The sequence below is a fragment of the Barbus barbus genome (genome assembly GCF_936440315.1).
Source record: "Barbus barbus genome assembly, chromosome: 33".
Taxonomy (NCBI): domain Eukaryota; kingdom Metazoa; phylum Chordata; class Actinopteri; order Cypriniformes; family Cyprinidae; genus Barbus; species Barbus barbus.
The window spans coordinates 4,625,544-5,186,105 of NC_136761.1; the positions used below are offsets into that span (position 1 = coordinate 4,625,544).

At 39.9% G+C, this 560,562-nt stretch overlaps 11 protein-coding genes, 1 long non-coding RNA gene and 2 pseudogenes across 20 annotated transcripts in view; 8 read left to right on the forward strand and 6 right to left on the reverse strand.

The window, feature by feature from the left end:
• The window catches only part of LOC306852905 (transcription factor COE3-like), a 29,929-nt pseudogene extending 26,547 nt beyond the window's left edge, over positions 1-3,382 (forward strand). Inside the window, exons 4-7 of the transcript in view lie at positions 2,840-2,902; positions 2,976-3,038; positions 3,122-3,253; positions 3,368-3,382. The product of the transcript in view is annotated as a transcription factor COE3-like (transcript). The remainder of the gene's footprint in view (positions 1-2,839; positions 2,903-2,975; positions 3,039-3,121; positions 3,254-3,367) is intronic.
• A 15,069-nt stretch (positions 3,383-18,451) lies between these two features.
• Positions 18,452-284,148, forward strand: limch1b (LIM and calponin homology domains 1b). Of its 2 annotated transcripts, XM_079391189.1 has the most exons (27): positions 18,452-18,705; positions 120,707-120,777; positions 132,380-132,449; positions 155,281-155,384; positions 176,067-176,097; positions 193,832-193,942; positions 205,791-205,989; positions 234,749-235,001; positions 251,332-251,367; positions 252,012-252,138; positions 252,226-252,380; positions 261,956-262,355; positions 264,878-265,117; positions 265,427-265,505; positions 265,604-265,680; positions 265,837-265,921; positions 266,221-266,243; positions 267,413-267,526; positions 269,402-269,494; positions 274,944-275,084; positions 275,165-275,247; positions 275,637-275,725; positions 277,616-277,703; positions 277,884-277,964; positions 278,538-278,646; positions 283,726-283,828; positions 283,971-284,148. In XM_079391189.1, exons 1-27 carry the CDS (start codon positions 18,598-18,600, stop codon positions 283,994-283,996), a joined length of 3,096 nt encoding a protein of 1,031 aa, XP_079247315.1. In that variant the 5' UTR covers positions 18,452-18,597; the 3' UTR covers positions 283,997-284,148. The 2 variants fall into 2 exon arrangements, with proteins under 2 accessions (XP_079247315.1, XP_079247314.1); XM_079391188.1 differs by lacking the exons at positions 18,452-18,705; positions 120,707-120,777; positions 132,380-132,449 and adding an exon at positions 154,962-155,099.
• Positions 171,284-173,656, reverse strand: LOC306853661. The gene is made up of 3 exons (XR_013782760.1): positions 173,090-173,656; positions 172,173-172,479; positions 171,284-171,933 (listed from the first exon to the last, which is right to left on the reverse strand). It is a non-coding gene; the product is annotated as an uncharacterized lncRNA (long non-coding RNA).
• Positions 284,149-301,690: 17,542 nt separating the features above from the next.
• Positions 301,691-303,615, reverse strand: LOC306853277 (paired mesoderm homeobox protein 2B-like; the record flags this gene model as incomplete). The annotated part of the gene is made up of 3 exons (XM_079390562.1): positions 301,691-302,116; positions 302,505-302,692; positions 303,375-303,615. 3 exons carry the CDS (start codon positions 303,613-303,615, stop codon positions 301,691-301,693), a joined length of 855 nt encoding a protein of 284 aa, XP_079246688.1.
• A 28,796-nt stretch (positions 303,616-332,411) lies between these two features.
• Positions 332,412-335,148, reverse strand: LOC306852906 (annotated as a pseudogene). Its single transcript has 5 exons — positions 335,125-335,148; positions 333,660-334,206; positions 333,331-333,434; positions 332,906-333,057; positions 332,412-332,741 (listed from the first exon to the last, which is right to left on the reverse strand). The product of its transcript is annotated as an uncharacterized misc_RNA (transcript).
• Positions 335,149-337,781: 2,633 nt separating this feature from the next.
• On the forward strand, positions 337,782-368,991 carry LOC306853456 (equilibrative nucleobase transporter 1-like). Of its 2 annotated transcripts, none has more exons than XM_079390886.1 (13): positions 337,782-337,921; positions 340,669-340,908; positions 340,996-341,125; positions 356,441-356,487; positions 356,579-356,655; positions 362,747-362,839; positions 362,919-363,058; positions 363,393-363,523; positions 364,296-364,439; positions 364,647-364,754; positions 365,448-365,634; positions 366,744-366,867; positions 367,644-368,991. In XM_079390886.1, the coding sequence occupies exons 2-13, from the start codon at positions 340,722-340,724 to the stop codon at positions 367,761-367,763; spliced, it is 1,488 nt and encodes a 495-aa protein (XP_079247012.1). In that variant the 5' UTR covers positions 337,782-337,921; positions 340,669-340,721; the 3' UTR covers positions 367,764-368,991. The 2 variants fall into 2 exon arrangements, with proteins under 2 accessions (XP_079247012.1, XP_079247011.1); XM_079390885.1 differs by lacking the exon at positions 337,782-337,921 and adding an exon at positions 340,521-340,567.
• A 21,153-nt stretch (positions 368,992-390,144) lies between these two features.
• LOC306853231 (reticulon-4 receptor-like 2) lies at positions 390,145-393,916 on the forward strand. The gene is made up of 3 exons (XM_079390488.1): positions 390,145-390,271; positions 391,428-391,654; positions 391,750-393,916. The coding sequence occupies exons 1-3, from the start codon at positions 390,214-390,216 to the stop codon at positions 392,836-392,838; spliced, it is 1,374 nt and encodes a 457-aa protein (XP_079246614.1). The 5' UTR covers positions 390,145-390,213; the 3' UTR covers positions 392,839-393,916.
• A 13,684-nt stretch (positions 393,917-407,600) lies between these two features.
• On the reverse strand, positions 407,601-423,759 carry LOC306853141 (janus kinase and microtubule-interacting protein 1-like). Of its 2 annotated transcripts, XM_079390339.1 has the most exons (12): positions 423,366-423,759; positions 419,990-420,484; positions 418,707-418,886; positions 418,436-418,549; positions 417,289-417,435; positions 416,890-417,039; positions 415,416-415,475; positions 413,792-413,920; positions 411,425-411,550; positions 410,934-411,017; positions 408,076-408,138; positions 407,601-407,982 (listed from the first exon to the last, which is right to left on the reverse strand). In XM_079390339.1, the coding sequence occupies exons 1-12, from the start codon at positions 423,507-423,509 to the stop codon at positions 407,803-407,805; spliced, it is 1,872 nt and encodes a 623-aa protein (XP_079246465.1). In that variant the 5' UTR covers positions 423,510-423,759; the 3' UTR covers positions 407,601-407,802. The 2 variants fall into 2 exon arrangements, 1 of the variants encoding a protein (XP_079246465.1); XR_013782716.1 differs by lacking the exons at positions 415,416-415,475; positions 416,890-417,039; positions 417,289-417,435; ... (2 more) ...; positions 419,990-420,484; positions 423,366-423,759 and adding an exon at positions 414,455-414,594 and having other exon boundaries at positions 407,605-407,982.
• A 17,142-nt stretch (positions 423,760-440,901) lies between these two features.
• LOC306853221 (wolframin-like) lies at positions 440,902-447,759 on the forward strand. 3 transcript variants are annotated; one of them, XM_079390475.1, is made up of 9 exons: positions 440,927-441,106; positions 441,192-441,237; positions 441,742-441,984; positions 442,753-442,829; positions 442,900-443,044; positions 443,187-443,360; positions 443,561-443,638; positions 443,745-443,899; positions 444,928-447,759. In XM_079390475.1, the coding sequence occupies exons 3-9, from the start codon at positions 441,750-441,752 to the stop codon at positions 446,758-446,760; spliced, it is 2,697 nt and encodes an 898-aa protein (XP_079246601.1). In that variant the 5' UTR covers positions 440,927-441,106; positions 441,192-441,237; positions 441,742-441,749; the 3' UTR covers positions 446,761-447,759. The 3 variants fall into 3 exon arrangements, with proteins under 3 accessions (XP_079246599.1, XP_079246601.1, XP_079246600.1); XM_079390473.1 differs by having other exon boundaries at positions 440,902-441,237; XM_079390474.1 differs by lacking the exon at positions 441,192-441,237 and having other exon boundaries at positions 440,930-441,106.
• A 23,984-nt stretch (positions 447,760-471,743) lies between these two features.
• LOC306853411 (spondin-2-like) lies at positions 471,744-477,764 on the forward strand. Its single transcript, XM_079390785.1, has 6 exons — positions 471,744-472,308; positions 472,917-473,149; positions 473,705-473,928; positions 474,440-474,631; positions 475,074-475,257; positions 477,053-477,764. Exons 2-6 carry the CDS (start codon positions 472,924-472,926, stop codon positions 477,229-477,231), a joined length of 1,005 nt encoding a protein of 334 aa, XP_079246911.1. The 5' UTR covers positions 471,744-472,308; positions 472,917-472,923; the 3' UTR covers positions 477,232-477,764.
• A 664-nt stretch (positions 477,765-478,428) lies between these two features.
• Positions 478,429-480,155, forward strand: LOC306852825 (transmembrane emp24 domain-containing protein 11-like; the record flags this gene model as incomplete). Its single annotated transcript, XM_079389921.1, has 5 exons — positions 478,429-478,576; positions 479,280-479,371; positions 479,474-479,599; positions 479,691-479,837; positions 480,006-480,155. 5 exons carry the CDS (start codon positions 478,429-478,431, stop codon positions 480,153-480,155), a joined length of 663 nt encoding a protein of 220 aa, XP_079246047.1.
• Positions 480,156-481,012: 857 nt separating this feature from the next.
• On the forward strand, positions 481,013-486,278 carry LOC306853421 (putative E3 SUMO-protein ligase RNF212). Its single transcript, XM_079390814.1, has 13 exons — positions 481,013-481,139; positions 481,636-481,748; positions 482,007-482,068; positions 482,147-482,221; positions 482,302-482,358; positions 482,470-482,528; positions 482,607-482,666; positions 483,446-483,501; positions 483,661-483,730; positions 484,113-484,155; positions 484,248-484,302; positions 485,498-485,570; positions 485,672-486,278. Exons 2-13 carry the CDS (start codon positions 481,640-481,642, stop codon positions 485,814-485,816), a joined length of 864 nt encoding a protein of 287 aa, XP_079246940.1. The 5' UTR covers positions 481,013-481,139; positions 481,636-481,639; the 3' UTR covers positions 485,817-486,278.
• Positions 486,279-497,214: 10,936 nt separating this feature from the next.
• Positions 497,215-551,946, reverse strand: LOC306853308 (fibroblast growth factor receptor-like 1). Of its 2 annotated transcripts, XR_013782729.1 has the most exons (8): positions 551,464-551,946; positions 551,038-551,134; positions 526,048-526,320; positions 506,965-507,042; positions 502,224-502,508; positions 501,233-501,586; positions 499,860-500,679; positions 498,728-499,438 (listed from the first exon to the last, which is right to left on the reverse strand). XR_013782729.1 is itself a non-coding variant. In XM_079390626.1 (7 exons), exons 2-7 carry the CDS (start codon positions 551,099-551,101, stop codon positions 500,273-500,275), a joined length of 1,461 nt encoding a protein of 486 aa, XP_079246752.1. In that variant the 5' UTR covers positions 551,102-551,134; positions 551,464-551,946; the 3' UTR covers positions 497,215-500,272. The 2 variants fall into 2 exon arrangements, 1 of the variants encoding a protein (XP_079246752.1); XM_079390626.1 differs by having other exon boundaries at positions 497,215-500,679.
• Positions 551,947-553,111: 1,165 nt separating this feature from the next.
• On the reverse strand, positions 553,112-558,130 carry LOC306853023 (E3 ubiquitin-protein ligase RNF4-like). The gene is made up of 8 exons (XM_079390181.1): positions 558,059-558,130; positions 557,443-557,526; positions 557,197-557,323; positions 555,363-555,439; positions 555,245-555,257; positions 554,906-555,029; positions 554,668-554,719; positions 553,112-554,098 (listed from the first exon to the last, which is right to left on the reverse strand). The coding sequence occupies exons 2-8, from the start codon at positions 557,452-557,454 to the stop codon at positions 553,949-553,951; spliced, it is 555 nt and encodes a 184-aa protein (XP_079246307.1). The 5' UTR covers positions 557,455-557,526; positions 558,059-558,130; the 3' UTR covers positions 553,112-553,948.
• Between the last annotated feature and the right edge of the window lie 2,432 nt (positions 558,131-560,562).

Consider the following 560,562-nt stretch of genomic DNA (forward strand, 5'->3'; position numbering starts at 1 on the left):
AAACACATTAAAATACAGATAATACAGTTTAAACATATGTACATACAACTCTATAGCTATACAAGTAAGGACATTGTAGAAAAAAAAATAAAGAAATAGATAAAGTGGCATAAGGCGCATGACAGATATTGCAAACCAGTTAAATAAAAACAAAACTGTGCAGATATATTTGTAGTGCAAAAAGAGCTTATCAATCTGAGAACATTGTAGAAAAATAAAAAAGATAGATAACGTGACATAAGACACATGGCAGAATAGATGGAGTGCAAACCAGTTAAATAAACCAAAACTGTGCAGATATACGTGTAGTGCAAAAAGAGCTTGTCAGTCTGAGGACATTTTAGAAAAATAAAAAAGATAGATAAGTGACATAAGGCACATGGCAGAATAGATAGAGTGCAAACCAAATAAATAAAACAAAAACAGCAGACTGAAGAAGCTGTGTGTCGGGTGGGTGGGATCACCTGCAATGCGGAGGGATTTGCGGGTGAGACGGGTGCTGTAAATGTCCTGGAGGGAGGGGAGAGAGACACCAATGATCTTCTCAGCTGCTCTCACTATTCGCTGAAGTGACTTGCGGCAGGATGCGTTGCAAGCGCCATACCACACAGTGATGCAGCTGGTTAGGATGCTCTCGATGATGCCTCTGTAGGAGGTGCACATGATGGGGGTCGGGGCTCTGGCTCTTCTGAGTTTGCGGAGGAAGTAGAGATGCTGCAGTGCTTTCTTGGCCAGTGCTACAGTGTTGTTAGTCCAGGAGAGGTCCTCTGTGATGTGCACACCCAGGAACTTGGTGCTGCTCACTCTCTCCACAGTCGCACCGTTGATGGTCAGAGGGGCATGCTGAGTGTGTACTCTCCTGAAGTCAACAACAATCTCCTTCGTCTTCTCCACATTCAGAGAGAGATTGTTGTCACTGCACCACCCGGCCAGGCGGCTCACCTCGCTCCTGTAGTTTGTCTCATCTCTGTTGCTAATGAGACCCACCACAGTTGTGTCATCCGCAAACTTAATGATCAGGTTAGAGTTGTGAAAATGAACGCATTTTAGTACAATGCAAATACATTAAAAAAACATATATGTGTACTACTGAGCATTAACGTGTTTCATGGAGCGGAAGATATGATGACTAGTTGCCTGTAAGTATTGTAATGGTGCAAAAAGTCAAACTTCAGAGGCATGTCATCAATAACCTTTATTGGAATGTAAATGTACATCCAAGCTTAGCTGCAGGAATCTGTGAGGGCAACGGACGAAGAGAAAGTACCCGTTTGATAAATGAGCCAGTAGTGGAGAAATAATAACTTTTAAGAAATAATCTTTTTTGAGGGTGACGTGATATGTGTCATGTACAGGTGCGATAGATCGCGTACAAACCAATAGGGTGTCGGAATGGTATAGGTTTTGAGCGATGAGCAAGGGCGATGCTAGGATTTTAATTTTAGGTATGATGGTATAATAATGAAAAATAAATAAATATTTACTAAAAAAATGTATTAATATGGTAGGATGGTATACTAAACTTATTGCAGTATTCCACTGTATTGCATAGATGGGTATAACATCCGAGTACAAGCCAAATACAAGTCTACCTGAGGGGTATTCCAGAAAGCTTGGTTAACTTACCATTTGGTAAATCATAACCTCTGGGTTGATTTACCCCAAACCCGCATACCATGAGTATGTCGGTTCCAAAACACCTGAGAAGAGTTAGTTTAATCAACCTCCTACTGGTTACCCAGAGTTTATGCGCGTGCATGAAGGCGTTTTCAATGGATCGCCGATTTCACGAGTCAAAATGGAAAATGACAACGAAAAAAAGAAAGCGGCATACTTTACTGAGGTGGAGTTGGAGGTTTTAATGCACGCATACGAGGAATTCAAGCCAATAATAAAGAAAAAAAGCAATACGGCTGCATGGGCTAAAGAAAGAGAGTTGGCTTGGCAAAAAATAACGGACAGAGTAAATGCGTGAGTGTATTAAATTGCAAATTTGATATTGCCTCCCCTTTTATTATAGTGCACAATAATTAAACACCCCTTCCGCATCCTTTTGACTGTTAAATCACTATGAAAGCATTTACTTTTCCTGCCATTCATTTCTTTAGATTAAAATACCAGTGTATATTGACTAGGAATATATGGTTTCTTATTTAATAAGGTGTAATCCTTCTGGAGCCAGAAGAACTTTGAGCCAAGTCAAAATGAAACACAAAAACATTCTGCAAAAAGGTAATATTTGATTACACAATTACTGAACTATTTATTAAACACGATTTAGTATATTCTTTCTGTCATGTAGCTAATAGAAAGAAGGCTGAAACCCGTCTAACTGGGGGGGCCCATCTCCCCTCACCCCATCTGAGGAGCTGGCTCTGTCCCTTAATAAAGGGCGACCAGTGGTTGCTGGCATTCCAGGGGGCACTTCATCACACACACCATGCACCACAAGTATGGTGAAATGTAAGTTTGCCACTGTGATTTGTTCTCATTATGACTTATTAAATTACTCTCTGTCACTTATAAAGGCTTTTTGAACATGCTTAACGTTTTTATGCAGGCTTACTTTATTTAACTATGATGTATAGGCTACTGTGGTCCTGGTTATATTGCTTTGATATTTTTTCCTGCATTATTGGTTTCTCTTTGATAATATTGAGAATTGTATGGGTTGTATTTTCTTATAGATACTGACAGAGGGATTGTATTGGACCCTACAGAAAGAACACAGTCTGTCACAGCTGTAAGTGTTTTGTTGTCAGGTACCTTTAGTTGCTTTTAGATATTTTTTTATGTTTATTTTTGCCAGATAATGTATACTTGCATATTTCCACTGAAGGATGAAGATGAAGAGACCACATCTGCTGTGACAGAAGTGGACAATGCTGGTAGATCCACTGAGGTATGATGCACACCATTATAATGCATGCCCCCTTTTTACATTAGAGTAACAAACTGTCATTGTCCTTTCACAGTACATACCTGGGGATTTGCCCACAGATGAAGGTCCTTCAACCTCAACGCACAATCTAACCGGAGTAAGAATTTGAGTGCAGTTGTCCATATTTTACTTTTATTGTCTGACAGAATCTCATTTATTTAACTTTTTTTGCCTTCCTAGTTGCCAGCAAAGGAGCTGTATAAGGTCCATCTTCAAAAACAAATAAGAAAAAGTGACATGGAGATGGACCTTATACAGCTTCAAATTAAAAAAGCAAAACTTGAAATTGAATTACTGGAGCATCGCCTTAAGGTGAGAACTTCTGATTAATCTGTTGCATGTTAAAAGTGTTGTGTATATAAAGCATTGTAATAAAAAAAACAAAAAAAAACATTTTATTTCATTTTTACTTTCATTGTTTTGCAGGAAATCAAGAAATGAACTGCAGAGCAGACCAGTGCAAACATTTTAATAAAAGTAATTTTGACATCCAGTAATCCTGTCTCTCAATAGTCTTCCATCTCTGTTGTGTGTGTGCAAAACCCTGTTGGGGTTCCTCTGGGCCATCTTCCTCAATCCAAGGAGGGTGGCTCTCTCCTCTCATAGTGGCAATGTTGTGAAGCACAACACAAGCCACTATGATGTCGCATGCCCTCTCTGGACTGACCCGGAGCCCATGCAGACACTGAAACCTAGACTTCAGGATCCCTATGGTCATCTCCACCTTGGCCCGTGTTTGGCTGTGAGCCAGGTTAAAGCGGGTCTGTGGTCCGGGATCAGGTTCAGGGTAGGGTGTCATTAAATAGGGCAGACAAGGGTATCCTCTGTCCCCCAGCAAGTAACCATTGTACTGTCCTGTAATGATTCAAGTGTACAATACAAATATAGTAAAAAAAAAAAAAAAAAATTGTATACAGCAAAACATACCCTCCTGAAATGACTGACATAATGATGACTCGCGGAAAATTCTGGCATCATGCATGGCCATTTTGCCTCCACATTAGTAATGATGTGGGTTGCCTCACATATTACCTATAGTTAGTGGGAAAAAGTAATGTACAAATTTTTTTTTTGTACACATTGTACAAAAAATGCCCTGACGCGAAAAACCGAAGTGATATGCACAGAATGTTCTCTGTTCTAAGCGCAGACCCGCGGTTTGTGACATTTGCAATAGGCCTATGTGGTCTCAAGAGATGTGTTAAATAAATTAACGAAATCTTTTGAAAATCGATAACGCTCTTTCAAATAATCATTAGGAAATGAAAATACATAAATTCGCCATCTTATAACTCTCTCCCGGTGAAAAAAACCTCGTATAATTTGTGCCTCCACGTCCACAGGATCATCATCAAAAGGGCACGCCATGCTCAGTAACCTTCTGAAACAAACTAACCCTGGAACATAACCTGCTACCGAGCAGGTTATCTTCAGAGAGTAAGTTCCTATGGTTACATACATACCCAGAAAGTTACCTCCGTTTTTGGAACCGAAAGTTGAGGTTATCCACTAACTTACCCTTAAACTTACCCGGGTATGTCACATAACCTGCTTTCTGGAATACCCCCCTGATCTCACACACACACACACACACCTGTTTCAAGTTCAAGTTCAAGTTGAGCTTTATTGTATTTCCGCTACATGTGGGGACATACAGTGGAACGAAATGTCGTGTCTCGCAGGACCACGGTGCTACATAGATACAGTCATACAACAATGAAGTAAAAAAACACTATAAACCTATACACTACTAATAGATTTAACTATAAGTATACTATATATATATATATATAAGTATTTACCCTATACAAACTAAGAGAATAAAGGATAAAAAATACAACTATACGAATGCTTCACATAAATATTACCCTATACAAACTAAAAAATAGAAGATAAAAAATACAAACTATACGAATGCTTCACAAATACTGTACATGTGCAAAGAGACATTTGAGTCAGCAGCTGGTTGGGGAACAGTGCAGGATGAGTCTTTTGTGAGATTGTGCACACGCAGCAGTGTGTGTAAGTGTCCATAGTGCACATAGTGTAAAGTGTAAGTGTCCATAGTGCACATAGTGTAAGGTGTAAGTGTCCATAGTGTAAAGTGTAAGTGTCCATAGTGCACATGGTGTAAGGTGTAAGTGTCCATGGTGTAAAGTGTCCATAGTGCACATAGAGGAGAGTGTCCATAGTGTAAAGAAAAATAAGAATAAAATAAATAAAAAAATAATTAAAGTTCCATACAGATTTTCTTTGGTGTGGTAAGGTTTGGGGTGGGGGGTGGTCCATGTTCAGGAGGTAGGGGTTTGCATGGGGTTTCAGAGGGGGGCGGGGTGGTTTGAGTTCAGGGCTCTCACAGCCTGGGGGAAAAATTTGTTGAGCAGTCTGGCGGAGCGGGCTCTGATGCTCCGGTACCGTCTTCCTGATGGTAGGAGCTGGAAGAGACTGTGGGAGGGATGGGTGGAGTCCTTCACGATGCTGTTGGTTTTGCTGGAGCATCGTGTAAGGAAGATGTCCAGGATGGAGGGGAGAGGGGCACCGATGATCTTTGCAGCTGTGTTCACTGTCCGCTGGAGGGTCTTGCGGTCAGCAGCACTGCAGTTCCCGTACCAGACAGTGATGCAGCTGGTCAGCACACTCTCGATGGTGCCTCTGTAGAATGTGGTGAGGATGGGTGGAGGGAGACTTGCTCTTTTCAGCTGGCGGAGAAAGTGTAGGCGCTGTTGTGCCTTTTTGGAGAGTGACATGGTGTTGGTGGTCCAGGTGAGATCCTCTCTGATGTGCACCCCCAGGAATTTAGTGCTGCTGACTCTCTCCACAGTCGAGCTGTCGATGGTCAGTGGGGGGTGGTCAACGGAGTTTCTCCTGAAGTCCATCACAACCTCCTTTGTCTTCTCCACATTGAGGGACAGATTGTTAGTGCCACACCATTCAGCCAGCTGTGCCACTTCCTCTCTGTAGTGCATTTCATCGTTGTTGCTGATGAGACCTACCACTGTTGTGTCATAAGCAAACTTGATGATGTGGTTGGAGCTGAACTTGGCAGTGCAGTCGTGGGTCAGCAGTGTGAAGAGCAGCGGGCTGAGCACACAGCCTTGTGGGGCAACTGTGCTCAGTGTTGTAGTGCTCGAGGTGTTGTTGCCGACACGGACTGACTGAGTTCTTCCAGTTAGAAAGTCCAGGATCCAGTTACAAAGGGAATTGTTTAGGCCCAGCAGGTTTAGCTTATTTATGAGCTGTTGTGGGATTATTGTGTTGAATGCCGAGCTGAAGTCAATGAACAGCATTCTAACATAGGAGTCTTTATTTTCTAGGTGGGTAAGAGCCAGGTGGAGGGTGGAGGAAATTGCATTGTCCGTAGAGCGGTTTGGACGGTATGCAAACTGGAGCGGGTCGAGTGTGTTGGGGAGGCTGGTTTTGATGTTATGCATGACTAGCCTCTCAAAGCACTTCATCATGATTGGAGTCAGTGCTATGGGACGGTAGTCATTGAGACAGGACACAGGTGATTTCTTTGGTACCGGTATGATTGTTGTGGATTTGAAACACGTGGGGACGACTGCCTGACTCAGCGAGGTGTTGAAGATATCTGTTAGGACATCTGTCAGCTGTGCAGCACAGTCTCTCAGAACACGGCCAGGTATGTTGTCAGGACCCGCAGCCTTGCGTGGGTTAATCCTAGATAGGGTCTTCCTTACGTCGGCTGGAGACAGACAGAGCGCCCGGTCGTTGGGAGGTGTGGGCAGTTTTTGTGCAGGTGTGTCATTCTGCATTTCAAACCGTGAATAAAAGTGGTTGAGTGCATCGGGGAGGGATGTGTCCTCATCACAGGCCTGTGGCGGGGGCTTGTAGTCAGTGATGGTCTGAATGGCTTGCCACAGGCTCCGTGTGTCTCTGCTGTCTGTGAAGTGGTTGTTGATTTTTTGGGCATATGACCGTTTTGCTTTTTTGATGCCACAGGACAGATTGGCTCTTGCTGTTTTGAGGGCTGCTTTATCTCCTGATCTGAATGCTTCATCTCTGGTCTTTAGCAGCCCACGAACCTCTGCTGTCATCCATGGCTTCTGGTTTGCACGTGTGGTGATGGTCTTGGTGACTGTCACATCATCAGTGCACTTTTTGATGTAAGCAGTCACAGTTTCAGTGTACTCATTCAGGTCTGTGTGGTTGTTGTAGGTGGCTGCCTCTTTAAACATGTTCCAGTCTGTGTCCTGGAAGCAATCCTGCAGTGCTGAGGTGGCATTGTCTGGCCATACTGTGATCTGCTTTTCAACCGGTTTGGTGAGTTTGAGAAGTGGTCTATATGCTGGGATTAGCATAACAGTGATGTGGTCGGAGTACCCGAGGTGGGGACGGGGTTCAGCCTTGTAAGAGTTCTTAACTGTTGTGTAAACAAAGTCCAGTGTGTTGTTTCCCCTTGTTGCAAAGTTCACATGTTGGTAGAACTTTGGCAAAACTGTCTTTAACTGTCCTGTACAAACCAAAAATGTTACTGTTTGCATTACTAGTACAAATCTTTTTCTATGCTCAAGTACAAACAGAAAATTGTAAACATAAAACATCATATCACTTTAAACTTACACTGACAATCCATATTAGCAATATAAACAACACAGCTATAAGGCTGGACAATGGATTAAACTATGTGGGTGCTGTGATTAACTTTTAAAAGTAAAAACATAAAAAATAAAAAAACAGCAAAACTGAAGCAGTCTGTGAGAAGGACACACAATCTTTCAATCTCTGTCAATCACTCTGATATGCAATTAAAATGACTGCACTGACTGAGTGCTGTCTGTCACTGTCATTAATCACTTCTATGCATAACTGTATGGTAGTTAATGCCACATGCACTGTAATATTAAGTTCTATATTGAAAGCTACATTTTCAAATGAAAATAGCAATAACGTGATCGTTTTATAAAGTATGCGTATAATGTGTTAAGGGCTTTCGCTGAAGGAAACAGCTGTGGTGTGATGAGTGGTGAATGCAGCGACAACTTTACAGAAGATTGGAAACCGATTGCTCTCCCATGACATTTTGTAAACTGTATTTAAGACAAAGAACTGCACAGATGTAGATATTATAACAATCTATCGATAAACACACACCTTGTCCTCTCCTCTGCGCCGCCGCAGTCTGTGGATTGAAGAACGCGCAGAAAGATGGGGAGAAGCCGAAGTCTGCTGCCGTTTGAAATTTAAAGGGGAAGAATCGCAAGATTTTTAGGGGGGCTGAGCAGAAATTTAGGGGTGCTAAAGCCACCCTAATAATGACCTAGCAACGCCCATGACGAATGAAAACAAGCCGAAATAAAATAGGAGTAACGAGGCTATTTTTAAAATGTAAGGAGTAGAAATTACAGATAATTGCGTGAAAAGTCGGCTGAAAAATAATTACTCCAGTAAAGTATAGATACCCAAAATTTCTACTTAAGTAAGGTAACAAAGTATTTGTACTTCGTTACTTGACACCTCTGGTAAGCACTTATTGTAATTAAGTACACTCTAAAAAATGCTGGGTTAAATACAACCCAGTGCTATTGGACAGAACACATGCTGAGTTGTTTTCAACCAACAGTTGGGTTAAATATTTAACCCAACCTTCTAGGCAGTAACCCAACCGCTGGGTTTGTCCATATTTTACCCAGCGATGGGTTGTATTTAACCCAGATTGTTTAAAGTGTAGGCTACCTTCTCATTGAGTATGCCATTTCGGTCACAGCAAATCTCTTTTTAAGTCACAAGTCGCCACCTGCTGGCGTTGTGTTGTAATTTATACAATCTTTATTAGAAAAGTGAAGTCACTTTCAAAAAGGTGATTTATTCTATTCTGATCACTACTGTAGACAATAGTGTTTATATCCGAACTATAAACTTTTATCCCACTACTTCTGTTATTATTTTAAAGTTTGTAACAGAAATAATGATACAAAATATTTTGCGAAGCTATTTCATATAGCTAAATTAACTGGGGTACGTTCAAGCTCAGACTTGTGCCCAATGTGTTGCTACAGTTTCCGGGTTGAACAGCATTTTTCCTGGAAACAGTGTGCAACGGGGTTTGAGATGCATTTTCTCTTGTTTGGTGGGTGTATCAAAAATGTCAGTCCAATCAACAGCAACATGTATATAAACCACGCAGTATTAAAGAGACAGCTAGCACAATGGGTCCAAGTAAAGTCATTTACAAAATGTGTCCGCTGCAGTTCGATATACGCAACAATTGAAGATATTAGAAGACATGTTTGTCGTAAGAGTTTTATAGTAACATAGCATATCAACATGATGATGATGAATTTGTAAGTAAATTAAGTAACATAAAAATAAAATTCACAAGAGAAAGTATATTGTTTGCACGTTTATTTACATTAAAGGCAAAATGGACAGCAAGGACAGTAACTGTAACATCGAGCGTATTTTGCCTATATGCCGATTTAGATCCAAGATGGCAGCGCGGTGTCAGTTTACCGCTAACTCATTTAAGGAAATTACTCCAAAACTCATCTATGATCGCCAAAGTCTTTTGGATATCGGCAATGCATACAAACACCAACTCTCGCCGGCAGCTACTGAGAAGCTACGAGGCCTTTGTGTACTGCTGGAGCCGCACCTCGAGACCGAGGCCTCGCCTACTGACGCTACCCGCACAAGGCAGCGTCGCAAGCGGTGTGAGAGAGGACGGAAGCGCGGTAAGCGCGGAGGTATACGAGCTAGGCTAAGAGCTAACCCCACAAGACCGGCTCTTCCAACACTCATGCTCTCAAACGTTCGCTCTCTGGAAAACAAACTGGACTTAATTCAACTCAGTCGGTCTACACAGCATGAGGCACACAGCTTCTCCTGCGCGACTTTGACCGAGCAACGACACCGAGCGCACACTTAAGTATCCTTTATATCTTCCCTCACGCTTTCCTATCCTCTATCATGTGTTTCCAAACCATTCCGGTTCTCTCTCTACCTCGCTCTAAAAATACACGCAGAAGGTCACGTAACCCTGCTAACCTGCACACTATCTCTACATCTTTCACTGCACCTCTTTCTTTCTCTGTAGGTCTTTGGAATTGCCAGTCAGCTGTCAACAAAGCCGACTTCATTTCTGCATTTTCCTTACATTCCACACTCAGCATCCTGGGCTTGACGGAGACCTGGATTCGTCCAGAAGACACGGCAACCCCAGCTGCTCTCTCTCACAATTTATCTTTCTCTCACACCCCTAGGCAAGTTGGCCGTGGTGGGGGCACTGGTTTGCTCATTTCTAACAATTGGAAATACTCTACCCACTCTCCCCTAGGCAATCTCAACTCATTTGAATCGCATGCCGTTACTGTGACAGCTCCTATAAGACTCCAGATTGTGGTAATCTATCGTCCGCCGGGCCAAATACCACCAACCTTCCTAGATGAGCTGGACGGACTGCTGTCTTCTTTCATGGAGGATGGCACTCCACTCTTAGTCTTCGGCAATTTCAACATTCACCTAGACAGGCCTTATGCTACAGACTTCCAGTCACTCCTAGCTTCATTTGACCTCAAACGCCTCACCACTACTAGCACGCACAAATCGGGTAACCAACTCGACTTAATTTACACACGCAATTGTTCTACAGATAACATTCTGGTACAACCACTCCAAATTTTGCTACCCAGGTGCCACCATCTCCCTTACCGGTTACTTTCAGACGCAACCTACGCTCCCTTTCCCCCTCCCTTCTTTCCTCTGTAGTATCCTCCTCTCTTCCCTCGCCTACCCATTTCTCTTCTCTGGATGTAAATGCAGCCACTGACACTTTATGCTCTACCTTAACCTCTTGTCTAGACGACATCTGTCCTCTCTCCTCCAGGCCAGCACGGGCTGCTCCTTCTAACCCCTGGTTATCCGATGTTCTTCGAGAGAATCGGACCAAACTCAGAGCGGCAGAGAGAAAATGGCGCAAATCAAACGATCCGTCGGACCTGAGTAGGTATCAGTCTTTGCTTTCATCTTTCTCTACTGAAGTCCACACTGCCAAATCCTCACATTTCCACAACAAGATCACCAGCGCTCCAGACATGCGTAATCTCTTCAGAACATTTAATTCTCTCCTCTGTCCCCCTCCTCCACCTCCCACCACTTTGATAACCGCTGATGACTTTGCCTCTTTTTTCACAGACAAAACTAGAACAATCAGCAACCAGTTCTCAACTCCACAGGACCTCCAATCAACCACATCCACCGCTCTAGCTCCCATCTTCTCCTTCTGTCCCCTCACCGAGGCAGAAGTATCCAAACTTCTCCTCTCCAGCCATCCTACAACATGTCCTCTCGACCCGATCCCTTCACACCTTCTCCAAACAATCTCTCCCACACTCTTACCGGCACTCACACACATTATCAACACATCTCTCCTCACAGGCATCTTCCCCACAGCATTCAAGCAGGCTCAGGTAACCCCACTGATCAAAAAACCTACATTAAATGCTTCTCTTTTAGATAACTACAGACCTGTCTCTCTCCTTCCATTCATAGGGAAAACACTCGAACGAGTTGTCTTCAACCAGCTCTCGCGGTTTCTTTCACAGTACAACAAACTGGATGCTAAACAGTCAGGTTTCAGGAGTGGCCATTCAACAGAGACTGTGCTACTCTCAGTCACTGAAGCCCTGCGAACTGCAAAGGCTGATTCAAAATCGTCAGTCCTCATTCTGCTGGATCTCTCTGCTGCTTTTGACACTGTCAATCATCAGATTCTCCTGTCTACACTCTCATCACTGGGTATCCAAACCACATCAACTGGTCACTGGAGTTCCTCAGGGATCGGTTCTTGGACCCCTCCTCTTCTCCACATACACTACATCGCTGGGTCCCATCATACATGCACATGGCTTCTCCTATCACTGCTACGCCGATGACACACAGCTCTATCTCTCTTTTCAACCAGATGACCCAACGGTAGCTGCACGGATCTCAGGCTACCTGGCGGACATCTCGGCATGGATGAAAGAACATCACCTACAGCTCAACCTGGCAAAGACGGAACTTCTGGTCTTCCTTGCCACTCCGACTCTACGGCATGACTTCACGATTCAGTTAGGCTCATCAATGATTACCCCATCAACTTCGGTCAGAAATCTTGGTGTAATCTTTGATGACCAGCTGACCTTCAAAGAGCATATTGCAAAGATTGCTCGATCCTGCAGGTTTGCACTACACAACATCAGAAAGATCAGGCCCTTTCTGACAGAGCATGCTGCGCAACTTCTTGTCCAGGCCCTTGTTGTTTCTAGACTGGACTACTGCAATGCTCTTCTGGCTGGTCTGCCATCAAACACAATCAAACCTCTACAAATGATTCAGAATGCAGCGGCACAACTGATCTTCAACGAGCCCAAAAGAGCGCATGTTACACCTCTCTTCATCTCCTTGCACTGGCTACCAGTGGCAGCTCGCATCCAGTTCAAGACACTGATGCTTGCGTACAGAACTACCACAGGCTCAGCACCCTCCTACTTCCACTCACTATTACGAACCTAAATTCCCTCCAGAAGTTTGAGATCTGCTAGTGAGCGACGCCTTGTGGTACCATCACAGAGAGGCTCAAAATCACTCTCCAGAACATTTTCGTTCACCATTCCTGGCTGGTGGAATAATCTTCCCACCCCTATCCGGAACGCCGGATCCCTGGCAACCTTCAAGCAACAACTGAAAACTCATCTCTTTCGGCAGTACTTGACTTCATCCTAAACTCCAAAAAAAAAAAAAAAAAAACTTTCCCTCTATCTTTCTCTCCACCTACTAGCTTGTACTTATTTGAACAATGACTGAGACTTGGTGTTACGAGCACTTCCTCTGTCTGATTGCCTCTTCAAGATTAATCGCTTTTTGTATTCCCCAATTGTAAGTCGCTTTGGATAAAAGCGTCTGCCAAATGACTAAATGTAAATGTAAATTACTGCGCACCTGACTAGAGTTTCTGTGATTCACGGTCATTGTTATTGTCGTGGTCTACATTCCCCCGTGTGCAAACGCTAAGGACGCGCTTCTTGAACTGTATAGCGCCATCAGTGAACAACAAACAAATAACCCTGACAGAGAAAAACGCATACAAAGCTGAACCCCCCCCACCTCGCGTACTCGGACCACATCACTGTTATGCTAATACCAACATACAGCCCACTTCTCAAACTCGCCAAACCGGTTCAAAAGCAGATCACAATATGGCCAGACAATGCTACCTCACTGCAGGACTGCTTCCAGGACACAGACTGGAACATGTTTAAAGAGGCAGCCACCTACAACAACCACACAGACCTGCAGGAGTACACTGAAACTGTGACTGCTTACATCAAAAAGTGCATAGATGATGTGACAGTCACCAAGACCATTACCACACGTGCCAACCAGAAGCCATGGAGGACAGCAGAGGTTCGTGGGCTGCTAAAGACCAGAGATGAAGCATTCAGATCAGGAGACAAAGCAGCCCTCAAAACAGCAAGAGCCAATCTGTCTCATGGCATCAAGAAGGCAAAACAACAATATGCTAAAAAAATCAACAACAACTTCACAGACAGTAAAGACACTCGGTCCCTGTGGCAAGCCATTCAGACCATCACTGACTACAAGCCCCCACCACAGGCCAGTGACGATGACACATCCTTACCAGATGCACTCAACCACTTCTACTCACGATTTGAGATACAGAACGACACACCTGCACAGAAACTACTCATATCTCCAAACGACCAGGTACTCTGTCTCTCTCCAGCCAACGTAAGGAAGACCCTGTCCCGGATTAACCCACGAAAGGCTGCGGGCCCTGACAACATACCTGGATGTGTACTGAGAGACTATGCTGCACAGCTGACGGATGTCCTAACAGACATCTTCAACACCTCGCTGAGCTAGGCAGTCGTCCCCAAGTTTCTCAAATCCACCTCCATAATTCCAGTATCAAAGAAGTCACCTGTGTCCTTTCTGAATGACTATCATCCCATAGCACTGACCCCAATCATGATGAAATGCTTTGAGAGATTAGCCATGCATCACATCAAGTCCAGTCTCCCAAACACACTGGACCCATTCCAGTTTGCATACCGTCCAAACCGTTCCACGGACGATGCTATATCCACCACTCTCCACCTAGCTCTTACTCACCTGGAACAGAAATACTCTTATGTAAGAATGCTGTTCATTGATTTCAGCTCAGCATTCAACACTATAATCCCACAACAGCTCATCCACAAACTAAACTTGCTAGGCCTTAACACCCCCCTCTGTAATTGGATCCTGGACTTTTTAACTGCAAGACCTCAGTCAGTCCGTGTCGGCCGCAACTCCTCCAGCACTACCACACTGAGCACAGGTGCCCCACAAGGCTGTGTGCTCAGCCCGCTGCTCTTCACGCTGCTGACTCACGACTGCACTGCCAAGTCCAGCTCCAACCACATCATCAAGTTTGCTGATGACACAACTGTGGTAGGCCTCATCAGCAACAACGATGAAACGCTCTACAGAGAGGAAGTGGCACAGCTGGTGAAATGGTGTGGTGCTGACAACCTGTCCCTCAATGTAAGACAAAAGAGGTTGTGATGGACTTCAGGAGAAACTCTGTTGACCACCCCCCACTGACCATTGACGGCTCAACTGTGGAGAGAGTCGGCAGCACTAAATTCCTGGGGCTGCACATCTCAGAGGATCTCACCTGGACCACCAATGTCACGTCACTCAACAAGAAGGGACAACAGCGCCTCCACTTTCTCCGCCGGCTGAAAAGGGCAAGTCTCCCGCCACCCATCCTCACCACTTTCTACAGGGGCACCATTGCGAGTGTGCTGACCACCTGCATCACTGTCTGGTACAGGAACTGCAGTGCTGCTGACCGCAAGACCCTACAACGGACAGTGATCCGCAAAGATCATCGGTGCCCCTCTCCCCTCCATCCTGGACATTTTCCTTGCACGATGCTCCAGTAATGCCTCCAGCATCGTGAAAGACCCCACCCGCCCCTCCCACAACCTCTTCCAGCTCGGAAGTATCAAAGCTCGCTCTGTCAGATTGCTCAACAGCTTTTTTCCCCAGGCTGTGAGAGCTCTTAACTCCAATCTTCCTGTCCCTCTCTGACCCCCCACCCACCCAATACAGTTGACAACTTTTCCTAAGTGCAATTCTGAGTATGCTACACACAGGTGAGAGGGCTATACAAACCACCTGTAGTAATGCACTCATCCCACTATATGCACACTAGACACTTTCTATGAACGCTCCCTGCTACAAAGACTCAATAAAAAAATGTTTACTTGAGCATTGCACTACAAAATAATGTTTACTTGAGCATTGCACTACAAATCTTTTTGCACTATTTGCTGCTTCCCACAAAATCTCTCTTTAATCTGGACAACAATTTAATGTACGAAATATATATACTATTTTTATTTCTTTTTGCACAATTTCATGTACAGTATATATGTATATATGTTCTTGTACAGTCTCAGTTTGTGTATAGTAGTTATAGTATTTATAGTATATGTATAGTCAGATGGTCTATTTTTGTCTATAGTCAGATGCTCTATTGTTTTTTTTGTTGTTGTTTTTTTCTTCTTATATTTGCATTGTTGTATGTTTATCTTATGTTTAACTACATTTACATTTACATTTATTCATTTAGCTGACGCTTTTATCCAAAGCGACTTACAATTGCTATATATGTCAGAGGTCGCACGCCTCTGGAGCAACTAGGGGTTAAGTGTCTTGCTCAGGGACACATTGGTGTCTCACAGTGGATTCGAACCCGGGTCTCTCACTCCAAAGGCATGTGTCTTATCCACTGCGCCATCACCACCCCTATACCTAGTACCCCTATAACTAGTATGTAGCACCGTGGTCCTTGCGAGACACAACATTTCGTTATGTCACTATATGTCCACAAATGTAGCAGAATGACAATAAAGCTCAACTTGAACTTGATTTTATCAGGCTCTGAAAATGCTTTGAAAAGAGCACAAATAATGGCCTTCTCAGCTGCCATAGTTGCAACACTTGCGTCATCAGAACAGGGTGTTCAACGCACCACTGTTTCCGGTTAATAAAGGTTTTGTACCATTTTGAAAACGATGGCGTGGCTGCCCACATTCTCTCTGCGTATCCATCATGCATTGTTGTACCCATAGATATGTATTTGTGCTCTTTTCAAAGCATTTTCAGAGCCTGATAAAATCAAGTTCAAGTTGAGCTTTATTGTCATAAAACCCCATTCGACCACTCCAAGCACGTAGACACATCCGCCATGGCGCCATCTAAATAATAGGGATCTATGTACACATATGAATGTTGCGTGGGTTGTACATGCATGAATGGTCACGTGGCATGCGTTTCAGGTTGTGTAGTGTAGACGGAGGCTGAATCCGAAAACTTAGGCAGCTGACTTGCTTCCTCACTTCCTTATGAGGCAATAACTTTGCAGGGAGCGTTTCTGCACAAAGGCACCCCACGAAACGGATTTCGGACAAGCTTCTGAGGCAGTGTAACGGTTTACTGATCTACAACAATATAGAACGAGTTTTGGTGATAACTAAACAAATATTTAATTACTATAATACTAATTTTGCGCAAGAAATAACATCAAACGTGCAAAAAGTTAATCAGAAATATACATTTACACACAAACTAACCACCAAACGCAACTTTCAGACACCATGTTTATTTTTTAGCCCAACCATCACAGAATGGAACCAAAGGATTGTGGGATCAAAGGCACCGAAGGATATATCTATGCTGCCTTCAAAAATCGATCAGATGAAAGTATCTCATGAGACAGACAGGAAGTGAAGCTAACTTTGGATTCGGACGTGCCTTGATGCCTTCCTACCTTGGAGGCAGCATATTTTTCAGTTGTCGGATGCAGCCGGAGATCGTTTTTGAAACGCAGTGGAAACGCCAGTGTAAACGAGGATCGTTTTCATTCTAAAACGCCGTTTTAAAACTAAAACGCACTAGTGTAAACGGGGCCTGAATCTGTTCGCCATCTGGCTATTTACTTAAACATCCAAAACATAAATGTAGGCCGGACGTCAAAGTTGTGTTTAGTTAAATTAAGCAGCCCTACAGACTGCTTTTCATCACGGACAGTCGGATTTCTACTACTTGGAGAACAAGTTAAAATTTATAAAACATTTTTTATTTGTGAAGTGCCCCCCCCCATTCCAATTCCCCCATTGCAGGTTCAATTTAATAGTCCAGTTGGCAACGCTTGGCATGTTAATTTCAATAACAAAGAATAAATAAATAAATAAATAAATAAAAATTGCACTGTTTCAAATAAGGTATGGCAACCAGATTTAATTATTTTAGTATTATGATTTGTTCGCTTAGTAGGGTAACATTTCTTGAATAAGTGATATACAATTTTACAACTTCATAATATAAAAAGCTGCAGAACTCACCACTGATATAAATATGCCTTGTCAGACTGTTTATTGGGCAGAAAATAAAGCAAGTCTGTTCCTGAAGTTTTGCTCTGAAATCTCTGAACTAGTTTTGGCCTACAATTGTACACTAAATTTGCATCTTTTAAATGTATCACTTCCAAGCAATGACACAAGAAAAGAAAGTCGCCTATGTAATCTCTATGAAATAGATTTTTAAATAATTCAGTTATCACAATATTCATAATATTCAGTTATCACAAACGACAACTGGTCCGTACTTGTTTGCGCTAAGTAACACGTGATAAATAGGCTTGACAGCGCAGTCGGTGTTACGACGGTGACAATAATAGTCTCTATAACGGCAAAAAGTGGCAAAATAGTTTTATGCAAACTAATCGTATCTGTCTTACTAATCAAAGACAACGTCCATATAAAGCTCTGCTCATTTGTTTTAGATGCGTTAGCCCGTAATATCCCCTAGATGGCAATACTGTATGGTTGATCTAATTAGAGGTTAATACATGAAAATAGTCATGGGTTTATAGAATCACTAGTAAACGGTTTTATTTCGTAACACCAGTTCAAACACAATTAATATTTATTCTGCGATTTTATGACAGTGCTACAAACTTATCTTTATTGTATCTGCGTATACATGAGCATATCCGATTTTATGATTTGTTTACAAAGGACAACCAGCAATTAGGCTACCTACAAGTAACAAAATAAACAGTAATCGGTTGGTTTACTGTTTGTAATGTACATTTTATGACGTAGAATTTGATAAAAATAATGTTTGTAAAGTTGTAATGTAAAGCTTGTTTGTAATCTAAAGCAGTGATATTTACAGTTAATTAAGCGTCCAAATAATTTTTTGATACTATTGTTTATGGTCTTCAAATGTGTTTATTTATTATCTATTTAAGAAAGTTCTTATGACAGTAGGCCCCTGGAGCAGGGTGTGTGTGAGTTGGGCGGTGCTGGGGAAGTGAAGTTCAACTCACAAGATTATTGGCTGTTTAGGCCGGTGGGCCGTGCTGGGACGCGATGGTACGTTGTGATTGGTTATTTCAGCCGCAACGCGGGTCGGCTGCGCTCTGATGTCTCTCATCTTATCTGCGAGTGCAGCAGCAGCGCAGCTCTGTCTGCGTCACGACACAAACAGAGACCTGAAATAACTTCACCTGGCGAGTTGCGTGACTTTCTGTCACTCATCGGGCGTGAGGTGGGTTTTTATTAAGCCAACACTTCTAAATGGCAAGTTCAGGTTCGGATGCAGGAAGGCATCTTCTTCAGCAGGCTCATCATCATCCCGAACCGGCGCCCGAACCTGCTGTTCGCGAGGCGCAGAGATGGATAGAGGTGCGTGACGTCATATCACTGCATTATTTGGAAATACAGTGTCTCTGTATAATGCGTACTCATGCTGAAGCTTTGCAACATTCGTGTCAGGTTTAGCTGGACACGCGCATCTCCAAGGTCCGCTGTGTGGTTTGATGGTGGGTTATGTGTATGTAGAATGTACTTGGAGCGTAGTGTGGCTACTTGTGTTCACCTGTTGACATAACAGGTTTCATCTGACATGAAGGAATCCTGAAGGAATGTCAATTCAAGTCCTAATGGTATCAAACCAGCTAACACAATGTAGACTGTAAGGTTGCAATTGCATTGAAACAATATTCACTTTTGTGTTGACTTGTTCATTTAAGGTTTGTCAAAAAATCTTAGAGTATCAGTGGGATTTCTTTCATAATTCAGAATCAGAATTGTTGCAAATTCCCAGATGAATAGATTGCTATTGACGTATTGTCTTATTCCCTCCTCTCAGGGAGCCAGAGATTTAACTCACACTGAAATGTCAAATTTATTATATGCCCATGAGAAGGATACAATACAAATTGCTAAATTGAGGTGTGAAAATTGGAGAATAAATGCTCATTGGGGCAGCTGGGACGCAAAACTAGGGTGAGAAGAAAAAATATTACGTGCAACAAGACTTTAAGGATTAAGGTGAAGAATTAGGTGTTAAACCAAGAATTAAACCACCAGGAACCTTTTCCACAACTGCAAACTACATGGAGTCTCCAGAAGTTCAAGGTGTCAGGTTCTCAGAGACTTTGCTGAGGTAAAAAATCCTGACCCCACTTAATATGAATCACAAGTAAGAGTGTTGTGAAATGCATTAAGGTAGATTTTTTTAAAGGCTTTACAGACAGATAAGTTTGAATAGATGTCAATGGAAGAGAGGCTTCACTAGCAAATTACAAAATTTGACAGCCTCTCGACTGAACGTCAACTTGTTGCCAGTAAACACTAATTTTGGTTTGATTTACACCAAAACAAAAACAACACAAAAAAAGAAAGAAAAGAAAAATCTGTTTTATAAGAGAATTCATGCCTTTTAACTTTGCACTGCGCTAATGCGCACACACACACACACACACACACACACACACACATATACACATACATATATATATATATATATATATATATATATATATATATATATATACATAACGTCAGGTTCACATCCGTTTGCAGTGCGTATGCGGTGGGTATTTTTTCGTCATCATAACGGATTAGAGCGTTCACACTGCACGAGGCTGCAGTCCGGCGGTGCGTCGCATCTGCAGCAGTGCAGAGATTGTTTCCACTGAACACACTGAATTAAAGTAACAGTGCATTGTTTGCGGTAAATATGAACATGGATTTAGGGATGGCTCGATACCATAATTTTGGCTTCGGTACGATACCAGAATGTAATACCTCGGTATCGATACTAAATCGATACCATAGGTGACAAATAACCAGCCTCAAAAGATAAGTGAATTTAGAACAGTTTTATTAAATATAATAATAATAATAAAAACAGATTCATATCTTAATAACTTTGTATCAAACTAACAAAAAACCTACAGGGAACATAGGTTACATTTTGATGTTGGAGGAAAAAAAAAAATAGGCTAACTGAAGTAATAAGATGAAAATATATTCAAATCTTCTTATCTTTTCAGTGCAAACAAAATGTCTGACCTACCGGGAACATAGGTTACATTTTGACTGAGTTTGAAGAAAAAAAAAATACAACTGAAGTTGCGCAATTAAGGCAATAAATATTGCTTTATTGTAAAGTGTTATTCTAACAGTCAAAGTAATATTCAAAATCAAATGATTATTTCTCTCTCTCAGATTGTTTTCAGATTTCAGACTCAGCCAAAGAAAAAGCATGAAATAAATCGCACTCTCTGCTGCTTCTTATTAGCGGTCGACAACGCGGCAGAAATATTCCCTTCATATAATTGATACTAAAATGAATATAGCTAAATTATTGCTCAATTCAAATCCAATTAATATTCGATTGTATGAAATGCAAGTGTATATATTATATGACCAAAACTTCACTGGTTCTAGCGTGTCTCACATGCACGTTTGATCTTACTGTATTACATCTGTATGTGCGTTGATCAGTTGTAAATAAAAGTTCAAATTAAATCTGAATTTATGAATGATGCACTCACCTGAAAAGATCAGGATGAGCAAGTGACAAGTGCTTAAAAAGGTTTGATGTGTTGTCTCTGTGGAAACGCATGATTTATAGCAACGCTTGCATACAGGTGCAGTATGGTCAGTTGGTTCACCTTTGTCATCTGTTTTGTATCCAAAGTAATGCCATATTTCACTTCTACTGTTCTCTTTGTTTATTAATTTTGGGTGCGTTGATAGTTTCATCTGTTTAATCCATCGCGTTGTTCTGTTGTCACATTTTACCGGTTGCGCAGCAATTTGGGAAGCACTGCCACCTATAGGTGTATTTCGCAACTGCAGCGTATGAAATACAGAATTGAGCAAAATTATGATATCGTACCGTTTGAAATATAATATATACCGGTATTTTTCCAGTACCGGTATACCGCGCATCCCTACATGGATTGACGCGAAAATGTAGTAATAACACCATGAATGCATATAATTAAAGTCTACTGTGTTTCACAGTCAACACATAGGGATTTTGGCTAGATTTAAAGGTGCCATAGAATGCATTGATACAGTATTTTAAATTGTTCTCTGATATCTACACAGAAGGTATGTGGCTTAGGTAAGGGCAAAAAATCTCCAGAAACGATTTTACATGTCCATTTACAACCCTCGGATTTCTCCCTAGAATGAAACGGTCTGTTATTGGCTTATTTGGCAGGGTCATGAATAATAATGAGCTCTGCTCTGATTGGCTGTTTCACAGTGTTGCTCAATGTTGAGCTCTGCTCTGATTGGCTGTTTCACAGTGTGGCTCATCAGCAAGAAGGAAGCACAGGGAGGAAAATATATATTTAAATACTTTCTCTCGCAGTTATATCGTCGGGTAATTATACTGTATATAAAATGCTTTTGAACGATCCATAACGATCGCGTTATAGTTTCACTTTCAAGAGACGCGATCACACAAACTATGTTTACATTATGGAGCAACAGTATTTACCACACATTTCACAAGATCAGATGCTTGTCAGTGGTGCTCAGGATCTGTAAGTCATTCGCCATCATCCTCATCTCTCCTTACTGAGAGTGAAATCTTATGTACTGTAACAGGCTACCGCTAGCAAGGAGCTAACCATGTCCCTTTAGTGGCTCGCGTTATTTGCTTTCTGTGCCTTTCTGAATACAGACACCAACCCATCCCTGCACTTCACACCCCCTGCACGGCCTGGAACATAAAATTTATTTTGTTATTTTCGCTGTTGTCCGCGCTTGTTTATTTACAATACCTGCAGAGCTTCTGATGGTTCGGCCGGCTTAGAACAAGGGCGGGTTTATGCAAATGTTGGGGGCGTTGCGATCCCGACTGTTGCGTCACAGTCGGTGTTATGTTCTGATTCGCCTGTCTTTCAGTGGTCTTTTTTAATCACGAGATTTACATATGCAGGAGGAAACTATGGTGTTTGAGGTTCACTGTATGTCATTTCCATGTACAGAACTGTTATTATTTAAATATGCCAGGGTAAAGACAGTTTTTCATTCTATGGCACCTTTAAAGGAAAAGGGCACTTTTAGATAAACAAGTCAATAATAAATGGCACTCATGGAGGTAGAAAAACAAAGTTCTTTATGAACCGCAGGATTGCTTGTAATAAAGATTTCACGAGTTCACACTTACGTATATTTAGCACGATAAACGTAATGCGTATTTGGAGAGTATGGTAATACGTTATTGGCGTGCTGTCCTGGGGAAGGGCTCCGTGCTCGGGAACTGCCCGAACCCAGAGTACCCCCCATGTGGTGAGAAGTGAAGTGGAAATGGAGGAGAAGGGGTGGTGGAGGGATGCTGATTAATCGTCAAATGAATGGAGGTATGACGGCTGTATTTATATCTGTGTATTGATGAACTTGATTACGTGCCACTTGTGTCTAATTAGGCTAAGTATCTGACGTGCTTCTCCCGAACTTTGTTAATTAAACATCATTTAAATGCAAAAGGAAAGGCAGTAAAGTTTACTGTTTCTGTCAATGTTAAGTTTGTGAACGTAACGTAAGAAAAGTAGTTTAAGGCCCGTTTTCATGGACAGGGCTTAGACTAAGCCAGGATTAGGCCATAGTTCAATTAGGACATTTAAGTATTTTTTTTATAAACATGGTTAGAAAAAAACATTACTTGTGTGCATCTTGAGACAAAACAAAGGCACTGATATATTTTATGATCAGTCAGTGCAAGTTTTTTTTCAGTGGAAACAGCTCAGAATTACATTTTAGTCTAGGACTAGGTTTAAGCCTTGTCTGTGAAACAGGGGGTACATGTTTTGCCACTTGAGCAACTTAATATATAAATATAGAAGTAAATGCAAAAGTAAAAAGCATTGAATAATGTGTTGCTTTGCTTATATTTATTATGTTTAAACACGTCTATGAAAGATTGTATTACTGTACATTATGCTGAAAAGAAGTCAATAATATTCATTGACATTTTCAGTGACAATGTTTGGATTTGAAATCAAAATAAATGTTAATGTTGTGTTTGTGGTAAACAGCCACAGATCAGTTGCAGACTCCTGTGTGAAAGCACAGTCAGTGATTTATTCCAAAGTGACTTATACAATGCATTTAATGTCAAATAATCTAAATGAAGCCTTTTAAAAGACAGGTATTCGCTGTGGTTCATGTTTGTGGCATGCGCAGAAAGATGCTCAAGGAGACCGAGATACTCTAAAGCAGCGAATTCTGTTGTTCTCTTTGTTTTTCAAAGCATGACATTTTGTAGTTATTTTGAACGTAACGTTACACATATAAAAATATAAATTTTACCATACTACTATAAATGACAGAGTATTAAGTTATTTCCCCTCGATCTAAGTGAACATCAATATCAGTACTCAATATTAATTTAAACTGCATATTTAAACTGCTTTCATGGGGCAGCGTTGACAAGTTTATTTGCTCTTGGATGTGTGAGCTGCCGCATGATCTCCTATATGTGTGTGTGTGTGTGTGTGTGTCTGTGTGTCAGTAAGCAGTGCGTAAATATAGAGTAAGGCTCTAATGCACACCAGCACACCAGTATAGGTGTGTGTATTGTAGGAGCTAGATGACAGATGATGACGTAACGGTATAGTAGTGGTGTCCCAATTCTTAGGGGAATATTTTCACCCCTACAGGGGAAGGGGTATAAAATTGGGATTGGGCCTAAGTGTGTGATTTCATGTGAAAACTATGAATAATGGGTTTACACAAAAATGGTAAGCAGGTTTAGTGTTTGGGTTATTCTAAAATGCTATAAATTACAAATTTCTACCTCATTATATGACCAAATTCTACATTAGATTGCTATCAGAAATTATTGTGAATGCTTGATGGTGGTATATTATTAGTTTTGAGTAAAAGTGTATTAATAGCTTAAATTGTTGTGTGTAGCTTAATGCTTTTTGTTGCTATAATGTACCTGTTAATCCAGTGTAATTATATTTCATGATGTCATAGTGCTGGGCGATATACCCGTTCAAATGATAAGCCGGTTTGAATCATTCACACAGTATGAATTTAAAAAAAAAGGGATGGAACGATTGGACGATTAATCACAATAACATTCCCCACGGTTAGTAATACCATTTTATATTTGAATTATCATTAAAACCTTATTCGATTACCACAATTTGAACAACTCAGGATAAATAAAATAGGGTAGAGTAGGGGAAAACGCCCCCCCCCCCCCCCGTTATCCCAAAATAACCACAAGATAAAGTCAAGATACATTTTTATTTTAACTATGGACTACGTTGACGTGATGAGTGATGTAGAAGTTTTCACCGTGAAGTTTACACTGGTGATGTACTGGAGAGAAAACGGCTTTCACAGTAAATTATCTAATTTTCAGCATTAAGAAAAAAAGCATTTTAAAGCATGTTGTTTTGTAGAACATTACAGTTATATATGATATGAGAAAAGTATGGCCTGCAGATAGGGATTTACGTGTAATTTGATAAATATAATTATATTTTCAGAATGACATAGGCCTAATTTTATTTTTTTTCAAACATAGTCTGTGGGGTAAAACGCCCCCAGTGGGCAATTATGGAAGCATATGTGTAGCTAAATGGCAATGCATTTCTGTATTTAAATTAATATTTTCCCATTCATATGTGCAAGCTTTAGTGCAAAATGAAAATGAAAATTCAATTATATAATTGAAATTTGCCATTTTCTATACTAGTTTTAATATGCAAATTAAAAACATATTTTAAAGCTTTATAAGTTGCTAAATTAAAATGAAAATGTTTACCATGTCCAAGCAAAAACAGTAGCAAAATTATCATTTAAATGCTGTTTTTCCTAAATGCATTTAGACTTAGGGGTAGGACACTTGGGATTGCATTTTCATCGTGAGACTGCGAGATAATTGTAGCAAAATGCAATGTGAGTTTCAAAATGCATTCTGAGCCAAAGGTGCAGCAAAAGGGTAGCAAAATGGTGATTTAAATGTCCTTTATTTTTCTTAAATGTATTGACACTTACATATATGACGTTTCAATTGCATTTTCATTAAATACCTCGCGATGAATATAGTTGAAGTCATTGTGGATTTGAAAATGCATTCTGAGCCGAGCACGCACATTTTCCGTTCTTATTCATAAATCGGGTGAAAATGACATGGGACAGATGAGCTTATTTGTGGAGCGATCTGGATCTGCGGTTTGTCTCATTTTCTAAATCAAATTACATCGCTGAGAAAATAGATGCTGAATGACTACAAAAGCACTGCACAAAACGAAAGTCGTAATGGTAATCAGTAGGCTATTCAATTCACTCTATGTATGATATCCTACACTGTTTACTATTTGATGAAACTTTCAAAGTTAATGTCAAGTCAATTTTATTTAAGGGAAAGGGAAGTGGTGTGTGGCCAAGTATGGTGACCCATACTCAGAATTTGTGCTCTGCATTTAACCCATCCAAGTGTACACACAGTAGTGAACATACTGTACACTCAGAGCAGTGGCCGGGGAGCAGTTGGGGGTTTGGTGCCTTGCTCAAGGGTCTCACCTCAGTCGTGGTATTGAAGGTAGAAGTGAGCGCTAGTTATTCACTCCCCCCACCTACAATCCTTGCCGGACCTGAGACTCGAACCCACAACCTTTGGGTTACGAGTCCAACTCTCTAACCATTAGACCTTCCTTTTAACAATACAGATTGTGTCAAAGCACTTAACAGTATCAAATTGGAGGATAGCGTGTCAGTAATGTATAAAAATAAGATTAAACACTCAATTTCCAGTTAAGGCACTTCATTATTGAATTCAGAGATGTCATTAAATAGTATCTGCGAAATCAAATTTATGGTAATCACTAGAAATGAAGTGTCCCCAACTGAGCAAGCCAGAGGCAACAGCGGCAAGGAACCAAAACTCTCTCTGTGACAGAATGGAGAAAAAAAACCTTGGGAGAAACCAGACTTAGATGGGGGGCCAGTTCTCCTCTGGCCAGGAGATTTACTTATTGTTTTAAAGGTCCCATGACATGCTGTTTTTTGGATGCTTTTATATAGGCCTAAGTGGTCCCAAGTACTGTATCTGAAGTCTCGTTCCCGAAATTCAGCCTTGGTGCAGAATTTCAGCCACTACGAGCCAGTCCCACAATGAGCTTTCCTTAGGACGAGCCATTTCTGTGTCTGTAGCTTTAAATGCTAATGATGAGGAGAGAGGCGGGGTAAGGTGGAGGGTGGGTGTGTGTCCTGCAGCTTGCGGCCACGGTACCATGCGCTAATGTTGACAGTGGATGTATCGCAATGGCTCGTAGACACGCAGTCCTTCAAGCTTTTCAGTTTGACCCAGAATCTGATCCGGATGGAGAAGCACCGGATGAAGAAGTTGCAACTCAGCGGCTACAGCAGGACATCTCCGAATGGTTAGTTTAAAATATTGTGTCTGGATACGATCAGTGTTTCCCACACATAGACTTTACCTGGGCGGACCGCAACAATATCCATTGCCCGCTGCCATCAGCTCCCGCGTCTCACACACACGAGCGCGACTTTAGAACAATATTTAGTAACTTTCAGACCCTTTAGGCGGCTTTTTTCCCATAATGGGTACATACCAACAAACCTAGCGACTTAAAAAAAAAAAAAAAAAAACCTTATCATTCAGTTGGAAGATGTCTCCAGTGCTGCCCCGCGAGCGCGAGGTCTGACTCTCCCGGCGCAGTGTCGCCTCTCTCGGCGTCTGTTCTGAGCAGCAAGCGGCAGAGAAGCAGCGCTTTCAGTTTGCCTTAAAGCAGCAGACTCATCAATAAATCATTTACAAAACAGCGTTTACAAGCACTTGTCGCTTACTGACTGTTTGGCCTTTTAAATATGAACATACTTTGTCTGTTAATATGTGCAGTTTATTACTCAGATGCAAAACAATGCTTCGCTCGCTTGCAAGCCATGATGTCTCTCGGCGAAAAAAAAAAAAACATTGCGCTCGCCTCGCACGGTCGTAGCTCATTTTCTCATGAGCATCAGCATTTTCGCATTAACATCAGCAGAGTAAGGGGAGGTAACCTTTCCCCATATGACGACATAAGGGGAAGATTCCAGATTGGGCCATCTGAGCTTTCATTTTCTCAAAGGCGAAGCAGGATACCCAGGGCTCCGTTTACACCTATCGCCATTTCTAGCCACTGGGGGACCATAGTCAGGCTAGGGGAACTCATATTAATGTTAAAAAACCTCATAAAGTGAAATTTTCATGCCATGGAACCTTTAATTAAAATTTTAAATGTATAAATGTATTATATTTGTATTTTATATTGTTGCAATTTCTAACAATAATAATAGTAATATGTACAATAATAGTATTATGTAACTACATAATACTATTATTGTACATATTATTATTGTTATTTTATTATATTTTCATTTATTGTCTTTTATTTTTATTGTATTTAAGTCGAGGGCTTCACTGGGGATATGTCCCCGGGGCTCATCCAGGTGTCCCGGCCTCTGCCGATGATCAGGGAGAAATAATCTCCCGGCGTCGATCCACCATCTGATCCGGACACGGACTGAGAAACAGAATAGAAAGAAACAGACAAATATTAGCGTAGATGCCATTCTTTTTACGATGTAACGAGTACATCATGTGTTATGGGGAGTGTTCCCGGTTCCAGTTGATCTAATTAATGCAGCCTAATAATCCTTTAATGGATTTGAATAATAGAAGCGTATTAGTGTGTTATGTGTAAGCCAGGTTAAAGAAATGTGTCTTTAATCTAGATTTAAACTGACAGAACGTGTCTGCCTCCCGAACAGTGTTAGGTAGATTGTTCCAGAGTTTGGGTGCTAAATAGGAAAAGGATCAAATGGCCAGGGTTTTGAGAACGCAGCGGACGTGGAGGACTATAATGTGATAAGAGCTCGCTCAGGTACTGAGGAGCTAAGCCATTCAGGGCTTTATAAATAGTTAACAACATTTTAAAATCTATACGATGCTTGATAGGGAGCCAGTGCAGTGTTGACAGAACCGGGCTAATATGGTCATAATTCCTGGTTCTAGTAAGAACTCTAGCTGCTGCATTTTGGACCAGCTGTAGTTTGTTGATCAAGCGTGAAGAACAACCACCCAATAAAGCATTACAATAGTCTAACCTTGAGGTCATAAATGCATGAATTAGCATTTCTGCATTTGACGTTGAGAGCATAGGTCGCAATTTAGATATGTTTTTGAGATGGAAAAATGCAGAAACAAGATGCTAGAAACATGGTTTTCAAATGAAAGATTTCTATCAAACAGCACACCTATGTTCCTAACTGATGAAGAAGAAATGACAGAGCAGCCGTCAAGTGTTACATAGTGTTCTAGGTTATTACATGTGGGGTTTTTAGGTCCGATAATTAACACCTCTGTTTTTTCAGAATTTAGCAGTAAGAAGTTACTCGTCATCCAGTTTTTTTCCAGACTATGCATTCCGTTAGTTTCTCAATTTGGTGTGTTTCACTGGGCCGCGAACAAATATAGAGCTGAGTATCATCAGCATAACAGTGAAAGGTAACACCATGTCTCCTGATAACATCTCCCAAGGGTAACATGTAAAGTGTGAAAAGGGCCCTAGTACTGAGCCTTGAGGTACTCCAGACTGCACTTGTGATCGATATGATACCTCTTCATTCACTGTTAGGAATTGATGGCGGTCAGATAAGTACGATTTGAACCATGCTAAGGCACTTCCACTAATGCCAACAAAGTGTTCTAGTCTATTTAAAAGAATGTTTTGGTCGATAGTGTCGAACCGCAGCGCTAAGATCCGAGTAGAACTAATAAAGAGATACAACCACGATCAGATGATAGAAGCAGGTCATTTGTAACGCTAATGAGAGAGCAGTCTCAGTACTATGATACGGTCTAAATCCTGACTGGGATTCCTCACAGATACCATTTTTCTCTAAAAAGGAATATAATTGTGAGGATACTACCTTTTCTAGTATCTTTGACAGAAAAGGGAGATTTGAGATCGGTCTGTAATTAACTAGATCCTTGGGGTCAAGTTGTGTTTTTTTAATGAGAGGCTTAATAAGCCAATTTGAAGGTTTTGGGGACATATCCTAAATGACAACGATGAATTAATAATAGAATATTAATAATAATATTAATAATAAAAGTAAACTAGTAGTTTAGATTAGTGTTGTCACGATACTGGAATTTCTAACTTCGATACGATACCTTGAAAAATATCGATACTCGATACCATTTTCGATACCATGGTGAAAAAAACTGCCACAATATTAAGGGGGTAATTTTTTTAAATTTAAAGGTAAATGTAACAAGTCGAGAACATGCGGTATATTTTACATGAACAAAAAAATGTCTTGAGGTACTGCATTTGTTGATTTATTTATTAATCTTTTATTAATCTTAGTTAAATGTTAATTGAACTAACGTTTACTAATACATGTACTAATTAAAATCCAAAGTTCTATTTGTTGATATTCTCATTTGCTTCATAACCAAAATATTTCCAGATATAGGGCCCTATGAAATCCGTTTTATTTTTCCCCAAATTAAAAGACTATGTTCCATATTTCTAGAGAGAAGAGCTAGAAGAGACCGGTCTTTTCAACCGGTCAGTTCTGCCCCAAAAACTCGTCCAATTAAAAGTCTTGTTTTTTTTTTTTTATGCCACTTTTCTAACATTTTTTTCTGAAAATACAAAACAATACAGAATCCCACAAACTGTGAAAAAAAAAAAAAAAAAAAAAAAAAAAAAAAACAGAAACACAAACAATCAAACAAACAGAACACACATACAGTACCTGAACATGCACCAGAGACAGTAAAACACACACCTTAAAACCTTACTTAATCAGACTTAAACAGAGTATTAAACATAGAAAGCAGTACTATATTAAAAATAAAATTTCAACTCTTAAAAAGATAAGAGAGGAAGGGGCCCCAGATTTTATCAAATCTTTTATAAGCGTCAATCTTAGAACAGCGGATTCTTTCAAGCTTGAGGGCAGCAACCATCTCAGCCAGCCATTTATGAAAGCTGGGTGGTAAAGTAGACTTCCAATCCATCAATATCACCCTTTTAGCCACCACCATACCAAACATAAGAGACAATTGCTGAGAATGTGTAAATGCTAATGTATGGTCAGAACATCCAAACAAAGCTAATTCAAGATCTGAACTGATGTCTTCTCCAAAAACATTTGAGTACCACTGAAAAATATTTTTCCAAAACTCAGAAATCTCAGGGCAAAACCAAAAAGTATGAGCATGCGTCCCATCCGAGCTCCTGCATCTATCACATAGTGGGGAAACTGAAGGGTAAATTTTATTGAGTTTAGTTTTGGTGGGTGGTGATGGCGCAGTGGATAAGACACATGCCTTTGGTGTGAGAGACCCGGGTTCGAATCCACTGTGAGACACCAATGTGTCCCTGAGCAAGACACTTAACCCCTAGTTGCTCCAGAGGCGTGCGACCTCTGACCTATAGCAATTGTAAGTCGCTTTGGATAAAAGCGTCAGCTAAATGAATAAATGTAAAATGTATAATGTAACCTATGCAGCACTTTAAACTGTATAAGTTGTAATCGTGCATTAATAGAGCAGGTATGAATTCGTTTCAGGCCCTCCTCCCAAATCTCTTTGGAAACATTAATTCCAGTGTCATTTTCCCATGCTACTTTAAGGTGATCTGAAGACACTGCAGAATGAGAGACAAACAAGGCAACAAACTGAGTCACCAAATGTTTGCTCATAGGCGATTGACCCAAAAAATTATACAGATCATGATCTTGTGGTAACTCCTGAAACTCAATAAAAGAATGTTTTATAAAGTGACGCACCTGTAGATACCGGAAAAATTGTGACTGGGAAAGATCAAAGAGTTTATACAAGTGTTCGAAAGTGGCAAATTTCCTGTCTATATAGAAGTCCTTAACTGTGGTCAGTCCTTTGCCTCTCCACAGTGAGAATACCTTGTCCGACAGGCCAGGCAAGAAATTATTATTATTGCAAATGGGCAGATGTACTGAGGGACATGTAATATTCAAAGCAGTCTTAATTTGATTCAAAATTTTAATTGAGTTGAGCACAACAAAATTTTTACATTGAAATTTCTTTAGGGATGCAGTTTTAGAGAAAAGAATAGCGGCTAAGGAGCTACCAACAACTGACCGAGCCTCCATATACAGCCATTTGGGTTGCGAATCCATCGAACTGTCAGCAGCTTGGTCACTCGTCTGCCAAAACATCATAGCCCTGGCATTAGTGGCCCAGTAATATTGACGGAACACCGGTAGCGCTAAACCACCTAACTCTTTCGGCTTCTGCAAATGGGCCTTAGAAATTCTATGCGCTTTATATCCCCAGATAAATGGCAAAATGACAGAATCTAATTGTTTAAAAAAAGAATGTGGCAGATACACAGGCAAGTTTTGAAAAAGATAAACAAAGCGAGGTAGAGAGACCATTTTAATGGCATTGACCCGACCGATTAAGGATAATGGAAGAGCCCTCCATTTATCAATAGATAATTTTAACTTATTTATGGCTTCTGTGAAATTTAACCTAATAATATGTTTACAATTTTTTGGGATGACTAGCCCTAAATAAGTAAAGTGATCTTCTGAAAGTCTAAAAGGTAATGACTTAATACTTTACAGGTTTCCCAAAGACAGGAGTCTGAAACATTCCCCTTGTCATTGTTCTCCAGAAATTCGTCTAAACATTCAGACATATAAGATTGAAATAGTTTATCCATTAATAATTGAGGATTGAAATGCCAGCAATACTGTGCCTTTGTTAGCGAAATTTTCAGACCCATAGAGATAGGGGAGTGGTCAGAAATAAGAATATTGTGATATTTAGAATAAGTCACCCCCTGAATAAGTTTAGAGTCAATAATAAAGTAGTCAATACGTGTATACGATTTATGAACACCGAAAAAAAAGAATAATCCCGAGCGGTAGGATTGAGTAATCTCCATATATCCACAAGATTCATGGATTTTATTAAATTATTTAAAACACCTACAGATTGAATAGAAGGAGGAGCTTGTGAGGATTGGCGATCAAGATAAGGATCCAAATAGCAATTAAAGTCTCCAGCAATTATCAGGTTAGTGGAATTAGTGTCTGGAATAAGCCTGAATAATTTTCGAAAAAACCCTGGATCATCTATATTTGGTCCATACACGTTAACACATGTAATCGGGAAGTTATTAATAAATCCAGACACAATAATATATCGTCCCGCAGGGTCAGACACCACAGAGTACATTTGGAAAGGAATTGATTTCTTAAAAAGTATAGCCACACCTCTAGCTTTAGAAGAGAAAGTGGCTTGATAAACTTGTGAAATCCATTTTGCCCTAAGCCGCATTTGTTCATTGGGTCTAATATGAGTTTCCTGAAGAAAAATAATATCAGCCGACAACGACTTTAAATGTGTAAATACTTTTCCCCTCTTAATTGGGTGCCCCATCCCTTTTACATTCCAGCTAACAAATGTAATATTCACTCCGGCATTGTTACAACTATTAGTACTAGTTCCACTCATACAATGTCAACAAAAACATAGAGTCAATAATTATCTTAACAAGTATAAACATTTTCTGGTGCAACAACAAACAAGAAAAAGAACACACAAACTCCCCACAGCTGCCCCAGGAACCATGGCAGCAAGTATTCCCCATCTTCTCGGAGACAACAAGAGTGCAGAGTAGGACTAACTTGGCTTACCTTAGCTCACAATAATAGCAAAAACAAAAGCAAAACCCACAAGGCGAGAAAGAAAGAGAGAGAGAGAGAGAGAGAGAGAGAGAAAAAAAAAAGCTGACTCCCGCTGCGCACATATCTAACGTTAGTCCTTGAGTCACGTACCATAGTGAAAAATAAACAAAATGATTCAAAAATAGTCCACTTCTGTTCGTCGAGATAAATGTTCAGGCTAAACTGAGTCAACGTAAAACCTACGCTGTGTCATTCGACAAGTTACCCACGAACTTCTTTGCCTCTTCTGGAGATTCAAAAGAGAACTCCCTACCGTTATGATGCAGCATCAATTTAGCTGGAAAACGCAGGGACCATTTCAACCCGGCCTCTCGTAGAGCTTTCTTGACTGTGCTAAAGGCACGTCGCCGCACGGCTACCTTCGGGGTATAGTCAGGGAAGATGTAAATCCGCTTTCCTTTATATTCCAGAGGAAACTTTTCCCGGCTCAAACTAAGGATTAAATCCTTGTCCCGATCATTATGGATCCGTGCGATAATGGTGCCTTCAGATGGCTTGGGTAACAGTGCCCGGTGCGCTCGATCAATTTTGACCGGTTTGAGGAAGTTATCTCGGCCGAAGAGCTCCATAATCAGATCCGAAATAAATGCAGAGGGGCGTCCCCGCTCTTCTCCTTCCATTATTCCCACAAATTTGAGATTCAGCCTGCGAGAGCGTCCCTCCAAGTCATTCAGTTTAGCCCAGAGAGATTTATTTTCTGCACGCAAGTCTTCGCACACTTTTTCCACCTCTCCTAGCCGTGAATCCGTACTGTTCAGGGTCCCTTCTATTTCCACAATTTTTTGTTTAACGTCGGCCTGCTCTGACTGCAGGTTAACCAGCATGGCGTCTAACGCATCCAAGCGAGTACTTAGATTCGTCATCTTGTCCTCTATTAACTTTTTCAGCTCATCCCCTTGGCCACCGATTGCAGCAAGTATCGCGTTCACATTTCCCTGTGAAATTGAGTCACCTGGATTGGCGTCCTCCTTCATAGCTGCAACGGCTTTTGAAGATTTCTTAGACGCCATTTTGCCGACACAGACTGAGTTAACGAAACGACAAAATTCACCTTCAAGGCACTTATTTATCACAACGTATTCAAAACAACTGACGAAAAATTGCTTTCAGAAAGTCATTATTGACTTTGGCGTGAACTGATGGTACTTCAGTTATGAAAATGTTCAAAATCTAGCGCCAGCGGAGAGGAGCTCATAAAAAAAAGCATCTACTCCATGATCTGCACGCGTGCGCCCCCTATAAAGTCTATGTTATTCTGCGGGCACCACTTAGACATCCAGCAATTCAGTGACAGCAGTCTGCTATGAATTTCGTCACAAGCAGGGAGTGGGCCAGAGCATATTACAGTATTTACAGACATTGTACATATTACAGACATTGTACTTGCAAGTTCACACACCTCTTTAACATTATTTTTAGTGATCTCCGACTGGTGAAGTTGAACATCATTAGCGCCGACGTGGATAACAATCTTACTGAATTTACGTTTAGCATTAGCCAGCACTTTTAAATTTGCCAAGATGTCAGGCGCTCTGGCTCCCAGTAAACAGTGGACTATGGTGGCTGGTGTCTCTATTTTCACATTCCGCACAATAGAATCGACAATTACTAGAGCACTTTCATCAGGTTTCTCAGTGGGTGCGTCACTGAGTGGGGAGAACATGTTTGATGTTTTGATCGGAACAGAAGAGCGGTGTTTTGACCCGCGACTAGGCCGCCTTACAGTCACGCAGTTGCCTTGCTGCATGGGCTCTAATGACGGAACCGAACAATGTACAGGACTCCCTGAGCTAGTCGCATCCAAGGCCGTATCTACAGCCCTCACATTCTTACTATCCTCAACTAAAGTTTGGATGCATGTCTAGTTCTAAAATCTTCTCTGTTAGCGTAAACTATTTCCCTGCATTTATCACATGAGAATCCCTAGTCGCCGACAGATAGATAACTGTACATGTGGCAAGCAGTGCAAACAACAATAGCAGGAGAAGAAGCCATTACTCATCGTGGTTGATGAATGATACCAACTTAACTTACCAATTACCACTGTTGTTTGATGAACTCATGAAAAACGGAGCGAGAGAGGAATGAAAACAGAGCGAGGAAAAAAGAAAACAATAATAGGCGCGAATAGAAACGCGAATGGAACCGCGAGTAACAAGCTAACCTGCTAACGAATGCTAACGGGCTGCACTTGCGGTTTTAAAAGTGAACAATCAAATTAGTTAGATTAGTTTGATAGATAATACCAGAAATATGGTGGGAATTTAGTTATATTATATATATTATATATATATATATATATATATATATATATATATATATTATCACTTTAAACAACAGAGAGTGAAAGTAAGGTAAAGATTCAATTAAAGAGCGGAGCTACAATTGCAAACCTCTCAGCAGCACAACAGACAGGAACAGACTGAAGCAATCGATCAGGCAGGACTGAAGCAATCGATCAGGATATGTGGTTCCATATCACATATGGATATGTGGAGTTTCTGCACAAGGGCGCCCTCTGACTTCCATGAATTAAACGTGTTTGAATTAAACAGTGTGTACTCAGCAATGCTCCCAACACACTATTTTGTGTAAAAATAGGAAAGATAATACTTTTCTCTAACGAAACAGGATTCCCTGAATTATCGTCATTGATATCGTTATTGCAATAAATACCAGAAATATTGTGATATATTTTAAAGCCCATATCGCCATAGTAGTAGTAATAGTAGTATTACTTTAGTACATTAATATAATATAATAATATAGTAATACATTTCAGTAATACTTTCTTCAAGTTAAACTAAAGTGTTGTTTTGGCAAACTGTAGTGAAGACCTTTGAGTTTCTGTGTGTATTTGACAGTAGTTTTATGAAATGGAATTCTGGTGAAATGACTCTCAGCAGCTCTGAAGGTGAAGTTCATGTGAGGTTCAATTATCCTTATTTAATGAGACACTACAATATGAGCATTATTATTATTATTATTTTATTTTGATTCTTTACAGGTTTTCTTGCAGTTTTTATTAATAATGTAAATATTTGATGGATAAGATACTCTAGTCTTTACATAGTCAGATCAACGCATCTCCGAACACACACACACACACACACACACACACACACACACACACACACACACACACACACACACACACACACACACACATCCCATAGGTGTAATAGTTTTTATACTGTACAAACTGCATGTGCTATTTCCCTACACCTACCCTACACCTAACCTTAGCCCTCACAGGAGACTGAGCATTTCAACTTTCCCCCCCAAAAAACTCACTCTGTATGATTTATAAGCGTTTTGAAAAGTGGGGACATGGGTCAATGTCCTGAAAAGTCACCCTCACCTTGTAATACCTGTGTCATACCTGTGTCATTATACAAATGTATGTCCTCATTTGTCACAAAAATGCGCACACGCACACACGCACACACACACACACACACACACACACATACATACATACTTAAAATACTACACTCTCCTACTTCAGGAGGAAGGGTGGTAAGTGGGACATTGCTTTAGAGACCGAGATATGGATCCAAGAGGTGTGTGTGTGTGTGTGTGTTTTGGGGTGTTTTAAGTGGGACAGAAGTGATGTACTCATGGGAGCTGGGTTCTTTTTGCTTTTCATGGGAAACTGCTGTTTCTTTGTACCACACACACACTTATCCATACACTAACTCGTACTGACACTCGTATCTTTGTGTAAATTCAGTTACACAAAGATAGATTAATCTAATATGAATATGAAAACTAAGACTGATTACCCCTTGTCTATTGCTAGTTGGTGAAACTAGTTTTTAAGGCATAGTCTTAACATTAGGGATGCACCGAATGTTCGGCAACCGAAATTATTCGGCTGAAAATAGCAAAAAAAAAACTATTTCAGCGTTCAGCCGAATAAGCGAAAAGACCGAATAAATTGTGCCGAACAATGACGTGAGGCAATCAAATAGAGGCACGCACTAATGCAGCAAACATGTCGTCAGTGTGGAAGCATTTAAAACTGTCTGAGAAAGATGCAAAAATCATTACAAGCACCGACAGCGAGAGACTGTAGTATTCCTATTTTAGTCGCATTATTGAAGTGCAGTACAGACTGCAGACTGAAGGACAGCTTCATACATCAGGCTGTCAGGAAGCTGAACTCCCTCCCGTCCCTGACCCCCCTCCCCTCTTTTTACCCCATACAACACTGAACTCTGACACTATGAGACCCCCCCCCCCCCCTCCGGCTCCCCACACCCCCAGGACCAGCCACCCCCACCTACTTACAAACTGTGACCAGCACCTCTCACTTGTGCAGCATTGGACTGATCACTACCTCATCCAGCATTGACTGCAAACTACCTCCTCGGATAGTCTCATAAAAAGACTGTTCTCCTGTCAATTTAACAGACTGACAAGCTCTTTTTGCACTACACATATATCTGCACAGTTTTGGTTTATTTAACTGGTTTGCACTCCATCTATTCTGCCATGTGCCTTATGTCACTTTATCTATCTTTTTTATTTTTCTACAATGTTCTCAGATTGATAAGCTCTTTTTGCACTACAAATATATCTGCACAGTTTTGTTTTTATTTAACTGGTTTCCACTATCTGCCATGCGCCTTATGCCACTTTATCTATTTCTTTATTTTTTTTTCTACAATGACCTTACTTGTATAGCTATAGGGTTGTATGTACATATGTTTAAACTGTATTATCTGTATTTGAACGTGTTTAATGTTAACTGTTTACACCAATGGTCTGAGGGTAACGCAATTTCAATTCTCTGTATGTATGTGCTGTACATGTGGAAGAATTGACAATAAAGCAGACTTGACTTGACTTGACTACAGATATGTAAACACCTGACTCAAACTATCACCGTCGTGTGGGACTTTTCGCCGCCAGTAGTGCTCGAATATATTGGCCGATATTTGGCATTTTTCAAATATCGGCATCGGTCGATAAATTTTCCTGTTTGGCCAATATGTTCGATGTGGGACTTTTATTTTGATGGTGCTGAGAACCCTGAGCACACAGCGCTCTCATTCTCCCTCTTGTTCGCCGTTGTCATTCAGTTCTGTCTAATATGGATAGAAGTCTATCTAATAATCAGATAGAACAGTTAAACAAAGGAATTTAAATGTATACTAAAAATTATTATAATGATTGCGTTGTTATTAGTAATATAAAAGCAAACAATATAATACTTTCTCGTTTGCCGTTAGCATTCAGCACATTTATATAATTTAAACAAATCTTTGAATGACTAATGAACATTTAATTTCACAAAACTTGCAGACTTAGTGGAATCTAGTTGAAATCTTGTGAAGTGTGCATGTGTATCCTGCCTGATCACTTGTTCTCTGCATGACTGTCGGTCCGTGTGAATGTTGACAGTTCAGCTTCACTAGAGATGCGCGATCAACGAACTTCAAACTCATGATTTTAAACTATGCTGCGCTTTATGCATTTGCCCACTGTCATATTCATATCATTTTCAATATGTGCTGTATGTAATACGAGTGTTACCTTGGCTTTATTTGAAAAATATGAATCCCAAAGCACACAAACTACCCAGAATACTGAGTACCCTTTTGGTTACAGTATTTACTTCCTGTTTAATTATAATTTTATTTAATATTTATTAAATATTTTTTTATTTGTGAAAAATACTTTGTTTTAAAGTATAAGTGTGTTAATTTTACACATTTATATTTTAATTCATTTTCAAATGATTTCAAATTTCTTAAATATTAATTAAAATAAATAAAATTATATCGGCCATAGGCCTGTCACGGTTCACTAATTCATTGTTTGCTTCTCGTCTCGTGTTATTGTTGATATGTGTTGTGGGTGTGTGTGTGTAGGTCGTGTGGGCGTGACCAGGCCAATTACCGCTGATCAGCATCTCAGCTGAGTCTCGTTGGCAGCGCCAGCTGCAGCTCATCAACACACCTATATATACTCACCAGTTTCTTCCCTCCTTTGTCAGATCGTTGTTTGATGTCTTCGCGTACTGTCTCTGGATCTATGTTCCTGTTGGTGTTCCTGATCATTGCTGCTGTCTTGTTCGTGAGTCGGAGTTCCGTTCGGTGTTGCTGTGTTCCTCGTTCTGTGTCTGGATTACATCACTACTCACCAGCGGATTATCTCTTCACCACCATTCTTCTGTCCAGTTCGTCGAGGTCCCTGCGCCACTCGTTGTCATCGTCTTGCTGCTTGTTTGCCCTCACCCATTGCTTACTCAATAAAGAGACTGATCACTCACAGTATTGCTTCCTCCATTATTGTCATGACAGAACGATCTGACCAATCTATGGAAGCAGCGAGTGTCTCAGCTAATTCCCTGGAGGCATTCATCACCCAGAGTATTAACAGGATGAATTCCCAGGAAGAGAGTCTGAATAACACGGGTCGTGCTATTCAGGCTCTAGTGGCGCAGGTGTCCGAGCTCACCCAGCAATTCCAACATCTGCGAGCTCCCACTGCGCCGTCCACGCCGCCCGTTCCCCCCACACCACCTGAGACCCTCTTCCAGTCAGAACCGCGTTTGCCTGTTCCCGAGTCCTACTCCGGAGAGCCCAGTTTTTGCAGAGCATTCCTCACACGGTGCTCCATGCACTTTGCTCTCCAACCAAGAACATTTGGTGCCGAACAGAACAAGGTGGCGTTCGTGCTGACGCTATTGACTGGGAGAGCGGCACTATGGGGAACGGCGGTGTGGGAGAACCAGGATCCATGCTGCGCCTCGTTCCAGGCACTGTCCGATGAAATGAAGCGGGTATTCGATCGTGCCGTTGCCGGGAGAGAGGCGGCCAGTTTACTCGCCGATCTCCGTCAGGGTGAAAGATCGGTATCGGACTATTCCATCGAGTTCCGGACCCTGGCGGCTGAGTGTTGCTGGAACGAGGAGGCGCAGTGGGACATGTTCCTGCATGGGCTGGCTGACCGCGTCCAGAAGGAGATCTACGTCCTGGACCTCCCTACTACACTCAATGGGCTCGTCGATCTGGCACTAAGGGTAGACGCATGACTCTCCAGAGCAGAACGACGCGCACCTGCCAGTCGAGTCTCTGGAGGAGCTGTGAGTCAGCGGTTCAGCGACGGGGACGTGGTCAGTCCCACCTACGATCATGAACCCATGCAGGTAGGGCGGGCTCGGCTTTCCCGGGAGGAGAGAGAGAGGCGGAGATCCCAGGGCCTCTGCCTATATTGTGGAGGGGCGGGACATTATCTGAACAACTGCCCAGTAAAAGGCCAAGCCCGATAGTAACTATGAGGCTACTATCGGGTGGAATCTCCGCCGAAAAGACCTCATCACCATCATCGACCCTCCTTCTGGTAAGACTGAGATGGACAACACATTCATTTGACTGTCAGGCTCTACTGGACTCTGGGGCGGAGGGTAATTTCCTGGACAGTTCATTTGCACATAAGCTTCAGATCCCCATCAATCCTCTCACACACAAGATTTCGGTCCACGCCCTCAACGGTTGTGAACTTCCCACCATTTCCTTCACTACTGGACCCATCACCCTCATCACGTCAGGCAATCACACTGAGACTATCTCCTTCTTGATCATGGACTCTCCCCTTGCACCTGTCGTTCTCGGTCACCCCTGGCTCTTCCGTCAAAATCCCAAAATAGACTGGCATCAGAAATCCATCGTGGCTTGGAGCAATAGATGTTATGAGTCCTGTCTAGTGTCTGCCTGTTCGTCTGTTTCTGTTTCTGTTTTTCAGGAGGAGGCGGTGGATTTGTCTAACGTGCCCGCAGAGTACCAGGACCTGAGGGAAGTGTTCAGTAAGTCTCGAGCAGCTTCTCTTCCTCCGCATCGTCCTTACGACTGTGCCATAGATTTACTGCCAGGTACGTCTCCGCCTAAGGGCAAGTTATATTCGCTTTCTGTTCCTGAAAGGGAGGCTATGGAGAAATATATTTCTGATTCTCTAGCATCTAAGTTCATCCGCCCTTCCTCTTCTCCAGCAGGGGCAGGGTTCTTTTTTGTGGGGAAGAAGGACGGGTCTCTGCGTCCTTGCATTGATTACCGGGGGTTGAACAACATCACGGTAAAGAATACTTATCCTTTGTCGTTGATGTCTTCAGCTTTCGAGAGGTTGCAGGGAGCGTAAATTTTCACAAAATTGGATTTACGTAATGCCTATCATTTGGCCCGTATAAGGAAGGGGGATGAGTGGAAGACTGCTTTTAACACCCCTAGGGGGCATTTTGAATATTTGGTCATGCCCTTCGGGCTGTCCAACTCCCCGGCAGTCTTCCAGGCACTCGTCAATGACGTGCTGCGAGATATGGTAGATCAGTTCATATATGTCTACCTGGGTGACATATTGATTTTTTCTTCATCTCTCCAGGAACATGTGCAGCATGTCCGGCGAGTGCTTCAGAGGTTGCTAGAGAATGGGCTTTTTGTCAAGGCGGAGAAATGCGCTTTTCATGCACAGTCTGTTCCTTTTCTAGGGTACATAATTTCGTCTGAGGGAGTGCGCATGGATCCTGAGAAGGTCAAGGCTGTGGTTTGGAGTGGCCAAGTCCAGATTCCCGTAAGGCCTTACAGAGGTTTCTGGGGTTCGCCAACTTCTACCGGCGTTTTATTCGCAACTTCAGCCAACTAGCCACGCCTCTGACTGCCTTGACCTCCCCCAGAACTACGTTCAGGTGGTCTAACACAGCCGAGGCTGTGTTTACCAAACTGAAGGGCCGCTTTGTTTCAGCCCCCATCCTTATAGCCCCTGATTCCTCACGTCAGTTTGTGGTGGAGGTCGACGCATCAGAGGTGGGGGTAGGCGCAGTGCTATCCCAGCGTTCTTCCGCAGACGACAAGATGCATCACTGCGCGTTTTTGTCCCATCGTTTATCACCGGCTGAACGTAATTACGACATTGGTAACCGGGAGTTGTTGGTAGTCAAGTTAGCGTTGGAGAAATGGCGTCACTGGTTGGAAGGGTCGGGGGTACCTTTTATCGTCTGGACCGATCACAAGAACCTAGAATATATCAGAACTGCTAAAAGATTGAACCCCAGGCAGGCTCGGTGGGCACTTTTTTTCGGTCGTTTAAATTTTTCTCTCTCGTACCGCCCGGGTTCCAAGAACATCAAACCCGACTCCTTATCGCTCATTTTTGACCGTTCCGAACGCCCGTCTACTCCCGAGTGCATTTTACCCGAGACTCTTTTTGTCTCCACTCTCACATGGGAGGTCGAGTCGAAGGTCAAAACGGCCTTAGAAGGGGTAATGCCTCCGCCCGGTTGCCCACCGAATCGGTTATTTGTGCCGGAGGGATTACGGTCCGACGTTATTCAGTGGGGGCATTGTTCCAACGTGGCTTGTCATCCAGGAGTCAATCGCACTAATTTTATGGTTAAGCATATAATAAGCTTTCCTGTAGCTCAAATAGTTGAGCATGGCGCTAGCAACGCCAAGGTCATGGGTTCGATTCCCAGGGAAAGCAAGAGCTGATAAAATGTAAAAACTGTAACTTGAATGCAATGTAAGTCGCTTTGGATAAAAACGTCTGCTAAATGCATAAATGTAAATGTAAGCAGCGATTCTGGTGGCCACGTATGGCTCGCAACATTCACAGTTTTGTTTTGGCTTGCTCGGTTTGTGCCACTGGTAAGACTTCCAATCGACCCCCAGATGGGATACTTCAACCGCTGCCCGTCCCTTCGAGACCCTGGTCCCATATTGCGCTAGATTTTATTACCGCCCTCCCGCCCTCTCAGGGCAACACGGTCGTTTTGACCGTGGTGGACCGGTTCTCGAAGGCGGCCCATTTCATACCCTTGCCCAAATTACCCTCAGCCAAGGAGACAGCGTTGACAGTGGTAAACCACGTCTTTCACTTACATGGCCTCCCGGTGGACGTGGTTTCCGACAGGGGACCCCAGTTTGTGTCCAAATTTTGGCGAGAGTTTTGTAAATTACTGGGAGCGACTGTTAGTCTGTCCTCAGGGTTTCATCCCCAGAGCAATGGCCAAACCGAGAGAGCCAACCAAGATTTGGAAAGGGCGTTGCGATGTTTGGTCTCCAAGAATCCTTCCTCTTGGAGTCAGCAACTGTCTATGGTGGAGTACGCCCACAATGCGTTACCAGTGTCGTCCACGGGCCTATCTCCGTTTGAATGTAGTTTAGGTTACCAGCCACCAATTTTTCCCAGTCTGGAATCCGAAGTCGCAGTCCCCTCCGCCCACGCCTTTGTCCAGAGGTGTCACCGCACTTGGACTAGAGCCCGTGAGACTCTACTCCAAGTGGGGGCGCGCACCAAGGCTAAAGCCGATCGCCACCGGTCTAAGCCTCCCGTTTACGTCATGGGTCAAAAAGTGTGGCTTTCAACCAAGAACATTCCTCTCCGCTCCGTTTCTAATAAACTTGCTCCCAAATTTATTGGCCCGTTCACTGTCACCAAGATCATTAGTCCGGTGGCAGTCCGCCTCAACCTTCCTCCAGTGTACAGGAGGATTCATCCCGTCTTTCACGTATCCAAAATTAAACCCGTGTTTCATTCTACTATAAATCCGTCAGCCCCGGTTCCCCGCCGCTGCGACTCGTAGACGGGGAGCCCACATTTTCGGTAAATCGTATTCTGGACTCAAGACGGAGGGGACGGGGATTTCAGTACTTGGTGGACTGGGAGGGTTGCGGTCCGGAGGAGAGAAGTTGGGTACCTGCTAGAGACATACTGGATCACTCTCTTATCGATGATTAGAATCGACAGGTAAGGGACCCTGGGAGGCGTTCCTAGGGGAAGGGGTACTGTCACGGTTCACTAATTCATTGTTTCCTTCTCGTCTCGTGTTATTGTTGATATGTGTTGTGGGTGTGTGTGCGTGTAGGTCGTGTGGGTGTAACCGGGCCAATTACCGCTGATCAGCATCTCAGCTGAGTCTCGTTGGCAGCGCCAGCTGCAGCTCATCAACACACCTATATATACTCACCAGTTTCTTCCCTCCTTTGTCAGATCGTTGTTTGATGTCTTCGCGTGCTGTCTCTGGATCTATGTTCCTGTTGGTGTTCCTGATCATTGCTGCTGTCTTGTTCGTGAGTCGGAGTTCCGTTCGGTGTTGCTGTGTTCCTCGTTCTGTGTCTGGATTACATCACTACTCACCAGCGGATTATCTCTTCACCACCATTCTTCTGTCCAGTTCGTTGAGGTCCCTGCGCCACTCGTTGTCATCGTCTTGCTGCTTGTTTGCCCTCACCCATTGCTTACTCAATAAAGAGACTGATCACTCGCAGTATTGCTTCCTCCATTATTGTCATGACAAGGCCACCCTGCTTTCCAAGATATCAGCATTGGCCTTCAAAAAAACCCATATCGGTCGACCACTAATTTTGCGACAGGACACACACACACACGGCAGTGGTCAACCATTTGACGGCAAATAAAAGAGCTTCAACACCGCCGTCATCTGTATGCACGTACAAATAATTAACTGCATTTGAAGCTTTCATAAAATTAAAAATGAAACACCCAAAACTGTATATGGCATCATCACGAAGACGACCTATATGTTTATATGTGAAAATCTGGAGGGGATGTCGGATGGCGTCGTGTGGTGATGTAATGATGCATGCCATTAGTGGATCTATTTACTATAACATGTAAAATGGGAACATGAAAGGATTATTCTAAAAGCAACTCATGTTGATTTTAACCTTAATCATAATATTGTCTTATTCAGAATAAGGTAAATAATTAGATTACTGATGTCTATGTAAATGTAGTGATGACCATAGCAGAAGCTTGGTTTTGTGCTCAGTGACCCATTTTTGTGTTGTTTTTGAGGTTTGTGTTTGGATTATTGTACGGTTGGAAGATCCAAACATGGCCCATTATAAGATTTTTAACAGAGTCAGTCACTTATTGATTTTTTTTTTTTATCTGTTGGTATTTGATAGAATCCATGATGCCATGTGTCTAAACAAGATGTCCAGGACCTCCAGCAGAAATATAGGCCCACAAAATAAAAAATACAGCAGTATATTTCATTGTACACATGGGGTACTTTTTATCCCTGTGTTCACCAAACCCATGTTGAGTGTTTGCTGCTAAAAAGCTCATTTTTCAGTTTCATCATGTAAATCGGCTGATAATAACCAACAGAGGTGGAAAGAGTATGAAAATATTTTACTCAAGTAAAAGTACCATTACCTTAATGAAATTTGACTTAAGTACAAGTAAAAGTACTAGTCTAAAAATCTACTCAAGTAAAAGTAAAAAGTAGCTCATTTAAAATTTACTCAGAGTAAAAATGATTTAGTTACTTTTTAACAGTGCATGATGCAAAAATGCAAAAATACGATAGGCCAAGGGTGCCACAGCCCTACACAGTATAGATATAACCCTAAATAAACACTGGATGAGCTGTGTTTAATTTGGGTTATATCTATACTAATCTAATCATTTAGGCTTATTTGAAAACTACATGGTATGTGTGTTGGAGCAGGGTTGGAACTAAACTCTGCAGGGCTGCTGCTCTCCAGGAACTGAGTTTGCCACCCCCTGGGATAGGCCTATACATCTCAAACTAGTTGTTTTTAATTAAAGGAATCAGTTATTTAGAATAATAAGACATTTGGGCTGTTACCAGGCAAATTAAATCAATAGCAACAAAATTAATCTTTGCAATGCAGAGAAAACACAGAAGCTTCATCTGAAGTGGCATTTAGATGTATTTACACACTGTTTAATGCTGGACATGAATGCATTTAACCTGCAGTAACAAATGCAGAAATAATGTTTTGATATATAAGACATAAAATGTTGAATACTCATTTAAACTTGTGTATGTATATATATATATATATATATATATATATATATATATATATATATATATATATATATATATACCATATTGCCGACACCATATAGACACCATATTGCCTGTTTTTGCTGTATTTCGACAACAAAATGAATCCCAAACACAGCCACTGCACTGTTTTGTGTCTCTAACATGACGTTTCATTCCTGAATGAATCAACTGTTTAAATGATTCGGTTCAGTCACAATGACTCACTTATTAACAGTGACTTGGTGACAAATATAAATAAATAATTAATAATAATTAATTAATAAATAAATAAATAAAAAATCAAAATATACTTTAAATGTGAAATTAAACCCGCCAGTAGGTGTCACCAAGTCACTGTTAATAAGTGAGTCATTGTGACTGAACCGAATCATTTAAACGGTTGATTCATTCAGGAATGAAACTTCATGTTGCTCAGAGACACAAAACAGTGCAGTGGCTGTGTTTGGGATTCATTTTGTTGTCGAAATACAGCAAAAACAGGCAATATGGTGTCTAAAAGGCAAGTCTCTTAATTAACTCCTTGTTTATTGACCTGTTGTAAAAAAAATCTATATGTAATCATGCTGATTTTTGGAGAGAAACGGCACTCTTCGTGTTTTAAGATTTAAGGATAAGATTAAGATTTAAAAGCTTGTTTTGACCTCACTGATTGGAGTGTTTTTGAAGCCGCTGCCACCGATCTGGATGAACTCACAGAGACTGTAACATCATATATCAGTTTCTGTGAGGATATATGCATCCCCATCAGGACATTCTTATCATTCGATAATGATAAACCGTGGTTTACTGGGAAACTCAAACAGCTTCGTCAGGCCAAAGAGGACGCTTACAGAAGTGGGGATAAAATCTTGCATAACCAGGCCAGGAACAGACTAACAAAGGAGATCAGAGTGGCTAAAAATAACTACTCTGAGAAGTTGAAAAAATAACTTTCAGCCAACGATCCGGCGTCGGTATGGACTGGTCTGAGGAACATCACCATGTACAAGTCACCACCCCCACAGTCTGTGGAGAATCAACAACTGGCTGACGATCTCAATGTGTTTTACTGCAGATTTGAAAAGGCCAGACTGACACCCAACACCCGCTCTGATCTGCACTTCACACATTCACCTTCCCCCCCTGCAACCCCCCTTACTCCCTCCCCCACCATTCTACCTGCGTTTAAAGTCTGTGTAGAGGATGTGAACCGGGTCTTCAGAAAACAGAAATCTAGGAAAGCTTCAGGACCAGACAGTATTTCACCTGCCTGTCTAAAAGTCTGTGGTGACCAATTGGCCCCCATCTTTACACAAATCTTCAACAGATCTCTGGAGCTGGGTGAAGTTCCCTGCTGCTTCAAACGCTCCACCATCATTCCCGTCCCCAAAAAGCCCAAAATCACTGGACTTAATGACTACAGACCTGTCGCACTCACGTCTGTGGTCATGAAGTCACTTGAGAGACTGGTCCTGGCCTACCTGAAGGACATCACTAGACCCTTGCTGGATCCTCTTCAGTTTGCCTATAGAGCAAACAGGTCTGTGGATGACGCTGTCAATATAGCACTGCATTACATCCTGCAACACCTCGACAAACCTGGGAATTATGCAAGGATCTTATTTGTGGACTTCAGCTCGGCCTTCAATACCATCATACCTGACCTTCTCTCAGACAAACTGAGACAGCTCTCTGTGCCCTCCTCCATCTTTCAGTGGATCACCAGCTTCCTGACAGACAGGCAGCAGCTAGTGAGGCTGGGCAAACTCACATCCAGGACTCTCACCATCAGCACTGGCGCCCCCTCAGGGTTGCGTTCTCTCCCCACTACTCTTCTCCCTCTACACGAATGACTGCACATCAAAGGACCCCTCTGTCAAGCTCCTGAAGTTTGCGGACGACACTACAGTCATAGGCCTCATCAAGGACGGTGACGAGTCTGCTTACAGACAGGAAGTTGAGCAGCTGGCTGTCTGATGCAGTCTTAACAACCTGGAGCTGAACACGCTCAAAACTGTGGAGATGATAGTGGACTTCAGGAGAAACCCCCCTGCTCTCCCCCCACTCACCATCATGAACAGCACTGTGACTTCAGTAGAGTCATTCAGATTCCTGGGCACCACCATCTCCCAGGACCTGAAGTGGGACAATCACATTGACTCTATTGCGAAAAAGGCCCAGCAGAGGCTGTATTTCCTCCGCCAGCTAAGGAAGTTCAACCTGCCTCAGGAACTGCTGAAACAGTTCTACTCTGCAATCATCGAGTCTGTCCTATGTTCTTCTATAACTGTTTGGTTTGGTTCAGCTACCAAAACAGACATCAGAAGACTACAACGGACAGTTAGGACTGCTGAGAGAATTATCGGTGCCCCTCTGCCCAGCCTCCAAGATCTTTATATCTCCAGAGTGAGGAAAAGGGCTAAGAAAGTCACTCTGGACCCCTCACACCCAGCTCACTCTCTCTTTGTACTGTTGCCCTCTGGCCGGCGCTACAGATCACTGAGCACCAGAACAGCCAGACACAAGAACAGTTTTTTCCCCCAGGCCGTATCCCACCTGAACAACACATAACACACCCCGGTACTGTACATCTGTAAATAACTCATCAAACCTTCATCTGTACATAGGACACATGCACATTCACAGTTCTGTCTATGGTCATGTCTCTTTTCTGTATATTTTTATTTTTATTACTATTGTTATTCTTAATTATTGTATATTCTCTTCATTAGTGTTCTTTACCACCTTTAATTATATGTTGTCTGCACTATGTTTGTACTTTCTGTACTGGAAGCTCATAACACCAAGACAAATTCCTTGTGTGTGCAAACACACTTGGCAATAAAGCTCTTTCTGATTCTGATTCTGATTGCGTCAAAGAATGTATGATTCACTATCAAAAAGCTGTTAAGATTGCAAAGGAGAATTATTTCTCTGATCTCATTTCTAAAAATGCCCATAGTCCAAAAATATTATTTAATACCATTAATAGTGTGCTAAATCCGATGTCTAATTTATATCCAGATCAGACACTGCGATATTTGCTGTCATACAAGCTCATACACAATTTACTGTGCCCTTCACTAAAATTGGCACCCTTGGTAAATATGAGCAAAGGCGGCTGTGAAAATAAATCTGCATTGTTTATCCTTTTGATATTTCATTCAAAGAATTCACAAAATTCTTGCCTATCATTGAAATAAATGATGTTTTATTAACAAGGTTCGGGAGGAGCGCGTCAGATACTTAGCCTAATTAACCCAGGAGGTTCCCACTCCAGTTAATCAATGTCCGGCTATAAATACAGCTGACATACCTCTGTTCACTCAACGGATAATCGGCATCCCTCCTCCACCCCTTCTCCACTCAAAGAAGGTATCACTAGAGTTCTCACCACACTATGGGGGGGTACTCTGGGTTCGGGCCATTTCTGAGCCCGGAGCCCTTCCCCAGGACAGCACGCCAACTACGCATTACTATACACGCCAAATACGCATTACCTTACTCGTGCTAAATATATGTAAGTGTGAACTCGTGAAAACAACTGAAAGTGGGAGGAAAATCTCAATGTGAAATAAATGCTTCTCTTGTTCTTGTTCAATTATTGGCACCCAATTATTGCAACATCCTTTTCCCAAGACAACGGCTCTAAGTTTTCTCCTATAATGCCTGAAGAGTTTGGAGAACAACTGATAAGTGATCAGAGACCATTCTGTCATACAGAATCTCTCCAGATCCTTCAGAGTGACAGCTCCATGTTGGTGCTTCTTCTCTTCAGTTCACCCTATTCATTTTCTTTAGGGTTCAGATCAGAGGACTGGGACGGTCATGGCAGAAGATTCATTTTGTGCTCAGTGACCCATTTTTGTGTTGATTTTGATGTTTGTTTTGAATTATTGGCCTGATGGAAGATCCAACCATGGCCCATTATAATATTTCTAACAGAGGCAGTCAGGTAAAGATTTTTTATCTGTTGGTATTTGATAGAATCCATGATGGCATGCATCTGAACAAGATGTCCAGGACCTCCGGAAGAAAAACAGGCCCACAACATTAAAGATCCAGCAGTATATTTAACTGTGGACATGATGCATTTTTTTTATTCCTGTTTGTATTAAACTGGTGGGTTTGCTGCCAAAACGCTTTTTTTTTTTTTTTTTTAGTTTAATCTGACCATAGAAGCAAGTGCCATTTGAAATTTCAGTTGTGTCTGACAACTGAATATGCTAGAGTATGTTTTTGGATGAGCGAGATGAGTTTGGATGAATTTTTCTTGAAATCCTCCCAAACAACATGTGGTGATGTAGGGGTTGTTTGATGATTTTTTTTTTTTTTTTTGGGGGGGGTTTTCTGACCCCAAGACTCAACTAATCTCTGTAGTTCTCCACATGTGATCCTTTGGAGAGTCTTTGGCCACTTAAACTCTCCTCCTCACCGCACATTAAGATGATATAGAACACATGTCCTTTTCCAGGCAGATTTGTAACATATTTAGTTGATTGGAACCTCTTAATTATTGCCCTGATTGTAGAAATGGGGATTTTCAATGCTTTAGCTCTTTTCTTGCAGCCACTTTCTTTTTTGTGAAGCTCAGCAATCTTGTTCTGCACATCAGAACTATATTCTTTGGAAAGGAAGGGACATGATGTGTGGCCAAGTATGGTGTCCCATACTTGGAATTTGTGCTCTGCATTTAACCCATCCAAGTGCACACACAGCATTGAGAAGTGAGCACACACACACACACAAATAGAAGAAAGAAGTGTGTAGTGTATAATTTTTTTTATTTTACATTGATTTAAACAAAAGCATTCTAAAGTGTTCATTACAAATAAATTGATTATTAAAACTACAAAAGTAGTTCAATCAAGAGCAGCGAGTGATTCCTTCTTTTCTTTATTGTTAGATTAACATTAATGAGACAGACGGCCTATATATTAAGGCCTACTGTAATGCATGGATCTAATATAATGTTACACATCTGATATTTTTCCCCAACAGTTCCCTAAATGTTCACTTAAGACATTAAACAGATTGTTTGCGTGAACACTTAAATACTAATTCTGTGGAGGCCTATATGTGTATATTTATCATGATCAAGCACTGGCAGAAGCACCTTTATGCACACGCTTTGTATGTCAGCGCGAGAAGCGAACAGAGAAAAGGTAGTCTTCTCAGAAAACATACAAATAAAGATATTTTTAGATGTTTAATTAATATTTGGAACATTGGGATTGCTAGATATCAGTTTTTTTTTTAAATCTCAAATTCCATTTTTCTCTTTTTTGCCTTTAGCTCAAAATGAACCCATGCACATTCCAACTCATTTTGCCAGCATGGGTCACATATTATTATTATTACATCTTCAACTGAGGGTGCTCTTGCATTCGTTCGAACACCCCTGTAGGACAGGGCCAGTCTCTGCAATCATATGCACACTCATCTTTAATTTTCTTTCTTTTTCTATCCGAAGCTATGTATAGCTCATTCGCTTGCCGTCATCTCGCAGGTCAGTCCAGCCGTACCATGTACCAACTGCTTCGACATGATTATCAGGTTAACTGACTCGTAATGTGTGCAATGGGTTACGACCTCTCTGCAGTTTCTGACCCTGCACCATTTACGCCCAGCTTTAGACTTGACTCTCAGGAGGGACGTTAGCAGAGCAGTGATGGAGCTGTAATTTCTAATGAATCTCTGATTAAATTTTGTGAACCCGAGGAAGCATTGTAAAACCTTTACTGAGGTTGGAGTGGGCCAGGAATGAACAGCAGTGACTTTTCCCTCGTACATCTGGATTCCTTTCAGGCTGATGTTATATACCCAAAGAACGTAATGGACACTTAAGGGAATGGGCTCTTTTTTTGCCTTGAAGAACAGCTGGTGCTTCTGAAGTCTCTCCCAAACCAATTCCACATGCTGACGATGTTTGGTCACTTTCTGGGGCTATATCAGGATGTCATCATTGTAGATGATTGAGTGTTCCAGGTTCTTCTGTCCAGATAATGTCTTTTTCTTGTTGAGGCAAAAAAAAAACCTTTTTACATTTTTTTGAAAAATACTGAAAGATACATTTTTAGCCAACGAATTTGATTGAGAATATGATTGAGAAACTACTGTAGTCTGATTCAAGCATTTACCAGTTAAAATTTGTACTGTTATTTGATTATTTTGATTCTACATAATCTTTTTCATCAAAATTTAATTTGAATTGACTTCAGTTCAGATTGATTGAGGTGTTTACATGAAGGCTTTCAGTCCTGTTATACCCCACCCTATTATACCCCACCTTGGGACTAAAACTAACATACCACAGACACCTAAATACGGGTTACATGAGCTTGTCATATTTGCTACAGCTCTCACAGTGCATCTGTCTTAACTGCTGAATGAGGTTTGTTGTCTTAAACCTGATATTCATCCTCACTGTATTGGTTTTAGAACACACATTTTGATGTGCTGATGACATGATGAGGAATAGGGCTGTGCAATTAACCGCATCGTCGTTCGCATCTCGTCAGTAAAGCTGGTTCTGTGATTAGTAGTAAATCTCCTTCACGTGCTTTCAGATGGAGCGGCGACAAGCTACACAATAGATTAGCTTGTCAGCGAACTACGACTCTGTATTAAATGCTCCCTCGGAAAGCATGTGAAGGAGATTTACTACTAATCACAGAACCGGCTTTACTGACGAGATGCGAACAACAATCGCATGAGATTAATTGCACGGCCCTGATGAGGAGTTAAAATAGGCTTGCATGATTTGCAGCATCAAACTGAGATCAGATGAAATGTAATTGTCCAGGTTGAGAGACAACTGATTGAGTTTGAATCACAATTTGTGAATGTGAATTAGGTTAAATATCGATAAAATATTTATATGTATTTATAAATATTGTTTTGTTGTTATATTCATTTAGCAACATTGATATCATAGACAATATATGACAATTAAACAGTGGGAATGTTCTCATGGATCCTATGGAGGTCTGTGGTATCATCTGATTACTGATACTTTCTCTAAATCAGACAGCTTCCTACAAGCACAAGATTTCAGATTCAAAACTGCACTGTGGTGAGTCCTTGTGTGGAACAGTGGTGACCACGTATGAATGGAGTCTTTCAGGAAATTTTGTGCACACATTATTACGAATAAGCTTCAGATACAGATGTGTTTTGTTTAGATGGACAGATGGTAGTCATTATACATGGTGTTAAAAGAGATCAGAAATTTGAAAGCCTCCTCTTTTTACTTCTAGACGCTCACACTATCATGCCCCTACATTTACATTCCTAGGATTAGTTTAATTCAGTATACTGTCTATCCATTTCATAATGTGCACGCGCACACGCACACGCACACACACAAACAAAGAAAGGGATCTCTCGGCCTGAAAATGCAGTTGGTCATTACACTGGAAAATTACACAGTCAGACCTCAGCTGACCAATATGTGTGTGCTCATCCCTTATACAGCTTCTCTCTTTCTGTCAATTGAGAACAATACCAACCTGTTACTGTTGTGGTGGCTTGTGTGCTGTTTTTATGTTGTCATTGTGAAATGATATCTAATTCATGTTTTACCATATAACTAGTTACTCTGTAGGGGGTTCACACTTAATCTCCTTAAAAGAACCTCATCTCAAACATCTCAGTGACCCAAAATTTGAATGAAAAAGAACTGGATGTATTTGCATTTACATTGTATTTGGACTTAAAAGCAGGTTCAGTTCTATTTTCTCTCCACTAGTCTAGAGTTCATGTAGTTAGTGAGTTTAAAGGGGTTCTTGACTGTTTTTTTTTTTTTTTCTAGGCTTGGCTGTGTGTATGGGTTGGAGTCTAATGTGTTAATGCTTCGTTAAAAAAAAAAAAAGAAGCATTTTCACATAATTTTATTCTACGCCGCTCTGTCCCTTCTCCTATAAACTAGGGGTGTCTGCGATAGGCTATCATAATTGTTGTTTTAACAATGTGCAATTTGACATTATCGAGTATTTTGCAAAAAAACATTCAAAACACCCCTACAAAGTGCATGCATATATTACGTGGTCTAAGTCTAGACTAATCCGAGCGCACATTTAGAGTGCGTTCTTTCACTGCATGGTTCAGTCTATTAAAATACATTTACAATGATCACAAAATTCAAGATACGGGGACAGAAAATGTATATATTGATATCATTTCATATAGTTAATCAATATCACACAAAGAATGCCGTTTTTTTTTCTCCAAAAATTACCATGATTACAAATGTAGCTAAAATTGATTTTTAATTTTTTTACAACAGTTCAGTAAACAAGAAGTTAATTAAGAGACTTACGGTTTAGACACCATATTGTCTGTTTTTGCGCTAATTCGACAACATAAATAATTCCAAACATATGACAGTATTTCGTTCCTGAATGAATCAACCGTTCAATCGCAATGACTCGCTTATTAACAGTGACTTGCTGACATGCTGGCGATTTTAATTTCACATTTAACATTTCTTTTTATTATTTAAATAATTTCAAATAACAGTATTCAACGTTTTATGTTTAATATATCAGAATATTATTTATGTATTTGTAATTCCAGATTAAATGCATTCATGTTCTGCACTAAACAGTAGTGTGGAGCTTCTGTGTTTCCTCTGCATTGCAAAGATGAATTTTATTGACACTGGTTTTATTTGCTTGGTAACAGCACTACCCAGCCGGCATTTCAACGTCGGGTACCAGGGTTGAATCAATGTTGGATTATGTTTTGATTTTGTAATTTGAATCAGCGTTGATATTGTGACGCTGTTTCACTGTTGAAATCACAACATTGTTTCACTGTCTTACCTTCAGCATGTATTATTATTCTAATTCACTGATTAAATATAAGAATTTGACTCAAACGATAATGCACACTTTTAGAAGAATGTCTTTTATAAAGGTAAAAATCTATTTTAATTTGTTGGGAAAGATTAATTTCTATCAGTGTGAACTGACCACCACACAGAATATGAAGAATATCAAAAACTTCAGGAGTCAGCTTTCCACGGTAGTCCTTAAGACACATAACATGCAAAATATCATCTAATTATCGTTATCGATAAAATCCCAGAAAATATCGAGACATTATTCTTTTTTTCCAATATCGCACACCCCTACTATAAATGCGCTGGTGATTTCCTGTTTTTATGAAGCCCTTTTCTCAGAAATACGCAATGGGCTCAGATTGGTTCGTTGGACCAGTGTGATGTGATTCGCTAAACTGCCTAAATGTCACAGCCCTCACCTCAGAATGTGCTCCAGTGTTGTATTGTAAACAATGGCATCGTCAATATCATTTATCAATTTGAGCCTGAATGAGAAGCAGAGGATATTAGTGAAGAGGATCACGTAGAACTTGTACAAGCACACGGCGCTTAATGCTATGTTTTTTGTTTGTTGTTGTCTCATACTTTTAGATACGCTGTTTTTTGTAAATGCTACTGCTTATAGCTTTTAATATACAGTTTTATCCTGATTAAAGAACTGCTGCTTTAGAACATTGATTTTGAATCCTGTGAATCCATTAGAATCGTTAGAAGACAGAAGTCTGTGATGTCGCAAACCCGGGAAGTAACTCGTTGTAGTCCCTACCAGCCGTTTTTTTGTAGACATTAAACTGCCATAATTTGAAAAGACGATATCTCCATTTACATTTAACTTTCAGATTCGTAACTTTGCAGATATTGTTTATGGTCAAACAGCAACATTACACACTAACTAACGTTAAAAAAGTGAAATCGCAATCAACCACCCCTTTAACCTCTGGTTGTGTTTTTTTTCTTTTTCCTGAAAATACTAGTTAACGTTATCGCATTGGACTCAAACTTACTTACTTTGTGCACATAGGGTACAAGTACTTCTCATAATTTTTTAAAGAATTTTTGTACATTTTTGTGGGTTTTATTTCACCTAGTCACACTCGTTGTGTTCCCGGTCAAAAATGACTCCAAACAACTGCTTATAAATCTGTCATTATGCTATATTATGTGAGGCATTTGCATGTTCTAGCATTTAATTTTAAACTTTCGTTTACTCTGAGAGAACACGAAAGCCTCAAAACATATTGTCATAATGTTTTGTCTAGAATATGTGGTGAAAGAAAAGATTCTTTTTGAGGTCAATGCAGGCTAAAGACAAGGCAGTGTGTGTGTGTGTGTGTGTGTGTGTGTGTGTGTGTGTGTGTGAGAGAGAGAGAGAGAGAGAGTTATATCAGATTCATAAATTGCATGCAGTTCAGGGTAGGATGAAATAGGTGTAATACAATAGTTTGTATGCATGGATGGATGGGTGTGTGTGTGTGTGTGTGCGCGTGCGCGTGTATGTGTGTGTGTGATAGCTTGAGTATAAATGCATCCACACATGCACAGGTCCAAGGTCTTTGTTTGCAAGCACAACATGCTCCTGAACACTAGTTGTTTCTTTCATTCTGTAGGATATCATAGACTGAATCAGACCATTTTTAAGATGCATTGGAACATTGAAACCTGAGGAGCTGGAATGCAGAGAGGCCTTAAGGAACAGGACGTCATAAATCTAGTTTGGGGCAAGCAACTCCCAACTAGCAAGCCTTTTTCACCAAACAACTTACAACACTGAGGAAAAAAGAAACACTTATTGATAATTCCAATTCAAGAAGGAGACTGTCAAATTGGTTGCAAGTAATCAAGACTGATGTTCACACGTAAACCTGTGATAGAAAATCATTAGCTACAGACTCTTTCGGGCGTGTCTCCACACATAAAAGACCTTCCAAACCAACATTCCTTCTCTAAAGAACATGCCTCGTTCTCCATAGAACCACATAAAGACTTTCATTTTCAATTTTAATGAAACTAATAATTTCTATGCATAACTGCATATTGTGTATGTAACCCATTTGAATATCCTTGTTTTAATAACTCAATATGTCTTGCTTTTAATGAGTATTGAATGGCTCGAGCCTTAAAGAGACCTATTGCATGTTTAGTATCTATGAGTTTGAGAATTCATGCTTGAAATGTTTCTTCCAATCAATCCTTTGTCAAATGCATCATAGTCGTATTATGAAATCATGTTCAAAAAGGTATATTTTGCCAAAGCCTCTAAAATTCGGACCATGTGACTGATAACAGGCTGATTTATGATGTGAAGAACACACCCTAGCTAAGCAAGGACAATACCTAATTGGTCAATACGTCCAGATGGGACGGTCCAGAAGCTGAGTTTAAAACCTCAGGACATCCTCCATTCTATCTCTTCTACGTTCTCTCTCTCTCTCTGACTCTCGGACTTGTCCCTCTCACCGCGTGCGTGCTGCTCTTTGAGCATGCTCTGGCCCACGTGCCATAATGAGAAGGAAAACAACTTAGTCTCGTTACATCATTTTATTTTATTATTTTACGTTAGTTTCTTTTCTTTCCGTGGAGTTTCGTGTGTTCTGATGTAAGTTTGTAAGTCCAGTTCCGACCCGCTTCAAACTTCAACCAGAAAGAACTCCGCATCCTCAGCCAACGCCCAAGAGACATCACTTCAAAGACTACTGAACTTCCAGCGAATCAGACACTTCGGGGAACCCCCTGTCTGCAACGAGGGCACAACCCCGTTACACAGGCAAAACCAGCAAACACACCTCCAGATTCTAACAGGTTCTAATTGGTGTATTTAATATAAATTTTAGCCTCATTGAGAAACTCAAAGCGAGGGTTAAATAAGTGATTGATGGTTGTTCAGGTCTATGCAATCGCACATATTGCTGCGAACTTGGGATTTCACATTTCCATTCTCTTAAACTCATCCTTTCCTCACTTTCTCTCTTTCTGCAACGTGTGAATGCGTGAATGCTTGTGTTCATGTGTTAGATTAGTTTATGTCTTAGGTTTATATAAATAAAATCTGATTTATATTTTAAAAGAGAAGTATCTTGTGTTTTCTGCTCACAAGTTAATGCCTTAATCTGTCGATTTCGTTACTGTGCTAGTTAATAGTGTTTTCACTATATTTGGGATTTTAATATCCAGTGCAGAGTTTGTTATACGGCTCGTTCAGTGAATCGCCGTAACACTGATTCTGTTCGAATCCCTATAAAATCATAAATGATTCCCTTTGAGCTAAATTAAACTATTTGTTTAAATTACGTATTAATATTATAAAATGTAATTAATCTTACATTATTGGTGGAGAATGTGCGGGCAGATTAATCTAAATTGTGAGCATAAACCAAGTATTTAATATTTTTCTATTGCCGCGGATGAGAGACGAGACTTGTGTGTGTGTGTGTGCGCGTGAGTGACGTCGGCTGCGCGCGCCCCGCTTGAATGAATGAAGTCAGCAAAAGATCTTCTCAAACTGCAGTAAGTGAACTTAAAGTTAACATCTGAGATCGTACAATAAGGTCGAAATTGAGCGTGTTCCTCTCTTTCTGTAATGCCTTTTATTTATAGTTGAAGTGATGTCCTGCGGGTTCCAGGTCAGTCAGTAGCTATTCTCCTGAATCTCAGTCTGTTAGCAGAACGAAGCTAAACTGCAGTGATTAAACGGGAAATAAATCAGTGGATAAAGAATAGTTTTGAGCGTGTCCCTCAATCCTATTTATCAGAGCCATTATTATTCATAGTTTGATTAGCAGTGCGTGTTCCATTGTTAAATCATCTATGACTCCCTCAGTTAAACATTAGACAATAACGCTTGTCTGTTTGTGTAACTGTTCACTAAGTGAAGTTAATCTCGCTCAACACTGCGTGTGTCCGGGAGATTTTAATGGGAGTTTTTAAAAGCTTTATCAAGTAAAGTTTAACTTTGAACCAACAGCGAAGAAAACCTGTTGTGTTATGTGTCCAGAGAAACTGGCACGGCTTCTGATACAGTACTGCTTCCCTGCAGCAACAAGCTGCTATTTTAATAAAGTTTAACTCTGAACGAACTGAGAGTTTAAGCGCCACATCGCAGAACAACTAAAAGCGGTGTTGTTTATTTGTACAGTGTTGAAATGCGCTGACATTTCATGTAACATGCTTAACTGTACTGGCAAAGCAACGTTTGTTTTGGTTTCCACAGTTACGATCGTGACACGGAAGTCTTAACCTACTTCCGGAGCAACTTTGTACTGCGCACGCGCAACACATCGATGCTGATGTAAACAAACTCGTGTTGCTAAGCTAACGAAACGGTTGTTTACCTGGTACAAGTCTATGCTAAAGATTAGCCTCAAAGGTTAGCAGTTAGCATTAACCTCCGGTGGTTTAATACAGTGTGTGTGTTTGGAAAGCTAAAGTGGTTTAACCCTTTAAACACCTTTCAACTAATAGACTTGTTGGTCTTTCTATTTCTTATTTCTCTAATTTCTCACTTCTTACCACTTATTTGCATTTTACTAGAAAGGGAAAATACGAGTTCACAATTATTAATTGTGCCAAATTCAAAATTTAATTAAAACATTAAATTTATTTGGAATCATTCAAATTTCCCTCAGATCATTTCATATGATCAATACTTCTATTATTCTCTTCTGGGCCTAATCATTTTAGATACAAATAAGTCTTGAACTTGGAACGTTTAAGTAAACTTATTCTATCTAATTGATTTATTACCCATATTAATAGATTCTATTCAGACTTATACTCACTCATTACTTTATTGCGTTTTATTTCCTCATTCTTCCTGTTTTGGTTATACGCTTAGCCACTATTTTTATTTACTGATTTTCTCCTTTATTTAATTTCATGCTTTTGCTTATTTTATTACTTTTCATTTTACTTTGTCTCACCTGAGCTTTAATAGGAGACAGTGTTATCCCTCACTACGAGTTCAAATAAATTAAAGAGACACATCTCTTGCACCCAAAATTTTATTTTTGTTGATTAGTTGTGGAGCAACTGACAACAACTCGTAGTCGGCATAACTACTTGCTAGTGGACACCATCCACTCGATTTACTGTCTCTTTCTCTTCTCTCCTGTTCTCTCCTGCTTTCTTTCATCTTCACTTTTCACATTTGTGGGGACCTGTAAGAACCATCAATCAATTCTAGGTGAATGAGATGCACAATCTTGTCAAAAAGGACTAATCATCTTTACGAATTTGATTGTAATCGTTCTTCCTAACCTCCCTACATTAAAAACGCAATCAAAATTTTAACATCTCATGCAACGCTGAGATCAATTTTAATAGAGAAGTTTTGAGCAACCGTTGCCTTCGCAGCCTCCCTGGTGAGCGGTCCAACTGTAAGGTGTACGTTGTCAATCCTGTCAGACTAAAAAGAGATATCAGAATTATTATTATATTCATCTGTCGAGAACAGAGATTTAATAATATTGTTTGCCTTCTTGATAACATTTAATTGAAAGAAAAATTTTTAATAAATAATTTCTCATTTGAAAAAAAAAGGGAATTGCTTATTTTAATTGAATTTGCTTTTCACCTGTTTTCTCTCTTTCCCCTCTTCCTCATTAGAGTGACGAAGTCTTCACATCTTTAGTCTACCACCTAGACACTGCGACCAACACAGTCATCACCACCACACTACATTAGTGGTTCAAAATCACTGACACAACACTTAGTTGCCTCACCACACCTAGGCTTTTACTCCACACAGATCTGTGTCAGTCTCTCTTCTCCCTAGCGTGCCAACATGCCGCAGACTGCAAACCCCTTTGCACAAGGGGAAGATGGGAACACTTGGCTGAGAGGCACGACAGACAGCCTCACCCCCAAGACCCTTGAACTGTTATTATTTCTAATAATAATCCTAAGCCTGAGAAGATTCCTGACACAAGATTCAAGCCAGAACAACAACCACGAGGAGCTAGTCAAAATCTCCAGCTCTCTAAGCTATGCCTTCGCAACCCAGCTGAAACTGAGCGACAAGCACGTCACCCACCTTCAAGAGGAGCTGGCACGTGTTCAACGCCGCATAGACAAGCTGGAAGTGAAAGTTCAAGATCAACACAAAGCACCCAACGAAAGGGAGCAGGAATCAACGGAACAAGTTAAGGAGCTCCAAGCAGCCCTGACAGCAGCTCAGCTCGACCAACAACATGCAAAGGCTGCCCAGAAAGACCTGGTAAACAGACTCCAGTATGCTGAACAGCTCCTAGAGAAAGCCAAGCATGACATCAGCGACAAGAATGCTGAAATCGGTGCCTTGAAAGACCACCTTGAAAGGTACAGCTCTAAAATAGACAATCTGACCCAACAAATAGACGATACCAACGATCAGCTCTACATGGTCAGAAAAGAACTTAAACATGCTGATGAGCAGAAACAAGAGCCAAGACGAGAGAAACAGCTCTCAGCCTCACCTCTGCTGAGCAGAGCAGAGTCCCACACCCAAGAACTGGTATACAGCGAAAGAAGCGAAGAGCCACAACCCAAAACCTCACCTGCCTTCGCCACAGAACCCTTTCCTGTCAACGAAAGTAAACCTCCCATCCAAGCAGACCTCGGAGCTGCACATGGGATGACCATCAAAGACCTTGACAAGCTGTCTAAAAACATCAGCAAGTTCGACCCGAACTCCACAGAGGGCCACACCATCCAGGCCCATCTTCAAGATATCGACTTCTATCTGGAAATGAGACCTCATGTGACTGACAGAGACAGGTTGTACCTCCTTAGAGCCACGTCCAGTACCGAGGTACGAAACTTTCTAGATCGACAGCCCAGTCGAACGAAGTCAGACTACCAGCTACTTCGTGAAGTCCTGATTAAAGAGTTTACCGACTCTGAATCTGAACATGGACTGTTAACTGCCTTAGAAACCAAACAAGGTCGACAAGAGGCTCCACAAGCTTACTACAACCGACTCCGACAAGCCTACTTCGGTGCACACAACGAACCTGACCTTGAAGAGGATGTGAACTTCAAAAGCCTCTATCTAAGAAATCTGCACCCTGGAGTCAGCCACCATCTAGGCATCATGGCCTGTCCAGGCTCCATGACCATCCAACAGTTGCGTGACCTAACACAGAAGGCCTACAACAAGCAGAAGATGGCCTCAAAGAAAGGTAACACAACCTCCACACTCTTGAACTCTGTCAACAAAGACTCAAGCTTTGCACTGGACGACACCCAGTTGCATCACAACACCAGAGTCCTCCATCAAGAGCACAGAGAACGTGACCCCCATGTCCACGACAGCTATCAGCCCAACCGCTGGAAAAATCCATGGGACCAGCCACGCTTCTCAAGAAACCACAACAACTGGAAACCTAACCAGACATCCAAAGGTAATCGCCTGACTCATCCAAGAGCGACTCGTGTGGGTAAGCGACAACGAAACCCACCTCAGCACCACTCAGATATGCACAGTGCTGAGTATGCACAAGAACAAGACAGCTTACCATCAGAAGACATGGAACAAGTCATGAAACAACTGAACGAGTTCCTTCAAGATAAGCTGAACACGGATGACTACAAAATTGAGTCATGCTCGCTGTGACCAGCGACAGAATGGAAGGCCGGTGATCACATGGTACAACACCATATCAGAGATGACAAGCACCTGTTCAACAACCACCCAGAATGAACAAGTCTCTCACGGCCAACCACTGACGAAAACTGAGGTACCAGAGAACATCACCTCAGTCACCCATCACTCACTAGCAAACTGCTAAATGAACTCAAACTTCAAGAACCACATTCACGTCTGTGCAACAGCAACCACCAAAGCACAGAAGGTCAGAACGTCTGCCACATCCAGAAGGCAGCACAAGAGGAATGCAACATAGGAGACGAAGTTTGCATCCCAGCTTCACACAGCCATGCCAAACTACCTCCGACTGTGTGCTAAAGAACTTCCTGCCTTGCTGGACTGACCCCCATTAGATCATGGACACGCCCTCATCCACGCCAAGGATGCAGAGAGCCAGTCTTCACTGACATACCAGAAAAGGGGGGAGACAACACAGACTGAAACAGATCTGACCACACCTACACTACACCACTAACACACATAACATTACCTATACCCAGAGGTAACCACATCTACTGATAACACATTCCACAAACATATTCTTCTCACAAGTAGAATATACCAATTGGAGCATAACAAAGTTACATACACCACCATGAAGAAACATGCAGCTATCCTCACAATAGGTAGAACACCTGACACTAAGTTAAGGTACATTACTTCCTAGCTGCACATGACATCCTAGCTCAACATAAGTTGCAAACCACTCTAGGAAAACCCACAGCAGCTTTGTTTTGTTTTGTTCTTCTTTCACCTATACTTTTCCTTCCCCTCTTTCTTTAGTAGGTGAAACACCTAGACACCCTGCAAGGGTCAAAGGTCTGATATTAGGATTGACTCGTCACACCTAATATCCGCAAGCCACTCTAAACTGAATGGAAGCCAGAGAGCTCCATGCACGATAGGTCAATTCATTTTACCACAAATGATGCCACCAGAAACTAAAGGTGAACATTCATAAGTTAAGACAACTTAGAAGGAACAAACAAATTTAAATCACAAAACTTGATCGAAGAATCAAAGTATTCAACCGAATTAGAACAACAATTTCCAAATTGAATTGTTCAATTTACTAAACCATACTGACTAATTGAATATAACCGTCTGTACCTCAAATAACCTGAGGACCTGCACCAATACAGTAACTGTTATGGAGGTGTTGTCTTGTTGTTTGCTGTGTTCTTGTCTGCTTCTTCTGCCTTTGTGTTTCCAGCGCTCGACGACGTCTTCAACTAAACACCTCGCCGATCGAAAGGGGGAGATGTAGGATATCATAGACTGAATCAGACCATTTTTAAGATGCATTGGAACATTGAAACCTGAGGAGCTGGAATGCAGAGAGGTCTTAAGGAACAGGACGTCATAAATCTAGTTTGGGGCAAGCAACTCCCAACTAGCAAGCCTTTTTCACCAAACAACTTACAACACTGAGGAAAAAAGAAACACTTATTGATAATTCCAATTCAAGAAGGAGACTGTCAAATTGGTTGCAAGTAATCAAGACTGATGTTCACACGTAAACCTGTGATAGAAAATCATTAGCTACAGACTCTTTCGGGCGTGTCTCCACACATAAAAGACCTTCCAAACCAACATTCCTTCTCTAAAGAACATGCCTCGTTCTCCATAGAACCACATAAAGCCTTTCATTTTCAATTTTAATGAAACTAATAATTTCTATGCATAACTGCATATTGTGTATGTAACCCATTTGAATATCCTTGTTTTAATAACTCAATATGTCTTGCTTTTAATGAGTATTGAATGGCTCGAGCCTTAAAGAGACCTATTGCATGTTTAGTATCTATGAGTTTGAGAATTCATGCTTGAAATGTTTCTTCCAATCAATCCTTTGTCAAATGCATCATAGTCGTATTATGAAATCATGTTCAAAAAGGTATATTTTGCCAAAGCCTCTAAAATTCGGACCATGTGACTGATAACAGGCTGATTTATGATGTGAAGAACACACCCTAGCTAAGCAAGGACAATACCTAATTGGTCAATACGTCCAGATGGGACGGTCCAGAAGCTGAGTTTAAAACCTCAGGACATCCTCCATTCTATCTCTTCTACGTTCTCTCTCTCTCTCTGACTCTCGGACCCTTGTCCCTCTCACCGCGTGCGTGCTGCTCTTTGAGCATGCTCTGGCCCACGTGCCATAATGAGAAGGAAAACAACTTAGTCTCGTTACATCATTTTATTTTATTATTTTACGTTAGTTTCTTTTCTTTCCGTGGAGTTTCGTGTGTTCTGATGTAAGTTTGTAAGTCCAGTTCCGACCCGCTTCAAACTTCAACCAGAAAGAACTCCGCATCCTCAGCCAACGCCCAAGAGACATCACTTCAAAGACTACTGAACTTCCAGCGAATCAGACACTTCGGGGAACCCCCTGTCTGCAACGAGGGCACAACCCCGTTACACAGGCAAAACCAGCAAACACACCTCCAGATTCTAACAGGTTCTAATTGGTGTATTTAATATAAATTTTAGCCTCATTGAGAAACTCAAAGCGAGGGTTAAATAAGTGATTGATGGTTGTTCAGGTCTATGCAATCGCACATATTGCTGCGAACTTGGGATTTCACATTTCCATTCTCTTAAACTCATCCTTTCCTCACTTTCTCTCTTTCTGCAACGTGTGAATGCGTGAATGCTTGTGTTCATGTGTTAGATTAGTTTATGTCTTAGGTTTATATAAATAAAATCTGATTTATATTTTAAAAGAGAAGTATCTTGTGTTTTCTGCTCACAAGTTAATGCCTTAATCTGTCGATTTCGTTACTGTGCTAGTTAATAGTGTTTTCACTATATTTGGGATTTTAATATCCAGTGCAGAGTTTGTTATACGGCTCGTTCAGTGAATCGCCGTAACACTGATTCTGTTCGAATCCCTATAAAATCATAAATGATTCCCTTTGAGCTAAATTAAACTATTTGTTTAAATTACGTATTAATATTATAATGTAATAAACCCTTACAATTCTTACCCATTCACTTTCAATGGCCAGCCATTTTTGACAAGTGTGACTTTGTGCAATTTTGTACAAAATAAAAGCATTTAAAAGCAAACTTCTTGATTCAACATTAAAGCACACTAGTGTGAGAAACAGTGCAAATTTTCATAATTTTTTCTCTCATATTGTGAAAATTATTCATAAAAAAATATTTTTTCACTCAAAAAATTAGGTGCCTACTTTTAGATAAATGAGGCCTACGATTAATCAGAAGCAAATAAAAACACAAAACCAGTCCTAAATGAAAGAAAACAAGTTGACAAAAAGATTGAATCCAATATTTGGTGATAATATAGCATAATGACAGATTTATAAGCAATTGTTTAGAGTCCGGTCATTTTTGACCAGGAACACCACGAGTGTGACTTTTTGCAATTTTGTACAAAATAAAAGCATTTAAAAGCAAACTTCCTGATTAAACATTAAAGTACACTAGTGTGAGAAACAGTGCAAATTTTCATAATTTTTTATTTCAAATTATCAAAATTATTCATAAAAAAAAAAAAAAATCACTCAAAAAATGAGGTACCTACTCTCAGATAAATGAGGCTTACGATTAATCAGAAGCAAATAGAAACACAAAACCAGTCCTAAATGAAAGAAAACAAGTTGACAAAAAGAATTAATCCAATATTTAGTGATAATATAGCATAATGACAGATTTATAAGCAGTTGTTTGGAGTCCGGTCATTTTTGATCGGGAACACAACGGGCGTGACCGGAGTCCGAACACAACCAGAGGGTTAAAACAGTTCTGAATAAAATAACAGTTTGAAATCTGAAAAGAAAACAAAAAACAGTTTTGATTTCATGTTTATGGGCCAGTGAAAGTTGACTATTCTATATTTAATGTGCTTGGACTTATTGGAAAAATGTGCATTTACCTACATTTTTTGTAAATCTCCAAAAACGTATGAGTGGATCTTGTCGAAAGCTACATACAGTGACCATGCTGGAACCAGAGTTTGCGTTATACTTTAACTTAACTCCGTCACAATGACAGACATGGTCATAAAGATTACGTCATATTCTATTATTACCCTTCATTTTAATTTTCAGATTTTAATTATAATAACACATTTAATTGTTCATATTTTTGTTCACGTTTTCATTTTTAATAATGAGCCTACAGGAGGAGCATATAGGCTTATGCATTTATTTATTTATGAAGAGAACAGATGAACAGGGACCGTGCGTCACTTTTCATGTTCAACACCACACCCCGCAGTGACAGTGGAGGCCACTAACAACTAAACAACTAAATATGCTAGGGTTGGCTAAAACAAAAAACAATTTCTCGATTTTAGTAGATTCTCATTTTTATGAACCAATATCGATTCTTAAATCGAATCCCAAGTGATGCTGTTTTCAGTTGATGAATGAACAGTACATATAGTGCACCTCCCATCCATTAAATGGCAATGGGCTAAGCCAGTGGTTCTCAGCCTTTTTTACTCCAAGCCCCCCCACCCCCAAACTTTTCTACTTAAAAATGAAAAAGTTGCACTCTAGTGTTATTACCTTTTAATTCCATGTAATTATTTTCAAACTAAACAAATTCAAGATAGACTTAAAGATAGTGTTTTATATGTGCAAAAATACGTAGCAAGAATATCACTGCAGATATTCTTTACAACTTAAAAGTACGTGAATCTAGATTATACAGTAACTTTAACAAATAAGCACAAGTCAACCTGCCATACCAAAAAAGTTCAGAATCACTAAACGCACCGAAATACAAATGAAAAATGAAACCATTCTAAATGTGTGGAAACTCAGCGATCTGAAGGCGGCTCGATGTCAACAGCCAGGTCCTCTGTCAGAACAAGCGATCGTGTCTGTGTTTGGAGCGTCTGATACCCATATGTAGGTTACATAAACACCACTGATCCTCCAAAACACTCTTCTTGAGCGAGCATCCGCTATAAAACACTCGCTGTACGTTAATTTTGAGAGCAATGTGAATATACTGAACTGTGTTCAAGCAGAAATACAAAGTTTTAGATGTGTCAACAGCGCACATACACAATTTGTTTGCTCATCAATAATAATGGGAAAATGCGTGCCTAATGCACGACTGCTGTATGTCACTATAATCGTATTTACCTTGATTACAATCGTCATTCATCAAAACCTTGCTAGTGCAACACTGGCTTCTTTTATCCAAACGAGAGCTGTAGTTTACGTATCATATGCTCATGCAGCGGTCGGGTGTTTTGATGCGCTGTTCGGTCTGTATTTCACACAGCGCTTGAGCTGCTCCAAAACAGAATAATATCACAGAATACATACAAGAGAGGTGGTGCTGTTATTTTTCCATTTTATTTTTAAATTTCTTTACCAAATTAATCACAAAATTTGTGAATTGAATAATTATAGTTATAGACCTAAGTTAGACCCTGGAGGATCCCTGCCACCCGGTTGAGAACCACTGGGCTAAGCTTTGTGCGTTGTTACTTTTGATATGAAACAAAGTCTCAGATTTCAAATTTTGTCCATTATATTAGGAAATTCGTGGCCTAATGGTTAGAGAGTCTGACAAGTTATCCAAAGGTTGCGGGTTCAAGTCTCGGGCCGGCAGGGATTGTAGGTGGGGGGAGTGAATGTCCAGCGCTCTCTCCACCCTCAATACCATGACTGAGGTGCCCTTGAGCAAGGCACCGAAACCCCCAACTGCTCCCCGGGCTTCGTGTGTGTGTGTTCACTGCTGTGTGTGTGCACGTTGGATGGGTTAAATGCAGCGCACGAATTCCGAGTATGGGTCACCATACTTGGCAGTATGTCACTTCACTTCAAATTCAAGCATTAAATAGTTAATTGCCACTTTTAGGGTATGAGCCAAAACGCTCTGAATTGGAGTATGTTGCTTTAATGCAAATGAGCTGTTGCTCCTGGAGAAGAGGGTGGAGCTTCAAGAGCTCAAGCTCTGCATTAGCAGTGCTATTCTTTGCAAATAAACATTCCCCTATTAGTACAAGCCTGTTATCTTTACAGAAAACGTACTCGGATTCAAAGTCAGATATCTGATTATACTGTGCATAATAAATTCGTGTTTATGAATTACACAGCTTGAGACCAGCTATGTTGTTTTTATCCTGTCTGTCACAAACTTTATAAGTCCCACTTCTGATTATGAGCTCAACAAACTCAAGCGATCGATTCACATTGCTTTTATATGCAACTTTTAACTACTACATTCCTATTCACGATCATTCATGGGCAGCACCAGTGAGAACAGGTAGAGACAATGATAGTTGTCAAGAGGCAATGATAGTGCCAAGAAGCTCTTTCAGAAAGGCAATCTGGAAAACAAACGCTTGATACTTACTTTGTCTGGAGCTGACGAAGCATTTGTATTGATTACTAAACATTTAGGGGACGTTACCGATTTTTTTTGGGGATATTTCCTTAGAAAATGAAATTTAACCACAGTGTCCTCGGCTCAGATGGGGAGAGACACTTGTAAAGCCTCTTTGGTGCTGACATTGTATATATCTCCAGTAATGGCGGACCACAGCTTCTCACTCAAGGCTGTGTTTATGCTAATAGGGCAGAGAGCATCACAAATCGGCGGGACTTTTTCCCCTCGGTGACGTGTACAGAGGGAGAATCTGAAACGGCTCGTTCTGAGAGACTGTTTATGATTTATTGGTTTTATAAAAAAAATAGTGGGTGGATTTTTACCATTATAAGCTGGTTGTTTTCACACACTGCGGCCACACAACTGTATTCAAACACCATATAAAAGTGATTTGTGCATAATAGGTCCCCTTTAATGTGGCATGATAGATCGCTGTAGACACCTCAGATCAAGCGAAGTGGCAGCGCACATGAACTGATCATCTCTTTCACTTTACTAGTGGGTACTTGCATAATCATAGCATAGCAAAAGGCTCGTGACAGTTTTATTTTTGTTCTGGAGCTGATGATCCCACGTTCTGCTGCCACACTGGAGTGCACTCGCAACCAACTGGACAGGGGTGGGAATTACAGTTATAAATTACTACAGATCACCCTTAATGTAATCTGTCAAAGTGACAGACGGCCTTCAGATTTTAAAAAAAGTTTTTAAAAAAGTTTTAAAAAAACTTCTGTAAATGATGGAAAATTTTCGGTTAACGCAACCTCTGGAACATCCCCGAGCATTAACCCTTCACACTTTTGTTGTGTACCTGTGTTCATTTAACGTTAGAGTTTGGTTTATTTGGAATGTGAGCGTGTTTTTCTGAACTCGGGTGTGCACCCGTGAACTGTACATGAGTCTGTCTACAAAGGGTGGTCTGGGGTATGGTTTATCTGGAATCAGTCGAACGTGTGTTTACACCAGTAAGTGTAAAAGCGTTCTGCAAGTTTGCAGTCAGTTGTGGAGGTTAGACTGTTTTTTATTTATTTATTTTTAGCAGGAATTTTAAAAATATTGGAAAAAAAAGGCTTTTGATCACAGCAGGGTTTTCATTTAATGATATTTTATTGTGAAGATGTGCAAAGAAACTGCAGAGCTTTCAATGTATTTTCACTGAAGATCTCAACTTCTGGGGGAACGCCTTCAGCGTGACCGTGCTCTGAATCACATGTGCAATCAGTCCAATGGAAGGGCAAGGCGTCACGGGCGGGGTGATGTCACGACCAGGAAGCTTAAAAGCACGTGCGGCGGAGCCGGCGTCAGCTTTCTGTCATTCAGCAAGCGCTCTGTGTGTCTGTCAGTTCAATACGTGTTTTGTCAGTATTATATGGTGTTGTCTGTCTGCAAAAGCACTATGTCTAAAGCCAAAGAAAAGACAAAGCAAAAGGGCGATAGCAGATCACGTTTCAGGCTGTGTGTTCCTCCCTGCCCTCGCTAAATCACGAGCGGGGATACAGTTTGTGCGTGGTCTACTTGGGAGTGAAGCGTGCACGAGGCGTTGCGTTCGTGCCTTAGATATGTGGAGGAAATCTTGGTTCATGTCTCAGGGGCAAGTGCTGGGAGCTCCTTGTCGCCTTGTAAAACTAGCGACGGACGCGTCCCTCACCGGTTCAGGAGCGGTCATGAATGGCCACCCTGCCCGTGGTCTGGTGAAGGTGGTGAAGCAGATATGGAGAGTTTTTGGCCAGACACAAGTGGACCTCTTTGTGACTCAGGAGACATTGCAATGTCCCTTCTGGTTCTCTCTGACTCCTCCAGCTCCTCTGGGACTGGATGCTATGGTGCGGAGCTGTGGAAGTTGTGAGTGTGGCCCCTGAGGGGGCACAGCTCATAGCTTCCGGTCTCTCAACCGAGGTTGTTGAGACCATTCTCCAATCCAGAGCTCCCTCTACGAGGAAACTGTACGCCCTGAAGTGGAGACTCTTCCCTTCATGGTGCGGAGACCGCCAGCTTGACCCAGTCAACTGGCCGATTGGTACAGTTCTGTAGTTCCTGCAGGCCCGTTTCTCCGCAGGATTAACCCACTCCACCATTAAGGTCTACGTGGCGGCCATTGCAGCCTACCACGCTCCTCTTAGTGGGCAGACACCCCCTTGTTACATGTTTCCTCCGCGGTGCGCTGAGGCTGAGACCACCAGTACGGTCCCGTGTCCCCATGTGGGACTTGGCTGTGGTGCTAGAGGCTCTTTGCAAGGCTCCCTTTGAGCCCATCGAGGAGATCTCCGAACGACTCCTCACCATCAAGACTGCTTTCCTTTTGGCTATTTCGTCTCTAAAGAGAGTTGGTGATCTTCAGGCCCTATCAGGGCCCCTGCCTATCTGGACTTTGCGCCCGGCATGGCCAAAGCGTTTCTCTACCCTCGAGTGGGGTATGTGCCGAAAGTTCCCTCTGTTACACCACAGCTCATCGTACTGCAGGCCCTCTGTCCTCCTCCCTTCAGGTAGCCAGACCAGCAGAAGCTTAATTGTATTTATCCAGTGCGAGCACTGGGCACGTACGTCCACAGAACTACCCTGTGGAGAAAGGCGGACCAACTGCTTGTGTGCTATGGTTCCCTTAAGAGGGGTCTTCCTGCTACCAAGCAGACCCTTAGTAGGTGGATAGTGGATGCAATTAACACTGCCTATGAGTCCTCTCAGCTTCCCTCGCCGATGGGAGTCAGAGCTCACTCATCCCGAGGTGTGGCGGCCTCCAAGACCTTCCTGGCAGGTGTGTCTATGCAGGACATTTGCAACGCTCCAGGATGGTCCACGCCCCTAACTTTCCTGAGGTTCTACGACCTCGACATGCAAGCTACTCCCAGCTCTTCTGTTCTCTCGTCCTAGTACACATTAGGCAGGGACTTGTCAGTCTGGCAGCGTGGGCATCTCGTTCCCAAAGTGTTTTCAGACGCAGCTCGAGTTCCTGAAGGGGAACGTCTTAGGTTACGTACGTAACCATGGTTCCCCAAGGGAATGAGACGCTGTGTCTCGAGGCCACATTTCCGGCATCCCTGCCAGCGCTTGCTTCATTCCTAGACGCTGACACCGGCTCCGCCACATGTGATTTTAAGCTTCCTGGTGTGATGAACTTGTTTTCAAAGAACAATTGTGGAGTTGTCAGAACCTTCCCTTCCATGGAGCATTTCAAATATTTTCTTGCAAACGCTTTTATTTCCCTGAATAAACAGGTGTGTTTCAGCGATGAATGGTGAGTTGTAATGTTTTTGTTAAAGTTCACAGTGACACTTTTTTTAGCAATTTTATTAGCATTCACATTTTATTATATGAAAATGACCATAAAACCTTGCATTGATGTTTTGCATCCAACTGAAGAAATCTCTTTCTCAGGATGCTTATATAAACTGGTTTCAGCTTGAATCCTCTCAGTTTTCCGCTGTAATTAGCTATTATGAAACTCTGTAGGGAACATTCAGGCAGAATTCTCATTCATGAAAGTTTTTTTTGCTCTCTTTCAGAATGTCTCAGTATTGTTTGCTCAGTGCAGTGCAGACTGCATCACATTTGAATGAAGGTCCTGTCTGAGGGGATTCCTCATGGATGAAATATGACTGTAGATCAGAGAATGGAATAATTATTAGTCACCTCCCACACACACAGACATATACACACACCAGGTTTGACGAGAGTCCACGGTTCATGATCTCTGGCTAAATCAGCTTTCAGATTATAGGGGGGAGCTTGTGTGTGCACATTGAGAGAGAAACTCGGTATGTCTGGCTTTTTGAGTACATTTCATTTATCCACCACAGGTGAAAACATTTACTGCGCGTGTTGTTTGTTTGCCATGCTTAGGCTCGGGAAAACAGCTTGCACCTGCCTCTGTTGACATGAATTGAAAGCTGATCCAGCTTTATTAATCTTGTCTAATCTTGTTTTATTACACAGTCACGAGGGTCTTCAAGGAGCCTATATGATATAAATTCTTGGCTGTTTCTTTGCTTTTGGAACAAACAAACAAAGAGCATTATGTTATTGACCCAACTGTTTCAACACTGGGCTCATGATAGCATAGAAGTGAAGCATTAGTGGAAATGACCTAATCATCTACAATTATTGAAAAACTTGTTTGTAAAGCCCACAAAGCTAAAACAGATGGATGTTTGTGTGGCCTTGGATAGCAAGTTGACTTTTTCATTAGGTGACTAGCAATTTTGGAGTTTGCGGGTAATCTCCTTGTAGAGGGTTAAATTCAAATAATCGCTAAGGAATATCCAGGGGTGTTACCCACAATTCAACTCTTATGTACACCGCTGTGGTTTTCTACATGCTAGGGCTAGGGTTAAGGTACTGTATATATTTTTACTTTACTTTTTAAGGAATCTGGTTCAGGCTACTCACACTTCACCTACCGGAATTTCTATATCTTCATCTACTCTAAGTGGGTGGTGATGGCGCAGTGGATAAGACACATGCCTTTGGTGTGAGAAACCCGGGTTCGAATCCACTGTGAGACACCAATGTGTCCCTGAGCAAGACACTTAACCCCTAGTTGCTCCAGAGGCGTGCGACCTCTGACGTATATAGCAATTGTAAGTCGCTTTGGATAAAAGCGTCAGCTAAATTAATAAATGTACTCAAACACCTACTTCCACATCTACTCACATAATCTATGATATTCTCTGTTATATTACAATTCTGCAGTGTTCGTCTAATTTACTGGGCAAGACCCAGTACTCTTATTCTTAAGGTTGCCCCAGTTTGAAATTTGGACAAGTCAGCACTAATTGTTAATGGCCAGAGCCAATCCTCAGATACTGGGTAGTCAAGAGTTGACAATGATAGATTGTCAGTCACAAACCAATGATATCTTTCAACTACACATGACCTGTTTTGTTATGCATTTGTAACAGTCATTCAGCAGCCTGCTGTAATTTTTAATATTCATATATAGGATATTCCACTGGCTCTCGTGCACTGGGAAGATATAATCAATAGTGCTGACCCATTTTACGGCATCATACTATGTCAGTCAGCAAGGGAGGCTTTCACAGGAGGTCGAAGTGGATCTATTTACATTTTCAGATAGACACTGTTGGAGAAGTGAATTTAAGCATTGTTTTATACAGAACCACCAAGTGCACTTGATTAGACTTGAAATTTCCAAAAGTGCTATGAGTTATACATAAAACACAAAGTTCCTCTCCATACACAGTTTCACTATTGTTATAATTTAGCTGGATAATGTAAAGTTTCCTTAGGGTTACCGTTCTGCAATTACGGTCCACAATTAGTGTCTACATGGATCGAGGTGAGCAGGCGCTTTCAATTTTTTCTTTATTGGAGCTAAGCAGCAGACCTGCACAGGGGATTATGGGATTGATGGAGAGAATATTTAAAGCATCAAAACACTGAAAAATGCTTAATTTCACACAAGTAAGAGGTGACAAATGCCCCCCAGCAGTCAATTACTCTGAAGGCAAGCCAAGGCAAAAATATCATTACATTATTATTATTTTTATTTTAGATTTCAGATGCTGTCATTGATTTCAAAATGCATGCAGAATGAATTTTTGTGTAAATCGTTTGATATAATTCAGATTCTCACACCGTGTTTGTATTTTTAAAATGTACAAAAGTGTGTACACCTGCTATTAATCATGTTTAAATGGTGTGTACAATATCCAAATTACTTGGGCTGTACTAGAGCTGTAGTCAAGTCAACCTTTGTTGAGTTCATGTCAAGCCCAAGACCAGGGGCCTCATATATAAAAGTTACTTGAAACTTAATCTATAAAAGTGTAAAAGCACAAAAGCTAGATTTTGCATACACACAAGTTTTCAGATTTATAAAACCATGCGTACGTCAGAACCTGCGCAAAAATCCCTTTGTAAATAAAAGTAAGGGGAAGATTATGCGTACGTGCATCTCCACACCGAAATAACCATATTTTACAACTCCTAGTTTTCTGTGTATAACCTCATCTGCATATAATTTCCATGCATATTCCATCCACGTGACACCATGTTTAACATATAAAAGACATTATGGAAATATAAGATACGGACTACAAATGCAATTGTGCCATACATTATTTTTTATTGCTAAAAATCATGCAATATACTTATATATATCTCCATACAAACAAAACAGTTTTTAAATAGTTATCAGATAAATATTTTAGAATAGATTTGATCTCATTGTTTTACACTGGCCAAATACCTGGTATTTAAATTGTTTTAAACAATTCAAATCAAATAAAATTTGTGCAGTTTATTTGGTTGTGTTGTGAGCATTTGCAGTGTGTTTCTTTATTTGTTTGTATTGTGAGCATTTGCACCACCTGCTGTCAAACTGATAGAGATGCTTTCTTGATTTGCTGGTGCTTTTTCTATTTGCATGTGTTTTCTGAAGTTGAGCAGCACATTGAGCTCTCTCGGATACCGTAAATATTTCTGTTTTTGGTTACACTTTATTTCAATAGTCCACTTTAAACATTCTACTAACTATAAGTAACTTTGTAACTACATGTCAACTAATTCTCATTAATTTGCAACTACATGTCTACTAACTCTCAGTAGGGTAGGTTTAGGGTTAGTAGAATAAGTTGACGTATACTTGCAAAGTTTCTCATAGTCAGTATGTTGTGTCAAAATAAAGTGTTAGCAGATATTAAGCAGACAGTCTACTAATACTCTAATGACTGCTAGTTGACATGTAGTTGCAAAGTTACTTACTGTTCGTAGAATGTCTAAAAAGGACTATTGAAATAAAGTGTTACCCTGTTTTCAACCATGAAGGCGAGCCAATGGATATCGCACAAGCGACGTGCAAACTTTGCGCAAGTGTTATGCTGGTGAACGTCTCAGTCAATTCATTATGCTGAAAGTGAAAGTAAAAATGGAATGATATTCTTTCAGAGATGACAAGAGACGAATCTACTTCAACATGTGCTGATAACGGTATACAGCCTAGCCAACGGTTTTCATTTATTCCCTAAATTTTTCTCTTGTGGCCCGTATATAGTGAAGAAAAAAAAAGTGAAGAGACGTAGCCTAGCCTATTTTGTGTTAAACAGGTTGTTTTTGAAAGTCAGTGCTTGAAATAAAAGCTTTTTATTTCATTGATTTTTATTGATGACTGCAGTGTTAATATTTGGTAGACTGAGTACATTTGTGACATGTGTACAGTTGAAACACCTTAAGTAACTTGCATACACAAGAACCCCAAGCCGTGATTTTTCCTCCACACGTGTATTAGTGTTCTCTTTGATCATGGGAAATTTGAAATGCAGGAAATTTGAAACATTTCCACTCCGAAGATATCGGCAAAAGTTTTTATTTATTTATTTTTTTAATCCAAGGTGAGATTTTCATTTCCCCATGTCCCTTCCACAATGAATAGCTTATCATTATTATTTTATGATTGTTAAACTTAACATATATCACTGCAAACGTTACTCTGTGCTCTAAAAATTGATATTTTATGACCATGCAAGGTCTTTTCATAATCTAGAGAAACGTGCGTGCATGTTAGTGGGGTACGGTTGAGACACAGTGTATCAACTGTACCCGGATTGGTGTCCTATTGCTTCACATGCTGTTTAGTTGTACAGTGTTTTGATAATAGGATAAAATTCACATTCACACATTTACACTGAGGATGGAGAAGATGGTATCGAAGTCTGGCCCAGTTGGAGTGGTGGTGCAGAATTTTCCATCAGTTGCTCTGTTTGTTGTCCGTGAAGTGGTAGATGTGCTGGGATGGTTGGCCGGAGGAAAGCCAGGGGTTGACATGGGAGGCACTGGGCAGGTTGTCGCAATGGGAGGAGAGATGGCGGTTTCTGCATTTTTTGTTTGCTTCGTTTGAAGCTGTTTCGCCCATTTCTTGTCTCTCCTCTTAAAACAGTCGATGACCTCTCTCTCTTTAAATCCACAGCCTCTCTAAAATACACTTCACTGTTAAAATTACTTTAAAATCCTTCTCCACTTTTAAAACAAAGTTTTAGCGCCTCTCTTCCTGTTTTTTTTTTGCATATTTGTCACACTTAAAAGATCATCAATCATCAAACAAATTTTAATATTACAAAAAGATAATGCAAGTAAATACAAAATGCAATTTTTAAATGATGATTTCATTTATTAAGGTTGGCCGCACACTAGAGGATTTTTAGCCCGATTTTAAGGCCACCGAACGATTGGGGGGTGTAGCCTGATTCGCGGCTTGTCGCAAGCGATTTTTTTTTGTCCAAAAATCCTCTATTGTGTGGTGTCATTACGATTACTTATCTGCTCCCGATCTAGACGGAGCGTCGCTGAACTCAAATCGTAAATATCAAACATGTTTGATATTTACGATTCTTGATCGGGCTGCCTCTGACGTGATACCTGCGATAGCCGATGAGAGCGAGCATGCAACACTCACCGGATGTTGCGTGCTTCTATAGCTGAAACCTGGCAGTCACAAACTTGCCGTGAAAGCAGAGAACATCATCCATATTCTTTTGTATACTTTGTTTTTCACTGTGAAACAGAATACACGCCAGGAGAGCCAGCTGATAACATCGATTGTCCTCTATTTATTTTTCTTCTCTAGTCACGTTTGATCTCGCTAGTCTCTGTGAGATCACGTGTCACTATGAAATCGTTCCTACAATCTTCAAGTGTGTGGTCTCGCGGTCTGGTCGAATCATCTAGTGTGCACGTTCAGAGAATTATAAGGCAAAAAATTGGTTGAACTGTCTTCATGTCTGTGGTCTCCCATGGTTTTAAAAATGGTTTTCAAAGATTTGAAAATCGTCTAGTGTGCAGCCAGCTGTCCAAAAAGCTGTCGAAACCTACCTGGCCCTACATGAAACATTAATTGCCCCCTCCTGTTAATTCATGAAAGAACTGTGATTAATCACATCATTTTAGAAAGCTGAGTTAAATTTCACTAGCCAAACCCAAGTCTGATTACTGATTACTGTTGAATCAAGAAATCACTTAAATAGAACCTGTCTGACAAAGTGAAGCATGCTTAAAGAACAACACATCATGCCGTGATCTAAAGAAATTCAATAACAGATGAGAAACAAAATAGTTGACGTGTCCGTCTGGAAAGGGTTAGAAAGACATTTTGTAAGGCTTTGGGACTCCAGCGAACCATGGTCAGAGCCATTATCCACAAATGGAGAAAACTTGTAACAGTGGTGAACCTTCCCAGGGGTGGCCTGCCTACCAAAATTACAACATCTAAAGAACTGCAGGACTCATTTGCCTCAATTAAGGTCAGTGTTCATGATTCAGCAATAAGAAAGAGACTGGGCAAAAACGGCATCCATGGGAGATTTCCAAGGTAAAAGCCATTGCTGACCAAAAAGAACACAAAGGCTCGTCTCACCTTTGCCAAAGAATATCTTGATTATCCCCAAGATTTTGGGCAAATATTCTGTGGACTGATGTGACAAAAGTTGAACTGTTTCAAGGTGTGTGTCCCGTTATATCTGGCGTAAAACCAACACAGCATTTCATAAAAAGAACATCATACCAACAGTCCAACATAGTGGTGGTAGTGTGATGGTCTGAGGCTGCTTTGCAGCTTCAGGGCCTTGACGACTTTCCATAATTGATGGAACATGAATTCTGCACTCTATCAGAAAATCCTGAAGGAGAATGTCCGGCTGGCAGTTTGTGGCCTCAAGCTCAGGCGCACTTGGGTTATGCAGCAGGACAATGATCCCAAACACACCAGCAAGTCCACCCCTGAATGGCTCAAGAAAAACAAAATCAAGGTTTTGGAGTGGCCAAATCAAAGTCCGGACTTAAATCCGATTAAGATGCTGTGGCATGACATTAAACCATCCATTCATGCTCGACAACCCTCCAATGTGGCTGAATTAAAACAATTCTACAAAGAAGAGTGGGCCAAAATTCCTCCACGGCGATGTGAAAGACTCATTGCCATATATTGCAAATGCTTGATTGCAGTTGTTGCTGCAAAGGGTGGCGTAATCAGTTATTAGATTTAGGGGGCAATGAATTTTTCACGTAGTGCCAGACAGCTTTTTCCCTTAATAAATGAAATCATCATTTCAAAACTGCATTTTGTATTTACTCTGGTTGTCTTTGTGTAATATTAAAATTTGTTTGATAATCTGAAACTTTTGTGTGTGACATATGCAAAAAAAATTTAAATAAAAAAACAGGAAGGGGGTAAAAACACACACACATACAGGTGCATCTCAATAAATTAGATGTGTCATGGAAAAGTTCATTTATTTCAGTAATTCAACTCAAATTGTGAATCTCGTGTATCAAATAAATTCAATGCACACAGACTGAAGTAGTGTAAGTCTTTGGTTCTTTTAATTGTGATAATTTAGACTAACATTTAACAAAACCCCACCAATTCACTATCTCAACAATTAGAATACTTCATAAGTAAAAAAAACAAAACAACATTTTTAGTTAATTGTTGACCTTCTGGAAAGTTCATTTACTGTATATGTACTTGTTTTAGTATGGTTTCTGTTTTGATAATCAAATCTGATGTGAGACCAGTGAGGTGCTAACTCGGCGAGAGAAGGTGTCAATAAAAAGGTCCGTACACCATACTAATCAAGCAATAACAACTGTTTATTGTTGGTACACACAGCTGATATCAGTAATACTGATACTGATGAAGTAAATGCATAAAATGATGATAATCAAACCACAAACACATTCAAAAAAGATAATCATAAAACCGGTGCATAATACAAGGATAATCATGAATAAATGAATAAAAGATAATATTGCGTGAATGGATAATACACTTAATGAATAATACACACTAGCTTGAGCATACAATAAAACTAAAACCCCAAGCAAAAGTATTATAACCAATATACAACCTCAGAACTGTACCATCATCTTCACTCTTCAAAAGACTGGGGAGCCCGTTTCAGTCACAGTGGAAGACCAACACCTGTCCGAGAAATGCCGGGCGATGCACGCTTATCCCACGGCTGAGCTTCCACTGAAACTTGAAAGAAACCCCATGTTTTATACTTCAAAATTAGGTGCGGGTTAAGAACAACCCTCCAAGTGAGAGAGAAAGCAAGTTGGCCAGACTCGATCCCCCTCTCAGTTGGGTGCACTTTGTGTCAATTTACAAAAGATGAACCATTACTCAGCAATATTTCTGAGGTTTCGCAATAAGTACATTGTGTCAGAATTCTGCACCTAGTGCTTATCAACGTCAAGATGGAGGTCAGTGAAACAAACAGCCCAAATCATCACTGACTGTGGAAACTTCACACTGGATGTCAAGCAACATGGATTCTGTGCCTCTCCACTCTTCCTCCAGACTCTGGGACCTTGATTTCCAAATGAAATGCAAAATTTACTTTCATCTGAAAAGAGGACTTTGGACCACTGAGCAACAGTCCTGTTCTTTTTCTCCACAGCCCAGGTAAGACACTTCTGACATTGTCTCTGGTTCAGACGTGTCTTGGTAGCCCTTTTCCTGAAGATGTCTGAGCGTGGTGACTCTTGATGCACTGACTCCAGCTTCAGTCCACTCCTTGTGAAGCTCTCACAAGTGTTTGAATCAGCTTTTCTTGACAGTATTCTCAAGCTTGCAGTCATCCCTGCTGCTTGTGGACCTTTTCCTACCCAAATTCTTCCTTCCAATCAACTTTGCATTTAATATGCTTTGATACAGCACTCTGTAAACAGCCACACCTTTCAGTAATGACCCTCTGTGACTCACCCTCTTTGTGGAGGGCGTCAATGTTCATCTTCTGGATCATTGCCAAGTCAGCAGTCTTCTCCATTATTGTGGTTTCAAAGAACAAGAGATACCTGGAATTTATACTGTAGGGATGGTCATTAATTGAAACTCAAATGTAAATATTCTAATATTTTGAGATACTGATTTTTGACTTTCATGAGCTGTAAACTCTAATCATCAAAATTAAAACAAAAAAACTTTTGAAATGTTTTACTTTACATGCAATGAATCTAAAATATATGAAAGTTTCACTTTTTGAAATAACTTACAAGAAAAAATGAACTTTTTCACGACATTCTAATTGATTGAGATGCACCTGTACACACACACACATACATATACATATTCAGATTGACAGGTTATCGGTCTGTCCAAAATGGTCAATAAATGATCTACTTATATGATCTATATTTTCTCTGATCCTCCCGTTTATGCCGATCATTGTTGGGTACGTTTCTTTAAAAAAGAAATTAATTAGTAATTACACCCTCAATGTTGTATTTAAAATACTTTACTAATTACTCTGTCAGAAAAGTAATTTAACTAATTACTTTGTAAAATCCCTATAAACCTTGACTGTATAGACAATACAAACACACATGGTCAATAGAGTCAAACACAATAGTTTAAAGCCAACATTTTAGCTTTATTAATACACACTCTAATACTTTTAATTTTAGTAAAAAAATTTAACAGAATTCCTCAAAAAAAAAAAACAATTACTTACTCTGCAAAATACCAAGTACCAAATACACATTACATTTTTCAAAACTAAGAGCACCATATTTTATAAATACTGTATGCTGTCATATGTTCTTCAACAAAAAATAATTTCTAAAGAATTCCTTTGCAACATTGGAATAACAAAAAATAAAATTACTTTGCAAAATCCAGGCTGTAAACATTACATTTTTCAAAACTAAGAGCACCATATTTTATACATACTGTATGCTGTCATGTTTTTCAACAAATTAACTAGTTTCTAGTGTTCAGCTGACTGCGCTGCCTTTGAAAAGGTGGTTGTACCTCATTAATGTAAGTCTCTCAAAACGTTTGTCTGATAGAAGAAAAAAAAACATCAGAATCTTCATATTATACAAGAATATGACAGATAATATAACATTTATTTAAGCCATGGGTAAAACAAGAATTTAGCAATCTGTATAAACATTAGATTACCTGAACAATGACATCAGGGAGAGATGCTGTTATCCTAAGCTCATCCCGCATTGCCAGTGTTCTGGACATTAGAATCTCCAGAGTTGGAAGAAGTGTTCCAAGATAGCAGTTGTCTTCTCCTTGCAATATGTTTAGTGCTACAGTCAGTGGCTTCAACACAATACAATATTCCTTCAGGAACAGATACTCCTGATCCGTGAACCATTTTATTCCAAACTGAGTGCAAATAGTATTTAACTCAGCAACTGGAATGTCAGTGATCCTGGACAGGGCATCTTGAATTAGGGGTCGGCCGATTATCGACCTGGCCGATTATTGGCACCGATATTAAGCATTTTTATGATAATCGGCATCGGTCATTTTCAAAACCGATGAGCAGATAAAATTATTTAATTATGAAACGCGCTATTTGGCTCTGATGCAGCCTGTCGGAACTCACCACTCTGTGGCCTAGAGCAGTCTCCGCCCACCGCGCATCTGATTTGTTGAGAGTCAGGAGTCCGACCAATCAACGTGGAAGACTAAAGGCGCTCTCACACCGAAAGCGCTTACTAACTGGTGCTGCTTCATCACGCATCAGTTCTCTCTCAAAGGCAGCAGCAGACGTTGCTCAAGTTGCAATAAATTACAATCCACTACACTGAAGTTGTAAAAACCTCAATATTATCTATTTATGATTTCCGAGATGGGGGAAACGCAGGGGGAATCGCGGAATCCAGTCATATGGAATTTACTGTATAACGCGGAGTCACGGAATTAGTCAAAGTTTGGATGAATTAATCAAAAGTAGGTCAGTACACTTAAATCGACTCATGATATGGACTATCTGTAAACATTAATCTGCTAAAAGACTATTTAAATATGAATTCTGCATGTTCGGCGTGTCTCTGTATATGTGAAAGGCACAGACCCGCGGTTTTGACACACACACACACACTGAAGTGCGCGACGCTCGCGGTGTTTTCCGCATCTGCCATGTCACTAAATGAGGACATAAATACATGAACATCATCCCCAGAACTGCTCTGAGAGTTGCTTCATGAGCATTTGACTGTTTCGTTTGAGTAAAACGATCGTCATATCATAAATAGGCTACAGAAACTTAAGAGGTCCTCATGGCAACCCGTCAAAATAAAAGTTCGGTTTATTTACTAATGCTACTACAATTATTACAACTTTTGTTTAAAAGAACAAATACACAATACGCTATTTCTTACATGTTTTAATTTTAATATTAAACCCATTTGTTTGCCAAAAAATAGAGTTCCAATTCTCATTTGATTAAAAGATAAATTAAATTAATGTTTTATGCCTTCATTTGCACTGTTCTGTAAATGAAAACTAATGGAAATTACTGTCACATAGGTCAAGACTAAGATACTGTCACATAGGCCAAGATTAAGTTACTGTCACATAGGCCAAGATTAGGATGACGGAAATTGGGACATTTCAATAAGCTATTGAACCAAGTGAGCCTATAACAGGCTATTAGTGTTATAGTTTCATTAAAATAGTTGCGGTCTTCTACAATGGAGCTATGAATTACAAATAGCTATGAACAATTAAATTATTTACACGTATTATATACATTGCGCTTTTTAAATTAATCAACTGATGTGCATTAGATGATGAATTGAATAGTCACCTCTTGTAGGTTATGATTTAGTCAACCGAAAATAATTAATGAAGAATTATGAGAGGTTATGCTATTACACATACATTTCTAACATGTAAATTATTGAAGCCAAATACTTACATTTCCCCAAGCTGTTTAGCTTTAGTATTTAGTATTCATAGGCTTAATCATGAAGCATGCAGTGGCCCCACTTTTAACTCTCTCTTTATATATTACCCTTATTGTAGATGGATGCATGGGGGAAGACAAGAGTAAGAAGTGCAACCAACACTAGGGAAGGCCGTTTTTGTCAGAGCCCTTGTTATTCTTAATTTTGACATTCATTTTCATTTTTACACCAGACATATATATCGGTTCAATATATCGGTTATCGGTCTACTTGGTCTGTAATAATCGGTATCGGCATCGGCCCTGAAAAACACATATCGGTCGACCCCTATCTTGAATTCCATCTCGTTGAAGTAGGCACTATGTTTTTTTTGAGAAAAAATTCTCTACAAACACTGAAGCCACAGAAGAGCGGTTTGCTTGTCCATAGTGCAGAACACTTTGAAACAGCATTTCTGTAGATGACTTTTGACTCATTTGCTTTAAGCCATTTCTCAATATTGTGAAAAAATTAAGTTCAGTGTGTGTGACACACACCTTAAGTGTGGAGGGAGAGAAAACTGTCCATCAGAATCTGTGGAGAGAGTCTGCTCAAGTAAATGTCACCTTCATCTTCCTCTGACTCCTCATCAGAATCTGATTGTTCGAACATTTTAAAAGCTTTAAAAAATTGGACCCGTTGTCTGTCACAGTTGCTGTCACTTTAGTGCAAGCTGAATGGATTTCATTGGCGATTACATCATACGTGTTTCTTCCTCTCTTTTACAAGCTAATGCTGCATGTCCACGTACAAAAGTAGATGGATCAATCCAATGTGCCGACATTCCGAGAATTCAGTGACTACCAGCCAACTGGCGCGAACTCACACGGGCAAATGCAATACAGCTGATGATTTTAAAGAGGCAGCGTTCACTTTTACCTTTAGACGATAAATTTAGATTTTGAATTCAATATTGATTTATTCAAAACTGTTTAAATTATTTACAATATGTGTAACGCCAGAACATTATAAGTAACTGTAACTACCTAAAAATGAAGAGTAATCCCTTACTTTACAGTGGATAAGTAATTTAATTACAGTAACGCGTTACTAACACTGATGCCGATCATCTTGAATTCGCACCCGGAAGACCCGGAAGTCCCGTAACTCATTCAGGGCATCATAGACGCACTAGGGTTTTCCTTACACCTAAAACACGGATTGCTGTAAAAACTCATCTTTGGCGGGGAAGCGTTGTCTCTTAATTGACGAGATATCTCATCAGTGGCGGGGAAAGAGTTAATGGCTGGTTCAACTTTTTATCTGGAACTGGGGAAAACCAAGATTGAAACTAAGATGCAACTTCCCAGAAATAATGAAGGTCTTGTGGTTCCAGATGTTAGGCTATACCAGCTAGCTTCCCAGTTTCAGTATTTTTGAATGGGTGAAAAATGATTCAGATTAAGCTTTGTTAGACATTGAATCATTTAACTTGGGTGATGGCTAACCTGTTTCCCATTCGTGTTACATTATAAAAGACTTCTGGTTTAGGGTAGAACAGCATTATTAGTAACACATTACAAGTTTGGAAATTAATCAGAAATTGGGAAGGGAAAGCCAAAACTTTGTGTTACGATCACCAGCTGGAGTGCCCATGAGCAGCACAAGAGAGCATTCTCCCCCAGATTGTTCTCACATTCTCACAGACTACATTCCCCATAATCCTTTGCCCAGACTCATCGCCAGTTGCAATCACCTGTCTCTCATCACCTCATCAGTCTCACAGTATAAGAATGGCACACACACGCGTGCGCACACACACGTATTCACATTGCTGATGATTGATAGCCTGTAGCATATTCCTAGTTCCTGTGTATTTTCCTTGATTTCCTAGTTCCTTGTTTTCTTGCCTTCGTGTTTTTGACCCTGGACTGCTTCCTTGGTTTTTATTGTTTGCTGCCTGCCCTGATTTTTGCCTGTGTACTGGATTACTGGAAACTAAAGTAAGCTACTCTTTTGTCTCCCCTTGGATATTGCTGTTTGTAGGTATCGACCCTGCTTGTTTGACCACGCTCCTTAATAAAGACTTGCAATTGGATCCTCAACTCCATTGTCTCTTCACTCTCAATGTTACAGAATCATCAGCCAACCCGGGATCCAGCAGCTTCATTCAGTGATCCAAAACAGGTATGGATCCAGCAGCACAAGTAATATGTCTCCATCAAGGTGAGCGGCCTATTGAAGATTATGTGTCGGACTTTATTGAACTGGCTCACTTAACCTCATTTGATGAGGTATATTTAAATATATTTTTTCGTGGTGGACTATCCGAGCTGCTCAGTTCATGTATGCCATTGTGGCATCTATACTGGTCATTAGTGGATTATATCGATTTAGCACTTCAATTAAGTGGCTCATCCCATTCACCGTGGGTGTGGTAGAGGAGGACCGCAACATGGTCGCCACACCACAGCCTTCTATTGTCATTGTTGCCTCTCCTGAGTCTTGTCCTGTCATGTCTTCCGCAGTCTCTTCTTAAAATGGCCACCATCCCAGAGACTTTTTGAAAAATGTTTGCCATCCCAGATACTTATCAATAGATGGCTGCCAGCCCAGAGACTACCCACAAAATGGCCACCACAGAGTCTCGTTCTATCATGGCTGCCATTCCAGTCTCGTCAAGTCACAGCTGATCTTCCAGAGTCTCGTCACATGTCAGCTGATCTTCCAAAGCCTTGTCACTTCTGTTGGCATTTCAGGGGTTGCTACACTCACGAGTCACACAGACTGTACGTTCACGAGCCACGCAGTTTCCACACTCTCTAGAGCAGTTTCAACGCTCTTAAGCCTGCCAGCCACAACTCCAGAGAGGGCTCCTGTTCCCAAGTTTAGCCCAGAGAGGGTATCTGTTCTAGACCAGATTCCAGTGCAGGTTCCAGCCCCCGAGCTCAGTCAAGTGCCCGCTCTCGCCCCAGAGCTCAGCCGGGATCCAGATCTAGTCCATGAATCTGCTCCAGTGTTTGCTCCTAGTCCAGTGTCCGCTCCTCCAGAGTGCCCTCCAGTGTTAGCTCCGGTCCCAGAGTCCTTTCCAGTTTCCCCTAAGGTGGTAAATCCTGTTCCAGAACCTTTTGTGGCAGAAATATCCACTCCAACTCCCTCCGAGACCGTAGCAGCACTCTCCCCCGAGCTATCGGTGTTCCCTGTTGCCTCTGTTTCTACCACAGACACTAGTTTTGAACTCTCCCTATTTCCTGATTCCTCTGTTATAGCTGCTAGTGTCGACTCTGAACTCCCTGTGTTTGTTGTAGTGCCTATTGCTACTGCTGCAGAACCTCCAGAGGTGGTAGGGGTGTTTACTTCAGCTCTTCTTAAGATAGGGGTGTCCACTAATGAGTCAATTCACATTTATTTATATAGTGCTTTTAACAATACAAATTGTGTCAATGCTTTATTTTTTTGTTAATTTAGCCACTGTATTGAATAAATACCTGGGGTTATGTTTATTTTCTTCTAAAAGAGATGAAGGGCTCTATCATACACCCGGCGCAATGGCGCAAGGCGCGGCACGGCGCAAGTGCTTTTGCTAGTTTCAGCCCGACAGTTCTCATTTTCCCATCCTGCACCGCATTGTTTAAATAGCAAATGCATTTGAGCCCATTTGTGCGCCCATGGGCATGCTGGTCTAAAAAAGAGGTGTGTTCAGGTGCATTGTGGCGCATTGCTATTTTGAGGAACTGAAAATAGACTGCGCCATAGACCAACTCAAACCTAGTCTAAAGTCAATGGCACTATTTTTTTTTTTTGTTATTTAAAGAGCACGTTAGTAGAAAATGCACCTCCGGGCGGATCCACAACACACGTTCACTTTGCCTTTACACACAAACATGCCAAATATTAAAAATGAAAGGATTACAGTGTAAAAGAATATTATGGTGTAGGCTACATGAATATGAAAATGTCATACGTCAATGGATATTCATTGCGTGTAACAGAATTAGCCTACCTATTTGCTCACGCATGAGCAGATCCGTTTGCTCTCTGGAAATGCGTTCAGTCTGTGCACCTTAAAATTCCGCCGTTTAAATAGCGAATCCGCCATGGCGCGAGCGCAGCTCGCTCTTAAAGGGAATGGGAGATGAGACTCTGATTGGCTTATTTGCACGTTACGCCCAAAAAAACACCCATTACTCATTAAGAGAATAGGGACAACCTGTTAAGACCATGCGCCCGGGCGCGCCGACCGTTTTCCCATCGTTAAACTAACAAAAGTGGATTCGGACATGCCCTGAGTGCACTTGTGCCGTGCGCTTTAGACCATGTGCTTAGATCATTAAAATAGGGCCTGAAAAGTAATCAGATCTAGCCATTTAAATGCTTTTCTGTATGATAGGGTACTTTCCCGCCATGTGATACGAAAAATCACTAGTTTTGTTTTCCTCCAGCTGCGCTCCATTTTCCAGGATGCTCTCTTTAGGGTGCGAGTGTGCTCATTATACCACGGTGTCAAAGTGTTATCTTTAATCTTCCTTAAGCGTAAAGGAGCAATAGAGTTCAGAATGTCTAGAAATGCTGACCCCAATGCATCTTTTTCATTATCAACATGGATATTAAAATCACCAACAATTAAGACTTTATCTATAGCTAGCACTAACTCTGATAGAAAATCTGCAAATTCTTTAATAAATCTGTATGGTGCCCTGGTGGCCTGTATGCAGTAGCCAGTACAAACATCACAGGGAATTTATCATTAACACGTGTTTCTCTGGATAATGTTATATGAAGCACCATTACTTCAAACGAGTTATACTTGAAGCCTTCCCGCTGAGAAATACTGAAAATATTGCTATAAATTGTAGCAACACCTCCCCCTTTACCTTTTGGACGCGGCTCATGTTTAACAGTAATCTTGGGGGGTAGACTTAGTTTAAAATAATGTAATCATCTGGCTTTAGCCAGGTTTCTGTCAAAAAGAGCACATCTAAGTTATGATGTGTGATCATATCATTTACAAAAAGCGCTTTTGTAGAAAGGGACCTGATATTCAATAAGCCAAGCTTTATCTTTTGTTTCTCTATATTATATACATTTTTTATTTGTTGAACATCAATTAAATTGTTAATCTTAAGTTGGTTTGGACGTTTTGTTTTGTATTTTCTAGTTCGGGGAACAGACACAGTCTCTATAGCATGATATCTAGGTGAAAGAGTCTGTATGTGCTGAGAATTAACTGATTTCTGTGACGTGAGGCCGCTGTCTGCTTCCTGACCTGGGCCCCAGTTAGTCAAGTACAAACTCTGAGACTATGTGCCATATTTCTAGAGAGAAGAGAGGCACCACCCCAGGAGGGATGAAGACCATCTCTTTTCAAGAGGTCAGGTCTGTACCAAAGACTCGTCCAATTGTCTATGAAACCTATGTTATTCTGCGGGCACCACTTAGGCACCAGCCATTGAGTGACGACAGTCTGCTATGTATCTCGTCACCCCTGTAAGCAGGGAGGGGACCAGAGCATATTGCAGTGTCTAACATCGTATTGCAAGTTCACACACCTCTTTAACATACAATATATTAATTATATTAACATATAACGACTGCCTGACTGTCATGTCATGATTATGGAGACTGCCTATGAACTTTTTGCCTGTCCTGTCATAGCTATGGAGGCCATCTGTGAACTCTGCCTGTCCTGTTACGGCTAAGGAGGCTGTTCCTGAACCCTCAATCTGTCTTGTTAAAGGGGTCCTATTATGCTTTTTCACTTTTTGAATCTTAGTCAGTGTGTCGTGTGTATATTTGGGCATAAAACTATCTACAAAGTTACAAATATCAAAGTCCACTCCAAAGGGAGATATTTTGTAAAAAAAAAAAAAATGTTTCAAGAATTACAGCGAATGGCTCGTTTGGACTACAACGTTGTTTCCCTCAATTTATGAGATCACAAATTGTAAATCCCGCTTACGGAAATTTGAATGGTTGGCGGGTGGGGAGAAGACTTGGTTGAGCTCTGCACGTTTCAAAATCAAAACCAAGTGCGGGTGTTTTCATATCCTTCTTCCAAGATGGCGCCGCTTTGTTCGGACGCCGTCCAGGTCGCTCCACTAAGATTGTGTTTTTATCTACTTTTTTACTTAGTTTTACTTTCTCTTTTTACACATCTCACGTCGGCACTGATCACCTATAACAAAGAAACACTTTTGGACATTTGGAAACCGCTACACCAACCTGTTTCAGCACACTTTATCCAGGAATCCAGCATGGCCTCTGGAGAATCTTCGGAACGCAGAGATGAACAATAACCCCCCGAGGCGAAGGATCAAGAAACACCGCGGGAAACGCGCTGGGATTCGAGATAGACTCAGGAAAAGGGCTCACAGTCCTCCCCTTCCGAGCATTCTGCTTGCAAATGTCCAATCCTTGGAGAAATAAGATGGATGATCTTAGAGCCAGGATTAGTTTTCAATGGGACATAAGGGACTGTAACATCCTTTGTTTGTCAGAAACGTGGCTTTCGTCCATGGCCCCGGACACTGCTGTAATGCCAAGTGATAACTTCTCTGTTTTTCGGACGGACAGAACAGCAGAGGCTGGTAAATCCAGGGGTGGAGGAGTGTGTTTCATGATTAACAAGAAATGGTGTGATCCCAGGAATATCTCCATTCTGTCGCGTTCCTGCTCGCCTCATCTGGAACATCTTTCCATTATTTGCTGCCCATTTTATCTGCCCCGGGAGTTTTCATCGATCATTGTTACTGCTGTGTACATTCCACCACAGGCAGGCTTGGCTTTGTCTAAGCTTCACGATGTGCTCAGCGGCTACATTAACAAACATCCTGACGCTACATTTATCATCGCGGGGAACTTTAACAAAGCTAACCTCAGACGGGTCATGCCGAACTTTCACCAACATGTATCCTGTCCAACACACTGGACACTCAGTTCAAGAATGCCTACAAAGCATTTTTGGCAAATCGGACTGTACTGTTCTCGCTGAGGTGTAACAACTCCAACTAAACAGTGAGCTAAACTCTCTCTATTCATGAACATGAAGAAATCTGAAATTCTTTGTATGCAGATTTATTTTCTTCACATTGTACTGAATCCATACATATGAGATGAGTGATGAGAAATGAGAGAGTGAAACTAGAAAACAAACAGCATAATACTGTAATTAGCTAAGCCACATAGCTTTCATGAACATTACTCTTACAGCACAATATCAAATGCTTAAAAGTTAACTTAGTCAGAACAAAGATTATTCGTCGTGGAATTAGAAGTCGTGGCCTAATGGTTAGAGAGTCGGACTAGTAATCGAAAGGTTGCGAGTTCGAGCCCCCGGCCGGCAGGGATTGTAGGTGGGGGGAGGGAATGTCCAGCGCTCTCTCCACCCTCAATACCACGACTGAGGTGCCCTTGAGCAAGGCACCGAACCCCCAATTGCTCCCCGGGCGCTGCAGCATGGCTGCCCACTGCTCCGGGTGTGTGTTCACGGTGTGTGTGTGTGTGTGTGTGTGTGGATTTGTTCACTACTCACTGCTGTGTGTGTGCACTTGGATGGGTTAAACGCAGAGCACCAATTTCGAGTATGGGTCACCATACTTGACAATACGTCACGACTTATTATATACATACAGGCGATGCTTCTGCTGGGGAATCAACAGGCAGGATGAATTATCTCTGTCGAAATGACTGTCTGCATTTTTTGACCAGTCTGCCGTTTTTTCGCGTTTCTAATGCGGTTTTTAGTTCCTGTTTTAGCTCAGTTAACAAACGTCAAAATAAGAGTCTGCATGAAACTGAAAGTATACCAAATTAAAAGCATAAAAATTAAACTTAAATGCCTGAAGGGCAGAACACGGACCATGCCGCCATTTTTCTCACACCGGAATACAAACAAAGGCTCGTTCAGGATCCTCCGGTGCAGAGAGTAGTGACGCGCTGGTCTTCCCACTGCTGCAGGCGGCTCTTGATGACGTCGACTGGGACATGTTCCGGGCGAGTTCTTCTGACGTCAGCGAGTTCACGGATGTAGCATTAAGCTTTGTAAACACGTTAACCGAGCAAGCTACAGAAACAATAACGATAAGGACATTCTCCAACCAGAAACCGTGGGTGGACAGTACAATCCGTGCTGCGGTTAACATACGCACTGCCGCTTACAATGAGGCTCTTCTGACCGGGAATATGAGTGAGTACAAAGCATCGTGCTATGCTCTCCGACGCGCAGTAAGAGCAAACACAGATACAGAGAGAGAATTGAGTCTCATTTCCAGCTCAATGACTCTTCCTGTGCCGCTCTGATGATGATATGTCTCGCCTGAGACAACTCATCCGGAGTACGTGGGAGGTTGCAGTAATGCCATCCTTTACATTTACTGGACTTGTTGTGTCTGTACGCGCTGGCAATGTGGATGAGTAGGGCAATAGCCCTGGTGAGGGAGCGCATACATGAAAACCGCTGAAATCGTGTGGTGGTAAGACCTCGGTTTTGAGTCTGAGTAAGAAAAGTACTCACTTCAGGTCGTATTTCCATGTCTGATTCTGGGTTGACAAGTTCAAACGTCCAATTTGTGTCTGTGTCAGATGGATTTGGTTTGTGTAAAAAGGCTGGTCCAGTGAACCACATAGTCTTTGTTAGTTGGGACGCAGGAACTGACCTGGATGCGTGGTCAGCCGGGTTGTCCTCTGTGTTGACGTAGAACCATTGGTTAGGCCTTGTTGATTGACGAATTCGTCTGACTCGATTGTGAACGTAGACATAGAAGCATATTTTTCTGATTGTAAATGTATCCAAGCACAACCTTGCTGTCACAATAAAACTTGATCTCATCAAGCTTCAGGTCCAGTTCATCTTGGATGAATTCGGCGACTTCCACGGCTAATACAGCGGCACACAATTCCAACCGAGGAATAGTAGGTTCAGACTGTGGTGCCAGTTTGGCCTTCCCTAAAATGAATCCTACTTCGACTTGTCCCTCAGCTTGAATGGTCCTGAGATATGCCACAACTCCAATGGCTTTTGTGGACGCGTCGGAGAACACACATAGCTCTGTGTGTACAGCATTGGAAAGTGACGTTGCGGTGTAGGAACGTGGGATATGCAGCTTACTTAAGTCATGGAGTGACTCACGCCATGCTTCCCATTGCTTCAACTTTTGTTCTGGAAGAGGATCATCCCAGTCACATGTGTTTACACTGAGTTCCCTCAAGAGACTTTTGCCTTCAATAATCACCGGTGCAACCATGCCTAAAGGATCGAAGACACTATTCACTGTTGACAGAACTCCCCTGCGAGTAAAGGGTTTCCTGTGCTCTGAGACTGTGAATGTGAAAGTGTCTGTCGTTGTCTCCCACAGCAGTCCCAAACTGCGTTGCACTGGTGTAGCTTCACCGCTCAAGTCAAGATCTTTCAGAACTGCTCTGTCCTCTGGTGCAAAGGCCTGAAGGACAGTTTCACTGTTTGAGGCAAACTTGTAAAGCCTCAGATTCGATTCACTGAGAGAGGTCTGTGTTCTCTGTAACAGACTGATAGCTTCAGCTTCAGTTGGCACACTAATGAGCCCATCATCTACGTAAAAATGATGTTCAACAAACTGGACCGTGTCTTCTCCGTATTTGTGTGCACCCTCATGGATGGCTCTCCTTAGTCCGTAGATGGCTATGGAGGGTGACGGACTGTTGCCGAAAACATGGACCCTCATCCTGTAGTCGATAATGTCCTTAGACATGTCATTGTCTCTGTACCACAAAAACCTCAGGTAGTTCCTGTGGTCTCTGCGGACAAGAAAGCAGTGGAACATCTGCTGTATGTCAGCGATCACTGCTACCTGTTCCTTGCGGAAGCGGATCAGCACCCCAATGAGTGAGGTTATTGAGGTCAGGGCCTGACAGAAGAACACCATTTAGAGATGTGCCAAAGTACTTTGCGCTGGAGTCAAACACCACGCGGATGCTTCCAGGCTTTTGAGGGTGGTAAACTCCGAAAGTAGGCAGGTACCAACACTCTTCATTCTCCTCCAGTGGAGGAGCCACTTCTGCATGTCTGTTGTCAAATATTTTCTTCATGAATTCTAGAAACTGTTCTCTCATCTCAGTTTTTCTCCGCAGCGTTTTCTCCAGGGAGGTAAAGCGAGTGAACACCTGTTCGCGATTGTTGGACAAGCGCTGACGGGGAACTCTAAAGGGGAGAGGAGCGACCCAGTTGTTTGACGTGTCTCTACACATTTCTTGGTCCATGATTTCCAAAAAGATTGTGTCCTCCATGGACTGGGCGAGTTTGTTGTCGGACTCAGTCTCACTGAAGACATGTAGTCCAAGAGCCTCCAACGATGCCTTGTGTGGTTTGTTGTTCTTCTCCTTGCCATGGGACACATCTTCAGTCAGCTTCATGAAGCCTTTACATGGTCTGAGAATAGAGGGTCGGCCATTCTCTAGCACACTTGTCTTGAATGCACTCACAGCTGGTTTGTGTGCATTTCCTAGGCACACGTCTCCTACCAAGACCCATCCCAAATCCAGTCTTTGTGCAAAGGGGGCGTTGTGAGGTCCGCTCACTTGCTGTCGGACTTTATGGACTCTCACAATGTCTCTGCCTAGCAAGAGGAGGATTTCCGCCTTGGGGTTGAGTTCTGGTATGTGTGCTGCTACACTCCGTAGGTGTGGATGATGACGGGCTGCATCAGGCGTCGGTATTTCAGAGCGATCAATGAGAATGTCATTACACTCAATTAGCGGTGGTAGCAATAGGCTAGTCTGCCCATCAAGCGATTCGACCTGGAAACCCTCTGCCTTTCTGCCTGACGTCTCAACCAGTCCGGCACAGGTCTTCAGTGTGTAAGGGAATGGTTGGCCCTTGATGTTGAAAAGCTCAAAGAAATCTGAACGCACCAGTGAACGGTTACTTTGTTCATCCAAAATAACGTACATGTTGGTGGCCTTTTCACGTTGACCTTGAGGGTATATTCGTACCAGACAGATCTTCGAGCAGGATCTTGCTGTACGATCTGTACCACATACCTGGGTGCAGTGTGAGGAGATGGCTGTGCTGTCGCTAGCATGTTCCTCTTCCTCCCCGCCATTATCTGGTGGGGGTGTAGGCCTTCTGTAGACTTGAGGTGGTGGACCTGGATGCATAGCAGCATGATGTCGCTCGCTGTCGCACTCCAGGCACTTTACTGCTGCTTTACAGTCTCTTGCAAGATGACTAGCTGATATGCAGCACTTGAAACAAATTCCATTCTCCTTGAGAATGCTCTTTCTTTCTTCAAGACTCTTCCCTCTAAATACTCTGCATTTCCTTAGCGAATGTGGTTTGTTGTGAATGGTGAAGTTTTTCTCTGGCCCACCGGGCTTTCTCTCAGGTGAGTTCACAGGTGGGTCTTTACCTGAAGAGATGTCTGTCTTGTGAACGGATATTTTTCTTCCATAATTATTTGAGACTACCTTGTCTGACTTCAGTCCGTTGCTGCTGGCGTATAGAAGGATGAAACTGGGATCATTCCTCCGGCGTGCTTCGTCGCAGATAAAATTGGCAAAGTAATCGAATGGGGGAAAAGTAGCCGTTGTTATCTTCTTTAAATTTTGAGCCAACTGAGAGCCATTTCTCCTGTAGCCCGTGAGGGAGTTTCTCCACGATGGGCCCAATGCCTCTGGCGGTATCCAGGTAGGCCAATCCTGTGAGGTAACCTTCTTCTCTGGCACCCTGGATTTCCATAAGAAGATCGCCTAAGTCTCTCAGCTTCCCATAATCTTTGATTGATATTCTTGGAAATTCATCCAATCTCTTAAAAAGGGACTTCTCCATTACTTCAGGCGCAGCATAGCACTCTTGGAGGCGATCCCAGGCCTTTTTAAGTGCTACATCTGGGTTCCCGACATGCACAGAGCGAATCCTTTTGATGTGTTTCACAGACTCTAGTCCGAGCCATTTAATCAGCAAATCTAACATTTCAGTAGAGGTGAGTCCTAAGCCTGTAGTAGCATTGCTAAATGATGACTGCCATGCTAAATAATTTTCAGGTTTATCATTGAATCGGTAGAGACTTGTACTCACTAAATCACGACGAGCCAGGTATCGTGCCAGGTGTTCTGTTTCAGGAGTCACACTTGGGTTGGATGATGCATACACAGGCACGTATGATGGTGCTGTTGCTTTAAGTGGTGATTTGTGAGGATGATGTTGTGTTGGGTTTTGCGGGGTGTCCGTTGTCTCTAATGGGTGCTGTATGATGTCCATCATACCTTACCAGACCTGTATGACCTCCATTTAAGTGGTGTGCTGATGTGGGTTACATCCCTGAATTTAGCATGGTTGCTGAATAATGGCCTTGTCAGCGCTGTGTTATACTCAGATAGTCTGTTATTGGTTTCAACCTCTTCTTGCCCATCCACTAACTGTAAGTTGCGTTTTGCTGGAGGATTCCATGTGACGTAGCTCCCTTCTGACAATGTTGTATAGGCAGTTGCTTGAGTTCATGGTACGTTAAGTTCAGCTTGTGCTTCAACATATTCATTAGTGCGTGTTACAATTTCATTTTGTAAATCTGCGTGAGAAGATACATCGGTCTTGATTGAACCTTCTTGACCTAGTTCGGCTGCTTCTAATGCCTCAGCTTGGGCAATAGCTGCGGCTGCTTCTCTTTGAAGTTCAAGTGCGCCTAGCTCGGCTTCCAGCTTTGCTTTTCCTAATTGTTGCTTCTTTCTCTGCTCTTTGTACCTTCAGCTCTGCTTCTTTCTCGGCAAACGCTGCTCGTGCCTTCGCCGCCTCTGCTTTAGCGCACGCCCTTACTGCTGCACTCGACGCCGATGAGTGAGAGCTCCTTGATTTTCTTGTGCGCGCAGATGCATTGTCATTCCTTTATGATTCCATTTTACTCATCTTGCTTATCTACTTGCTTCTCAAGACGTTGAAAACTCCAGCTGGATGTCGCTTTTTCACTGTACTGTTCTCGCTGAGGTGTAACAACTCCAACTAAACAGTGAGCTAAACTCTCTCTATTCATGAACATGAAGAAATCCGAAATTCTTTGTATGCAGATTTATTTTCTTCACATTGTACTGAATCCATACATATGAGACGAGTGATGAGAAATGAGAGAGTGAAACTAGAAAACAAACAGCATAATACTGTAATTAGCTAAGCCACATAGCTTTCATGAACATTACTCTTACAGCACAATATCAAATGCTTAAAAGTTAACTTAGTCAGAACAAAGATTATATACATACAAGCGACGCTTCTGCTGGGGAATCAACAGGCAGGATGAATTATCTCTGTCGAAATGACTGTCTGCATTTTTTGACCAGTCTGCCGTTTTTTCGCGTTTCTAATGTGGTTTTTAGTTCCTGTTTTAGCTCAGTTAACAAACGTCAAAATAAGAGTCTGCATGAAACTGAAAGTATACCAAATTAAAAGCATAAAAATTTAACTTAAATGCCTGAAGGGCAGAACACAGACCATGCCGCCATTTTTCTCACACCGGAATACAAACAAAGGCTCGTTCAGGATCCTCCGGTGCAGAGAGTAGTGACGCGCTGGTCCTCCCACTGCTGCAGGCGGCTCTTGATGACGTCGACTGGGACATGTTCCGGGCGAGTTCTTCTGACGCCAGCGAGTTCACGGATGTAGCATTAAGCTTTGTAAACACGTTAACCGAGCAAGCTACAGAAACAATAACGATAAGGACATTCTCCAACCAGAAACCGTGGGTGGACAGTACAATCCGTGCTGCGGTTAACATACGCACTGCCGCTTACAATGAGGCTCTTCTGACCGGGAATATGAGTGAGTACAAAGCATCGTGCTATGCTCTCCGACGCGCAGTAAGAGCAAACACAGATACAGAGAGAGAATTGAGTCTCCTTTCCAGCTCAATGACTCTCGACGGATGTGGCAGGGACTGAGTACCATCTGTGCCTTCGGAAACGAATCCTCCGCGGAGGTGAGAGCAGATCTGTTGCTGGCCGACGAGTTAAACACCTTCTTCGGCCGCTTCGATTGCAACGGTGGCAGCGCGTCAGGAAGCAGCAGGCAGAGCAGCGATGATCCTGTAATCACCGTGTCGGAGGATGAGGTTCGGAGGGCGCTAAAGAAAGTGAACGTCAGGAAAGCAGCCGGACCTGATGGGATAACCGGCCGTGTTCTGAGGTCCTGCGCTGAGCAGCTCGCTGGTTTATTCACGTCTAACTTTGAGTCATTTGCTACTTCCGTGGTTCCCACCTCATTTAAAAAATACGTAATAATCCCTGTGCCTAAGAACAATAAACCGTCTTGCCTGAATGACTATCGCCCAGTTGCCCTCACATCTACAGTCATGGAGGTTTTTGAGAGACTTGTAAAGAGCCACATCTGCTGATCAAACAGATCTACGGACAATGCCATCTCTCACGTCCTCCACTCTTCCCTCACACACTTGGACCGCAACAATGGAAATTATGTAAGGCTGCTATTCATTGACTATAGCTCAACTTTCAACACTATAGTCCCCATCAAGCTGGCTTCTAAACTCACAGACCTCGGCCTAAACTCCTTACTCTGTGACTGGATTCAAGACTTCCTCACTGGCAGACCTCAAGTGGTGAAAGTTGGCCAGTTCACCTCAAACTCCATCACCCTGAATGTAGGAGCCCCACAGGGCTGTGTCCTGAGTACCCTGCTCTATCCTCTCTACACGCATGACTGCGTGTCCTCTCACAGCTCCAGATCTATTATCAAATTCGCTGATGATACTGTGGTTCTGGGCCTCATCTCCAACAACGATGAGACCGCATACTTGGATGAGGTAGAGGGACTCACATCATGGTGTCAGGACAACTGTCTCTCTCTGAATTTGAGCAAAACTAAAGAGCTGATCATGGACTTTAGGAAGAGACAGCGGCAGCCCTACACTCCTCTTATGATCAGTGGGACCCCTGTGGAGAGGATGAGTAGCTTCAAGTACCTCGGTGTAAACATCTCTGAGAACCTGACTTGGACTACACACATCCAAACACAGGTTAAGAAAGCCAGGCAAAGACTGTACCATCTGCGACAGCTGAGGAAATTCAGGGTCTCACCAGCAATCCTGAAAACTTTCTATTCAGGGACCATAGAAAGTGTATTGACTCAGTGCATCTCAGTGTGGTATGGAAACAGCTCAAATCAGGACTGCAAAGGACTACAGAGAGTTGCTTAGCTGAGCGCATCTCAGGGTCTGCTCTCCCCTCTCTGCAGGATATCTACCTCAAATGCTGCAAAAGTAGAGCTGTCAAAATTATTAAGGACTCAAATCACCCTGGTAACCGACTATTCACTTTGCTTCCATCTGGTAAGCGCGTCCGTAGCCTGATGGCAAAAACTGAGAGACTTAGGAGGAGCTTCTTCCCCCAGGCCATCAGGCTCCTAAACTCTAACTCTGTGTCATAACATCACTTGACTCCATGTAAATATCGCTATATCAATAAGCTATTCATAATTTTTTCTACCTCATATGCTGCTATTTAAATATCCTGTACAACTTTTTTGCACATTCTTTTGCACATTCCTGTTATATTGCTATTTATTTCAACAACATACAGCACATTTATATTTATATTTCTTTTATTTTATTCTTTTTATTTTTTTTCTACTTTTTTTTTTTTTTAAATCCTTGGAGCGGACCTGACTTACATTTGACTGCTGGTTATACTCTGTATAATTGTGTATGTGATGAATAAAAATCTTGAATCTTGAATCGATCACTGTATTTCTGGTGGAAACCAACTGCTTTCAGAACATTTTGGATGTCATTTTCATTTAATCTTGCATGTAATGTCTGAAAGCAGCGTTTGTGAGCGGAGCTCTGTATTGTGTACAGTGTTACCGTGGAAACCTCGAGCTCTCCCGCTCCAACAGTGCCTCCCGCTGGCAGAGAATTTGCAGCCACAAATAGTGTAAATCTGTGGGACTATGGTATAAATAAATTCAACTGTATAACAGTTTCAGTGCAATTCATGTAATAATGCTATAATTAAAGAACAATAAACATAATAAATATTACCGTTGCACTTATCTGTACATAGTCAATGCAGTTATTTTTAAGCTGTTGTTGACATCCCATCTAAAACGTGATTTAGCCAAAAAACAACAACAACAATAAAATTACCACTTCAATATGTCTTGCTATATCCATGCGTGCAAATGTTCTGCATGATCCTCTTGTTCAATATTCTCGAGGTCTGAATTGATATGGCAATATTGACGAACTTGCTGTTCTAGCAAGGGGCGGGGCAATACTGAAACTCCGTCTAAACTGTTCGCCAATCACAACGCACTGGAACAGCTAACCAATCACAACACAGTTTGTTTTTAGGAAGGCGGGCCTTCATCAAACCCGGAACTAATCGAGTCGTTTGTGTCAGGCTGGGTAGAGAGTACACCCCCAAAACAAAATCAAGACTTTGTAAAAGAGCATAATAGGACCCCTTTAAGGCTAATAAGGCTATTTCCGAACTCTCAGCCTGTCCTGTTCTGACCAAGGAGGTCGATTCTGAACTTTGTGACTGTCATATCCTGGCAAAGAAAGCTGGTCCTGAATTCTCTGTTTGCTCTGCAACGACCAGGGAGGTTGTTCCGAACTCTCTGACTCTACAGCAACGGTCAAAAGAGCTGTCCCTGAACTCGGCCAAAGATACCTTTTCTGAACTGTTTGCCGGTCCTGTTACAGACGCTGAGGGCATTGTTAACCTCTCTGTACTCTTTGTTCCAGTTCTGCCTGATCCGCCCAGTCCGTCAAGGCTTACAGTGCTGCGGGGCCAGGCAGCCTCTGCCCTGCATGCCATGGCTATCCTGCGAGTACACAAGCCAAGGCATTAAATGCACGAGGGTAGTACCAACCCGAGGTTGACGCATGAGCCGCGCTCAGCGACTGGCCTTGCCCTATGGGCAACGGAAGTCACGGCGCAGTCCCTCGGGAAGGCGATGTCCACACTCTTGTGATCCAAGAGTGCCGCAGGGTTCAGTCTGGTGAGAGGGACGAAATCGACAAAGTGCACTTTCTCGATGCTCTTGTCTCCCAGGCCGGACTGTTCGGCGACACTGTCGGGAGCTGTGCCAGCAGTTCTCGGCAGTACTGCAGCAGACTGAGGCATCCAGCACATCTTGCCCCGGCGTGATGCATCGCTCCGCCGCAGGGCAGCCCCAGTCTGCTGGCCGCCGTGGGCGCCCTCCTGTGTTCCCCTGAGCTGCTCCGCCTTGTGCTGGTGCGTCGAGCCTCCTGCAGGAACGGGGCGCCCCCCGTGTTCCAGCTGGCCCGATATCGTCCAAGGAGGCGATAAAACGGCCCTGACACGGGCAACCCGGAGATGTGGAAAGCTGCTCTATCTCAGGAGATGGCGCAGTGCCGCTCCTTCCCCCGAAGGAGGGCTGGGGGAGAATCATTCATTCTGTTCCACCGCTGGCTCACGGGCCAGCGGTACCCACATTTTCAATAAAAGAGCAATTTCCCTTCCCTCCGGGTTCTCAGGTCTGCTGGCTGACAGTGTGCAACGCGCTGCCTCCTCACTCTCGCCCGCGACCCATCTTGCCAGTGGCCAAGAGAGTGCGGTCTGGGGACGCGATGCCTCCCCGCGCATCTCTAGCCACTCCCCGGGGACTTAGGGAGTTTTGTGGGGATGAGTCAGAACGCACCGCCTTCTGTTCCATCCAGCCTTACTCCCCCTCGCTGCACCACTGCGGGCACGTCGATTGTGCCTTTGGTGCCACTTGCACGGTATCTGGGGGCGTGGCGTAATCAAAATTGCCTAATACAATTAGTCTGTGCTTTTGTTTATTTATTTTTTGTTTCATTTTCTTCTGCTTTAAATTGCATTATTTTTGTTTTTTAGATTGTAATGTTACAATGTTAGAATGTAATGTGATTTTAACCCTTTTTGCCAATCAATCAACGTCTTGCTAAGTATACTTGAAACTTCAAGGCAGGTGTGTTGAGGCAAGCTGGAGCTTAACTCGGCAGGACACTGGCCCTCCAGGGCCGAGTCTGGTGACCCCTGTTGTAGACCCATCAAAATAAAGTGTTCGAAGATATTAAGCAGACAGTTTACTAATACTCTGACTGCTAGCTGACATGTAGTTGCAAAGTTACTTACTGTTAGTAGAATGTCTAAAGTGGAGTATCAAAATAAAGTGTTACCAAACATAGAAAATACTGAGATTTTATACAGTATATCGCAAATCTGCCAATAAATACTGAAAACAATATTTTTTGCCATTATTTTCTACTAGGTTGGTATAGTATACATTGTATCATTATACCATTATAACATTATATCACTTATATGTTCATTTATGAATGGTAAAATATACAGGCACTAAAATGTCTGAAGTATTATCATAATTTTCAGATGTGTCGTCAGCATGAAAACAAAGTTAAGCCAGCATGCTGTTCTTCTCATGAGAAAATCTCTGTATTGTTTTTACTTTTGTCATTTTACTGAGTTTTCTCTGTTGTGTCTGACTGGAGACCCCTGCCGAGCACAACAAAGCAGGGGTTGTGGTAAACTTGGACACGGAATGCGTGAGAATGGGCTTTGTTATGTCATTAAAGCGTCTGCTGGGAGCAGAGTCACAGAAAAAAGGAAACATATTTTGATTGTTTAGGGAAACAATGCAGACACGCACCAGGATGCATTCCATGTGCAGCAGCAAAAGGGGACACATTCCATCGACTAATTGAATGGCTTGGGACCACCTTCACTGTTGTTTTCGATTGTGAAATGTCGGGCATCTGCCAGAAGCTACTGTGTAGTTTTGATGTGTTGAGCATCCCTCTGATTGAACCTTTTGTCTAAAAGAAAAGAGCATGCAAAATGTACATTTCTCTCATGAATTATTTTTTTGTTTTTGGACAAGGCAGAACTGCAGTAACTGGTTGAATGGTTTACTGGGCACACACAATGATTGTGAAATATTCTACAAACATATAAAAGCACTGCTGACTAGTTTGGGGGTGTTTTAACTATGGTCCCAAACTTGTTCAAGGCCTTCAGAGTTTGGACTAGACAGGGTTGGAATAGCACCATGCAGGGTGTGCTAATGGTCCTTACAATGTATTTTGGTGGTACCATGATATCAAAGTAGTAAGTACCAAGTCAATTCAAGTACCCGTTATTTATATAGTGCTTTTTAGAATGCAGCTTTACAGTATTAAACAGGGAAATAGTGCGTCAAAATTGTGTGCCTTTCTCCTCTGGCCAGATGAAACCGACAGTTTAATTCTAGGTTGCAACAAAGTCAGATTGTGCAGAGGACTCATCTGGTTCCTGTGGTCTTGTCCCGATGGCCGTGTAGATGACGAGGTCTTCGGAGGGGATCTGTCTCTGGGGCTCATCTAGTTGACATGGTCAACTAGTACCATATTAAATTGGAAGAATATGATACTAAATGTTTGCCTAAATCTTTTGCTCTAGAGCTTAACTAATTCTGTTCTAAATGAATTGGTGACTCTTCATATCTATATTTAACATTGATTATTTGAATACGCATTGACATTTATGCATTTGGCTGGTGCTTTCATTATAAGTCACTCTTTATTCAAGATGTTTCATTGCATTTTCTAGGAATTAAACCAGTGACATTTTTGACTTTGGTGCTGATAGTGGCATGCTCTACTATTTGAGCTTTCAAAAATGATTCAATATTAACTGTAGTATTCTATACATCATATACAGGGCTTGCAAAATTTCTAAATCCATGGTAGCCCTTCGGGCAGGTACTCTTCAGATTTTGGTAGCCCGAAAATGTATTTAACTAGCCCAACTAAAAAAAGACCATAAATGCCAATCAAAAACATTTCCAATACACATATCAACGAATATCAAGGAAAGAGTTTTATTTTAATATTTACAGGGTATCTGCAGAATTTTTTAAAATCAATTTAAGGCAATTTATGACTGAGCTGCACAAGTAAAATGAACACCATATGAGTGGGGTTGGACAATATCTGTGGTAAAATTAAGCCTTAAAATGACATGATTTACAATTCAGATAAAGGTTTTCATAAAAACAAAAATCTTATAAAAAGGTATTTCAGCCTTTAAATCATTTCTATGAAAAGGGATAAGTCAAACATATGAATTATTATATTAATTGAAAACATAAATATTACTGTCTAAATTGTTTGGATTTATAGAAGGCACCCCACATTAAAAAATACTATAGTAATTTATAATAAATACTATTGTGTTTTTGAACCATGCTATAGTAAAGTGTATTATACTGTATATATTATAGTATTTACAATACTTTAATAAATGGTACAGCATACTGTAGTATTAACTATAGTGAACATATAAACTGTATACTTTACAGTTTACTGTAGTAAAAACTAAAGAATACTAGTGTATTGTAGTATACCCTATAGTTGTAGAAAACTTAGTACAGTATTGGGTAAAGTAATTTGTTTATATTACTATAGTTGTTATATTACCACAGCATCTATAGAATTACCACAACAAATTAAATACTTTACTATAATATGGTTCAAAAACACTATAGTATTTATTTACTATAAATTACTATAGTATTTTTTCATGTGGGACATTAACTTCTTTCACATTTACAACTCTTATGTGTTTGCTGCATAAAAACATGGGTCGATTTAAACATAAGATAGGCTTTTTGACCCTGGACTGTTGTTGTGATTTGACGATGACTATTGTTATTGTTTTTTTCCATGCATTCAATAATAATAAAAAAAAGATAGGCTTTTTGGAAATGCAAATTCATTCTCTGCCATGAGGTGGCGCTTTAAGAGCGGCCGCTGAAATAAAGCGGTCCGTTCCTAAATGCAAATTCATTCTCTGCCATGAGGTGGCGCTTTAAGAGCGGCCGCTGAAATAAAGCGGTCCGTTCCTCCGGTGACGGCTGTAAACAAAGCAGCACCGCACTCATAAACGCTGCTTCATCAGGCATTTTATAGGCAAGATTAAATGAAAATGTCAACGATACGTTTCTGAGGACAGTCGGTTCCCTTCAGAGATATATTCACAACGACATCCGTGCCTTGTTTTGACTTTAAAATAAGCAGCGCTCATATTTATTCAATGACATAATTGCCTTTTGAAGTTTCCAGCCATATCACGATTCTTGCCTTTCCACCCCCAACTGTAAGATCTCTTGAAATTACAATTAAGACTTTTCTTATAGCATTTAACGTATTTAAAACTTTTTAAGGCCTTAAACTCCCTGCCCTGAATTTTAAGGTAGCCTGTCGGGCAGGGCAGTGATACATTTTGGTAGCCCGACTGGAAAACACAATAGCTCCGGGACGTCGGGCTTGCGATTTTGCGAGCCCTGATGTAATGCAGTAATGGACAGGTTAATCAAAATGCTTGTTCAAGTTCAAGTTGAGCTTTATTGTCATTCCGCTACATGTGGGGACATACAGTGGAACGAAATGTCGTGCCTCGCAGGACCACGGTGCTACATAAATACAGACATACAACAATGAAGTAAAAAAACACTATAAACCTATACACAACTAACCTACTGACAGATTTAACTATAAGTATACTATATATAAGTATTTACCCTATACAAACTAAAAAATAGAAGATAAAAAATACAAACTATACGAATGCTTCACAAATACTGTACATGTGCAAAGAGAGACATTTTGAGTCGAGCAGCTGGTTGGGGAAAAGTGCAGGATGATTTGTAGTGCGTGAGCATGTAAACATACATATATTGCTGAGGGATTTTTGTGGGATTGTGTACACGCAGCAGTGTGTGTAAAGTGTCTAGTGCACATAGAGGAGAGTGTGTCACTACAGGTGTTTTGTACAGGCCCACTCACCTGTGTGTAGCACACTTCGAATTGCACAAAAAAAAAGTTACATACAGATTTTTCTTTGGTGTGGTAAGGGGGTCCATGTTTCAGCAGGTAGGGGTTTGCATGGGGTTTCAGAGGGGGGCGGGGTGGTTTGAGTTCAGGGCTCTCACAGCCTGGGGGAAAAAGCTGTTGAGCAGTCTGGCGGAGCGGGCTCTGATGCTCCGGTACCGTCTTCCTGATGGTAGGAGCTGGAAGAGACTGTGAGAGGGATGGGCGGAGTCCTTCACGATGCTGTTGGAGCATCGTGTAAGGAAAATGTCCAGGATGGAGGGGAGAGGGGCACTGATGATCTTTGCAGCTGTGTTCACTGTCCACTGGAGGGTCTTGCGGTCAGCAGCACTGCAGTTCCCGTACCAGACAGTGATGCAGCTGGTCAGCACACTCTCAATGGTGCCTCTGTAGAATGTGGTGAGGATGGGTGGAGGGAGACTTGCTCTTTTCAGCCGGCGGAGAAAGTGTAGGCGCTGTTGTGCCTTTTGGATATTGCTGTTGTGATATTTATACATATAAAAGATTACTCTATAATAAAAGCACACTGCAAGTTTCAGAACTCAAAACTAACTCTCCAATTCAAAATATGAATTATTCCTTTCTATCCAATGCCTGGATTTAAAATCTGGAGAATTGTGATGCCACGCTTCTCCTTAACACACCCCTTAACATGCATTATTGTTTTATGTAATCCAAGGAGGTGTGTTCATGTTTGCCCATTGATCGCAAGAGCAATACTGCTTTTGGATAAAGATATAAAGCAAGACAGTCAAACTCAGATGTTTTTCTGTCAGTGGTTGTAAAGAAATTGCACCAAAAAAAACTTAGCCTTTTTAAAGATTTGAAAATTTGAAATGCATGGCTGAATTTTATTTTTAATGACGTGCCTGAGCAACTGAATACAGACTTTCCATTGTATTTCACATTTCATAATGGACTGTTTTGCGAATTATTCTAAACATTTTTTGAAAGATACAGCAGTACCAAGCATTTTTTCCTCAAAAAGGCAAGGCAGGTAATTACATTCATTTGTAACCTTACAGTGTGTTGTAATAAACATCAAATGAGCATTTAGCGTTATTAGGTTGTTTGTGCAGCATCTTTTGTAATACAAGTATTTTTAAAAGCAATTAGAAATTAAGCAAGCAAAAGTCTGAAACATACTGTTGTAGTCATTGTGGCTGCTTTGTTTCAATTTCTTCTGCCTCAGGATCTGACTTGGGCTCAAACATATATGGCTCTATCACAAGATTTGCCACTCGAGTATCAAAACACAACATCCTGTAAAGTAGGGTGTGGATAAAGTGTGGTGAAGTTAGCCAGACACAGCAGTGGGCACTTACTTTCATTTCTTCAAGACGTAATGCCCCTTTCTCTGTTTTTCACAGAAGGGCTTTTCACACTTGAAATTGTTAACCCTGGGTCATCCTAAACACCGGATAAATGGAATCCCGGGTTATCTGTAATCACGTTTGACATTGCTCATACTATACCTGGGGTTAACCTTTAATCCTGGGTATTCTTTAACAGTCGTTTCACACTGTACATTCCTAAAGCCCGGGTTAACGTTCTTATTTGCATATTTGCGGTGTCACCGTCACTGATTGAACAAACAGCAGGCAACCTGTTTATGCAGCTTTTTCTGTCTTTCCAGTTATTATAAAAAAGATCTCCACGTAGGTCTTTAGCCATTTTAAGCCTCATGAGACGCACAAAGGCAAGAAAACAAAGACTAAAATACAAGAACTAAGAAAACACGGAGCAAAATATGTTAATATTTCTTGGAATTACTTTTAATTACATAATACAGTCTCTTCATCACGCTTTCCATCTTTTGCCATTTCTTACTTTTCTCTGCTGTTTACACAACGCGTGTTTCCTGTTACTGACGTGACTTGAGCCTCACTGCTCAATTTCTGATTGGCTGTCTGTTACCAAGCGTCCAGCAGCAACAAACAAACACCGCTTTATTTCACACTGAACTAATGCTGCATTCCAGACAACCCGTAACCCGCGTTTTTCCAACCTTCTACCCATGAAAGTGTACTGGAACGGCAGTCAAACCCGTGACTTCCCACCCGTGAACTCGTACTAGATCGATGTACTCCCAGTTCCACGTTCTGACGTCACGCCCACGATACAACAATGGCAGCCCCTACGGATGCGGTGTTTATGCAAGTGGTACATGGTGAGAAATAGATCAATAAATACAAAAAGATGAATAAATAAATAAATAATGAAAGAAATAAAAAATAAATAAATAAAAAAGAAATTAGTTTGGCGTGACTTGCCTGGAATGCTACAAAGTCGTGAGTCGTGGTTTGAAGTCGTGATTTACGAGCTTAAAAACCTGCCTGGAATGCAGCAAAACTTAGAACCGCAATGTGGGGTTAACACCGCAAATGCAGCGTTAACCCTGCTCCGGAGCAAGGTTTCATAACCCCAGGTAAAAATGACAAATTACAATTACAGGTGTGAAACATTTCTTTACCCGGGGTTAAAAGCAGTGTTTAGAACGATGATAACCCGGGATTAAGCGCAGTGTGAAAAGCCCTAGAGAGTAAAAATGGGGATGAAAATTTTTTATTTTTACAAATATACCTGTTTTGGTGCAAAAAAACTTTGCAAAATTTATAAATAGGGATGCACCAGTGTATCGGCCAATAATCTGTTACAGCAATTATCTGCATAATTATGGAATTATTTTTGTGTCAATAAAAATGAACATAACTTTATAAAAATGAACATAACTTTATAAAAACAAACATAACGATCAAAAATATGCCATTACAAAAGAAGAAAAACACAATGAAAATGAAAAAAATTTACTCAGCCGCACAAATGTAACATGCTCTTCAAATAGGCTTAATTCTTTGTTAATGATTTTCATAGATTCGTTTTCGCAAATCGTGGATTTTGAATGCGTTGCTACAGATTTCGCTTACGCTTCGCAAATTTTCGTTTGAAAACATTGAAAACCTCTCGTGGAGGCGGGCTTAACAACGATCCACTCTGATTGGCTAGTGAGCTTTTGATGGACAGCTGCTCTCTGACCTGGAAGCACGGAGCGGCATCATCGTCCTCCTCAGCTTCTTAAGTGGGACAAGCTGAGGAGGACGATGATGCCGCTCCGTGTCTCTCCTGAGAGCTCATCTTAATAATAATATAAACCAAGCACGACCAAAGTCTCTTTAAGACAAGTCCTGTCACTCGGCGGCCATCTTTGAAACGCCTCTCAGGCATCCAAGTGCAGCTCCTATCTCTTTGTATGGGGAACCATCAAATTCTCCAAAACGGTTCACTAAGCTTACGATTAAATTTAATATCTGAAATCACCAATGAAATCGGACAACAACTGTGTCATAAATGTTGTTTCTTTTGCTCAAATAGCGTTATAAAAAGCTTATTTCTCAGGCTAGATCAGCCAGTGCACATGCGCAGTCCTGAGCGCGCGTCTCAGAGCGCTGACTGTTTCTATAGCAACCGGGACTTCTAACGGCAGCTGCAGTGACGTGCTGACTTTACTGATTAACGATTGGTTCGTTCATTCAGAAGGCGGGGCGTTGCATTTTTCCCCATTCAAAACAATACGAGTGACATGTCTTAGGTATTCTATAGTCTTTGGCACGACGTATTGCACACAAATCACCGCGGCAGCTTTCCAATATGCGCGCCACTGACGTCTGTACTTCCAGGTCAGAGAGCAGCTGTCCATCAAAAGCTCACTAGCCAATCAGAGTGGATCGCTGTTAAGCCCGCCCCCACGAGAGGTTTGTGCCAAAACAGCAAACGAAAATTTGCGAAGCGTAAGCGAAATCTGTAGCAACGCATTCAGAATCCACGATTTGCGAAAACGAATCTATGAAAATCATTAACAAATTCACTGGTATTTGCAGCATTATTTAACGCCCAAAAAAGCATGTCTTAAAGCAGGCCATAATTTGCGCTGCCCTTGGTAGATTGTGCTGATCATTATGGAAATTAGATGTTCCGTCTGTGTTCTTTAATGTGCACCTTGTTAGTAAATCACCCTCAGAATATTCAGCGCTTTTATGGAATTTTACTCTAACACTAATTTTTCCCTGTTTAGTAAATCTGGCCCTTAGTGTTACAGAAGTAGGACACAGACTGTAAACGGGTTTTATTGACAGACTAGAGTCGGTGGAATAATCAGGTAAGTAATGATACTAGGATTCTTCGGAGTTCAAGAGGGATGGTAACTTGAATATCTCTTTCCCATCAGGAGACATGGAACAGGAGTAAACTGCACACCTCACCAACACGGTGGACCTGGACGAGACTCGGGAGCTGACAGACTTTGGATCGCTGGAAGACACACTTGGGATGGAACATAGCAGGTAAGTAAGCAAGACGGTAAGTATCAAGCATAGAGATATGATAGCTAGTGCGCGGAGTGGCTGCTTGGTAGGTCGCCGTCACGAGAACACTCTTCGGTGGTTGGAGGCGCATTCCTGGGAGGTGCTGATAGCGCGAGGTCGTAAGGTCACTTCTTTTGGAAAGTTGGGAGTTGTCTTTGGTTCGAGTCGACTGTAACAAGGCCTTTGAATTATGGCGCCAATGTAAAGTAAAATCCGGGAGTATGAGTTCTGGTTTTTTTCAAAATTGACAAAAGGGAGTTTTCTTCGTCTGACTTTATTTATGATGAAACCAGCCAGGCGCTTAAAGTGGCCCTTCTCTAAAGGAATCCAGATGTTCTTTATTTTTTTCTTTCGCTATATCCTGGTTTTATGGTCCCAGCAGAAAAGGGGGTTCGGAGCAATGGGCGCTGGAATGCGAGCTTTGATCCTTGCTTCAGGAATGTGTTGAAAATAGTGTGTGTGCGTATCCTGATTAAGATCAGTTCTTACAACGGCGTCAGGAGTCCAAGATCTCCTTGACCTGAGAGGGGGCTCCTCCATCGGACCAGGCTCTGTGGGGGGAGAAACAGGAGAGTGGTAAGGTTTAAGGAAAGAGACGTGGAATGTGGGATGAATGTACTGGGGTGGAAGCTGGAGCTGGTAGGTGACTGGGTTAATTTGTTTGGTGATGGTGAAGGGACCAACAAATCTGGGACTTAATTTTCTGCAGGGTAGGCGCATCCTGATGTCGCTGGTGGACAGCCAGACCTTCTGTCCAGGTTGGTACTGGGGAGCTTCGGATTGAAGGTCGGCTGTCATTCTGCGCCTACACACTGCTCGCTGTAAGGTTTAAGGAAAGAGACGTGGAATGTGGGATGAATGTACTGGGGTGGAAGCTGGAGCTGGTAGGTGACTGGGTTAATTTGTTTGGTGATGGTGAAGGGACCAACAAATCTGGGACTTAATTTTCTGCAGGGTAGGCGCATCCTGATGTCGCTGGTGGACAGCCAGACCTTCTGTCCAGGTTGGTACTGGGGAGCTTCGGATTGAAGGTCGGCTGTCATTCTGTGCCTACGCACTGCTCGCTGTAGATGATGGTGAGCAGCATCTCAGACCCTCTCGCTCTCTCGGAACCAGTAATCAACTGATGGAACATCCGACGGTTCCCCGGACCGGGGGAACATGGGTGGCTGGTAGCCGAGTACGCACTGGAACGGAGTCAAACCGGTGGCAGGTTGGCGCAGGGAGTTTTGGCCCAGCCAATGAACTGGTTCCAAGAGTCCTGGTGGCCGTGGCAGAAGGGTCGAAGGAATCATCCAACTTCCTGGATCTTTCTTTCAACCTTCCTGTTTGTCTGGGGATGGTAACCAGAGGACAGACTTATGGTCACACCTAGGAGCTTGAAGGAGGCCTTCCATACTCGTGAGATGAATTGAGGTCCGCGGTCAGAAACTATATCCTCTGGAATTCCGTAATATCTTAAGATATGGTTGAACATCAGTTCAGAGGTTTCCATGGCTGTGGGTAGGCCCTTGAGTGGAAGAATATGACATGATTTAGAAAATCGATCAATGATCACCAGGATACAAGTGTTACTGTCGGAGGCAGGCAGATTGGTGACGAAGTCTACTCCTAGGTGTGACCAGGGCCGATTCGGAATGGGCAGAGAAAGCAGCTTACCCTCTGGCAGGTGGCGTGGACTCTTGGACATTGCACACTCTACATAGCCTTGGACGAACCTTCTTACATCTCGAGCCATATTGGGCCACCAGAAGCAATCTTTCAGCAGCGAGAGGGTGTTGTTGGCCCCTGGGTGGCCAGTGCCCAGAGATGTATGTACAGAATGGATGAGAGAAGTGCGTTGAGCCCTGGGGATATACTGCAAACCGGGTGGACAGCCCGGCGGAGTGGCCGTGGAAGCATTGGAGGTGGTGAACGGGCTGGAATTCCATTGAATGGGACTTACTATGATCTTTTCGGGTAGGATGGGTTCTGGTTCTTCTTCAATTTCCTCTTTAGAATCATGGAGTTGAGACAGGGCATCAGCTTTTACATTCTTGATAGGAAATTGTGAAATTGAAGCGTGTGACAAAGAGCCCATCGGGCTTGATGAGGGTTAATTCTCTTGGCTTCCTTGAGATACTGGAGATTCTTATGATCAGTAAGGACTGTAAACGGATGTTGCGCACCCTCCAACCAATGCCTCCACTCTTCGAGGGCCAGCTTGATGGCGAGGAGTTCTCGATTACCTATATCGTAGTTTCTCTCTGCCGGGCTGAGTTTGCGGGAAAAGAAGGCACATGGATGGAGTTTAGATGGTGTCCCCTGCTGCTGAGACAGGATGGCACCAACTCCTGAGGTGGATGCCTCAACCTCCACGATGAACGGTTTACTGGGGTCTGGGTGCACGAGTACTGAAGCGTTCGTAAACGCCTCCTTGAGACGATTGAAGGTTTCAGTGGCGGTGGAGTTCCAGACTAGTGACTTGGGTTTGTTGCGAAGCAGGTTAGTCAAAGGTCTTGTGATGGTGCTGTACTCGTGGATGAAGTGGCGGTAAAAGTTAGCAAACCCCAGGAACCGTTGCATTTCCTTAATGGTGCCAGGAGTGGGCCATCCTCGAATGGCGTCCACCTTCCCCTTGTCCATCTGGATGCCACCGCTGTCGATGTTGTATCCTAAAAACTGCACTGAGGACTGATGGAACGTACACTTCTCTACCTTGAGGAACAGGTGGAAGTCTCTCAGGCGTGTCAGGACCTCCGCAACGTGGCAACGATGTTCGGCCATGGTCCGGGAGTAGATGAGAATATCATCAATGTAGACCAGCACGAACTTGTGAAGAAACTCCCGGAGAACCTCATGCATAAAGTCTTGGAATACGGAGGGGGCGTTGACAAGACAATAGGGCATAACTAAGTACTCATAGTGACCGGTAGAGGTCACAAAAGCCGTTTTCCTCTCGTCCCCCTCACGTATTCTGATGAGGTTGTAGGCGCTGCGGAGGTCCAACTTGGAGAATACGTGGCTCCACGAAGATGTTCAAGCGCTGCTGGGACGAGAGGAAGGGGATAACGGAATTGAACCGTTATGTTATCCAGGGCTCGATAATCTATACAAGGTCATAATCCACCATCCTTCTTGGCCACGAAGAAGAAGCTCGAAGCAGCAGGGGATGTGGAAGGACGAATATAACCTTGCTTGAGCGCCTCCTCAATGTACTCCTCCATGGCCTTCTGCTCGGGGATTGAGAGTCAGTAACTTTTCCCACTTTTCCTCACCCGGTATGAGGTCTATTGCACAGTCCCATGGCCGATGTGGAGGTAACTGGGAGGCTCTCTGGGGACAGAAGACGTCGCTGAAGTGGGAGTAACAGGCTGGGATATCTATGGACCGTTTCTAGGGGACTTTCTATGGAGGTGGTGTTTACCGCAATCTTCTTGACAGGAACAGATTTGGGTCTGGGAGTGTTGGGAAAACAGCCAGGGAAACCAGGGCCTTCCCAGGATGATATCTGCTGTTGAACCCTCCAGAACCAGAAGATGAATGTCCTTTTCATGCAGCAAACCCACTTTCAGGCGGACAGGTACCGCACTGCGGTTGACACACGACTGAGGGAGGTGCCAGTTACCGACTGTATTTGATAGTTTGTTTTGGAGATTGCGATGGGGAGGTTGAGCCGACGGCTGAGGTCTCCCGAGATAAAGTTCCCGGCTGACCCGGAGTCAAGGAGGGCATAGGCTGGAAGAGAGAAGTTGGAGGCAGTAAGCAGAACTTCTATGGCCAACGGTTTTAAATTCTGTATCACCGGCTGGATGTCACTCACCAAGAGTCGAGGGCGTCGCATGGGGCAAGCTGCCCGGAAATGTCCTCGTTCACCACAGTATAAGCATAATCCGAGTGAGATTCGTCTTTGTCGTTCCTGGATGGGCAGACGGGCATGATCGATTTGCATGGGTTCGCTGGCTGGTTCTGGAGGGTACTGGCTGAGTGGGTGGCAGAGGAGTGAATTATAACCGGGGGTTAAAGCTTGTTCCTCAAGACAGGATTTCATATGTGATGTGGATCGGATGGAAAGCTGTATCAGGCTCTCGAGTCCACAAATGTCGTCATAGGCGGCCAGCTGCAACCAGAGTTTGGGTTCCAACCCCTGACGACAGGCTGTCAATAGAGAACGCTCGTTCCATCTGCTGGCTGCTGCTAGGGTGCGAAACTGGAGAGCATAATCATTAACCTGTTAACCTTCGCCCCCCATTGTGGCCCTCACAGGTGAAAATAACCTACCTAAATGAAAATGGTAACAGTTCCTGGCAAAGTGTGCTACACAAACTAATTAGGTATCTTTTGGAAAGAAGACACTCTATGCTTTACTATCCATCATCCTGAGTTGATAATGCTCCAAAAGATAAAAAGTTATAGACACTGACGTGCCTTGAAAAATATTTTTCCACTGAATGTTTTTTTATTTCATATACAAATACATGAAATAAGCCCTGGAGCAATCCAGAAAAGTAATGGATTGAAAGCCACATGTCTCATGAGTTTATATTTCAAATTTGAAGAAGATACCATGAAAAATGAGATTCCTGCAATATTTTTTCTGAAACTATTTATAGTCCTCCTACCCCCCTGTTTGAGGAAAAATAACCACCAAATGGATTGCAGAATTATACAAACTATTTTAGTCATTATACATATTTCTGCATAGTTTTTCAACTATAAAATAATAGACAGATTTATTTGAGCACTAAAAAATACAAAAATAATTATTTGAGTAATAAAAAAGGAAAAGAAATAGAAAAAAATGCTTTGTATATAGTATGTATACTGAAGTATTCTGATTGCCAGACATGAAGTGATATTGGCAGACATGGTCATATAGTCAGTAATCACACGCTGATGTGCTTCCATTCAGATGATAATCATACAGATGGGCCATATAATCAATAATAGCTTATCATTGAATCACAATGATAGCCGTCATAGAGTCGGTAATAAACAAGCTGATGTCCATCCATACATATGATAATCATGCAGATACGGCCACATTCCCCACACAATACACACACACACATATAAAAAATGTAAAAATGTTTTTTATGTAAAAAGCAGATCGCTAAGTTACGCCTCGCTCAGATGACAGCTGCGTCACAGCGTGCGTCACGGCTGGCAGGAGAGAGCGCCAAATTCAAATAAACTATATTCCGCTTATATGAGACTTTTTTTTTCCGTGGACGGTCTCATTCTGTTTGTAAAACTGTATGCTACAACACCGTGTTGTTTTTTTACCACCAAGACGCTGTTTTTGAGCGTAATTTATTCCATAACGGACGCGAACAATAACTCTCCTGAAGAAATGAAATGTAAACAAAGGATATTCATCCTTATTACAACGTTATTGTTTCGCTGGACTAAAAGTGCTTGCTGGGATGTTGTTCTGTGGACCCTTAACTCTCTAACTAAACTGGGATTTCAGCAGTGGAATGCGTTTGTGACTCGTTATTACAATGAATCTGGTACGTACTGCTTTTTTATGCTGCCTGTTTTGATGTGGACTGCTTACACAAATGAAGCAAATACATTCCTTATAAGCTTTCCATCGAAAAACAGCGATCTGTCGTCGATGCTTGAGGCTTAGACCTTCAGAATGATATATAGTTTGTCAAGATTAATTACATTCTTTCATGTTAAATTCATTCATAAACATTAAACTAGTGGGGAAAAAAAACGCTTCAGTGCGCCGTCGCTCTGGTAAACGTTAACAGGTTAAAAACAATGTTCCTCAACATCAAATCGCAAAGGCTTTGCAAATCTCATCATCTACAGTGCAAAACATCATCAAAAGATTCAGAGAAACTGGAGAAATCTCTCTGCATAAGGAACAAGGGCCCTCTTCGGGCCCTCAGACGACACTGCATCACTCATCGGCATGATTCTGTCATTGACATTACTAAATGGGCCCAGGAGTACTTCCAGAAACCACTGTTGGTAAACACAATCCGTCGTGCCATCTGCCAAGACTCATTTAAAATGGACTGTTTCAAAGTGGAAAAGTGTTCTATAGTCAGACGAGTCCAAATTTGACATTCTTGTTGGAAATCATGGACGCTGTGTCCTCCGGACTAAAGAGAAGGGAGACCTTCCAGCGTGTTATCACCGTTAAGTTCAACAGCCAGCATCTCTGATGATATGGGGGTGCATAAGTGCATACGGTATGGGCAGCTTGCATGTTTTGGAAGGCACGATGAATGCTGAAAGCTATATAAAGGTTTTAGAGCAAGATATGCTCCCCTCCAGACGACATTTATTTCAGGGAAGGCCTTGTGTATTTCAGCAGGACAATGCAAAACCACATACTGCAGCTATTACAACAGCATGGCTTCATAGTAGAAAACTCCGGGTGCTGGATTGGCCTGCCTGCAGTCCAGATCTTTCACCATTTGGCGCATCATTAAAAAAAAATACATCAAAGACGACCACGAACTCTTCAGCAGCTGGAAACCTATATCAGGCAAGAATGGGACCAAATTCCAACACCAAAACTCCAGAACCTCATAACCTTGATGCCCAGAGGGAGTGTTTTGAAAAGAAGAGGAGATGCTACACCATGGTAAACATGCCCCCGTCCCAACTATTTTGAGACCTGTAAGCAGGCATCAAATTTGAAATGAGCTCAGCTCATGCTTTGTGCATTAAATTGTAAAATTTATATTTAAACATTTGTTATGTTGGCTTTGTGAATAAAATATTGGCTCATGTGATTAGAAATTCTTTTAGTTTTAATTTTATTCAAATTTAAAAAAACGTCCCAACATTTCCGGAATTCGGGTTATACAAAGTGCTATATAAATAAAGGTGAAATGATCTTGACTTGGCTGATGTTTCTCAAAAGCAGATATATCAGTTGATATGATTTAGTTATCCATGTCTGCCGATGAATCAGAATCAGAATCAGAATGAGCTTTATTGGCCAAGTATGTTTACACACACAAGGAATTTGTTATAGTGACAGAAGCTCCACAGTGCAACAGAAGGACAGTAACAGGACAGGACACAGGTAATGAAACAAAATAACAGGAAATAGCCAATAACCAATGTACAAAGCAGCAAAAAAAAAAAAAAAAAACACAATATATAATATATAATATAGGCGACTATGTATGTACAGGTCAAGTATGTGCAAATTAGAAATGAGAAAATAAAATAAAATAAGTGAGTGTGGTGAATGGATAATGTATTAGTTGTGTGTTCTACGTTTATTTATTGAGTGTTCATGAGATGTATTGACTGAGGGAAGAAACTGTTCCTGTGTCTGGTCGTTCTGGTGCTCAGAGCTCTGTAGCGTCGACCAGATGGTAAAAGTTCAAAGAGGTTGTGTGCTGGATGTGAGGGGTCCAGAGTGATTTTACCAGCCTTTTTGCTCACTCTGGATAAGTACAGTTCTTGGAGAGTGGGGAGAGTTGTACCAATGATTCGCTCAGCAGTCCGGACTACCCTCCGTAGTCTTCTGAGGTCAGATTTGGTAGCTGAGCTGAACCAGACAGTTATTGAGGTGCAGAGGATGGATTCAATGATGGCAGAGTAGAACTGTTTCAGTAAGTCCTGTGGCAGGTTGAACTTCCTCAGTTGGCGAAGAAAGTACAACCTCTGCTGGGCCTTCCTGACAATGGAGTCAATGCGAATATCCCACTTCAGGTCCTGAGAGATGGTGGTGCCCAGGAATCTGAATGACTCCACTGCAGTCACGGTGCTGTTCATGATGGTGAGTGGGGGGAGAGCAGGGGGGTTTCTCCTGAAGTCCACGATCATCTCCACAGTTTTGAGCGTGTTAAGCTCCAGGTTGTTGAGACTGCACCAGACAGCCAGCTCCTTAACCTCCTGTCTGTAAGCAGACTTGTCACCATCCTGGATGAGGCCGATCAGTGTGGTGTCGTCTGCGAACTTCAGGAGCTTGACAGAGGGGTCTTTAGATGTGCAGTCGTTGGTGTAGAGGGAGAAGAGCAGTGGGGAGAGTACGCAGCCCTGAGGAGCTCCAGTGCTGATGGTTCGAGTGCTGGATGTGAATTTGCCAAGCTTTACTAACTGCTGTCTGTCTGTCAGGAAGCTGTTGATCCACTGGCAGACGGAGGTGGGGACGGAGAGCTGAGTTAGTTTATTTTGTAGGGTTTCCGGGATAATGGTGTTAAAAGCAGAGCTGAAGTCCACAAACAGGATCCTCACATAAGTCCCTGGTCTGTCCAGATGCTGCAGGATGAAGTGTAGTCCCATGTTGACTGCATCATCCACAGACCTGTTTGCTCTGTAGGCAAACTGCAGGGGGTCCAGTAAGGGTCCAGTGATGTCCTTCAGATGAGCCAGAACCAGTCTTTCGAATGATTTCATGGCTACAGACGTTAGTGCCACAGGTCTGTAGTCATTAAGTCCAGTAATTTTGTGTTTCTTTGGGACGGGGATGGTGGTGGAGCGTTTGAAGCATGAGGGGACTTCACACAGCTCCAGTGATCTATTGAAGATCTGTGTGAAGATGGGGGCCAGCTGCTCAGCACAGATTTTTAGGCAGGCTGGTGACACACCATCTGGACCAGGTGCTTTCCTTCTTTTGTTCTTCCTGAAGACCTGGCACACATCGTCTTCGCTGATTTGAATTGTAGGTGTGGGGGAGAGAGGGGTTGCTGGAGGTGTGAATGGTTGTGTGGAGGGGTGTTCTGGGCGGGTGTGGGGTGATCGTTCAAAACAACAAAAAGAACTCGTTTAAGTCGTCTGCCAGGTGTTGATTCTCCAGAGTGCTGGGGGGTGGTGTTTTGTAGCTGGTGATGTCCTTTAATCCTAGCCACACTGAAGCCGGATCGCTGGAAGAGAATTTGTTCCTGAGCTTGTCAGAATAATTCCTCTTTGCCGCTCTGATCTCCTTTTCCAGTGTGTATTTGGCCTGTTTGTACAAGACTTTATTCCCCTTTCTGTGAGCATCTTCTTTGGCCTGACGGAGCTGTCTGAGTTTGGCAGTGAACCATGGTTTGTCATTGTTGTAGAATAGATGAGTCCTGGTAGGAATGCACATGTCCTCACAGAAACTGATATAAGATGTTACAGTCTCTGTGAGCTCGTCCAGGTCATTTGCCGCAGCTTCAAAAACAGACCAATCAGTCAGGTCGAAACAGGCTTGTAAATCCCGCTCTGTTTCGTTAGTCCATCTTTTAACAGATCTTAATACAGGCTTCGCAGACTTAAGTTTCTGCCTGTAGGATGGAATAAGATGAACCAAACAGTGATCAGCGAGTCCTAAAGCTGCTCGTGGAACCGAGTAATATGCGTCCTTTATTGTTGTGTAACAGTGATCCAATATATTACTGTCTCTGGTGGGACATGTAACATGCTGTCTGTATTTTGGCAGTTCACGGGAGAGATTTTCTTTATTAAAGTCCCCGAGAATGATTAAAACAGAGTCCGGGTGTTGTTGTTCACTCTCTGTGATCAGATCAGCGAGTTTCTGTAGAGCTGTGCTCACGTGCGCTTGCGGTGGAATGTAAACACTCACGAGAATGAACGAGCAGAACTCCCGCGGCGAATAGAACGGCTTGCAGTTAATGAAGAGCGTTTCTAGATCTGAACAGCACATCTTCTTTAACACAGTTACATCTGTACACCACCTCTCATTGATGTAAAAGCATGTCCCGCCGCCGCACGATTTCCCCGTTGATTCTGTGTCCCGATCTGCTCTTATCAGCTGGTAATTAGGCAGATGGATCGCGCTGTCCGGTATGTCGCCATTCAACCAGGTTTCCATGAAACATAGAGCAGCAGAGTTAGAAAAGTCCTTGTTTGTCCGGGAGAGCAGAAGGAGTTCGTCCGTTTTGTTGGGTAGAGAGCGGAGATTCGCCAGATGGATGCTAGGTAACGCCGTTCTAAATCCACGCTGACGAAGTTTCACGAGCGCGCCGGCTCTCTTTCCCCGTCTGCGCCTCCTGTAGCGTTTGACCAGAGCTACGGCTCCGCCAACTACAATGTCCAGCAAAACGTCCGAAAAATCAAAAACCGGTAGAAGATTTTGTGGTGTGTTCTGCCGAATGTTCAGCAGATCATCCCTGGTAAAGCTGATCTTATTTGAAAAACAAAAAACAGGAAAAACAAACAAAAACAATACAAACACTGAGGAGCAACGCACAATAGCTGCCATCAGCGGCGCCATTTTGTCTGGATATGAATGTTGGAAGCGGACTTGAGCACAAATTCTCTAATAAATTATTAGACAGAACTGTTAAACAATGAAACTGAAGAGTATATGAAAAAATATAATGGCCAGTATGTCATATTATAGCATATTCACTGTGTAAATGAAGCATTACCATTACCTGGTCTCTATTTGAGAAAATCTGATTCAGTCAGCCTAGACTAGATTAGTGAGTGCACTGTTGGTTAGAGTGTTTACTTTTTGTTTACGTTAACAGTTTCTTTGCGAAAAATATTATTCAATATTTTTATATAGGTGTATTTGTTTTCATCTCAAATCATATGACTCAAGTGTGTAACTCCAGCTAATCTCCACCCAAGTAGTTCTTTTTGAACTCACATACAAGTATTTAGCTGGTCTAAGCTATTTTAAGAAAGTATTGTAAAAATTTATTAAAATAAATGATCTGCTTTAATATGTAATACTTACAGCACTAAAAAACTGTGAATATGTAATCTGCATATGCCTCTTGCCCTTGAGAGAGGAAAGCACAAACAACACAGAAGGTAAATCCCAAATGTCAGGAATAATTAGTACGGATACTCGCCTGAGAAAGAGATTTAGCCAGGATGACGGCTGCTTAGGCACTTTGACTTGTCAGAAAGAGAGAGGGAAACTATTTATTTATCTCTTTCTCCTGTAGTGGTCTGAAATAACCAGTGGAATAAGCTTTGATTTGTGCTGTCATAGAAGGTCATTTCCTGTCGTGCTGATTTTCATCTTAAATTTTAAAAAATTAAATTATTCTGAGAAATACTGTAATCAATGCTGAAAACTGCACACCAGTGCTTTTAAAAAAACTTGCAAATTTGAGTAAAATCAAGTGTTATAGTCACACTGATGTGTGCTGAACATTTGTGAATATGTTGCAGGTAGTGACCGGCAGGAGTTTTACTGACAGTGACTTCAGAGGTGGACTCGACAACGGCATCTTACTCTGCGAGTGAGTAACTCTCCTAAGCTGCTTTTTTTTTCTCTGTACAATAAAAATAAATCAGGACTGGGCCTAAGGATAGGTCTTCTTGAAATCTGTTCCTGACCCAAATCAACCTAATAATTTCTTACATTCTTCTTACCCTATTTAAAGATTCATTTGTAGATTTGTAAATTAATTTTCTGATTCATAACATTTACATTAGCTACATTTTTAACACATGTTATCATAAATCATATACATTGTGTTTGTAAAAAAAAGAAGAAAATATGTTTTTGGTGGATTTGCACAAGTTGCTTTGAAGAAAAACACCCACATTTATAGCTATTTTATGTTTAGTTTTTGTTGATGGCTTAGCAATATACAGTATACAGTGGGGGAAAAAAATATTTGATCCCCCTTCTGATTTTGTATGTTTGCCCACTGACAAAGAAATAATCAATCTATAATTTTAATGGTAGGTTTATTTGAACAGTGAGAGACCGAATAACAACAACAAAAAAATCCAGAAAAACGCATTTCAAAAAAGTTATAAATTGATTTGCATCTTAATGAGTCAAATAAGTATTTGATCCCCTATCAATCAGCAAGATTTCTGGCTCCCAGGTGTCTTTTATACAGGTAAGGAGCTGAGATTAAGAGCACTCTCTTAAAGGGAGTGCTCCTAATCGCAGTTTGTTACCTGTATAAAAGACAACCTGTCCACAGAAGCAATCAATCAATCAATCAATCAATCAGATTCCAAACACTCCACCATGGCCAAGACCAAAGAGCTGTCCAAGGATGTCAGGGACAAGATTGTAGACCTACACAAGGCTGGAATGGGCTATAAGACGGTGACATCAGTTGGTGCGATTATTCGCAAATGGAAGAAACACAAAATAACTGTCAATCTCCCTCGGTCTGGGGCTCCATGCAAGATCTCACCTCATGGAGTTTCAGTGATCATGAGAACGGTGAGGAATCAGCCCAGAACTACTTGGGAGGATCTTGTCAATGATCTCAAGGCAGATGGGACCATAGTCACCAAGAAAACAATTGGTAACACATTACGCCATGAAGGACTGAAATCCTGCAGCGCCCTCAAGGTCCCCCTGCTCAAGAAAGCACATGTTCAGGCCTGTCTGAAGTTTTCCAATGATCCAGAGGAGAACTGGGTGAAAGTGTTGTGGCCAGATGAGATCAAAATCGAGCTCTTTGGCATCAACTCAACTCGCTGTGTTTGGAGGACGAGGAATGCTGCCTATGACCCCAAGAACACCATCCCCACCATCAAACATGGAGTTGGAAACATTATGCTTTGGTGGTGTTTTTCTGCTAAGGGGACAGCACAACTGCACCAAACTGCATCAAAGGGACAATGGACGGGGCCATGCACGGTGCATGGCCAGGGCATTGAAGCCAGCAAGGGCATTGAAAATGGGTCTTGGAAGGGTATTCCAGCATGACAATGACCCAAAACACATGGCCAAGGCAAGAAAGGAGTGGCTCAAGAAGAAGTAATTAGGTCTAGCCAGTGGCCATATGGCATAAGTGGCCTATCCAATCTCCAGATCATAATCCCATAGAAAATCTGTGGAGGGAGCTGAAGGTTCAAGTTGCCAAACGTCAGCCTCGAAACCTTAATGACTTGGAGAGGATCTGCAAAGAGGAGTGGGACAAAATCCCTCCTGAGATGTGTGCAAACCTGTTGACCAACTACAAGAAACATCTGACTTCTGTGATTGCCAACAAGGGTTTTGCCACCAAGTACTAAGTCATGTTTTGCGAAGGGGTCAAATACTTATTTGACTCATTAAAATGCAAATCAATTTATAACTTTTTTGAAATGCGTTTTTCTGGATTTTTTTGTTGTTATTCTGTCTCTCACTGTCCAAATAAACGTACCATTAAAATGATAGACTCCCCCACTGTACACGGAAGCACGGATGGACAGAGAGGAAGAAATTATTTAATATGTATTTGCATGAATAAAATATTGCATGAATGCCCAAAAAATGCTTGAAACTAATAATCAAAAGTTGGCTTAAAATATTTTGGGTATTATTGGGTCTATTTTGTAAATGCACATTTATTTAAAAATTACCCAAGGTTCTGTGTCCAAGGCACTCATCAAAGTTTTGGGCCAGACCTCTAAAATGAGACAGCCCAAAAAATGACAAAAAATAAATAAACAAGTAAAAGTAAAAAATAAATAAATAAAAACATCATAAAAAGCACACACTATAAACATAGTCAAATTTTTTGGCAATTTGGCATCTTTAGCATTATGCTTTATGGCAGGCTATACCTTTATGTTAGCTGACTATAAACATGCTGACATAACCAACTTGCTAAAAGCTGAAAGAGAAAACTGACCATAAAAGAAGACAATTTATACAAAAGCCTGCTGTATAAGTACTCCTATTATATATATATATATATGTATATATATATATATATATATATATATATATATATATATATATATATATATATATATATATATACATACAGTATATATAGGACTCCTTGTGGCCACATTGAGAATGCATAAAGTAACTTCATTAGTTATGATTTGATACTGTATTCTGTACTTGTGTATGTGGAGAGAGAGGAGATGATGTTTCTCTTGGAAACAAATCAGATGCTCTTTCTGCACACTCAAAATCCTTTTTCATGTATGGTGCTTAATTTACAGACTAAAGTGTTTCTAAATGTGTCTTCTTGTGTTGGTTTTGTTACAACATAAATTATTTTAATTGCAGAAATACAACTAGCATGTCCTGAAATTTGTAAAGCTTTATCCTCCAACAGTGACAAACCTGTCATCAGTAGAACAGAGGGAGTAATGTAGGAACTTTGATGGGTGGTTTTTAAAAGTGTTGGTTACTATTAGACTAATTGTTAAAAGCAGTGCTTATTTTGGACGTTTTAGGGGGTGTTTAACTGAACACTTCAAATCTGTCCTGTTTCATTAAACACTTACTAAATAATGATCGGGTAATCACAATGTTGTCATTATCCGTCACAAACATGCAAAAATAGATGTTCCTCCTTCCACACACACACACACAACCTTGTTTTATTGTTGTAAGCACTGCCAAAAAGCAACCAAACATCTTCAGTATACTGTGAAGGGTCAGTTTTCGATACTTGATGTTTTTGAGGAACTCTATTGAGGTCAGTTTTTTCATCACATTCTTACTGTTTTACACAGAAAAGCAAATAATGAATCATAGCCTGTTAACAGAAGGCCTTGCTGTGGAGAAAATAAGCTTTTCCGGCAAAGGGAATACACAGATACAAGTAATTGACAACAAAAACAGATAAATTTTTTTTTATAATAAATGATTCACCCTGGCCATTACAGAATACAGCACATTTTAAAATATTCAGTATTTGAATATAAAGCAGTTATTTGAAATATTATTAATACAATTACTGTGTTGCTGTATATATATATTGTGGTGGGCTGAATAATCACACAACCGAACAAAGTGAGGTGAAGTCCCCGGAGGGTGTGTTTATTCAATAATGAAGAATAAAAGTGCAAGTGAATAAGTGCCGTCGGTGCGTGGTTTCCTCTTCTCCTCTGGTGCTCGCGTCCCTCGATCCTCAGCGTGGCGTGCAAAGTGTCCTGGTGCTGGTGGCGGGCTGTGCGGTTAGCCAGAGCTGTCTGGAAGTCACAAAAGAAACACACGTTAGCGGCTTGACTTGTAGGAGGCATTCCTCCTCGGCTTCTGCTCTCTCGCGGCTTTTGTAGAGCTCCCCTAAGCCGTGGCAGCTGGGTCCGATCAGCCCGCCGTGATGAGGAGCAGGTGACTCTCCTTCGTTGCCAGGTCCCTCGGGCTAAGGGGGAGGATGGGGCTGGAGGAGGAAGTCTCATTGACAGACCTGAGAAAGCTGTCCCCAAGCGGGAGAGTCCATCTGCATTGGCGTGGGCGGCGCCGGCCCGATGTCGCACGTCAAAGCGGAAGTCCTGGAGCGCCAGGAACCACCGAGTCACCCTTGCGTTCGTGTCCTTGGCCCGAGCCATCCATTGTAGGGGAGCGTGGTCGGTGACCAGAGTGAAGGCCCGTCCTAGAAGATAGTATTTTAGCTCCAGGACTGCCCACTTGACTGCCAGCGCCTCCTTCTCGACCGCTGCGTAGCGTTGTTCGGAGGGGGACAGCTTTCGGCTGATGTAGACCACTGGGTGTTCCTCACCGTCCTGCACCTGCGAGAGAACGGCTCCCAGCCCGGTGTCAGAGGCGTCCGTCTGCAACAAGAAAGGGCGGTTAAAGTCGGGGGCACGGAGTATCGGTTCAGACGTGAGGGCAGCCTTGATCTTCTGGAACGCCTCGTCTTCTGCTTCTCCCCAGCTCACCATCTCCGGCCGCCCTTTCTTGGTCAGATCTGTCAATGGGGTGGCTAAGGAGGAGAAGTTAGGAATAAAACATCTGTAGTACCCCGCCAACCCCAAAAAGGCCCGTACCTGCTTTTTCGTGGATGGTCGGGAAGCGTTGCGGATAGCGGCCACCTTGTCTTCTTGTGGGCGAACGAGACCCCGGCCGACTACGTAACCCAGGTACCTGGTTTCTGGTAGGGCCAGATGACATTTCCTGGGGTTGGCGGTGAGCCCAGCCTGCCGCAGTTCCCCAAGCACCCTCCGGAGCCGCTCCAGGTGGTCCTCCCAGGTCTCTGAGTGGATTACCACGTCGTCGATGTAGGCGGCTGCATATTCCTGATGGGGCCTCAGCAGGATGTCCATCATACGCTGGAATGTGGCGGGTGCCCCGTGCAGCCCAAAGGGGAGAACCCGGTATTGCCAGTGGCTGCTTGGGGTGGAGAAGACTGTCTTGGGTCTGGCCTGGTCGGTCAGGGGGACCTGCCAATAACCTTTGAGTGAGGTCGAGCGTGGAAATATACCGGGCTCTCCCCAGCCGATCCAGGAGTTCATCGACGCGTGGCATCGGATAGCTGTCGAACTCAGAGACCTCGTTCAGGCGGCGGAAGTCGTTGCAAAACCGGAGGGTGCCATCTGGTTTAGGGACCATGACGATGGGACTACACCAGGGACTGCGGGAGGGCTCAATTACTCCTAACTTCAGCATCTCCTGAACTTCCTCCTCGACAGCCTGTCTCCGGGCCTCCGGGAGACGGTAGGGCCTTTGCCTTACGACGGTTCCGGTGGGAGTACGGATGTCGTGGGTGAGGACTTGAGTTCGCCCGGGGAGAGGAGAGAACACATCCGCGAATTGACCGACCAGCTGGTGAAGCTCCGTCTTCTGGGCGGCCGACAGGTGGGGACTCATATCTACAACCACGGGAGTCGACGTGGCAAGGGCCGACAGCTGGGGCCCTGTTCCAACCCATCGTTTCAGCAGGTTGATGTGGTAAATCTGTGTCTCTTTCCTTCGCCCCGGCTGGCGGACCCTATAGGTGACGGGGCCGATCTTTTCGGTCACAACATATGGCCCTTGCCACTTGGCCAGGAACTTACAGGCTGATGATGGTACTAGTGCCAGAACATAGTCTTCAACTTGAAACTCCCGTGGCTGGGCCGCACGATCGTAGTTCCGACGTTGAGCTTCTTGGGCTTTGGCCAGCTGTTCCCGGACTAGGGGCATGACGCGCTCGATCCGCTCCCTCATCTCTCTCACGTGCTCGATCGTGGACCGATGGGCGGTGGGCTGCTGCTCCCAGGCCTCTCGGGCGACATCGAGCAAGCCCCTGGGCTGCCGCCCGAACAGCAATTCAAATGGGGTGAATCCGGTGGAGAATCCCGAAGAGCACATACGGTATCATCTGGTCCCAGTCCCTCCGGTCGTCCGCCGCCACTCGGCGGAGCATCTGTTTTAAGGTTTGGTTGAACCTTTCCACTAGCCCATCGGTCTGTGGATGGTAGATTGAGGTGCGGATCTGTTGCACCTGGAGGAGGCGACAGAGGTCCTTCATCATCCGGGACATGAATGGCGTGCCCTGGTCGGTCAATATCTCCTTCGGTATGCCTACCCGGCTGCAGAGCAGGAATAACTCCTTTGCGATGGCTTTGGTGGTGGCTTTCCGCAGGGGTATGGCCTCAGGATACCGGGTGGCATAGTCGACGATGACCAGGATGTGTTCATGTCCCCGGGCTGACTTAGGCAAAGGCCCTACCAGGTCCATCCCGATTCGCTCAAAGGGGACCCCAATAATAGGTAATGGTATGAGCGGAGAGGGGGGTGGACGTCGAGGGGAGGTGCGTTGGCATTCCGGGCAGGCTTGACAGAACCTCTTCACATCACCGTCCAGTCCTGGCCAGTGGAAACGGTCCCGGATCCGTTGGCTGGTATTTGCCGTCCCCAGGTGGCCAGCCATGGGATGGGAATGGGCGAGCTCCAGGATCGTCTCCACTTTTCCTCTTGGGACTACCAACAGTTTTACTACCTCCCCTCTCCGCTGAGCGACACAGTAGAGCAGGCCGTCTTGCACTATGAAGTGGGGGGTCGGATGGGGGGGTGGTTGCGCCTCCTCGCCTTCAACCACCCTCACTTGAGCCCAGCAATGTTTAAGGTGCTCGTCCTCCCTTTGCTCTCTGGCGAAGTCTCCCCCTCGGTCTCTCCTTGCCGAGCCGCCATGTGTTCCATAAAACAGGAAAAAAATAAATAAAAACAAATCAACTTGATGGGGTGTGAGCGGCGGTGATTCTTCAGCTTTATGCCCGCATCCTCCACCAGTGTGGCGGACTGAAGAATCACACAACCGAACAAAGTGAGGTGAAGTCCCCGGAGGGTGTGTTTATTCAATAATGAAGAATAAAAGTGCAAGTGAATAGGTGCCGTCGGTGCGTGGTTTCCTCTTCTCCTCTGGTGCTCGCGTCCCTCGATCCTCAGTGTGGCGTGCAAAGTGTCCTGGTGCTGGTGGCGGGCTGTGCAGTTAGCCAGAACTGTCTGGAAGTCACAAAAGAAACACACATTAGCGGCTTGACTTGCAGGAGGCATTCCTCCTCAGCTTCTGCTCTCTCGCGGCTTTTGTAGAGCTCCCCTAAGCCGCGGCAGCTGGGTCCGATCAGCCCGCCATGATGAGGAGCAGGTGACTCTCCTTCGTTGCCAGGGCGACGCTGATAGGCTCCCGGGACAGGTGTCACAATATATATATAAAAAAAATGCAGCCTTGGTGAGTGAAGAGACTTCCTTCAAAAACAAAATCTTATTCCAAAATTTTGACACGATAGTGTACATGTACATATGGAAGTTATTTTTTTACAGTTTATCTAGATTTTTTTTTCTTTCTGTAGTTGCACGTCCACATTGGTTGTCATAGAAACATCAGTAAAGTGTGTTTTAGAATATCTTACATTTGGCAATGAATGTTTTGCAGTTTTTAAGTACACAGTTTCCCAAATCTGCACACTGGTCATTAATTGGATTTGTTTCAGTGTACTTTCTTTTTCTCAATATTACAACAGTATCCCATTATGAACTTTACACAGTTATTTAACTGGACTGAACCAACACTGAACTGACTGGTGCTGTATAATTGCATTGTTGTCTCACTACAGCTGCTTTTTAGTAGAATCGTGTAATGCTAATTTTCAGCTGCTTAAATGTGGTGAAATCTTGCTAAAATACTGGAGATGTTCATTGGTGCCCCTCCCAGCTGGTGGCACCCTAGGCTGTCATGACACGAACAGAGAGAAGAGGCGAGAACTCAAGCGCAGGGAAATGATGATACTTTAAGCATAAAAGGAACAAAACAGAAACAAACTACCCCGAGGGGGAAAACAGAGCATGGCAGAAACAAGAATCAGGAACACACACGACTGACCGTACACAACATGTAACAACGTGGCCGAACAGAACTGCAAACACCAGGAACATAAATAGGGACACAAACGAGCAGGAACTGGTGAATTCACTAAACCAATAACGAGATAACAAGAGGGCGGGGTTAGACAATAGACCGGGGAAACACATGGCACAAACCACAACAAACCCATGTGCTCAAACAAAGACAGTGACATCTGGTGGCCAACCAGGGCACACCAGCTGGATCGTGACACTACCCCCCCATCAAAGGAGCAGCTTCCAGATGCTCCACCTGAGAAACACAAAAACAAATGTCAAGGAGGGAGGAGGGATAGAGGCAGATCAGGGGGAGGGATGGTGGGCCTGGCCCATGTAGCGGCAGGGAGCCTGAAGACCAAGGCCGAGCAAAAGGCCAGGGCGGATCCGGAAGGATGGACCGGGGGGGCTCCAGCCTAACAGGAACCCCAGCGCACGGCCAGGGTGGGGCCGGAGGGACAAACCAAGCAGGCACTAATGCGTCCGAAGGCCTGGACAGAGTCAGCAGCTTGGCAAGCAACCAAGATGGCCTCGACATGACTGGACGCTTGGGTGGTGCCGGCAGAGCAAGGAGCTTGAGTCTGGGTGGCTCTGGCAGGGCAGGGAGCTCAGGTGGAGCCGGCCGGGCAAAGAGTTCGGGTGGAGCCGGCAGGGCGAGGAGCTCGGGTGGAGCCGGCAGGGCGAGGAGCCTGGGTGGAGCTGGCAGGGCGAGGAGCCTGGGTGGCGCCGGCAGGGCGAGGAGCTCGGGTGGCGCCGGCAGGGCGAGGAGCTTTCGCTGTTCAGGAACAGCCTCCTGGCCAGCAGTGAGCTCCTGGATGGCCTCCTGGCATTGTGAGACGGAGGAAGCCTTCCTTCGCCTCCTCCTCCGTCTCCAGGAGCGGGATGCCGTGGCATAATCAGCCTCCACTGGGGGCGCAGCTGCGGCCTCCTCGGCCGCCTCGGAAGCGCTGTGAGCGGGCACCGCCGCCTCGGAAGCGCTGTGAGCGGGCACCGCCGCCTCGGAAGCGCTGTGAGCGGGCACCGCCCGAGGCACAAAAGCCACTCCCGCTGGGAAACGTGCCAAAACCTCCACGAACTCCCCAAAGTTCAGGTGGTCCAGCCCCCTCATCCACCACTCATTGAGGGGCTCCTCAAGGGCCCTGTTGAAGAGGTCCTTGAGAGCCTCATCATTGTATCCCAGACCCTCCGCTGCATCACAAAACCTGAGGGCCAACCTCCTCACGTCAGTGCCCCTCTGACGGATGGAGAGCAGGAGCCAAACCTGGAGGATGCGTTGGTAGGCGGGGTTCCTCACGTTAGAGGCTGGCGGATGGTGAGAGTCCATTCCCTGCTGAGTTCTCAGAAGTCGGCCACGTTCTGTCATGACACGAACAGAGAGAAGAGGCGAGAACTCAAGCGCAGGGAAATGATGATACTTTAAGCATAAAAGGAACAAAACAGAAACAAACTACCCCGAGGGGGAAAACAGAGCATGGCAGAAACAAGAATCAGGAACACACACGACTGACCGTACACAACATGTAACAACGTGGCCGAACAGAACTGCAAACACCAGGAACATAAATAGGGACACAAACGAGCAGGAACAGGTGAATTCACTAAACCAATAACGAGATAACAAGAGGGCGGGGTTAGACAATAGACCAGGGAAACACATGGCACAAACCACAACAAACCCATGTGCTCAAACAAAGACAGTGACATCTGGTGGCCAACCAGGGCACACCAGCTGGATCGTGACATAGGCGACCATTTGCTTAACCTATGCCTAGAATGACATTGTCCAATTTGTCACCCAATAAATTAATTCGTAATGCTGATATATACAGTTTGTTTTAGATGGAAATATAGATGGAAGTATACTAGTCAACAAAAACTTGACTAGTAATGCTGGACTCATGGCCAGTTCATATGCACTTGGGTATGCTTTTTGTCATGATTGCTTCATGAGAGGCTATTGTGGTTATTACACTTCATGATAAAAAGTGAGTGAAGTGAAGTGACATTCAGCCAAGTATGGTGACCCATACTCGGAATTCGTGCTCTGCATTTAACCCATCCAACGTGCACACACACAGCAGTGAACACACACACACACCGTGAACATACACCCGGAGCAGTGGGCAGCCATTTATGCTGCAGCGCCCGGGGAGCAGTTGGGGGTTCGGTGCCTTGCTCAAGGGCAATATAATTGTATTATAAAACAATAGAGGCATCATTGAGATGCATTGCTGTGGTGTGGGTATGTGTGTGTGTATGTGCGTGCGTGCGTGTTTTTGTGACATATGAGGAAACAAATTTGTATAATGACATGGGTATAATATAGTTATTACAAGGAGAAGGTGATTTATGAGGACATCTACCCATGCCCCCATATTTCAAAAGGCTAATAAATCATACAGAATTAGCTTTTTTGAGAAAATAAAAATGCACAAAGTTTCCTGTAAGGGGTAGGTTTAGGTGTAGGGTGATAGAAAATACGGTTTGTATAAAAACCATTACACCTATGGAATGTCCCCACAATTCACAAAAACAAAGGTGTGTGTGTGTGTAATGTGCTGAAGGTTAGATCAGACAAAACATAGATGAGGCCCATAACCTTCTCAGGACAACAGGAAGTTAGGACCCTGTATACACACACACACACAGACACACACACACACACACGCTAACATACAGTTGTAATTCTGACCAAGTTTGTTTTCAGTTGGTACAGTTGAAGTGCTCAGGTCAAGACTGTTATAAAAGCATGATGTATGATCTTTTACATTAATGTCCTTAGCGTGATTTCTGTGGGTCTGTTATACGGAAGCCCTTGTGTCTGATCCCTGTAAGACTTTCCAGATCTATCCTCAAACACTTTTCTCTCCTACAATTATAGCTCGACTTGAAGCACACGCTAACTTCCTTTATATTTTACTGTAGACAGGCCTTTATTTTGCTCTGCTTCCTGAAACTTGACAGTGGTTTTTATTACACATTTTATTGTCTATCGGCTCACATTGCATCAGGGGATTTATACCATTGAATTTAGTGTCCTGTCATATAGGACTGTGGATATACTGTGAACAAAGCATTTTCACAACAATCTCCTCACCACGGACAAATTTGTTGATAAAAAGTGTTATGTGTGACATTAGACATTTGCTTGCTTTCATCTCCTCTGGTTTTCTTCTCATGCACTGTTTACTTGTTGAACAGGCAATCAGAGTGATACCTTCCAACTACGGGCTCAGCCACTGATTCAACATGTTCAAATGTCTGAAAAGCCGCCAGTGCGTCCAGCTAGTGGGAATGGTGGAGAACAAACTGCAAAATTGGGCCGACAAATGGTCAGCGATGGCTTGACATTGGCTGACAGTTGACTGTCAGCTTGGTGCTGGCCTCATCTTTAAGTGTTGCATTATTACTTTGTGCAGTGTGCTATCCATCTCATATTCCCTTAAGAAATCTTACCCAACCTGAAAAAAAGGAGTTTAATTGGCACTTTTCATTTCTATTTGGAATGTTATCAGTATTCAAAGACTGTCTGGTGGGTGAAGTAACCTGATCATCTGTGTTGCTTGTTTATGCAGGCAGATGTGGCAAATGCTATTGATCCCTGACCCTTTAAGCAAAGGCTGCAAAGATTATCACTGTAAAGCTGCTTTGAAACAATCTGTATTGTACAGAGCACTATAGAAATAAAGGATGCTTGATTTTGTTCTTGGCCTTTGCTTAATTTGTTTACAAAACAGCAAAATAATCAAATATGTGTGATTGAGACTATAACATTTTGTGGGGTTTGGTTCTGATTCAGGGTGTCTGATGTGTCTCTCTCTCAGACTCCTGAACACAATCAGACCGGGTCTCGTGAAGAAGATAAATAGACTGCCCACTCCTGTAGCTGCTCTGGTAAGTGTTTCTGCTTATCTATTCATTCAGCCCTGAAAAAAAACAATCTATAATGTATTTCCATAATACTACTTTGCTGAAAGAAGTATTATGGTTTCCACAAAATATTAAGCAGCACAGCTGTTTTCAACATTGATAACAATAAGTATTGAGTACCAAATCAGCATATTAAAATGGTTTCTAAAGGATCATGTGACACTAAAGACTGGATAATGGTGGGGAGTCTGGGGACTAAACATTCTGCTTTGCCATCATAGGAATAAATTACATTTTAAAATATATTAAATAGTTACTTTAGCTAGTAATAATATTTCACAATACTGCTACTTTTACTATATTTTAGATCAAATAAATGAAGACTTCAAAACTTCTAAAAGACTTAAAAAATGTAAAAAGTCTTATTGACCCCAAATGTTTGATGGCACATGAATGCTTTGTGTAAATATCTGAGAGGTGCCACATACTGTTGTTTTTGAGCACTATTATCGGTCCTGCAGATTTGCTTTATACAACATTAGGAAGATCAGGCCCTTTCTTTCGGAACATGCTTCACAACTCCTTGTTCAAGCTCTTGTTCTGTCCAGACTGGACTATTGCAATGCTCTCTTGGCAGGGCTTCCAGCCAGTTCCGTCAAACCTCTATTAATCCAAAATGTCGCTGCAAGATTAATCTTTAATGAGCCGAAAAGAACGCACATCACACCTCTGTTAATCAATTTGCACTGACTACCAATAGCTGCTCGCATAAAATTCAAGGCAGTAATGTTTGCCTACAAAACCAACACTGGCTTTGCACCCTTTACCTGAAATCAGTACTTCAGATATATGTGCCCTCTACAAGCTTGCATTCTGAAAGTGAACGACGTATTATTGTACCGTTCCCAAAGAGGCACAAAATCACTTTCACAGATTTTTTCACTAACTGTTCCCTCCCACACTCTCTGTTCTAATTCTATTTTATCTGTCTGTCTTCTTTGTATCTATTAGTCTTCTTTTTATCTATCTGACCCTCTAACACTAGCTTTCTTTTTCTATTCTATCTACTTGTTTTCTTATGAAAAAAAAAAAAACCTAGCTAGCTTTCTTTTTTTCCTATTCTACTTGTTTTCTTTCATTAAAAAAACAACAACAAAAAAACCTTGCTACATGTACTGTGTTAGGCTAACCAAGATTTGTCATAGCGCTTGCATGTTGTTGGTCTTTTGTTGGTTTTGATTGCTTCTGTTGGCCTCATTTGTAAGTGGCTTTGGATAAAAGCATCTGCTAAATGACTAAATGTAAATGTAAAATGTATTATTTGATGAGTATTGTGTATAAGAATAGCTGATTGGGAAACTGTTACGCTGTGGTGTTTATTTTTTCCCCAATTTTTATATATATATATATATATATATATATATATATATATATATATATATATATATATTTTTTGTTTTTTCAATATTTTTTCTTTCCATTCAAATCACTATGGAAAAAAAAAGCTGAGAAAAATGGCGCCGATGATGGCAGCTATTATGCGTTGCTCTTCAGTGTCTGTACTGTTTTTGTTTGTTTTTTGTTTTTCAAATACGATCAGTTTTACCAGGGATGACCTGCTGAACATTCGGCAGAACACACCACAAAATCTTTTACCGGATTTTGATTTTTCTGACATTTTGCTGGACATTGTAGTTGGCGGAGCCGTAGCTCTGGTCAAACGCTACAGGAGGCTCAGGCGGCGGGGGAAGAGAGCCGGAGCGCTCGTGAAGCTTCGTCAGCGCGGATTTCGAACAGCGTTGCCTAGCATCCATCTGACGAATCTCTGCTCTCTACCCAACAAAACGGACAAACTCCTTCTCTCCCGGACAAACAAGGACTTTTCTAACTGTGCTGCTCTGTGTTTCACGGAAACCTGGCTGAATGACGACATACTGGACAGCGTGTTACATCTGCCTAATTACCAGCTGATCAGAGCAGATCGGGGCGCAGAATCAACAGGGAAATCCTGCTTCAGTGTGGATAGGAATGAAGGATATCACCAGTTACAAGTCACCATCCCCCAGCACTGTGGAGAATCAACACCTGGCAGACAACTTGAACGAGTTCTTTTGTCGTTTTGAAAGATCACCCCACACCCGCTCTGAACACCTCTCCACACAACCATTCACACCTCTAGCAACCCCTCTCTCCCCACACCTACAATTCAAATCAGTGAAGAAGATGTGTGCCAGGTCTTCAGGAAGAACAAAAGAAAGAAAGCACCAGGCCCAGACGGTGTGTCACCAGCCTGCCTAAAAACCTGTGCTGATCAGCTGGCCCCCATCTTCACACAGATTTTCAACAGATCACTGGAGCTGTGTGAAGTCCCCTCATGCTTCAAACGCTCCACCATCATCTCCGTCCCAAAGAAACCCAAAATTACTGGACTTAATGACTACAGACCTGTGGCTCTAACGTCTGTAGCCATGAAATCATTTGAAAGACTGGTTTTGGCTTATTTGAAGGACATCACTGGACCCTTACTGGACCCCCTGCAGTTTGCCTACAGAGCAAACAGATCTGTGGATGATGCAGTCAACATGGGACTGCACTTCACCCTGCAGCATCTGGACAGACCAGTATGGGATGATATTAGACTCAAAATGATTAATAGATGCATGCACAATTCTCCATATACTGCATAGATTTTATGCATGTATCTTACTAACCACGAACAAATGTCTTTCAATTTGAGTCTGTGGAATTCAGGATTAAATGATTGTGCAGCGATTTTAACAAATACAGACATGTTTGAGCATAAAAATGTTGTGATCTGCATTAATATATCATAAATTGCTCATGCAAAAAGGAATCCGTGCATGTGTGGATCAGGTGACACGTGCATTTATTGACATCTTGTTTGCATTAATCTTGTTCGGTTCATTTGTATTTTGAGACTTCATTTTCGCAGTTTGCAGCATTTCACGACACCCACACACACAACTACCAATGAACAAAGCCCAGTGCAATTCATTAACGTGTACACGATTTGAAAAATTTGCAAATGTGCATCACTACACTGAAACAAATGCTTTTCAGCCAGTGTCTTCAGAGTTAAGAATTACATCAATGTGCAGCATTTTGTACAAATAGAGACTTATTTTTTAATACAAATGTTATAGTTTGTATTAAACTATCATAATTTGTGCATGCAGCGATTAAAATGTGCATTTGTGGATCAGGCGACGCACGTGCATTCATTCACATCTCTTCTGAGTCGATTCTATTTGATTCATTTAATTTTGAGATTTTCATTCCGCCCGTTTAGCCTTGCCCAATCCACACACACACAGCTCGCGATCCACACGCAGCTGAGCCTAAGAACATCAGCGACCAGGATGGTGACGAGTCTGCTTCCAGACAGGAGGATAAGGAGCTGGCTGTCTGGTCCAGTCTTAACAACCTGGAGCTTAACACGCTCAAAACTGTGGAGATGATATTGGACTCCAGGGGAAACCCCCCTGCTCTCCCCCCACTCACCATAATGAACAGCACTGTGACTGCAGTGGAGTCATTCAGATTCCTGGGCACCACCATCTCCCAGGACCTGAAGTGGGATATTCGCATAGACTTCATTGTCAGGAAGGCCCAGCAGAGGTTGTACTTTCTTCGCCAGCTGAGGAAGTTGCCACAGGAGCTGCTGAAACAGTTCTACTCTGCCATCATTGAATCCATCCTCTGCACCTCAATAACTGTCTGGTTCAGCTCAGCTACCAAATCTGAACTCAGACGACTACGGAGGTTAGTCCGGACTGCAGAGCGTATCATTGGTACAACCCTCCCCACTCTCCAAGAACTGTACTTATCCAGAGTGAGCAAAAGGGCTGGTAAAATCACTCTGGACCCCTCGCACCCAGCACACTCCCTCTTTGAACTTTTACCGTCTGGTCGACGCTACAGAGCTCTGTGCACCAGAACGACCAGACACAGGAACAGTTTCTTCCCTCAGGCAATCCATCTCATGAACACTCAACAATTAACGTGGACCACACAACTATAATACACTATCCATTCACCACACTCACTAATCTTATCTTATCTTTATTTTCTCATTTCTAATTTGCACATACTTGACCTGTACATACATAGTTGTCTATATTATATATTGTGTTTTTGCTGCTTTGTACATTGCATTTTGGTTAATTGTTGTTATTCTTTTATTATCTATGTCCTGTCCTGTTGCTGTCTTTCTGTTGCACTGTGGAGCTTCTGTCACTACAACAAATTCCTTGTATGTGTAAACCTACTTGGCCAATAAAGCTCATTCTGATTCTGATTCTGATTCTGATCACTAAATACATTAAACAAATACAGAATTCTTTTATAAAGATTATATTTTTACCCATATTTTGTCAGCTTCTTCTTTTCCTTTTTTGTGCTAGTAAAATGCTGCACCTCACACACACAAACATATTTTTTTTTTTTGCAGTGTACGTTTTGTAGTGGGCATGCAGTTTCACTATATACAGTCAGTGTCTACACCATTGGTGTCCTGGATACCACTTTGAAACAAATATTTGGCCCCACTTTGAGTAAAATGTAAATGTTTTTGAAGATGTGAACATTTTGAAAAGTTTATAACATTCACTGCATCCTTGGGATAATCAGTTAATGTTTATATGGAAAACATGTCTCTCTGAATAGTCAAATAATTAACCATCTGAGTCTGTGTGACATTAGCTGTGGAGAAAGTTCACATTAACTTTCTACAGTGATGAAAACATCTGGTATGATCTCTGAAGAATCTTCTTGAATTGCTTTGTGGTAAAGTTTGGTAGTTTGATGTTAGCAAAACTTTAAGGCCACTGCCTGAGTCTTTGTGGTTTCATAGTTTAGTTACGAAATGGATATTAGTCTACATGTCAAACCCTGTATTGAGTTAAAATCACGCTGAGGCTTCAGGCTAATGAATGCACCTCTTGTTTTCTTTAAGGATTTCAGTTTTGCCCTCCACCTCCTTTTGTCCTCTCACATCAGTCACGAGTCTCAGAGTCCTGTACCCTCCTCTGCTCAGCCCCTGAGTGAATAAAAACAAGTATGTTCAAGACAGGGGGGCGACTCTCTATTCATTTAATGACTTCTTTGATTAAGGCAGGCGTAATAAAAAGCTTTGTAAGAGTTTGGACGACAGCAGCCAGAAGAAGAAAACAGAGTGAAAACAACAGGTGTTAATCACCCAGTGCTTAGAATTTGTGTTTTGAAGGAAGTTTAGTTTGGCTAGGCCATTTCCTTTCTCCTCCATCATTCACCCCCTTCCCTCGCTAGATTGGGTGTCTTATCTTCCCCGTTCACTAATCAGTGCTGCCACCCTCATAACAGACATGGGTAATTACACGCCAGCATTCCTTAAATCTCTCTATCTCACTCTCTGCCTGGTTTCCTCCATGTCTTAATGGGATCAGAGCTACAATTACGCTGGAATATCTTATTGCACTTTAAAGCCCTAAATGCTTCCTCTCGCCTATTATATCAGACAAGATCTCTCATGTTCGTATTACAATAACTGTTACAATAAACCTAGACAGGTATCATATGCATGCTTGTTGTGAATGCTGTTCCAAATGGTGGGCAGCAATGTTGCAATATATTAAATATAATGACATTATATTTTATATAAGTTCTGGTCATCAAATCCAATTGTTTGAGCATTTCTCATTCCAAGAGTGCAGATATCACAGTCCAACAGCACTGGGGACTCTGCTTGTCTATGTTTGTTTCAGACAGACTGTCAGTCTGTGCATGTTGTGTTTAGTTTAAACTTTCTGGATATTACACTGATACCCCAGCTGTTCTGCTGAACTTTTTTTCTGAATTTCAGCATTTTTTCTTGTGTTATATTGCTTAAATATTACATTGAATTCTAGTTAAGGAATGAAACAGTATAGAACCTCTTGACCAATAACAATAACCGATAATCAGTAGTTTGTACTAGTGGCCATAACTGATATGGAATATGCAAAATGGCAGCAGATGATTCATATTCAAACAATTCCAAATATGTTTTTGTATTACTACTCAAATGTTACAGAAGACCAAACCAAAAAGAAAAGGGAAAAAGACAAGAATGAGGAAAGTTTTTTAAATTGTGATGTGACCCCACGACCCTGCCTGGGACTATGAGGAGGAATCATTTTTGTTTTTCAGGGTGGCCTTTGTTTGGAAGATTACGTGGAGGAGTTCACTGACATCTGCCACTGAGCAACGTGTGATGCTCGTGAACCTCATGCTCATGAAAGGTTTTAGGTGTTCCCAGAGGTGATCCCTGCTGGAGTCTAACACAATACATCAACTTTGATCTCTGGATGAACAGGTCCTCCTTTGAGGTGGGAAACAGTGATGAGAAGAACAGCGCAACCATCCATGAATCATGTCACTCATTCCAGATTCCATCCAGCATCACCCATCTAGACGGACAGTCAGCCAGAGCCCACCACAGATGGAGTGCCCAGATGGGCTCCTCCTCACATGAGCCGTCAGCTCCACCTCGCCCCTTCAGGACTTCTGTGTCACCCTAGTTCTCCATCTGGTCAGCTCCACATAGGTCTCCACCTCCAGCGGCTCCGTCTCCATCACTCATACCCAGGGAATCGTCAAGGGCATCTCCACCATGGCTCCTCCCTCCCTGGACTCCACCATGGGCCTCCATTCTGGCTGGACTCTGGTTTCCCACCTGGCTTCTCCTGCTCCTAGCTCCTCCCTCCATCATCACCAACATGGTGCCTGCTTTTTACCTGCTTCCTGCCATCCTCCAGAGCACCCTCCCTCCTTCTGCAGTTGGACTTGTTATGGCGCTGGGACTCGCCTTCCAGGAGTTGGGGAGTACTGTCACAGTTATGTTCTGTATAGGTCTGTTCCTTTGTCATTTCTTCTTGTTTTTCCTATGCCTGTTTGCCTGTGTTCCATTTGCTAATTTTTGCTATGGTTTCTGATTCGTGTGCAACTGTTTCACGTCCTATTAATTATCTAGTCTGTGTATTTAAGCTCTGAGTTTCTTCTGTTCACTGTTCGGTCTCGTTTATGGTATGTTGTGTAGTGTGTTGCACGGATTCTCGTGTTTATTAAAACTCCTTGTGATCTTTCTTCATCATGTGCTTTTTTTTGTATTACTACACATGTTACACGTTACACATTTTTACTTTGCTACAAACACTGGATCTTGTGAGACTGGTTACTGGTTAAAAAAATGATAAAATAAATAAATAAAAAACAGTGAAAGCAAATATTAACAACAATTATGATAAATTAATTTATCAGTAAATAATATATTAGACAGTAAAAGGTATCAAAAAATAGTTTATTTAAAAATCAAATATTCATGCATTCATGACATTGCTGCAGTTGCCTTTAATCCAAATTTGAAGATTTTAGCTTTGAGGAAAATTACGCAATACAGCCCAAGGGACTTTGACATTTTTCAAGTATTTCAAAACAAAATACCACAACCTGAATTATTGCAATCATTGCACTTTCAGACAAGCTCAGGTCTGTCATCTTCTAAAATAATGCAGGTCTTCTTGGCACTTGCAACCAGCTAAAAACTATTGTCAAGAGCAAATTGCACAAACATGCTGTTATCTCCTGCATCATAATAAAACAGGTTAACTCCCCCTTCCTTTTCCTGTTTTTTTTCTTTCTTTTTGGTTAGTAGGACTTTTGGCCCTCCAGACTTACTATTTTGTAGCATACAGTTAGGGTGCTCTCAAGTTTGTTTTTGCTTGTTGTTAGTTTTGCATAAACTGCTGTAATATAGCAATGTTTTAGTTGGTAGCTGTGTGCTCATACGGAGAAAAAGGCCAACCTGAAGTGCAGACTTGGAATGTTTTAGAGAGTTTGTCAGGGTTTAATAGATAAGTGTGCTCAACGCTTATCAAAATAGTTAGAGTTATAAATCATAATTAAAATGAATTGAGTAAATTATCTCAGTACATTACTTTAGTTCAAGAGATTTTCAAAGATGGAATTTGAAGTTCAAACCCAATACATTTATAAAGCTTACATACATTGTTTATAGGTACCACATTATTTGCATAGGTTCTGTTGAAAATAGAAATTAAATGAGAAATTTGCACTTGGAACAAAGAAAAATTAATATTTCCTAAAGATGCTTAAAAACAATACTGTGGCATTTTGTTCCAAAATCATTTTATAAGAGTGCCCTGTTCTGCAGCCCCTATCCACCGCCTGCTTCAGCAGTCTGCTTCTTATTTTCCCTGTTTCTCCACCACCAATATTATGTCTGGGTAACGGATTTGTGGTGGTAGGAAAATAAACAAAAGACGATATTGCATCAACACAATCTTCCATTTATTAAACGTTAAACAAAGACAAGGGCAGAACTGAGGACTTATAAAGGAAATGGAACAAAGGAGCAAACGAAATGATTAATGCAAAACAGGGATAATAAATGATGATTAACTAATGACAAGAACCGGAACAAAACCAAATATGGGCAAACAGGAACTAAACAGAAACCAACACATGACAGTCTGCTCACCAGTTCCTTTTTATGCAGGTGTCAGCGCATTGTTTATGAGCTGTTTTTCTTGGTGGAGAGGCTGTATGAACGGAGGTGAAGTAAAATAGGGACAAATTCTGTGCATAATCTGGGAACATGACTGCTACATTACACCATCAGAAGTATCTACAGCTCTTTTATTTATTATTAAATTAAGTTCAAGTTCAAGTTGAGCTTTATTGTCATTCTGCTACATGTGTGGACATATAGTGGAACGAAATGTCGTGTCTCGCAGGACCACGGTGCTACATACTAGTTAAACATAAGATAAACATACAACAATACAAGTATAAGAAAAAAATAATAGAGCATCTGACTATAGACAAAAATAGACCATCTGAATATACATATACTATAACTACTATACCTAGTTGCCTAGACATACACAAACTGAGACTGTACAAGAACTTTACATAAATACTGTAAATTAAATTATGCAAAAGAGATATTTGTACATGAAATTGTGCAAAAAATATTAAATTATATATATTTTGTACATTAAATTGTGCAGATTAAAGAGAGATTTTGTGGGAAGCAGCGCATAGTGCAAAACATATTTGTAGTGCAATGCTCAAGTAAACATTATTTTGTAGTGCAATGCTCAAGTAAACATTTTCTTATTGAGTCTTTGTAGCAGGGAGTGTTTATAGAAAGTGTCTAGTGTGCATATAGTGGGATGCGTTACTACAGGTGGTTTGTATAGCCCACTCACCTGTGTGTAGCACACTCAGAATTGCACTTAGGAAAAGTTGTCAACAGTATTAATGAGTTTGGGTGGGGGTCAGAGGGGGACAGGGAGATTGGAGTTAAGAGCTCTCACAGCCTGGGGAAAAAAGCTGTTGAGCAATCTGACAGAGCGAGCTTTGATACTCTGGTACCTTCTACCTGATGGTAGGAGCTGGAAGAGGTTGTGGGAGGGGTGGGTGGGGTCTTGCACACTCTCTGGCAGTGTTCACTGTCTGTTGTAGGGTCTTGCGGCCAGCAGCACTGCAGTTCCCATACCAGACAGTGATGCAGGTGGTCAGCACACTCTCAATGGTGCCCCTGTAGAAAGTGGTGAGTATGGGTGGCGGGAGACTTGCACTTTTCAGCCGCTGTTGTCCCTTCTTGTTGAGTGACGTGACGTTGGTGGTCCAGATGAGATCCTCTTGATGCGCACCCCCAGGAATGTAGTCCTGCCGAGACTCTTCACAGTTGAGCCGTCAATGGTCAGTGGGGGATGGTCAACAGAGTTTCTCCTGAAGTCCATCACAACCTCTTTTGTCTGACTCACATTGAGGGACAGGTTGTTAGCACCACACCATTTCACCAGCTGTGCCATTTCCTCTCTGTAGAGCGTTTCATCGTTGTTGCTGATGAGGCCTACCACAGTTGTGTCATCAGCAAACTTGATGATGTGGTTGGAGCTGGACTTGGCAGTGCAGTCACGAGTCAGCAGCGTGAAGAGCAGCGGGCTTAGCACACAGCCTTGTTGGGCACCTGTGCTCAGTGTGGTAGTGCTGGAGGAGTTGTGGCTGACACGGACTGACTGAGGTCTTGCTGTTAAAAAGTCCAGGATCCAATTACAGAGGGAGGTGTTAAGGCCCAGCAAGTTTAGTTTATGGATGAGCTGTTGTGGGATTATGAATGATGTTGAATGATGAGCTGAAGTCGATGAACAGCATTCTCACATAAGAGTCTTTCTGTTCCAGGTGAGTAAGAGCTAGGTGGAGAGTGGTGGATATTGAATCGTCCGTGGAACGGTTTGGACGGAATGCAAACTGGAATGGGTCCAGTGTGTTAGGGAGACTGGATTTGATGTGATGCATGACTAACCTCTCAAAGCACTTGAGTGCTATGGGACGATAGTCATTCAGACAGGACAAGGGTGACAGGGTGACTTCTTTGGTACTGAAATTATGGAGGTGGATTTAAGACACGTTGGGACGACTGCTTGGCTCAGTGAGGTGTTGAAGATGTTGAGCAATCTTACAGAGCGAGCTTTGATACTCTGGTACCTTCTACCTGATGGTAGGAGCTGGAAGAGGTTGTGGGAGGGGTGGGTGGGGTCTTTCACGATACTGGAGGCCTTGCTGGAGCATCGTGCAAGGAAAATGTCCAGGATGGAGGGGAGAGGGGCACCGATGATCTTTGTGGCAGTGTTCACTGTCTGTTGTAGGGTCTTGCGGCCAGCAGCACTGCAGTTCCCATACCAGACAGTGATGCAGTTTGTATGCATTGCCGATATCCAAAAGACTTTGTCGATCATAGATGTGTTTTGGGGTGATTTCCTTATGAATTAGCAGTAAACTGACACTATTTGGAGATGAACAGACGGCATTAAAAGACATAAAAGCACTGTCTTTGGGACCCAGAGAAGCCGCTGCGTCTGACCACGCCGCCATCGCCATCTTGCCAAATTAATATCTTGGCATTTGGCACTCTTCAACATGTTCAGTCAGTTTATCAAATTTTTGACCTTCTGAAGAAACTAATGTTCAAAACTACCCTTTGAAAGCAAAATTAGCCTAATGTCTCTATTCCTAATGTGAAACTGAATGGATCAGTGGAAACAGTTCTTGTAGTGTACTTTGCGCCTCACCATCTGGCATTGCTGTCTTCATCTAATGGATAAATCTGAGTTTGGCACATGCCAGCAGAATGCAACTGTAATGTTGCAGGAGGAGTAATTGTTTAGCATTGTTTTTCATGACTTTGGCAGGCTTCTTACTGCTAAGGAGGACTGGAAATATTAACTATAATAGTTGAACATTGTACATTATTTGTTATTTCAAATGGTCAGTTATTCTATGTTTGACTGTCTAATTTAATATATCAATGATGTTAGTAATATTTGTCTCATAGTCTCCCATACACAGGGCAATGCAGTACAGAGCCCAAATCACTTAAAAATATACCAGCATAGATATATTTAAAGGTGCCAAAGAATGCATTGATACAATATTTTAAATTGTTCTCTGATATCTACATAGAATGTATGTGGCTTAGGTAAGGGCAAAAAAATCTCCAGAAACGGTTTTACATGTTCATTTAAAACTCTAGGATTTCTCCCTAGAATGAAATGGTCTGTTATTACCTTATTTGGATGGGTCATGAATAATAATGTTGAGCTCTGATTGGCTCTTTCACAGTGCGGCTCAAAGTTGAGCTCTGCTCTGATTGGCTGTTTCACAGTGTGGCTCATTTTAGTAGCTCACACAGCAGGAAGTAAACACAGGGAAAATATATATTTCAATACTTTCCCTCGTAGTTATATCGTTGGGTATTTATACTGTATATAAAATGTGGGCATCAGGTAGCCGCTATTAATATGCGGGGCATTGAAATCACTTTTTAGTTTCACTTTCACTTCCGAGATTCAAGATCGCACGTACTCTGTTTATACTATGGAGCGGCAGTACTTACCACACATTTTACAAGATCAGATGCTTGTCAGTTGTGTTCTAAGCTAAGTGAAATCTTATGTACTGTAATGTAACAGGCTACCGCTAGCAAGGAGGTAACCATGTCCCTTTAGTGGCTCGCGTTATTTTATTAGAATGCGATATTTGTTTTCCGTGCCTTTCTGAATACAGACACCAACCCATCCCTGCCCTTCAATTCAATTCAATTCAGGTTTATTTATATTGCGCTTTTTACGATACAGTCGTTGCAAAGCAGCTTTACAGGATATTAAGTTTCTACAATATATTTATATATTGTAGAAAATTAATACATTTAACTTATGGCAAAATCTGTATATTGTCTGAGGGTTGTGACCTCTGAGGGGTTGGCATAATCTCTTCTCAGGTGTTTGGTCATCTCAGATCATTTAAGGGTGGGATCCAGAGTGAAGCTTCTGTAATTCCTAGTTACCACGGGATGTTAATCCCATGGTAGAAACAGAGAAACAAATAGAGACATAATTAGCGTAGCTGCTCTTCCATCCAAGCAAAAATGATTTGATCAACCCAAGCTAAAGAATAATTAAAGCTGTAAGCAGCGATGAAAGGGCCCTCGCAGGAAAACAGGGAACGTTGAGCAATAGGCTTTTAAGGTAGCTAAAAGTTCCTGCTGCCAACAGGTGGCGCTATGATTATAACTGAATATTGGCATGTAGATGTCTTCAGGCTAGGACTCTTACATGTTTAAGTTAGTGTAAAACTAGTCATTTACTGTTGCCAGCAGGTGGCGGTTTGATTATAACTGAATTTTGGCCTTAAGATGTCTTCAGGCCAGGACACTTATAAAACGTGTGAAGTTTGGGGTAGATTGGGCATTGTATGCATGGGTTACAACAACTTCCTGTTTCATAGTATTAATAGCATGCTTTAGCACTTAGTAAGTGTTGCTAGCATGTTTGAGCATAGTTCTAGCATGTTTAGCACACAATGACATATTTTACTGTATTGCTAATAGTGCATCATAGTGTTAAACATGTCACTTCCTGTTCCCATTAGGTGGAACTATAACTATAACTGAATATGAGCATGTAGATGTGTTCAGGACAGGACTCTCATGGAACGTGTGCCGTTTGAGGTAGATTGGACATTGTATGCATGAGTTACAACAACTTCCTGTTTGATGGCGTTAATAGCATGCTTTAGCACTTAGTAAGTGTTGCTGGCATGTTTGAGCATGTTTCCAACATGTTTAGCACACAATATCACATTTTACTGTGTTGCTAATAGTACATCACAGTGTTAAAACATGCCACTTCCTGTTGCCAGAAGGTGGCGCTATCACTATAACTGAATCTTGGCATGTAGAAATGTTCAGGACAGGACTCTCATCAAACTTGTTAAATTTGGGGCAGATTGAACACTGCATGCCTGAGTTACATCAACTTCCTGTTTCACTGCATTATTAGCATTCTTTAGCACTTAGCTAAGTGTTGCTAGCATGTTTTAGTATGTTTGTAGCACGTTGCCAGCCTATTTAACACTTGTTGATGCTTTTTAATATGCTCATAGGAGTCCATTACAGTGTTAAACATGTCACTTCCTGTTGCCAGCAGGTGGTGCTATGAGTATAACCGAATACGGGCATGTAGATGTGTTCAGGACAGGACTCTTATCAAACTTGTTAAAATTGGGGCAGATTGGACACTGCATGGCTAAGTTACAGCAAATTCCTGTTTCGTTGCATTAATAGCATGTTTTAGCACTTAGTTAAGTGTTGCTAGCATGTTGCCAGCCTATTTAACACTTGTTGATGCTTTTTAATAGGTTTCTAGGAGTCCATAATAGTGTTAAACATGCCACTTCCTGTTGCCAGCAGGTGGCACTATGACTATAACTGAATATGAGTATATAGATGTGTTCAGGACTGAACTCCTATCAAACGTGTGAAGTTTGGGGCAGATCGGACATTGCTTGCCTGAGTTTACATTAACATTTATGCATTTAGCAGATGTTTTTATCCAAAGTGACTTACATTGCATTCAAGCGACTTACATTGCATTCAAGTTACAGTTTTTACATTTTTATCAGCTCTTGCTTTCCCTGGGAATCGAACCCATGACCTTGGCGTTGCTAGCGCCATGCTCCACTATTTGAGCTACAGGAAAGCTACAGCAGCAGAGTTACAGCAACTTCCTGTTTCATGGTAAAACATCAAATTTTGTCAGGCCTCCAGGGACACGCCCCTTAACGAAAACTCAAGATCTTCACAATTTAACATCACAAAGGCCTTATGATGACACTTAGCAAATTTGAAGACGATCTGATTAAAACTGTAGGTGGAGTTCGTCAAAGTATGAGGCCTGGAAATTGCAAAAACTGCACAAAAGTCGTACAGGAAATAAAAAAATGTACTTCCTGTTGTGTTTTTGGATGTTGTACCAAGAGACGTTTTTGTAGGTAATGGTGTGTTACACGTATGTACCGATTTCCGTGCATGTATGTAAAACGTAGGTCAAGGCGCACTCCGTTTAAATTTTACAGGTGGCGTATCAGATGTAAATATTTGCCAGTTCTGAGTGCAAAGAGTTTAATTAAAATTTGGAGCATGTTTAGCCCCTCAATTTTGGAGCAATTCCAATTGGGTCCTCACACCATCGGTGCTCGGGCCCTAATAATGTGTGTTTGATCAGATATAACTGCTGTACAAGATTGATGCATTATGTGAATGCTTGGCTAAAGAGATGTCTTTAATCTAGATTTAAACAGAGAGAGTGTGTCTGAACCCCGAACGTTATCAGGAAGGCTATTCCAGAGTTTGGGAGCCAAATGTGAAAAAGCTCTACCTCCTTCAGTGGACTTTGCTATCCTAGGTACTACCAAAAGTCCAGAGTTTTGTGACCTTAGGGAGCGGGTTGGATTGTAGCATGGTAAAAGACTAGTTAGGTACGCAGGAGCTAAACCATTTAGGGCCTTATAGGCAAGTAATAATATTTTGTAATTGATACAGACCTTAATAGGGAGCCAGTGCAGAGACCGTAAAATTGGGGTAATATGATCATATTTTCTTGACCTGGTAAGGACTCTCACCGCTGCATTTTGGATTACCTGTAGCTTGTTTATTGAGGATGCAGGACAACCAGCAAGCAGTGCATTACAATAGTCTAGTCTAGAGGTCATGAATGTATGAATTATCTTTTCTGCTTCAGAAACAGGTAACATGTTTCGTACCTTGGCAGTGTTTCTAAGATGGAAGAATGCTGTTTTTGTAGCCAGGTTTCAGTCAAACAGAATACCTCAAAACTGTTATCTGTGATCATTTCACTTAATCATTGCACACAATAACTGCTTTGGGTGTGAGTGACCTAATGTTTAGGAGCCCAAACTTTAAAAAAATGTTTTTGTTCATTTAACATACATTTTTCTGGTTTAATCACGATCAAATTTTTTCTAGATCCTGCATTAAATTTATATTTTGACCTCACTATTCAGGGAACAGACACAGTCTTTATAGATTGAACAGCGCAAGTTCTTCTATCATTTAAGTAGGTAGAACAAAAGTCATCATAGCAGTTAACGTTATTTGAGAATTTGCTTACTAGTCATATGGAGCGTAGCGTCCTGGAGATGTTGTCTGACAGGAGTTCCGCCCCGACTCTGCTAGGGTGCAGGCCATCAGCGCAGAAAAGCCTAGGACACTCCCAGAAAAGATTCCTATTATTGACAAAGAGCAGTTTCTGTTCTTTACAACATGACAATAACCATTCTTTTAAAGCAAAAAGTCTACTGAACCTTTCGCGTCCTCGTTGATACGTGGGAAGCGGTCCTGACACGATGATCGTTGTCGCGGGCGATGTGCTGCCATCTCGATCAGGCTCCTGAAGTCCCTCTTCAGTGTCTCCGTCTGCCGCAGCTTGGTGTAGTTAACCCCCGCGTGCAGCACGACAGCGCCGATGCTCTCGTCGCCCTTCAGGATCACAGGTATTTGCACAGAAACATCGAGAACACGAGCACCAGGGAAACAGTGAGTGTGCACTTTACCTTCAGCTAACATAGCACAGACGTGCCAGACGATGGAGTCTCTGACGATCACAGCGTTGCTTTCCATCTCGCAGAGGGGAGCTAAGTGGTTCTGGGTGGAGATCCCGAAGGCCTGAGTTGGCGGAGGGGCAGAGGTCATCGCCCGGGACCTGGCTCGCGTCTTCCGCTGCTGATGCACACTAGGATCCGTCGTGTCCCGGCGCCGGAGTGAAGGACATCTGGGAAGATCGTGTCCTGGGTGTATGGGGCCTGTGCAGAGAAACGCACGGTGTAGAAGTGGTGGGAGTGTTAGCAGCGCGCTGTATACTTACCCCGGACTTCTGAGTGTCAGCCTGGAATGTTTCCATCACGGCTCTCCACTCTCTCAGCTGGGCCTGCTTCTTCACCAGGTCACAGAATGCTTCTGCTTCTGCACCGAATGCAGCTTGAACGTGTCCTCACCTGCACTCAAAGGTAGACACAAATCCGCCATTAAAGCAAGTAACAGTGAAACAATGGTAATGTGTGTGAATATTACTATGAATATGAGTATTAGAAGTGTAAGCGAGATTACCGGCAACCACGCTGGTGATGCTAACAGGCTATAAGCTAATAGCGGTCTCAGAAAAACTAAATAAAACTAGTGATAACAATGCGCTCTGATTGTTTTTGTTGTAGAATGCGATATAGGGAATATATTCACACATTATAGAAATGAAAATTATGGTGTATAAAATTGATTTTAAGATAGAAAATAGACGATAAAGAATTAACTTGATGGAGCTCAAACTCAGAACACGTGGCAGGGACTTCACATCCCCTGCACAGCCTGGAACATAACATTTATTTCCACGTTGTGGAAAGGGTTAGCCCTTATTTTATTTAGCTTTTGGGGAATCTATTCTTAAGATTCGATATTGATATTTACATGATTAATCAATATTAATCAAAACGTCCAACTTATACCTTCTTAACGATACCTCATTAACGACTTGTCCAGCAACCATTAAAATCAGCACGTTATCTCTTAACAATTTTGTTTATCTTATTCGCGGCCAACGATAAAACAAACCAAATAGTTCTTTATCAAAATTCATGAGCGTATGTAACGCGATCTTTGGCAAATATTTTCAGACTTGAAAAATCACATAGCAACAGACATGAGATTTCTTAATAGAATCAAAGTTTATTCCACTACTCTAACGTAATACTAAGCTAAACAACACAAAACAGAATACTTAAACACACACAGACACACACACACACAAGTTGCAGGCAATGAATTGTTTTGATCTGAAGAGAGTTCTAGGCTCTAATGCTCGTTTTCAAGAATGCTCTGACTTTAACATGAGGGAATTACACGCATGGAACTGTACTATCTTTACTCTTAAAATATAAATACAACCAGTTTCCAGCAGATTTAGGAATTTCCTTCCAAGTTAAGGGAAGACCGTGCGTGGATTGGCAGCTTGGTAGGTCGTCGTCACGGGAATACTCTTCAGTGGTTGGTTGGCTTCGTTCTGACTTGATGATGCTCTCAGGAAGTTGTCTCGGTTTCTGAGGCTTTAGATGTTAAAGTTTCTTGGGAATTTTATGGGAGTCCTGATCGTTGGCCACTGCTCGGCCATGATATTAACGGCTGGGAGTGCTGAGCAAGCAGAGAGCACGCGCAAGCAACAAACTTAAAACTCCAACTCGAGACACAGTTGGGTGTCTGTCTTTAACGGGGCGATTTGATATCCACCCACGGGCGACTGACCCAATCTGATTCTTCCGCCCTGCACAGCTTTTTTTTTCGTGCATACATTATCTGTTCAGTTATTTTATCACATGAAGAATTTATTGACAGCAGATTTCTGTTCGTATTGTAATCATACCTTGATGAGAAAAAACAATTCTCATCCACACCAGATTACTGCTGATGAAATCAGCTTTCATTCGAAATCAAACACCAAGTATTTTGCATACCCAAAGTACATATATCAGTTGTATCTATTACGTGGTTAAGCCATAGATGAAACAATCCTTAATTCTAAATAATCACACCAAGCATGTGAAACTAAACAATAGTGATCGGGAAAGTTAAACATCAAAAGATTACAACAATACCATAGATTCCAATTACACAGCAAGCTTATAAATGACATGAAAACAACCTTAATATATGTTGTAAATATATTGTCTATATTGTTTTCGAGTATATTGCTTCAATAACAGAAACTAGTATAATTTGTCCCTATTAAAATACTTGAGCGAAGCATTCCGTCCCTTTGTCTGTTAGAGAGAAGAAAATGATTGTTCACATGAGAGAGAGAGAGAGAGAGAGAGAGGGGTTGTCCGGGGGTCACGAGTGTTGGACACGCATCTGGAGATCTTTTTAGCTCGGACGTGTGTTGTAAAAACCGTCTCTCCTAGGTGATAACATCATTGAATTACTGCGTTAATGGTCAGGAAATCAGGGAGGGTTTGTGCCGGAGTCTCTCCAAATGACAAGGTCTTGTTGTGTTTCTGGTTGAATTATGCTTAAGTGATAAGAAATAAGCATGAAGTCCTGTTTTAAATACATTCCAGATTTTTTCCACACATATGCCCCTTTGTTTTAGGGGTCTCGTGAGGCGTTAAGGAGAGCAGAGCAGGATGCTTGAGCGCGGTGCTGGTCGTTAATTAACTTTATGACCACAGATAGTGAAAGTATTATTTCTTCTGGAATGTTGCCATCCTGTTAATGAACTGTGTATGTGTTCTTGTTTTTTCGACCAAGCTCTACAACTGTTATGATTTCCTCCAGGCAGGCAGAACAGACTCGGGCAGACAGGGTAATCCAAAAACGACATGTTTATTAACATAAAAGTAGGAACATGTAACATTAACAATAACCAACATCGACTGAAACCAAAACGGGACTTTAAATAGGCTGTAACTAAGGTAACACACAGGTGACGGGGATTAACTAATAATGACATGACGAGGTGACTGATTAACAAGCAGGGAACTAAAACCAAATAAGGGAACTCAGGAACAGACAGAAAAACCAGAAAAATACAAAACTAAAGCCCAGACATATAACAACAACGTCCTCACTCGTTTCTTCACAATACCTGCAGAACTTCTGATGATTCGGGTGTGCAGGTCCGGCTGGCCTAGAACATGGACGGGTATATGCAAATGTTGGGGGCGTAACTATTAGTGATCCCGACTGTAACGTCAAAGTTGGTGTTATGTTCTGATTCGCCTATTTTTCAGTGGTCTTTTGCATTCACGAGATTTACATAAGGAGGAAAGAATGGTGTTTGAGGCTCACGGTATGTCATTTCCATCTACAGAACATGTTATTATTCAACTATGCCAAGGTAAATACCGTTTTCCATTCTATGGCACCTTTAAGCTAATGCCGAAGGACATAGGACTTCATTTGAAATTCAGTAATTTTATCAGCTGTACATTGATATAATTTGCATCTTGACTATCAATGTATCATTGGAGAAATTAATTAGGAAGTCATGGTCATTCAAACCATGTTGATTCATAGAGCTGTCATTTATGACATCATGCTGATGGTTGAGCTAGAACTTCTGCTAATTAATCGGTTCGTGAACTAATTCATTGCACATTGCATGCAGAAAAATATATATTTATTATTTATATATTTATCCCACAAAATTAAAAATTGGTTCCTTTGTTTTATTCATTTGTTATCTTGTTTTAATTAAATCATGGGCATGAATTAATGTATTCCCACTACGTGGCCACACTGTATGAATTAGTTCTATTTAAAATAAAACACAAGTGAATGAAAGTACAATATGGCCACAATTTAATAAAATATGACCCTGGTCCATAAAACCAGTCATAAGGGTCAATGGATTGATGTATGGAAAATATTTGGCCAAGATACAACTATTTGAATATCTGGAATCTGAGGGTGCAAAAAAAAAAAATCTAAATATTGAGAAAATCGCCTTTAAAGTTGTCCAAATGAAGTGCTTAGCAATGCATATTACTAATCAGAAATTAAGTTTTAATATATTTAGGGTAGGAAATTTACAAAATATCTTTATGAAACATGATCTTTACATCCTAATGATTTTTAGCATAAAATAAAAATCAATAATTTTGACCCATACAATATATTTTTGGCTAAATCTTAAGACTGGTTTTGTGGTCCATATATATATATATATATATATATATATATATATTGTGGCGGGAGGAGCCAACGACAGACACAGTGGGCGTGGCGTCAAGCCTCGGAGAGGTTTTTATTAAACAATAAGGGGTAAAATAACGTGTCCAAAGGGGGAAAAGTGTCCAAAATAAACAGGGATCTGGTGTCCTCGTCGTGCTGCGGGGCTCGTGAAGGAGGGCAGTGTTCAGGAGGGAAGGGTCCAGGGAAGGGGCGGAGTCCGGTGGCCGCACGCGCTCCCCTCTCGGGGCCGGGAGCGAGTGGCGGCGGCGTCTCTTGCGCGGCTTCGTCCATCTTCGGAATCCCGGCGCTTCTGGGGGATTCGGCGGCCCGGCATCCTGGCCCGTCAGCCGCCTAACGGGTGCGGCAGTCCTCCTCGACGCTCCCTTCCTGGACCCACGAGGACACCAGCGTGCATGCACGGGGGAGAGACCGGTCTCCCGAGGAGAGGCGCGCTCGGCGTTTAAACGGCGGCGGTGATGAGGCTCTATTCACGTCAGGTGCGCCTCATCACACGCCGCCAGCCCTGGCTGTTTCAGCGCCCCTCCTCTCTCACACACCCACTCCCGTCGGGAGCCTGGTGAAGGGCGGCGAATACGGGACGGGGTGGTGATGATAGACAGGGGGGAGGCAGCCGACTCGTCACAATATATATATATATATATATATATATACAGTGCCCTGTATTGGAACAGTAAAGACAAAATTGCTCTGTTGGCTGTGGAGTCAAGGCATTTACAAATATGATTAAAAGATGAATATGAGACAAAATACAGATTAATACAGAAAATACATAAATTTAAGGCTTTTTATGACCTTTTTTTAGACCTGCACAAATAAAATGAACAATGTATGAGTGGGGTAGGGCAATGTTTATAGTAACATTTTTAAAATATATAATTACATGATTTATAGTTTAACCTACAGGTTAACATACAGTTTTTCACAAAAACTAAAAATCTTATAAAAAAATCTTATGCTGATAGTGAAATGTCTGAATTTGCAAGACTAAGGTGATTCCTAGATCCCTAAAGATTAAAGGCATTAGTAGTGCAGGGATCTGTGTTCGTTAATCAATGGGTCTGTCTGATGTTTTTGAAATATGTCAACATTTTCAAGTCTTTTTTTTTTCCTGTTGGGCAAAGAAGTGAAGTGAAAGGGAAGTGAAACATTTTCTTTTGTACAGAACCTAACTGCGTATTCAGTTTAAACCCAAAGGTGAAAATCTTGTAATAAGCTGTTCTGCGCCATGACCTCCTGATCAGCAGGGGGTGGTATGTCACAGCTAGTGTAAGTCAGTATTATGTACTTTGTATACATAATAGAGTATTTTGGGGTGGCGACAATAAAGAAATTAAGAAAAATGAAGAAAATGTTTGAATTGTCATTGTCTTAAGTCATATTGATAAAATGAAGGAACCTTTATAGGCTTTTGAGGTGAAGTACATTTACTTGGGTCTTAGGGTTTGATAGAGGGTCTCCTGAGTCCCAACTGGGGTTTAGCAAACATTTGGAGATTTGTCATGGAACTGCAGGGGTGCAGGTGCTTTTGAAAATGCTACATGTGCAAACCTTCTTCCCATAATTAAAACGAGAAGTACTTATGAGCTGTTGTCACCAAAAGAGAATCTTTAAGGGCTCCCTGTGGTTTTCTACTAAAATAAAAGCTTGATGGTTTAAAATCTGAAAATTAAGACATCCGTAAATATTAGTATTGCAATTTTAAAGTTGTACTGTAAAATAAAGTTTTTCATATTTTCTTTTGTCGTGATGACAGCAACAATCGAGTTGATATGAACAAAACCTGATGATCATGTTCTTGTGTGTGATTTGTGACTGATCCATAGAGCATTTGACCATCTGGAGAAAAAGTCACACGATCAGTTTACTTATTTGATAGTCACTTGATTAGAAAAACTCCATAATCTGAAATATTTATTATTAATTGTAGATAATAATTCTTTATTTTAAAATGTAAAAAAAAGAAAAAGAAAAATTACATATTTTTAAATGTTGTTTCAGAACTTTGGATGCACTGAATTGAATATGTTGCAAGAAATTAATAAAATCAGTAAAATAATTATGGGTTCAGCTGATGATATCTTGACTCAAACTGATGAGCGGTACTGCAGACTTATATTAGCAACAACAGTATAGTAATAGTATATTGCAACAACATAGAAATGTTGCCTTGTTATTTATATGTTATTATTGTGTATTGTTAGCAAAGGGCCAGTTCAGTTCTAGGGGGAGAGCTCTCTCTTTTTCTCAATCTCTCTCTCACTCTCACACATAGGCGTGAGACAAAAAGTTGTGTCCCTCCAAAACAACAGAGGAACAACAATCACTAGGGACAGGAAACTGTGCCACCCTTCCAGGTCCGCTGGAGAGAGAGAGAGAAACTGAAGGGAGGGATCAGGGGCCTTTCATTGGAGCTGGGAACCAGAGAGTAGCAAATAACAGAGATCAGGTTGCACGTTTCAACAAAAGGCGCAGAGCCACCTGAAGGAGAGAGAGGCAGTCCTGCACCTGAGGTAAAGTATGCGTTTAACATTATAAACTGGCAGAAAGAGCGAGAAAGAGAGAGAGACACAGGCAGTGGATGACTAAAACCAAAGTGTCAGTTTGCCTCCCCTTCTTTAATGTATGTGTGTAGTTAGTCTTCGCACTGTGTTCATGCAGGATTCACTCACATGTGTGTTTGTGTGTGTTTAGGATAATGTGGCGTTCTTCCTGAAGGGCTGTTTGGAGTTAGGTTTGAAGAGCTCTCAGCTATTTGATCCTGGAGATCTACAAGACACCTCTGCACGCTCTAACAAGTAAGATCAACCACTCATTACACTGTCATTGTGTGTATGTGTGTGTGTGTGTGTGTGTGTGAGTGTACGCCCATGTTCTTGTTTACTTAGAAACACTGTATTTTTGCTCTAATTTCTTACATTGCAATATGTTACTTGAACAGTTGATAAATATTCAGTCTATAAATATTTCCAAATAATTTGGTTGCCAGTGGAAAAACATTAAACTCAAATTAAAACTGATGTATTATTATGATTTCCTCACAAAATCTGTTGAGTTTGCTGTATAGATTTATTTGAATAACATCTGTCTTCCGTGAATATTTTAACCATTGTAGATTATATAGTGGTTTATACACTTTGATATGACTACACAAAATTCATCTACTGTTTATGACCGCACCAACACCATCAGATTATAACCAAATTTAAACCAAATTAAGATGAATTGGCACTGTTGTCTTCTTTAGAGCTGTTTTACATTACACTGTTAATTATCTCCAATTGTGTCCAACTGACTCGCTCAATAATGACATTTCTGCTTTTTGTAGATCTGTCAATAACTTCTCATTGTTAATTAGGGCTGCACGATAATGGTTAAATGGTTCATTTTTATTATTTTGGTCCAAAAATAAGAGGTTGTTGGACTATATGTCAGATATCAGAGATAGTAAGTAGAGCGGGTAGGTAGCCAAGTAAGTTACATGGAAGTAACAACAAGACCAGACAAAATAGGAGTACACAGTGAGGGCTTATAAAGGGTGACTTGGTTAATTTAGGCAGGTACAGTGAATAAGAATTCTGGGGACTGTGAATGAGTAGGGGGAGCTGCATGATCTGGCGTGGCTGGTGACTCCGTGACACTTACCAGATTACTGAGTGCACTGTTGGTTCTCACATTTCTATTCATGTTTTTTAAAAATGTATTACTACTTTTATGTTAAAGACTCTACAGTATAATAGGATTACAGAATCAATGCTATATAAAGTATTTATCTGTTAATTTTACAAGTTTTTTTGTAATTTAGTAAAAATAACATGGAATAAATATGAATTAATATGAATCAAAAGCTACTCTTGATACTGCGTATCAAACGCTTATGGGAGCAAGAATACCAACGCCGCCGCACTGGAAGTGTCTGGACCCCTCAAGGTTGTGTAGTGTGTGCGCACAGGCATTGAAGAGGTCTCAGACATGACTCTAGGATGTCAAGTCAAGTCAAGTCACCTTTATTTATATAGCGCTTTTAACAATGTAAATTGTGTCAAAGCAACTGCACAATATCCAAAAAAAAAAAAGGAAATAGTGTGTCAATAGTGTAAAATGAAAAAAGAATTGCAATCAGGTCGACGATATCGCTGGAAATGAATTGTCCCCAACTAAGCAAGCCAGAGGCGACAGCGGCAAGGAACCAAAACTCCATCAGAGACAGAATGGAGAAAAAAACCTTGGGAGAAACCAGGCTCAGTCGGGGGCCAGTTCTCCTCTACTCTACGATGTTCACTTAAGGACATGCGAGCCCGGAGTAACATGGACATCCAAACTATAGAATCTGACAAATGTCTGCGGAGAGGACCAGCCTGCCACATCACACACTTGCTGCAATGGGAAACCTCTTGCTAAAGCCGTTGAAGATGCAACCCCCCTGGTTGAATGGACCCTAACTCCTAGAGGCGAAGCTTGACCACGGCCCTCGTAGGCTATGGCAATATCATCCCTCATCCAATGTGACATAGTATGCTTAGTGGCAGCCACACCCCGGTTGCGGCCCCCATAACATATGAAAAGCTGCTCCGAGTTACGCCACTGGCTAATGTGGGGGACGTAGATCTGAAAAGCACGTACTGGACAAAGTAAGTGAAGTCTTTCTTGCTCCGGTGTCGTGAACGGCAGAGGGCAGAAGGCTTCAAGAAAGGTATTTATGGTCAAGAATGGAACTTATAGATAATTAGATTAAAGATTTATAGATTAAAGATAATTAGGGTGAGGTTGCAAAATAGCTTTGACCAGCCCAGGGGCAAAGTCTAGGCAGGATGGCGAGACTGACGGAGCCTGCAAATCCCCAATTCTCTTCAGAGAAGTAATGGCCATTAAAAAAAAAACATCTTTAGACTCAGAAACCTGACATTCACTGACTCCAGTGGTTCGAAAGGGGCCCCAACCAGACCCTTGAGCACAATGACCCTCGAGCACAAAGTCCCATGAAGGGACTCTCGCTCTCGTGGGCAACTAGAGGGTGCTTTCCCACAGAAACCCCATTGATCAGAACATGGCAAACTGAAATGGCAGCCACATAGACACTGAGAGTACCAGGACACGTGCCTGAGGACAGTTTCTCTTGCAGGAACTCCAGCACTGAAACAACTTGGCAGTGAGCTGTGTCTGCATGGTGTGCCATACACCAATTTTCGAAAATGCGCCATCTGAGGGCATAACTTCTTCTAGTGGAGGGAGCCCTAGCACTTAGAATAGCTTCAACTACGTCGGCTGGAAGCCCAGCATCTCTTAGTTGGTCCCCCTCAGGGGCCAGACATGAAGGTTCCAGAGCTCGGGCCGGGGATGAAATTCTGTCCCCTGTGCCTGAGATAGGAGATCTCTCCTGACCGGAATCGCCCATGGCGAGCTGTCTAGGATATTAGATCTGAGAACCATACTCTGGTCGGCCAACGGGGCGCTATCAGTAAGAGGCAAGACCCCTGTCGACGGACCTTGGCCAGGACTCCCAGAAGCAGAGCGATCGGGGGAAATGCGTAAAGACCCCATCTGTGCTACATATGGGCCATCGCATCCAGACCCCATAAGCATTTGATATGCTGCATCTCATTCCCGCTTTTTCAGGGAACAGGGCTACAGTCAAGTAACTCTAGACGAACACACTGATTTCATTTCACCAAGTTTTACATTTAAAAACAAAACAACCAATAAAATTAGCAGCACTATGTACTTTGTTTCCATAAATATTAAAATAACAACAGTAACATTTTCAGGATTTTAAATGAACAAAAATGTTGACTAAGTGACTTACAACATAACATTTTATCTACTCACATGTACAAGAAGTTCAAATGTTGTACAGACTGAGTCTTGTTTCTTACAAGTTTTTTTTTCTCCGTTTCTATCACCAATGGTGTTTTATTTCCTTGCCACTGTCGCCTTTGTCTGTCACACTGCTGCTACATAGAAGACGAGCGCACAAAGAAGAGATATTCCAATAGGTTATTTATTCCACAAAACTCAGAAGAATAGGTAATCCACAAACCGTCAAAGCAATGTTCAAACAATAACCGACCAACTTAAACTGAACAGACAGGAGCTTAAACACACAAGCAAATGAGGATAATTAACAAGACACCGGTGAACTAACTAACGTAATCAAAGGGGAGACAGAAACCAGGTCAAAGAACAAGACAGGCAACCAAAGTCCAAACAGGGTGATGGTGTGAAAGATCTCCCCCCTCCTGGGGGGTGTGATCTCACACCACATAAAAGAAAAGGGTGAGGAGATGGCAGAGGGATGGCAACAAGGGATGCCAAAGGGCTGGCAGAGAGGCAGGCAGACAACCAGGGCGGCGATGACGAAGGGATGAGCCAGGGTGGAATAGATGGAGGGAGGAGCCCGGAGCAGCAGGAGATGGGAAATGCTCCAGAGTCCAGCCAGGAATACGACCCATGGTTGAGCCGATGGAGGGAGGAGCCATAGTGGAGGAAAGGCTAACGACTCCAGGGGGCCTACTGATGGCTGCGGAGCAGGTGGGAGAGGAGCCCAAGGTGACAACGGCGAACCATATAGCCAGGGCGACAGGGAGGATCCGGCAGGCATCTGGAAGGCCGTGGTGAAGCCGGAGTGACAGAAGACCAAGGTGAAGCTAGAGGGAGGGAGGAGCCCAACGGAGCCAGAGGGACAAGGCGAAGACAGAGGAGTGTAGACCCGAAGCAAGGGCAGGTCAAGAATCAATCAAGACAGAGCCGGAGGGACGAGGGAGCCTGGCGGAGCTGATGGACTGACGGGCCATGGCAGAGAGGAGGGAGCTAGGAGTCATGGTGGAGCCACTGGGTTGAAGGGCCAACGTGGAGTCCGGGACTCAGAGGCGGAGACAAGGGATCCTCCAGCCACAACACTGATTGAGACTTGGAGACCCAGGAATGCTAGGGACAGGGGAATGATCTCTGTTGTCGTGGCAGGATAGACAGACAGTTCTGGGTAGACAACAGTTCATTGCAGACCTCCATCGTCAATTCAGGACTTACAGAAAGTTCAGAAGAAGACAGGAGTCTGGGTATATCGGAATAAAAGTCTATTAGATCCTCTGAATCCAGCCTTAGCTCAACCTCAGTGGTGGTGCAGTGGGCGGGGCTTTCCTCCACGCCCCTGCTCTCTACTGTTTCATCCACCGTTGCGTGCGTTGTTGCCGGTTCTTGCACCTGGTCAGACAATCGGTTAGGCTCTGGCTCCGGAGCGATCCTCAGCTCTGTCAATCTCTCTGGCAATGGCTCGTCGGTCATGGCGGGCTTTGGCTCTCCGTCTACAGTGGGCTCTGGCTGATGCTCCGCTCAACGGGGTGATTTTTGGCTGGGTTTTGGGTTGGGAATGGGACTGTGTGAACGGTTCCACTGCTCCAGGCAGAGCAGGTTGATGGCGGAGAAGTGATCCATGAAAGAAAACAAAACACTGGCAAATATGGAAAATAAACGGGTTAAACGCAATGGGTACTGTCTCTTTTTGAGGTCGCTTATTCTTTCACGCTGCTGCTACATAGAATACAAGTGCACAAAAAAGAAAGATTTCAATAGGGTATTTCACAAAATTCAGAAGAATAGGTAATCCACAAACCGTCAATGTGATGTTCAAACAATAACCAACCAACTCAAACTGAACAGAAAGGAACTTAAATACACAGGCAAATGAGGATAATTAACAAGACACAGGTGAACTAACTAACGTAATCAAAGGGGAGACAGAAACTAGGTCAAAGAACAAGACAGGCAACGTCCAGACAGGGTGATGGTATGACATTGGCATGCTTAGTTGGGGACAGTTAACTTCTGCCATCATTGTCAACTTGACTGCACAGACACTATTAGAAGAGAACAGAAATGAGCTTGATGGCATCACTGAATCAACAATGAACTGACTTTTACTGGAAAATTGACTGTTTACTACTGTCCTCTTTATAGAGCTGCTTTACAGCAGAATTTAATTTTGTTTGCACTATTGTAACGTAATAAAAGTAATATTAATATGGAATTTAAAGAAATAGTTTAATTTAGCTCAAAGGGAATCATTTATGATTTTATAGGGATTTGAACAGAATCACTATTACGGCGATTCACTGAACGAGCCGTATAACAAACTCTGCACTGGATATTAAAATCCAATATATAGTGACAACACTATTAAATAGCACAGTAACAAGATCGGCAGATTAAGACATTAACTTGTGAGCAGAAAACACAAGATTCTTCTCTTTTCAATATAAATACGATTTTATTTATATAAACCTAAGACATAAACTAACCTAACACATGAACACAAGCATTCACACATTCACACGTTGCAGAAAGAGAGAAAGTGAGGAAAGGATGAGTTTAAGAGAATGGAAATGTGAAATCCCAAGTTTATAGCAATATGTTCAATTGCATAGACCTGAACAACCATCAATCATTTATTTAACCCTGCTTTGAATTTCTCAATGAGGCTAAAATTTATAATAAAGACACCAATTCATTTAGAACTCGGAGGCGTTACTTGCTTGCATTGCCTGTTTTAAGGGGTTTCCTTTGTGTCGTCGTTGCAGATAGGGGTTCCCCCGAAGTGTCTGATTGGTTGAGGGTTCAGTAGTCTTTGAAATGATGTCTTGGGCGTTGGCTGAGGATGCGGAGTTGGTCTGGTCGAAGTTTGAGTGCAGTCGGAGCTGGACTTTGTAGTAAACACATTAGAACACGAAACTGAAAGAAAAGAAACTAAAGTAAAAGAATAAAAATAAAAGGATGTAACGAGATTAAGTTGGTTTTCTTTCCATCGTGATAGCAGCTGGCACGTGGGACAGAGCACGCTCAAAGAGCAGCACGCGGTGGCAAACGAGAAGAAGAGGGCGTAAGAGAGTAAGAGTAAGAGAGCATTTTTACGAAGAAGAGAAAGAGGAAGTTTGATGGTGTGCTGAGTTTTTAAACTCAGCTTTCAGACCGTCCCATCTGGACGTCTTGACCAATTAGATACTGTCCTTGCTTGGGGTATTGCTTTGTTTCTCCACCCCACTAATAAATCGTTGTTATCTGTTCAGTCAGAGGTCCGAACTTTACAGGCTCTTGCAAAGTATACTTTTTGAACATGATTTCTATAACAAGACTACGATGCATTTGGCAAATAATTGATTGGAAGAAACATTTAAAGCATGAATTTTCAAACTCATACATACCAAGCATGAATATTAATCCACGATTTTCCTGTTTAACACTGTAAAGCTGCTACAATCTGTATTGTATAAAGTGCTATATAAATAAAGGTGACTTAACAAAGTTTTGAAAAAAGTTTTATAAAATGATAAACTTTACATTCTATCAGCTGGTTAAAATTTACAACAGTGCATACAAATATGGTCCAATTTTTGAACTGTCAAAAATGGCAAACAGGCCATTAAAAATTTAACTTTCTGAAAATCCACTCTCTGACAGTAGGTAGCGCTTATGGCACAGCAGAATTAGAGCTGTTTCTCTCAACATCACTTGACATTGAAGACTTTCTTCAGAAAAGCTTCAATAGGGGGGATCACGTGACCCTTCGACGGCGATGCAGGCTTGAATCTTTCGCTCTGCTCACTTTGCCATAATTTGTATAATCCTGTCAGTAAAATTTGAACCACTCTGCATTGGACCTGTCATGAGTGCTAAGGCAGACAAAGGGGATCGGAAAAGAGAGATTGAGCAATCGCCAATGAAGAAAGAATTCAGAGATTCCGCCATCTCCAGAGAAGACCTCGACGAGGCTATTGCTAGCCGCATCGAACTAGCTTTTAAAAAGCAACAAAACACGTTGAATTCGGTTGTGAATTTGGCAGTAAGAGAGGCGATGGACTCTGTGCTGATTCCAGCATTACGCGAACTGCGTGAAGACATACAAGCGACCAACAAGTCTGTTAAAGAGCTAAGAGAGGAGTTTGAGACCATAACTACCACGGCGAAGCAGACACGTGACCGCGTAGATTCTGTTCAAGCAGCTGCACGTGAGGATAGGAGGACAGTCACGGGCTTAAGAAATCAGATGGAGCGACTCACCGAGAAGGTGACGGATATGGAGGACAGGTGCAGGAGGAACAACGTACGACTGGTGGGGCTGCCAGAGGGGGCTGAGGGATCCGACGCGGCTGGTTTCCTCAGAGATATTATTTCTAAGTAGATTCCTTCCTTGAAGGGCCGTGACATTGAGATCGACCGGGCACATCGCGTATATGACGGAGGGAGGGGCTCCGACCGGCCGCGCACTCTCATCTTCCGTGTACTGAGATGGCATGACAGATCAGATATCCTGAAGGGTGCTCGAAAGGCTTATCCGGTGAAATGCGCACAAAACAATGTCACACTGCTATTTTTTCCCGACTTTAGTCCAGCTACAGTGATCAGGAGAAAGGCATTTGGTCCGGTTTTGAAGAAGATGACGGCGCTTGGTCTCCAGCCCTTCCTCATCTATCCGGCCGTAATCAAACTACGGCACAAGGGGGAACAGAAAAGCTTCGATTCCCCTCAGGAAGCGGAGGATTTTATTAGCTCCCTGTCCCAGCAGAAGACGTATGCCGCGGCTCTGCGAGGGGGAACGGCGGCCGCTGTTTCTCCAGCCCGGCGGGAGGAGTTTGATGGTCGGGATGAACATGGTCCCAGCGGCTTAGGAGCGGATGATGGCAGAACGGACATGGACGCTGACTAAACTTGGTTTTGCTTTTTTCTTCTCTTCACTCTACTACTGAGATATTGTTTCCTATATATCCGGTACAACGATCTCATTGCTGGCAAGACTGACACCCCTTTTTTTTTTGGAGGGGACTAATGGAGAGTTGGTTTAATTTAAAATATTTTTTTCTGGCAGTACGAGCTTTTTGGGAGACATGTCCTGCGTTGGAGTGGATCGGTCACGAACCATCACTATTTTTTGTTGCTCAGTCAGACCTATGTTCTCGGTAATGTGCGGTCTGAGTTGTTCCTTGTTTAAGGTTGTCGGTTGTTCATGTTTTTATGTGGTTTTTACTTTTTACAACAGACATTTATACTTTAATTTATTTTACCTTATTTCTAAAGGGATTTTTCATCTAGGAGGTTTGGTATCTAAAATACACGTCAACGTTTACACGCTATATATTCAATGCATACTCTAAATATTTTATCACTAAATGTGAATGGTTTAAATTCTGCCGTTAAACGAACTCGTGTGTTAGAATATTTACATCGTAAATCTATTTCCTGTGCCCTAATTCAAGAGACACATTTAAAGCAATCCGACGTGGCACGTTTCCAGAATAAGTATTACAAATTAGCAGCTTTTTCCTGCGCTCAAAATAAAACTAAGGGGGTGCTTATTCTTGTTAACCGGAAGTTAAATTTAACAATTGAACACCTTGGTAGTGATGAGAAGGGTAGATTTGTTTTTATCCGATGCAAAATATATAATAATAGGTTAGCCTTGGTCTCTATTTATGGTCCGAATAAGACAGACAGTGCATTCCTTTCACAGATCTCCAAAACTCTGCTTGAGCAGATTGATTGCCCTCTAGTGGTGGGTGGGGATTTCAATGCTGTCATAAATCCCGCTTTAGATAAATCTCAATCTGATACAACAGCCAATCCATCCTCTAAATTACTGAATAAATTTATCACTGAGCTTAACGTAATCGATCTTTGGAGAATTCAGAATACTAAATCTAAGGACTTCACTTTTTTCTCTAATAGACACAAGACTTTCTCTAGGATAGACTACATATTTCTCAGCCCATCTTTAATTTCGTCTGATTCCTCCATCTCTATATTACCAATTTTATTATCTGATCACTCTGCTGTGCTATGCAGTGTTCCTCTTTCCGATGTTAAAGCCAAGTCCCCTAGATGGCGCTTTAACATATCATTATTAAGTAATCAGACTTTCATTACTTCTTTAAAAGAATATATTAAGGAGTTTCTTGAAATTAATATGCCCTCTGGTGTGGATCCTCAAAAACTGTGGGAGACGACTAAGTGCGCTATACGAGGTTTCTGTATATCTTTCTCTTCTACTCTTGCCAAAGCGAAAACCCGCCAGTTTACACAATTAGAAAATAAAATCCAATCATTACAAAACCTACAAAAACAACATTTTACTGAGCAACAGGCTACACAGTTGTCCTCTTTAAAAGAAGAATATGATTTGCTTTCACAATCAAAGGCGGAATTTATTTTACATAGGACTAGGCAAAAATATTATTTTGAATCGGAGAGACCTAGTCATTTATTGGCTCTTAGGTTGAGAGAATGCGAGTCTAAGGCATATATTAGCGCAATAAAATCATCGGATGATCAGGTCACCACAAACCCTGTGGCAATTAATGAAATATTTAAAGGTTTCTACACAAATCTATATAAAGCCGAAACAGATTTTGATGAATCCATCTGTAAGCAGTATTTAGATAAATTGCAACTGCCTCGGATCTCACAGATGGATAAAGAATCTTTGGAGGCCCCATTAAGTTTGGAGGAACTCCATGTCTCTTTAAAAAGCCTTCAGAAGGGCAAATCGCCGGGCCTAGATGGTCTCCCCCCGGAATTATATTTAGAAATTTGGGATTTGGTAGGGACACTTATGCTTAATTCATTTAATTTTGCAAATGAACATGGGGTATTTCATAGAGATCAAAAAACATCACTGATTTCATTACTTCTTAAAAAAGGGAAAGATCCATTAGATTGTTCCAACTACAGACCAATTTCGCTTATCTCATGTGATCTAAAAATTTATGCTAAAGTTTTTGCTTCCCGTATGGAGAAGGTAATTCATAGTCTGATCAAGGAGGACCAAACTGGTTTCATCAAGGGGCGTAATGCATCTGATAATATGCGTCGACTCCTTCATATTCTTGACTTTGCAGACTCTCACCCAACCCCTTGTGCAGTCTTTTCACTTGATGCAGAAAAAGCCTTTGACAGGCTAGAGTGGAATTATATGTGGGCAGTTTTGCAATGTTTCGGCTTCGGTGAACACTTCATTTCTATGATTAAGACATTATACCACTCACCTGCAGCATCAGTCATAACTGGTAATGTTATTTCCCCCCCATTCCCTTTACTACTGTTTTGTTTATCTCTTGAACCCTTAGCACAAGCCATCAGGAAGTCTGAAGTATCGATTAAGATTCATGATCATAATCATAGTATTTCGTTATACGCTGATGATATTATTCTATATTTAGACCACTTTGATGTTTCAGTCCCTAATATAATTAAGGAATTTGATAATTTTAGTAGCTTATCAGGATATAAAATAAATTGGAGCAAATCTGCTTTAATGCCAATTAACAATATTAAAGTTAATTCTTCTATTCCCTCATTCATCCCTATTAAGGACTCTTTCACCTATCTGGGCGTTACCATATATAAAAACATTCATAAGATTGCCAGGGACAATTTTAATAATATTTTAGTTAAGGTCAAGAATGACATTCAAAGATGGAAGAATCTTAACGTTTCCCTCCAAGGAAGAATCTCCACTGTTAAGATGAATTTGCTACCTCGATTTAATTTTTTTTTCTCTATGCTACCGCTTTCTCCCCCTCCAGGTTACTTTAAGGAGATCAACTCCATAATTACGAAATTTATCTGGAATGATAAATGCCCCAGAATTAAACTTACCACATTACAGCATCCTAATAGCGCAGGAGGACTGGCTGTACCAAATTTTGAACTGTATTATTGGTCGTTCCAGCTTAAGGCTCTTCATACTTGGGTTGATCCTCAATCTACAGTTTCTTGGAGAGTGATTGAAGCTGACAAGGTTAAACCAAATAGACTCCAAGATATTTTATTTACTGGCACAGGGAAAAAAGGGGATAATTATAAATTTGGTCCGGTTGTGGCCAATTCTATTAAAATCTGGAAAACGGTTGAACGTCGGATTGGAGGACCCTTCAAATTTTGTAATAGTACACCTTTATGGCACAATTTTAATTTCGTATGCGGAAATCGCCCATTTGTCCAACCCTCTTGGTCTTCTTTAGGTGTAAACACGTGCGGTGATATATATGATAACCTGGGCCTATGTTCATTTCAGACGTTAAGAACCAAATTTTGTCTTCCAGCATCTGCATATTTTGTCTTTCTTCAATTACGTTCCGCTCTCAAAGCGTATGGCGTTCCTTGGTCTTCTCCCGTTTCCTCTCATCCTATGCAGGACTGGATTGCACCATCTGCTGGTCGGCCATCTGCTTCCTTAATATATAATAAGATTCTTGATTGCATTATAAAACCTCTTTCTATTAAAACTATTTGGAATAGGGAATTATCTGACCTTAATTTATCTGTCGACTGGGAGAGGGTGTGGTCTAATCTCAGTTTAACATCTAAAAATCTGGCGCATCGTCTTATTCACTTCAAAGTCATTCATAGAGCGTACATAACTCCTTACAAAAGATTCAAAATGAAACTACAATCAAATTTCAACTGCCATATATGTAATACTACATCATCAGGTACTTTTCTGCATATGTTTTGGGAATGTCCTATCACTAGCAGTCTATGGACACATGTAAACCTGGTTTTATCATCCTTACTGAAAATTGATTGGTCCGTTAACCCAAGTTTGTGTCTTCTTAATGATGATTCTGGTCTCTGTATAAGTTCGATGCAAAAGAGAATGTTGTTTGCTGGTTTTACAGCTGCGAAGAAGACCATAATACAGAACTGGTTTACACCGCATATGTGTGGGAAAACATATTGGATCCATAGCCTCTTGCAAATAGTGTCTTGTGAATGTACAACAGCACGAATCTATGGGGCCAAGCCTTCTACCATTGATGCTTGGCAGTGCTTTCTCTCTGAAATACGTGACTGTATGGAGGAGTGACTTCTGTGGGTTTCTTTTTTCTGTCCCTCCTTTTCTCCCTCCTTTTGACTGGACTTTGAGATGTTGAGTATATGTCTGTTGTTTTATTTTATTATTTTCTTAATATATATTTTTTTTTTTATGTTGTGTTATGTATGAAAAATAAAAAAAATGTTGATAACAAAAAAAAGAAAAGCTTCAATAGCATCTTTTCGTCTTTCTTCCTTGCCTAGTTTTTCACTTTTTCTCCATCTCAGGTTACCTAACGTAACCTTGGTTCCCTGAGAGGATAGAACAAGATATTGTGTCATAGTTGACGGTTTGGGGGTTCCCCTCCTTCCTTGAATCTGAAAATTCACCCACCTGTGGCGTTCAAGTGGGCAAAATAGAGACAGTCTACCCCACTGTAGAAGGCGGCATTGGATACCATTGCATTGGATGCGCTCCAGCCACTCACTCATTCATGCAATATAAGCAGCTCTCCATCTTAGTGCATCAGTCTGTTCTGTATAAAGCACAAATGCTGCCTTTAAGAGTTCTCAGGAAACACTCAGGCTGATAGCTGTGGCCTTGGGAGTGTACCAGCTGGGACTGCTTAATATTCTTAAATTGCTTAATAATCAGGTGGCACTCCTTGCAAGAAACCCAATTTTTAAGTGCGTTTATAGGAGTGGTGAAGTAATCAGCGAGCCTGACATGACTGACGCACTATGGCTATTTGGGCATTATGTTCATAAGTGCTTTGACGTGTAGGGCATAGACGTTGCCACTGCCTTTCTTGCATTTAGTTGTGGTGTTCAGTCAGGTCCGGTAGCTCAGCATTACTATGAAATAAGCTGCCGCTGCTTTGCTCTCATCCTCCCATGGTGTTTAAGCTGTGACATAAGCAATAGCATCGCCATGGTCACCACTTTGCTCTCACTCATGATGATGATAGCAAAACTGTTAGCTCTCTTCTATCTGTTCTCATGTCCCCCTGTTAGTTAAAGTTTATGGGAACAGTAATTGCTCTAAGTATGCTGCTATAATGGCATGTTGCCATCATAATAACTTATATTCACCCGGCAGAATGTCCTGGCAATAAGAATTTTGAATGGCACAAGAAGGTTTATCACATCTCGCTCCTCTACATGACCAACTCGTGTTGAGCAGAGCACTCTGAGAGCAGTCACTTCTGTGTTTTTGCCCCCATGGTAGTAACCCTTGCAGAAAAACCTATACCAGGCGTGCTAAAAAAAAAACAAAGAACAAAGAGGCACCTATGCATTTGCTATATATGCAATATCCTGAATGTTCCTTACTTACATCACATGTATTTTTTGTGCATGAGGAATCAGCCAATCTAAAACTGATGTTTAGACTTTGTCTTACACTGTTGCAGCCCCACCGAGATGGTGATGACTGACTGGGTGCTGCTGCCTTCTTGTTTCATCTGCATGAGATTGTCCCTGCAATGATGTTCACTTTTTTATGCATGCACTAGCATATCAGAATCAGAATCAGAATCAGAATGAGCTTTATTCGCCAAGTATGTTTACACATATGAGGAATTTGTTTTGAAGTGAGGAAATATACAGCATGACATGAGGAGAGGGGGGAGAAAAAAAAATAATTCACAGACTATATTCTTATGAGAGTACAGTGTGAGAACAGAAAAAACACCCCAGCAACAAAAAGCACATAGTCAATCAACAACATAGTCACACGACTGCAACAGGGTAATAATCCAGTTCTGGCAAGCAGCCATCCGGGTCCTGCAGCCATATGCATACAGTTCGCTCAAAATAGTATGCGCACCACATGATTTTTGTAACCATGTGTACTTTGTACGCACAGGTCACACATGCACATTGAATTTGTTTTGCACTAATCAGTTGTTCCACAAGGTGGCAACACTGGCCCAGGCTACTGTTTTGCAGTAGAAACGAAAACTGAAGAGAGAGAACAACAACAGCAACAAAATAATGGAGACAGCAACAACAACAGATGGCTGCATTGACAAGCGCTCCTGTGAGAGTTTTATGAGATTGCTGCAACTTTAGTTTAAAAGAGTACAAACACATTTTTATTGGTCATAACTTCAGGAGAAGTATAGCACAGACACTGGACTAAGATTAAGCTTTCTATAGTGCATGTGTCAACCACCTGAGTGTGCGCACGCTATCAAATTGAGTATACTTTAAAATGCTATGTATTCAACTGTATGCTAACGTACACGTACAAAAATGAATGTAACTCCATTTGTATTATGTTAGTGACAGCACCGGCATTGCCTCAGAGTCAGACATCAATACTATAATGGTGTTGGCACGACAGTAAATATTAACAGCACAGCATGGGCAGGCCTGTCATTTGTTGTAACATTATGCAATAGTGCCGGCGTTGTACACTGTGAAGGTACCGACACTCACACTGTGGATGCACTGTGGATATCCTCAGGGATAAATTTTGCGAGGCGATAGTGTCATCGTCTTCATTCACCAAAGTGTCTGCTGTGCTAAATGGCTGCTTTTAATGTCAGCAGTTTTGGACCCTCACTATTAACATGGCAAGATTTTATGGGATCCCCAAAGCATCAGATATGATGCAATGTCAAGTGAACTGAACTGGAAAGGAAACATCTCGGATTATCTAATGTAAATTGGTTCCCTGAGGGGGGGGGGGGGGGGGCTGTCATGTTACATAGATCAGGGTCTTTGTCAGCTGCACTCTGCTTCAGTTCAAAGATTTTGAGGCAATAGCATCCAGTGCTGCCTATAGAGTGCCTCTGTTTTGCTCACTTGAATGCCATTGGTGGGTGCATTTTTGCCTGGGAGATTTAATAAGGCTTGAGGAAGGAGGGGAAACCCCAAAGCATCGACTTGATCCCTCCTCTTAGGGAATCAAGGTTACATTAGGTAACCATAGATAGGGAAAAAAAGTGAAATGAAGTGGAAAAAATAGGCAAGGAGGTAAGATGAAAAGTAAAGAAGATTCTATTGAAACTTTTCTGAACACAGTCAGTCCTCTTCAGGTATAGAATACTGGACAGTATTTGCCATAAGTTCAAATCGTGGTAGTCAAATATAGTTTTAATAATGATTATATAACATTATGTTATTCAATGATAAGTATAACTGGCACTTTTCGTGTTTATTGCCATCCTATAATGAATCGTTTGTATTCCTTAACTATAAGTCGCTTTTGATAAATGCATCTGCCAAATGAATAAATGTAGATGTAAATAAATATAATACAGTATAAAACAGTAAAACTACCTGTCAGAAATTTTATCATGATTTACTGTCAAATTGGCCCTATTCATGACACTTAATGTTGTGATTCCTATTTCTGTCATGACAACTCTTGCCCCCGGTTTCACAAACAAGGCTTAAAGGGGTCCTATTATGCTCTTTTACAAAGTCTTGGTTTAGTTTTGGGGGTGTACTAGAACATGCTCTCTGCTTGGTGGTTCGAATATCTAATAATTTTTCACATAATTTACATTATTACAATACCTCTCTCCCCAGCCTGACACAAACGACTCGATTAGTTCCGGGTTTGATGAAGGCCCGCCTTCCCGAAAAACTAACTGTTGTGATTGGTTAGCTGTTCCAGTGCGTTGTGATTGGCAAACAGTTTAGACAGAGTTTCAGTATTGCCCCGCCCCTTGCTAGAACAGCAAATATTGCCATATCAATTCAGACCTCGAGAATATTGAACAAGAAGATCGTGCAGAACATTTGCATGCATGGATACAGCAAGACATATTAAAGTGGTAATTTTATTGTTGTTGTTGTTGTTTTTTGGCTAAATCACGTTTTAGATGGGATGTCAACAACAGCTTAAAAATAGCTGCATTGACTATGTACAGATAAGTGCAACAGTAATATGTATTATGTTTATTGTTCTTTAATTATAGCATTATTACATGAATTGCACTGAAACTGTTATACAGTTGAATTTATTTATACCAGTGGCGGTTCTAGACAAATTTTACTAGGGGGGCCAAGGAGGGGCCAGTGTTTAACCAGAGGGGCACATAAAAAAATGGCAACAAATGATATTTAAAGATTATAAACTTTATTTTACTTTAAAATCCTACAAACATTTATTTTGTACAAGAGTGAGTGCAGGTGCAAAAGAGGTAGGGCCATAAAAAATGAAAAATACAGTACAGGGTACAAATACAGTGTGTCAATTCAATGTGAACAAAACTCCAGGGTACAACAAAGGGTACAACAATGTGCCATTTCCTATTTATGGAAGCCCCACTATTCTGGACAGTTGAGTCCACACTTAAAGTTTCTAGTTTCTAAAACCAGGTGTTGAAACAAAAACAGTGTCTGGGGCATTTGGTGTGCTAAAATGTCTACATGCATAGCAATATGTAGAGTCCATCATGACCGAATACTCAAGCCATGGATGAAGATTATACCAGTTTGGCCTGAAGGTCCGTCTTCTGTCCCCCATCAAAGTGGCTGGGAATATATTAAAGTTGGGCTGTACTGGTACATCATTCTTGGACTTGCTGATATCTGTAGAAAGATGTACAGTAAACATAGGGCACAACTACAACATTTAATTACTTATGCATGTATATCTGCATGTATTTCAAAATGCAGGCCAAGTATTTACTTAAAAAAAGAAACAGAGCCATATTGACATAAAAAAGAATTTACAGCAGAAAGCACCATTTTAAGGACACACAGCAGGCCTACAATTAAATTATAATTGCACTGCTTTGCAAATAGTAAGAACCTTCTTCATCACAAACCTGATGGTGCAGTACTTGATCCACATGGATCCACTTTCTGTCCCTCTGGCTGTTCCTCTCTCTGTCCCTGTATGTTTTCTTCCTCCTCATCCTCTTCTTCATGCTCCTCACCCTCTGGAATTCCCCTCTCTGTGTCAGAGCCCTCACTTTCATCACATGCCCTCACTCCAACCTCCACTGACTCCTCTGGCTCTCCCTCTTCCTGCTCCTCAACTCTCTCAATACTTTGATTTGTTTCTCTCCCTTTTTTGTTTACTGGGGCAAAAAAGGACGCTTCCTCGTATGTCCCTTCCTCGTTTCATGAGAACTATTAGAAGAAGAAATTTAGGGGCATGCATTACCTTTTGTTTTCTAACCATCCCTCCCTACAAATCTATTTGTTATCGCAATGCAACAGCCAAGACGGATGAAGTTACGTGGTTAACATCACAACATTGTGTAGACCTAGCAAGGATACGGACATTTGGATATTCGCTTCTGCTTCGAAGAGTTTGCTTAGATATGATTTTCTTATTTTCTATGAAGTTTTTGGTAACACTTTACAATAAGGTTCGTTAGTTAACATTAGTTAACTACATTAGTTAACATGAACTAATAATGAACTGCACGTATACAGCATTTATTAATCTTTGTTAATGTTAATTTCAACATTAACTAATACTTTATTAAAATCTTGTTAACATTAGTTCATGCACTGTGAACTAACATGAACTAACAATGAACAGCTGTATTTATATTAACTAACGTTAACAAATATTAACAAATACAGTAACAAATGTAAAAGTGTTACCAAGTTTTTAAACATCTCGAGACCAGCCATTTACAAACTTGATTTCATTATCAGTGTGAGGAACAAAAGTAACACGGCTATGTGCAAGAACAACAAGTCACTCACGAGATGAAATTGTTTTGCTTACCTTCGACTCTTGCAACAGGAGAAATTAATCGTAGCTCCTCTCTCCAAGAGTAGTTGTAGTTGTTGCTGAGCTCTCATTCACCGAGCAGCACCGCAGACTACAGTGTTTGGGTGCGCCGCTCTAATTTACCCGTGTAGAACGTTGCGTCGCATTAGTTCCGCTTTTGGCGCTCGTGTGTAAAATCATAATAAATTCATATATTTTTTTATTTGGTCAGCATGGGGGGGCCACAGGGGTGGCCAGGGACATGTCTACAGAGGCACGGGCCTCCCTAGGCCTCCGTGTAGAACCGCCACTGATTTATACCATAGTCCCACAGATTTACACTATTTTTGGCCGCAAATTCTCTGCCAGCGGGAGGCGCTGTTGGAGCGGAAGAGCTCGAGGTTTCCATGGTAACACTGTACACAAAACAGAGCTCCACTCACAAACGCTGCTTTCAGACATTACATGCAAGATGAAATGAAAATGACATCCAAAATTTTCTGAAAACAGTTGGTTTCCACCAGAAATACAGTGATATGAAAACACCCACACTTGGTTTTGATTTTGAAACGTGCAGAGCGCAACCAAGCCTTCTCCCCACCCACCAGCCATTCGAATTTCCGTAGGCGGGATTTACAATTTGTGATGTCATAAATTGAGGAAAACAATTTAGTAGTCCAAACGAGCCGTTCGCTATAGTTCTTGAAAATGGATTTTTTAAAAACGAAATATCTCCCTTTGGAGTGGACTTCGAGATTAGTAACTTTGTAGATCGTTTTATGCCCAAACATACACACTACACACTGACTAAGATTCAAAAAGTGAAAAATCATAATAGGACCCCTTTTAATATGTTTTTTGGCCCATTTTACCTTTCAGATATCATTAGCAATTATACGTATATCACTTATAAATGGTTATATACAAAATTAATATTAGTTATTGAGATTGATGTGATTGGAATTGGTAAAATGTGTTTGGGAAAAAAGAAATGACTAGAATAGTGAACATATGCACTGTATCTTTGCCTTCAGCCACCTTGCTCTCTAAGATATTGGGATTGGCCATCAAAAAATCCATATCAGTTGACCACTATATAATTAGCTTTATATTAAACAACAGAAGTCTGTGTTTGTCCTCACTTGGATAACTAGATAAATGTAGTGTCCATGGGCCCATTAAGAGGCTTCAAGTAGTAGAAAAAAGTAGAAAAAAATAATAATAGTAGGTCTTGTGAATGATGTGGTTTGAACTGGTAAAATGTCTTTGGAAACAATTTTGATTACAATAGTGAATGTACTGCCTTTGCCATCAGCCACCCTGCTCTCTAAGATATTGGGATCGGCCATCAAAAAATCTATATCAGTTGACCACTATATAATTAGCCTTATATTAAACAATAGAAGTGTGTGTTTGTCCTCACTTGGATAAACGTAGTCTCCATTAAAAGGCTTCAAGTGTACAAACTTCCTCCATTTTGCTTTTTTTTTCTCATAGCCACAACATGTAGATATTAAACAAAGGTGTGTTTGTCCACTGCACAGTCTGTCGTCTCAGATGTCCCGCTCAGAGTTCATGAGTGTGGTACTTATTCTCAGTGAGGGATAAGCCATCAGGCATGAATATGTCTTTCTGAGACAGCACACTGAAATAAAGTAAATCAAAAAGATTGTCTTGCTCATAGGATTGTTTTTTGTAAAGGTTTTTGTCAAACTGACTGCACAAGAGAGATAGGATTTCATTCTCCCTCTCTGTTAGTGTATGTGTGTTTGCTTGTGTCATAGTGGCGCAGTTCAGAATTACACAATTGTGTAAATGGGTGTTTAAATATTTTACCAGATTGTTGTTATTTAGTCTGAAGGTCCAGACAGAAAACATGTTTTTTTAATTCTTGCATTACATAATCTTTGGCACAATTTATGCATTTTTTTAAACGGACTTTTTAAAAGTAGGGTTGCACAGTATCACAGTATGCACAAAGCAAGAATTATGTTTTTCGTTAAGTTTTTAAAAGTGCCAAAATAATAAAGTAAATTTACAGTAGCACCTTTTTTCACAACTGTTTAAATTTTTCAAATTGCTGAAATTACTCATATATATATCACAATGGCCTTTAGCCTCTACCTGAACTTTTTTTTTTTTTCTCTCTGAAAATCTACTCGTGTCTATGTGCATGTTTGCTGCACACCTGTACTGGCCTATGTTTTTCCATACCTGTCTCTCTTTCATTCATATCGTAATATCACTCTTTCCACAGACAAATCTATGAAATGAGCACAGAACTGAAGTATGTAGATACTCTGCTTGTTGATGGAAACAATGAATGCTTTTGACAGATGAAGGGAGAGAGTCAGACAGAAGGTGCTATCAGAAGAATGATCTAATACGTATTGGAATCTGTCATGTGGTGTCGACCAAAGCCTATCTTACAGGAGGAAAGCTTAGAAAAACAGACCGCCCTCTGATTTAACAGACATGAAGGAAACCAGAAATTACTGCTGCTTTATCTAGCTGTCTGTCTCACTCCCTCTATTTCTCTTCTATTTTTCCATCTTTATAGCCTTTTCTTTACAATAAAAAATATATATGTTAGAAAATAAAAACTTGGACTCATTAGGTAGAGGTAGTTTGAAATGTCAGAAACTGTCAATGCCTAGAGATGATCAAATGACCTGAGAGACACACAGACACCTATAATATGAGTTTTGGGCTGGTCAGAGAGTCACGGTTTACATTTTTTATCACGTTTCACCAAACCAGAGCAATCTGCAGGCTGAAAATCAAGTCACACCAGTCAAAACAGGGTCCCCAACATTTGATGATTTGAAAGTTGAAAGATTAAAAGATTTTCTCTTATGAGTTTAGGTAGATAGTAAGATAATTTGTGTTATTTCTTACTCACCTGTTTTCTTCCTCTTTTTTAATCTAAATGATTGAGTTAAATAAAATGAGTCCACTTACACATCTTTCTTATTCTTGGTCTTTCTCACAGAGGTCCAGACAACAACAAGAAGTTAAAAAATGTAAGTAAAATCTTCAGTGCCATGGCACTGTGTATATATCACAAAGGCTGCTTTATGTGTATCAGTAGAAACCTAATAATTTGTAGCATAAATATATGTTTGAGCTAATTACTCCAAAAAAATAAAAATAAATTAAGTTGCTCCAACTAATGGATTTTTGGGTATGGAACCAATTAATCGTACCTTTTATACGTATATACGTAACAGCTAGCTTAAATATAATGAAAAGTAAGATGTTGCTTGTCACTGGCGTTAGTACAATCATTGCACAAAGAGTCAACTGAATTCTTTTAAAGGGGTGGTTGATTGCGATTTCACTTTTTTAATGTTAGTGTGTAATTGTTACGGGGCTGACAAGACGTGAGACGTGCGGATCCATGTGCAAAGCTTTATTAAGAAACATGGTCAGAAACAGGCAGGGTCAGACATCGGCAAACAGGTATGGCAAGGGCAAGACAGAGCAATCCGTGGAGCAAGCGTGGGTCAACGATCAGCGAACAGTATCCAAAGGGGCAAGGCAGAGAGATAATCCAGAGTCGAAAGCAATAATCCAAACGGGGAGCAAACAGAGTCCAAACGGCAAGGCGAAGGGTTAATCCAGGAAACACGGGCAGGGTCAGACACGGCAGGAAAACAAGGCAAGACTAGGACTAGGATAATGGCTCTGTAGAGTTGCTATCGCTTGGGGAGTGATATACGCTAACAATTACAGGAACAAAACAGAAACACGGAATGGCACGGTAAAGCAGCTAGCGCTGGGTGAGCACTATACGCAGGTCAATACTCGGCCCTGATGCTGAGGAAGTCCATGGTTTAAATAGTGTGTGTGTGATTGTGAAATGAGCATCAGGTGCGTGTGATGAGTGAATGGTGACAGCTGTGATCTGTGCAATGCATAGTGGGAAATGGAGTCCAGTGTGCTGTGTAGTGTGAGAGTCAATGTGGTGAACGGGTGACCTCTGGTGGTGGTAAAACAGGAGAGCATGGACCAGATTCGTGACATAGCCCCCCCCCAAGGAGCGGCTTCCAGACGCTCCTATATAGTCCAGGAGGGTGGTGGAGCGGAGGCGGAACAGGGGGAGGGAACGGAGGGCCAGGTCCTTGAGGAAGTGGGAAGACCGGGGACAGAGGCAGAACCGGCAGAGCAGGAAACCAGGGCGGAGCCAGAGGCCAGTTCAGGACCGACAGAGCAGAGGCCCACCAGGGCGGAGCAGACGGCACGTGAGCCCACCAGGGCGAAGTAGACGGGAACAGAGCCCACCAGGGCGGAGCAGATGGGAACAGAGCCCACCAGGGCGGAGCAGACGGGAACAGAGCCCACCAGGGCGGAGCAGACGGGAACAGAGCCCACCAGGGCGGAGCAGACGGGAACAGAGCCCACCAGGGCGGAGCAGAAGACCACCAGACTCGAGCAGAAGACCACCACAGCGGGGCAGATAACCACCAGACCAGAGCAGAGGACCACCACGGCGGAGCAGATGACCACCAGACCCGAGCAGAAGACCACCAGACCCGAGCAGAAGACCACCACGGCGGGGCAGACGACCACCAGACCCGAGCAGAAGACCACCACGGCAGAGCAGACGACCACCAGACCCGAGCAGAAGACCACCACGGCGGGGCAGACGACCACCAGACCCGGGCAGAAGACCCCCATGGCGGAGCAGACGACCACCAGACCAGAGCAGAAGACCCTAGCCAGGAAGCAGACTGGGCAGGAAACCATGGCAGAGTCTGAGATCTGGGAGAAACAGAGACAGACAACACAGGGAGAGCAGAGACAGACAATACAGGGAGAGCATGCATGATCACAGAGGGCGTGGCAGGGCAGGACGAGGATTCATAGACGGCGTCTTTAGCCGTGACAGGACAGAGCGAGAGCTCAGAGACGGCCTCTTTAGCCGTGACAGGACAGGGCGAGGGTTCACAGACGGCCTCTTTAGCCATGACAGGACAGGGCGAGAGCTCACAGACGGCCTCTTTAGCCGTGACAGGACAAGGCGTGAGCTCACAGACGGCCTCTTTAGCCGTGACAGGACAGGGCGAGAGCTCACAGACGGCTTCTTTAGCCGTGACAGGACAGGGCGAGAGCTCACAGACGGCCTCTTTAGCCGTGACAGGACAGGGCGAGAGCTCACAGACGGCTTCTTTAGCCGTGACAGGACAGGGCGAGAGCTCACAGACGGCCTCTTTAGCCGTGACAGGACAGGGCGTGAGCTCACAGACGGCCTCTTTGGCCGTGACAGGACAGACAGTGAGTTCAGGGGCGGCCTTCATGACCGTGACAGGGCAGACAGTGAGTTCAGAAACTGTCTCCATGGCCGTGACAGGGCAGACAGTGAGTTCAGGAACGGTCTCCATGGCCGTGACAGGGCAGACAGTGAGTTCAGGAACGGCCTCCATGGCCGTGACAGGGCAGACAGTGAGTTCAGAAACTGTCTCCATGGCCGTGACAGGGCAGACAGTGAGTTCAGGAATGGGTGCCACCACGTCGGGAGGTTCTGCAGCGGAAGCCGCCACCTCTGGAGGCACTGGAGCAGACTCGTGGACAGGAGAGGCCTCAGGAGCACAGTGTGCAGCCCACACACTCAAAATGGCAACCGCCATAACGGGAAGCACTGAGGTCAGGGGAACAGTCTCTGTAACAGCCAGGGTTGAGGCCCTGGGAATGCCAGCTACTCGCACTGACATCAGTGGTGGGTCCATCACACTGGATATCAGAACTCGAAGGACTGACCTTGAATCTGTGGTAACAGCCTCTGGCAGTTCGGCGGAGGCGTGAAGAGACTCTGGCTCTGGCTGGAGCACTGAGACGTGCTGTGACTCTGGCTGGAGCACTGAGACGTGAGCAGACTCTTGCTTGGCAGCGACGACGTGAGCAGACTCTGGCTTGGCAGCGACGACGTGAGCAGACTCTGGCTTGGCAGCGACGACGTGAGCAGACTCTGGCTTGGCAGCGACGACGTGAGCAGACTCTGGCTTGGCAGCGACGACGTGAGCAGACTCTGGCTTGGCAGGCATGACGTGAGCAGACTCTGGCTTGGCAGGCATGACGTGAGCAGACTCTGGCTTGGCAGCGACGACGTGAAGGGGTGTTGTTGTTGCCATTTTGTGAGTGAGTGCAGTGTTGCATTCCTCCGCGACACCCACAGTGAACGGAGAGCCCACACACAGCAAGGCATAGTCCATAAATTGACTGAGAGATGAACGGGGACCCTCGCGGATTAACTGAGTCTTGAGCGGCTGATTAATGCCCTCACAGAAAAAGTCTATGAGTGCGTAGTCCGGCAGATCAGAAAAATAGGCAAGGTCTAAATACTCCTGAATATAATCCTCGAGCAGTCGCGAGCCCTGCTCGAGGGTTAATAACAGCCGTGCAATGTCCATACCTGGCCAATGTTCCTCTGAATAGCTGCTGGATCCTTGTGTGGCCGAGTATTCTGTTACGGGGCTGACAAGACGTGAGACGTGCGGATCCATGTGCAAAGCTTTATTAAGAAACATGGTCAGAAACAGGCAGGGTCAGACATCGGCAAACAGGTATGGCAAGGGCAAGACAGAGCAATCCGTGGAGCAAGCGTGGGTCAACGATCAGCGAACAGTATCCAAAGGGGCAAGGCAGAGAGATAATCCAGAGTCGAAAGCAATAATCCAAACGGGGAGCAAACAGAGTCCAAACGGCAAGGCGAAGGGTTAATCCAGGAAACACGGGCAGGGTCAGACACGGCAGGAAAACAAGGCAAGACTAGGACTAGGATAATGGCTCTGTAGAGTTGCTATCGCTTGGGGAGTGATATACGCTAACAATTACAGGAACAAAACAGAAACGGCACGGTAAAGCAGCTAGCGCTGGGTGAGCACTATACGCAGGTCAATACTCGGCCCTGATGCTGAGGAAGTCCATGGTTTAAATAGTGTGTGTGTGATTGTGAAATGAGCATCAGGTGCGTGTGATGAGTGAATGGTGACAGCTGTGATCTGTGCAATGCATAGTGGGAAATGGAGTCCAGTGTGCTGTGTAGTGTGAGAGTCAATGTGGTGAACGGGTGACCTCTGGTGGTGGTAAAACAGGAGAGCATGGACCAGATTCGTGACAGTAATGCTGCTGTTTGAGCATAAACAATATCTGCAAAGTTGCAGCGCTAAAATTATTTTAAATATCTATTTAAATATCTTTTTAAATATACTTTTAAAATTCTGGCAGTTTAATGCCTATAAAAACAGCTCATAGGGACTACAACGAATTACTTCCCAGGTCCGTTATGTCATGAACCCAGATAAACACCGCCCCCGGGAACACGCAACGAAGGGGGCGAGGCCATGCTGCCCTGCTTTAGAGAAGAGGAAGAGAAAACTATTGGTGCACGTAAAAATCTATTCATATATGAATCACGATTCTGTCTTCTAAAGATTCTAATGGACACACAACTTTCAAAATCAGTTTTATAAAGAAGCGGTTCTCAATCCAGTTCCTCGCGTCCTCCTGCTCTGCATCTCTCTCTCTCTCTCTCTCTCTCTCTCTCTCTCTCATTCTCATTCAGATCATCAGCTCAGTGAATACACTTTTTTTCACATAGCTATGAGAAGCGTTATACATGGACACGCGTGCGGTTGCCGTACTGTATTAAACCTTTAATCATGATAAAACCGTATATTAAAAGCTAACAGAAGCAGTAGCATTTACAAATAACAGCGTATCTAAAAGTATGAGACAACAACAAATAAACATACCATTTAGAGCATACACAGGTTCTGCGCGATCCTCTTCAATAATATCCTCTGTCTCAATCGGGCTCAGATTGATAACGAAATATAGACGACGCCATTGTTTACAATAAAAGTCAGTTAACAAAAATTTGAATTTACATGACATTTTCATGATCAACATTGTCAACTGTCAAAAATCTGTTCTATGAACTTCCGTAAACTCACCACCAGAGGTCTCTCATTCACCACATGGACTCTTGCACCACACTAACTGTTGCACGCCACCTTAGACTACAATTCCCATCATCCATTGCACTGATGACACACATAGCTGATTGCCCTGATCACACACCCTACATAAACCATGGACTTCCTCTTCCTCTCTGCCGAGTATTGTATTGCGTTTATCACTCCCCTAGTTTTAGCTGCCTTACCGAGCCATTATGTGTTTTTCTGTTTAGTTCCAGTATTGTTCTGCATTTATAACTCTCCCTAGTTTTAGCTGTGATACGGAACCCTCTGTGTTGTCATAGTCTTGCCTTGTGGGTTTTTCTAGTGTTTTGATTCTTGCCCGTGTTTCCTGGATTTACCCTTTGCCTTGCCTGACTCTGTTTGCACCTCTCTTGGACTACTGCTCGTATTATCTCTCTGCCTTGCCCTGTTGGATATTGTTCACCGATCGTCGACTCTCGCTAGCTCTAGGATTGCTCTGTGTCTTGCCCGTACCATACCTGTTTGCCGTTGTTTGACCCTGCCTGCTTAGTGACTATGTTTATAAATAAAACTTGGACTTGCACTTGGATCCTCACGTCTTTTTCGCCCCGTTACAGAATACTCGGCCACACAAGGATCCAGCGGCTTTGAACAGGAACATTGGTCAGGTATGGACACGGCAAGGATTTTGTTAGTCCTTAAACAAGGCTCGCGATCGCTGGAGAACTATATCTGCAAATTTTTAGCCATTGCAAACTACTCTGATTTACCGGACTGTTTGTTAATAGAGTTTTTTTGTGATGGCATTAATAAACCACTGCAATCTGAGCTTAGACGCGAGGGTCCACGTTCATCACTCGCTCAGTTTATGGACTATGCTTTGTTGACTGTTGGCTCTTTGTTTACTGTGGGTGTTGCAGAGGAAGAACGCAACTCTGCATTTATGACCTTTATAGCAGCTGCGTTAGAGCACGCTCACAAAATGGCTACGACAGCGGATCCCGTTCACAAAATGGCGGCCACAACAACACCTCGTCATGTCATTGCTGCCGCCTCAGAACCCATTAACATCGCGGCTGTTGCATCAGAGTCTGTACAGGTCCTTCTCAAAAAATTAGCATATTGTGATAAAGTTAATTATTTTCTGTAATGTACTGATAAACATTAGACTTTCATATATTTTAGATTCATTACAACACAACTGAAGTAGTTCAAGCCTTTTATTGTTTTAATATTGATGATTTTGGCATACAGCTTATGAAAACCCAAAATTCCTATCTCAAAAAATTAGCATATTTCATCCGACCAATAAAAGAATGGCCATTACGTTCATTTATGCACTCAATACTTGGTCGGGAATCCTTTTGCAGAAATGACTGCTTCAATGCGGCGTGGCATGGAGGCAATCAGCCTGTGGCACTGCTGAGGTGTTATGGAGGCCCAGGATGCTTCGATAGCGGCCTTAAGCTCATCCAGAGTGTTGGGTCTTGCGTCTCTCAACTTTCTCTTCACAATATCCCACAGATTCTCTATGGGGTTCAGGTCAGGAGAGTTGGCAGGCCAATTGAGCACAGTAATACCATGGTCAGTAAACCATTTACCAGTGGTTTTGGCACTGTGAGCAGGTGCCAGGTCGTGCTGAAAAATGAAATCTTCATCTCCATAAAGCTTTTCAGCAGATGGAAGCATGAAGTGCTCCAAAATCTCCTGATAGCTAGCTGCATTGACCCTGCCCTTGATAAAACACAGTGGACCAACACCAGCAGCTGACATGGCACCCCAGACCATCACTGACTGTGGGTACTTGACACTGGACTTCAGGCATTTTGGCATTTCCCTCTCCCCAGTCTTCCTCCAGACTCTGGCACCTTGATTTCCGAATGACATGCAAAATTTGCTTTCATCCGAAAAAAGTACTTTGGACCACTGAGCAACAGTCCAGTGCTGCTTCTCTGTAGCCCAGGTCAGGCGCTTCTGCCGCTGTTTCTGGTTCAAAAGTGGCTTGACCTGGGGAATGCGGCACCTGTAGCCCATTTCCTGCACACGCCTGTACACGGTGGCTCTGGATGTTTCTACTCCAGACTCAGTCCACTGCTTCCGCAGGTCCCCCAAGGTCTGGAATCGGTCCTTCTCCACAATCTTCCTCAGGGTCCGGTCACCTCTTCTCGTTGTGCCGCGTTTTCTGCCACACTTTTTCCTTCCCACAGACTTCCCACTGAGGTGCCTTGATACAGCACTCTGGGAACAGCCTATTCGTTCAGAAATTTCTTTCTGTGTCTTACCCTCTTGCTTGAGGGTGTCAATGATGGCCTTCTGGACAGCAGTCAGGTCGGCAGTCTTACCCATGATTGCGGTTTTGAGTAATGAACCAGGCTGGGAGTTTTTAAAAGCCTCAGGAATCTTTTGCAGGTGTTTAGAGTTAATTAGTTGATTCAGATGATTAGGTTAATAGCTCGTTTAGAGAACCTTTTCATGATATGCTAATTTTTTGAGATAGGAATTTTGGGTTTTCATGAGCTGTATGCCAAAATCATCAATATTAAAACAATAAAAGGCTTGAACTACTTCAGTTGTGTTGTAATGAATCTAAAATATATGAAAGTCTAATGTTTATCAGTACATTACAGAAAATAATTAACTTTATCACAATATGCTAATTTTTTGAGAAGGACCTGTATATGTCTCGGTCAGGTCACCTCTGATCTTAAAGATCTAAGTAAAGTCACAGTCAATGTTAATGAACCAAGTCAAGTCACAGTTGATCGTCAGGAGTCAAGCCAAGCCACCGTTGATTGTTATGAGCTAAGTCAAGTCACCGTTGATCGTCACGAGCCAAGTCACTTCTCTGTTGATCTTCCAGAATCTCTTCTCATCTCAGCAGGTCATCCAGATTCACACCACGTCTCAGCTGGTCATCCAGAGTCACACCACGTCTCAGCTGGTCATCCAGAGTCACACCACGTCTCAGCTGGTCATCCAGAGTCACACCACGTCTCAGTTGGTCATCCAGAGTCACACCACGTCACAGCTGGTCATCTAGAGTCACACCGCGTCACAATTAATCTTCACAAGGCTAGTCACATCTCCACCGACTTTCCAGAGTCACTTCACGTCTCCGCCGACTTTCCAGAGTCACTTCACGTCACCGCTGACCTTCCAGAGTCCCTTCACGTCACCGCTGACCATCCAGAACCATGTCACATCACAGCTGATGGTTCAGAGTCTAGTGAAGTCCTGTCCGTCACACCCAGATATTTAAGGTCAGTGCTTCGATTTCCCAGTCTGGTTTCCAGTGTGAGGGATGCACTGCTGGTGCCTGCATGTGCAGCTGGTATGCCCAAACCTACTTACTTTAACCCTCCTGCTCCTGTACTAATTCCCCTGTCCGACACGCTTCCCATGACGCTTCCTACGTTGAGGGTGATGGAGTTTGAGGTGAACTGGCCAACTTTCACCACTTGAGGTCTGACGGTGAGGAAGTCTTGAATCCAGTCACAGAGTGAGGGGTTTAGGCCGAGGTCTGTGAGTTTAGAAGCCAGCTTGATGGGGACTATAGTGTTGAAAGCTGAGCTATAGTCAATGAATAGCAGCCTTACATAATTCCCATTGTTGCTGTCCAAGTGTGTGAGGGAAGAGTGGAGGACGTGAGCGATGGTATCGTCAGTGGATTTGTTTGGGCGATAGGCAAATTGAAGAGGGTCCAAAGTATCAGGGATGGAGGAGCAGATGTGGCTCTTTACAAGTCTCTCAAAAACCTTCATGACTATTGATGTGAGGGCAACTGGGCGGTAGTCATTCAGGCAAGAGGGTTTATTGTTCTTAGTCACAGGGATAATGAAATATTTTTAAATGCGGTGGGAACCACGGAGGTAGCAAGGGACTCATTAAAGATGGAAGTGAACAAACCAGCGAGCTGATCGGCGCAGGACCTCAGAACACGGCCGGTTATCCCATCAGGTCCAGCTGTTTTCCTGACGTTCACTTTCTTTAGCGCCCTCCGAACCTCATCCTCTGACATGGTGATTACAGGATCACCGCTGTTCTGCCTGCTCCTTCCTGACGCGCTGGTTGGCAGAGACGCACCGCCGCCGTTGCAATCGAAGCGGCCGTAGAAGGTGTTTAACTCGTCGGCCAGCAACGGATCTGCTCTCACCTCCGCGGAGGATTTGTTTCCAAAGGCACAGATGGTCCTCAGTCCCTGCCACATACGTTGAGAGTCATTGAGCTGGAAATGAGACTCAATTCTCTCTGTATCTGTGTTTAGCGGCTCTTACTGCGCGTCGGAGAGTATAGCACGATGCATTGTACTCGCTCATATTCCCAGTCAGAAGAGCCTCATTGTAAGCGGTAGTGCGTGTGTTAACCGCAGCACGGATTGTACTGTCCACCCACGGTTTCTGGTTGGAGAATGTCCTTATAGTTATTGTTTCTGTAGCTTGCTCGGTTAGCGTGTTTACAAAGCTTAATGCTGCATCCGTGAACTCGCTGACGTCAGAAGAACTCGCCCGGAACATGTCTGAGTCGACGTCATCAAGAGCCGCCTGCAGCATAGCCTCTGAGTGGGAGGACCAGTGCGTCACTACTCTCTTCACCGGAGGTTCCTGAACGAGCCTTTGTTTGTATTCCGGTGTTAGAAAAATGGTGGCATGGTCCGATTTGCCAAAAGCCGGTAGTGAGTGGGCTTTGTAGGCATTCTTGAACTGAGTGTAGCAATGATCCAGTGTGTTTGGTCCTCTAGTTGGACAGGATACATGTTGATATAAATTCGGCATGACCTGCTTGAGATTGACTTTGTTAAAGTCCCCCGCGATGATAAAGGCAGCGTCAGGATGTTTGATGATGTAGCCGCTGAGCACATCATGAAGCTTAGACAAAGCCAAGCCTGTGGTGAAATGTACACAGCAGTAATAATGATCGATGAAAACTCCCAGGGCAGATAAAATGGGCGGCAAATAATGGAAAGATGTTCCAGATGAGGCAAGCAGGAACGCCACAGAATGGAGATATTCCTGGGATCACACCATTTCTTGTTAATCATGAAACACTCTCCTGCACCCCTGGATTTACCGGCCTCTGCTGTTCTGTCTGTCCGAAAAACAGAGAAGTTATCACTCGGCATTACAGCAGTGTCCGGGACCATGGACGAAAGCCACGTTTCTGACAAACAAAGGATGTTGCAGTCCCTTATGTCCCGTTGGAAACTAATCCTGGCTCTAAGATCGTCCATCTTATTTTCCAAGGATTGGATATTTGCGAGCAGAATGCTCGGGAGAGGAGGACTTGTGAGCCCTTTTCCGGAGTCTATCTCGAAACCCAGCGTGTTTCCCGCGGTGTTTCTTGATCCGTCGCCTCGGGGGGTTATTGTTAATGTAAGGCCATGAAGGATTCCTGGATACAAGTGTAAGTGTCCTGGAACAGGTTAGTGTAGCGGTTTCCAATGTCCAAAAGTGTTTCTATGTTGTAGGTGATCAGTGCTGACGTGGAATGTGTAAAAAGAGAAAGTAAAAGTAAGTAAAAAAGTAAGTTAAAGCAAAATCTCAGCGGAGCGGCCTGAACACAGCGGCGCCATTTTGCTCCACTGTGGAGGTCTTCTGCCCTGTCTGCTCCACCGTGGTGCGCTCCTGCTCTGTCTGCTCCGCACTGGTGGGCTCCTGCTCTCCTGCTCCACCGTGGAGGTCTTCTGCCCTGTCTGCTCCGCACTGGTGGGCTTCTGCTCTGTCTGCTCCACCGTGGAGGTCGGCTGTCTGGCTCTGGTGGTCATCTTCTCTGCCCTGGTGGGCTCCAGTTCCGTCGTCTCCGCCCTGGCTTCCTGCTGTACCGACTCTGCCTCGTTCCCCGGCCACTCCACTTCCACGTGGACCTGGCCCTCCGTCCCTCCCCCTGTTCCGTCTCCGCTCCACCACCCTCCTGGATTGTATAGGAGCGTCTGGAAGCCGCTCCTTGGGGGGAGGGGCTATGTCATGAATCTGTTCTATGAACTTCTGTTAACCACCAGAGGCCACTCGCTCACCACATGGACTCTTGCACCACACTAACTGTTGCACGCCACCTCAGACTACAATTACCATCATCCATTGCACTGACGACACACAGCTGATTGCACTGATCACACAGCTGATTGCACTGATCACACACCCTACATAAACCATGGACTTCCTCTTCCTCTCTGCCGAGTATTGTATTGTGTTTATCACTCCCCTAGTGTTAGCTGCCTTACTGAGACATTCTGTGTTTTTCTGTTTAGTTCCAGTATTGTTCTGCATTTATAACTCTCCTAGTTTTAGCTGCGATATGGAACCCTCTTTGTTGTCATAGTCTTGCCTTGTGTGTTTTTCTAGTGTTTTGATTCTTGCCCATTTTCCTGGATTTACCCTTTGCCTTGCCATTTGGACTCTGTTTGCACCTCTCTTGGACTACCGCTCGTATACCTGGATTATCTTTCTGCCTTGCCCTGTTGGATATTGTTCGCCGATCGTCGACTCTCGCTAGCCCTAGGATTGCTCTGTGTCTTGCCCATACCATACCTGTTTGCCGTTGTTTGACCCTGCCTGTTCAGTGACTGTTTATAAATAAAAGCTTGCACTTGGATCCGCACGTCTCGCATCTTGTTCGCCCCGTTACATCAACAGAATTTATCAAAATGATCTCAGAACTCATTATGTTGGCAAATTCAAAGGTTTGATTAAATTCTTAAATTTGAATTTTTAACTTGCACAATTAGGTTAATTTATTCTATACACTAGGACTAGGTAAATCAAATGGGCGTCTTATTTAAGCTAGAACAGTTAACACAAAATTATGAAATGTCTCCTTTCCTTTGTTTTTCTGGAACAATAAGACGATTATTCTCAGCACACATATGATTGTAGACCACTGAAAGATAATAAGATTGAACACCACTGCTTTTTTGCGATGATTTGTGATCATGAAGTTTGGTGTCAATAAGCAGTATTATCATAAATATTATACAATACTTTCACTGTAGGATTCAGATTTGCTCTTTATTTCAGTACCAATACAGATGTATATGGAGGGCTGAATGGAATATTCACATATAAAACTGAGTGAAATACTCTAACAGATCCAAAAGTGCTGTAAAAGCCCAAAAATGGCATCATATACAGTACGCTGCCATTTAAAAGTTTGGGGTTGGTAAGCTTGTTTTAATGTTTTTGAGAAGTCTTTTATGCATTCTAAGGCTCTCTAAGGCTGCATTTATTTGATTAAAAAATGCAGCAAATTATGAAATATCAATACAATTAAAATAACTGTTTTCTATTTGAATAATTTTAAAATATAATTCATTGCTGTGATTGTAAATCTGAATTTTCAGCAGCCATTACTCTTTTCATTACTCTTCAGTGTCATTTTATATTATAATCTTAATCTTATAACTGGAGGAAAGGGTGCAGAAAATTCATCAGATGAAAAAAAAACAAAAAAACTTTTTAAAATATAAAATAAAACAGATTTTTTTTATTGTGATATTTCATATTTCATAATAAAGCTGTTCTTCTAATTCAGTGTAATTTTTGGTTTTACATAATTTAATCAGAAGTTGTCAGAACTCAAAAATACTGATGCAAACTGTTGCGTTCATTGTTTTTTAAAGCGTATATGTATAGCACATTAGTAATATATAATATATGTATATTTTAATATATTTATATTTATAATATAATATATGTATATATGTATATTTTTATAGAGCGTACATTATAGCACATTAGTTCCCTTTCGATACTTCACTCGTACTGCGTCGCTAGACGCTATGGGGAAAAACTCCTTTTTCTCCAAGGACTGAAGACTTTTTCAATCACGCAGTGTGACTGCATGGCCATTGGTTCGTGCAGTAAATAAAAACGAAGCAAAGCCCGCCAGAAAGGGTGCTTCGCCATAGGAAATCAGATCAATTCTCCTTCAGCGACGACGATCATCCCTTCGCTGAAACTCGGGACTGAAGACACTTGCCGTAGAAACGCCTCGCTAGAGATAGAAGCTGCCTTTCCTCTGCGCCCTCTCGCTGTTCTGCCTGCTCTTTGAGTTGCTCCAGCGACCTGTGCAGATGCCAGCCTCGTTCCATGCGGCCATCCGGTGAGTCTAAAATCTAATTTCTCTGAAAGAGCAAATTTCAAGCGATGTTGCAAATGTCGCACTGAATTCTGCACGATGTAGAAGGGCGGTGAGCGCTAAGCCTGTATGACAGCTTTGCGTGTGCGTGTGAGTCGCTGAAGCTGCTCCCTCACAAACAGACTGCTTTCATTGAAAGCCGTCCCTGATTCGATCACTATAAGGTGCCCACCGCCTTCCCCGTTTTCATGTTCCTCTTCTCCCAGGCACCTCGGAGGAAGGAACACTTAACTCGCGAGGTGGAGCGATCAGGCTTGAGTGATTGCACGCCGGTTTATTTCGTGTGCTCACTTTAATCTGCTAGAGTGTGTTAACACCTGAGGATCAGCGCCCCTTATTGCATTTAGTGGCACAATCCTTCTATACAGATCTTACAATACTGCGCTGGTTGGCTGGCTGAGCGGTCAGGCTCGAGTGATTTTTGTGCGCCGGCATAGCCCCGCGTGTTTCACTCTGCACACAGCGCTTTGATCTGCCGGTGTGTTTACACTAAGGATTAGTGTCTCTCGCAGCTCTTTGATCTGCTAGCGCTACTTTCACTATTAAGCTGTCCTTGCTGCACTCACGGTTATCCTACTTCAACGAAGTTGGCCCCGCCTCCCTTGCTCTCGTGTTTCTCCTCTCCCAGTTACCTCGGAGAAGAAATAGCAAATCACGGGTTTGAGCATTCAAGCTTGAGTGAATTTACGCTGGCCAAAGCCTTGTGTTTCACTCTCCATACAGCTTTGATCTGACAGTCTGTGTCTTGCCCTGCCTCCCCTCGTCCGCTACGAACGGATCTGATGGGATGTGCACATCAGTTTTTGATCTGCCAGGGTGTTTACACACAAAGATCACCAGTACCCCTCTTCTAATGAGTGGTTTGATCTTTTTAGGCAGATCAATAGAAAAGGCTGTCAATATGATTATCTCCGTCAGCTTCACACTCTAGACCACGCCCACGGGGGGTTGACTACTCTCCTGATGGAAGCATTGAGTCTAGCGTCCCGAAACGGCCTCTGTCATGCCTCCGAACACCCCGTTTAACTCGGGGTGTCGACGGCAATGTGTTTGTGTACATACTGTTGTGAACTGGGCCCGTTCAAATAGCGCCCACACAGCCGATCACTACTACAGTGAGGAAAAGTAAAACACAAACATTTTCAAAAGAGTAATTTTCTCTTCCTCTTAACAGGTGTGTCGAGTCCCCACACGGCAACTCACCACCCAAATTAATCCAACACCCTTGCCACACGGTCCGAGACCTGGCGGGCCATCCCCGGAGTGTCTCATTTGGTTCTGGGGATTATAGAATGAGGTTATTCACTTCGATTCGCTCAAAGACCCCCACGATTCAGTGGTGGTCCCCACCTCAGTGCTAAGCAGCAACGCTCACGTCCTGCTAGTCGAGGTGAAGAATTTGCTGGAAAAAGGGGGCTGTAGAAACAGTTCCTCCGTCTCAGAGCGACTCAGGCTTCTACAGCCGTTATTTCCTTGTCCCCAAAAGGATGGCGGCCTCCGGGCCATCCTTGATCTCAGGCGTCTGAACCGTGCCCTCATGAAACGGCCGTTCAGAATGACTACACTGAAGCAGATTCTCTCGCAAATTCGCTCAGGGGACTGGTTCTTTTCACTGGATCTGGAAGATGCTTACTTTCATATCCAGATAGCCCCCCCCCCCCCCCCGTCACAGACAATTCTGGAGATTCGCCTTCGAGGGAGTGGCTTATCAATACACGTTCCTCCCCTTTGGGCTGGCTCTGGCTCTTCGCACTTTTACAAAGTGCATGGACGCAGCCCTCTCCCCTCTGAGACAGATGGGAGTTTGTGTCCTGAATTACCTCGACGATTGGCTTATTCTTGTGCAGTTGAAGGCCGAGCTAATAGCCCACAGGTCCCTCCTCCTCAGTCACTTTAGAGTGCCTGGGACTTAGGATTAATTTTTCCAAGAGCTCTCTGTCCCCCAGCCAACGAACTGCGTTCCTGGAGACAGTTTTCGACAGCCCGCATGAATATAATAGTCGCGCCAGATTGTGCTCTGGCTATACAGCAGCTCACGGCTTCCTTCAGAATTGGAGTCTCCTACCCTCTCAAAGCATTTCAAAGGATGCTGGGCCTCATGGCCTCTGCATCACCAGTGCTATGGTTGGGCCTTCTCAGAATGAGACCCCTTCAGTAGTGATTGAAACTTCTAATTCCGCCCCATGTATGGCATCATCCACATCAGGGTGGACCAGGCCTGCGTGACAGCCCTGGCCACCTGGAAGGACCTACGGTGGTTCGAGCAGGGCGTTAGGATGGGTTTACTTCACAGAAGAAAGGTTGTTATGACAGACGCTTCCAACTCAGGTTGGGGAGCTCTGTGCGAAGGCAGCCCGACCTTTGGCTCCTGGACGAATGCGGAAGGCCGGCTGCACATCAACTGCCAAGAAATGTCGGCAGTATGTCAAGCCATTTGGCTCTTCCTGCCAGTCCTGAAGGGACACCACGTGCTGGTCCGTTCAGACAGCATGACGGTGGTGTCGTACATAAATCGCCAGGGCAGGCTCACTTCGAAACGCCTTTTCAAGATGGTAGAATGCCTCTTGGAGTGGGCACATCTCAACCTGCGTTCATTGAGAGCAGTTCATGTGCCCGGCATACTGAACCAAGGAGCAGATATGCTCTCTCAAAACAACGTCCCCTCAGAGGAGTGGATGCTCCACCCACAGACGGTTCAGAAAATCTGGAGGATCTTTGGCAGGGCAGAGGTTGACCTCTTCGCCTCCAAAGACAACTCTTACTGCCAAACTTACTTTTCAAAGAGCGAGGACGCATTGGCCCACGAAAGGCCCAACCTCCTACTGTATGCATTTCCCCCGATCGCTCTGATTCCTCAAGTAATCAGGCGAATCAGAGAACACAAGCACGAAGTGCTTCTGGTGGCCCCGCCCTGGAAGAACCATCACTGGATCTCAGGCGAACAGAACGATCTGGTACCCCCAGCCCGAGCCGTGGGCCCTGCATCTCTGGGCTCTCGACGAGAATCAATAGATCTCCCTGAGAATGTCCTAAATACCATTTCGCAGGCTAGAGCCCCGTCTACGAGACGCCTCTACGCCTTTTAGTAGTCTGTTTTCGCCGCCTGGTGTGAGGGCCATGGCGAGGAAACAACAGCATGTGACATATCAGTGATATTGTCCTACTTACAAGAGCAGCTGGATAAGGGTCGCTCCCCTTCCATGCTCAAAGTCTATGTGGCAGCTATAGCAGCTTATCACGCTTGTGTAGACGGACAGTTGTTGGGCCGGAACAACTTGGTTGTCCGTTTCCTGAAGGGTTCTAGGAGGCTCCATCCTCCCCGACCCCTCACAGTCCCTGCATGGGACCTGCCCACGGTCCTGAGAGCCCTCAAAGGCTTCCCCTTTGAGCCACTACAATCTGCAAGCTTAAAAACACTGTCACTCAAGACCGCTCTGCTGCTGGCGCTAGCATCGGTGAAGCGACTAGGTGACTTGCAGGCTCTCTCGATAAGCCCTGCCTGTCTTGAGTTTGGGCCTAACGACTCTAAGGTCATCCTAAAGCCAAGACACGGTTATGTCCCTATGGTGCTCTACACTCCGTTTAGGGCCCAGGTTATTACTCTCTCTGCGCTTCCTCCTCCTGAGGAGGACCAGGAGTTTAACCTTCTCTGCCCGGTCAGGGCAGTGAGAACTTACATCGAGCGTTCCGCACCCTTTAGGCAATCAGAACAACTCTTTGTCTGCTTTGGAGGTCACACCAAGGGGTCTCCGGTCACAAAGCAGAGGATTTCTCGATGGTTAGTTGACGCTATCACACTAGCATACTCCTCCCTGGGCCTCCAGAGCCCCATTAGAGTGAGAGCCCATTCCATGAGAGGCATGGCCTGTTCCTGGGCGTGGTCTAGTGGTGTATCCACGGCTTTGCAGGCTCGGGTTTATCTGCTTAAAGTGGTACACGCCTATCTAAGCGGTCTATTCTCAGGCATAGCCTGATTCCTCAGAACGCTCTTGGCCCTATTGCTAGTGCTAAGGCTGTACTTATGACCGTTGAATGATTATCCAGGGCCGGGCTGACCTCTACAAGTTCAGTTTTCATGCCTCCTGCAGGATTCTTCCTGCTCATAATTGGTCCCTCTGAGCCTTTATTGCTCAAGGCCAGTTGTATCAGTCGTTCCTCTTCATGGCATGGCGGGATTGTATATGTTCCCCATAGCGTATAGCAAATGCAGTACGAGTGAAGTATCGAAAGGGAACGTACTCTGTTACTTACGTAACCTCGGTTCCCTGAGATACGGGAACGAGTACTGCATACTGTGGCATGCCATTCTGCTGCAAGTCTCAGGTCGTCGCTTCAGTCGAATTGGCCTGATTTCCTATGGCGAAGCACCCGCATATAGAGCTAGATGGCCCCGACCTTCTGGTCGCTGATGAGCCATTGGTTCGTTTTTATTTACTGCACGAACCAATGGCCGTGCAGTTACACTGCGTGATTGAAAAAGTCTTCAGTCCTCTGAGAAAAAGGAATTTTTCCCCATAGCGTCTAGCGACGCAGTACTCGTTTCCGTATCTCAGGGAACCGAGGTTACATAAGTAACCGAGTACGTTTCTGTGCAGCTGTTCTGAAGGCACTTTGTTAATGAGTGAGTGAGCTTATAGATAAGAAGATACACTGACTGAGGAATATTTTGACTGTGTTCCTTTAGGTTTTGATCAACATCTACTGGCTGGGCCGAGCAGCCAATAGCAGCACCACATACAACGGGCCCACGCTGGACCTGCACAAGTTTGAGGGATTGTTGTCACAGATGAGAAAGGTATAAACAAATCAAAACCACTTGCATTTCTATCTGTCATTGACACTAGAAATGTGATTTCATATAATTGTTGGCATGTACAGAACAGAACATCATTCTGATAAATTTCTGCATATTTATTAGTTTGTCATGAATCCTCAAATCAGAGATCACAATATAATAAAGTTGGAGAGTGGACTCTTGTCTTGGACTTCGTACTACCAGGACTTTTTCAGATTTTTGTGGCACAAACAAAATATTGCTGTGGATTTTCTAAAATATTGTGTTGATGTTTGCAGCATTTTTGTGTTTTGCAGTGGGAATCCACCAATAATTAATAAACATTTTTGTAATTAGTATTAGTAACAAGAAATGTGCAATTACATTTTGGTGCATAATTATAGAAAACAGTTGTGCACAAGACAATGGTAAAATTCCAACAAAGAAATATGCATATTTCTGCTTTTCTGAAAATATACAACTGTGTTAAACACACATACATGCACACTTTTAACAATCTGTTATGTTATTCACTATTGTTCTTACAGTTTTTAAAGCTTAAATATAGTTGAGGTCGACCGATAGTGGATTTTACCGACCCCGATAGCTAAGTTGGACCACACTGGCCGATACTGATTAATCAACTGATAGTTTTTAAAATGGATACTGAATGAAAATTAAAATAGTGCTTTACTGTTTAAAAAAAAAATAAAAACAGTACTGAACCATAATTTGTAAATGAATAAAAATATTGATATGAATTATTACATTAATAATTAAAGTTAGTTCATAGTTTATTAACTAATGTTAACAGAATACATTTTTCATTTACATTACACTTACATTTAGTCATTTAGCAGACGCTTTTATCCAAAGCTACTTACAAATGAGAACAATGGAAGCAATCAAAAGTCAACAAAAGAGCAATGATATGCAAGTGCTATAACAAGTTTCAGTTATCTTAAAGCAATACACGTAGCAAGTTTTTTTAAATTATATAATAAATAAAAAGAAAACAGAATAGAAAAAGATTAGAAAAGGTTTTGTTAGTTTTTTTCTTAAAAAGAAAACAAGCAGAAAATGAATAGAGTGCAAGTCTAAAAGGGACAAGTTTATTTTATTATTTTTTAGAGGTCTAGAGTTAGAGGGTCAAATAAAGTTGGAAGAGATGTGTTTTTAGCCAATTCTCAAAGATGGCTAAGGACTCAGCTGCTCGGATTGAGTTGGGCAGGTCATTCCACCAGGAGGGAACATTTAATTTAAAAGTCCATGATTTTGTGCCTTTTTGGGATGGCACAATAAAGCGACATTCACTTGCAGAACGCAAGCTTCTAGAGGGCACATAAGTCTGAAGTAATGAATTTAGGTAAAGCGGAGCAGAGCCAGTGGTGGTTTTGTTGGCAAACATTAATGCCTTGAATTTTATTTGAGTCAGTGCAAACTGATGAACAGAGGTGTGACGTGCATTCTTTTTGGCTCATTAAAAATTAATCTTGCTGCCACGTTCTGGATTAATTGTAAAGGTTTGATAGAACTGGCTGGAAGACCTGCCAAGAGAGCATTGCTCCATAGTATGGACAGAACAAGAGATTGAACAAGGAGTTGTGAAGCATGTTCCAAAAGAAAGGGCCTGATCTTCTTGATGTTGAATAAAGGAAATGTGCAGGACCGGGCAGTTATAGCAATGTGGTATGAGTAAGTCAGCTGATCATCAATCATAACTCCAAGGTTTCTGGCTGTTTTTGAAGGAGTTAAGGTTGATGTGCCTAACTGGATGGTGAAATTGTGATGAAACAATGGGTTTGATGGAACCACAAGCAGTTCTGTCTTGGCAAGGTTTAGTTGAAGGTGATGGTCCTTCATCCAGCAAGAAATGCGAGCAGCTATCGTCGGATCATCAGGATAGAATGAGAGGTAGAATTGAGTGTCATCAGCATAGCAGTGGTATGAAAAACCATGTTTTTGAATGACAAAACCTAGTGATGCCATGTAGACAGAGAAGAGAATGTACTGAGCCCTGAGGCACCCCAGTAGTTAGATGTTGCGACTTGGACACCTCACCTCTCCAAGATACCTATCTGAGAGGTAAGACTCAAACCACTGCAGTGCAGTTTCTGAGATGCCCTTTGCCAATAGGGTTGACAGGAGGATCTGGTGGTTAACTGTGTCAAAAGCAGCGGACAGATCCAGCAAGATAAGTATTGAAGATTTGGAATCCGCTCTTGCCAGTCTTATTGCTTCAACAACTTATTGCTTCAACAAGAGCAAGGCAGTCTCAGTTGAATGTCCACTTATGAAACCAGACTGGTTGCTGTCGAGAAGGTTGTTCTATGTGAGAAAAGCAGAGTCTAGGTAGAACACAACTCGTTCAAGTGTTTTTGCAATGAAAAGAAGAAGGGAAACCAGTCTGTAGTCATCTAAAAGAGATGGGTTAAGGGTGGGTTTCTTAAGTAGTGGGGTTATACGAGCCTGTCTAAATGCTGAGGGAAAACACCAGTGTGAAGGGATGTGCTGATGATGTGAGTAATGCAGGTACAACTGCAGGAGAAATGGCTTGATGGAGATGAGATGGAATAGGATCAATCGGACAAGTATTAGGATGATTAGAAAGAATGAGTTTGGAGACTTCTGCCTCAGAGAGTGAAGAGAAGGATGTGAACGATTGTATGTTTGCTGGTAAGATGTGCTTGACAGGTTGTGGTGTGGAAAATTGTGCACTGATGGTTTTAATGAAGAATCTGGTAAAGTCGTCAGCTGTTAGAGTTGATGAAGGAGGGGGAGGAGGAGGACAAAGGAGTGAAGAAAATGTTTTAGAGCATGCGAGAGTTAGACGAATTGTTAATTTTGTTATGATAGTATGTCCTTTTAGCAATGGAGACCTTAGCAGAGAAGGAAGAGAGGAGTGACTAATACACATTAAGGTCAGTAGGATTTTTTGATTTGCACCACACCCTTTCAGCAGACCTGAGCTTAGAACGATGTTTGTGGAGAACATCAGCCAAGGGGCAGAAGGGGTGGTACGGGCTGGCCTGGAAGACGAGGGCAGACAGTGTCTAAACAAGATGTAAGAGTGGAGCAGAAAGTATCAGTAGCTGTCACGGCCATGGACTGTCTGTGTATTTTGCTCCCCATTTGATTGTGTTCATTGAATCCAGGTGTCTCTCGTCAGTTTCCCTCGTTTCACCCTGTATTTAAAGTGTAGTCTGCCCCATGTTTCCGTGTAGGGTCTCTTACGTCTTTGTGCTACGTGTGTCTCCTGCCTGCCCTGTGTTACCCATTGTTGGAATATTAAAACTGTTGTTTGTGAATTCTCCTGCATCTTGGCGTTTTTTGCTCCTCCTCCAATTGTGATGAGAATACCCTTAAATTAAAGCTCAGTGTGCACTTTACGCCCATATTCATTATATAACTGTAACTTGAATATATTTTGGTCAGCAGCTAAAATAATAAAAATTGTGCCTGTGTCCAAATATATATGGACCTAACCGTATATTGAAAAATGTAGGAGCTCATTAAAAAACTTTAGTCGCACAAAGAGAATGTATCATATAATGTGTTTTTCTTTAATGAAGGGATACAAGACAAATAATTCTAAGAATACAAATACTAAATATATATATATATATATGTAAAATAATCTGATATGAATCGGATGTGTGCATTTGCACCTTTTAGTATCGACAGCATTTCAGATGTTTCTCCTAAAATTCCTTAGGAGTAGAAACAAATGAGACATGATAAATATTTGAGAAAAATAAAATCAAATCTGAGAATGCGGTGGAACAAATAGAGTATATCTCTTTATTGTCTTGCTGCAATCTCTATCAAGACTCCAATATTGAAATATTTTATTGCTCAGTGGTTTCTCTTTCTAAGCTCATGAGACTTAGCTGTGACTCTCATAAATGTCTAATTTTAGAATCAGTACACTGTAAAAAGATTGCTGTAAATTTTATAGTAACGTACTGGCAGCTGGATGCCAGTAAGTTACTGTAAAAATGGTTACAGAATTATTACTGTAATTGCATTTACAGTATAATAATGGGTTTACTGTATTTTCATTTACAGTATCAGTGCTGTAGTGTTTATTTTCATGTAGTTTAAACATTTTTTAAACAATCAAATTGTGGTACAACACTGTAATCCATGATTTTTACCACCCCAACCTCATAAAAATCACAATAACTCATGAGCATTAGTTCTGATAATATTCTTTTTAATTGTTGAACATTTTCTTTTTAAATGTACAAATTACAAGTCTTGATCTCTAGGATGAACTATCTGAAAAAAGGGCATCACCACAGTCCCCTGTTTTGTATCATGGCAAAACATACACATACTGAAAAGCAAAAACAAGTAAGTACACTAACAGTCAAAAGTTTTTGAACAGTAAGATTTTTGATGTTTTTAAAGAATTATCTTCTGCTCACCAAGCCTGCATTTATTTGATCCAAAATACGGCAAAAGCAGTAATATTGTGAAATATTTTTGCTATTTAAAATAACAGCTTTCTATTTGAATATATTTTAAAATGTAATTTATTCCTGTGATCAAAGCTAAATTTTCAGCATCATTGCTCCAGTCTTCAGTGTCACATGATCCTTCAGAAATCATTCTAATATGCTGATAAATATAGAAATACTACTTAGAAATTACTACTTTTATTTAACAAGGATGGTTTGAATTGATCAGGAGTGAAGATAAAGACATTTATAATGTTACAAAAAAATTCTATTTCAGATAAATGCTGTTCTTCTGAACTTTCTATTCATCAATGAAACCTGAAAAAATTTGATTAATAATAATAATAATAGTTTTTTTGAGCAGCAAATCAGAATATTAGAATAATTTCTAAAGGATCATGTGACACTGAACACTGGAGTAATGATGTAAAAAAATTCAGCTTTGATGACAGGATTAAATTACATTTTAAAATATATTCAAATAGAAAACATTTATTTTAAATAGTAAAAATATTTCAAAATTGTACTGTTTTTGCTGTGCTTTGGATCAAATAAATGCAGGCTTGGTGAGCAGAAGAGGCTTCTTTAAAAATGTTTTAAAACTTACTGTTCAAAACCTTTTGACTGGTAGTGTTAATACAATTAAATAATGCAGTAAAAATGAGTTTGTGTTGTTGTGTGAAATTTCAGTAATTTTGACAAAGTTGACAAGCTCTCAGGTGAGAAACAGCAGGATGGGATTCAGGCAGATCCTTGTTCTTTGCACCTTCTTTCCAGAATTCCAGCTAATCTGTGACTTTCAATGCATTTGGTGCCACAAAGACTGACTGTCTGAATGAACCTGCAAGCACAAGAAAAAAAAAAAGCTTTTATTTTTCAAAGCAGTATTTACAGAATTTGCCTCAACTGTTAAACTTGGTGCTGTATGCACTTTGATGTTAATAAAAACGTTATATACTACATCTGAATACACCTATAAGGGAAGGTGCATAATTAGTTGATAATCCATCACATTTAAATGATTAAAGCTCAATTTTTTACAATGCATTCTCAAACACTAGAGGAAAGTGCTAGAATGCGGAATTAATGGGTTTGATTCCAGGGGCGGCTCTAGGGTGAGTATATATCCGGGGCTTAGCCCAGAGACATTAATTTATGTATCAGAATACATGGGATACAAGTCAAATAAAACAGGCTATGCTGAAAATTTACATTGGCTGAGTGGCTTGTTTTTTTTTTTTTAAAGCGACAAGTATAATTAATTATAATTTGCACTTACAAATTGCATAAATAATATTATGAAAGTAATGTTTTAAATATAAACTTAAAAATATGTAATGATAGAAAAAAAAAAAATAGAATGATACCTTGACTTGAATTTATATTTCTGTGAAACAGGAAGCCATGGCTGGATAATTTCATGTTCATAATCACCCTGGCTTCCTGTTTCACAGAAATATAAATAGGAGGGAAAACAAAGCCCAAATTCCCTTAATCATCCATCACAATGAGAAAAACAAAAGTGAGCTTCATAAATTAGTGAAGTGACTTTAAGAAAAGAGCTAGAGTGAAAATTCCTATTTCCACCATCAGGGTAATAATTAAGAATTTCCAATCAACATAAAATGTTACGAAACTGCCTGAAAGAGGACGTGTGTCTATATCGTCCTAATGCACGGTGAGAAGGAGAGTTTGAGTGGCTAAAGACTCTCCAAGGACCACAGCTGGAGAATTGCAGAACATTTGAGTCTCAGGGTCTGAAAACCTTTAAAAAAATGTCAAACATCACCACATGGGAGGGTTTCAAGAAATATTCTCCTATCTCATCCAAAAACAAACTCCAGCATATTCGGTTATCAGACATGACTGGAACTTCAAATGGGACTGGCTTCTAAGGTCAGATGAAACTATAAAAATGAGCTTTTTAGCAGCAAACACTCAAGATGGGTTTGGTGAACACAGGAATAAAAAGTACCCCATGTGTACAATGAAATATACTGCTGTATTTTTTATGTTGTGGGCCTATATTTCTGCTGAAGGTCCTGGACATCTTGTTTAGACACATAGCATCATGGATTCTAGCAAATACCAACAGATAAAATCAATAAGTGACTGATTCTGTTAGAAATCTTATAATGGGTCATGTTTGGATCTTCCAACCGTACAATAATCCAAACATAAACCTCAAAAACACGGTATTCATTAATTGCAAAATTAAACTACAATCTAATTAGAGTAGCCCAGGCATGCATCGTCATAGGTCACTATTGTTAAGCTAGTCAGCATTGTAGCCAAGGCTCACATAGTCACAGGCCTAGTCACAGGCCACTAGTGTTAAGCCAGTTGGTATGGTAGCCAAGACTCACTTAGGCCACGTTAAGCCGGTCGGTGTGGTAGGCCCAGGCACACACAGATAGTAATATATGTGGTTCACATGGCTCTTCAAAACAGCAGCAGTACATAGGTCTTGGCGATAGATCTGCTTGTTTGGGGGGTGTTTGTTCTATCCTATTTCGTTCTTTCATGTGTGTGGATATATGCATGCTGCACGTCCACAGTAGCGTAGCATATCTATTCAAGACCAAACACATTCACATTGTCATGTACATTACCATGCCAAACCCTCTGATAGTTGTCATGATAGAAATATGTATAATTAAATATTTCTATCATATATTTCATAATTATTATTATTTTTTTTACACACATCGTTCTTAATGCATTTTACTGTTCAGACACATAATTTAACCTCTTGCTTATAAAGTTTAATTTACACTCTGTTCCAATCGGTCCTCCCTATACACAAAGTACACAACCACCAGGAGGCTTCTTTGCTCTCAATGTTTTAATGAATAGGGCTGTGTGATATTTTTTTTTTTATTTATTCTTCCAGCGATTATTAAAACATGACGCTGAATTATGTTCCTTTCCTTTTAAAGTGGTGCGCTGTCGCCCTTCCTACATAAAATCCAAATTAGTCAAATCATGTATCATGACTGTCATAATATACAGTCTCCCACTGGATGTGCTCAATACTAAATAAGAGTTAAAAGCGTATTGAGCTGTGAAAGAGACTCCCAGGTGGCTTTCTGTGTACGCAATCCGAGATGGAGCAAAACACGGACAAGTAAAGGCTACTTTAGGCTTTAGCTGTGCTTAAATGGACAAATACACACCAAAAATATATCAAAAGCAGTCTGTTATGTCTTCAGTGAACATAAACAGGTGAGAAAGTAATCAAATGTCAGTAAATTAGATCTGTGCATTTGGTCTTGAAGTGAGAAAATAATAAACCTTTTGCTCTTTACTAGATAACTGAATAACTTTAATATGAATCAGTGTATGTTTAATGCATATGGAGAAGACTGTGCAGTGTTTTATTTTTTACATTTGATTACTTTATTCAGTTTTTGCATAGTAGGCTATTAGCTATTTTTAGCAGGTTGAATAATTTTTTATCTTTTTTTTCTATTGTATTTGTAATATATTGTTTGTAATATTATTTATTTTAATTGTATTACTGACTGTTTCAACTCACTGTTGACAGTGAAACAGCTCTAAAAAAACAGCTTATGGGATTGAGGGACTTTTGGGGGGTTTTATGAATGCACTGAAAGGGCCTCCTGACAAAATTTTGCTTAGGGCCCCCAGAAGTCTTGGACCAGAACTGTGCACCGCTGCATCTCTTTTGTGTGGTTGGAAGTGAACTAGTTGTGAAATGTATTTTGTGTAGTGTTGAAATACTGGTCATGAATTAATAATTTGGAAAGAGAAATTGGAAATATTAAATGGGAATATTAAACCACTTGTATATAACATGATGGCTGCTGAAGTCCCAGTGCTCCATATGGCCGGTCCGTCCCAGCTCATTTTACAATGGAATTCACTTCAGCACATAATGATCAGCACATAATTTAATCACCTCAGAATAAGTTTGCAACTGCTTAGCAACACCCACAACACCCTGCCATTTTCTATGGGAAAGCACCACTCATATTTTCCTCAGAAAAGCTAAATATCTGAGTATAAAGCAAGTTGAGCCTGATTTGGGTTGGGTTCTGAATGAGTACCGTATTTGGCTTAAAGAAAATCACTCCACCTCTGTCCATCATTCTTTGAGGTCATTATTGGAAGAGAGTGTTTAGGGTCTCTTCAGATGGGCTTACATCACTGCACTAAACCAGGGCTGATATCTTTTGTAGATCTCCAGGGAATACAATGATCTCTGTGTATATCATTGGGCCAAATAACAATGTCTTGGCTGTTTTGTGCAGTAGACTTTTTTTTTGTTAATAAATTATTAACGTAAAAAAAAATCTAAAATGATATGGACCCTAAAAATTATGTGGACTTCATTTTCTGATGTCTTACTAACATTTTCTTGTCTATAATTGTGTAGAAAAAGACTTTATCAAACATTTAATGTGTGACAGCCAATGATGTCACTGGACTGCAATTTATTTTTTCCATCATGTCATGTGTCCTTTGCATGAAAAGTGTTTCCCCATCTGGTTAGATAGTTACAAACAGACAAATCCTGGACTGATCTGGGTTCAGTCACAGTGCTGCAGGACTTTAATGAAAGGCTGGATTGTGTTTTGGTGACAGCACAGCCAACTGAAAAAGAGCTGACTTGAGCTGTGATCTGTTGTTTCTTTAATCAGAGAGCTGCACTTTAAGTGCCAGTGCATGACAGTCACAGCAATATAATTATATAAACCTCAATTCCTCTTTGAGTTCATCTGTCACACCTCATCCATTCCAGATCTTGCTTGTTCTCTCCATGGTTATAATCAGGAAAAGCCAGTAGTGGGGATTTTGATTCATCAAGTGACAAGTATTTTAATTCCATTCACCAAAACAATTTGTACAGCAAATCATTTAGTGACTCTTTTTATAGATAATGTCAAAATCCTGCCAACTATGCTGTTCGCCTGCATGCTGAGGAGAAGCGTCTGTGGCTTTTTTGTTAGGGGCAGTCGTGGCCTAATAGATAGAGAGTAGGACTTGTAATATGAAGATTGCGGGTTCGAGTCTCAGGTCTGGCAGGGATTGTCGGTGGGGGGAGTGAATGTCCAGTGAACCGCTCTCTCCACCCTCTATACTACAACTGAGGTGAGACCCTTGAGCAAGGCACCGAACCCCCAACTGCTTCCTGGGTGCCGCAGGTGTATGTTCACGGTGAGTGTGTGTTCACTACTGTGCGTGTGCACTTGGATGGGTTTAAATGCAGAGCACAAATTCTGAGTATGGGACACCATACTTGGCCACACGTCACATTCTTTCCTTTTCCTTACCAAACACAATGTTAGTAGACATCTTTTGATACTGAATCATTCACTCAACATATTCATTCAAATACACATAATTGTTCAGAGGAAATTTGAAAAACAACAAATATTACTCTTTATTACTAAATAATTCATGTCCACAGATAAAATAAGTAACTGGTTTAACTTTCGAACCAAGAATTTGTATCAGACATCAAATGAAGTTCCAACGTATAATTTTTTTTATTTTTATTTTTTATTTTTATTTTTTTTTAAATACAAAACAAAAATGCCCTTAGTTTCAGTCTAGGGCTGTATATAATATTATTATTTTTAACACTACATTCAGAACACCTACAGAACAATAGATTGTGATTAACCAGGGTCTTTACCTTATTCTGATGACTTGCAATTAATTGAATCAGTTCTGCAAAATCTGGGCTGTCCAAATTGTCATCAATAATGGCAGACTGCTGTTTTGTTTGAATAATCTTCTTGTGGGAAAAGGTTGATTCACATAAATTGAGCCAAACAATGCCATCAATGAGGTACAAAATATGGATTATATATGGATTTTATACACTCTTAAAAATAAAGGTGCTTTAAAAGGTTCTTCACATCGATGCCATTGAATAACCATTTTTGGTTCCACAAAAAAACATTCAGTCAAAGGTTTCTTAAAGAACCACCTCTTTCTTACAATTTTATAATCTGAAGAACCTTCTTTCACCACAAATAACTTTTGTGAAACAAAAAGGTTCTTCAGATATTAAAGGTTCTTTATGGAACCATTTAGACAAAAAGGTTATTCTATGGCATTGTGAAGCATCTTTATTTTTAAGGGTGTATAGCCTAGAAAGCGCAAAGAGCGCTCCCAAATCACTAAAAAGCTGTCACTCACTTCAGTTTACCACAATCTCACAGAGTTCCATTTTAATCATTTAATCTCTCTATTTACCTAAAGCATATTTAAATGACGTGCGATCTACCAGTAGATCTATTGACTGTTATCGACTGGATCACCATCGACCATTGGGCACCCCTGGTCTACACTGAACACATAAAAAAGCAAAGGTTTGGGAGCATCAGTTTACAGACTGTGTCACATTGCATCACATTTGCATTGCATCTTTGTCACATTATGGCACTTGTGTCCATTGTGGACACAGTGTTTAACTGTACAAAAGTGTATAAAGGCTGCTTACTTTTGTGGGTGAGTAGTAGCTACACTCTGCATCCTCATCCTCTCTTTTTTTTCCTGTTTTATAACGGGTGGCAGTCAACGTTGCAATACAGTTTTGGAGTGTCAGCTAGTTACTGGTTACTTGTTTTGTATATTTACAATATAATTTTATGTGTAGTAGTAACACAGTATCGATATGTTAAAGCACCGCGGTGTGTTTTGCTTTTCCTCAAGCTTATCAGATCAGGACTGTGACCCACAAGTTGAGATGCACTCATCTGTACTTCTGTCTCCAGAAATAATTTAAGCACCACAAGCTTTTTTCTCCACAATTTAAAAAGCAGATCTGTTAATGTATTTTTGGTCCCACTTTATATTAGGTGGCCTTAACTACTGTGTACTTACATTTAAATTAATTATTTGGTACAATGCACTTATTGTGTACATACATGTTTTTACATTGTACTTATATTTTTAAAAATACCTTTATGTAAGTACATCTGTAATTAATTTCTGTAATTACATTTATAATTACACTGTTGACCCATCCCTTACACCTTAACCCACCCTTAAACCTACCCGTACCACCAAACCTGCCCCTAACCTTACCCATATCCCACCCCAATAGCAGAAAAAGTGTTTTGCAATACAATATGACCACAATAAATACATTGTACTTATTTTTTGATGCAAGTACATAGTAGTTAAGGCCACCTAATATAAAGTGTGACCGTATTTTTTAATCCATTTGTCAGTTGATGAAACTAAAAGCCAAAAGTTTGAATTTAAAAGCCAAAAGCAGTCACAAGAGAGAGACTTCTGTCACTGTGTGAAAATAAATTAAAATTAATCATTAACTTTTTTTTTAAATGTTATTCAATATTGAAACACCACTTGGAGGAATCTTAAGCTGCAAACTTGTTATATTTTATATGTGTTTGTGTGTTTCTCAGGAAGCAGAGGAGTGGGACAGCCCAAAACGAAGCATCAGGGACAGTGGTTACATAGACTGCTGGGAGTCTGAGCGCAGTGACTCTCTCTCCCCGCCGAGGCACACGCGAGACGACTCATTTGACAGCCTGGACTCCATCGGCTCGCGTTCCCATCAAACCCCCTCGCCTGATGGCCTGCTTGCCCACGGCTACAGCGATGGTAAGTCTAACGCACACATTAAAACACAAAAAATGACTTTATGGGTGGGTAATATATCAGTTGAAACAAAAAATTCAAGGTTAATATTTGACAACCAGTATACATTTGGAAGTAATGCAGTTCTGCGAAACAACAAACACATTTGTCCCACAAATCCCCACGGAAGAGAAAATGTGGAAGCTGTTATCCATGGTTTGAAACTGACCCAATGCTAAGCCCTGTTCCCCATACTGACTGCTGCTAATGCCTACTTTCCTAAATGATGCTTGTTCAGCAATAAAAGGTATGTGGAGAAACTGAGCAGTTTGCAAAACAAAACAAGTTCAATTAACAGACATTTTACAGTTTAAACAACAACAATTATTATTTATTTATTTACTTATTGGCAAAAATAGTATTTTAGAAAAATAAAAAAAATGTTTTAATGCATTTTATTTGACTAATAGTAAAAAATAATGTGCAGAGAAGGTGTGATATGCTTATTTTGGACAAAGGAACTTTCAATGTTTTTTTTTTTTTTTTTTTAACTATTCTAAAAAATGTAAGACTATTGTTTTAGGATATACTGTACATTTTGCTTGTCACCCGATCATAATCTCATCCTTTTTGCATATAAAGAGGCTCATGACCAAAGTGTGTAGTTTGGTTAACGTGGTCCAGTTAGCCTTGGTAGAAGCTATAATGTCACTTGCGGCAAAGTTCTTTCTTCATTGATGGCCAGTAAAAATGATCTGTATTTTGACAAAAGAGATTTTTAGATTTCTTGTAAAAATGTTTAATGGATATGTCTAATGGATATGCCATGAGCCAATAATTTAATAGCATAATTTTCCTGCAGCTCTAAAGTGATTAGTCCAGGGGTGTCCAAACTATGGCCCGCTATCACTCCTGTGGCGGCCCGCGAGGGATTTAAAAAAAATGATACGAATCTGCAGAGGTGGGCAAACTACGGGCGTTTTTATCCAGTCTGTGATGCAGTTGTTCCAATATGCAATATCAGTAAAATCCAATAGATGGCGCTGTAGCCTGTAGTGCAGTATATAACCCCTGATCTACACCATGATTTACACCATCCCACCGCTCCGACGCGGCCACCGGAGCTGATCGTGCCCACTCCAGTCAATCCGCGGCACGTTTCAGAAGCGGCTCTCTGCGCGGCTTCACTAAAGAAAGGTGCCTACTGCCTAGTCTATTTTTGACAGACGACGTGTTCAAGCCGCACAGCGAATACAAAATAAGAAGTCAAAATAGCTATATACACTACAAAACTGGCACAATAGTAAATAAGTTACATGTTTTAAAAATGGGAAAGTGTTCATTTGTTTTGAAAAATGCCTTGTATTGGAACTGTTTTAAAAATGCTTAAAAGACTATCCAGTACAGTGGCGTAACTTTGCTTTGAAAAGTGGTGGGGACACCGCACAACTCGTTTTGCTATTTGTTTATTTAATAACCAAATTTACTTGGGGACTGAGTTCAGAGTTGGAAATGCACTTAATTTTCACTTTGATGTACACATGCATCACATTCACAAATATGTCTATAAACATCCAAATAAGCAAAACTACGTTTTGCTTATCACAACACATCCAGGGTAGCTAATATCAATACGCAAGATAAATATGGTGAACTTACCATTTCATGGTCAGCTCAGCTGCAGCGTATTCATTAATTGCACAATTGTGTGTGTGTGTGTGTGTGTATTACGATTCATTCTACTTTGAATTACTTGCATATGTTCTCTTAATACCAGCCGGACAACTTGCTAAAAGCAGGTGTGATCGATGCACGCGCTGAACATGGAAGAATCAACATTACGTCAAGAGTCAAGACAAGCCCACAAAATGTTTCCTCATCCAATCAAATAATTTAACCAATCCTGAACTACGCAAAACCGTGTGTAAAACATGAATGAGAGTTCATTTGTGTTTAAAATGGTTAAACTACTTTAATTAATTAAATAAATGAAATTGTTTTGCTGAATCTTTTTTTTTTATTACGTTTTTATAAAAGCTCTATTTTTTCCTCCCCCACCCCACATGTAAAGCCTAGTTAACGGTAAATGTTGCTACCTATAGCATAAATGTTAAAACATCAACAAAATGTCCAAAAGAAAGTGTGGAAGTGATATAAGAAGCTTTTTAGTGAAGCAGCCACACACAGTAAGTTACTTTGCTTAACACGAAAACATATTATATTTAACTTATGTAAATATAGACATACTGTCGCTAATCATGTTTTTTGGCGGCCACTGGAGCGCGCTGTGATTTAATACAAAACTGAATTAAAGGACTATGAACTAAAGTCATAACATAGAATTGTCCTGTTGCCTAAAAGTGCTTTAACTATTATTCAGCCTTCAATGATGGACAAATGCCAATGTTGCTTATGATTGCAAATGTAAACATTTAGATCCTGGGTTGAATCAGGGTAATTTTTTCCCCAGAATCAGACAAATGTGCCTACTGACAAATAACAAGAACAGGGAGCAGAAAATGTACAGGTAAGAGCAAGACTAAAAGACAGTATTAACATTGTAGACTACAAATACATTTTAAAAGAGGTACAGGATCTGTAGACTAATTATAGGGAAAGGAAACTACATATCCCATGACGCATATCGCGTATCTCGCGATAGTTTCACAACGAGACTTAATATTCATCTTTGAGGACGTTGAAAAGCTTCTGACCGGCGGAAAAAATTGTTAAATGAATGAATTAGATTATGAAGAGTGACGATTTGTAGATGGTGCTTTTCCTTTAATACATACCTTACGCAATCTATTTTTCAGTTACTTTTTAAAAGTGGTGGGGACAATATCGAGCCTGGTAAAAAGTGGTGGGGACATGTCCCACCCGTAAATTACGCCTATGATCCAGTATAAAAACAAATGTTATCCTTCTGCTCACGGTACTGTAATTTTGTGGGGAAAACATGAAAATAATTTGACATTTTATCTTGCAAAGATATGATTTCTTCTTCTGTTTCCCACACACATTTTTATGAAAATGGATATAGTACTGTTTTTTCTCAAGATTCAAGATTCAAGATTCAAGATTCAAGAGTTTTATTTGTCACATACACAATTATACAGAGTATAACCAGCAGTGAAATGTAGGTCAGGTCCGCTCCAAGGACAGTGCAATTATAAAGTATACAAATATTAAGAGAAGAAAAGAAAGTAGAAAAAAAATAAAAAATAAAATAAAATAAAAAGAATAAAATAAAAAGATAGATAAAAAATATAAATATAAATGTGCAGGTCAGTATGTTGTTGACTTAAATAGTACTAAGAGGAATGTGCAAAATAATGTGCAAAAAAGTTGTACAGGGTATATAATAGCAGCAATATGAGGTAGAGAAAAATTATGAATAGCTTATTGATATGGTGATATTTACATGGAGTCAAGTGATGTTATGACACAGAGTTAGAGTTTAGGAGCCTGATGGCCTGGGGGAAGAAGCTCCTCCTAAGTCTCTCAGTTTTTGCCATCAGGCTACGGAAGCGCTTACCAGATGGAAGCAAAGTGAATAGCTGGTTACCAGGGTGATTTGAGTCCTTGATTATTTTGACAGCTCTATTTTTGCAGCGTTTGAGGTAGATGTCCTGCAGAGAGGGGAGAGCAGACCCTGAGATGCGCTCAGCTAAGCGCACAACTCTCTGTAGTGCTTTGCAGTCCTGATTGGAGCTGTTTCCATACCACACTGAGATGCACTGAGTCAATACACTTTCTATGGTCCCTGAATAGAAAGTTTTCAGGATTGCTGGTGAGACCCTGAATTTCCTCAGCTGTCGCAGATGGTAAAGTCTTTGCCTGGCTTTCTTTACCTGTGTTTGGATGTGTGTAGTCCAAGTCAGGTTCTCGGAGATGTTTACACCGAGGTACTTGAAGCTGCTCACCCTCTCCACAGGGGTCCCACTGATCATAAGAGGAGTGTAGGGCTGCTGCTGTCTCTTCCTGAAGTCCATGATCAGCTCTTTAGTTTTGCTCACATTCAGAGAGAGACAGTTGTTCTGGCACCATGATGTGAGTCTCTCTACCTCGTCCAAGTATGCGGTCTCATCGTTGTTGGAGATGAGGCCCAGAACCACAGTATCATCAGCGAATTTGACAATAGATGTGGAGCTGTGAGAGGACACGCAGTCATGCGTGTAGAGAGAGTAGAGCAGGGGACTCAGGACACAGCCCTGTGGGGCTCCTATGTTCAGAGTGATGGAGTTTGAGGTGAACTGGCCAACTTTCACCACTTGAGGTCTGCCGGTGAGGAAGTCTTGAATCCAGTCACAGAGTGAGGGGTTTAGGCCGAGGTCTGTGAGTTTAGATGCCAGCTTGATGGGGACTATAGTGTTGAAAGCTGAGCTATAGTCAATGAATAGCAGCCTTACATAATTTCCATTGTTGCTGTCCAAGTGTGTGAGGGAAGAGTGGAGGACGTGAGAGATGGCATCGTCCGTGGATCTGTTTGGGCGATAGGCAAACTGAAGAGGGTCCAGAGTATCAGGGATGGAGGAGCAAATGTGGCTCTTTACAAGTCTCTCAAAAACCTTCATGACTATAGATGTGAGGGCAACTGGGCGATAGTCATTCAGGCAAGAGGGTTTATTGTTCTTTGGCACAGGGATAATAATGGATTTTTTGAATGAGGTGGGAACCACGGCGGTAGCAAGGGACTCATTAAAGATAGAAGTGAACAAACCAGCGAGCTGATCGGCGCAGGACCTCAGAACACGGCCGGTTATCCCATCAGGTCCGGCTGCTTTCCTGACGTTCACTTTCTTTAGCGCCCTCCGAACCTCATCCTCCGACACGGTGATTACAGGATCATCGCTGCTCTGCCTGTTGCTTCCAGACGCGCTGGTCGGCAGAAACGCGCCGCCGCCGTTGCCATCGAAGCGGCCATAGAAGATGTTTAACTCGTCGGCCAGCAACGGATCTGCTCTCACCTCCGCGGAGGATTTGTTTCCGAAGTCACAGATGGTCCTCAGTCCCTGCCACATCCGTCGAGAGTCGTTGAGCTGGAAATGAGACTCAATTCTCTCTCTGTATCTGTGTTTGGCGGCTCTTACTGCGCGTCGGAGAGCATAGCACGATGCTTTGTACTCGCTCGTATTCCCAGACAGAAGAGCCTCATTGTAAGCGGCGGTGCGTGTGTTAACCGCGGCACGGATTGTTCTGTCCACCCACGGTTTCTGATTGGAGAATGTCCTTATCGTTATTGTTTCTGTAGCTTGCTCGGTTAGCGTGTTTACGAAGCTTAATGCTACATCCGTGAACTCGCTGACGTCAGAAGAACTCGCCCGGAACATGTCCCAGTCGACGTCATCAAGCGCCGCCTGCAGCATAGTCTCTGAGTGGGAGGACCAGCGCGTCACTACTCTCTGCACCGGAGGTTCCTGAACGAGCCTTTGTTTGTATCTCGGTGTTAGAAAGATGGCGGCATGGTCCGATTTGCCAAAAGCCGGTAGTGAGCGGGCTTTGTAGGCATCCTTGAACTGAGTGTAGCAATGATCCAGTGTGTTTGGTCCTCTAGTTGGACAGGATACATGTTGATAAAAGTTCGGCATGACCTGCTTGAGGTTGGCTTTGTTAAAGTCCCCCGCGATGATAAAGGCAGCGTCAGGATGTTTGTTAATGTAGCCGCTGAGCACATCGTGAAGCTTAGACAAAGCCAAGCCAGTGTCCGCCTGTGGTGGAATGTACACAGCAGTAACAATGATCGATGAAAACTCCCGGGGCAGATAAAATGGGCGGCAGATAATGGAAAGATGTTCCAGATGAGGCGAGCAGGAACGCGACAGAATGGAGATATTCCTGGGGTCACACCATTTCTTGTTGATCATGAAACATACTCCTCCACCCCTGGATTTACCGGCCTCTGCTGTTCTGTCCGTCCGAAAGACAGAGAAGTTATCACTCGGCATTACAGCAGTGTCCGGGACCGAGGACGAAAGCCACATTTCTGACAAACAAAGGATGTTACAGTCCCTAATGTCCCGTTGGAAACTAATCCTGGCTCTAAGATCGTCCATCTTATTCTCCAAGGATTGGACATTAGCGAGGAGAATGCTTGGGAGAGGAGGACTGTGAGCCCTTTTCCTGAGTCTGACTCGAATTCCAGCGCGCTTCCCGCGGTGTTTCTTGATCCGTCGCCTCGGGGGGGTGTTGTTTATCTCCGCGTTCCGAAGAATCTCCAGAGGCCACGCAGGATTCGTGGATAAAGTGTCCTGAAACAGGTTGGTGTAGCGGTTTCCAATGTCCAAAAGTGTTTCTATGTTGTAGGTGATCATTGCCGACGTGAGATGTGTAAAAAGAGAAAGTAAAACTAAGTAAAAAGGAAGGTAGAAGCAAATTCTCAGTGGAGCGAACCTAACGGCGTCCGAACACAGCGGCGCCATCTTGTTACAAATTGCGTTTTTTCATCTGAAACGTGCTGTAATTTCCAAGGTGACTTATATAAAGCAATCAAGGTCAAGCACAAAGTGCGCACATCAGGATTGGTGATGAATGAGAAAAGGCAAGTGAGTTTAAATTGTGCATATTCCAGCAACCACGCCGCTAGTTTCAGTTTCGCTTTAAATATTTAAGGCTGGGCGTTTATAATATATGTTTATGGTGAATGCCACTATAATTTGTGTTTGTTTTTTACTTATATTTTTGTTCTTGTTTCTATTCTGAACACTGCAAAATTTACAGGACTTTTTGTGGAGTGTAGGGAATATAAAAACATTTTCTAATGTTTGTAAACGTTTAGTTTATTTTACATTATTTCTGAATGAAATGATAAAATGTGTCTTATACATAGACTTGTACACCAATACAACTCATCTGTGTGTCATAACGTGCTCATAAAAATAGGTAGAGATGGTACAAGAAGAGAACTGCCATGTATGTACAAGTATACATAGTACAGTAGTAAGTGAGTGTCAATTTAGAATAAAAAAAAAAAAATTAAAGCTTCATTTGTCAAACATATTATGCGGCCCGTCACTTAATGTGGAAAATTTGATGTGGCCCTCGAGTCAAAAAGTTTGCCCACCCCTGGATTAGTCACATGGCATTTATGGCCTTAGGTGCGTTCGACTTCATGCAGCACTTAGCAGACCGATCGGCGGCTGACTTGAAGCAGTGCATGCCGGTTAGAAATTTAGTCCGACTTGAACCGGCGCCGACCACACGTCACTGTCACGTGTGGCATCAAAGTAACGCGATAGCGTTTCGAGAGCAGCCGGCTGACTCAGCCGGCGCAATTTCTCCAGAGCGACTGCGGGAGCGCTGATGACGACACAGCTGTTTCACGATTGGCCAAATTCACCACATGACAACAACGACGTGTATTTCGGGTTTATTCTGACAACTTCAGTCCCACTAATGCTCATATACGGACTTTCAAAAAAAAAAAAAAAAAATTAACTTTTCATGTCATCTTCATCTCGTAAATCATGTTTATTAAAAGATTACAATTATTTTTTACTGCAATCACTTTTTTGTTAATTTGTTTATATAGGTTTTGTGCATAGGTTTATTTTGGACCTTTTTCATACAGACCCTTTACAGTATTAAGCTGCATAACCTATTTAGATAATCATTTTTTTATGGAATAAATCAAATGTCAATCTTACAGACTTTTAATATAATGTGGTCATCATGGATTCTGATTGATACTAATTGTCTAGTTGCTGGGTTCATCCATCTTCACTTGCATGTGATAACTGCCAACAACTCTGGCTGGATGTCAACTTAATACAACATTCAGATCACTTTCATAAGCTGGTATAAATCATAATAGAAAGGCAAATAAATTGGGCTTATCCGTAGGCCTGTTCATGGTGTTTACGTATGAATGTTCATGGTGTTTTGTCTTACTAAAATGTGCTTACCTAACTGGAGAAATAGTAAAATAAGTAAACAAATATGTAACATCCTAATTCTTTTATCTGTAATCAAAACCACATTTAGTACATACAATTATTATCTTCATAGATTATTTTTATTAAGTTGCAGTAGCAAAAACACACATAATGAATCATACTGCACAAGTCAAATTTTCAATATGTTCTGTTTATTTACTTAAAACTTGTTTCTGTCGTGATGACACCCTTTCAAAATATTACATACATCTTAAAGGTTTATTAAAACATAAACCAACATAGTAATAAAAAAAGAATCACTTCTAATGAAAATTGTTAAGTGTAATTGCATTGATTGGTTAGTATTAGAAATAACGAGTCACACTGGTGTTGGGTATGGTCCCATGTCCCTTTGGATATATAAAAACAATACTTATTACATTGAACCTTTACTCACTTTCGTTGCTCATTGTGCTCAATTTCATACAACAATAACGGCATTTCTATAGCTTCCAGTTCATCTGCAATAAAGCAAGCAAACGCCACGTGATCTGCCATGACTGAGGTAGATGCAGCAAACTACGAGAGCCCCGAAGTGTCCGACTTCACAACTCCGTTTTCAACTCCGCCCCTGACTGCAAGCGGCTACTCTCGTTGACCACCATCTGTAGCCGTGCTTCAAGTCGAACGCACCTATTGATGTTCAATAGGGAGCCAGTGCAGAGTTGACAGAACCGGGCTAATATGGTCGTACTTCCAGGTTTTAGTAATAACTCTAACTGCTGCATTTTGGACCACCATTTGGAGTTGTTTATTAAGTGTGCAGAGCAACCACCCAATAAAGCATTACAATAATCTAACCTTGAGGTCATAAATGCATGAATTAACATTTCTGCATTTGACTTTGAGAGCATAGGTCTCAATTTAGATATAAGATGAAAAAATCCTTAATATTCCTTAAGCGTAAAGCAATCGTATCTAAAATGCTAGAAAAGAGAGAGTGTAAGGTCTGTTTTTGGTTCTGTTTCATGTTTATGTTTTCATGTCTTTTATTTTGAAGTTCTGTTATGGTTCCTGTTTGTGTCATGCTTTCCTTGCCCTCATGTCTCTTTGCTATTGGTTCCCTTGTTCTTTGTGGCATGCTCTGATTGGTTCCCTTGTTCCTTGTGTCATGTTCTCATTGGTTGTTCATGTCATGTGACCCTCTTTGTTAACTATAAGTAGCAAAGTCCTTGCCTTTGTTTCTTGTCGTGTATTAATGTTGTAACCTGCTGTCGGTGTGTCTAGTCTGTTCATGCTATGCCAAGTCTGTTTCATGTCTAGTCTGTTCTGGTCAAGTCTTTGTTTGGATTTTGGATTTCACGTTTGTCTATAAAGTGCACTTGGGTTCATCACTCCGCTCGCCTCCAGTGGACCCTTTACAGAGAGTCTATAGTTTCTGTTACATCATCAAGTTTTTCTGAGCTATTGGAAATCCTGAGGAATTGAGAGAAATCAGGAAGATTACTTACAAAGCAGCCTTTTGTCGTAGAATTGATGGTTCTACCATACTTGTAACAAGGAGTAGAATTTACAGTTTTAGCTCTATGGAGTTTACACAAGACTAGATAATGATCTGAGATATCATCGCTTTGCTGCAGAATTTCATCACCATTAACATCAATTCCATGTGACAGTATTAAATCTAGAGTATGATTTCGACAATGAGTAGGACCTGACACGTGTTATCTAGACATGCTGATCCCAATGTATCTTTTTAATCAACATGGATATTAAAATCACCAACAATTAAGACTTTATCTGCAGCTAGCACTAACTAGGTAGAAAATCTTAAAATTGTTTAATAAAGTCTGTATGGTGCCCTGGTGGCCTGTATACAGTAGCCAGTACAAACATCACAGGGGATTTATCATTAACACTTGTTTCTCTGGATAATATTATATGAAGCACCATTACTTCAAACGAGTTATACTTGAAGCCCGCTAGGGGTGGGAATCTTCAGGCACTCCACGATCCGATCCGATTCCGATTCCAAAACGATTCTTGATATACATTTTTTCCCCAATTAATTCTTCTGCTGTGCAAATACATCTTTACAACTTTACATCTTAACCAAAATTGGAGTTTCTATGCTTTTTGATTATAGTTGGAATCTCTGTGTGTCAGTTCTGCCATCTTAAAAGTAGGGGTGTGAATCTTGGTTTCACGATTCAATTTTAACACGATGCGTCACATTCTCAGTTTTAAAAATATTTTTTTTACAGTGTATAAGCAGGCTGCTTTTTAAAAGAATTACTCATTTAAAATAAGTGTTCTTTAAGTATCCAAAAGTTTACAGACAATATTTATGGGTTTTTCTTTTTTTCCTCAGCATTATTGCCGTTTGATTATTACTGATGAGATCATAGACAGTGGCAGCTTTAATAGGCTGTATTCAGACTAATGCACAGATCTATTTCAATACATCAGATGTTTTGTCCTGCTCTGAAATCATAACTGACTGTGTGTACATCAGTTTCGTATAAAAGTATTCGAAAATGCAAGTGCATTTAACCGCAGCCACAATCGAGCTTCAGGACAAACAAACACAAAGTGCACGTGAAAGTCTGTCAGTGTGCAAGTTTAGTGCATCTAATAGTACTGCATTCCAAACAAAATAAATGTAATCACATATAAAGCATATTAAAAGCCAAGCTTTATTTTTAGTTTCTCTGTATTATATACATTTTTTATTTGTTGAACATCAATTAAATTCTTACTCTTAAATTGCTTTGGACATTTTTTGTATTTTCTAGTTTGGGGAACAGACACAGTCTCTATAGTGTGATATCTAGGTGAAAAACTCTCTATGTGCTAAGAATTAACTGACTACTTCTTCCTGACCTGGGCCCCAGTTAGTCAAGTACAAACTCTAAGACTAGGTGCCATATTTCTAGAAAGAAGTGAGGCACCACCCCAGGAGGGATGAAGACCATCTCTTTTCAACAGGTCAGGTCAGCCCCAAAAAGTTGTTATATTGTCTATGAAACCTATCTTATTCTGCAGGCACCACTTAGACATCTCGTCACCCCGGTAAGCAGGGAGAGGACTAGAGCATATTACAGTGTCTGGCATCGTACTTGCAAGTTCACACACCTCTTTAACATTATTTTTAGTGATCTCCGACTGGTGAAGTCGAACATCATTAGTGTTGACGTGTATAACAATCATACTGAATTTAAGTTTAGCATTAGCCAGCACTTTTAAATTTGCTAAGATGTCAGGTGATCTGGCTCCTGGTAAACATTGGACTATGGTGGCTGGTGTCTTTATTTTCACGGAACGTAACTGATTGGGGAGAATTGCGTAAGAATTGCGTAACTGAGTGGGGAGAACCTGTTTGATGTTTTGATCGGAAAGGAAGAGCGGTGTTTTGACCCGCAACTATGCCGCCTCACAGGACCGGAACCGAACAATGTACAGGACTCCCTGAGCTAGTCGCATCCAAAGCCATATCTACAGCCCTCACATTCTTACTGTCCTCAACTAAAGTTTGGATGTGTGTCTCTAGTTCTAAAAAAGAAAACAGTAATAGACGTGAATAGAAATATGAATGGAAACGCAAATGACAAGCTAACCGGCTAACGAATGCTAACGTGCTCCACATTTTTTAAGTCACTGAAATAAGTCCATAAAACACATACAGAATATTTGTTCACAAGACTTTGGAGAACTGGATGTGGTAGACTAGAGTTTTTGCTACAAAATAAAGTGAAAATTATCCTGTTCACTCCTTCACAGAAAACAATATATTGATTTAACATTTGTAAAACATGGTTCGTGATCGAAAGCCTGTATGCGAAGGAGTGACAATGGCCATGAATATTTAGTGATTCACACCTGAGAGACAAAGGGCCTCCTATAATGGGCCATCAATATGAATGTGACTGAGGCAGGTAAAAAAGAGTGTGAGGAGAGTAAAATGTTTTTGATTATTATTTGTATTTTATTTACAATACAGTATAATAAAAAATATACACAGTGAAGGTCAAGGACACATGATTGAACATACTGATCTGAACACTGAGACTTGAACAATAACACAACTTTGTGCCAAACATTCATTCATAGTGTTAACACACACTACTTTTATATATTGTGGTTTTATATGTTATAAAACATTAAAGGGGTCATATGATGTGGCTAAAAAGAACATTATTTTGTGTATTTGGTGTAATGCAATCTGTTTATGTGGTTTAAAGTAATAAAACACATTATTTTCCACATACTGTACATTATTGTTGCTCCTCTAAGCCCAGCCTTTCTGAAACGCTTCGATTTTTACAAAGCTCATCGTTCTGAGAAGCGAGGCGTGCTCTGATTGGCCAGCTATCCAGTGCATTGTGATTGGCCGAATACCTCAAGCGTGAGACGGAAATGTTACGCCCCTCACCGTATTGTGGTGATGTTTCAGGGCGCGAGTCACACAAAAACAATAAAACCCATTACAACGAGGCATTTGTTGCATTCAGTGGGGACATAATTACTTATTATAATGATTTATACTGTCTTTTTACGCGTTGCGTTGCATCACACCGCGTAAACATTACAATGTCTGCATTTGTGATCGGAGAAACAAACAACAAGCACTCCTCTATACTGCTCAAAACTCGCGTTTGAATCGTCAGTGGCAGAAATGTACTTACAGTGGTCAGAAGCGCTAGAATGTCCTTTCAAAGTTGGAATTGTCCCCCTTTATAGAAACTGCCTTTTGTGCAAGCCAGCATTGTAGCTTCCAAGTTCAGGAAATTGTCCTCTGTAAAATGTGCTGCACACACTCGAATATTTGCGTTGTACTGCTCTGGAACATTGTTGTAAATACAATTTAACCACCGATTTCTAGTTGTGTCCTCTTTTGGAAGCCTAAACAAAGTAGTTTCGCTTTCACAACGAAACAGCATCTTCAGGACATGGCGCTGGCTGCAGCATCAATACTACAGCGAGAATAATAGTTCTGCCTTCTTTTATTGCATGTACGTTTGGGCGGTGTTATGAAAATCTCTACGTCACAATATTTTTTGTGTTTGAACGAGCCTTTTTGGGGGGGGCATGGCAAAGTCTTAACTTTGATAAAGAATATATCTTTGGTTTTGAGACTTTAGTCTTTGCAACTTCAGGGATCTTATCTATGCACAAACAGCTTGTAACAATCCAAAGAGAAAGGAAAAGTTGAACGCATCATATGATCTCTTTAAACAAACATCCTGGCATTGTTAGACATTTAGACAATGAAATGACACATATTTCAAAATGTTTCACTTGATTTCATACATGTAGCCAGGAATTATATTTTGCGAAAAGTCTAACTAGTAAAATGTGTACAAGTTATGCCACAATAACAACAGATGCAAGTAATCTTAGGCTACTCATCAGAATGATATGCTCCACCGGATCTAGCTGCGCAACGGATCGCGTTGTGATGTAAATTCTGGATTATTTTTCTTAGCACGTCTTCTTCCAGAAACAAAAAGTAGCTGGGATGAATTTATTTACGTGGAGGCGATGTGGGCATTTACATGCGCGAGCGTCTCACGTGGATGTTTGAATTTGAAAAGCGCGATCGGCGCGTGGGCATGACCGCATTAGAGATAATGATTTAAGACGGAGAAAACTGGACATTGTGTTGGTTTCATATGGATTACTTTAACAGAGAGTATTTGTTTTCGGACTTCATTTAAAAGTAGACATTTCAAGCTTTCTATACATATATTTCTCATGTCTTTGCGGCAAGTATTCGCAGCGATTCATGTTGTTTTATTTACGTGTCTGTGAAGAGTGGTGACAGAGACAGAGCCAGCAGAGAACGCACCCTGTTTATTTTATTCATTTTTTAAAAGCACATTGTTTTGTTGTTATTATGACTATACACAAATAAAAGTAGACCCTTTGCAGTTTCAAATGCTCCAACCTCTCTTGTAGGAAAAAAAGCACGACTTTAATCTGGCATCTTCTGGTGTCTTCTCAGCGAGAACACCAGTTCATGAAGAGAGGTCCTCCCCAATAGGACAGTAATCTCCTCGCACAGGACAGGGGCTTCTCGGACTGCCACCAAAGTCTCGAGGACCCAGCTGAAACTGGTGGGGTCGCCTAGCAGAGTTGAAATGTCTGAACGAGCCACTGGGATGGGTTGGTTTGGGCACACCCCCAAACTCTGTGCGAGTGGCGCCAAAGGGACAATTGACTCACCCGCAGTGATGCATCGGTGGGGAGTCGTGGTGGATGGCCCAGAAGGCTCATCAGGACCACTGGTTCTGGCTCATCATGGCAGAACTCTCTGTATCCCCGTAGAGAGGCATCACGTCACCGAACTTCCGGGAAGAAAGGAACCAGGGCAGGGTGCGGTCGCGAGTCATGCTCCGCACTGGGAAACTAATCATCCAGCCGCGAGTGCTCAGGGCTGGGCGGTGTTCACACCTCCATCCCGATTCTCACGCCATGGCCATTAACTCTGGGTCCGATTCAGAGGTGGGGACAACACCCGATGGGGCAGCCCTGCCAGATCTCCATCCTCAGAGAACGATAACCCATCCTCTGATGCTTCTATTGACATCTGATCCTCCAGCGGTGCACTGAATGAAAAACGTGAGGACTGGCCCTGCAGAGATGCTCACACTGTAACCCTCAAATCTCCCAGAGCACTAGCCGGCAAAAAAAACTGGGGTAGGTAGTGGCAAAGGGGACTGCTCCTTTCCCTTTAAGAGTGTTGCCATGGTCATGCTCTCGCAGTGCGGGCATGAACCATTCACAAATGCATCTTCAGTGTGCTGAATGCCCAGACATGGAAGATAATGCTCGTGGCCTTCATCAGAGGACAGAAAATGACCTCAACCAAGAGAACATGGATGAAGCGACATCTCTAAAAAGACATGAGCTGTCTGCAATTGCTCTTTTAGAGGAAACCTGTTCTTTTAGTTGAAGCATCCAGGGGAATTGCTGAAAAGGGACACCGCTGTTCACACTGTACCGCCAACCAGAATAGCCCTCTGACACACAGCAGATGGCTTTGTGGAGTATAACATCTTTCATACATCCACTTGTCTCTGAATAGGGGTGGGGGAAAAAATCGATTCACCTATCAAAATTCTTTTTAAACCGATTAAAAAATTGATTGGTTTATCTCAGAATTGATTTATATTTAATTATTTAACTTTTTCTAAGAGGTGGTTGGGAGAATTTACTGCTTTTATTCAAAATGCTCACCTATCATTCATCAATCTCAAATATGGCTTATCATCTGAAATATGTTAGTAGCAGCAACTTTACATGACCACTAGTTAACCTAGATAGCTAATGTTAACCTAGAAAAATGTGTCCTATGGAAGTGTCTGTGTGGAGTGTGGAAGCTGAACAGTAGCGTTCGCTGCATGACAGATGGAGGCGCCGGTGCGGTCACTTGCGCTTAAAATACTCCGTAATTTTTGGTCATACAGATAAGTGTAATACATCTTTTGAATCCGTAAAGACTCTACGCTTCTTTGTGTGCACTCACAGTAGCAACAAAATATTGCCCTTTTGTAAAATAATGAAAGCAAACAGGATGCGCTTTCTGCCGTTTCTGTCTACGTGAACTTGAGCGCAAAACTCTGTGTATACTTGCCTTACAGACATTAAAAATATATCTAGGCAAGGCAAGGCAAGTTTATTTATATAGCACATTTCATACACAGTGGTAATTCAAAGTGCTTTACATAAAAGAAAGTGAAATAGACATTAAAATCAATAAAAACATGGAAATAAGAATAATAAAAACAAGGAATTTTAAAATGATATAGAAAATGATTTAAAATAAATTTAAAGAAAATAATTATACATAAAATATATTGCAGTCAGTTCGGACATATAGCACAGTGCTCATTCAACAAATGCACAGTTAAACAGGTGAGTTTTGAGTCTTGATTTAAATGTGGCTAATGTTTTAGCACATCTGATCTCTTCTGGAAGCTGGTTCCAGCTGCGGGCCGCATAATAGCTAAACGCAGACTCCCCTTGTTTTGTGTGAACCCTTGGTATTTCTAACTGACTCGATCCTAATGATCTGAGTGGTCTGTTCGGTTTATATTCAGTGAGCATATCAGCAATATATTTAGGTCCTAGGCCATTGAGTGACTTATAAACGAGTAAAAGTACTTTAAAATCAATCCTAAATGTAACTGGAAGCCAGTGTAAGGACCTGAGGACTGGTGTGATATGCTCAGATTTTCTGGTTCTAGTCAGAATCCTGGCAGCAGCGTTCTGGATGAGCTGCAGTTGTCTAATGGTCTTCTTGGGAAGGCCGGTGAGGAGACCATTACAGTAATCCACCCTGCTGGTGATAAAGGCATGAACAAGTTTCTCCAAGTCTTGATTGGAGACAAAACATCTAATTCTTGCAATATTTTTGAGATGATAGTATGCTGATTTAGTTATTGCTTTGACATGACTACTGAAACTAAGGTCTGTCTCCAGAATCACCCCAAGATTTCTGACTTGATTTTTAGTTGTTTGACCCCTAGAGTCAAGATATGCATTCACCTTGAGAACTTCATCTTTGTTTCCAAATGCAATGATTTCAGTTTTCTCCTTGTTTAACTGAAGAAAGTTCTGGCACATCCAACTGTTAATTTCATCAATGCATTGGCAGAGGGAGTCAATGGGGCTGTAGTCATTTGGAGATAAGGCTAGGTAAATCTGGGTATCATCAGCATAGCTGTGATAGGCAATTTGGTTCTTCCTCATTATCTGACTTAGTGGGAGCATATACAGGCTAAACAAGAGCGGTGCAAGAATTGAGCCTTGTGGGACTCCACATGTCATGGCCGTCCACTTAGACTTATGCTCTCCTATACTCACATAATAACCTCTCCCTTCTAAGTATGACCTGAACCATTTGAGTGCCATCCCAGAAAGCCCGACCCAGTTTTCCAGTCTCTCTAAAAGTATGTTATGATCGACAGTGTCAAACGCAGCACTAAGATCTAGTAGTACCAGCACTGATATTTTGCCAGAATCAGAATTGACGCGAATATCATTTATTATCTTAACGAGTGCTGTCTCTGTGCTGTGATGTGCTCGGAAACCAGATTGAAAATTGTGCAGGTATCCATTTGACTTTAAGTAGTTGTTCAGCTGATTAAAAACTACCTTTTCAATAATCTTACCTATGAAAGGAAGATTTGATATGGGTCTATAGTTGCTCAACATGGTGTTATCAAGATTGCGCTTTTTCAGAAGGGGCTTAACAACTGCAGTTTTAAGGGAGTTTGGAAAAGTCCCAGAAAGAAGTGAGGCGTTCACCACTTCTAAGAGATCAGCTTCTAAACAGTTAAGCACATTTTTGAAAAAGGATGTGGGAAGTGTGTCAAGATAGCAGGTTGAAGATTTAAGGTGCTGTACTATTTCTTCCAAAATTTTGTTATCAATTTCTTTAAAAACACACATAGTCACTTCTTTTTGAAATTGCGGTTGAATCTGTGTGACCTCTGCATAACTTGAGGATGTGCCAATCTCCTTTCTGATATTATTGATCTTCTCAGAAAAGAAGGAAGCAAACTCATTGCATTTGCTGTCGGAGAGCATTTCACTGGGAATCTGACTTGGGGGGTTTGTCAGTCTCTCAACAGTCGCAAAAAGAGTGCGGGTGTTGTTGTTACTGTTTATAAGGTTTGAAAAGAAAGTCTGTCTAGCTGTGGCTAGTTCCACATTGAAAGCATGAAGGCTGTCTTTATAGATGCTATAGTGAATTTCGAGTTTCGTCTTCCGCCACATCCGCTCAGCTTTTCTGCATTGTCTTTTCATGCTCTGAACTGCTGTTGATTTTCTCCAAATTGATTTCTGTTTCCCCGTCTTCTTGCTGACCTTTATCGGGGCAATATCATCAATAACATTCTTAATTTTTGAGTTAAATGACTCCAGGAGAAGATCAACAGAGTCTGCAGAAATGCTTGGTGTTAATGATATTGCCTCCATAAATAGCGCACTAGTGTTCTCGTTAATGCATCTCTTTCTGATAGAGACAGATCTAGATTCAGTGGTGACCGAGATCAATATATCAAAGAAAATACAGAAGTGATCAGATAGTGCTACATCCTTGATTACAATGGATGAGATGTTTAGACCTCTACTGATGAGTAGATCTAGGGTGTGTCCACGGTTGTGTGTGGGTCCGTGCACATGCTGACTCAGGTCAAAAGTGTTTAAAACAGTTATAATTTCTTTTGTAGTTTTGATTTCTGCATTATCTATGTGAATATTAAAATCCCCTGCAATAGCAAAACAGTCAAACTCTGAGGAAATCATTGATAACAGTTCAGTGAAATCATCAACAAAGGCTGGAGAATATTTTGGAGGCCTGTAAATAATGATAAACAGGGTGCGTGGAGCACCTTTCAGCACAATACCTAGGTATTCAAAAGATGAATACTGACCAAATGACATTTGCTTGCACTGATAAACATCTTTAAACAGAGCAGCTACACCTCCACCTCTCCTAACAGTCCTGCAGACACTTATAAAATTAAAGTTAGGAGGGGCTGTTTCATGAAGGACTGTTGCACTGCAGCTGTCTTCTAACCATGTTTCATTTAAAAACATAAAATCCAGGTTGTTTGTGGTTATTAAATCGTTGATCAGAAATGATTTATTTTTAAGTGAGCGAATGTTTAAAAATGCTAACTTGATGGAATTACATTTTGTCTCTACAGCAATCTTAGATTGATGCATTATAGGCCGCAGGTTAGATGGGTGAGCCGTACGGCTTGAGAAGGCCTTAGACTTTCTATTGCTTAATAAAACAGAAATAGAGGAGGCTACAGGCACACTGGGTTCCCGCTTGTTCTGTAAACATTTGTGAATGTTGCTGCTAATATAGCGGGGACCCGACACATATCACTGAGAGCTGTTATCAGTTGTTTTTGGTTCACCTACACCAGATGGAGAGGGGTTTGGGCCCTGACGTTGTGGCAGCGGCCGGAGAGCTCTCGCAGGAGGAGGAGGGTGAGCTGGGCCTGCAGTCTTTGGTGGTTGTGGGGCCCGCCGTTTTTTAGTTGATATCTGGGGGCTTGAAGCGAAAGAGTGGGAGAGTTTGGTCCCAGCATACACCAGTTCCTCCATTTTCTGTGAGAAGCTTAGAAGTGGAGATTCTGGGGAGAGTGATAGTGTATCTGGTGAGCAGGGCTCTGGCTCTGGTGTTTCCGCTGGCTGTGAGATGTCGTTCTGGCTTCCCTGGCTGTTTTCCAGAAGGTCGTCCTTGGGTGCTGAGTCTTGGAGCTGTTGTAGTACGTCACAGTCTGCATGTGATGAGCTCTGTGGGCAGGGCTCAGCTGGGATGTCCATGAGCAGTGCTTGTTGTGGCTGCGTGGTGTTATCAGTATCCTTGTGGGATGTGTCAACCACATGTTGACTCAAAAGCTGACATGAAGTCCTGTGGTCACTCATATTCTGTCCAGGTGTGTGTGTGCCATTCAGGCCGAGTAGATTGGCACACACCGCTGAAGGATGACGGAGGGAGAAATAGATATTGTCCTTAAGCACTCTTGCACCGAGTCTGTTTGGGTGGAGGCCATCTAGTTTAAACAGTTGTCTGTGGCCCCAGAAAAGGTTGAAGTTGTCGATGAAGTTGACTCCTTTTATACTGCAGGTCCTTTGTAGCCATGTATTCAGCCCAAGCAACCGTGAGAACATGTTAGTTCCCCTTGCTGGGAGTGGTCCACTGATGAACGACTGAACTTCAAGACTTTGAAGCGTTTCAAAGAGTTCACTGAAATCCTTCTTAAGGAGTTCTGACTGCTCCTTCCGAATATCATTCTTCCCCACATGGATGATGACTCGATTTGCAGTCTTGTGCTTCATCAGAATGTTCCGAAGTTCTTTGTTCACATCAGAGACATTTGCTTGAGGAAGGCAGTAGGTAGTTGTAGTCCTGCTACTGATGTTTCTGATAATAGCATCACCCACTATCAGAGTCCTGGGCTCGACTGCGCTCTGAGCTGAAAGCCGCTGTCTGCTCGACCTTGAGCGCCTGTTAGTAGCGATGTTAGCTGCTGGCTGATTCGATCCGTGTTTAGTCACATTTGCAGATTTCTCACCCACATTCATTAATGCTTCAAATCTGTTCTCAAGATGTATAGGGGGTGGTAGAATGCCAGTGTTTACAAGTCTTGTCATAGCCGTATCTGGGGTGGAGGATGCTACAGCAGCAATACGAGATACTCGTGATAATCTGATGTCTCGATTGCCTTTGGGTCTTGCTCCCTGTTTGTGCCATCGATTTGTCTGTCGATCTGTTTCGGCTTTTTCCTCTACACTTTGTATAAACTTTTGAGATTCAGAGGACTCACCAGCTGTATGCTGAGGGGGTCCGTGATGACCGTCTGCTGTGTGTTCCGCCTGTTTTGGAAGTCCAGTAAGTAACTTTGTTTCAAGAACCGCAATCCTTTGTAGAAGTTTGTGGCAGTTCATGCAGCAAGTAGATTCCACGAGAGGCATTTTCTCTAGTCTGTTTAAATGTAGACAGCTGTGTTTTTCCGTCTCTGGAATGTAAACTGCTGGGAGAAAGTCTTAAGTTTCCCCCAAAAAAATGTGTTGTCTGAGCACTGTGCTGATCTGCTGAAGTTAAAGTTAAAATCTTGGAGAGATATGAGAAAAATGCAAAAATAGGGAGCAAAGCGGAGAGCAATAAGCAAGAGCGTCCGAACAGTAGCAAAGCCGGAAGTTATAAGATTACTCTCTATAGATTTAATTGATGTTCAACAAGTAAAATTTTTTTACAATACAGTGAAACAATTGATAAAACTTGGCTTACTGAATATCAGGTCCCTTTCTACAAAAGCACTTTTTGTAAACGATTTGATCAATGATCATAACCTAGATTTGCTCTGTTTGACAGAAACATGGCTAAAACCAGATGAATACATTACTTTAAATGAGTCTACCCCCCAAGATTACTGCTATAAAAATGAGCCACGTCCAAAAGGTAAAGAGGGAGGAGTTGCTACAATTTATAGCAATATTCTCAGTATTTCTCAGAGGGCAGGCTTTAAGTATAACTCGTTTGAAGTTATAGTGCTGCGTATAACATTATCTAGAGAAACACGTGTTATTGATAAATCCCCTATGATGTATGTACTGGCTACTGTATACAGGTCACCAGGGCACCATACAGACTTTATTAACCCCATCTGAGTTAGTACTGGCTGCAGATAAAGTCTTAATTGTTGGTGATTTTAAAATCCATGTCGATAATGAAAAAAATGCATTAGGATCAGCATTCATAGACATTCTGAACTCTATTGGAGTTAGACAACACGTTTCAGGACCTACTCATTGTCAAAATCATACTCTAGATTTAATATTGTCACATGGAATTGATGTTAGTGGTGTTGAAATCCTGCAGCAAAGCGATGATAGCTCAGATCATTATCTAGTCTTGTGTAAACTCCATATAGCTAAAACTGTCAATTCTACTCCTTGTTAAAAGTATGGTAGAACCATCACTTCTACCACAAAACTTCACAGACAGCAGAGACACACGGAGCCTGTGGCAAGCCATTGAGACCATCACTGTTTACAAGCCCCTGCCACAGGCCTGTGATGAGGACACATCCCTCCCCAATGCACTCAACCACTTTTATTCACGGTTTGAAATGCAGAATGACACACCTGCACAAAAACTGCCCACACCTCCCAACGACCGGGCGCTCTGTCTGTCTCTAGTCGATGTAAGGAAGACCCTATCTAGGATTAACCCACGCAAGGCTGCGGGTCCTGACAACATACCTAGCCATGTTCTGAGAGACTGTGCTGCACAGCTGACAGATGTGCTTACAGATATCTTCAACACCTCGCTGAGCCAGGCAGTCGTCCCCACATGTCTCAAATCCACAACAATCATACCGGTACCAAAGAAATCACATGTGTCCTGTCTAAATGACTACCGTCCCATAGCACTGACTCCAATCACGATGAAATGCTTTGAGAGGCTAGTCATGCACAACATCAAAACCAGCCTCCCCAACACACTCGACCCGCTCCAGTTTGCATACCGTCCAAACAGCTCTACGGACGATGCAATTTCCTCCACCCTCCACCTGGCTCTTACCCACCTAGAAAATAAAGACTCCTATGTTAGAATGCTGTTCATTGACTTCAGCTCGGCATTCAACACAATAATCCCACAACAGCTAATAAATAAACTAAACCTGCTGGGCCTTAACAATTCCCTGTGTAATTGGATCCTGGACTTTCTAACCGGAAGACCTCAGTCAGTCCGTTTCGGCCACAACACCTCGAGCTCTACCACACTGAGTACAGGCGTAAATTCCTGGGGGTGCACATCACAGAGTACCTCACCTGGACCACCAACACCATGTCATTCTCCAAAAAGGCACAACAGCGCCTACACTTTCTCTGCCGGCTGAAAAGAGCAAGTCTCCCTCCACCCATCCTCACCACATTCTACAGAGGCACCATTGAGAGTGTGCTGACCAGCTGCATCACTGTCTGGTACGGGAACTGCAGTGCTGCTGACCGCAAGACCCTCCAGCAGACAGTGAACACAGCTGCAAAGATCATCGGTGCCCCTCTCCCCTCCATCCTAGACATTTTCCTTACACGATGCTCCAGCAAAACCAACAGCATCGTGATGGACTCCACCCATCCCTCCCACTGTCTCTTCCAGCTCCTACCATCAGGAAGACGGTACCGGAGCATCAGAGCCCGTTCCGCCAGACTGCTCAACAGATTTTTCCCCCAGGCTGTGAGAGCCCTGAACTCAAATCACCCCGCCCCCTCTCTGAAACCCCATGCAAACCCCTACCTCCTGAAACATGGACCCCCCCCCAACCTTACCTCACCAAAGAAAAAACTGTATGGAACTTTTGTTGTGCAATTCGAAGTGTGCTACACACAGGTGAGTGGGCCTGTACAAACCACCTGTAGTAACACACTCTCCTCTATGTGCACTATGGACACTTTACACTATGGACACTTTACACTATGTGCACTATGGACACTTTACACTATGGACACTTTACACTATATGGACTATGGACACTTTACACTATGGACACTTTACACTATGTGCTGCGTGAACACAATCCCACAAAAGACTCAGCAATATATGTACGTTTACATGCTCATGCACTATAAATCATCCTGCACTGTTCCCCAACCAGCTGCTTGACTCAAAATGTCTCTCTTTGCACATGTACAGTATTTATGTGAAGCATTCGTATACTTTTATTTTTTTATCTTCTATTTTTTAGTTTGTATAGGGTAAATATTTATGTGAAGCATTCATATAGTTTGTATTTTTTATCCTTTATTCTTTTAGTTTGTATAGGGTAAATATTTATATATAGTATACTTATAGTTAAATCTATCAGTAGGTTAATTGTGTATAGGTTTATAGTGTTTTTTACTTCATTGTTGTATGTCTGTATTTATGTAGCACCATGGTCCTGCGAGGCACGACATTTCGTTCCACTGTATGTCCCCATGTCTTCCTGATTTATCTCAATTCCTCAGCATATCCAACAGCACAGAAAAACTTGATGATGTAACAGAAACTATGGACTCTCTCTCTTTTCTAGCACTTTAGATACAGTTGCTCCTTTACACTTAAGGAAGATCAAAGAAAACAGTCTGACTCCGTGGTATAATGAGCACACTCGCACCCTAAAGAGAGCAGCCCGGAAAATGGAGCGCAGATGGAGGAAAACAAAACTAGAGGTGTTTCGTATAGCTTGGCGGGAAAGTACCCTATCCTACAGAAAAGCATTTAAAACTGCTAGATCTGATTACTTTTCGTCTCTTCTAGAAGAAAACAAACATAACCCCCTGTATTTATTCAATACAGTCACTAAATTAACAAAAAATTAAGTATCAACAAGTATCATCAAATGTTGACATTTCCCAGGAGCACAGCAGTAATGATTTTATGAACTACTTTAGTTCCAAGATCGAAACTATCAGAGAGAAAATTGTAACCATGCAGCCATCAGCTACAGTATCGCATCAGATGCACTATAGATCCCCTGAGGACCAATTCCACTCATTCTCTACTATAGGAGAGGAAGAATTGTATAAACTTGTTAAATCATCTAAACCAACAACATGTATGTTAGACCTTATTCCATCTAAACTACTAAAAGAGCTACTTCCAGAAGTCATAGATCCTCTTTTGGCTATTAATTCATCATGGTCATTAAGATATGTCCCCAAAACCTTCAAATTGGCTGTTATTAAGCCTCTCATTAAAAAACCACAACTTGACCCCAAGGATCTAGTTAATTACAGGCCGAGCGCTTTTAACAATACAGATTTTGTCAAAGCACTTAACAGTATCAAATTGGAGGATAGAGTGTCAGTAATGTATAATAATACGATTAAACACTTAATTTTCAGTTAAAGGCATTTCATTATTGAATTCAGAGATGTCATTGTCTAGCATTGTCATTGTTTAGTTTAAATAGTATCTGTGAAATCAAATTGACGATAATCGCTAGAAATTAAGTGTCCCCAACTGAGCAAACCAGAGGCGACAGCGGCAAGGAACCAAAACTCCTTCTGTGACAGAATGGAGAAAAAAAACCTTGGGAGAAACCAGGCTCAGTCAGGGGGCCAGTTCTCCTCTGGCCAGGCTATTATTGTTTATTTATTGTTTACTTATTGTTTTAATTAAAATTTTAAATGTATAAATGTATTATATTTCTATTTTTATATTGTTGCAATTTCTAACAATAATAGTATTATGTAGTTTGGTATTTTATTATATTTTTAGTTTTTAGTTTTATTTGAAGTTTTATTGTATTTTAAGTTGAGGTCTTCACTGGGGATATGTGAAGAAGAATACCTTAAACGGCCCATATTATTGATACTTGATTTTTCACCTGTTACATTTCTGCACTACATTACTTCATTACTCCATTCTACAGCAGCTTTTATTATAAAATCGTGTTACTTAACTGCCGCTGCAGAGATTTCTCCCTCCGCTCGTCGTGTCCACTGCCCCATGCTTGAAAGAATGGACCTCCTAGGCTTTTCTTCCATCAAGACAACTCCACTGCAGTCTATTTCTTTAACAAATGCAGATGTAATGCCGAACTAATGCGGTTCCTCGGTTGGCCCACTGGTCTCATGGCAGATGTCATTCTACATTCCTCAGCCACTCTGGTCTCCCAGCTCACCTATACTTGTCTCACTCCTTTCCCATCGGGGCAGCTACCACTGCAACCCAAAAGATCTGCCTGATTATCAGATTAAATTAGTAATAATTAATATCAGATTAAACCGTATTGACCCGAATATAAGACGACCCCCCCCCCCCCTTTTCCACATGTGCCTTTTGGAAAAAGGCTTTTTGAAAACCAAATTTTGTGTTTAATAAAAAAAAAAAAAAACGTTTTTTCTTAAATTATTTTCATTTTTTTCTTTTTCTTTTGAAAGTATGGTAAATACTGGTAAAATGTACCAACAATCACATTTAAAAATATACACTTTTCGATATACCTTAAAAATAACAGGTAGTCCATCTGAATTATATAACATTTAGTCTATCCATCTCATTGTAGCCTACCAAAAATGTATTTACAGTAGAAGTGAAACCTTATTGTAGTCTTCAAATCTGGGTAGTGTCTTACGTTTAAAATCACTTACAGACGAAGTTTGGTCTCATCAGGCTAACATGACAGTCACAACTCATCCCGCTGTAAGCTTTTCTTTTTCTTTTGTTTTCACTCATGATCTTTACAACACACATTACATTACATATTTCGTATTTGGCGCCACCTAATTGTTGTAGGTTTTATTATTGACATGTCAAAGTCGTTTTTTCAGATGTATTTCCAAGAAAAAAACATTGTCTTATATTCCGGTCAATACCGGTACATCTGTTCCGACCTCAGCCTCATCAAACAAGCCCATCTAACACTCTTTTCTCTTTAAGTTAGAAAGCTGCCTCTCGAAATTCAGTCTAACCATTGCCTGATATATTTGATACTGCCGCTGCAGTGCCCTGCTTAATTTGATGCTGCCGCTGCAGTGCCCTGCTTAATTTGATGCTGCCGCTGCAGTGCCCTGCTTAATTTGATCCTGCCACTGTGGTACTCCGCTTAGCATGATACTGCCACTGCAGTGCCCTGCTTAAATAGATGCTGCCACCACAGCGCCATGCTCAATCTGATACTGCCGCTGCAGTGCCCTGCTTAATTTGATACTGCTGCTGCAGTGCTCCGCTTAATTTGATACTGTCGCTGCAGTGCTCCGCTTAATTTGATACTGCCGCTTCAGTGCTCCGCTTAATTTGATACTGCCGCTGCAGTGCTCCGCTTAATTTGATACTGCCGCTGCAGTGCCCCACTTAACATGATACTGCCGCTGCAGTGCCCTGCTTAACTAGATGCTGCCATCGCAGCGCCCTGTTTAACTTGATACTGCCGCTGTAGTGTCCTGCTCAATCTGATATTGCCACTACAGTGCCATCTTTTTGGGGGACTTCTGAATGTTTGCATAATCTTTAGATTCCTTTGACATTTCCCTTTATTTCAGTAACTCTCACTTGCTGTCTGTTTTGGCATGCAAATTTTGTGAGGCTATCGGAACTCGAGTAGAATAGTCTCTCTGAGCACTCCATTGCAGACATCAAGCCAAATCCGTTTACCACTAAGATTATATGGGCACACGAACTTGTGAAATGGAGGTTGTAGTTCTCTCACAATTCTGAAGAAAAAATATTAGACAACTAAACAAAATCTCATGGAGCTTCATTACTGGATGAATCAGTTATTTTGAAGGAATCTCTTTAATGAATGATTCAAAGACAAATACATTTTTAACACCCCCTCTTCGCCACCTAAAAAAAAGATGCGCACACAGGAATTGATAGGTGAATCGAAATTTTAATTTGACAAGTATCTTCTTATTCTTCTGATTCTTTAATTGGAATTTATTTTTGATTCCCAACCCTACTTTCGATGTGATGTGACACTCGCATTTAGTGTGATCAAGTGTCAAGCCGTTAAGCGGATGAACACCTGTGGGCAGGGCCTGTGGTAAGAAGATGACTATTCATCAATGCCTTGATCTGGAGCATTTGTTGACTTTTTAAGTATTAAACAAATGTGTGACTGGTACAGTACATAAATGGTTCTGGTGGATATTTATGTGAGAGTTTGAAGTGCACATGGAGTAATTATAACTTGCCTGTATATAAATTTATTTTATAATGTCACTCTTCTCATAAGTTGATTTCATGAGAATATACCAAGAGTGGTTAACGTTTTAATAAGATGTCTATAAAAACTTTCCTGGCTTTGTTAACAGAATGTACATAGCATGTGCATGAGCAGAATACTCCAACTGTCTAACAGTTTTTTTTTTTTATTAAGTGTAAGCTGTGGTAAGTGTGGCTCACACTTGATTTGTTTGCTTGTTCTAAACCCTAGTTTGATTGTGCTGCAGTACCCCAGCAGTGTTATATTAGTATCACTGATATAAAACTGAATTCATTTTAATTTTTATATTTTCTGTATTCATTTTAATTTTAGTAACTGAGTAATTTTGAACAAATGTGTTTTGTCATTTATTTGAAGTTTTTTTTGTTCATTTAAAAATGTTAATTTAAAAATAAACCTTTTTATTACTTTGTATTATTTATTTATTTTATTTATTCATTTAAATTATGTATTTTAGCATGTCAAATTAGACTAAATTAAAATTATAAATTAAATGTTGCCTTGGCAACAAGCTGAAAAAAGTAAAGTTTTAATATTTTATTTCAGTTATGGTTTTACATTTAGTTAACTGTAATAACCCTCTAACTGACTTTATAACCATCATGTCCCTTGAAAATAGCACTAAGTTTATGCTTAATATATTTTTAGAGTACATTGTTTAAAAAAAATAAAAAATAAAACAGCATATACAATAATAAATCTTTCTTAAAGGGGAAAAAATGGATGGACCTAACCCTCTGCTCTCTTGCTCCGCTATTAAACTGCATAAACACTAATTAGATGACCAACTGGGTAGTGTAAACTGCTGTACTTTCTTATATACTCTCTTCTGCACTGGTGTGTTTAACCCTGAGCTTGTCACGCCCATGTAATCCACAGTTATACAATATATATTAGAATTTTAACCTTGCCTGTATTAGCTAAAACTTTATTACAGAGTATGTTTCTGGTGAAAATGTGAGTTTCTTGTCTGTGCATAAGTGATCACCATGACACTTTGGTTTCTGTGATTACCAGTGTGTTACACAAGTTTTTATGATATAATGGTTACTGGATATGATTCAGATCCTTCATTCAGTGTAAACCTTAGTGATGCACCGAAATACTTTTTTTTTTTTTTTTTACATTAAACTTTCACTAACTAAATTTGGGTTATTGGTAAATTTAGCTCTTTATGTTGTTCAGGATGTCATGTTCTCAGCTTCAATCAGTCATAGTAAAGTTCTTTTGGCAATGACCTCCCTCTTGGTAGTTCAGCTATAAATTTGACATGTTTACTTATTGTAGCTTATCCATATTGTGTGCACAAAATAGACACTGACAGAGTCAAAATGCTTTAAATGTCACCGTTCCGGTCAATGATTTGACCATCCCATTTCAACTGAAATGGAGAATTTATTCGTTTTCGAGTTACTTTTAAATATTTTAGGTTACTGTAATTTCAGTAGATAAATATTAAATATAAAGGATTTAATTTTATTTATTTATTTTGCCAGCGACAGTGTACCCAGTGGTGGTGAACCTACAACCTTTTAGTTACCAGTTTAGATGTTTTACCACTGTGTCATCTTATGCCAATACAGTCATAAAGCAATTGTTATTAACATGTGCTAAGATGATTGTAACACTACTAACTTATTCACAATGATTGTTCCACTGCAGGCCGTGGCAGCGACTCGGAATGCGACACCCCCCAGAGGAAGATACCAGACGTGCGCAAGGATGACATGCTTGTCCGACGAACTTCCTGCAGTGAACCTCGGAATGCCATCCCTTTCAACCAGTATCTACCCAACAAGAGTAACCAGAGCCAATACTTCCCTGCACCAGTGCGACGCCCTCGCACAGACAGAGATGACAGCCGTAAAAGCTGGAGTAATGCAACCTCACCTGTTGGAGGAGAGAGTCCTTTCAGGTAAATCTAATCTGAGATGCTGATATGTTGATATAGAGATTGTTTTTACCATCTGGTAATGTTGTTTCCCCAGAGTCAAAGGGGAAAACTGCTATGCTCAAGACATGATTAGTTTTGTGTAAGGAGGTCAAAGATCAGGCATTTGTTTAATAATAATAATAATAATAATAATACATTTTATTTGAAAGCGCCTTTCAGGACACCCAAGGACACTGTACAAATCAACGAACAAAATACACTTAAAACATCAGAGCAGGTAACAGTTAAAACAAGGTGCAACATGACAAGGTAAGTACATGACTAATCGATGTAAGACAAACGAAACAGATAAGTCTTGAGTCTAGATTTGAACAACGGAAGAGAGTCTATGGCACGGAGATCTGGGGGGAGTGAATTCCAGAGCTGGGCAGCAGCGCAACCAAATGCTCTGCGGCCCATGGTCACAAGTTTAACGGGTGGAACAGAAAGCTGAAGAGTAGAGGAAGAACGAAGAGTGCGAGCTGGAATAACAATATGAAGAAGATCCAGATTCAAATTCCATTTCTGCGAACAGTTTTCTCCACTATCTTGATTATTTCTATAAAAATCAGTTATAACTCACTGTACCTGCAACTAAATCCTAACCTACTGGGATTTAGAGTTAAAAATAAATAAATCTCTTCTCTCCTGAAGCACGCACACTCCAGACACTATCACTGTTTGCCAAACTCCACAAAGACACTTTTACAGCACAGATATCTTAGCTAAAATTCCCCTTTGTTCTCACAAGTGGATGAAAACTTTATTTGTAAGTGATTGTCAATGTTATGGCAACTCAAGGGATTACATGGCCGTGGTCGTCGTCTTTTTTTTTTTTTGCAGTTTTGATTTTGTAGTGCTGTGGTTTGAGAGGTGGTTTATTTGAACCAGATGTGAGCATTAATTGTCTAAGAGCTACAGACTGCTCTGATCCAGAACGACCATCAGACTAACACTATGAACACAGAGAGGGACTTTCCAATATGAAATTAAAATGCTTATTCACACTACCTGAAAGCATCATGCTAATGTATCAAATGATAATCTCCTGTAATTGCATTCAGTGCAACTGTACGTGTTTTCAGTGCTATCTGTACTGATGTCCTCATTTATTGTTTGCAGTATTATGTTCAGAATTGTCTACTAACACGCTACTTTTCCAGTTCATATTTTGTCCGCAGTATGTGAATATTCTGCATGCATTGAAGAAAACTCAAATTACTTTCTTTTCTTTTTTTTTTCTGTGTGAATAATGTGTCCCATAATGCAATGACATGTCTTGACCTTCCATTTAAAGTGTCATTAATGAACCGGAATCAATGTGAACTGAGATTTTTTTTATATGTATATATATATATATCTTATATGGGTGATCCTATAATTGCAGGTACATTTGGTGTCCGATTATTTGTTTCTGTTTTTATTTTATTTATTTTTTTATAATTATTTTAATAATTTGTTACTCATTGTTATGAATTAAAAGATGTTACAGTCCATAACAATATAATAATTTATGTAAAAAAAATGTTAGCTTAAAAATAGCTGAAAATCATGATTTCTTGTTGTCCGAATTAGTCAGTGTATTTTTTCCATCATGAATCATTGTGTAATAAAAATATTTTTTTGTACTTTTCTTTTGGTAATATTTAATTCATTTTATTTATAAAAGCCCTAAATAGTAATTTACTTAATTGTACAACATTAAATTGTTTAAAACTAACTATTTTCTTATAAAAATGTGTCCATAAATCGGTCAACTCTGTTACCGTATCATACAGTACTTTAGTCAAGTCTGCTTTATTGTCAATTCTTCCACATGTACGGCGCATACATACAGGTAATTGAAATTGCGTTACTCTCAGACCCTTGGTGCATACAGTTAACATTAAACACGTTCAAATGAGGACATTGTAGAAAAATAAAGAAATAGATAAGGTGGCATAAGGCGCATGGCAGAATAGATAGAGTGCAACCAGTTAAATAAAAACAAAACTGTGCAGATATATGTGTAGTGCAAGAAGAGCTTGTCAGTAGGGAGAACAGTCCTTATATCAGACTATCCGAAGAGGTAGTTTGCAGTCAATGCTGGATGAGGTAGTGATCAGTCAAATGTTGCACAAGTGACAGGTGCTGGTCACAGTTTTTAAGTTGGTGAGGGGGGGGCTCATAGTGTCAGAGTTCAGTGTTGCATGGGGTAAAAGAGGGGAGGGGGGGGGGGGGGGGCAAGGACGGGAGGGAGTTCAGCTTCCTGACAGCCTGATGTATGAAGCTGTCCTTCAGTCTGCTGGTCCTCCCTGATGGCAGCAAACTGAAGAAGCTGTGTGTCGGGTGGGTGGGATCACCTGCAATGCGGAGGGCTTTGCGGGAGAGACGGGTGCTGTAAATGTCCTGGAGGGAGGGGAGAGAGACACCAATGATCTTCTTAGCTGCTCTCACTATGCACTGAAGTGACTTGCGGCAGGATGCGTTGCAAGCGCCATACCACACAGTGATGCAGCTGGTTAGGATGCTCTCGATGGTGCCTCTGTAGAAGGTGCACATGATGGGGGCAGGGGCTCTGGCTCTTCTCAGTTTGCGGAGGAAGTAGAGACGCTGCTGTGCTTTCTTGGCCAGTGCTACAGTGTTTTTAGTCCAGGAGAGGTCCTCTGTGATGTGCACACCCAGGAACGTGGTGCTGCTCACTCTCTCCACAGTCGCACCGTTGATGGTCAGAGGGGCATGCTGAGTGTGTACTCTCCTGAAGTCAACAACAATCTCCTTCATCTTCTCCACATTCAGAGAGAGATTGGTGTCACTGCACCACCCGGCCAGGCGGCTCACCTCGCTCCTGTAGTTTGTCTCATCTCTGTTGCTAATGAGACCCATCACAGTTGTGTCATCCGCAAACTTACTGAACAGGTTGGAGTTGTGTGACGGTGTGCAGTCGTGGGTCAGTTGCACAGAGAGGTGTTGAGCCCCAGCTGGACCAGTTTGTGAGTGAGCTGTTGAGGGATGATTGTGTTGAATGCTGAAGTCTATGAACAGCATTCTGACATATGAGTCTTTTTTGTCCAGATGTGTGAGGGCTGGGTGGAGGGCAGTGGCGATGGCATCATCGGTCGAGCGGTTGGACCTATATGCAAACTGGAAGGGGTCCAGGGAGGGGGGGGGGCAGACTTGATGTGGTGCATGACTAGCCGTTCGAAGCACTTCATGAGAATAGGAGTGAGTGCTATTGGACGGTAGTCATTGAAACAGGATGGAGATGACTTCTTCGGGACTGGAATGATGGTGGTAGCTTTGAAGCATGTGGGGACAACGGCCTGATTTAGCGAGATGTTGAAGATGTCTGTGAAGACATCAGTGAGTTCCACTGCACAGTCTCTCAGTACACGCCCAGGAATGTTGTCAGGACCCGGAGCTTTGCGTGCGTTGCTCCTGCTGAGGGATCTCCTCACACTTTCCGGGGACAGCGTCATCACCTGGTCGCCGGGAGGAGGTGGAGTCTTCTGTGCAGTGGTGCTGTTTTGTGCCTCAAAGCGAGCAAAGAAGGAATTCAGTTCGTTCAGCAGGTGGATGGTGCTGTCACAGGTCTGTGGTGGGGGCTTGTAGTCCGTGATGGTCTGTATCCCCTGCCACAGGCTCCGAGTGTCTCTGCTGTCGCTGAAACGATGGGCTATCCTCCTGGAGTACTGTCTCTTGGCCTCTCTGATGCCGCGGGAAAGGTTGGCCCTAGCTGTCCTCAGGCCCTCCTCATCTCCAGCTCTAAAGGCAGCGTTCCGAGCCTTCAGAAGTATGTAAACCTCCCCTGTCATCCACGGCTTCTGGTTGGCCCTGACAATGATGGACTTTGTGACCGTTACATCATCAATGCACTTGGTGATGTAGGCAGTGACAGTCTCCGAGTACTCTTGGAGGTCTGTAGTGTTGTTGTGTGTTGCAGCCTGTTTAAACATATTCCAGTCAGTGGTGTCAAAACAGTCTTGAAGTGCCTCTGACGACCCTTCCGGCCACACTTGAATCTGTTTGTGTATTGGTTTGATGACTTTAACGAGCGGTCTGTATGCAGGCATTAGCATGACAGTGATGTGGTCTGAGGCTCCGAGGTGGGGGAGGGGGAGGGCCTTGTAGGCTCCTCTCTGGGTGGTGTAAACAAAGTCCAAAGTATTTTTTCCCCTTGTTGGAAAGTCTATGTGTTGATGTATTTTTGGGAACACACTCTTTAAGTCTGCGTGGTTGAAATCCCCAGCCAAGATGAGAAAAGCATCTGGATGGGCTGTCTGCTGCTCACTGGTGTGCTGGTACAGATCATTTAGTGCCTCACTCCTGTTGTTGTTGTTGGAGCTGGGAGGGATGTATACAGCAACGAGCAGTATAGCTGTATATTCTCTCGGTAGATAGAACGGCCGGCACTTAATAATCATAAACTCCACCAAGGGTGAGCAGTGTTTGCAGACCACAACAGCGTCGTGTCACCATGCATCATTGATGTAAACACAAAGCCCGCCGCCGCGGATCTTACCTCCCTCGACGAGAGCTCTGTCAGCTCGATAGCATGTTAGCTGGTCGAGCTGTATGGTGCAGTCCGGTACGCTGTTGTTAAGCCATGTTTCCGTAAACACAAAAACACAAGTCCGTAAACACAAGGGAAGTCGTGGCCTAATGGTTAGAGAGTCGGACTCGTAATCCAAAGGTTTGAGTCTCGGGCCGGCAGGGATTGTAGGTGGGGGGAGTGAATGTCCAGCGCTCTCTCCACCCTCAATACCACGACTGAGGTGCCCTTGAGCAAGGCACCGAACCCCCAACTGCTCCCCGGGCACCGCAGCATAAATGGCTGCCCACTGCTCCGGGTGTGTGTTCACGGTGTGTGTGTGTTCACTGCTGTGTGTGTGCACGTTGGATGGGTTAAATGCAGAGCACGAATTCCGAGTATGGGTCACCATACTTGGCAGTATGTCACTTCACAACAGTCTCTTACAGTCCTCTGAGTAGAGCAAAGTCGTCGGATGTAGTCCAGTTTATTGTCCAAAGAGCTTCCACCTCCGCGCTTACCTCTCTTCTGCTTCCTCTCACGCTGCTTGTAGCGCCTCCGCTGTGGGCGAGGTGCAGTAGTGGGGGTCAGTGATGGAGTAGGCTTTCGGAGCAGTCCGAGGTCCCGCAGCTCGTCGGCGTGTGCTGAGTTTAACTCTAAAAATGTGATTCTGCCGACATCGAGCAGAAACTCACGACTGTATGCGCGCTTAAAGACAGGTAGACGAGATGAAGATGTACAAAAACATTGCGAATTACAAGACAAAAAACACGAAAACACCGTTCTGTCGGGAGAGAGAGAAGCCGCTGCGTCTGTGCACGCCGCCATTTTGTACACCATTTACCTTTAAATTGGTGGAATTTTCTCCCACAACTATGTAAGATACAGAAAATGATGTCACTTTCCCTAGATAAGATCTGAAGCACTGAAAAGTCTGTGTGCTCTCTCTGAGAAAATATTTTTATATAAAAAGTTCTTACACCAAGAGTTATTTTGCAGAATATCAACACTGTTACCACAATATCAAAAAGAAAACAGAATTTATTACTGATCACACATTGGGTTTTTTAAAAGCCTTTTAATCATATTTTCATTAGTGCCATGTGCTCTTAGAATTATGCTAGCAAGTGGAATTGTTTGGTTAAAATAAAATTGTAAATTCTGTTACCGTCAAACTCTGTTACCAAGGTAGAGTAACAATGCTGACAATAGTGTAACAGAATTGACAGTTCACCGGATAATTCTGGCAATTCTGTTACTTTTCAGTTCTGTTACCTATAGGGTCAACTCTGTTTATGAACTATTTTCACAAAAACAAAACAATTGTTGTTTAAAATCTTATAAAGATTATTGATATTTTTGTAGCCTTATATTTCAAAAACATTTCTTTTTTTATTGGATATTGTATATAATACATATTCAGATGAAAAAAAAAATTGTTCCAAGTGGACGGTTCTGTGAAGAGATGAGTATTTTGTTTTTTAAGGTATGCATAGGTGAAATATTATCTCAGTTTCAAGTGTTGGAATATAAGGACTGATTCTCTAATGAAACGAGGGATTTTTCCTGTTATGATTTATTGTTATTTCTACTCATTGCCTAATTTTTCTGTAACAGAGTTGATAAACAATACCCTATTTTTTTCATTAAAAGTAAAAAAAAAAAAAGGAAGTAACTTGTGTTTGGCAAGCACTGAATTATTAAAATTGAATATGTTTTAAATACTGGAAAGAATCTCTGTTATTGAACAGGTTTTTTTTTTCTTAACTTTCTGAAATGCCAAATTTACCTGCAATTATAGAATCACCCATATATACCAGTGAATATTGCTGATAACTGATAATTATTTATGGCCCCAAAAATGATAAATGGGCGATATTAAATATAAAACAATTTTTGCTACGACATTATATTGTACAATAAAAAAAATGGATATTCATTGTATAACTGATTAGATTAAACAGTGTTAATAAATTATTAGTTTAAAAAAAATCTAAATGAGAAAACAAACAATTAATAAAATGGCAGAACTGAGCACACACAATTGAATATCCAATGTGAAATTATGTTTCCAAAAATCAACTGTTAAAAAAAAAATACTGTAGAGAATTGGGTGTCTGTATACAGCACAAACTAGCTAGTAGTGAATTCTGAACTCTGCCTCTATATATTGTCACCAGATGGAAAGCACACAATGTAATTGTTTTTTTTTTTTGTTTTTTTGTATGTGTGTTGTCTTTGTCCCTCCTTTCTGTTGTATAACACTTTCCTATCCATATCCCTTTCCTGTATTGCATGTTTTTTGTTTGACATGGTGTGCCGTTTTGTCTTGCTCATGTATGTTGTTTTTGTGGGTGTGTCAGTGTTCTTGTGTGGTTTAGTGGGAGTGAAAACCTTTCCTTAGAATTCTCCTCTGTGGTAGCAGGAAGTAATGTTCACTATGTAGAATCACAACAAATAGAGACTGACTCTAAACAGCAATACTCTAGAGTGTCTCCTCAAAATTATTCTTCCCCTAAAGACCCCATTTCTATTAATGCACAACTCAGTGACCCTCAGATTAGACCCAAAGACCACCTCCATCCTTCTGTACCACCCAAATCTCTAGAGCAGAACCACTCAGACCGGAAAAAGATGGAGGAGAAGGAAAGAGAGAGAGATGGATGGGCCGTTTTCTTTGAAATTCTGCCAATCACCACGGATCCCATTCAGAGCAACTTACAGATGTCACATAAGACTGCAGGAAATGATACCAGGTGCTGAGACTTCCCCTCCATCATGCCAACATACAAAACACTCAAAATCCCTCCTAGTGAACTTAATACACTTACACAAAGTAGCATATTGGTTGTTTGTTTTTTTCCTTTAAAAAACATTGTCACATTATGAAAGTAAAATGTGATTTGAATTTATTTTTTACAGTTGACTCATATAAAAATACAGTATATCCTTATGTATCCTAGTAGTAGTATTTTTTTGTTTTTGTAACAATCCGGTGGGATCTTATGTTTTTATGTTCATTTGACAACAAATGCAGCTTCTCTTCCTTTGTCTCTTTCAGGAGCTTTCTTGTTGCTTTGTCTAACCACCAAATCTTGAGTCTGAGAGGAGAATTGTATTGTTTTACGATCAGCACTGAGGAGCTGAGGGAAAAAATACTTGATGTTCTTTTGCTCAGATATTTGGAGCTTGCTTTCTGGGGAGGTCCATCTGCTGTTCTAGGAAAGTCTGGGGGCTATTTTATAAGAACAGATATTCTCTGGTAAACTAGGAGTTGGGGGGCAAGTAGATTAATTAGCAGTTAAGGGGCTTAGCACAATAGAGGCCAAATGCGGAGCAAGCATGTCAAGAATAGCAGGGAGCATCATGTCAATTGAAAAAAATGGTGAATAAAGACATTTGCTGCTTATTTTAAGTTTGTATTTTGATATAATTGCAAATTACTTTTGATCAGTTGGTGAAGCTGCTCCCAAATTAACATGTGTGGTCTGAGAAGGACAGACACAAAGTTTGGTGTCAGTATGTCAAGGCATTGCAGAAATACATTTATTTTGGCATCATAATTGCCAATGAGTTTTACGAAAATGGTTAGCGGTATCAGAAAGCTTTTAATAACTTTTTTGTCAGCATGGTCTGATGAGGATTTGTGTGAAATTTGGTGAAGTTTGTACAAACGGTGCAGTATGAGAAAGTTTGAAAATGTAGGTTTTTGACCTAAATCAAAATGGACAACAGGCAAAATGGACTGTCGAAAAATATAAACCACTGGATTCTGTAGGACCCAGGGAATAGGGAGAACCAAATTCTGTAACCTGTAAGCATATTTGTAAATTTTGTGGTATCTTATGATCATTAGGTGGCACCAGCCCAAAACTCCATAGGCTGCTTCATGGACTGGTGCTGAAAAACCAAAATCACCAAAATGGGAAAACTGGGTACCGTTCAATTTGGTATGCCATACAAAATCTAAAAAGAGACCAATCTTGTGAGAAGAGGCTTAGTTGATCAAAATTTCATTAGTTGCTTAATCACAGAAAGAAAAAAAAAATCCACAGGAAATGGTGAAGTCACGTAATCCATGATGGACGGATCATTAAGAGCTGGTCTATGTGGTAATTACAGTACATCGGTCAGGGCAAAACGTTCATATAAACCTCAAATGTGGCGTATCATCTGAAACATGTAAATAGCAGCAACATTACATAGCTGCTCGCTTTAACGTCAGCCTAGAAAAATGTACACTATTCAAGTGTTTGTGCAGAGTGCGGAAGCTGAACAATATTGTGCTTACTGCATGATAGTTAACTTGGAGGCGGCAGTGCGATCATTTGCATTAAGCTTAAAATACTCTGTAATTTCTGCTCATACAAATAAGAGTAATACATCTTTCGAATATAGGAAAGGTCTATGTTTATTTGTGCGCTCACAATAACAACAAAACGTGCTTTTGTAATGAACATAATGAACAAAGTAATATAATGAACAAAGAGAGTGTGCTTTCTGCGATCTAGGTAAAAAAAAGAACAAAAAGATTTGAAACTGCTTGCTTCACAGACATAAAAAAATGACAGTGCTGATAGGCTGTAGGCAATTAAAGGCTCATTTTTATGAATTATATGGTTTATTAATATAAACATGCATGCGATTAGTCGACTAATCACTTAAAATTAATGACTACTAGTCGACCAGAAAATGTTTAGTCGAGGGCAGCCCTAAATGTTAATATCTCTTGACCTATGGTGGCACTGTGCTGAAACTGACAGACTGTCCTATCTGTGTGCAAAATTCAATAACTAAAAGCAGTTCTCAGGGCTGCCAATAGGAAGAAAGCAGACATATATTTTTTGATTGCCTTCAGAATCTTTACACAACATTTGGAAACAAGACTTCTCAATTGATCTAAGAATGCACTGTTGCTTAAAATCCATACATATATCAAGGTAGCTACATCAAGAATTCATATGGAATCTGAATTTTATTATCTGAATATCTGAATATTAACCCAGCAACTGTACCTTTCATAAAGCTGATGAATGACAACATTATGTGTTCACAATGGCCATTGTATGCTTAACATGCATAACACCATACATCCACGCAAATTCATGAACACACTGAGCACAGGTGAAGGAAATGCTCTAAATGCCATTCTGAGTACTTTCCAACTGTGTGTTTCTGAAAATAGTCTCTCTCACAGGCACACCAGGAACAGGCAACCCTCCCAGAGGAAGACGGGGAATATGCAGATTTCCTGTTTTTAACCATGAACTGGGCTGAACTGAGCTTAACGCTGTCAGGAATAAGTTACATAGCAATCCTACAAGAGATGGACAAAATAACACAAACACAGCATGACAGAGGTGGTTAACTTGTAAATAATTAAGTTAGAAGTTATTAAAAACAGAAGTATTAAACTTAATTGAAGAACTCAGTATCTGATGTTGAGAACTCTGTTTTTTGATATTCTAGTGTAGAAATTGTCCCCATATATATCCATAGAATTAGGTGATGTGTGTCATTTTTTTGTCACTGTAAGAGTTTGGACACTTGGGTGATCATGAACCATTGCACACATTATGTGTCAGTTAATCTGATGACTGTGTTGAAGCACTTGGTACATGGTAGGATTGTACTGCACAGTGAGCTGGCAGCAATTGCATGAAGTTTCGTCCTAAACTTGAGAGCATCTCTTACATGATATGAGCCACAACCATATGAGCATCAACAATTTCCATGTGATTTCTCCCAATGGGACAAATGGTTCCAATGAACATTCAACAAACAGCATTGCAAAGGTGTGTGTTTGGAACTGCACTACTGATTAATACATTCTTTATCTCACAATATTTTTGTATGATCATTTCTGTTATTTTTTCCATGCTCTGTATATTCTTTGCAGGTTACAGAGAAACAAATCAAAATGATTAATATTGCATGATGGAAATAAGTCCATGCTGCATAATGAAATAGGTGTTTGCTTACTCTGATGTGACTTGTTTGGTGAATTGGAAGGGACATGCTCGATTCACTTAGCTTTGTCATGGTCATGGCATACAATTTAATGTGAACATCATAGTGTGTTGAGTATTAATTCAAAGGAACATCCTTACATTGTGGCCACGCTTTGTGAAGTTGTAGCCTTAAGATCATTTGTTTTGTACGGTGGCCGAGAGAGCTCAACGCGCTGCAACTTCAGAAAACACATGCAAATAGACAAGACACCAGCAAATCAAGAAAACATCTTCATCATTTTGACAACACATACGCTGCAAATGCTCACAACACATGCAAATTGAGAAACACTGCAAATGCTCACAACACATGCAAATTGAGAAACACTGCAAATGCTCACAACACATGCAAATTGAGAAACGCTGCAAATCCTCACAACACATGCAAATTCAGAAACGCTGCAAATCCTCACAACACATGCAAATGTCCTTTCTTTCATTAGCCTACTAAAAGGGCCTGAATAAATTAAAATATTATTCTTACTGACATTTTTATTTTGACCTGGTTTTAACAATTAATGAAGCATTGCAAATTTATTTTCATTAACCTTGAAATTATATTTCGTTGAGGATAAGTTAGCCATCTTACATAATAACGTTAATCGTGTAATTTGTCATTATTAATCTAATAATATCCAAAAGACAAAGAAATCATGCAATCAGGGTGTTAAAATAAACAACAACAACAAAAAAACACTCACCTTTCAGTTCACCAACAACTCAACCAATAGCCACTGCACAATAAGCAAATCCCAGCTGGTCCGTCACTTTTTTTGGGTCCCCTTGAAACATTTCCATTGTGGTCCATGCAGCGTTTCTGAATTTGCATGTGTTGTGAGGATTTGCAGTGTTTCTGAATTTGCATGTGCTGTGAGGATTTGCAGCGTTTCTCAATTTGCATGTGTTGTGAGCATTTGCAGCGTTTGTCAATTTGCATGTGTTGTGAGCATTTGCAGCGTTTCTCAATTTGCATGTGTTGTGAGCATTTGCAGCGTTTCTCAATTTGCATGTGTTGTGAGCATTTGCAGCGTTTCTCAATTTGCATGTGTTGTGAGGATTTGCAGCGTTTCTCAATTTGCATGTGTTGTGAGCATTTGCTGCGCATGTGTTGTCAAAATGATGAAGATGTTTTCTTGATTTGCTGGTGTTTTGTCTATTTGCATGTGTTTTCTGAAGTTGCAGCGCGTTGAGCTCTCTCGGCCACCGTAGTTTTGGGAACAACATTCTTTTCTCATGGCTGTGAGTTTAATGCAAACAAACCTGCGTAAAAAGGATGTTGTTAATAAATTAACAATTTCTTTTGAATTAAGAAAAACTGTGTGGAATTAAGAAATGATTTTATTAGCATACTCTATATTCTGTTTTTTAAGATATGTTTATATTGAACATTCAAATTAATATATTTATTTGCATACTCTAAATTATATGTTTTCAGACAGCATTCAAATGAAGTTTATCAATATACTGTACATCAAAAGAATATGTAAGAACGTAATATAATGCTTTCATAATATATAAGTATTGATAGTCTTTATCGTCTTAGATACAATGGTAATACTTTAAGGTTCCATGTTACCATTAGGTAACTACATTAGTTAACATTAACTAAGATTAATAAATGCTTGTTAAGTTTATGTTGGTTCCAACATTTATTAATACATTATTCAAAAGTTGTATCTATTAATGTTATTTGATGGACCTTAGCTAAAATGAATGTAACAGTGAACAGATGTATTTTTATGTTAACAAAGATGAATTAATACTATAACAAATAAAGGCCTTCGGAAGCAAAGTGATGAATTTGTGTAAAATAAATCCATGTATAATAGCTTTCGCTAACTGTCGTGCACACATTCATGAGAGAGTGGCATTCCAGCTGATGACATAGGTGTAGCTTGAGCTCGGCTAAGAATTTGCTAGTCTCACAAGTTTTTTTTACAGCAAAGGAAAACCAGCCTCCTCTTGCTTTATATCGAAATCCTCCAACATTTTTCTTTACAAATCCTTTGTTTTGTACTTATAATTTGTAACTGGTGTTTTGCTTTGCTCTTTCCTCTGCATTTCCGCATTCGTCACTGCATTTGCCTACATCCTGCGTCTTTCGCTGGAACGCCCCTCTTGTGAATATGTGTAAGATAGAGATTATGGTTTATGAAGTTTTTCATATAAATAGTTTTCTTACAAAAAAGCACCGCTTCTCTCCAGAAGATCTTTAATAACTTTTTAATGATGGCTGGATGGATGCACTTTTTTAGGCTTCAAAATCTTGACCCCCATTCACTGCCATTATAAAGCTTGGAAGAGCCAGGACATTTTTTTCATATAACTCAGATTGTATTCATCTGAAAGAAGAGAGTCATACACCTAGGATGGTTTGAGGGTGATCATGGGGTAATTTGAAATTTTTGGGTGAACTATCCCTTTAAGTATGTCAGACAAGTGTACTTGTCCTTGTGTTTATATTCTTGAGAAGATGTTTGGTAACCTGAAATGAATTCAGAATGGTGCCAATTTAAACAGCATTGCGCAATGTTAAGGTAAAGGAGATGAGCTTGTTGACAGAACACGTGAAATCATTATGAAAGCAAGAGATTCGCTGGAATTGCAGGTGAATGTTTGTGTAAAAGATATAGGCAGTCATGGCTGTCTGCTGTGTCGGTGTTGACATCATGCAGGCTGGCATTCAATGCTTCCAGTGCTCGTTGACATATGGTATTAAGTATGAGGGTCGGCAAGCATGGTTATCAGTTAATGTCTGTTTGTGTAAAAGTCTCAAAATAGCGTCAATTTCTTAAGAGTTGTAGATTAACTTAAAGGACTCTCATATCTGGAGGTTTTACTCCTGTGAACATGGCACTTAAAACATTAACTGTAAACCAGATGCAGATGTTTTTGGAAAAAGTCTCATGTTCATCAAGGCTGCATTATTTGATGAAAAATACAGTGAAAACATGAATATTATGAAATGTGATTATAATTATAAATAACTGTAAATAAAATGTCAATTCTGTGATGGAAAAGCTGAATTTTCATCAGTCATTACTCCAGTCATTCTAATATACTAATATACTAATATTCTTGGATGAATAGAAAGTTGAACAGAACAGCAACAGCAAAAGAACAGCATTTATTTCAAATAGAAATAATCTGTACTGTCTTTACAAAAACAAAATATCTTTTTGAACTTTTTCATGCATTCGTGCTGTTTTTTTTTTTTTTTTTTTTTTTAAAGGAGTGTACCCTGCATACAAATGGCATGCATTTTATAATTTCTCTTAGGAACTTCTTTTGAAGTTCTGCTGGGAGAAAAAAAAAAAAACGCACACACAAAAAAGCCATGATAGGTTAAAGAAGATGGGGAAAGATAACATTTATCTCTTGTTGCATCTGGTAAAGACTGCCATGATGACCAAAAGCGGTTTTCGTACACTTAATAGCTTAGTGTTAAGAGAGAGTAGACAAGAAATTCACTTATTATGTTTTATGTTCTATTGAGCTTTGTAACTTTCTCCTGTTTGTATGTGAATCAATTTTGGCCTAAGGCAGAATTCAGTTTAACAGACCAAACAAAAATGCATATTGCAAGCAGTGAGATCTCAAAATCTACTTCTTGATGTTTTGTTTATAGCTCAATAAACTCATGACAAGTTATTTTGATAAGATTACTTTCTGTTCTTTCTGTAGTGTTTGGATCAGAACAGAATCCTCAGTTCAGTTATCATGCTTGCTTACTTCTTGTTGTATCTGTGAAATGTTTTTTTATTATTTATTATTTTTTTTAAATGTTTTTTTTATGCTCAGCAAGGCTGCATTTACAGTATTTGGTTAAAAATTAATTAAATTAAAAATACATTGAATATATACAAATATATTGTGAAATATTATAAGAAGTTTAATATTTGCTTAATTGTTGTACAGGAAACATTCAAACATATCCAGAAAATGTTAATAGATTCTGTGAACAGTAGTAAATAATAATTGCTGATTATTTACTTCAAAGTTGCCCTTCAAAAATAATTACAGATAATTTCACTTGGATAACATACAAAACAAAGCAGAATACACAGTTCAGACAAAACTTTCAAATATTTGATGCAAGTACCTTGCAAACTTTGATAAAAGTTGATTATTTCATCCTTATTTATTGTAAAATGCTAGCTGTATCAACCTTTTACCTGATAAATATGAATTCATTTTCAAGTGGAAAACCTTGTGCGTCCCTACTTCCAAAAAGCAACTTAAAATAGCTAATAACGTACTATGCAGAAAGTGAACAAAGTAATTATACATAAAAATATAACACTGCATTGTCTTTTACGTATGAATTAAGTATATATACTGATTCTTATTGTTACTAATGTTATACAGTGAAGAGCAGTGAATCATTTTCTTATTTTCTTTTGTTTGATTAACATTCAATCAGAGACAGCAGATTTAATTTATCATTTTTAGACCGAATGCACTGATAAGCATCTGATTACTTTCCCAACTACTTAAAACATAACTGAATGCGTTTACTTCTATTCTTGGTGTGGTTTTGTCTGTTTAAAAACACACCCGAAGCCCAGATTAGCCTATACTTGTCCGTGTTTCACCATATGTTTTGGATTGTGCACACATTTAAAAAGGTGGGGAAAAAAATGTGCTAAAACATTTTCTCTTCAGAGATGTATAAAGACTCAAGGCTCATGTCCAACATTATTCCTTGACAAATAGTTACAGTCCAACTTAATCTCTTGTTTGGTTTTCAGTGGAATCTCTTCTAGTTTCCAGTCTCTTCTGCTGGATGGATTTACAGCAAACTCAAGTCATATTTACATTTATGTGAGATACTCTGGGCTTTATAATTGGTTTGTTTTTTGGGTGGCCTGTATTTTCAGTGTCTGTGTGTTTCTTGTGGTGAGACCGCAGGCCACATTTTCACTGACACACATCTCAACAATTTTAAGAGCTGAGCTGGGGTTTTAGTGTTGGCCAACTCTCTCTTTTATGTTTTCCTTCCTGTTGTTCTTTTTCCTATTCTTTAAGAGGCCTTTTGATAAGTGCAATAAGTGGTGAATTTGAGTCTGTGCACTCTGGGTTAGACATACCCAATAGTAAGGCGGTTTGATAAACAATGAAATTGTAACAAGGCTGTTCTATTATGCCCTCTTCTGTTTATAAATGTGTATTTAATATTTATATGGTCCCTTTAACAAGGTACACAGAACGGTTGCCAACTTAACACATATGGAGGATTGTGTTGTAAATGCTACAATCCATAGAAAATATTTAATAAATGCTTTGACACCGCATTATTCTTCCGTAATAAGAGCTTAATTTCTTCCATCTAAGAGCTTATTTTTTTTTTCATATATGTATATAAAAAAAAAAAAAAATACTAATAATTATAAAAAAAAAAAGAACAATGATTAATTATGGTCTAGTCAGTAAATCTTTTTTTTAAACTGGCCTCGCCTATTTTATGTGCTTGTTTAAAAGAAGTTTGATTAACTTAAGACTGTCTAAATGTGTGTGTGTGTGTCTGCATGTGTATGTATGCCCTTTACTATAAAACTCTTTATTCACGTGAACGTGTATATAGATTTGTTGATATTTTATCAAATTTTTTTGTGTTTTGGAATTGGATGTAGTTTGCAATACTTAGAACTTTACATTTTCTGTGAAATGGAATATAATGCAGTGCCAGGTTTGTCATCAATTAAGCTTTTTAAATTTTTTATTTATTAATTTATTTTTAAATCTGTTGTTCATCAGTGTCCATGTGCTCTTTTGTCTTTCCATGTTGTAGATTTAGCCGCTCATCTAGTGTTTTTGATGATCCAGAGTAAGTCTCTTTAACACAACGCACTGTAAAAAAACAAAAACAAGCTTGTGGGGGTGCCCTTTTTTCTCCACAGCCTAATATCTGCATGCGCCAAGCTGTGCTTTCATCACTTTGTTTTGGTACATTAACAATTAATTTTTGTGATCTTAAATAAATTGTAATGTGGCGGTATTTCTTGTTTAGTGGAATGCTAATACAATGTAACCACTTATCCACAAATGGTATTTAAAAATGTAAAGATACACTTAAACTTGTGACATTTTGATATTTATGTTTGCTAAAGCACTTACATCTGAAAGATGAAGTTATACTTGCATTTATACATACATTTAAGAAATTAAAACTAAACAGTATATTCTTATGTAATGACAATGTGTTAATTTTACCCTTTGTAAGATAATATCAGTTGTGTGGTTGTTTCAAAGTGTCTTCCACCACATGCACACTTTTGGCCTTCTTTCTTTGGATGCATGGCTTATGGGCAGCACAACCTACCTATTTATAAATGTTCACTTTGACTCACTGGCTGTGCTTTTTAACTGGTTGCTTGATAATAATTGCAATTGCCATTCAAAGTTAACTGCTAGTTGACTCAGTTTTATAAATTACCAGTACTGCAATGATCTTAAATCTCTCTATAACAGGAGTGTGAGCATGTTTGACATGAGAAGTGAGGAAGACTCTATGTTGCCGCCCCATAGTCAAGTTCGACATGAGCTCATGCACAACCAGTACAACATGCTGAAAGAGGAAGAAGACCATTGGCAGGATGTAAGTGCATTTCACTACTAGTACTGTTTCCTGTTAGCACCAACGTATGGATCAGAATGTGTCTGTAATTTTATGTTTGCGTGTCAGGACTTGGCCAAATGGAAGAGTCGCAGAAGGAGTGTGTCTCAGGATCTGATCAAGAAAGAAGAGGAGAGAAAGATGATGGAGAGACTGTTGGGTGGAGATGGAGGATCACAGAGAAGGAAAAGTATCAAGACGTACAGAGAAATAGTGGAGGAGAAGTATGTCTGCCATTTCCACTTACCCTTTCAGCTTTTGTTATTAAATCTTTTGTTGCAGCCCAAGAGTACAAGTGTCATTGGGTCAAGCAAAAATGCATAAGCAAAAATTCTTCTTACTGAATGTCAGTACAATAGTGATTCAGCCATAATCACAACATTGCAGGCCTGTCAGTGGCGTTACTGTCAGTGGTGTTACTGTAAGTGCTGTTACTGTCAGTGGCATTAAGCGGTGAATTAAGTGGTGTTTCGTTAATTGGTGTTACTGTAAATGGTTTTACTGTGAATGCAATTCATGTCAGTGGTGTTTTTCCAGTGACATTACTGCCAATGTTCTTACTGCTAGTGATGTTATTATTATTTTTAATGTAGACGAATGGGGTAGACTGCCCAAAACCTTCAACAACCTGTGGGGATTCTTGTGCCCCATTGGTCACTCAGCGTTTGTCCGGGGTATCTCTAACTAAAATAAAAAATGGCAGTTACCTTGGAGTAACTCTAATCTTCCTTATAAATCACTGTGTGAGTGGAGGAATTCATTCAGTTTCTTGCTAAGCATAGAATCCAGAGGTTTATGTTAGGTTTATGTTTCGATTTGAAAACTTTTCCCAAAGAGAAACTCATCAAACCTCTCTTAGGCCTATGTCCAGGCCAGTGCCTCCTTTTCTATTTGAGCATATTGCTGCTCCGTTTTACTTAGAGCTCTTAAGGCATACTCCATAGGTTTTCATATTTTAATTTGTTGCATCTGAAGGAGAACAACCTCCAACCCATATGAGGCATCAACAAAAAAGCTTAATGTCACTGCCATTACATGGTTCCTTCATGGCCTTCACTACTGCCACCTTGTCTGCCACCTGCCCTCACCCCTGATGCCACAATGATTTGTACTAGAAACTTGATTTTCTTTTTAGAGAACTCTCATTTATCATTGAGGGTGACCCTGGCCTTCTGAAGTGCCCTATGTGGTCCCCAAGTTGAGCATGTGGTCCAGCTGACAAATAATGGCATATGGTGGTTTTCCACTACATAGTATGGCACACTTTTGGAGGGGTTTCCACTGGGTACAGTCCCTGGTACCTGGTACTTTTTTTAGTACCACCTCCACCTTCCAAGCGAGCTGTACCGTTACCAAAACGTGACGTGTAAGCTCTGCTGATCACTGATTGGCCGGAGAGAATCGTCTCTGCTGGCGACATTGAACTTTCGGCACAAGACATAACAGACCCGCTAGATTTAAATCAGCACAGCCAGCGAAGGGTCGAACGCAACTGTTTTGAATGGGCACACCTTTTTTAACAACCAAAAATGTCTGTTTCGTTGTCTGTTGATATGTCCCTCTCTTTGACAGCCGAGGAGCGGATCTAGCGAGAGCTTGATGGAGTGAAGCGGAATTGAAACGTTTTTCAGGAGTCATGGCAGCGCAACTATAACGACACGTGAATAATCCCGCCCACTCTAAAAGCGGTACTAAACTGCAGTGGAAACGCAAACCGAGCCGAACTGAGCCGTGCTGTTCTGAACCGAGCAGAGTCGTACCATGCAGTGGAAAAGCGCCATTACAGTCCATCAAGAATCTTTGACAGGTGCTTTTGGAAGTGCATAGACAGTTATAACAGTAGTAATCAAGTTAAGAAGGTGGTGAATATTCTTTTGAAAGCATAATCTGCCAGAAGCCTGCATTAGTGTGGAGTTCAGAAAACACTTTGTCTCTGGCAAGCTGTCCTATAATATTTTCACAGAAGGGAGAGGATGTGATTTAACTCAGGGATATTCTCGCCTTGCCCATATGTTTTGGCAACACCAACATTTTTAGGCAAGTACCAGATATGGGTGTGGTGTCATAATTCTTTTTAATACGACTGAATTTATCTTTAACATGATCACAGTTTAAAAAAAAAAAAAAACATGGTAAATTACTAATTACTTCATTATTTTATATAATTTTCATGGTTATTCAAACAGAGAATACTTTATATAGCATGAGTTTAAGCACTCTTAAAGAACTCCCATTATTATCAATGAAGCTGTCTACACTGTGAAATGAATCTCTTACTTGCATCGTACATACATCTGCACTTTGTTTATGATGAGAGAATTCACAAGAGTGCAGAATGTAGTCAGCAAACATGCGCAATGAACAAAACTCCAGCGTTTCAGCAATGTCTAATCTGAATGCCTCTGATTGGCTATTGCATTCATAATCTCAACAGAATCATGTGAGATTGGTTATAATGCACAACGCTGTAAACGCATAAAAAGAAATATGATGCAATATGAGCATATCTAAGTGTTATACCACAATCGACACTTTTCATTTTCACTTTATTCACGACAGCCATTGTGATGAAGCAAGTACCACGACTCGCTTCAGGGGGAGGGGAAAAAGGGAACGTGAGTCCGTTGAAAATACAAAATGATGGCTCACTCGCACAGCACTGTCGTGCAGGATGTAATTTATTTACAGTGCCAATAATCCAGACGGTCCACAGTGAAGAATATATACAGGTGTGCACAAAACTATACCAAAGTACCAAAGTAACAACAAATAGAAAAATAAAGATGAAAACTATATTTACAAACACACACCGTAACCACAATATACAATATACAAAAAAAAATAAGGGTTTGCTTGAGGTACCACTGTAACACTCTCGCCGACTTGGTTAACAAGCCCTATGTGTGAGTCTGGCCTCCCTTTTTATAGGCCAGACTCTGCCCCTTCTTTGGCATCACTCACCAACAGGTAAGTATTCGGGTAGGTTTACACATTTGATATTCCCCACACTTCAAACATTCATTCAATTTCCACTATATAACAATTCTCTACCGGTAGTAATTCAAATACACATATTCATCATTACAGAAACACATAAGCACATAAATGATTAACACATCATTTACACACAACCCTGTACGAACAGACAATGGTTTCGCCGGCTTCCGGCGGCACTGCACCCGCGCAACGCACTCTGTGCCTTTAAAAGCAGGCGCCCCCTGACCGCTTGGTTTGGCCCCGCGCAGCGTTCACCCACCGAAAGACCGACTACTTCCTGACAAACAAACAAACACTCGAATGTAAACACAAGGACAAAAGACAAGATGCGGATAATGTGTGTGTGAGGTTAATGGGTATGCGATGGTGGAAACTGTGATGTGGAGAAATGTCCGTGGGCGATTGGTTCAGCGCGTGCACTCACTTCGCCGAACGCAGAAATAACAGGTGGGGGGGGGGTTGGTGGAGAGTAAATTGAGTGTATGCGTGTGTGTGTGTTCAGGTCAGTGCCGCTCCCTCAGCAGTGACAAACAGGTGCTTTGTCACATTACCTTCCCCCTCTTCAAGCCGAGTACCGGCCGGAAGTAGTCGGCAACTACAGTCAGCCTGCCAGGTCTTTGGTCCATGGGATAGGGTTTGCCACACATTTATTCAGCAGATTAGTCAGAGGTGCAGCTAATCGAAGCGAAGTCCCAGGAATGACCTCACTTCCTTCTTGGTCTTCGGGCTGGGACTTTGACAGATTGCCTCCACCTTGTTGACTTGAGGACGCAGTTGTCCATTGCCCAGATGATAACCCAGGTCTTGCTTTGCCCACTCACACTTTTCCACATTTAATGTTAATCCCGCCTTTGTGATCCTTCCCAGAGTCTGTCTCAGATGCTGTAGGTGCTCTTGCCAGGAGTTGCTGTGGATAACAACGTCATCCAGATATGCTGCAGACCACTCCTCACATCCTTGCAGGACTCTGTCTATCAGTCTCTGGAACGTTGCTGGAGCTCCATGCAGCCCAAAAGGAAGGACAGTAAACTGATAGAGCCCTATCGGTGTCCGGAAAGCGGTGTAGGGTCTGGACGTAGGCTCTAGGGGTACCTGCCAGTACCCCTTGCAGAGGTCTAGTGTGGTGGTGATGTATTTGGCCCGTCCTATCCTTTCCAACAGATCATCTACCCGCGGCATCGGGTAGGCGTCGAACTGGGACTGGGCATTGAGTTTGCGAAAGTCGATGCAGACACGTAGGGCTCCATCCTTCTTTGGGACTATGACTACCGGACTGCACCACTCACTCATTGACGGCTCAATCACACCCAGCTCTCTCATCATCTCTATTTCTTTCTTTAAAGGTTCCACCAGCCGCTCAGGTACCCGGTAAGGTCTCTGTCGACATTCAGTGTAAGTTCGTATCAACTCTAAGAAAGGATATTTCCTGGGCCACAGGAAATACTTTCCTATTAATGCATTAGAGCCTGTAGCGAGGGTCAAAAATAATAAAGAGGCAGTTATGGAAAAAGTAATCAAAAAACCATCAGCGCCGTTTATAACGGGGTCTATAACTTGTACTAATACCCTCTGTTTTGTTTAGTTAAATGTACAATACTTGCAATGCATTTGGTCGTGACGAGTGTCCGGGATGCAGTCTCAGATGAAAGTCTTAATGGTTTCAAGGTTTTGGATTCCCGATCACGTTCTACCGGGTTGAAGAGTGATGAATTCCAAAGATGTTCTGAGGTAGAAATGTTCTTTCCATGTAGAAAGTGGAAAAGAGCGAAGAAAGAGATCTGCTGAGGTCCGAGGATCCTTTGTTGAATGGAAAGTCAAGGCCGCAAGGCCTGGCACAAAACTTAGTGTCCAGAAAAAGTTCTAGCTCACATCCTCTTAGGATCTAACAAAACCGCAGACTGCCAGGGAGTCACTTACCTTAGAGCTTTATCTGCTATAGAGGTCACACCTCTGGGAGTTAAAGGGTCTATGGTGACTTGAACATTTGGAGGGAATGCTTACAACTCTTTGTCTCCATGCATGGTAATTTGCATATGAACCGGATTGGATGTTGATATACAAACTATTAAAGATTCTTAGAACACTTTTATATTGCATAGGTATCAACATATAATATACACTCTCAATTAGATCATCCCAAGATGAATTGAGACCAAACATGATATACATGAGGTAATATTAACTGGTGTTCTTTCATAATCATGCATAAAACAGGATGCAATACACAAAAACATATACAAAAACAGTAATAATATACACAATGACAATGTGACCATTTGTTAATCTAATAACTAATTGATTTGTTAAATCAAATGCAAAATGTGTGTCTGATTGGTCCGAATGCTATTAGATGCTATTTACACCAAGTGAAAATAGCAGTATTTTTTAGCTATATGCTATTTACACTAAGTGCAAATAGCTATAGATTATATTTACACTGTTAAAATAGCAAGATTTTCTGCTATTTATACTACTTATTGCAAATAGTGGCAATTATCTGCACCTCAGTATTTCAGTACATTATAAAACAGTACGCAATAATGTATTGAGTGTAAATTATAGTTTTAATTCAAATTATTAAATGGATGCCACCTTATTGGGACAAAAAAGCCCTCCCTACACCTACCCTAACCTTACCTGATACTTTTATTTTCAACTTTTTGGTTATTTCCTTCATTTTTATTGAAAATAAATGCCTTTCTGATGCGATTTGAAAAGGGAGAAAAAAAGTTTGGCAAAAGGCGGGCTCAAACTCGGGTTGATCGCGTCAAAGAGCATGCGCCTTACGATTTACACCACTGAAATTGATGCTGAATTAGTGGCTGTATCCGAAATCGCCCCCTATACCCTCATTCACTATTCCCTACATTAGTCCACTCATATAGTTCACTTGAAGGAGTGAATGAAAACGAGTGAGTGAATTCGGACACTAAGTGCACCGGAAGGACTGCCGCTTTTGCATAGTTTGCTTCCTGTTAAATAATCATTTGAAACGGGCAGCTCCAATAGTAAGATTGAAGGATTTATCTTGAACTCTGTCACGGAAATTATTTATAAACCCTAATAGTCAATTTACAATTAATTTTGTACCTTTGTTGTATTCCACTGTATTACGCCGTGGACGAGCGCTTCTAAAATCAATGAATGGATGATTCAGCTGCGGGCGCCATCTTCTGGTGAGACACGGGAATTCACTCAGCGCGCGACTCTCGCAGTGCATTCTGGGGATTCTCTAGCCGTTGAGTGTACATCGCTTGTACACTCGTTTTTGCGGTGCATTGTGGGATTGAATGAGTGCACTCGAGAACATCCACTAAGGTTTCGAACACCACTTAAAATGGCCGTCCCCTCAAATAGTGCACTATTTGAGGGTATAGGGGGCGATTTCGGATACAGCCAGTGTCTTTTTTTTGTGTTGACTAACCCAATCACACGTTAGTGGGCGGAGCTAGTGTAAATAGCCTTTGCCAACAAGGCGGGCTATTTGCACTTAGTGTAACTAGACACTGAATTATTATTATTATTATTATTATTTTGAAAGCCTGTTGCTCACTGGCTTTGACAAACCATGGGTCACAGGAGGGGTGCGATGTTGATCAGCACTAGCTTGGGATGAGTGTCATCACGCGTTTCAACCAATGAGAGCATTTGGGGTGGGCCTAAGATTGCAGCAGTACTCACGTGAACACTCCCGATAAAATTATTTAGGACACTGATTCTCAAAGTGTGGTACGCGGGCTCCCTCTAGTGGTACGCAGAGAAATCACTGAATTAAATACAAAGTAATGTTAAAACACTTTTAAAAAGTTTGCAAGGTGTCTAAATGATGCCTGTTATTTTTTTATTTAATAATTTAAGTTTTTTATTTACCTCTGCATGTAAGCACAGTGCAGTGTTAATGTTACTATGTTACTATTGTAAACTGTATTTACAATTGGCCGACAATAATAAATATTCTTATTAGGAATAAAACTGCCTCGTTTTTTAACTGTGCATAGCTGCCTACTACATTACTGTATTTTAATGTTGGTCATTATGGTGGTACTTTTCTGAGGTGGTACTTGGTGTAAAAAGTTTGAGAACCACTGATTTAGGCTAAGCATCAACATTCACAAGCCACTGTTCACTGTTATTTTTAACAGAAAAGAATGCAACGAGCTCGTAATCACGACTTCATAAGTGGGAAACAGGAAGTTTCTGATAGCACGTGAAGACAGCAGAGAAGCGCTCTCGCTCAGCACAGTGGAGTGTATAATTTTGTTAACTTTGTAGTTTATTATTTTGAGTCGTTTGGGACGCGGTGACACACGGCCCTCTCACAATATTTATACGCAATCATGCTGCAGGTTTCAGAAGTTCCATGCTCCGGCCTAGTGGGAGTAGTACTGAGTACACCCTTATTCTCTACCCACCCATGCCCGCACCTGCACTCACCCATCAAGTGTTGCCACACTCTGCTGTGTTGGGTCCCGCGATAGTGCAGGTCTCTACTCGGAAGATGCCTGTTATAATGTTATGATCGAGGCTCTGGACTTTGAGCATAACTTGTTTTTCTATATAAAACTATAAAATATTTTCTATATAAACATTAATGCCCTATCAGTGGCAAATAGCTTTGGTTTTATATTTAATTTGATTACATTAATGTTTAAGTTGAGATTTACAATAAATATTTTATCTGCTACTATGTAAAAGAAATACTACTGTAAAAAAGCACCTTATTTGTTGTGTTTGCAAACCAAATGTTATTGCACTTTTGTTCATATAGCAGTACTTTTAAATGAAAGTACTGCTATATGCTCACCGGCAGACCTCAAGTGATGAAAGTTGGCCAGTTCACCTCAAACTCCATCATTCTGAACATAGGAGCCCCACAGGGCTGTGTCCTGAGTCCCCTGCTCTACTCTCTCTACACGCATGACTGCGTGTCCTCTCACAGCTCCACATCTATCATCAAATTCTGGGCCTCATCTCCAACAATGATGAGACCGCATACTTGGATGAGATAGAGAGACTCACATCATGGTGCCAGGACAACTGTCTCTCTCTGAATGTGAGCAAAACTAGAGAGCTGATCATGGACTTTAGGAAGAGACAGCAGCAGCCCTACACTCCTCTTATGATCAGTGGGACCCCTGTGGAGAGGGTGAGTAGCTTCAAGTACCTCGGTGTAAACATCTCAGAGAACCTGACTTGGACTACACACATCCAAACACAGGTTAAGAAAGCCAGGCAAAGACTGTACCATCTGCGACAGCTGAGGAAATTCAGGGTCTCACCAGCAATCTTGAAAACTTTCTATTCAGGGACCATAGAAAGTGTATTGACTCAGTGCATCTCAGTGTGGTATGGAAACAGCTCCAATCAGGACTGCAAAGCACTACAGAGAGTTGTGCGCTTAGCTGAGCGCATCTCAGGGTCTGCTCTCCCCTCTCTGCAGGACATCTACCTCAAACGCTGCAAAAGTAGAGCTGTCAAAATCATCAAGGACTCAAATCACCCTGGTAACCGTCTATACACTTTGCTTCCATCTGGTAAGCGCTTCCGTAGCCTGATGGCAAAAACTGAGAGACTTAGGAGGAGCTTCTTCCCCCAGGCCATCAGGCTCCTAAACTCTAACTCTGTCATAACATCACTTGACTCCATGTAAATATCACCATATCAATAAGCTATTCATATTTTTTCTCCACCTCATATTGCTACTATTTAAATACCCTGTACAACTTTTTTGCACATTATTTTGCACATTCCTCTTTATTACTATTTAAGTCAAAACATACTGACCTGCACATTTATATTTATATTTTTTATCCTTTATTTTATTTTATTCTTTTATTTTTTCTACTTTTCTTTTTCTTAATATTTGTATTCTATATAATTGCACTGTCCTTGGAGCGGACCTGACCTGCATTTCACTGCTGGTTATACTCTGTATAATTCTGAATGTGACAAATTAAAATAAATCTTGAAATCTTGAGTCTTGAAAAAAAGTGCACAATGCACTACTTTTAAATTCATAATTGAATTTTGTGCATAAAAATGCGATTAATTTAGATTAATCTCACACAATCATGCGATTAATCGCGATTAAAAAATTTAATCGTTGCCCAGCACTAATTATTATCTATAACTGTAACCAGAGCCGGCGCCAGGGCACCTCCATCAGGGGGGTATTTAAATGAGAGGATGGAAAGTGGGGAGACACACTAACTCGTTTGGGGGGGCACGGCCCTCGAGTACCCCCCCTTGGCGCCGGCCCTGACTGTAACACAACGACTATATGTTTCACCTGTGTATGCAATGGAACTGAATACTACTGTAGAGAAGCTAATTTTAAAAGTATAGATGTCAGTCTTGTTAGTCTGTGATGTTACTGTTGGTGGTATTACTGTTTTTTGCTGTCACTATAAGTGATGTTACTGTAAATGTGTTACTGTGTTGCTGTACGATGTTGCTGTAAGTGGTATTATTGTCAATGCTGTTATTGTGAGGGCAGCTACAGTCAGTGATGTTACTGTAAGTGCTATTGCTGTCAGTAGTGGTAATAGTTTCTGTCAATGCTCTTACAGTTAGTAATGTAACTGATATTTCTGTTGTTGGTGTTACTGTAAATGGTATTACAGTCAGTAGTAGTGATTCTTTCAGTGCCATTTCTGTCAGTGTCATTACAGTCAGTAATTTGATGTACTGTAACATACCATTACTGACAAAAGTGTCATCAAATGGTAGATTATAGTTGCTGTAAGCAATTTGTGCATATATTTTTAGTGTAATTTCTATACTGTTTCTCTTTGTCCACTAGGGAGCGTCGTGAACAGGAGCTGCATGAAGCATACTGGAATGCTCGCACACCAGAGGAAGCAGCTTCTGTGCTGAAGCGCTATGCCCAGCGTTTCACCATCAGTGAGGCCATTATTGAGCGCCTCAAACTCCCCAAGCTTCTGGAGAGGAGCGTGTCGGCTGACCCCACTCATCACTCCTCCCTCCAAGTCTCCACAGACATCCCCTTTTCTTTGAGTGCTTCCTCCAACCCACTGCAGTACCTGAGGCAGCAGTCACTTCCCTTGGCCAAATTTACATCTACGGTCGAAGCACGGGTGACGGGATACAGCACAGAGCATGAATTTGTGGGAGATGTGACAGCGCCCTCGCTGGATCCAAAACCTTACAGCAGTGCTACTGCTGAAATGAGAACAACTAAGGTTCAACCAGCTCAACATTTCTCCTTGCAGAGTTTACTTTTTGAGGTTTTATAACTGATACAAATGTCTATAGCTTAGGGATAAAAACAATTTTTTTTCAATGCAAGTAAAAATCGAATTATCTTGAGGTATCCACATTAATTTTGTAGTTTTAAATCTCAAAATGCTTTTATATCAGTAAGTGCCTCATTTATATTAACTTGGAAATCTAGACTTAGAAATCTATGTTTATATTTAAATTGGACATTACTAGGAGCTCCATTTTGCGGCTTCTGAGCAATGTAACATTGGTTGCTGAAGTGCTGTAGGAATATTCTCTTTTCATCTCCTAAGAGAAGTGTGGTGTTTCCAGAAAGCATTAACAGTAGCAGATGTTGCCCTCTGGTGGCTGGAATGAGTTAAATTGGGCATGTGTTGAATGGGTGCTAGTGTTCAGTAGGTATGAGTGTGTGTTTGTGAATGGGTTCTTTCTATGTGAAGTGCTCCATACAAGGACAAAAAGACTCACAGAGAGCAAATCAGCCTATCTGTAACACACACACACACACACACACATTTGTTTTTCTGTCATGGTAGAGGCTTTCCATTGACTTATTTTATATTTTGAGCTAATGATAAACATATTCCCTTACCACTAATATTCCCTACCTGTTTACAGTTTTACTAAACGCATTATTTAGTATGTGTACTTAGCAGATTTCTTGAGGGAGCTGTTGACTGACAAAACCTGATCTATACAGAAAACACAGTGGTTTCATTTAGAAGTTACTTAAACCTTTTTTTTCTTTTTAAATGCTAATTTAATTGATATAAAGAACTACACTGCAAAATAAAAGAAGGAAATTTGTCTTATTTTCAATACACATCTGTAAAATAGGCTTAATGTTTTTTGGGAAGCTGAATTGCTTAATGTTAATACTTTTAGAGAATATACTTTTATGAAGTTACATTTTTCATAACGTTTTGGTATATATCAAGCATAAATTTAGAAAGATAAAATGGGGCTTATCCTTAAAACAAGACAAATTTAGAATAAAACGAAAATAAAAGATTGTTTCATCTGAGTACGGATCATGGTTTTGTAATAAGTGATTTAATGGATTAAATCTTTACCTAAATGAAAGATCAAGCGACGGAAGAGAGCGGTGCAAACAACTTTTGTGGAACAAGTTAAAAAAACAACAGTAAAAAATAGTTTTTTAACAATAAAAAATATTGTTAAAAAAAACTAATCTGCACAGTAATGTTATGTTATACTGGCTCATACGCTAATCGTCTTTGACTTAAAGTACAGCTTTAGTACACCTAGCAGTGTGGATGCAACATCACACCACAGTAAAAAAAAAAGTTTCAGTCATGTTTCAACTTTATTTATATAGTGCTTTTAACAATACATATTGTGTCAAAGAAACTTTGCAGTATTAAATAGAAAAATTGTGTGTAATAAATAATGCAAAACAGTAAGCACTCTATTTTCAGTTAAAGTCAGTTCATCATTGATTCAGTGATGTCATCATCCAGCTCAGTTCAGTTCAAATAGTATCTGTGCATTCAAGTTGGCGTTATCGCTGGAAATTAAGTGTCCCCAACTAAGCAAGCCAGGGGCGACAGCGGCAATGAACCAAAGCTCCATCAGTGACAGAAATGGAAACCTTGATATGACTGGAGTTATACCAATCCAGGCTCAGTCGGGGGGCCAGTTCTCCCCTGGCCTCCTCTGACATATGCCATTGTAGAAATGCACTATATGCTGTCAGCCTTGATTTATTTATTTAAAGTAAGTGCCTGAAAATATAGACAACATCAAGATTAAGTGAGTAGAATTAGCTTGGTCATATGCTCTCAACATAGTAGTCATCAGTTGATCTACTTCCATCATCAGGTGTGATCCGTAAAATAAATCAGGCTACTGATATGACTGGAGTTATACCAATTCATGTTGGTGAATATGATTTAAAATGAAAGTGCTGCTTATATTGTTCAATTTAAAATTAAAAAAGTGCCCCTTTATTATCATATGCAGCTTTGATTCTCGAGTAAATATGCCTTGTTTTAAAGTTGTTTAGAATATGAATACATACAAGAATATGAGACAAAAAAAGATCAAGAAAATAAGGGGAATAAATGTCTACTCTGAATGTTGGGTTACACTTTATTTTGATAGTCCACATTAGACATTCTACTAACTATATGTAACTTTGTAACTACATGTCAACTACATGTCAACTAATTCTCATTAATTTGCAACTACATGTCTACTAACTCTCAGAGTAGACTGTTAGGGTAGGTTTAGGGTTAGTAGAATAAGTTGACATATATTTGCAAAGTTTCTCATAGTCAGTATATTGTATGTTGTGGACCCATCAAAATAAAGTGTTAGAAGTTATTAAATAGACAGTCTGCTAATACTCTAATGACTGCTAGTTGACATGTAATTGCAAAGTTACTTACTGTTAGCAGAATGTCTAAAGTGGACTATCGAAATAAAGTGTTACCGAATGTTGAATCTTTCTCTCACTCAGGTGGATGAAATAATGCCCGTGAATGGAGAAACGGAGGATGGCGGCCACAGGAATGAGAAGGGAGGACCACTGAAAAACAAAGAGGCCGAAGATGATTCTCTGCAGTTCTTCCCATCTTCTTACCAGCACACAGACTCAGACATCACAGATACTGATGTGTCAGGGGTCCAACCTATGGACCACGCACTTTCATCCACGTGCACACAAGAGTGCTGCAAGAAACACAAAGATACCACAGAGGTAAGCATTTGCTTTAACCCATACAAGCAAAAGAATATTAAAAAAAGAATCCAGCACTACTTACTGTATGATGAAGGGAACTTTAATACTTTAAAAATACCAACACATTAGTATTCCCTTCATCATAAGTAGTAATGGATTCTTTTTTCACATTTTTGTAAATAGTTTTTTTTCCAAGCTCCATGTGAAGTGGTAAAGTTGCTCCAGATGCCATCTCATCAACCCATACAAGCAAAGGAATGGAGAGTTTACACTCAATATAGCAGCTGAGTGGATTCTTATGATTCAAGAAGTATGTCTGTTGCACAGGTTGAAGATGGGACAGTCCCACAGGTTGGTGATGTCGCTATATCCCCAGAAGTGTTGGAGCTAAAAGCTGAAAAGACAGGTTGGTTAGCTTTTATTTGATAAATGTCCCAACTCATTATACAAAAGACACATTTTTATTTATATTGTTGTTTAAATTCTAAAAATGTTCCTGTGTAGATCAAGAGCAGACAGATGAGACATATATGAGTGACTCTCAACAGGACATGATTCAGTTTGACAACTCTGCTGTGCAGGTTAGTCTATAGGAATCTGTGCTGTATTTGTGCTTACATAAAAACACAGGAAAAAATACTATATACAAATATAATGATTATTAAAATAAATAAATGTATTTGTTATATTTATTTGACCATGATTTATTTATTTATTTATTTTTGATTTGGTTGTAGGTCAATAAACTAGCAACTGAGATCCCACAGAAATCAACAAATCAATCAGAACCATCCAACCTAGGATCATACAGAGCCAAACCAGGTGAGTGGTATTCAAAATTAGTTTTAGCCAACAGTAACCATAACGGTAACATCTTGGTGTTCACTTAGATATATCATTTAAAACCACTGAATTGGTCCACAGGTTTATAATAGTCTGGATCAATTTTTTCTCAACATTTTGTCTTACATTTGACACTTTATATTCTTTTATATATATATATATATATATATATATATATACACTTACACACTTTATACTATATACCATATTAATAAAATTAATTATTCATGAAATCACTGAAAGTGCATGTTTTAAAAATGGCATGTTTCATTTTCCAGATATGGCAGAAAAAAAAGGAAATGTAAGTAAAGAAATAAAGAAATTAAATCTATTCATCTCTCTCTCCTCTCTCCTCATCCTTGAGGCTTTTTTCTTTTTTTTTTTCTGGCTGTTTCTCATCTGGTATTTTTATTCTTTTTCTACAAAGAGATACTTTTGAATTACCACTATTAAAATGATTGTACAAATCTTCCTGAATCATATGCTGGATTTTTTAATGCTAAATGGTGTAAAACAGTAAGGGTCAGTAAAAGTCCAGGAGTGTCACATTCAGATTTTGTTATGTGACATACATGCTATATGCTACTGTAGAAACCACAAGCGTGACTTCAACAATTATTTGTAAAAGAAATTGCTTACTTGACAAACCACCATTGAAATACTGCACTAATCATAATCCTGAAACAAGATCCATTCAGAGTCACTGTTACCATGGAAACAGGAACTGGAATGGTGAGTTTTTGAATGCAAGCATTAGTTAATATGTTATATTGAAGCATTTTCATAATTTTCAGTGGCTCATAGGAGTTGTTCATTCATTCCATCATAATGTCTCCACCTTTTTAAACTATTTTAAATAGGCAACCACCCATAGCTTTTGCACACACAAGCACCACTTACATTTTTGGAAAATATAAGCACAATATATCTGTTATCAGAATTAAACTAAGTTAAACCAAGGTAACACTTTAGAATAGGGAACATTTATTCACTATTAACTACGACTTTTCCCTCAATAAATTCCTAATTTGGTGCTTATTAATAGTTAGTGAGGTAGTTGTTAAGTTTAGGTATTGGGTAGGATTAGGGATGTAGAATAAGGTCATGTAGAATAAGTCATTAATATGTTCTTAATTACTACTAATAAATGGCTAATATTCTAGTAATATGCATGCTAATAAGCAACTAGTTAAGAGACCATAAAATAAAGTGTTACCCTAATTAAATAAATAAGAAAAATAAAAACAGAATATTCTATACCAGATGGTAAAGCAGCAGAAATTCTCAATTTTTTTCTTGTCTTTTCACATTCATCTTCTCCAGTAGAACAGGTAATTACAAGTACTTCAGGGGTAATAGATCAACTGTCTCTCTGTCCAATTCCCTCCTCACTGTTTTTGGTGTTGTCTGGTGCATCCTCGTACGGCGCATGTGCGTGTTGGTGCATAATATTGCGGACGGTACGGTTAGGTTCCTCCCCCAGTGCTGAATCTGGTGAAGCGGGGTGAACACTTTTCTTGGGACCCTGAGGAAGAGCGCAAACGTCAGGAGAGGTGGCAGCAAGAGCAGGAACGTATGCTTCAGGTACAATGGCTTGAATAACCAGAGCCCACTTGAGCCAGCACTGAGAATCGGGCAAGCTTCAAGTGCACAACCTGAGCATGCTTAGGCTTCATAGATCAACCAGACTGTAGACTAACCAGGAAACCATTTAGCATATTATGCAAGTTGCTTAAGCATATAAGAAATAATTCACCTAAAATGGAAAATTCTGTCATTCTGTCTAGGCTGCTTTTTTTCAATGCGATGGATATTCTACTAAATAACTAATTTAGTGTTCTTTTCAAGAAAGAACATTTGGAATGTTATGAGAGTGAGTAAACGATGACAGAATTTGCATTTTTGGCTGAACTATACCTTTATGTTCAATGATTAAGTTTTCCATTTCCTTAAAAATGTCTAGATATTATCAGAATATCTGCTGACTCTCAGTAGAACTCAAATCAAAATTGTTTGATAAGAAGAGAGGATGCATGTTTTAGCTGTTATAACCCACACTTGGCTGTTGCCTGTTCCCCCCACCCCTGCACAACTAGACTAAAGCATTGCGTCAATATACAGTGACTCCAAAAAGTATTTGGGCACTTAAAGGGATAGTTCGCCCAAAAATGTAAAACTTTTTGTTTTTCTGTCTTCTGTGAAAGATATTTTGAAGAATGCTGGAGTTCAAACATCATTGGACCATAATAATAAATTTAATAGACTAAATCCAGAAGAACTGTGGCAACATCTACAAAACACTTCCTACAAAGCTACCTGAAAACCTATATGCGCAAGTCTACCTAGTACAAAAGCTGTTTAATACACAAAAGGTGGTGACACCAAATGTTGATTTGATTTAGTTAATAGAAAGTAAATGACAAAATCTATTTATGACATTATTTTTGAAAGCATCCTCACTTTACAGCATTTTTACGCAAGTGCCTAAAACTTTTCACGGTATTGTAGCTTTGTAGGAAGGTTTCTTCAAGTGTCCTGGAGATGTTGCTACAGTTCTTCTGGATTTAGTGTATCTCAGTTTTTTCTGTTTCTTCATGTAATTCCAGACGGGCTGGATGATGGTGAAATCAGATCGCTGTGTGAATTATGCTACTTCTGCATACAAAAATCTCACTGGATTATTGCAATTAATGGCAAAAGGAATGTTTGGAAATGTAAACTGATATTTCCTACTGACACACTAGAGCAAAGGAAAAATACTAATGGCCTAAGACTTTTGCACAGTAGTTGTATACAGTGTACATATACATATACAGAGAGAGAGAGAGATACAACATAATTTTCTTTGTTGGTTGAGCTACTCCTTTTAATTCCACTGGCATTTAAGAGTAACTTAAATCTTGAAATAATTTTTGATAGTTCTAAGAAGCTAATCTTGGATCAGTTTTGAATATGTTTGCACAATTTAGCAACTACAATGCTTACGAAATATTTTTATTCATCATAGGCAGTAAAACACAAACCATAACTTGAACCCAGCATGATACACAAGTCCCTTCTGAAGATAAAGATACCCCTGCGTGTGTGAGTGTATGTGGGAAAGTGTTTGCTTATTTGAGAATATAGATTTTCACTGCAGACATCAAGTTTTTTAAAGGTACATCTGCACAGATTTTTTATTTTTTTTTGGTTTGTTCCAAACTGTCAACATTTACCACTTGGAAAAGATTGTGCCATTAAAATGTTATAACTTTCAGCTACCAAACTTGCCTTTCTTTAAATTTATTTTTCAAATTTCAAGCACCTCACCATGACCATTAAAGAGCCACTTGGAGCTGCCATGTGTTAGAGCTTCTCTTAAAGGCATTTGTTAGTTTCTGACCATCGTAGTTCTGATGGTATACTCATTTTTTATTCTGTCAACATTTAAATGAATGAAATGCATGTGTGTGATCACAGGAGAAATATCAGCGTGAACAGGAGAAGTTAAAGCAGGAATGGGAGCAAGCGCAGAAGGAAGTGGAAGAGGAGGAGAGGCGGTACCATGAGGAGGTGAAGTTTCTTGCTTTACTGACCTTGTAGTTTCAGTTTCTCAATGACTTGCATTGTTAGAATATTTATTACCATTCAAAATGTAACTGATACCACTGACACCATTGTAACATTTACATATTAAATGTATTATTTGTTTTTGTTTTTTAATTTAAACTTATTTACACAATTATTTATGATTGGTCTTTTATAGCCACCTGTACACTGAAAAGATTGTTTTATTTGATTCTCATGAACAGTCTAAATTTAGTATTATTCTTTAGCTGCCTAAGCTGGCTCTAGTATGCAAAACTACTGATATTATTATTATTATATTGATATTTTAGCATTAGACAGTATGAATTTGTGAAAATCAGGCTGATGAAATTCAAAGACAGTGATGCCATCTACATTTAAATGCCATTTTTGTTTGTAGTTATAGTCTGACTTGAAACACGCTTCATATGAAACTCCAAAAAAAATTTTAATTATTAAAATCTTGGACTGATTTGGTTCATATTACCAATTTTACATATTTTACATATTTTTTCATATTACTAAACTGACTCTTGAATATGACAAATAACTGAATCTCAGTATCTGTGTGCTATTAATACACACATAAACAATTACAATATGCACTGTATTGTTGGGGGGGGGGGATTTATTCTCAATTTATTCCTTGAGAATAAATTACAAACCACAGAAGAGCAATAAAATTATGAAGCCTGTTGGGCTATTTTTGGCAGCTGTACAGTAATATTTATAAAATAATTATGAATTCTTACTTGGTTTTGAGAATCATTAGATCATGTTCTTTTTATTAGACAGAAAAGTAGTGAAATACACTCAATTCATTAAGGAAAGCTTGTGTCCATTGATGTCCTTGATGTTAAGCACAAACTCCACTCCTGGTAACAGGTACACTGGCACTGCTCTGTTATCATTGGTAATCTCATGGACCATTTATAATTTAATGTGTTCTAATCTGCTTTCTATAGGTAACCAATCAAGATGCTTAAAATGGGAAACATCAACATGTGTAAAACGACTAAACTCTAAAATGAACCTTATCAGTTTATTTTGAGATTTTTGAAACTTATCCAACCAACCATGAGACAAGTCAGACATCCAAGAAATGCACACATATTGAAAAAGACATGACACTAAATATGATGCAAGTAATTTTATAATCTGTTTATTGAGAAAACTAACATGTCTGGCAAGAAATTTTGTTTTAGCATTAACCTTACCTAGAACGTGCATAGCCATATCATTAAATCATTGTCATGGATGCATCCGAGATAATTAATGGTAGTATTAAACAATCCCTTACTTTAACAGACATCTTAAAACCTTTTTCAAATTATTTTTAGACCCAAATTATATGGATTTAATTTGACCTAAATGCAACATCAGTTTGTTTTCAGAAAGCCAGTCTCTTACCTTACAAAGCTCCTTACCTAAATTCACTTGTATCCTACCAACATCCTTGTCTGAAATTAATAAAGCAGAATCATCAGCATATAAACACAAATTAAAATCACAAACTGCTTGCATGTCATTTATGTATAAAGAAACAAAAGAGGGCCTAAAACACTTCCCTAAACTGAATCCTTAAATTAATCATTTGATACAATGCACTTATTGTGTACATACGTTTTTACATTAATTTTCACACTAAGAGGGCTTCACACGACGACTGCCGCAAATTTGATGTAATAACCTTTTTTATACCAATCCAACAAATCACCATTTCAATTCAGCTGGACCCACTTTCCTGTTTATCACTAAAAATGGGCAAGCAAGTGCACACACTGACAAGATACGCAATACAGTACAAGACCAAACGTGATTTCAGCACCTCTCAACACAGTAAACAAAAATAAGCGTTTCCTAGCAACGGCAAATGCGCTAAACACTGAGACAAGTAAATACACTTACTAAAAATTTCAATTTTATATAGTTTTCCTGATTCTTAGTTTTCCTATAAATCGAGAGAGCCCTATTCCTACCTTTTAATATTTTCAGTATTTTCTGATCCATCCAAGGACTATATCTTTGCTTAACTCTCACCTGTCTAAAGGCGACAATTCTGTCCACTACTTTAATAAATAAAACTTAAAAAATTAAAATAAAATGTTTCCATTTTATTTATTTTTTATCAACAAGATAGTCTTTAAATACTTCAATATTATATATTTTTAACTATCTAATTCGTATTGTTTTATGATTACTAAATATTAATTCACTGCATTTTCTTGTACAAAAAAATGTCTCAGGTTCCGTTGTAACCCTAGTTCCTCGAGGGAACGAGATGCTGTGTCCGAGAACGCTAAGGGGAACGCCTTTAGAGTAACCGGCTCTGAATACAAGTGAAATCTGTCCAATTGATGGGGGAGACATCACGGGCGAGGTGACGTAATAACCAGCTGGTACAAAAGCATGTGCGATGAAACTGGCGTCAGCTTCTGGAACGAAGCAAGTGCTGGCAGGGATGCCGGAAGTGTGGCATCGAGACGCCTCTTCAGGGACTCAAGCTGCGTCCGAGAACACTAGGGGAACTAGATATCCACGCTGCCAGACTTACCAGTCCCTGCCCTATGTGTATCCCTGCGGAGCACATCTTGGGAGAGAGGACTGAAGAGCCTGGGGTGGTCCGCATGTCCAGGCCATAGAACCTGACAAAGGACAGGGGCGTAGACCATCCCGCAGCGTTGCAGATGTCCTGTAATGGGACACCTGCGAGGAAGGCCTTGGAGGCCTAGTGAAGTGAGCCTTGACTCCCATCGGCGAGGGGAGGTCAGAGGACTCGTAGGCAATGTTAATGGCATCCACAATCTACCGACTGAGGGTCTGCTTGGAAGCAAGAAGATCTCTCTTAGGGGGACCATAGCAAATCAGCAGTTGGTCCGCCCTTCTCCACAGGGCAGCTCTGTAGACGTATGCGTCCAGTGCTCGCACTGGACACATACAGTTAAGCCTTTGCTGGTCAGGCTCCCGAAAGGGAGGAGGACTAATGGCCTGCAGTACGACAGGTTGTGGTGTGACAGACGGAACTTTGGGGATGTAGCCTGCACAAGGGTACAAAAAGGCTTTGGCCATGCCGGGCACAAAGTCCAAGTGAGTAGGGGCCACTGACAGGGCCTGCAGATCCCCAACTCTCTTTAGAGAAGAAATCGCCAGAAGAAACTCAGTCTTCAGGGTGAGATGACGATCAGAGATCTCCTCAATAGGCTCGAAGGGAGGCCTACAGAGAGCATCCAAGACCACAGCCAGGTCCCAATGAGGATTCCGGGACCATACTGGGGGCCTTAGCCTCAGTGCACCATGGAGGAAACGTGTAACTTGGGGGTGTCTACCTACCGACTGTCCACCAAGAGAGGTGTGGTAGGCCGAAATCGCCGCCACATAAACCTTCAAGGTGGAGTGGGTTAACCCTGTGGAGAGTCGAGCCAGCAGGAACTCCAGCACTGTACCAACAGGGCAGTTAACTGAGTCGAGCTGGCTATCTTCGCACCATGAAGTGAAGAGTCTCCACTTTAGGGCGTACAGTTTCCTCGTTGAGGATTGGAGGATGGTCTCAACAACCTCGGTTGAGAGATCGGAAGCTATGAGCTGTGCCCCCTCAGGGGCCACACCCAGAGCTTCCATAACTCTGGGCGGGGTTGCACAAGGGTGCCTCCTGCCTGTGAGAGGAGATCCCTCCTGTTGGGAATCTCCCATGGAGTGTCATCGAGGAGAGAAATCAGGTCCGAGAACCATACTACCATACTACGCCAGGCCAGAATGGGGCTACTAGCAGCAGCCGGACCCCGTCCCTGCACACTCTCTCCAGAACTCCGGGGAGCAGAGCAATCGGGGGAAAGGCGTACAGACGAAGCCTCGGCCATGTCTGTACCATGGCATCCAGCCCCAGTAGAGCTGGATGAGTTAGAGAGTACCAGAGGGGACATTGCGCTGTCTCCTGAGTAGCGAAGGGGTCCACCTGTGCCTGGCCAAACACTCTCCAGATCTGCTTCACCACCTCAGTGTGAAGCATCCCGGGCCACGGCCCCCGTCTCGACAGGATGTTTTTTTTTTCACAGACACACAACACCAAATATGACTCACAGAGACACAGAGCGCTAGCTGAATGACAGAAAGCTGACGCCGGTTTCACTGCACGTGCTTTTGTAATAGCTGGTCATTACGTCACCTAGCCAGTGACGTTTCGCCCATCCATTGGACAGATTTCACTTGTATTCAGAGCTGGTTATGCTGAAGGCATTCCCCTTAGCGTTCTCGGACGCAGCTCGAGTTCCTGAAGAGGAAATAATATTATGATCACTGATACTATATTCAGTTACTCATTTCTGGGAAATATACTTTACATCAGATACCAAAATATAATTTGGGTTAAATTAAATAATGTTCATAATGACTACAGAGCATCAAAATTATCCCCTATTCTATTAGATATGTTTGTATTAAAATCTCCCATAATAATACATTATTTTGTCAAATTGTCGTTATTGTTATTTAAAACATATTCAAGTCCCTCATAAAAATAATTTGAGAGCTTTGACATTTGACCACTGTTTATTAGACTTGTTTTTTTCTGTTTGTTTTTTTATAATACTTGGTTATAATTACAGTAATAATTCGTAATTTATGTCAGGAATGCTAAATCGTGCAAAAATTAATCAGCAGTTATTGATCTTTTGAATAGAATAACGAGACTCATGCCTGTAGTTGCATTTGCACTTTCTTTATTTTTGATCACAGGACTTCGCTACACAACATACAAATGGCTTTTAGTCTGAAAATGTGCACATTTGGAGAAATATGTATTCACAATTTGTACCTAATATTTTCATTAGATAGAATCATAATTTCTGTTAATTTTCCATTAATTATGCAATCTGATGAAAATTAAGTAGCTTCAACCACTGTCTGCCCCTCTCTATTCTGGGATTAATGTCCTCGTAGAAAGGAGATTCTCAGCAGATCCATACATTTTTCCCCACCATGGTGTTCTGTCTCTTTAGATAACTAACAGATGAAACATGAAGCTAATAAGTATGCGATTGTGATAGTATATGTATTTTGATGAATTGGGGTATTTTTAAATTTAAGTTATATTTTATTTTATTTTATCCCCACCAGGGATTAAAATAAATAAAAAAATCAGCAGAGGTAGAGATATGTAGACCAGAATCCCCCCATCTCTCTGACAAATCACACCCTAGTTATTGTTACTATGGACAAATTAATGTGAGGTCCTCAAACAGTGTAAGAATCTTTTTCTGTCATGTTTAATGTCAGTTCTTTTTTCAGCAGAAAGCATGCTTATTATGGTAAATTGTTGCAAAATACTTGTCATCACATCATTTGAAACATTAGTCTCATTTATCTGACAAAAAAGCCATGTCTGTACTTCTTTACTCATAGAAGCTTTGACAATGACTTATTTTTTTCATCAATACAGGAGAGGAAGATTCTGGAAGAGACCCTGACCCCTCTGACCCCTCACTCAACGATTGCATCATCAGTCCTTCCCAAAACCCACAGCACTTTACAGTCCCAGCCTGAACCGGAAAACAAACAGGGGTCAGAAGAGAAGCAGATGGTAAGAATTTAAGGAAGGACATTAAATGAAGTGCTTGATGCTGGTGTAAATTATTCTGACCATATTTCTTACTCCATCAGAGCTCTGAGACTTATAGACAAAGGGAAAATGGCAACAGTGAAGCAGCCCAAAGAAAGACGGAGAGTTTACAGATGACAGTAAGGTCTGGGACAACAACTCTAGGAATAAACATAAAGGAATAATTCACCCAAAAATTTAAATTGTAATTCCAGACCTTTTTTTTTCTTCTATTGAACACAATTTTTTAATAGACTTCTCTTTTCCCTACAACAATAGTTTACAGTGACTATGTCTGTCTACTTTGTGTTATGGTCTTTTTGACAGACATGATGAGTATAAACTGTTATACATAATATGGAAAACAAGATTTTGTGTTGCATGAAAAAAAACAACATGTAGGTTTGGAGCAATGTGAAGGTGTGTAAATAATAACGGAATTTTCGTTTTTGGGTTAACTATTCAATTTTTTTAACTTCATTATAATTGAACATATTGTTTGCTGCATGTTTTCACTTATCTTTCCTTTACCAGTTCTCCCCTGCAAGATTGTGGTTCAGTGGGTCAGAGAAGGCAAGGAGACCAGAGCCAAGAAAAGCAGCCTACACTACCGTCTAGTCAGGGTGAGTCTAGTGGGCTTTGACATTAGCATGTTGTTTAACTAACAACTCTAATAAGCAAAATAATAGGCTACATATATAGCACACAACAATACAAGGTCCATTTTATCACACTGTTTATTGCTCATTTTAATCAAATGTGAATGGGGAAAAAAGCATTTCTCACAATTTGTTTATCATTTTGTTTACTTAGCTTGTCCCAGTGCATTCTGGGATTATGTTCTCAGTCAATTTAGACAAAATAAGGTTTGTTAACTTAATAGGTTTCTTAAAGGTTTCTTAAAGTCTTAAAAAAAGAAAAGCATACCTTTGATGACTTAAAATGCTGTCTAGGTAACTAAGTTTTTGAAAAAAGATGTGCAATCTGTAACTGAATATATCTTTCAAATATTTTCAATAAACCCTCTGGTGGTTTTCTGTCATTTTATACAGAGACATTTTGTGTTTGAATAGTTTCTTTTAAAAGATACTTTACTTTAAGTTTTATCTGACCTTTGTGGCACTTGCTATATGAACACAAAACAATCATGGACATGCTTAGAAAAGGCTTAATGGACCCCAGTGAAAATTAATGGGAAATACAAAAATACAGTGCAATTCTTTTGGGTATAATCTACTTGATAATATCTTAATTTATATCCAAATGCAAAACTTAATTTAAAAAAGTATTTAATTCTGACTATAATATTTATAGTTCTAACAATAATAGTAATAGTATTATATAGTATAATAGTATCCCTAATTATAAGTATCTAGGGCACAGGTGTCAAACTCAGTTCCTGGAGGGTCACAGCCCTGTAGAGTTTAGCTTCAACCCTAATTAAGCACACATGATCCAGCTAATCAAGTCCTTCAGGTTTATTTGAAAACGACATCGTCCCTGCGTTCCATTCGGAAGGGCTCATCCCAATGCCCTAATCCCTTCAAAGGGTTTACCCTCTGTAGGGAGAGTTCTGAAGGTTTGAAGGGTGTAGGGGACCAAACAACTGTGTCTTGAAGTGCCCTTCTGCGTCATCATACTGTACCCACATGGAAGCGCCGTCATCATGCAAAGAATCTGTGCAAAGGATCATGGCGGCCCGAAGTGTCCATCAGTTGTACCCTTCGAAATCCTTCATTCCGAAGAGCCCTATGAAGTGGTCAGTTTTGAGCACTTCAGTTTGGAATGACCCTTCAATATGGCGGCCATGATTGTTCTGCCTCCGAAGTGCCCTTCGGAGGGTGATATATCCCATTTGGAATGCACTGGGTATGTGAGTTGGAGCTAAACTCTGCAAGGCTGTTTGACACCCCTGATCTAGTGCTTGCACAACCCTTGTATGCGTATTTATATATTGGGCTATACAGGCATCTAGTGGTTGCATCATGGTATTAAATATAATTTTATTTTTTCCCCACCAGATGGCACCAATCTGCCTTCTATGCATTGGATTTTAAATAGCTTTGCTGTATTTTTTTTTTTTTTTTTTTTTACTTAAACATTCTATTAATTAAAACTAATATGAAATATTTTTCTTATACTTGTATTATTTTATATAGGCATACATTTCACATAATTTACTGTAGAGGTGAAAATTGTTTAGTGTCATGAAACAAAATATAGAGGCCTACATTCATTTCTCTTTCTCACACACACACACACACGCACACACACACACACACACACACACACACACACACACACACACACACACACACACACACACACACACACACACATACACACACAAATTTGTCTCCTGTCTCTGTTGACTGCCAAGGATCACAAGTGTGCCCCCTAGGTTAGGAAGAGAGTTAGATACTGGTGAAACCACATCAAATTTTGCATTACAAATGAATTTTTTTATTTTTTTTTATTATTATTTTAATTTTTTTTTTAATGTTATGTTACAGATATGCCACTGGGTAACAGACAGATACCACAGCAGAATGAGACCTGGAAAAAGAATGCATCTCAACCAAAATCTGGTGGACGCAGGAGGTATATGTCTGTGTGCATTATGTATTCGTTCATTGATTTCTTTATTCTCACACAAGCTGCAAAGTGTTGTTCAAAGTTTATATAATTTTTGATTATGTTTAATTCATCCTTATGGCTGAAGCTTAATGATTCTGAGCATGTGTGTGTGCATGAACACTGCATGTGGCTCTCCATTCTCAGGTCTGACTCTATAGAGAACATTGGGCCAAATTCATCAACATCACCATTCACAGATACACAACCACCTCCATCACCAAACAGGTACAGCACAGTTTCTCTGATGTGAGATCACAACTAAAGATTCAAATGATCCAGTGTTAAATGATCACTCATTCCCTGTTTCCACCCATCACAAAACAGAATTGATTGTAAGTGAATTTTGAGTCAGTATTTGAGTTTGAGTCATTAATTTCCATAAATAAATTTGAATTATATGATAATATGAACAAATATCAGCATTGGCACTCCCATTTCAGTCATCCATTAGTTTTGATGCTGTGCATTTTCTGTTAATGTCTGCTGCTGTGCTTATTACTGACAATTATTATTTTTTGTTACACTTTATTTTAAGTTGTCTTTGTTACAGTGTATAGATTTAAGTACTGGGTAATATTAATTAACAAAATGTACTTTCTATAGGTTTAAGGTTAGGATTAGGGTTAGTTGCCAGTAATTATGTATAATTTACTGTTGTTACTGTAGTAATTACATATAACATTTAACAAGAACACTATAAAATAAATAGTAAATAAATATAAAATAGTGTATAATAAATAAAATAACTTATTTAATTTAATTATTTTTTAACATTTACTTTTGTTTGTGACTGTGTAGGTCTGTCAGTGGGAAGAAACTGTGTTCAAGTTGTGGTCATCCACTTGGCAAAGGTGCTGCCATGATTATAGAGACTCTCAGCCTTTACTTCCATATCCAGTGTTTTAAGGTATGTGCACCTATTTCAGTAACACTTTATAATAACGTTCAGTTGTAAGTCATTTAGAAGTGATTAGTTAATGATGAACTAATCATTTACAAAACATGACTATGCGTTCATAAATGATTACATTTACATTTAGTTGTCTATATATATATATATATATATATTTGCTGCTTTGTACATTGGTTATTGGCATTTTTCTTGTTATTTTGTTTTTATTACCTGTGTCCTGTCCTGTTACTGTCTTTCTGTTGCACTGTGGAGCTTCTGTCAAGTTGGGTTTGTGGCAAGTAATGGTCCCACTTTATATTAGCTGGCCTTAACTAAGATGTACTTACATTTAAATTAATCATTTGATACAATGCACTTATTGTGTACATACGTTTTTACATTGTACTTATATTTTTAAAAATACCTGCATGTAATTACATTTGTAATTACATTTATAGTTACACTGTCGACCCATCCCTTACACTGCAACCCACCCTTAAACCTACCCATACCACCAAACCTGTTCCTAACCTTACCTGTATCCCACCTCAATTGCAGCAAAAGTGTTTTGCAATATAATATGAACACAATAAGTACGTTGTACTTATTTATTGTTGTAAGTACATAGCAGTTAAGGCCACCTAATATAAAGTGGGACCCAAGTAATTAGTTAATGATGAACTAATAATTTACAAAACATGACTATGCGCTCATAAATGATTAAGTGTTAATATTTTTATCTATGTTTTGTAGATTAACTTATAAATCATTTACAAGCGATTGGATGATGATGAACTAATCATTTGCAAAACATGACTATACATTCACAAATGATTAAGTAATATTCTAACGATTTACAAATCTGTTGTAAGTTATCTTTAAAAAAAATAGCATCATGAAATAATCAAACAGCGCCTAAAGTCGTGGCCTAATGAATAGAGAGTCGGACTTGTAACCCGAAGGTCGTGGGTTCGAGACTCAGTTCCGGTAGGGATTGTAGGTGGGGGGAGTGAATAACCAGCGCTCTTTCCAGCCTCAATACCAGACTGAGGTGAGACCCTTGAGCAAGGCACCGAACCCCCAACTGCTCCCCGGGCCTGGTGTATGTTCACTACTGTGTGTGTGCACTTGGATGGGTTAAGTGCAGAGCACAAATTCCGAGTATGGGTCACCATACTTGGCCACACACCACTTCCCTTTCCTTTATAAATCATTGATATGTCAACATTGTACTATTTTCTCAATTAACATTTGTTAATCATGATAAAATGATTATGAAACCATTAGTAAATGATTGGTATGTAATTTATGTAATTTAGTAGTTTCTAATCACTTGTAAATTATTTATAACAATCTACAAAACATAGATAAAAATATTAACATATCACTTATTAATCATTTATGTATAAAGCAGGAATTGTGTGTGCTCAGAACAAACAAAACAAAGGTTCTCAGGTGCGTAGAACAAAAAGAAGAAAGTTATTAGTCCAATAGGTAGCTGAATTTGTCCGCACACTGTGTGTGTGTGTGTGTATATATATATATATATATATATATATATATATATATATGCATGTCTTTTTTGCAGTGTGCGGACCAATTCAGCTACCTATTGGACTAATAATTTATGTACACATAGTCATGTTTTGTAAATGATTAGTTCATTTACTAATCACTTATAAATTACTTACAACTGAAAGTTACTATAAAGTGTTACCGGCCCGTTCACAGGATCATAACTTTTAGTGATGACTATAAAGTTTAATCATTCTTTAATCAAGTCAATTTTATGAGAACAGGGAATTCCACTGACAGCCAATCAAATATCCCCTTGCCTTTAAAGAGCTCAACCATTTCAAGTGGCAGATGACGTAAATGCACACTTCCAATAAGTAGTACATTATCATCCAATGTTGTGGATGCTAATATAGTTATCATTAGTTGTTCTTCGTGATTGCGTAAGATCTGTTATAGAACTAGAGATGCATATTGTGGATACTACTGTATTTAAAGTTTATCCATATTCTTATGAGATATTTTCCAGATGAATCATCAGGGTTTATGGCACATTGAAGCTGTTTGGCTTTTCATTTAATTTTACTGTCAGAGTTCTCTATGAGGTTCAAAAATCTGGGGTTCATAATTTGTTTTCACACCATTTTTTTATGTTTTTGAAAGAAGTCTATTATGCTTACCAATACTGCATTTCATAAAAAAATACAGTAAAATAGTAAAATTGTGAAATATTATTACAATTCAAAGAACTGTTTTTATTTGAATATATTATAAAATGTAATTTATTCTTGTGATGGCAAATCTGAATTTTCAGCAACCATTAGTCCAGTGGAACATGTAACATAAAGTAAAGACAGGAAGTGAATTTAAATGCAGGGTTTATTCCAAAGCAAAAACTTGTCTATAAAACAAGACCAAAACACAAGAAAAGTGGAGACAATGAGGAATAGCATGTAAATGCAAAGCGGTGAATGTCTGTAGGAGACAGAGATTGAGTGTTAACGCTGTGTTTTTTTGCAGTCTTTGATTGAGTGGTAAGTAATATCATGTGCAGGTGAATAAATCCAGGCATTGTGAACAGAGTGAGCAGTGTGAAGACTGTGATGTGACAATAGCGAGGGAGAACTTGGTAACACAGTGACTGGTTCGTCACAAAAGATCTAAAAGACACCTATTATTACATACAAATTTTTCCCATTTAGAATGTTTTTCAGGTTCGCTTTCGGAGGCAAAGCATGTCAGTATTGAGCCCTTTGGCCTTGTCATTTTGCACCTCCACAAAGTGCAAGGATGCAGCCTTCATTGCGACTTCAGAGCATCCGTGTACTGAATTATCTTGATGACTGATCTTAGCTCAGTTTGAGGCATTTGCGGTTCTTGCCGGTGGCTAGGGTATTCCAGCCAGCCAATTCCAAAGGCTGTTGGGTTTGTGGCAGCATAATCATCACGCTGGTCATACTCCATATGAAGCCCTTACAATGGTGGCTCCAATGTAGGGGCTTTCATCCTTTCTAGACCTCTGTGAGTATAAGAGTTATGCCCAAGTGCCTTTGTACCCTTCTTTTGTGGAGATGACTGCGGTTTCTAAATCAGGTGCTACGCTTGAGCGTATTGGCCTCAGAAAACTATTATTACGGTGCTCCCTGAGGAAAAATATATTGCTCAGTGGTGGGTCTTCCTAAGCTCAGGAGACTTAGTTGTGATTCTCATATATCTCTCATTTTAGTATCAAAAGTATTTCAGATGTTTCTACAAAAATTCCTTAGGAGAAATAAAAGTAGACACAAGTGAGACATAAGAAAGTTCTGAGAGAAAAGAGTCCAAAATGAGAATGGGCTGTGAGCAACATGGTAGATCTCTTTATTGTCTTGTTGTAATCTCTTTCAAGACTCCATTATAAAAATATTTTATTGCTCATAGGTTGCTTTTTCCTTTTATCTTGATTTCTTGGGGTTTTTCATATTTTACCCTTACACAAAGAAAATATATTTTCTAATATATGAATGATCAGTATACACTATATTGCCAAAAGTATTGGGTCACGACCTTCTAATGAACATGTTTGACTACTTTAGTAATTTCTATGAGTACAAATCTTAATGTTTAAGCATATAAACATATGCATATAAACATTATGTTTCCATCTTTGTTGCCACAGTTTTGTTAGTGCCTTTTTCTGTTCTAAAGAAGGGGGTGTCCCAAAACCTTTGTCCTTATGGTGTCTATACAAGTCATTGGTGTTTGGTGATGAGTTTTTGGCTCAAGGTCTGCATATAAAGTCACACCAGAGGAGTTCAGCTGTGATCAGGACTTGGCTTTCTGCAGGCCAGTCAAGTTCTTCCACACTGACTCAATCAATCATGTCTTTTTGAACCGTGCCTTATACAAAGAGGCACTGTCATGTTAGAATAGAAAAGGGTCTTGTCCCTTTTAATATAAGCTCTAGTTTCCAATATATGGAAATGTATTATGTAATATATCGCACTATATGTTGCAGTATATTACCATATATTTTGTTTCGTAAGGGAATGGTCAGGACAATAGGAGTTGAGTAAGGAAACAATGGAAGAGGTGAGAAGGGAACATTAGCAGGAATATTTAGCTATTAGCTGGGACTGGAACTCATGCTGTATGTACTGGCTACATAGTATCCTGAGTGTAGCGTAACCTGGGTCAGAGCTAAGTAAAAATTAAATAGAAAAGAGATCTCTTTAACACCCCAAATGTTTCTGCTAGACAGAAATGAGGTTATTTTAACATCAAATGGAGAATTTTGCTTGAGTCTCCTGCTTCTCAAACAAAAACTCTAACACTCTCAAAGTGGTCTCCTTTAAAGTTTTGGAAGAGATCTCAACAACATTACCTGCTGTGCTTAGATTTTTCTTCCTTAAACTAAAGTCTCCAGTGGTCTCATATTTATCTCCTTTAAAGCATTAGAAAATATCTCAACAACTTTACAAAGTGTGCACCAATTAGTTGAAAGGCACTAAATAAAGTAAAAACAAAATCATAAATTCAGTTCAGTTTAGGCCTTTATTAAGAGCGAAATTATGCAGAAATAAGGTCTTTAGTTTAGGAGAAAAATCTGAGTACAATGTGTGATGCTCTTCTAAACTACTAAGGAGTCAAATGTGAGAGATCCAGAGTCTCTAGCTAAGGAAATCTGAACACAGTGTGTGATGTTGTTGAGATCTCTTCCAAAACTTTAAAGGAGACCATTGTGGGAATGTTAGAGTTTTTGTCTCAGGAGACAAGTTTGAGAAGCAGGGGACTCAAGCAAAAGTCTCTATTTGATCTTAAAGTAACCTCATTTCTGTATAGGAGAAAACATTTGCGATTGTTAAAGAGATCTCACTTTTGATTTTTCTTTCCACTGGGGTCAAAATGTCAGACAGGACAGTAATAATGTGCCTTTTATTCCTCTATAAAAAGAGATTACAATTAAAGGGTTGAAAATAACACATTGCTGGATGGAACAGGCTGACATTCCTTTTTTTTTTTACAGTGTTTGTATTTTTGTTTTCATACTATGAAGTGTTTTTCAAATTCTCTCTCTCTCTCTCTCTCTCTCTCTCTAAGTGTGGAATATGTAAGGGCCAGTTGGGTGACACCAGCACAGGAACAGATGTGAGGATCAGAAACGGTCTACTCAACTGTCATCAATGCTATATTCGCTCCCGCTGTGAGTTACACACACTTGCATCTGATATTTATTTAAGTATATTACCAACACTGCACTGGAAGCAAAATAATTAATGTATATTGAATTCATAGTTCATACCATTGTTAATATTTAATTGTCTTTTCATTTTCTTGTCTTTTAGCTGCTGGTCAGCCCACAACCTTGTGAGCTCATTGAATTTGGGAGCAAAAGTAATCTACCCATAATACTGTCACCCCCAGTCCTCACAATGTTCGCATAAGTGAATGCATATGTGAACACAAGCACATTTAACATGAAACCACTGCAACGTCTTAAAGTCGGGTTTTCTTTTCCAACACAAAAAAAGCATGTGACTGTAGTGAAAACCAATTTTCTGACTCAGCTGACTGTATAACTGATTAATAAAACTGTGTGTAAGCCAAAAAATAGTTTTCGGACAGTGCATACTCTTTGATGACAAATGGACAGTTTGAGCCATCTATAGATAATAATAATTAATAAAGAATCTGAGCTGAATTTCTGGGTGAAATTTCATACATACATACATACATACATACATACATATATATATATATATATATATATATATATATATATGTATGTGCATGTATGATTTTTTGGATGGCTTTTTAATAATTTTTTTTTTTTTGTGTTTTATTTTGAGTGGATTGAAACACCAACATCTGTTAAAGAAAACTATCAAGAGATCCCTGTCTGCAAGTTATGTTGTCTTTTTTATTTCAATATAACATGTTAGCATTTGTAGAGCTTCAAGAGAAAAAGATCATCTTTAATTATGGGAACGCACTTCCTCTAATCCCAATCATTGTATTTCTTATCTGGAGGAAAGTATGTATTTTTATACATAAAAAGTACATTTATGCTGATAAAAAAGACAAGTGCATGTAAAGTGATTGCTTATTAAGAAAACAGCCATATTCATATAGCAGCTTTTTTTCTTGCAAATCGCTGTCCTTCAGTTGTTTGAGGGTTTGGGAAGTTGTTGCACTGAAGCAATGTGCCTTAGGAGAGATACAACGTCTACATGAGAAAAGAGTTCGGATCCAAATACTGTTTCTACTTTGTTTAACCTTTTTCATAGCACATTGTAAATCTTTTTTTTTTTGTACTATGCAGAATTTGAATATACGTATAGCTCAAACTACAATACCTTCCTGAAAATATTTTTTTTTCTAAAGCCGACTTTTGTTTTGGCTTTAAAGATACGTAAAACTGGTTTTGGAAAAACATACATGAAAATATAATTACAAGAAATATCTTGTTTTAGTTTCAGTCTGAACATGATTGAACTCAACATGACAAAACAATACAAACGGTGATTTAAAATGGTCTTGAACTTCCCATCACAACACAGTTACTGGCTAAATTTAACACCTTTTTTGCCAATGTTAGCATCTTTGAATTATGTAGAGAACAGAAGAGCATTTGATGTTTTTTTTTTTTTTTGCTTGTTTTTGTTTTGTTTTTGTTTTTATGTTTGTTTTAGTTTGTTTGTTTTTTTTGGTTCTGTTTTTTTGTTTGTGAAAAGCAGTTTGACCAAGTTGGCTATTTAATCTTTTGTCACAATTGATTTATTTAGCCAGACTTTCTGTGCTTATAGGGTCTGGTCATGTATTTTATGTTTAATTCATCATAACTTTAGATTGACACAGGGCCAAGGTATGTGCCAGGCAATTTATATGTTGTTTAGGAGGGAAATAGTTACCTTGAAATATATATATATATATATATATATATATATATATATATATATATATATATATTATTATTAAATCTGAGGTATATTTATTGTTTTATTCAAATCTACACTATCCAAAAATAGATTAATTTGATGTTCAATTGTAATGGCTTTACAGTATACTGTATGTTTATAAATAAAATGTTGAAAAATCTAATCTAGTCTATATTTCTTTGTTTCACATGAATAAAATGTTTTGAATCAGAATGAAAATGTATTGTAAAATGTAATGAAAAATATATTAAATATATAAAAATAATTGCATAATGTACAATACTTGTCAACAATTCTGTAACATTACAATTTTTATTTATATTTATTTTTGTATTTATTTTATTAACAGCATTTATTATTATAAGCATTTTATTACAGTAATGTTGTGAAATATTATTACAATCTGAAATAACTTTTTTTATTTGAATGTATTTTAAAATGTAATTTATTTCTGTGATGGCAAAGCTTAATTTCCAGCAGCCATTACTCCAGTCTTCAGTGCCACAGGATCTTTCAGAAATCATTTTAATATGTTTAATATGCTGATTTTTTGAAATTATTCTAATATTCTGGTCATTGAGCTTAGTTATTAATAATGGTTCTTATTATTATAAATGTTAAAAACAGTTTTTGCTGCTTTATATTTTAAGGGATTTCTGTTGTTGTTGTTGTTTCTTTTGGGATTTTGATGAACAGAAAAGAACCAAAAGAACAGAATTTAAATGAAATAGACTCTTTTGTAACATTATAAATGTTTTTACTTTCCCTTTTGATCAATTTAATGCATTTTTGCTAATTAAAACTGTTTTTTTTTTTTTTTGTCAAGGATAATAATAAAGGTTTTTGAGCAGCAAATCAGCATATTAGAATGATTTCTGAAGGACAATGTGACACTGAAGACTGGAGTAATGATGCTAAAAATTTAACTTTGCATCAAATAAATTGCTTTTTTAAATACATTGCAATAGAAAACAGTGATTTTAAATTGTACTAGTTCATTGTAGTTGTCAAAACTAGTTCAGTGCTGGCAAATCAGCCGCGAAGAGAAGATGGCAGTTTTTCTGGCACTCAAAACCTTCCTGCCAGATCTGAGAGGCCACCACATCCTGGTCGGTTTGGACAACATGACAATGGTAGCCTACATAAATCACCAAGGGGGACTTAGGGCATGCCCTACTCCTTGTGGGAGTCTATGCAGAACATGCATAAAGCTCAATCTTGGTTCTTCAGAAGTGTAACGGCTGGACCAATCAGGCACATTATTGTTATTGTTATACTTAGCAAACAATCCTCAACACTCTTCACTCAACAAGCAAACCATCTCCCTGAACTACAGACAACCCACAAAGACAGAACAGAATCCTGGTTATTATGGCAGCATGGCCATAGACTCTTTACAATCCGAAGAAATTTGGAGAGAGTATGACTCACTTAATTCACTTTGAAACAGACACATAAGTTCCATAATAAAGGACTTATTTCCATTAATTCATAGACAAACCTTTCTAAGAAGGAACAAGCATATTCCCAGGACACTGTGTATATTACTACAAGGGATGCACATAAACTGTGGGCATCTGCAGACAAAATAAGAAATGCGCTGGGGAATTGCGTACTGACATAGTTGACAGCAGTTGATGCACAATCACTATTTTAGATTGACCAACTGTGATAGTAGTAGTAGCCCTTTATTGTCACTAGTCACAAGTACCAGCGAAATTAGCCATCAACCTGTCCATACATACACAACATACATACAATATGACAAGGGGGTAGACAGGACAGGAAGACAGGGAATTTAGGAAGAAATACAGCATTATATCATAAGAAAAGGGGGAAGAAAAAAATAACCCCCAAACTATGCTCCTTTGGGAGTACAGTGTGAGAACAGGAAAAACACCCCAGCAACAAAAACACATAATCAATCAATACAACATAGACACAAACATAGACTTTGCAACAGGGGAATTAATCCAGCTCCGGCAAGCAGCCATCCGGTCCTGCAGCCATTCTCTGCGCTGGTCACAGACCCGCTTGTCAGATTGGCGGTACAAAGCGGCGAAGGCGATGTTGGGGACACTTGATTTCTAGCATTTATCGTCAATTTGATTTCACAGATACTATTTAAACTAAACTGAGCTAGACAATGACATCTCTGAATTCAATAATGAAATGCCTTTAACTGAAAATTGAGTGTTTAATCTTATTATTATACATTACTGACACTCTATCCTCCAATTTGATACTGTTAAGTGCTTTGACACAATCTGTATTGTTAAAAGCGCTATATAAATAAAGGTGACTTGACTTGACTTGACTATTTTGTATATTGTTTTCATACTGTTTATACATGCCTTACGATAGAATTATTAGATCATGTAACCCTATTGGGACCATGCTTGATATAAAAATAATCCTTGTTTAATCGTTCATTGGTGCATATCACCTCCACATAACGTGCATTGTATGTTTGTTATATTAATCAAAGTATAAAGGGACACTGCCTGCCAGCCCATTCTAATCATGCAAATGAGCCAGCTTTCCAACAAAGAAATATCTTCCCACCTGAAATGACACATTTTTCTTTGGTCAAGCCAAACTCAAGAAGCGTGATGTTGCCAGAAGTTAAAAGGCCACTATTCAGTGACCCTCCCTCTCTTGGGTCCGTCTTCAAATTACTGCTCGTGGGGATAAGAGACCCAGACAGCAAGCAGTGTCGGCCCAGTTCGGGCCCACATCTGGCCCGCGTGATATCCAATCTATCCTTTCATTAACTGACAGGGAGGTCACAACGCACTCCACTGGCACACGTTGGCACACAAACTGATTTTGTGGAGCATTGTACAGGGCACATACAGGGGATCATGAAACGGGGAAACTGAACACAGAGATGTTTAAACAGATTTGGAGCATATGCAACAGAGCAACAGTGCACGTGTATCCCAGGATAATGCTCAGTGCCCTTTGCCTTGCATTCTCCTTCACGCACTGCCTGCATTTATGCCTGAAGTTGTTAATTCTAGTGTTCCTCTTGAGTTAACAGCCTTTTATCATTCACCTTTTTCCTCAGCAGAACAGCAAAAGTTAAATGCATTACGCTCTTTACATATTTACACAAAAAGAACCAAAGAGTTCAGAGAGAGCGATTTGCTGTTTGTGTCTTGGGAACCACATATGGGGAAGCCGGTTACTAAACAGCACTTATTTTTAACTCGTTTTAAAGGGGTCACAAAACAGCATGGATTGTGAAGCGGCATGTTGGTCCTCACTGTATATATTTACAAGGTTCTGGAATATTGTGAAATATTATTAAAATTTAAAATCACTGTTTTCTATTGCAATGTATTTAAAAAAGCAATTTATTTGATGCAAAGTTACATTTTTAGCATCATTACTCCAGTCTTCAGTGTCACATTGTCCTTCAGAAATCATTCTAATATGCTGATTTGGTGCTCAAAAACCTTTATTATTGTCCTTGACCAAAAAAAAAAAAAAAAAAAACAGTTTTAATTAGCAAATATGCATTAAATTGATCAAAAGGGAAAGTAAAAACATTTATAATGTTACAAAAGAGTCTATTTCATTTCAATTCTGTTCTTTTGGTTCTTTTCTATTCATCAAAATCTCAAAAGAAACAACAACAACAACAGAAATCCGTTAAAATATAAAGCAGCAAAAACAGTTTTAACATTTATAATAATAAGAACCATTATTAATAACTAAGCTAAATGACCAGAATATTAGAATAATTTCTAAAAATCAGCATATTAAACATATTAAAATTATTTCTGAAAGATCATGTGGCACTGAAGACTGGAGTAATGGCTGCTGGAAATTAAAATATGGCTTTTTTACAGCGTTTTTACAGCACTGCGCATTATAACCAATCACACACGATTCTGTTGAGCTTATGAATGCATTGACCAATCAGAGGCGTTCAGGTGAGTCATCGCTAAAATGCCAGTGTTTTCTTCACTCGCTCACTGAATGAATACCTCTGGCGAATTCTCTCGTCAGAAACAACAAAGTGCAGATGTGTGTATGAATCTGTAAGATACTCATTTCACAATGTAAACAGCTTCAGTGATTTTAATGGGAGTTTTTGAGAGTGCTTGAACTCTAGACTCTCAGTAAAAATGAGAGTTCTTTGCTCTCTTTCTGTACAATGGAAGCGTTATGATAAGTAGCCTAACTTACAATGTTTTTAATATTCACAATAAATATGAAGTTAGTCTTAAAAATATATCTGTACTTAAGTAAACAGACAGGTTTTTATAGACTACATTATTAGGTTACTTTGACCATTACAATCTAGGTGACAATCAAGATATTTCATGATGCTTTTGGGAGTGTTTTGAATAACAACGCCCTGACGTGACACTAAGCACTTTTCCACGTTAAAGACAGTTTTTATAAATATGAGCGCTGCCGAGTATTTAAGCAAACGCACAATCTACGATGAAATCTGAGCATACGCACACTTTATAAATGAGGCCCCTTGTTCAGATGCAAGGCATCGTGGATTCAATCAAATACCAGCAGATAAAAAAAAAATCAAAACCTGATCTTTTAGAAATCTTATAATGGGCCGTGTTTGGATCTTCCACCAGGACAGCAATCCAAAACAAACATCAAAATAAACACAAAAATGGGTCACTGAGCATGGCTGTCCCTGTCCTCTGACCTGAACCCTATAGAAAATGAGTGGGGTGAACTGAAGAGAAGAAGTACTAACATGGAGCTTTGAATCTGAAGGATCTGGAGAGATTTTGTATGACGGAATGGTCTCTGATCTCTTATCAGGTGTTCTCCAAACTCTTCAAGCATTACAGGAGAAAACTCAGAGCTGTTACCCTGGGAAAAGGACGTTGCAGTAATTGGATGACAATAGTTGTGGCCAACATGAACTAGAGAAAGCATTTATTTCACAATGAGATTTTCCCCCCATTTTCAATTGTTTTACTTCAATGATAGGTTGGAATTTTGCGAATTTTTTTAATGAAAGATAAAAAGGATAAACAATGCAGATTTATTTTCACAGCCTTCTTTGCTCCAAGGTTGCCAATATTAGTGGAGAGCACTGTATGTCCTTTTCTTATTGCCACTTATTTAATATGTAAGAATTCAAAATAGGTCTGGTGGGAAGATTCTGTACCCAAACTTGCAGCATTTTGTAGTAGTATCAGCTTGTTAATTTCCTAATAGACCAATAGGACTCAAAATGTTGGCAGAAGATGGTATGTGGTAAAATGAATCCCATTTTCATTCCAGCTTAGGATGTTGATGGAAGGAATATCTATAAATATTGGCTAACATGAAAATTATGAGAGATAAAACACTGTATCAGACACTGTATTTCACACTGAATTTGGTAATGTTTTTGACCGCTGCTTAAATGTATGTTACCAGTGACTACAACTTTAGTTACATGTGAATTTGTTTAAATTCATTTGATGACATAAGGTTGATGATCGTGTAACAGAAACAATCAGAGAGTGCTGAAGTATATAAGAAGAACCAATAATATAAAGCAGGTTAATGGAACACTAAATATCCCATTATAAATATGTTAGTGTTCATAAGGGGTGAAACAACATCTGACTGAGCAGGGTGTTAACTAGTAGACATACTAGACGTAATCAATTTGAATCACCAGTAGATGCCTCAGGTTAACTTATGTCAGGTGTGGAAAGGAATTTCTACCACACTTCTTAAAATTCAAAAATTTTATAGCATTAACATTGTGACAGTTTTTCCCTGTGGTATAAAAAAATGGTACCGAATATCAATATTTTTCATATCAATGTTAAGGAGCGTTCCCGTATACACACATACAGTATACCTGCATTAGGAGACCATGGAGGGCCAGAAGACCACCAGAAATCAGGAGGGCACAGCTCATAGAGACTCTGCAATGCATTTAATAACATTTGCAATATGAATCAAAGTTCATATCCAGACTGGTACTGACTGTATGTTTGAAGTAAGTTTTTATGGACATCTTTCATCTACTGTAGTGATCTAAACATGTTTTGGCACTGTGTATGCACATATTTCATCACATCTTTTTTATGTTGTGCAAATAATGGCATTGATCTAGCTGTACATCAGATCATGAGTACAATGACGATTATTAAGATGCACGGAAGAAAATGATGCAACCAAACATTCAAAGAAGAATGAACAGAAATGTAAATGTGCCTTTATTCTCCCTGCTTCAGAGAGTTAAACCAATATATGTAATTTGCTCAGAGACTGTAGGCCCCAGTGCTGGTAAATGTGATAAAGATATTATATATCTTTTAAAAAAATGTGATACCATATCCTGACCATATTCGGCCAATTCCAGAGAAAACTGCATGTTAAACTACATAATCCTGGAAGATTATGCAAATGTGTCTTGTTTACCGCTAATGACAGGTTAGCTTTGAATAGCAAGGTAATTAATTGACAGAAAAAGGCTGAAACGTCCTATGGTTTGACGGAAAATGTCTTCCGGTGTGATGCCTGTACTGTCACACCACAGGACAAAGATGTCACACCAGAGGACAAGGTCTCTTTACAAAGCATTTTAAATAATTAAGATCTATTCAACTACATTTTATTCCTTTTTTGATCATTTTCAGTGTTCTTAAATGCAGTCATTACCTTAAATTATTACATTAAATTATAGGCAGGTAAACTGGCAATACTTCGCAGTTTGTAATGTGCTCAGGATCTGGCTTATAAAGTCATCAAACAGGAAATGAAAGCAGAGGGAGCGGCATGCAGTCAGTACTCGGGTGAGCGCTCCCTCTGCTGGCTTGGTGTTACAACCATTTCTGTCCTTTAGTGTGATGTAATGTCCTTATGGTGGGACACACTTAAAAGAACCACAGATTTGTTTTTATCTGAAAACATCTTTAAAAAACAGTATTGCAATAGGGGAGATACAAATATCACTCAACTTAAAATGGTATAATTTTCAGCAGGTTTGAATGGATGACAGCAAAGTTTTCTTGTTGTCAAAGTTTGTCTTGAAATTGTCCAAGAAGTCATGGGGAAAAAAATTGTTAATTATAATTTTAAATTACAAACAATGCAATTTCATATCCATATAATAAATAGCATTATATGAAAATAAGTGTCTAACAATGAAGATAAATTCTCTCTCGTTCTATTTATGTATTATTAAGAGGGGTTTTTTTCTTAATTTTTGCTATGTCACACCATAGGACAAATTTATGGTACAGTTTGGTTTAAATGTTTAAAAAAGCAGTGAAAGAATTTACAAAGTTAGTGACCCTTTATATTTTCTCAAAGATCAGACTTCACACTATATAAACATATGCATTTCTTTTTCAAAAAGGGTCTTTCACAAAATAAACATTTTTTTTTTACTGCATTTTTGTCAACTACCCATTTACTTCTATGGTAGATGCCACATTAGTTTACATTCCAACTATTTGCTGGCTGTTGCCAACTGGCTGTTAAGATGAAAGTGTTTAGTTACATTCTATTAAATTTTTTGTGTGCCAGTCCTTCCAGACTTGCATTGTTTGCTAGCAATCTTATGTTATTATTGTGAGGGGCCATCTTTATTTCTCTTAGTTGTTTTGCCCTTTGTTCTGACAAAAAAGGGACCATTCTTAACAAAAACTTTTAATTCACATTTTGCGTGTACAGGTTGGCAGTTTTTTGTTTTGATTTGTTTTTCCATTTTGCTCCGGCTTCCCCCACAATCCAATGCATTGGTGAATTTGAGTAAACTAAATTGACCATAGGTGTAAATGAGAGTGTGAATGTGTCTGTGAGTTCTGATGGTCAGGCCTTGGTGGCCGAGAGAGCTCAATGCGTTGCAAATAGAAAAAAACACCTGCAAATTAAGAAAACAACTTCATCAATTCGACAACACACGCACACAAATAAGTGAAGTGGCTTTAAGAAAAGAGCAGTGAAAATTCCCATTTCCACCATCAGGGCAATAATTAAGAATGTCCAATCAACATAAAATGTTACGAAACTGCCTGAAAGAGGACGTGTCTATATCGTCCTAATGCACAGTGAGAAGGAGAGTTTGAGTGGCTAAAGACTCTCCAAGGACCACAGCTGGAGAATTGCAGAAAATAATTGAGTCTCGGGGTCAGAAAACCTTAAAAAAAAGTTTTTCAAACAGCACCTACATCACATGTTGTTCGGGAGGGTTTCAAGAAAAAATCTCCTAGCTCATCCAAAAACAAACTCCAGCATATTCAGTTATCAGACATGACTGGAACTTCAAATGGGACTGGTACTATGGTCAGATTAAACAAAAAAAATTAGCTTTTTAGCAGCAAACACTCAAGATGGGTTTGTAGAACACAGAGATAAAAAGTACCCCATGTGTACAATTAAATATACTGTGTATTTTTGATGTTGTGGGCCTCTATTTCCGCTGGAGGTCCTAGACATCTATATACAATAATATACAATAATCCCAACGCTATCTCACGGCAATTCGTACGTATTTTACGAGGTGGCTAATTCATAAGAATTTGTACGACTTCACTGGTATGATTTAGTACGATTTGTCTAAACCCCAGTGACGGGTAGGTTTAGGGGCGGGGTTAGGTGTAGGTCATTCGTACAAATTCATACAAATTGGCAACTCGTAAAATACGTACGATTTAGCAAAAATCGTATACGAGTGAGGTCATACGACTTAGCAACCTCGTTAAATATGTACGAATTGCCGTGAGATATTCCAAGGGCTTGAGAATCCAAACACAAACCTCAGAAACAACACAAAAATAGGTCACTGATCACAAAACCAAGCTTCTGCTATGGCCATTCCAGTCCTCTGACCTGAACCCTATAGAAAATGAGTGAGGTGAACTGAAGAAGCACCAACATGGAGCTGGGAATCTGAAGGTGTCACGGCACATTTAGAGAGCGCCGTGGAAAAGACGAGGTCTGTGTCCAAATGCAGGTAAGGCTCTCTTTAATAATGAAACAAAAAGGCCAACAAGGCAAAACAAAACAGTATAGGAACGGGATACATCAAACGGCAACACAGTGCATGTATCTCCAGAGATGACCGAACACCACAACAATTACCATGTATAAATAATTACAATTAATTCACCCAGGCAGAGTGGTGAGAGAGAGGAGAATATATAGTTGTGGTCAGAATTATTGAAACCCTTGGTAAATATGATCAAAGAAGACTGTGAAAATTAACCTGCTTTGTTAATCCTTTTGATCTTTTATTTAAAAAATTCACAAAAAGCTAACCTTTCATTGGATAATAAGAATTTAAAATGGGGGGAAATATCATTATGAAATAAATGTTTTTCTCTGATACACATTGGTCACAATTAACGACACCTTTTTATTCAATACTTTTTGAAACCTCCATTTGTCAGTTTAACAGCTCTAAATCTTCTCCTATAATGCCTGCTGAGGTTAGAGAACACCTGACAAGAGATCAGAGACCATTCCTTCATCCAGAATCACTCCAGATCCTTTAGATTCACAGCTCCATGTTGGTGCTTCTTCTCTTCAGTTCACCTCACTCATTTTCTACAGGGTTCAGATCAGAGGACTGGAATGGCCAGCAGAAGCTTGGTTGTGTGCTCAGTGACCCATTTTTGTGTTTTTGAGGTTTGTGTTTGGATTATTGTACGGTTCGAAGATCCAAACATGACCCATTATAAGATTTCTAATAGAATCAGTCACTTGATTTTTTATCTGTTGGTATTTGATAGAATCCATGATGCCATGTGTCTGAACAAGATGTCCAGGACCTCCAGCAGAAATATAGGCCCACAACATCACAAATACAGCAATATATTTCATTGTACACATGGGGTACTTTTTATCCCTGTGTTCACCAAACCCATCTTGAGTGTTTGCTGCTAAAAAGCTCATTTTTTAGTTTCATCTGACCATAGAAGCCAGTCCCATTTGAAGTACCATTCCTGTCTGATAACTGAATATGCTGGAGTTTGTTTTTGGATGAGCTAGGATAATTTTTCTTGAAATCCTCCCAAACAACATGTGGTGATGTAGGGGCTGTTTGACAATTTTTTTTTAAGGTTTTCTGACCCCGAGACTCAACTATTTTCTGCAATTCTCCAGCTGTGATCCTTGAAGAGTCTTTAGCCACTCAAACTCTCCTTCTCACCGTGCATTAGGACGATATAGACACACGTCCTCTTCCAGGCAGTTTCATTACATTTTCTGTTGATTGGAAATTCTTAATTATTGCCCTGATGGTGGAAATGGGGATTTTCACTGCTCTAGCTCTTTTCTTAAAGCCACTTCACTAATTTGTGAAGCTCAATTATCTTTTGCTGCACATCAGAAATATATTCTTAGTTTTTTCTCATTGTGATGGATGATTAAGGGAATTTGGGCTTTGTTTTCCCTCCTATTTATATTTCTGTGAAATAGGAAGCCATGGCTGGATAATTTCATGTTCATAATCACCCTAGAGTGCTCAAAATTGTGAATATGAGTTGGAGTATACTTCAGAGATATTTTACTCTTAAGAATTTCTAGGGGTGCAATAATTGTGTCCAACGTGTGTTTGAGAAAAACATTTATTTCATAATGATATTTCCCCCCATTTTAAATTCTTATTATCCAATGAAAGGTTAGCTTTTTGTGAATTTTTTTAATAAAAGATCAAAATGATTAACAAAGCAGGTTAATTTTCACAGTCTTCTTTGATCATATTTACCAAGGGTTTCAATAATTCTGACCACAACTGTATAGTCTGTGGCAATGGGGAACAGCTGAGGGTGTAATAATGAGTGTCAGGTAAATGATATGCGGCAGGTGTGTGGAGTTAGGGGAATGGAGTCCGGGAGGATGGGAGATGGAAGAACTGCAGCCCGGACTCGTGACAGAAGGATCTGGAGTGATTCTGGATGAAGGAATGGTCTCTGATTTCTTGTCAGGTGTTCTCTAACCTCATCAGGCATTATAGGAGAAATTTTAGAGCTGTTAAACCAGCAAATGGAGGTTTCAAAAAGTATTGAATAAAAGGGTGCCGTTAATTGTAAATTTAGAGCTGTTAAACTGGCAAATGGAGGTAACTTCATGTGTATTAGAGAAAAACATTTATTTCATAATGACATTTCCCCCCATTTAAAATTCTCATTATCCAATGAAAGGTTAGATTTTTGTGAATATTTTAAATAAAAGATAAAAAGGATTAACAATGCAGATTAATTTTCACAGCCTTCTTTGATCATATTTACCAAGGGTGCTGATATTTTTGGCCATGACTGTATCTATAAATGAAGAATAAAGTTAATGAACTGATGTAATTAATAATGTTATTCTGTTTGATGTGTATTAGCAAATAAAACTAATTTATTATCTTCCTCTTACCTACTCTCTTATTCTCTTACCAGATGTGATAACAGTCACAGTACCAGGAGAGGGCGCTCAAACTCAACTCAAATGCTGTATTGGCCTCACCCTTTTTAGAAGTAATAGATATTGTTCTTTTGTTTTTGGCTACAGTGAGTGTCTGCTGCATAGAGGAAGCTGAGTTATACTTATTTCTCCTCTTCTCTGTCTCTCTTTTACTATCGATTTGTAAGAATGAAATCTGATATTAATTGCCACCACAAGAAGAGGATAATCCAGAATAACCTGAACTGTCAAATCATCATCAGTGCTGCATGCCCTCACACAGTGCTACACACACGAACGCACAATCCCTATTTCTCTCTGACACTACTCGTTATTCTATTGTTCATGACATCCGAATCTCAATTCAGCAGCAGTAATATGAGCTGCTAAAAGAAAATGCCCCCCCCCCCCCCACTCTGCCTACCCATTTTAAAATTGTTGTAGGCCTATATCTGAAATTGCAGATGGTCACAAATACATGAAAATGTTTTTAAAATAAAAATACTAAACACCTCAATTTAAATATGTCACATTAGCATGTCATTATTTGTAGGCTATACACAATATTAATATAAACCAAAGTGTGTGGAAAATAGGCCTGCATGTGAAATTGGCCATTAAATTAAGAAAAGACTCAAATTTATCTGGACCTATTCAGAAGGAACATTTCATGTGCAACTGCTTAGAAACATTCATTTTCACCTCTCTTCTTTCTCAATGTGGCCCACCATGAAATAAGAAATTAGACTGGCTGCTGATTGCATGCATTGCTAGACGAGGCTCATCGTAATCGTTTAATGGAAGTTAAATAACATTTGTCAAAATACATAACATTTGTTTAACTTTTAGAAATTGCGGGATAGACATCCAGGTTTGCATTCCAGGTTTAATTCCAAGATTTTCAAGAATTGATTCCGAATTATATTTACGATTCTTGTTGTAAATTCTCTGTGTTAGATTGTGTGTGCTTATAACTATTTTCAGCAGTGTTGTAACAGTTCAGTAACTACTGTGAACAATTGGATCAGCTTTTTGGGATATCGAATTATTTTATTTTGTTATTATTATTCTATTTTGTTTCTATTGATTTCAGTGAGGCTCTCTTCAAACTTTGGAATTGGCTTCCGATTCAGAATGTTTCGAAAATGAAAAATCGATCCTTTTTTTTTTTTTTTTTTTTTTTTTTCAATTTTCCTTCAGAGAAGCAGAAAATGGCTAGATGGAGCCGTTCTCACGTACATCTGCAGCTCGAGTACACGAATTTGAGGATGGGGGATTGAAGTTGAGACAGAAATTCAGCAGATTTACTAGCGCACTACTAGTATTTTATATAGGCTATTTTGAAAATGCCAAACTTGAATGTATACAGATTACATTTAAATTTGTATTATTTTAAAATACAAAATCGAATTCGTTTCAAATACATGCCAATATCTGAAATGCTGCCCATCTACCTGAAAGCGTTAAAAGTGTGTTTATTTTATGTTGATAAATTTATAAAATAGTTTTAGACCTGAATATATCTTTGTAAATCACTGTCAAACAAGCCTTTTTAAAAGGCAAACTTCTGAAATCCTTCGTTCTGCAGAGAAAACGGAAATAAGAAATGTAGTTGAAATCGATTTCTGGTCTCCTTTTACAAGAATAGTAAACCTAAATAGATCGTAAAAGCGATCGCAAGAATAAATCAGAATTACGGAAAGTTGTGAAATGTTTTGTATGGAGTCAGCGTCATGCAGTCAACTGCTCCATGTTAGACCAACACATTTTGTACCTACAGTGTGATTTTAATATAGGTTTTTATAATTAATTTCATTATATTTATTGTTCAATTATGTTTAATTTGCTAGATATAATAAAATACATTAATATTAATTATTAGATTAAATCGTTCGCACCTGTAGTTAGGACAAAGAAATAAATGACAACTGCGCTGTGCCTTATACAACTGTAATGAAAGGAGATATTGAAGGACTTGCCATGTATGAAAAACGGCCATATACTGAGCCGTCAAGACGTCTTCCTACTAACATTTTCTTCCTTTTCTACTACCTCCTTCGCTTTCTCTTTTCACTGCAGCATAGTTGTCACCGTTATCACTTTGGGAGAGTAAAGGGTAGACCACCGCTTGATTAGTGAATGTCTTGAGGACAGCCATTGTGCCCTCCTCTATACTTCTAATGAATTGGTGAAAATAAAACACTGGCAACGTGGATTATAATTAATTGCTGGTTTGAGGACAATTCAATGAATATTGGAGGAATGAAAAAAAAAAAAGTTTCCCGGCTGTTAAAATAAAGAGTATTTTAACATTACGCAAAAAATACAGGCCATAAAAAGGTTGTCAGCTCTTCATGAACAGACTGCGACTCTTAAGTAGCACTTAAAGCGCCTACTCACTCGTTCTAAGAGACGTATGTAGAAACCTCACATGAGAGACGCTTTCAGAGCTAGAAGATATACATCGTTATCGGGAGACGCGGCCCTGTTTTTTTTTTTTTAACAACATAATTTCCTCCTTAATTTAAATAAGAGTTTGCAAAAATGGACGCTTCCGTGCTCGCTTCTTTGTACTCCTTAACTTCTTTCTCCTGTGGCACGAAGCTGTTCTGTAGCATGCAATAGTAAGCAAAGCCTGCATTGTATTAGGCAGCTAGCTAGTTTGCCACAGCGCTGATGTCCATCACTGTAATGTAGTTGTGTTGTTCTGTGTGCAACTTATTAGAATAATAAGTGCAGAGACCCCTACAACGTCGCATGAAATCCGGTTAAATATATTTGTTTTTCATCACTTGCATTTATGAAGTTGGGCATCGTTGTTTCAGAAACCCTGCCTTACTGGAATCATTTATTTTATAGCATTTAAATACTGCTTAATAACAAGCTGCTGATTTGAAACAGACGTTTGCTTCATTGTATTGCTTTATTGTGTTCGATGTTATATGAATGATCTTAAGAACGTGATTGCATTTTATCTGGAAAACTAGCAGTACATTTCTGCCATTGTGAGACTTTATTGTGAGACAGTTATTCGCATTCGAACAGATGATTTTTTTTACTGCATCGGAGCATCTATAGAAAAAATATTAATAGATAATATAGATAATATACCTTTTTAATGCTGAGTATTACACATGTAGGCCTATATGGGTCTGTATACAATCCACTTGGTCCGTTAATCAACAAAGCCACTAAAACAGTTTTATAATACACGACCGTAAATGTGCATAGTAAGATCTATACTGACTGACATTTGAAGATTAAAATAAGAAATCAAACAGTTTCTGTTGTCAATCCAGAATCATTAGTATGAGTGTCATAATATAATAGTCTATTGTAGAAAGCAAACTATGCAAAATCAATGTGTGTGGGGAGGGGGACGGAGGGTATGAAAAGCTATGAATTTTGGAGTAAACTGCTAATAAAATTCAGTCTGTATATCTGTGTTTATAACAACAATAACAATAGTGTCTATATATTTCAGTGTCTTGACAGCATCATTTGCCGAAATCTGTATATCAGCAGCCCGGCGCCTTGTGTGGCTGTCCAAGGTGCTGAACAGGATATACGCCCTCTCGGCCGTCCGAAGCTAGATCTTTTGAATGCATATTGTGTTTTAGCAGCGTTTCAGTTAAATTAAGTGAATACTTTAAAAAGGAAACGGGACAATACTATTTTAGCATCATAATCGTTTTTATCATCAACAGCCATGTCAATGGTACACCTGAAAAACTATGTGCACATGTAGAAATATTTCCTTCTTAAATATAAGCATCCATTACCTACATATAAATAATTCTCAAATCCTGGACAAAAACGTGTTACATTATGCTCACAAAATAGGTGAAATCATTATAAAATTGGACGGAGAAGACAACATGCAAATAATATAGAAAATAAATACGTTTTGCATCCATTCCCTTTTTCCTCCAAAGAATGCGCCAGTTGTAACTTGTAAAACATTATAAAGACTCAGTGAACTACAAGGGGGATGTGGTCTATGTTTATCTAGGACGTCAATACGTTTTAACACTATACAATTTGAGCCACAAAAACACAGCTGTAGAAAGACACACAAAACGTTTACGTATTCCTGTCAACAATGAAGTATGTACTTGTGCCATTTTGAAGAACAATTTGCCTTAGATTAATAGTAAATATGCAGATGAATGTTTGCAGAGACCCTGGCTCTAAGGCTTGGTAAATTTATAGGTAAAAATATATAACAGAGTGCCACATTTGGCAGTATTCTGTAATACAGACATGTAACTTGCGCTATTGGTACGTTTAGAGTCAATGTAAACAAATAATTATGGCGCCAAGATATAATGACATGTATAATGACACTGAAAAAGGACATTGTATCTTCATGAGTCCTTGGTGGGTTTACTTTGCAGCAGGAGCGCGCATCGCAGTCTATTGGTTAGTTTACTTGAATTCGTCAGAAATTATGTCGACGACCACAGCCAAAACAAAACAGTCCGGATAAGGTCACAATGTTAACATAATGTTTATGGTATTATTATCCAGCTTCTGGTGTAAACCAATGGCGTCGAAAGTAGTCGAATGAGGACCAGAAGTGGTCTCTTTTTTCTACGCCAGTGGGTAGAGATACAGGGCTCTCTCCTTCTTTTGACATTCTCCTTTTTCCAGTTATCAGTTGTCAGTGACTAGAGTAAACGCTTACTTGTTTGTTTGTTGAATCTCGCGGTCGTCGTTTCTTTTCTGCATCAAGCACTATCTCAGAACATGCTGGTCTTTACTAAAGTGGCTTTGGCTCCGTTCTGTCTTTGTAATGAGGACAGAACACTAGCGAACGGTCCGCCCAGAGAGTCCGGAATGGAGGTGATGGTACCCGGGGCAGAGGCCCAACCTTGACTCGGCGCAGTGCCTCCCATACCAGCCACTGACGTCTTCACCTGTTCAACCGGGCCGTTCCCTGTGGCGCTGACCTGTCCGCCGGTGGGACTTGGTCCACCACAGTTGGAGGTAGGGTTTGGGTTAGGGCCGGGCCCACCAGTGCTGTCAGGATCGGTAGCCTTTGCCTCTTTGCTGTCCTCCTCTCGCGAGTCAGATTTCTTCCCAGACCCGTTCTTTGCTGCAGCAGCTGCGGCGGCGGCTGCACGCTCTTGTTTGCGAAATTTGGCGCGCCTGTTCTGGAACCACACCTGTAGAAAACATATTTTAAAACATATTTTACATTGCATTGTTCGTGTTTCATTGTACTTGCATTAGTACTGAGTAATACAAACTTTGTCATTATTTAGTATGAATGTTCATAATATTAATAAAGAAAAGTTATTATTATTATTATTATTACTATTGCACATAACTGTATTGACATTTTGAAATGTATAGCATGGGAATTATGAAATGCTACATTGCTCTTAAACCACAAAAAAATAAAAATAAAATAAAATAAGCATAAACATAAACATAAAAATAAACCACTAAAACGTAATTGCTCGTCATGTAATATTATATAGCACGTCTTTACTTTGTGTCATGTTTTCTGTTGTAAATTTAAGAAATTTAAGAAGTAAGTCTAAATCCCACCTGCACTCTAGCCTCGGTGAGATCGATCTTTAGCGCGAGCTCCTCTCGTGTGTAAATGTCTGGGTAGTGAGTCTCAGCGAACACGCGCTCCAGCTCTTTGAGCTGCGCGCTGGTAAAAGTTGTCCGAATGCGTCTCTGCTTCCGCTTCTCATTCAAACCTCCGTGGTCGGTAAACAGCTTGTAGGGGACTGTTCAAATACATAAGTCAGATGTTAGCCATTTATGAAAGTGTAATTGTAAGAAAATGTACCTAAATGTCACCTTAAATCTTTTGAAGTAAAACATACAACTTGTTGATTCACATAATGAAAATGAAATAATTCAAATAATGTTTCTAAACTAAGCGTGTCCAGTGGTTACTTGCATCATAAATAGTTTAAGATTAGATAAAATCGTGATAAAAGATAAAGTTATGAAAATCTGGAGTAATCGTGTTATCTGTGAAATGCTGTTAATTAAATGTTATTGGAGACTGAATTGGAAACTTGTCATAAATGCTTCTATCTGTTCTATTGTTGCTACTGCAACTTCAATTCAGTGTCAATAATGAGCTTAAGTCCCTGGTTATTTCATTATTTTCGAAGGTTTATGTCTCATCGCAAAGTAAATAAATTATGCCTATCATTTTGGCAGCTTAAGATAATTTTGTTGGCGGTTAGGGTGTGACTGGGATAGTGTAACCCCGTAACTGAATTACCTCTTGCCTGCAATCGCTTCTAACGTGATAAATTCTTTCATTTGTGTAAGCAAATTTCGTTTGGTAAATACTAAACACATTTCCATTTTCGAAAGCAATCAAGGCGTCCTATATACCGGGGCCATGATTCTTGTGCCTCTCAGCTGGCGAACTAAAGGTGACTCTGGGCTTACCTGCGGCGTACGGACTGCTCTGGTGGTCCCGCAGGGTGCCCAGACTACAGGAGCCCGGTGTAAGCGACGGGCACCCGGAGGTGGCCCCAAACGTCGTCCTGATGGGATTGTACTGAAAGCCACTGGCTTGGCTGCAGGAGCTGAAGTCCGCATAGGCTGACGCCAGGCTCGAAGTGTCCATCCCGGCCATACAGGACTCGTAGGCAGAGGAATTGAGGTAAGAATACTCCATTTTATACATTGAAAAGGCTCAGTGGAGAAGGAAAGCTGCACTCCCAAGGAAAAATACACACAAACGTCAAATTCAAATTGGATTAAATTGGCGAGGAGCACATGAAAAAAGCAAGCCAAAACGCGGACGAAGTTGGGGAGCTTGTGGCGGCTGAATTTTTACTGGTTTGAAGGAGGCTCGTGCCGTGGGTAGATGTGCACTGCTCGGCGCCTGCTCAAAAACTGCCCTCCTTTATAGGAGCTGAGCCTTGTTTTATGAAAAGCCTCCCAAGGAGCCGCCTAGCCCCAGGTCTCTAGAGCATATAGTCCTCATAATAAACTTGGCTCTTTCCGCTTGGACAATAGCACGGCGTTTGGGTCTTATTGCTAGCGCTTTTTTACATGACAATAACTCATCAGTCTATTGGGCTGGCACTGGGGGATCGGGCTGTCCAACCTCCCTATCATTGATCCCCTGCATCTCTAATTAGAATTTAATACCCCACCATTACGCGCCAGCCCCCTCCACCACGTATAGCCCTCTCGCTCAAACCGCCATCTTGCCCTTTAATTCAATCACACCACTTGGAAATAATGAAAGTTGGGTGACGATTCTCCCTGATCCAATTTTCCCCAAGCTTTTAAGCCTTTAAACCGGTGGTATACCTTGGGCTGAATTTTCGATAGTATTTCCCCGTCTCCTTTACTTGTTCTTCTCTCCGTTTCTCTTTTCTTTTGCACGGCACTTATTTGGCACTCGCTGGTTTTCAGGAGCTGAAGAGACCATTGTGGTTATCATAAATGTTAGGCTACATGCTTATTTTAGCAGGATACATAGCCTATGCTGTCATTCTGAAGAATGTAGCCGGAAATGATTGTGGAGTGCAAATGACGCATTGGTAATAGCTTAATAATAATTATAATAATCATCATCATTCCGGCAAAGGACAACTGTTTGGATGTTAAACTAGGCTATTTGAAAATACACTTTAACAAACACGGCTTTTGGTAAAACTTGTTCACCTCATGCACAAATAATTAATTTAAGTTAAACTGATTAAGTTGTTCATTTATTTTTTGTATTTTATTGTTATTATTATTATCGTTATTATTATCGTTTAGATAATAAGGAAAGCAAATTCGCAGAAAAAAGCTTAATCATTAGACCTCTTATCTTCCAAAATTGCCTCAGAACATAATTTTGTAATGGTAACAAGGTTCTAGGCTTGCACCCATGTCTTGGGGATAGCACAATATGTTTAAGTCATGCGTAATGTTGATTTCTTAAATGTTGAAATTGTCATTATTCTAACTATATTGTACAAAAACAGTAAGAATTATTTCTTAGCTGTGGATATCCAACGTTTTTTTTATTATAAGTTTTATAAACATATTTATTTCAAATACACGATAGATTGAAAGAAAAGCGCTTAGTCAAATTTATCAGCCAAAGATGATTTCTCACGTCTTTCTTACCGTAAAATAATTCAAGGCCACATCCTTTGTTATTGATCGTATGTAAAGCATAAGTTAAAACAAATAGAAAACATTCAAAACATCAGTACTTAACCTAAAAGATTCATTTACAATGATACTTCCTATGTGCTGAATAAACAAACAAATAAATAAATGGAAACAAGAAAAACCGTTGCACCTGTGGTTATACAAACAAAAATACGCTCTAGATGCAATATGCAACAGAGGGGTAAAAGCGATGATTAAAATTTATGAGGTCACTCGAATGAATGCATCAAGAGTTTCAAGCTTGATTTTTCACAATTTCTGCGCCGTTTAAATTCTCTTTTTTTCACCTTCAGTCAGCTTCGTCTTTTTTGTGAGAAAGATAAATGGCGATTAAAAAGTTCAGTCTTTCTTGATACAACCTGGCCCCCATTATGTTATTTTTTTCTTTCTACACGCGAGTTGTGACTAAAAGATGTAGCAAATGGTTAATTTGATTACTGAAACCAAAGACCAACTGGTCCACAGTCCTCCCTCCACGCGCCTAGAAAGGAAAGAGAAGGCATCGCGAGGAATTAATCTAATAACATACAAAGGGCCGAGAAAAGTCCTTTCTGATATTTTGCCGAGGCAAATACAATTATAGCTTTTACCATCCGTTTCCCCTATTCAAACAGTTCTTTATTCTCATGATCTGTGGTCCACCAGCTACCGAAACGCCCATCTTTTATATTTTCAACATCTCCTTTCATACTATCAACTGGTTCTGCGATCTGTTGGGCGGACTAAAATGTCAACGTTAACCCTTTGATGTTACTGTTTGAATAAGCGACTTGTCCACCTCCAAGCTTAACGAAAACATGCACAGAGGTTTGCGGGCGTGCGCACAACAGACGCGCAATTCTAAAGGAGGTATTTGGATCCACTTGGCTATAATCTGTGATAAATCAGTTAAATCAGCTTGCACCGGCATAATATCGTTAACAGGTCAATAGCACGAAGCATTCTAAATTAAGCCCTATTCTAACAACAAACAGTAAAACTGTACATTATCAGTGATTAACAGTGTGATAATGGTTCAATAACCGTAATTTAGAAGATTATTTGTGATTTAATGATTTATAAATAGCAGTGTCCATATGGCTTCACTTAAATAAATCAAATAACCACGGGGCTCACAAGATCCTAAATCTTTGGTTGCAAAGTGGCTGACAATGGGGTGTAAGTTCAGAAGGCTCGGCAGAGACTTCTTCAATTTCTGCACGCCTGCTCTGTTGCTCTGTGCTGGTGGAATGCGGGTCGGCAGGAGGGCAAAAGGAAAAACAAAATGCCTTTGTATGGAAGGATAAGACGAATCAGTCACAAAAAAAAAGAAAAAGAAAAAAGAGGAGTGAATAAAAGGGGCCAGAGGGGTGTGACTGCTGTCAGATCGAACATAACGTCTCACTTTAATGTTGAGGAAACTCTAAGATTATCATAGGGGAAATTAATATGGTTCTGTTTGTGGAATCAAAGGTTTTGCTGCGTGCAATGCTGTTTTTTTTAATTAAGCTGAGCGTTTAATTTGTTTATATTTGTTTGTTAAAATAGATGTATTAATTTGGATGTATTTTCTAATATATTCATAAATATGGGCTTATTTTTCGACCAAACTGTTACAGTAGACGCGATTTATTTATATATATTTAAATTAATTAAGCATTGTTAAATATGTTTTCTGGGTATTGCTCTGACTGATATTTTGCCAAAAAACCTGTGGTTTGAAGTAGGCTTAGTGTACGTCCACAGACCGGATATAATACAAGACTTGCAATATAATATATTTTTAAAAGGCATTCACAAATAAATAATATACTGACATACGTGTAAAATTTTGTTATCATTACTATTTACACTAAAATAGAAAAGAAGATGCCTTTGCTGAATGCAGCATGTTTATTGTTCAGTGCACCCATTAATAAAACAAAAGACAGTTTAAATCAAGCTTTTTATAAATGACAGGTAAATGGTATGTAACTTTTTATTTAAACGCTCTAGAATGCCATATTAATATAAATATAAATACAAAACAATACATTAAAATTATATCTTCCTAAACGTTTTTTTTTTACTAATTCTAAGGATGGTGACGCTGACTTTTTAAAACAATAATTATATTTACAATTACAAATACAATCACTTGCCTTTTTTTGAGAATAGGCCCAAAACCCAAGTTATAGCCGATGTGAACGGTGGTCCATAGGCTGTGTATCTAGGATGCCAGATCCCTTATCCTTTTCTTATGGCCACTCAGCTCACGGCCTTCCCAAGTGACCACGATGATGTCTGGCCTTCAGAGGAGCGGATTAGCATAAAAATCTTATTCTGCGGGGACAGTATTAGCAAACATATTACCCTCTAACGCGGCTCTGGCCCCGCCAAGATCCTGTGCTCGGAATCAATTACGAAATTACTTCAACCTCTAAGTCGACATTAACGGGAGAAGAAATGCCATCGACCGGACCCAAATAAGATTTCGAAAAGATGTGATTATTTAATCTCTTGCCAGTGTTTAAGAATTTGATTCATGAAATTGTCTAAAATGAGATGGAATTAAATTCTTATCGGAGTCCCCTGTCATCGTTTCATCCCGTGCTGTGTAACGCTGGTTTAACACTGACCCTCATTAGATTCCACCAAATCTAGCACTGTCCGGCGGAAAGGAAGGCCTACGTCCACTCTCAAAATGCTCTCCTATTAAAGATGTGGTCTTGGGCATGGCGCAATACCATGCATCTGTTAATGATGTCATTTTCTTCATGAATTTAGCATTAGGCGTGCCACGTTAATTACTCTGAAAGTTGAACGCTAAACGATAACCACTTTTAACAGACTTTGTTACTGTTTTAATGAAGATGCATATATCTAAAATAAAACTGATTTATTTTAGTGCTTCTATTCAGCTTAAGTGACTCTAAGTTGTCTATCAACGTTTACGAAGCATAGCTGTTTATTTTAACATGGCTTAAGTAGGCCGGCAGGGTCATTCGTACAAACGAGGCCAAACGACTGAGTGGGGGCATATTTTATTTAACACACTGCCATTGTTGCCCACGTTAAGCAATTGACAATTATTAGCCCCGATCTCATAAATCAGCCGGCAGGCCGTTATAATGGTTGAATAGAATGGCCGATGAAGCTCGGGTCACTGTCATTAACCAGAGCCCGTCTCCATGAGGCTACACAAGCAGGCTATTCGGCCCCCCGAAGGCATTTGGGTCTCTGTAGGACCTGCTGGCTTTATATCGCCCGTGTGCTGAGATAAATGCTTAATCACACATGCATTAGCGGAAGACAGCGGGCTATTGTATGGAGCGAAGGTTTACTGGAATTAAGCGATTAATGACCAGCTACGTTAAATGGGACACAGCAGCACATCAAGAATGATTGAGTGTTTTTTAATGTTTTTTTGTTTTTTGTATTCCTTGTGGTCTCTCAGGGTCTTCCCTCTGGCCTTCAAGTTGAATCTCAATTACTGTAGGCCAAGCCTATCACCTATTATCAAATGCTAAATTATCCCTTATCTCTTCCTTGCCTTGTCTGTATGTTGTAATAGCCCTCTATAGGCAAATATTCAATTACCAATACAACATAAGGCTATACATGGTGTGTCTATAAATTTCAATAGCACAAATTTATGTACTTTTCTGTTATTTTCTTGGTATCTTAAAATTCTTATACAAATACTCTACAAATGCTATATAGAAATACAAATTCTAGATATATAAGTATCTGCCTGGACAGGCCAGTCACACTGGTTCCATGTCCCCTCAGTACAGTCACTGATGAACATTGTGTCTCTCATTGAGAAAACAATGACTGGCATTCTTCTGTCTTTATATGTGACAATAAATCATGTGATCCGTGTCATATTTTTTGAGTTTTGCATTTGTCTTGCAATGAACGAAATGTTTTTGATGGATGAAAACGGATATTAGGGGTCACAGAACCAGCGATCATGAACATTTAAACCCACGGTCTGGTAGGCCTGGAGAGCTTTCTTCCTCTCTTTTTCCCCTTCTCTCGTTCCTCCTTTATAAAAATCGTTATTGCATTACGCCACAATCTCCATACATTAACTGATGCAAGAATCCACAAGTGAATGTTTGAGAATAAGTGAACGATAACCTCTCACTTAGTTGTTGATTTTTTTTTCTAACTGTGCCCTGCTTTTTAAAAAACCCTGCATTATTTCGTAAGTTTGATATAGCAACAGTCCAGCCACCTTGTGTCTCATCAGCATCACTTTAAAATGTGATGAACCCGAGCTGAAGGTGATGATAAATCGTGCGGTCAGCGTCTTCGTTTTTAGACCAGGAAAGAGTATACATTAGAATGAATAGTGTGAGGTGAGGAAATGCTTAGGGAGTCGACGGTGTTAAATCAACCCAAACTTATTTAATGTGGTTTAATGGAATGGCTCTGCCGGGAGAGTTGATAAATTACTATTGTATTCCCTCCACCTGCTATTGCACCTTGTGATTTTATTCTTCTTATTAATAGCTTTACTTTTTTACCACATATCATGTATACGTCGTAAAAAAAGGCTATGAGGAGATAAAGCTATTAGTGATAGACAAATGTCCTAAAGAATGAACTATTTGACTGTTTATATGACACGGCTGAGCATGAGGTAGGTTGTCAAATCTTTTACTTGTTGACATATATCCTTAAGAATCTTCCATTTCAATTGAAATTGTCCTGGGAGGATTATTTACTAAATTGTATCTTTAGTTCGCTGCACCTCATTCAGTAATAGTTCATTTTAATACTAACTGAAATGGGGGTAAAATATTTTCATTCACAACTTTATTGATTTTAAAGCTTTATTGCAATTGTTTATTACTATTTATCGCTGAATTATTTATTTGTCTTTGATTTTGAAATAACATTGATGTGATAAATGTGATTAATTCTTGTAATCATAAACATCTTAGAACTTTTGGAAAGATATCATAATGTTATAGGAACATAGCATGTTGTAGCATGATTATTCCCTCCTTTCATAAGACCACTGACTCACCAGTTAACAAATTCATAGAGTGTATTTAAATGCAGTATGATTTTCAAGACTAAAGAACAGTTTTCAGATGTTGAGTTCAGGCCAGACTCATATCATGGAAACAGAAGTTAGAGGCCTGAGGTAAGATATTGAGCTGCAGAGTCAGAACAACGCCCGAGAGTGGCAATAACGCTAATGTGATAAAAGAAAGTGGTTTTCTGAATATAGGTAGGTTGCAAGCAATAGCCAGAAATATCTATTTTCAGACCTTGGCTAAAATGAAAGAGTTATGGAAAGTGAAACCTGTGCCAGACTCGTTCCTCTTAGTTTCTCTGGTGAGACAGAAACTTGGATTTCTGGACTGACTGTGGGTTTCATGTTTTGAATGTATTTATACCTAGGTTTTGATTAAGGCCTGTTTGCCACAAAAGGCAGATTAATAGATTATAACATTATGAATTATGAAAAGCAGAAATGACAAAAAAAAGTAGATTGCAGTCCTACACAATTTTTTCATTGTTTGTTTGTTTTTTGTTGTTGTTTTTTGCATTTGTCACATCTGTCATTAATCAAGTAATGGCTTTGTTCTTTTTAAAAAATAAAATAAAAAATGCTGACTTCAGCTCTCATTCTATTACCCATCGTTTTATATTAAAGGTTTTTTTTTTTGGTATTGGGTGGAAAAGAAGAGAAGAGAGTTTTTCTGAGCCACGTGCAGGGCAGATTGATGTCATTGTCTCGGCACACTGACCTTTGCTGTAGTACCCACGGCAGACATCACAAACTCTCACATCAATTTAGTCCAATTGGATGTGGCATGTCTTGGCTAACTCAATTTGTGCAGAAATGCACCTGTCTCTGCCTTCTCTCCCTATAGATTTGCTCTGGGGGAGGAGGGGTTGCTTCTCTCTCTCTTTCTCTCTGCAGATGCAGCCTCTTTGCAGCAGGCCTGGTGTGCCTTCCAAGGTCTGGGCAGAATGTCTCCAAGCACCAGAAGGAGAGGCCATTAGCCGCACACTAATCATATTACTGCACGTTAAAGGGGGAAGTGAAGGAAAGCAGGGGAGGAGGGAGAGGAAGGGAGAAAAGTTTAAGGTGTTATTAAGGTTGTTCATCTCTCATACAGCTTGTGCAATTTTGTGTTGTCTGGGAGTGTGTCCTTGTGTGTGCGTGACTGTTTGTCTTGTATGTTTGTAATGTGGTTTAGTATATAGCTTATGGTAATTTGTGATTGTGTGCGTCTGCCTCAGTTTTTTACAAACTGTAACAGCACATTGAGTATATTGTATATGTATGTGGGTACAATTGTATAAACTAGTTGTGTTGTTAACTGTGTGTGCATATTGCATTTGTTAATGTGTGTTTGCTAGAATACGTGCTAGTTTATGTGTGCTTGTAAGTGTGTGTTTGTGTGCGAGTGAGAAGGATTTGTTTAGGTTATGCAGAGCAGGCTGGCTGTCAGAGATGAATAATATGAGTGGCTTTATGAGCATTAGGTAATGAGAGGCATGCTGGGAACTGAGCGATCAGCACCAGCTCTCTGCATAGAGTCTTCCATCTGTGCTGACACAGTGATTACACCACACACACACACACACACACACACACACAATCACTATGCACATGCGCATACACAGATCCATGCTACCTATGTTCACAAATACTAGACAGGTCAAGCAGAAAATCTGTAAATTCAACAATACCTACTCAAACAGACAGTTTAAATGTACATACGTATACTTTTTAAATTCACAAATTTATTCACAAGTTAAATTCACTCTACAGTTTTTTTAACCAAAAAAAATATTAATTATATTTATAATATATATTTTGGCTCATCCCTTGTTTTTTATAAATAAAATAAATCAAAATGATAGTGAGGCACAATGGAAGTGAAAGTAACCATTTTTGGACCAGAACTGTTTTACATATTTTATATAAGTACTTACATTAATTCTTCTATTAAGTGTTTAATTTTTTTGTACTTTTTTGTTTTGTTTTAGGGTTTATTCCAGCGTCATGGCAACAAACTTGTGAAATTATAATTTTACACATAAAAGATTAAAATCATGTTAAAATGCGCACTGTTTACATCTTGTGGTTTTACTATTGAAATACTGAATGTTTGTGAATTGACCCTTTAACTTTTAATAGATATTGAGACATGACATATGATGGTTTGATACAAATAGACATAGATAGACAGAGAGACAAGCAGATTAGATGGATAGACAGATTAGCTAGACAGATGACAAACAGACAGAGAGACAGACAGATGATAGATAGATAGATAGATAGATAGATAGATAGATAGATAGATAGATAGATAGATAGATAGATAGATAGATAGATAGATAGATAGATAGATAGATAGATAGATAGATAGATAGATAGATAGATAGATAGATAGATAGATAGATAGATAGATAGATAGAGATCTTGACGGATCACTGTTTTAATTTTAAGCCTTGTTTAGCTGGTCTGACTGTGGGTCAATGTCTTGCCCCGCTGTGCCCCAGCACACAACCCTTTGGGGCAGAATACTACTAACCCACTGGGTGGGTTTGTGTGTCCTTACTGCACCCCTTCTTTTGTCATTTGTGGGGTCACAGTTAGTGACCTGGTGTGCCCAGCAATCCTAAACAATACCTCACACAGATAGAATGACTAACCGCACACACGCCACCACCACTACAAGACTACTAGTGCTGAGGCATCACAACACACACACAAAATGACCAGCATCCCCCTTCCCCTCTGATACTGACCCCACATTGCCTCCCCATTATAGAGGATTCAGAAAGCTTTTAGGGGTCCGGTAACGCTGAGAGATTGATGGTGTAAAACGCATGGTGGTGGGGGAAGAGCAGGTGGTTAAGAAGAAAATGTCCCTCTTTTAATGGGAGCCACAGAGCGTAATTTAATAATTATGAAAAGTGAGAGAGTGGGGAGAGGGTAGCATGGCGGGATGGATGACTCTGGGTCTGTCTGGAGCGGCAACAGACCAGAAGGAGACAGACGCTCTCTTCTGAACAGGTGAGGGGACTGAAAAGTGCTCCCTAATGTACACAAAAGAAAAAGTCTGAGATCACAAATAAAAATGCTTCAGTTTTGCGTTTTTCTATTTTATTACACATATTACCATTACAAGATTTAGTATCGCCATAAGTTCTTATTCTTAATTTCCATGAAATTAAACTTCAGGTTTGAGTAATATTTTAAATCCAGTAAAAGTAAATGTACTGTAAATATTAAGCATTTAGGTGTCACATAATGTTGTTATTGAACATTTAGTAGTATGTTTATTTAGTATTTAGTAGTATGTTCTACTGAGCACAAAAAAGCTTGTCAAAAACAGCTTGCATTCAGAGGAACATGCTACTGTGATCACAACATTAGTGTGACTCCTAAATGCTTAATGTTTTCAAAGGCGTGCAATGATAATCACAGCAATCACAGTTGCTTTTGTTTTTGTTTTTTTTCAGCATTTTTGGCAAAAAATTGTCCTCTCACAATAGTATTTACCCCTCTCTTTGTCTCTATTTTTTTTTTTTCCATCTTCAAATATCAGCTGCTCCTGTTCTGCAAACATATGCACTGAAACCAGTTCCTCAGACACCAGCCATTCCCATGCTTCCCTTCAACCTCTGCCCCTTTCGATCATCTCTTCGTCCTCCTCTCTACGAGCTTCGCTTTATCTGTGTGTCTCTTCGAGTTCCCTGGGAAAGATGTATTGATAATTTCCTGCAAAAATATGATTCCAGTTTATTCTACAGAGAAAAATCCAATAGCGCAGCCTTCAATTGGATTGGGCTTTTCAGTGGAGTAGAGAACAATAGAGAGAGAGAAGGGACTTGGCCCCAGACATTCTACATGAGATTATTGTTAAACAGAGACCTGATAGAATTACAGGGCACAATAGATGATAATTGCATCACAACATGATTTCTCTTTTCTGTACAACAGCGCATATTCATCTACCTTATCCATCCACTAAGGGCACCAGTGTGGCGTGAGGGAAGCAAGGCTGATCCAGAAGGAAGGTGAAGACAGCGAGGCCATGAGATGAAGTTATAGATAAGTGAGCACATAGAGAGAACAGAACAATACAGCTCAGTCATACTAGTACAAAGGTATTGTCATATATTAGGACACACTATGACAGTGAGCAGCTAGTAATTTGTTAAATAAAAATATATGATCCAATACAGAAAAAAAATACATATACAAAATATGCATGTTACAAAATACAAATACAAAACATACATGATCCACTACAGAACAAAATGTTTAATGTCAATAGATCAAATACAAAAGTTGATTCAATCAGGTCTGAATCAGGGCTTTTTAGATTACATTGACTTGGGATTTTTAATGGCAAATTCTTAAATGATTACATTCAATAACCTTCCATTCTGAACATAAGATTACACTGTTATTCAGTTGCTCATGTAGTATAACATATAACACACACACACACACACACATGTATATATATATATACATGTGTGTGTGTGTAATACAGTAAATACTGAGTGTAGTTACATTACTAAATATAAAAGAGATGATGCTTATATACACAAGCTCCTGACTTAAAAACAAACAACTCAGAGTAACTGGATTAATTCAGGGCCAGCAGTAGATGGTGTAGGACCTGGCAGTGAAAGATCGCCTCTTTTACAAGGAACGACAAAGAGAAAGAAAAATAACAAAAGAGCCCAACTCTGATGTTCTAAAAGTATAGGGAGCACTTCGCCTGGCTGGCTGGCTGGCTGACTGCTCGGCACGGTGCGTGTCGGCCGCTGTGGGTGTGTGTGTAGTGGGGTGGGCCAGAGGGGTTAAGTAGGATGGAAGGCACCCATACTTCAGATTGGCAGCAAGCTGCCGCAAGGCTAATCTAATCAAGGGCCTCGCAATTCAATTAGAGCCATCTCAGGGGCCCCACCGCCAGCTTGCCAAACATTCAGCTCTTCTCTCTGACGCCCTGTTCCCCCCCTCCTCCTCCTCCATCAGCCCTGCCCAGTGCCACCCAGCTGTGCTAGATGAATGTAGATGAAATCTGAAATATGAAAATCTCCAATAATTTATGGGAGCTGTGAGGGATGGCAAGGGGGAAGCTTTGGCTGGTGGTAGGTAATTCTCCCCTCAGGAAAGGAAGAGTCATCTCACCGGCAGAGAGACTGAGTGCGGCTGCTTATGTTGCAGAAATATATACGGTTGAGGAGCCCGTACACACACACATACCCCCACATGTTGACTGTATCATCATTCCCGCCAGCAGCACAACTCATACTTCATCTATTGCTCTCTGTTGCAACATCCACCTGAAATGGATGAGGCTCAGTTCAAAACACACACACAGAAAGAACTTGTACGTACTTTGAGGTGAGTCTAACTCATTGGCGAGGAGACAGACTAGGAGAGAGTGAATGATGGGAAGTCCATGAAATAAACTCTGATTCTTAAGTAGAATACAGTGGCTGGGAGCAGGCAAGTGGGGGGAGGATGCTCTTAGACAAATTACACCTCATTATATCCTGGCTCTCACCGGCACATCATGTCAGGAGGAATCTTTTTTTATTTGCACAAATTTGCCTGGAATTCCTCTTCGTTTTCCCGCTGTCCATTATCAAACAGGGCAATTTGATTACATTGTGATTATTCTCTTGCTTGCGGACACTCCCACATGAGGCCGAGGCCTCTTTCTCTTTCCCGTCTGTCTTGCGTTTCATATCCCAGAAGTGGTATATTTGGCAAAGACACTCTATCAATATATAGCTTATGAATTCTTAAATTCTTAAATAGCTTATGAAATCAGAATTTTAGTAGTTTTCTCATTGGTGATTTGCATAAATGCTTTGTTGTTTTTTGGTACAACTGACAAGTTATTATGATTATTCTACGTTAATGACAGTAAAAGTGAAGTGCTGCAATACTGAACTCTGTTGAATCAAATTGTTAAAAAAAATTGCAATTCTTTAAACTATTACGCAGTTTCAGAACATTTATCAGAGTACTAATTACAGTATTTCAGCTTGAGTACTTCGCAATCCAGTTCAAACACTCTTGAAAATAAAGGTTCTTTATTGGCATTGATGGTTCACTGAAGAACCTTTAACAGTCATGAAACCTTTCCATTCCATAAATGGTTCTTTGTAGTGGGAAAAGGTTCTTAGGATTTTTAAAATGTTCTTCATTCTAGAAAGAAAGAAAGAAAGAAAGAAAGACAAAGAATTGATCTAACTTAATGGTTTCACTGAAAAGTTATTTAGGGAACCTGCAAAAAAAACAAAAAAACATTTTGGAACTTTTATTTTAATTTATTTTATTTTATTTTTAATTTAATTAATTTAAAAAAAAAATTGGGAGGGGGGGCACATTATTTGATTTTCGTGTCTTTTTTACATGCGTGCTTGCATGTCTGTATGATTTTAAGTGGCGGCTGAAAAATCTGTAGTGTTTAAAAAAAATCTTTATAGTGGTTAACCACAAACATTGCATCATGCTTGAGATGGGTACCATAGCAACAGTGCAATTTTTTGCAAGCAGCATCAACCTCATCAGCTCTATATGAAACGAATGGACAGCTTAAGAAACTCTAACCATGACAGAATCAAATCTTAGAGAACAGGTGAAAGGGATTCCTATGGCTAAATTATGACTTCAATTGAGCAATTAAAACCCAAGTTGGAATTGAATTAACAAGATCCTGTGGCTCCAAATATGGCTTCCCACCCTTGCTCTAATCACAAATACATGGAGACATACAGAACCAGCCTTCAACCTGTTAACCACTCTGGCTTTTGTGATTTTGACAGTATTGGGGCAAAAACAAAAGGCTTCATGAGGTGAAATTTTGAATATTGTTCTTTATTGTAAAATACTCTGACAGGGGTGTAAAAGATATAACATTGCAAAAAAATGTTCAACAGAAATTTTATGAAAATAAATAAATACCAACAAAATCTAAATATTTGGTAGTACTGGGCTAGAATATGAGTGACTGTAATAACAAATTTCAGTTTTCTGCACACTATGCTGTTGCAAACAGATATGTCTCTGTATATATTTGTACATTTAGTCACAAAAGTGATCAATAGTCAAGACAGTGTACATCTTTTAAACATACCTTGAGAATTTTTGAAAAAGTACTAAAAAAATAAATTAAAAACCAAGAATGAAAGCTGTTGTGAAAAACCTGCTGAGAATCACAGCAGGCATCAGAGTGCAGCGTAAGTGCTTCATCCCTCTAATTCTCCATCACTCTCTCTGTCTATTTGGCCTCCAGGAACAAGGCAGTTCTGCAGGATACCTTGTCTGTGGCCTTGGCTGGATGAAAGGCACTCCTGGCAGGGGTTTAGGGTATACTAATTGTGTTTTTGACTGATGCTGTGTTTGTAAATGATGAGGTGGAGAAGAGCAGAGAACATGGTGTGCAGGCCACGTATGGAGCTCTTATGATGAATCCCGATGGCGCCTGTTCATGTTCACATTAAGTTGCTTGGATATACTTCTCCCTTTGTAGATTGCAGTGGAAAGTGAAAATATTACATCCTAGTATATACTATTCCGGAAAAATATTTTTCTCTATTGGTGTGTCATTCCATGGTTTAGGTTGCAATTGTGCATTTATGTAAATTATTTAATATAATAATAATAATAAATGTGTTGGTGATTACATAAAAACAGGATCACCTACTTAGTTATTTAATAATAATAATAATAATTGTTTAAAAAAAAAAAAAAACCTTTATCTGTACATTAAATGAGAATCCAGGTTTATCATATATTTTTGTTTGTGTACAGGAATAAATCTACTTTATTTCAATCCGTAAAATTTCTCCGTTTGTTCCAGGGCGCCTGGTTAATGTGGGACTGCAATGTGCTCGCTTTATTTATTTATTTTTCTTTCACTCTGCTGTGCTCTGTCTTTCTCAGCAGGGGCTGCGAGCTGTGCTTCTCTCCCAAACCCCCCCTCTGGGCTGTCCAACCTTTCTGTCCTCTGCTCTCCTCGGCCATCTTTCGCTACTGCTCTCTATCGTGCTGCAGACGGCTGGTGGCTCAATGGCTAACTAGATTATGGGACAACAGAGCACCTTCCTCTCTGCCGTTGGCCTCAATCTACTCGCGCCAGCGTCTATTGAGCGCGCCCGGTCCCCGCTCAGGCCCGGCTTTATTGAGCCGTGTATGGGTCTTTATGCTGTGCGTGCTCGGCCTTGCCCCCATCCCTCATCAATCATCCGCCTGTGAGGGCGAGCTCAGAGCACAGACAGGCTTCAACCATCTCTATAGGAGAAAAGAGAAACAGAGAGAATGTTTACTATAAGACTGATCACTCAAATCAATCGTGCATTTGTTCTGAAATGTTTCAGTGAAGTCTCGAAATACAAACATTTAGAAAAAATTAAGACAGTTCACTGTGATCTTAACTTTTTTCTGTTTTAATATGCAGATTTAAAACAAACAAACAAACAAACAAAAAACTGTTCTGCGCTTATATGATTTACAGCAGGTTATTTTAGCTGTGTTTGTTTGTTTGAACCAAAATCAAACCAGGAAAAAAATATTAACTGGCCAGCTCTGTGGTGTGTCGTTGCTTGTAAGCTTATATCCTTTTGCATTTGCTTATATTCTTATATTTAAGCTTATATTCTTTAGCAATTTCACTTTTTAAACAATGTGTTTAAATCCCTTTTTATACATTACACATTTTTTGTTAAATTTAAGGTATAAACCTGGCAGGTTGTTATGACTAATCATTTACAAGAATTATCCTACCAGAAGGCATTTTGATTACTGTACATATTACAGCTCCTAACTACAGTTCAATTATATTTTGTACAGTATACACTATACCTATAGGCTATTAAAATCGGATCGCTACTGTAAAACATAGGAAGGGCACAGGGAGTTCATTCTAATTAAGCAAAGCAACTATGGTTAACACTAACAAAAATCCAAAATAATGAATATTATCAGGGTAACACACGACACTAAAAAAATGTGATAAACTAAATAAAAAACACTCATATGTAGCCCACACAACTACAACACTAACTAAACCAAGAAGAAACTGTTGGGAAGAAATCTAAACGTATGTCATGGTCGCCCATTTTCCCATAAATGATAAGGCCAGTTATGGTTTTTATTTAGGCCTATAAAACAGATTTTTAATAACCTTTAATGTAAATATATACGCATTACCTTATTAAAATGTATAAATATAATTGTTAGCTAATCCATACTTTTCAAAATAATATTTTACAGCTAATGCACATGTAGGCTATTGTGTTTTAAAATATATTTAAAGATTTTAGATATTTCTCCTTTAAAATCAAAAACATCTTTAAGAACAGAACACCTCGTCTAGAGCAATGGTAAAACTGGTTACGGATGGAGGATGATATCTCGTCAGCTCTGTCGATGATATCACCCCCCCCCCCCCCCCCCCCTCCCTTTTTTTTCATCAGGCCTCAACAGTATGTCGAACTTCTCTCTCTGCGCCTAACTTTTTTAATAACGATTTTTCCCCCTGGCCGTAGGCTCACACTCGTCTCCTGGAGGAATACCTCAATCCGATTATGGCTCTATTTTACAGCAGACGCCAGGGCGCAATAAGAGCAGAAACGCCACTTCACCCATCAATTAGATCTCTATTAGCATCCAATGCCCACCGTACTCCAACCAAGAACCAAAATTAAACAATTCTTCAAGTCGACAAGGTCAATTCAGACCTTAGATGCCTTTCTTTCAGAACAAATTATTTCACTTAACGGTTTATTTCTCAACAAGTATTAATGATCAATAAAGTAATAAGAACTGGATTACCACATTCGTTGTATGCAAATGTTGCAATCCAACAATAAACGCGCATTTTACAATAGGCTACACTGCGTTTCCCCCCTGAATAATATGGGCAGAGTGCACTATTTTTTAAACCTGTGTTCCTTAATCTTTCTCTTTCTTTCATTTATTTAGATATAGGTTGCAAGCGGTCATTTACATAGCTCTCTTAAACCTGATTCCTGATAGGCTATACAACATTAAGTTTTGACTGGATAATTACATACCAAATTAAAATGAGCAGGTAAGTTTACTGATAATTCACTGCTTGGGGAGTGGGGACCCTTCGATTAGCGCATCGTCACCAACCAAGCAACATGTTAAAATGGTGCCACATTAAGGCCTGCAACCCTACGGGAAGCAAGAGACTATGTATCCCTAAAGCATAACCTTCTACAAATTTTAAAAGGAAAGTTTTTTTTATTTTTTATTTTATCCTTCGAAAAAATACTGTAAAATCAATTATGTAAAATTAATTGTTTCCAGTGCCTCTTTCGCTGCACGTTGCTGACATTTTTCTACGGCCTTTCATGTGTTTACTATACAAGTTTGAAGGAGTATTATTTTCTCTTGAAATACAGTAGGCTAAAACAAATATTAGACTTAATGCTTTCACTAAAAACTATACTATGATTTTGCAGTCTTAAAACACAATGATACAACCCAAATGAGCTCCTATGTCACTGTCAACGCTTTTTATTCGTAAAAAATAAAACCTGCAGGACAAGTGGCTCAAGCACGTATTTCTCTGTTTACTGAGTCAAAGGATGGCCATTTATCATCGATCGAGACAGCATCGCATTTTCTACCTAGCTCTCTCAGACCTTGTCCTAAATTCAGCATTTTTATGGAAAACTGCAGTCATTTTGATTGATGAAATCTAAAGATGTCTAAAACAATCCCAGAGATCCCCAACTGTGGAGCTCCTACGGGGTGCTTCACTCCAGGCATTGTTATTGTGACATAAGGGGGGAGCTTCGTGAGAATACACGAAAAAATCGCGATTTCAGTGTAAAAGCGGACAGAAAAGGATTTCTTTACATTCATCCGGGCAGGCAGTGGGAAAGTTGGAAAAACTCTCTCCATTTTATAAGCAAACAATACCACCTCAGTTGTCTGTTGACTCCTTCAAAATCTAGCCCTGGCCTGCCCTGCAGTATATGGCTCAAAACTCAAGAAAGCTTTTTATTAACACGATGGACTTCAGAGTGTTCCTTTTAAAGACCGCGCTTAAAATTCAAGTCACTATAGAATAGGTTTGTGGCGCCTTAAGACATTAATATTAAGATGCTATGATTCGATTTTATTGGGCATTAGGGTTGCTTTATGTGGAGGATGAATCTGATGTTGTGGAACACACTACAAAGAAAATTATACGGCTTCATCAAAATAAAGGTTATTGCGCCATTTGTGTCGGAGACACAATTTGAGCACTGTATTTTTTTGTCATTGGTTTGCAATTTTCGTGCTTTTTGCCAATCATCCAAAACAGCAGAAATGTCACCTGCTAAATTAGCAACTGCCCTCCATTATTAATAAGGGTAGCAAAGCAAGGGCAAAATCGGAAATATCTTACTTCGCGACACCCAAAGGGAGTTTTAATAAATCTCCCTCTATTTAACAGCGTTTTTCCTCAGACTCCTCCAGGCGAATAGAGGCCGTGTCAAGATTGCGTTTGTGTGCCAGTGCTTAGGACCAGCTGCTCTCAAAAACAGACAAGCCCTTGTCAATTAAGTGCTGACGAGCAGGTCTGGGGATCGCCCGAGGCACTGCGGCGACCAGCAGTGTTACAGTTCCCGCAATTAGTATCCATTTCTGTCCAGACCTCCTCGGAGCGCACAGACACAGCGCGGTCAAATTCAAAACATTGCAAAGAAAACTGAAAGGATATTTTTGCCCAGCATTAAGGCGACGTCAAATTGTGGCTATTAGGAGAATCTGGCAATAGAAAAAAAGTCTCATGCATACTCCGAGCAGTTTTTGTAAATATTACGAATCTAAAAAGAAGCAGATAATTACAAAATAAGAACAAAAAATATAGATTGGATGACAACGACATGTTTCTCGACCGCTGGCCGCTTTGTCGTGGTTGTCACAGTTAACAGCTGGTGGGCATTCCGAGTGCGTCTCGGCCCTGTGGCCTTTGGCCTGGTGGGGGATGGACCTTCGGACAGGGCCGTCCAGCAGCTTTAACAACCCGCCGTTAGTTTGGGTCAGAGAGGCCAAGTCTCTAACAGGACAAGTAAAGACCCTCGCCAGCGGAAGCTGAGCCGAACAAAACGACTCCAGCCCAGACGGCCCAGGGAATCATTAGGGGATGCGTTTGTTTAACTAATTAGCAAGCTGGGCAGCCATGGGGAGACTTGTAGGACAAAGCTTTTACTCAGGGGAAGATCTAGAGTTCAAAGTACAGGAGGGGGACATGGCCTGTGTAATGCACTGAAGTTCAAGAACACAGCAAACAGCACATGCCAAAAATGGGGAACGCGTTCAACGTGGCAGCTAAATGAGGCGAATGACCCCAAAGAAGAAGAGGAGGGGTCCCGCGTTAAATATGGGAAAGTTTGGGGAATGGGTCGATGGGTCAAGAAAAGTCAACAAGAGAGCAGTGTTAATGACAGACGGAATTTAATATCAAAAATACATAAATCTTCAGCAGAGGTCAGCAACACAATGGATACAAAGAGATGTTCAAGTCAACACACTAATTTGTTGTAAGAGAAAGAATGGGTTGATCCGAGCTGTTATTTCTGTTATTTTTTAACACAAAACAAGAATATATGGCAGAAAAAAGGAAAAATCTACCCACGTTGTGGATTTGAGCGAAGATTGTTTTACATGCGACAGTTCTCGATGTTACTACCATGTGTCAGCAGATTATGACCGTTTAACCGGTAATTACATAAAAATGTGGAGCCGAAATGTATTATTTAAAATATCAGCGGAATATCACACTAAATTGCCATTAAACGCAACGATGATTATACATGATAAGACTAGAGCACGCAATCCTGTTCCTAGATAGGCCTATTGGCTTCAAAGTAGAATTTGCTTAACCAAACACACCTGAACATGGGGATCACATCTGACAGGTTGTTTAGAGCAGAGTTATGTCTAATCTGCGCAGAAATAAACTACGTGCAACTTCGCTGACCACACAGAGAGGTTAAAGCATAATCATTGACGAAAACTCTGCGTGACCTTGGGCATTGCCCCTCCCCTCTTAACCCTTGTTAGTCCTCACGTCCGTCCCCAGAAACGCCACATTCCATAACTCTTCATAAAAACCATTATTAGGGAAATCCTTTCTTTTTGACAATTTAATAGTGCAAACCAATCATGTGGGTGACACCAACCATTCATCTACCATCAGAGACAAAGAGCAGGCCTCTTCGCCATGCAGACTGGTGTCTGCGCTATTTTCAGAACTAATCCACAATGCAAGCATTGTATCTCCATAATCGTTATGTTTAGGAAACCAATCATAAGTTTGAGAGTTTTCTTTTCTTTTTAATTTTTGGATTGCGACGCAGACCAAAACAAGACTACCAGTTATGTTCTGATTGTATTATTTTAAGGCCATGAACAGAAGCAAAAGCACGAAGTAGCCCAGTTTTTAAGACTCACGCGAAATGCACTTGTCAGCTCATTAAAAAGGGTGAGGTTTTTGTTCTTCACACATAGGTTATGAATTATTTTTTTAATCAATTTAGCAGATTCGAGGCAATTTTGCAACATTCTCCAGTGGGACTAACAAGACAGAAAAAAATGCTTCCTCAGAGGATTCACCTTTAGGAGCGCCTCAATAAAAGAGACATGAGCTCCACGCACCAGCGTATAATTTTTAATATATATGCAATAAATGTTCAATTTGTTTTCTGCAATGACGGGAAATAATTTCGTCATATTTTAAAGCCATTATTACATCCGTACTCCCACTCGAGCTCCTTGTGTTTGATTAAGTCATTCTGAGATTGTAGTTGATCGTTAATAACGATACTGTTATGGTCCTCTTGACATTATATTCTCCACGGGGCAGTTATAAAAGTGCTTCTTTGTGTGCAGACCTCGGCCTCGGCTTATTTCCCTCAACCTGTCAATAACTCATTTTTAATTTGATGTCTCTATTTAGCTTGGGAAAATGACTCATAAAATACGAATGGTCGAATTTTATCCAAAACGACAAACACATAGGCTACTTTTCAGGAAAACAATATGAACCGATTGACTCAAATGTTAAACGGTTAATAAAGCACATATAGAGAATAATTATTAATGACTGACCAATTTAACATATACGGCTTGCTTAGATTTCTTGTGAAATTTTCCTCTTTGTCATGCTTTAATTTCTGGTAAAGGTAGGTGTTGTTTATTGTTCTGCTGCCTATTGTTCCGTCCTATTGAGTAGTTTGGCTCTTTTGCGTATTCATTGATGACAGTTACTACATTTAGGAGGGTTGTGTCTGTGCACCATCGCGTTAGTCTGCGGTATGTGCTTGTTTTTCCTAATATTGGGCTTAATTGGTATTCAGTATGATACTTAATAATTAACTACTGAAGTGTTATTTATTTATTTTTGTACTGCTATTTAGACATAGTTCAATTCATCTTTTGATTAATTTTTAAATGTGATGTTTGTCAATGTATTAATGGTTTTTCATCCAGTCACCCAACTTGTTTCTAACGTTATCAGTGAGATGTGATGATAAAAACCTAAGAAAATTAAAAAATACCATTTTACTTTATTAAGCTAATCGATTTTTATGTCATAATACTGAACAAATAAATTATATAATATATAAAAAAAAATTTATCTATTCTTTTAATCGAAATGCACATCCGAATTAAATTTCTAACATTTTCGCTTTTATTAGACTATATGCATCCCATAATTCCACATCAGTTTGAATGCAACCTAAAGATCACTGCGGTGACAATAGCTCATGTCATCCTGAAATTTTTGTAACGCCTCGGTAATTTGGGGTGACAGTCATTATCCCATCCATTTAGCGGAACCTGGTCCACTAGGTAGGCTAAAGCAATAATAATACAGAATACTCTTCCAGTGAATCTGATTTAATGTTTAAAACCCTGTGTTAAGAGCCGCGCAGAGTCTGTAAATGAGAAGGAAAAATTCCAAAAACAGCCGTTTAATAAATTACAGTTTAATTTGTAAATTGTATCACAAATAAAAAAAAACATAAAGTAGCCTATTTAACTATAGATAGAAAATATTATTATTATTAATAGCCTATCATTAGAAAATATATGTTCTAATGTTGCACGGCCAAAGCTCGTACTGCATTTTAAACCCGCGCGTTCATAGTTATGCGATGCTTCATTTCATCAATAATTTGAGAGAAGTCTTTTAAAAGTCGGTTTTCTGCATCCCTTTTTTCTTTTGTCCCCTCTCCTCGCTTGTCGAGAATTACGTTTGTTTCGCTCTATTTCTGATCCTGTTTGTTTTATTCCTTTATTCTTGGTTCGATACACAGCTGCGGAGAGAATACAGTCTTCTTTTTCGATAACAAGCGCATTCTTTTTGACTGGAGTCTTTGATTTCTCTGGCTTTACACAGTCTTTGACTCTGAGATGTCAATCCGTCTCTTTTGTTGAGCTTTAGCTTCTATGCAGACTGGACGGAAAGCACATCGTCAGATGTGATGGATCCGTTTCGAAATAGGGAAAGGTTAAGGGTGGAAATGTGAAAGGGTTTCCCTGGTAATTGCTTCGGTTTTACGAAAATGCTTTACTTCGTCGCCGGTTTCTTTTTCCAGAGACTACGCCAAGAACATTAATGCATACATTTTAGTATGCATCTGCTTTGAATTGAGATAAAATTGTAATATAGCCTACTGTCCAAGTTCATATGTTCTCGAATTTTGTCACTTCAAAATAAATACCCTGCACAGATTATATGAAATAAACAGTTTATCTAAAAATGCGTTCACGTGACGCAGTGCAGAATAAACCAATATATTGTGCGCAATACATTTAAAGGCAAAAGCAAAGCATTGCAATATAGTCTGACCCTTATATGTTTTTTTGTTTTGTTACGTTTAGCACCACTCACTGCAAGATATCTATACAAATCTGCTCTTTATCAATATGAGCTGCCGTGAAACACAGTGATTCCTCTGAGAATAACAACTATTTGCAGCTGCTCTGCCACGTAGGCTGATGGTTCGAGCAGTGCAGTGATCTCAGAGGAAAAAACACTGCACAGCACTCAGCCGTCGCTAAAACCGAGTAGCATTCAGCATTAGACAAAATATTCAACAGATTTCAATTCATGTAAAAGAGAATGTGAGAGTTCAAAAAGGTATATATTTAAAACGTTAAAATGCACTAGTTACTTACAGTGCCGTGATGCGCCTTTCCGTTTGGTATCCTGTCATATCCTAACAGTGGGCTAATGTAGAGTTTGTCTTGTCTTTTTCTGGGAGATTCACTTTAACAAGTGGAAAGTTTGTGTCCTTCTGCGCCATTTTATACATGATGAGCCGTCAGTAATGGGATTATTAAACAAAAACGGTTTCAGGCGCTGGCGTTAACCTTTTTTAATGCCTAATTAGGTTTTGCAAAGAAATAATTAGATTTTGCATCGCTTACATTGCCTATATTTTCAACTGACGTAGAAACAATTTCATCTTTATTCGACCCTCTTGTCGATCAGCTTAACAATATACATTTAAGCGTGACTGTATACAAGATGATTTAAAAATATGCTGTGATCAAATATTGTACATAAATTAATTATGTTGCACATTTGCCCGCATCACTGCCGTAATGCAAAGATGAGAGCGCCCCCTGTGTGCCAAAACCACTTATCGCACATTTTTTTCTTTATTCTTATCCTCAACCCTGAAAAGTACACAAAATAAAACATATAGTTTACGGCACAATTGCTTGTAGCAGTTTACCTGCTTTTTTTGAAAGTCGTGACTGGCATGAGAATCTTATATAGGGCCTTATCCGACAGGAATTAAATACATATTTGCCACTTTAAAATGGGAATACCTCAGGCTCCGGTTTACTTATAAAGATCATACAAACTTCGTTAGTTAAACTTAAGCTACGTTACGTAGCAAACCCAAATAACGTCACATCATGAATTGCTTATCGACCAAACCTCTCCAGTTTCCAAAATCACCCCATAGGAGATGTCAGGTCTAAAGGTGATGAACCTCTTCCAAAACACGGAGAGCGACTCCAAACGTTTTTATACATGCTTGTGATTTTCATTGTCATGCAAGTGTCATGAGAAAATTATCATTATCATTTAATTTGATTAAATAAATAAATACATACAGTACACAGGCCTACATACATAGGCTACATATCCTAAATAAATAAATTATAACGTGTAGCCTATGTTATGACAAACAAATTTAAAGACTTTTTTTTATTTGATTTGATATGGTTTTAATTGCTTGTGCGCCCTGTGATTGTGTATTATAGTGGAGTGTTGATTTTGTTGAAATTTCCTCTTGAAATTGTTATTAATCTAACATACACAACGCTTCGCTCCACCGTGTTGTTATTCAAAATCATCTTCGGCCAGTTAAGGTTAAGCTGCTGACTGTACACCATCTTCGCAGCCTTCAATTGTGGCTATAATTAAGGCACAGGAGCACACTTGGGCGGGTCGGAAAAAACTAAAGGGCGAGGAGGAGGAAGAGAGAGCTGGAGCATGCTCAAAGAACTTCACCTAAATGTCCTTTATTCGCCATTCTTTCTTAATGTTTTTGTTTTCTGGAGATGTAAATAGGCTGTTTCCAGGATGACTGCAATTTTACATATAGGCTATTAAAAGACTTTTTAGGGGAGAAAAATCGCTTGACTGCAATTGTTATGGTAGACTTATGCTCAGGGGCGTCATGCACTCATTATTTTTGAGGGGGCACGAGTTGGGGGGGGTGGGTCGTCATGTGACACACAGCAGCCACAACAGCATGTTTTATTATTTTTTTTTCTTTTTATTCGAAACATTCTCAAACGCATTAACTATATCATGAAATATCTTGATTCCCACCTTTATAGATGTTAGTTGATCTAGTGGGCGATGGTCAAAGTAACCTAATAATGTAATCTATTAACTATGCATACAAATTATTTATTTAATAATAAATTAATTTAAAAGAGAGAGCATTTACATTATTAAAGAACATTTTTACTGACAGTCTCGAGTTCAAGCACTCTCAAAAACTCCCATTAAAATCACTGAAGCTGTTTACACTCTGAAATGTCTCTAAACAAAGGAACACTATATGATAAATAGTAATTGCAGAGCCTTATAATGACATAGTGATAATGGTCAACATTTTTGTGTAATGACATTACACATATGTGTGTTTTGGCTAACTTTTTAGGTTAAGCATTAACATTTCTGAAACCCTGCATCACAAATGATTTCATTTGCTATGAAATATTTAAATAATGTTTTAATTTTATACCTCAACAAGACAAATTGAAATATCCATGTTTGACAGTATTTTCACATTATTTTCTTATAAGCAAGACAAACTCTAGCTCTGGGTAAGAGTTTTGGCTTTAGTTCAGCATCTTTGAACTCCTAAAATTATGCACTACTTACAAATTCTGTTGCAGTTCACAAATCTTTAAAATATGTATTCAGTATAAAGTAATGCAAGGAATCATTATGATCATTATCAAATTTAACACTCAATAGGCTAGTATAGCTTACTGTAACACTGTCTGATGTATGAAATAAAAATACTTTTACAAATACATTTTACATTGAGCAATGTTTCTTTTTTCTTTTGTGCAGATAACTGTCTAAACGTAAACTTTAAATTGTTAAGTAATTTATTATATTATATTAGAACTTGTTATGAAACAATAGATGTCTTATGTCCCCGACCGGTAAGTAAATGTGTGTTGATGTAGTCGATGGATGCTTTTGTAAAACGGGAACAGCAAAAAAATGGGCCAAAATATCCTCACTATTCAAAAATGTCCTCACTAAATTGTGATCTGCAAAAGTAAAATTATGCCTCTATCGATGTGCACATGTTTGTTTGACAGTTTTACGAGTAAGAGGCAAGTAATACTGCTATGAAATATATAGGAGAAATATATAATATAGAAGGATAAGTCCTCAGTCAAACATATGTGTAGTTTGTATGAAAATGTACAGTCGTCGGTCGCAAAATGAAGCCCTTCCAGGTCGGTCAATCATATTGTCAGTTAATTTATTTAAGTCTTTTGCTACAGTTTGGCTGTATCAGACTGGTATTGGATTTTTGGATGTTTGTAACATTTTGGATTTTAACCAAAATCTTTCTAAAGGCCTAAAAAAATGTGCATGTGATTATGGTGCAATGTGCCAGTCAGGAATATCCAGACATATTGAACTCTTTTAAGAGACTGTGAATATATAAATAATGTAAATTTAGCCTATAACACTGTTTTACTCTGCCATTAAATTCCACAACTGTGGGGTTTTCTATAACAGCTGTTGAGTGAGTGACTGCATCAGCCGTGCAACTATCTTGAGATGAAAGGAATGCTGATGGATTATAGACCTCGACTGCTATTTTAGTTTTAAAAGTTGCATTATCACATTATAGACAGTTTTATAACCTGCAAGACTTTTATGTCATAAGTTCAACATAAAAGTAGCTCGTAAAGAATGAATAGTTCAGCACACTCCATTTTAATTCAGTTTAGACAATCACAGCCTGTGACAGCTAAACGCTGGTCCAGCTAATAAAAAACACACAATTCAGATTAGATTGTAGAGAGCTAGAAATAAGTAATCAAAACTTAAAAAAGATAGCCCTGGGGTGAATTCAAATTAACTGCGATATTTTTTCCCAGTCATCTCAAATGCAAAAAGTTTCCCAATTTACCAGAATTCACCTGTTTCACAGGACGGTTGAAGCCCCATTATTAAAATCATATAGGCTACAGGAACATAAGATAAGATACATACAGATATATAACAAAGCACACTTTTTGGCTTACAATTTTATCAGTTACCAGTAGTTCACAAATACACAGTAAAATAGATTTTGAATTTATTTTAACTTCAAATAAATTTACTTGACATAAGTGTACTTCTTTAATTGCCAAGACTCTTGTGTCTATAATTATAGTTGCAACTGGCAGTGTTAAATCTGAATTTATAATCCCATCTCACATTATGTAGACTGCATGGTGTCAGTAGGCTAGTTAACTGGATCTATGACATCAAACTATTTGGACTTGACTACTAGAACATAAACCATGCCTGCCAAATATGTATTTAGCACAACATATTATTATCATGCACACAAAGCATATTAAATAGGCCAGTGCTTTTTAGAAATTGTTTCTAAACTCATTTTCATTTGATATAGTAAATTAGAACAGCCACCAAAGTAACAAGAAAACATCAAAGAAGTTGAGGTAATTTTCAACCAATCTGAATCCAGTCTCATAAGGATGAAATCTTCAGTTCTCAGCTATTTATCAAAAATGTATTATGTTATCTTCTGTGGAGCTTCTCCTTTGCATATATTTCCCCCCCGTTCCAAAGTAAGGGACAACAAAATCCTGATATACTCTTTCACAACTTTAATCTGATTAATCTTTATTCATATCCTCAGTCTCATCACTTTGATTCATGGGGTCCAGAATAACATTTTTATTGGTGGGCCTCCAGCATGCAGTTCCCCCTCATCACAGGGTTTTCTGCTTTAAAGGATACCAGATAATCCATGTGCTGACTCTGTGGCTGTTGGTTGCTGGCCAGGTGGGGGCCAGCGTTTGTCAAATTTGCTGAAGAACAGTGGGTCGGTGAAGGGCCCTCCATACACAATGCTTTGCAGCAGGTAGACCAGTGCCACTACTAGGCATGAGACCAGAAAGAAGGGAATGAAGGGACGAAGATGTGTCCACACAACTCCCACACCATAAGTGAGGCCACCATGGTCACGGTAATGGGTGGTCTTACGGGATGTCGATGATGGTTGAATGGGCGAAGCGAGGCTTTCTGAGTCCATGTAATGGGAAGACTCCGGATCAGTGGAATCCATGGTTGATGGTTATATATTGACGGCTGATCCACCCAGGAAATCAAAATGAGCAATGATTAAATATTATGGAGCATCCGACAAAGGTAGATGTTCCAGTTGTCAGCATTTTCTGAGTACTGCATGATCCTGTGCGACTTAAGGCGATCTGTGGTCTTCTCAGTCAGATCTTGACAGATGAAACACAGTTTGCAGTGCACACTCCAGAACTATGAACCTAAAAGCAGGTTCATCGATGCGCTCTTATTTCTCTTTTTTTCAGACTCTAAACTCTCTCTGTGGGTGTTTGCATGCACTGACAGAGCTGGTGTCTGTCGGGATCTCATAAGATCACCACACCAGTTTCATACCAGCCGCACTCAGGGAAATAGAATACTCTGAGAGAAATACTCTGAGAGAGTGCAAACGAAGTAGGGATAAGATTCCTCTGTGTATATATAGCACCAAGCGACTGGAACATTTGGACGAAGAGGGTGTCAGAAACTGTGAGACTGAGCCATTTACTTCACTGTGTCAACAGCCTTAAATTAATCTGTGTTGAAATAGCATGTGCACCTTGCATAATCATTTTCCTCTTTTTTCTTTACCTCCCTTTCACTAGTTCTAACCAACACAAACTTCAAGGTAGTTACAGTGAGGTGATTTATAGCTTCAGCATGGAGCAGATGCCCCTCATAGGTTTCATGTTCTAAAGCCATCAAAACAAAAACTGCTGACAAGTCACATTGTGACCTAAAAAACATTAAACACGAGAGAGAGAGAGCGATGTTTTCTGTTCTTTAGGGTTATGATTGGATTAATTACACAGTCTTTCAGAATCAGTTGACTTTTTGTTTTTGTAACCATTTGACTTTGATATATCAAATGGTATCTACTTGTTATAAGTTGAGTAATGCAACACCGCTGTAAAAAAAAAATACTGGACCCACTGCCCTGCACATTTTGTATGCCATCCTTATTTAATGCACCTTATTAAGATCATTAGCACATACGTTAGATAAGACAGACATACAAAATGCACAGAGCTTTGGGTCCCCAGGACCAGAGTTGACATCCACTGATGTGTCCAGATCGATACTGCCATACTTATGTAGAGAAATGTAAAATGTGTAATGGAGAACACTGCATAGAAGAGGCCTATCCCATGATGCAAAGCACTTGAGTGGACCTTCATATGATTACTTCATATGAGATGTGAATTTGAAGTCAGTAGTCAAACCAAAATATAATTTATAGGCACGGAAATATAATAAAAGTCACATGTTCAAGCATTTGATGAAATGAAAATCTGTATAATGAAATACCTATACAATCCCAAACAACTCAACAAAGAATAACACATTCAACACAAAAATCACTATCCATACCTTCAAAAAAGCAGATTATGACAACAAAATTATTCGGACACTCCTCTTTCCTTTTTCTTTCATTTACGTAGTTTTTCTATTTTTCATCCACAGCATCTGCATTTATTACATTTTCATTCTGATCTCTCTCTTGTTCTGTCTTCCTGTCAGAATCTGATCCATTTTTCTCTATCTCCTCATTTTGTTTAATCTCATCCCTCTCTCCATCTTCATACCTTCAGAAACTCCTTGATCTTCTTTGTTCTTGTCCTTCTTCATGCTCTCTTTTTCCCTCCTCTCTTTCTCTATCTTTGAGAGGTGATGACAGAGAGCCTCTACATAGGTAAAAACACACAGAGAATCTGGATTGTTGCCCATTAGTAACATGTCAGACACTTCCAAAAGGGGGCAGCAGTCAGCAAGAGATCTGGAATTGAAAGAGAGTTTGTTTGTTTTATATTAACTGCAGACTCTCAGATGTTTGACAGCCATGCACAAAAATACTCTTCTTCACACACCACATAATTTTGCCATAATGTAATACTGCTCACATATTTACATATTTACACACACATTCAAACGTCAACATACTCTGCTGTACTGAAGGCCAGAGTGAAATTCTTTTCCCGTTCCCTTGCTTTGAGAGAGGAGAAGTCAAAAGCAGAAGGAAAGAAACGATGAACGAGTGCACAGAAAGCCAGGCCATCACTCCAGGAAGAAGAGAAGTTTTCTATGTTAACACCCTATGAGGTACAAAATATTACAAAAATAACTAGATCTCCCAGGAAAACTTCAACTATAGGTCATACTAGACTAATGTGTTTTGCTCATACTAACGAATGTAGTTTTGCACATACTCTCAAAAATGCCCTTATAAAATTCAATATGGCATCCACCCTGACTAAAGTATATAGGGATCTTGAGTACTTCGATCATATAACATTCTGATTATAACCTGTTTTTAAGAGTGTGTTTACAAAATTTGTGTTTCTTAGGAAGTTTTAACTTTAGTTTACCTCATACTTCTGTTTTGTTCCTGCACCACTGCAGAAGTTTCTGTTTAATTGATGCAGCCATACCTATAGATGTCCGTTGAACTTTAAAGTTTCTGACACCTGGTCTACAACAAACCAACATATGCTATTCACATCAAGACACAGCAGACTACAAATCCAACAGCAATGGCAGAGAGATTCTATTGAACAAATGGACCTATTTAATAAGCAGAATTCATTGCTGAAGTTTGTTTTGTTTAGTTTTTTTTCATTAAGAATATAACAAATGTGTGGGTGATCAAAACTTGACAGTGAGCCATATGATTATGAAGTTGATGATAATGACCTACTGGTCCTTCTGAAACTTGGCCATGGCATCTCTTCTGGTCGAGGGTGGGCAGATGACTTGGTGGGGGCTCTAAGAGCAGAGGATGGAGCTGTTCCACTTTTTCTTCGCATATTTTCTGGTTTGTTCTTGATATCATCTTTAATCTCTTTTGTTTCTCTTTCATCTTCTTTATTTTTAGTTTTGCCTTCAGTTTCTTTTATTCTCTTGTCCTCTTCTTTGGGCTTTACCTCAAGTTGTCCCTCTTTGTTGCAGGAATCATTCTCTTTCCTGTGAGGGTCGTTGTTACTCTTCTTTTCTTCTTCTTCTACCCCTCTTTCTTTGTTTTCATTTACCCCTGTTACTTTTTCTTCTTCTCTAGATTTATGTTCTTTGATATCCTTCTCTTGTTCTTCTTTCTCTTTCAGGATGTTGGCAGTCTCCGTGACTCCGCCCTCTTGCTCACATGCCTCACTGTCATTGGCTTCAGTTTTTGTGTTCTCATGGTTTTCTTTGTTGTTCTCGTTAGCTCCACCCTCTGTAGTATCAGAGCCCACCTCCTGGCTCTGACTCTGCAACACATTTCGTCTCTGGGGACTTCACATGTTTGGCATCCTGTGAAGGGCCCATTCCAAAAAATGACCAATGACAGTGTATCTCTACAGTGTGTACACCAGCCAGTATTATATATATAATTAAATATGACAAAAGTTTAATTAAATATTACTCTGTTCTTTTTTTAAATTTTTAAATTTTATTAGTTTGTAAGTGATTTGTAAGTGGTTATAAACATAAAGCACCGTTTGTGTTTACACTGAAAATTCCAAAAACAAAAAGTAGGTACACTTCAGGGACCCAGATGATGCACGTAATTAAAAAGCGTGGACAGTCCATGCACTTATGTCGCAGCTTTATTTGCGTGAAGTGAGAGGGGCTATCAGATGCCGATACTGGATGACAAAATAACCTTATAAAATTGATACACTAGATGGACCATATTGTAGTTTATAAGGTATAGTTGTGTAATTTGGAACAGAACTATAGTATTAACTAGTTAGCTTCTAGTTTAGCATTCAGCTAGTCAATTAACTAGCCTGCTATTATAATCAGTTAGCAATATGCTGCTGTTCATTATATGTAGCTAACACTGCGACTTAAACATAAACAGAAATACTCTAAATTAGTAGCCTGTAATTAAATTGGTATAATATTGATTTTTCCATCCTCTTGTGAAGATCTGTTATATCAGGAAGTATATACTGTCTTATCAATCAGTCAAATCACTTTTTCCTCAAGATACTCTTTTTTTACCCCTTGTGACGCACTACATCTTCTCATCCCTGCCAAAGCACACTAGTTTATGTGTAATGTTCTCAGTTTGGTATAAGGTAATATCAGTGTCTCTCTCTCTCTCTCTCTCTCGTGTGTGTGTGTGTGTGTGTGTGTGTTCAGAGGAGCTGTCCCAGGTGTCACATGAGGTCATGACTCACCAGTTGTAAAAAGAGCTGTAGCATTCCACTAAATGGGCAGGTGGGAGAGTGAGCATTAATGTGTTCTCATATCGAATTACCACATGCAACCAGCAAAATTATCAATGTGATAGCACTCCTGATAATAATTACATAATATTGTCATTATTATAAGTTTTTGACTTTGAGTACAAACATACTGAACATAGCAACATAGGACTGCTTATCAGTTTTACGGTATATTTGGTGTAAAAAAAGAGAATTTGAAATAAAACTAAATAAATAAATAAATAGTTTATAAATACATAAATTGTCATGTTTAATTCAGTGTGTTACTTGCTGTTTATTGTTTATGACATTTACTAGGAATTTCTGACATATTTTCTGCACCATTTTTTAGTGTATTGAAGTAAATCAAAAATAAAATACATTTTATTAATCACTTATTTCCCTTCAAATTAAGACCCTTGAAATATTTTCCATTGCATTAAACAGATCTAATCTGATAAATATTATTGATATATATATAGTTTCAAATTTATGTTGTAAGGAAGGATATTCCAGAAATCTGGCTGGTGTGAATACATGGTTAAGTGATTTTGATTATGTTTATGGTCACTTTTACCCCAGCATAACGCATTTTAAACAAAAATAGTAAAAGAGATGAAAATCAACCAAATAAACAACCGGAGTGTATCTCTCTACAGTCACATCTTTACGGATTAAAAATCATTGCATTTACTCACATTTTATATGGCAGGTCTCTGTGCTCAAAAGTAAAACAATATTTATCATATTATTTGTGTGATATTAATTTGTTTATTGTCAATAAATGGTTAGCTATCTTAAAAATTCAAAACATTTGCAAACATCATGTTATATCACCCTGATGCATCATGTTTTTGAGATGTTAAAAAGGCCTTGGGGTCTCTCAGACGGAACACGAGGGTTAATGTGAGAGAAACAGACGACTCTGGATTCAGATGAATCTCCAGTATAACTACAGTAATCACTAAACTGACAGACAGATGATACTGTCTTCTTACTTCTTCACCTCTGTTTTTCTTCTAATTTTCTTGGTCTCTCTTGCTCTATTCTTCCTTTTTTCCCCTAACCTCCTCTCCCCCCTTCTGTCTCTGTCTGACCTTTTAAACAACACACACTCCAGAAATAGTGTAACACTGGTAACACTGGCTCAGAGAGACCCACTGAGCAGCTGTTAGTGCTGGTAACCAATACACAACATTACACACACACACACACACACACACACGTAGTAGGAATACATAGTATTGACACACATCCAACATACTGTACAGACAAACGTTTATGACAGAAATAGGCTTTAATCTATTAATAGAATATGAACTGGCTTAATCTTTTTGGATCTTATTTGCATACACTCACACACTCTAAGATAAAATGTACAAAAGCTGTCATTGGGGTGGTATACTTTCAGAAGGTACTACTATTTAGGTGCTGAAATGTACACGTTAGGTAATATGTTACTTTATATATCATAAAATATCATAGCCCCCTCATGTTTCCAGTTATTAAGTTTTTATGGTAAGTTATGCTCAAAACTGTAAATCTTCTCTGACATTCACAAAGAGGGTTTATTGATGCTATTTCGTAGTTTTATGCAAATGTGATCATAATAGCAGTTTGAAAATGAGAGTTTTGGACTTCATCTAACGCTTTCACGTTGTACACTTCTTTATCAAAGCAGACTGTGGTTCATTATCTCGGTGGACATGTATACTTCTTCTTATCCTGCAGAGGAACGTCTCCCTCAACACAAAGCAGATGGTTTAAAAAAATAAACTGCTATCTTTGCTCTCATTCACTCACTGCCCATGATTATCTGTTGTCTTCCTTCACCTCCCTCTCCATCCACTCTGTGCTCACCTTTCTGTGTGAACACATGTAACACATGTGGATGTGGATTTTATTGCTCTTTATTTAATTAAATGATGAATTAATCAACCCTTAATTCAATAAAAAAATATATGGTGTTAATATTGGTGCAGGTAAGATGCTATGAATGAACGCCAATATGGTCAGTCTAATTTACAGTGGTATTTTTGGGATCGATCATTTAAAATCTGTTAACAGCTCAACAGAATTGTTTCTTCTACAGTTGGTTGGTTGTAGATGAACTCCAATAGGCCTATTCCCCACAGAGTGGATGCATGTTCAGACCAGAAGAGGGTGCAGAAGCTCTGTAACATTACACACACACACACACACACACACACACGATTGGTTTTTGTGAATTTTGTGGGGACTTTCCATAAATTTTATAGTGACCATTTTCTGTCTTTTTCTTTTATTACAATTAATATTATTAACCGTTTATTTTAATAATCTAATCTCGAGACTGAAAAGTTGTTGTAACAACTTGACATAGGAAACTAGAAATTTGTCAACATACATCATAGACAATACTCCGATTCATCATCATATATATTTGTAAGATACATTTGAAAATGTAACATTATACATTATTGAAAGCTTTCTTCGAAGTTAAGCAGAAAATGACGTCAAGCCCAATCATTTTAAAATCAAAGTGATGTTATTGAAAGGGTCTCTATTGTTATCGCGTATCATGTGATTAAATAAGCGTAAACTGAGGCCAGAGTCAGCTGTTTTCCAGCACTCTGAAAAATATGGTGCAAATGTTCTCTTACAGAGGCCAGTGATATGAAGCTGTAAGTAATGCGCTAAACTGGGTGTTTCGTAAACCTTTTAGCGTCTCTGATCACGGCAATGGTGCAGAGGACTCAGCTGGTGCTCTATCAGGACACATTCATGACCGGTGAGCCATTAATTCATTCCCTTTAACACGAACACATATCAGGCTTATGATATAGCCTATGGGATATGGTGATACTGCATTAAGAGGAAGAGAAATTGAATCGATAATGCAGAATCATAGAAAGAACTGTCTATCTGTAAGGATGTTTTGGGTTAAGACAAAATGGACCGATAACAGTTTAGCAATAGGTATTGTTTCATTTGTTATACAATATATCTGTCTGCCTATTTAGTGCTTGCTCAAGTTAACTTAATAGCCCGTTGATTTCTATTTTAACAGTTTGTAATATAACCGAACAAAACAAAACTTGAAAAGGTATTTCCATTTAAGTATATTTATGTAGCTATCTATATTATTCTGATTTCACTGTCTTGATTGGTCATCATTCAAGATGTGCTTTATAGCAGTACAGTAATTTGGAATCACTGAAGCGTTATTGGCATAAGTCAAGACTGCCAACATTTACCATATTAAGGAATTAAAACGGACAGAACAGGAAAGAGTGTGAGTAGGCAAAGCCAAAGGCAAATGAGATGAGGGAGAAAATAATTTTAAAAAGTATTCATAGAATAGGCTAATGGGGATGGATTTAGATGTACCATAAGATCTATCTGTCGCTATGGTACACTTATGATTGATCTTTCATAAATCAAGATAGTACTGTAGCTGAGCACAGGTTTAGAAAAGAGTCTAGTCATAAAACAAACAGGTTTGGACATAGAAGAGTCAATAAAACATTCTCAGCACTGCAGTCAGAGCAGTCCTTTGGACTCAGAAGAGAAGTTTCAGGCCTTGAGGTTATATTTAGGTAAAGTCTGCTTCATTCTAATGGTTCCCCTTTTTTGGGAAAGTGCCATTATACATCTTATGATGTTCTAAAGTGATGACATATACAAATATGAAAATGCTGATGAGCAAATTTGACACATCTGTGACCACATGATTTGTTCCACTGATTTGATGTACTGTAGCAAACAATAGTACATCAGATCTAAATGTTTGTTTCATATGAAATTTATTTATGCCAGCTCAAACATCCATGCTTTAAATCTGTAAGGTTCACTGGAAATTATAAGAGTGAGTAAGGAAGGAAGGGACGAAAGATGGAAGGAAGGAAGTATACTCTTAAATATGGTGCTTAAAAAGTTCTTCACAGTGATGCCATAGAAGAACCATTTTTAGTTCCACAAAGAACCATTCAAAGGTTCTTTAAAGAACCATCTCTTTCTTACCTTTTTATAATCTGAAGAAGCTTCTTTCGCTACAAAAAAACCTTTTGTGTAGCAGAAAGGTTCTTCAGATGTCAAAGGTTCTTTATGGACCCATTTAGACAAAAAAGGTTCTAAGGCATTGTGAAGCACCTTTATTTTTAAGAGTGTAAGTAAATAAAATAATAACTAAAATAAAATAAAAAAAAAATGTTTATTTTTTTGCCTAGAATAAAAGGGTCAGTGACTTGGCACATTTTGTCCATATCTATTTATTCAAAATGAAATTTATACATACAGTTACTTGAATGCATCTATAATGAGTAACTTTTTAATTTCTGAATTAAAATGTATTTAGCCATTTTTTGGGGGACATAAAGTCAAAAATATATCAGGACGATACAACAGAAAAGCACACTTAATTAAAAAATGGTATAAAGCCATTTTAAATCAACAAGATTTGAAACCAATACAGCAAATAAAATTCTAAGAACTTGGCACACATCTTTTAAAACAGACCTTCCTTGGCTCATGGAACTCATATTTTTGAGGAGTTTGACGTAGATGGTCACACATAAGAGGAAATCTTTTGGTGGTCTTGTGATTGGAACTGTGAAAGTACAATTATAATCTTATTCTAAACAGTGTTGCATCACTCAACTGAAAGGGAAGCACAGAAATAGAGTGTCTTGTGCCAATCACACATTTAACTTCTGCTGTTCTTTTATTTTAGGTTCTAAAATAACAGAAACAAGAACAAATCATAAGGTTAACAGTCATGATCCATTGTGCTGAATGACAAGGGATGAGCTCGTATTTGGGTGTGGATCAGTCCATTTCTCAATCGACTACAAAACCCTAAAATGTTGCCCATTCAGACAATCTTGCTTTGTGAAATTTTTGCTAAAAGCCGACTATCTCATGCTTTAATGTGGAATGTGTGGTTGAGAAGTCAGAGAGTGAGGCACAAACTAGTATTTCAGAGCTTATCGGTGGTGCGCTCAGTAGTTCATTCACTTGTTTCTCTCAAAATCAGTTTAACTGTAAAAGGGTTAAAGGGGGCTATACAACAGCACACCAATTCCCAGAATCAGCTTCAATTTATACACACAAAAATGTGTTTTAGAATTATATTTGTTTACAATTTTAGTTTGACATTTAATAAGGATCAATAGGGATCTTGTTGTATCAATAGGTTTGATGCAGAATTCAGCAAGCTACTATTTAAAAAAAGAAAAAACAGCTCTCTTATTGAGATCTGAGCTGGATTAAATGCTTACAAACATCTGCTGCTGAGAGTGTCCTAGGAGGAAATAAGAGGAGGGATTTGTAAAAATGGGAGGGAAAAGAAACACAGAGGTCCATATAAAGACAGTTAGTGAAAGCGGGGAATAAGTGGATGTCTGTACACTTTGTTGAAGGAGTTGAAGATTTAGGAGTAAGTGTGCATCCACATTCATGTGTCTTGCTGTTGCTCATTTTAAATGATTGAAGTTTCCTTAATAAAGCTGAATTAATTACATTTTAATTATTTTCAAGGACACTGGAGAACCTCCAAAACTTTTTGAAGAGAGCAGAGAGAAAGAGACAAGATGTTTGACTGCCAGGGAGGCGGGTTGCGGGTACGGTCCTGGTTTACTCTGATATCTGGGTTAGTGGAGTGTTTGGGGTTCGCAGGGGTTGTTTTTGGCTGGGCATCGTTGGTTTTTGTGCTCAAGACTGAAGGCTACTTCAGAAGTCTATGTGTGAATGCCACAATAAATGGAACTGCTGTTGAAGGTCAGTTGAAAATGCAAACATATGCGTTGTGTATGCATGTCTAGCTGTGGAAACTGTGTAGAACATTTAACATTTGCTGTGTGTTAGATTGCAGTAGACAGGATGAGCAGCTCTCACTCATCTTTACCATCGCATCCTTCATGAACAACTTCCTCACGCTGCCAAATGGCTTCCTGTTTGACTACTTTGGTACCACAGTTGCCAGGCTACTGGGAATGTAAGTCAGATTCGCATGTGTATTTGTCTGGCTAAAGATGCCTGTCCTGCATACCAATATCACAACCACAAAAAAAGGTAATACTATATTCTGTGAGGTATCCCAGCATATATTGTACATAGCATGGTAAACAAATATGTTTATCATTCAATACTAGGTTATTACCACCTGATGTCATCATATTGCTGTTGTACTTTTTGCAAGGGATGTGTTCTTCTTTCCTTTAATTGGAAAGAATTTTTAGTGTTTATATAAACTATATGACTATTTTCACAAAATTGCTATAATGGTTAAAGGCTGTTGTAAGGCTGTTCACTCTCCTGCTATCCATATGTTTATGCCTCAAAAGCAATTAGGAGGGAAGTGAATTAAAAAAGACTTTTTATTTCTGCTGTGTGAAAAAGTAGAGGGATTGTGTGAGAACAGAGGGGAGGAGGGAACATTTGGCAGGACTGATCTGTGGTGTGCTGAGAATTTAGATGTTTTCAGCCTCTATCGAAATTGCACAATAAGGCAGAAATGAAAGAATATTGTTGCTACCAAATTTGTATTTGGATGCAAGTTCAAGTCACTACTTGTACTACTGTTCAAGTACAAGTTCAAGTCACTACAAGTCACTACTTGTACTACTGTGAAATACTATATTTGAATTATGTGTGATCATATATGTTGAATTATAAGTGATTGTCATGGCAAGCAGTGTTAGAGAGAGAGTAGTATACGTTATGTCAAAATGATTGATTTTATTACCCTCATAAAAATTCCACCCCCCTCCCATAACTGGACACCTGTTTGGACACCTGTTTTGTACACCCCCCAGCCCCCGTCTAAGCGGCCATCTTATTGACCTTATAGTGAACTTAAGAATTTATGACAATGTGTTTGTGTGTGTGTGGGGCCAATGCTATGTGCTTTAAACTTTAAATGATGAAACTGTGTTAAATGGGGTAAAGGGAAGTTTTTATTAAAGTGTTTCCACATACATATCAAGAAAAAACATCAAACGTGTGCGTAAAACGTACAAAGACTGTTTATTTCCCTACAAGTGGAGACTAGTGTTGTTAAAACAGGAAAAACGTAGAAAATAAAACAAAAAAGCATTAGATACACTATTTTTCCTATCATTAGAATTTAAAAACTAGTTCGTTTGACAAAGTTAAATAGAAGAAGTGAGTGCGTTCGTTTATCAAAACCTATGTCCTGGTTTTTAAAAAGTTTTGAGTTTATAACATATACGAAGTTAAATAATATAGAATTGTTTTTATCTTACCATGGTACGCCTGTGTTTTTCCCTACAAGTCAAGACGTGCTAGTGTTGTTAAAACAGTTTTAGGAAAAACTAAAACAAAAAAGCATTGACATGTTAGTTAAACAATACGCTAGTTCCCTATCAGTCGGTCACTCCGAGTCACGTCGGTGACCGACGAATTGGGATCTCGCTTAGAGAGACCAATCCCCTACGAGAGTATCTAAACGAGCCAATGCACATTGGCATGCGATTATTGCATCCAGCTGCCGCTAATCACAGCGTGAGTATAATTAGGCAGCGGGTGCAGCGCATATTCAGGTTTTTTCGCTTCGGAGCCGAGTGGTTACATTGTTCTGCTCCTGACCTCTGCTGACGAGTGAATTCAACGAGTTAAGCACGCTCTTTGGGAGACTCTCGTGCTGGCGGTACGGCGCTTCAGCGGCGGTGGTTCTTCCTGTGTCGAGTGGGTTGCACACATCAGGCTGCACTACCCCCTGATTGTGTTGCAAGTGGCCATCTCCCCTGTGCGCTTCAGCACACTGAAAGAGTGATTTCTCTAAAAGAGCATTCACGGGTGCGTCTTTTTAAAGACGACGTTGCATCTGGCAAACTTGACGTTGCGTCTTTGTAAAGACGAGTTGGGTCTTGCTTCAGACAACGTGTCACCCGTGCGTTTCTGGATGCGGTCGTTACCTGGGGCCGGGTGATGGTCATGATCACTGCCTCACATGCCTGGGCAGTAAGCATGCTGAGGTGGCGTTCGTGGATGAGGCATCTTCTCATGGGAAGGTGATCATCTTGGAGTTGCGGGCCAGGCTCCGATACCTCGACAAAGGGACGGAGCTCTGTTGCCCCTGCCTTGATTTGGCCCTCGTTCTGGCTGCAGACAGACGGGGACCATTTCAGGCGGTGGCATGGTGGCAAACCCTCCAGGGAACCAACCCTTGAGGGACCATCGCCCCTCTTGCGCTCCAAAACCAGTTGAGCTGTCAGTGGAGCGTGCTGGGCCCTCTACAAGGGGAGCACCAGCAGTTACCCTGGCGCTCCTCCCGGTCACCAGACGTCGACTGCTGCATCGGAGGGTGAGCTGGAGATTTCTGGGCAAGAAGATTCGGCTGCTGCTGCTCCGGCAGTAGCAGTGCCTGAGTCGGATCTAGAAATCACGGCTATGCTTTCCCGGGCCACTGAGAGGGTAGGGCTCGAGTGGAGATCCCACCGTGTCCCGAGCCCTCGAGGTTGGACGACTGGTTTCTCGGGGTAGTTTGCGCTGGTTCTCAGCGCCCTGCCCTAGTGCCTCTCTCCCGGAGGTGCATGGGGAGCTTACCAGGTCGTGGACGGCACCTTTTACTGCCAGAAACCGCCCTGCTAGCTCCTCCCCCTCACCACCCTCGGTGGCGCAGCTAGGGGGTATACGGGGGTCCCCCCGGTGGAGCGGTCGGTTGCGATGCAGTTGTGTCCTAATACCGTCTCCACTCGGCGGGGCGAACCGTGCCTCCCCTTCCGGGCCTGTAGGTACTCGTCTGGTCTGTCCGGCGGGGCTTATATGGCCTGTGGGGAAGCTGCCTCCACCTTTCGCTACGGCGTTACTGCAGGGTCCTCAGGCTAAAGGCACTGAGGACATGCATGGGGGTGGTTACGATCCGGAAGCTCTGAGAGCTTGTACCTCGGGCCTCGCGCTACGAGCGACGAAGGTGACGCGGTCTCTGGGTCGTGCGATGTCCACACTTGTGGTCCAGGACGTTCACCCCTGGCTGTGTCTGGTCGACATGGGGACACCGACAAAGTATCGGTTCCTCAAGGGCCCTGTGTCCCAGACTGGCCTCTGCGGCGACGCAGTCGAGAACATGGCCCAGCAGTTCTCGGCTGCTCACGAGCAGGTTGAGGCGATCCAACACCTCCTGCCCCGGCGGGCAGCTGCTGCCTCCACCCGTCCGCCGGCTGCAGCGCCCCAGCCTGCTTGTCGCCGAGGGCGGCCCCTGCGTCCGTCCCTGCTCCCGCACCGCATCCGCAGCAGCTTCCAGAAGCGGTGCCGTTGAGCTGGGCGTAGGCAGGCCGCCCCGCCCGTCCTGGCCCCCGTCAAACCTGGCGGTGAGCGGAAGAGCAAGAGGCACAGGACGGGCGACCCAGAGAGAGAGAGAGAGGACTGCTTTGGGAGGTGGCGGATGCGCCTCCCCCTCCCCCGGTGGAGGGCCGGGTGGAGATTCTCCTATTTCAAAAATCTCGACAAGAAGCGGTTGTCTCTGCCCTGGGTCCCAAGAGGGCATGGAGAGTCGCGGACGGACCAACTCCGGACCGCGCTCATCCTCCTCTTCGCCAGCTGGCAGCAGTGGGCGGTTCGAGAGCGTCATCAAAGGCCCTACTCACGCACCCTCTGCCAAACCTCGGAACCAGGTAAGCACGCACCGCACACTCAGACCCCTTGGTCCGCCACGGGCCGTGTTCCTGTGTTCCACCTCGCTGCCCCACCGCGGGTACGTCGGTGGTCCCGCTGCTCCGCTTGTACGGTGTCTGGGTGCCTGTCTACCCAGCCCGTCTTGCTGGCTCCAGTGGACCATCTGACTCGGCTATGCGGTTCAGTTTCCTCCCAAGTTCAGGGGCATCCACCTCACAGCAGTGAAGGCAGCTGATGCTCATGTTTTGTGTGGAGAGATCGCTGTCCTACTGGCGGAGGACGCGATGGAGCCGGTCCCTCCAGCCGATATGAAGACAGGGCTTGCAACCCTTACTTCATTGTGCCCAAGAAAGCGGTGGGTTACGACCAATCTTGGATCTGCGTGTCTGGAACTGGGCCCTTCACAGGCTTTCGTTCAAGACGCTCACGCAGAAACGCATCTTTGGGTGCATCCGTCCCCGAGATTGGTTTGCAGCGGTCGACCTGAAGGACGTGTACGTCCATGTGTCGATTCCTTCCGCGCCACAGGCCATTCCTGCAGTTTGCGTTGAAGGACGGGCATATCAGTACAAGGTCCTGCCCTTCGGGCTGTCCCTGTTACCCCGTGTCTTCACGAAAGTTGCGGAGGCAGCCCTTGTTCCCATGAGAGAACAGGGCGTTCGCATTTTCAACTACCTCAACGACTGGCCTATACTGGCTCAGTCTCAGGACCAGTTGTGCGAACACAGGGATTTGGTGTCACACCTCAGCCAGTTGGGCCTTCAGGTCAACTGGGAAAAGAGCAAACTCTCCCCGACGCAGAGGATCTCTTTTCTCGGTATGGAGTTGGATTCGGTCAGTCAGACAGCACGCCTCACGTAGGAACGTGCTCAGTCGGTGTTGAACTGCTTGAATGCGTTCAAGAGCAGGACAGCGGCCCCACTGAAACAATTTCAGAGGCTCCTGGGGCATATGACAGCTGCAGCGGCAGTCACACCGCTGGGGCTGCTTCATATGAGGCCGCTTCAACACTGGCTCCATGGCCGAGTCCCGAGGTGGGCGTGGCAGCGCGGCACTCACCGGGTCCAAGTCACACCGGCCTGCCGCCGAACCCTCACCCCGTGGTCAGACCTTTCGTTTCTGCGGGCAGGAGTGCCCCTGGAACAGGTCTCCAGGCATGCTGTGATTTTCACGGATGCCTCCACCACCGGCTGAGGTGCCACGTTCGACGGGCTTGCGGTGTCGGGGGTTTGGACGGGCCCCCAACTGCACTGGCACATCAATTGCCTAGAGTTGCTAGCGGTACGTCTGGCCTTGGTCCGTCTCAGAAGGCGTTTACGAGGCAAACACGTACTGGTCCGCACGGACAACACTGCGACCGTTGCGTACATCAACCGACAAGGTGGTCTGCGCTCCCGTCGCATGTCGCAACTCGCCCGCCACCTCCTCCTCTGGAGTCAGAAGCATCTGAGGTCGCTTCGTGCCATTCATATTCCGGGCTTGCTCAACCGGGCAGCCGACGAGCTGTCACGAGCTGCGCTCCCCGGAGAATGGAGACTCCATCCCCAGACGGTCCAGCTCAGCTGGCCGCGGGGCCTTCGCAAGTGTGCGTCTCCCCCAGTGAGCCTTCTCGCAAAAACAGATACTATGCAAGATCAGGGGGGACGAGCAGCAGGTCCTGCTCGTGGCGCCGTACTGGCCCACTCGGACTTGGTTCTCAGAACTGATGCTCCTCGTGACAGCCCCTCCCTGACAGATTCCTCTGAGGAAGGATCTACTGACTCAGAGACGGGGCACCTTTTTGCACCCGCGTCCAGACCTAAGAAGCTGGAAACTTCATGTCTGGTCCCTGGACGGGACGCGGAGGTTCTAGGTGACCTACCCCAAGGGGTAGTTGACACCATCACTTCGGCTAGAGCGCCGTCCACGAGACAGGCCTACGTCTTGAAATGGAACCTGTTCGTCGAGTGGTGTTCTTCTCACCGAGAAGACCCCCGAAAGTGCCCGATCAGAGTCGTGCTTTCCTTTTTGCAGCAGGGGTTGGAGCTAAGGCTGTCTCCCTCCACCCTTAAAGTCTATGTGGCTGCGATTGCTGCCAACCATGACCCCGTGGAAGGGAAGTCGGTGGGTAAGCATGACTTGGTCATCAGGTTCCTTAGGGGGGCAAGAAGGTTAAATCCTCCACGGCCCCCCTCTATACCCTCTTGGGACCTGTCTCTAGTGCTGAAAGCACTACAGCAGGCCCCATTTGAGCCTTTGCAGTCGGTTGAGCTGCAGTTTATTTCAATGAAGACTCTGCTCCTGCTTGCATTGGCCTCCATCAAGAGGGTAGGGGACCTGCACGCATTTTCGGTCGACGATTCGTGCCTAGAGTTTGGGCCGGCTGACTCCCAGGTAATCCTGAGGCCCCGGCCTGGCTACGTGCCCAAGGTTCCCACTACTCCCTTCAGGGACCAGGTGGTGAGCCTGCAAGCGCTGCCCTCGGAGGAGGCAGACCCAGCCCTTGCTTGCTTTGTCCCGTCCAAGCGCGGAGATGCTACGTTGACAGGACACAAAGCTTCAGGACCTCAGACCAGCTCTTTGTCTGTCACGGAGGCCGGCAGAAGGGGAAGGCCGTCTCCAAGCAGAGGATGGCCCACTGAATAGTGGACGCCATCACCCTGGCTTATCAGGTACAGGGTGTGCCCTGCCCGTTCAGGTTGAGAGCTCACTCTACTAGAGCTGTTGCATCCTCCTGGGCGTTGGCTCGTGGCGCCTCGCTGGCAGATATTTGTAGAGCTGCGGGCTGGGCGACCCCTAACACGTTTGCTAGGTTCTATAGCCTTCGTGTGGAACCGGTTTCCTCCTGTGTTCTCACCTCAAACGGGTAGAAGCACTGAGAGGTCCCGTTTTCGGGTCGGCTTGCTAAAACTGCTCCAGAGAGTCCGTACTGTAGACCCTGTCGAGTTCCTCCGTCCCCTCGGCAGTCAGATGTGGCGGAGCATCTGACGCCAGGCCCTCACTCGCTGAATCCATGAGAACCGGTAGAGGGCTGGGTTCCATATGAAAGGCCTTTTTTGGACCCCATATGTGTATAGTCCACGGTATAGCCTGAGAGCCCGTGTTTCCCCGGCAGGTCTTCTGCCAATCTCCATGAGGTACAAATTCCTCTAATCCTCCATATGCGCCTAAGGTTGATCATATGCGTAATTGCTCCGAACCTCCTACGGGAAGGGCGAGCTTCCGTAGCGTCCGGTTCCAACTGGAATGGGTACGTTTTCCCAGTGTTATCCAGTCTTACTGAGTGGGTAGTGCCATGGCAGCAGTAGCTGGTCTTCTGCGGTAGCCCTGACCTGCGCCAAAAGATAGGGGCTCAGGAGGCTTCCACAGGACACTGGAAGGGGCAGTACCCGTGGCCTTTTGGTAGGGATCCCAATTCGTCGGTCACCGACGTGACTCGGAGTGACCGACTGATAGGGAACGTCTCGGTTACGTATGTAACCCTCGTTCCCTGAAGAAGGGAACGGAGACGTCACGTCCCGTCGCCACGGCTGCTGTACCACCGCTGAGCGGCCGGGTCACCGGCTCGGCTCCTCAGCGAAAACCTGAATATGCGCTGCACCCGCTGCCTAATTATACTCACGCTGTGATTAGCGGCAGCTGGATGCAATAATCGCATGCCAATGTGCATTGGCTCGTTTAGATACTCTCGTAGGGGATTGGTCTCTCTAAGCGAGATCCCAATTCGTCGGTCACCGACGTGACGTCTCCGTTCCCTTCTTCAGGGAACGAGGGTTACATACGTAACCGAGACGTTTTCCTATCATTAGAATTTAAAAACTAGTTATTTTGACAAAGTTAAATAAAAAGAAGAGTTGTGAGCGCGTTCGTTCCATCTATAACAAACGAGCATCGGATGCGTTAGTTAAAACAATAATATATATTTATAAAAATCTATGTCGTACTTTTGTTTTTTAAAGTTTGAGTTTATAACAGATACAAAGTTAAAGAAAATAGAGTCGACTTCTCTTACCGTGATGTGAAATAAAAATATCAGACCGTTAAATCAATAGTATAAGATAGTATAAGATACAATTTAAAACTAGTTGTCACAACGGTAGAAAAGTTAAACAAATGTGTACCTTACGGCGATCGTTAAAACACCAGCATAAGATACTTGTCGAAGTCTATCTTGTGGTCTACCATTAGCTGCACTGACAGAAAGTTAAACAAAAAGAAAAAGCCCTGACCATCTTACGTTGAAACATCTGTGCTCCGCGCTGTCAAAACTGAGAATGAGCTTTGGAGCACTGCGGTCAGACCACACCCACAAACCGCCCTCTAACGCCGGAGGAGAGACCGGCCTGAAGATTTGCATGTTAAAAGAATTAAAGTAATGTTTTAACATTAGAACAAAGTTATTTTTAATAAATATTTTACATTTCTTAATGGATGAAAGCATTCGCCATTCATCATAAAGCTTTTCACTTTTGAAATGAGGTTAATCTATACAAGTTTCCTTCTAAACATTCACCTAGGACACAGGAAAAATGTTTGTTTGTCTTATTTTATTTAAGTGCCATAATTCCTTTAATAGGCTTTTGATCTTTGTCAAGCTTAAGACTTCTATCGTACTATATAACCCAGACTTTTTTCGTTTTAAAGGTGTCATAGAATGAAAAACTGTCTTTACCCTGGCATATTTAAATAATAACAGTTCTGTACATGGAAATGACATACAGTAAGCCTCAAACACCATAGTTTCCTCCTTCATATGTAAATCTCGTGATTAAAAAAGACCACTGAAAAACAGGCGAATCAGAACATAACACCGACTGTGACGCAACAGTCGGGATCGCAACGCCCCCAACATTTGCATAAACCCACCCTTGTTCTAAGCCGGCCGAACCATCAGAAGCTCTGCAGGTATTGTAAATAAACAAGCGCGGACAACAGCGAAAATAACAAAATAAATTTTATGTTCCAGGCCGTGCAGGGGGTGTGAAGTGCAGGGATGGGTTGGTGTCTGTATTCAGAAAGGCACAGAAAGCAAATAACGCGAGCCACTAAAGGGACATGGTTAGCTCCTTGCTAGCGGTAGCCTGTTACAGTACATACGATTTCACTCTCAGTAAGGAGAGATGAGGATGATGGCAAATGACTTACAGATCCTGAGCACCACTGACAAGCATCTGATCTTGTGAAATGTGTGGTAAGTACTGTTGCTCCATAATGTAAACATAGTTTGTGTGATCGCGTCTCTTGAAAGTGAAACTATAACGCGATCGATGGATCGTTCAAAAGCAGTTTCAATGCCTCGCATATTAATAACGGCTCCCTGATGCCCGCGTTTTATAATACAGTATAATTACCCGACGATATAACTGCGAGAGAAAGTATTTAAATATATATTTTCCTCCCTGTGCTTCCTTCTTGCTGATGAGCCGAACTGTGAAACAGCCAATCAGAGCAGAGCTCAACATTGTGCAGCACTGTGAAACAGCCAATCAGAGCAGAGCTCATTATTATTCATGACCCTGCCAAATAAGCCAATAACAGACCGTTTCATTCTAGGGAGAAATCCTAGGGTTGTAAATGGACATGTAAAATAGTTTCTGGAGATTTTTTGCCCTTACCTAAGCCACATACCTTCTGTGTAGATATCAGAGAACAATTTAAAATACTGTATCAATGCATTCTATGGCGCCTTTAAAAATTAGGTTACACAAGTTTTCTTTTAAACATTCAACTCTACCCCGCAGGAAAACATTATTTGTTTTGTCTTTTTTTATTTACTCTTTGATTTTGTCAATCTTAAAACTTCTAGGGTGCTATGTTGGTTAAAATACACATGTGCGAGAAGAAACTGAAATGATAGCAAATGTTTTGGGTTTTCAGTCATAATTAGAGGGGTAAACTTTTTTTCTACAACATCTTACGAAATGTAAATGTTTTGTCTCACGCAGAGCGACCAAATGAGAAAGTGCGCTGCGGGTCTGGCCACATGACCAGCGAAACGGTGTTATCTGATCAACAGACTCGTTGTAAAATATCTGAACTTTCTGGGGATTCAACTCATTTGCAATCTAATGAGTTTTTGAGGGGATTTGGCGTCGTAAACTTTGTTAGAACGTGGTTCATTGATTAAAACAGATCGTCTTTCTAACATGTTCAGCGATCAAAGCATCTCTATGGCATCTATTTTATGATGTGCACCTGCGCGTCTGTGCGCCTCTGTCGAAGGTTTAGGCAAAAGTTCGCTGCCCGGTCAAAGGAAGTGGGCCCTATTGAACCTTTTCATGACACACATCTGGTGAAGTTAGGTATAGTTGAGAATTGAGTATTTATAATGTATTTATAATCTATTCGAATGTGGCTTTAAACTAACGTTTAGGATGTGATGAGATAGAAAAAGAAGGCGATAACCACAAACTTAAATTTTTTATTTATTTATTCATTTAGCTGACGCTTTTATCCAAAGCGACTTACAATTGCTATATATGTCAGAGGTCGCACGCCTCTGGAGCAACTAGGGGTTAAGTGTCTTGCTCAGGGACACATTGGTGTCTCACAGTGGATTCGAACCCGGGTCTCTCACACCAAAGGCATGCGTCTTATCCACTGCGCCATCACCACCCTATTTATAAATAAATACTGGTCCCCCAAAGATGATGATTTTAATAAGACGGTCTATGCTGTAGGAAAACATTCTTTAATTTACTTCATTTTACCTAGTTTTATTTCTTTGTTTCACTCATATATTTTTCAACCGTCAACACAAACACACACACACACACACACACACAAACACTCAACACATCTACACGTAAACATCCACATAAACAACCATACAGTTAATTATTTAAACTTTTATGATGTCTCATACAAACCTTTTTTAAAGAACGTTTAGAATCACGCTGGGTATCTTAACAAGGTGATGAAAAGCAGCATGATTAAACAATGATATAACTTTTGTTTTAACAAATAAGTTTAACCTAAACTTATAACAAACCTAAAATCATGATCCTTTAGACTAGAGCAAGGATTAGAAGCAGTCAAACGATCCTCTGAGTAAAGCAAGACACTTACAGAGATTTTTCTTTAGGAATTGGACCTAAATTAGATAGATAAAGAAAACACACACACACACACACACACTGTATAACAGGTTAATGAGCTCTTTCAGCATCTATAGTTGCGATAATGCATAAAATAACTCCGTTATAGGGTTTTAGCTACAGCTGAATGATAAAACAAAGAAAAGAATTTGTTGCCAATTTGCAGCTGTCCGGGAAAGCTCTGTGTGTGTGTGTGTGTATGTGTGTGTGTGTGTGTGTGTGTGTGTGTGTGTGCGTAAGAGAGTTTGAATAAAAAATGTTTTAGGTAAAGACGTGATTAACTACAAGCATCCTAACTTAGAAACACAACACTATACGGTTTTCCCCCCAAAACCGGTTGTTCAACACATTTAAAAAGTCGTAAGAAAGTTTATTGTGTTTTGAAGAGAAAGTCAGATACGGTATATGAATTAAATATTTTATTATTGATTAATATGATAGAATCACGCTGAATTTATGAGGTTATGTATTAATACTGCTTCGTGTACTCACCGGTTACTGTATACATGTACGAAAGAAATGCATACACAAAATTGTTTTATAAAGTTTTTAGTCTGTCATTACAAATATCTTAAAGAGAAAAACCTTTCACACATTCTGTTTTCATTTGTCTCAGGATTCTGTTACACAAAAACCACTTGAGCGTGGACACAAATCCTACATGAACGCTAAAAAGGATGACTTTTTAAACTATTTTACAGACACTTAACACGTCTGTATCAGGAAGATATTTACGTCATCGCAAACCATCAGACACGTCAGTTTGTGGTGATGAGATGGACTTATCGAATATTTGCATGTTTCTTATATCAGTTATTTGATCAAATCTTAGTCAAATAAACCTATGTAGACCAGTTGTTTTTATTTTAATAAAACATTATACTGTGAAAAATGCTACATTTAAACCCTGAGGTTAATAATACCATTTTTAAAGTGAGAAAGACAGTCTAATCTGTTGTAAAGATTCTGAGAAGCATTTGTGGCAAATAGTCATTTTCAGTCTAATATAGATCAAATTCATAAAGAAAAATCTCTGTAAGTGTCTTGCCTGCTTCTAATCCTTGCTTTAGAGCATCATGGTTTTAGATGAAAAACTTATTTGTTAAAACAAAAGTTATATCATTGTTTAATCATGCTGTTTTCCTCATCTTGTAGAGATGAAAACATAAATACACATCATAATAGTCTAAATGTTTAACTGTATAGGGTTTTGTTTTAGTATGTGTGTGTGTGTTTTATGTGTTTTATGTGTCTCTACAAGAGTGCGGAAATTTTAACATGTTCAAACTTGAATGAATGTGCAGCTTTCAGTGCAATAGTTTGATTTGCTTCAGCTGTAATAGGTTTAAGGTTAAAACAGCAAGACTTAAAGAGCTGTCTTTCGCAAAGAGCTGTCTTCACCTAAAACATACACAATCCAAAAGATTTACAAGTTTTGTGTTCTAGGTGAGAAATTTACACCAATAAAGGTTCCCACGAACATTAGAAAATAACATGTATCCCCTCTGGCTGTTAAACGCCTCGGGTAAATAATTTGAAACGTAGGTCTGTCAAATGAGTAAAAGTTCAGTCATACGTTTCGAAAACTTTTCTGAAGTAAAAAATTATGTGTTTGTCACAAAGACAAACAAAGAGTTATCTACTCGTGAGAAAACCACTTGGGACACATTATCATCAAGCTATTTTAAAGAAATTGAAGAATAAAACTAAAGTTTAATTTAAAGACAATTGACATCATGACTTACTTTAGTGACACACAAAGTGTTTAAAACTTTTTAATCATGTTTAAAACTGTCGGTGTAATTATTTTACTGAAGTTTTAAGTGAAATGTATATTTGTTCTTTTACAGTACACATACTATCTACAGTGTAGATTAAAATGAAAACATTTCTTAAATAACAACAAAAAGTAAAAACAACATATATGGTTTTGCTCGTATTTAAAATGTAGCATACTCAGATTTGTGTGTGTGTGTGTGTGTGTGTGTGTTTTCTTTATCTATCTAATTTAGGTCCAATTCCTAAAGAAAAATCTCTGTAAGAGTCTTGCTTTACTCAGAGGATCGTTTGACTGCTTCTAATCCTTGCTCTGGTCTAAAGGATCATGATTTTAGGTTTGTTATAAGTTTAGGTTAAACTTATTTGTTAAAACAAAAGTTATATCATTGTTTAATCATGCTGCTTTTCATCACCTTGTAAAGATACCCAGCGTGATTCTAAACGTTCTTTAAAAAAGGTTTGTATGAGACATCATAAAAGTTTAAATATTTAACTGTATGGTTGTTTATGTGGATGTTTACGTGTAGATGTGTTGAGTGTTTGTGTGTGTGTGTGTGTGTGTGTGTTTGTGTTGACGGTTGAAAAATATATGAGTGAAACAAAGAAATAAAACTAGGTAAAATGAAGTAAATTAAAGAATGATTTCCTACAGCATAGACCGTCTTATTAAAATCACACTTTCTCATTTGGTCGCTCTGCGTGAGACAAAACATTTACATTTCGTAAGATGTTGTAGAAAAAAAGTTTACCCCTCTAATTATGACTGAAAACCCAAAACATTTGCTATCATTTCAGTTTCTTCTCGCACATGTGTATTTTAACCGACATAGCACCCTAGAAGTTTTAAGATTGACAAAATCAAAGAGTAAATAAAAAAAGACAAAACAAATAATGTTTTCCTGCGGGGTAGAGTTGAATGTTTAAAAGAAAACTTGTGTAACCTAATTTTTAAAATGAAAAAAGTCTGGGTTATATAGTACGATAGAAGTCTTAAGCTTGACAAAAATCAAAAGCCTATTAAAGGAATTATGGCACTTAAATAAAATAAGACAAACAAACATTTTTCCTGTGTCCTAGGTGAATGTTTAGAAGGAAACTTGTATAGATTAACCTCATTTCAAAAGTGAAAAGCTTTATGATGAATGGCGAATGCTTTCATCCATTAAGAAATGTAAAATATTTATTAAAAATAACTTTGTTCTAATGTTAAAACATTACTTTAATTCTTTTTAACATGCAAATCTTCAGGCCGGTCTCTCCTCCGGCGTTAGAGGGCGGTTTGTGGGTGTGGTCTGACCGCAGTGCTCCAAAGCTCATTCTCAGTTTTGACAGCGCGGAGCACAGATGTTTCAACGTAAGATGGTCAGGGCTTTTTCTTTTTGTTTAACTTTCTGTCAGTGCAGCTAATGGTAGACCACAAGATAGACTTCGACAAGTATCTTATGCTGGTGTTTTAACGATCGCCGTAAGGTACACATTTGTTTAACTTTTCTACCGTTGTGACAACTAGTTTTAAATTGTATCTTATACTATCTTATACTATTGATTTAACGGTCTGATATTTTTATTTCACATCACGGTAAGAGAAGTCGACTCTATTTTCTTTAACTTTGTATCTGTTATAAACTCAAACTTTAAAAAACAAAAGTACGACATAGATTTTTATAAATATATATTATTGTTTTAACTAACGCATCCGATGCTCGTTTGTTATAGATGGAACGAACTCTTCTTTTTATTTAACTTTGTCAAAATAACTAGTTTTAAAATTCTAATGATAGGAAAACTAGCGTATTGTTTAACTAACATGTCAATGCTTTTTTGTTTTAGTTTTTCCTAAAACTGTTTTAACAACACTAGCACGTCTTGACTTTTAGGGAAAAACACAGGCGTACCATGGTAAGATAAAAACAATTCTATATTATTTAACTTCGTATATGTTATAAACTCAAAACTTTTTAAAAACCAGGACATAGGTTTTGATAAACGAACGCGCTCACTTCTTCTATTTAACTTTGTCAAACGAACTAGTTTTTAAATTCTAATGATAGGAAAAATAGTGTATCTAATGCTTTTTTGTTTTATTTTCTACGTTTTTCCTGTTTTAACAACACTAGTCTCCACTTGTAGGGAAATAAACAGTCTTTGTACGTTTTACGCACACGTTTGATGTTTTTTCTTGATATGTATGTGGAAACACTTTAATAAAAACTTCCCTTTACCCCATTTAACACAGTTTCATCATTTAAAGTTTAAAGCACATAGCATTGGCCCCACACACACACAAACACATTGTCATAAATTCTTAAGTTCACTATAAGGTCAATAAGATGGCCGCTTAGACGGGGGCTGGGGGGTGTACAAAACAGGTGTCCAAACAGGTGTCCAGTTATGGGAGGGGGGTGGAATTTTTATGAGGGTAATAAAATCAATCATTTTGACATAACGTATACTACTCTCTCTAGTGTTGCTGCTGTGTCCAATACAGACCAACCTCTTTCAAAGCAAATATTCACACAGCACATAAATCTCTTTTATTTCGAAAGAGCAATTTAATGCATCCTTGCTGAGTAAAAGTGTTAATGTCTTTTTAAAAAACTTACTGACCCCAAACTTTTGAAAGGTATTTTATGTGTGGCTTAAGTGTCCAAATATTTTTGCGGACACTTTATCTCTCAGCTCATAAATCTAAATCTGTAATAACTCAGTCCATTATGTTTCCATATGTTTTGAGAAGAAGGGCAGAGCAAACATCAAGTAGGTTCTGTCACCATTTATTGAACCACTCTCATATTCTCTTGTTATGATTTACTTTACAGATCGGTTTACACTGCAGGAATGTTGTTAATAGCCTTTTCCAGTCCTGGTAAATAGAGGGGTTTTTATCTTTATTTGACCTTTGGTATATTGATACATTTCAGTTTGTTTATAGTCATAACCGATTTTCACTCCTGCAGTGAACTCCGTCCTCCTATTCCCTGCTCTGTCCGTCATTGCTGTGGGAGGAATTCTGTTCTTGGTGACCAACATACAGGTATTGAATATTTCATCATGCAGTGAGGCTTCAAACCCATTATGATATGTAGTAACAAATGCACAACCTGGTCTCATGGCATAAACGTACCTGGGTGCACTTTTTAGCGAGACCGTTTTTACGTACCTTACAGCACGTGTCGCCACAGTTTCAAAGAGAAATGTCCACTGAGTGGCGCTAAAACACGGGTTAAATATGTAAACCCTGGCACGTTTTTATTACGTTGCTTCAGGTACGTATTGTGGCAGTTCAGAATTCAAATATCCGGGGACCATCGCTAAAAATGAATGCTCTATCATATTGGAAATATGCCCTACACCAAACCCAACCCTAAATCTACCTGATAGTGTTGGCAAATGCAAAACTGATATAAAAACACATTTGTTGATGCAACCATGCTATTTGAACTTCCTTATATGCAGATTTGAACTGTTTTGTCAAACCGTAGTTACACGGGATTCGAAACAGAGCTCCTCACCTCTCAAGTACGTCTTTGTACTCTGTGAGTTCCCGAGCAAACCTGAAGCTGGATATGTGTAATGCTAATGTTCAAAAGTATCAGTTTTCAAATTTCCCAGCATATTAATATTGTCATAACATGTTATTCTTCAAGTAACTGTGTGAAAATTACACTTTATTAATCAAAACTCTGTACATTTGTCTGAAAAGGAATTAAAGGCGTCTGAGTTTTACTGCCTCTAGTGTTCATTTCTTTTGGAAACTGTAGTGATATGTACTTATTGGTACGTATTTCGCGTCTCGCTAAAAAGTGCGCCCAGGTACATTTATGCCATGAGACCAGGTGAGCTACTTCAAAAATGCTTTTCACTGGCTTTTCTCAGAATATGAGGGTGTTTTCTGATTTGACCTTCACATGCTACACTGTTAAAAATTGCTGAAAAAAAACGGCCAAATTTTGACAGTAACATGCTGTTTTTCATTAAAACAGTGCATTCTGGGTAATATTTATCATTTTCGAGAAAGTAGCCTGCTGCTATATATCATGAATAAACAGCGTTCAAAGTCGACACACTGAGGCTGTGTTTCAAATCACACCCTACACCCTCATTCACTATTCCCTGAACTGAGTGAATTCAGACTCTAATGATCAACTGTTGTTAATAACTTGGGGCAGTCGTGGCCTAATGGATAGAGAGTCGGACTTGTAACCCAAAGGTCACAGGTTTGAGTCTCAGGTCTGGCAGGGATTGTCGGTTGGGGGAGTGAATGTCCAGTGAATGTCTCTCCACCCTCAATACCACGACTGAGGTGAGACATTGCCTGAACCCCCAACTGCTGCCCACTGCTCTGGGTGTGCGCGCAATTATATATACAGAGCACAATTTCAGAGTATGGGTTACCATACTTGGCCACATATAAGTTAAGTTAACAACTTTATTAATCCCACAAGGGGCAATTCAAGTAGGGTAGCAGAATCACACAGCAAACACAATACATCACATAGAAGATACAAAAAAATAAATAGAAATAAAAAAAAAATAAAAAAATATCACTTCACTTTCACTTTTAAACAGCTTTCCCAGCTTCACGCGTTACTAACCAGACTGAATTTATTTCTGTCAGATGTCTACAGAAGATCTTAAGAATGAACAGAGATTTAGATGATGATGTTTTATTGTTTTGTTGGATGTTACCACTATGGAGTTCAATGTTTGTTTTAGCTGGGCTCCTAACCCTTGACTTTTGAACATTAGTTTTTGTTTGATTGCTGTAACTTTGTCTTTAAGATGCATTAGTTATGGAAAAGTTGTTTTGGTTGGTTAGGTGATATTGTCTATTTAGTCATCATCATTGTCTAATAGTTATCATTTCCTAGACTGGCTTAGAGTCTAATTATATGAATGTTGTTTTATATTTTTTGATTTTGCCAGTGATTTACAGCATGATCAGTGTTGTGACAACCAGAAAATAAGAAGTATTTAAGAACAGTTTGGGTTTAAAACTTTTTGAACTACTATGTCATTTACACTCAAAGCGAGACATCAAAATCAGCATATGAATCTCAACAATAGTGACAATCAAAAGCTTCATGTTCCAATGCATGCTGAGTACCAGCACAGTACAAAACGTCTCTATGTTACGTATGTAACCCTAGTTCCTCAAGGGAATGAGACGCTGCGTCTGAAAACGCTAGGGGAATGCCTCCAGCGTGACCGCGCTGAGATACAAGTATATTCTGTCCAAAGGATTAGCAAGACGTCACGGGTGGGTAACGTAATGGCCAGGGAGCATAAAAGCACATGCGGTGGAGCTGGCGTGAGCTTCTAGGAAAGAAGCAAGCGCTGGCAGGGATGCCGGAAGTGTGGCATAGAGACCACAAGCTAGACGTCTTGTAAGGAGACTCACTTAGAGCCTACTACTCACAGATGCTGTCTGGAGCTCTGGCGAGCGGAGGCCTCTAGAACGCTCTCAGTGAAAGGTGGCCTGACGACACTCACCGAAAGGTCAAGCTCTTGGAGCGGAGGCCTCAGCATGACGACTCTGGATCGAGAGGAGGCCTGCTACGCTCCATACACCAGGTATCCTGTGAGGAGGAACAGCTACCCCTCACAAAATGACGACTATCGGATTGAGAAGAGGCCTCTAAAACTCTCTGAGTGAGAAGAGGCCTGTGACACTCGCCAAAACGGTCAGGCTTTAGGAGCAGAGGCCTCAGCATAATGACTCTCTAGAACTGAGAGGAGGCCTGCTACGCTCCACACGCTGGGATTTTGATTTTAACATAAATGTCAAGAGCCCAACTAAAGCAAACACTGATCTCAAACATGGTTACTTGAAATGAAACAAATCAACATCTAAACCTTAGTTAATTCTCAATAAGATCTTCTGTAGATGTCTCAGTCTGCTTATTAATAAGTGGAGCTGGTGATGTGGTTTGTGGGGTTGTTTAATCAGATTTTGAGAGATTTGCATTTTATTTCAGTTGATTTCATCTAAGGCGATGGTGTTTCTCTTTTCTTCAGTGATTCTGTTTGTTAACAGCAGGTGTTCATCACTAATGCTCAAACAACACTTAACTAATCACTTAATTACTTAACTGCAAGTTTTAAAACTTACATGGTTTAAACCAAGGGGAATTTGTTTACTCAAATGGTTTGAGTTACCCTAACTTGTTGGCTTTTGCAGTGTAGCAAGTGGAGGCCTTGAAAACTCTCAGCAGCGAGAGGAGGCCTACAACACTTACAGTGACCGTTTCAAGGGGAAGAATCGATATTGGTATGCTTTACCCCCAAAGCAAACCTCACAAACCCCCTGCTAAGGGAACCAGTCTCCTGAAACTGGCCTCTGGTGTAATCAGAGCGGCTCTAGCTGCTCTAGAGACCCCCGAAGGGGTGGCGAGCATCCCATTTCCGCTACGTTTCTGGGATGTATGCTCGCTGGAGATCGCTGCGCCCTGGAACACCATACGTGGCAGGGTTGGCAGACCATTTTCCTGAGGGCACTGAGGAGAGACGGGCACGTGTATCGCAGTGTATGCCATTCTTCCCCAGAGGGGCCGGCCCTCAGAAGTCCTGGGCCATAGGCAGCAGTATGTTTTAGCCGAAGACTATTCAGCAAGAATGACGGTCCGCAGATCTGCCTTCTGCTAGAAGGATTCGGCCCGGGAGCGCCACTCTGACTCCAACATTCTGGGGAGTACGAAAAGTGACGCTCCCTAAATGAGGAGCTAGAACACAGTTGGGGCTGCTCCACCCAGCTGCCCCTGCTGACCACTTCAACCTCCTCAGAGGAAGAGAGGTACAACATCGTGCTCCTATACACACATTTATCAGATGCTTTTATCCAAAACGACTTACATTGCATTCAAGTTACAGTTTTTACATTTTATCAGCTCCTGCTTTCCCTGGGAATCGAACCCATGACCTTGGCGTTGCTAGTGCCATGCTCTACTATTTGAGCTACAGGAAAGCCTACAGCTGTTGAAAGCCTGTAGAAAGATGTGCACATATATGTACACATCTAACTTACCATAGTTAGATGAAATAGATCATTTAAAATTTAAAATTAAATGCAGAAAAACAACCAGCTCCCTCGAGAGCTGACTCTGCGTGCTCTGCTCTCAAGCAGACCACACATGGACTGTGTGTATCCCAGCAGTGAAGAACACAGAGCCTGTAATGCGATCTGCTCTCGCCAAAGTTGCTTAGTTTTCAAGTCACTGTGTAGGGACAAACAACACAAAATAAGTTTACTCACCACACAGGTCGACAGACACACCAGAGTAGCGGTTGCTGAATGACAAAAGCTGACGCCGGTTCCACCGCACGTTTTTTTATGCTTCCTGGCAAATTACGTCACCCGCCCGTAACGTCTCGCCCGACAGATTACACTCGTATCAGAGCGTAGTCACGCTGGAGGCGTTCCCCTAGCGTTTTCGGATGCAGCTCAAGCTCCTGAAGAGGAACTCAACAATGACTCCCAGCATGCATTGCGCCATGAATAAATTATGCCACTGAATTGTCTAATTATTTTCTTGAATTCTTACTATGTGCTTTTATTTTATCTATGCTTTTGTTTCGGTGTTGAGTTTTAGTAGCATGTTTAGTGATGTTTAGAAATATTTATTTTGTGGATTGTCACCATTGTTGAGATTCATATGCTGATTCTTGATTTGTGCATGTATTTGCTATAAATTATAACAAAGATTTTTTTTTATTAATGAATGATGTGTTTTAATGTTTATTTGTAACTAAGTGCTAGTTCTTTTGCTCTAGTGTCAATTTTCAGTAAGAGAAGTGACTTTAAATTAAATTAGGAGTAAGAGAACAATAAGTATTATCAATCCATGAACAACAACAGACTTCTTGTTTTGTTTAGCTCTTTTTTGCCATAACAAACATGTTTCAAAAACACATTGTTGCAGCAGCCAAAGAAAACTTAAAGTCAAGGTTCAAGAGCCCAACTAAAAGAGAATGCTGATCACCATCATGGTAGTGAAAAAACATTTAAACCTCTGTAACTCTCAATAAGATCTTCTGTAGACTTCTGACAGAAATAAAGTCAATATGGTTAGTAATGTAAAGCTGGTAATGCTGTTTTTAGAAGTTATTTAATCAGATCTTGAGAGATTTAATGTATTTTATTTCAGTTGATTTCATCTAAGGCATCATAATGCACAATCATCATTTAATTAAACACAAAATTATCTCATTAACTTCAGCACTGATTCAGTGCTACTTTAACACTGTAGTGTGGACACATTATAAGTGTCCATTTAAAACATGATTTTGCTGAAGCGTTAAAGAGTTAAAGATGTAAGATGACAAAAAACAGCATGAAACATAATTTAACAGTTATAAACTCTGATTAATTTACGGCAACAAACTGTAGAAAAACAGTAACATGCTGGCAACCGGAGCTGCCAGTAGATTACTGTTAATTCAAGAAACAAACAGTAATATACTGTAAAACATAACAGTCAGATTTACCAAACAAAACAAGTTAATTTCACTACAATATTAGTGAATGCTCATAGGAAAAAAGTTATGCAAAATCATTTACTGATAAGAAGAGTAAATATTTATCTGAACTGTATTAATGTGTCTTTGCACAAGAGAGATCTGTTAGTTCAATTTAGTCTCAAGTCACTATTATTTGTATAGCGCTTTTAACAATGCAAATGAATCAGATCATAATTATATGGGATCCCAAACATAAAGACAGTAAAGGTAGTATTTATTTTTTTATAACAAAAGACTCAGATATTTTTGTTTCAAATGGAACTTGTGTTACTTGTAATGCATTACCCTCAACACTGTCTGTTTCTGACCTTTAGAATGAAATGTCATCTTTTAGAAGACTTTGTTATGGTTGGCTACCCTTTTTTCATGTGAAGTGATTATGAAAGCATGTGGTGTTGCTGTTGTGTCCAATACCGACCAACCTCTTTTTAAAGCATATGTCCACACAACATAAATCGCTTTTATTTGGAAAGAGCAAGAAATATTTGCTCTGTTTGTGAAATACAAATTTTTCTTGTTTTCCATTATGTGAAACATTTAACAATGAAATGCCCTCTTATAGGATGTATCTACTAGGATCAAGCAGAAATCTCATTTGCTCTCTTTAGGTGGGGAATCTCTTTGGCACTCACCGCTCCACTATAATCACTCTGTATAATGGAGCCTTTGACTCTTCCTCTGTGGTTTTCCTCATCATCAAGGTAGAACACCTCACACTGGAGAGAAAGATAGATTGCTGGTGAAGTCTTGAATCATGATAGTCACATCTATCTCTTTCAGTTGCTGTATGAGGATGGAGTCTCTCTACGAGGGTCTTTCCTCTTCTTGGCCTGCTGCAGTGTCATTCATCTCTTCCGGACTTTTGTGCTGATGCCTCGTACACATATCCCACACCCGCTTCCGGAGAACTACACCTATGGGTAAACAACACATTCAACACCTCTTCCTTCAGAAACATGCTGATATGAATGCCTTCTCTTGGAGAATATCAGCTACATATGAAACAGCTGAGTTTTTTTTAATATACATATATTTGTATTAGCTGCAAACAATATGAGAAATTTGCCTGCAGGAAAACAACAAACACCAAGAGGATTTTGTCCTCTGTCTTGTTTTTTTTTTTTAAGGTGAAATTTTTTAATAATATTCCGAATGCTTGTTCTTCACAGATTGACTTTATGCTTCACTGTCTATACCGGACATGTTTCCTCTAACAATGCTTTGCCCATGTCTGTCTCTTATTTACTGTGGTAGGATGAAATGTGGAGGGACTCGCAATTATACAGTTGCAAAGGTCGAAGAGAAAAACATCCAAACTTCCCAGGCTGAAGAGGAAATTATATTTAAAGAGACTTCTCCTCAAGGCCAAAACACAGACATTATGGGTAAGGACATGTTCAGCACTTCACAGTGGTGCCATTAAACACACCTATTTGTAATACATATGCTGAGCCTTTGCAGTATAAAGATGACTGTCGAAACAGCTCGCACATTTTAAGCTTGTTTTTAGCTAAAAAAAAACAAAAACATAAAAACTGCAATGTAACATACACGGTAAAAAGTAATGTAATGTTTATTGAAAAAGAAAAAAAAAAGTCAACACAATTTGTTTAAGTTACGTTATCATACGTATGTGGTGAATATATGATAACATTATATGCAGTTTTACTGCAAAATACTGTCAAATGTATGGTTATTGGAAGTAAATCTATGAATTACCATAGAATTTATTGTGGAATATAATAAAAAGACATTCCCAGTCCCTGCATGACACATCACATATGATTATATTTTATATAGTTAATTTTCAGGCCACTTATGATGAAATTTGATTTATCATTTGGTTTTCAATTTTAACATCTGTATTATCATGCTGGTTATCATTACATTTTCTGTAAACTGAAGGATGCAAGGACATTTTTGACAGTGCATCTACTAGTGATTTTATAGTCACTTCCTATCTAAGTGCTTGATCAGTCTAAGCTGCAATGTGCTTGAAACGACAGCCACATTATTGTCCTGTATTTTCTCTGCTAGTGCTCTCTGATTAAGCACTTGCATTACGTGTTCCTTCCCCTTTTTACTTTTACTAATACTTCATTGTGAAATATATCATGTGAAGTGTATCAACACTATGAATGTATGTGTTTTTGTCAGAGCGTAGTTTCAAGAGCTGTTTGCTTTCCTGGTTCTTCTTGTGGCATCTGCTGTGGCTTTCAGTGATGCAGTTGAGACACTACTTGTTCATCGGGACCTTAAACCCGATGCTGCATCATCTGGCTGCTGGAGACCCAGGCCTTGGTATACACACACACACATATCACACAGACACATGGTCCCTTTATCCTCATGTCCAGCTATTTATGGGCAGGTGAAGCCATGCCTTTGAGCAGTATGAATAGATATAGACATGCCAACAGGCTCAGTCTGTGTCATGTGTGTAAACTCATGAGCTTGTGTTTTCTTCATTTTCTCGGCTATGAACAGTCATGTTGTTTTTGCTCACAGTCAGTAGATACACAAATGCGTTTGCATTTACTCAGCTGTGTGGGATCCTGTGTGCCCCCTGGAACGGCCTCATCATGGACCGTCACAAAGGAAAGCAGCGGGAAGCAGGTCAACACATAAATGCACAAATTTCCTTAGGGTCATATGAAGAAAAATCTAATTTTCTGTCTTTGTTTTGGAAGTATTCAGTATTCGTTATATGAAAACATTAGAAAATGATAAAAGAGCATTTATCAAGCATGGCATTAGCATTGTCATCTTTTTCATCACCATCTTTTTTTTTTTTTTTTGCTTAGGTTCAGATTTATCTGCAGTATTTTGTAAAAAATGCTGAATATCCATTTATGCAACAGACACACTGTAGGCTATTATCTGCTAAAATGCAGATTCATCACACAGCATTTTTTATGCAAATTAGATTGGGGAGGCATTAGAAAGTTTAATTTGATTTAATAATTTATTTACAGAAGAACTATTTAAACATAACATTATATTCATATTTACTACTGAGTTTAAAATATTTTTTCATAAATAGTAAAATGTCATTATTTAATTAATAGTAAAATCCTTTCCCCACCCCGTGAAGAATTTAAAAGAAAAAAGAATGATTTTACAGAATTTAAATCAGTATTTATTTAATATTGTTTATCATGTATACCATATAAATAAACTATTGCAACAAATTGATTTAGTTTAATGATAACATAAAAGCCAATTATTTAATATAAAAAAAAAAATGTCTACAAAAATTATTTATTTTTCTGACAATGTAAATTCATTGTAAAATATTGGACTATACAGGACAAAGTGAACAAGAGGCAGACTTGAAGGCAGCCATATTGTCTCTGTTGCTGACAGCGCTGCAGGGTGTGCTGTTTTCAGTGTGTGCCGCCACCCCCATCCTTCCTCTGCAGTACCTCACCTTCATCCTGCAAGTCCTCAACAGATCCTTCCTCTACGGAGGAAACGCTGCTTTCATCAGTGTGGCGTGAGTCATCACAGGCCCATAAGAACATCAAAGGGATAGTCCAACTAAATATAGTCCAACATAGTCCAAACCCAAACCTGCATAACTTTATTTAGTTGATCAATCCCAAAAGGAAACATAAAAAAAAAAATGGCTGCAGATGTACATTACTCTTATGAAAAACACTTTAGCATACTTTTAAAAAATGTACAATAATAAATAATAATAAATTTAAGTGTGAACAGAATTTAATGTGTTCAGAAACTTAATTGCATGTTGTTTACAATTAAATTAAAAGGTTTTCTAGTTTAAATTTAGATTAAATGCAGTTATATGAACTGACACACTTAAGTAGGACTTTAAGTATATCTACTTTATGTAATTTCATAATTACTTCTATTGTAATTAATGTAAACTATGCATGAATGTAATTTCTGTTGAAACCTTTATGCCACATATTAATATATTTGTAATTAAACAATAGTAACAATGAAGTTGCAATTTAATGCATTTCAAATATATTCACTTTAACTGTAATATCAAATAACACACTACAGGTTCAAATTATAATCAAGTAATTTGCATGTGTATTAGTATCACAACAGTATAGTCAACAAATGAAAGTGTACTTCTTTAAAGCATGACAAATGGTGATTAAAAAGTATTTAAAATACTTAACTGGACATTATTAAAAAGTGCATTTAAAATGTGTATTTAACTGTGTTAAGATCCATTCATGGCAGTGTAGTGTCTAAGTACACTTAAGTGGCCTTTTATTTAATTAATTTTAGATTATCTCCAATTACAGTTTATTAAAAATATACTTTTAAGATTTACTTTACTTTTGTCATTTAGCAGACGCTTTTGTCCAAAGCGACTTACAAATGAGAAAAAGTAACTAAAACTAAGAGTTACAACTCTATAAATACTATATACCCACATATGTAAGAAAATAAAGAAATTAAATAAAATTGACACATGCATATAACAACATTCAATACAATACAATTCAGTACAAGCACACACTTATTTTTCACAAAGATATGAATCCATAAGTAAAAGAAAAGAGTTTTGGGTATTTATGTATAATTGTGAATATGTTTGTGAAGGTAATTTTTTTTTTCTTTCAGGTTTCCATCCGTACACTTCGGAAAGCTATTTGGAGCGGTGATGGCTCTCTCAGCTGTGTTCTCACTGCTCCAGTATCCCTGCTTCACCCTCATTAAAGGACCCCTGGGTGGAGACCCTCTTTATGTAAGCTTCTGAATGCTTTCCCACACGTACGTGCATTTTGTGATAAGGATAGGTCACATTAGCAGAATTTCACTGGCAAAAAAATGTCCATTGTCTCTTGTCTATTGTGTAGTGAAATGAGTTCACACAGAAGTCACGTTCAATGAAGAAAATCCAACTTGAACTCATTGCAAAATCTGCACTGCAAAATCTTTCGCTCTCACGTGAAATTACTGATTATGTTGATTCCTATTTAAATGACAGGAATTTTCCTGTGAGATTTCACAGAACAACAGTAAATGTGACCACAACAAAATAAACATAGAGTATGTGAGCAAATGATAACCTTCCAGTGGAGATCATGGTTTAGCTTTCATAGTGTGTGATTATTTATTGCAGGTATGTTCACAAAAACATTGATTATGGTTTATTGATTTGCTTTTTATTTCTATGGCTTTGTCTTTCCTTGGAACTTGTTTCTCTACCATTAGCCTATTTAAGGCTGACAAACAACTCACATTTTTCTATTTCTTAGGAAGAAAAATGTTGGAGTCAGCTTCAGAATAAAAAACAGCTGTTTATCTTTTGAAGTCCTCTAGTCCTAAGCAATGAAAGGCATTTGTTTGGTAGATAAAGGTTCAGCATATTTGTCATTTTTCTGAGAAGTTTGAAACTGTTGACACACCCATCAAGAAAAACAAAACAAAATAACTTTTTATTTAAAAAATTTCTGACATTTCAAAAAGCTCCTAGTTTAGATCAAGTGTTGATTGACCTGTAATAATTGATTTCTCTAGGTGAACATCGGTCTGACCGTTCTGAGTCTCCTGGCCTTCATCAACCCTATTTATGTTTACCTGCACTGTCGGCGTCAAGCAGCCCAGCGGGCCAGTTCCAACAAAAGTGCCTCTTCATAAGCCCTCTAGACAAAGGGAATATCAACCTGACCTATGACTTTTAAAACCGGCTTCTATTTCTTGTTAGTTTTTCTTTACAAAAACTACACAAAAATGTATGGTGGAAAGACATATTTTACTAACCTTTCAGTGCCCTGTTTTGCAGAGGTTGACTCTTGACGCTGTGATGGTATGTGGTATCTCTGCTGGTAATTTGCCACTTCCCCACCCTCTTTAATATTTTTTATGCACATGAGTTGCTGGGTCTTGCAATAAGGAGCCAACCTTGTGACCATGCACACATTCACATTCAAAGATTTAAAGAACATTAGACTAAGAAAATATCCGATGAAAAATGAAGAAGGCACTGGTTATCTTATGCCAGGACACCATCCAGTGTACAAGATGACTGCTGAATAGCAAAAATGTTTTTGTTGCAAAAAAAGAAAAAAAAAAGAAAAAGATAACGACTATTAACAAATCAATCATAAAGCTAGAGATAAATCATAAAGGGACCACCATTAAAATATGTGATATGACAGGCATATTTTTGTGACCAAACAGGGGAGAAATGTCTGGAAATGTTCAACTAACTATAACACCAACTAAGCAGCGAGTTAATCCATGCATGTGCACAAACATATAGTAATACTCAGCAAATGTTTACATGCTTGTTGGTTATAGGAGCCCTCTGCTGGACACTGTGAAACACATCCTCCTCGGTGCTCCTAATGAAGTAGCTAGTATTACAAATATACAGTATTAACAGTATTACTCCAAATAAAGGGAATTTGTTTAGTGAAATTAACTGAATGTGTTACTGTTGTAATGTTTGTCCATAACTTCTTCAAATATTGCCAGAACCTGTAAACGTCCTGAAACATTGCTTCCTGTGTGTTCTTAAGGTGCCATTAACCAATCAGTGTTGTCATGTAGTCATTGTCCAGCAACTTCACATGCCATTTATGGAACAGTAACTGTGTAAATAAGTAAATAAATAAAAAACTGCACTTTAACTATGGTTCTATGTAAAGGGCTTGTTACAGGTTGCCAAAAAAAGTGAATAAAAATAAAAATTAATAGGCCAGACATAGCATTAAAAGCTTTGTGAATCAATATTTGTTATAATTGTTACAGATGTAAAACATGTACCCAAGGTGCACCAGCAGATGGCGCACAATGTGGTGTTTTTGTATAAAGCTTTGCACCCAAATACACATGCTAAATAAAGTTTTAAAAATGTAATGTCAGTTTAATGTTGTGCATCTTTATTTTATTTTTATTTTTTTTTGTAATTGTTGTAATTAAGATTAGGCTATATCTAAACTTAAGACTTACTGCAGCCCTCTTGGCTAGGCTTGCTGAGTGAGTCCCAGCTGCCTGGTTGAGAACCACTGGCTACTTGAAATTCTCTATATTAAACAGAGTCTGCTAGAGTGAAGTACAGCATACAGCATAGATTTGCACTGATTTTAAATCAAACCCCACTTGTTTTGTTTCTTTAAAGAATCTTGAAAAACAAAATGTATAACAGTCGGTTTCCTCAAAAATATTAAGCAGCACAACTGTTTTCTAAATTGATTATAATAAATGTTTCTTGAGCACCAAATCAGCATATTAGACTGATTTTTGAAGGATCACTTGACACTGAAGACTGAAGTAATGAATGCTGATAATTTAGATTTTCTACTGTATAACAGAAATAGCACTTTATTAAACAGTTATTTTTGTTTTTACATTATATTTTTTTACAGTTTTTTCTATGTTTCTGATAAAAAAAAAAGTCAACCTTGGGGAGCATAAGAGATTCCTTTTGAAAACATGAATTATTCGAGAATTATATATATAGGAACTTGTTTCTCTAACATTAGCCTATTCAAGTCTGACAAATATATATATATATATATATATGCACTAGATGATATCAACATCATTTTAAATTATGATATAAATGTTATTGGGGTGAGCGGGTCAAACAATTAATCTAAACTCTAACTGAAGTGAGTGGGGGGCTATTTACTCTCTTTTCAAATTATTTCCATCCTTTTTTGCTCTGTTTTCCTCTTTATCTCTTTCTCTCTCTCTCTCTCTCTGAACATCCTTTCAGTGTTATAAACTATTTGGGATATGACATGGTCTGACATCGCCACTAAAAGTACTAATGAACAAAAAGACTCACAGAAATAGATAGGCGAGGGCGGCAGTGTAAAATGACTGATTGTGAAACTTAGTCAGTGAGATGAATGTGACAGAGAGATGGGAAGGCTCTAATAATTATTATAAATGGAAATGCTGGGATTTAAGGAAGCACAACAAATACATTGGCTATAATTAGTGCTTATGTGACCCTGGACCACAAATCAGTCATAAGGGTCCATTTTTTTGAAACTGAGATTTATACATTATCTGAAAGATAGGACAATATTTGACCGAGATACAACTATTTGAAAATCTGGAATCTGACGGTGCAAAACAATCTAAATATTGAGAAAATCACATTTAAATTTGTCCATATGAAGTCCTTAACAATGCATTTTATTAATCAAAAATTAAGTTTTGATATATTTAGAGTAGGAAATTTGCTAAATATATTCATGGAACATGATCTTTACTTAATATATATATATATTTTTTTTTTTGGCATAAAAGAAAAAATGATCATTTTGACTAATACAATGTATTACTGGCTATTGCTATAACGTGTGACTTAAGACTGGCTTTGTGGTTCAGGGTCACATACACAGCAAAAAATCCAGAGTGAAATTAACTCTTCTGGGAGTACATGTGAGACCACACTCAAGAGTGTGAAAGTGTTGCAATAAGGCTGTGGTCGAAATGCCATAATATCATACTACTCTTACTATTTCTGCAGCATGCAGTATGTATGCTGCGCATAGTATGCAAATGTATCATTATTTGCACTTAGTGTAATTAGAATATACCACTTTTTCCAATTAGTGTAACTGCCAAAAATATCATTGTTCATTTAAAGACAGCTCATTCAGTTCAGTCCAATAGCCTATGTAAAGTTATTAAATTATGAAATGAGTTCAATTGGGCGATATAGCATTGTTTACTAATATGAAGCCTTATTAACAAACCTTTGTAAAAGGGCGCAACATCTACAGGGCTGATAGAACGGCTGTGGACTCCAGTAAAAGCAAAGGTGGGGGTGTTTGCCTCTATGTAAACAGATCCTGGTGCTCCGATGCTATTATTGCTAAATCCCACTGTTCTGCTGATATTGAATACATCTTTATCAAGTGCAGACACTTTTATCTGCCCCGCAAATTTACAACTGCCATAATCGCTGCAGTGTATGTACCCCCGGATGCTAATGCTAAACTAGCCATGAAATAACTATCTTCTGTTGTTAATAAGCTGCAAACAACACATCCGGATGGAGTTTTTATTATTGCTGGTGATTTCAATCATGCCAATCTGAGAACAACTCTCCCCAAATTTTATCAAAACGTTGCTTGCCCTACAAGAGGAGACAATACTCTTGATCATGTTTATACAAACATCCCTGATGCTTACAGAGCAACTCCCCTCCCCCACGTTGGACAATCTGATCACCTCTCCCTGTTCCTGCTACCCAAATACACCCCCATCATCAAACGTGTGAAACCCACCGTGAGGACTGTTAAAGTTTGGCTGGAAGAAGCAGACTCTTCACTACAGCAGGAGTTCCTGAACACAGACTGGAATTTGTTTGCTTCTCGGGCCACACTGGACTCCCACACATATTTTAACACCTACACCAGCTCTGTTCTTCATCATATGAACAGATGTGTTGACAAGGTAACCACCCATAAAATAATTAAATTGTACCCCAAACAGAAACCCTGGATGAACAAGGAAGTCCGGCTCCTGCTGAAGGCACATGACCCCGCTTTCAAATCTGGCGACCGTGAAGTTTACAGCTTATCCAGGTCCAGTCTGAAGAGGGGAATTCAATCAGCTAAATACAATTACAAACTGCGCATTGAGGACAGATTTAAAAACAACGACCCTCGGCGCATGTGGACAGGCATCCATGCCCTCACAGACTATAAAACAGTACACCCCCAAACAACAGTGCCACCCTCCCTGACGAACTGAACTACTTTTATGCTCGCTTTGATCGTGGAAACACAGAACCACCCATCAAAGCTGAGCTCACACCTGGCGACCTACCACTCACACTTTCCACCAGTGACGTGTGCGCCACCTTGCGTAAGGTGAACTCACACAAAGCTGCCGGCCCTGATGGCATCCCTGGCCTGTGCAGAACAACTGGCTGAGGTCTTCACCAACTATTTCAACCTCTCTTTGGCCCAAGCCATTGTTCCCAACTGCTTCAAAACAGCCACCATTGTACCTGTACCAAAACATGCTGGTGCAGTGGCCCTCAATGACTTCCGACCAGTGGCTCTTACTCCCATTATTGCAAAGTGTTTTGAGAGGCTGGTTCTTTCCCACCTGAAAACATGCCCCCAACACTGGACCCATACCAGTTCGCCTACAAATCCAACAGGTCGACTGAGGATGCCATCGCCTCAGCTCTCCACTCTGCCCTGACGCACCTGGACAGAACCAACACATATGTCAGGATGCTATTCATTGATTTCAGTTCCGCCTTCAATACAGTGATCGCATGCACACTGATCTCCAAGCTCATTGATCTTGGCATCAGCCCCTCCCTCTGTAACTGGACCCTGGGCTTTCTCACCAACAGACCACAGTCTGTTAGGATCAGTACCCACACCTCCTCCATCCTCACTCTAAACACTGGGGTACCACAGGGCTGTGTGCTGAGCCCAATCCTCTACTCCCTTTTCACCCACGACTGCATACCTGTACATGGCTCTAACTCCATAATCAAGTTTGCAGATGACACCACAGTGGTAGACCTGATCAGCGGCAATGATGAGACAGCCTACAGGTATGAGGTCCAGCATCTAGCAACGTGCCAACAACAACCTTGCACTCAACACGCAGAAGACCAAAGAGCTGATTGTAGACCACCAGCGGACTAAGAAGGACTACACACACACTCCCATCTACATTGATGGGACCAAAGTGGAGCGCGTGGCGAGCTTCAAGTTTCTTGGTGTCCATCTCTCTGAGGATCTCTCCTGGACCCTCAATATCTCCATACTGATCAAAAAGGCACGGCAGCGCCTTTACTTCCTTAGGAAACTAAGGGAAGCTCACCTGTCCCCCCACATCCTGCTGAACTTTTACCGTTGCACTATTGAGAGCATTCTCACAAACTGCATCACAGTGTGGTATGGCAACTGCACTGTTTCGGACCAGAAAGCCCTCCAGCGGGTGGTGAAAACTGCCCAATACACCACTGGTGTTGTGCTACCCTCCATCAAAGACATTTACCACAAACGCTGCCTAAGGAGAGTGAGAAGTATCATCAAAGACTCCTCTCACCCCAGTCACAGACTGTTCACTCCTCTCCCATCTGGGAGACGTTATAGGAGTCTTCGCTGTCGCACCAGCAGACTCAGGAACAGTTTCTTTACCTCAGCTGTCAGCCTACTGAACTGCAATCTCAGGCGCTGAACACTACATCCAAGATGGACCACCTAATGGAAAAAAAAAAAAAAACTGCACTGTTCAATAACCTGTCTGCACTCCTCACTCACAATGTTCGTTTTGTTTCCTCTGTTATTTTGCACATTTCCTTGCACATTTCTACCTCCAGATGCCGTTAAGGTCATTGGCCATATATAAACATATGCTACTTACATACCTCACTTTATAATGCACCTTCTGTTTATACTTCCTTGCAACCTAAGTTGTATGTACAGTCATTTGCACTGAGCTAGTCTCTCCCCCTCCACCTCATAACTGCACTATATGTCATAAAACAATGTATATACACATTTTTTATATTTATTTATATACTTTGTCATTTTCACTTCTGGTTAGATGCTAACTGCATTTTATTGGCTCTGTACTTGTACTCTGCACAGTGACAATAAAGTTGAATCTAATCTAATCTAATCTAAAAATAATAGCTAGCACATTTGTTCCCTTCCAGGAACTTCGCGCTGCGTCAAAACGCATATGGGAACGCCATCAGCGTAACCGACGTTCTGAATATTGTCTACAACCAGATGGGCGAGGCGTCACGGGCGGGGTGACGTCACGACCAGGAAGTATATAAGCACGTGCGGCGGAGCCGGCGTCAGCTTTCTGTCATTCAGCAAGCGCTCTGTGTGTTGTCAGTCTGATTTCTGTCTTGTGGGTCTTATTTAGTGTTGTCTGTCCTAAAAAAGATGCCTAAAGCAAAGGCCAAGACAGTGGGCGATCCCAGATCGCGTTTCAGGTTGTGTGTTAGTCCTTGCCCTCGTTACATCACGGGTGGGGACACACACAATCTGTGCGTGGTCTGCCTGGGTGCGGAGCATGCGGCGTCGGCTCTCGAAGGAGCCGATTGCCCGCACTGTGAGCGGCTCTCGCTGCGCACACTCTGCACCCGGAGGGCTCTCTTCGAGGAGGGAGCCTTCGTGAGCTCCCCACGCGGTGCTGGTCCCGCTGCTGCCGAGGCAGAGCGGCGGATGCACTCGTGGGGCTCACAGGGTGATCTGGCTGGCGGGAGTGAGACGGGCATGTCTCCTCCCGTATCCGCCAGATCTGGTGTCCCGTCTCTCGGGGAAGCGGTTCCTTCCGCCCGAGATGAGGACTCAGCGCTTCGTCTCTCTTCCTCTGAGGATGTTGACGTGACGAGCGTTGACGAGGTTTCGCCGCCTCTCTCGCCCCAATATGAGGAGTTGCTAGAGGTGGTGACTCGGGCAGTGGCCAAGCTCGACATCAGTTGGCCCCCCGAGAAAGCAACTGTGCCGCAGTCCAGCTTGCTGGACGAGCATTTTCTGCGCTCACGGCCGCCACCTCTACGTAGGAGCCTTCCGTCTTTCCCTGATCTCCACACCGAGGTGTCGAGATCGTGGGTTAAACCATATTCATCCCGCTCTTTCGTTCCCGCTTCTGATTACTACGGTAATGTGCGGGAATTGGATGGGCGTGGATACAGGGCGATGCCCCGGATCGAACAGACGCTTGCGAGCTATCTGTCTCCTTCCGCGGCGTCGTCTTTGAAGGCTCCCACTCTGCCCACTAAGCCTCTGCGCACCACATCATCATTAGTGGGCAGGGGGTATGCGGCAGCAGGGCAGGCTGGTGTGTGTCTGCACACTATGGCAGTGCTGCAGGCGTACCAGGCTGAACTGCTGAAGGAGTTAGACGAGTTCGGGGATATCAGAGCTGATGATATTCTAGAGCTCAGGAGGACCGCCGATTTGGCTCTCCGCGCCACCAAGGAGTCGACCCGTGCTATCGGCCGCTCCATGTCAGCTTTGGTGGCAGCAGAGAGGCATTTGTGGCTGACCCTGTCCGATATCAAAGAGAAGGATAGGGTCTGCCTCCTGGACTCCCCGCTTCAGCCTTCTGGCCTGTTCGGCGACGCTGTGAGCACCGTCGTCGACAGGTTTCAGGAGGCTCGTAAGCAAGCGGAGGCGTTCCGGCGGTTCCTCCCCCGTCGCTCTCTAACTCTGGAGGCTGCTGGGCGGGAGCAGCCTCCTCCGCATACCAGCTCCTCACACAGGGCTGCGCAGAAAGAGAGCGTCGCCTCTCGTGCTCCCCCGAGGTGGAGCCGAGGGCAGCGGCGCTCCGCGCCGGGGACTTTGAGGCCAAAGGCAGACCTGAGGGATGTCTTGTCGGCCAAGAGGTCCTCGGTGAAGAAGTCCTGATGGGTGAGCCCCAGGACTTCGGAGGGCGGCCCCTACTGGGGTCTTACACCGCGGCACACGGTGACTGTCTCCCCTCGGTGCCCTCCGGGGATTTGTCTGTCAACCCTGCAGTTCCAGGGCACAGCAGGTCCCAGCGAGTATTACTCTCAGGTTCTTCCGCCTGTGATTTCAGCGGGCCTGAGAAACTCTCAGCAGTCTGGTCGCTTCTCCGACACCAGAGGTCAGTCTCGAGAGACTGATTCCCTTAGTAGATCGTTTGGCAGCCTGGCAGCGACTGCCGAATGTGTCTCTTTGGGTCCTGCGGACGGTAGAGGCTGGCTATTCCATCCAGTTCGATGGGCCACCTCCGCTGTTCAACGGGGTTTGTGTGACTACGGTCCGCCACAAGCAGGTTCTGGTCTTGGAACAGGAAGTCGGTACTTTGCTGAGGAAGGAAGCCATCGAGTTGGTTCCTCCTCACGAAGTCCACACCGGCTTCTACAGCCGGTACTTCATTGTTCCAAAGAAGGATGGGGGGCTGAGGCCCATACTGGACTTGCGTCTCTTGAACCGCTCAGTCAAACAGCTGAAGTTCAAGATGCTGACGGTCAAACAGATCGTGTCTCAAATCAGGTCCGAGGACTGGTTTGTCACGATAGACCTCAAAGACGCCTATTTCCATGTATCCATCCTTCCTGCTCACAGGAAGTTCCTGAGGTTCGCTTTCGGGGGGAAAGCGTATCAGTATCGGGTTCTTCCCTGCCTAGCACTCTCACCCCGCACTTTCTCCAAGTGTATGGATGCGGCTCTGGTCCCGTTGCGACTGCAGGGCATCCGTATACTAAATTATATCGACAATTGGTTGATTCTCGCTCAATCAGAGCGGTTGGCAGTTCGGCATCGAGATGTCGTTCTCGCCCACATGAAAGATTTGGGGTTAAGACTAAACGCCAAGAAGAGTGTGCTTTCTCCAGCTCAGAGAACCACTTATCTAGGCGTAGTGTGGGATTCGACCACGATGCAGGCTCGTTTGACCCCTGCTCGGATCGAGTCGATCCTCACGGCAGTCAAGAGAGTGCGAGAAGGCCAGACATTCACTGTCAAGCAGTTTCAGAGTCTGCTTGGGCTCATGGCAGCTGCGTCCAGCGTGATACCTTCTGGCCTGCTGTACATGAGGCCCCTACAGTGGTGGCTCAAGACCAGGGGGGTCTCCCTGAGGGGAGACTCGCTCCACGCTGTCAAAGTGTCACAGCGCTGCATCCGTGCCTTAGACATGTGGAGGAGGCCTTGGTTCTTGTCTCAGGGCCTGGTGTTGGGAGCTCCTTGTCGCCGCGTCTCGCTAGCGACGGACGCTTCCCTCACCGGTTGGGGTGCAGTCATGAGTGGCCACCCTGCCCGCGGTCTGTGGAGTGGTCGCCACCTGACGTGGCATATCAACTGGCTAGAGATCCTAGCTGTGTTCCGTGCTCTCAAGCACTTCCTCCCAGACCTAAGAGATCGCCATGTGCTGGTCCGCACCGCTTACATCAACCACCAAGGAGGTCTGCGGTCGCGCCCCTTGTACAAGCTGGCACACCAGATCCTTGTGTGATCCCAGGGCAAGCTCCTATCACTGAGAGCTGTGCACATTCCTGGGTATTTCAATGTGGGAGCAGACGTCCTGTCGAGACAGGGGCCGAGGCCCGGGGAATGGATGCTTCACCCCGAGGTGGTGAAGCAGATTTAGAAGGTTTTTGGCCAGGCACAGGTGGACCTCTTTGCGACTCGAGAGTCAGCACAATGTCCCCTCTGGTTCTCTCCAGCTCCTCTGGGGCTGGACACTATGGTACAGACGTGGCCGAGGCTCCGTCTGTACGCCCTTGTGCACCCTCACCCGGAGTGGTGGAGGCTTTGGGTGTGGCCCCTGAGGGGGCACAACTCATAGCTTCTGGTCTGTCAACCGAGGTTGTCGAGACCATCCTCCAATCCAGAGCTCCCTCCACGAGGAAACTGTACGCCTTGAAGTGGAAACTCTTCACTTCTTGGTGCGGGAACCGCCAGCTCGACCCAGTCAACTGCCCGATTCGCACAGTTCTGGAGTTCCTGCAGGCCCGTTTCTCCGCAGGGTTAACCCACTCCATTATTAAGGTCTACGTGGCAGCTATCTCTTCGTACCACGCCCTTATTGGTGGCCAGTCAGTGGGTAGACACCCCCTGGTTACACGTTTCCTCCGTGGTGCACTGAGGCTGAGGCCGCCTGTACGATCCCGTGTCCCCACGTGGGACCTGGCTGTGGTACTGGAGGCTCTGTGCAGAGCACCTTTTGAGCCTCTCGAGGAGATAACAGATAGACTCCTCACCATCAAGACCGTCTTCTTGTTGGCCATCACTTCTCTGAGGAGGGTGAGTGACCTTCAGGCCCTGTCTGTGGCCCCTTCGTGCATTGACTTTGCGCCCGGTTCGGCGAAAGTCTTTCTCTATCACCGCGTGGGGTACGTACCGAAGGTTCCGACGGTCGTACCACAGCCGGTCGTACTCCAGGCCTTCTGTCCTCCTCCCTTCAGGGAGCCCGACCAGGAAATGCACAACTGTATGTGTCCAGTGCGAGCACTGGACGCATACATCCACAGAGCTGCCCTCTGGAGAAAGACGGACCAACTGCTTGTGTGCTTTGGTCCGCCTAAGAGGGGTCTTCCGGCTTCGAAGCCCACTCTTAGTAGGTGGATTGTGGATGCCATCAATCTTGCGTACGAGGCCTCTGAGCGTCCCCCGCCGCTGGGAGTCAGAGCGCACTCAACGCGAGGTGTGGCATCCTCCAAGGCCTTCTGGGCAGGTGTCTCCATGCAGGACATCTGCAACGCTGCTGGGTGGTCCACGCCCCTGACATTTGTCAGGTTCTATAACCTGGACATCCTAGCCACTCCAGGCTCCTCCGTCCTCTCAGCCTGACACCAGGCAGGGACTTGTCAGTCTGGCGGCGTTGGTATTGCGTTCCCATATGCGTTTTGACGCAGCTCGAAGTTCCTGGAAGGGAACGTACCAGGTTACGTATGTAACCCAGATTCCCTGAAGGGAACGAGAGCTGCGTCTCGTAGCCACACTTCCGGCATCCCTGCCAGCGCTTGCTTCATGACTTGAAGCTGATGCCGGCTCCGCCGCACGTGCTTACATACTTCCTGGTCGTGACGTCCCCCCGCCCGTGACGCCTCGCCCATCCAATAGACTGGTTGTAGACAATATTCAGAGCGTCGTTTACGCTGATGGCGTTGCCATATGCGTTTTGACGCAGCTCTCGTTCCCTTCAGGGAACCTGGGTTACATACATAACCTGGTACGTTTGTAAGGTAACAACCTTGACAGCTGTGTTGAATTAATGTTTGTGTTAATGTTTGAATTAATGTTTGTGTTAAAGGGGGCAGTCGTGGCCTAATGGATAGAGAGTTGGACTTGTAACCCGAAGGTCGTGGGTTCGAGTCTCAGGTCCGGCAACCACGACTGAGGTGAGACCCTTGAGCAAGGCACCGAACCCCTCAACTGCTCCCCGGGCGCCGCATTGATGGCTGCCCGCTGCTCCAGGTGTACCTGGATGGGTTAAATGCAGAGAACGTCCCTTTCCCCCCTTCCCCCGGGAAGTCGTGGCCTAATGGTTAGAGAGTCGGACTCGTAATCGAAAGGTTGCGGGTTCGAGTCCCCGGCCAGCAGGGATTGTAGGTGGGGGGAGTGAATGTACAGCGCTCTCTCCACCCTCAATACCACGACTGAGGTGCCCTTGAGCAAGGCACCGAACCCCCAACTGCTCCCCGGGCGCTGCAGCATGGCTGCCCACTGCTCCGGGTGTGTGTTCACGGTGTGTGTGTGTGTGCATTTGTTCACTACTCACTGCTGTGTGTGTGTGCACTTGGATGGGTTAAACGCAGAGCACCAATTTCGAGTATGGGTCACCATACTTGACAATACGTCACGACTTTACTTTTGTTTGTCATGTGACAATTAAGCATGCTATTCTGAAACATTTGTTGCTTATTGTATACTGTTTCACAAACTATTCTTTAAAAAATAGTAGGCAGTATGCACTGTGTACTGGGCAGTAAGCAAGTATGCCATTTCGAACACAGCCCAAAAGAAGTTGGCTTTTAGAAGTTTTAACTGATAATATGCTGCATATACACTACTGGAGAATTTTTTTTGTTGTTGAAAATGTTAAAACATCTTACAGATGTTACAGAGATCATAGGTGTGATCTCTGTACTCATTTTAGGTACATTTGGTCCATCATCATGTACTAATGCTGAAATGTGCTGTGAACTCCTTATCATTATTTGCTCACTTAGTCTTGACTTTATACTCTCCAGACGCCCAACAGGTCTTAGATTTGAGTTAATAGATTCAGAAGATGCTTTTATGCAAAACAAGTATTCAGGGTATACTGTAGTTCTCCTTGCACGTCTTATAAACTCATATATGGATCTCATGTTTGTGCTGCCATAATTAATTCATGTGTGTTGTCCTTTTGCCATGCTATTTCCAGCCCCTGTTCTGATGATATCTGGTATCTGATGGTATCTGCTTCTGGGGTCTTGGGTTAGTACTCAGTAGATAATATTTTTTTAGCTTTCATGTTTTTCCCAATTCTCATCTGAGCCTTGAACATTTCTTCTAGCACAATGCCTGACATATGTTTCCATGTTGTGGACAGGCAGGTTATTGCTAGTTTTTCCACTGTCCAACCTCCTGTTGCACATTTATACGACATTCTGCTGGTAGGAATTTAATCGTCTGTACCACCAGGCAACAGTTTAGTGCTGTAGTTTTCTTAAAAGTAAGTATGAGTAATATCAGGGCCTGATATCGTTCAAACCTTCTGCCCTTGGACATCTGCTATTTTGAAGGTAACTGTCTATTGAGAGCAATCAGTGGATTTGTCTCAGATCTGCAGGTGTTCTCTTAAGGTGTCGCAGCTCATTTAGAGTCTTGTGTTCTTGGTGTGTCTCTGTTGTTGCTGTGCTGTGAGCCTTAGTTGATCAGTATCTAGGCCTTTAATTACAGGCATTGTGCTACTTCCGTAGCTCATCGCTCATCTTTACTCCATTCTGTAGCTCAGCCATCTCACAGAACTGACACATTTTGTCTCCTTCCTTTTTTCCTTGCTTCCTTGGAAGACTTTGATGTCTTTTGCTTTCAGTATCCAACATCTGAAGGATCACGATTTACAAATATTTGGGAGATAAACCAGAGATTAAAAAAACTGTTGATTTGAACCATTTTGTAGATAAAATCAGTTTGATTATTTGCTCTCTGCCAACAGCTTGTGCAATTAAGTGTGTTCTCTTTCTAATTCTCTTCATCTCTCTGCATCATTAATTCTGCGTCATAATGGCTTGCGATATGACAGGGGCAGCCTTTGTATAAAAATAGAGATGTATGAATGAATAGACAGCAGATAGACAGATGAGGGAGGCAATAAAAAAGGAATGGAGGTAAATATTAGTCACTGAGACAAAGATGACAGAGTGATGATAAGGTTCTGCTCTCTATTACAGGAAGTGTATAAATCGTAGGAGTAAAGCAAAGTCATTATTTAGACAAAAACAGGTCAGATAGCTAAGTATAGAGGTAAACAGATTTTACAGTACTAAACAGGTGGGAGAGCATTTTGTAGGGGGTATGGACACATTTCCGATAAATATATATATTTTTTTATTTACTTTAATAAGTCATTAATCTTCCCTATACTCTCTCAGAAAAAAAAAAATATATATTTTTTATAAATTAGATTTTTCATATTAGGGCTGTCAAGTGATCTTTTTTTTAAGGCTGTCTTAGTGTCCTAGTCTTAATGAATGGTCACCGAATCATTGGCTCACACAATTCGTTCAAAAATGTGGATTCATTTAGTAACGAAACACCATAGTGTGTTGCTCAAAGACACACTACAGGCTTTGTTTGGAACTTTTACATTTTTTTTCATTTTCATTGGCCATGTAGAACAAAACAGGCAACGTTGACAACACTGTCTAAAACACTGTCTTGACACAATGTTAACTTTTGTTTATTGTATGAAATCAATATCACATTTGCAGTTGTGCAGATATTTGGGAAAAACAGCACTCTTGTTCTTGTGATATTATTAAATTAGATTGTGATATAAATACGTTTAGTTTAGTTTAGTTTAGTTTATTAATTTATAAAGCACATTTCAAAACAACAGAAGTTGCAACCAAAGTGCTGTACAGAGGTATTAAAACAAAAATTAAAACAAAATGCTGCAAATATAATACAAAAACTTATATATAGCTATAGTCGTCATCCTGCATCATATTCATCATCATCATGCAATGTAAGATGACATATATTAATCATTTTAAGTTATTTCTTTCCCAAAATTAATCATATCAAATTACTGTTAAATTTGACAGCCCATAGTATGAGATGGAAAACATAGTCAAAAACGAAACAGTTAATGTTAACAGTTTGGTTGTAAATAAACCATGCATGCAGGGTGATGGTGTTAGTAGAGTCTAAAACCATACTATTGGGATTAATAAGAGCCAGATGAGAGTAAACTAAAAGGCTTACTGGCTATATCTGAAATCATCCCCTATACTCCACATTACTCCCCTAATATAGTTCACTTAATAAGTGAATAAAAAACAAGTAGGTGGATTTGGACACAGAGTGTGCTGCTAGTGCTGCAAATGCCATCTTCTGGGAGATCTTGAGATTCAGGAATTCATAGCCCTTCAGTGTACATCTGTTATACACTCCTTATTGAGGTGCATTTTGGGATTGAATGCTTGCACTTGATAATATCCACTATGGTTTCAGACACCACTACAAATGGCTGGCCCACAAATAATCCATATAGAAGGTTATAGGGAGTGATTTCAGACAAGTGAACCTTTAAAGTTACTATTTCAGTCTTAAAATACTCAAATACTCCTATCTCAACACACTGACAACTGTAAGCTCATAGGTTAATTCTCCTGAAAAGTTTAAACACTGCTTTGTGAAAGCATTTTAAAACAATGCTTGCATTGTTTGTTTGGTTGACACAAGATCAAGATATTTTCATGTTTTTATCACGTAGAGAAAACTCATCTACACACTAGTCTGCTTTTTATAATCATTCTCTTGCAAACAATTCTAACTAAAACTTTCTAACTTGTACATTTTAAATCTCTTTGAAATTGTTTGAAAGAGTTGTAGAAAGCTTAGTGGTAGTGACGTTGAAATCATTTGACGGTAGTTCGCTAATAGTCTAACCAAAGATTCTTACTTCTGACGACTGTATTTAGGCTTCAAAATTCATAAAAGTTATGCTCATTTGTGAATATTATCTTTACTATTATCCTCTAGCAAATGGGAAAAAGCTATAATTACTTTTGCTGATTGAACCAGAGTGGTGCTAAATTTTGCCCTACAAAGAAATTATTTCTGCAGTACTTCATTGCAGACAACCTGTACAGAAACACGTTTTTGCTGTTGCCACAGAAATTACACACTTCACTTTTAAGAGCTAAATCTGTGACACAAATTCATGCTGTACATTAGGAGATTTATATTAAGATTTTCTGGTTGTCAACCTCTGTAAGAAGGCACATGTACAGTACAAAGCTGAAAAACATGTTCATAGCATTAGGACGAAATATTCAGAGTTGATCTGTTCAGTACAGGTTGGCAACTATCAAAGTACACACATATGAACTGACATGCACACACAAGCATGTACACACTCTCCCCAAACCCTTCTGTTGCTCTTTAAAGCGTGTGTCACTGCCCCAAGTGTTGAGGGGGAGTGTGGTCATCTGTCTGATCTTGCCTCATGTATGTATGTCTTGTGTGTGTGTCTTCCCCCACGGCCCCCTGTAGCGCTGAGAATGTGCAGTGATGAGTTAGCTGGTGGGCTAAGATTATTGTGAACAGTAGCCTCAGGCTCGGCTGCGTTGTTTTTGCAAAGCACACTAAGAACAAAGGGCACTTATGACGAGGAGTGACCTACTAGTGTGTGTTTGGTTCTGCAGGCTGTGTGTCCCGTCCCCCATGGTCTCCTGCCCTAACCTTTGACTCTCAGTGATGAGTGAGCTTGTGGGTACAGATGAAAGTGTGTGTTCTTGTGTGTGTATATGATATTCAGTGTTTGTCATGTGATATTTCATAAAGTCCACTGAGAGAAAGAGTAGGAGGAGTACAAGAACTGTAAAGTGTGCATATCTGCACATGCACATGATTGCATTCTGGCAGAGCATGCCGTGTGTGTGAGTGTGTGCAGGTTCAACATGTGGTTATAATTAGAAGATAGACAACAGCATTAGCTCAGTATAAAAAAGAGGTCAAAAAGAAAGTCCCCACAAACATACAAAAACAAACAAGTGTGTTTGCATGTGTCATGACATGGGTACACAGGTGCGCGTGCACAGATGGACTGCATCATGCTGAAGTTGGAGCGCACTGACCTCAGTCACGGTCAGGGAACAGAACTCTGACTCAGTGCAGCCCACACACATGACACTTGCACACAAATGCATACATGAATTTCTAACACTTATTTTACTCAAATATTTACACATGCAGCAGCTTTTTGTATACTAAAAATGTGGCTCCGGAAACTAAAAACAATGCATTGCCATTGAGTAAAAATATTCTGAAGAAATTTCAGGTTATAGGATCAAATTTGATTGCTAGAATCCTCTTGGATGTGATTTTATATTTAGAACCATATGGTAGGCTATAGGATTCTAATAATATTTTATTGCTTGATGTTTCAAAGAAAGAACAGTGGGAGCTATAGGGGTTTAAAAATTCGAAAAGATTTTTGTAGAATTTAAGTCTTCAGTATTATATTTGATACTCATATTTCTAAAGCCTCTAAATTATCAACAAGATCAAAACTTTGCTGAAAAACCTGTTGTACGCAATATTTTACATGCGTTCATAAGACATTTTTGGAAGATATAGTGACAACTGATATTTATGTGCATTTTACAACCCGAATTCCAGAAATGTTGGGATGTTTTTTAAATTTGAATAAAATGAAAACTAAAAGAATTTCAAATCACATGAGCCAATATTTTATTCACAATAGAACATAGATAACATAACAAATGTTTAACCTGATAAATTTTACAATTTTATGCTCAAAATGAGCTCATTTCAAATTTGATGCCTGCTACATGTCTCAAAATAGTAGGGACGGGGTTATGTTTCTGGAGGGGAGCATGTGTTACTCTAAAACCTTTCAGCATTCATAGTACCTTCCAAAACATGCAATCTGCCCATACCATATGCACATATACACCCCCATACCATCAGAGATGCTGGCTTTTGAACTAAATGCTGATAACGTTGATGACATTAGAGCCACATACCTGTGGCTCTGACATCTGTGGCCATGAAATAATTTGAAAGACTGGTTTTGGCTTATCTGAAGGACATCACCAGACCCTTACTGGACCCCCTGCAGTTCGCCTACAGAGCAAACAGGTCTGTGGATGATGCTGTCAATATGGGACTGCACTTCATCCTGCAGCATCTGGACAGACCAGGGACTTATGTGTTTGTGGATCCTGTTTGTGGACTTCAGCTCCACTTTTAACACCCTTCAGAATAAACTAACTCAGCTCTCCGTCCCAACCTCTGTCCATCAGTGGATCAACAGCTTCCTGACAGACAGGCAACAGTTAATAAAGCTTGGTAAATTCACATCCAGCACCCGCACCATCAGCACTGGAGCTCATCAGGGCTGCATTCTCTCCCCACTGCTCTTCTCCCTCTACACCGACGACTGCACATCTAAAGACCCCTCTGTCAAGCTCCTGAAGTTTGCAGACGACACCACACTGATCGGCCTCATTCAGAACGGTGACGAGTCTGCTTACAGACAGAAGGTTAAAGAATTGGCTGTATGGTGCAGTCTTAACAACCTGGAGCTTAACACGCTCAAAACTGTGGAGATGATAGTGGACTTCAGGAGAAACCCCCCTGCACTCCCCCCACTCACCATCATGAACAGCACTGTGACTGCAGTGGAGTCATTCAGATTTCTGGGCACCACCATCTCTCAGGACTTTGACTCTATTGTGAAAAAGGCCCAGCAGAGGTTGTACTTCCTTCGCCAGCTGAGGAAGTTCAGCCTGTCACAGGAGCTGCTGAAACAGTTCTACTCTGCCATCATTGAATCTGTCCTCTGCACTTCAATAACTGTCTGGTTCAGCTCAGCTACCAAATCTGACCTCAGAAGACTACGGAGAGTAGTCCGGTCTGCTGAGCGAATCATTGGTACAACCCTCCCCACTCTCCAAGAACTGTACTTATCCAGAGTGAGCAAAAGGGCTGGTAAAATCACTCTGGACCCCTCACATCCAGCACACTCCCTCTTTGATCTGTTACCGTCTGGTCGACACTACAGAGCTCTGAGAACCAGAACGACCAGACACAGAAACAGTTTCTTTCCTCAGGCAATCCATCTCATGAACACTTGACAATAAAACATGGAACACACAACTCTATTATTTATTCACCACACATGCTTACTTTTTTATCTAATTTAAAAAAAAATTTTTTTTATATATATATATTTTTTCCATTTCAAATTTGTACATATCAGACCTGTACACACATAATTGTCTATATTATATATTGTATTTTTGCTGTTTTGTACATTGTCTATTTGGATATTTGTATTATTCTTTATTATCTGTGTCCTGTCCTGTTGCTGTCTTTCTGTTGCACTGTGGAGCTTCTATCACTAAAACAAATTCCTTGTATGTGTAAACATACTTGGCCAATAAAGCTCATTCTGATTCTGATTTTGATAACACGCTGGAAGGTCTCCCTCCTCTTTAGCCCGGAGGACACAGCGTCTGTGATTTGATACAGTCCATTTTAAATGAGCCTTGGCCCACAGGACACAACCGCGCTTCTGGAAAATGTTCACTGTTCACATATGGCTTCCTTTTTGCATGATGGAGCTTTAGCTGGCATCTGCAGATGGTACGGCGGATTGTGTTTACCGACAGTGGTTTCTGGAAGTATTCCTGGGCCCATTTAGTAATGTCAATGACAGAATCATGCCGATGAGTGATGCAGTGTCATCTGAGGGCCCGAAGACCACGGGCATACAACAAAGATCTTCGGCCTTGTCCCATACGCACAGATACTTCTCCAGTTTCTCAGAAAATGTTGATGATGTTATGCACTGTAGATGATGAGATTTGCAAAGCCTTTGCAATTTGACGTTGAGGAACATTGTTTTTAAAGTATTCCACAATCTTTTTACGCACTCTTTCACAGATTGGAGAGCCTCTGCCCATATTTACTTCAGAGAGATTCTGCCTCTCTAAGACATCCCTTTTATAGCTAATCATGTTACAGACCTGATGTCAATTAACTTAATTAGTTGTTAGATGTTCTCCCAGCTGAATCTTTTCAAAATATCTTGCTTTTTCAGCCCCTGTGATAACTTTTTTGAGACCTGTAGCAGGCAACAAATTTTAAATGAGCTCATTCAGTGGATAAAAATTTCTCAGTTTAAACATTTGTTATGTTCTCTATGTTCTATTGTGAATATAATATTTTATTCAGATTTAAAAAACGTCCCAACATTTCCGGAACTCGGGTCATATGTAAATAAATAGTCTGCTATAAACTTTCTGGCTAATATTTTTTACGCCAGGCTAAGGTTAGTATTCAACATGCCATTTAATTTGAATTACTCATATTGATATTTTATTTCTTATTATAATTTTTTTTATTATTATTCATGTCTTGTAGGAAATACTGTCATTCACAACGAGGATAGAGTTGTTTCCACAGACTTAGTAATTATTGTTTCCTATGGCAACACTCATAATGCAATTTTATTGTTGATGCCCACAAAATTCTTACCAAACTGATGTACTGTGCATGTTCTTACCAAACTGATGTACTGACCAGCTGCATCACTGTCTGGTACGGGAACTGCAGTGCTGCTGACCGCAAGACCCTCCAGCAGACAGTGAACACAGCTGCAAAGATCATCGGTGCCCCTCTCCCCTCCATCCTGGACATCTTCCTTACACGATGCTCCAGCAAAACCAACAGCATCGTGAAGGACTCCACCCATCCCTCCCACAGTCTCTTCCAGCTCCTACCATCAGGAAGACGGTACCGGAGCATCAGAGCCCGCTCCGCCAGACTGCTCAACAGCTTTTTCCCCCAGGCTGTGAGAGCCCTGAACTCAAACCACCCCGCCCCCCTCTGAAACCCCATGCAAACCCCTACCTCCTGAAACATGGACCACCCCCCACCCCAAACCTTACCACACCAAAGAAAAACTGTATGGAACTTTAATTTTTTTTTTTAATATATTTTTTTTTTTTTTGTGCAATTCAAAGTGTGCTACACACAGGTGAGTGGGCCTGTACAAACCACTTATAGTAACACACTCTCCTCTATGTGCACTATGGACACTTTACACTATGGACACTTACACTTTACACTATGTGCACTATGGACACTTACACACACTGCTGCGTGTGCAAAATCTCACAAAAGACTCAGCAATATATGTATGTTTACATGCTCATGCACTACAAATCATCCTGCACTGTTCCCCAACCAGCTGCTCGACTCAAAATGTCTCTCTTTGCACATGTACAGTATTTGTGAAGCATTCATATAGTTTGTATTTTTTATCTTCTATTTTTTAGTTTGTATAGGGTAATATTTATGTGAAGCATTCGTATAGTTGTATTTTTTATCCTTTATTCTTTTAGTTTGTATAGGGTAAATACTTATATATAGTATACTTATAGTTATGTCTGTCAGTAGGTTAGTTGTGTATAGGTTTATAGTGTTTTTTACTTCATTGTTGTATGTCTGTATTTATGTAGCACCGTGGTCCTGCGAGACACGACATATGTCCCCACATGTAGCAGAATGACAATAAAGCTCAACTTGAACTTGAACTTGATGTGACTAATCCTAATCGCACTGCTTCAAGTGGGATTAAAACCAGCATCAACCAACAGGAAGTCGCTAATATGTCTCTTGAGGCCAGGGGAGTGAAGTTTACTTGTGCTGTATGTGTGCTTACACTCACTATAAATTATGTACTCTGCCATCTAGTGTATGAATTTAGGATAGATATGAAGAATAGTGTGTCTCTTAATAGAACATAACATTTGATTTTTTTTTACAACAGGGAAGCAAAATGACGTTTCAATCTGATGTGATTCTGCTACATTTAGGCCCTCACCTTACGCTATGTATAGAAAAATCTACGACTACTGAATGTATATTAAAAATGGGATGTGAGAAAACATCTTAAACCAGCCAGTGGGCAACTTGATATCAATTTGATGTCAAATATTAGCCAAGACTTGATCAAGATGCTGTAACATTATTTTAAATTAATTTTGGACGGCATATTCTTCAAGTAGTAATTGGGTGAAAATAGAAAGTTAATCCCACACTGAAATTGGTTTGACGTATACGTAGACCAATATGCTTGACATTCAATCAAATCACATTACATCAAATCAACGTCATGTCAAATTTGCCATATTTTACCTCCTTTTTGACATCAGTTTTGATGTCAATTTGATATCCTTTTCACATTTATTTCACAATGGGTAAGCTGGTTTGCTGGTGTCTCAGCCTGGTCTGATGTTAGTTTTAAATGGGACACATTTTAGGTGGCCAACTGGGAAAGCAGTTTAACAGCAAATCATCTAAGGATGGTTTAAGCAGACTTTAAATCACAACTTTTATTCACAAATATATTTTGCTCAAAATATATATTTTTGTATTATTATATCAAACAAAAACCAATCAAAAACAAATTAAATACCTAAATTCCTTCAAGAGTTGAAGCTGCTTCCGGTTTAGGTGGCTTTACAGTTTTATATGACAGCTGTCAAGTGGGAGAAGAGTTTTCGTCATGTTTCAAAAAACAGAAAACACAAAATACTGTAGCCTACATGTTCTATTGTACTAAAACAATATGCTATATTAAATAGAAAATTAAAATGTGTAATTATAAGATTATAAGAATATAACAAAAAATTTGAACAGTTTTTAGACAGAAACCTATAATTACCTAATTCCATTATCATGTGAATGACTATGACGTGAAAAAAATCATATAAAAGCAAAGTTAATCAAGAAAATTCAAAGAAAATTATATTTGGATTCTTTAAGTGTCTATAAAATGATAATAAATTGCTGATTTTTGTCCATGTGTTTTTTGGTCTATATTTAGTGTATTTTAGTATTTATAATATAATATAAATAATCCTATCTGTTATATCCAAAATTATTTATATTATAATCTTATTTGTCACATGTATACATTCAAATTATAAGATTATTTCTCAAAAGTGTAAGCTATTTAGTTTTTCGACCATTAACCTTATGTGCAGCCTACACACTGATTTCATAGGTTGTTGTATTCTAGCCTGTTTACTAATACGACTCTAGAGAAAAGAACAGTCATCTATAACAAAAACAACCGATAAAGTTATTTAGTCATCCCCCTCAATACACTCACTCAGACACACAGTCCGGTTTCCTCCCCCCACCTACGTGCTGCTCGCCCTCGCGCGCGTTACGTATGAGAGATTCCGCTGCGTCCCGCGTCCGTGGGCAGCCGGTGCTGGACTATAAACGCTGCCGGGGTGCGAGTCGCTCCTCAGTCGCAGTCGCAGTCGACTCGAGCACCAGAGCTGACCGTTAGAGCAGATAGCAGCTTGCGCTCAGGCTAACTCGCTCTCGGATTGGATTTTGGGATGGAAACTCGTGCGGCTGCGCGGAGCGCTCGCGTCTCCAACACTCTTACCTTCAAGAGTAAGTACCAACTTTTTATTGTAATTATTAGTTAAAGTTTAATGATTATTCATATTTTAATTTGAGGCACAATTATATACATTATTTACATACAAAATACATGTTTGGCAATATTGTGCTAAAACAGTTATTCCTATATGTTAGATATGTATGATGTACACTTAAAGACATTTAATTGCATATTTATTTAATGTTATATTTTGAATTTTACAAGATGCAAACAAATATAAATATGTAACAATAAATACGTAGCCTATCGAACAAAAGCTAATTATCTCTACTTTTGATTAACTGACATTAATTGATATATATATATATTTGTATTCTTGTATATATTTGATAAAATATACAACATACAAACACAAAAAATACATAAGTATAAATCAAAATAAATAATATACACATTTTTGTACATGTTTACAGTGTAGCATTCCATTTGGAGTCCCAGTTTGTTCTAACCTCAGTACAGCCACTTATGATTAATCAAGTGTATTGCGACTAGACAAATAATTGTTTATGAGCCACTTTTGATGTAACCAGGATAAATATAGAATAATCAATGATTTCTCAACTTTGAAAACTTACAAAGCTACTGTTAACAAAAATGGGTAGGCTATGCAGTTATGCAAAAAGGTAATGCAGTACAATTTTCCACATTAGTCCTGTGCAGCGGATTAGTTCATCTTGTCCTGGAAAGGATGTAGAGTGACCAGGTCATGGGTCAGGTAATAGGAAAATCTTGTGCAGGCAACATGAATGCACGCAGCATGATTAATTCACGCCATGCGTGTCTTTAAGCGCCATGTCATTGTGTAGAGTCACCGATCCCCGTGAGGTCCCCTCTTAAATATTCATGAGCTGCAGTAATTGAATCGAGTTCGGTTTCACAAACCTGAAGTTAATCCGAACTTTTTTGTTTCACGCACTCTTAGGCACTGTTCTGTTCTGTCTTGGATGGACACAGACTGGACAAAGAGTCTTTCTTAGGACTGCTTTCTTCAAGCAGAATATATGTGGATATTACTTAACCCAGCAATGATATTTCAAACGGCAGCTGTTATATTGACAAATTGTTTCCGCATGAGGATGTGGAACAGCTTCTTCTCTAATGTGAACACGAACATCTTGTTAAGTCTACCTCTTTCTCGCTCCACAGGTGGTTTGTCTCTTTGGTTGGTGATATGGTTGTTGGCATGTCGCTGTGCACCGGGTCAGGCATGTCCCAGGTTGTGTGTATGCTACCATATGCCCATGACTGTGAGCTGTCAGTCTCAGAACTTCACTGCTGTTCCAGCCGGCGTGCCCTACGACTCCCAGCGGGTTTTCTTGCAGAACAACCGCATCACTGAGCTCAGAGCCGACTCCTTTGGCTTCGAAACACAGGTGAGAGCATATCTGTAAGTGAACATCACGCTGAATCTTTTCGTGTGAAGATTTAAGCAGAGATTTACCTTTGTCTTTACTTTCTGAATCCTCAGGTCCTATGGCTGTATTCCAACAACATCACATGGATCGAAGCAGGTGCATTCAGTAATCTGCGTGTACTAGAGGAACTAGATTTGAGTGACAACCCATCACTGCGCAGGCTGGACGGGGGTGCGTTCAGGGGGCTGGAGCGCTTGCAGAGTCTACACATGCACCGCTGCCACTTGACCGAGCTGCCTGCTGACCTCTTCCACAAGCTCTACAGCTTGCAGTTCCTCTACCTGCAGGAGAACCAGCTGAGCCACCTTGCAGATGGCCTTTTTTCCGACCTGGTCAACCTCACCCACCTGTTCCTGCATGGCAATCGTATCCGTGTCCTGTCTGAAAATGCCTTCCGAGGCCTGGTGAATCTTGACCGCCTGTTGCTTCATGACAACCGCATCCGACAAGTCCATCGGCGAGCCTTCCGTGACCTGGGCAGATTGACCATCCTCTATCTCTTCAACAACTCTCTGCAGGAGCTTCCAGGCCAGGCACTGAAGGATACGTCGTCAGTGCAGTTTCTCAGGCTCAATGGTAACCCCTGGACCTGCGGCTGTGAAGCCAGGTCGCTATGGGAGTGGTTCCGCAAAGTTCGGATCTCCAGCTCAGACCTAACCTGCTCTTCACCAGCCCCTCGTAAAGGCCAGGACCTGAGGTTCCTGCGCGAGCTGGACTTTGCCCTCTGCCCGGTGCCTGACCCAGGATCCCTGGCTGGCACTACAACCACGACCTTCAGCACCAAGACCCGTTGGTGGTTCTCCAAGAACAAACCGGCCTCATCATCCAAGAGCCACTTTCACAAGAGTAGCGAGACCCTGAAAGCCTCTCCATTCACCTCTGTCAAACATCCCTCATCTGCATCATCCTCCTTCTCATCCAAGTACGATCTCACTGCGGAGGAGGCTGCTTTACCCAAGCTAGAGCCTGAAGAGTATTGGGCAAACTATGGCAATGAGGATGCTGCCTCAGTCCCCTGTTTCGAGCTTGAATGTCCACCAGGTTACGACTCTCCCATTCTCCCATCTTCCTCTTCGCCTTCACTTCTGTCCTTTTTCTCGCTCACAGCACTTACTCTCTCTTTTCACCTTCTCTTCGGCTGAGTTTTCCTTCTCCTCCTCTTTTTCTTCTATTATACTTCACTACCTTTCTCCTGTAATCGGGCTTATGCTAATAAATGCATAGAAGCAGCCATGCAGGAAAGGGTGACAAGACTGGCACACAACAACAAATTAAACACAACACACACTGTGCAATTCATACAGTACAACAGAGACAGGGCTACCGCATGCATGCACTCACAGCAGGCTTTGCAACATCACCTCAAGTGGCGTCCTCTCTAAAATCAGAGAACACAGGACAAGTAGAGGTGCAAAGAGAAAAAAAGGGAGCGATGTGGAAAATGAAACAAGAGTTCAATGTCAAAGATGGCGGGGAATGTCTCTGCATGGAGAGGAAAACTCTCATGCTGACAAAGAAGACTACGTCATTTATCAATGACCATCACATCATCATGTAAATAGGAACATACACAAACTACACATATTTTTCCAACAGGACACTGTCAGTGTCTTTTTGTTGATTGTTGGGTACTAAACCAGATACACTATCACATACAGTTGCTCCAAAAAGTATTTAGGCAATTATGCTACAATGTCCAAATTTAAAGAAGAACATTTCACAATTTAAAAAAATATAAATTTAAAATGATAAAACTATAGAAATATTGTATTAGGATACATTCTGATTGTCAAATTCAAATGTGCATGGTTGAAGTGATTAACTAAAAACAGATGCCACTTGCTTTGATATTTTATTTCCCAATGCAATGACATTTTCAGGAGTGGTTTAAATGTCCAAATATTTTTGGGGCCGCTGTAAACAATACGATGAACAGATAGCTAATGGAAGAACTGACGAACAAAGACCGTTGCTAATGTTTTTCATTTGTTAAAACCGTGTTAAGTACTTTGGTTTGTGTTAGTTAATCTGAGTTGTGCCAGGTACTTTGAGTATCAGGTGAAGTTAGGGCAGGAAGTCAATGTTTAATTCAACCTGAAGAACTCAGAAACTGCTTAAAGTGAGAGATCTGTGTTTTCTCTGTGTGTAAGATATCACATAGTCTGAAAGAAATGTTAAACACTTTGTCTTTGTCTAAAAAAACTAAATAAAACCACCTTGAATAAATAATCATTATTATTGAGTGATCTCTTGTTTTGCAGTATTTGATCTGTTGGTGTGTGGGTGTGCGTGTTTAAGCATTAACTAAGCAGATGGTGATGGAGAGACAATTAGATTTTTAAATCTCACCCCAATGTTAAAATACAGTTTTTAAGTCCCCAACAGAGCATTCAGTTGCATTGCAGCCAGTATGCATGCAAGAGACAATTTCAATTAGTTAATAAACACAATCTAACATTAATATAACCTTTCTCTATTATTTAGAATTTCTCCCCTGACAAGTCACTAGACAACACCCTTCAGCAATCCAAGTAATCTGAAACCCTTAGAAGAAAGGTGTATTGCTCAGAGGTCTTTCATAACACATTTAACGTCATAGACTTGATGTTTAGGAATCAACTTTATCTCTGATGTTTTTCCAGAAATGTCTTAAGAGAAATAAAATGAGAAAACAATACTAAAATAATAAATATATGAAAAGGTATGATAATGTAGATAGCAAATGACAATCTGACCATTACAAGGAGACAATTTGGAAATAATTTATTGGGATAAACAGGCAAGTCTCCATGTACTCTCTATTTAATCTTGTTTGCTGTGTAACAACAGGTCTTAAATAGAGCTTTCCTACGTCCATATGTGTGCATATAAACTTTCAAAATAACTTGACTGGAAATTTCTCCTCTGAAGACGCACTTGATCTGTTCTCCCACAGAGTGCCTTTTGTTCTAGGCTGTCTGTTCGGCATTGTTCTGCTGTCTTGTGTGTCAATCACTTGCATTCGGGCATTCATGAGCTCCCCATTCATTCATCTCTCGTTTCCTAAATCTCATCATCTCCTCGTACGCTCTCTCCAGATGGTTCTGTTTGCATGGACGTGTGTTGGCGTGGCTGTGACGTGCATCATCAGTCGTGTGTCATGCCTGAGAGAGTACAAGTGCATGTGCTTGGGTGTCTTAGAACGAGCACAAGTGTAAATGTTCCATCTGCAAGATCATTAGCGCTATTAATTTAGGGCTGAACAGAATGTCGGGAGAGACTAAAAAAAGATCAAGTTTGAACCACAAATAACATTCTGTTGCTGGGGACAAATAAGGGCACTCCAACAACACATTACATTACCTGCAATGGCTAGTGACTGTATAAGATGGGGTGTACACTAGTGAACAGTTTCAGATGGAGTGTACACTACTGATTGCAGATGGAGTGCACACTAGTGAATATGCATCAGATTGAGTATACACTAGTGAGTGCAATAGATGGAGTGCATCCAATGGAGTGTACACTAGTGAATATTCAAAAGAAGGAGTATACATTACTGAATATGTATTGGATGATGAAGTATACCCTAGTGAACATTTATCAAATGGAATATATCACTGTAAAAAAAAAAAAATTCTGCTGAAGCTGGTTGCCTTAAAATTTGGAGTTCTCTCAACATATTTTTGTAGGAGATTATTTTTGTTGTATAAACTTAAAACAACAAGTTGAGAAAACTAAAAAATCTGCTGAAGCTGGTTGCCTTAAAATTTTAAGTTGGCTCAACTTTTTTTTTTTTACAGTGTACAAGTGATTGAATCTGATGGTGTGTTCACTAATCGATTGGTCAGATTAGTGTACACTAGTGGTTATTTATCAGATGGATTATACATTAGTAAATACATAAAATGGTGTGTTCACCAATCAATATGCACGGTGGACGAGAGAGCTCAACATGCTGCAACTTCAGAAAACACATGCAAATAGAAAAAGCACCAGCAAATCAAGAAAACTTCTTCATCCGTTTGACAGCAAGTGGTGCAAATGCTCACAACACAAACAAATAAAAAACACACTGCAAATAATCACAACACAACCAAATACATTTTATTTGCAGTGTGTTTCTTTGTTTGGTTGTGTTGTGAGCATTTGCAGCGTGTGTGTTGTCAAGGTTTTCTTAATTTGCAGGCATTTTTTTCTATTTGTAGTGCGTTTCTTTGTTTGGTTGTGCTGTGAGCATTTGCAGCGCGTGTGTTGTAAAATTGAGGAAGTTGTTTTCTTTATTTGCAGGTGTTTTATCTATTTGCAGCGCATTGAGCTCTCTCGGCCACTGTAAATATGTAACAGATTAAGTGTACACTAGTGAATCAGATGGAGTATATATTCCTGAATATGCATCATACTGAGGATACACTAGTGAATATTTATTAAAAGTAGTAAGCCTGGATGGAGTGCATCAGACAGAATATACAGTCAGGTCCATAAATATTGGGACATCGACAATTCTAAAATTTTTGGCTCTATACACCACCACAATGGATTTCAAATGAAACGGACAAGATGTGCTTTAACTGCGTCAGCTTTAATTTGAGGGTATTTACATCCAAAGCAGGTGAACGGTGTAGGAATTACAACAGTTTGCATATGTCCCTCCCACTTGTTAAGGGACCAAAAGTAATGGGACAGAATAATAAACATAAATCAAACTTTCACTTTTTAATACTTGGTTGCAAATCCTTTGCAGTCAATTACAGCCTGAAGTCTGGAACGCATAGACATCACCAGACGCTGGGTTTCATTCCTGGTGATGCTCTGCCAGGCCTCTACTGCAACCGTCTTCAGTTCCTGCTTGTTCTTGGGGCATTTTCCCTTCAGTTTTGTCTTCAGCAAGTGAAATGCATGCTCAATCGGATTCAGGTCAGGTGATTGACTTGGTCATTGCATAACAGTCCACTTCTTTCCCTTCAAAAACTCTTTGGTTGCTTTTGCAGTATGCTTTGGGTCATTGTCCATCTACACTGTGAAGTGCCGTCCAGTGAGTTCTGAAGCATTTGGCTGAATATGAGCAGATAATATTGCCCGAAACACTTCAGAATTAATCCTGCTGCTTTTGTCAGCAGTCACATCATCAATAAATACAAGAGAACCAGTTCCACTGGCAGCCATACATGCCCACGCCATGACACTACCACCACCATGCTTCACTGATGAGGTGGTATGCTTAGGATCATGAGCAGTTCCTTTCCTTCTCCATACTCTTCTCTTCCCATTACTCTGGTACAAGTTGATCTTGGTCTCATCTGTCCATAGGATGTTGTTCCAGAACTAAGAAAAGGCTTTTTTAGATGTTGTTTGGCAAACTCTAATCTGGCCTTCCTGTTTTTGTGGCTCACCAATGGTTTTCACTCTGGTGAAGTCTTCTCTTGATTGTTGACTTTGACACACATACACCTACCTCCTGGAGAGTGTTCTTGATCTGGCCAACTGTTGTGAAGGGTGTTTTCTTCACCAGGGAAAGAATTCTTCGGTCATCCACCACAGTTGTTTTCCGTGGTCTTCCGGGTCTTTTTGGTGTTGCTGAGCTCACCGGTGCGTTCCTTCTTTTTAAGAATGTTCCAAACAGTTGTTTTGGCCACGCCTAATGTTTTTGCTATCTCTCTGATGGGTTTGTTTTGTTTTTTCAGCCTAATGATGGCTTGCTTCACTGATAGTGACAGCTCTTTGGATCTCATCTTGACAGTTGACAGCAACAGATTCCAAATGCAAATAGCACACTTGAAATTAACTCTGGACATTTTATCTGCTCATTGTAATTGGGATAATGAGGGAATAACACACACCTGGCCATGGAACAGCTGAGAAGCCAATTGTCCCATTACTTTTGGTCCCTTAACAAGTGGGAGGCACATATGCAAACTGTTGTAATTCCTACACCGTTCACCTGATTTGGATGTAAATACCCTCAAATTAAAGCTGACAGTCTGCAGTTAAAGCACATCTTGTTCGTTTCATTTGAAACCCATTGTGGTGGTGTATAGAGCCAAAAATGTTAGAATTGTGTCGATGTCCCAATATTTATGGACCTGACTGTAAACTAGTGAGACAGCACTGGATGACGTACACACTAATGTGTGCACTGAACATTAGTGTGCATTAGTGTACACTAATGAGCTTATTAGACGGAGTGTACATTACTGAAAATGTATCTGATTAAGTATACAATAGTGAATATTTGGAATGGAATATACACTAATGTGTACTCTAATCACTAGAGTAATACATTAATGAATTTGTATCAGATTGAATAATGATAATTTATCAGATTAATTATACATTAATAAATATATCAAATAGTGTGTTCACTATTCAGTAACAGATTAAGTTTACACTGGTGAATATTTGTCAAGATGGAGTGTCCAGTACAATCCTAAATGTATCAGATTGAGTGTACACTAGTGAATATTTTCAAATGGAGTGTACAGTGCTGAATATGTGTCAAATGGAGTATACACTAGTGAATATTTATCAAATGGAGTATACACTTGTGAGTACATTAGATGGTGTGCATCAGATGGAATATACACTGGTGAGTTGGAAAGAATGCATCAGATGGAGTGTATACTAGTAAGTGCATTTGATAGAGTGCATCAGATGGAATATACACAAGTAAGAGCACTGAATGACATATACACTAATATGTGCATCAGACAGTTTGCATTAGTGTACTGTACACTAATGTGCTTATCAGATGAAGTGTACATTAGTGAATATGTATCAGATGCATATCAGTCAGCATGGAGAATGAATGGAAGGATCATATAAAGTGTGTGATATGAGGAGGGGGGCTGACGTGAATTAGTTGGGGTGATTAAGAGACTGCGTCAGCAGCGTGGGGGTCTGCATCTTTTCCCTCTCATCCCCACCAAACTTCTGTTCTGAACTAAAAATACGCCCTGCCAGAAGGCACCCAGAGAGGAAGACAGAATGTGTGTGTGAAGGACAGTTTGAATAAAGGTATGTGAAAATAACAGATCGAACAACTCTGAAAATAACTGTATCAGTTTAACATATGGGAATTCACTAGCTGGAGCGGCTTGTTTTTGGTGGTTTGCGTCATGTGTCCATCATACATCACCATTCATTCATCACCCTCTCCAGATGAGTGTTAATCTGCACTATGTTTAATCATGTAGCTCTCACTGATTAAATCAAATCTCTCTTTTTCTGTCCAACTCTATTTTTGACAGGCAAGTTTGTTCAGGCTTTAGCTGAGATCATCTCTCTGGCTCGGGAATCTGTGCATAAACACACGGGTGGCTTACAAGTTGAACATGCTTCTTGTGATCGATTGCTTCAGTCTGTCCCTGTCTGTTGTGCTGCTGAGAGGTTTGCGTTTGTAGCTCCGCTTTTTATTGAATCTTTACCTTGCTTTCACCTTCTGTTGTTTAAAGTGATAATATATAACTTAATTCCCACCATATTTCTGGTATTATCTATCAAACTAATCTAACTAATTTGATTGTTCACTTTTTAAATCCATTCGCGTTTCTATTTGCGCCTATTATTGTTTTCTTTTTTTCTCGCTCCGTTTTCATTTCTCTGTCCTCCGTTTTTCACAAGTTCATCAAACAACAGTGGTAAGTTAAGCTGGTATCATTCATCAGTCACGGTGAGTAATGGCTTCTTCTCCTGCTATTGTTGTTTGCACTTCATGTCACATGTATAGTTTATCTCTCTCTGTCGGCGATGAGGGATTCTCATGTGATAAATGCAGGGAAAAAGTTAGGCTGACAGAGAAGGTTTCAGAATTAGAGACACGCATCCAAACTTTAGTTGAGGATAGTAAGAATGTGAGAGCTGTAGATACTGCTTTGGATGCGACTAGCTCAGGGAGTGCTGTACATTGTTCAGTTCCAGTTGAGCCCGTGCAGCAGGGCAGCTGGGTGACTGTGAGGCGGCCTAGTCGCGGGTCAAAATACCACTCTTCCGTTCCAATCAAAACATCAAACAGCTTCTCCCACTCAGTGAAGCACCCAGTGAGAAACCTGATGAAAGTGCTCTGGTTATTGGCGATTCTATTTTACGGAACGTGAAAATAGAGACACCAGCCACCATAGTCCATTATTTACTGGGAGCCAGAGCGCCTGACATCTTGGCATATTTAAAAGTGCTGGCTAATGCTAAACGTAAATTCAGTAAGATTGTTATTCACGTCGGCGCTAATGATGTTCCACTTCGCCAGTCGGAGATCACTAGAAATAATATTAAAGAGGTGTGTGAACTTGTAAGTACGATGTCAGACACTGTAATATGCTCTGGCCCGCTCCCTGCTTACCGTGGCAATGAGATTCATAGCAGACTGTCGTCACTCAATGGCTGGATGTCTAAGTGGTGCCCGCAGAATAGCATAGACTTTATAGACAATTGGATGAGTTTTTGGGGCAGACCTGACCTGTTGAAAAGAGATGGTGTTCATCCCTCCTGGGGTAGTGCCGCTCTTCTCTCTAGAAATACGGCACATAGTCTTAGAGTTCGTATTTGACTAACTGGGGCCCAGGTCAGGAAGCAGACAGACTGGCTAAACCGACCGTCTGCTAGCCGCCTCACGTCACAGAAGTCAGTTAATTCTCAGCACCTAGATATCACACTATAGAGACTGTGTCTGTTCCCCGAACTAGAATATACAGAAAACATCCAAACCAAATTAAGAGTAACAATTTCATTGATGTTCAACAAATAAAAATGTTTCCAATACAGAGAAAAAATTGATAAAGCTTGGCTTACTGAATATCAGGTCCCTTTCTACAAAAACACTTTTTGTAAATGATTTGATCAATGATCATAACCTAGATTTGCTCTGTTTGACAGAAACATGGCTAAAACCAGATGAATACATTACTTTAAATGAGTCCACCCCCCAAGATTACTGCTATAAAAATGAGCCACGTCCGAAAGGTAAAGGGGGAGGTGTTGCTACAATTTATAGCAATATTCTCAGTATTTCTCGGAGGGCAAGCTTTAAGTATAACTCGTTTGAAGTTATGGTGCTGCGTATAACATTATCTAGAGAAACACGTGTTAGTGATAAATCCTCTGTGATGTTTGTACTGGCTACTGTATACAGGCCACCATACAGACTTTATTAAAGAATTTGCTGATTTTCTATCTGAGTTAGAACTGGCTGCAGATAAAGTCTTAATTGTTGGCGATTTTAATATCCATGTCGATAATGAAAAAGATGCATTAGGATCAGCATTCATAGACATTCTGAACTCTATTGTGAGGAATTCCAGTCAGAATTTAGACTGTATCATAGTACTGAGACTGCTCTCATTAGAGTTAAAAATGACCTGCTTCTATCATCTGATCGTGGTTGTATCTCTTTATTAGTTCTACTGGATCTTAGCGCTGCGTTCGACACTATCGACCACAACATTCTTTTAAATAGACTAGAACACTTTGTTGGCATTAGTGGAAGTGCATTAGCATGGTTCAAATCGTACTTATCTGAACGCCATTAGTTCATAGCAGAGGTATCATATCGATCACAAGTGCAGTACGGAGTACCTCAAGGCTCCTTCTTTCATCGCCTTCATTCAAACATGCATCCATACTTTTCTGGCTGCACCTTGTCTTCTCACATTACCTTTTGTTTTATCAATGGTCTGCCACCTTCTCCGATGGGACTACGAAAGTTTGTCATCTCCATCTGGTAAGTCTAGCACAGTGAGATGAACTCAGGTCAGGTGAGTGAGACAGTCTGCAGTCCTTTTTTCCAATCCCAGATGACAAAAGGATGAGGGACGGGTTATTACTTTACTGCCACCTATTGGCTGATCTAAACAATAGCTTGCTTTCAAGTAAAAATGTGCACCACCCATTGTCCCGCTCACGTCTGATTTAAACTTTAGAATAGTTATCCATCATTTTAATAAAGCCTTCAAGAGCACATGTGAAAAAAATACAACTTTATTTATTGAAACTAAAAGCAGTCGGACAAGTGCTGAAGTGTCTTTAAATACTCATTATAACAAATATTTATGGTGCATTCATTTATATTTGTTCACACAATTTCAATCCGAAAAAACAAAACTAAGCAGCCTCTGGAACTTTTGAAATACGAATGTTTCTCTTTGGAAACGTTTCATAAAATATTTAAAAACATGTTTTGTACAACAAACCAAGGAATGATTGTGTCACAAAATTTTCTAGTGACAAGATGAGTTTGTATCTTTCGTCTAGATACTGCACCTGTGTGTGTTTGAGAAAGACAGTGAGAGACAGAAAGAGATATAGAACAGAGAGAGAATATGATGGGTTTTAAGGCCAGAGAATAAAAGCTAGGGAGAAAAACAAGAAAAGGAACAAAAACTATAAATTATAATAAACACAAATTTCAAACAAGAGAGAGGAGAGGAGAAGAGGAATCAGTCTTACAGCCCAATTTGGAAGAAGAACATTTAAGAGACAATATCTATCCAGAACATGATCTAACACGAGAGAAGGACACATCCATACACACCTTCTCTTCAATCTCTTTGATTTGTCTTCTATGCATGTCAATCTTATCTTCAAGCTCTCTGATCCTCTGTAAGTCAAATGATAATGTACATGAAACACAAAAAGAGATATTTAGAAGTCTGTCCAAGCTGATTTGTTTCATACAATGAAAGTGAATAGGAACTAGGGACAATCATCCACTTTCATTATGTGGAAGAGCAGCTTGGACAAGTACTTTTTGGCAGTTTTGCTAATTAACACATGCACCGATCCCGACCTGCTGTGCAGACTGGAGGAGCTCCATGCGCTGCTGTAGGACGAGTGTGTCGGCATGGCGACTCTGCCGCAGGATCTGTCTCCGCACTGCATCCATTGACTCGGCCAGCTTCGCTCGCTGCCTGTCACTCAGACTCTCCCCCACACAGCTGTCTGGATCCTGCTGCAGGGCAGCGTATAATGTGGCCTCCAGCTCCTGCACCCTCTAAACACAACAAACAAACATGTACACAATGCTGTATAAATGGCAAACTGGCCGAACTGCCACTTGCCACAAATGTGACCCAGGAACACAAAACCAGTCATAAGGGTAAATGTTTTGAAATTGAGATTTATACATATATCAATAGGTTTTCCATTAATTTATGGTTTGTTATGATATGACAATATTTGGCTGAAATACAACTATTTGAAAATCTGGAATCTGAGGGTGCAAAAAAAATCTAAATATTGAGAAAATCGCCTTTAAAATTGTCCAAATGCAGGACATCGACATCAAGCAGGAACTGAAGACGGTTGCAGTAGAGGCCTGGCAGAGCATCACCAGGAATGAAACCCAGCGTCTGGTGATGTCTATGCGTTCCAGACTTCAGGCTGTAATTGACTGCAAAGGATTTGCAACCAAGTATTAAAAAGTGAAAGTTTGATTTATGTTTATTATTCTGTCCCATTACTTTTGGTCCCTTAACAAGTGGGAGGGACATATGCAAACTGTTGTAATTCCTACACCGTTCACCTGCTTTGGATGTAAATACCCTCAAATTAAAGCTGACGCAGTTAAAGCACATCTTGTCCGTTTCATTTGAAATCCATTGTGGTGGTGTATAGAGCCAAAAATTTTAGAATTGTCGATGTCCCAATTACTAAACAAAAATTAAGTTTTGCTATATTTACGGTAGGAAATTTACAACATATCTTCATGGAACATGATCTTTACTTAACATCCTAATGATTTTTGGCATAAAATAAAAATGGATCATTTTGACCCATGCAATGTATTGTTGGCTATTGCTACAAATATACCCTTGATACTTATGACTGGTTTTGTGCTCCAGGTTCACAAATATGATACAAATTGATGTCCTGTCACCTTCTTAAAAGAAATTAAGGTACTTATTGTACAAAATACAATTTTTAAATGAACTTCATGTAATCACTAAAGATACAGTACATTCTTTTGTACTTTCCCAATAACTGTTTTTGTCAGACTTAACCATATAACTCTGTTATCAAAGATATTGTAAGAAAAATGAGCAAAATACACTTCCTGTGATCAACTACCACACCAATTTGACACTATTGTTTAAAAGTTTGGGCTCAGTAAGATGTTTTTAAAAACTTTTGTCAACCCCAAAATTTAAATAGTAGTGTATATATTATTTAATTTATGATAAATATAATTTAATCACAACTTTTGTTTCCAAACTAGCTATCTACTACTGAGTGGCTTAATTAAGGTTAAATCTGAAACACTATTGCTCATTTTGGTATGTTTTCTTTTCAGTAGAACCTTGGAATTATAATTTTTATTCATAGATTATTTTTTAACAATAAATAAAATTAAATTACACACAAAATATTTTAGAAAAAATACGTATCTTGGTCAAATAGTAAATTTTGGCCTTTTACTGACAATTGTTGAGAATAAAATCCAGCAAAAACGTCTGTATGTCTTCACATATACACACTGATCATACGTAAGTATCCATTTACACTGCTACATAATCTCAAAGTCCTACCAGTTGGGACTGATCGAGAGCTTGCTTCCTGTAGTCTAGTTCCTCTTCCAGGAAACCTTTCTGTTTACTGAACAGCTCCTGTTGATAACATCAGTTCACCACGGTCAAGACAGGAGCACACACAGATGATACATTTTTAATCAAGTGTCATCAAGCCTCATCTATCACTAGACCGGCTGTTAGAACAAACAGTACAACACATTCATCTCAGATGACACGAATGGATGTTCTACCTTTTCTTTCTCCAGATCAATCATTTTCTGTGTCAGGGCTGCCTCTGTGCTGTCGATCTGCTTCAGCCACTGGTCACAAAGACATAATACAATAGAACCAGTGACAAAATATAAGGCATCTTATCTTTGAGGATTTTGAGAATGAAGGAGAAGATACCTTTTCACATAAAGACAGCACAGTGCCTGCTTGAATGACTGCCACCTGCTCCTCATTTCGCAAGTTCTGCCAAATAAAAGTGATCATTTCAACTCTCTTTTTTGAGAAACCGGAGTAATGCATGCACATATAATGGCAAAAAACATACCCCATTATCCCCAAGAATGTCAAGCTTTTTCATGAGGTCAGGAATGATGACATCCTAAACCAAACACACATGAAGATGAGGCCAATACACAGTGTTATCATACGGTACATATATGCAACTGTGTGGAATGTGCAATTTATTGAATTGTATATTAATTTAAAGTATATTGTATCATATTGTATATTGTACAAATCAATGGGGCTAAACTGACACATTCCTTCAACTGCACATTACTAAGTACATTATATAGTTTTGAATTCAGTACCTTAACATTCGTAAGTTAGATGGTGTGTGGGGTTTTACCTTGACACCCTCTTGCTGGCAGTGCAGCTGTAGGCTACTGTTGTTTTCAGAGGCAGAGATTTGCAGGTTAAAGGCAGGAGAACGGCGTTCCCTCTCCTATTGTTAAAAAAAAGAAAAAGCAATTGGTGGTGAAATATAGAAAATGCATTTTTTGGGCAGCGTAACAGTATCTGGAGAGAAATTTTACTTTTGAAGTAATAGTTAAACAATTAAATATTTTGGGATTGTTCAACCAAAAAATTTAACTTTCATCAGATGAACTGTTCAACAATACCCAGACATCTATTCAACACACAACTAAGGAGTAGTGACTGAGGGGGGCCAAAAATGACAAAAAGAAGCACATAAAGATAAGTCATACAATAGCACTGAGAAATATGACTTAAATTTTGGTCTTTTCATTACACAAATGCTATTTTATGACTTCGAGAGACTGGGAATTTATGAACACTATGCACATTTATGCTACTTTAATGTGTATTTTGTATCATTATTGAAGTGGGACAGTACCACTCTTGTGAAAAAGACATGCACTTAAATTGTACTGTACTTTAAAGTATATTTTTTGAAAAACTGTACTTGCAGATACTATATAGATGAAATAAAAGACCATTTAAGTGTAATAAAAGTGTGTGCACTTTCATGACTGTTTCATCACACACTATACAATTAAAAAGTACACTTTGTAATGTAATTAAAATTTTACTTCATAGTAAATGTAAATAATGGTTTTACTAATCTTTTGTCATGATTTAAAGAAAACAATATGCATTTAAGCATCCAAAAACATTACATTTACTTCACACGTAAGTATATTGTTTTAAAGTACATTTTGAAAATGTATTCATATATTTTAAAAGTATGCTAAAATGTACTTTTTTGTCACAAGGGCAGTTTCTTTTTACTTGCATGAGAAGAATAGTCAGGATTTTCTTCAAATGTTCATTATCTGTGTTTACCAGAATAAAGAAAGTAATATGGATTTGAAACAACATAAAAGGTAGTGGTGGCATTTTGACATTTGTATACTGTACATCAGATGCTTATAAAAGACTTAAACATACAGATGAGTTCATATCATACTTCATACAACAGTATGGAACAGAATGTTTGCAGATACTATGAATGTTGTAGGCTCCGATATTTTGTAATTTATAGAATATTGTAAGTCACTTTGAATAAAAGTGTCTGAAAAATGCATAAATAAGTGTAGAAACCACTACTGATCACATGACCAGAAGATCCATGTGTACAATATTAAGGATGATCTAAGCTGTGTGTAATACAGTCATCGACTGAAAATACTTAAAAAAAATGTAGAATGCTGAAGGACTCTCTCTCTCTCTCTCTCTCTATATATATATATATATATATATATGCACACACTGTAAAAAAAATTCCGTAAAATTTACGGTAAAAAACCGGCAGCTGTGGTTGCCAGAATTCTACCGTAAAAAATACGGTAGCAACGTTTTAGGTTTTAACTTAAATTTACAGTTAAATACCGTAATTTCTTTAACTGATATCATTTTAATATACCAACCTATTAAAGTACTGAAATCTGTTTTGTTCCTTTGAAATACACTGATAACCACCAAATGCAGGTGATGATGAGAAAGTCACATGATGAACCAAAGCCCATCAGAAGCAACTTTTAAAAAATAGCATATACAGAAGGTGCACAGTGTCAGTCACACAAGCACTAAACACCATCATGGTGAGACTCATTAAACTGAAATATGCTATAAACATTAATTTAACAACATTAGATGTAACATACAACCCTAATAAACATAACTGATAAGAAAAAACTAAGAAGAAACAGTTATTTCAAAGAAAAAACTTTTGAATTTGAAATGGAACGCAGGGAATTCTGGGAACGTCAGTTTACAGTTTACATTTTACAGGAACTTTCCGTTAACCATGTAACAGGTTTTTACCGTAGCATTTTCACAGTTTTTTACCGTTAAAATCCCGATCATTTTTTACAGTGCACCCATAAGAGAGAGAGAGTCCTTCAGCAGTGTCTTTGTTGGTTGGGCTCCAATGACATTCAGAATATTTTCTTTTGTGAAAAGAAAGTCATGCATGTTTGGAGAAACATAAGAGTGACAGAATTTGGATTTCTGGGTGAACTGTCCATTTAAGCACACTCAAACAACCTAATGTTTCAACTGAATTACTTATAAACCACATGCTTTGAGTCATTTCTGTAATCAAACAGTATCCAACTTATGATATGCAGTAATTTAAACTAAGAAAGAGCTCTTTCTAATTGGCAGCTGCAGTTACCGTATACTGCAAACTGGATTCTGTAAATGAAATAACTTCTCACAAATATTTCACAATGATCACACAAAAATCACACAAAAAACTCAGAGAAGATGTATAAGATTGTACAAGCATACAAAAAGAGTACATAGGTATACATATGTGTTGGGATGAATAATGATCTGCTAACTGAAAAGTTGACATGACCAATAAATAATAGTGAATTTCTGTGTGTACACAAATAAAAACACATGCAGGAAGTGCAGTCAAAAAGAAAAAAAAGAATAGTGAGGAGTTTCATTCAAATAAATTTTATTCCACTAAAAGTTATAATTAACAAAACAACAGTGATATAAATATACAGTTCTTGAAACAATCAAACAAACAAAAAACATTTAAAATGTGTATGAAAATATCTATAACAACATGAAAACAAAACTCCAGGTTTGTTTTCCAACTGGCTTTGTGCCAGTTTTGTGTATGTAGGGGGTAAAATGGATTCATGTATGTATCTTGTGTAGACATGAGCCGGGTTTGGCCGTCCCTGTTTGCTGCTGTGGGAGCAAAACAGATTCTCTTACTTCCAGTTCTAGAATTCGGAATTCAAGCAGCTCATTCTGATCCAGGGTGTCTTGAACTTCCGCGCGTAATCGCATTTCACACTGCTCCAGCGATACTATCTACCCCACACACACACACACACACCAGAAGAATGTTAAGTGTTTATGTTTGAGTATATGTAGATTGTAGGAAACAGCGGACAAAGGCTGTACCTTTTCTCTGAGTTCCTGGTTCATCCTGAGAAGATTTTGCTTTTCCTCCACCCATTTTGAATCCTGCATAACATAAAGCCATACACAAACACACACACCACTACAAATTACACTACTAGTACTTATCTAACACTCCTATTATCACTAATCACACAGACAATCCACACTCTCATGTACTTGTGTCAACCCAAATAATCTCAGCTCAATTATCAAATAATCAGTTTTAAACATTGATCTCAGCATAAACAAAAACGTAGAGAAAAAATAAAATGAGAAGTTAAAGTTGGAGAAATGGCTGAGATTTATTAGACTGCATGCAGGTAAGTCCATTTCCATATTTTACAAGGAAAAAAACAAAGCAACCAATAAGAGACAAGCAGAGAACAGAAAGGAAATACATGCAAGAGCAGGCTGACCAATGACAAACATTCAATGTGAACCAACTGATCATTAAGCCAAAAATAGCTGTGTTCGGAATAGCATACTACCATACTACTCAACACAAAAGGGAAACAATGCATTTCCATTACAAGTGTTCCAATGTGAACTGGAACAAATGTAAACTTTAATTTTGTACTCTTTTTGGTCTCTTTTTTTTTGTGTATGTGTAAAAATTGGAGTAAAAATACAAAATTTTAATAAAATAATAGATGGTCAGCATTCACACCTAATTAAACATGCAATATGATGAGATCATGCATAAACATTGTTGCACGCTACTGTTCGAAACATTCAGCAAATGTTGAATAATTCACACTATTAAAGGGTCATGAAACACTAAACTACATTTTCTGAGATTTTAACTCTGAGAGTCGTTTGTGTTGCACATCATAGAAGAAAATGTTAGCATCCGTTCATGTTTTAATTATAGGAGAAATCTGGTTAAGCTTTTGGTGATATTTTCATCTTGATCATGTTTTTGCTTTGTAAAAGTTTCTGCATCACATAAATCCAAATCATTTTCATAACAATCACAGGATGTGTGTGTAGTCAATATATGAAACCATGCACAATATATTTGATGAATGTAACCATGTATAATATTTATACAAAACCATGTATGTTTATTTTGTGGTGAATTGCAGCATGTTTTTGGGGGGAAACGTGATGCATTTAACTTAAAACTGTCACCCATCCCCCCAGTGGGACACCTACATTTACTTCATTAAAACGCAAATAAATCCTAATCTAATCATGACAAACTAAATATCATTGGAAAGGTTTAAGACTCCTAAATAAATATTTACCACTGTTTTACACGTGACAAATTATGTAGGAAAAGTAATAGATTATTTTATGACTAGAATGGTCCTCAAAAACCAACATCATAACAGGAGTTCTGACCTTTGTCACAAAAAGTATTTCTTTGTTGCCTTTTTCCTTATCACGCTTTAGAAATCATCATAAATTATATATATATATATATATATATATATATATATATATATATATATATATATATATGTATATATCAATTGAAAGCTTGAAATCTCAATAAATCCTTTGAAAACCATTTTAAAATCAGACATGGAAATGCTACATCAAAATCATATTACAAAATGTTTTCATTCATGAATTATACAAATGTAAGTTTGGATAGTGCACTTTAACATCTATGTTCAAAAACGGGAGTGACTCCCCTCTTCTTCCTCTACTCTACAACTTACCACAACCAGTTTTTAACCATTTTTCAGAACTGTGGAGAGAACTACTGGGTGTTGAAATAACGTGCAACAGCTCCAGAAGTAAAAGAACTAATTTTCTCCCTACATGGGAAATTATTATTAATGACTTACAAACCTTAAAGACAGACCTGCTGTGAATTCTGTGGTTGTTAATCGAAAGTATATACACAGGCAAAATTATTTCAACATATTTTTAAAATAACCAAATTTAACAGCAGATTTTGTAGTGAGAAAAAAATTGACCCATTATGCTGTACAGAAAATTCCACCAATCAGAGAGTTGTGGAAAGCAAATCACACCAAAAATGCTCTGGAAGGAACCCCCACTCCCATGAAGCACACACATGATGTAATTACATCTCCAAACACTCTAAAATACTTTATATATTTGTATATATACTGTATATGCATCCATCTATAGATTTGATTATGTTGCTTCATTTAGTTTTTTCCTTCAGTAAATCAGTTAGTCTCGTATATTTGTCTTTTTGTACGATTTTAACATACGTCTGTAATGTAGTGATGCACCTCATAGCTGGTTGGCTTGGTTCATGGTTTATAATGCTTTAATGAAGACTTAAAAAAAAAACCCCTATGGGAAAATTAATGGAACAAATACCTCTGGGATCAACGCCACTGAAAAAGTGGGTGTGCACTAATGCACTTTATACGGGGGTTTCATGATCCTTTAAAAACAGTAAGCAGTCAGCCAGTATTCCATTCCGAGCAGATCACGTCAACGAAAGAGCAGCAATATATTGGTGTCCTAGTACACCCTCAATTTTTGGTCAGCAGACAGGATATACTGCAATTCTCAAATCTAGTGTTAAGGCAGGCTGTGAAAACAAGGTTATAGTATAAAAGGGAGATGGAAGGACACAAATAGCACAAATATGAAACGATTACACCATAATTAACTGTGCTGATTAATTTGATTTAAATATACATTGAAAAAGCAAAGTAAAAAGCACTGGTCAAGCAAAGGAAAAACTGTAAAGTATGACTGACAAAATCTGTACAGTATGACTGATCCTGTGGGGGAAGTCACATGATTTGGTGCCATATCCTCTCTTTGTAGCGCCAGCACACAAGCATGGCTGTCAGAAAGACAAGCAGCAAAGCCAATGTGACTGGAGTCAGGGGTGTCTTCTCCCCGCCCTCTTTCTTATTTACCTGCCCCTTCTCTGCCAAGCTCCGCTCCAGGTCGGCAATCCGTGCCTGACAGCCAATCAGCTCCATCTGCAGCTGCTCCCGTGTCTGACGGACAGAGCACAGAGCCAATCAAAGAGCCAGCCTAGGGCATATGTACGCATAAACAGTCTATATTGGCTTCTTTTGAATTTCAAAAGAATTTCAAATTACAAATGTTTGAAATTTTGGTAGCTTTTTTTTTTTTTTTTTGAGGCAGGAATTTTCGGCCATGCTTGCTACAATGCTGGCTGTGATCAACAGATGAGTGGTATTTCAGTGTGGGTAAAGGAGATTCTGAAAAGGTCTTGGAATTCAATTCATTTAAACTGTATTTAAACATTGGTGCGATTTGATTCAGATCTAAAAATTATCAAAAAACAAAAACAAATAGTGGCAAGAAAAGGATCCTTCAGAATGTCCAGTGTTGGTGGGGTTAAACATGCGTCTGTGGAGTTGGCATCATGGGCCCTCACCCTGCAGTGTCTCTCAGGGTCCAGAGGCCCCGTAGTCTCCTGCAGAAGTGCGTAAGCTCGCTGAAGAGCCTGGTACTCTCGCGTCAGCTGCCGAAATCGCAGCTCTGCCTCCTCTCGGGAAAAGCCCTGATGAATAACAAATGCAATTCCGTTTGTCACATTTGTTCATGAGAATTCTGGCCAAGTAATTCCCAGCTGTTCATGTAAAATATGACCTCATTTAACACAAGACATATGCTCACCCTCAAGTTGTTCTAAACCTGTAGGACTTTCTGTCTTCTGCTGAACACAAAAGAATATATTTTGAAGAAAGTCATACAGGTTTGGACCGACAAGAGGGTGAGAAAATTATTTAATTTATAGGTGAACCATTATAAGGAAAAAGCTAGTTAAATAGTTCCTGAAAATCAAAAACACAACTCAAGACAACCTCAGACAAGTTTGTCTGATTCACATTTCAGTTATTATTGTGCTATCTATATTTTGGAGATGATTTTGCTTGCCTGCAGTGGGAAAATCTTTTCGAAGACAAAATGTTCTTTTTTGGGTGAACTACCCCTTTAAGACCAAGCACTGAATCAGGTAGGAGCGGGTTGCATGATTGCTTAAACGCATCTGATTATACAGTAATTTCTTCTGCTTGTGTATCATAAGGCCCATTATATTTAATACAATTAAAGTGCATTCCTGTAAAAGTGTCTGTAATTATCATGAATCACATCGTTTCACAATACACATTGTCAAGTCAAGTCACCGTTATTTATGTAGCACTTTTTACAATGCAGATTGTGTCAAAGCAGCTTTACAGTATTAAACAGGGAAATAGTGTGCTGTTCTCCTCTGGCCAGACGAAACCAGCAGTTTAATTCTAGGCTGCAACAAAGTCAGATTGTGCAGAGGATTGTTTCATAATACACACTGTTTCAAAGCAGCATTACAGGAAATCATGATGTTATTGTTTATAATGTTTTAATACATTAATTATAGTCAAATTTAGCACATAAAATAGATTACATTTTCTATGTGTTTACAGATAAAACTGGATATAATACATATCCGACTTTATACAGCTGTGCGATAATACAGTTTACACTGTGCAACAATAAAATGTTTGTTGTAAACAAACAAAACTGTTTACAGTTAGTAACAGTTTCAGTCAGTAAACTAAAATCAAACTTAAAACAAATCAAATTTGTGCCTAATTCTTATGACATTTAGTGAAGAAAATCGTATTAAATGAACAGCATATTCGAGGGAGCTGAGAACACTACATGAACACATTGTTATGGGATCGTCTTCATGGTGCAGCTAATGACTCGCTTATAATCCCACTCCTCGTTAACTAGCTCTGGCGATCAGTAAACAACATGAAGATAGGGGGCCACTTATGAACAAGAGAACTGCTGAGACGCCTCATCATGGTCCCTTGAGCACAACACTTAACTGCATCTGACCAAATAACAAGTCTAATTCAAATGAATGCTTTGAATTAAACAAACACAATAGTTTGACACCATGTTTACACTCTGCCAAATTTATGAAATGAATATGCAGACTATGGTTTTAAACTGTCAGAAGATAATCGAAATGTTACGGTGGTGTTAATGATAGTCATGGAGTTGTTTTTGCTGTATTGCTATGTGGTTGCTCTGAATTACATTTTCATGGACAGTAAGTAGCTGTTCTGGGTTGTTGCTAGGTTGTTTCTTACTTAGAAAAATAATAATACATTTTTATTTATAAGCTATATTAGTTGATGTATTATCCATGTCAAATGTGCAGAGCAAGTTACACATACTAAAAAAATCACACTAAAAAAATGGATTTTGATAAGGGTTGAAAAAATAAATAAAATAAATATCTTCTCAGGAACTTTGATGGACAGCACAGGAAAATATGATTTAAGAGACGTAAACAGAATTAAGATTCGAACTGGTGCGTTTGGTTTGGATGTACACTGCCATTCAGAAGTTTAGGGCCGGTCATTTTTTATTTACTGTCATTTTTAAGGAATGTAATGTGTCATTGCTGAATAAAAGCATTGATTTCTTTCTTAAAAAAACTACTTTTTTCAGTAAAGACGTTTACAGTATAATGTTACAAAAGATTTCCATTTCAAATAAAATCAGTTTTGCCCTCACAAGAATATATTACATTATAAAATACAAAAATACAACACAGTTATTTTTAAATTGTAATAATATTTCACAATATTAATATTTGATCAAGTAAATGCAGCCTTCGTGAACATAAGAGAGGGGAAAAAAATCGTACTGACCCCAAACTTTTGAACGGTAGTGTAGCTGAGCTGCAAGAGTGTTTTGTGCAGGTATTAAGGTTTGTAAAATAATTAATTACATGACATACATCTTCAAGATCCTCTTCGGGGGTGGCAGGGGTGTGATCTGTGCGGTCGGTGTTATATGATGTCAGAGATGATGTTTCAGAGTCGACAGATTCTTCGTCAAATCCAAAATATGTCTCCACAACATGCCTCTGAAAAAGAAAGAAACCAGTGCTTAAATTTTATACACATATTTACATTAAACTAGTGTAATAAAATCACTTACTAATCTAACTAAAGTCCAATTTAACTTTCAGAGAATATCTGCAAGTAGCCTAAAAGGAACATCTGCACAGTACAGTTTGCTTCTCTTCTCTTTTGTTTACACAGATAAAAATCCACCCACAGGAATTATGATTGTAACGCATGACCAGAAGTTCACCTACCCAATAACAGCAGTGCCATGGAAAAATGAATGTGAGTGATTTAACAAAAATATAACCCTGACCGTTTCTGCTTTTAAACCTTTAGGAATGTCTAACATTAAGTGAATTACTGTAATTGTTTGTTTTTACAAAACGAGGGAGTTAACATTATTGTCATTACTACCCTCATATGCTGTGAACACAATGTGACTTGTTTCTAAATGCAAAATAATCATATAAAAAAATGCCAATTTTCATGGACCATACGGTATGTAACTGACACGTAGATGTCCTTTGAATACACTATGCAATCGCTCTTACCATCGTGTTTGTAGGTCATCTCCTGACAGCCAGAGAAATACAGACACACCAGAGCACACAGACACAGGAACATGGAAAGATACAGCACCAGCAGGACGTACTCTGGCATACTGGATGTGTATATGTGCTCCTCAATCCAGTGTCATGGTATGCGGTATATCCTTTTAACCTCTTTAACCAGCATCATCTTCCTCAGTGTTCACAGGAAATGAGAGTTACAAATGTGTGTTACGGTAATGTCTTGATGTTTCTCTCTTGCGTGAATTTATAGTCAAGTCCACTGACTCCACCTCCATAGCAACGGATCTTGAGAACGAACAACTAAACCCCACAGCGCCACAAACACACACAGGTTTACTTCATTAAAATGAGAACATGCAGTACCATATACGGTATAAAGCTAATCATAAAAAGCTTATATATTAATTATTTCATATAGTGACCCACACTTTTAGAATAAAATAAAACATTATTTCATTTATTTAGTAGTATTTTTTTTTTTCAGTTCAGGACATCCTCAAATGTTCCCAAAGGAGGTTTTGTCAGATTTAGCAAACAAAAAATCGATAATTTTGTATCCAAAGAACAGTGAAGTAAACCCAAACACACACAAACTCTGAAGAACAGTGAAATCGCAACTGCGTTAACAGACTTTTGCCTTGTGAAAATAGGGTTTTTAGTCGTTTGGATGACTGGTTTAACTGGTTTAAGTGATGTTTAGCTGGTGAAAGCATGAGAAAGAAGGTCCCGAGAGGCCAATTAATGTGCCAATGTAACCAGCACACACATGAAGAAACACACACACACACACACACACACACTCACTCTTCGGAGGAGACAGTTGCTTAGTGACAGTGTCCATATGCTTTAAAGAAACGAGAAAGTAACCAGAGCAAAACTTCCATCAAAGAGACTCCAAATATGGTTTAATATAATTCTATGAAAGAGAGGATCAGCTCACCCTGGGCAACTTGATGTTTTTTCGCCTGTTCTTTTTGTTGATTATCAGCCTGTCCCGTTCCTGAAAGCACATCCAGACATCACATTAAATAAGTTGTTAATAATACAATACAAAAACACAAAACTTAGATTCGTCATTCAGCAGAACATTTAAAGAGTGAGTTTCATTTATTTCTATGATGGCAAAGCAGAATTTTCAGCAGCCATTACTCTTGAGTGTCACATGATCCTTCAGAAATCATTCTAATATGCTGATTTGGTAAACATGTATTATTATCAGAGATGAAACAGTTGTACTGGTTGTACAGTTGTACTTGTCAATTTAATGCACTCTTGCTGAATAAAGGTATTTTTTTTTTTTTTTAATTGAATATCTTTAAAAAAATAATTAACAATAGTGTATGTAAACATTGTCACATGCATGTATTACTGGGAATACTGTAATATCAGCGTGCTTGTTTAACAGAAGTCATGAGGGAGGGGAAGAGAAAATGAGAGTGACGCAGTAATTCATTTCTAGGCTTTGCCTTAATGAAGTAAACAAACTAATTAACAGACACAGCACTGATTGCCAAACACAAATAATTACAGGGTGAGACCAATTAGAGAATAAGCACACACAGTACACACACACACACTGACACAAACACAGATACACACATACACAGACTATAAGCTAAAAACCAGGCAAGGACAGAAAATGTGTCTCTAGGAATAGATTTAAAGATAACATGAAATCAAAACGGACAATCTTTACTTAAATGAATTCCCTGGTTTTATTATGTGCTTATCATTGAAATGTTAATTTTCATAACCTGTAATCAAAATCTTAAAAACATAAAAGTATTATGGTTTTTCAGAAATTACCTTTCATATAGTGTGTAATATAGCAGTTTGTGGATGTAAAAGGTCTCAACGTTTCAAAACGCATGACATGATATTTCTTTCCCAAATGAAAGAACTGATTCTGAAGTGCCTGAAACGCAGAGATAAAGCCTCTCGTGTAGGTTTGTAACAAATCTGCATAATGATCTTCCTGCTATGTGTAGAAGACACTATTTTCTGCGCTGCAAAGGTGAAACCACTTTACATGTACTCCCAAAGGATGAGGATGTTGAGGAGTCAAAATGTATTATACAGTGACACAGCAGTATAACTCCAACCTCTCTTTGTGTTCCCGTCATTTTATTCACTTACTACTTTAGTCACTTAATCATTAAAGATGGCTCTGTACACACTTCCTTTTGACCATATCGTGCTTCTGGAACACAGCCTGTAAGTATGATTTATTATTTATGCATATATTTTCTACTTAGTGTTCAAAATGCATAGCTTTGTGTTGTATATAGTGTATAACAAGTGCCCCTGTAACCCTCTGCTAACTAGCTAACTCACTTTTGTCTTGAAATTCTCCTGCTCTGAAATTCTAATTGCAAATATCAACATGTGTGTGTATATGGGTGACAGAAACAAACCTGTGTGAGCTCATCAATAACACCACGCTGTTCGCTGATTTGCAAGCGCAGATACTCGACTTCCTGTTGCTCGTGGGCGTGACTCAGGTCTGTTAGAGAGGTGTGTCTCTTCAGCCCACCCGGCTGCAAGTTCTGCTGGGATTTCTCTTTCTGAGGAAACACAGCGACAGAGGTGTACTCTATAAACATTGTGTGTTAAAGTACAAATATAACAAATGTTAAATGTTCATTAAATGAATAAAAATGTTTATCAAAATGTAATAACTTTCTTAACACCTGAAAAAATTTTTTTTTCTGATGATGTAACAATAGCTGAGCCAATCAGATCCTGATTTAAAAAAAAACATGTCCTGTCTATCATTATTTCCCATAATTTTCCGTTTTCCCTTAACAGCACACCTGTTCAGCATTCTCTCTGCTGAGGGTCTTCAGTTTGTCCTCCATGCGCTGTAGAGTCTGCTGCAGCTCTTCATTCTTTTTATTCAGCCGTTTATTCCTCTCCATGAGAGGCTTTATCTCGGCATCTGTTTCTCGCACTCGTTTCAGCTGTATGACAGAGAGAGACTGAGCTACATACAGAATGAAAGACAGCTGTACTAAAGTCCGATTTGTATCATAATTTGGAAGCTATCATAAAGGACCCTAGTGTGTGAGAATTATCTTACAGATTTTTACAACACAAAATACAAATCTTTTGAGAACTAACCGTGTAATCAGTAATTGTTAGGATGAATTAACAGAGGAGAAAATGCAGGTTAAATAATACATATATATATATACATATATATATATATATATATATATATATATATATATAATACATTAAACAATGTTTGGTACTTGATATAAAATATGGGTCCTGAAGCAAAACCAGTTGAAAATCACAAAACATTGTTCCCAATAATCTTTCACTATTACAGGTTTAACATCATGTACTGCAAAATATTGTCAAATGTATGTTTTTAGAAGGAAAAACTATTATTTACCATTTAAAAAAACAAAGGTCCCTGCGTGACACACCACATATGATTATATTTTAAGTTTTGTTTCTTCATATTTATGTTAACAGTAATACAAAAAAGAGTGATTTGTGTTTTTTAGTTGATGATTATTGCATTATTTTAGTATAATGTGTTACCCTGATGGTGTTTTGTCTGTATCATGTGCATCAGCTATAAGTGAGTACTGGCCATGTTAATGAGCAGGACATTTGCTTTGGATTCATCATGTGGCTGTCTATTGTACCACCTGGTTATCAGTACGTTTTAAGGAACAAAGCATTTTGGTAGTTCAGGTAGCTTGGTATATTAACATTTTATTACTTAATGAAATACCGTGTTATAAATTGTCAAATATACAGGCACCAATATTCCATCCTATTCAAACTGAAATATTGTCATAGTATTTTTACACATATTTTTGGCAACCACAGCTGCCATTTTTTACTGTACATTTAACAGGATATTTTACAGTGTATGGCTCAGATAAGATCCTATTAGATAAATTCCCATATGATTTTTGTCCTTAGTTTGTTGAGAGTGTGTACCAGTTCGTTTCTCTCATCTGAAAGCAGGGTGTTTCTATCCTCTAATTTCCTGATGACTGCTTGCAGCTCAGCGATCTTCAGCTGAAACCTCCTGAAATCCCTCTCATCCACGTCCTATGAATGGATAAACATACTTTATTGTGTGATGGAGTGAAGTTCAGCATGCAGGGAAAAGCTTTCTGCCATGTTAGTCCAGCTCTAATGAGCGTTTATGTTCCTGATGATATAAAAGCTTTTTATCAGCCATTTCTGACTGCAGAACAGAACAAACCTGATTATTGACAGAGTCTGAGTTTTCCCCGAGAGACGGCGCCACCTCTCTCTTCGGACTCCCATAATGCCGCTCTGACTCCTCCTTCTGCAGCAGCAGACGCTGTGTCTGTCCCGCCTGCACTCCCAGCTCTTTTTCCAGTGACTGCACCACACGATCTCTGCTCTTCAACTCGTCCATCTGAAACAAATATATATCTGAGTACATACTTTTTGTGGTCCATTTCACAAAAGTTCCTTCCTTCAGGTCTAGCTGCTGAACTAATAGCAAAAATAGCATTGAAGTAATTCCTAGTTATGCACAGATATAGAAACTTTAAGTTTTTGGGCCAGTAAGATCTTTGTTTTTAGATTTAGATTTTTGACAGTAAATACATTTACAATGTTACACTACTTCTATTTAAAAATAAATGCTGTTATTTGGAACTTATTCATTGTAGAATCCTGAAAAAAGAGTTTCACAGTGTCCACAAAAATATGAAGCAGCATAACTGTTTTCAATATCGAGATCATCTGAAATGTTTCTTGAGCACCAAATCAACATATTAGAATGATTTCTTAAGGATCATGTAACACTGAAGATTATGTTATGAAGTTATGAAGCAGAAAGCTGAATAAATTACATTGTAAAATACATTCAAATAGAAAACAGATATTTTAAATTGTAATAATATTTCACAATAAACAAAAATGTTTAAAAAAAACTAACTGACCCCACCTTTTGAATGGTAGTGTACATAAACTTTGTTTAAAAATTGGTGTATATTAAATAATAAGCTTTTTGTGTGGCCAATAATTCTTTTTTGTTTTTTTCAAAACGGTATAAAAATTTATAATATAACTTAATGGCAAACAGATCTGTATTTTTTGTATTATTGAACACATCCAGTTTTCTTCATTATAAGGGCGCTAATATCAATTCGGTGCAAAAAAAATAAAATAAAAAGAAAATCCTGTCTATCTGTCCTCTGTCATAAGAAACACAATTTGTGACTGACTGATATAAGTAATGAGACTGAGACATTTTGAGGGGTTTTATACATTAATATCAACTTATCATTAATAAATATCAGCTGATATTTGAAAAATGATGCATGTCAACTGTCAAACTGAGACAATTATCTAAGTATGTAGAAACATTTGTAGGTTGATTCCTCCCAAAAGTGTAAACCATAGAAGCCACATTGAATCAATCAAGGGCCTGAGATGGAGCGGGACTATCAGCCGTTATTTTTACAATTTCATGTGGTGACGTTTTTAGATAACTCCATCCATCCTTCTTACCAGCCTACGGATTTCTCTCTCGCTCTCGCGTTTGATTCTCTGGATCTCCTCCTGATGAGCTTGATGGGCCACTCTGAGATCGGCAGCTTTGGCTCTGTCCGCCTGCACAGCATTGGAGAGCGCATCCTCTGCATGCCGCCGTGACGTCTTTGCCTCCTGCAGCTCCTGCGTGAGCCTGAGTTTCTCTGCCTCGTAGCTCCTGCGGGCCTCCTCTCGTGCCTCCTCCTTCAGGGCACTACGTAGCTCGCTGCTGGCTCCGTCCCGTAAAATACACACCAGCGCCTGAAGCCGGGCCAGTTCTGTCTCACGGAGCCGTGCCGCCCGGGCCAGCTCAGTCTCGTGTTGCCGAGATAGGCTCTCTCGTGTGGCCGCCACCTCTCGCTGCTTCTCCTCATGGAGCTTGACACGGAGTTCAGTGACAGCGACCGAGTGCTTGTGCTGCTCAGTCTCTCGTTGGGACCGTAGCTCTTGCAAACGTTCCCGTAATTTACCCATCTACAGATTGAGAGACGAGGTTATTTCACAGGACACCAACCAAGGTGAATATTGGCATTCACATCAAGGTTCTCATGATGTCACAAGTTCACCAAAGAGTTTCCATTGCTTCTTCAAGTCTGTGATTTTTACATTTTTTTATTGAGATTCCTGGGGTGAATCTGGGGTGAATTTCTAATTGGATGTCAGATACCAATCTTTGGCATTAATGGATTTAAACAATTATAGTTTTTAACATGTAAATGTCTCCAAAAAGGCAAAAATATTCTGTCCAAGTCATTTACACAGATACATACTCTCAATGAACAGACTTTATTTTAAGGGTGTTATTGTAACATAATAATATTAACTACATGTACTTGGTATAGGATTAGTTACTTGACATAATCGTATAATTTACTATTATTACTATGTTACGTACATGTAGTATGTGTAACTATGTCACTTTAAAATAATGTGTTAACCCTAAATATTTTAGAGGCTCAGACCTTCAGTTTATACAACTGCAGATTGAAAGAACCTGATAGACCTCTCAGCTCATCAGGAATGAGTAAGATATCTAGGTTTCATTTCAAACATGATGAAACAATTAGATATTATGCTGTCTGCAGCTGGAAAAAGCTTCCAGAAGTCAGATGTGCCCCAAATTCAAGTCCAGACTGAAAACGTTGTTTTTCCAAATGAATCCAATCCGATTTCAGATTCTAAAGGTTTTGTTTATATGAGCCCTAGACTGAAATCTGAGTCACATTTTCTTTTACATGTTTTGTTCAGAATACATGTAACGCACATCAGCACGTGAGCAGTGCCCAGCCATCACGCTGAAAACTGGAGAAAGCCTGTGAGTATAACTGTCATTTTGGCTTGATGACAGGCCTAAAAAAAGGCTTGACAAACATGTCGGAAGTGGGTTTTTTTTTTAGTAAATATCTTTTCCTTCTCTGACCAAAACTTAAAATGTAAATAACAAAATACTGAAGGCCTACATAAAACATATGTAAGCAGATGTTATACTTAAAGTGTAGTAAAAAAAATACGCATCATGGAATTGCGCATATGTGCAAGGTATTTTTGTAGACAGACTTACTTAATCATTCACATGTGTATTTCTTCCTATCAGTCATATTATTTTAGATCTAAATCACCCCTTTCAAGCTCTGTCAGATAGTCAAGTCAAGTATTTAATTTTATGTTCTCAAATTATTTTAAAATGAACTTACCATTGTGTGTGAAACGTGTTAAGGCAATTAACTTGCCTTGTGTAGAGTAGGGCATTATTAGAAAACGTATATTGACTATAAAAATGTCCATTATTCTCTCAGACCTCCATCCTCTAAATTTACTGACCGGATTTAGCTTTTTGGCACTTGCCACATATTCTCTTCACTTTGTTTCCACCATTAGCAAATGTCTTCATATTCCATCAATATTTTATAACCTTTAGTGATTTATATTGGTTTAGAGAGAGGGACAAAATGTAGTGACCAAGCAATGAGCTAGAAGGAATGAAATGTACCAAACTGGTTTTGCATTGTTTGATTTCATATAATTTACCAGGTCTAAAACCATGTTGGCATCATTTGATTATGTGAAATAATTCCCTGACTCTATAAACTGTCACATTTATCCTGGATTTCTAGCAGTGTTAAGCTGTCCCATTGTTTGACGCTTCCAGAGGGTGCGGCATGTTTTCTCTTCTACTCATTATGGCCATGAAGTAATCACTGGCAGCTCAGCTCAGACTAGTGATGGATTTTGGGATATATGATTCATGAGAGGATAAATCTTCTGAATCGGTGTAGATGTTTGTAGCCTGAACAGCAAGAATGCATGCAAATCTTATTTAAATGACTCTTATATGATTTACAGTCTGACTACAGTCTTACAACTTGGGTTTTAAGAAATGTGATTCAGTCTTTAATTTATTTTCCCTCATTGAGCAATGACATAATGTCAAATATAAATTCATCACTCAGTTTTCATATAGTGAACTATTTCAAATACACTAGTAAATAGTGAATGCGGAAATTTGTGAGCGATTATGGATGCTTCCATATGTGAAAAATATTAATAGCTCCAGATTATGCTTTCTGGATCACACTGAGATGTCATAAAAAACATTGGCAGAGCACAAATGTCCAGTTTTCCAGTCCTCTATTTTCACAAATCATGTCTCCTGGTATTGTACTGATACTTAAGCCATTACTACGGCAACTGATGTACTGGATACTAACAACTATGTCTGAAAAAAAGATCAGTTTTCATCACTTCCTCATTAAAAAAAGAAGTAAATTTACTTTTACTTATATGTACTTATTACAGAAATACTTTACATTCAGTTTGCACTTGCACATATTTTTGTAATGCTTTCGCACACATACTGTAATTGTATATTGCTAATTTTTACCCATTTTATTAGGACTTAAGTACATCTTTATATGTGATTTCATAATTCTACTGTCTTTGAAATATGGTTAAAGTGTCATTGCTAAATGCACTAACAAGCATTTATGGTAAACTACAATTATTGTCCTTTCTATTAAAATGTGTATGTCATGTATTTAAATATATTTCAATTTAAATATATTACACATTTGTAATGTTGAAGTTGCAATTTAGTACATTTAAATTATGTTAAGAAATGTATTTTTGAAAATCAACTTTTAATTTGGTATGATTACAAAGTGCACCTTTTAAAAGTGTACTTAAGTGTCATGACAGTGTCTCTTTAAGTACACTTAAATGGCCTTTTATGTTATTAATATTATATTATGTCCAATAAAATATTTTTTTAAATATGCTTGTAGGATTTGAAATACTACTAGCGCACAAAATCAGACTGCGTGTAATGTGAACAAAGGCATACAGTAGATAAGCGTACCTTGCCTCTTTCCTGTTGTAGTTCATTTTGCAAGTCACTCAATCGGCTTCTCAGCTCTTCATTGGCTGTCTGTAGAGTTTCTATTTCCTGTTTTCCTCTGCTCTTTTTGGGAGGTGGGGCCGAGGTGGGCGTAGTTGCAGCCATCCTCCCCAAATGATGATTTACCAGTCAAATCCACACTTCCACAATCAAATCTCACTCTAAACCTTTTGTAACACTGGAAATCGACCACACCGTCACCGGCATCTTCCTCTTCTCCTGCTGGAAACAGAAAGGGTCGGTCAACATTCAAAGTGCCTGCACACACAGTTGTTCCACTCAGTAAGAGTGAGGGTGTTGCCCTTACACATGCTCACAGACTACAGTCAACACAAACAATCTTACACTCTGATCTGAACACTCACATGTGCCATTTGTTCACTGGAATTTGGCTCCAATGTATTTTGCATGTTTGTGCCTCCATCTAGTGGTGTCTCATGGTATTACGTAACAGTAGATGCAACAATCACAATGTGGCCAAAAATTAGATTAGATTAGATTCAACTTTATTGTCATTTATGCAGAGTACAAGTACAGAGCTAATGAAAAGCAGTTAGCATCTAACCAGAAGTGCAAGAATATAGTGTTTTATATACATATAAGTGCAGAGTAAGTGAAGATATGATTTACAGAATGTACAGTGGAATTGCTATATACAGTATTGAGCAGAGTATATACAGAATATAAATAGGAATGCAATGTAGGGATTGTATGTACATTATGAACAGAGCAATGTAGATTATATAGATTACAGATCATATATACACATTATGAACAGCAGAAACGTGAGAACAGTGGTAATAAATAAATACAGCTGGATGAGTGTGCAAAGTATTGATAGAACAATGTATTCTATGCAAAATAGCAGTAGTGCAATATTTTATAGAAATAATTTACTGTGCTTGTACAGTAACAACTGTAGACAGTTTATAGTGTAATAACTTTAACAATGTGCAGTCTGTGCAAAATATGAGTAGTGCAAATGCATGTGTGTAAAGTACTGTGACCAGTGCAGTAATAAGCAGGTGCAGGTTAGATTGGTGGTGTGGCGTTCAGAAGTGTCACAGCCTCGGGGAAGAAGCTCTTCCTGAGCCTACTAGTGCGAGAGCGTAGGCACCTGTAACGCCTGCCGGATGGAAGGAGGGTGAAAAGTCCATGGTTAGGGTGAGAGGCATCCTTGATGATGTTTCTTGCCCTTCCCAGACAGCGCTTATGATAAATGTTCTCAATGGAAGTTAACTGGGTGCCGGTGATCCGTTGAGCAGTTTTCACCACCCGCTGGAGTGCTTTGCGGTCAGATGCGGAGCAATTGCTGTACCATACTGAGATGCAGTTCGTGAGTATGCTCTCAATGGTACAGCGGTAGAATTCCACAAGGATCCTGGGATTCAGGTGAACTTTCTTAAGGCTCCTTAAGAAGTAAAGGCGCTGCTGTGCCTTTTTGACCAGAGTGGAGGTGTTATGGGACCAGGTGAGGTCATCAGAGATGTGGATGCCAAGGAACTTGAAACTCGACACACGCTCCACTTCAGCTCCGTTGATGTAGATGGGTGTGTGTGCATGACTCCTAGTCCGCCTGAAGTCCACAATGATCTCCTTTGTCTTCTGGGTGTTTAGTTGTAGATTATTGGTGGCACACCACACAGCCAGGTGCTGCACCTCATCCCTGTAGGCTGATTCATCGTCATCCTTGATCAGACCTACCACCGTGGTGTCATCTGCAAATTTGATTATGGTGTTGGAGCCATAAACAGGAACACAGTCATGGGTGAAGAGGGAGTACAGGAGAGGGCTCAGTACGCAGCCCTGTGGCACGCCGGTGTTCAGGGTGATGATGGAGGAGGAGAGGTTATCTAACTTGACGGACTGAGGTCTGTTAGTTAGAAAATCTAGAATCCAATTGCAGATGGGTGTGCTGATTCCAAGCTGGCTGAGCTTGGAGATCAGCTTGGAGGGGATTACTGTATTAAATGCAGAACTGAAGTCTATGAACAGCATTCTCACATGTGTGTTTTGACTGTCCAGGTGGGTGAAGGCAGAGTAAAATGCTGTTGAGATGGCGTCCTCTGTTGACCTATTGTGGCGATAGGCAAATTGGAATGGGTCTAGTGTAGCAGGGAGACAGGATTTTATAGTGGTCAACCTACCACTGTGTATTGTTGTTGTTGTTTGTGTGTGTGTGTGTGTGTTTGGCTGTCAAAATTACCTTTTATGTTTTTAATATTATATTATCTCCAATTACATTTTTTTTTTAAATATAGTTTTAGGATGGCTGCAGTTTTTTTTGTTTGTTTTTTTCTGCTTGCCCAGTTAGGCCCATAGTTCAGACTGCCATGCTAGTGTTTTAACTGGCCCCAACTTTCAAAAGGAACTAATATGTACCATTTATGTAATAATAAGGTACTCATGGCCCTTTAGCCCCCCCCCCAAAATGTACCACCCCTGCTACAGCTTTTTTATTATTTTTTTTTGAGTGACATATATATAGCTCATATACCAGATACACTTGCAATCAAAATTATTACAAAATTATATACTGTAATAATATTCAAATGTAAGTTTTTCTGAAGATCCAGTTTTTTTGCACCTGTAACAGTTTTAAGGCATATAAAAGGTGATAATGGCAATATATAATGTAATATTTTTGAGTTACATTATTTTTTTGTAATACAGCAATGCCATAATTACTCAACCCCTATTCATCATTGCAAGTTTTGAAGTCACTTGTTTGTATGGTAGGGCACAAAATTGTTAAAACAAGTCATTTCGCTACATGTGGGGACATACAGTGGAACGAAATGTCATGCCTCGCAGGACCACGGTGCTACATAAATACAGACATACAACAATGAAGTAAAAAAACAATTTAAATCTATAAACCTATAAAAAAACACTATAAACCTATACACCTATACACTATAAACCTATACACAACTAACCTACTGACAGATTTTAACTATACGTATACGATTTATAAATATTTACCCTATACAAACTAAAAAAAATAAAAGATAAAAAATACAAACTATACGAATGCTTCACAAATACTGTACATGTGCAAAGAGAAACATTTTGAGTCGAGCAGCTGGTTGGGGAACAGTGCAGGATGATTTGTAGTGCATGAGCATGTAAACATACATATATTGCTGAGTCTTTTGTGGGATTGTGTACACGCAGCAGTGTGTGTAAAGTGTCTAGTGCACATAGAGGAGAGTGTGTTACTACAGGTGGTTTGTACAGGCCCACTCACCTGTGTGTAGCACACTTCGAATTGCACAAAAAAGTTCCATACAGTTTTTTTCTTTGGTGAGGTAAGGTTTGGGGTGGGGGGTGGTCCATATTTCAGGAGTTTCCTTTGTCTTCCCCACATTGAGGGACAGATTGTTAGTGCCACACCATTCAGCCAGCTGTGCCACTTCCTCTCTGTAGTGTGTTTCATCGTTGTTGCTGATGAGACCTACCACTGTTGTGTCATCAGCAAAGCTGTTGAGCAGTCTGGCGGAGCGGGCTCTGATGCTCCGGTACCGTCTTCCTGATGGTAGGAGCTGGAAGAGACTGTGGGAGGGATGGGTGGAGTCCTTCAGGATGCTGTTGGTTTTACTGGAGCATCGTGTAAGGAAAATATCCAGGATGGAGGGGAGAGGGGCACCGATGATCTTTGCAGCTGTGTTTACTGTCCGCTGGAGGGTCTTGCGGTCAGCAGCACTGCAGTTCTCGTACCAGACAGTGATGCAGCTGGTCAGCACACTCTCAATGGTGCCCCTGTAGAATGTGGAGAGGATGGGTGGAGGGAGACTTGCTCTTTTCAGCTGGCGGAGAAAGTGTAGGCGCTGTTGTGCCTTTTTGGAGAGTGACATGGTGTTGGTGGTCCAGGTGAGATCCTCTGTGATGTGCACCTCCAGGAATTTAGTGCTGCTGACTCTCTCCACAGTCGATGGTCAGTGGGGGGGTGGTCAACGGAGTTTCTCCTGAAGTCTATCACAAACTCCTTTGTCTTCCCCACATTGAGGGACAGATTGTTAGTGCCACACCATTCAGCCAGCTGTGCCACTTCCTCTCTGTAGTGCGTTTCATCGTTGTTACTGATGAGACCTACCACTGTTGTGTCATCAGCAAACTTGATGATGTGGTTGGAGCTGAACTTGGCAGTGCAGTCGTGGGTCAGCAGCGTGAAGAGCAGCGGGCTGAGCACATAGCCTTGCGGGGCACCTGTGCTCAGTGTGGTAGTGCTCGAGGTGTTGTGGCCGACACGGACTGACTGAGGTCTTCCGGTTAGAGAGTCCAGGATCCAATTACACAGGGAATTGTTAAGGCCCAGCAGGTTTAGTTTATTTATGAGATTTTGTGGGATTATTGTGTTGAATGCCGAGCTGAAGTCAATGAACAGCATTCTAACATAGGAGTCTTTATTTTCTAGGTGGGTAAGAGCCAGGTGGAGGGTGGAGGAAATTGCATCGTCCGTAGAGCGGTTTGGACGGTATGCAAACTGGAGCGGGTCGAGTGTGTTGGGGAGGCTGGTTTTGATGTTATGCATGAGTTGCTGAAATCGCGTTTGGTCTCGTACTGTATCGTGTATCTTGTCAGTGTGTGCACTTGCTTGGCCATTTGTAGTTGATAAACAGGAAAGTGGGTTCAAGCGCCAGCAGAAGGCAGTGTAATGAAGTGGTCTTTAAGAGAAGCAGTCTATCAGCGGAAGTTTAAAATCAGCTCGTAAGTGTATTTACTTGTCTCAGTGTTTAGCGCATTTGCCGTTGCTAGGAAACGCTTATTTTGTTTACTAGGATGAGAGTTGCTGAAATCGCGTTTGGTCTCGTACTGTATCGTGTATCTTGTCAGTGTGTGCACTTGCTTGGCCATTTGTAGTTGATAAACAGGAAAGTGGGTCCAGCTGAATTGAAATGATCATTTGTTGGTTTGGTATAATAAAGGTTATTATACCGCGGCAGCGGTCGCGGCAGTCGTCGTGTGAAGCCCTCTTAGTGTGAAGACCAAAGAGTGTAAAGACCATCGACTCTACCGTGCGACTCCACCGGGCAGGGACACCGGCAAGGGATAGTAGTAGCTTTTTATTTAATTTTTTCATTGATATGTTTATTATTGAAATGTTGTTGTTATATGCATGTGTTAATTTTATTTAATTTCTTTATTTTCTTAAATATGTGGGTAGATAGTATTTATAGAGTTGTAACTTTTTAGTTTTAGTTACTTTTTCTTATTTGTAAGTCGCTTTGGACAAAAGCGTCTGCTAAATGACAAAAGTAAAAAAGTAAAGAGTGTAAAGACCATCGACTCTACCGTGCGACTCCACCGGGCAGGGACACCGGCAAGGGATAGTAGTAGCTTTTTATTTAATTTTTTCATTGATATGTTTATTATTGAAATGTTGTTGTTATATGCATGTGTTAATTTTATTTAATTTCTTTATTTTCTTAAATATGTGGGTAGATAGTATTTATAGAGTTGTAACTTTTTAGTTTTAGTTACTTTTTCTTATTTGTAAGTCGCTTTGGACAAAAGCGTCTGCTAAATGACAAAAGTAAAAGTAAGTAAAAGCATGACTAGCCTCTCAAAGCACTTCATCATGATTGGAGTCAGTGCTATGGGACGGTATTCATTGAGACAGGACACAGGTGATTTCTTTGGTACCGGTATGATTGTTGTGGATTTGAAACACGTGGGGACGACTGCCTTACTCAGCGAGGTGTTGAAGATATCTGTTAGGACATCTGTCAGCTGTGCAGCACAGTCTCTCAGAACACGGCCAGGTATGTTGTCAGGACCCGCAGCCTTGCATGGGTTAATCCTAGATAGGGTCTTCCTTACGTCGGCTGGAGACAGACAGAGTGCCCGGTCGTTGGCCGTTGCATTTCAAACCGTGAATAAAAGTGGTTGAGTGCATCGGGGAGGGATGTGTCATCATCACAGGCCTGTGGCGGGGGCTTGTAGTCAGTGATGGTCTGAATGGCTTGCCACAGGTTCATTTATTTAGCCCATGAATGAGCTGAAGCTGAGTGGCAAATATGACCAAGTCAAAAGAGCTCTTAAAAAAGCTGTAGAGAATAAATGGTAGCACTTTATTTTACAAGACGTGTACTTCCCTGGTACATACATGGTAAATATCTTGTACTTACAGGCAAAAGAGAGGTAACAAAAGGTACTTACCTGAAGTGTGTGTACATGGTAACAAATAAGAAACACGGCTGTACTTAACAGTCGTACATGGATGGCAATTAGTTTGTACATACAGACAAGTGTGGGTAAGAACAGTCACTCAGGCAGTGCCTGTACATGGTAACTAATTAGATACTTTATTGTACTTACTAATGAATATACATGGTAAATATGTAGTACTTATGGACAAGTGGGTACAAACAGGCACGTCCTTACAGTATCCGTATATGGTAACTAATAAGACACATTACTATAATTACTAATGGTATATACATTGTAAATATGTAGCAACTACAGAAAAAATGTGGTATTATGTGGTAACAAACAAGACATACTGTACTTGGTGTATACGGTTGATAAGTCCTAACCTTACCTAATAAAAAGAGGACTATATTTCAATTGATTGTGTAGGACTGTTAATGATAAATTGCTCTCCACAACAGTGCTTACAAAGATTGAAGAACTGGTCATTCCTGTGTAATGTTCATGTAAAATGGTGCACTTTATTTTACAGTCCTATTTCCATATACTTACTATGTATGCATTGGTGTATGTACATTTTAGTTAATGTACAGAATACGTTATGTGGTACTCATGTTGGGGGGTATAAACATGGACCAAGGTACTTATTGAGTAATTGATGGTAGGTGCTACACATTTACCATGTACATATCATTAGTATGTACAGTAATGTGTCTTATTAGTTACCATATACGGATACTGTAAGGACGTGCCTGTTTGTATCTGTAAGTACTACATATTTACCATGTACATACATTAGTAAGTACAGTAAAGTATCTAATTACCATGTACGGGCACTACCTGTAAGTGACCATTATTACCCACACTTGTCTTTATGTACAAACTAATTACCATGCATGTACGACTGTTAAGTACAGCCGTGTTTCTTATGTACATGTACTTCAGGTAAGTACCTATTGTTACCACTCATTTGCCTGCAAGTACAAGATATTTACCATGTATGTACCAGGGAAGTACACGTACTGTAAAGTAAAGTGCTACCAACTGTAAAAACCCTCAATTTACTTCCAAAGACTTGCAAGATGACCTGACGAAAGGAGGAAGCAACATTTCAATGTAGAGTATAAGAAGAACACTAAAAGAGCTTGGCCTTCATGTCAGGACAACTCAGCAAATGCAACTTTTGACCAAGAAGAACATGCTAAAACATGCTGGCTTGAATATGCTAAAATTAATTTGGATAGACCTCTGGAGTTCTGGAAGAATGTTTTATGGAGTGATGTGACCCAACTGAATCTTTTTGAACCCATGGATCAGCGGTATGCCTGCAAGAAACGCAAAGCTTATGAGCAGAAGTACAGTATTTCCATAGTCAAACATGAAGTTGGACCATTCTGGTTATGGGGTGTTTTGCTGTTGCGAGAAGTGGAAATCATGACTGTATGAAGGAAATCATGGATTCTTTGAAGTGTCAGGCCATTTTGGCAAAGATTGTGATGTCTTCTGTGAAGAGACTAAGCTTGATGATCAGTGGACTTCTATCCCAAAGTATACATTCAAATCTTGGTTCAGTGTTTGTTCATAGAATGTTCTTATATGACTTTTTCAGTCTTTACATTTAAATCTTATTTAAAATACTTGGTGCAATTTAAAGAAAGCAGTGGCACTGAAAAAAATAAAGATTATCAGTGATCTGGAAGCTTTTCAATGAGCCAAGATTGCAGTTGAGCGGTGACAGAAGTTTCTGAGCACTTACAGACAGCGTTTATTAAAGGTTATAAAGAATAAAAGATTCTGTACAAAATTTGGGGGTTGAATAATTATGTACAATTTGATTTATTTTTTTTCATTTTTCATCAACTTTACATTCTCAAATGTTCTCAAATCAAATGTATTAATAAACATCCTGATGCCTTTGTTTAACTGTTTTCATAGAATTTTGTTCTCGGCAGAAACATGATTGCTCAGAAACATCATCAATGTGATTGCAGCTATGTAATTCAGTTTGTTTTATTATATTTTTTAATAATATTTAAACAATATTAAATTGTAACTTTATGGCCACTATAAATTCATGAACACACTGAGCTACTTTAAATAAGTTCACCTTTGTTACATATTTTAAAAAGCAATTAAACAGTAAATTTAGCTAATTCTAGCACTGCATCAAAAAAAAAAAAAAGGATGCTAAAGACAGAGCATCAGGTTAGGAGAGCTTTTTAAACTCTTTTATAAGCGACTAAAAGAATAGCTATACAACTTAATTAACCTTAAATAAAGATGTTTACCTTGACCTATCTGTCACATGAAAAAATTACTTCAAGAGTACAGACACACACAAAAGCTTTACTGCTCTCTAATACAGATATTGAAACTCCAATATCTCTCTTATCTGGAGAATGAACAACAGCACAGCAAAGAAAAAAAAACTTGACTTGGTGACTTGTTATATGGTCTACAACACACTGAGTAAATGAGTGTTTAACAAACTAGTTTGAACTGTTAATGACATTTCACAATTACGTCATCTGTTCCAAAACATTATTTTATTTTTCCTTAAGCAAAATGACAGCAAACCAGGGGTTTATAAAATTATTGACATTTGCATGAGTTGAAAATTTGCTAAATATATGGCCCCCCCCCCCCCCCCCCCCCCCACCCACACACACATTTGGCTCCCAGATGTCCAGCCAGTCACAAGAGTTTACTGCCAGTCTGCAGATACTGCAAGTTTATGGGAAACATCAAAGTAAAGTTCCCTATAAAAACTGGAAAGGAAAAAAAATAATAATAATAAAAAATAAAACCACTTTATTGCATTTTGCACTATTAGGTAGCTAATCGTCAAATACAGGAAGACTCCAAAATCTTTATCTTAAAAAAAAAAACAGAGAGGGAAGAGAGAGGTGCTCATAAATACAGTATTTAAACTTTGTATTTCAGGTAGTGCAGAGTTAACTAAAACTAAAACTATTAAAAACTTTTTGTTCGCTGAAATAAAGCTAAAATAAAATCAATATTAGATAAAATTCTACTAAAAACTAAAACTGAAATAAAATGAACATAACATTACTATAAAATTAAAACTGAAAATTGGAAAAAAATAAAGGATTATTAAAATATTTGATAAAAACGGTAATGGTATATCAATAAGTAACACTACAGCGGCCCCTGTACACTTAAGACACACATGAAAATGTCATTGCATTACATGAACTATCAAACCAAGTGGCATCTGCATAATTATAACCACAAACAGTACATTTTAAAGTCTGACATAAGTGTCTATACATTTTGGGGCCACATACATTCAATAGAGGCCAATAGTGCATATGCAAAACACATTTACAAATGTCCCACCCTAGGAAAACAAATCAAACTCACTGAAGTAAACCACTACCAGAGGACACAGAATGAAAACGTCTACCTTGTTGAACATTTCTGCTGACCTTTGAAACTTTTAATGCCCTGATATCTTAAAAACTTACATAAAGTTGTAATCTAAACCGGTGGGGAATGAAACAGCAGTGTGTTATCTCAGCATATTCAAATTAATGAAGCTGCTCGCTGGTCATGGGTGAACACATGTGACCATACAAGACTGTCCCGTGGAGATACACTGTCTCTTTCTTTAAACCTTTCTCAGTTTAGAGTAAGAGTAAGCAGATTAAAAATGTTCAGTCTATGTGGAAAAAGAGCTCTATACAGATGCAGAACAGGTTTCAATCGCTAAGGGAAGTTCTGTTAGGGCGTAACAGCTATGTTGCCAGTGTAAATACTACAGTGTGTTTGGCAAGGAGGGTTGTGACAGTAATGTGCAACGTCCGGGATCTTATTGAAGCCACCTAACAAAATATCAAATATGGAACCGCAAAGAAACCCAACAAGCACAACAGTAAGTCCAGAGCTGGCTATAGACCTGCATTTGACAGTCAGACATAATAAACCAAGGCTACGTTTCCCAAAAGCATTATAAGCCTAAGTACATCGTAGACCCATTGCCACCATTGCTACGATCAACTTAGGCTTACGATGCTTTTGGGAAACGCAGCCCAGGTCAACCACATTTGAATGCTACATTAATCTGACAAAAATTCCAGGATAATCACCATAATATCATATTTATAGCTTATTTATTACAGCACCGTACACTCTAAAAAGGTACAAAAGCTGTCACTAGGATGTTACCTTTTCAAAAAGTACATTAGTACATCAGTTTATTAGTACCATCTGAAATAAAGACTCAGTGATATTGTACTTTTTTTTTTTTTTGAGAGAGTACGTAACTTGGTATTTACCAACTATAAAAGGCAACATACAGAAATATTAAACCAGTGTTCTGGCTTCCAAAAAAAAAAAAAAAGAGGAAGTAAACTGTATAATAAAAGAAACACATTTAACAACTTGTCCTTATGTGACGTTTACAAAAATGACTTTTGTCCTGAGAACACAGTTCAAGCTTTCTGTTAAAACCTTCCATTAAGCCTCCATCTGCGTAAAGTTAGAGTTAGTAGATTAAACAATTTCAGTCTATGTGGTGAAAGATATCTATAAATATTCAGGTTTGAAGTACTTGAAAATCTTCCTTAATTATATAGTTAACACTTTCCCAAGGCAAGATTATGAAGACCCTAGCTACCTATCTTTGCAGGCCCCCTTCACCCCTAACAGTCCCTAGTAGCAGATGCCATCCTACTTTAAGCAGCAATTGTAATTTGGATAAAACAATTAGTAAATGTGTGCTGTTGTAGGCTGACATTTGAAGACTAAAAACAGCCAGTGGCTGGTCAGAGATCTACAGCTCAGAGGCCCCGGGCCCTGTTGCTCATTCAGATACCCAGTCCTGGTCTGGTCAGTGTGGGTTTATCAAATTCACATTATACCCAACAATTATAGTTCTTGTTCTTGGAAAGAAAAATATGATATGCAAAGAAATAGCTTACTCAAATATTAAAATTCGCAGAAAATGTGCACCCACAGGCCAAAGATGTAGATGAGTTTTTTTGTTCATCGGAACAGATTTTGAGAAATTTACTTACACTTGCTCACCAATGGATCCACTGCAGTGAATGGGTGCCATCAGAATGAGAGTCCTAACAGCTGATAGAAACATCACAATATTCCACAAGTAAATGACATGACTCCAGTCCATCAAGTAATATGTTTGTAAGAAACAAATCCATCATTAAGGCATTTTAACGTTAAATTGTCGCTTCTGGCCAAAATATCAGTCATTACTAATGCTTCATACTGTGGAAAAGTCCCTTTGTTGTCCTCTCACAAAATCCACTAACATCTTTGTTTAGAACAGTTTCGGTGCTTGATCTGTGCATATTTCTCCCCTGATTGGGACTATTCGTTTAAATAAACCCAACAAGCACAACAGTAAGTCTGAAACTGGCTACAGACCACATAATCAAACCAAAATTAGCCACCTAAAAAAATGCAGTTTGTTTGACTACATAATTATGAATCACAAAATGATTTTAAAACAGCAAACAAACAAAAATGAACAAACAGATGTGTATCATGCACACTTGATACCTAACAGCTAGATGATGATCAAAAAAATATGATGTGATGACAGAATTTACAAAAATATTCCATTTAAAATAAGTTTTTGAACTGGGCATTTGAAACCAAGATATAAACCAATGACAGACATACAGGCTAGACCTATTGTGACAACTAGCCCCATTCTTCCCTATTCTGAAGCTGAGCATAAGTAAAATATATATATATATATATATATATATATATATATTCATAGCCCGCAGACATTCTCATAACTTTTCAAGGCCTGGAAATCACGATTCCATAATTCCGCGTTATTTCCAGTTTTCCCATCACCGTGGGAACCCAGTAAGCAGTGCATCCAGAGACACAGAGGCAGTCTTCATCAGCACCGGGCGGGCAGAACCACACCCACAGCACCAGCCATCACAGACCCACTGCAGCTAAACATCTCCGATCATCAAACCACCGCACAACACATCAAACACACCGCCGGATGACTGACAGCGCTGCGTCATCATGATTGACAGCGGAAAGATGAAAGAGAATCGACACCAATCATACGGTCTGGAGCTACACCGTTTACAAAGCTTCACGAGGACAGATGTCACTGTTACATTACCGAACCAAATGCTATGAATTAAATATGGGTGTGTGATGTTGCAGGATCAATAAACTCTCTCCGGTGAAAGTGATGAGACTACCAAATTCATTCATTCGCTCATACAACCGTTCGCATTAAATTACTCAGTTATTTTATAACAATGAAATACCGTGTGTGTGTGCTGGCGAATCAGATGGGCATGTGCAGTGATCCAGGTTATAAATGAACATTTGCTCGTAAGATCCCCAGTAACTTGCCGTGAGCGTCTCAGGTGTCCGCGGTGCAGAAGGCCGAAAATGTGTCCTTAATTCCGCTCTGTCCGGAGAAACACGGCATCTGACAGCAGTTGCGGAAGTGTAGATGAGGGTGGTGTTGATGACAGGCAGCGTTACATTAGTCTCCACTGCACACATGCAAGAGAAATCCGAATCCTACTACAGTGAAGGTCTCGCTTTTAATATTCATGAGCAACGCTCCCGCTGTTGGGAAGGAGCTGTGCAGCGTCAACGGTAAGTAGTTCATATATATGAGCAATTGCAATGTATTAACACACGTCAGCTGTACATAAACTAACCCTTAGTCATAGTACTATCTGTAATTTAACACACACAGTGAAGGACGTCATTCAAAACTCCTCAGCAAACCCTCACTATCAGATAAAAATTATAGTGCTGTATTTAATTATTTGATGTTAATTAGTGTATCTTAAACTGTAATCTCTATACATTTCGTGTATCGATTTGGATACCCTAGGTTTGTTGTTTTATCTAATAATAATAGGTTAATAATAATAATAAATAATGAAAAATCTAAATTCTTTAAATCAAGTCTAAAAATTGAAACAAAATTAAAGTCTAATATTTTTTAAAAATCATTATTAATTTTATTAATTCATTAATAAATAATATAGTTATTTAATAAATGCTTTTAAACAAATAAACACACAAATATTTATTATAAGAGACAGCTTACAATAGTTCTTTCAGATATTGGTTGTTTCAAATAAGAGTTCCCTGCTGATTAACTCAGGTAATAAGTCATAAGGGAGAGAGGAAAATGTGGTTATAGCATGGATGAATGAATGAACATAGTCATAGTGCAGCACCACCATAAGGGGGAGGGAGGTGTGTGGGGTTGACAGTGGGTCTTTGCTGAGTGAAGTGGAAAATCAACCTCAGTCCCAGAAACATCACTAAAGTGCCATCATTCTGACCTAGATTTCCTTGTCTGCTTGCCTCTTTCTGTCTCTCTTTGTATACGTATGTCGGAGTGCAGTTAAACACAGACATTACAGCATGCATGATTAACACCAAATGCGGTCCACTTCCCCACTTCCTCGGGCCAAACTCTCTCTCTCTCTCTCTCTCTCTCTCTCTGGATTTAGTCTTTTTACTTCTTTCACAAGGATCAGAGCATAAAATGATGAAAATGATTGTATCTTCAAAAACATGTATTCTGTTCTCTGGAAAAACAATAATCTAAGTGTGTGTGTGTGTGGGGGGGGGGTGTCAGATGCAACACAATAGGTACAATTAAATTATCATATTTTCTAGAGGTCTACATTTGAGTATTTGTGTCCTTGATATTGTATACACAAATGTAATGTTTCAAATGTACTCTCATGTTGTTGTTTTTGTTGTTTGTTTGTTTGTTTTCCGTAAAATGCACTTATAATGCACTTAAATGGCACACAATTATTGTTACTGCATGGATACTGAATTGTCATACTATTTAGATGTGTAGATTTCTAACACAAAAATATTTTACTAAGCACTCATGTTTTGTATTTTAAAAACACATTTTGGTTTATACACAGAGAAATAAACTCTTCATCACCATTATATTGGCCAGCAAACACTATTCATGAAAGGGGTTACTTACACAGATTTCTAATTTTGCTTCTGTAGTTTGGTAGCTCTCTTCCTCCAACACAGTGAGACATGCCAATGTATACTCCATTTAAAGTTAGTAAAGAGCATTTTACTAATGTATTTATATAGATTTTATGTAGACATATTGAGAGACTACATACATGTACTTTAAAAGTAATAATTAAAATAAATAAAAATGGTCAAATTTGTGAAAGAAATGTCACCAGTCACATCACTGTAGTGTATTTTTCTTCATACATGATTAAAGTTGTGGTAGGAAAAAAAACATTAATGTGAAACCTACTGGGTTTCACATATGTGGACGCCACTCTCCTTCTCATTCTCAGTGTGTGAAACTCATAACAAGCTCATTATCTTAAACCTGCTCTAAGCTGTATTACTCAACAAAGCTTGTAAAGTGTGTGTGTGTGTGTGTGTGAACCTTCTGTTCAAGTAAACCCTAGTACAAAGTCCAACTTGAATGTGGCAAAGACTCTTTTGTTTGTCCCTGATGTTGAACCTAAACACAATAATACTTGGCCATGAGTGTAAGACTGAAAACTACAGAAAACCCATGTTTTAGAAAAGGGAAATATGATCTGATAATCATGCCATCTCAGATGCCATTATTTTTTGTTTTTAAAGATTGGTGGGAGTCTCAAATTCATGCACCATTCACACTTCACTGGCTGACATGACACTTAAAAGAGAGTAAATAAAGAGTTATAAGAAATGTATACGACCCTGATGGTAAGTAAATAGCTGTATATCATATACAAGGGAAAGCAATCCTATCCTGCTTTAGAAGAAGGGCTGCTCTGGCTTGTCTATTCAGTAATGCAGCAAGATCTGTCACCATGGTTACAGCACACATTCCTCATCAGCCGAAGATCATGCACTGCACACACTCACATACTAAACACTATTACAACAGCCCTCAGTTTAACATGTTAAACCCATATTCTTGGTTGTTGTGATAAAATCAGATCAAATTAAACAGTAAAGTATGGATTCTAATCCTTTGCTTTACAGTAGTTATACAATGCATGGTGGAGTAATAATTCCATGCAGTTTTATGTATTTACAATTATAAACATGTTAGACAAGGGCCATTGTGATGTGCTCTTGTAAATGCTTGAGATTAGCATGGTTTAGCATTTTGCTTACACAAGTTTATTACAAAAATGTAAAATAAAATGCAAAAAAAGTATAAAGTGAAACTTTTATTTTTGTTACATTTGTGTTTTGGTTATTTTACTATTTATTTATTTTTTAAATGTAAAATAGTAATAGAAAATTACGTTTCCTGTGTTTATTTACAGAGTGATATAAAAAGCACAATGCCATCTTCTTGGTGATCTCAGGGTTGTATGTATAAGAACAGTATGTTAATTTATGAAATTATGTTGCTGCTTGTTTTTTTTTTTGCCATATATGTTCTTATGCAATGGGTTTTATAGCACCTGGTGGTAAGCTGGTCTATTCCATTCAAATCAAGCAAATAGAAAAACATATATTTGAACAGTATAGAATGCAAGACACAATCCAATTTTTTTCTTTCTTTCTGATATGCATTAAATCTCCTGACAGCTCTCTCCCAAGTGCTTTCACTGCTGTCAGCATTACGCCTGAGAATGATTCCATGGGCTATGTAACACTTTTGATTCTCAAGAAAATGGCAAAGAATAACATAATTGTTGATCAGAATTGCCTTTGACTTGAAATTTGTTATTTAGTTAGCTTATATTTTATAGCTTTCAGGTGGGTGTACTCACTTTTGCAACACAATTTTTTTTTAATTTTTTCACTTAAATCTTATTTTCCTGAATAATTTTGACATCTTCTTCTTGTTAATGATCAAGCAAACTTGCCTAGAACATTATATCTCACAAGACCCATATGTCTTACAAGTAAAAAGTAATTGCTGAATTGTTTAAGCTTCAGAAGCGGTGTATTTATTTTTGCTGAGTCTTGTAAATAGGCTTGCTTGTCCATACCTGCCTCAAGCTTATTTATATCGGTAGTTATCAATTGATTATTTTTGCTGTATTTGGATATAACAAGTACCTCAATCTTCTTGTTCTAGTCCAGAAACGTAACTGATTGAGGTCCTGGTTGGATATTCAGGCTTATTGATCCTTACGGTCATCTATAAACGTGACTGGGACCGTACCTTGGTTTTATCAAGAAGGATGTTCATCCAGTCATCTGCTACTGGCTAAATGGCAGCTCTACATTCATGTTTTCCTACCTGCTGTACAGACTACAATTCTTCCTTTTCCCATTTAACGACGATGTGATATTCCTTGATCAATACACACCATGTTCTTCGTTTAGGCCAGAGAGACCAATCACAATGTTGTCCACAGCACTGGAAGTGAAAAGATGACATTTATCCAAACAGACTGTTAAAAAATTCATAGTGTCATGATGAGTTGAAATTTGAATTGAATTGAATGAATGAATGAATGAATAAGCCATATATGTAGCAATTTATTGGGTATTGCTGTACACCCAAAGCGCTTTACAATCATATGGGGCGTTACCAGAATCTACCACCAGAATCGGCTAGGAAGTTGAACTAGATTTTGGAATGGTTTGCATTCATTGTACTTCCTTAGACTTTCTCATTAAAGAAAGAAAGAAAAAAATCTGCTTCTTATTTTCTATCTATCTCATTTAAAATTCATGAATGCTTAATTTATCACAAATAGTGCACAATCCTAATTGGAAACAAAAAATATTTATAATTGCTTTATATTAGCATTATTACATTAATGCTCATTAAAAAAAAAAAAAAAACTGCACTGTTCAATAACCTGTCTGCACTCCTCACTCACAATGTTCTTATTATTTCCTCTGTTATTTTGCACATTTCTCTGATATTTTGCACATTCCCTTTCATATTTCTGCCTCCGGATGCCGTTAAGGTCATTGGCCATATATAAACATATGCTATTTACATACTTCACTGTATAATGCAACTTCGTTTTATACTTCCTTGCAAGTTGTGTGTACAGTCATTTGCACTGAGCTAGTCTCTCCCCCGCTACCTCATAACTTGCACTATATGTCATAAAACTATATACACATATTTTTTAATATTTATTTATATACTTTGTTATTTGCACTTCTGGTTAGATGCTAACAGTATTTTATCGGCTCTGTACTTGTACTCTGCACAGTGACAATAAAGTTGAATCTAATCTAATCTAATTAATAGTTAATTTTTCATGTGGTTGTGGGTCTTAAAATTAGGCCAAAAAAAGCAAGGCAATTTTAATTATTTATTTAATTATTTTATTTTAGGTCTTTTATTTTGAAAATCCAGGGAGGCGGCAACAGGAACTTGAACAGGACAGTGTCAACTCTCTGCTCCTGTCAGTCAGTCAGTCAGTGGGGGAGGGTTTATTATTGAGCAGCATCTGGACGCAGGACGGGCCTCTGTGTGCTCATCACTTACTTTAGTTACAAGGTGTCTGGTGTTAGAATAGGCTTAAGTAACAAGAGTTGTGCTGACAGCTCTGCCATACTTATGATGGAGTGATAGAGGAGCTCAGGTAAGAAAAAATAAGCGACAGAAAGGCAGTCGGTGATTGAAATCTCGCGGTGTAGTTTCATGTAACGTTATGTATGTCTGTGAAGAGCATTCTGGAAAATCAACAGTTTAAGCGTTTGGAAGTGATCGGAGGTATTTCTGTTTGCTTGTTGATATTGTTTGCTTGAGTGTAACTTTACTTTCTGTTCTGCAGGTCAGTAGTGAAGGTGACACAGCTGAGCAATGACAGAATGACAGCTCAGCCTTTTTGCAAACAGTGTAGAAAATAACCTGTTTACAAAACAGTTACCATGGTAACAACAATGGCTTTCATTGTATAGTTTCCATGAAATGAAGTAGTAGTTATTTCAACTACTGTAAAATCATAATAAATTCATGTGGGATCTCCCTAAAAATCTTTCAGAATTCCTTTGTTGTTTTTTTTGATGACTAAGTTTCATAGTAGTAATAATAGTAACAGTGTGGTAATGTAGTGGAATCAATACATATGAGCTGGAAAGGAAAAGTAGGACTTTAGCATTTCAAAAAAAAAAAAAAAACATAAAAAAAGCCTGACGCAGTAAATACAGCAATGAAAAGATAACTGTCCCTTATTTTAAAAAGCACTATCACAAATGTTGTGTCTTTTTGTTTTAGGCTTAGAAATGGATGGCTCTCTTCTTCAATCTCCACTGCCACCCCCAGCATCACCTGTCCCCACAGCTTTCTCTGCATCTGGGCACACCATGCATCCAGTGTCCTCTTCTTCAATGCCTAGCCCCTCCCCTTCAACAATGACTTCACCTCCACATCACGCCTCACAGACAGGTCGATCCCAGCTGAATGCAGCCAGCAATTCCCACACTGCCTTTCCAGGACAATCATCTTTTCCTCTACAGGGTACGGATTCACTCTATGTTCGATAGCTCAGATGTCACATACTCCCGTGCTGGTATTCCCCAAGTTCCTGTGTCAATAATCACTGACTCATGAGTTCAGATCTAATATTACACACTCACAAGTGTTGTTTTCAGTAATTGAAATAAAGCTGAAATTAAAAATAAATGATAAAGACTTAACATTTAAAAACGTACAATTAAAAATGTCACCACAACTACACAAATTACTAAAACTGATACAAAAACAAATAAATGCTAAATTAAAATATTTAAAAAATATATTTTTAAAATAAAAAAATAATATTTTTAATTACTAAAACTTAAAAATAAAAATATATTTTTTAAATCATTTAAAATATTTATAAAAACTACAATATATATAAACAATACTACAATGATCCTGACATGCACGTCATAAATGGTACAATACAACATCCAGTTGCCATATGAAGAGCACTGATGTTGTCAGTTGTTTTAATGTTTTTCTTCTTTGTTTTCTGCTTTTAACTACCAAGAAAGTGTCGTAAACTGAGCTACATTTAACACATCCATAGATATGCCAGGACTACATTGCCTGAACACACTGCTCTGCTTTGCAAATAGTTGCAAATAAGTTGGTGTAGGTAGTCAAAAAAGTCTGATTTGAAAAACAAATGTGTGTAAAAATCTGCTGGGTGAACATCTTTAGTATAAACTGGACTGGTTTGCCACTATACATATTTGTTGTGACAGCATAAAATGAATATGTATGCTGATTTTCATTTTCTAGGGGAAATCTCAGAGGAACTGAGCATAGATGATCTTAAACAGAGGGCAAAGAATGGAGACACCAAAGCACAGACAGAGGTCTGAATGCAACAAACACACTACACATCTTTATAGTAATTACAAAAATTTACACTGTGTTTTTGGACAGATTGGCAGGTATTACTTGAGATTAGCTGAGCAAGAAGATGAGGAAGTGAATTCTGTTACTGCCGTTACATGGCTGCTCCACGCGGCAAAAAATGGACGGAAAGATGCAGTGAAACTGCTACAGCGCTGCCTGCATGAAAGAAGGGGTAAAGCAGATACTTATTATGATATCTAAATTATGAAGATGTGGCATTCCTTTGCCTATACTGAATTTATAATGGATTAATGTGTGCGCGTGTGTGTGTGTGTGTGTGTGTGTGTGTTTGTGTGCGTTTGTGTTTGTGCCAGGCATCACAGCTGAGAACAGAGAGGAGGTGTGTTCCCTGGCATGTGAATCTCGTTTTCAGCGCAGTGTAAGGAAAGCAGCTCTGTTAATGTACTGGAAACTCAATCCAGAGAGGAAGAAAAACATCACTGCCACTGAACTTCTGGAAAATGTGAGCCAGCTCAACACTGAGACAGGTGAAACATCAGCAATCTGTTGTTGTGATCAACCAGTTTGGACAATGGTTTTATGTCATTACTGTTGTGTTGTCCCCAACCTGTATGCTGTTAAAATGTATAACTTTCTAAAAAGTTCTTCAACAGTAAATCAACAGTGTCGACTGTAAATATCTCCAGAACATTTAACATGCTTCTGTGTCCTTCTCCTCCTCCTCTAGATGGTGCTCCCAGCAGCCCTCTCTCAACCCCAACACAGAAACAAAGAAAAGTTTTGGAGAGTTTGGTCTCAAGAGATGGTGAATACATTGTGTTGTTCCTTTAGAGTATTATTTTTTAGACTTTAATTGCATATGTAGTAATATGCATATAATATTCCTAATTTGTGTGTCTGTTCTCTGGCAGGGGTTGATTTTATTGGTGTAGAAAAGTTTGTTGAGAATACTAAACAGTATGCTGAGGGTATTTCCCCAACTCCTGCCATGGAAGGGGTCGCAGGTGATGATGATGACGATGAAGGGCCAGTAAAGAACCCAGATGAACTGCCTTTGCATCAGAAGGTGTGATTACATTTCTGCTTAAATCTATGTATGTGAAAACTTGGCGAGCTGACTCATTGTGTACTGCCTACATGGCCAGCTGTCCACACAAATGGTATCTTAACCAAAGTGGAATATCCTAAGTAATTGATGTTAGATGCTCTTCATAGACAATAGGTGCTGATTACACACAGGATGTTGGCTAATGTGCCGATGCATGAGACACCACATTTATTGGATGAAATGATGCATCTTTAGTTTGGTAGAAAACCTTGCTTATACAGTCATTAGCAATGCATGTTATTCCATGTCTGCGACACAATCGGACATTTGGCATGTTCAACATCATCAGTGTTCGAGCATTCCCCTATAAATAATGGTTCAATAACAAAAGTGATCAAATATTAAAATACAACACAAAAAATAAATTTTAATAAAGTGTATTATATGTATTTTTTGTAAATTTTTGTTACCTAAAAGTAGGCCACATATACATGATATTTGGAATTCTCTGTTTTTCAGAATTTTGCAGAATCAAATCAAATTTTAATGGGAAAGTTCATCCAAATTTACAAATTGTCTTTCCAAATCCATCTGAATCGAGTGGTTTAATCCGAGTCTTGCCACTTGTTTTTTAAGATGAACAGATATAATTTAGGCTTTTGATTCACATAAAAATGGTAGAATGGATGACTGATCAACACACCTACATAGAGCACATCAAGTGCATCCACAGAAGCTGAAACGTGTGCCTGATGCATGAAAACCAACCTCATGCCGTTCTCCTGCATCAAGTCGTGTGGATTTTCAATGGATAGGCAAAAATTTATGTTTTGAGAGTGAACGATAGTCTTATGGGTTTGGAATACAATGACATGTTAATTTTTTTGGTGGACCATCCCTTTAATGACAACAAATTCTTAATATTTCTAACAGTTGACATCACTACTATTTAGTAAAGCAGCTCGCTATGTTTTGAGACACAGCCAATGTTATAGTGTACTAAAAATGATTTTTGGCTAAACAAATAATTTTCTTATTACCCACAGGTGTTGAAATTTCCTCTTCATGCAGTGATGGAGGTGAAAGAAGTGTTGATTGACTGGGCGTCACGTGCTGGCATGCAGTGGATTAGCGCCCTCATACCTACTCATCACATCAATGCCCTCATCTTCTTCTTCATCATCTCCAACCTAACCCTGGAGTTCTTTGTCCTTGTCATTCCCCTCATTATATTCTATCTCTCCTTCGTGTCAATGGTAATCTGCACGCTCCGAGTCTTCCAGAACAGCAAGGCATGGGAGAACTTTCGAGCGCTGACAGCCATGTTGTCTCATTTTGAGCCGGGGATCGACCTTGAGCAGGCCGAGTCCAACTTCACATGGAACCACCTTGAGCCATACCTCTACTTCCTCCTTTCTGCGCTTTTCCTCATCCTTTCGTTTCCTGTGGCAGACAAGTCCTGCTTGCCATGTTCGGAACTGGCTACGGTTGCAGTCTTTTTCACTGTAAGCAGCTACTTAAGCCTGCGACCAACAGCGCAGCAGCATGCCAAATTTGCTCTGCTCTCTCAGGTTGCCTCCACCATGTCTGCTTTCATGAATCAGTTGCTGGGCGGCTGGGTGGGTCGTATAGTTGGTGGTGCTTGGTTCAGCATGCACCTTGGTGATCGGTTGGTACTGCATGTGGGTGTGCCTTGTGTTCTGTATCTCTACCTCCTCTACCTGTGTTCGCGTATGGCCACAGCAGGTGGTCCACGTGGCACCTACTGTGTGCTGCTGCCCTACCTGGTGTGCTTCATCTGGTGTGAACTGTCCGTGACGCTGTTGCAAGAGTCCACTCTGTTGGGGCTTATGCGCACAGCTGTGGGCTACCTCCTTTTCTTATTTTCTTTGCCGGTGGTATCGCTGGCTTTAGCAGCTGTAATGCTGGTGCAGCTAGTGCAGTGGTTCCTCGCCCTGGAACTGACAAAAATGGTTGTAACAGTATGCGTTTGTGTGCTGCCTGTCCTGCTGCACTGGTGGACACGATTTAGTGTGTCGCCCTTGGCAGTGCTGCGATCTTTGCGGCATAGCAGTGTGGTCAAGTTGATCCTTGTGTGGATTTCAGCTCTGGTGCTCTTCAGCTGGTTCTACGTGTACCGTTCGGAGGGGATGAAGGTATACAACTCCACCCTGACTTGGCAGGAGTACAGCGACCTGTGCGGTCCTCGTGCCTGGAGGGAGCGTAACATGGCACATGCCCAGATCCTCTGCAGCCACTTGGAGGGACACCGGGTGACGTGGGAGGGCCGGTTTAAGTATGTTCGCGTCACTGAGATTGAGAACGGCGTGCAAGCTGTCATCAACCTTCTACCCGTCTTTATAGCGGACTGGGTCCGATGTCTATACGGTGAGGAGTATCCTGCCTGTGAAGAGACTCAGACAGGACCCGCTGAACCACTGTGTCAGCTCAAGGCCCTTGCAAAGCACAAGTGCCATGTCAAACGTTTCGACTACTACAAGTTTGAAGTAACTATGGGGATGCCGCAGAAGGGGCGCAATGGGGCACAAGATTTTGATGATGCCACCAAAGACATTGTGCTGCGGGCTAGTAATGAATTTCGCCGTGTCTTACTGGCACTCAGCTCAGGTAGCGTGGTGGAGTTCAGCACGGTACTTGAGGGTAGACTGGGCAGCAAATGGCCAGTGTTTGAGCTCAAAGCCTTGCGCTGCAAGACATGTGCCTCACCGCTTGTACCAATACAACAACAGGTCAAGATCGAGCAGGACTGGAGGGTTAGTGCCAGAAATGCCTTTGTGTTCGCCTTCAATTTCCTGTTCCACCCTCTGCTCTCAGCTGAAGTGGACAGTACTGTAGCTACTACAGATGTATCTGTGTGAAGCTAGTTTTTGACCATTGGCATACACTGCAGTATTAGACTGAACTTCGAAGTGCAAGGAGACTAATGATATTTGATAAAGTGCATTAGATAAAAGCGCTACTAAAACGGCAGAGGCGCTGTCATCTTGTTTTGCCTATTCCAAGTATGAAAGTGAATGGCTTTCTGTAGCACCTACAGCAGAGGTGCCCATTTCTGTTCCTGGAGGACAACGATCCTGCAGAGTTGAGCTAGGCTGCTTGAACACAACTGCCTTGAAGTTTCTTATAATCCTGAAGACCTTCATTAGCTGGTTCAGGTGTCTTTAATTAGGGTTGAAGCATGAAAGTGGTCATTCAGAAGCAGACTTGGACACCTCAGTGCTACAGTAACCAAATAAAATACCACTACAATCCCTGAACTATTTAATTCCCCTTTAACTATTTAATCAAACGTTTAGGAATATGAATATGCATATCATGGGGAAATTGAAAGCCATGCCTAAATTTCCAAAAACCAGTGCATCTGGACATCTTAATTTTCTACAGTGAGAGATTACTGTACATTCACTAGCTTTCCCATGTTTTACTGATAATAGGGCTTTTGAATGTCTGATATTATATTTAATTTAGTTAATGTATTGGAAGATAATTCATTTCTATTTGGGTGTGTGTGTGTGCCTGTGTTTTGTTATTATTATGCCTTAGATTGGCTCAAAAGTATCTATTGAAGATTTAGGTAACTTACATTTTAGGGCATATAGAACAAATGTGAAAATGATTAACGATTTTTCTGTGAAAATACTGTACAGAACAATAGAAGTTTTTCTTAGACATGCCTAAAGATCTTTTTATTAAGTTTGGTATTGTTATTGTCATATATATTAATAATAAGATCTATTTGAGATTTTAGTAGACATTTCAAACCTTAAACATTGCTGAAAAAATATTTGATTGTTTGTGGCTGCTTTGAAGGTACAATATGACCACTACATTGCACAATATTAAAACACTGTACATAGTGACTGAATTTGTCCTGTGTGAAAAATCAGCCCTTTTATCAATTTTATTTGCAGTACTATAAATATGTGAATATGCCACCACTGCATTATATAACAGTAAATACTTAAGTGCCACTCACATTTATCATTCCTATATAACCAAAGAGAAGCCACCCACACATGTCCGCATATCAACATATCACATTATCTCCATTTACTGAAATACACTGTCTGTTTTCCTTTCTGTCCTGCTATGATTTCAGTGAATGTTCCACCTTATGTTACAGACTTGTGGGTGGGCATGTTTGACTTGGGCCAGTAAACAACAACCCTTAACTTAACAGTTAAAATACTGAGGTCCGGTTTCATAGACAGGGTTTAGCCTAAACTAGGATTAGGCCATAGTTCAATTAGGACATTTAAGTAATTTTTATAAACATGCCTTAGAAAAAAGCATTTCTGGTGTGCATCTTAAGACAAAACAAAGGCACTAACATGTTTTAAGATCAGTTAGTGTAAGTTTATTTCAGTTGAAACGGCTCAGATTTACATTTTAGTCTAGGACTAGGCTTAAGCCTGGTCTGTGAAACCGGGGGTGAATATCATAACCACATAACAAGCTGGTATCATGTCAGCAAACTTTGGATGCACAAACACATTCTTCAGAGAATGTAAAAATCTAGTTTTATGCATTATGCAGAGTAAAGAGAAGTGCAGTAAGGCAGCAGAGTTTTCAGATATTTACAGTTGTGTTCAAAATAATAGCAGTGTTTTTAAAAACGTGAGTAAAGCTCAAAATCCTTATAATATTTTTTATTTCCATTCATTAGGAACACTGCACATTATATTTTACATCAAAACATGAAGAAAAACTATCAATATTTTAATTACTTTACAGAAAATACAGGGGAAGTCGTGGCCTAATGGTTAGAGAGTCGGACTCGTAATCCAAAGGTTGCGGGTTCGAGTCTCGGGCCGGCAGGGATTGTAGGTGGGGGGAGTGAATGTACAGCGCTCTCTCCACCCTCAATACCACGACTGAGGTGCCCTTGAGCAAGGCACCGAACCCCCAACTGCTCCCCGGGCGCTGCAGCATAAATGGCTGCCCACTGCTCCGGGTGTGTGTTCACGGTGTGTGTGTGTTCACTGCTGTGTGTGTGCACGATGGATGGGTTAAATGCAGAGCACGAATTCCGAGTATGGGTCACCATACTTGGCAGTATGTCACTTCACTCACTTCACTCACTCACTCACTCACTCAAAATGAAGAAAAAAAATGGTATTGGGCTGTTCAAAAAAATAGCAGTGTCTGCATTTTTCATTACAAACTCAAATATTTACTCAATAAACTGAAAAAACGTTAAGATTTAGCATTCCTGTGAATCACTAAACTAATATTTAGTTGTATAACCACTGTTTTTGAGAACTGCTTCACATCTGTGCTGCATGGAGTCAACCAACTTCTGGCACCTGTAAACAGGTATTCCAGCCCAGGATGATTTGACAACCTTCCACAATTCCTCTGCATTTCTTGGTTTTGCCTCAGAAACAGCATTTTTGATGTCACCCCACAAATTTTCTATTGGATTAAGGTCCGGGGATTGGGCTGGCCACTCCATAACCTTAATTTTGTTGTTCTGGAACCAAGATGCTGCTCGCTTACTGGTGTGTTTGGGGTCGTTGTCTTGTTGAAACACCCATTTCAAGGGCATTTCCTCTTCAGCATAAGGCAGCATGACCTCTTCAAGTATTCTGATATAAGCAAATTGATCCATGATCCCTGGTATGCGATAAATAGGCCCGACACCAAAGTAAGAGAAACAGCCCCATATCATGATGCTTGCACCACCATGCTTCACGGTCTTCAGAGTGTACTGTGGCTTGAATTCAGTGTTTGGGGGTCGTCTGACAAACTGTCTGCGGCCCTTGGACCCAAAAAGAACAATTTTACTCTCATCAGTCCACAAAATGTTTCTCCATTTCTCTTTAGGCCAGTCGATATGTTCTTTGGCAAATTGTATCCTCTTCAGCACATGTCTTTTTTTTAACAGTGGGACTTTGCGGGGGCTTCTTGCCAATAGATTAGCCTCACACAAGCGTCTTCTAATTGTCACAGTACTCACAGGTAACTTCAGACCATCTCTGATCTCCCTGGAGCTGATCATTGGCTGAGTCTTTGCCATTCTGGCTATTGTTCGATCCATTCGAATGGTAGTCTTCCGTTTTCTTCCACGTCTCTCTTGTTTGGCTTTCCATTTTAAAGCATTGGAGATCATTTTAGCTGAGCAGCCTATCATTTTCTGCACTTCTTTATATGTTTTCCCCTCTCTAATCAACGTTTTAATTAAAGCACGCTGTTCTTCTGAACAATGTCTGGCACGACCCATCGTTCTCAGGTTTTCAGAGAGAATTGGTTGTACAACATGTGCTGGCTTCATCCTTAAATAAGGGCCACCTGAATGACACCTGTTTCTTCACATAATGAATGACCTCACTGATTGAACTCCACACTGCTATAATTTTGAACATGCCCCTTTCACTTAATTATTCAATTACACAGACTCAGGAGCATTCATATCATGAATGTTGGGTCTGTTGGTTTCTCCGAGTCTACTACACCTACTAGTAAATTATTTGCCATGTAATAATATGATTTATACCAAAAACAGTGATTGATCTGGTTAGTCATGTTGGACTGCTATTATTTTGAACACAACTGTATGAACAGTACAACCATTAGATGGCAGAATAATTATATCTACTGAAACTCGAGTGCACCGGTGAAAGCCACCTCCAAAATCTGTTACCTCTGCTTGAAAACAGAATTATGAAGGACTCGACCATGCAGACTGGGATTGTACACAGGAGTGTTCAGAAAGTGTATGTTCATCTAGTAAATGTCAGGTATATGGCAGAGATTCAAGATTCACTATGCTGTTTTCTAGTGGGTTGAAATGATTTATTATTATTATTTCTGCACAAGAAAATAAGGGTGGTGCTTTCCTATAAAGAATAAAAGACAGCAAAAATTAAGTAATCCATTTTAGTTTTAATATTTTCTGTAAAAGCTGGGTGTAGGACATATCTGTACAACACATGTTTTACGTGTATGTTTTTGCTATTACTGTATTGTTCCGAATATAAGACGGTTATGTTAATTACACAATAGGTGGCGCCAAATACGTGTAAAGCGAGTGTGCCCCCAGGAGTGACCCACAACTGCAGGGGTGTCAAACTCAGTTCCTGGAGGGCCACAGTCCACCACAGTTTAGATTCCCTAAACCCAAATTAAACACACCTCTTCCAGCTAATCAAGTTATTTAGGGTTATTTGAAAAGTACATGATATGTGTGTTGAAGCAAGGTTGGAACTAAACTCTGCAGGGCTGTGGCCCTCCTGGAACTGAGTTTGACATCTGTGCCCTACTGCTTATTGAGCTGCTGTGTTATGCATCTAGCCTAGTGTTCCACAACTGGTGGGTTGAGAACCAAATATTGGTCACAAGACCATTTTGAAGGGGTTGCAGAGATTGCAGTCAAAGGATAACAATGTGAGATGTGAGACTTTAATTTTGAAAGACATGCACAAAAACTCGTATATTTGGTCAGGTAAGCTGTAGTTTCGCATAACCAGACCTTGTTGGCAGAAGATCTGGGAACCTTGGCCACTTTGAATGGCCATATGTGAAGTGACATTCAGCCAAGTATGGTGACCCATACTCGGAATTCGTGCTCTGCATTTAACCCATCCAACGTGCACACACACAGCAGTGAACACACACACACACACCGTGAACACACACCCGGGAGCAGTGGGCAGCCATTTTATGCTGCAGCGCCCGGGGAGCAGTTGGGGGTTCGGTGCCTTGCTCAAGGGCACCTCAGTCGTGGTATTGAGGGTGGAGAGAGCGCTGGACATTCACTCCCCCCACCTACAATTCCTGCCGGCCGGAGACTCGAACCCGCAACCTTTGGATTACAAGGCCGACTCTCTAACCATTAGGCCACGACTTCCCCTGTGACTTCCGACTTCCCCTGTGACATGCAAAGCAAAGTCACATTTCGTTTTGAGCCGCGTCATGTTTAGGGGCATGGAAATGTCCCCACAGTAACAGTAAAACTCTTGGACATATTGTAAAGATTTTATGCCACAAACTTTAAATATTTCACATACTTTTGAAAATCCAGCATTTAGTTGATCCTGATAAGCGCTCGTCATCACAGTTGTAAATACTATGGCTTTCTTCTTCCATGAGAGGGTTTGGCATAACGGCATCTTTGTTTCCTGGTGTCACATTAAAGTACGCGTCACGCACATCTCCCGGAAATCCTGTATAATGTAACCAATCCGAAGACTACTTTCGAAACTCCTAAAGTGGTACCAATTTTTTGTGCGATATGCATCAGACTTTCAGCCAACGGTTCATGGGTGTGACGTCTGCTGCTAAGACTATATAAGATGTTGTCAGGCCATATGTCAGTGTCATTATTCTAACGTTATTTTCGGAAACTGTTATGAAATAAAGTCTCATCTCAGAAAAAAATTATTTTCTGTCCTGTCAGCCGTTGTGCCGGGCTTGTTGCACTCTTCCATCGCTTGTGTGCGGCGGCATAGTTATGTTGGTAAATTATGAAATTACCAAAACGTACCATTAAATTATGTGACTGGTACTAGCAGGGAAAGATTTGAATGCAGGCACATTCTATTAATCAGGAGCAGTTTCCATGTTTCATCCCTTAGGAAAATTAACCATGGTTTTATTGTAGTAAAAGTGTAGTAAACATTTTTTTTATTGCTATTTGTATAACTACAGATTTACTACAATTGCCATGGTTAAACTATAGTTAATGTAGCAAAACTTTTATTTTCACTTTGTGTTATTTTGTAGTATATTTTTAAATGACTGTGGTGGCACACAAATATATTTTACGTTTTTTAGGACTAATTAGGTCAAAGACAAGACAAGATTCCGACTTATATTTAGAACAATATATAAGGTGTAGCTGTTTAGAGTATGTCTAAACTATAAGATCTGCTGAAACTGTTCTGGCAGCTTGGGTTTGTCAGTCATAGACATGCTTAAAGCCAGACTTTTTCCAGACTTCCTTTTCCCAAGTAACTTGCAGAATTACAGTGTCTGGCAGACATGTGGCTTATTTCATTTTAAAGCCAGCAATACAGGATCAGTTTCTGATTTTATAAGAAAAAAAACCCATTATGGATACATAGAAAGCTACACATACCAATGGCACTGGTTCAAGTGAAGGATTACCTGTTTAAACCACAAATAACATCCAAATGGATTGATTTCTCCTTCTACAATAACCTATGTATCATACTGTGCTGCTAATGTTTTTATAATGATTATATATGATGATACTGAATCCATGATGGTATGAAATAATATATTTAAAATTAAACATGGCCGGAATGGTGTGAATGAAAAGTATAACCTAATATTTTATCATTTTTACTTGGGAGAAAAATGTGCTGAATATGCCCTTAGTACAAACACTATTTTAATTTCATTACCCATGGAAAACTTTCTGACAGTGAACCATTTCAAGGACGTGATGGCTTTCAGTAGTTTGGTGCTATTTTACAAAGTTTTACTCATTAAGAACTTGTTTTTGTGAAGAGTCATCTTGAATAGTGTACTGTGGAATGATATTCTGGACTATATTCAAAAGGTATTGCAAATTATAGCATTTCCAATTCGTGGACGCCCATGTCTTTCAAGTCAAGTCAAGTCAAGTCACCTTTATTTATATAGCGCTTTTAACAATACAGATTGTGTCAAAGCACTTAACAGTATCAAATTGGAGGATAGAGTATCAGTAATGTATAATAATAAGATTAAACACTCAATCTCCAGGAGATTATTGTTTATTTATTATTTACTTATTGTTTTAATTCAGATTTTAAATGTATAAATGTATTATATTTCTATTTTTATATTGTTGCCATTTCTAACGATAATAGTTTTATGTAGTTAGGTATTTTATTATATTTTTAGTTATTTTGTTTTATTTTTATTTTTAGTTTAGGTCTTCACTGGGGATATGTCCCCGGGGCTCATCCAGGTGTCCTGGCCTCCACCAACGATCGGGGCCGCAGACATCATCTCCCGGCGCCAATCCACCATCTGATCCGGACACGGACTGAGAAACAGAATAAGAAAGAAACAGACAAATATTAACGTAGATGCCATTCTTCTTACGATGTAACGAGTACATTGTGTGTTATGGGGAGTGTTCCCGGTTCCGGTTGATCTAATTAATGCAGCGTAACAATCTTTTAACGGATTTTAATAATAGAAGCGTATTAGTGTGTTATGTGTGAGTCAGATTAAAGAAATGTGTCTTTAATCTAGCATTAAACTGACAGAGTGTGTCTGCCTCCCGAACAGTGTTAGGTAGATTGTAGTCCCAACCCTTAATCCAGCCAAGTTAACACAGGGCTGCACCCCTCTATAGGTCTGGTACCGGACCTAGCTGAAACAGCCAGACATGCACCTGGCAAATTGTAAGTCAGTGCCAGTGCCATCAGCTAGACAGAAAAATGCAATGCAAAAGAGGCAATTTCATGTTATAAAACTTAGCAAATGTGTATTGTAAAGACAATCATGCTGCCAAACAAATGTCCTGAATAGACATACCTTTAGACCAGGCCCATAACGACACCAAACTCCTTGTGGAGTGGGCTCGAACATGTATTGGGCAGTGAATACCTTGGGAGAAACCAGGCTCAGTTGGGGGGTCAGTTCTCCTCTGGCCAGACGAAACATTTTGGTAGGTAGCATATAGCACAATAGGTAACCCTCATTCCCTGATGGAGGGAATGGAGACGTACGTCGGACTGACCGACGAATAGGAATCTCGCTAGATAGGCCAATCTGCTTCGAGATCTGCCTTGTATGGTCTCTCTGGAGCAATAAGCGCATGTAACGCAGCAAGCCGACACTAAGCCGGGACCTCTCCGTGCCTCTGACCTGAGTTGAGAACACGGGAGGAAACCGGCTCGACACGAAGGCTATAGAATCTAGCGAACATGTTAGGTGTTGCCCAGCCCGCAGCTCTACAAATATCTGTCAGCGAGGTGCCACGAGCCAGCGCCCAAGAGAATGCCACGCCTCTCGTAGAGTGGGCATGCAACCTGAGCGGGCAGGGCACGCCTTGTGCTGACAATGGCGTCCACTATCCAGTGGGCCATCCTCTGCTTGGAGATAGCCTTTCCCTTCTGCTGGCCTCCATAACAGACAAAGAGCTGGTCTGAGGTCCTGAGGCTTTGAGTTATGTCTATGTACAGTCACAAGGCGAGAACTGGACAGAGCAAAGCCAGGGCTGGGTCTGCCTCCTCCGGGGGAAGTATTTGCAGGCTCATTACCTGGTCCCTGAAGGGAGTGGTAGGAACCTTGGGCACATAGCCAAGCCGGGGTCTCAGTACCACGTGGCCGTCACCCGACCCGAACTCTAGGCACGATTCGTTGACCGAAAATGCCTGCAGGTCCCCTACCCTCTTGATGGAGGCCAATGCAACCAGCAACAAAGTCTTCATAGACAAAATCTTTAAGTCTGCTGACTGCAAAGGCTCAAAGGGAGTAATCTGGACTGCTCAAAGCACCAGAGCAAGGTCCCAAGAGGGTATGGAGGGGGGTCGAGGAGGATTTAACCGTCTTGCTCCCCTAAGGAACCTGACGACCAGGTCGTGCTTACCAACAGACTTACCATCGATGTGGTCGTGGTATGCGGAAATAGCAGCAGCATGAACTTTGAGGGTGGAGGGAGACAGCCCACGCTCCAACCCTTGCTGCAAGAAGGAAAGCATGACATTCCTAAATGTAATCATTACCGTACAGTCACATGGCCCGAACTGTACGAAGTGCTGCTGATAAAGAGGGCTTGTAAATTCCCCACGAGTTCCACAAACCAAAGTGAGCAGCAGGGCCATCTTGAACAAGAGCACTCTCAGCTCTCTCGACTCCGTCGGCTGCATATAAGCATATAGTGGCTTTGTAGGCAATTAAAGGCTCATTATAATGATTTAAATGGTTTATTAATAAACATATGTTTAGTCAACTAATGCTTAAAATGAACGACTACTAGTCGACCAGAAAAATCCTTAGTCGAGGGTAGCCTTAGTAGTAACCATGGTTTTTTGGCAGATTGATTGCTATTTGTATAATCACAGTTTTACTACAAATACCATGGTTAAACTATGGTTAGTCTAGCAAAACCATGGTTAATTTGTGGTTACAACTACAATATCCATGATTTTTTGGTTTTATTTGTAATAAAACCATGGTTAATTTTCATAAGGGGTGTCAGTTGAAGGGCTCGTAGACCATTGACTCGCTTCTTTGCATCAGTGCAAGAAACAGCGCAATCTTAAATGAGAGTACTCTCAACTCACTCGCATGAAGCAGTTCGAAGGGCAGGTCTTACACTGCCCTTGGCACCAATGACAGGTCCCATTATTCGACAATAGCACTATGCAGCCATGGACAGTCTTTGTCACGCAGCGGTGACACTCTTTGAAGGATGCAGCCTCTGAATTGGGACGCACATGCAGGACTGCACACTGCTCAGGACTGCACATGCACATTGGCTGGTCTAGCCAAATAAGCCTTTTTTAACACTACTCAAGCATAAGAAGCAAAATTTATGAGAGCTGTTGTCAGATTTCATTTGTGATTTCAAATATGATGTTTAATTGTAAGCTTGGAGAACAGCCTTGGATAATTTGATGTCTCCTCATTCAAAGAGATAGGAGCTATGCATGCATGACTTTGGTTAAAGCAAGTGTGTAATTTCTGACCACCCTAACCACTAACCCTAACTTTTTTTTTACTGCTATAAGAAATACAATATGTATGCCTAACCCCACACCACTACTAAACCTAACCTTAATGGTGCTATATTCTCAACTGTTAATTTCTGGTCTGAGGCTGCTGTCATGAAACTGTGGTGACATATGGCTTTGCGGCTCTGTAGTTGGTTATTATTGACTATATTGGCATCAAATGGAACTTCAAAAACTACTGTTTTCAGACAATTAATCCCAAACACTCCTTCCTTTGTCTCTGGTTGACCAAGCAGATAACCACGCCCCAAAACTCATGCTGTAAGATATGTTATGTAAAATATGTTGTCTATAAACACAATATTTTTAAATCAATAGTTTTATATTTAGCAGTAAACTTTCAAACAACTGAAGAATGGCTTGCTAGCTGTCTCTGTGTATGAATCCAAGCTTTTAACATGAAAAAAAAGTTTAAAAATATAAAACTATGTCAACTACATTACATGATTGTTATCAATGGCAGATCCCAGTAGGAAAAAGGCTGTTCTGAAGAAAAGATGGGGGAAAAAATAGCTAAACACAACAAAGCACAGAGAAAAAAAAACTTTAAAAGATTGAAAGGTTTTGGACAGGAGCTCTGGCTTTGCAAGCACATGTGTAATTGTTTTGTCAATCACTGTTTCCATGAATGACTCTTGCTTGACCCACATTTCCAATGTTTTCGTTGTCCGTATGTGGAAAAGCTGGAAGTAGAGTTTGACACATGACTTCTTTATAGACCATTAAAATTTCTATATAAACCATGTAGACCATTAAAAAAAACACACTTTAATGCAAATATCTCAAATTAGAACAAGTACAATCTTGAATTTTCAAAATGGGTTTGGCTTTATTTCAGTTAGTGCTACTCTCCAGCTGTCTTGAGCCATTTAGTTTACCTTTGTAAAGTGAATCCATGCCGGCTCACTCACGTGCTTGTAAGATACAACGTGAGACAGGACTGACCCCTTTCTGAAAGTTTTCAGTTTGGCTTTTTTCAACTAGTGAGCCACACGATTCAGCACTGGGTGTCTTTGGTAACAGTGATGCACGTGAGATGTTATGATCATGAGTACAGACCTTTCCACCAGGTATACCAAAACAGCTTTACAGAGCTGGGGTTATAATTGGGTAATGCCAAAATCCATCCTAAGGTACTACCATATGGATATGTCCCAGTATAACAAACTTCTGTTGACATCTTATGTAGCCTGAAGATGTTTTTTTCATGATAATGGACAAGTCCAGGTCCTCTAAGGAAGACACAGCTTAAGGTTTTGGCCAAATCATGTTTGTTCTTAAATAGTGATTTGCGCAGGTTTCAGTGAGGGTAAGATTTAGGGGTAGGTACTGACAAAACAGAGCTGCTGACAAAATGCAGTCTACTTGAGGGAAAATCAATAGCCCTTAACTATTGTAAGTTAACATTGTTAAATATTTAAAACATTATAAATTTAAGTAACTTTTAGCATGTTAGCATGTAATAGATGTTAATATTCTTATTCTTTTTCACAAAAGCACTACATGAAAAAATAATCTTTTAAACACCACCTCTGTCTCCCTCTGTCACTACCCGCGCTGGCTTCTCTGCCACGAGCAGAGAACCATCGGCTAGTGCTCTGGGCGATCGGAGGGTTACAGTGAGAGCCTTTCCGCTGGGCCAGTCCCCACGGACCTTTCACTCCTCCCGCAGCAGCTGTTCTGTGCAGCTCCCCCGTGATTCTGCTGTACCGTCTTACGGCGTGCCCAGCATTTCATTCAGCGCGCCGATAGAGGATTGGATGTCGATCGCGGCATCGGGGGATGGGCAATTGTCCTCTGAGGATGAAGATGCGGCGTGTCTGCCCCCCTCGAGACCCTCGCGGCTGCCGCCGAATCGGACCCAGAGTTGACGGCCGTGCTTTCCCGGGCCGGCGCGAGATCGTGCTCGAGGCGTGCACACCTCCTAGTCCCTTGATTGGCTCCTCGGCATGGGCCGTGGCTTGCACTTCAGGAGCTGATGAAGTCGTGGACGACCCCTTTTTATGGCCAAAAGCGGCTCGTCTGCCTTCCCCATCCTCGCTACCCTCGATGGCGGGGCAGCTAAGGGTGACGCTGACATTCCCCAGGCGGAGAGTGCGGTTGCGGTGCACCTGTGCTCGCAAAACGCTGCCACTTGGAGGAATCGTCCTCGTCCCCCGTCCAAAGCCTATAGGCTGATGGCCGTTCACGGCCAAAGCTTACAGTGCTGTGGGCCATGCTGCCCCTGCCCTGCATGCCACGGCTATCCAGTGAGTACACCAAGCCAAGGCATTAAATGCACGAGGGTAGTACCAAACCGAGGTTGACGCATGAGATGTGCTCAGCGACTGACCTTGCCCTACGAGCAACGGAAGTCACAGCGCAGTCCCTCAGGAAGGCGATGTCCACACACTTGTGGTCCAAGAGCGCCATCTATGGCTCAGCCTGCTGAGAGGGGCGAAGTCGATAAAGTACAGTTTCTCGACGCTCTCGTCTCCCAGGCTGGACTGTTCAACGACACTGTCGAGGACTGTGCCCAGCAGTTCTCGGCAGTACTGAAGCAGACCGAGGCCATCCAACACATCTTGCAGTGATGCAGCCACCGCTTCGCCGCAGGGCAAGTCCCAGTCTGCTGGTTGTCATGGACACCCTCCTGTGTCCCCCTGAGCTGCTCTGCCTCGTGCTGGTGCGTCGAGCCTCTTGCAGGAGCGTGGTGCCCCCCGTGTTCCAGCTGGCCCCGATATCGTCCAAGGAGGCGATAAAGCGGCCCTGACACGGGCAACCCGGAGATGTGGAAAGCTGCTCTATCTCAGGAGATGGCGAGGACAGCGCCGCTCCTTCCCCCAAAGGAGGGCAGGGGGAGAATCCACATGTAACCATTTTGTCAAAGAAAGAGCAATTTCCCTTTCCTCCGGGTTCTCGGGCTCGCGGGCTGACAGTGTGCGAGGCACTGCCTCCTCACTCTCGCCTGCGACGCCCCCTCTTGCCAGCAGCCAGAGATTGCGGTTGGGAGATGCGATGCCTCTCCATGCATCTGTGGCCAGTCCCCCCGGGGACCTGGGGAGCTCAGCGGGGATGTGTCAGAACGCGATGCCTTCCCTTTGGTGACACTCGCACAGAGTTTGGGGTGCGTGGCTTGTGCTGCCCAACCCGTCCTGCTGGCTCATTTGCACAATCCGACTCGGCTATGCGATTCAGTTCGCCAGGCGACCTCCCAAGCTCAGCGGCGCTCTCGAGACTTTGGTGGCAGTCTGAGACGCACTTGTCTTGTGCGAGGATATTGCTGTCCTCCTGGCAAGGATGCAATCGAGTGCGCCGATAGAGCTGAGATGAGGCAGGGGTTTTACAGCCCTTACTTCATCGTGCCGAAGAAAGGCGGTGGCCTTCGACCAATCCTGGATCTGCGAGTCTTGAATCGGGCCCTGCACAAGCTCCCGTTCAAGATGTTGGCGCAGAAGCGCATTATCACGTGCATCCAGCCCCGGGGTTGGTTTGCAGCGATCTACCTGAAGGACACTTACTTTCATGTCTCGATCCTTCCCCGACACAGACCGTTCCTACGGTTCGCGTTCGAGAGGCAGGCATGGCAGCACAGGGTCCTCCCCTTTGGGCTCTCCCTGTCCCCCCGTGTCTTTACGTAAGTCACGGAGGGCGCCCTTGCCCCGTTACGGGAAGTGGGCGTCAGGATCCTCAACTATCTCGACGACTGGCTCATCCTGGCCCGGTCGCGAGAACAGTTCTGCGGTCACAGGGACCTGGTGCTCCAGCACCTCAGTCAGTTGGGGCTTCGGGTCAACTGGGAAAAGAGCAAGCTCTCCCCTGTGCAGAGAATCTCTTTTCTCGGTGTGGAGTTAGACTCTGTGAGTATGGCGGCACGTCTCACGGACGAGCGCGCCCAATCAGTGCTGAACTGCCTGAGTTCCTTCAGAGGCAGGACGCTGGTTCTGCTGAAACAGTTTCAGAGGCTCCTGGGGCATATGGCATCCACAGCCGCAGTCACACCGCTCGGTTGCTTCATATGAGACCACTTCAGCACTGGTTACACTCACGAGTCCCGAGATGGGCATGGCGCCGCGGTACACATTGTGTGACCATCACGCAATCGTGTCGCCGCTCTTTCAGCCCCTGGACGAACCTTGCTTTTCTACGGGCCGGGGTGCCCTTAGAACAAGTGCCTCCAGCACGGGCTGGGGCTCTACATGCAATGGGCAGGCAGCCTCGGGGCTCTGGACAGGGCCTTGACAGCTTTGGCACATCAACTGCCTGGAGCTGCTGGCAGTGCATCTAGCCTTGAGGCAGTTCCGGCCACTGCTGTTAGGCAAGCATGTGTTGGACAACACTGCGGCTGTTTCGTACATCAACCGTCAAGGAGGTCTACGATTACGCCGCATGTCACAGCTCGCCCGCCATCTCCTCCTCTGTAGTCAAGCACAGTTCAAATTGCTGCGCGCAAGTATGCGTTTCCCCCAGCGAGCCTGCTCGCACAGACTCTGTGCAAGGTCAGGGAGGACGAGGAGCAGGTCTTGTTGGTTGCGCCATATTGGTCTAGCGAGTCGGACTCGTAATCGAAAGGTTGCGAGTTCGAGCCCCCGGCCGGCAGGAATTGTAGGTGGGGGGAGGGAATGTCCAGCGCTCTCTCCACCCTCAATACCACGACTGAGGTGCCCTTGAGCAAGGCACCGAACCCCCAACTGCTCCCCGGGCGCCGCAGCATGGCTGCCCACTGCTCCGGGTGTGTGTTCACGGTGTGTGTGTGTCTGTGTGCATTTGTTCACTACTCACTGCTGTGTGTGTGCACTTGGATGGGTTAAACGCAGAGCACCAATTTCGAGTATGGGTAACCATACTTGACAATACGTCACGACTTTACTTTACTTTACTTTACTTTATTGGTCCACCCGGACCTGATTCCCGGAACTCATGCTCCTAGCGACAGCCCCTCCTTGGCGCATTCCTCTGAGGAAGGACCTTCTTTCTCAGGGGCTCGGCACCATATGGCACCCACGTCCAGGTCTGTGGAACCTCCATGTGTGGCTCCTGGACGGGACGCGGCAGCCGGGAGTGGCCTGCAACAGGCTGTGGTAGACACTATCACTCAGGATAGAGCTCCCTCAACGAGGCGAGCCTACGCACTGAAGTGGAGTCTGTTCACGACTTGGTGTTCTTCTCGCCGAGAAGACCCCCGAAGGTGCACGATTGGAGTAGTACTTTCTTTCCTGTAAGAGAGGTTGGAGCGCAGGCTATCGCCCTCCACTTTGAAAGTGTATGTGGCTGCTATTGCACGATGCAGTGGACGGCCGGTCCCTGGGAAAGCACGATCTCATCGTGAGGTTCCTGAGGGGTGCCAGGAGGTTTAATCCTCCTAGGTCACCCTTGGTGCCCTCCTGGGATCTCGCTATCGTCCTGGCTGGACTTCAGAGGGGTCCCTTTGAGCCGCTGGATTCAGTTGAGCTGAAGTTCCTGTCTGCTAAGACAGCGCTCCTGACCGCGCTCACTTCCATCAAGAGGGTCGGGGACCTCCAAGCATTTTCGGTAAGCAAAGAGTGCCTTGTGTTCGGGCCGGCTTACTCTCACATTGTCCTGAGACCCCGGCCTGGATACGTGCCTAAGGTTCCCACCACGCCCTTCCACGATCAGGTGGCGAACCTGCAAGCACTGCCCTCGGAGGAGGCAGACCCAGCTTTGGCGTTGCTGTGTACCGTAAGAGCGCTGCGCATATACGTGGACCATACCCGGAGCTTCAGAAGCTCTGAGCAGCTCTTTGTCTGCCATGGAGATCAGCAGAAAGGGAAGGCTGTCTCCAAGCAGAGGTTGGCCCACTGGATAGTGGATGCCATCGCCTTGGCGTACCAATCCCAAGGCGAGCCGTCCCCCCTCGGGGGGAGGGCTCACTCCACACGGAGTGTTGCCTCTTCCAATGCGTTGCCGCACGGTGCCTCTTTGGCAGACATCTGTAGAGCTGCGGGCTGGTCGACACCGAACACCTTCGCGAGATTTTACAGTCTCCGCGTTGAGCCAGTTTCTTCCCGTGTGTTGGGTAACAGGTAAGTAGCCGGTGTCACGCTTGCTGCGCCATTCCCCCTCACCCAGGGATACGAGCGCCTTTTTCTTCCTTTTCTTGACGCCAGGCCCAGTATTGGTGTTAGCTTGCCCGGGTCTCCGGTCAGCCCCTGGACTGGGCTAGGTATCCATATGGCTTGATTCCCTTCGGGTAATCCCATATGTGTATTCTTCCATGGTAAGGTTTCCCTCTCGGTAAACCCATGTCTTCCCTTTGACAGAGTACTCTGTCAGGCTCTGCTGGCAGCCCTCCTCCCTACGCTTAGGTAGGATCTGCCTCAGAGTCCCATTTCGTATGTAGAACTGCCCCAGGCCTGGGTCAGTCCGTATCAGTGTCTCCACATGTTACCTCCCTTCGGGCATTATGTGGCCTCCGTAGCACCCTTCTCCGGAAGGCTCGCTTCCCTGTCGTTACTGCCAAGCTGTAACAACAAATAGGAAAGACTTGAAGCAATCTTTCGTTGAAGGTCGAAATCCCTTCTAAATTCTGTGGTGAAAGGAACATCGGCTTGGCTAGTTCCAGCAGCGATGTACTCACCTGTGGTTCCTGCGGGTACCAAGGTCAACGAATTTGCGCTGGGGCGATGGGAGGGTTACGACCTTTGCTTGGCATTTGTCTGTCACGTGCTTGCGTGTCAACATTTGCAATGCCATAAGGTTGTGACGGGGTTCAGGTTGTGGTGCTTTCCATAGACCCCTAATGTCGTCACGACATAACTCGTAGTGACCGACAGATAGGGAACGTCTCGGTTACGTACGTAACCCTCGATCCCTGATGGAGGGAACGGAGACCTTATGTCCCCATGCCACAATCTTGAATCATTGCTGGTTGCCAGGGACGGCTGCTCAGCAGAAAACCTGATGAGTGGATGCACCTGTCACCCTTTTATACCCGTATGCACGAGGAGTGCCTCAGGTATGCAAAATCCACTAGCCAATTTCATTGGCGTTTTCTCTTATCAGAGGTGATTGGGGTTCCCAGGTAAATCCCCTAATGTCGTCACGACATAACATCTCCGTTCCCTCCATCAGGGAACGAGGGTTATGTACGTAACAGAGATGTTTCATCCGTTATGTGTTTAGTTGTTATGATTTCAAATTCTATTCACTGACTCTTAAATTAATATTCATATTCAGTGTGCTATAGAATGTATTTTAAATGAATAATAATATTAATAAGCAAGCAAACAACACCAAGGCCAAGCATCATCACTGATTAACAAGTAAACATAACATTTTAAAAGAAGAAAATTACAGCATGTCCCAATAAACAGTACTTTAGAGAGAACTTTTAATCTGTTTTTCTGTGATTCACTAATTCAATATGTTCTTCTGCAAAAACAAAAACTATGCTTAAAACTTTGTCACGAAAACATCAGCTCTTTATCTTTGAAAACACCCAGCAATTTACCTTTAACTGACTGATTTCAAGAATTACAACATCGTCTAGAACACACAGTTGTTTATAATCATAAATGCCTGAAGGAATAACAGGAATAAATTCATATGATATGATTCTTCTATGATCCTTCAGACAATGTCTAATATGTTCCCCAAGTTCCTCTCCAAAACATTTTGGGATAAATATATGGCATGCACATGACTTTCCAAGGTAATTTAAAGTCACATTTTTAAGAACCATAGTGAAGAGTTAACTCCTCGACAGTTTGTTTATCTCAAATAAACTCATATAGACTATAGATTTTGGCACAATATGGTACATGTACACAAACGCTATAACTTATTTTTTCAAACCAAAACAACCTGTGACTTGTCATGTTGCTCTACATAACTTGATTTAATTCTTCATGACATGCGGATGAAGTCACGTTTGGCTAAACTCAGCTGGACTGTGTTCACATTTTTATCAGCCTCTTTAAATTCTGTGTGGAATTTGTGAGCAATACTAATGCCAAATCCCTGTTTCTGTCATTGACAGACAAGGTGAATTTAATTCAAAAACATCCTTGCCTTAACCAATAAATTGACCCTCATTATTACAGAGATTTAGAAGGACGATACTTCACACACAAAAAATGTTGTGTTGGCCTGTAGCTTTTGCATACACATTACAAGTCCTGGTCCAAACCTCAGGCCTTGAACTTTGAGTGAAACAAGTAATGAGATGTGAAGTTATAAGGTTTAAGTTTAAGACAACAGAGCTAATACAAAAAGGCTAGATAACTGTGAAGAAAGGAGAACTGCTTGAGTTTGTGATATAATTGGTGTGTTGCTAATTTAATTTGGCTACAATCATATCTATATAACACATATTTCATAGCAAAAACATGTAAAGCCCAACCTCAATCCAGTGCTTAAAATTCACTTTGAGTTGCCAGGGTTTTAATGATGTGTCATGGGAGGGTTTACAGACAGGGCATGATGTTTGGCTACTGAGGATGAAGATAATAAAAATGTGTGATTACTCCTCCACATGTAACTTTTAGCTGTCCAAGATAAAGTACAAAAAGAAATGGCTTTTGGGTAAAACTCAAAACCATGAAATGAGCTCACAACCATGATCTTCTTACAAAATTATTTACAGCATAAGCATTAACTGATTTTCAACATCAAAGGAAATTAGTATTTAATTAAGCAATATTACACAAGCAGCATACTTTTTGTTCAGTTAGGTTTTTTTTTTTCACCAAAGAAAGTTGTTGCAAAAGAATTTGCATTTGACCAAGTATCATACGGACTCGAACAATAAGTAACAATAAGATCAACAGCAGTTCCCCAGATACCCAAATGTACCACAGTTACCTTTTTTATTGCATTTAACCAAAGTATATTTTTTTTAACTGAGTGCCGCAATAAACTATTATTATAGAATATTCTAGGCCAGTGGTTCCCAATGCTGACAAAGACCACATCTGTGTGTCCGAAATCGCATACTGAGTAGGTATTTGACCGTTAATCGTCACATGACTACATCCGCCGTGTTGTTACTGTCACGTGATGTACCAGCATCATTTAAAAATAACAGTAATAAGGCTTCACTGCCTCTCCCGTGGCCTCATGGGATAATAACGTGCCCATCGAATTCACACGTAGTAGGTCATCTGGGTACTTTTCGCCTTTCGGGATAATATTATACATTATTTTATTCGCAATTCTTTCTCCTGTTCTAAACAAGACTGCACAAACTTTTGATTAAGATGGTCTAGAGGTAGGTTCCCAAATGTTTTGGTTAGCCAAATATGCAAAATATTTACTTGAAGTACATCTGAGATTTTAAGTTAATATTTCAATAATTTACCAGCACATGTTTTACAGTTCTCTGATTTTGATTAATGGTGATGCAGGTAAACATAAACACTTAATAATTTAGATATGTTTTTGAGATGGAAAAACACAGTTTTACAGATGCTAGAAACATGGCTTTCAAATGAAAAATTGCTATCAAACAACACACCTAGGTTCCTAACTTATGAAGAAGAATTGACAGAGCAGCCGTCAAGTTAGATAGTGTTCTAGGTTATTACATGTGGGGTTTTTAGGTCTGATAATTAACATCTCTGTTTTTTCAGAATTTAGCAGTAAGAAGTACTCGTCATCCAGTTTTTTATATCGACTATGCATTCCGTTAGTTTCTCAATTTGGTGTGTTTTACTGAGCCGCAAAGAAATATAGAGCTGAGTATCATCAGCATAACAGTGAAAGCTAACACCCTGTCTCCTGATAATATCTCCCAAGGGTAACATGTAAAGCCTGAAAAGTAACGGCCCTAGTACTGAGCCTTGAGGTACTCCATACTGCACTTGTGATTGATATGATACCTCTTCATTCACTGCTATGAACTGATGGCGTTCAGATAAGTAAGACATCAGAAAGATCATGCCCTTTCTGACAGAGCATGCTGCGCAACTTCTTGTCCAGGCCCTTGTTGTTTCTAGACTGGACTACTGAAATGCTCTTCTGGCTGGTCTGCCATCAAACACAATCAAACCTCTACAAATGATTCAGAATGCAGCGGCACGACTGATCTTCAACGAGTCCAAAAGAGCGCATGTTACACCTCTCTTCATCTCCTTGCACTGGCTACCAGTGGCAGCTCGCATCAAGTTCAAGACACTGATGCTTGCGTACAGAACTACCACAGGCTCAGCACCCTCCTACTTCCACTCACTATTACGAACCTACATCCCCTCCAGAAGTCTGAGATCTGCTAGTGAGCGATGCCTTGTGGTACCATCACAGAGAGGCTCAAAATCACTCTCCAGAACATTCTCGTTCACCATTCCTGGCTGGAGGAATAATCTTCCCACCCCTATCCGGAACGCCGGATCCCTGGAATCTTCAAGCAACAACTGAAAACTCATCTCTTTCGGCAGTACTTGACTTCATCCTAAACTCAACTCAAAAAAAAAAAAAACTCTTTCCCTCTATCTTTCTCTCCTCTTACTAGCTTGTACTTATTTGAACAATGACTGAGACTTGGTGTTACGAGCACTTCCTCTGTCTGATTGCCTCTTCAAGATTAATCGCTTTTTGTATTCCCCAATTGTAAGTCGCTTTGGATAAAAGTGTCTGCCAAATGACTAAATGTAAATGTAAATGTAAATGTAAAGTATGATTTGAACCATGCTAATGCACTTCCACTAATGCCAACAAAGTGTTCTAGTCTATTTAAAAGAATGTTGTGGTCGATAGTGTCGAACGCAGCGCTAAGCTCCAGTAGAACTAATAAAGAGATACAACCACGATCAGATGATAGAAGCAGGTCATTTTTAACTCTAATGAGAACAGTCTCAGTACTATGATACGGTCTAAATCCTGACTGGAATTCCTCACAAATACTATTTTTCTCTAAGAAGGAATATAATTGCAAGGATATTACCTTTTCTAGTATCTTTGACAGAAAAGGGAGATTTGAGATCGGTCTGTAATTAACTAGATCTTTGGGGTCAAGTTGTGGTATTTCAATGAGAGGCTTAATAACAGCCAATTTGAAGGTTTTGGGGACATATCCTAATGACAGTGATGAATTAATAATAGCCAAAAGAGGATCTATGACTTCTGGAAGCAGCTCTTTTAGTATTTTAGATGGAATAGGGTCTAACATACATTTTGTTGGTTTAGATGATTTAACAAGTTTATATAATTCTTCCTCTCCTATAGTAAAATGAGTGGAATTGTTCCTCAGGGGATCTATAGTGCACTATCTGATGCGATATTGTAGCTGACGGCTGCATGGTTACAATTGTATCTCTGATAGAATCGATCTTGGAAGTAAAGTAGTTCATAAAGTCATTACTGCTGTGCTCTTGGGAAATGCCAACACCTGTTGATGCTTTATTTTTTGTTAATTTAGTGACTGTATTGAATAAATACCGGGGGTTTGTATTATGTTTGTATTTTACAATTGTAAATTGCAATTGTTCTGAAAATAAATAGATCATTATAAGCCTAACAATTATTTTACACTGCAAGTAAGAATACTTATATAAATGTATTAATTGTTTCACTTTCAAACATTGAAATGCGTGAACTTTTTTTTTTTTTTTTTTTTTACTATATTGGTGAAATGCTGGAAACTGTGAATTTGTAAATAAAATGAATGTAGCTCATATTGTGTCCACAAAAATGTCCACTATTTACTATCCATGCAATTCCTGATGGATAAAATCCAGTCCAGCCGTGCACAATGTTTATTTTTTTTACAATATTTTCACTAATATAAAGTACCACATTAGGGCATGTTTCACATTGACCATAATTCTCTGTTGAAATGTGGCATGTAATCATTATTAGCATCTTAGTTGCACCTTCAAACTGCTTACGCTTCTTAACTTATATTGTTTTACACACATGAATTTGATTAACAATAGAGAAACCTCTGCTAACACAGAGTTATCAGAATTAAAATCTGTCACATAAGGACTGGGTGTAAACTGCCGCAAAGCACATTGCCAAGAACATACTTTTTTCCAAAAGCTGTTACATAATGTAGGCTAGTCCTAACCAGCTATTGCAACGTTGCTAAGAAATCATGTTTGTCAGCAGAAATATTATGCTGGATAGGTTAACACTCCCAATGTGAGGGTCACTGCACTGACCCTTAACTTCACATCCTCTTCTGCTGAAGGGAACTGGCTGCACAAAATGAAGATGAAATTGTCTGTAGCAGCTGTATTATATTGTATTGACTTCTTACATTAAATACAATGAAAACCCTTTAAACTATAGTTAAATATTTTTCATATACTGTACTTTTCATGCCCATATACTTTTAAGTGTAAAATGTAATATCATTAGTGGTCACAATATACAGTGGTGTGAAAAGGTTTTTGCCCCCTTGCTGTTTTTTATTTTTTGCATATTTGTCAAACTTGAATGATTCAGATCATCAAACAAATTTTAATATTACACAAAGATAACCCAAGTAAAAACAAAATGCAGCTTTGAAATAATGATTTCATTTATTAAGGGAAAAAATCTGTCCAAACCTGGCACTACGTGAAAAATTAATTGCCCCCTGGTTATGCTACCAATTGCAGCAGCAACTGCAATCAAGCATTTGCGATGGCAATGAGTCTTTCACATCACTGTGGAGGAATTTTGGCCCACTCTCCTTTGTAGAATTGTTTTAATTCAGTCACACTGGAGAGTTTTTGAATATGAATGGACTGTTTAAGGTCATGCCACAGCATCTCAATCTGATTTGAGTCCGGACTTTGATTTGGTCACTCCAAAACCTTAATTTTGTTATTCTTGAGCCATTCAGAGGTGGACTTGCTGGTGTGTTTTGGATCATTATCCTGTTGCATAACCTAAGTGCGCTTGAGCTTGAGGTTACAAACTGATGGCTGGACACTTCTTCAGGATTTTCTGATAGAGTGCAGAATTCATGGTTCCATCAATTATGGATCCAGGTCCTGAAGCTGCAAAGCAGCCCCAGACCATCACACTACCACCACCATGTTTGACTGTTGGTATGATGTTCTATTTATGAAATGCTGTGTTGGTTTTATGCCAGATGTAACGGGACACACACCTTCCAAAAAGTTTAACTTTTGGCGCATGAGTCCACAGAATATTTGCCCAAAAGTCTTGGGGATAATCAAGATATAGTTTAATTGAGGCAAGTGAGGCCTGCAGTTCTTTAGATGTTGTTCTGGGTTCTTATATGACCTCCTGGATGAGTCGTCTTTGCGCTCTTGGAGTAATTTTGGTAGGCCGGCCACTCCTGGGAAGGTTCACCATTGTTCCTAGTTTTCTACATTTGTGGATAATGCCTCTGACTGTGGTTCGCTGGAGTCCCAAAGCCTTAGAAATGGCTTTATAACCCTTTCCAGACTGATACATGTCAACTATTTTGTTTCTCATCTGTTCTTGAATTTCTTTAGATCGCGGCATGATGTGTTGCTCTTTAAGCATGCTTCACTTTGTCAGACAGGTTCTATTTAAGTGATTTCTTGATTCAACAAGTCTGGCAGTAATATGTGTTTGATGATCTGAATCTTTTAAGGGTGACAAATATGCAAAAAAACAACAAAAAAAACAGGAAGGGGCAAAAACCTTTGCATGGCACTGTAGCTCAAATTGTGAGATTAGATAGATAGATAGATAGATAGATAGATAGATAGATAGATAGATAGATAGATAGATAGATAGATAGATAGATAGATAGCTTACTGTCTGACATTGTTTGTCAAAACTGAATAACCCAGAAAATGGATTTTGCACCATTTAAAATCAAATAAGTCACGCCAAAGACTAAATATCAAGGCAGGGGTTCCAGTTCACTGTGAAATGCCACTGAGCTGGAAAATGAATCTGTCTTTAGGAAGGACCCAGTAAATATTGCTCTTTATACCTCCGGTCTATGAGTAGATGGTCACACTGGGAAATGTGAATGGGAATAACAGGAAAGTTTCACTTTATGGGTCAACAGTGGACCTCTTGTTTTATAAGAGATATCAGGCATCAGAAAACAAGGCCTATAGGTATAGTGTACTGAAGAACGTGTGGTGGATGGTGGTAATACAGTGATGGATGATCAACATCTAATGTGTTTCACCAGTTATTAGCATTTGTTCCTCTGTAAACTTGTTGACTTTTATCGTAACAAAAATAATGTGACCTAGTAAAAGGCATTATTTCTGGAACTGGTGGATGGTTTCATAACCATTCTTGCCAAGATCCGAACAGTCTGCATTGGTTACATTTTTGTTTCAAACACAATAATTCCCTAAATAGCCCAGAATAACAGAGTTACAGACTGTTTAATGGTAAGAAATAAACAAAAAAGAAATCAGCAGACTCTAGGAAATCATCAAAGCAGAACAATAAACCTGGGCGATCACTTTGGATAAAGAACTAATATGAAATGTTGGCACTGGAAGTAGTCCTTAAAAGACTTTTTCTAAAAGTTGCATATGTAATGAAGTGCCTTTCAAGAAAAAAAAGAGTATATTTAGTAATATAATGTAATTAATGTATTTTTTGTTTACTATGATGGACTGCCAATCCATCCTAGGTATTTCCTTGCCCATGGCCCAGGACCCTGGAAAACTGATTAATATGGACTAATCCATTGATTTATTGTGCATACATGTAAATATGGCTTTCTGGTTACAATGCAATCAGTCTTACAACCTATAATCTTTTTTTTTTTAACTCTGTAAGATATGTCACAAATAGACTGTCTTACATATCTGTTAAACAAAACAAATGTGGTACAATGCATCTATGCTTTTTGTGCATTCATTGTCCTGTCTCACAGCAGCGCTGAATTGGTAAAGACATTAGGATTGAGTTAGTTGTTTTTGCAAATGATGACCTACATTTTTTTAAAGATACTCTCATGTATTTATTACTTCCTTAGAGTTATTGTTAAATTTGTTAAATTTATGTGATCAATCCAAGCTTATTTTAACACACTTTCTGTAGTTTCTATTAATATTTCAGTTAGTCCATTGTGACCAAATGGAGTGACATGTGAGACAACTCAAATGAACAATGAGGGATGGTTGACAGAAACTGACCCCAGATTGAGACAGGCATAAAACACATGTCAAACACATTAGATGTCGCAATCCAGTTGGGCCAAAGCCCGATTTACAACAGAGGAATATTAAAAACCTTTAAAGTAAGCTATCAGAAATGGAACTGGGTTGCAGAAAACCACATCCAAACAGCTTTCAGCAAATTAAGTGTCAAGAAACTGGAGAGAATTTGAGAAGGGTGAGGGGCAAAACGTGAGCATGTGGAAGCAATTACTGGCTGCAGGCGGGATCTGTTAGCTTTCTGGTTACTGGGTGTCTCCACGCTGCTGATCCACCAGCCAAGCCTGTTTCCACAATCAACCAACTCCATAATACTACCTCCTCAACTGACTACGAAACCCTCAGGAGCTTCATATAATGCTGCTTTCTCTATGCATCTCTGGTTGGGAGATGAAAAAAGTGTGAAAAAGCTGTGACTCGTTTGCTGAGACCAAAGGGGAAATCCCACATGGAATTGTAATGTAGAGTGTGGAGAGCTCGATACTACATCTGGGAGGGGTCAGGAGGTTATTGATATTGTTAGACTGTGGGGACCACTGGAAACGCATAAATAGCTGGAAGATACACAGTAATCTTGCAGTCTTCCTCTGAATGCCTGGGCACAGGTGACCTCCACTCAGCTCTTCTGCAGAAAACCTCATCTGTCTCTGCAAACCCTGTAAGTGCTTTCTTTAACTATATGTTTTATTCATGCTGCACAATATTGAATGGCTTCTGCTTAATTTTGATCAATTCAAATCCTTTCTTAAGCATATGCATTTAGAGGTAGTATTTTAAATGCGTAAATACACTACTACTGTGTATGCATACTAAATTAATTCTATTTTGAATATAATGTCTAAATTAATTATCGTGCATGGTGCATGCACTTGGCTAATAATAATATAAATTAATTCAACAGTTTATTCTAGTATAGTGATAAAAAAAATATATATATATATATATATATATATATAAAATATATTGAGTACCGAATTATGCAATTTCATTGTCAATCCCTCTTTTTCTGAATATTGCGTGTAAGTGCCTTGAAACACAGAGAGTGAATTTAGTTATCCTGTCCTACATTCTTTCCTTCTTAGTCAGTGTATGACACAGTTATACCAAATCACTCATAGAGGACCTTATGTAAAGTCTTTAATTCCTCTGTTTTACCATTTTCTCATACAGTAGTTTAGAAAGGAAGGAGGGATCCAAAGTTTTCAAACCTGGTTAGGGCATGCATCCACATGCCTGGTAAAACATGCCTTTATTGTTACCACACAGAACCAGCATGGAAAAGATGACATCTTTGAAAGTGAACTGCTGGCTGCAGTGGCTTACCGTGACTCTAGCCCTGCTGAGTGGAGTCCCTGCAATGCCGGTCGATGTGGACCGCGTGTGCATGGCACCATCCGCAGCCAAGTACAGACTGACGTTTACCAGCCGGTGGATTCAGACTGCCTTCCCCAAACACTACCCTCTGTACAGGCCGCCTGCTCAGTGGTCCCCCATCATTGGTGAGTGGGCTGATCTTATAAGTAAGAACAGGGTAGTAGTAACCACTATTTATTTTTAAAAAATTAACATTTGCTACACCACATTTTGTATATGTTCACCCAAACCTTTTACACTGTTCCTGTTGAGGGGATTTGACCTAGATTAACCCCTCCGAAGAAAGTAAAAACAAAGGTTAGGTGATACAAGTATTTAACATAAAGGTTCAAAAAGAGGGTTTTCACAGTAAAGCCATAGAAACAATGATTGATCAGTGATCAGTATCTATTACTTTCTTACATATTTTTGTACAGTATCACAAAAGTACAGTAAAACAGCAATGGTTGGCAGTGTTTTATGGATGCCAAAATCTGGGTTGCTCAAAATAAGATTATGCCTAAAAACTTTCCTATAAAAACTAATTTCTTTATTTTATTTCTTTATTTTTTTAAAAGAAGAAAACCCCTCACAAGCCACTGTATAATTCACACCTACGGGTCTGAGAAAGACAAGTGCTTGAGTAGCATGCTATGCACTAAAATAGAAGTACACATTGAAAACTATAATTTTCATTTTAGGAGTAACTCACAGCTCAGACTATCACATCTGGCAAACGAACGAGTACGCCAGTAATGGGGTGAGAGAGTTCTCTGAGAGAGGAGAAGCTTGGACCCTGATAAAGGAAGTAGAGGCAGCTGGGGAACGGATCCAGAGCGTCTATGGCCTCTTCTCAGCACCAGCTGTGCTTGGAGGAACCGGCCAGGCAATCACAGAATTTGAGGTCTATGCAAGACACTCTTTAGTAAGTACACTGTGCACTGCAGTGGGTTAAAGCAAGGACAAGCCTGAGTGTTTCTTCAGTACCAAATGATGGCACTACATATGATGTATTTTTTATGCATTTTATGCAACTGTATGACACTAAAAGTAATTTCAGATTCAATTAGAATGGTTTTCGGTCAGCTGGTTGGGCTGAAACACCGCCAGGCTGACCAGATAAACCAGCTAAACTCTGATTGGCTAGGCTGGGATGCAGGCTATTCCATCTTTTTTTGTTTTTTTAATAAAAACCACAGATGTTTTCAGTCAGAAGATGTGGACACTTCTATACTGTGTCCAAAGTATTCTTTTGGAACTCGCTCTCTACATGCACATACTTCACTGGCCTCCCAGGCATTCCATATAAAATATTATAGAGAGAATTTTAAATAATAAAACTTTCAAAAATGAAGACGAGCCAGCAGCTCATACTAGCTAATGAGCAAGCTAAAACCACAGCGCAACTGAACACTAATGATCTTCTTGTTTTGCAGCTGTCCTTCATTGCCCGCCTTGTGCCAAGTCCTGACTGGTTTGTTGGAATAGACAGTCTAAACTTGTGTGAGGGTGATAACTGGATAGAAAACATAAGCCTAGATCTCTACCCCTATGATGCCGGCACAGACAGTGGTTTCACCTTCTCCTCACCAAACTTTGAGACCATTCCTCAAGACAAGATCACTCAGGTAATATCTAAAAGCGGACAACCCTTCAAGTCATATTATATTTTCCATGAAACAATGCTTCTTAGACCACAATGAGCTGTTTTACTGGTCTTTTTTGGTCTGGCAAAGCTTGTGTTTAGCTATAGGCAACCTGCTGGTTTCCCAGCCTTACAAACTGAAAGCTTCTAAGACCAACCTGACCCGACGTGGAGGCCAGAGGAAACCAAGAAACAATCTTATGCAATGTTAAAGTGTATTTTTTTTCTTTGGGAACCAGTCCCTGCTGAAAAAAAACCCCAGTTCAAGGTGGTTTGCTGGATTAAGCTGGTTCAGTTAGTCAGTGGTCAAAAACCCTCCTAAAACCAACAAACCAAACCACTTGGTAGACCCCCTGACCACCTTTTTTCAGAAGGGATGGAAGTCTTGTTACAAATCTTGTTACAGATATGTCTTCTATCAACAGATAACAGCATCATTCCCAAGTCACCCTGCAAACTCCTTCTACTATCCCAGACTGAAGCATCTCCCCCCAATAGCCAAAGTCTCCCTAACAAAGATCAAGAACGACCAGATCTTCAGCTTACCCATTCAGCCGACCCAGTCCAATCAGATTCCAAGCGGGAATGAAATTGATGGGTCTATCATAAGTAAGCATTAGAAATTGTTTGTAAAATGAATTGTGATGTGAATGTTGTAATGGTCTGGTATAGTCTCCTCATACAGAACTTATTCATGCAAAAAGACAGAGTTGACATACTTGCATTTGAATCTTAAATTCTGTTTTTGAGAGAAACACTACAAATCCGTAGAGAAAACTTGTGATTAAATTGCGAGCTGTAGAAAGGTTTAGCCACTCCCATGGTAACCAACACAACAAACTGCAAACACGATAATGGAGGCCAACCTGTTTAACTGCCACTCAGCACTCAGGAAGTGTTTGTCATAGAAGTGAAATGTGTGCTTTGATTCCATCCTTCTGTTTTCCTACTTGTACAGAAGTCTGTTTTCCTACTTGTACATATCAGCCTTTTACAAGGTCAGGATTTCTGGAAAGCATCAGTGAATCAGGAGGTTTCTCTAGGCAGGTTCAAAGCGAGAAGCTATTAATTTTGCAAAATTTAAAGGATTTACATTTGTTGTCTGAGTTTAATTTGAATTCAGAGCAAGTAGCCCTAAACTTTGATTTAGCATAAAACATTAAATAAAATGCTAAATAAAAGTGATTCAGTTTAAGTAACTTTCCATTTATTTACGCTTCACAAAAAATATAAATGCAATCTATATTTTACATCATAGTGTTTTTTTGTTTTATCATAGTGTTAGCCGAAAACATTTTCATGGCAGTTGTAATCAATGTTTTGGCAAATTGGTGGCAAACTCATAATAATTATTACTATTCTCATTCGTATATGCTTTCATACAATCTGGATGGATCATGCTTGCATTTATTTTTATTAATTTTTTTTTCATTTTCACACGACTCAAATAGTTCAAATTCAAACCAATTTGTCATAAAAACATAAACTACTTATTTTTAATCTTGGGATTGAGTTGCTTAGCCTTATTAGCACTATTCAAGGAATAGTGCACCAAAACATGAAAGTTTCAAGGGTGATTTTATGATGATTTTAATGTTTAAGTTATGTAATTTTCAAAAATGTGGAAACTATTTATTTAACAAATATAATTATTTGTTCCCAGTAGTCAAGTCACCTTTATTTATATAGCGCTTTTAACAATACAGATTGTGCAAAAAGCACGTAACAGTATCAAACTGGAAGATAGTCAGTAATGTATAATAATAAGATTAAACACTCAATTTTCAGTTAAAGGCATTTTATTATTGAATTCAGTGATGTCATTTTCTAGCTCAGTTTAGTTTAAATAGTATCTGTGCAGTCAAATCGTTGATAATCGCTAGAAATCAAGTGTCCCCAACTGAGCAAGCCAGAGACGACAGCGGCAAGGAACCAAAACTCACTCTGTGACAGAATGGAGAAAAAAACCTTGGGAGAAACCAGGCTCAGTCGGGGGCCAGTTCTCCTCTGGCCAGACGAAACCCACAGTTCAATTCCAACCCCAGCCATGTCAGATTGTGCAAACGGCTTATCTGATTCCCGTGGTCTTGTCTCGATGGGGCATTTTTAATTTATTATTTAAAGTATTTGTTATATTTGTGTTTTATTCATTATTTGAAGTTTTTCATTTATATGATTCATTTGCTATAATTGTAATGTATAGTTTAATGCATTTATTGTTTCTCTGTCTATTTTTATAATAGATATTTGTTTGTTTATTATAATTTTAATGTATAGTTTAATTCATTTAATATATTTCTGTTGTCTGTCTGGGGCTCATCTAGGTGTCCTGGTCTCCGCTGACGATCAGGGCCGCTGATAATCAGTAAATTATTAGTACTAATCAACATCTCTTTTTCTACAGATACCCCTCTGGACTGTGAGGTCTCTGTCTGGTCACCTTGGGGTCTTTGTAAGGGTCCGTGTGGTGAGAAAGGGGTAAAACACAGAACCCGCTATATTCACATGCATCCTGCAAACAATGGGGCTGCCTGCCCACCCCTAGAGGAAAAGAAACTCTGTATCCCTGACAACTGTGTGTGAATATAAAGAGGACCTACCATCCATACCTCCTCCACAGGGAACAATCTACTGGTTAACAGCTTTAAAATGAGACATTATAAAAACGGTATGACTTTGTTCTTTTAAACTATGATGTCGTGGGCGAGTTAACAAGCTTAAACACGGAAATGAATGGGCTCGGCAACATATCCCTAGTTAAAAAGAAGACTGAAGTACCCAAAGCAAATTCTCAGCAAGTGTATCACAACTGAGAGTGAAATATGAGGAACTGCCGATTCTGTACTTTCAATACAGCAATATTTGCTCTAATAGCAGGAGTTTGAGGCTCAGGAGGCTGAGTTTGCTGTAAGTCTCACACACTGTCCTCATGCACTACTCATGGAGTCTGGTGCTCTCTGGTGGAAAAAACTCACCATTGACATTATCAAGATCAATGGTTGAGATAAACACCTTCAGTAAAAAATACTCTGTTCTCCTCAAAACATGTTGCATCAGTGGATGATATCTGTAAATTAATTGCAAAACTGTAAATAAAATTGTACATACAAATACATAAATCCTTCTGAATTCCTGTGAATTTGTCATGCTTGTGTGAAAAAAATGATTATACTTTCCTAATAAATAATAACTGCAATATAATCTGTCCATCTATTTGGACTTTTAAGTAAAATGTCTGAATATCAAGGATCAAATCAAATGAAGCCAGATATTTTCTTATTTCACTATTCAAAGTCATTTTTTGCGATGTCTATTAATAAGCATTTCAGTCAATGACGTCAGATCTCAGGTTTACACAGCTAACCACATTCTGACGTTGCTCATCACAATGATTATGGACAAAGTGTCACAAAACGTTTTGTCTTGATCTTCTTTTGAAATATTTGGCTTGAAAACCAAATTATAGACCTCAAATTTGATATTTTGTTTTCTAATGCATGACATTTTCAAGTGTGACTTGAAAATAGTTTTTGGGCCCCAAGTATATAGGCTGTCTATAATTTCTGTGTATGAAACTATATATCTTAATGAAGCAAGACATAATAAATTGACTGTTTCTATCAACCTCAACATAGGTTTCTCCCATAGTCTTATCATGACTTTCTTGTTTAAACATGACTCTACAAACAGCAGCTGCAGATTTCTCACACTAAGCCTGCTGGGCACATAAAGCTTTACTAGTGTCCTGTTATTGTTATTTGTAGCTTTCTTACCTTAAAAATGAACTGTTTTACAGCGACGAATATGAGGCTGACAGGCCTTCTGCTAGCCAGTTGTGTCATTTTGGCTCCGGCAATGTATTTTGATTTAGGGGAACAGGAGGAAAAGTGTATCATTGAGGAGATTCCAGAGGACACGCTTGTGTCAGGTCAGTGAAGAATTGTGCTGTTATACAATGTTATACGTATGAATCAGTTATTTGATCCTAAATAGTTCCGGAACACTTTTCCTCATATGCTGATTACACTACCAGGTGATTTAATATTCAATTTGAAAATATAATCCTACTTTTAATATGTGCAGGACATTTATTGTTTACTTTTTGTTTGTATGCGGTCCAACCATCAGGATAAACTCTGGAGGCAAATTCTTAGACAATTGTGTGATACATTTGGCCTATTCTTATCAAGACAACAACAGCCTGTTAAACACATCAGGTCAGAGACTATTTAGGGGGTTATATCTACTAAACTGATCAGAGATCCGACCAAAATAGTTCAATTTAATTTCAATTAAACTGTATTATCAAACTGTATTAAGTAAATAAAATATGTCTTAGCATGGCATCTAGAATTAAAAAGGGACTGAAATATAATGCTTGTGGAACCTACATATCGTAGAGTAAAAGCACAGACCATAATTATTTCCTTCACAAAACTTGGATTAAATCACAGCATGAGGGTGAGTATAGGATAACAGAAATGTAATTATGTGGTGAATGATTCGTTCAGTTTTGTGAGTCATGGAGTAAAGGTACTGCAGTGCTCTGCACATACAAAGTAGCTACACTGGTCGTAGCGTACTGTAAAATTGTTGTAATAAGGACTATAGTATCACGTTTCTCCCTTCAGGTGTCTTTCTGCTAGAGTACTGGGATGAAAATAAGAAGGCCAATATCCCACACCTTGGTTTGACTGTGACTGTGAGAGACCCTAACCATGCGGTCAGAAGCATTCAACTCTTCATGCATAAATGAGAATTATACAATAAACTCTTAACTGTTACCACCTGCAACAGATCCTCTGATACACTCTGTCATATGCAGGTGGTCTTGTTAAAACGCTTTGGAAGATATGGAAAATTCACCTTTACATCCCATGCTTCGGGTCAACATTTCTTGTGCATGCAGTCCAATTCCACCAGGTTCTCTGTGTTCGCTGGAGATCGTCTGGTGAGTTGTGAAATGCCGTGGCCTCATATATTGAATTTAACATGCTTAAAATGACAGCTAGTCGTGCTCTTACTTTTCTATTTATGTACAGAAAGTGCATTTAGATGTCCAGATGGGCGAGCATACCATTGATCCTAATGCTGCAAAGGCAAAAGACACCATCAAAGCAATGGAGTACAACTTGCAACATCTCATTGAACAGATGCATTACATTAGCAGGCAGCAAAATTTCCAAAGGGTAGGCAAACACAGGCAGGGTGGCCTGACAACAAAATGTAACTATATTAATTGCTTGCCAGGATCAGAATAAGAACCAGACCAAGTGTCATCTGTCTACATTTTCCAAGGTGTACTTACTCTCTGGTGATTATGTGCAATTTGTATCTGTTTATTTTACTGCAACCAGGAGCGTGAGGAGAAGTTTCGCCAAATGAGTGAGGAAACAAATGGAAACGTTTTGTGGTGGGCCATTATTCAGACATCAGTACTTCTCTCTGTTGGAATCTGGCAAATGAAAAACCTCAAAAACTTTCTCATTGAAAAGAAGTTGGTTTAGAAATGACATAAAGCTATGAAACTGTGTGTTTGGATAACTGTAACTTTGTATGAAGCATTTTGATAAATGTGTAAGTCTAAATGATGTCATCTGAGCACAATACCCTGCAATGAGCATGTGATTTTAATACATTCAAATGATTTTAATAAATTCATAATATAGCCTTGTTACTGTAAATAGGCCTACCTGTGTGTGTGTGTGTGTGTGTGTGTGTGTGTGTGTGTGTGTGTGTGTGTGTGTGTGTGTTTCTTTGTTTTATTCCACTCTAACAGTGTGTTCAACCTCGAATATTTTGTGACCCAGGACCACAAAACCAGTCATAAGGGTAATTTTTTTTTTTTATTGAGATTTATACATTGAATAAATAAGCATTACACTGATGTATGGTTTGTTATGATAGGAAAATATTTGGCCGAGATACAACTACCTATTTGAAAATCTGGAATCTGGAGGTGCAATAAATAAATAAATAAAATAAAATAGAAAATTTGCCTTTAAAGTTGTCCAAGTAAAGTTCTTTGCAATGCATATTACAAATCCAAAATGAAGTGTTGATTTATTTAAGGTAGGAAATTTACAAAATATCTTCATGGAACATGATCTTTACTTAATATCCTAATGATTTAAAAGCAAAATCGACCCAGACAATGTATTTTTGGCTATAGCTACACCCCTGCTACTTAAGACTGGTTTTGTGATCCAGGGTCACATTTGTTTAAAAAAAAAATCTACATATATAATTTAGTTTCCACCAAAATATGAATTACTACAATTATTAACACTACAATAAAACTATCAACACCGCCATCAAAAAAGAAACTACGGTCTTTTTTTGGGGAGGAGTGCGCGATTACGTCACCACGACGTCGTCGTTTCAAACAGCGTCAGAAAACCTGCTAATCTGTTAAATGATAACTTGTAAACATACAATTTAGTGTACACGCGACTGATACAAATTTGGATAGCGTTCAAAAAAAGTTACAGGTATGTGTTTTATCCTAGAGATTTAGTGACCACAGCACATATGGGAAACTTTCGTGAAGTCCTCAGGGACATTTTATACATAATTTTGTATAACGTTAGTTGGCTCAAACGCTATACATCCACCTTTATTTTATGTAACTTACATTTAAAAAAAATGTTTTGTTTGTTTATTGTTTTCATATTTTAAATCAATCATTCTTCCCTCAGAAGTGAGAAAAAACGTGTATTTTAAACACGGTGTTTTAAAATGAATAAACTAAGCATGATACTCGATCGGTTTGCTATGAAATAATATGTGTGACCCTAGCAACACACAGGCCGTGTCTCAAACCGTGTAAGCAGTCTACCTTACCTAGAGAGTGTAATAACAGGTGCATACAACATTTCCCTGGCACACAGTACATGGTTTTGGCATTAAAGACAGCTCTACAGTAATATGACTTTAAAGTTAGAGGTTTTAGCACACAGCTTAAATGATGTTGTTGTACACGAACAGAATAATGCCTCGCTGGATTTGCTGTAACTCGTGCTTCGTGTCTCCTGGTCCTGAGCGTCAGCTGGCCGTCACAAACTGCGGTCATATCATCTGTAATGTTTGCTTTCAGAGAGGTCAGCTAACATTATATATTATATATGACATGATTATTTATATGTAATATTATATTATACATATTAATGTGATATATGACGGTATAATTTAACATTAACAATTTATTATATTTAAATGGTATATATTCAGATTTCAAAATGGTATAATGATTCTGGCTTTACATAATAATGAGCACATCAATTAAATGTGTGCATGTACTGTCCTCTGCTGGAAGTAACATAGTTCTACAGAGAGGGTGTGTTTGTTTTCCCCTTTAGGAAAGCAGGGTGTCTGCCTCATTTGCAAAGCAACGTGTCGGATCTCCCCACTGTCTGATAAAGTAAGAAACAAGAGATATTTTAGTGATAAAGATTTGTTTTAATGAGCTGTGCCACTAATCTGTGTAATGTTCTCATAGAGTAGCTCAGAGGTGCAAGAGCTTTTCTCAGATATCAGTATAGTTGCAGTCAAGTACTTCTCAGAGATAAGCAAGGTAATCCTATACATAAAATGAGTAGATTGCAGCTATGTTAATCATTTAAGGCCTGAAGTCATATTTATTATGCTTCGCAGGTTTTACAATTCCAGGCCAGACACCAGAAAAGATTACTGGCCCACTATCAGCAGAAGGTGAGAGCATCTTGTCTTTAACACGACTAGCTCTGATACTTGGATATGGTAGATGTGGATGCTGCTAATATGGTTTAGTTAATCCAAGTCAATATATGTCAAATAAAACAGACTGAGAGAATGAAGGAGGATGGACTGAAAATGCAACAAGAGATGCAGAAGATGTCCAAGTATGTATGAGTACGGCATTAGTGCAGCAATTTTTATTGTATTTTTGCCTTATTTCTATTGTTTTCTATTTTGTGCAGGAAAATTTCAGAACAGAACGCTTACATATCCAAGTTAGAGATGACTGTTCAAAATCAAAGGTATGTCAGTGTGATCTATGAAAAGAGATAATATTCCTTTATATCAAATTAAAATATACCTTCATATCAAAATGAAAACACATGTGAACTCTCATTAAATACAGAACCTTAATGGCCAGTCTACTTCCAATCTTTAGTATATGTGGAAATTAAATGTGTCCAGTGCAATTTGAACTTTTACTACTTCTTTTTTTTTAAGACATTAAAGCAGTAATTCACCCCAAAATAATAATCATTTAAAAACTCTACTGAAAAATGACTCACCATCAAGCCATTTAAGATGTAGAGTTTGTTCCTCATCAGAACAGATTTGGAGAAATTTAGCATTATTGTACAACACTTGCTTACGGCAGATTTAATGCTAAATTAATCCAAATATGTTCTGATGATGAAACAAACTCATTTACATGTTGTATGGCCTGAGGATAAGTACATTGTCTGCAATTTTTCATTTTTGGTTGAATTATTTCTATAATACTTTTTATTCAGAAAGGATTAATTAAATTGATGATGATTTCTGAAGGGTCATGTGACACTAAAGACTGGAGCTTTACAGAGGAATAAATTACATTTTAAAATATATATTCAAATAGAAATAAAAAGCCAGAGGAAGCATTTTAATGGATATACAAATGCTTTTTTATATCCATTGTAAATGGGGCATGTATTCTTCTAAGACAGCATGTGATACAGTATGGATGTAGGAACAGAGGATCTGAAGAAGAGAACACTGTAAGCATGTACTTTATTAATGTAACGTGTCATTGAAATCATTCCAGTTCAAGACTGGCTTTACAATCCAACCGTGATTTACAGTCAGCAAGTCAGAGACAAGGTGCGTTTTAGCTTGCTTGTTTTTAGATGAACAGATTGTTCAGACTGTTACAATTTTTATGAGCCGTTAAAAATATTTTAACCCTAGTAACTATGAAATAGGTCCATTTTGTGAGTTATTGTTCCATTCTAAAGTGCAGTTTCTCTGGGGTTTTTCCAGCTTCCCCAGTGACAAAAATTCCCTATTCTTCCCCACTCTTGATGTCACGATCCTTGTCCTCGGCTAGCCTGTGAGTAAATGATCAGCTTTCATCTCTAAAGAAGGTTTAAAGTTGTAGTCTGTAAGTAAACATTTAGAACAACTTGTTAAAAGACCTTTAGTTTCACATTTCACATGGTTTCATAATTCTTCATTTTTATATTTGATTCAGTAACTCTGAAATGTTTCATAATCAACTGTACGGAACAAAAATTACGCGCTAGAGAAATTTATACCTTATTTGATTACATTCCAGCTGACTTTGTTTGATGGTTTCTCTGAAAAATCATTAGCATCCAGTGGAATGTCTATGAAATATGATCTGTCATGTCTGTTTTCTCAGAATAGTCTGTGCTTTAATCACTGAATGACTTGATTGTGATTGTATCCTTTATTTGGTTGTTCTTTCTCAGAGCTGACAGCATAGAAATCAACAGCAGGGGGCAGTCTCACAAAGTAAACTTCATTTATTTTTCTGTGTACTGTGTCATTTACTGTAGAGTATATACAGCCCTGTTGTGATTATACTTCTCTGTTTTTCCATCTAGCCAGAAGTCTTGAGTAGAATTTGTCTCAGAAGCTCACCGAAGGACTGCCGCATAGGTTTGTCATTGCAAAATCATTGCTGGTTTGGGTTTTCAGTCACCTGAACTGCACTGTTATGGATATTCTGGGCCAGTGCTGGCGCCGGATGCATACACTGCTTAGACTAGTCTTAAAAATTAGTCATCTCGTTTATTTTTCTTTAAGGCTGGTCATAACTTTTTTAAGTCAGTTATAAAAAGGGAGAATGGTCTAATTTGGATCCAAAAAGTAAGACCATTTATCTCTTTGCAAACTACTAGTTGGTTGAATTAGTTCTTAAGGCACCATCTTAATATACTATATTTATGCAACTGGCCCCTGATAATTAACAGCTTGTTGTGGCCAACACAAAAACCAATGTTTGCACCAATTACGGTTTATCCCTTTCAAGAAGAATTATTAGCTAATTAATTAAAAACTACTAACTTGACACAAAATAGGATTTTTAAAAAGACTTTTAACTATAAATATAGCAATCAAACCTAGCATTATTATTAACCAAGCATTTTCATTAACTGAAATAAAATAAAAAAAAACCTTAGTGAAATACTTATATACATCATATTTGGATATACATTATCCAAAACTAGTTAAAAAATAATAATTGCAACAAGGAGTCTTTGATACATGATATATTTTAAAAACTATATATAAAAAGATATATAAAAAAACTAATAAATAAAATAAAACGAACAATGATATTGTGAAAACTTTAATAAACAATCGAACAAATTTCTCTGCAATAACACTAACTACAGTGAGTATTTCTGCATAAATGTACACGGCAACTGATTTACACAGAATGCAGTTGTCTCAAGTTGAAGTATAAAACAATAACCGAAGACATTTGTCTGAGGCATATTTATATAGACCAACAATTACCAAAGAGAGCAGACAGAATTTGAGAACACATCTTGTGTGAACAGTAATATACACAGATGTGTTTTTGTGTTGATCGTTTCATAACTGACATATCAATACTTCAATCCATTTAATAAAATACTAAAACACTGTATTTACAGACTTTCATTAAAAAGGACTGGTTTTGATACTAATTACATTTTCCCAGTGGCAAATATATTCCTCTAAAAAGAGTGGATGGTGCTTTTGACATGTCAAAAGCAGCACTCATTTCTCAATGATATCAACAATCCATTTAAACAATCTCGCTCTATAATACTTTGTTCTGCAATGAATGGTCTCCTCCATTTAGGTTCAGTTCTTCACAGAGCATCAAGTCAGAGCTCTATGGGTAGCCATTCAGCACCATTCAGCGCCACTGTCAGGTATTTCTTCCACTAAAGAATGACTCCACTGTCTTGTATCTTAGAATACTATTCTATCTTAGTATGGAAGCCCAGAGTAACAGGAGAAGTATCTCTTGCAGTAGGGAATTCTCCAGTGGTCAGCCGGTGATGAATCCATCCCATAATGTGGCCTACCGCAGAGAGTCAGCATGGGAAACGCCTGTGTTCAAACTACCCTCGGCCTACAAATACGGCTCTGTGTCCTCCCTGGGACCCCCACCATGACATACACTCCAGTCCAAAAGCAATACGGATAATCACATCTCATAATATTGTCACAAAGCTGTGCTATTTTTACCGGATACTTTTAGGCAAAAGGCATCAGGCCTTAGTGTAATCACTATCCAGGCCTGTAGTCAAGCAACAAACACACTGCAGCGCTGACCTGTAACTGGCTCTCTTATGATGCTGCAATGCATTAACGCTGCCTCTCAATGAACACTTAACATCTGTACTCGTTTCCATAAATGTATTGTAGCGATTAATCACAGACCCTTCATTGAACAGTTTGTGAGTGTGAATTTTAATGTCATTTTGCGCATGACTCGCATTGTGTTAGCAGCATGTGCTGTTAATCACATCCAAAACGTTCTCTGCAGCATGTTTTTCCTCTAACACACTGATGCCATTGTACTGAGGTGTTCAAACCTTGTTCGCATTGATTAAAATGATGCATCTGATAATGTGGTTTGAGTTTGTTTGGGGGTTTTCTGTTGTTTCTTGTTTGTTATCTTGGTATCTCATCAAAGATGAAGTTGTGAGTGTCATCTAATCAAATCTTGGGTTCAACCAAACAAATCAACTAGGGTTTGGAGGTGGGCTTTCTTTGGAAAATGTTTGTGTATGTTTCACACTGTACTAGATAAATATGAGAAAACAAGGCCTAACTGAAAGCCTGCTCAAAATATTACAATATTGTGATCCTTAAAAGTCCCACCTTGAATGTACGTTTATTCGATTTTTGAGTTTTAAGTGAGATTGGTAGAGGTTTATCTTCCAGCAGGCAAAAATCTCATTTTTAATCCCTAAAAATAAAACGCATGCTTTTTCAATGGGGCATCATTCATGTTGCACAAATGGAAGTTTAATAGTAATTTTTTAGTCCTTATAACAATATAGATAGATAGAACACATATATAAATGGCCTAAAATTAGGAAATATAAAACTAGACTAACACTTACTGAACTCATTTCAAATATACATAAGCCATATATTTTTTGGCTGTTTTTAAGTATGTTGAAATTTATATATATATAGATATATATACAGTGCCCTCCATAAGTATTGAAATAGTAAAGACAAAATTGCTCTGTTGGCTGTGGAGCAAGACATTTACAAATATGATTCAAAGATGAATATGAGTACAGAACTACAGAATGTCACATTTTATTATTGGATGATTGAACACATAGATGTTTTACCAGCTAAGAAGTTCAGCACTTTTAGAGTTTCATCCCTCTATCTGATGTGAGCATAAGTATTGGAGCAGTTGCCTCACAGGTCTTTCTAAGAGATCAGCTGTGCCCTGTTGCATTAATTCTTCAGATATTAAAAGCAGGGAATCTGTCGTATCAGTTATATCCATTACTTCTGTATTCTGAATCTTGCATTCGATGATGACACACAAACCAGGATGAAGACGAGGGAGCTGACTTTGAGAGAAAAGCAAGCAATTTGGATGCTAAAAGAAAAGAGGAAGTCAATTAAAGCTCTAGCAAAAACAAAGGGCATGGAGAAATCAAGAGTAACTAACAACTAACAACGACCTGATCAGCTGAGAAAACAACAGTAGTTGATGACAGACAAATCATAAAAGCTGTGAAAATTAATCCTAAAAGACGTGTCTGTAAAATCACCAACAACTTCCAGAAAGCTGGGGTGATGCTCTGACAATCTACTGTCCTCAGGAGACTTTGACACAGAATTACAGATGCTACACAGCAAGATGCAAACCTCTGACCATTTTGCAAAAAAGCACAAAGGTGAGCAAGAAGAGTTTTGTAACTGTGTTTATGGCCCGATGAGACAAAGATGAACCTTTATCTAAGTGATGGGAAAGCAAAAATGTGGAGAAAAAAGGGAACTGCAAATGATCCCAAGCATACAGTCATCTGTAAAGCATGGTGGAGGTGGTTGACTCCACAGCCAACAGAGCAATTTTGTCTTTACTGTCCCAATACTTATGGAGGGCACTGTATATATATATATACACACATTTAAGAAGAGTTTATTTGCAAAAACAGATAACTGGTGTTTTTTATTATGTTATCATGTTTTTGTGTTAGCTGTATTTTTTTTAACCTAATCAAAAAACAAAAACAAAACTGCAGTTTGACATTAATTGGAATACAATGAAAAAACTTGATTTTTGCAAATGAACTCTTCATCTATAACTATTCTAAATGTTTTTGTCATATGTGAATAAAAAGGTCAATGGGGTGCAAAACAACAATGGAATGCACAGATATTCATTGTTAAAAATAAATAAATACATAAAATAAAACTTATTTTGTGTTCCACAGACAAAAGAAGAACATACAGGTTGAGTAAACGACAGCATTTTCATTTGTGGCTGAACGATGCCTTTAAATATTTGAACAAACCCTCAACTACAAGTTTAAACAATAGTAACAGTAATGCTTGACTTGGCAAACAGCACTAATGTTGGTCACTCCCCTGCTGGCCTCACAGCCAGGGTGTAGGCTAATCTAATGTAACATTTGGAAAACTAGCCATAATGCCCGTAGAGGAGCAAGTAAATGAGGAATATTTACAGTCACAGCGCTCCTTCCTGCTGCAGTCCCAGAGCTCTTATTACTTATGGAAAACCGCAAGAGCTAAATGAGTTCCAGCACCTTCAAATGTCAAACACCTCCAGGTACTCCAAATATTTTATATTGTCTAAAAAAACAATCCTAATAAATCTAGTGGCTGCATACAGTAGAGCTGATGAACACTTTAGCACTTAATAAATGTGAAGAGCTGTGACAGCGTAAAGTGTGCAGTCAAAGAAGAGACGGTTATACCTTGAGGGCCTCGACTGATCAAAAGACAGCAGAGTCATATCTGCCATGTTACACAAGCTGCTGAGAAAGATGGCACAATTACGTTGAGTACAGCTCCTTAAAAGTTTGCCTTTGATTCGTTTAGGAAGTGAATATCTCAAGGGGACAGGATATTAAGATGACAAATGTTTTTTAAACCGCAATTGCAGGTGACTACGTGATTGCATAATTTCATCATATTTAAACCAACAGTTAAATACGTGTTTTTAATGCAAATGTCCCTATTGTTCCTACTTAGGTTTGACAAGTAGGAGTTGGGTGCATATGTTGCAAACAGTAAATGGAAAATGTCCTAGTGATTTGCTGTGCACTATGCATCCCTTCATATTACACTTCTTCTCACTCTACCTTTAATAGTCTGTGTTTCCTCTGGTCATTCTGCTAACAGCACATCTGGTTGCCGTTTTCTCCTGATGTGGTGGTGTACTTTCATATGGGGTACTGTGAGTGAGCGTGTGTGTGTTTACAATAATCACTTCCCACAATTACTACAACTGAAGGAAAAAAAAAAAAACTTGTTGGAGGCAGTTAAGTTTCCAGGCTGCTCACCTCTTTGGAATGCAAAAGAAGCTTACAAAAAAAAAAAAAAACAGATGAAGCCGTACCGGTGTGCACAGGCCCTTCAACAGTTTGATAAAGTCAAAAGTAATGAAGATAGAACTGAATTAGGCTTGCCTCGCTTATTAAAGTGGCATGTTTGGATTCAGAAGGGGGAGCTTAAGGTCCCGTGTGTATGAAGTGCAGTATGAATGTTATAATAGGTTCATCTGAGACATTGGCACGCACACACACCTGGAACTCATTAGCCATCCATATACAGAGAAACAGGCTATCACGAGGGCTCACCTCTCCCCAACTCCATCTCTGGGACTGAAACGGCAAAATTTCAACAACTACAGCTGTGCACAGCTAATATAGCACTAAATCTGGGCTAGTCGATGTTCAAGGTGACTGGAATGGCGGTGGTTTTGTGCGTTTCATTGCATCACCGCAAATCAAGCAGTGGTTGGGGATAAAGTTTCAAATGGCTAACTATAGCTTGATGAAATGGCTGTAATTGAATGCCTGGTTACATATGTTTGCCTTATGAACTTTGTTAAAGCAGTGGTATGATTGAACAGTGGCTTAACTGTGTTGAACAGACGTTGAGGATGCATTATGCGCTTCATTAAAAGACATGCAGTTGTGTAATTTCACCATTAGGATGAAGTTGACAGTGAAACTGAAGGACAGTATGGAAAAGACTCTGCCAAACTACCATATGCTACGCATACTATTTTTGCAGTACTACTGTGCAGATTATGTGAATGTTTGGTGAATAGTTGGATGATATACTACATTTAGCACAACGTGCAGTGTCTTGTTGTGTGGTACACTGCATCCCAAAATGCGCTCACATGTGCTCAACATTTCTTTTCCAGTGTGACAATAGAACCAGAAGAAACGTTTGCTTGACCTAGGCTTATTTTATCGAACTACCAAAAGATACTTGTATTACACAAAAGTGAATTAAAAATGCTGGAAATGTTATATTTCTATATTTATTGTTTTTTCATACCATTTAGCAGGTAGTCTCTTGTTAAAAGAAGTAAATGCTTTTAACATCCTTTTAAAAAGAGCACTTATTATATAATAATATACTTTATATTTCTATACTTTAAAACAGTATACTGAATGTCATGTTTTTGGACACTTAATTGCATGCTAATTGCAATAAATGAAAATGTATTATAATTTAAATTCATATTAAATGCAATTAGCTGAGTGTGTGTGTGTGTGTGTGTGTGCTTAGGACCTGCTTAGATGACATTTCATAATTCTCGTGTCATTGAAATATGGTTAAAATATACAGGTGCATCTCAATAAATTAGAATGTCGTGAAAAAGTTATTTTTGTCTTGTAAGTCATTTCAAAAAGTGAAACTTTCATATATTTTAGATTCATTGCATGTAAAGTAAAACATTTCAAAAGTTTTTTTTTGTTGTTTTAATTTTGATGATTATAGCTTACAGCTCATGAAAATCAGGTCTGTGACAACATCAGAAGTGTCTTACCTGGACTGTGGAGAAAAAGAACTAGACTGTTGCAAAGTAAATTTTGCATTTCATTTGGAAATCAAGGTCCCAGAGTCTGGAGGAAGAGTGGAGAGGCACAGAATCCATGTTGCTTGAAGTCCAGTGTGAAGTTTCCACAGTCAGTGATGATTTGGGCTGCCATGTCATCTGCTGGTGTTGGTCCACTGTGTTTTCTGAAGTCCAAAGTCAACGCAGCCATCTACCAGGAAATTTTAGAGCACTTCATGCTTCCTTCTGCTGACAAGCTTTATGGAGATGCTGATTTTATTTTCAAGCAGGACTTGGCACCTGCCCACACTGCCAAAGGTACCAAAAGCTGGTTCAATGACCATGGTGTTACTGTGCTTGATTGGCCAGCAAACCTGCCTGACCTGAACCCCATAGAGAATCTATGAGAACACCAGACCCAACAATGCAGATGACCTGAAGGCCGCTATCAAAGCAACCTGGGCTTCCATACCACCTCAGCAGTGCCACAAACTGATCACCTCCATGCCATGCCGCATTGAGGCAGTAATTAAAGCAAAAGGAGCCCCTACCAAGTATTAAGTACATATACAGTCAATTAGCATACTTTCCAGAAGGCCAACAATTCACTAAAAATTTTTTTATTTTAATTGGTCTTATGAAGTATTCTAATTTGTTGAGATAAAGGCCTGCTCAAAATTGGTAATTTGGTGGATTTTTGTTAAATGTGAGATTAAATCATCACAATTAAAAGAACCAAAGACTTGAATTTATACTTCAGTCTGTGTGCATTGAATTTAATACACGAGTTTCCCAATCTGAGTTGAATTACTGAAAAAAAAGAACTTTTCCACGACATTCTAATTTATTGAGATGCACCTGTACTGCTGAATGTACTGAAAAAAATATTATATAACACAACAGTTTAAATTATAATCAAGAATCTGATTTTGAGTGTACTTTAAAGCATGACAAAAGAGTAGTCTATTAAAAACAATGATTTAAAATATTTTAAGGGAAAACTTACAAGGCGACTTTTTAAAAGTGTCTACTTAAGTGAGTTAATAAAAGTATGTGTACTTTCTTTAAGTACACTGTAAGTTCACTTACAAGTGTCCTTCATTAATATTATATTAGAACTTCTAAGATTAGCAGAACACTACAGGTGCACACTTTTTCAGACGGGGTATCCTTATTCTGAACACACTAGCTAATCTGATACCAGGGTACTTATGATATATAATGTTATTTATAAAAGTACTTTATAAATGTGTGAAAACACTTTCATTACACACATATATCAAGCAGTTTTGAGATTAGTGTAGAAAGCATATGAGCTGTAAAGAAAAGTTACAATGAAGAAAGAGTGAAAATTTCCAAAAACATGCCACACAAAAGCACAGAGCAAAAAAAGAAATGAAACTGTCATCCGGTAACCACAGAAGAAATAACATCATCATGGCAGTATGTTAGCAAACACGACACTCAAGCACCACATCAAAGACACCGACACATGCAATGAATCACCAGACTGACACACAACATGGTAGCCACCAGCCAGAATAAAAGCAGTGACATCAGGCCCTAATTACAGTGTTATTCTAGCTGAAACACTCCGAAAACATGGACTTTATGTTTCACATTACAGAACTGGAATATGAATGGAAATGACAGTGACGTTGAGTTATTTGCACTGAGCCAGGGTAAACGGAGGGGAATATTTAGATGTAATGCATGTCAGGAGACAAATACATTACTAACACTAACATTAAGAATATGTCAGACACCACTGAATCATTTAAGCCCCTAAAGCTTGACACAAACACATGAAACCACATGATGAGCCTCATATTTCATAACCACATAAACCGAAGACTCCACTTAGCTGACAGGATAATCAATCCATGAAAAGATTTTACGTCCTCTTTGCACATCGGTGAACATCACTAAAAAAAACATACTACAGTATTACTGTTACGGAAGCAGACGACACACGGGAATATAAAAAGGTAAGGTTTATTGTACAGTGAGTTGGTTCAAGGGAATACCAGGAATGGTGACAATGGCAGAGATCTTGAAGAGTGACAATGGTACTTAGGCTGGAATGCGTGGTCTGTTGACGGGAGCTCGTGGATATCTGAACGCCACACACCTCGACGCTTCGTCGTGACTTGAAGGAACAGACAGACAGGGATCCAGGACACGGACGACAGCACTCGGAGAAAGAACAAGAGGTAAGTTCACAGGCAGGGTAGCAACAGGTAAGTATCAGCATATACTTGCGTAGAGTCCACTTCGTTGGAACGAGACCGGACATTTGACTGAGGTGAGGTGTGTGGCTTTATAGTGGTGCTTGATGAAGTGATGATGCTGTTCAGGTGTGCTGATTAGAACTCGGGTGATGACGTGCGTTGTGATTGGCTGGGGTGAGAGCCTGGCCGATCTGTGACAATTACTAAGCTGTTTTAAATTATTTTGCATATGGTATTCGTCAAAGTACCTAATGCATCATTAAAACACCATGATATTTGGTTAAAAACATAGTCACATGTAGGAAGAGATTATTACAATACATTGTCTGTGAATTATTTATATATGAATTCACTCAATAATATATTTATTTAATAAATAACTAATACTTTTTAAATAAATCAATGAAGATATTTTTTTATAAATAAATAATACTTCATAGCTTTTGTTATTTTAATTATATAGATAGATAGATAGATAGATAGATAGATAGATAGATAGATAGATAGATAGATATATATAGATATTAATTAGTATTTAATAAAAGTTGTTGATATTAATTGCGAACAGTTTTTGCAATTAACAGTTTGGTATCATTTGTATATTAGTATTTATTATTATTTTAAATGACCTTTTATTCTTATATATTTAATTTTAATTTTAGTTGCATTTTTATTATTTTTGTCATGCTATGTGTTTTTGTCATTTTTATTTTTTCATTAACAATAACAAAATTGATTAACAACTGATTATAAAAAAAATTATAATAATAATGACAATAATAATAATAGTAATACGAAATAAGTATATAATTAGAAGGTATCAATAACTTCAATAATGAGTAATTAATACATGTATTTACTATATTAGTAGTATTAGGTAGGCTATTCATTGATTATTCATATTTTAAAATAATAAACTGGATATTACTTTATTTTAAAGTGTCATAATACAGAGTAATTACTTAATTAAGTACTTAGTAGTAGCCGTTGTACTTACATGAAACAAAATATACTTACCATGCAACTAAGTTATGGAACAGCCTTTTCTTAAAGTTTGTAATTATGTAGATTTAATAGACAGCTGCTGTTACACATATGTAACAGATCGAGTCTGTTAAACAGCTACTAGTACACTTAAGTACAATCTTGATACACTTTATTTTAAGTAGCTTATGTTTGTGTAATATTATGTAATTGTAATGTAATTAGAAAGGTATTACATGTATTTTAGCTGTGTACTGGTGGGTTAAATCAAACTAAGGTGCCGCTGAATAAGGTGTACATTATAGACACACATGAAGAACTCTTAAGTACAATCTTGATACACTTTATTTTAAGTAGTTTATGTTTGTGTACTTGCATTTATAATTACATTGTATAAAGTCTGCAACACTTATGTAACAATCTTTTGGTTACATAAGTAGCTGTTTAAGAGACTCGATCTGTTACATATGTGTAACAGTAGCTGTCTATTACATCTACATAATTACAAACTGTAAGTTAAGGCTGTTTTCATAACTTAGTTACATGGTAAGTACATTTTGTTTCATGTAGGTACAACGGCTACTACTAAGTACTTAAGTAGGTAATTACTCTGTATTATGGACACCTTAAAATAAAGTGTTACCATAAATTGTTCTCAATGTATTGAGTTATTTATCTATACTCCTCATTTATTCTCTCTCTTTTTCTCTGTCTCTGTTAGGGATTTCATGCTTCATCCAGAACATGGCAGGTGATAGATGCATGTGAATGGGGAGCGATTATCATCACTCGGCCTGCCGTGATCTGCCCCGGCTGGTAATTCACTGTCTCGTGTGTTTCTTGAGTTGCCCAGTTTCCAACAGTATGTCTGTTTTGTCAAGACATCCAGCTCTCTAAGAGGGGCGAGGTGCGAACAGACAGTATTGTACATGTGAAATGTGCCTGAACTCTGGGGCTTCAGAGGGATTTAGGGTAATTTCCTGTACCGGGTCCAGCGAGAGTGAAATTCAGCCCTCGGGTAGGCTGTCATTGTGTCACGCAGCCTGAGAAAAATATAAATCAGACTTCCTTTGTACAGCCCCAGGGTGTACAAATGAGTTGCGCTGCTTCAGTGAGATAAAGAAAACAGTTTGCGAGTTGGCATAAGTGATTGTCCAACATTAAAACAGAGAGAGTCTTTGTGCTTTCAGCAGTAATGAATTGATTTATGTTCCACGCTTCTGACCCCAACATATTGAAACGCTTAGCCAAAGCAGGTATAATTTATTGATTTGTATTAGGCTAAGCTAAGTTAGCTAAGCTTTTATTAGGCTAAGCTAAGCATCTTTTCAGGCAGAGTAAACACAGAAGCGATTTTCTTGTGAAACAGAATTCCTAAATTAAAGTTTGTTAAGGTGTCGACTACTTTAGCCTGAAACGACAACAAAAAGATGTCAACATTTAAAACTGACCTGGTTCCACACGACACAAACGTCAACGTTACTTATCAACACAGTCATGAATCAGCCCCACGTCATCAACTACTCATTCTCGCCACAGCTGTGATTAATGATATTGTAATTTTACAAGTGCGGACAATGCATGCGGTCACGACCTGCAGTCCTGTGAATAATTACAGGAAATAAGTTAAACGATGAGGATGCCCTTGGATGGTCCCATTTAATGCAAAAAATGTGTGGCAACACCTGCCGAATGACGGCACTTCCTCCACGCTGAATCCTCTGGTTTCTTTCAAGGCGCTAGAGAGGGTTTTATCTGCGTGAATGGCTTTATCGAACTTCCTGTTTAATTGTCGACACGTTTCTCTCAAACGACTCATCTTGGACGATAAGCATCTGTGTTATAGATCGAGGCATTTCAGATGTCTGTTGTGGCTTCAGAGGTGGTCTGAAGGAAAAGATGGACAGGTAGGGGTTGGAAAAGCACAGCGGTCGTGTGTTTTAACGCACTTGCACAGATGTCCCACATGTGAATGGCTTTGATGACCCTGATTTCATCCCGGGCTTTCATTATGTCAGCGGGGCTGTAGAAAGATTCCTTTCCTCTAAGGCAGCTTGGCAGGATGTGTAAAGAAAGGCCGAAAGACAACACCGAGATTAAGCTGCTTTTGTCATGGTTCTGTGGCGGACTTTAAAGGCTTTGGCTCCGGTCCCATCTCACAGACACTTTTTTTTTTTGTCCCTCCTCTCACTCTCTGCATCTTTTTCTTTTTGTGCGCAAGGTAAACATTTAAGGAAAACCACTGGCAACCAGTTTTCTGAGGGGGTGTGTTTTTATTTTTTTTATTTTCACTCTTTCAAATGGCAGCTTTGTTGTTGAGCGAACCATTATGACTGTTTGAAAAAAGGAGGAAAGCAAACAGAGAGTTCATTCTTTGAAAGAAACAGCCAGGTATTCCCAGGTGTTGGTCTTATAGTCACTCACGGTTTCTGTGCCTCATTGAAGACGCTCACTCGTCGCTATACATGAAGAACTGCAAGAGCAGAATGAAACGATTGAGAAGCAGCGGTAGTGCTTTCAAAGCTGTGGTATTTTAGCTTCCTGATTACGCCAAATCCTTCCTGATCTAATGCATCAAAATGCTCAATTTGTAAAGGAGAACCCCCCCCCCCCCCCTTAAAAAAAAAAAATAGAATTATAGTATTACACTAATATGTAATGCATTTAAAAGAATCCCTAATACTTTATAATAATCTTTGAATAAAAAATGATTAGCCTAACACCGGAAAAAAAATAAATAAAATTACAGCAACTAAATGGCAATTTAGGTTGCCAGTAAGACTATAAATGAACAAAAGTACTGTGACTTATCAACTACTATTTTAAAAACACAACACAACTGTGAAAACAGCAGCACAAGAGCAACTTGATTCATTTACAGTTTGTTACTGTAATAATACCATGCACTGAATTAAAACCTGAGTTTTTAAGGAAAGTCTTAAATGAGCCAATTGCCATTTCATTTAAAACTAATATTTATGCTGTGCTAATAATGTGAGTTTATTTGTACTGTGAATTCATTTAATTTCTTCTGTGGTTTTTATTTGCAGTTTGCAAACAAGGTGCATTACCGCATTCATTGAGTCCACTAAAACAGAATATTTTTTAATAAAATTAATATTAATGAATTTTATTAAATTAATAACTTAATTTAACTAAAAACATCGATTTAATTCAAATCTGTCAAATATAGAAAACTGCTAACAACAGCACACATGCATGAAATAATGAAATTAGCAAAGAACTACACAGTTACTGCCTTTACATATGCAGCATTTACATGAACTTCCACTAATATTTATTTCTCAGGTTTTTCAGTACATTGCTTTATTTTCTTGATTTTACAGTGAACTATACTGACTTACAGCCACAGCCTCAGATGAAATCAACTGCAAATAAAAGAACACATTAAACTATTAAATAAAAACATTGTGCATAAAAAATGTGAGGTATATATTTACTGTATAATTTAACACACACACACCTGTTCTTGACACTTCAAGAATTGTTCAGGAACAGTTTGAGGTGTTGCCTTGGTCTCCAAATTCACCAGATCTCTGAGCATCTATGGGATGTGCTGGACAAACAAAGTCGATCCATGGACAACCCACTTTGCAACTTGCGAGACTTAAAGGATTAGTTCATTTCCAGAATGAAAATTTCCTGATAATTTACTCACCCCCATGCCATCCAAGATGTTCATGTCTTTCTTTCTTCGGCCGTTTTTGAGGAAAACATACCAGGATTTTTCTCCATATAGTGGACTTGAAGAGCTGAAGGTCCAAATTGCAATTTCAAAGGGCTTTACACGATTCCAGTCGAGGAATAAGAGTCTTATCTAGCGAAACAATCGATAATAAAAAAAAAAAAATACAAATTTATATACTTTTTAACCACAAAAACTCGACTTCACACATTACGTAATCCCGTCGGAAACGTCACGCACGATTAGTGTTCTTCAGTTCAAAAAGGTGGGGTAGGGTGAAAAACTCCATCTCATTTTCTCCTCTAAACTTAAAATTGTCTGACGTCATTGTTTTACCTGTTAAGGGCATTTGACTTTCTTTGCACGTTCACTTTGTAAACACTGGGTCGGTACTTCCGCCTATGTTACGCGCAAACTTTCCAATGTGACTACGTAATGCATGAAGACGAGTATATACAAAATGAATATACATTTTTATTTTACATTTTTTAGAAAATTACAGCATTTTCTAAATAAGACCCTTATTTTCGGTTGGGATCATGTAGCGCCCTTTGAAGCTGCACTGAAATGGCAGTTTGGACCTTCAACCCATTGGATCCCATTGAAGTCCACTAGAGAACAATCCTGGAAAATTGTCCTCAAAAACCTTCATTTCTTTTCTACTGAAGTAAGAAAGTCATGAACATCTTGGATGACATAGAGGTGAGTAAATTATCAGGAAATTTGAATTCTGGAAGTGAACTAATCCTTTAAAGGATCTGCTGCTAATCTCCACAGAAAGCACAAGACATGTTCAGAGGTCATGTGGAGACATCCCCTCAACACATCAGAGCTGTTTTGGCAGCACCTACACAATATTAGGCTGATGGTTTTAATGTTGTGGCTTTTGTGGTCAGTGTGATTTAATACAGTTGTTATATAGAAAATAGGCATAGAACCTTAATTTGTTATTTTTAAGGTTCTAATAATGTTTTGTTACTTCAGACAAATTTAATGGTATTCCAAATAAAGATACAAGTTGTTAAATTTGTAACAGCAGATATTTTGATGACTTTCAAAGAAAATGACACACTCAACACATTCTCATACCTGGTGAACAAGAGCTTCATCATTTTATGATAATTATAAAATGATTTTAATGTTTCAATGTGACAAACATATATTTTTTAACATAAAAACAGGCCAGACTGTACAAGATTGTCCATACAGAGATAACTAATTAGGTTGTGTTATTTTTTCAACAGCACATAAATATTTAACACTTGATATATGCTACATAGCTTACACTGCAGCTAAGGGAAGACTCATATGCTATGTATACTCATATTTGGTTTAAAACATCTAGATAATGCCCAATTCAAAGCATCAAAACATTGCTTACAAATAAATTAACTATTTTAGAATCACTAAAGTTTTACAAGGTTTCCTCTTTTGGCTGGCTTTCTTAAAATAACAGGGGCAATGAATTAAAAAAAAATGTTATGTTGAAGTAGCTAGCAGATGTCTGGGTTAAGTGCATTCCTGTATTCCCGCAGTCCTTTCAGCATCACCTTTTACCATGAACATCACGGTAAACACATACACGGACAATGAGTTTCAGTCTAACGTTTGTTTTTGAAACTCTGACTCACTTCGGTAAATATTAAAGGGGAGCCATTACATGAGCAGTCAAAGGCATTTTACACAGTCTTCATTATAGTGGTCAAGCTTATGAAAATACAACTCCCCTTTCACATAAAAAACAAGGCCATAGAGGAACTATGGGATTGCGGTACCTCAGGTTATTCAGGGCATGCCCTGAAAATAAAAGCACAAAGTTAATGAAAACACAAGGAACCCTTGCCAGTACGTACAATGCCAAAATCTCATCATATCTTTAGTTACGATATAACCAGAGCTCAAGGATATTCTTTTTTTTTTCCCATTAAAGATACAGTTAGAAAACTAGATTGAACCAACACCATTTCTTAAAGTTGAAACATGGTACACCATACCTGCAAAAACAACACGAACATACGCTCTCATGCATTCAATCGGTCTTAAAAGATATAAACGGTTACAGGAAATAAACTGTAACTGGATCTCTCAATAGCTGCAAACTATTTTCTTATGCATGCAAACGAACGTTTCACTGAGATTTGGTGCTAATCCAAAAAATCCTTTTGGCCCCATCCACAAGATTAGTCAATGGGTTTATGAAAAAATCATATTAAAATACCTTAGCATCAGTTTGTGGCTGAATCGCAGTTTGAAGCAGATTGAAGAGACAATACATTCTTTTGTATTTTTGTCTTTTGTCCAATACAAATCTGCAAAAGTGTTTGCTGTCAGCAGTGTTTCTGTGAAACATTTCTCCATTTCAAAACAGACTCAAATATCATCATTTGTTCGCTAGCCTTGCCCTTTTCCACCCCACTGTTCATAATGTCTTTATGCTTGCGGTATTCAGAGCGAGGGACTGGTTAGACTGCAACAACGTGGCTCAATTGTCTTTCCATTCTCTAGAAATGTTTGTTTGAGGAAGCCCTTTCCCATTCTGGCCAACACGCTGCCCTATTTTGGTGACAAAATGTTGGGTCAGAGACTGAAGAGATATGTGAAGAATGCACCAGACGACTGCAAGTATGAAGGCTAACATTGGTAGTGGATGTGTTGGTGCTGGTGAATTTTGCCATCCACGTGCGAGTGTGTATGTGTGTGAATGTCTGAATAGATCTTTGGGTAGACTTTGGGAGCCGCTTGGGCCAGCAGAAGCTGTTGTTGTTGCTGCTGAGCCAAATACTCCTCATAGGTGACGGAGCCGATGCAGTCTTTATCGGCAGCCGCGAGCGCCCGGTCTCTGGGCGGCTGCCGGTGGCCGTTGGGTAAGGTCTGGGCTGAGATTATGGCTCCTGAGGAACAGTGCTTTCTGGACTGGCAGAACCAGAGCAGGACGGTGCCCAGAATGAAGACCACTCCTGCCGGGATGCCGATGATGACGGGCCAGGGAAGGCTGGGAGGCAGAACAGATGGGATCGGGGAGAATGGCGGCTTTGGGTCTGGATAAGGACAGAGATGAGAAAACCACAATATAAAGAACAACAAACCTGACAGTTTATTAGACATGGTTGAATTTCTTTATAATGAGGAAGAGTATCAGATGAGACATTTAGGCTAGTAACGAATGTTACAAATAATATTCATACATATAAATACCACTATATTATTTCTAATATAAAATAAAATACAATACGTATCATCTTTTAATCTAATAAAATCAAGGCCAGTATCACCCATACGATAACGATAGTAACACCTCCATTAAATCAGTAATAATTATAGGCACTAATTTATCTGTTTTTCTCTTCTAGCCTGAACATATATCTGTCTTACATTTATATACAGTATATATTTAGAAATAATAATATACATTAAGAAATAATCTTACTCCAAAAACGTTATTCATAGTGCATGTTTGTTCATGCTTTTTTGCTACTGTAGGTACAGCATGAGAAATGATGATAGTTTTGGAACAAGAAACTTTGACTAAATAGCCTATTATAAGTGACCTTCAAGGAAACATTAAAATGCTGTTAAAATACTAATACTGACCAGGAAGAACAGTAAGGAAGGCACTGCGGAAGCTGTAGCCCATGGTATTGGCCCCAAGGCAGATGTACATGCCAGCGTCCTCCTCCTTGGCTCGAGTGATAAGTAGCTTGTTCAAATACGAGCCGTCTGGTCGTGACCACACTTCACCCGTGGGCAACACAACGAAGCGATGGTCTCCGACCTCAATGGTGGAGTTGTATTTGCTCTCACCTCCTGGTTCGACCCTCTTTAGCCACTGGATAACCGGCTTGACATCACTGCGTACTTTACACTGGAAAGATGTGGTGCCACCATAGTCTACCGTAGTGTTTACTGGATGAGTTCCTGTCAAGATGGGCTTGGAATTTGTGCGCTCTGTAATAAAATAAGGACAATATTTAACACAATTACGGGTCTATAAGGCACAGATTGTTTTTCTATTTTGTGTCCTAAAATAGTTTTTGCCTATTTTGAGTAGGGCAAAAATGCCACATATGACTCTAGAGCTGAGAGTAAGATTAATGACTTTCTTCCTGTTAGGATGTAGTTGTAAAGTTAGCAAATGCAGCAAATTGATTGGGAGCAGCGATAAAAACCGGGGGCAGCAAAATAAATGAGATATAATAAACTGGCTGCTATTAAACTGTATAATATATATATATATCAAAATTGTAAGAACAATATAGAATTCAAATATCAATTCTTTATCATGCATGCATAATAATAAGCCAATAACTGATTGAGACAGTTTGGCTGGCGCTGCAGTGTGTTAGTGCTGATAATAAGGAACGCTAACGTAGTTTGTTAGGAATGATTGGGTCCTAAACTCTGACAGCATGCCAGACAGCTGTTAATCCCCCTTTAACAGCCTCCAGCAACGAAAGAAATAATGTTAAACTGTTGTTAAACTGTTGCTGCATGTTCATTCATTCAGTCCACACTATATAAGCGAGTCATCAAAAGCTCCATCGCATTCCAGGACAACATCAAAGAGATGAGGTGGATGACTCACGGATGACTTCCACTTTATAGGTGGCGTTGATCTCCCCGGCACGGTTGGACACATGGCACGTGTACTTGCCGCTGTGTTCAGGTGTAAGATTCTTCAGACTGAGAGTCCACTTCTTCTTCCGGCCTTCGCCCACTTCCTCGGGCGTCAGAGGTCTGCTGTCTTTCAGCCAGACGATGTCAGGTCTGGGGTTGCCGCTGGCGGTGCACTTGAGCCTTACTGAGCTGCCCACTGGCCGGGCGATCACACGCTTTCTCATTTTGGCCGGCTGCGTGAAGCGGGGCCGCACTACAAAGAAAGACAAAGGGAAAGAAAAGGTTAGACAGCTTTTTGAAATACAGTAACTTAAAACCTGATTGGAACAGTTTTCTCAGGTTTACAGCCTACTTTAATAAGGCATGTGTACAGCATGTCTGTGTCAAAAAATTATTTACACAACAGAAATGAAGGTGACTTGACATCCCAGTAATATGATAGTGTCATGTTTAAAAACAAAACAAAACATGGAAACCATGATATATTTTAATGTTCTGAAAAATTACATTTTACACTTCCATTTTATTTTGATTTTGGGGTGACATATTAATTTATATTAGTTTATTAGTGAAATATCAGTTCTATGACATTCGTCCAATTTAGATTTCATTTTGAAGTCTGAAACTAAACTTAAAATAAAATGATTACTGCTTTTAAGAGCTTAAATAAATAAAAGGAGAGAGACGGAAGACTGATTCATTATCAGAATTTACACACCACCACACTAACATTACAAAGAAAATAAAGCATAAAAGAGCGGACATGATGTTCTTGTGTGGGCAAATTTACTGAGCAAAGCACCACACCATGAATGCAATCAGACAAAGCAAACAGCAGCTCCTCTGTAGTTTCATTCTATAGTTCCCTGCTGACTGTTACCGCTCACAGCAGACTCTGAACAAACACCACAAAAGCAAATACAATAGTGAACTGAGCATCTCCCACTAGCAGCCATCATAACTGCTATGCAACACGGTACAAAAACAAGCAGGTCAGGCCCTCTTTGAACACTGCCGAGTTTAGCGGTGCTCTGATATCAAATCAGATGGCAGCTGTCAGAAGGGAATGGAATACTTCCCCCCTCACACTTCACATAAATAGCCTGCTCTTTGGCTTGTCAAACGCAATTACCAAAGCAAACACTGGGCTCCAGAGGTAGGAGTGTGTGACTCCAGGGAGTAATGAGCCACAGGAAATATTGTGGGGACCGTCCAATCCCAGACCACAGGGCTACCTGTCAGTATCTGGAAAGATTCAGCCACATGTGTGCCGGTTTGGAGATGGGGGTTTGATGGGAAAATACAGGGGTGAAGAACTGTGCGTGCTGTCCAAACCCTCTGCGACAGGCTCAGATTCCATTGACCACATGTTTTTCTATCGGGCCACACATCAAATGTAGATCACCAACACTCATCCAGCATACACCATGCTGTCATATTGTGTAAGACTATGGTGCTTTGAGTACTATAATATGAGTATTATATCAAAACATCAGTGCCACTACGGTGCACTACAAAAAACAGCAGTGCTGCTATGCTACAAAAAATGTCACTGCTATTATACTACAGAAAAATGGCAAAGCTGTTATGCTAATATCACCGCTAATGTACAACAAAATGACACCACTGCTATGCTATAAATGTCACCACAAATTTACTACAACAAAACAGCAACGCTGCTATACTGCAACTAATGTCACCACTGCGATACGATAAAACACAAGCACCACTATGCTACAATGAATGTCACCGCTACTGTACTACAACAAAATGTCAGCGCTGTTATGCTACAATGAATGTCAACGCTACTATACTACAGCAAAACAGCAGTGCTGCTATGTTACAGGAAGTAACTAGTTACATGTAATGGAAAAACGTAAGGGGGCAGGATCACATTAAAAATAATGAGTTAGACGGGACAGACTGAACGTGTTGGTTTCATACGGATAACTTTATCACAGAATGTTTGTTTCCGATAAGACTTACTTCATTTCAAAGCAGACACTTCAAGCTTTCTATAGATATGACTCTGTGTTGAGAATTCGCTAAGTTATACTTCATTTTAGTGACGTGTTTCTAAAAGCAGTTCGCAGAGATGGAGAAGACAGAGAGCGCACCCAGTTTGTTTTCTTTTTTTCCCAAAACCACAAAGTTTTGTTGTAATTGTGAGTGTACACAAAAAAGTAGACACTTAACAGTTTTGACTGATGTACAACACTTATTTGTGTGACCAAAATTAACAGAGTATTTTTAGTGTCTTGCACTGATGTTAAAAAATCCGAGCTGGTATTGCCGCTGATACCGTCGACCTCAGAGGGTTAATTACATTTTTTTTTTAAATTGTAATCAGTTAGAGTTACTGAGAATTTTTTTTAATTAAATTACAGTTACTTATGAAAATGTTTACAAAGGAAGTTACATCTGAATTTGATTTCACACACACACACACACACACACACACGTTTACTTAGCTATCTAAATGGGGTTTGTTTTTAATGGTTTTTATACTGTACAGACTGTATGTGCTATTGCCCTACACTTACCCTACACCTAAACATAGCCCTCACAGGAGACTTTCTGCATTTTTACAATTAAAAAAAAACTTAGTTTAGTTTATTTTTTAAAAATGAGGAAGATTTTGAGGTTTTTGGAGATTTTGTCAGGTTTACCTTTTTTTTTAAGTAGGTATACACACACACACATATATTTAATTGATTGATTTCTTTATTTGATCTCAAAAACTATAAAGTATAGCTATTGAACAGTTTCTTGTTATGATTTTAAATCTGTATTTAACCTCAGAATGATCTCAAAGTAAAAAGAGGTGCTAAAATCTGATTTTGTGGTGGCTGAGCATTCAATTAAATTATTATAATCTTAATTTAGTGATGAAGGATTTTGAAAATCTGACAGTAATCAGTGTAGAGTCCTCCTGTAAAGTTAATCCTGCCTGCTTAAATGACTCCAAATGATTAAGTTGAAAACATAAGAAATGTAGAAATGTAATCAAAAAGTAATCAAAAGTAATTAGTTACATTACTTTAAGAAACCTTACACCTTATTCCATTTTAAGTAGGGTAACTTGTAATCTGAAACCTATTACATTTCCAAAGTAACCTTCCCAACACTGGTTACGATAAATGTAATCACAAATATACTACAACAAAACAACAGTGCTGCTATGCTACAATTTGATCTCATCACTACTGTACTACAACAAATGTCTCGATACAATACCACGACATAATGGCAGCACAGTTATGCTACAACTATTGTCACCACTACTAAACTACAACAAAACGGCAAAACTGTTATGCTTCAACAAATTTCACCACTACTAGGCCTATACTACAAAAAAGAAGCACCACTGTGCTACAACAAAATGGCAGTGTTGTTATGCTAAAACAAATCAACACTACTATAATACATCGCTGCCGTGCAATGCAAGCTGTTAAACTACAACTAATATAACCACAACTATACCTCAACAAAACAGCACTGCTATGCTGCAACAGATTTCAAAACTGCTATGCTACAACAAATGTCACCGCTACTATACTACAACAAGACGGAAGCACCGCTATGCTACATTTAACCCTTTAACTGTCATCCCCATTTTTTAAAATTCACGAAAAAGTGCACTATGCAAACTTAAGTTATTATAATTCATGAACGCTTTTGAATACAGACCTAACGTTGGTTTAGCAGATTATTACAGCAGTGAAATCGTTTAATAAAATTAAAGTATTAAAAAGTTATAGACGTTTAAATTTACTGTAAAAAATTTATTATACTATTTTTCTTTTATTTGATATAAAATAAATATTTAAAAAAGTTAAAAAATCTAAAAAATTGTGTTCCAAATTTGAAGTTGATATAAAAAAAATTGAGGTTCATATACAATTTTGTTTAGGCGTTATACCAAAAATAGCCACCGGGTGCCATTCAAACATTTTTTTATGCATTTCTGTCACAAATCTATCAATTTCTCTCTCAATATTACATCTATAACAACATAACTTACATAGACTCAGACCTTTCCAATGATATGTATTTTGTCAAGATTATAAAAAGTTTTGATTCTAAACAAACGTAATACATTTTGTAATATGACACCCCCACTAAGGGGGAGGAGACCGCTAAAACATTTTGAAGTACCATTTCTATGGTAACATAATGTCCGATTTCAAAATGGTTTTCACAGGATGAATTTTGAGATTTTAAGCTTTCAAATGTTATTTAACTTATGATGATTGCTAAAACATGTGATGGGGAAAAAGGCAAGAAAATAAAGACTTTTTGTGACAAAGTTCAGAACTCCTGTTATGATGCAGATTTATCAGACTCTTGGTGCACTCTTGTCATAAATTAATCTATTACTGTTCCTACATAATTTGTAACAACAAAAAGTAACATATCTATTTAGGAGACTTAGACCTTTCCAATGATATATAGTTTGTCATGATCACATTAAGATTTAATTGTAATATAGTGAAGTAAACTTAGGGGTCCCGTATACGGGACGGTGACAGTTAAGGTTAATATCTTAAGTGCTAGTTTTATAAATTCTAATACAATGTAAAACTACAAGTTGCATTTCATGAAATCTTGGCAGCTGCAGCGCATATTTTCAGTGACTTTCTGGGCAGCAATTATAAATACCAGGAATGAAGGAGATCAAAGGGGATCAGAGGGCTGTAGCACCTTACCCAGTTTTCCCGTCAGGTCAGTGGAGTACTCGGTTTCACCAGCTGGTCTGGCACCTTCCCTCGCAGCACTGGAGTCATCTAGAGACAGAAAGAGAGAGGGAGGATGGAGTATTTACATAATAACACAACCACATGGTCCTCCGATAAATATGAGAATCAACTCTGAGACTGCCACACATATTTGTGTTCAATTGCATTACTATAATTCTTCGGCCAAATCACTGCAATCCTTCACCGCCTAAACCAAAATGAACAACTGTCTCTTGATCATCTGACTAGTAAGCAAACATGATACTGTAGCTGAGAGCTTTCACATACCAACACTGCATTTTAAGGATTGAGAGTGTCAGAATTAGGCTAGAAACATATTTTACTCAAGTGCGCAACAGTAGATGTTGCCATTGCATTGCAAGCATGCGGCTTTGCTAGATACACTGCACTCTTGCATTACAAGGTTGCTAACAAACCTCAGGACTCAAGGGGGTGATAGAGTGTCCTTAAGATATCTCTGTCATTAATGTGTTCTTATTCACGTTTACGAGCTTTATAGGTTGTTTATACAAGCCAAAAAGATTATTTTCAAACTGCTGGCATTTCAAGGCACAGCAACATGCAGAATTTATGTTCAAATTCAAAGAGTATGGCCTCACACACAGTGTACAAATGTTCAAAAGCACAAAGATTTACATACATTAACTAATAGGAAATAAAAGCCCTTTAAATGAACAATTACAAAAACAGAAGATGTTACATCATATCTGAGGAAACAAAAGAGGATGCTCTTCACTCACAACTCATTTATTGTGAAATACCGAACCTTCTAATCTGAGAAGATATGTTCAAAATTCAAGGCAAACATCTGAAGTCACATGTGGTGAAGAGTGAAAACCATGGCTGGAAATCTGTGGCCCTTCTGCTCTAGTTACAGCTCCTGCTCATCCGTTCACCACATGACTGGCATTTTCAGGCCTGTCAGCTCTTTGAAGCTGTCGGCGGGGTGGTTTGATCTGAGAATGTACACAGTTTAACACTCCTGCAGGAGAGGTTCCAGTTCGGGCAAAGGAAAACAGCTCATTGCTGGGCTAACAGCTTAATTACTATGGCTCATACCCTTCACTGAGCCCCTCAAGTATGGTCACTCTACACATAGCTCTTTTGTTCATGCTCATTGCAACCATCAAGCATACATTTTCATTGGCACCTTAACAGCGGTTTCAGAACTTTCTCATTTTAACATCATTTATAAATGTAGCTTGCGTGTCAAAAAAAAAACCCTCCAGAACTTTCTTAACATATATAGCACTCTGTGAGTTCATAAAACATACACGCATACTTCCAGACTTCAAACTGACTATAAAGGTGTGTGAGGAAAAATCGAGAATGATTCATGGAAAGTCAACAAATCTTGGAAGTACGAGGGTTGTCAGGTTTCTAAAACAAACAAACTCCTGTTTCCCTTTCATTAAGCGAAGTGACACCACAGTGTGCTGCGTTTCACACATCGACCATCTAGGTATGTTCATAATTTCGAACAAGCTCAATATGACTGAGATGTTTGCATAACCCATCAATATGTTTGCTTTCATGCCTGCAGTGGAGACGGCAGTAGAAAACATGCCTTTTTCCGAAGGAAATCTGAGCACAGAGTTTTTGTTCCACTGGGTTTTCACCAGGTTTGTGGTCTTCTTCTTGTAATGTTCATTGGTGAGGTTGTGGACCAGGTACCCTCTTTTGCTCCCTGGCAAGGCTGGGATTTTCTGTAGATCTTGGCTAAGGCCACTGGTCCCTCGCTAAGAACAAAACGTCCAAGTTGGCTGTGCCACGTCTGTCAGGGGCAGCAAAAACCCTCTGCTGTCCAAGATTTATTGCACTTGAATGTTCTGCTTATGATCTCCAGTGCTGTCAAATTGATTACATCGATAAAGTTGAACAATTGCCTCATGTTTTTCTGGAAGAAAAGCAACCACCTTCGCTCAAAGCAAAACAGTGTTTCTGAACACAACATGCTAATTATGCTGTCATCCTTTACGTCCATGGTGAAGTCGGCTATGAAACTGGAGATGGTTTGGAGACAATCCTTGTGAGTGAAACCTCGACAGAAGAGACAATATGGGGCTCTAGTTATTAGCTGTTACCTTGGCTTTGATTTACTGAATTCCTGCACTGGCTTATGGAAACCATTACCAACTCTACTGCTACACAGCTCTATATTAACAGCCAGCTCTAAACTGTGAAAATTTATGGGCCGTGGTCACAGCAGAGACGTTACAACATTACTGACTACAGACTAACCCGAGAATGAATAACACTAAGAAGTTGACAGATTAACTGCCTGCCGAGCATATTTATGTTTGATCGCACCAATGTATCTTTTGGCCACAGCATATTTGAGAATAGAAGAACCATACTTGTGGATGTTTCACAATACGAAAAACTGTGACCTGGCCCAAACGTCACTATTTTTATATGAGTGGACCTTTTGAATTCCGTCAACATTAGCTCAACGTGAATTCTTTCATCTGAACGTAGATGGCTGTATGATGGTCACATCATTTACACAAGAACACTTAAAGTCAGCATGAAATCAAAATTCAATCTATTTATGGCTAATGGTTAGCCTAACGCTGTACACATGAAACGTGTTTTTTTTTTTTTTAAAGAAAACGAGTAGATAGAATATAGAAAAAAGAAACCTAGTGTTTTTTCATAAGAAACAAGTAGAATAAAAAAAAGCTAATGTTAGTTTTACAAGAAAAGCTAGCAGTTAGAGAATAAATATGCAATTGATAGAGGGTCAAATGTGTTTTTTTATTATTATTTTTTTTATAAAAAGACGACAGGTAGATACAATTAGAATAGAGAGTGCTAGAGTTAGAGGGTCAAGTAATGATGGAATATATATATATATATATACTGTAAAAAAAAGTTGAGCCAACTTAAAATTAAGGCAACCAGCTTCAGCAGATTTTTCTCAACTTGTTGTTTTAAGTTTATACAACAAAAAGTTGAGAATCTCCTACAAAAATAAGTTGAGAGAACTAAAAAATCTGCAAAAAGCTTTTTTTTAACAGTGTAAACAGTATATATATAAAAGTGTTATTTGTTAACATTAGTTAATGTATTAACTAACATGAATGAACAATGACCAACACATTCATTACAGTATTTATTAATCTTTGTTAATGTTAGATAATAAAAATACAGCCATTCATTGTTAGTTTATGTTAATTCACAGTGCATTGGTGATGGTGTTTAGTGATGAGTTCTTGGCTCAAGGTCTGCTTATAAAGTCACACCAGAGGAGTTCAGCTGGGATCAGGACTTGGCTTTCTGCAGACCAGTCAAGTTCTTCCACACTGACTCAATCAATCATGTCTTTTTGAACCGTGCCTTATACACAGAGGCACTGTCATGTTAAGAAAAGGCTCCTGTCCAAACTGTTGCTATAAGATTAGAAGCACACAATTCCCTAGAATATCATTATATGCTTAAACATTAAGATTTGTACTCATAGAAATGACTAAAGTAGTCAAACATGTTCATTAGAAGGGGGTGACCCAATACTTTTGGCAATATAGTGTATATATATAGATATAGATATAGATATATATATATACACACACACACACACACACACACACACGTATATATATACATTTATATATATATATATATATATATATATATATATATATATATATATATATATATATATGGATGTTCACAACTATCAGAAATTGACGTTATGGAGCAAATTACATTTTTTTATTTGACCTCTAAAAACAATCAAACTCTTATTTGAATTTATTGGTCACGTATAGCTATTTAAAATTATGTAAAAAATTATATAACAGCATATGGAGTGTTTCCAGAGGGTACAAAGGACTGTTGAGATCATTCACAAATTTGCTCCAGCGGCTCCAGTGATGACCTGCTCCATAACGTCAACTACTGAGTCAGCCTGATCACCTACAGTCATTCCTGCTTTGGCGCAATCCCTAACAATCCCTCTCCTCAATCCGTTCTTCAGCTGTAGAGACCCAGGCAGATTTAGAGAGGCCTTCTTTCCTGGAGCTGAGGACTGACCCTGCATTAAGTGTTTCCGTTTCTCTTTTAAGGATTACCGGAGCAGAGCAGAAGGAAGAGTGAAGACTCTGACTGAGACTGTGTCGACCCTCAGGGCTTTTATGAATACCAGCTGAATTCACATTATGAAAGGAAAGAGTCAAGGAAGACCTGGCTAGTGTCCTACCTGGGCAATACGTGGTATTAAATATATAATAGAAATAATAATATCAAAACAACCTCTGTTCATAAAACCTTCTTGTGTGGTGTGGAAACAGTGGTGTTACAAAATTGCACTTAAACCCTAAAATTACATTTTGAAAAAGTTTTGTGTGTGTGAGTGAGAGAGTGTTTGAGGAAAGATGGAATTTGAACTGCCTTTGAAATTTACATTTTCTACTTCAAACTAAATTGTAAGGAGTGTAATTTATTTTCTTGAAAATGTAACTTAAGTCTCCTGTTTCAAATATTCTAGCCAAGTACAAATTTCCCCAAAATAACAAGCATATTATTGAAGTTTAATTACTCCAGTACTTTACACCCATTTAAATACAACAAGAAACCTGTGGAACTGTCATGAGTAGTTCATACACTGTCCAACGTACTTTGACATTATACATGATTCTTTGCATTTAAAGCATTAAGGCTGTGCAAACACTGAAGTAGAGCAATATGAAAGAAACACCAACAGTTCAAAAGCGGTTCATGAGAGAATGTTTGGAAACTAAGGTCTGAACTAACAAATCTTCCACACTTTCCACATTAAAGGGCCCGGACCCCAAATACAGCCCCATTCCCATGATTGCCTCACAATGTCAAGAGCAAACTGAAACCTCCATTTCTGTGTGTGTCTGTGTGTTAAGATGTACATCTTTGTTCAAACTCTAAATGCGTGCAGAGCTCTAGAGCGGCTTGTAACAACAGAGGGCTTGATGGCAAACGATTGGTGGGCTCAGTGGTAATTGTGGCCACCTGTGATAGAATAAAGAGAAACCTGCCTTACAGTCTGTGTTGTGGGGTGGGAGAGCACACATGGCTCAGAAAGGTGCTCGCGCCAATTCCTGTCCTCGCTAAAATATTGATTGTGAAGATGAACTTAAAATGGACTAATAACCAAAATGAATCTCTAAAATGTGTTATTTTCATCAAGGTCTGTGTAAAAATGTCTAAACGATTGGGAGTCAATTTAAAAAGTACGTCAAGATGCGGATGCTAAAAATAAAAAACGCCTCTGGTTCAACCATTTTTTAAATAGAATGTCAAGTCAAGTGCACTGCATTGTTGCATACAGTTTTCAGCTTTTAATCTCTTCTACTTGCTTCTAAATTAATTTTTGTAACTTTTTTTTCAGTGTCTATTTACCCTAAGTGCAAATAGCCTGCCTTGTTGGCAGAGGCTATTTACACTAACTCCGCCCACAAACGTGTGATTGGGACAGTCAACACTGAAAAAAGACGCTTGTTAAACATCAGTTTCAGTGGCATAGATGGTAAGGCGTGTGCTTCTTGATGCGATTGACCCGAGTTCGAATCCACCTTTTGCCGAATCCACAAAATTAGTTTTTTCTCCCTTTTCAAATCTCATATCGCATCGGAAACGCGTTTATTTTCTAATTTAAAGAAATAATCAAAAAGTAAAAAATAAAGTATCGGGTAGGGTTAGGGTAGGTGTAGGGAGGGCTTTATTGACCCAATAAGGTGGCATCCATTTAATAATTTGAATTAAAATGATAATTTACACTCTGTATGTTATTATTGCGTGCTGTTTTATAATGTACTACAATACTGAGGTGCAGATAATTGCCACTATTTGCAATAAGTAGTATTAATAGCAGAAAATCTTGCTTGAAATTGATTCACTCTTTGCCAGCCTTAGCACGCCGTACCAGTTGGACAGCACATTCCCTTCATGTCTGAATTCAGCGTCTGCTTTATATCATGTTCACACTTCATTTATATGTCACGAAATATGAAAGCAGAAGAATTTCCAGCTTTCTATTAGCATGGATGGACTGCTGATCTCAAACTATGTGGGACCGTCACGGCATGAGCTGTAGGAGGACTAGCTAGGACAACCATACGCCCACAGCACGGCCCATTCAAAGAAGCATTCATTGTGTTACTTCTTACAGAACAAGCTTTTAGCAACAAGAAAGCCTCCACTGTGGCATGCTGGGAGAGATAAAGACGTCCCATCTCGAGTCCAAAGCTCTGGTGTTTGTACACTAATTTAGCGGGGGAACTAAAAGTACTTAAGAAACTTTAGAAGACGGCCGTGCAACTCAAAAACACATCTATAAAACATCCCTTTGAAATGACAGGGGCAAGCTGGCATCCATTCTCCACAGTGCCAGGTTGAAAGCAGCTTAATGGCTTCTCTCCATGCTGAGCTGTCAAGACGAAAACAAGTTTGTATGGACGAAGCTGAAGAAGATTCACGGTACGTTTGCAGGGGGTTGGCACAGGATCCCGCTTCCACTGTCCACCATCGGCTCCCAGCTGCCTGCCTGTAACTCTAGCAAACATCAAGGACAGGACGGAGCTTTCCCAAATTAACATATCTCACATATCGATCGTGCGGTGCCCTCTTTGAAACTGACACCTCCTCCCCTGCACTTGGAACTGGCCTCTGTTCTGCCCAAATTATTTCTGAAAAAACAAAGGCCCTTAAAGGAGCAAGGCTTGCAGCATCAGTTACTCGCCGGCTAAATTAAAATCAAATAAACAGGAAACTGTGCACACTTTAGAAGTTGCTTGGAAACAAGCTTAATTTCACTGATAAAGCAAGGAAAAAAATTGAAAAGCACAAGGCTGTTTTATCTGTTTCCAGGAAAATGGCTAAATCTGCTCTTAGTAGTAATACTATGCCTAAGATACAACAAAGTTTTGGATAAATCACTCCATCTCTTGATTTCACTTCATCGAATTCATAAGGCACTTGTGTTTGCAGCCTCTTGGAAAGCAAGATTTATGCTTGTAAGATACATTTATGCCTCCAATAACTAAATTGAAGTAAATGTGCAAACTTTAAAATGCTGTTTCAAAATGGCAGAAATAGTATTGCTTGATGTTGTCAGTCAACACATACTTTCAGTGTTAGACTGCAGCAACACCTCCTCACCTTTGAGGCTGTCAGGAGGAGTTGACAGATAAAGATATGATGCCAAAACTGTTTCTCCCCATCAACAACACATGTCCAGAGCCTTTATTCAACCCCTCTTCTCTCTCTTTCTCGAGCTGTTTGCAGACTTGCACTGAGTTCCAGCGCACATCACATTTAGAGTGAACATAATATAGTGAAGGGTGTACGACCACATCAAAGCACACCTTCATAAAAAAGAAAAAGGGAAATATTGGCAGCACTGGCTTCATTCCACGAATGGTAAATGTAGCTACACAAGTCTCTTTTTGTTAACACATTTAAGGAATCCTTTGAATAAATTGTCAGTGTGTTGGTTATGGACTCGAAACAAAAAAACAGTGTGAAAAACTACTTTTCATCCAAACTTAATTACGGTCATCCATCAAACGTACTGCAGGCATCAGTTTCAAGTTGCTAACCTCAGTGACAGGTTTGACTGATTTAAATGTTTAAATATGACTTTAAAACAGATTTTTGAAGATGTATCAACATTTGCCATGAGAGTACTTAATGCCATTTGAATATTTAAGCCAAAGGCTCAAGATTTGGCTGCTTAGCATAACTTCAGTTAGTTAAACTTTATTGTCCAAACTTTGCTCAAAGACACCTTAAAAATAATGTGTAACCCACAAACACATAATTGTTAAAAAGATTCATGGTATAAATCTGTTTATATATTGATTACTTGGTGTCCTATAATACTGACCAGATGGTAATAATTCAGATCCATAATTAATTGGGTGAGTTGTGTCTTTACTTATAACAACTCATTTTCTGTAAACTGCCATCCCATAGAATCGATCTATTGGATTTATACTATACTATAATACCATTTATTTTTAAGTTATTTGCAGATTCTATTCACCCAAACCAAGCCATTGTGTTATAACTTAAAATCATCTCTATTATGCTGATGTAAACTCTTTGCAAAACACCTGGGCTAACAGAAATGTCTCAATTTCCTTATCAAGAATAGCCTCTAATTTTCTTGTAAATCCTGTTTACCAAGATTATTTTTTTTGAAGGCTTTTAAAAGTGTGAAATGGTCTTTTTATTTCAATATTTTTCCATTTCAGCTCAGGATAGTCACTAGGGATTTGGCACTGTGTGCTAGCAGAGATTTAAGAATTGTCATGCCTTTATTTTCCTGCAGCTCTAGAGTGAGTCACATGACATTTATGGCTCAGGTGATTGGCTCAAATTATGCTGTGCTCTGGCCCCCAAGAGCACAGATGACAGATTTAATATAGCATCTTTGCCTTGTGCCAGATAAGAGGAATTAATGGGTTAAATGCAAAGAGGAGTACATAACAGTATGTAGTTAATTACTATATTTATACCAGAAAATGATTGGCTATTATGATAGTAAAAAAATTTCCACCTGTTGCACAGAAACACAGCTAATACAGCTGAAACAAGTACTTTACAGGAATAGCCATGCAAAGTAACAAGATGCTACAAAGAGTCTTCAAGTTCTACTTCACGATCAAAGCAAAAGCATCATTACGGTATTTCTAAAGGGACAAACATACAATGAACAAAACAATACCAAAAAGCAGGGCACTCCAGTGGAAGAGTGGATCAAACACAACAAAAGATTGCGAAGACTTCAAAGGGACTCGTCTACAGACCCTGTATCCTCTCCTCAAACACATCTAAACTAATTGGTGCATCTTTTCTCTCTGACCTCACTCTACTTGTTTCATTTCTTATAGGTTGCACGACTACGGAGGCGAGGCCCGGCATTCAGTGACCGCACTTACAAAAGCCTACAGGCAGACGAATAAAGGCTACATCTAATGAGAGAGGATTCTTCCACTACACTAGCTACCAACCACAGAGGAAAGAAAAAGCTATTATGGATCTTTAAAAGAGTGGAAACTCTGGATAGGTGTGCAGACACAGGGCTCAAAAGGAGTGAGGCACCTCCCTCTGTGACAGACCTTTGGTTCCTTCTCTAGGAACAATGGAGGAACAAGCTTAATCCAGCTAGCTTATAATGAGCTATAAGCTTTCTTTTCACAGCAAAAATGTCCTCTCTTACTTTGGTGCTAATCAGGGACAAATGCCCGGTCCTTTTCAGGTCTGCCGAACCTCAATCCTTTACTGCCGCATTTTCAAGTGTCCTAGGTTGAAGATGAGATGGTTTTGAGATTCGTGAGAATGGTTGGGCTTTGGCTCGACGTGTAGAAGCTCTATGTTCAAGATTCACAACTCATCTTTCCAATCGCACAGGAACGATGGAGAGTTTGCAATTGTGCATTTGGGACAGTAAAGCAGGAATGAAGTCGGAGTTGCTTTCATTGCTAAAATTGCCCAAAACAGGCCTTTTGGTTGTAGTGTTGGGGCGCTAGTGTGGCCGTTTCTGCACTTAAATGTCTCCGCGGGCTGCAGTGGACCAGAACAGCCCAGGAAAAACAACAAAGAGCTCAAACCCCATTCACACTGTGAAAGGACTAGCATCCAGCCGATGAGGCATGTAGTGAACAGGCTTTCTTCTTTCCCTCCACCGCACAAGAAGCGAGAGAGGTGTATGAGGAATCTATTAAAGCAAAATGACACCTAATCGGCTTATGAAGCAAGGCAAAATGAAGTATTCTGGGGCCTAAACCTCACATTACAGTTCAACTCCTAGTGGTGCATCCAGATACCTCCAGGGGGTTACAAAAAGCCGTCCATTACAGCGATGAGGGATCAACAAATTAATAGGCCCTCTAACAGGAAGCTTTATTCCAAACAGCACGACAAGAAACATTAAACAACCCAAAACAGGCATTAAGTTTCCTTTTTACACTTACAAAACTTAATTTGCCTTACACATGTTCTGTTCTTATTTATTTATTGCTTGGGATGTAAATATTTGTTTTGACAGTGATTCAAACTGATTATTGACTGATTCTTTACAGCATGATCAGGATTCAGTCTGCTACAGATATTCTGGAAAGATTCAACATTATTTCCAAAAAAATACTTTAAGTATAACTGTAACTGGAGAAACAATTAGCATTTTCAATATTGACAAAAACAAACAAAAAAAGGCTAAATTCACAGTTTTAAAATTTTAACTTTGGATAAGAAATGTACATTATTCAGTAAAAAATTAAAGATTAATATCATGTTAGCAAAGTATCAAACAGATGCTGAATTTGCATAACAGATAAAACTAACAGTAATTTGCATACAAGATAAAACTAACAGTAAATTGCCTGTGATATATATAGGGGAATGATGAGTGTATTTCAAATAAGCAGGGTCAAAGAATGAACTATATATTAATGACGTGTAACACACAGTGAACTAATAATCATCACTAGTCAAAGCACGTTTCTGGGAATATTCTCCAAATATTCCATAATAAGTCACAATTTGGGAGGAAACAATATAAGTAAATCTTAGCAGTGTAAACTTTCTTCATTTAAAATACATTAATTTTGCATTTCAAGTCAAGTCACTATTATTTGTATAGCGCTTTTAACAGTGCAAATTGTGTCAAAGCAGCTTTATATCAGCTTTACAGTATTCTGTTGTGAGTCTGTATAATGTAGAGTCATTGTAATCAGTCTTAAGTGTCAATTTTTTGAAACTGAGATTTATGCATCACCTGAAAAAATAAGATTTGCATTGATATATAGTTTGTTATGATAGGACAATATTTGGCCCGAGATACAACTATTTGAAAATGTGGAATCTCAGGATGCAAAAAAATCTAAATATTGAGAAAATCGCCTTTAAATTTGTCCAAATGAAGTTCTTAACAATGCATATTAATCAAAAATTTAGTTAAGTAAAATTTTGACCCATACAATGTAGTTTTGGCTATTGCTATAAATATACCCCAGCGACTTAAGACTGGTTTTGTGGTTCAGGGTCACAATTATTGATTTCTGTAACTGGTGCATTGCATTTTTATTACTGAATTAATACATTATAGAACCACCATTTAGCACTTAATGGAGAACAATATATCCAGCATGTTTTTAAATCGTGTCAAAACGTTGCAAAACTCATTATTTATTATTCATCCAAGGGTTCCTCTTCATCTGAGATTCCTCATCCGTGACTCCTTCTCTCTTATGTGACTCATATATCTGAGGTGCGTTTCATGAATTCTCAACCCTGCAGATCGGAATGCACCTCCTCTTTCTTTCTCTCTCTGGTGTCTGTCTTCCACAGAAGGTGAAGCGATGCAGAACGCCTGTGCAGGCTGGATGGAGGCCCTGTTAGACTTGCCTGCCTTTGCAGGACTTTCATAAACAGGGGGAGTGAAATGTAATTCCAGGCCTCGTGCATTCAACCGGCCTGACTGCTTCAAAGTTTTGTTTGTGTTTTTCCTTTTCCGGCTCTTTGAGTGTCTCCCTCCACCAGTGCCTTTGAAACCCAAGCTCACCCCCACCTGTAACGGGACAGGCGCCATGTTTTCATAATCGTATGTTTAAAATGGCATCTGTATTTCCTGAGCTCTATTTCCGGAGGAATTGTTCACAAACAATGAGAAGGAGGAAGATTTGCTGTGACTATAAAGAGAGTTGAGGGTTCAACAACAAATGTATCTCGCTTTGAAAGAAATACTGACGCAAAGCCGATTATTGTAGAGAAGTATGTAGCGTTTTATACAAGGTTCTTTTGTGGGCAAATTCAAGATAATCTCTTCCTCTGATTTTTTTTATTTTTTTGAGAGAGGGAAGGTTTGAAAGGCCACTAATGATTGGTTATGATAAACACATCCTGTAAACCACGGTCAAAGAAAGAGATGTTTTGTGTCACATTGTAAAAAAACAGACTTGTAACTCAATCTGTATCTTTGTTGTAAATTCACAGACTTGAAATTTGAACAGCAGATTTTTCATTCCTCTATGTTTTCATAAGCCACTATTTTTCATTCTCTCTCTCCTTTGAACCATTACAACAAAGCCTGTTTTTCATCTTGAAGAAAACAGCGTTGGGGACGTATACAGGAATGTGCGGCTTCAACTCCACTCCAGCTGCTCTACTGAGGGCTTGATCCACCTTGTTTTGCCATGCATGTCACTTGGACGAGTCATGGTGCCAGTGGTCACATGACTATTCAGGCTTAGTGGAGTACAAGAAAAAACTGTTTAGTTCCTACTTTGGTTTAGAACAGGGTGTGCAGTTCAATTATTGAAATATCCACTTCTCACGGGGCACTACCAGGAGTAAATTTTACACCTAAGGGGTTCGGCAGACAAAAAAATATGAGAAAAACATTTGAGAACCCCTGGTATAGGAGGCACATGACAGAAGGTAGGGGCGATCCATCTTTCCATAGCACTCCTCATTTCGATTACACCCGGTTCCCTCGTGAAATAACAGCTATATACCGTAACGGAAGTAAAACTTCCATTGAAAATCTCCATAGAGAAACTGATTTTTTTATGATAACATTTCAACCCCAGAACTAGCATGAGCTGGAACATTGTAAAGTGATTGTGTGTGTGCTTCTGTATAAGCTAACCGAATTGCATGATTTCAAAAATACAAGACAATAATGTTTAAATGCTTTAAATTCTTTAAAGCAATATACTGTAAAACTGATTATGGGAGAGGGAATGTTTTATGGGATGAGAAGTTCATTTATTCCCTCACAAATCCTTTATCTTTTTTAATATTCAAATACCGTTTTGCGTCGATTGACTTGCTGTAATGTATATAAATTTGGAGATCTTTGGTTTGATTTGAGACCTACTACTAACCCTTTATTGAAAAATATTTGAAATATTATGAAAATTAATGGAAAAACACTTCCTGAAACCATCTCCTTTCCTTCTCAAGCTCTCAGCAATCCCTTGGCCATAATTCACACATAGCATCCTTATAAGATGGACATATCAGTCAACCCGCTAAATCAAATGTTTCAGTAGAGTAACTGAGACTTAAAATATTACTGAGGTGTCACACAAATCTAATCTGGGAGATACCTGCTGCTGAGAACTATAACACATTCGTTCTTTGAGACGGGCGTTTGAGGACGAGACACAGATTTCTCAATTAAACTGATGAAACCAGATACACGCCTTCTGGATCTTTGAATTTCATTGCATATTTCATAAGTTCTTTCAGATGGACTCTATCAGATCTGTTTTCTTTAATTTATCCTCAAGACAGCTGTGGAATCTGACACTTCCGTCATGATTCATGGATGGAGAACACAGATTACAGTGCAAGTGGTGGCTCACTGACTACACAGCGCAGAAAGCAGTTTATTTTAAAAAGTCATCTTTTTTAAATAATGCACAAAATACATATTTTAATATTGAAGCCCTGGCTTCAATTTAACCAGTGATGGCAAAGCTGATTATTATTATTTTTTTTCAGGAAAATAGATTTTTCCAAAAAAAAATTTTGAAATAGAAATCTTTTGTAACATTATAAATGTCTTTATTTTAACTTGACCAATTTAATGTATCGCTGCTGAATAAAAGTATTAATTTTTTTTTTTTTAAAAATCATACTTACCCCAAATCTTTAAAACATATCTTTTAATCTTTAAACAAATCATCAATGTTGGGCACGTTGCGAATGTTGAATTTGAAAGATTAACAATGCTCCAGTGGCTTTCAGAGTTTTCTGTTCAGAATTTACACCAAAGAAAAAGCAAAAAATACCAGGAATAATCATTTGTTCCTTTATTCCTGGAAAGACAATTTTAAGCTTCTGGAATTTACTGGAAAACAGCAAAAGAATGGCACTTATGTAGGGCGGCCTTGATATCGCCACCTTGGAAATTTTCAACTTTTTTCGCCTCCTGAGATGCAGGTATATGATGCCACATGAACATGCCATCAGCGACATGAAAAATGATTCTCTACTGATAAAATACACCTGCAGAATAAATGCCAGCTCTGTTTATTGTTTCTTGTTTATTCTTATGGCTTTTATTTGAATTGTCCATATTTTGGTGGGTCAGACAACAGAATGCTTTATGGTCTTGAGATAACCAGATCAGACCTTCAATGGAACGACGCAGACAAAACAAGCAACAATCAGAACTCATTGGCATTTATCCTCAATCACTTTTAACAACTAAATTGAATTTAAAACCAACACGTTAAGCGCAGAGTGCAGACAAAGCTGAACAAAGACATGAGTGTTAATAGTGATGTTTCAGTAGTTTCACACAACCAATGCTAGGGCCTCTTGAAGTCCTGAGGGAAACCCTGCGTAGAGATCAGTAGATATCTCAAGCTCCAGTTTTCCTGCACCGCGATCATTACCAGATGTTGGCTGAACGGCAGTTTCTAGGGTCAGAGCAAACTCCACAAATCGATATAAATCACCAAGCATTTCCCAGCAGCTTCCTACATGTCTCAATTCCACAATCGTGTCGGCACTGTCATTTCAAACAGACGGTAAATCTAATCTTGATCTTTTTATTTTTCTTGCGATAGTCAGTTTATTCAGATGAGGGCCAACAAACACAACAATCGGGCACAGAGAACTGAAACAAAATATGAAATCTGTTCTTCCAATCGTTCTTTTCCCTTTCCATCACTCCTTGCTTCCGCCGGACGCTCTGAGAGCCACCTTTCTTATTATTATCTCTGCCAATGACGCATCTGGTGCAAGAATACAAATGTTAACAAAAAAAGCTAATAAATAAGGAGAGGAGATGGCAGGGAATGAGTAGGAGTAGGCATCGAGGGAGTAAAAAGAAACAGCATACCCAGCGGACTGGGAACATGCTTGGAGTCTGTAAGAAGAGAGAGCAGCTTAAAGCCAGAGCGGCCCATGATAAATGGACAGTAATGTCTTCTCCATCTGGTTTGAGGAAGGGCAAAGCAACTAATGAGTCCTATCAGCACAGGTCTCCTGTCTACACAGGGACATTTGATCACAGAGCCACACAGGACAGAAAGAGACTACACATGCTGTTCTACTACGCAAAAGAGCCCAGATAACTGATTACTGGACCTGATGGTCGGATACAAGGGCTGAGATGAAGATAACGGTTAGATTTGGAAAGGCAGCACAATGCTCTTTGTGATTACATTTGGTTTGTAACTCCACACGTGCTGCAGACATGAACGATACATCAAATCAAATGTCTTTAATATTCTACACCCCTAATCCTACACCCAATACCTAATCTTAACAACTACTTTACTAACTATTAATAAGCAGCAATAAAATGAGGAGTTTATTAAGGAAAAGGCTGTATTTAAGCGTTTGTTAATAGGGAGAATTGGCCCTTAAAATAAAGTGTGATTTTTTTTTTATTTACTTATTAAGACAAGTGACAGATGAAAGAAAACAAGATCTGGATTTAACCACATGAGCACTGTGACTCAACATGTAACCACTACACCACAGCTCCAACTCCAGTGGAAATACACATGGGAGCATCTGATCTTAGACATCTTCATTTAACATGCTTTGCGTACACATGCCGCTTGAGTGTTTTAAAGGTTTATATCCATTAACAGAACAAGATCTGGAAGTGGAGGATGAATTAGTGGTTTCAGAAATTGCCCTGTGAGCTGTTATTGAAGTAAAAAAGGAGACAGTGGAAAGCAAGCCAAGCAAAAAAAAAAATATCAGCAATGTTTTTTTTTTTTGCCCTTAGAGCTCATGGTATAATGCACAATTTGGCTTCTGTGTAGAAACGTGCTCTGTTGCCATGAAGTATAAAAACATGGAAATTAAAACTGTGAAAATATTTATTCAAATGAAACAGTATGACACAGATTAATTGGCAGGGTAAAAAGGCAGCCATAATAATAAAAATGTGTCAATATTCATCACTGAATCCAAGCGTGCAAATATAAAATACAGAAAAGTTCAGATGGTCTGGACTAATTATTATAACCACATCTTGAGAAACGAATACATCGCTTAAAATCCCCACATTTAAAGTTCATTACTCCACAGAATGTACTTTACTATGTGGATCGCCATATAAAGAGCATAACACAGATGATATGGCGTCATATAAAAGGATTCCACTAGAGGAATTATCTTTAAAAGCCAAAGCAAATCATGTAACAATCTGACATCTAAAAATATAAAAACATTTTATTCTAAATACAATACCAGCCCAGAGAAATCAGTAAAACATTTTGGTGTCGAAACTTAGAATCATGACAAATACTTTTTCGGTATTTTAATATCCATATTCGCAGACTATAAAAGAAAATCTAGGCTTTCCAAAACGTCCGTAGCTAACACCTATCAAACTACACCTCGGCCTCCACTGGCGCGGCTTGAATTACGTTGAAGGTGGGATGTGCCAGCAGAGGGATTAACAAACAAGTCCAAGTTCAAGGGCCCTGACTAAACAGCATGGCGGAGACGGTTGCGGTGCATCAAAGCCGTCCTGGCACATCTTGGGCGTCCCAGCACAGTGGGTGCAGCTGCTCAACTGAGGTCATCTTGGCAGCTGCCCCTGCCACCCCCCCCTCCCTACCCACCCAAAGTTCAGGGGTTCGCTTATTGCCTTCAGCTGCAAAGCAACTTCTCATTCATGCTTAATTATGAGAAGACTTTTTATACACGCTTGTTTTCTTATCCTCATATTGCCTGGTTCAATTCTCCTCGCATGCTTCATGATGTTTACTCTTGATTTTCAACTAGAGCGGGGAGGGAATGGGTAGATTTCATGTAGTATATTTATTAAAGACTTTTGCATTTGCAGTGTAACTGAGTGTGAGTTTGACATTTCTTAACTCTTTTAAGCATTAATGGTATTAGAAGTCTTGCAGTCAGTGAGACCAAGCGTAAATTGTGGACATTTATTTTATTTTATTAGTATTAATGATGTTAGACATCTCATTGTGAGGCAGAGTCTGATTTTTTTTATTATTAGATGGTATTGGGCATCTTGCAGTGAGACTGAGTGTGCATTTTGCATACAAAAAAAGAAGCATTTATGGTATTAGATATGTCACATAAAGAGAGTGACAATATCCAAAACATGTGCTTGGTCACATTTTCCATTAAATCATATGAATGCCCAGAGTGGATTTTACTTTCACTGACAAGACAAAGAATTACTGCAGAAGAGAAAAGTTTGTTTGCATTGTCATTTTGTTGTGAAGAAAGTGAAAAGGCTGATTTAGAATCAGCTTTACTTTGTTTTTATATATCAGTCAGATATTAAATCGGAGATTATAAATTAGCACGCACACTTTGACAAACATTATACATTGTCCTTCAACAGGAAATACAATAATTAACAGGGCAAAGGAAAATGATCTTCTACTCCCAGTTATCAGTAGGGAGACTGGGATACACACGCTTCAACAGAAAGCATGTTTACTGTATGCAGCCGCCACTCTAAGAGATGCACATGCAGGGGTCAAGATCACTATTGACCCACTGTATGCTACAAAACAAACAGTCCATTCACCGCTGGGGAGGTTCTCAATTCCTGTAATTTAGCTCCATTGTCTTGCATTACATACAGTAGGGCTCATCTGAGAGGCAAATAAAAGGATCATTAACTTAGTCCAGCTAATATAAAACTCGCCCTGAAAGAGGCACTCCACCAGGGCCTCCATTTAGACTTGGCATTGCTTTAGATGGATGCTTTTGCAGTCCCAAATTACCCCATTGGTTAACATTACCATCCTTGAAGTTTAAGGTGACTACACGCACACTGCTGGGCATTTAGAAGTTATGGCGGTGGTTTGTCGTTTTGTCGATGTACCATCTCTGATGAATGTACGTGGAGCAGGGTTCATGTCCTCAGAAAGTCTGTAAGGGGGCTGGTGAGATCACAAGACTGGCCCAGAGCCCCTCCTCACGCAAGTAGACGGATCACTATTTGGAACGCGGCCAAATTAGGCCCTGATTAACATGGCGAGCGGCCATCGCGCTCATTCAGCCCTCTAAACTGGACGACAGGTCTGAGAAAAGGCCATCGAAATCCCAAAATGATCAGAGAGTTGTGGATAAAGTATTTTAAGGATCCTTCTGCTCATTTTGATTTGGCCATTTCTGGTTGGCTCAAGTCAACAAAGGAAGTTGCTCATGGCTACAGACTGTGAGTGATAGTATAGTCTATTTAATTTTTTTTACAAAAATAACCCATGGTTGTTTGTAGTTTTTTTGCACTGTCAATACTTTGATGCTACAAAACAATATATTAAAAAGAACTGAGTTAAGGAGACAACGAGTCTTATTTACAAAGTGTGTGTACATAAAAAACATGAACACCCTCAGCTGTAATAACAGTATACTGGTGAAAAACATTTGGAAGATGCTCCAGTGCGTATTTGCGTTTGTGCTCTGAAGAAGTGTTTCTATTAACAACATGTTTTTGCTGCGTTAACCAATGTAGCCATTCACAGATATACTGTGTTGATTTCTTGTACACAATGGTCAATCAGAGGCCAGAGTTTTTGTCCAGTGCTGAGTGAATATAAAGGGAGTGCTATATATATATTGAATTTGTATAAAACTTTTGGTTTCATGCTGGCTTCATACACACTGCAAAGCTTCCACCCTCAGTGGTTTGATTCTGGAACCGGGCCTGATGTCGATACGTGTATCTACATAAAGAAAGGTCTGTAATCTGGGTCAGTATAAAAGGCGTTTACTGTGTTTGAACTAGTTTTGCACACTTAGCTCGAGGATCTTGCTGAGTATCTTTAGAGAGCATCATATGCTTGCTGAGAGTGACGAAGGGCTGTAAAGGAAAGGTTGTGCAAAAAGCCTATATATGGAGATGTTTTGGCAGGTTTTATGCAAGTTACTAACCTTGAGCATGTGGTCAGTCATTTAGAATACTCTCAGTAACATTAGAACAAGGTTACGAACATATATTGTGAACTAGGCAGAAGTTCTCCAAGCAATTATTAGTGTATGCGACCCACTGTCTTCAAGATAAACTGCTATCTTGAGAGGTTTCGTATAACTTACCAATGACGATGAGGGTGTAGTTAATGTTGACGCTGCCAAAACCATTGGTGGCTTTACAAATAAATGTCCCAGCATCCTCGGCCTCCACCTCTTTGATACGGAGAGCTTGCTGAAGGACCCTGAAGCGCATCCAACCGCTGTGGATGTTTCGTCCATCTTTGGTCCACATGATGAGGGGTGGTGGATCACCCTCCACAGGACACTGAAGTTTCATGGTGCGTCCAATTCTGACGGTCTGACGGTGAGCTACCTTCTCTGCTACACGTGGAGGACCTACAGAGAACAAGATGATGATAATAATTGTCATTACAGAGCACTGTCTGAAAATACATGAACATGATGTTTTTCTACACATGGTCAATCCAACTGTCCTCCTGCACATGAAATTACATTTTTTTTTTCAATTCACCCTCACTTCATCAGTAGGTACAATGTGAAAACAATGGAAAACTTGGGCCCTTTTTGGCATAAAGAAAAGACAGGATCAGGAAAAGAGGATCATTTAACACAAAATCAAAAGTTCATTGTCAGACTGTTTTCACATGAACCCAAACCATACCTATTTTTTTTATTCAAGTGGTTCTTTACTGTGCACCTTCAGACACACTATACTCTAAACAAACCAACTGAACTTTAGGGTAAAAGCCCATCAAAACCTTTAATGTGAAAGTGATGTAAGATCTTATGCTGGATGAGATTTCAAAGTGACCATGAAAATCAAAATTGACAATCCCTCCCCATCCTGTCACACATGAAATGTTCGAGAAAATAGCAAACAACAACTACTTGTACAATCCAATCAATTCCTGATGGACAAAATCAGGTGTCACTGTACTTTCGTAACAATTTGTGTTTCACACTTGCTTTAAGCTTTTCTATTCGAAAAATCCTCACACTGTTTTCAACAGTTCACTATGCTGGAGTCTTGTATACTGGCTGTTGCACTGAAGTAAAACGAAAGCTTCAGTGCATTCAACCAAATCATTTGCTTTTCAAGAGATGAGATGAAGCTTTCAAGAGTTTTGGCCTGGCTGAGCAGAGCGAGGCTTCCCCCTGCCCACGCACAGCCCTGCTTGCTCTCGTTAAAAGACCCAATGCAGGAAATTGATAGTGTCACTGTTTATGTCTGTGGGGAAATTGTAACCACAGTCCCCTGTCAGCCAGCCATGTCTTGCTGGCGTACTCTGCTACTGGACTGCATTGTTTGTATGCTCCTCAGTTGGTGGCTCCTTCGAGGTTAAAAAGGCCAGAGTCTGCAAATACTGTCCGTGCTCGTTCCTCTCAAGGTTGTGTGAGTCACTCTAATAGCTGTTTACGTAAGGCTAATGCCAGATTGGATCCATTTAGCTGCCACAAAACAGGGCTTAAGAAGATCTTGTGGTGAAAATTTGAGAAAGACATTTCCACATGCAGTCATGCGCATGAAGGATATTACGTTTTAGATCTTTTTTCTAAAAAAACACCATGCCTGTAATTGCAGCCATCACTCGGATAAATGAAGAGGAAAGAGTGTTTTATCTCATTGTCCAACACTTAATAATTTCCAAATCCATCTCAACAAATTAAATCCTCAATCTGATGAAAGAGATCCTCTGAATGACAAAGGATGAGTCTGAAAAAACCATTAGGAAGTCGTTTGAAGCCATATGTCAGGTTAATATGAGGAACAGATCAAACTTAGCGGGTATGGTGTGGACGTGGTGTAACCGAAGGTTGTTTAAGGTTGCAACTTGCTGCAATAGTAACTCAAGTGATCATTGGTGTGCAACTCCGCGTATATCTGCAATTTTATAATGGCCTTAAATAGGGGTGTGCGATATGACGATTTTTGATCGTGGACGATAAAAATGTCTCCACGATCTGCTTTTGAAGAAATATCGTAGTATCGCGCTACCGCGCACATTGTCAAATACAGTTCTGGCGCCGCCGTCTCTATGTACTGTACAACACGACATACAGCAGTAGAGTTACTCAGACAGGACACTGCACTTATTCGCGATCGCAAAAGTACATTATTTGCATACAAGCCTTGCTGGTTAAATGTTTAATTCGCGCGCTGGTCTGACGTGCGCTTGTTCTGAGCGCATACACCTGAAGCACGCGCACTAAAACGCCTGTCTAACAGCGCCTGATTACTCAACTAAGTTATATTTTGCGCTAATACTGTCAAAACACACAAGGTTTACATACAGACTGAGTTGGTTATCTCTAAAATGAAAGTAAATAGTTAAGAGAGAAACGGATGCGTGCCTGTACTGTATATTAGATGCGTGCAGCTCTTAAAGGGACAGGACACTAAACATGCTGTCGACTGTCATTAAAGGGATAGTTCACCCTAAAATTGAATTTCTGTCATTATTTACTCAGTGGAAAACCAAACAGTTGCTGGTCTACATTGACTTTGATAGTAGGAAAGAAAAATCCTATGGAAGTCACTGAGGACCAGCAACTGTTTGGTTTTCCACCTTCTTCAAAATAGCATTTATAAATGTTCAGCACAAGAAAGAAACTCATTCCGGTTTAAAACAACTTTTGAGTAAATGATGATATAAAAATACAACATTATGACAGAATTGACAGACAGATGACAGAATATTAATTTGTGGGGGAACTATTCATTTAACGTTAACAAAACAACAAAACACAAAGAGAAAAATCACTCACTATTCTTGACTGAAAAACTTTAATACAGTTGCTTTAGGAATCAGTCTATCTAGTGTTTTATTTTTATATTTGTTCATTCAATTTCATTGAATGCTCTGCTAAATACACCTATTGTACCTGGAAATAAAGCACTGTTTGTTTTATTTGTATATTATGTGTATTTGTAATGTGTATCTTTGTTCTTATTTTTTAATAAGAAAAATTAAATAATGACAAAGATTTTTTATCTTCACCCACTTTGGCCTAAATATCTGCCATGCATCTTTGTCTTTCTAGTTTGGCTGTAATGCTCAGACAACTTGTAAAACCAAAATAGTAAAACTAACAAAGAATCGGGATAAAAATCGTGAATCGTGATATTTCTATAAAAAATCGTGATATGATATTTTTCCCATATCGCCCACCCCTAGCCTCAAACATGGCTGAGATAATCGTATTTACAATATATTACTGTTTTAAGTATTTTTTACTCAACTGTTACAAAACGTAAAGTTTTTGTAATGATGCACGTCTTATTGATTTGACATAAATAATGTTTTTGTATGTATTCAACATGATGTTTACTGAAAAATATGTCCTTACATTGGCACGGGGGACAGTGCCCCAAAACTGTTGCTTGAATTAGTGTCCTCTTAGTGCCGGGTTGTGTCAGGAAGGGCATGTGGTGTAGAACCTGTGTGGCAAAGTATGGTAACCCATACTCAGAATTTGTGCTCTGCATTTAACCCATCCAAGTTTACACACAGTAGTGAACATACACCCGGAGAAGTGGGCAGCCAATGCTGCAGCGCCCGGGGAGCAGTTGGGGTTTCTCACCTCAGTCGTGGTATTGAGGGTGGAGAGAGTGTTGGTTATTCACTCCCCCCACCTACAATCCAATAAATTAATGAACACACTTTTGCTGGAAATGATGGCATACTACGCAAAACATTACTATATACTAGAATGTAGTTTTAAACCATTTTTTAAAGATGCATTCAAGACTATTTAAGCCATTTTGGAAATTTTCACAAAACCTCATCCATGTTAACGAGCTAGATAGGATTGTCTGACAAATCATCAGAATTTGCGGCAACGTAGCAACATCACAGAAAACCAAACGTTTAAGGCTGCGAGGCACTATTTTATGTCCTTATTTGGAGCTCCACACCATCTACTATCACAATCTACTTTTGTTGTATGGAAAAGAGCAATGCAAAAATTCTTTAAAATCTTTTATATCCTGATAGATATCAATTGTCCATGAACTGTAACAGCAAAACGGTTTGATGTAGAATCAAAGGGGCCTTTTCAAGTGAAAAATCTCATGCCTGGTTTCACACTGCTCTGATATGATGTGGTGCCCAGTGGGAGTGTGAAGGAGTCCCTGGCACAGGTATCGAGTCAGTCTGACAACAGCACACTACTGTGTCTCACAGACAGCAGTGGGTAGCTGACATGTTGATGGATGATGTTTGAAAGTGTGAAAAAGGAATTAGTCACAGGCAGGAACTCGCCGGAGTACTGTTCTCCCTCTCTGTTTCGAATGGCTTTCTCATCAGAGTAAAACCTTCCTGGTGAGCCGTTTCACAGATTGAAATCTCATTCTCCTTCAGGAGGACCATACACCCACTCTTTGAGCAGATTTACGGCTCTCTCGCTCCGGGCCTTCTGTTCGCGGGTCAGTCCCGAGGCCTGTCCTCCTCGCAGGTCGACAGCACTGCACGTTTCACAGATCAGAGGTGCGTGGAAGAAAACAACGGCCCTGAACTTTCACAAGCAGTGCTTGGTTTGCTTTCCAATTCTTCTCCCTTTGGCTCAAAGACGGCAGTGATTAATGCAACGGCTCCCACACAAGTCACAAAAGTCAGAGTCAGAAAAGCATTGTTTTTAGCCCTCCGAAAAGAGAAACGGCAACACGGAATAACAGTATTTATGAATAAATAAATGAATTCCGATGCCCAACAATACACACTTAAACAGCAGTGACTTTAAAAAGCCTGTGCGTCTGTGTAAATATTGGGTGTGTGAGTGAATTTGTGGGCTGAATGAGGGGAACGGCAGGTCAAACTCTTTAAAAGGCAATCTGTTTTCTCCATTCAACATAAACGCATTCCCTTCTGTTGCAGCACTATACAATACGGAGGCCAGCCTCTTATTCGCCTGTGAACCGGAGAACTCTCAGCGAGTTGCTGTCGTCCATATCCCTCCTTCCCTTTTACGGCTAGCTGGCTTAAGGTATCCCAACATGCACGCCTGGAATGTCGACTAATGACAGAAAAAAAGGATACTGTAAGAGGCCAACGCAAGTAGCATTCCATCATATATTCTCTTTTAACTCCAGCCCTCTGCCAAAAAGCCTCTCCACTGCGATTTGCGTAAAGCAAGCTTTCCCTTAAGAATAGATATCTCTCCTTGAGCCAGCTACATAGGGTCCTTTGGTGAGAAAGACACTGAGGCATAATATTTTGGTTGGCCTCGTGTAGGGAGCACAGGACGTGATTTGGAGCGTAAGAATGTGTTTGATTATAATTTCTTGAGCAGGTCTGAGCTCACGAGTGCCAATGTATTCACCTTCAGGAAGCAGGTTATGATAGAGTAAGATAACCCTCACCCTGCCTTCACTTCCTCTTACAGGGGGCTGTTTTATTGCTAATCATATTCTTTTTCACCACTAAGTCCCGGAATGTACTGTGTATATGCCCAATATATATATATATATATATATATATATATAAGCATAATTAGTTTACATAGTAATCCAAATCTGTAAGACTTGTGTTCATCTTTGGACAACAACTTATAATGTTATCTCCTATTTATTTCATATATATCTCTATTTCTGTTCATACATTAAAACTCTACATAATCAAGTTCATAAAGACATTGTAAAAGCAATACATATTAACTGAGAAGTTTAATCAAACTCTTCTAAAGAGACACAATCACTTTATATGATGCTAAAAATAAATATTGATCAACACACATACATAGATCACATCAAATATGGTACAAAAAATATTAAATATGGGTCTAAAAATATAGATATGAAAAAAATCTTCATTTCTAAACAAAAGTCAAAACAAAAGTTATGTGTTTGAGATGATGTGAGGGTGTGTAGATGAATGCAATTTTCATTTTAATTTCGCTTAAGCTAAAATTTGTTTCTGCGCTGTTCGACAAATTTAGTTAACAAACCTTTCTAAATATTTAATGAACATAACACTCTGTGATTGCCAATCTGTAAACACGATGTCATGAACATCACTTGATATATAAAGGATGTTATGAGTTTGATTGTGTTAAAATAGGAGTAATTACAGTGGATTTACACCATCTTGAAGGATGGATCATGGCTGGCTGAAAATGTAGAACAAGGAATGTAAACATACTCCAGTTATTATGTATGATATGGACCCTAACAGCTGCCGTTGGCCTTCTATGCATACTTGGATTTTTCCCAAGGTGACACAATTGAGATGGAATCAAGTGACTTCACTTGCATTTACAGACCCTTAACAACTAGAACAGACATGAACACAACCTCACCGTTTCTCATAATAATTGTTTTTTGATTGTTTATAAAGGATTTGAACATTTTCGGGTCCAGGAAGTTTGACCGGCAATTAACATCTGAATGCTCTGTTCAGTGAGCTCCAGATTCTGTTTACTAAAGCAGGCCAAGGACGGAAAAAAGCCAACGAGTGTCGGATGAAATGAAAAACCTCCTAAAACATTTGCCGGATTGAGTACGGGTCTCCCTCGGGGAAAGCTGAAATGAGGGGGATTGTGGCATATTACATGTTGCCACCATGAGGTTTTCAGAGCCAACAGCTACACAAGGAAAAAGACCACCGTGATGACGTTCAACGGTCAAAACTTTAGTAGTTACAAAAAAAGTTCATATAACCACAAAAACACCTATTTAAATATGTCGTTATGTATATTTCGATAGCATATATACACATATTGTTTTTCTTTAATTAGTGAGACTATTGTTTGTTATGAAGGTTTATGATTCATAAGAATATAAAAACTTAGAATGCAAACTACCCTATAATCTAACTAGTGTTTGGAAAGTTACACCAAAAACTGTAATTGCAACATTTTTTGGGAATCTTTTCATCTTTTCTATTTCTTTTGGAAAACAAACCTACATTCAAGGTCTTTTTGACTTTAGGGCATCGGCGTCTTATTATGAGGTTCAGTTTTAAAACGAAAACAGAATTCAGCAACTCAATGACTATAATCAATCAATGCTAATCCATTTACATTGCTAAGCAAAGTTACACACAAACACCAAAGAAAGAAAGGCATCAGTATTCTTTGAAGACCACATTTATGTGATACTAAATCCGCAACAAATCAGGAATTTTAAGGCATGACCAAAATCAAAACTCTTCTCTGATTTTCTTGCATAACTATGATCCTTCATTTGCAGTTTATATAAATACAAGGAATATAACATGCAAAAGATTATGTGCGACTTCATTTGCATTTCCAGAAGGAAATACCACTGTTAAGAAGTGAAAATATAAATACATGCAAGGAAGACCAGACTAAGCATCATTTACAATGCAAATTCTCCATAGCAGTATTAATTGATAAAATAACCCCCCTATAAAAAAAGAGCACCAGTAAAGGCTAAAATTGATCTACAAAACTCAGCCTGAAGGGAGTTAATACGCTAAGTGGTTTAGGCCGAATTAACTGCAGAAGTTACAAATGTAGGGGTTCAGATCAAACCCTAACCTCAATATCTGAGGCGCTGTGAATATGTAGCGTAAGAAAGACTGTATATCTCAGATATAACAGTAATATTTCTATGCTGCTGTCTCACCTAAGAGCCTGTCTTTGTGTTTCTGTCATTGCCTGGGGCGACAAGTGAAAGTGATGGGAATATTCTACTTACACAGACTGTACTCTATTCAGACAGGTAAAGAGCAGCCATTTCCCTCGCTGTCAATAGGTCAATTGCTACCAATTGCAAAAGCATGACAGTTAACGCTGCCCTAAGGCAGTGGGCTGCTCGTAGTTACATCAGACATGCACAAGACCTTCAAGAACTCTGCAATGTATTCTCCAATAAAGTAAAAATGAGAGGGATTTACACTAAACCAGAATATTATAACACCTTAGCAACCATATGGCAACAACTTGGCAACCACCCACTCACTTTACACAATGGAGTTTTGCAATTAAATAAATAAAGGCTGTACCACAAGCAGTACAACATGCCACTAGTAATGAACACTCAAGAACACTCATATTTTAAATTACATTACATTGCATTGTGTTGTGTCTTAGGGCTGATGAAAAAGTCAGTAAAAATTACATTAACATTATGCATTTTCCTACAGATTTTTTTTTTCCTTACAGTGTAAGTTTAAATTTGGTTTAAAGTTTAAACTGGAAAAGTTGCTTTTACATTGCACATAAAAGTAAAAAAAATGAAAGTCAAAAAACAAACTATATATATATATATATGTCCAAATGGAAGTTTCAAATAAATAGTTATGTAATGAATGGTTACACAGGCCTTTTGTCAATATAATTACATGCAATCAATAGAAAAACAGATGCAGTACAAAACAGCTCCATCATGTATTCAGCTTCCAGATGAGGGTAAAAACATGTTGTGAATGGCCCAGGATCCCGCAAACTAGAGCACTGATTGAGTGAGTGGTTTATCTAATGAAGGGCTGGAGCGGTGGGAAAAGAGAGGTTTGGCCGGCTCTCCCGTTCTGCCACTGCTCTTGCCACGGCCCCAACGGAGACACACTTTTCTGGGAATCTCAGCACCAGAAGCCAGTAGGATGTTGGGTGCTGAGCGGATAATGTTGCCATGCCGACAGTCAGCAGATTCTTTAAAGTCTTTAAGTTCCCTTCGCTGTTCTGGCATTAAAGGAACACAACACGAGATCCTTATTCCTTCTTAAAACAATCCCAAGATATTTAGATAAAAGTGTGCAATAGCAGGTTTTTATAAATCAGATGTTATCTTAAGAAATAATCTTAAGAAAAAAGTATTTTCTTAAGTTTCTTAACTACTTTTTAAACCAGTTTTTGCATCTAGAAACATCTAAACATTCTTTAAACAAGAAAAATATACTTCAGAAAAATAAATGTGCAAGATGTTATAAAATATGAAGTACCAAATTGCCAAATATATTTGATATATATTATAAAACTGCTTATAAAAACTCAAAATTATTTCAAGATATATTTTCCTAAAACATGATTTTAAAGTAATGAGAGCAAATGGATATTGTTTAGATATTTTTAATGTGCAACAAGACATTTTTTTTTTTTTGTCATGTAAAGACTGGGCCGATATATAATTGTCAAAGCAGAAAGAGTCTTTGAAGGGAAATGAATAATGCTGGTCAAAGAACCAGACCTCAATGGGACTTACTCCAGAAACGTTTAAAGCTGTCAGTTCTGAGGAGCGTAAACCTCCATCTCACCTTATATAACGGCCACAGGTTCACTGGAAACAAAGCACGGTCTGTCCCTCCAAATTAACCCAGATCATGTTCGTTTTAAACAGCACCTGTCTTCTCGGTGTAAACGAATTGAGGAGCGAAATGTTGCAGTAAAGTCTGGAAATCAGAGCGCTGAAAAGCTACGAAAAGGACATGTTCAGAAGGCGTTGTTTTCGCAAGCTAACGAGCCAAGAACCTCAAGGAGTTTAGAACGACATACTTCCACTGGTTATAAAGACTTCTATGAGAGCTGAATAGAAGAAACTTGGGCCTGGATGACAATTATCCAGATGTATTGGACGTGAAAGGGGAGCCTGAAAACATACAGAGGGAGCAGAGTATTCCCTGGGCTGCCACCTCGGCCGGGAAGCCGGAGGAAAAGCCAGCTTCTTATTGCATGCTGGCGAAAAACTGTGTTAAAGGCCACCACTTCAATTACACGTGGCTGCTGTGGGGGCTTTATGTTTCACAGGGGGGAGATAAAAATGACCTCTACAGGGTGCCACGTTAGCTGTGTGGGGACCAAAGATTGAGCAGGCAACAGACATATGGACGACATGTCGGGAAACACACGGCAAAAGAAGCACAACCGTATACTGTTCCAAAACTTTTTTTGCCAACTGAACCATTTAAGATCTGAAATAAATATGTCAATAATTTCATGACACATTAACATGTTTACTATTCAGTGATGCCTGTTAATGAACACATGATGTGCAAGTAAACCGATAGAATATTGAATATTTTTTAGTCAGGGATTTATTTGATTTGTTTTAAAATGATTTGATTTGAATTATTATTTATACAGTCTATATTTCTTATGTATAAATTATTTATTTAGCCATACACGTCAGGACAGAAACGTTGCCAAAAAAAAAAAACTGTTATATTGGTAAAATGCTGTAAAATTATGTCCACAAAAATGTTCCTAAAAAATGATGTGATTAAACCTATAGCACACACTGCATTTCAGGGCCGATGCCGATACCGATTATTACAGACAAAGTAGACCGATAATCAATATATTGAACCGATATATATGTCTGGTGTAAAAATGAAAATGAATGTCAAAATTAAGAATAACAAGGGCTCTGACAAAAATGGCCTTCCCTAGTGTTGGTTGCACTTCTTACTCTTGTCTTCCCCCATGCATCCATCTACAATAAGGGTAATATATAAAGAGAGAGTTAAAAGTGGGGCCACTGTATGCTTCATGATTAAGCCTATGAATACTAAATACTAAAGCTAAACAGCTTGGGGAAATGCAAGTATTTGGCTTCAATAATTGACATGTTAGAAATGTATGTGTAATAGCATAACCTCTCATAATTCTTCATTAATTATTTTCGGTTGACTAAATCATAACCTACAAGAGGGGACTATTCAATTCATCATCTAATGCACATCAATTGATTAATTTAAAAAGCGCAATGTATATAATAAGTGTAAATAATTTAATTGTCTTCATAGCTCCATTGTAGAAGTTGTGAAGAAGACCGCAACTATTTTAATGAAACTATAACACTAATAGCCTGTTATAGGCTCACTTGATTCAATAGCCTATTGAAATGTCCCAATTTCCGTCATCATAATCTTGGCCTATGTGACAGTATCTTAATCTTGGCCTATGAGACAGTAATTTCCATTAGTTTTAATTTACAGTGCAGTGCAAATGAAGGCATAAAACATTAATTTAATTTATCTTTTAATCAAATGAGAGTTGAACTCTATTTTTTGGCAAACAAATGGGTTTAATATTAAAATTAAAACATGGAAGAAATAGCGTATTGTGTGATTGTTCTTTTAAACAAAAGTTGTAATAATTGTAGTAGTATTAGTAAATAAACCGAGCTTTTATTTTGACGGGTTGCCATGAGGACCTCTTAAGTTTCTGTAGCCTATTTATGATATGACGATCGTTTTACTCAAACGAAACAGTCAAATGCTCATGAAGTAACTCTCAGAGCAGTTCTGGGGATGATGTTCATATATTTATGTCCTCATTTAGTGACATGGCAGATGCGGAAAACACCGCGAGCGTCGCACACTTCAGTGTGTGTGTGTGTGTGTGTGTGTGTGTATGTGTCAAAACCGCGCGTCTGTGCCATTCGCATATACAGAGACACGCCGAACATGCAGAATTCATATTTAAATAGTCTTTTTGCAGCTTAATGTTTACAGATAGTCCATATTGTGAGTCGATTTAAGTGTACTTACCTACTTTTGATTAATTCATCCAAACTTTGTCTAATTCTGTGACTCCACGTTATACAGTAAATGCTATTTATATGACTGGATTCCGCGATTCCCCCTGCGTTTCCCCCATCTCGGAAACCATAAATAGATAATATTTAGGTTTTTACAACTTCAGTGTAGTGGATTGTAATTTATTGCAACTTGAGCAACGTCTGCTGCTGCCTTATTTGAGAGATAACTGATGCATGATGAAGCAGCACCAGTTAGCAAGCGCTTTCGGTGTGAGAGTGCCTTTAGTCTTCCACGTTGATTGGTCGGACTCCTGACTCTCAACAAATCAGATGCGCGGTGGGCGGAGACTGCTCTAGGCCACAGAGTGGTGAGTTCCGACAGGCTGCATCAGAGCCAAATAGCGCGTTTCAAAATTAAATAATTTTATCGGCACATCGGTTTTGAAAATGACCGATACCGATTATCATAAAAATGCTTAATATCGGTGCCAATAATCGGCCAGGCCGATAATCGGTCGACCCCTACACTGCATTCCCATTTAGTGTGAACCAGGGTTATTATCATTAACTAAATAAACAAAACAATAAATACAGTAAATAAACAAAAAACAATAATCCAAAAACGTTTCATTACTTGAAATAAAATAAACATTTACTGGAATGAAATCAAATATAAAACAATTATTTTATTTCAGCATTTGTTTAGTCTCATTTTTGTTTCGTTGACATACCAAGATAACTAAAACTAATAAATAAATATTCATAAATACAAACAAAACTTTACTAAATACTCAAATATACATTGTAAATAATCTTTACTGGATATGAAAATAAAACTGCTGTGAATGGAGCCACTCTGAAAACACACTATTATCAGCTGCGCGCTAATGAAATCGAAGGCTTTGATTTGATAATCGCAATTTCATCAGATTTCATTTTGCTATTTCAGTTTATTTTGATTAATTGTGGAGCCACATTTCTTTATTTTAGTGTTCCATTTGAATGAACTAATTATTCGTTTTTCATCAACTCATAAACGCCCTGCAGTTCCCTCACGAAGCCTCGTTCAAACAGGCCAAGTCAGTCACACATCCGAGTGTGTGCTCTTTGGCAGGGCAGAGCGGGCTAATTCCATTTTACCGCTCAGACAAACAGCTCACAGAGGCCCGGAATGCAGGGCATGAGTATATATGATATCCTTCCCTCCCCTCAGACGACAAAGAATAAAAACAAAGCTATAAATGGTTGCTCATCACACACCAGTCTACACGCCGCTCAACGGCATCTGCAATTTGCGTCTTTCCATAAGCCGACTGGTTGCTTTCACAAATGTTAAGAGTTGTTCAAAACTTAACGATGTCTGGCTGACAATCCACTGGGATCAAATCTGATTTCAAAGCACCAGATGATGAGTTACTTAGTAACGCAAACCGCTGATATGAAATTGCTTCGGTTTAAACTTTGGCTTGAGGTTGCAGTACAGGTGGAGATACAGATTAGAGTAAGCGGTGAAAAAAACGGAGAAGAGAGAAAAAGCACAAGAACAGCTTGATTTCAAAACTGTATTGCAGGGGAAAACCATTAACAGTGTGTGCTGCAGGGACGAGTGCCTGATATCTCTATGGCTAATATTTAACGTTGGCGGCCTCCAGCTGCCTGATAAAAGCTGAGACGAGCCAGTCCGATCACACTTCTGTGTCTTATCTGTACTCAGGGCACTAACCCCACTTCAGATAGGCGGCCAGCACCTGCAATAGCTCACTTTTCTGATTAACTTTATATTATTCGTTAACTAGGAGCCCCATGTTTGCACTACAACATTAGATGCAAGTCAAGGGTGTTATAAAGAGAAGCCTAATCCATATTGTGGTAACACCCATGGGATAAAGCAGAGTTTGAAATGATTTGATACAAAGATATAATGGAACAAAAGTTTAAATGAGTTAAAAAAAAACAACTTTATTATTATTATTAATAGTGGTGCATTATTATTCTTATTGCTCACACTTGCTCAGGGTTAAATCAATTCAATTAACCTTTCTATTCATCAGAAAATCCTGATAAAACAATCTATAATTATAATACAGTATAGTTTCTGCAAAAATAGTCAACATTAATAATAAGAAAAGTTTCCTGAGCACCAAATCAGCATGTTAGAATGATTTCTGAAGGATCATGTGACACTGAAAACTGTAGTAATGGCTGATGACTATTCAGGTTTGTGAAAGCAAATAATTGCATTTAAAATATATTTAACTAGAAAACATTTATTTGAATTTTTACTGTATTTTTGATCAAATAAACACAGCCTTGTCAAGCTTAAAAGACTTCTTTAAAACATTGTGTGTAAAACTTCTTTAAAAGTTCACCCTCATGTCGTTCCAAACCCGTAAGACCTTCGTTCATCTTCGGAACATAAATTAAGATATTTTTGATAAAATCTGAGAGCTCTCTGACCCTCTCTGTTAGATAAAGAAAAAAAGAATAATACTGAAGACCCAAATCCCAAACTTCCACTATCACTATCTTCGCCTTCCAATGAAAGACCGGTATTCCTGCCCTCTGCCGGAGTCTGTCCGTGCCCAGCTCCTCCTGCCTCACACATTCCACACCGTGTCTCAGCCATGACTAACTCAATTTGTTCTGTGCAGGTCTTCATCAGAAAGCGTTTCATCTACACGCTCTGCGGGCACCTGACCAGGGCAAGAAGGCACACAAGACACCTCGTGTAAAGTTGACCCGTGAAAAAGAAAAAAAGAATGGCATCCAGCACAGAGGTCTAATGTAGACTGAGTGTTTCACGAGCACAGCCCTCCATTTGTTTGGCGAGGTAGTGAGATGCACAAGAGGAAGGGGGTTGTAGGACATTCCTCTCAAAGGTCTTACACTCAAACAACGGCAGCTGGGAGTGAACCAGTGCTGGGTCGATGCTCAGGCCATGTGCTACATGTGTTCTTAATGTGCACTATAAAATCTCTTCATAGAGGGTCTTTGTATCAATTTCGGATTTAAAAAAAAAAGGAAAGCAATTCAAGCTTTGTTTTTGGTCCAAGGCTTATGGCGTGCTATTTGCATAATGGGGTCCACATGAAGTACCTGTATAAAATTACAAACGTAGCACTTCTGTAGTTTCCCGTTCCAATCTCCCCCATCCCCCGTCAGCCTGTCCTTGTAAAGCGCTTTAGCCCTGTATTCACTGTGGCGCCACAGGAGAAGAATACCCTGACCCGAAAAGCAAGGCCAGATCCGACAAAGTGTCCATTGACTGAAGGCGAACCTCACGTGGCCGGCAATCCTGCAATATTGTCTCAAATGAATCCGTCGTCATGGCACTTGTACCTGTCAGTAGACATCGAATTTTGCCCTCGCGGGCCGCTGATCTGTCATCTGCCTCGCAGTTATTTTCCTTTCCACCGCCGTCACGAGAGGGTCTTTCACTGGCAGTTCCGTCCCATGAACAACCTTAGTCTCCGTTTCCGCTCCAGCTCAAAATAAAATGATCAGGCCCACGGGAGCCGGCTGTGAATCAGCTATCCTGCCAAATATTTTTAGAAACAGGGCCTCTAAACGGAACACAGCTCTAGCGTCTGAAACACATACTATGTCTGTTAAAAGAGCATTAAAAGAGGTCTTAAAGGGAGAGTTCACCCAAAATGAAAATGCTGTAATCATCTACTCGACCTCACCCACATTTCTTCCGTGAAACAAAAAAGAAATTGAATAATGTGCTAGTTGCTCTTTTTCAAGCAATTACAATGAAGATCAAAACTTTCAAGCTTTAAAAAGGATGCAAAACACCATGATAGTATCAACTTATGCACTATATAAAGTTCAAATGAAGTCAAACAATCATTTTTAAACAAAATATTCACTCATAATCTAGTCAGTGAGCTGAACTCGAGAACCTCAGAGGACAAATCCATAATTTAGGCTTTGTGAACCAGGTCAGCCAATTCACTGAAAAGAAATGACCTTAAAGGAATGCTTTTTGTTTCTCAAACAACTTAAATATATAATTGGGTGAATTATTCCTTCAACAGGACATGCCAGTGACATGTAACATCCTAAAGCAACACAGTATGAGGCACAGTTTATCTGGACCTCCAATACACAATGGATTTGAGGCTGGAAAAATGACACCCACACCTGTTACAAAAGAGCCCCTTATATCCCCATATAGGTAATTTTATCAGGCCTGATCCTTGGAGTGGCTGAGAGACATATAACAGCCAGCAGCAGATGAAGACTTCAACAGGTGCAAGCAAAACCTCTCTAAACAATAGTTGACACTACTGCCTGTTTCTGCCTCTGTATTGACCAGTATTTTAAATGCATTTGAATTAATGTTATAAATCAGTTAGCTGTTCTGAAAATCTCTTTGACTCAATCAAATGCAGATTTGACCAGTGCAATGCCCAAGCCCTGAAACCACTCCCACAACTCTCACACACTTCACACATTCCAGCTGCTGTGTGGATGTCGACCTAACAGCTGGCTATGCTTTTCACTCTAATAACACACACACACACATGTTGGTTTTTGTGGTTTATGGGGACTCTCCATAGGCGTAATGGTTTTTATACTGAACAAACTGTGTGCTACACCAACCCTACACCTAAACTTAGCCCTCACAGGAGACAAAAAAGCCTTTTGAATTACGGGTACATAGGCAGTGTCCTCATAAACCACCGTCATACCTCTGTCATACCCATGTCATTATACACATTTGTGTCCTCATAAACCACATAAACATGCACACACACACACACACACACACAAACACCCTGCAAAAGATTCAGCTGGGACAACCACGCCATAAAAATGACAATTAATAAATGAAACACGTTTAAACATATTAATAAAAAAAAACAGAAACAACACTCAAATAGCAACTTTGTCTTATAGGTTTCTCCAAGAATTCCTTAAGAGATTTAAAAAATTGTTAGCATATATATTTTAAACATAACTAAGTATATTTATTTAGTGTTGACAGCTCAAAAACCAGTCATAAACAAGGTGCTTGCATACTAAACAATAAAATAAAACATAGAAAAAAGAAAATGAAGCTATTCACAAAAAATGATAAAAAAGTGAAAATAAAATCAAATTGGGCAGAACAAAGGTCACATGTTCTGTCTGACCACGGAGAGGAAATCTTTGTGCATTTCACCAGTCACTTAATGTCAATCAACTCTGCGGCTGTTGTTTAGGCACGGAAAACCTTTCACCTTGAACAGGGTATGCCAGCAGGGGAAGCATGTCGTGATGTTCAAGAGACGAAGGGGTAGCTTGGTATTATGAGGGTCAGAGGGTTACATTCCTAATTGCCTTGAAAACAAATTGCATGGGGCAAGAAAAAAAAAAACTGGACTGCAAACCTCCAGAGTCATGAAAGTAGAACATCCAAATACAACAGATCCTAAATGTTTTTGGACAGCTACATAACACTTACAAAATGTATAAATGTCACTGCATTAAATTTCGAAAGGATTGAAAGAAAGAACACAAATAAATGTATGTTTGTTGACGGACAAAAAGGGTAAAAAAAAGCAGCACCTTAGATGCTCGGAAAGCAATATATCATGCAATTCTGCACAAAACAACTTCAAAAGTTGGGAGAGGCCGACATCTTTGACACGTCCAAGCCCTTGCACCTGAGGACTGCACAGTGGTATGCAGCAGATTTCTGGACATGGCTGATATCTAGGGCAGGTCAAACACAACAGAGGCAGTCTGGTTAAGTGCCCTACCTTACCTAAACAAACAAAATACTGTTTTCGGGAAGCTGACGCATTTGCGTGCCAGGGGACGGCGTGACTACAAGAGATGCCTTCCATCAATCACGCGCATTGCTTTTTTTTTGTTGGAGGCTGGCGTGGACTTCTGCTGCAAGGGGAGCATCAGAGCCCTTTCTGACATATGACATATACACAGCTGCTGGTGAAGCACAGGCCCCAACACAAACTGACATGCCAAATCCCAAAGAAAACAAGGGGAGCTGTCTCCAGTCTGAGGATTGCTTTTCAACATCTCATTTGTAATGCAACCAAAAGAACAGCTGGGGATATGGGGGCGGGAGCCGTCCCAGACAGCGCAGAGCCAACAAGTCCGAATCGCAAAATGGGAAGTGTTTGGAAAAGTGACGCAAAGGCAGACAAAACAGGAGAAATGTTATTGTAAGACCTCTGGTGTGGGGGTCAGGCATGCGACCCAACCTGGTCCTCTATACTAACCTTTGACCTTTTCTGCTGAGCACTGGCCAAACACAGACCACCGGCCCACAACAATGAGCTATTCAGCCTATGCTATGGCCAGGAAGTGCGTGTGAGCGTGTGAAACGTGTAGGACTGATTCCCAGCAGCTATCAGCAGACTGTTTAACAAACTTTCCATTTGACTAAGATTTATTGCTTTGGGACACAGCGTTTGTAAATTTGCTATTGTAATGGGAATTTAAGAGCTGGCATATGCGTGACATCTGTAATCGGCTTTCAAATTCCAGTCTGGGACAGCCAACATACTGGGCACCACCATGACTGGAAATTAACAGGGGCTTGGGGCAAAAATGGGACCATCATGAATAAAAATTCAAAAATACACTCCACAATTGAAGTCTATTATGGTGATTAGGAAAGGAAAGGACCAAGTATGGTGTTCCATACTTGGAATTTGTGCTCTGCATTTAACCCATCCAAGTGCACACACACAGCAGTGAGAAGTGAACAAACACACACACACACACACCCGGAGCAGTGGGCAGCCAATGCTGCGGCGCCTGGGGAGCAGTTGGAGGTTCAGTGCCTTGCTCAAGGGTCTCACCTCGTGGTCCTGAGGGTGGAGAGAGCTCTGGACATTCACTCCCCCCACCTACAATCCCTGCCGGACCCGAGACTCAAACCCGCAACCTTCGGATTACTAGTCCGACTCTCTAACTATTATTATGTAAAATAAAAGATTTATGAAAAGTATTGATTATGGCATTACTTTTAGATTTGCATGCATTACATTAGATTTCTTTTTACACATTTTTGAAGTTTCTGTTGAGCTTATGAATGCAACGTCCAATCAGAGGCATTTAGATTAGTCACTGCTGAAAACAAAATGGTGAGTGGCTCACTTACGTTCAATCAACATTAACGATCATTATTACTCAATCAATAAATTCAAGAACAATAATCAACAATTTGTCATGCAGTGGGGATTTCTTTAAGACTGCAAGGGAAGCTCGGCTTCCCCTATAATGTCAAAAAATTAATGGTCAAACATGTACTATAGTGTTAACATTTTATTGATTAAAAATGCGTTAGAACACGTTCATCTCGAAGACGAGTTCGTTCAGAATCAGCTACATATAGCAGGTGACTCGATTTCCTTCTCATATATTCCGGTAGCATCAGTGTATTTGCCTGTTGAAGCCCAGCGTCCATTGACTTCTATGGGGCTGCTTTGAACAGTTTTTTTCAGTGCTTCAAAACTAGACGCTCATTGGATAAATGCTGCGATTATGTCCCGCCCCCGGACGCTCAGCGTCTCTGGGGGTGAATGGAGGAGTGGGCGGGGCTGGACTCTGGGCTTCTGCGTGATGATTGGAGGGTTTGTCGAAAGACTGCATCTCCTTTTGATTGACAGCGATTGTGTCCTATAAGAAGTAGCTGATGCTGAAGCTATTCGAGCCAGTGTTGCCAATTTAGCGACTTTTCAGACCACCCTAGCGACCTTTTTCCCCAAAAGTGACTAGCGATAAATCTAGCGACTTCTTTGACAAACCTTAGCGAGTCTCTGTGATCGCTGGTACTGCCGCAACGGCGCGAGGTCAGCGCGCACGCACCTCTTTCTCTGTTCTGTGAGCGGCTGAGAGGAGCAGCGCGTTCAGTTCAAATAGATATTATGTTGCTTCTCTAATTTTACATGCAAATATAGCCGAAATCACAGCACAGGAATTGTCTTGTCTTATCTTGTATGTATTATTTGATTTAATCAGACGACGGCTCGATTATAAATTAGGATTTTTGTGCAGACTAACTTCTTGGGAGGGAGAGCTGGTTATGTATTCTTAAAGGGCTGCGTTTCAGTCACTATTTTATATTTATCCCGTTGACTGACAACATAAACAGTAAAATATATAAAGGAAAACAGTTTTATTGAGAATTTGGCTGCATTAAAATACAGTATGAGCACAGAGAGACAAACAAATGTAAAAGGCAATATGACGCGATGACGTAATTAATATGGTAATTAGCGCATGACGTCATCTGGCGACATTTAGCGACTTTTCAAACTGGCTTTAGCTACTTTCCATTGAAAGAAGTTGGCAACGCTGATTCGACCTCAGTCCCATAGTGGACTTTGCAAGTCAAAAGACAAACTGCTGCAACTATTTCTTGATATTTGCTTGGCGAAATTGCTGGCCAATTTTCATTATACATTTCACACAATTATACACCACATTCCTTGTTTCAGTTTAACCTAATTCCCACATTTCCTCCATCGAGTTTAATGTTTTTTTAGATTGTTTGTTCATTCCTTCATTCATACAGTAGGCCAGGCGGTGAACTAGCCAGCTAGCAAACTGCACACGATGGCAGAATTTATGTATAAATAAATGGACAATTTTTATGATGTAGGCTGAAAATGAGCTTCCCCTCTTTGAAAGACCAGCAGCCGCCACTGTTGTCATGATACTGCAGGCCTTCCCTGTAATGAGTGCCAGTCTTTTTTTATTATAGTTTATGCAGTTGTTAATGCATATCACCTTTGAGATGAATTAAACAATCTGTGTAAATAAACATAAATGCCCTGTCAGATGCAGGTTCTGTTCCACCGTTGCAGTGTAAAGATGACTTCTGATAAAATATCATTATTTAACAGTCAATAGTATTCTGATTGACTGAATTAGTTAAATTCAAGTATTTGACATTAAAGTGAAAGTCAACATGGATACATTTAATAAGGTAATACAAACTGAACTGAACTTGCTGGGCACAACTGTTTGGTGGACTCATGCTCCTAGTCACACATTTAACTAAATGTTTGTACAACCCCCAATTGAAATTGGGCTGTTTTTTCTCTTTTCACACTCCCATCATTACGAGCACCTCCCCCATTGAGTAACAAGATCCCGCACCAGCATCCAGGCACCGTGAGGTGCCAAGGCCAGAGAAGAAACTCCCCAACCTGCACTGCTGGATCTGTGAACTTCTATTAGCCACCGCAAGACACGCCATATGCCACACATCCCGTGATCAGAGACCTTTTGATCTCTTTTTATGGCCTAATCAAAATCACATTAGCCAGACTGACATAGATCAACATTTTTAGATGACTGGCATCAGTTGCTAGCCATCCCAGGTGAACAGAAATGTGTTTGCATTCAGTATCTACAGTACTGACATTTGGTCATTTTCATTGAAAATATTTTCAGTGATTTTTAAAAAGTACATAGCGTGTAAAATAAACAATTGAAATCGAGCGTTTGCTTATGTCTCACTGATAAAACCATAAAAATGTACACACACTACCATTCATTCTTTGATAAATAGAAAGTTAAAAAGGACAGCATTTATTTAAAATAGACGTTTTTGGTCTTTCCTCTCTTTTCGATCACGTTAATGCATCCTTGCTGCATAAAAGTGGATAAATTGAAATATAATCATTACTAACTTCATACAATACACTAACTAACCAAAATAGTCAATAATCAATATACTCTTTAATATAAAATATTTTTTTAATTTTATAACGATTTAAATAATAATGAACTGAAAAGAGTTGTGCAAGACCAACACCTATTTCAAATAAATCTGAAGGAGTTTGATTTTTTTTATGGTCTGTTACACTTCAGCAACACACACAGAGGTTTGTGTCTTGGTAAAGCAAATTAGACCATTTCTGTTCCCCAACCATTTTCCGCCTCATTACAGAAGAATGTCCCTCACAGTCTATCGCAAATGGGAGTAGGTGACACAAAAATGGCCACTATGTAAACACCATTTGACTTCACAATAAGTATTTTATTGGGCTCACTTAACAACCATTCCTTGAGTCTTCCTCAATGGAAATGAGATTTACAGCCTTCTTTACTCCCACAGGTTATCTTCATGGTAAACCAAGCATCCAATCATCTAATTGGTACTAGTGATTGTGTTTCCAAGGTTTAGACCATGAACAACACATAACCCGTGCTACACAAGTAGAGGAAGTTTGAGGATAAAGGAAAACTGATAATAATCAACACTTCCACTGTTTTAAAACACACTTAATTGGGATGAATGGAGTTACCAAGTGTAACAATTAATCTCCTGGACGTCTTCTGTTCATAAACCATGAGGTGGAAAAAGGAAAAGGTTAAAAAAAGAGAAAAGTGAAGGGGGTTGGGAGAGGTGAGAAAAATCACTGTTATGTTTACGACTCCAGGGCTTTTTTCCCAGAGATGCAGATTTAATGTCCATCAGATTGGAGTTCATAAGGGTGTTTACTTTGTAAGCAGACCATCTGACTGTTTGCTCCATTGAGATTTCGGATCCACACATCTCCATAAGTATATCGACATATTCTGCAAGGGTGGTCTACATCAGAGTAAACAAATCAGTGCGTGCCTACAAACACTTCAGCCCATCTTCAGAGCTCAGCCCCCACTTCCACAACCCCATATGTTCCAAAAAGAATCCCTTAAACTCTTCTCCTCCGAAAATACCCCCCACACAAGCCCAATTCTTGAGTAAAAACGTGAACAGCAATTTCTGCATTACTGATAAAGAACCACACACAAATGTATTTTTGTTTCCCATGAGCGAATACTGAAATTATTCCTGTCACAGTACATAATTCATGTCGATATCATCTGAGAAAACAAGAAAATGGGAAACTGTAACTAACAAGGCTTGAGGGTCTTAATTACAGCCTCTCAGTGTCTTACACACAATGATATCCATTCAAGCTATGAGGCCATTGCATCATACAAATGGCACACTTTAAGGTTTTTCCCGTGGACAAATTGTTGAAATTCCACATGGGATTGTTAAACTCTGCTTCTGGCATGGCTGATGAACGGGCCAAAAGTGATTCAGATGGGACTGGATGCATATTGCATTTACAAACATTCAAAATTGCCAGCTGGAACGAGTGGACAGTGGATGGAATCAGATGTTTCCAAGTCTTCTACTTTGAGATGCCTAGACCCGTGAACATTGCAAAGGCTGCACAAGTGTAATATTTCTTTGGCAGAGCTGCACAAACTGCACTTCCGATAACAACGGAAAACGTTTGTCATCTGACGTGAAGCACTCCTCTCATGTCAAGGACAAAGTGCTACAGATACCAAAACTCACTTTGACTTTTGTAATTAATTTTATTGCATGTATCAGTGCATATTATTCCAAATCTGAAGAAGAAAAAAAGTGTCTTCCTTTTTTTATCTGAATGCAATAAATTGTTTAGCCAGTAAAAATCTTTCTTTTCGGCTGATGTCACAAATCCCTCACCTTTAAAAACCACAAACAATTCCGGATGGGGAAAATTGGTTGTAATTGGGTTTTCAATGTTGACTTTAAAATATTGTTCCAGATGCAGCTGTTACATTGTAATAAGTACAGAGTATAAATGTATTTAAAAGCACAGTTCATCCAATGATATTTGTTCATCTTAATATTTTAATGGAATCTGAGAGATTGCTGGGTCTCCATTTACCCAAAACTTTCAAGATTCAAAGTGCATTCAAGTGCAGAAACAATCACTTTATATGATGAATAGATTTAATTAAGGCTTTTCAAATCAAATATGGTCACAGGCTGATCAACCATGCTTGCATGACACATAAGGATAAACCTCATTGGTACTCACGCGTCAAGAAAGCATGTCTTAACGTCCATTTACCATATTTGATGTTCTTTATGTATGTGCATTGATCAATGTTTATATGTGAATAAAGCCTAAATTAAATCTTTTAATGGAGGGATAGAAATATCAAAGGTTTGAATAAAAAATATCTTCATTTGTGTTTTGAGGATAAACAAAAGTCTTATAGGTTTGGAACGACATAACAGTAAGTAACTGATGAGAGAATTTTCCATTTTTGGATGAACTAATTCCCTTATTTTTTGGAACAATTTGTCACAGAGAAAATAGTATAAATAAAAAATTAGACCATAATACATGAACACTACTACACAGGGGTCTTTCTAGCAGTGCTATTTTAATTTGCCAAATCACACATCTTCACCCTGGATATGAAAGCAGAGGTGCATTTTGGGAGAAATTAAATCTTTGAACATTCTTTGGTCTCCTCAAATCGCTCTATTCTGAAATGCTGCAGACTATCATTTGAGCAATCGTCAATGGACAGATCTGATTTTTGTTCTGTCAGGTGCAAAACAAGTCTGTAACAAGCGCAACATATCAAACATACCCGCAGCTTCACGTTTCAGATACAATCAAGGCGGCAACTTGTCTGCGCTTCCTTAGAAACACAAATCTTCCCTGCTTGGGAAGCACACCTTCCCTACTGCACAGCAAACAAACGTAATTGGCTAATCTAATCACATTGCTTTCTGCATTTCTGTTTACTTTTGGCTAAGCGTCTCCATGAAGGCCAGGGCTATGTGACCGTGAATGCCACATTGTTCAGATGCAATCTGCACAGACGTCCCTCGGCCTCTCTCTCTCTCGCCCGCCAGCTCCGGTGACAGGCTGTTGAGTCTGAGGTGTATGCTAACGCAAAAGGGAGACTCCATCACGCTTCACATGCAGCCCTGATGGAGTGGAGTCAGTGAGCTGTACTATCTGCCCATCAGCGGCCCCGGCCCCCATTCAGCCCATTATGAATGGAAATGATGGTTCGTTTCAGTCCAAAAGGAAGACCAGAGAATGGCTAATGCAAGAGGACTGCATTCAGCAAACAATGCCAGCAACAGAACCCGAAAGCCTCAAGCTCTCAATCTGGACCTGAATTCAATAGACAGGTTAAAAGAATCCTGCAAGGCCCAGGATGATCGAATTTCAACTCGGCAGATGCAAGAGATGTTTTCAGGCCTTCAATTAATATAATACATTTGAAATCAAGTTTAGCCTGTCAGTTGAATATCACATCTTATTAAAGAGTCTTTCACGAGCTTTTTAATTTTTTTTATAACAAGTGAACCATGATTACTTTTCTATGCACCAAACCAAACAAATATCAAACATAATGCATAAAGTCACATTAAGACAGAAAAACTTTAAAATGTATTTTTTTCTGAATGGTGCACAAACAAGATAAATAATTATTTCAAATCTTTGAGTTTTAACGTGAGTATTTAATTTTTTTTAGTAAAGCACATATGTTGCTGAATTCATTAAACAGTGGGAATTAGTCTAAAGCTTTGGTACCTGACAGATTTATTACCTAATTAACTTAAATGTAGTTAAAACTTTTTAATGAAAATCTTGAGCATACAGACAAGCACACATGACATGCATGTGACTATTTAGTGACTGTAACTAGAACACACTATATTATGTTCATAAAATCAACATATAGTGACACAATTACTTTTAAACTATGTAGTATTAATCAAAACATTATTAAAGCATACGAATTTTAACAGCAGTTCACCTTTTCCAAGTTTTTAAACAGCTTTTTTTTTATAGACATTTCACAAGGGCAAATAAACTTGTACTCACCTCTAGCACAGTCTGTCATGAAAATAATGTCAAAAATGAAGAAAACCATCCAAAAAAGTTCCATGATGTACCTATTAAGGCTCTCTAGTTCTTCAATCTATGAAAGAAATAAAGCTGTTAGTGAGAACAAGGATTGGTGAATGACTCTCTGAAACACCAGTGCTATGCCAAAACACTTATGAACTTCTGCTGCACTTTTGGAAATGTGTATAGAATAGAATTACATCTCTAACACCACTTAAATTGTTTTATATATATATAAAAAGCACTGTATCCATTAAATCACAAGACAGCATAACCTGCTACATGGAGATATTTTGTGCAGTAAAAAGTACATGTGCATAAAAAGCGCCAAGTGTGTAAAAGGTACTTTTTAAACCATAAAACATGCAACAAAATATTCGAAGTCAAACATGCAATACTTACCAACAGTTGAAAACGTTCATAAATCTGTTCCTTGCGAATGATAGATGAAATATCATGCTTACATCCTCCTAAAACACTCCAGAAAATGCATGCCTGTATAAAAACTGGGCGCTACATCAGAAATCCTCATGCACGCAACACTGGATCCAGCGAATTCAAACTGTTTAATGATCACGCGCAACTGTATTCCTGGACGCTCTTACGTCATGTATTTTCGCGCGACACTTTTTAATACACGCGCTGATCGCTCGCTCTTCTGTAGATGACAGTCACCGCGCTCTATATCGCCCAAGCAGGTCAAATACCATTGGATTATCCCCATAGATTCTTCAGAAAACAAAACACCACCGACAAATTATTTACAGCACCTAAATTTGTACCAAAACAGTGTTTTAAATACCGTTAGCTAAATATTTCGCCGTCCAGACACACGCAACACAACACACACACACACACACACACACACACACACACACACACACACACACACACAGACAGACAGTCCAGCCCTACGGCCAACTTTAGACCAATCACAGCGAGCCTATTCACTCTCGCTGTTTAACTCTTTCATAATAATAATAATAATAATTTAGAAACCGTTTTATTATTTCAAATTATTACTAATAGCATTATCATTATTAGCTGGATTAACATCTCACATCTGATGTTAAGTCCTTATTTAGTATGAGAATGTACATGATAATAGGTCATTTTGGAAAAGTGATGTTTTCTAATGTATCGTTATACTCTATGCAAATCCTGAGCATACTAATAAGCACAAATGCCATGCATTTTTCGTTTAGTGTTTATATATAGGCTACATATAAATGCAGCCTATAAGATTCTTACATATATAGGAACGTTGTATAGCATATATAGTTATGCACATACTCTGCACACATTTAAATTGGGTTTGTTATTGTGGACTGAGTAAGAGTACAAAATCTATGCAGCAAAAGTCCCAGAAGAACTATAGGTCTGAAACAGCGCTCACCACTGCTCTCAGCTGGGGACAAACAATCCTTCATAAAACATGCTTTATATGCACGAACACGTGCTGCCATCTCGTGGTGGGCTTTCAGATTGACAAAAAAGATGACTTGACACCGGTATTGTTAATTAAAATTATATAGAATTTTACAAAAAATTTACACACAAATTATATAGAATTTTATTTATAACATTTAAATGAACTTGATAGAAAACAAACCAAAATTAAACTGAAAAAGCTAAATAGAAATAAATGAAAATGAGAAAAAAAAAAAAAAAAAAAAAAAAAAAAAAAAAAAATCACACAAACGAAAATTAAAACTGAAAACAGAATTGAAAATAATAAAACCTGAACAAATACTCCTGTACAGAACACAGAAAATCACGTAGAAAATACAGTATATCACTTAACCAGAAGTAGTAAAGTACTAAATAAACTTTTTTTTACATCTATACTAGTTTGAAGCTCTTAAAATATTGTAAGTTACTAAACATAGTTATTAACATTATTTCATTCTGAAATCTGAGTTTTTCTATTGTCTGGAAAACGGACACATATATATAGTCAGCTCCCCAGAACGAAAACTGTTGTTTAGAATAAAGAACCTCTGCACATTTTATTTTAAAAATCTTAAATCCCACGAAATAAAGTAATCAATCAGTGATCAAAATGTTTATTGAAATAAATGTTATGGTCTTTACATTACTAACGCCTCTTAACTTACAGGTCCTTTATACATTAAAGTATATACAAATATTAACATTTAACACGTATAAGTTGGCAAACAAGCCTTGTTAGCTTTAGTCCTCTGCTAACCAGTCAAGAAGTATTTACCATTCACTTCTCTGAACACTTGAGTAAATGATCAGTTGAAGAGGTCTTCTGAGATAAAAGCACATTTACATAGCATTCATTGTTCCCTCAAAAACTCATTTAAATGCAACAATATACTTGACGACAAAAGAATCTGAATTACAGACAATGAATGAAAATAAGTTAACTGTGAGTGACAGTTAAAGCTAACAAGGCTGGTACGAAGGCTATACAGCAGGAATCTATTTTGTTCAAGACTAACATGACAAGATCCTATTTGTGACAGTTGGTCATTCATTTTTCATTTGAACTGGAACCTAATGACGTATTCAATACTACAAACTGGACAGTTGACCAAAATAAAACTAAAATATTAATATAGCAGCCCTAAACCATAAACTCAGACTACTCCATGTCAGGATACATTCCCAAAACAGTGTGTGTGTGTAATTATATATATATATATATATATATATATATATTCACAATTTAAAAATACTTAATCCTGGACTAAGTGCCCTTTTAGTTCCAACAGAATCCCACAAGTCAAAATAATGGCAAATATCATCTCGGCATTGACGTGTAAAATATCAAACAGCCAGTGAAAATATGGAGCTGTGAAGTTGTTTATGAGAGCATACTACAGAACATAGTGAGATGCACATGGACGAGTTTTCACCATTAGATATATATTGGGTGGTACTGTTTGTGTGTGAGTTTCTTTCTACATGTAGGGCAGCTGTGAGCTCTGTTGAGAGAGTCGCGGATGCACTGACTGCAGAAAAGGTGGCCACACTTTGTGGAGACCATGAGCCGACCACTGTCGATGATCTGAAGGGATCAAAACCAGACATTTGAATTAACCAGAAAAACACATTATATTACAGACTAAAATAAATAATTACAATTCAATTAAATAGTTAACTTCAATCCGAAATCAAAATGGTTTATCATTTACTCGCTCTCATGTCATTGCAAACCAAAACATTTTCTTGTTTTGCTTTCTTTGCCCTTTCCATTCTTTTTTGGAGCCGTCAAGCCCCTGGTCAGCATTTATTTTCATTTCATAGGAAAGAGTAGCATTAACGTTCTTTAAAAAGTCTCTTTTTGTGTTCCACAAAAAAAGTGTAACAACATGAGTGCGAGTATAAGATGGTAGATTGGTCATTTAGGGTTGATTTAAAGGAATTGTCATCATTTACTCGCCCTCATGTTATTTCATGAATCCTGAGAGATTTCGGTCCCTCCAAAGTGCATTCGACCAAAACCTTTAAGCTTCAAAAAGTTCATATGTATTTAGAGCGACATGAGGGTGAGTAAATCATGACAGTTCATTTTGGGCTGAACTAACTGTATAAATGCACTGATTATGTGATTAGTTGCACATATAACAAATTTACCTCTGAATAAGCGTCCATGCAAACAGGACAGCTAACAGCCCCAGGTGTAGATCTACAGACAGCAGAACACCACAAAACAAATCAACTCGAGAAGATGGGTAAATCTTGTAGTGCATATTAACTGTCAAATGTAAAAATTGACAAAGCTGCATCCACAAAATCTGCATACAAGGATGAAGACTACATTAAATTAGTTACAGACCAGTCTAATGTGTGTGCTGATGGATGGACTGTGTACCTGGCTCGTGAGCTGGCATGTAGAGAGGACAGTAAGCCTGGACTGAGTCTAAGACTGGACTCTTCCTCTTCATCACTGCTCAGTACATAACTCTCTGTGCCCTGTCCGCGTCTGCTTTGCAAACCTGCACACAAGCATGAATGCAAAAGCTGTTTAGTAAGACAAAGACAAAGTTGTCATTTTTTGATAAAGCAATCTTAAATCTTAATCTACCCTAGTTTGAATTCATATTTAATTAAATGTACATTTATGTGTATTTATAAAATGTCTTTATCCAAAGCAACTCACAAATTAACTGCTCAATTACATCAATAAAAGAAAAACAGAATAACACATTACCATCTTCCACAACCTTTATCCCACGGGATGATGAGAGAATGGGGAGACAGAAAACAGACAGAAGTCATTAAAAATCCTCTTAATCATATCAAAAACAATACAAGTGTTCAAGACTCACCACAATAGAATCATTATTGGTGAGGTCAACAACCGCAGGTTCAGACCCTTCACATGTTAAATCTACCACATCTTCACCTTTGACGAGACAAAGTGAAAGAGAAACATTAGCATTTCTTTACAATTTCAAAAAAGTTTGAAAAAAAATTTACATTTTTATTTGGTTAGATTTAAAAATGAAATTAATTAAAATGGAATGACAATCATTCGAAATTAAAATTTAAGAAAATAATTAAATTCACAAAAATAATAGTATAGTATTTCCAAAAATATTAGATTAGAAATGTTTTTTTTTTTCTTGTCTGACTGGACATATCATTGAATAAAAATACACAATTAATCAAAATGTATGATGACTGCATTGTTGCAAAACTTGTGTTGTCCTTGGTTATGTGAATTTCAGTGTACTGTTGTTTATTCTTCTTGTCAATCATCTTCAATAGAGCAACAGTTACCACACACATTTTCAGATTAGTTAGTTCCAGAAGTATATTTTCCATTTATTTTTTCCAAAAGGGATTTGTAAAGAGAGTTGTAAGCCATGGACCAAACCAATCAGCTATGAGGTAGATCACAACATTACCAACTTTGATTTGAGGAAAAAAAAATAAAAAATAGGTAGAAGTAAAGATTAAAGTAAAGTAAATCATTTGAAAATCAGACAAAAAGACAAATGTTGAAGACTGAGCTTAACAGCATTAATGAGGAAAACAACTGCACAAAGCAATCAGCCGATTTAAAAATCATCAACAGGTTTTATGAAGGCAAATTTAAGACTATTCAAAGACCTTTCTATAGTAAAGCCAGGAAAAAAATAAGGAATAAATTGAACGTCACTGCATCACACGTCAATGCATCACTGTTCTCTACATGCAAATGTCTAAGGAAGCACATAATGAGTTATATAAGCAGCATGAAAATACAACTTACAACAGATCTTCGTTTCATTTTAATTATTTTTTACATAAAAATAGCTCTGTTTTCAAAGACTAGAATATGGAAATAACTTTTAATATACGTTCTGATCACACTGCAAAAAAACCTGTTCAGTATTTATCCGTACTTTTGTCTTGTTTTCCAGTGCAAATATCTAAAGATTCTTAAATCAAGATCTTAACTTGAGAAGCAAAATGACAAGAGAAGACGCCTTGTTTCATGAGAAATTATTCAAAAGTTCGTATACGATTTAAAAATACTTTTTTGCTAATTGGGTCACAAAAGCTTAATTAAAACAGGTTTCCCTTGAGCATTGACATGTTTGTTCATTACACAACACTTCATGTTCATTTTGCATCTCCAGTAAATGTATGTTGAGTTAAGGTTCAGATACCAATATTAGAAAACAAGACAAAAAACCTGAGGAAGATTTATTTATTTTTGATTTTTTTGCAGTGCATGCAACATTTCATGCCATAACTTTATAAAGACTTTCTGCTCTGATTTTAGCTTGGAGAAGGGCTAATTAAGACTCAGAAAAACCTTGATCAATTAACAACCTTGTAGCTCACAGCTTGTCTGTCTTTAACCGTCAATTCTGCTGCTATGGAGAAAATGAATAGGATTTCTAATTCTGTTGCACGATTCTATGGGTACAAATTTCAACTTAAAAAAGGAAAGGGAAACTCAATTCTGAATGTCGCCCAACCAAACGAGTGCAATGTCCATTGCTTGCAAGTTGCTTGTTCATGGTTTACAAATTTGCATAAACATGAAATTGCTGCTCACAGGAACTTTGCACTAAACCACTGCATGCTGTTTTTGTGACTGAAATAATTTGATCTTACATCATCAATCAGAGGTAAAGGACACATCTGGTAAACAAGCCTCAAACTCACTGTTAGTTCGGTCACTTTCCAGCACATCAATGGTCTCCATCTCTGTTTGAGACCTCTGGGTCCGGCTCCTCTTGCTGTTTCCACGGCGGGAACACGTAGCAGATGATGTTCGTCTTTTCCTCTGTGTCTAAAAACAGTGGTTACTATAGTATTACTGGTGTTGTTTGGCAGCAGGGAAAGTGCAATACAGCAAGCTGCAATTGTTTAAATGTAATCAGAAGTAATCACGTGGTCATTCATACTCACAGCAGTACTCATGTTGACTTGTGTTGATCACCAATATACCTTGAATTATTACTTCGCCACCAGATAATTCCTCTATACTGATAACTGTTAAAACACAAATCAGTCATATTATAATCGCCTGACGGTGTGTTAATGCGAGACAGCAGCTAACTGTTACAAATAAGCCTTTCAATCTAAAGATATCCGTGTTGTTTAGGCCTGGAGACACAATCAGTCGTTTTAAATAACGTGTAGTCTCTCAAGTTAACACGTTTGTGTCAAATATCGGATGTAAATAAAGGAACGAGCTGGATACCTCAGCATTTAGCCAACTAGACTTACTAACATATAATATTCCTAGAAACTGTACTGTAAGCATTAAAATTAGTTGAGTTATTTGACGAACAGTAAAAAATACCGAGTAAGAATTCATTAAAGTAGCTAACTGTCAAAGCGTTTTAAATGGCAGCTAGTTCGCTAACAAGCTAACAGGATCTGTTCATTGTTAGCTGACAGCTAGCTTGAGTCTTACCGCTCTAGAAATTGTATTTAAAAAACAGTGTACAACATTTAATATTAAATTATTACGTATTAAGTGATCATTATCGTCAGGTTAACAGAATAGCCGGTAACATACTCAGCACTGTCCAACAGTCAGCAGCAGAATAAGACACACGACACTGAACACTGCGCCACCTCTGGGACGGACTGTATTGTGTGGATTTTATAAATCAACATGACGTTACACAATATCACAAAACACAAGCATTGGACAGAAAACGAAGGAGAAAAATACCGATATACAGGTGCTGGTCATAAAATTTGAATATCATGAAAAAGTTGATTTATTTCAGTAATACCATTCAAAAAGTGAAACTTGTATATTAGATTCATTCATTACACACAGACTGATATATTTCAAATGTTTATTTCCTTTAATTTTGATGATTATAACTGACAACTAATGAAAGTCCCAAATTCAGTATCTCAGAAAATTAGAATATCAATTAAGACCGATGCAAAAAAATAAAATTTTTTTAGAAATGTTGGTCAACTGAAAAGTATGAACATGAAAAGTATGAGCATGTACAGCACTCAGTATTTAGTTGGGGCTCCTTTGGCCTGGATTACTGCAGCAATGCGGCGTGGCATGGAGTCGATCACTCTGTGGCACTGCTCAGGTGTTATGAGAGCCCATGTTGCTCTGATGGTGGCCTTCAGCTCTTCTGAATTGTTGGGTCTGGCATATTGCATCTTCCTCTTCACAATACCCCATAGGTTTTCTATGGGGTTAAGGTCAGGCGAGTTTGCTGGCCAATCAAGAACAGGGATACCATGGTCCTTAAACCAGGAACTGGTAGCTTTGGCAGTGTGTGCAGGTGCCAAGTCCTGTTGGAAAATGAAATCTGCATCTCCATAAAGTTGGTCAGCAGCAGGAAGCATGAGGTGCTCTAAAACTTCCTGGTAGACGGCTGCGTTGACCTTGGACCTCAGAAAACACAATGGACCAACACCAGCAGATGACATGGCACCCCAAACCATCAATGACTGTGGAAACTTTACACTGAACCTCAAGCAACGTGGATTCTGTGCCTCTCCTCGCTTCCTCCAGACTCTGGGACCTTGATTTCCAAAGGAAATGCAAAAGTTACTTTCATCAGAGAACATAACTTTGGACCACTCAGCAGCAGTCCAGTCAAGACGCTTCTGACGCGGTCTCTTGTTCAAGAGTGGCTTGACACAAGGAATGCGACAGCTGAAACCCATGTCTTGCATACGTCTGTGCGTGGTGGCTCTTGAAGCACTGACTCCAGCTGCAGTCCACTCTTTGTGAATCTCCCCCACATTTTTGAATGGGTTTTGTTTCACAATCCTCTCCAGGGTGCTGTTATCCCTATTGCTTGTACACTTTTTTCTACCACATCTCGTCCTTTCCTTCGCCTCTCTATTAATGTGCTTGGACACAGAGCTCTGTGAACAGCCAGGCTCTTTAGCGATGACCTTTTGTGTCTTGCCCTCCTTGTGCAAGGTGTCAATGGTCGTCTTTTGGACAACTGTCAAGTCAGCAGTCTTCCCCATGATTGTGTAGCCTACAGAACGAGACTGAGAGACCATTTAAAGGCTTTTGCAGGTGTTTTGAGTTAATTAGCTGATTAGAGTGTGGCACCAGGTGTCTTCAATATTGAACATTTTCACAATATTCTAATTTTCTGAGATACTGAATTTGGGACTTTCATTAGTTGTCAGTTATAATCATCAAAATTAAAGGAAATAAACATTTGAAATATATCAGTCTGTGTGTAATGAATGAATCTAATATACAAGTTTCACTTTTTGAATGGCATTACTGAAATAAATCAACTTTTTCATGGTATTCTAATTTTATGACCAGCACCTGTATATATATATATATAAGACATAAAAACATAAATATTTTGTGGCTTTTGTTTTAAAAAATCAGATCTTTTTGTAATATTGACGAAACATAGTTGGAAAGGTCTGACAGTCAAGGTTCACAATATCACTTCTTCTACAAAACAGTTACCAAATATGGTAACTGTTTTGTAGAAGAAGTGATATTGTGACAGAAAACTAAAAACTAAAAATAAATACAAATAAAAATCAACAGAGTTTGGGTGTAACCCAGTGATTATTTTTGGTATAATGCCCAAACAAAATCTCACAGGAAGCACCATTTTTGTGATATCAGCTTCACATTTGGAACACAACTTTGTTAGACATATGGCTTTGATTTCATAGAAATTTTAGACTTCAACATATTTTGTAAAATACTTATTTTAAAATAAAATAAAAATAGTATACATTATTTTTATTGTAAACTTCGATAACGTTTTTATACTTTAGTTTTTTTTAAAGGCTTTCACTTCAGCAATAATCTGCTTTGTGTCTTCTCTAAAAAGAGATCAACCTTAGGACTGTATTCCCCGAAGTGTTCAGGAATTACAACCATGTTGTAACAAACATTAATAAACAAGTGTTCTGTTTTCAGTTAATGTATACCCCCAAACTGGCAACGTATCCTGTGGGATACAACATTAAAATCAAAATTAAAAGGTTTTTAAAAAAACAAAAATGATCAAGTTGTATTATTTGTGTCCCAATAAGATGGAAAATAGAAAT

Excerpts from the sequence above, each read along its gene's own strand:
- limch1b (XM_079391189.1), top strand. The coding sequence starts at position 18,598 with ATGGCAAGTTCAGGTTCGGATGCAGGAAGGCATCTTCTTCAGCAGGCT. Across the intron at positions 18,706-120,706 it reads AGGCGCAGAGATGGATAGAG|GTAGTGACCGGCAGGAGTTT; the intron begins GTGCGTGACGTC and ends AATATGTTGCAG. Across the intron at positions 275,248-275,636 it reads AGTTTACAGATGACAGTAAG|TTCTCCCCTGCAAGATTGTG; the intron begins GTCTGGGACAAC and ends TTCCTTTACCAG.
- LOC306853456 (XM_079390886.1), top strand. The coding sequence starts at position 340,722 with ATGTTTGACTGCCAGGGAGGCGGGTTGCGGGTACGGTCCTGGTTTACT. Across the intron at positions 364,440-364,646 it reads TGCTGGAGACCCAGGCCTTG|TCAGTAGATACACAAATGCG; the intron begins GTATACACACAC and ends TTTTGCTCACAG. Across the intron at positions 364,755-365,447 it reads AGGAAAGCAGCGGGAAGCAG|GACAAAGTGAACAAGAGGCA; the intron begins GTCAACACATAA and ends TGGACTATACAG.
- LOC306853231 (XM_079390488.1), top strand. The coding sequence starts at position 390,214 with ATGGAAACTCGTGCGGCTGCGCGGAGCGCTCGCGTCTCCAACACTCTT. Across the intron at positions 390,272-391,427 it reads CAACACTCTTACCTTCAAGA|GTGGTTTGTCTCTTTGGTTG; the intron begins GTAAGTACCAAC and ends CTCGCTCCACAG. Across the intron at positions 391,655-391,749 it reads CCTTTGGCTTCGAAACACAG|GTCCTATGGCTGTATTCCAA; the intron begins GTGAGAGCATAT and ends CTGAATCCTCAG.
- LOC306853141 (XM_079390339.1), bottom strand. The coding sequence starts at position 423,509 with ATGGCTGCAACTACGCCCACCTCGGCCCCACCTCCCAAAAAGAGCAGA. Across the intron at positions 417,436-418,435 it reads CAGATGAGAGAAACGAACTG|CTGAAACGAGTGCGAGAAAC; the intron begins GTACACACTCTC and ends TCTGTCATACAG. Across the intron at positions 407,983-408,075 it reads ACCAGGAACTCAGAGAAAAG|ATAGTATCGCTGGAGCAGTG; the intron begins GTACAGCCTTTG and ends TGTGTGGGGTAG.
- LOC306853221 (XM_079390473.1), top strand. The coding sequence starts at position 441,180 with ATGTCTGTGAAGAGCATTCTGGAAAATCAACAGTTTAAGCGTTTGGAA. Across the intron at positions 441,985-442,752 it reads ATCATCTTTTCCTCTACAGG|GGGAAATCTCAGAGGAACTG; the intron begins GTACGGATTCAC and ends TTCATTTTCTAG. Across the intron at positions 443,639-443,744 it reads GAGTTTGGTCTCAAGAGATG|GGGTTGATTTTATTGGTGTA; the intron begins GTGAATACATTG and ends GTTCTCTGGCAG.
- LOC306853411 (XM_079390785.1), top strand. The coding sequence starts at position 472,924 with ATGGAAAAGATGACATCTTTGAAAGTGAACTGCTGGCTGCAGTGGCTT. Across the intron at positions 473,150-473,704 it reads TCAGTGGTCCCCCATCATTG|GAGTAACTCACAGCTCAGAC; the intron begins GTGAGTGGGCTG and ends TTTTCATTTTAG. Across the intron at positions 475,258-477,052 it reads AATTGATGGGTCTATCATAA|ATACCCCTCTGGACTGTGAG; the intron begins GTAAGCATTAGA and ends CTTTTTCTACAG.
- LOC306853421 (XM_079390814.1), top strand. The coding sequence starts at position 481,640 with ATGCCTCGCTGGATTTGCTGTAACTCGTGCTTCGTGTCTCCTGGTCCT. Across the intron at positions 483,731-484,112 it reads TCCTTGTCCTCGGCTAGCCT|AGCTGACAGCATAGAAATCA; the intron begins GTGAGTAAATGA and ends GTTCTTTCTCAG. Across the intron at positions 485,571-485,671 it reads CCATTCAGCGCCACTGTCAG|TAGGGAATTCTCCAGTGGTC; the intron begins GTATTTCTTCCA and ends TATCTCTTGCAG.
- LOC306853308 (XM_079390626.1), bottom strand. The coding sequence starts at position 551,101 with ATGGAACTTTTTTGGATGGTTTTCTTCATTTTTGACATTATTTTCATG. Across the intron at positions 502,509-506,964 it reads TGACCTGACGGGAAAACTGG|TGCGGCCCCGCTTCACGCAG; the intron begins GTAAGGTGCTAC and ends CTTTCTTTGTAG. Across the intron at positions 500,680-501,232 it reads CTTCCTTACTGTTCTTCCTG|ACCCAAAGCCGCCATTCTCC; the intron begins GTCAGTATTAGT and ends GTCCTTATCCAG.
- LOC306853023 (XM_079390181.1), bottom strand. Across the intron at positions 554,720-554,905 it reads CATGCCAGCTCACGAGCCAG|ATCTACACCTGGGGCTGTTA; the intron begins GTACACAGTCCA and ends TGCTGTCTGTAG. Across the intron at positions 554,099-554,667 it reads GCATGGACGCTTATTCAGAG|ATCATCGACAGTGGTCGGCT; the intron begins GTAAATTTGTTA and ends TGATCCCTTCAG.